The 457,820-nt window shown below is 46.4% G+C and overlaps 14 protein-coding genes, 1 long non-coding RNA gene and 2 other non-coding genes across 33 annotated transcripts; 9 read left to right on the top strand and 8 right to left on the bottom strand.

Annotated features, from left to right (window-relative positions):
• Positions 1-12,614: 12,614 nt before the first annotated feature.
• LOC128423854 (tRNA (cytosine(38)-C(5))-methyltransferase-like) lies at positions 12,615-85,834 on the bottom strand. Of its 3 annotated transcripts, XM_053409398.1 has the most exons (12): positions 85,530-85,828; positions 74,546-74,655; positions 71,409-71,485; positions 71,180-71,251; positions 70,633-70,698; positions 70,023-70,092; positions 67,560-67,643; positions 65,346-65,511; positions 64,357-64,543; positions 60,930-60,987; positions 59,667-59,796; positions 53,802-54,219 (listed from the first exon to the last, which is right to left on the bottom strand). In XM_053409398.1, exons 1-12 carry the CDS (start codon positions 85,591-85,593, stop codon positions 54,119-54,121), a joined length of 1,185 nt encoding a protein of 394 aa, XP_053265373.1. In that variant the 5' UTR covers positions 85,594-85,828; the 3' UTR covers positions 53,802-54,118. The 3 variants fall into 3 exon arrangements, 2 of the variants coding, with proteins under 2 accessions (XP_053265373.1, XP_053265372.1); XR_008332881.1 differs by lacking the exons at positions 53,802-54,219; positions 59,667-59,796; positions 60,930-60,987; ... (6 more) ...; positions 71,409-71,485; positions 74,546-74,655 and adding exons at positions 12,615-13,319; positions 77,378-79,935 and having other exon boundaries at positions 85,530-85,834; XM_053409397.1 differs by lacking the exons at positions 53,802-54,219; positions 59,667-59,796; positions 60,930-60,987; ... (6 more) ...; positions 71,409-71,485; positions 74,546-74,655 and adding an exon at positions 76,650-79,935 and having other exon boundaries at positions 85,530-85,834.
• On the bottom strand, positions 13,747-43,716 carry TBRG4 (transforming growth factor beta regulator 4). 2 transcript variants are annotated; one of them, XM_053409394.1, is made up of 11 exons: positions 43,627-43,716; positions 38,537-39,036; positions 33,634-33,957; positions 30,431-30,602; positions 29,631-29,788; positions 28,542-28,652; positions 26,855-26,999; positions 24,915-25,160; positions 23,578-23,689; positions 21,510-21,624; positions 13,747-14,038 (listed from the first exon to the last, which is right to left on the bottom strand). In XM_053409394.1, the coding sequence occupies exons 2-11, from the start codon at positions 38,948-38,950 to the stop codon at positions 13,937-13,939; spliced, it is 1,899 nt and encodes a 632-aa protein (XP_053265369.1). In that variant the 5' UTR covers positions 38,951-39,036; positions 43,627-43,716; the 3' UTR covers positions 13,747-13,936. The 2 variants fall into 2 exon arrangements, with proteins under 2 accessions (XP_053265369.1, XP_053265371.1); XM_053409396.1 differs by lacking the exon at positions 43,627-43,716 and having other exon boundaries at positions 38,521-38,688.
• Positions 85,835-110,582: 24,748 nt separating the features above from the next.
• On the bottom strand, positions 110,583-119,903 carry LOC128423859 (protein O-linked-mannose beta-1,4-N-acetylglucosaminyltransferase 2-like). Of its 6 annotated transcripts, none has more exons than XM_053409406.1 (5): positions 119,657-119,903; positions 118,679-118,759; positions 114,417-115,052; positions 113,714-113,805; positions 110,583-112,887 (listed from the first exon to the last, which is right to left on the bottom strand). In XM_053409406.1, the coding sequence occupies exon 5, from the start codon at positions 112,795-112,797 to the stop codon at positions 111,061-111,063; it is 1,737 nt and encodes a 578-aa protein (XP_053265381.1). In that variant the 5' UTR covers positions 112,798-112,887; positions 113,714-113,805; positions 114,417-115,052; positions 118,679-118,759; positions 119,657-119,903; the 3' UTR covers positions 110,583-111,060. The 6 variants fall into 6 exon arrangements, with proteins under 6 accessions (XP_053265381.1, XP_053265379.1, XP_053265378.1 ...); XM_053409404.1 differs by having other exon boundaries at positions 114,661-115,052; positions 118,679-118,849; XM_053409403.1 differs by having other exon boundaries at positions 118,679-118,849.
• A 1,647-nt stretch (positions 119,904-121,550) lies between these two features.
• On the top strand, positions 121,551-121,623 carry TRNAF-GAA (transfer RNA phenylalanine (anticodon GAA)). The gene has a single exon. It is a non-coding gene; the product is annotated as a tRNA-Phe (tRNA).
• Positions 121,624-126,485: 4,862 nt separating this feature from the next.
• LOC128423880 (HIG1 domain family member 1A, mitochondrial-like) lies at positions 126,486-138,964 on the top strand. 2 transcript variants are annotated; one of them, XM_053409447.1, is made up of 4 exons: positions 126,486-126,567; positions 132,350-132,457; positions 135,481-135,615; positions 138,334-138,964. In XM_053409447.1, the coding sequence occupies exons 2-4, from the start codon at positions 132,355-132,357 to the stop codon at positions 138,387-138,389; spliced, it is 294 nt and encodes a 97-aa protein (XP_053265422.1). In that variant the 5' UTR covers positions 126,486-126,567; positions 132,350-132,354; the 3' UTR covers positions 138,390-138,964. The 2 variants fall into 2 exon arrangements, with proteins under 2 accessions (XP_053265422.1, XP_053265421.1); XM_053409446.1 differs by having other exon boundaries at positions 126,520-126,609.
• Positions 138,965-144,012: 5,048 nt separating this feature from the next.
• CCDC13 (coiled-coil domain containing 13) lies at positions 144,013-186,492 on the top strand. Of its 4 annotated transcripts, none has more exons than XM_053409392.1 (17): positions 144,013-144,337; positions 148,213-148,447; positions 150,422-150,570; positions 150,758-150,900; positions 152,569-152,649; positions 154,307-154,417; positions 156,032-156,136; positions 157,460-157,624; positions 160,063-160,239; positions 161,275-161,481; positions 171,430-171,554; positions 175,264-175,338; positions 176,359-176,487; positions 180,911-181,065; positions 181,873-182,002; positions 185,889-185,994; positions 186,168-186,492. In XM_053409392.1, the coding sequence occupies exons 1-17, from the start codon at positions 144,175-144,177 to the stop codon at positions 186,267-186,269; spliced, it is 2,358 nt and encodes a 785-aa protein (XP_053265367.1). In that variant the 5' UTR covers positions 144,013-144,174; the 3' UTR covers positions 186,270-186,492. The 4 variants fall into 4 exon arrangements, 3 of the variants coding, with proteins under 3 accessions (XP_053265367.1, XP_053265366.1, XP_053265368.1); XM_053409391.1 differs by having other exon boundaries at positions 144,145-144,337; positions 181,867-182,002; XM_053409393.1 differs by having other exon boundaries at positions 144,156-144,337; positions 181,867-182,002; positions 185,889-186,254.
• Positions 186,493-193,086: 6,594 nt separating this feature from the next.
• On the top strand, positions 193,087-204,890 carry C12H5orf15 (chromosome 12 C5orf15 homolog). The gene is made up of 3 exons (XM_053409432.1): positions 193,087-193,285; positions 201,185-201,774; positions 204,757-204,890. Exons 1-3 carry the CDS (start codon positions 193,123-193,125, stop codon positions 204,886-204,888), a joined length of 885 nt encoding a protein of 294 aa, XP_053265407.1. The 5' UTR covers positions 193,087-193,122; the 3' UTR covers positions 204,889-204,890.
• A 574-nt stretch (positions 204,891-205,464) lies between these two features.
• Positions 205,465-336,404, top strand: LOC128423885 (uncharacterized). Its single transcript, XR_008332885.1, has 2 exons — positions 205,465-206,764; positions 336,160-336,404. It is a non-coding gene; the product is annotated as an uncharacterized LOC128423885 (long non-coding RNA).
• On the bottom strand, positions 209,431-234,535 carry SRI (sorcin). Of its 2 annotated transcripts, XM_053409439.1 has the most exons (8): positions 234,402-234,535; positions 225,705-225,788; positions 220,085-220,154; positions 219,532-219,575; positions 217,766-217,913; positions 216,275-216,388; positions 212,649-212,707; positions 209,431-210,025 (listed from the first exon to the last, which is right to left on the bottom strand). In XM_053409439.1, the coding sequence occupies exons 1-8, from the start codon at positions 234,450-234,452 to the stop codon at positions 209,999-210,001; spliced, it is 597 nt and encodes a 198-aa protein (XP_053265414.1). In that variant the 5' UTR covers positions 234,453-234,535; the 3' UTR covers positions 209,431-209,998. The 2 variants fall into 2 exon arrangements, with proteins under 2 accessions (XP_053265414.1, XP_053265415.1); XM_053409440.1 differs by lacking the exon at positions 225,705-225,788 and having other exon boundaries at positions 234,402-234,534.
• On the bottom strand, positions 255,430-450,123 carry TWSG1 (twisted gastrulation BMP signaling modulator 1). Of its 4 annotated transcripts, none has more exons than XM_053409437.1 (5): positions 450,118-450,123; positions 266,523-266,683; positions 261,380-261,479; positions 257,938-258,204; positions 255,430-256,363 (listed from the first exon to the last, which is right to left on the bottom strand). In XM_053409437.1, exons 2-5 carry the CDS (start codon positions 266,640-266,642, stop codon positions 256,182-256,184), a joined length of 669 nt encoding a protein of 222 aa, XP_053265412.1. In that variant the 5' UTR covers positions 266,643-266,683; positions 450,118-450,123; the 3' UTR covers positions 255,430-256,181. The 4 variants fall into 4 exon arrangements, with proteins under 4 accessions (XP_053265412.1, XP_053265411.1, XP_053265408.1 ...); XM_053409436.1 differs by lacking the exon at positions 450,118-450,123 and adding an exon at positions 271,396-271,535; XM_053409433.1 differs by lacking the exon at positions 450,118-450,123 and adding an exon at positions 270,036-270,156.
• TRNAI-UAU (transfer RNA isoleucine (anticodon UAU)) lies at positions 296,522-296,616 on the bottom strand. The gene is made up of 2 exons: positions 296,579-296,616; positions 296,522-296,557 (listed from the first exon to the last, which is right to left on the bottom strand). It is a non-coding gene; the product is annotated as a tRNA-Ile (tRNA).
• On the bottom strand, positions 302,086-306,293 carry BCDIN3D (BCDIN3 domain containing RNA methyltransferase). Its single transcript, XM_053409438.1, has 2 exons — positions 306,157-306,293; positions 302,086-303,063 (listed from the first exon to the last, which is right to left on the bottom strand). The coding sequence occupies exon 2, from the start codon at positions 302,997-302,999 to the stop codon at positions 302,208-302,210; it is 792 nt and encodes a 263-aa protein (XP_053265413.1). The 5' UTR covers positions 303,000-303,063; positions 306,157-306,293; the 3' UTR covers positions 302,086-302,207.
• Positions 306,377-332,858, top strand: ADIPOR1 (adiponectin receptor 1). Its single transcript, XM_053409426.1, has 9 exons — positions 306,377-306,534; positions 311,915-311,987; positions 315,940-316,166; positions 320,628-320,744; positions 323,461-323,632; positions 326,069-326,255; positions 327,686-327,873; positions 328,263-328,456; positions 331,976-332,858. The coding sequence occupies exons 3-9, from the start codon at positions 316,026-316,028 to the stop codon at positions 332,102-332,104; spliced, it is 1,128 nt and encodes a 375-aa protein (XP_053265401.1). The 5' UTR covers positions 306,377-306,534; positions 311,915-311,987; positions 315,940-316,025; the 3' UTR covers positions 332,105-332,858.
• On the bottom strand, positions 342,934-352,802 carry NDUFA4 (NDUFA4 mitochondrial complex associated). Its single transcript, XM_053409448.1, has 4 exons — positions 352,644-352,802; positions 350,120-350,208; positions 346,654-346,714; positions 342,934-343,178 (listed from the first exon to the last, which is right to left on the bottom strand). Exons 1-4 carry the CDS (start codon positions 352,683-352,685, stop codon positions 343,122-343,124), a joined length of 249 nt encoding a protein of 82 aa, XP_053265423.1. The 5' UTR covers positions 352,686-352,802; the 3' UTR covers positions 342,934-343,121.
• On the top strand, positions 354,858-360,060 carry SDHAF4 (succinate dehydrogenase complex assembly factor 4). Its single transcript, XM_053409441.1, has 3 exons — positions 354,858-355,003; positions 358,880-359,035; positions 359,808-360,060. The coding sequence occupies exons 1-3, from the start codon at positions 354,955-354,957 to the stop codon at positions 359,915-359,917; spliced, it is 315 nt and encodes a 104-aa protein (XP_053265416.1). The 5' UTR covers positions 354,858-354,954; the 3' UTR covers positions 359,918-360,060.
• LOC128423863 (EH domain-containing protein 3) lies at positions 368,194-410,813 on the top strand. The gene is made up of 6 exons (XM_053409413.1): positions 368,194-368,549; positions 392,070-392,246; positions 397,744-397,841; positions 404,680-405,092; positions 407,200-407,364; positions 410,063-410,813. Exons 1-6 carry the CDS (start codon positions 368,323-368,325, stop codon positions 410,588-410,590), a joined length of 1,608 nt encoding a protein of 535 aa, XP_053265388.1. The 5' UTR covers positions 368,194-368,322; the 3' UTR covers positions 410,591-410,813.
• Positions 439,656-457,600, top strand: GALNT4 (polypeptide N-acetylgalactosaminyltransferase 4). Its single transcript, XM_053359376.1, has 4 exons — positions 439,656-439,740; positions 442,964-442,990; positions 450,026-450,468; positions 450,530-457,600. Exons 1-4 carry the CDS (start codon positions 439,656-439,658, stop codon positions 452,510-452,512), a joined length of 2,538 nt encoding a protein of 845 aa, XP_053215351.1. The 3' UTR covers positions 452,513-457,600.
• The last annotated feature ends 220 nt before the right edge of the window (positions 457,601-457,820 follow it).

Below are 457,820 nucleotides of genomic sequence, written 5' to 3' on the forward strand. Positions count from 1 at the left end.
CTCGCCCATCTGGCTGGGCTTCCCCAGCCACTCTGGGGAACAGAGCATCCATTCTTCGGCCATCAGCCTTCTTTGTGGTCCAGTTCTCACTTCCATACATCACTACTGGGAAAACCATGGCTTTAACTAAATGGACCTTCATGGACCCCTTCATGGATCACTGCCTTGCCATGGCGAAGGGGCTTGAATAACTCAGAAAAGCTATGAGCTATGCCGTGCAGGGCACCCAAGATGGACAGGTCCTAGTGGAGAGTTTTGACCAAACGTGATCCACCTGGAGCAGGAACCGGCAAGCCACCTCAGTATCCCTGCCAAGAAAACTCCATGGACAAAGACTTTTTTGCCTAAAGGTGTATAATGAACCTCTTTGGGGAGAGCATTCCACAGACAGGGAGCCACTGCAGAGAAGGCCCTGTTCTCACGTTGCCACCCTCTGGACCTCTCATGGAAGAGGCACGCGGAGGGCCTCAGAAGATGATCTGAGGGTCCAGGGTAGTTCATATGGGGAGACGCAGACCTTGTTGTATTGGGATCCTGAGCCATTTAAGGCTTTATTAGCCAAAACCAGCACTTTGAATGGGATCTAGAAGCTAACTGACCACTTGTGCAATCGGGAAATGGAAGGTAAGGCTGTTCATGGGGGGATGAAAATGGCTAGGGGAGAAAACTAAGAGAGCACTTCTTATTTTTAAAATATTTTTTATTAACTTTTCAGATTATACGTTTCAAAATGAACATCTTTCATTATAACCAAATCTTCAACGACTTCCCTCCCTCCCCGGAAATAGCGTGTGCTCATGTGTATGGGCACACGCTTCCCCCGCCCTCCAGCCCGCCGCACGATCGGTGCTGGACACACCGGCCCGAGGCGCAGGAAGTTTGCTGGCCCCTTGTGGTGGGAATGTAAAAAGGTGAAATGCTTCTGGGACATGATATATAGCGAGATGAAAAAAATGTTGAAATATACATTCATAAAGAAACCAGAAGCATTTTTACTCGGCATTGTGGGGAGTAATATAAATAGAAAGGAATATAAGCTCTTTTTATATGCAATAACAGCAGCAAGAATATTACTGGCCCAAAAATGGAAGCAAGAAGAATTACCGAAGATTGAAGAATGGAGAATGAAGTTTATGGACCATGCAGAATTAGATAAACTAACAGGAAGGATTCGAAACCGTCGGGACCAGAAATTCACGGAAGACTGGAGTAAATTTACGGACTACTTCAAAAGTATTCGTGAAGATCAGACGACGTTTGTAGGTTCGCAAGAGGTTTTGTGAGGAGAATTATTGGAAGTATTGCAAAATTGGAGAAGGGGAAGGATGATTCGTTAAGAGGCAATATAAAGTTAAGAAATGCATAAGAAGTGGTTAAAACGGTGGATCATCAGAGGTGCTGAATGAAGTCTAAAAAGATTGTATAAGTGATAAGTTTTGTGGTACATTTTATAATTTTTATGTTAAAATCAATAAAAAATTTTAAAAAAAGTTTGCTGACCCCTGAACTAGATGACCCTCCAGCTCAACAAGTCTGTGATTCTGCAATGATAGTGCATGATAGATAGAGGTTTGTGTGTGCATCTTAGGTGCCAAAGGCCAGGACAAAAGCTACATTTCATCGAGGACCACATTGGAAGCCCCGAACAATGCAGAGGGCATCTGTACATCTGTAATCTGTACATTTTAGGGGGTTGTAATTACCATAATTTGCATATCCTCTTTATGATCCTGGCAGAGGCCACATGGCAGTTAGTGGCAATGTTGCCGCAACAGACATGCTACCCCCCCTCTCTCTCTGAATATTGTTACCTTCAGCTGCGAAAAAATGATCTCTTGATCCATAAACTAGGGCAGCTCAGACATAATAAATGGGCATGCCTTTTATAAACTCGCCTCTCTGTTTTGTTCCTTTGGCAATGGACCAGGAACATTTTCGAAACTTAATGCTGCAAGGATGGATCTGAGAAAGAAAGAAAGAAAGAAAGAAAGAAAGAATGAAGGAAGGAAGGAAGGAAGGAAGGAAGGAAGGAAGGAAGGAAGGAAGGAAAGAAAGAAAGAAAGAAAGAAAGAAAGAAAGAAAGAAAGAAAGAAAGAAAGAAAGATTATAGGTCAGTAAAAATTACCGTATTTTTCGCTCTATAAGACGCACCAGACCACAAGACGCACCTAGTTTTTGGAGGAGGAAAACAAGAAAAAAAATATTCTGAATCTCAGAAGCCAGAACAGCAAGAGGGATCGCTGCACAGTGAAAGCAGCAATCCCTCTTGCTGTTCTGCCTTCTGGGATAGCTGCGCAGCCTGCATTCGCTCCATAAGACGCACACACATTTCCCCTTACTTTTTAGGAGGGAAAAAGTGAGTCTTATGGAGCAAAAAATACGGTATGTTTATTTGCTGTGGGGAAGCGGGAGGGTTAGAGCTGTGGGGACCTTAGGGCTAATTCTCCCCTCCCCCTTTTCCTCAATATGAGATTAAAGGTAAAGGGACCCCTGACCACTGGGTCCAGTTGTGGCCGACTCTGGGGTTGCGGCGCTCATCTCGCTTTACTGGCCGAGGGAGCCGGCGTACAGCTTCCGGGTCATGTGGCCAGCATGACTAAGCCGCTTCCGGCGAACCAGAGCAGCGCACGGAAACGCCGTTTACCTTCCCGCTGGAGCAGTACCTATTTATCTACTTGCACTTTGACGTGCTTTTGAACTGCTAGGTTGGCAGGAGCAGGGACCAGCAACGGGAGCTCACCCCGTTGCGGGGATTCGAACCGCCGACCTTCTGATCGGCAAGCCCAAGAGGCTCCATGGTTTAACCCACATCACCACCCATGTCCCCAATACAAGATTAATGGTGAGCAAAATACCAACTACTCAAAATCTGATTCAAGGCTCTATTTTCAGCCTTGAGGACTTGCAGGTTTTCTGAAGAACTAAGTCTGCAACAGCAAATTCCGTGAATGTGGTATCTGATTGCACAACTGTTATTGCACGCAAAATTGCATGCGCACTTGCCAGTCACACATAAAAATCCCAACGGGAGGAGTAAGGATGTGGAACCATCTTTTTCTGGAGTGTCTGGAGGCGGTTGGAGGATGGATGGCGGCTAACAGATTGAGGTTGAATCCTGACAAGACAGAAGTACTGTTTTTGGGGGACAGGAGGCGGGCAGGTGTGAAGGACTGGTCCTGAATGGGGTAACTGTGCTCCTGAAGGACCAGGTGCGCAGCCTGGGAGTCATTCTGGACTCACAGCTGTCCATGGAGGCGCAGGTCAATTCTGTGTCCAGGGCAGCTGTCTCCCAGCTCCATCTGCTACGCAGGATGAGACCTTGTCTGCCTGCAGACTGCCTCGCCAGAGTGGTGCATGCTCTAGTTATCTCCTGCTTGGACTACTGCCAAGCGCTCTACATGGGGCTAACCTTTGAAGGTGACCCAGAAACTGCAACTAATCCAGAATGCGGCAGCTAGACTGGGGACTGGGAGCGGCCGCCGAGACCACATAACACCGGTCTTGAAAGACCTACATTGGCTCCCAGTATGTTTCCGAGCACAATGCAAAGTGTTGGTGCTGACCTTGAAAGCCCTAAACGGCCTCAGCCTGAAGGAGCATCTCCACCCCTATTGTTCTGCCCAGACACTGAGGTCCAGCTCCGAGAGCCTTCTGGCGGTTCGCTCCCTGCGAGAAGCCAAGTTACCGGGAACCAGGCAGAGGGCCTTCTCGGTGGTGGCTCCCGCCCTGTGGAACGCCCTCCCACCAGATGTCAAAGGAAAAACAACTACCTGACGTTTAGAAGACATCTGAAGGCAGCCCTGTTTAGGGAAGCTTTTAATAACTGAAGCACTATTGTATTTTAATATTTTGTTGGAAGCTGCCCAGAGATGGTCAGGGAATGAATGAATGAATGAATAAATAAATTATTATTATTATTATTATTATTATTATTATTATTATTAGTGGCCTGCCTTCAAGCAGAGACTTCACTTTTGGTCTGGGCCACATGGTGCTTCCGGGTCCAGGGGTGGAGCTGGCCCCAGTCGCCAGTTTCCAACGCGGGACAGCATGTGACCGGAAAACCGATCGCGTTTTTCGCTTTGTGGGTGCTGCGACTTATTCTGGAGCCAGCAGAAGCCAGTCGTTAGAGCCTGGTGTGCCACTGTTGACATTTCTCTCCACCACAAAGCTGGCGATAAATAAAATGTCAAGCAGATAGATCTCTCTCTTTTCCCCAGGGACACACAAATCTATATCCCACTTTCCGCAGTCCAGGGACTGCATGCCAGTGGCAAGTGGAACAAGAAATGCAAATCTTTTTTTTCATTAGGTTTTCCAAAAAAAATTCACATGTGCATTTCAATATATGTGGGTGGAAAGAAGCAAAACTGACAGGAAGAGTTAGAGGAGTATTGAACCAGAAAATATTTGGAGAATGGAGAATATTTAAGGATTATATAAGATCATATTGTACCAATCACACCCTATTAGCAGAACTTGAGTGATACTTATACACACAACAAATATCGTTTGTGGAGTAGACGGGAACAATATTAAAGAATATAAAACTGTGCGGGGGGGAAACAACGACAGTATAAACAGTACAATGAGAATGATTGGAAGACTCGTTTTGTTAGAAGTCTTTTTTATTTAAGTGTTTAATTAAGTATTAATTAGGTAGATTATTATTATTATTTATGTACGTAAATTTGCTTTTTCTTTTCTTTTTTCTGTATTTTCTTCCTTTCTCCTTTCTTAATTGTTTTTCCTTTAATTTTCTTTTTGTAGTGTCGTTGTTGTTTAGTCGTTTAGTCGTGTCCAAACTCTTCGTATGAGACTGTAAATTCTTTGTATGTGTAATTTAAATTAATAAAGATTTTTTTTTTTTTAAAAAGGAAAGAAGGAAGGAACAGGTCCCTGCCCCTAGGAGCCTACAGCCTCTCTGGGTTTCATCTGGGTTATAATCTATGTTGTAACTCGGTGAAAAGTGTCCATTTGCATGAAACGATGAGAACCGAGGCTCCGAACGAATGACTTGCAAAATCCCTGCACCGAGTTTTACGCTGACACCCTCGATCATAATCTGCCAGGGCTTGCGTGCTGCCTAGACACCGAGGAAACATCCCATTGGTCCTTGCAGGTGTCAAGCCCGGCCTGCTGCCATGGAAACCAAACTTTCCCCTCCTGCCTTAGTCTCCATGGTGACAACGGAATTTGAAAAAAGGGGATGCTTAGAACTGGCCAGTTACATCAGTGCAAGATGTCCTATGGGAATATTTGAGAATTTCACACACACACACACCCTCTTCTCTTCACGTGGAATGAGAGAGAGGCTGGGAAGCCTGTTTCAAAATACAGTGGTACCTTGGGTTACAGACGCTTCAGGTTACAGACTCCGCTAACCCAGAAATAGTGCTTCAGGTTAAGAACTTTGCTTCAGGATGAGAACAGAAATTGCGCAGCATCAGCGGGAGGCCCCATTAGCTAAAGTGGTGCTTCAGGTTGAGAACAGTGTCAGGTTAAGAACAGACCACCAGAACGAATTAAATACTTAACCCGAGGTACCACTGTAGTATTTTATGGGGTGGGGGAACTGAAGTCCAGAAAGGCGTTCAGAGTGGCGTACCTAGTTCTCCCATTTATCGTTTAATCCCTCACAACAACCCTGTGAGGTAGGCCAGGCTGAGAGGTCAACTAGTGAGCTTCATGCAGAGTGGGGATTCAAACCCAGGCAGAAATTAAAAGACGCCTGCTTCTTGGGAGAAAAGCAGTGACAAACCTAAAGGTAAAGGTAAAGGGACCCCTGACCATTAGGTCCAGTCGTGACCAACTCTGGGGTTGTGGCGCTCATCTCACTTTACTAGCCGAGGGAGCCAGCGTACAGCTTCTGGGTCATGTGGCCAGCATGACTAAACGGCTTCTGGTGAACCAGAGCAGCGCATGGAAATGCCATTTACCTTCCCGCCAGAGCGGTACATATTTATCTACTTGCACTTTGACGTGCTTTTGAACTGCTAGGTTGGCAGGAGCAGGGACTGAGCAACGGGAGTTCACCCCGTCGCGGGGATTCAAACCGCCAACCTTCTGTGGTTTAACCCACAGCACCACCCTTATGACAAACCTAGACAGCATCTTAAAAAGCAGAGACATCACCTTGCCAACAAAGGTGTGTATAGTTAAAGCTCTGGTTTTCCCAGTAGTGATGTATGGAAGTGAGAGCTGGACCATCAAGAAGGCTGATCGCCGAAGAATGGATGCTTTTGAATTCTGGTGCTGGAGGAGACTCTTGAGAGTCCCATGGACTGCAAGAAGATCAAACCTCTCCATTCTGAAGGAAATCAGCCCTGAGTGCTCACTGGAAGGACAGATTGTGAAGCTGAGGCTCCAAGACTTTGGCCACCTCAGGAGAAGAGAAGACTCCCTGGAAAAGACCCTGATGTTGGGAAAGATGGAGGGCGCAAGGAGAAGGGGATGACAGAGGACGAGATGGTGGGACAGTGTTCTCGAAGCTACCAGCATGAGTTTGACCAAACTGCGGGAGGCAGTGGAAGACAGGAGTGCCTGGCGTGCTCTGGTCCAGGGGGTCACGAAGAGGCGGACACGACTAAACAACAACAATTGGAAATTGTTTTAGTTTAATAATGATATAGGAAAGCTGTTACTTTTAACTACAAGGAAACTCAGAAGGGAGGGACTTGAGGAAGTCAACCAAGATGCTTAAAAGGTTGGAGTCGGACATGACTAAACATCAACAACTCCCAGGTCCAAGTCCCACACTCTGAACCACGATGCCGCAATGGCTCTCACCTTGCCACCTTTGGAGAGTCCTGGATTCGAATTTCGCCCCTACCATTTTAATTCAGAGATCCCAAGGACTGCACTGCTCTGGCAAGGCAGCAAGGCCACCTGCCTCTTTGTGTGTGTGTGTGTGTGTATGTGTATTCAAGCGCTTGCTTGGCCTCGCTGCGTCTCCCTGCTATTTCCCTTCCTTCCAGCTCTTGCAAACGAGGTCATTTCCATCGCGATCCCTTGATTGAATCTGACGCCAAGGCCAGCTCCCAGTCTGCCTCTGCTTTCCACAGAGAGTCGCTCCCGACAGCTTCTTAACCACCTGCTCCTTCCTTGCTGCAACTTAAAAGCCGTTTGCAAAAAGTCGTTGGCCGCCTTGATCGCACAACCACCCTGCGAGGCGGGGCAGGGGCGCTAGGAATCTCTGCTGGTCACAAAAGTGTTGCACAACGATTGTAAAATATTGTCTAAAATGTATAAATTGCTGCTGGAATGGCATTTGAAAGATGAAGAGGTCAAGTTAGTTATGATACATTGGGCCAAGGATTTTGGGTATAGTAAAGGGTAAAGGGACCCCTGACCATTAGGACCAGTCGTGGCCGACTCTGGGGTTGCGGCGCTCATCTCGCCTTATTGGCCGAGGGAGCTGGCGTGCAGCTTCCGGGTCATGTGGCCAGCATGACTAAGCCGCATCTGGCGAACCAGAGCAGCGCACGGAAATGCCGTTTACCTTCCCGCTGGAGCGGTACCTATTTATCTACTTGCACTTTGACGTGCTTTCGAACTGCTAGGTTGGTAGGAGCAGGGACCGAGCAACAGGAGCTCACCCCGTCGTGGGGATTCGAACCGCTGACCTTCTGATCGGCAAGCCCTAGGCTCTGTGGTTTAACCCACAGCGCCACCCGCGTCCTTTAATATATATATATGAAGCTCTGCTGGTCCATTGAAGCGCTGGTTGCCGTCTGAATCATCGGCCAGTCAGCTGCCACCCCAATCCTGACCCAGGAGGCTCTCCCAATGTTTATGACCTGGTTAGGGGTATCAAAGATTGTCCCCTGGAGGGCAGAATTGGGCCTGCAGAGATTCTGGCATGCGTGCCAAGACATGCCCCGTCCTGCGGGCAACCGCTGCATGCACCACTGAACATGCCAGGCACATCAGCAGCCTCTGGGCATGAACAACAACGTTGGAAAGGGGGAGATGTGGAGCAGGGAGAACGGAGACCATCGCTGACTGTTCAGTTTACTGGAAAGAAAAGCCCCCAAGGCAGTAGTAGCAACTCAGCTCCAATAAGAATTCGCTCAGCGAGTGCACTGGGTTACGTAAGCTCTCCGCATGTACAGTGGTACCTCGGGTTAAGTACTTAATTTGTTCTGGAGGTCTGTTCTTAACCTGAAACTGTTCTTAACCTGAAGCACCACTTTAGCTAATGGGGCCTCCTGCTGCTGCCACGCTGCCGGAGCACGATTTCTGTTCGCATCCTGAAGCACTATTTCTGGCTTAGCGGAGTCTGTAACCTGAAGCGTATGTAACCTGAGGTACCACTATACAGTGGTACCTTGGGTTATATACGCTTCAGGTTACATACGCTTCAGTTTACAGACTCCGCTAACCCAGAAATAGTGCTTCAGGTTAAGAACTTTGCTTCAGGATGTGAACAGAAATTGTGCCATGGCGGCAGCAGGAGGCCCCATTAGGTAAAGTGGTGCTTCAGGTTAAGAATAGTTTCAGGTTAAGAACGGACCTCCAGAACAAATTAAGTACTTAACCCGAGGTACCACTGTATAGATTTACAGCAGTCTCGGCCAACCTGAGGACGTTTGGACCCAGGCACCTGGCATAGCTCGGCTGGTAAGAGCATGAGACTCTTAATCTCACGGTCACGGGTTCAAATCTCACGTTAGGCATTGCCGGGGGTTGGACTAGATGATCCTTGTGGTCCATTGCAGCAGTACGATTCTGGGACTCCCAGCGGCCCCAGGAAGTGGCTAGGAATCACAGGTGGGGAGAGCTGCTGTTGCACATAATAATAATAATAATAATAATAATAATAATAATAATAATAATAAATTATTATTTATACCCTGCCCATCTGGCTGGGCTTCCCCAGCCACTCTGGGCGGCTTCCAACCAAATATTAAAATACAGTAATACATCAAACATTAAAAGCTTCCCTAAAGAGGGCTGCCTTCAGATGTCTTCCAAAAGTCTGGTAGTCGTTGTTCTCTTTGACATCTGGTGGGAGGGCATTCCACAGGGCAGGCGCCACCACCAAGAAGGCCCTCTGCCTGGTTCCCTGTAACTTGGCTTCTCGCAGTGAAGGAACCGCCAGAAGGCCCTTGGAGCTGGACCTCAGTGTGCGGGCAGAATGATGGGGGTGGAGACGCTCCTTCAGAGCCTGCTTGGTGAGTTTGCAAGACCAGGGCAACCCAATCAGATGGTTGGGGTACAAATAAAATTATTATTATTATTACCATCATCATCATCTAGGTGGCGCCCATAAGGACGAGATGGACCGATTCAGCAGCCAAGCACTTCTGCAGTTGCACTGTGCTGGGCCCAGGAGTGACCCGTGAAATGCGGTCCAGAACCTGTCCATAATCCGAAGGTTCTGCTAGGAGTCAGTCCAACAGGGTCAAGGCAGGACACGAGGCAGGAAACCAGGCAAGGACAGGTACAGGTTCTCAGACAGGATCTGGCATACAGCAATGTTGCTCCCACAACCTGGGGTGGGGTCCAACAGCCTTTTATCTCTGTCAGGGTAGCGGCTGGTCCTGATCCCCTGGCGACTCACCTCCCTGTTTCGCCCGGAGGCGAGTACTCAGGTCTCTCCTTCTCTCAGACCTCAGTCTCTGCAGCTCGGGAGACGTCGGTGGGTTACTTGGACTACTGCAATGCGCTCTATGTGGGGCTACCTTTGAAAGTGACCCGGAAACTACAACTAATCCAGAATGCGGCAGCTAGACTGGTGACTGGGAGCGGCCGCCGAGACCACATAACACCAGTCCTGGAAGACCCACATTGGCTCCCAGTAAAAGCTTCTTTAGGGAAGATTCAATGTTTAACAGACCACTGTATTTTAATACTTTGTTGGAAGCCGCCCAGAGTGGCTGGGGAAACCCAGCCAGATGGGCGGCGTATAAATAATAAATTCTATTCCATTCTATTCTATAAGCTTCCAGAAGATTTATTGAACCAGTATCTTAAGCTGTGAGTACACCATAGATCTAGAGTCTGTTGCTTCATTTACCTTATTTTTTGCTCTATAACTCACTTTTTCCCTCCTAAAAAGTAAGGGGAAATGTGTCTGCGTCTTATGGAGCGAATGCAGGCTGCGCAGCTATCCCAGAAGCCAGAACAGCAAGAGGGATTGCTGCTTTCACTGCGCAGTGATCCCTCTTGCTGTTCTGGCTTCTGAAATTCAGAATATTTTTTCTTGTTTTCCTCCTCCAAAAATTAGGTGCGTCTTGTGGTCTGGTGTGTCTTATAGAGCGAAAAATACAGTAATCCCCCTTCCTAGTTATCCCTTCATTTGTTTGCTACCGTTGAGCCACCGTTTGCCATTACCCTCCAAAAACCTCTTCCATGGAAGGCGAGAGTCGGACACAGGAAGCCGCTGTACACAGGATCAGACCACATGCTCAACCAAAGGCAAACTGCTCCAGAAGCTCTGCAAACGCCATCTGGGCAGTCGAGAGAACCCCACCATTAATTGCTAGTTGTTGTAGCAATGAGCTCATCTATGTTTAGATTCACTTGCTCTGATATAAGCTAATTTGCTTTGATGCTCTCCTTATCTGTGGGCTCAAGGGACTGGGCTCTCAGCCCAGAAAGAGGAGCTATCTGTAAGGTCTGAGTATTTTCCACCGACGCCTTCATCCGGGCAGGTGAAATGAGGTTTGCTGTTTTGTGTATAATGTAGGCACGTTGGCTTGGGTGCGGACAAGCCATCTCCTTGCTGCGGTGTCCGTCCCAGGTCTGCAAAGGCTGGGAGACCTGGCAGGCTGCTTTGCTCCAAGTCTACACCTTTCTTTAATAAAGCATTCGAATGGGCCATTCTGATGTTTTGACATCCTCCTTTGGTATCCTTGCACCCAGCCGCTCCTGGGAGAGCTACTTTGCGGTTGGAGGATGGGTGGCGGCTAACAGATTGAGGTTGAATCCTGACAAGACAGAAGTACTGTTTTTGCGGGACAGGGGGCGGACGGGTGTGGGGGATTCCCTGGTCCTGAATGGGGTAACTGTGCCCCTGAAGGACCAGGTGCACAGCCTGGGAGTCATTTTGGACTCACAGCTGTCCATGGAGGCGCAGGTCAATTCTGTGTCCAGGGCAGCTGTCTACCAGCTCCATCTGGTACACAGGATGAGACCCTCTCTGCACGTGGACTGCCTCGCCAGAGTGGTGCATGCTCTAGTTATCTCCCGCTTGGACTACTGCAATGCGTTCTATGTGGGGCTACCTTTGAAGGTGACCTGGAAACTACAATTAATCCAGAATGCGCCTAGACTGGTGACTGGGAGCGGCCGCCAGGACCACATAACGCCGGTCTTGAAAGACCTACATTGGCTCCCAGTACATTTCCAAGCACAATTCAAAGTGTTGTTGCTGACATTTAAAGCTCTAAACAGCCTTGGTCCTGTATACCTGAAGGAGCGTCTCCACCCCCATCGTTCTGCCCGGACACTGAGATCCAGCTCCGAGGGCCTTCTGGCAGTTCCCTGATTGCGAGAAGTGAGTTTACAGTGAACCAGGCAGAGGGCCTTCTCGGTAGTGACGCCTGCCCTGTGGAACACCCTCCCACCAGATGTCAAAGAGAACAACTACCACCAAACTTTTAGAAGACATCTGAAGGCAGCCCTCTTTAGGGAAGCTTTTAATATTTGATGCTGTATTGTTTTTAACACTCGACTGGGAGCCGCCCAGAGTGGCTGGGGAAACTCAACCAGATGGGCGGGGTATAAATAATATATTATTATTATTATTATTATTATTATTATTATTATTATTATTATTATTTGGTCCAGCAGTTCAGAACAGACCACTGGGGCCATCTGCCTTAGTGTTGTCTGCACTGACTGGTAGCAGGACGACAATTTTGGCACCACCTGCAAAAACTAGGGACTGAAACAGGGACCTTCTGCATGGAAAGCCGATGCTGAACCACTGAGCTACGGCCTTCTTAAGCGTGGATTCGCCTGGAGGCTGGTCAGCCTGCAACTGGACCCAATCCATCTTGGACATCCTACATTCATCCGGTGCTATATCAACTGCACTGGCTCCCGGTGGAGTACAGGATCAGGTTTAAGGTGCTGGTTTTAACCTTTAAAGCCTTATACGGCCTAGGACCCTCGTACCTACGGGACCGCCTCTCCTGGTATGCCCCACAGAGAAACTTACGGTCTTCAAATAAAAACATCTTGAAGGTCCCAGGCCACAGAGAAGTTAGGCTGGCCTCAACTAGAGCCAGGGCTTTTTCGGCTGTGGCTCCGACCTGGTGGAACACTCTGTCACAAGAGACTAGGGCCCTGCAGGACTTGACATATTTCCGCAGGGCCTGCAAGACAGAGCTGTTCCGCCAGGCCTTTGGCCAGGGCACAGCCTGACTCCCTCCCTCGGCAATCTTCGCGGAGCTCTGGCCCAATGGTGGCCAGTGGCTTGAATTTAATTAATTTTATAATGAATGATTTTAGAGTGTTGTTTGTGTTGTACTTTTGTATTGTTTTATTGTTGTTAGCCGCCCTGAGCCCGGCTTCGGCTGGGGAGGGCGGGATATAAATAAAATTTATTATTTTATTATTATTATTATTATTATTATTATTATTATTATTATTATTATTACTGCATATGGGATTTCACCAGCATATATGATGCTGTGTTGAGTCTGAGCTACCCAGAACTGCCGTGATTGGCTATTCTATATCTCCTATAGAATCCCATCCTTTATAGTTCATCTGCACAATCAGAATGAATTTCAGGAACCAAAAGGCCGTACAGTGTTACCTTGGGTTAAGTACTTAATTCATTCTGGAGGTCCGTTCTTAACCTGAAACTGTTCTTAACCTGAAGCACCACTTTAGCTAATGGGGCCTCCTGCTGCCGCCACCCGATTTCTGTTCTCATCCTGAAGCAAAGTTCTTAACCTGAAGCACTACTTCTGGGATAGCGGAGTCTGTAACCTGAAGCGTATGTAACCTGAAGCGTATGTAACCTGAGGTACCATTGTATTGAAAAATATGACTTTTGAGCAGCCTGGCCCATAAATGGCAACTAGGCATTCCATTTTGGCGACTGTAGTCCTGGTTTAAGGGAGCCATTCGGCCCCTAGCTGATATATACAGTGGTATCTCGGGTTAAGTACTTAATTCGTTCCGGAGGTCTGTTCTTAACCTGAAACTGTTCTTAACCTGAAGCACCACTTTAGCTAACGGGGCTTCCTGCTGCCGCCGTGCCGCCGGAGCACGATTTCTGTTCTCATCCTGAAGCAAAGTTCTTAACCCGAGGTAATATTTCTGGGTTAGCGGAGTCTGTAACCTGAAGCGTATGTAACCTGAAGCGTATGTAACCCGAGGTACCACCGTATACCATATTTTTTGCTCTATAAGACTCACTTTTCCCCTCCTAAAAAGTAAGGGGAAATGTGTGTGCGTCTTATGGAGCGAATGCAGGCTGCGCAGCTATCCCAGAAGCCAAAACAGCAAGAGGGATCACTGCTTTCGCTGCGCAGCGATCCCTCTTGCTGTTCTGGCTTCTGGGATTCAGAATATTTTTTTTCTTGTTTTCCTCCTCCAAAAACTAGGTGCGTCTTGTGGTCTGGTGCGTCTTATAGAGCAAAAAATTCGGTATGTGAGTTTCTAACGCTGCCTGCCGCCTGGGAGACCAAAAGGCTTCTTTCAACACACGGATTCCGAAGCAACTCTCTTTCTTTCATCAGCCAGGCCAGGAGCGGAACAGGCAGCCAAAAGTGTGACCTGGACTGTACAATAGACCGTTTATTCAAATGCACATCTATATACATGGATGAAGAGGCCCCCTCCATGCGTCCAGAGATCCCGGCCACTTCCCTTCAGAGCATCGCCAAGGTGGCTGTTGATGAGGACAGGCAGAATCCCTCCCTCCCAGCAGTTAATCCAGCAACTGCCCTTGTGAGCGTGTCTCTTGCTCTCCCTATTTTGCCATTTCTTCAGCCACCGCCTTGCCCATCTTGTCTTTAAGGTAGGCCGTCTTCTGCCACTCCGACTTCAGGTCAAGCCATTCGTAATAGGGAACCTGCAACAGGTGGAGGGGAAGAGAGAAAGAGGAGAGGAGATAATAATTATAATAATTATAATAATAATAATTTATTATTTATACCCCACCCACCTGGCTGGGTTTCCCCAGCCACTCTGGGCGGCTTCCAACAAAGTATTAAAATACAGTGGTCTGTTAAACATTAAAAGCTTCCCTAAACAGGGCTGCCTTCAGATGTCTTCTAAAAGTCTGGTGGTTGTTCTTCTCTTTGACATCTGGTGGGAGGGCGTTCCACAGGGCGGGTGCCACCACCGAGAAGGCCCTCTGCCTGGTTCCCTTTAACTGGGCTTCTTGCAGTGAGGGAACCGCCAGAAGGCCCTCAGCTCTGGATCTCAGTGTCCGGCTGAACAATGGGGGTGGAGATGCTTCTTCAGATATACTGGACCGAGGCCGTTTAGGGCTTTAAAGGTCAGCACCGACACTTTAAACTGTGCTCGGAAACTAGGCCAGGCCTCAGCTAGAAAAGCCCTGCCGGGCATTGCATCTATTCCTGGACAGAGAAGATCAGCCAAAGATTATCATATTCATTTAAGAAACGTCAGCTCTGTAGTTGTTCAGAATCTGTTCAGTATTCAGGCATTTCAACAGCAAGCGACATAACCCAGTTAAAAGGTAAAGGTAAAGGGACCCCTGACCATTAGGTCCAGTCGTGACTGACTCTGGGGTTGCGGCGCTCATCTCGCTTTACTGGCCGAGGGAGCCGGCGTACAGCTTCCGGGTCATGTGGCCAGCATGACTAAGCCGCTTCTGGCGAACCAGAGCAGCGCACGGAAACCCTGTTTACCTTCCCGCCGGAGTGGTACCTATTTATCTACTTGCACTTCGTGCTGCTAGGTTGGCAGGAGCAGGGACCGAGCAACGGGAGCTCACCCCGTCGCGGGGATTCGAACCCACAGTGCCAGTCCCTGTCAATTACTTAGTAAAGGTAAAGGGACCGGCATACAGCTTCCGGGTCATGTGGCCAGCATGACTAAGCTGCTTCTGGCGAACCTATTTATCTACTTGCACTTTGATGTGCTTTCGAACTGCTAGGTTGGCAGGAGCAGGGACTGAGCAACGGGAGCTTACCCCGTCGCGGGGATTTGAACTGCTGACCTTCTGATCGGCAAGTCCTAGGCTCTGTGGTTTAACCCACAGCGCCACCCGCGTCCCTTATAACCCAGTTAGTATCACATAATTGCACTAGAATTAAAGATGTTTCTTTAGATATTGATAGATGGAAGTCGTTAAACCCCAGCCTTTGGGGAAGAGTTCATATATGCAACTCCCTCGACTGGCTTGGCTTCCAGACTGGGTTGTGTCTGCGCGTGACACAGAGTGTTTTCCTGATCAGAAGCCCTTCTCTGTGAGCATCTCGCAGCCACCTTGGCATCTAAGCACCTGGGGATTATCCAGAGTGCCTCTGAGCTAGTGGGGTTGGCAGGGAACAGTGCCACGGTCTACCCAGACAGCCAGCCAGCGATAATCTCTGTCCCCTTCCACCCTGGTGACTCTGAATGCCTCAACTTTCCACCCAACTTTGTACAAACAAGCGGCTGGCCGGCACCTGGAGGAATGAAAGCCAGAGGATCGGTGGGCCGTGGGAAAACGGAGTCGAGTCGGAGTAAACAGATTAAGGGCTGAAACAACGATGGCCAGAGGGTTAAGCGGCCTCACGCAAAAAAACTGTGTTTATTAGCAGAATGCAGAGACAGGGACGGGCTGCTGTTTTCAGCAGTTTTGGGAATCAGAGCAAAGTGCATGTGCTTTTTGCTTTTTTAGATAAGCCTGTGGTGACCTCAAATATGCAGATGACACAACCTTGATGGCAGAAAGCGAGGAGGAATTAAAGAACCTTTTAATGAGGGTGAAAGAGGAGAGCACAAAATATGGTCTGAAGCGCAACATCAAAAGAACGAAGATCATGGCCACTGGTCCCATCACCTCCTGGCAAATAGAAGGGGAAGAAATGGAGGAAGTGAGAGATTTTACTTTCTTGGGCTCCATGATCACTGCAGATGGTGACAGCAGTCATGAAATTAAAAGATGCCTGCTTCTTGGGAGAAAAGCAATGACAAACCTAGACAGCATCTTAAGAAGCAGAGACATCACCTTGTCCATATAGTCAAAGCTCTGGTTTTCCCAGTAGTGATGTATGGAAGTGAGAGCTGGACCATAAAGAAGGCTGATCACCAAAGAATCAGTGCTTTTGAATTCTGGTGCTGGAGGAGACTCTTGAGAGTCCCATGAACTGCAAGAAGATCAAACCTCTCCATTCTGAAGGAAATCAGCCCTGAGTGCTCACTGTAAGGACAGATCCTGAAGCTGAGGCTCCAAGACTTTGGCCACCTCGTGAGAAGAGAAGACTCCCTGGAAAAGACCCTGATGTTGGGAATGATGGAGGGCACAAGGAGAAGGGGACGACAGAGGACGAGATGGTTGGACAGTGTTCTCGAAGCTACCAGCATGAGTTTGACCAAACTGCGGGAGGCCGTGGAAGACAGGAGTGCCTGGCGTGCTCTGGTCCAGGGGGTCACAAAGAGTCGGACACGACTAAACAACTAAACAACAACAACAACAAGTGGTGACCCCTGAACTTACACATTCAAAGCACAAATTTGGGGATTGAGCTGAAAGAGCATGCAAGTCCTAGTCCTGTGTGTTCTGTCCTGTGTGTTCGTTGTTCTGTATGGGACAATGACAATAAAGATTATCGTATCGTATTATATCGTGATATGGCTCTAATCGTAGAATCACAGACTTGGAAGGGACCGCAAGGGTCATCCAGTCCAACCCCCTGCCATGCAGGAATGTTTTGCCCAACGTGGGTCTCGAACCCCCAACCCAGCCATTAAAGTCTCATGCTCTCCCAGTCCAGGGCCGTATGATCAGCAGCCTCACACGATACATTTTTATTGACCGCGTTTATATCCCATCGTTTTCCTCCAAGGGGCTCAAGGCGGTGTACACGGGTTTCCCCGCTCCCCAGGGTTGTCGTGGAGATTAAATGAGGAAGGAGAAAGACCATGTATGCAGCCTTCAGCTGCTTGGGGGAAAAGGACAGCAATGAGCACATAGCTCAGGGTTGCGTAAGTGGACAATCAGCCACCTTGCCTCTATCTTCGCAACAACCCTGTGAGGTAGGTTAGGGAGAGATAGTAACCCTGTATGGACGGCTGCGATAGCTCGGTAGGGCATGAGACTTTCAATCTCAGGGCTGTGGGCAAAAGATTCCTGCATTGCAGGGGGCTGGGCTAAATGACCCTCATAATCCCTTCCAACTCTATGATTCTACAGTTTGAATCCATAACATAAGAAGAAGACTCGGAAATGCTCTGATCTGCTCTGTCTCACACACAGCATCTGCCATCCTTCAAATAACAGTAATAATAATAATAAAATTTTATTTATATCCTGCCCTCCCCAGCCAAAGCCGGGCTCAGAGCGGCTAACAACAATAAAAGTAACACAGCATTCTAAAATCCATTCATTCTAAAATCAATTCAAAATCAAATTCATGGCAAACATTGGGCTAGAGTTCTGTGAGAATTACCAAAGGAGGGGGTCAGGCTGTGCCTTGGCCAAAGGCCTGGTGGAACAGCTCTGTCTTGTGGAAAGATGTCAAGTCCCACAGGGCCCTAGTCTCTTGTGATAGAGCGTTCCACCAGATCGGGGCCACAGCCAAAAAAGCCCTGGCTCTGGCTGAGGCCAGCCTAACCTCCCTGCCGCCCGGGATCTCCAATATGTTTTTATTTGAAGATCGTAAGGTCCTCCGTGGAACATACCAGGAGAGGCGATCCCGTACGTACGAGGGTCCTGGGCCATATAGGGCTTTAAAGGTTAAAACCAGCACCTTGAACCTGATCCTGTACTCTACTGGGAGCCAGTGCAGCTGGTATAGCACCGGGTGAATGTGATCCCGCAGCGAGGACCCCATAAGGAGTCTCGCTGCGGCATTCTGCACCCGCTGGAGTTTCTGGGTCAGTCTCAAGGGCAGCCCCACGAAGAGCGAGTTACAATAATGCAGTCTGGAGGTGACCGTCGCGTGGATCACAGTGGCTAGGTCAGGGCGAGAGAGGTAAGGAGCCAACTGCTTAGCTTGGCGGAGATGGAAAAATGCCGCCTTTGTTATAGCTGCAATCTCCACCTCCATGGAAAGGGAGGTGTCCAAAATTACACCCAAAGTAGGAGAAGGGGTAAAGCAGTCTTCTTTGCAAGACTGGAGTCAATTTATCCACAACCGCCTTTGCCAACCGGGTACCCTTGAGTTGTTCTGGACTGCAACTCCCAACAGGATCAGCCAGCACAGCTGTGGTGCGCTGCTGGGGGCACCAGGTTGGCAGAGGCTGATCTGCAAAAAGCAGACTCACTCTCTTACACACAGAACCACAGGGAAGGCAGTTCAGCACGAGCGCAGTCAAGGCTATACAGCGCAAGCAGGGCCTGTTGGAGGGTGCCTGGCCTGGGCTCCCCCTCCCCTCCTGGCCCCCAACGGGGGGGGGGAGGCGTCAACTGTGTCTGCATCCGACATCTCTCCACCCCCCCACACCCCCTTTGCCCTCTCCTCCAAGCTGTCGGAGAGCAGCGCAGGGGGTGCCGAGGACTGCAGAGCTATAATTGCTTCCTAGGAGCTAAATAATGTATGATCGCTGTTTGAGTGCGGCCTCTGCCCCCCCTCTCTTCCCCCCCACCCCCGGAGCCCTCCAGCGGGCAGCCTGACGCCAGAGAGGAAGAGAGAGAGAGAGAGGTCAAGAGCCAGGAGGAATGGCGGCGCTCCCCCTGCTCCAAGCCACTCCTGGGGAACTGGGGCGAGCGGACGCAGGGCTTTCCGCCGTTCCCTGATGGGGGGGAGAAAAGGGGAGGGGCGCAGAACGGGGTGGGAGTGCTCCAGTCGTATCTCCATCCTAAACCGGGCAAAGGCAGGCTGCCCCCCCCCCACCTACAATAATCCTGCCCACCGTGACGCAAATCAAGGGCATTTGCATATGCCCTTTTCGTTTTACTGTCTTGCTAGAAGCTCGGCCTTGCCCTCACCGGTTCTGGGGGGCTCCTATAGAAGGGTCCCATATGAACAGAGACTTGGCACCTGCCCAATAATAATAATAATAATAATAATAATAATAATAATAATAATAATTTTTTTTTATACCCTGCCCTCCCCAGCCAAGACCGGGCTCAGGGTGGCTAACAACCAATAATAAAAACAAGTTGATTAAAATACAACTTAAAAAACAAGATTAAAAGACAACATTTAAATGCAGCCTCTTCGCAGGAGGAGAAAGGAAAAAAGAAAGAGAGGGAATCAAATTGATTCTAAGCCAAAGGCCAGGTGGAACAACTCTGTCTTACAGGCCCTGCGGAAAGAAATCAGATCCTGCAGGGCCCTGGTCTTGTGGGACAGAGCATTCCACCAGGTCGGAGCCATCACTGAAAAGGCCCTGGCCCTGATGGAGGATGGTTGGGCTTCCTTAGGGCCCGGGACCTTTAAGCTATTATTATTCATGGACCCTAGGGTCTTCCGTGGGGCATACCAGGAGAGGCGGTCCCGTAGGTACGAGGGTCCTAGGCCGTGAAGGGCTTTAAAGGTCAAGACCAGCACCTTGAACCTGACCCTGTACTCCACCGGGAGCCAGTGCAGCTGGAAAAGCACTGGGTGAATATGGTCCCATGGCAGAGACCCTGTGAGGAGCCTCGCTGCAGCATTCTGCACCCGCTGGAGTTTCTGGGACAGCTTCAAGGGCACACCCCGCGTAGACAGAGGCAGAGGGTCTTCTCGGTGGTGGCGCCCGCCCTGTGGAACGCCCTCCCATCAGACGTCAAGGAAATAAACAACTATCTAACTTTAAGACACCTGAAGGCAACCCTGTATCGGGAAGCTTTTTAAGGTTTAAAGTTTTATTATGGTTTTATATATACTGGAAGCTACCCTGTCAGATAGGTAGGGTACAAATTTGTTGTTGTTGTTGTTGTAAATTATTTGCTGTTGTTGTTGTTCTTGGACCACAAGCTGAACATGAGTCAATGGTGTGATGCAACAGCATAAAAAGCTAATGCTATTCTAGGCTGCATCAACAGAAGTACAGTGGTACCTCTTCGTTCCGGAGGTCCGTTCTTAACCTGAAACTGTTCTTAACCTGAGGTACCACTTTAGCTAATGGGGCCTCCTGCTGCCGCCGCGCCGCCACTGCACGATTTCTGTTCTCATCCTGAAGCAGAGTTCTTAACCTGAGGTACTATTTCTGGGTTAGCGGAGTCTGTAACCTGAAGCGTCTGTAACCCAAGGTACCACTGTATACTGTCCAGATCAAGAGAAGTAATAGTACCGCTCTATTCTGCTTTAGTCAGACCACATCTAGAATAATGTGTCCAGTTCTGGGCACCACAATTTAAGAAGAATATTGACAAGCTGGAAGGTGGGCAGTGTGAGGACAATCAAGATGAAGGACAGTAAACAAGGGTCTGGAAACCAAGCCTTACGAGGAACGGTTGAAGGAGCTGGGCATGTTTAGCTTGGAGATGAGAAGAATGAGAGGTGAGGCGAAGGCCATTTTCAAATATCTCAAGGGCTGTCCCGTGGAAGAGGGAACAAACTTGTTTCCTGCTGCTCCAGAAGGGAGGACCCAAACCAATAGATTCAAACACTGACAGTAGAACGGACGACCTCAGAACGTGATGGACTCTCCTTCGCTGGAGGTTTTTAAATAGAGGTTGTGTGGCCATCTATTAGAATTTTTTTTTAGCTGTGATTCAGATGCAGGGGGTTGGATCAGACGGCCCTTCCAACTCTACAATGATTCTATGAGTCTATGAATTGTTGGAGGAAATGTGGAATGATGGGAACGTACAGTCATATGTGGTGGGATTGTCCGTCAGTTAATGAATTTTGGAAACAGATTGGCATAGAAATATCGGGAATTGTGGGAAGGAACGTGGAAATAACTAAATTAATGGTTCTTATTTCCCTGAGTAGTACCGAGTTGAAAACAAAAGAGGAATGTAAATGGGCAAAATTGATGGTAACTGCAGCCAGACAGGTTATAGCGAGTAATTGGAAAAAGGCAGAAGAGCTAGGGGTGAACCAATGGAGGGAAAAACTGAACAATATTATAATTTTAGAATATCTAACTGTGAAGATACACAGAATGGAAGGGTTTAAGGTCAGTGAGAAAGAGGAGGATTGGTTTGAGAAGATATTGCATTATTTGGGTAGGTCTGAACAATTTGGGGCAATTAAAATGTTAAAAGTTACATAAACCTTGTGGGTGGAGGAGTGTTAACGTATATAAAATTGTACATATGGTTGATTTGAATATGTTATTATTGATTACGTATACCCAATGTATCAGCTGCCTGGGGGGGGTTTCACTGTTTGTGTTTTGGTTGTTGGTAAAAAATAAAAATATTTAAACATTAAAAAAAAGAGAACATGGAGGAATCGCGGAATTCACCCACCCACAGCCCAGCAACTCACATCAACAACCAGGAAACCGGAGGCTTGGACGTGGCGTCGGGCCATTGCGAAGCGCCCCAGCAGGTCTTTGCTCCGGTTGCTGAAGTTTGGAAACTCCCATCCGAGAAAGGCAAGCCTGCAAGAGAGTTTGGGGTGGGACGGGGAGAGAGAAAACAGAACTCAGCACCATCATGGACTCCCAAGAACATCTTTTGCCTCTTGAGAGCACCTGCCTGGCTGCCAGGGAGGCCATTGCCCATAAATGCCCCTTAGGCAGGCTTTAGTCAATGTCTAACAACATGCCCTTTCTAAGGATGGGTGGAGAAAACTCACAAGGATTAGGCCAGGGGGTTCAACACACGGCTTGCAGAAATTTAAATCAGTGTGCGGCCGGCGGGTTCCGTGCCAAATAATAATAACAATAATAATAATTTATTATTTATACCCCGCCCATCTGGCTGAGTTTCCCCAGCCACTCGGGGCGGCTCCCAATCCAGTATTAAAAACAAAACAGCGTTAAATATTAAAAGCTTCCCTGAACAGGGCTGCCTTCGGATGTCTTCTAAAGATAGGATAGCTACTTATTTCCTTCACATCTGAAGGGAGGGTGTTCCACAGGGCAGGCGCCACCACCGAGAAGGCCCTTTGCCTGGTTCCCTGTAACCTCACTTCTCGCAGCGAGGGAACCGCCAGAAGGCCCTCAGAGCTGGACCTCAGTGTCTGGGCTGAACGATGGGGGTGGAGACGCTCCTTCAGGTATACAGGGCCGAGTAGATACTCTACTCATAAACTCTTATCTCCAATTCTGTAACGAATTATTTTGTTATATATATCATTATGAGTTTGAGTTTGTAATCTCTTTTGAATGGATTAGTTTTTGTTACAATTGACTATTGATTTGAGAATAGGGACCACTCCCACTATTGAAACTCACATTGGCCTGAGTTCTTGGTGTGCCTTTTTCTAGACCAAGGGTACGCAGTGTGGGGTCCTCTAGATATTGCTGGACTCCCAACTCCCAGCATCAGCCAGTGTGACCAACGGCCAAGGAAGAGCAGAGCTGCAGCCGGGCAACACCTGCAGGGCATCAGGTTGTCTCTGTCTTTGTGGCCGAAATTTTGGTGCCCCCTCTAAGCCAGAGCCTACAGCTCTGGTGCGCCGTGGACAAGCACCCTGCCAGAATTCCCAAAATCTTGCGTCTTCCCCGGAAGGGCCTGCTTTTCAGCACCAAGAGCAGAGTCTTGCCCTGAACCAGGAAAGATGACTTGATGCAATCACCCTAAACCTGCAAGGTCAATTCTGTGTCCAGGGCAGCTGTTTACCAGCTCCATCTGGTATTTAGGCGGAGACTCTATCTGCCTGCAAACTGTCTCGCCAGAGTGGTGCATGCTCTGGTTATCTCCCACTTGGACTACTGCAATGCGCTCTACGTGGGGCTACCTTTGAAGGTGACTCGGAAACTACAACTAATCCAGAATGAGGCAGCTGGACTGGTGACTGGGAGCGGCCGTCGAGACCACATAACAGCGGTTTTGAAAGACCTACACTGGCTCCCAGTACGTTTCCGAGCACAATTCAAAGTGTTGGTGCTGATCTTGAAAGCCCTAAATGGCCTCAGTCCAGTATAGGAGCGTCTTCATCCACATCATTCTGCCTGGACACTTAGGTCGAGCGCCGAGGGCCTTCTGGTAGTTCCCTCACTGCGAGAAGTGAGGTTACAAGGAACCAGGCAGAGGGCCTTTTTGGTAGTGGCGCCCACCCTGTGGAACGCCCTCCCACCAGATTTCAAAGAGAACAACTACTACCAGACTTTTAGACGACATCTGAAGGCAGCCCTGTTTAGGGAAGCTTTTAATGTTTGATGCATTACTGTATTTTAATATTGTGTTGGAAGCCGCCCAGAGTGGCTGGGAAAACCCAGCCAGATGGCAGGGCATAAATAATAAATTATTATTATTATTATTATTATTATTATTATTATTATTATTATTATTTCTCCAGGACTACACTCCCATCATCCCTGAGCACTGGTCCTGCCAGGGCTCAGGTTTGAGAAACGCTGCCCTAACCAACATCCCTGAAGACTCACCTTCTGGCCCCGGGCGGGAGATGTTTAGTTCCCTCGGACTGGGCCTCGGCAGCAGCTGTGAAGTCTGCTACAGGCAAGGGCTGGTTGTCTGCGTTAAGCACCATCTCGGCATCTGCAGATGGAAAAGAAATGTCACTTCTGAGCTGGCAATTCTCCTGTGGGCAGGGGCTCTGCAGATCCCATGGACCAGCCGATCGGTAGGGCTTTCAAACCCATTACCTGCCCTGCGTCTCATATATTGGTTAGGTGGGCATGGCTTAGCAAAAATGGCCACTGGGGACACCTGGTGTAGATTCCCCCCTGCTGATTAATTGGGTTGTTTTGTTCTGGGAGTCACCCCGAACAACTCACTGCAAGGCAACGTCTGTGAAGCTAGCCTGATCTCCCAGCTCCTAGTCTGACACTCTAACCCAGCCTTTCTCAAGCTGTGGGTCCCCAGGTGTTGTTGAACTACAACTCCCATCACCCCTAGCTAGCAAGGCCAGAGCTCAGGGATGATGGGAGTTGTAGTTCAACAACATCTGGGGAGCCACAGGCTGAGAACTGTCTAACCACTACACCCCACTGGCTTCCTAGAGTTCTTCGGCTATGGGACAGATCAGTAAATTAAGAAGGTAAATAAATATGGGGAAAGCTAAATGTCCCTTAGAAAAGGATCTGAAATATTTCCCTCGAAGCTTGAAGCATTTTATCACATGGAAGAAGCAACAAGCTTATTTTCTCCTGCTCTACAGGGTAGGACTCAAACCAATGGTTTCAAGTAACAAGGTCTGAGGGACGGTGGACCGGCCCCCTGCTGAAAAAGTTTGCTGACCCCTACCCAAGAGGCTCTGCGGTTTAGACCACAGCGCCACCTGTGCCCTTATAAAACACTACTATAGTATTCATAACCTATGGACCCAAGTGCCACCCCCCAACTTGGCTGTGGGGTGGTGTGAGATACAGTGGTACCTCGGGTTAAGAACTTAATTCGTTCCGGAGGTCCGTTCTTAACCTGAAACTGTTCTTAACCTGAGGTACCACTTTAGCTAACAGGGCCTCCTGCTGCCACGCGATTTCTGTTCTCATCCTGAAGCAAAGTTCTTAACCCGAGGTACTATTTCTGGGTTAGCGGAGTCTGTAACCTGAAGCGTCTGTAACCCGAGGTACAGATCTTTCCCCCCTGGGACAAGAATGTGCCCCCTCCCTGTCACCCAACGGCTAAGGGGACCCTTCTGTAGGTGGGGCAAGATGTTGCCATGCAAAGAGGAGGCCCCCACAGATATTTTCCTCCGCAAACGGCCTGCCCTCCAGTGCCCCACGCTGCCCCCTACAACAGCACGAAGAGTGGGGCTCACCAAGCAGCCAGCCGCAGTCGGTGTCCACCTCAAAGTGCACTTTCGCTGGGTCTCCTGCAACCACCTGCAGCACCTCCCTGAGGCTGCTCTGAAGGGGGGTGAGTTTCCTGGCCCCCTGGAGCCCCTTGCTCCCCAGGGCTTCCGGCGGCAGGAGGGGCCCTGCGTAGTCTGCGCACTCCAGGCAGGCGGCGGTGTTGACGTGGATCACTTTGAGCCGGTAGTTGTGCCCTCTGGCCGAGGGGTCGTCTGCCTCAGGTGGAGGAAGGGAAAGGAAGAGAGAGAGAGAAAGAAAACAGTGCAGAATGGTGCAGAATGTTGCGGTGAGACTTCCTTACGGGGTCCTCGTCACGGGATCACATTCACCCGGTGCTATAGCGGCTGCACTGGCTCCCGGTGGAGTACAGGATCAGGTTTAAGGTGCTGGTTTTAACCTTTAAAGCCCTATTGTGATGGCCTGGGATTCGGACTTGGAGGCTGAACCTGAGGAATCCCAGCCTGCACAGGAGTCCCCGCCTCCAGGACCGGCTGAGCCGGGGCTGGTGCATGAGCCTGAAGGGTCCTCACCTGTGCTGGGTCCTCAGGTGCAGACACCAGCTGAGTCTGCTCTGGCTCCGGAGGGGATGGAGGGCCCATTGCCTGCAGGTGCTCCTCTCCCAGCCCTGTCAGGGGAAGGTGAGGTTGCCTCTGGGTTCAGTAACCCTCCAGCCTCTCCTGAGCTGCAGAGGCTCAGGGCAGAGAGCCGGAGGGAACTAAGTTCTCTCAGGAGGAGTGCTTGCCTCCAGGCCGGGAGAGGCAAGTCACCTGAGGATTGGGGCCGCCCTATGCCTCAGGGCAGATAAATGCCAGCCAGCCCCACTCCCAGGTTGTGGGACTTGCACTTTGATGTGCTTTCGAACTGCTAGGTTGGCAGGAGCAGGGACCGAGCAACGGGAGCTCACCCCATCGCGGGGATTCGAGCGACTGACTTTCTGATCGGTAAGTCCTAGGCTCTGTGGTTTAACCCACAGCGCCAGCCACGTCCCTAGGGCAGGATACTGATGCTAATAATAATATGATGATGATGATGATAAAAAAGGCAAAATGAATTAATAAGGATGGGGCCCAACACAGCAGGTTCTTTTTTTGTGCCAACCTAGAGCATGAGCAGGGACGCGGGTGGTGCTGTGGGTTAAACTACAGAGCCTAGGACTTGCCGATCAGAAGGTAGGCGGTTCAAATCCCCGCAATGGGGTGAGCTCCCATTGCTCGGTCCCTGCTCCTGCCAACCTAGCAGTTCGAAAGCACATCAAAGTCAAGTAGATAAATAGGTACCACTCCGGCGGGAAGGTAAACGGCGCTTCCGTGCGCTGCTCTGGTTCGCCAGATGCGGCTTAGTCATGCTGGCCACATGACCCGGAAGCTGTACGCCGGCTCCCTCGGCCAATAAAGCGAGATGAGCACCGCAACCCCAGAGTCGGCCACGACTGGACCTAATGGTCAGGGGTCCCTTTAGAGCATGAGCGCTGTGCATACCTCAGTCATTTCAGTGGGGCCTGAGCTGGAGAAGGGCTATACAGGGCTCCATAGGCAGCCCCCTCCTATCCTATCCTCAGATGTGTCCCAACAGCTCTCAGGACCCTACATGAACTACAGTTCCCAGAATTCTTTGCGGAGTGAGGAAGCCATGGCTGCTCAAAAGCGGCGTGACGCTGCTTTAAATGTAGGGCACAGATGGAGCCTTAGATAATATATGAGCTCTGTGCCAAAAGCCTTGGGGAGCAGCGCCACCTAGCAGTCAGATTCCCAACTCCAGGTCGGTCCTGAAAGGTGAAAGGAAGAGGCATCTGAAAGGGGTCCGTGGCCAGGGTAGGGTCAGAGTGCTCACTGCTAGGAAGCAGTTTTCCTGAGCCTTGGATGGTTTACCCACCTCCTCCCCACCCAGGTCACTCGTCCCCTCATACCTAAGAAGCGAGTGCGAAACTCTGGCTCCAAAACTTTTTGCAGATGAGAAGCCTTCGCTTGCTGCAGAACGCAGAGGGACCACACCAGGTCCAGAAGCAGGTAGGGGTCTAAGTCATCCAAGTGGTCGTCCATCCCTCTGTGGACCTGGAAAGGAGGAAGAAACGGGTTATTATCATTAGTAGTAGTAAAGGTAAAGGGACCCCTGACCATTAGGTCCAGTTGTGGCCGACTCTGGGGTTGCGGCGCTCATCTCGCTTTACTGGCCGAGGGAGCCGGCGTACAGCTTCCAGGTCATGTGGCCAGCATGACTAAGCCGCTTCTGGCGAGCCAGAGCAGCGCATGGAAATGCCGTTTACCTTCCCGCCGGAGCAGTACCTATTTATCTACTTGCACTGATGTGCTTTCGAACTGCTAGGTGGGCAGGAGCAGGTGGGCAGGAGCATCTCGCTTTATTGGCCAAGGGAGCTGGCGTACAGCTTCCAGGTCATGTGGCCAGCATGACTAAGCCGCTTCTGGTGAACCAGAGCAGCGCACGGAAACGCCGTTTACCTTCCCGCTGGAGTTGTACCTATTTATCTACTTGCACTGATGTGCTTTCGAACTGCTAGGTTGGCAGGAGCAGGGACCGAGCAACGGGAGCTCACCCCGGGGATTCGAACCGTCGACCTTCTGATCGGCAAGTCCTAGGCTCTGTGGTTTAACCCACAGCGCCCCCATGTCCCCAGTAGTAGTAGTAGTGGTAATATATTGCCCTTCATCCGTAGATCTCAGAGCAGTTCACAGCATAAGAATACAAGATAAAAACACAAAATACAGTGGAACCTTGGTTTTCAAACGTAATCCATTCCAGAAGACCATTCGACTTCCAAAATGTTTGAAAACCGAAGCAGTGACTTCCGGGTTTTCGGCGTTTGGAAACCGAAACGTCCGACTTCCGAGACTTCTGAAAACCAAGGTTCCACTGTACATAATACAAACAAGGTCATAACAAACCCCTAGAAACTAATAATAATAATAACAATAATTATTATTATTATTATTATTATTATTATTATTATTATACCCCACCCATCTGGCTGGGTTTCCCCAGCCACTCTGGGCGGCTTCCAACAAAACACTAAAATGCAATAATCTATTAAACATTAAAGGCTTCCCTAAACAGGGCTGACTTCAGATGTCTTCTAAAACTTTGGTAGTTATTTTTCTCTTTGACATCTGGTGGGAGGGCGTTCCACAGGGTGGGTGCCACCACCAAGAAGGCCTTCTGCCTGTTTCCCTGTAATGTCACTTCTCACAATGAGGGAACCACTAGAAGGCCCTCAGCGCTGGACCTCAGTGTCCAGGTAGAACGATGGAGGTGGAGATGCTCCTTCAGGTATACAGGACTGTGGCCGTTTAGGGCTTGAAAGGTCAGCACCAACACTTTGAATTGTGTAACCCTCTTTCCCCTCCTACAAACACAATCAAAAGGGGATAGGATGTTAGTCTCTTGGGCGGTGGCAGCGGAATACCTCTAGGCTGGCATTTGAGAACCTACTTAGAATCATGTAATCGCAGAGGTGGAAGGGACTTCCACAGGTCATCCAGTCCAACCCGCTGCAATGCAGGAATCTCTGCTAAAGCATCCACGGCCGATGGCTACGTTCTCCCTCCCTCTGCCCTCCCAAAATGAATAAAGGACTTTACTGTGCTATAGAAGGCGTCTCTGCAGCTCGGATGGAAGTTCAAGCGAGCAAAAGCGAGGACGACGTTGCTAAGGTGGACCAGGGAGTATTTTTCGGCGTTGTCCACAGTGTGCTAAGAAAAGAAGCACAGGGGGAAAGCAATTGAGTTCATTCATTTCAAACGGTTACAGTTTAGCCATAAATATAAAGACTAGGACTAGCCGCCTGAGAAACAGTTTCTACCCAAACGCAATTTTGGTTTTAAACACATTGTAAAAAAAACATTGTACTAAAAGAGTATTGGAACTGATTCAAGTATTCGGACAGGTAGCAGGTTTTAAGTTGAATAAGATGAAAACTAAGGTTTTAGAGGAAAATTTAACTGTGAATGAGAGAGAGAAGTTTCAGGAGGAGACAGGACTAACATTGGTTAAGAAAGTGAAATATTTAGGGGTTAACATGACTGCCAAAAATGTGAATTTATTTAAGGATAATTATGAAAAATTATCTTCTCGCAATGAGGGAACCGCCAGAAGGCCCTCGGCGCTGGACCTCAGTGTCCGGGTAGAACGATGGGGGTGGAGACGCTCCTTCAGGTCTACTGGGCCTTTGAGGCTCTTTAGGGCTTCAAAGGTCAGCACCAACACTTTGAATTGTGCTCAGAAACGTACTGGGAGCCAATGCAGATCTCTCAGGACCGGTGTTATGTGGTCCCTGCGGCCACTCCCAGTCAGTGGCTCCTAGGAGGCTGTCCACGGGAAAACACAGCCCTCAAACTAAAACAGGCTTCACAGCCTGGCTCTGATGAATCAAAGAAGAGTTTGGATTTGCTATCCCGCTTTATCACTACCCGAAGGAGTCTCAAAGCAGCTAACAATCTCCTTTCCCTTCCTCGCCCACAACAAACCCTCTGTGAGGTGAGTGGGGCTGAGAGACTTCAGAGAAGTGTGTCTGGCCTAAGGTCACCCAGCAGCTGCATGTGGAGGAGCGGGGAAGCGAACCCGGTTCCCCAGATTACGAGTCCACCGCTCTTAACCACTACACCACGCTGGCTCAAAGGAACAGGGCCATGGGACGTGGGGGTTTGCCTCCACCTCTGCCCCTTACTCACCTGTGCAAAGGCCTCAAAGAGGGGCAGGTTGAGCCACTTGAGGTAAGCAAAGGACTTCAGGCAGCGCACCACGTCCCCAGGGGACAGCTCTGGCACACGGGGATGGAGGTCTGCGGCGATCTTCTGAAAGACCTGGGTCTGGTGGAAACACAGCTTCCCTGAAGCAGAAAGAAGGAAACAGCAGTTGAGGAAAAAAAGATGCTGGCTGCAGAAGAGGAGCCGGGATAATTATTATTTATTTATGAATGAATGAATGAATGAATGAATGAATGATTTATACCTCAACCATCTGGCTGGGTTTCCCCAGCCACTCTGGGCGGCTTCCACAAAGAACTTCCACAAAGAACTTCTCATCCTGAAGCAGAGAACAGAAATCGTGCTCCGGTGGCGCGCGGTGGCAGCAGGAGGCCCCATTAGCTAAAGTGGTGCTTCAGGTTCAGAACAGTTTCAGATTAAGAACAGACCTCCAGAACGAATTAAGTTCTTAACCCGAGGTATTTTTAATATTCTGTTGGGAGCTGTCCAGTGTGGCTGGGGAAACCCAGATAGATGGGAGGGTATGTATGTATGTATGTATGTATGTATGTATAAATAAATAAATAAATAAATAAATAAATAAAATTTCTTTATTACACACCCTCTCCAGCCCCTCCACTATGGATGGCAAGTGGCCAGGGAAGGGAGAATGCTGTCTGCAGAAGCATCTGTATGCTGTCTCTGCTTCCTGGTGCGTAAAACTCTTTACTGGGCAGAAGGGTTAAAGGGATGCGCCCATTTTTTAAAAGGAAGTCGCCGCTCACCATAGGCAAAAGCCAGGTCCAGGAGGATGCTGGTGCTGAAAGTGAAGTGCTTCTGGACCAAGTGGTATGAGATTGCCCGGAGCAGAGGGATGGACCGGCGGTTCTGGATCGCCAAGGCAACGGCGACTCTCCGGGTGTCCTCGGGGGTGAACTGCTCAGCCAACTCCAGACTCTGTTGACAAAGATGATGGAGGTGAAAAATGGATGAAGGCCTAACCTGGGGGGGGGGGGCATACACATATTTTATCCCAAATGGAAACCTTACTTGCAACTTTCGCATTGGTATAAAGCATGGGTAGGCAAACTAAGGCCCGGGGGCAGGATCCTGCCCAAGCGCCTTCTAAATCCGGTCAGGGAATCAGTGTGTTTTTACATGAGTAGAATGTGTCCTTTTATTTAAAATGCATCTCTCAGTTATTTGTGGGGCATAGGAATTCGTTCATCTTTTCCCCTCCAAAATATACCATATTTTTCGCTCTATAAGACTCACTTTTTCCTTCCTAAAAAGTAAGGGGAAATATGTGTGCGTCTTATGGAGCGAATGCAGGCTGCGCAGCTATCCCAGAAGCCAGAACAGCAAGAGGGATTGCTGCTTTCACTGCGCAGCGATCCCTCTTGCTGTTCTGGCTTCTGAGATTCAGAATTTTTTTTTCTTGTTTTCCTCCCCCAAAAACTAGGTGCATCTTGTGGTCTGGTGCGTCTTATAGAGCAAAAAATACGGTAGTCTGGCCCCCCTCAAGGTCTGAGGGACAGTGGACCGGCCCCTTGCTGAAAAAGTTTGGTATAAAGGTTTAGCAGTAGCTGAAAATCTAACTCACAAATTACAGGTTCCCAAAGATTAGGAGGACCAGTTCTGGGCACCACAGTTCAAGAAGGACACTGACAAACTGGAACGTGTCCAGAGGAGGGCAACCAAAATGGTCAAAGGCCTGGAAACGATGCCTTATGAGGAACGGCTAAGGGAGCTGGGCATGTTTAGCCTGGAGAAGAGGAGGTTAAGGGGTGATATGATAGCCATGTTCAAATATATAAAAGGATGTCATATAGAGGAGGGAGAAAGGTTGTTTTCTGCTGCTCCAGAGAAGTGGACACGGAGCAATGGATCCAAACTACAAGAAAGAAGATTCCACCTAAACATTAGGAAGAACTTCCTGACAGTAAGAGCTGTTCGAGAGTGGAATTTGCTGCCAAGGAGTGTGGTGGAGTCTCCTTCTTTGGAGGTCTTTAAGCAGAGGCTTGACAACCATATGTCAGGAGTGCTCTGATGGTGTTTCCTGCTTGGCAGGGGGTTGGACTCGATGGCCCTTGTGGTCTATTCCAACTCTATGATTCTATGACCCTGATGAAAGTCTATGCTGTTTGGTGCGACTTTATCTTATAAGCAACTAAGGCAGACACCACAGGACTTCTCCTCCACAGTACAAAGTGAAATTTTGTTTTCCTTATAGTCTTTAGTACTTTGCCAACCTAATCCTAAGTTTCTCTCAGGCACACTGTGCTGAGTTTTGGTACTTCTGCTATATCTATTGTATCAGTTGGTTTGATTTACTTTTATATCTTTTAAAAGAAAAATGATTTCGCTGGAAATCCCAGGTGGAGCTAGCTCTTGAGATGTGGTTCAATAATATTGGGGATATAGAGCTAGTTCAGAACGATGAACTGGGCTTAGAAGTGCTGCAAATGGGGTTGTAAAGGAAAATGCCTTTGATGAAACCGGATCTCCCTTCTTTTCATATGCAAGGGGAAAAGAAAGCTCTCCCACCAGCCTCACAAACCTGTCTGTGAAGCGCCTAGATCAGCGGTTCTCAACCTGTGGCTCCCCAGATGTTGTTGAACTACAACTCCCATCATCCCTGAGCTCTGGCCTTGCTAGCTAGGGATGATGGGAGTTGTAGTTCAACAACATTTGGGAACCCACAGGTTGAGAAAGGCTGCCCTAGATGGACTGCCAATGTTTTAAAACCATGTAGAATGACTTGCCTGGCACCTGCTTCATATAATACAGGCAAGGTGGTCAAAAAACTGTTCTATTTTCTCAGGTTTAAATCAACACGTTGTGGCTGGTTTTCCGAGTTACTCTATTGTTACACTATGTATTGCTTTGTACAGCGGTCCCTTGGTTCTCAAATGCCTTGGTACTGAAAACAATTTGGAACCCAAACACTGCAAACCTGGAAGTTAAGTGTTCCGGTTTACGAACTTTTTTCAGAAGCCGAAGGTGCTCAGTTTTGAGTGTTACGCTTCCGATTTGAGTGCCACACTCCCGTTTTACGCTGAGGTCTGTCTGTTTTTCCTATTTATTTTGCGTTTCTGTTTTTGCGGCTCTTTTCCGTTTTGTTTCTGACACTGTGTGGAACCCAGTTCAGCTACTGATGGACTGACTGTGTGACTGCCGGACATCGTTTATTGCTTTCATTTTATGGATCAGTGGTCTCGTTAGATAATAATAAATAACAACATTTTTTTATTTATACCCCGCCCTTCCCGGTTCAAAAACCAGGCTCAGGGAGGCTAACAAATTTAAAACTTTAAAACAATTATAAAGACAGCATAAAATACAGTATAAAAACAGGAATGACAATAAAATTCAAAATTCAAAAATCAATTAGATGATCCCCAGGCAGGGCTAGCTGGCTGAATTGGTCCTACTTGGGCCAGCTGCCCAATTCATGTTCAATTGCTGTTTTAGGGGTTGTTTTTAAAAGCCTGGAACGGATTAATCTATTTTGCACTACTTTTTCTGGGAAAGTGCGCCTTGGTTTTGGAACGGACTTCCGGAACGGATTAAGTTTGAGAACCAAGGTACCACTGTACTGTATTCTGTGTTTTATTGACTTTCTGCATAGCCATTCAATTGCATTTTAATAATAAATACCGTATTTTTTGCTCTATAAGACTCACTTTTTCCCTCCTAAAAAGTAAGGGGAAATGTGTCTGCGTCTTATGGAGAGAATGCAGGCTGCGCAGCTATCCCAGAAGCCAGAACAGCAAGAGGGATTGCTGCTTTCACTGCGCCGCGATCCCTCTTGCTGTTCTGGCTTCTGAGATTCAGAATATTTTTCTTCTTGTTTTCCTCCTCCAAAAACTAGGTGCGTCTTGTGATCTGGTGCGTCTTATAGCGCAAAAAATATGGTAAGTCCCGTGCATCTCCTTTCCCCTCACTGCCCCCCCCCGTGTCGGACTGTACCGGTTTCTGCCTCTACCTTATCCTCCAGTCTCTCCATCAGTGCTGGGGAAAGGGGCCCCACTTTCGACATCAGCATCACCACCGTCCTGACGTCCGAAATCTCCGTCCAACGCAGCTCAAGATGCTTCAATACGTCGCTGAGCAGCTCGCTCGGGTGTCCCTTGGGGACGCTGGCGGCCACGTGCTCAGCCAGGAAGGCCAGGTTCTTGAAGGTCAGGCGCCTCAGCCGCCAGCGCACCTCCTGCTCCACCGAGCGCATCTCCGGCCTGCTCCGCTCCAGGCCCAGGAGGTCGAGGCTCTTGAAAAGGTTCACCAAAGCCGTGTTCCATACCTGAGTCCCCTGCACACAAAAGAAGAGTGATGATAGCAAGAGGAAGATATTTAGCTCTCTGCAAATGTAGTAAACAGGAACCTGATAAAAAGGTAAAGGTAAAGGGACCCCTGACCATTAGATCCAATCGTGGCCGACTCTGGGGTTTTGGCGCTCATCTCGCTTTATTGGCTGAGGGAGCCGGCGTACAGCTTCCAGGTCATGTGGCCAGCATGACTAAGCCGCTTCTGGCGAACCAGAGCAGCGCACGGAAACGCCGTTTACCTTCCCGCCGGAGCGGTACCTATTTATCTACTTGCACTTTGACGTGCTTTCGAACTGCTAGGTTGGCAGGAGCAGGGACCGAGTGATGGGAGCTCACCCCGTCATGGGGATTCGAACCGCCAACCTTCTGATCGGCAAGTCCTAGGCTCTGTGGTTTAACCCACAGCACCACCCGCATCCCATGTTTTCCTTTAATACAAACCAACAAAATACAATGAAATTTAACAGTCATTTGCCCACATTCTTTCCCCACACTCTGCCGAGCGCTGACTTCCCTCCCTTCAACTGGCTTTCTTACTTCAGTTACTTTTACACGGTTTCTTATTATATCCTATCTACGTCGTAAGATTTATTTCATTCCTGCCAGAGCCTTCAAATTTCTACAGTTATTACTTATATATTCTATAAATTTGCTCCAATCTCTTTGGAATTTTGTTTCCTCCTGATTTCAGATTCTATAGGTCAGTTTTGCTAGTTCTGCAGAGTCAACCATCTTGGTCTGGGAGGCAGCACTGATTCTGAATGCCAGTTTCTGGAAAGCACAGATGGGGAGAGGGCTCTTGCGCTCGGATCCTGATGCGGGCTTCCCATGATGAGCATCTGGTAGGCCCGTGCGAGAACAGGATGCTGGACTAGGTAGGGGCTGCTGGCCTGATCCTGCAAGCTCCCATGTTCTCCTGCTCAAATTCTTCTGGATAAAGAGGCTTCACCCCCAGTCCCCATCTGCCATCTAGGGGTGAGGGAGCCCTACCCCACCAAATCCAGGCTGTGGCCCCTCGTAACCCACTGCCTTTTGGGGGCTTGGCCACCTTCTTCCTCTTATTGTTACTGTCAGGGGACTGCCATCAGAACAGGGGAGGGAGGCAGGGGGGCCGTTGGGATACAGAGAGCCTCCGAAATGAGGCGGTCCCAAAGTAAAGGAAGGATTGAACTCTGATTAATAAGAATACACACAGAGGCTTGAACCAGCAAGACTCTGGGAAGGGTGTGTATAATAATCTCTGTCCCTCCACCCCTCGGCCCAGGTCGTTTTATTCACGAAGGAACTTTTTACAGAGTGTTCGTAAGAACCAATCAGATTTCCTCTGAGCATTTCAACAAACCCCACGTGGGGACAAAGTTAGATCAAAAGAAATTCTTTTAACTACAAAGACTACTCTGAGCATGCATAAATAATCTGAGAGTAAATAAAAAAGGACTAGAGGAACTCTGGAGATCATAAACAGGAGAGGATGGAAGGATGGCAAGGAAATGGGCACCTTTATCACCTTCCTGTGAAACTATTTCCAGGCTCTAAGATCAACATCCTGAGATTAACATATCAGAAAAGCTACATCAAAGAAACTGCCCACTGTCTTTGATGCCCCAGGATGCCTGCCTGGCAAAGCAACTGGCAGTGTACGTGACTGGTCAAGCAAGAGAAATGGAACAGGGATGCAGAGGTGTGGATTGATCAAAAATCCTATCAAAATAGTTTAAACCCAGTCAACGCAATGCTTTCATTGCTGACACAGGTGGCTTACTCTATATTTGTTGTAATTCCTCATAGCAATCCCACCTGATCACTACACCGAAACGCCTGAGGAGCAATTCCTTTTCCACACCTCCAGTGCAGAAGAGAGGGAAGGGGCCAGCCAAGCAAGGAAAAGGGCTTGAGGATGCTGCTGAGAGACCCAGCGCCTCACCTCGACCGGCTAGCCAGCAGGGACGCACGCCACTTCCATCGCCCACCTTGCGCAGGCGGGTGAAACGCAAGGAGAGGAGGAGGAGGCTTGGGGTGCCGAAGTTCTTATTATGTTGGGGGAGAAGCCGGAAGGGGCCACTCCCGGATTCTGCAAGTGACTGAGATGGACATGAACTTTGTAGATCTGCACCGTAAATATTTTGCACAATAAAACCTGTAAAAGACAGGTTGGAGTCCAGCCTGGTTACTCACGAGCAACCAGCAGCAGTATCTGACAGTTACTGTATTTTCTGGCATATAAGACTACTTTTTAACCCAGGAAAATCTTCTCAAAAGTCGGGGGTCGTCTTATACGCCGGCTACCACAGCAACTCCTGCAGCAACTCCCCACCAAAGGACAAAACAACAGCAAATTAAATCAGAGGACACCAATCTCTCTAGATGAAGCAGAAATACGCTTGAAAGTTGGCCCCAGAAGCCCCCCCCCCCAATCACCAGCAACAGATTGACCCTAACTGCTCCCGGTAGTAGACCACTAGCAAATTCCACGAGTGGCTCAACAAAAGCAGTAAAAAATCCCCCCAAAATGCTACAGCAGGTCCGACAAAAGCAATAACCGGGAGTTCAGCGACGTCCTAGCGATTGAGGAAGCGAGCCAAAGAGGAAGCCCTCCAGCTCGCTCCTCGGTTTAAACGGACCTGGCCACGCCCCACGCCCCCCCGGCCACTGGGAAGTGAAGCGGACTTCCGAGCCGGAAAGGAGAGTGGTTTTTTTTAATTTTTATTTGGTGTGCGTTGGAAGAGGGGTAGTCTTATACGGCGAGTACCGTATTTTTCGCTCTATAAGACGCACCCAACCACAAGACGCACCTAGTTTTTGGAGGAGGAAAACAAGAAAAAAAATATTCTGAATCTCAGAAGCCAGAACAGCAAGAGGGATCGCTGTGCAGTGAAAGCAGCAATCCCTCTTGCTGTTCTGGCTTCTGGGATAGCTGCGCAGCCTGCATTCGCTCCATAAGACGCACACACATTTCCCCTTACTTTTTAGGAGGGAAAAAGTGAGTCTTATAGAGCAAAAAATACGGTATATCCCAAACTCTATATTTTAACTGGAAAAGTTGGGGGTCGTCTTATACACCCAGTCATCTTGTACGCCAGAAAATACGGTACATTCAGTTTAGACTGGAGGGTCGTGGAAAACTCCTTTTAAGGGACCCTTCTACTGGAGAAATCCTTTCTTCCCCAAGGTCTTGCAGCAGCTCAGGCCTAAGAGCAGAAATACATTTTGATACGGGCTACCTTTCACCTGCCACAATGAATTTTTATTTGTCCCTGTTCGGAAAACTGGACTTTGACCAGGGAGGACCTCATTCACTACTTGCAAACAGAAGAATAACTTTTCCTCTCGGGGTTCTTGCGAGGGGAAGCCCAAGGAACTGCAAGCCTCTTTGCAAGTTACAGGTGCCTTCAGTCGGCGGTTTTGTCTTGTGTTTTTATGTTATGAACTGCCCTGAGGTCTACAGTATAGAAATCAAGTAAATGAATTTTGAATGAATTCCATCCTTCTTTGTAGCTAGGTGCTTGCCAGAAGCCTCTAACGAATAAAGCTCAATGTTAGAATCGAGAAAGCAAATTCAGAATGGGAAATAAAACGACATTTACATCCTGGTGTTCCTTCAAGGACCACACCACATGCCCCCACTCCCCATTTTACCCTCACAGCAACCCCGTGAGGTAGGTCGAGCTTAGAGAGATCACAATTGGCCCAAATTAACCCACTGAGCTTTGTAATAATATAATATTACAATAATAAATTATTAGGTAAAGATCATAAGACGACCCGGATGGTCGCCAGATTCTGTGTACAGATCCGTAGGCGCAGACCATCCCCCGACCCAAACTAGTTCATTAAGAAAACCCCCAAACTCGGTTCCATGGGCGACCCTGAGTCATCTCTCTGCGGCAGCTTATCTTAAAGTTTTAAGTGTCTATACGCTTATCACATTTATAAATTTTAAATTTATCGTTGTGCATTGTTTTAAATGTTTTCCTTCTGGGACTGGACCCCCAAGTGTGTTTTACAAGCTGGTCTTTGACCCTAATAAATTATCTGTCTACCGTATTTTTCGCTCTATAGGACGCACCTTTCCCCCTCCAAAAATTAAGGGGAAATGTGTGTGCGTCCTATGGAGCGAATGCAGGCTCCTTGGCTTCAGCGATAGCAACGCGAAGCCTCCAAAGCGCAGAGGGAGCGCTCCCTCCGCGCTCCGGAGGCTTCGCGCTGATTTGGCTGAAGCCTTCGGAGCGCAGCGTGAGTTCCCGCTGCGCTCCGAAGGCTTGGGGTTCCTTTTGCTGAAGCCAGGAGAGCAAGACTCTCCTGGCATCAGCAGAGAGGGAGAGCTGCGCAGCGCTCCTTCAGCCAAGCGGGAGGAGAAATGGAAGGGGCTCCATTTCTCCTGCGGCTTCGCTGAAGGGCCGCTGAGCAGAGAGGGGGAGAATTTTTTTTTCTTGTTCTCCCCCTCTAAAACAAGGTGCGTCCTATGGTCCGGGGCGTCCTATAGAGCGAAAAATACGGTATCTATCAATAAGAAAGAAAGAAGCAGCCACCGGACTGTTTTCACTTACAGGCTGCAGAACCCACCTGCCTGTGTATAATCTGAAGCAGGTCTTGGAAGCGCACATCCCGCAAGATGCTGTCGGGGTCCAGTTTTTTCTCCGCCACTAGACGGGAGAGTCGGGAGATTATAACGGCCGCTTGGTTTGCGTTGACGGCGTAAAGCTCCTCCAAGTGCAAGAGTTCCTCTGCGGTGGACGCCGAGTTGATGATGTCCTCCAGCTCGCTGCGTTCGGGGAGTGCCCTGTCCGCCTGCTTCTTGACAGAGAGTTTGTCTGTGGGCCTCGAGAGGCTAAAAGCGGTCAACGGGGCGGAAGGGGTTTGGGGCGGCCCTCTGGCCATCACCATCTTCCTTCCCGCGGACGCCACGTGAGCTCGGGTGCAGAAGGGGGACGAGAGCCTGGAGAGCCGATACCAGCGGTGCAACAGCTTAGCTGCCATTTTGTAGCAAGGCCCACGGGGAGCAAGGAGGAGGACGAAGGGGAAGGGGAAGAGCGCTGGGCGAGCATCAACTCATCTCCAAGGAGCTGGATAAGAACAGGGAGAAAAGGTGAAGGCAGCTCATGAGGACTTTCCATAACTTATTGATAAAAATATTTGTACAATGGTACCTCGGGTTACATACGCTTCAGGTTACAGACTCTGCTAACCCAGAAATAGTGCTTCAGGTTAAGAACTTTGCTTCAGGATGAGAACAGAAATCGTGCTCCGGCAGCACAGCAGCAGCGGGAGGCCCCATTAGCTTAAGTGGTGCTTCAGGTTAAGAACAGTTTCAGGCTAAGAACGGACCTCCGGAACAAATTAAGTACTTAACACGAGGTACCACTGTATACCAGCATGTCACGAAAGGGATGCAGGTGGCGCTGTGGGTTAAACCACTGAGCCTAGGGCTTGCCAATCAGAAGGTCAGCGGTTCGAATTCCCGCAACGGGGTGAGCTCCCATTGTTCGGTCCCTGCTCCTGCCAACGAAGCAGTTTGAAAGCACATCAAAGTGCAAGTAGATAAATAGGTACCACTGCGGCGGGAAGGTAAACGGCGTTTCCATGCGCTGTTCTGGTTTCGCCAGAAGCGGCTTAGTCATGCTGGCCACATGACCCGGAAAAACTGTATGCGGACAAACGCCGGCTCCCTCAGCCAGTAAAGCAACCCCCGAGTCGTCTGTGACTGGACTTAACTGTCAGAGGTCCTTTACCTTTACCTTTTTATGTCATGAAAATATACATCAAAGTGGTTTATGGCAATAAAAGCATAAAGGTAAAGGTAAAGAGACCCCTGACCATTAGGTCCAGTCGTGGCTGACTTTGGGGTTGTGGCGCTCATCTCACTTTATTGGCCAAGGGAGCCGGCATACAGCTTCCGGGTCACGTGGCCAGCATGACTAAGCCACTTCTGGCGAACCAGAGCAGCGCATGGAAACGCCGTTTACCTTCCCGCCAGAGCGGTACCTATTTCTCTACTTGTACTTGGACATGCTTTCGAACTGCTAGGTTGGCAGGAGCAGGGACCGAGCAACGGGAGCTCAGCCCGCGGCGGGGATTCAAACCGCCGACCTTCCGATTGGCAAGTCCTAGGCTCTGTGGTTTAACCCACAGCACCACCTGCTTCCCAATAAAAGCATAGAAAACTGTTAAATGCAGATATCGATTCGCCACTGGCTTTGGTGGAAACCGAGTCAGGGTGCAATCCTGTACTCATTTGACCTGAAGTAAGTCCCTCTGAACTCAGCAAGACTTTTTTTCTGATTATGAATGGATAAGATCGTGTTGTCAAGATTCTCGAACGGTGGTAACAATCAGCCACCGGACTTACTGAGGAAACATTGCTGTGTCAAAATACCTGTCCCCTGGGGCTCAAAGCATTAAGAGAAAATCAATGCGATTAACCTAACCAGCAGATTACAAATATGGATTTTGAATTAACAGAAGGAGACCCTCAGCTCAAAGGACTATTATGCTCCGAGTGCTAGCATAGGCAGATCAAATGGAACAATTATTTAATTGCGTAAGAGCAGAGGTTTCCTGAGGGGTAAGGAGATCTTGGGCAGTGAGTCCAGCAATACCGCATGCCTATACAGTGGTACCTCGGGTTACATACGCTTCAGGTTACATACGCTTCAGGTTACAGACTCCGCTAACCCAGAAATAGTACCTCAGGTTAAGAACTTTGCTTCAGGATGAGAACAGAAATTGTGCTCCAGCAGCGGGAGGCCCCATTAGCTAAAGTGGTGCTTCAGGTTAAGAGCAGTTTCAGGTTAAGAACGGACCTCCGGAACAAATTAAGTACTTAACCCGAGGTACCACTGTACAGCACAAGAGTAGTTTTGTTTTTAACTTTAAGGAACTAGTATAAAAAAGGCTGGTGTACAGTCATATAATGTGCAATGTCATTTGGCTTGTCAGACCCACTCAGGAAACGGAAGCTGCTAATGATGGCTAATATCCACGGTAGGGACTTGCCGGCCTACCAGGCCATTTTGGCAAAGCCTTGCCACCACATCATATGAGAACATAGAGCCCTGAACAACTTGGGACCAGTTTACCTATGAGATCGCCTTACCCCACATGTGCCCACTTCGATTAGCGTACTGGGCACTACTGCAGGTGCCCTATAATACCCGTTCAGCATCTGCAAGAACTCAAATGGTTAGTGTGGCAGCACCTGCACTTTGGAACTCTCTGCCTATTGACAGCATCTTAAAAAGCAGAGACATCACCTTGCCAACAAAGGTCCGTATAGTTAAAGCTCTGGTTTTCCCAGTAGTGATGTATGGAAGTGGGAGCTGGACCATAAGGTAGGCTGATCGCCAAAGAATGGATGCTTTTGAATTCTGGTGCTGGAGGAGACTCTTGAGAGTCCCATGGACTGCAAGAAGATCAAACCTCTCCATTCTGAAGAGGAGCCCTGAGTGCTCACTGGAAGGACAGATCCTGAAGCTGAGGCTCCAATACGTTGGCCACCTCATGAGAAGAGAAGACTCCCTGGAAAAGACCCTGATGTTGGGAAAGATGGAGGGCACAAGGAGAAGGGGATGACAGAGGACGAGATGGTGGGACAGTGTTCTGGAAGCTACCAGCATGAGTTTGACCAAACTGCGGGAGGCAGTGGAAGACAGGAGTGCCTGGCGTGCTCTGGTCCATGGGTCACGAAGAGGCGGACACCACTAAACGACTAAACAACAACAACAACAACAAAGCCTATTGACAACAGGCCAGACTTGACAGAACTCTTTTTCAGCACCTGCTGAAAACATTGCAGTTTAGACAAGCCTACGCAGGTGCTTAGAAAGTACAGGTACTTTTAATCTGTTTTAGTATTTTGTGTGTTTTAAAGCATGGCTGTGATTATTTCCCTCAGTTTACTTGCTTTATCTTCTTGCAAACTGCTTTGAGGTTTTTTTAAAACAATCAAGCGCTACATAAAGTTTTATTAAATAATAAATATATAAAAACGTGACTTCAACAGCACAGCACTTTGCAAGCCCTGACAAGCTACTAGTTGTTGGTGCTGCCTTTGATTTCAAACTACATGGGCAAAAACTGGTCGCCTGGTATCGCTGTGATGTCAGGTGATTGACAGGTAAGTAGTCCCACACATCTGTCAAACTTGGCCTACCAGAGTGGGGGAGATCAGGACTCAATGGCCAATTTCAATTCCCTGTTCTGATTGATAGGATATACTGCAGATGCAGAACTCCTGAGTTCTAAATTCAGTTCAAAAAAATCGCAACTACAGTGGTACCTCAGGTTAAGCACTTAATTCAATCTGGAGGTCCGTTCTTAACCTGAAACTGTTCTTAACCCGAAGCACCACTTAAGCTAATGGGGCCTCCTGGTGCTGCCGTACCGCCGGAGCACGATTTCTGTTCTCTTCCTGAAGCAAAGTTCTTAACCTGAAGCACTATTTCTGGGCTAGCGGAGTCTGTAACCTGAAGCGTATGTAACCTGAGGTACCACTGTATATTGCACAGGAATTTCATTGGGTCAAAGGTGGGGCAGCCCCCCCTCCAGAATTCAATCTCCAACATTTGTGGGGTGACAGCAGTTGGGGCACATGAGAGAGAGAAACTTTCCATGTTCATCCCCACCACCCCACATAGGATATACACACAACCCCCCCCAACTCAGCCTCTCCCAATGCACAACACATGAGCCCTGCCACCGGCCCACCTTACAGGGTCGCTGGGAAGAAGCCACTTTGTGGAGTGGCTCCTTGCAGGATTTGACATCTTTCCGCAGGGCCTGCAAGACACAGCTGTTCTGTCTGGCCTTTGGTTTGGACTCAGTCTGACCCTTCTGTTTCTGATCTATGGGCTACTATTAAAATGAGGCTGCATTTTAAATTATATTTTAACCTGTATTTTAAATTGTTTTTCCCCCCCTATTATGTTTTTATTGTAATTTTATTGGTGTTAGCTGCTCTGGCCGGGTATATATAAAATTTATTATCATTTACTATTATTATTATTATTATTATTATTATTATTATTAGCTCAGCGCAGTAGCCAAAGACAGGGAGGCATAAACCTGCTGCGATCTCCTCTCTGGGAGCCAGTTCAGGGAGGCAGGAGAGGATATATTGTTATATATATATAGGATATATATATAGGATATATATAATGCCTTCCTAACTTGGCATTAGCAAGTTCTATGTCTTAGCAGACATAGGGCGGGGTATGAATAATTTTTTAAATTATTATTTTATTTTCATGTTGCTTTTTTGTGAGCACTGCTGTCACCAGAGATCGGGGCGCCGCTGTCTTTTGCGGAAGGAAAGGCAATGCAAAGCAAGCATATAATTGCGTGACAATTTGGTATTGTTATAATGAGGCTATTATTGGATTGAAAATTAATAAAAAATATTATATATCTATATCAAGAGAGTATAGGGGCAGCGGGACGGGCTGAGGCCTGGAGGGGAATGCGATAGCGACAAGGAGGCCCCGCTCCCCGAAAGCCAGGAGGGAATAAAGGGGGGAGGGGGCGACCCCCCCAAAAAAACCGGCAGCCCCTCCCCCCAACCCCCCCAACACGTGACAGGCCCGTTTCCTGCCCCGCCCCCTCCTCTTCCTCCTCCTCCGCTTATCCATTATTCTATTTTAATCGTTCTCGGGCCTCACCCTCCCGCGGCTTCAGCTCAGGATTTGGGCCGCCGCCGCCGCCCGGCCTGACCTCAACCGGCTGCCCGCGCGTGCACTGAGGCGCCGCCAGAGCGCCGGGAGAGGAGCGTCGCGCGCCGATAGCGTCACTTCCGTCGCGCGCGACGGTTCCCTTTGAAAGGTGCTCCGTAGACTTTTGGTGTAGAGGTGTTTTCCTGGTTAGGGGAATCGATTTTTTAAAAAGTTTATTTATTCCGTGGGACTTGCTTCGGGGCGGGGTACGAAGTTAGGAAATAAACATGGATTCTGAGGATTGGGCTGCAGGGGGGGAAAATATTTTACACAATACTCCGACGGTGTAATAGAGCTTTAAGCCATGGTTTTCCCAGTAGTGATATATGGAAGTGAAAGCTGGACCATCAAGAAGGCTGATCGCCGAAGAATGGATGCTTTTGAATTATGGCGCTGGAGGAGACTCTTGAGAGTCCCATGGACTGCAAGAAGATCAAGCCTCTCCATTCTGAAGGAAATCAGCCCTGAGTGCTCACTGGAAGGACAGATCCTGAAGCTGTGGCTCCAATACTTTGGCCACCTCATGAGAAAACAAGACTCCCCGGAAAAGACCCTGATGTTGGGAAAGATGGAGGGTGCAAGGAGAAGGGGACGACAGAGGACGAGATGGTGGGACAGTGACCTCGAAGCTACCAGCATGAGTTTGACCAAACTGCAGGAGGCAGTGGAAGACAGGAGTGCCTGGTGTGCTCTGGTCCAGGGGGTCACGAAGAGTCGGACACGACTAAACGACTAAACAACATATATAAAGGTCTGGTGACTTCTGTTTCAGTGTATCTGAAGAAGTCGTTTAGTCGTGTCCGACTCTTCATGACCCCCTGGACCAGAGCATGCCAGGCACTCCTGTCTTTCACTGTCTCCCGCAGTTTTGGTCAAACTCATGCTGGCAGCTTCGCGAACACTGTCCCACCATCTCGTCCTCCGTCGTCCCCTTCTCCTTGTGCCCTCCATCTTTCCCAACATCAGGGTCTTTTCCAGGGAGTCTTCTCTTCTCATGAGGTGGCCAACGTATTGGAGTCTCAGCTTCAGGATCTGTCCTTCCAGTGAGCACTCAGGGCAGATTTCCTTCAGAATGGAGAGGTTTGTTCTTCTTGCAGTCCATGGGACTCTCAAGAGTCTCCTCCGGCACCAGAATTCAAAAGCATCAGTTCTTCGGCGATCAGCCTTCTTGATGGTCCAGCTCTCACTTCCCTACATCACTACTGGGAAAACTATAGCTTTAAGTATACAGACAATTTTTTTATTTTATATATATATATATATATATATATATTTCTACTGTGTCAGACCAACACGGCTACCTACCTGAAGCTTTCATCCCAGTCCTTTAAAAACTGCTCCTGTCATGAGAGCTCAGAATATGCCTATCCAGACCATGCGGTAGGCTTCTACTCAAAAAGTATCTCTATGGGCGCTTCATTCCCTTCTCTCATTCCTGTGGCCCAGGCCTATTGGCTACTGAGAAAGGAAGACCGGAAGGCCCGCCCGCGCCATCTTTTCTCAGGGCATTAGGGAGCCTGTTTCCCCCGCCCTTCCATAACAGCTGACCAATGGTGGTTTGGAGGCGGGAACTTTGGTCAGCTTGAGTTACAGGATAGGGGGAATAGGAAAGTAGGCGGGGTGGGGTGCATAAGCCACACCCCCAGAGGCTGGCCAGTGCTATAAATAGGAGTGTCAGGCGCTGTTTTCTCCATTTAATAAGGGATTGTGGGGTTGGAGGATGGGTAGGGCTATTTAAAAGGCAGTTGGCAGGTTCTGGGCTTTTTTTCCGTTATAATTTTCCTGGTAGTGAAGCTGTATGCTTATCCAAGGCTGTGGAGTGACCCAGTAGTGTGGTCACGACCTCTATTTCTGAGCAACAATATCAGTATTTTATTTTATTTTTAGAAGCTGACTCCTGCTCTGAAGCTCACTCTTTTCCCTTTCCACAATTTTGAGGCTTCCAACTTTTTATTTTAGGAAAAAGAAATTTGGCAAAAGGCATAAGAAGCCAAATGAACTTGCTAGAGAAAAATTTTGGGTGCCTATATGCTTTATTTTAAATTTCAAGGTACATCTTGGGCTCTCTTAAATTTACAGAGCTGGAGCAATGTGCCTTTAGTTGAATAGAGAAGGGAGGCTAGGCCTGAGCATAAGAACCGAAATCTGTTTGAGTTTGTGGCTTGGGCGTGGCACAAAACAACATGGATTTGAAATGTAACTATGGTTGCTACCTTCATTCTGGCAAAACACAGGGCCAGGGCTGCTGCTGGGCATTTTCTTTAAAATTTTCTTTAAATTTAGTGCTGAAAGCAATCAATAACAATTGATTGCAGCCTAACAGGATGGCCTTTCTTGAAGAATAGGAAATCAAGACCACAGCTTTTTTATAAAATAATGAAAATTGTTTATTGAAAATTTACAGATGCATTGTAAACAGATAAGAACATTGGCAGGATTGTTGTAATAACCTGCAGTTTTATAAGAGTGTATATATAAGTAGATGAATAAATGAGCAACTACAGGATATAGCATTTGGCATTGAAATACGGGGCAATCCTGTATTATACAGGACAGCTGGCAACCTAAAAATCTAGGTCCTTAATGAGCTATTGCACATTCCCAGATACTCAAAACAACTTTAAAAATAACTTTTAGGTGGCTTAGGTTGTGGCAAATATGGAGATGTGTTTTTGTTTAAATTCTCAATACTTTGCAAAGGGATACCAGTTAAATTTTAAGCTGAGAAGTCTCCTTGTGAAAACAGAACATATGCGCTCATAGAGCAAAACAGCTGTGCTGTGCTGCAACTTACCTGCAATGTTTTTTATTGCTTTTTGGCCAAACCACCTCATTTAAATTGATTTTTTATAGGAAGTTTATTCTGTTCAGTTATTTGGGGAAATGTTTGTCTTGAAATACTAGAAGCATAGCTGTATTGTTCATTAGATCAAAAAAACAGTGCTGGGGTTGGAACTTTTTAATAGGCAAGAGTCTGCATCAAATGCCTCTGAATAATTTCCTTTATTTTTTGCTTTACACACAATTATCTTAAGCAACTTCAGGTCCATAAGAAACAAAACTTATACGCTGCAAAGTTCCAAAGAGATTTCCAAACTTTAATCAGAAATGGTTTCTACTAGATCTGTCTCGGAAACGCTTTGCTTTCATTTTCTTAAATTGAGAGAGCCTGGCTTACCACTTTTCCTACGTTAAAAGATTTGGGGGGTTTTTTCATTAAGTATGGTTCATTTTGTAATTTTTGGGCAGTAATGACTTAAAATGCAAGGCCCAAATTGGGACAAAGACTTGCTTATTACAGTTGAATCCATATATCAACAAATTTGGGTGTCGCCCCTTTGGATAGAAAACACTCAAAGGTGTGCTGGATAATTTTGGGTGTTTGTACTGCACCTGCAACTAGTTAAGCATGTGAGAATGCAGCTGGAAATACTATATATTACAACTGTACATAACCTATAAGCTGTGGAACTGCATTGTACTGTCAGTAAAGGGACTGAGCTATCCAAACAGCCTGGTGTTTTTCTCTTTCATTGGCTCACTTCACTGGTGTTTGAATAGGCACTCTGCACATGCCCTAACAGATGGAAGCTGAACCACATAATTATTTATACCCCGCCCATATTGCTGGGTTTCCTCAGCCACTCTGGGCGGCTCCCAACAGAACATTAAAAGCACAATAAAACATTAAACTCATGGGTCTCCCATCGTAATTGACATCTGCATACGTTGCAGGAATGATCCTGCTCTCCCTGAACCTTGCCAATCACACGCAGCAACTTATCTTTGTTTATAATGCCTTCGCTTACACCTTAATGTGCTAACCTTACAAGGGCCTCTTTGGGGCTTATATGTTAGAGGGAGTTTTCCTTTTGGTGGCAGAAGACAGGACCACGAGACCGTTGTAAAACACTCAAAGTTTTTATTGCAGCTATACAAAAACAACCAAACGCAAAGCATGTGGATATTCTCTCTCTGCAGGCAAATTCAAACTGCAACTTCTCCCCCTTTTTGTACTCATCAGCCTAGAAAACCACTCACAGAAAGAGTTCTTAAAGTTGCAATCATCTTTTCTATTTCTTTGCAGAATGACTCCTAACATTATATACTTGTGTCTTACTGTTATAAATGAAAACTGTTCCTTTTTCCCTTATGGGGTATCCAAGAGCCCATATAAAGTCCTTATGTACATTCTCTGTCGGTAGGAGAAAATAACAGGCCAACCAGAGAATATTAAGAAGCAAAGCAGCTATTTAAGCCTGGTATTTATTAAAACCGTTGCAATAGGGTCCCCCACTCCACCCCACACACGCAGGGAGGGAGGAGTGGAACCCGAAACAATGGTGTGCAAGCTGTTATAAAGACTTTTGAAATTGCCTCCCCTGTAGCTCAAGACCCACCCCCCAAAAAATCATACATCACAGAAAAAGGTGGTCCCCAGCAGAAATACATCACAAGGGTGTGGTTTATAGCAAAAAAACACTCCAGGAAACCTGTGAATGGCTTTACCTGGGTAGCCTGGCCATTCTCTTGTGATGGTAAATGGTTTAATTCCTGAATCCAGGTCACAGGCTCGTAGAATCTAAGAATCCAAACCGTTCCTGTTTACACCATTTGCGAAGCCAGCTGTTCACTTCCACTATTTTTCCCTCTCTCCCTGGGCCACGTCGTTCAACTGGGAGGATAGATGAGATGACAATTTGTGCATTTAATTGCTTCAGTTTCCTGCCCAGAGCCTCGTAGTCTCTTTTGATCTTCTGGAGGCTATTGCTTGCAGTGTCATTGGTTCCCACATGAACCAAGAGGAAGGGGTATTTGTCAGTGGGTTTTATGATTCCTTGCAGTCGTTCAGTTACATCTTGGATCTTAGCCCCGGGGAGACAGCACACTTCCCGAGACATCTTGTCAGGCCCACAGATCACTGCTTCTGTTCCCCTCAGTAGGGAATCCCCTATCACCACTACACGCCTCCTCTTAGGTTTGGTCGGGGTTCTTCCGTGAGCTGTCCGTTCCACGGTCGCCTGCACATTCCCTGAGGACTGACTTTGCTGCTCGTCTTCATATACCTGATCGACTGTAATGAGGGAGAGATCCTCAAATGGAGTCTGTTCTTCGTCTTCCATGCTAGGGGAGAGGACCTCAAAGCGATTGTGTATTTCTAAACAATCAGAGCGAACCCTGGGCCTCCTACTTCTTTGAGTCACATTTCTCCATATATCTGGCTCCTGTGTTGGTGAACTAGCCTCCTTCTCAGGGGAGTCCCCTGTCTCCTCCTTGGTGGAGACGGTGTTCTCTGTTGCTTCCAAGAAGAGCTCCAGCTCTCGTAATTCTTTGGAGCGTAGCTACACGTTCCTCCAGTTGCTGGACTTTGTCTTTTAAGAGGGCAATCAACATGCAATTGCTGCAGGTAAAGCTGCCTGCAACCTTTGGCAAGATGGCAAACATTGCGCAGGAACCGCAGGCGACTGCAGCTGTTCCCTCACCCTCCATCTTGAAAACGTGTCGTTGGGGGTGGCTACAGTGGTCCTCCATCTTAAAAAGCATGAAGACAGGACAAATAACCGCCCCCCAAAAAACCTAGGTCTCCCCCAACAAACGTTTGAGACTAGCTCCCCTAAATCTAAAAGATGGATCAAACTGCGCTGCCCTGCAAGCTCTGATAAGCTCCTCCCACAGCTAATCACCCGACTCAACAGAAACCCCTATTCATACATAAATACACCCTTAAGACAGGTAAGCAAAAGACAATGGAGAGGTTTTCCCATTTCCTTCCTCCTTGCGGAGAAATTGTTGTTTAGTCGTTTAGTCGTGTCCGACTCTTCGTGACCCCCTGGACCAGAGCACGCCAGGCCCTCCTGTCTTCCACTGCCTCCTGCAGTTTGGTCAAACTCATGCTGGTAACCTCGAAAACACTATCCAACCATCTCGTCCTCTGTTGCCCCCTTCTCCTTGTGCCCTCCATCTTTCCCAACATCAGGGTCTTTTCCTGGGAGTCTTCTCTTCTCATGAGGTGGCCAAAGTCTTGGAACCTCAGCTTCAGGATCTGTCCTTCCAGGGAGCACTCAGGGCTGATTTTCCATATATTCTCCTTCAATGCCGTACAGGCCGTAAATTTCAAATTTACATTCCATAGTTCATGTCACGCTTCTAGTTCAATGTTATGTCCAGAATCGATGGCCCACTTAATCATATCTTCTTTTACCTCCTCATCTTTTGTATACCAGTTCAATAATAAATCATACATTTTTGACAATAATTTGTTTTTACCTTCTATAATGTCTATATGAAATTTTGATTTCTTGTCCTCAAATCCCAACCTCTTTTTGTCTTCTTTTAATATCTCATTAACTTGGTGGCACTGTAGCCACCCTGTCAGTAAATTCTCTACTTCATCATACGTCTTAAGCTTTATACCTTGGTCAGTCTTTCTAATAAACTCTTCATATGTGGCTCTCTTTCGTTCCATGTTAACTTTCTTAATGATTAATACATCTGTTGGTGATATCCACCACGGGGTTTTTCTTTCTAACAATTTTTTATTTCTTTCCCATACTTCATATATGGGTCCTCTGATTATATGATTTAAAAAACCCCTGTGGACTTTCGGTTTATCATACCACAGGTACGAGTGCCACCCATAGCTGTTGTCGTATCCTTCTAGATCCAGAAGGTTTGTGTTTTCTAATTTAATCCAGTCTCTTATCCAGATTAAGCATGCTGCTTCATAATAAATACTCGTGTCTGGCAGGGCGAAGCTACCTCTTTTTTAACAACCAAGATCTTCATTTTTATTCTTGGCCTCTTTCCCTGCCAGACAAATCTTGCCAGTATTTTCTGCCACTCTTTAAATTGTTTTAATCCCTTAAGGTGATGTCTCTGCTTTTTAAGATGCTGTCTAGGTTTGCCATTGCTTTTCTCCCAAGAAGCAGGAGTCTTTTAATTTCATGACAAATTTAGTGCGGAGAAATATTTATTTGGGATAGTCAAAATATCTTCAGGATTGCTCTCCTGTACTATTTCAGACACATGGCTTATCTTACTTATGTATGTGTTTGCCTTGTAAATTTATGAACGCATGATTTATGAGACATTAGAATTGCTATAACACTGTGGCTCACAAGGCCAACAGCCTACGCCTAATACACTCTTGCATAAAGTTCTGCAACTTGCCTACATGCGCACTTGCTACAATAAAGGGAGAGGGGCTTTCTAAGGGGTTTTGTCCTTGGTCCGTCCAGCGTAACCAGTTTACTCCTCAGTTTTACTCCCAACAGCTGTTGTATCTTATCTTTTGGTGTCTCCAGCAACTGAGCTGTATGTGTATAACTTTTTGCGAGCACACACGCTAAACCCTGTCTGTGGTGGCCACCCCTTTACCCCAAATGATGAGACAAGAGACCAGAATATGGGTTCGAATTGGCCACTTTATTGAGCTTCAGACGTGGGAAACTTGGCACAGGCCTTGGCAGGCAACCTTCTCAGCCCGCCTGGCTGAGGATATGCAGGCAGTTGAGGTCAAGAGAGAGAGGACTGCAAAGCGCAAACTTACACAGCATGCCCTTCAATCAACCTCATCCCGGGAGTATGTCCTACATGCTGCTGTTCTAGGGCCAGGGACTCTGTTTTTGCCCTTTAACGGGCCCTGCAAGCGCCGCCGCATGGCGAGGGAGCATGAATGCATCCCCCTGACTTGATGATAGACTAAAGGACCAAGCAAACCCCGTAGTCTGTTGTTGTTTAGTCATTTCGTCTAATTTAGTCTATTTTTTACAGCATAGTTTTAAAATTAGAATACATTAACAAAGCAGGAACAGACGAGCCAGTTCAGCCCAGCGGTTCCATTGACCAAAGCATTGCATAGATCCCCAAATCGCTTCCAGCAGTTTGAGACCCATGGGTGCTGCCTGGCTTAAAACAAACAAACAACGATAAAGCAGGAACAAAGCTTTTTAGCTGTGTTACGGCTAAAATCTGGGTGCGGGGCTACTCTGCCACCCAGCTCATCGGACTAAGTCCGTGGGTCCCTGCGGAAGAAAATGAGCTCAGCCGGAGACAGGAGCAAGATGCGGAGATCCAAGGTTTATTGCGCAACAGGTTCAAGGCGAGATTGAACAGCGAGAAAGGGGTGACATGAACTTTTGAAACTCCCCCCATGTCCCAGAATACAGTGCAAAATACATCCCAGTTACATCATGAATACATTAAGGAGAGGTTGGGTTACACCGGATTAACATATGGAGGAGGGAGGGGGGAATATGCAGAGCTGGAGATATGCGCAGATAAGCGCTTCCTGAGTGCCGGTGATGGGAAGACAATGGTCCATGTATGCATAGTCTGCCACCTGGCATTGCCCGGAGGGAAGGCTTGGCAGAGCACCTTACTTGAGGGATTATGGAGGACAGGGGAGGTGTCATAGAGTCCTAGAGAAATTGAGCAAATTGGCACGTTGATTTTCTATGGATTTTATAGATTTTAGTCCCTTTTGACATTGACAACTGGGAATAAATGGATATATTGTAGCAAAGAAGAAGGTGAAGAAGACATGCTCCCCCCCTTTCCGTAACAGCTGCCAGTGCAAACTTGTCCACCAGGTGTGTAACTTTCAGATCTTTATCAGCAAGAGTGTGTCACTTCCTGGGGGGGATCGGCCTGAGAAAGTTAGGTAAAGGTACCCCTGCCCGTACGGGCCAGTCGTGTCCGACTCTAGGGTTGTGCGCCCATCTCACTTAAGAGGCCGGGGGCCAGCGCTGTCGGAAGACACTTCCGGGTCACGTGGCCAGCGTGACGAAGCTGCTCTGGCGAACCGGCACCAGCGCAGCGCATGGAAACGCCGTTTACCTTCCCACTGGAGTGGTACCTATTTATCTACTTGCACTCTGACGTGCTTTCAAACTGCTAGGTGGGCAGGAGCAGGGACCGAGCAACGGGAGCTCACCCCGTCGCGAGGATTCGAACCGCCGACCATACGATCGGCAAGTCCTAGGCGCTGAGGTTTTACCCACAGCGCCACCCACGTCCCATGAGAAACAGTTAACAGACGATAAAAAAAATTCTCTGGGTGTGGTATAAAATGGGTGTTACGGAAAAATCTAGGTGCGAGGCTGCTCAGTCACCCAGCTGGTCGGGCAGAGCCCGCGGGTCCCTGCGGAATAAAGGAAGGAGTCCAGCCAACCGGAGCAAACAGCTGTAGACCAAAGTTTATTGCGCAACAGGTTCAAGGAGGAATTTTGAACCCCGAGGATGGGGTGACAAGGACTTTTAAAACTTTCCCACCACATCCCAGAATACAGTTCGTACAGCATCCTTGCTACATGGCAAACATGTCCAGACAAGTCCTTGGTACAAGATTAGCATAAGCAGACGTGTCAGGGCAAGACCCAGGTGTAAGATTAGCATAGGCAAACACCTCTGAAGTTCCACCACCCAAAGTACAATAGAAGTTCCTTTGCATGTCTAAACCCCTTGGCAAGTCTGGTGATGGGATTAGGCTTTCCTTGGCCAACAATCAACTCAGCAATTGCCACCTCTGGGCACTTCCCGGAGTCCCTTTTCAAGGGGAAAATAGCTTTGGAATGGAGGAAACTGTCAAAGGAGTTGATTTTATATTATTTTTAAAGCTAGGTAACTTCCCTGAGCTGTCAAGTCGAAAGGATGCATTTATGCATAATATTTGTAACATTTAACAACTTTAAAGATGTGCCCCTCTCCGTAATTTCCGTAACACGGGCAATTCAGCAGATAATTCATGATATCCTTGAACCAATTGCCTCCACAAATGCATTTTTGTTCCATACCAGACATCCCCTTTTCCCGGAGACAGTCCCCGGATTTACAAATCAGTCCCCTGACAAAATCCTATCATTCCTACTGAAGTTGAAAAGTGCCCCCGGATTCCTTAATAATAATAATAATAAATTTTATTTATACCCTGCCCTCCCCAGCCAAGGCCGGGCTCAGGGCGGCTAACAACCAATAATAAAAGCAAGTTGAATGAATACAGCTTAAAAACAAGATTAAAATGCAACGTTAAAACATTAAAATGCAGCCTTACCACAGGAGGAGAAAGGAAAAAAGAAAGAGGTAAAAAAATTGAAAAAAAAACTGGTAACCTTACAGATGAGGCGCATCTGTTAGAACCATTATTCAAATTCAGGGTCTCTAGGTAATGGGGCCTTGAATGGTTGACCTTAATTTGCAGGTACCAAATAGAATAGCAGGCAGCAATAATGGATGTTCTTGCTTGGCGTCCTGATCGAAGATGCGATTTCGGAGGTCGTGCAAACTAAGGGCTAAATATTCATTTGAAGATTGCAAATCCCTGAGGTTATCATGATGTTATACATTAGCAACTACCCATGCGGAGCGTTTTTCCAAAGAAGCAATCCATCTTTTGATGTAGCAGGATGTCTGCTGGTCAGTTCCCCTTGATCCCGTTCCGACGTTACCCGACCAGAATCGAGATTAATTTAGAAACCACGTGTACATTGAGGCTGTTTCCCAGCAGGCGGTAACGTTGCTTTGTGGTTACTTTGTCAGGAAAACCTATTAGAAGCAAAAACAACAGATAATTTTTTTAAAAAGCGAATGCAAGTTCCCTCCATCGTAGGAATTTTCTCAGTTCCAAGCACGAGGAGTTCATATTTCTAGCAGTGAAGTTCTATACATTTGTATTTGGAGGTACATCAGTCAAACTTTCTCCTGATTCAACATGTATAAAATGCACTGCATTATTTTACTTGGAATGGACCTTCTACTGCTGTGACCGTCTCTACGTTTTGGAATTCCTGGTGTCTTAATACCTGGTGCACATAATCTCTACAGGACCTGATTAATGAAAAGATGGGAATCTGGCAGGTACTACAATTAGGCTCACAATGCTTCTCGACTTTAACTGTCTAGCACAGGGGTCGGCAACCCGTGGCTCCGGAGCCGCATGTGGCTCTTTTACACCTTTGCCGCGGCTCCTGGGCGGATACTAGTGAGGGGAGGAAGCGCATTGTGCGCCCCGGCGGGCGCTGTACTGGCTGTGACGTCGCATGGGGCGGTGCGTGCGTTAGTCACTTTCCCGCCCGCCCACTACATTGTAAGGGGCATGTACGCTGGTCACTGCACTGAAAGGGGGCATGTACGCTGGTCACTGTTTTGAAGGGGAGTGAAGAACACACACACACAAAAAGGTAACTTGTTAATTTAACGTTTATTTCTATGAGGAGGAGTAATTCTGAGGGGTCAAACAAAGAAATAATAAAAAGTGACAAAAAAGTTATTTTTATAATGACGAGTTTTGCGGCTCCCAGTTGTTTTTTCTTCGGAAACGGGTCCAAGTGGCTCTTTTTGTCTTAAAGGTTGCAGACCCCTGGTCTAGCAGTAGTATCTGCTATGCTGAAAAGTGGCTTTCTCCCAAATATTCCCATTTTTAGGGCACAGCTTGTCTTGCTTTGTCCTGCTTGGCAAAGGAGAGGTTTGCCAAATTTGGAGTCATTTTCCTCCGCGTTTGATCCAATTTGGAAACAGCAGCCGGAGTCTCTTGCCCTCTTGTTTCGGAGACTTTTATTTTATTTGACAAAACGTATATACGGGCTTGATTGTGAACAAAACTCCTAAAGCACTTTACGAAAAGAAATAAATCCCAAAACTGATTGCTCTGCTGGAGCCAATTCTGTAAATCTTGCAATACCATGAATGCGGCTTGTCCCATTTCAGATTCGGGACTTGATAGTCTTACTGTCCACCTCCACCAATTTGAACGGGAATGTGTATTATTTCACTAAACTTCAACATGTGATAAACAAGCCCTGCTCCCATTTATGTTTCTTTAAGCAGTAACAGGCAACACGTGGCAAATAATGCTCTTAATAATAAATATCAAACCTGTATTATTTCCCAGTTCTTAAACAGAGAATATATGATGGAGATACGAATAAAATAAACCAATATTGTATGAACAAAATTAGAGAAGGTAGTCAGTCAATATCACAGAGGCAAACAAGCCTTTCAGTAGTCCCAATCCTGTAATCGTGCGATAATAGAAGCTCCAAGCATAGCAATTCTTAGACTTTTATTTTCTGTGACTGTTTATCACTGTTGCATGAACAAAATAAGACAATATAGTCCATCTGTATTGAAAGAGGCAAACATGCCTTTCAACAGTCACAATCTTATAACTCTGCGATAATGGATGATCTGAAAATGTAGAATAATAATAATAATTTTTTATTTATACCCCGCCCATCTGCATGGGTTTTCGCAGCCACTCTTGGCTGCTCCCAACAGAATATTAAAATACAATACTATGTTAAACATTAAAAGCTTCCCTAAACAGGGCTGCCTTCAGATGTCTTCTAAAAGTCTGGTAGTTGTTTATTTCTTTGACATTTGATGGGAGGGCGTTCCACAGGAAGGGCGCCACTACCAAGAAGGCCCTCTGCCTGGTTCCCTGTAGTTTTATTTCTCGCAGGGAGGGCAACGCCAGAAGGCCCTCGGAGCTGGACCTCAGCGTCCGGGCAGAACGATGGGGATGGAGACACTCCTGCAGGTGTACAGGACCGAGGCCATTTAGGGCTTTAAAGGTCAGCACCAACACTTTGAATTGTGCTTGGAAACATACTGGGAGCCAGTGAATATCTTTCAGGACTGGTGTTATGTGATCTCGGCGGCCGCTCTCAGTCCCCAGTCTAGCTGCCACATTCTGGATTAGTTGTAGTTTCCGGGTCACCTTCAAAGGTTAGCCCCACGTAGAGCGCTTGGCAGTAGTCCAAGCCGGGAGATAACCAGAGCATGCACCACTCTGGCGAGACAGACTGTGGGCAGGGAGGGTCTCAGCCTGCATACCAGATGGAGCTGGTGGACAGCTGCCCTGAACACAGACTTGACCAGAACAGTTTTTCTGGATGACAAACTGTTTAGATGGGACCATTCATATGCTGATGAAGAATTACTAACAGGTACATCAAATAGTGACAGGGGTAGCGCTGTGGGTTAAACCACAGAGCCTAGGACTTGCCGATCAGAAGGTCGGTGGTTTGAATCCCCGCAACGGGGTGAGCTCCCGTTGCTCGGTCCCTGCTCCTGTCAACCTAGCAGTTTGAAAGCACGTCAAAGTGCAAGTAGATAAATAGGTACCACTCCGGTGGGAAGGTAAACGGTGGTTCCGTGCGCTGCTCTGGTTCGCCAGAAGCGGCTTAGTCAGGCTGGCCACATGACCCGGAAGCTGTACGCCGGCTCCCTCGACCAATAAAGCGAGATGAGCACCACAACCCCAGAGTCGGCCACGACTGGACCTAATGGTCAGGGGTCCCTTTACCTTTACATCAAATAGCATAAGATCAGCACTCACTAAGAATTTAGGTTTCTGTCTTGCTCATATTGCTGAGTGGGGCTCTGAATAACTGCTCCAGAGTCCTGTCCTCATGGTAACAGTAGTAAAATCTACAGTATCCAAATTTCTGAAGGACGGACAACAACAGGCTGAGGGCCAGATTCAACTATATAAAAGAGTTTGGATTTGATATCCTGCCTTTCACTCCCCTTCAGGAGTCTCAAAGCGGCTAAAATTCTCCTTTCCCTTCCTCCCCCACAACAAACACTCTGTGAGGTGAATGGGGCTGAGAGACTTCGGAGAAGTGTGACTAGCCCAAGGTCACCCAGCAGCTGCAGGTGGAGGAGCGGGGAAGCGAACCCAGTTCCCCAGATTACGAGTCCACCGCTCTTAACCACTATGCCACACTGGCTCTATATAGTAACAAAATCGTCCATTTTACTCTGCTTGCTCTTCTGCTGTGGGCTCACTAGTGGAGATGAGGCCGGTCGCTTCTTTTTCCTAGACATTTCCCCAGAGATAGAGCTGCTACTAATTTCTGCTGTAAATCAGGAAGCTGGGCATCCTCCCACGAATAGGGTGTTTAATCTCCACTCTTGCTGATAAGTAGTTGGTAGGTTTAGTTGAGCTGGAGCTAATTAAGGCTTTCTCCGGGACTTTCCAAGACTTTCTCTAAGACCTTTAACACAAGCCCTTAACTCAAGCTTTGTGAATATAATAGCTGCCAAATGACAGAGATAAAATACTGCAGCTGATTGTTGTTGTTTAGTCGTGTCCACCTCTTCGTGACCCCCTGGACCAGAGCACGCCAGGCACTCCTGTCTTCCACTGCCTCCCGCAGTTTGGTCAAACTCATGCTGGTAGCTTCCAGAACACTGTCCAACCATCTCGTCCTCTGTCGCCCCCTTCTCCTTGTGCCCTCCATCTTTCCCAGCATCAGGGTCTTTTCCAGGGAGTCTTCTCTTCTCATGAGGCGGCCAAAGTCTTGGAGCCTCAGCTTCAGGATCTGTCTTTCCAGTGAGCAGTCAGGGCTGATTTCCTTCAGAATGGAGAGGTTTGATCTTCTTGCAGTCCATGGGACTCTCAAGAGTCTCCTCCAGCACCAGAATTCAAAAGCATCCATTCTTCGGCGATCAGCCTTCTTTATGGTCCAGCTTTCACTGCCATACATCACAAAATCATAGCTTTTACTATACGGACCTTTGTTGGCAAGGTGATGTCTCTACTTTTTAAGATGCTGTCTAGGTTTGTCATTGCTTTTCTCCCAAGAAGCAGGCGTCTTTTAATTTTGTGGCTGCTGTCACCATCTGCAGTGATCTTGGAGCCCAAGAAAGTAAAATCTCTCACTGCCTCCATTTCTTCCCCTTCTATTTGCCAGAAGGTGATGGGACCAGTGGCCATGAATATAAAAGCTGCCAAATGACAGAGATAAAATACTGCGGCTGATAAAAGCTAATGAAAGACTGATAAAAATAATAAAAACCACATCAACTGATGCGGAGCTCAAGTTGACGCTACCACTAACGACGCCATTTTGACCTTCCACCAACAGGGTTGATCTGTTATTACCCTTGCTGGTACCTTTTCCGGGAAAATCAGAGGCTCACTATGTCAGGTTCCTATTGGAAGACCAGACAAACGCCAGAACATTAGCAGTGGCAAAGTTTTTATCAGTGGTTGCAAGAACCAATGATCCCTATATTCCGAACAAAATGCTTGTTTAACCTGGAGGTAGGCTGTCTGAATTGTGCATTGCTTTGTAACGATTTGTTGGGTCTCTGGACCGTAATAAAGATTGATGGGGATATAGTTACACTAGTGGGAGCCAGTTCTTCCACCCCACACGCTGCCAAGACTGGGGGCTCAGGGACAGGACAGGTTAGAAGGAAAGGGGAGATCATTTCACAAGGCTAGGAAGAATGTTTGCACTGATGGGGCCCTTGGTACTTTGAATTCCACCCAAAATAATCCAAAAATGGGTCCAGTTTGTTTTATAGATGGGCTATTATTATTATTACTATTAGTGTTATGTATTAAGATTAGTGGCAGTTCTCACTCAGGGCCACCAGTATGTAAATGAAGGATTGAAAACTGTTGGTCCTGATTGGTTAGCTAGTTGTGAGTTGTTACTGTTTCAGGTTAGGTAAAGGGACCCCTGACAATTAGGTCCAGTCATGGCCGACTCTGAGGTTGTGGCGCTCATCTTGCTTTATTGGCCAAGGGAGCCGGCGTACAGCTTCTGGGTCGTGTGGCCAGCACGACTAAGCCGCTTCTGGCGAACCAGAGCAGCGCATGGAAACGCCGTTTACCTTCCCGCCAGAGCGGTACCTATTTATCTACTTGCACTTTGAGGTGCTTTCGAACTGCTAGGTTGGCAGGAGCAGGGACCGAGCGATGGGAGCTCACCCCGTCGCGGGGATTTGAACCGCCGACCTTCTGATTGGCAAGTCCTAGGCTCTGTGGTTTAACCCACAGCGCCACCCGCGTCCCCCTGTTTCAAGTTACTTAGTATTATATAAAGCAGCCAGCTAGGCTGCAGTTGGTCTGATTCCAGAAGCAGTTCTAACTGCTGCAATAAAGAGCTTTGAATCCAACAGAGTTGTGTCCTTCGTCCATCTTTTCCACTATTCAACAATTAGCATTTGCAGTAGTAGTTTAACCGGGCACATACCAAATTCAGGAGGAAATCCCTGCAGATTTGCTATTTCTCTTGGCGTAAAGTACCGCAGTTTAAGCGTCGACAGCTTTGTAAGCTTCTCGTCTTCCGACAAACCCTCAATGGATTTGAACACCGATTCCAGCTGTGGGAAAACGCAAAAGTTAACAAGTTAACCAATCGCTTTACAGAATTCCTATGCATTTCTCCTTTAGCAATTGATTGCATACCATGTTTGCCACAACACTCCCTGAAGAAGCCTTTAGGGGAGCTGAGTTGAAACTTTAATTGCCACAGGCCCATCAGATTTTGGGTTCCAAAATGCGAAGGAAGAGATGGTCCAAGAAGCAGGTTTTCCTTCAGGCACCCACAAGGAACCAGGAATGTAAGGGGCAAGCTATTATTATTATTATTATTATTTATTTTTCATTTCATTTCTATTCTGCTTTATATTCTAAGAAAAATCTCAAAGCAGTTTGCAGCATATGAAAACATCAGTAAAACAATCCAGAATCAAACATTTCTGGGGGGAAAATACAAAGTATATAGTCAAAGCAACATAATTAACAGGGAACTAAAATATTGCCTTAAAAGATTTCAAAATAAGACATTACAAAGGAGGTAAACTGCAGAATACATATATAACACAAAGTTAGCAAAAAATAATAATTTTAAACAAACATTGCTAAGTGAAGTCAAATATAAAATACACCTTTAAAACAGCATAATTAACAAGAGAATAAAATACAATTGTAAGCATGATAACATTTAAATGGTTTCTCCCCGTGTGAGTTCGTTGGTGTTTTCTAAGAGCTCCTCTCTCACTGAGACCCTTCCCACAATCCATACATTTAAATGGTTTCTCCCCAGTGTGACTTTGTTGATGCACAGTGAGTTTCCCACTACGAATTAAGCTCTTTCCACACTGCAAACATTTATATGGTTTCTCCCCCTGTAAGAGTCAGCTGATGATTTCTAAGCATTCCACTCTTGCTGAAGCTCTTTCCACAATCCATACATTTATAGGGTTTCTCCCCGGTGTGAGTTCGTTGATGTACACTAAGTTTTCCATATTCACTGACGCTTTCTGCACTCCATACATTGAAAAGGTTTCTCTTTTTGATGGCACATACCCATATCTGCATTTGATTAAATATGGGATTCCAGGTTGATTTCTGCAAAGTGTTTTGCTGCTTATACATCTGGAGGAAAGCTCTGAAAACACACCTAAATACACCTCAAAATTAATCAAGGGACATATAAATAAAACCACTTTACCTGAATATCCTCTGCTGTCTGCAACACGGAGCCAGTTCCTTCTATATAGTGACCATACCTTTCGAAAAAAAAATCAATTGAGCAAGATATTAAGATTCTGGTGAGATTACCAGAGTTGATGGAGTGCAGAGGTTAAGAAAGCAGAACTTGCGAAAGAATCTGCACAAAACATTATGATCGAATGCAGCCAATCTCTCTGTGTGTGGAAAATTAGCCAGTCTGAACTTTAAAAGCAGAAGACCATACAATGCATTCAATCTAAATAGGATTTTATTCGCAGGTTGCCCTATTTACACTCCAGAGCCAGGAATCTCATGCCGTCTGCCATGTTCTCCCTTTCAGACTTCCATTCTACAAAGTCTCGAAAAGCAGTTTGATAGAGCTACCAACCTCGCTGAGCAATAATAATAATAATAATAATAATAATAATAATAATAATACTTTATTATTTGTCCCCCGCCCATCTGGCTGGGTTTCCCCACCCACTCTGGGCGGCTTCCACAGAAACCAAAAATACACTAAGATGTCACACATTAAAAACTTCCCTAAACAGGGCTGCCTTCAGATGTCTTCAGAATGTCAAGTAGTTGTTTATCTCTTTGACATCTGGTGGGAGGGCGTTCCACAGGGCGGGTGCCACTACCGAGAAGGCCCTCTGCCTGGTTCCCTGTAACCTCACTTCTTGCAATGAGAGAACCGCCAGAAGGCCCTCGGAGCTGGACCTCAGTGTCCGGGCAGAAGGATGGGGGTGGAGACGCTCCTTCAGGTCTACTGGACCGAGGCCATTTAGGGCTTTAAAGTTCAGCACCAACACTTTGAATTGTACTTGGAAACGTACTGGGAGCCAATGCAGATCTCTCAGGACCGGTGTTATATGGTCCCAGCGGCTGCTCCCAGTCACCAGTCTAGCTGCCGCATTCTGGATTAATTGCGGTTTCTGGGTCACCTTCAAAGGTAGCCCCACATAGAGCGCATTGCAGTAGTCCAAGCAGGAGATAACTAGAGCATGCACCACTCTGGCGAGACAGTCTGCGGGCAGGGAGGGTCTCATCCTGCGTACCAGATGGAGCTGGGAGACAGCCGCCCTGGACACAGAATTGCCCTGCGCCTCCATGGACACCTGTGAGTCCAGAATGACTCCCAGGCTGCGCACCTGGTCCTTCAGGGGCACAGTTGCCCCATTCAGGACCAGGGAGTCCTCCACACCAGCCCGCCCCCTGTCCCCCCAAAACTACTTCTGTCTTGTCAGGATTCAACCTCAGTCTGTTAGCCGCCATCCATCCTCCAACTGCCTGTTGGAAGCTGCTGTTTGGAAGCCCTCTTGATACTTGACTAGAAAAAGTCATAATTTCGTTGACATTCATGATACCTAACGAGCTGAGACTCAGTGGCAGTTTAATGAGGACTAGGTACATTACGCCGCATAAGGCATCGTCCGTCTTTTATAAACCACATAAAGTGCATTAACAAATGATTTTGCCAAGAAATGACAACCCAATAGCGTCGTTTTGCTCTCGGGGTAGCTCAGTTTATTTGAAAGCCATTCAACATTGTGAGCCTTCTTTGGGGCTGGGTGTTCTCACAGCCTAGTCTGCTCTTAATAATAATAATAATAATAATATAACAGTATATATATAAAGCAGATAATAAAATGAGCAAATTAAATGACTCTGGATATGCAGAAGAAAAAATGTAAGGAACCACAGAAAGACGGGGAAGGAAGTCAAATTTGGAAATGTGAAATTGATTGTCAAACTAATGAAATGTATAAACTTGAAAAATATAAACAAAAACCTTTTTTTTAAGTTAGGAATGGTTCTGATGACATTCCACTCTTAACAAAATGTGACACCAGAGGGGGTGTGCTGCACAGCAACCAAGGAGACAGCAGAAGAATGCAGTTAGGAAGAGTGTGTTCCAGAAGAGTCTGGTTTATTGGCTAGCTTTTAAAAAAGAAAGCTACAAAGAAAAATATTGTACACTACGAGACTGTATGTTTGGAACGAAGGGTGGGGTGGGGGAAAATACCCTTTTTTCCTCTTTGCATAATGTGATAAAATAACCCCTCACCCCAGAAAGAAATAAGATTGTCGCGTTTTTATTAATCATAAGCAGGACTTTAAGAACTGTGTGGGAACGGATTACAACAGGAGAGAAGACTACGGTGAGAAAGAGGAAAATTTTTATGACACAGTTAAAAAATGGCATCTCACCAAGACAGGCTTGCCGGAGAAAGAAGGACAGGGGGAGGAGAATCAGGACTGTTTGAAAGAGAAGGAGTACTGGAATGCAAGTTTGACCTGACAGAGCCCCCTGATCTATCTGATTTATTTGGCTAGCCGGAGAAAAAACAAAGGGCAGACCAAAATTTAATTTTGTTTATGGAAGAACTGAACAGAGGCTGTCCCTGGTTTTTGAAGAGTACAAAACCCACACAGAGACGTCAGTTTTCAGTCTGCTTGTGAGAATCATCAGAGATCGCAAAGAAAGGAATATATGATAACAAGAAGATGAAAAAGAAAGTAATAAAGGACTATTCGGATCGAACTGGATAGAACTGTCTAATTAAAGCAGTAAAATAAGTGATGCCTGGAGTTATCCGGAACTTTGGACTCGTGCCGAGCTTGATGTATGGGTACCCTAAAAAAAAAAAATTAAAATTTGGCTGTATAATTTGGAACTAATGTGATTTGAACAATGTGATGTGATTGGCCTGTTAATAAAAAATATTTTCAAAAAAAAACAACAAAGAAAATATTGTATTCTGACATAATTATAATAAATAAAAATAATAATAAATTTTATTTATACCCCGGGCTCAGGGCGGCTAACACCAATAAAATCACAGTAAAAACATTTTGCATTTAAAATGCAATTTAAAATGCAGCCTCATTTTAAAATAGCTGATAAATCAAGACCATAAGGGGAGGGAAACATAAGGGTCAGACTGAGTCCAAACCAAAGGCCAGGCGGAACAGCTCTGTCTTGCAGGCCCTGCAGAAAGATGTCAAGTCCCGCAGGGCCCTGGTCTCTTGGGACAGAGCCGTTCCACCAAGTCGGGGCCAGTACTGAAAAGGCCCTGGCCCTAGTTGAGGCCAATCAAACCACCTTGCGACTTGGGACCTCCAAAGTGTTGTCATTTGTGGACCTTAAGGTCCTCCGCGGGGCATACCAGGAGAGGCGGTCCCGTAGGTACTTGGGTCCTAGGCTGCATAGGGCTTTAAAGGTCAAAACCTTTAATATTCTGATAATATTCCCCCAACTCAGTGTTTCCCAAACTTGGGTCTCCAGCTCTTTTGGACTACAGTTCCCATCATCCCTGACCGCTGGTCCTGCTAGCTACGGATGATGGGAGTTGTAGTCCAAAAACAGTTGGAGACCCAAGTTTGGGAAACGGCATCAACTCGTAATTTCAAGAGACACTTACCCTTTCGTGAAGCACGTCGATCTTCTGCAAGAGGGGGTGACGATGTCTAGAAGGAAAGCGTAACGCAGTAAGAACTTCGCTGGCAGGAGGTACTGATTCATTTCTTCGTCGTCATCTTGGAGATACGCTTTTAGCATTTGCACAGAGAGGTCACTGTCCACTTGCTGTTTCCTTTCCAGCTGTTCCGCTGTTTCAATAATAATAATAATAATAATAATAATAATAATAATTTATTATTTATACCCTGTCCATCTGGCTGAGTCTCCCCAGCCACTCTGGGCGGCTCCCAATCAAATGTTAAAAACAACACAGCATTAGATATGAAAAACTTCCCTAAACAGGGCTGCCTTCAGATGTCTTTTAAAGATAGGATAACTGCTTATTTCCTTCAATTGCACAAAACAAATGAAATACCGTGAAAAATCCCTGAACCGAGAAGTAATCAACTAGAAATATTATCTTGCGGAAATAAACTAAATAATAAAAAATCAAAAAGCTGAAGGGAAAAAATTTAGAAAACCTAAAATTGAACAAAGCCTATTAATAGGATGCCGGCTACAAACCTCATTTTCACTGAACTATTCAGTTTCCTCAGAAGGAAATAGAAAAATCATAAACTTTAAATGACCAAAATTCCAAAAAAAAAAAGGGTGGAACACCCCCAAAATTCAGAAGTATTATAATAAAGTATTATAAACTAAATAATAAAAAATCAAAAAGCTTAAGGGAAAAAATTAGAAAAATCTAACATTGAACAAAGCCTTAACGGGACGCCGACTACAAACCTCGTTTCACTTTCCTCAGAAGGAAATAGAAAAATCGTAAACTTTAAATGACAAAAATTCAAAAATAGGGGGTAGAACCCCCCCAGAATTCTGAAGTATTATAATCCTAGCTCGACCCAGGTAAAACAAAGAGCAGTAATAAAGGATTGAGGACTCAAAGGTACAGTTTCTAATAGTGAATTCACAAAAAAAAGGTTTGGAAACCTGTTTCAAGCTTGAAAATGACGTCCTGTGAGCGTTTTCTGCCATCATTGTCATAACCAGAGTCTGGGTCTTTTGCAGCCTTTGGGGCGCTGTGCTTGGCCGAGGCTGCAGGAAATCTGGACGTCTCTGAACTCGCTGGCTCCTGGCTTGGGAAATCTGTCAGGATCTGAACATGAAACAAAAACATGCAAGCAAATTAAGGAAGTTTTATCTCTTCTGGAGGGACGCGGGTAGCGCTGTGGTCCCTGCTCCTGCCAACCTAGCAGTTCAAAAGCATGTCAAAGTGCAAGTAGATAAATAGGTACCGCTCCAGCGGGAAGGTAAATGGCGTTTCCGTGCACTGCTCTGGTTCGCCAGAAGCGGCTTAGTCATGCTGGCCACACGACCCGGAAGCTGGACGCCGGCTCCCTCGGCCAATAAAGCGAGATGAGCGCCGCAACCCCAAAGTCGGCCACAACTGGACCTAATGGTCAGGGGTCCCTTTACCTTTATCTCTTCTGGGTTTAAGTAAAAACCCACTAGTTCCCTGACTGTCATTGTTGAACTACAGTGGTACCTTGGGTTGCATACACTTCAGGTTACAGCCTCCGCTAACCCAGAAATAGTGCTTCAGGTTAAGAACTTTGCTTCAGGATGAGAACAGAAATCGTGCTCCGGCGGCGCAGCAGCAGCAGGAGGCTCCATTAGCTAAAGTGGTGCTTCAGGTTAAGAACAGTTTCAGGTTAAGTACGGACCTCCGGAACGAATTAAGTACTTAACCCGAGGTACCACTGTACTCCAGATTATGTGATCTTTTTTATTTTTATTTTTGCAATTCATCTTTCTTAGTTTCTTTTGACAAACATCCGTGAAATCACTTTGTAACATCTCAACTTTCCTGTTACTAAGCATGTGATTCTGAAACATAATAAAGAAAACAAAAATATGTACTCAATCATTTAATTCATTTGTATTCCATTTGCCCTTGACTCCTCCTCCTCGTCTTACTTGGGTCCTCTTATGTTATGGTGGGCATTCAACTAAAAAAAGATCTATATATTTGATAACCTACTTTTCCTCTATATTTTAATATTTTTCCTTACAGGAGTTATTCTAAACCAGTCAAAAATTTTAATTCTCCATAATGGACTTTCAGATACTGTTTAAATATATTCCAATCATTTTTGAATTTTTGTTTCATTTGATCTCTTATCTGCCCTGTCAGATTATCCATCTTGGCTGTACTCCATCAACTTAATCTGCCAATCTTTCTTTGTCGGGAAGATCTCTGCTTTCCGATTCTGAGCGATTTTAAAAGGGAATGGGATGTTGATCAGGTGAACCAAAGGACTGGTTAAAAAGGAACGTTTTTGCCTGGTATAATGAAGCTGCCAGGCGGACTTCCCTGGAGAGAGCATTCCACAGACGGGGAACCGCTATGGAAAAGGCCCTGTTCTCGTGTTGTCACCTTCCAGACCTCCCGTAGAGGAGGCACACAAAGGCCTCTGATGATGGTTGCAGGGTCTGGGTTCATATGGAAAGAGGCAGTCCTTGAAGTTAGAGATCCAATGTGGAACTTCTTTTTTTTTATTATTTAATTTTTTATTGACTATTTTCATATAACAAATTATTCCATCAATTATATTTCCCTCAGTTCCTCTTTCTGATCTATTAACACATACTGTTTTCTGCATATTGTAAAAATGCAATTTAAAATGCAGCCTCATTTTAAAAGTAGCCCATAGATCAAAACCATAAGGGGAGGGAAACATAAGGGTCAGACTGAGTCCAAACCAAAGACCAGGCGGAACAGCTCTGTTCCACATGTATATATACTTTTGTAACCTAAGTCTGCCTTCAGAGTTCCAACTGTGAACTGAATGAATGTGAGTAAACTACTTTTATATTCGCTTTAATAAGATTGTCATGTATATTCTTTTTAAGAGGGACAAGAAGGGATCTTAACAAGAATCTTATAGAGAGAGGTTCAGACGAAACTGCAACAAGCAAACCGCTGTGCGTTTAAAGGGGAATGTTTAAACTCTGTTAAGACATTGAACTTGCTAACGCAAGGTAGGAAGGATATCATTAAACAATATATCCTCTCTCTGCCTCCCTGAACATTCCCACAATGGCTCCTAGAGAGGAGATCGCAGCAGGTTTATGCCTCCCTATCTTTGGCTACTGCGCTGAGCTAAGCTGCGGTATTGTGAAGATCAGAGAAAACAGCCTCACCTTACCAGGGTCTTGAAAAGGAAAACGCTCCGACTGAAGCCTTGCGATCAAGAAGTACCTTAGTCTTGAGTTTGGGATGCCAAGCTGCAAGGGAAAAGACTGCAATAAGTAACCGAGGCCCACAGCATGCAGAACTTAGCTGTCAACTTATAGATTTGAAAATAAGGGGCCAGCAGCCTCGAAAATAAGGGATCAGCAGCCAAAATAAGGGATTTTCCAAGGGGCACAGGTAGGTTCAGCTTCTGAGCCCCTCTGAGCCAAAAGCAGAAAGCCCAGACAGCAGCCAAACGAAGCCTCAAGCGGGGGTTCCCACAGCGCAGCAACCCAGCAATGGGGATGCAGCAAGGAAAACCAGCGTCACCTCTCCGCTGGGAAGCGCTGAGCAAAGGCGAGTCCTCAGGCAACGCGGCCGATTTGATGGGCACAAGGCATGCAAGCTCCACCCCCAGTCGTTCTTAGACTTCTTATTGGGTAAGCAACACAGCCAAGCAACACAGTTGGAGCCTCTCTCCTCCCTGGCCGGCAGGGAGGGAGGGAGAGGAGCTGCTTCCTTTGAAACCCGGGAAATTTAAGGGACATCATCAAAAAGGGACAGCAGCGGGACATGGCGCTGGGATAAGGGACTGTCCCGCCAAATACGGGACGCTTGACAGCTATGATGCAGAACAGCCAAGTTATCAAAATGCCCGGTTTTATTATAACAAAACAATAACACTGTCCTAAACACTGAGGGGGGGGTCTTCTGGCGGTTCCCTCACTGCGACAATTGAAGCTACAGGGAACCAGGCAGAGGGAAGGCAGCCCTGTAAAGGGAAGCTTTTCAATGTGTAATGTTCTGTTATGCTTTTTCATATGCTGGAAACCACCCAGAGTGGCTGGGTTTACCCAGTCAGATGGGCGAGGTACTAATAATACCATCTTCATCATCAAACCCTAGTTGGGGTAGCCTTGATCCAGGTAGTAATGTTGGGGTCTGCTAATCAAACCTTAAATTGTCCCAGGCTATCTACAGGCCTTGAGCAATAAAATGACTCCTTAACGCCGGGGTAGGCAAGCTAAGGCCCATGGGCCGGATCTGGCCCAATTGCCTTCTAAATCCGGCCCACGGACAGTCCAGGAATCAGCGTGTTTTTACATGAGTAGAATGTGTCCTTTTATTTAAAATGCATCTCTGGGTTATTTGTGGGGCATAGGAATTTGTTCATTTTTTTCTTCAAAATATAGTCCGGCCCACTACATGGTCTGAGGGACAGTGGACTGGCCCACAGTTGAAAAAGGTTGCTGACCCCTGCCTTAACACATTCCAAAGGAGCTGGTAAGGGTTAATGAATGAGTCCCTAACAAATAGACGTGGGTGGCGCTGTGGTCTAAACCACTGTGCTTAGGGCTTGCCGATCAGAAAGTCGGCGGTTCGAATCCCCACGACGGGGTGAGCTCCCGTTGCTCGGTCCCTGCTCCTGCCCACCTAGCAGTTCAAAAGCACGTCAAAGTGCAAGGAGATAAATAGGTACCGTTCCGGCGGGAAGGTAAATGGCGCTGCTCTGGTTTGCCAGAAGCGGCTTAGTCGTGCTGGCCACGTGACCCGGAAGCTGTACGCCAGCTCCCTCGGCTACTAAAGCGAGATGAGCGCTGCAATCCCAGAGTCGTCCGCGACTGGACCTAATGGTCAGGGGTCCCTTTACGTTTACAGCACAATAAAACACATTCAGAGCCAGCAGTTGAGAGACCAATTGCAGGCCAGTTGTCCACATGGTCTGCACTTGTTTTTGAAGGTCTGTCTAAACAGGGAGGTCTTTCTTAAACCTGCTGGGACGCGGGTGGCGCTGTGGGTTAAACCACAGAGCCTAGGACTTGCCGATCAGGTCAGCGGTTCGAATACCACAACGGGGTGAGCTCCCGTTGCTCGGTCCCTGCTCCTGCCAACCTAGCAGTTCGAAAGCACGTCAATGTGTAAGTAGATAAATAGGTACCGCTCCGGCGGGAAGGTAAACAGCATATCCGTGCGCTGCTCTGGTTTCGCCAGAAGCGCCTTAGTCCTGCTAGCCACATGACCTGGAAGCTGTACGCCGCCTCCCTCGGCCAATAAAGCGAGATGAGCGCCGCAACCCCAGAGTCGTCTGCGGCTGGACCTAATGGTCACGGGTCCCTTTACCTTTACTAACAAATAGACAAAGGGAGAAATTCAACTTCAAAAGGCCAGGTTGATGGACTGCACACTGGCTTTCCTTAGCACAACACCTGATAGATTCTCCAACAGGGAAACAGTGACAGCAAGCCCAATTTTATAAAGAAGACAATATAGCTGGTTACTTTATATAAAAACAGGATCAATAATCATTTCTGAACCCACAGTAACACTACGTAGAAGAATGACTACCCAATCATCCTTTTCACACACAAAAAATGTAGATCTACACAGGAACTTTCAGAGTTTGATTAGTTTTTGGTTATGACATTACTCACGCAAGTTGGAGACAAGAGAAATTCTTGATATGTAAATCCACACTTCTCTAGTGTTCGTATGAGTTCATCTCTGGCAATACAATATATATATACACGTTAAAAAACTATGAATTGGACTATGACAAGTTAAATGCCTCAGGTGTTGTGCTATGTATATTTTCTGCTAGCAAACTGTTGCGCTGAGTCACCCGGACTTAGATGACCACCAAAATCCTCCTCCTGATGCAGATATTCTATTTTCTATGTCAAATCTCCCCCCTCCCCCCCAGAAAATAGCATTTTCCAGCCTGAAGAGACCTTTTGCATCATTTCTGTGATTCTCTCCCACCCCTCCAGCAAAGAAGAAAATAAGTAATTACACCAAATGTTATTTACTGAGCTTGGATCCTAGAACAATAGGTAGATAGGATCCTATAATGCAACAACCTGATTGGCCTGCGGGAGCAGCCCAATCAGGCTCCAGCAGGGAAGCAGAATCAGCCAATCAGACGGGACCCATTGTGTAAATAATGTATATAAAGACTGAGGTTTGGGGGGAATTTCATTCACTGTTTACGAGCTGCAATAAAGAGCATGAAATCACTTTGCGACTGACTATATTTCACCATACCTGGCAGAGGATGTTTCAAAGCCTTTGACATTTTCCAAAAGTAAATATTTGGGTAGCTTGGCTAGTCTGCAAAAGAATTCGTTTATAAAGGATAGATAATAAAGCGATAAGGTTTGGATCAACATTTCCATTAAATTAAGATGCCTTCTATATTTGACATCTGAACAGTGTGGCAGCGCATTTCTCTCAAAAGATGACCAAAGAAGAAGAAGAAAATAAAAATTAAAAAATTCAGCATTTCTAGGATCAGGGGCCCCAGGCAAAGAAAGCATGTGATCATTATTTCAGTAACACAAGAGCTAGTGGAATCTGAATATTGATCCTGTGTGTTTGAGAGCTTGCAGCGTTACTCAGACATGCTTCGCCATGGAAGATTAGAAGTGCGTTTGCAGACTTCCAGGTAACATTACCCACCCAAACTAGACTCTTCTTGGGGTTGGAGAGGTTGCACAAAACGGTTTGCTTACAGAGCAGTATTTCTGTGTGTATTTCAGAAAATCTAGAGAAGGGAAATCGCCTTAAGGAAAGTCACTTTTGAGTTGATTACCTTGGAAGAATATCCAGAATATAGAGAAAGCTCCGGGTCCTGGGGTCCGAAACATCGCCCTGTCGGCCGATTCTGCAGACAAGGAAGAGAGCAGAATCAAAGCTATTGGCAAATGTGAAAAAGTCAAGCTATCTGATGTCCCTTCTGGAGGCATTTAATACCTTAAGATCTACATCAGCGCATGTTTTTCTCTCATTTTAAACAGAAATGTGGAATTTGAAACGCGTACCTCGTAAAGGGTTGACAAGGAGGGCTCATCAAGATCATATCGAAAGACAACCTGTCGAAGTCCTTCAGTGATATTCCCTAAATAAATAAATCAATTAGGCATTTTACATTATGAATAAGATAATAATAATAATTTTTTATTTGTACACTGCCCTTCCCGGTTCAGAAAACAGGGGTCAGGGTGGCTAACAACAAATTTAAAACACTTAATTGGTGCAACAAAAAACAGCATAAAATACAGTATAAGATGTGAATAACAATAAATTCAAAAATCAATTTAGGGGGAAATCCATCCAATAAACATTAGATGATCACCAGGGCTAGCTGGCTAAATGAGTCCTATTTGGGCCAGCGAGGAGACCAGGGGAGAATTAGCTGTGGGGTCTCAGAGAGGGTAATCTTCATAAAAGGGGAGGGGGAGGGAAGAAAAGGGAAATAAAAGATCAGGCTGAATTCAAATTGAAAGCCCGGCAGAATAGCTCTGTCTTACAGGCCCTGCGGAAGGAGGTTAAATCCTGCAGGGCCCTGGTCTCATGGGACAGAACATTCCACCAGGTCGGAGCCACCACTGAGAAGGCCCTGGCCCTGGTGGAGGATAATCTGACTTCCTTAGGGCCCGGGACCCCTAAACTATGATTATTAATGGACCTTAAGGTCCTCTGCGGGGCAGACCAGGAGAGGCGGTCCCATAAATACGAGGGCCCTAAGCCACAAAGGGCTTTCATTCTTTCCTTCTGTGTTAAAATAGGATGTGTTCACATTCCATTTTGCATGTTGCCACTTTAGCTTATAAAAGTAATGCTAAACCCAGGTGTTTTGTCATAAGGATAGCTATTCTCTAATACACAGATTTTCTTTGCAGTTGCAGTTAAGTCACGTCAAAGAGCCAGTAGGACAGTGCATAGCCCAGAATTTTATTAGCTAATCCCTTTAAGAGAACAGCAGGAACAGCTCCAAAATTATTCCAACGAGATTAACAGTGGAAGCTTACAAAAATAAAATAAAAATAGATTAGAAACCTTTTAAAACATTGTCAAAATTTAAACGGCTACAAGAAGAAAACACTGCATTTTTAAGAGAGTTGTCGATGCTCAAACAAAGGTGCTTGGCAGTCATAGAGTTAATAGAATTATGACCGGCAGAATCCGAGACCAGGGAAAAGAGACGGCGGAAGAAGATTGGAAGAAATTTAAAGACTATCTTAAGAAACATTATAAAATTGTTGAATGCTAAGACGTTGTGGATTTGGAAAATATGAGGTTGTATGCTGTAATCATTATGCAATATGAAAAGAAAGGTCAAAATTATTTATTAGAAATTAGGGAGGGATTTGTTGATCAAAATTAATTAGGGATTGGAATGCAGTAAGGGGAGGTACGAGGAGGTCGGGAAAATAAGTTTTATGAAAATAAGGGATCGAAATTATACATGTGGTGTTTTTTGTGTTTTGTGTGTGTTTATGGTTTATGTTTTTTGTTTTTTGTTGTGATATGTATGCTTATAATGTGTGAAAAAGTCAATAAATATCTTTTTAAAAAAAATAGAGTTAATAGAATTGTACACTTGGAAGGGACCCTGGAGATCATCCAGTCCAACCCCCTGAAATGCAGGAATATGCAGCTGAGCTGTCCCATACGGGGACTGAACCGGCAATGAACACAGTTCTTTAAGGGTGAGTGATCTGTGTTCACAGCAGGCCGTCCGGTGCTGGATTTATATATAAGCTGAACAAGCTATAGCTTTGGGCCCCACTCTCTTGGGGGCGCCCCAATAAAATTGAATGGGGGGGACTGGATGTACATTTCCAAAATATAAGATAAAAAAATAAATTAAAATAAAACCTACATACAGCAACAGTGTTTTGTTTGCTCTGGGCCTGGCTTCGGCTGGGGAGGGATAAAATATATTTTAATAATATTATTATTATTTTACTATTTGTGTTGTGTAGGCTCCTATGATGGAAGTCTGCTCCCTAAAATATCACGGGTTTGCTCCTTTCTATATAGAGGGCGCCTACATTCTGCATGTGCAAATGGCTTTAGATACTTATTGGGTCCATAAATTAGCATATATTCAACACAAAAAACAGCAACAATTTGTTGTTGACAAAAGACAGCTGGACATATCAAGGGCCCCATTACCTTCAGGAGCTGAGGGCCGCATCAAACCTAAATCCGGCCCTGACGGCACCCTATCTGAAACATAATGTACCAACCGCAATGTCTGATCTGGGTTCAAGGGCAGCCCCACGTAAGACGGCTTTACAGTAATCCAGCCTCAAAGTTCACCAGCAACACGGGTCCTTGTGGCTTTGGTGGAAACACCCAGTTCGCTTTCTTACAAATCCTGACCTGTCAGTTTGTTTATTTATTTATTTTTCAAGCAAAGCCTAGATTTTTAAATTTACTTCAACATGTTATTTACCATATCCATGACATTTTGCAACCTACAATGGTTTGGTATAACTAGTAAAAACAAAACAAAAAATATTTTCCAGCAGGGATATATTCCATGCAGGATAAGTGGCTATAATATTGTTTCCAGGTTTATGTAAGCTACTGAGACAAAAACAAATTTTTGGCTCTTAATTGTGTGTGCCTATTCCAAAAGCAAGGATATTTCCATTTCAACTGCAAAAGAAAGACAAATGCAAACTATTTATAACTAGGGGCACTTCCACTTCCACATGGCCAACCTCCCTCTCTCCTCTTTTTTTTTAAATTATTCTTTATTCATTTTGCAATACAAAAATATAAAAACACGTAACACAATTTTTCACAAATACATTTTTTTGAGTTCCCTCAGCTCTTCTGCAAATCCTCCGTTTTAGTCCTTCTTCCGCATTTCCTAATCTAATATTGCCTTTTATTAAAAACCTCCTCCCTCTTACTCCCTTTTTTACAATATTTCTAATATTATTTTCACAGAGCCTCTTGCAAACCTACAAACGTTAATTGTTCATCGCAAATACTTTTCAAATATTCTACAAATTTACTCCAGTCTTCAGTCAATCTGTGGTCTCGTAGACCTCGGATCCTTCCTGTTCATTTATCAAGTTGACCTGTCAGTTTAACCCGGACTGAGATCAGAACTCCAAATTGGCAAGGGAATTAGTTTCGCATCGTCCCAACTACTCACCTCTATGGTCTTAGGCCACAGTGGGGTGGCGGGAAAGTTGTGAATGTAAACCTCATTGGCCACTGTGTTCACATCAACGGCGGCCACGATTTTGGCAGGGATGCCGCTCGCTAAAATTGAAGCAGAGAACAGTCAGGAAAGTTGGTTTAAGAAGAACACCACTGGTGGAGGTGTTTTTTAATCATTTAGTTAACAATTATGTCCTCCATAAACTCACGTTGTGCTTATTCCTGTTGCTGAAATAAAACTGCTAGCCAACTGTTATTATTATTATTATTATTATTATTATTATTATTATTATTATTATTATTATTATTATTTTATTATTATTTATACCCCGCCCTCCCTGGCCAGAGCTGGGCTCAGGGCGGCTCACACCAATAAAATCACAGTAAAAACGGAAAGGGGGGGAGGAAATAATAATTTATTTATACCCCACCCATCTGATTGGGTTTCCCCAGCCACTCTGGGTGGCTCCCAGCAAAATATTGAAATACAATAATTCATCAAATATTAAAAGCTTCCCTAAACAGGGCTGCCTTCAGATGTCTTCTAAAAGTCAGGTAGTTGTTTATTTCCTTGACATCTGATGGGAGGGCGCCACCACCGAGAAGGCCCTCGGAGATGGACCTCAGTGTCCAGGCTGGACAATGGGGGTGGAGACGCTCCTTCAGGTATACTGGACCGAGGCCGTTTAGGGCTTGAAAGGTCAGCACCAACCCTTTTAATTTTGCTCAGAAACGTTCTGGGAGCCAATGTAGGTCTTTCAAGACCGGTGTTACGTGGTCTCAGCAGCTGCTCCCAGTTACCAGTCTGGCTGCTGCATTATGGATTAGTTGTAGTTTCTGGGTCACCTTCAAAGGTATCCCCACATAGAGCGCATTGCAGTAGTCCAAGCGGGAGATAACCAGAGCATGCACCACTCTGGCGAGACAGTCTGCGGGCAGGGAGGGTCTCATCCTGCATACCAGATGGAGCTGGTAGACAGCCGCCCTGGACACAGAATTGACCTGCGCCTCCATGGACAGCTGTGAAGTGGTCACACTGGGAAATAGTAAAGTCCTGGCTTTTTAAATCTGCAGCCATTGAAAACTTCAAGTAAACTTTATTTCCATGCTATTCCAATAAGCTGTAAAAGTACAGGAGCCTTAAGACACCACAAACAATAACTGCTGGAGTTTTTAATTCCCAGAACCCAGCCCTACCCCCTTGAAACCAAACATGTTTCTGTGGAAGGTTATTTCAGTTAAATCAATCAACTCAAAATAATCAATAAAGTCTCCCTTCAACCCAGGTGTGTGCTGTGTCCCTGTATTATGGGATGCCTCTAGTTGTTTAGATGATTGAGTGTTCTACTCCAGATAGCCATGTAATTGCAAACCAATGTGTTTAAATTAGTATTTAATCAGTTAGTATTTGCAGTTCTCCTTTTTCCAGCCAAAGAGTCGTCTTGTAGTCTCTTTTTTTAATGCTTTATTTTTAAGGTAAGTACAAATCATAGGCGCAAAATCAAAAAGATACAGAGCTTTCAAAAGATACATTAATTTCATCACGTCATAATTTCAGTGGTAACTTCCAATCTCCCCGATCAAGGGTCACAATTACTATTATTACAGTGGTACCTCGGGTTAAGTACTTAATTCGTTCCGGAGGTCCATTCTAAACCTGAAACTGTTCTTAACCTGAAGCACCACTTTAGCTAATGGGGCCTCCTGCTGCTGCCGCACCACTGCTGTGCGATTTCTGTTCTCATCCTGAAGCAAAGTTCTTAACCCGAGGTACTATTTCTGGGTTAGTGGAGTCTGTAACCTGAAGCGTATGTAACCCGAGGTACCACTGTATTTTCTTGTACTGTTCGTTATCACTCTTGAGTTTATCCCATTCTTCTAGATTTGTAACTTTTCCTACTTTTGTACAGAGGTCACTCCAAGGCTATATTTGCATTTCCCCCCACACCCCTCAGCCAAAGAGTCATCTTGTATTGTAGTCAATAGATACAAACCCGTCATGTGAATCCGATATAGTTTTCCCACCGAAGTCAGCCTCTCTTGTAAGTACAGTGGTACCTTGGGTTAAGAACTTAATTCATTCCGGAGGTCCGTACTTAACCTGAAACTGTTCTTAACCTGAAGCACCACTTTAGCTAATGGGGCCTCCTGCCGCCGCCACGCCGCTGCTGCGCAATTTCTGTTCTCATCCTGAAGCAAAGTTCTTAACCTGAGGTACTATTTCTGGGTTAGCGGAGTCTGTAACCTGAAGCGTCTGTAACCCGAGGTACCACTGTAGTGGTAGGCTAATGGACCCTCCTACCTCAGACCCAAGCATCAAATTGCCAGACAACAAAGGTGCTGTTTAGCAGTAAACAAAGTACAGTGGTACCTCTGGTTACGTACCGTATTTTTTGCTCTATAAGACTCACTTTTTCCCTCCTAAAAAGTATGGGGAAATGTGTGTGCGTCTTACGGAGCGAATGCAGGCTGCGCAGCTATCCCAGAAGCCAGAACAGCAAGAGGGATTGCTGCTTTCACTGTGCAGCGATCCCTCGTGCTGTTCTGGCTTCTGAGATTCAGAATATTTTTTCCCTTGTTTTCCTCCTCCAAAAACTAGGTGCATCTTATGGTCTGGTGCATCTTATAGAGCAAAAAATATGGTGCTTGATTCGTTCTGGAGGTCTGTAATTAACCTGAAACTGTTTTTAACCTGAAGCACCACTTTAGCTAATGGGGCCTCCTGCTGCCGCCGCACGATTTCTGTTCTCATCCTGAAGCAAAGTTCTTAACCCGAGGTACTATTTCTGGGTTAGCGGAATTTGTAACCTGAAGCGTCTGTAACCTGAAGCGTATGTAACCCGGGGTACCACTGTACTGGTAGTTTAATTGGCTAAGATTCTTCTTGTCTATTAATACAACATCATTTCCCCTCTCGTGGAGAGCTGTAGCAGCACAATCTCCAGATCTGATGCTGTTTTGAACAATTCCCCACCGCTCCACCCCGATACCTGAGAACACCTGCACAACAGAACAAAAACTTGAAGTCTGTCACCATCTGCTCTTAAAAAGCCGATGCACGCCACACTCAGGGGTCAGCAAGCTTTTTCAGCCGTGGGCCGGTCCACCGTCCCTCACACCGTGTGGTTGGCCAGACTATACTTTGAAAAAAATATATAAATGAACGAATTTCTATGCCCCACAAATAACTCAGAGATGCATTTGAAATAAGAGCACACATTCTACTCATGTAAAAACACCAGACAGGCCCCACAAATAACCCAGAAATGCATTTTAAATAAAAGCACATGTAAAAACACGCTGATTCCTGGACTGTCCGTGGGCTAGAATGAGATGGCAACTGGGCCGCATCCGGCCCCCGGGCCTTAGTTTGCCTACCCCTGGATTATGGGATGCAATTCTCTGCTGCAGGTAGCACACATCACATCTCCAGCTGTGAATGTGCAAAGAAGTGCCCTCCGTTGGCTGGGAACCTATAATGAGGCAATAATAAATAAATACAATCTGGATCAGGCAGCTTTGTGATCCGGGTGGCTCTTTAGCTTGTGGAACTTGACGCTGTCCAGTTTCTCAAAGCGCTTTCCGCAGTGCTCGCAAGTGAAGTTGTACTGGGCCTCCGAGGTGTGTTTCTTCATGTGCCAGTTGAGAGACGCTCGCTGCCGGCACTGGTAACCGCAGATCTCGCACTGGAGCGGCGTCTCCCCTGTGTGCGTCCGGCGGTGGACTTCGAGGTGGTTCTTGCGCTTGAAGGATTTGCCGCAGGTCTCGCAGGTGAATTCGCGGACTCCGGAGTGGATGATCATGTGCCTCCGAAGATGGTTGGACAGGTAGAACTTCTTGCCGCAACCTGGGTGGGGACACACCTTCGTCTTCCCCTTCCGGTGGACGAGGTTAACGTGGTTCTGGAAACTGCTAAGTGCTACGTACACCTGGGTGCACCCTTCGTAGGGGCAGTGGAACATCTCCAGCATGCCGTCGGCGTCCATCACACGGCCCCTTTTGCTCCTCCGTCTCTTCTCGGGCTCCTTTGGAATCTCGTAGATGATGGAGGACATGTTGATGCCCTCGGTCTCCTCCTCTGCTTCCAGCCCCCCACTCTCAGGGTCTGGCTCTGGGTCACAGGGCGTCCTTATTTCCGCCGGGGGCTGCGTCTCCTCCTTTTTGAGCTCCAAAAGCTCCTCGTCTTCTCGTTTGGTTTCGATGTATTCCACACTCTCCATGCCACTGGGCTGTCCGTTCCCGGGCTCCATCTGAGCGTAGGCCGCCGCCACGCCCTCAATCATGGCGCAGGGCAGCTCCTCTGCGCCCGCGCTGGTGACGTTCAGCTGGATGCCCTCGGCCGTGAGGGCATCATAGCCAGGCCCGGCGATGATGATCACCTGTGAGCCCTGCGCCACACCCTGGACGGGACAGCTGGCCACCACCTCACTAAGCGTCTCTGGCGTCACGTTGTCAAAGAGAGTCCCGTGGCCCGAACTCATCTGCACCGGCACCGGAACGCACACCACAGTTTCCATGGTCTGTGGGCCGCCGAGGGGTGGGCACACGCCAGGCCCCTGCTCTGACGCCAGGTTCTCAATATGGTGCTCAAACGGAATGTGGATGCCGTCCCGAGTGATGAGCCCGCTGGCGTTCTCGCCCTCCTTATTTTCTGTCGGCTGCCGCTGCGTCCGGCCCTCTGACCGCTCTTCGGCCTCTGAACCGGAGCTCTCGTCGGAATTCCCGCAGCTTCCGGCATGGCCGCCCTCGTTCTCAGAGTCGCTGAGCGGCTTGAGAGGCGAGTGCAAGTCCTGGAAATAGCGGTGGCCCGCTTCGCACTGCCACACGGCCGTTGTGTACATCTCAAAGGTGGGGTCCAGCTCGGAGAGGTGGGGCTCATAGGGACAGCGGTTTTTGTGGTCTTCGTACCAGATGACGACGTTCTTCAGGCAGTTCACGTTCCGCCGCCTTCGCTTCTTCCTTTGCGGCTCGTACGGCAGCTGCTCCCAGAGTTTCCCTCGGCGCCCGGCCCGCTGTTCCCGTTCCAGTCCCAGCAAGTACGCGGCCAGCTTGGCGTCGCTCCAGCCGCTGCGCTGCCTCAGGTTCGACCAGGGGCCGTGGGACTCGCCCAGGTAGACGCGCCGCATGTCGTATTTCTTCCGGGACTCGAGGCGGCGCTGGGCTCGGTCGGACTCCGTGAGCCGCGGCCTACCCCGGGCCTTCCGGCCTCCCCGGGCTTTCCGGCTCCCCTGCGCCGGGTCTCCATCTCCGGCAGCAGCTTCCTCCTCTTCCTCTTCCTCTTCCTCCTCAGGTTCCCCGCCGTCCTCGTCGCCCGTGGCCGGGCCGTGATCAGAGTCGCTCATCCCTGGCCAGTAGCTAAGGAGTCCTAGTGCAATTGCACTTCTGTAGAGAGAATGGGAAACTTGACTTGAGCAGATGGTTGCAAATTCTTGGGATGGATGAGAATTAAAATTAACTTGCTAGAAAACAAGCCACTTCTTTTCTAAACCTTCACAGGTTCAAATTTCATTTTAAAAATAAAATTATTAAGGTTTATAGAAAAAAACAGAAAACATATCTTCTCCCCCTTCTTTTAAGCAAACCAAAAATCTAGACAATAGAAGTGCAAAAAGGGGGTGGAGAAAGAAATGAAGGAAAACAACTGAAAAGGGAATTGATATAAAAATTGGACAAAGTGGTGGTCAGGACACACCCCTGTCTTATTCCATTACAGGTGGGTATTAATAATAATAATAATAATTTATTACTTATACCCCGCCCATCTGGCTGGGCTTCCCCAGCCACTCTGGGCGGCTTCCAACAAAATATTAAAATACCGTAATACATCAAACATTAAAAGCTTCTCTAAACAGAGCTGCCTTCAGATGTCTTCTAAAAGTCTGGTAGTTGTTTTTCTCTTTGACGTCTGGTGGGAGGGCGTTCCACAGGGCAGGCGCCAGCACCGAGAAGGCCCTCTGCCTTGTTCCCTGTAACTTGGCTTCTTGCAGCGAGGGAACCACCAGAAGGCCCTCAGCGCTGGACCTCAGTGACTGCATCTGACTTTCAAATGTGTGTTTTCATAAGAGTGTGAGTCTTATCAAGGTTAGTAGCCTCAAACGCTCCCTATAATCTGCTTCTGGGAAGTGAAGGCTGATTTAAAATCAATAAATGCAGCATGCAGGCCTTCTTTAGTCGCTGACGCATGCTTTTCAGCAATAAATTGAAGCATTGGTCCTCGATCAACTGTCAATCGCCCCACTCTGAAACTGGCTTGCTCATCTTTGAGGATATTTTCTTGCTCTGTCCAGTCTAATAGTTTCTCCTACAGGCATTTAATTTGCTGGTTACACTCAGGAGACTGATTGGTCTATAGTTTGCTGGGTCTGGTATTTCACCTTTTTTTGTGAATTGGGATTATACCCCAGTCCTATGGTATATGCCATATGTGGTCAGTGCATGTGAATAAAGATGCAAGTATAGGAACCCACCAACCTAATGTTTGCTTTCAGCAATTTGGGGAGAACGTTATCACACCTGCGATCTGCCTGGTTTTAATTTAGAGATGTCAAAATTGTTAGGAGGAAACTGGGAGCCACATTGGGAAAATTTTGTGTTAGTCTTAGATACTGCTTGATAAGTTAGTCCTGACACAAAGATGGTACTAAAATATGCTACCCAGGAGTTTGGAGAGATAAAGTACAGTGGCACCTCGGGTTACAGACGCTTCAGGTTACAGACTCTGTTAACCCAGAAATAGTACCTCAGGTTAAGAACTTTGCTTCAGGATGAGAACAGAAATTGTGTGGCGGCGGCAGGAGGCCCCATTAGCTAAAGTGGTACTTCAGGTTAAGAACAGTTTCAGGCTAAGAACGAACCTCCAGAACGAATTAAGTTCTAAGCTAAGATACCACTGTATTCCATACCTCTGGTTGTGAACAGGATCCGTTCTGGAGCCCCGTTCACAACATGAGCAGAACACAACCCGCGTCTGCACGGGTTGCGATTCGCCACGTCTGCACATGCACGAGCAGCGAAACCCGGAAGTGACCCTTTCTGGTACTTCTGGATCTCCGCGGGACACAACCTGAAAAGATTTAACCTGAAGCAAACGTAACAAGAGGTATGGCTGTACTTGCTGTCGTTTTTGGCCACACACTCAAACACATGCCAGAAGGTGGCAGAGTCTTTCCATGTGTTTCTCTGTCACACATGCCAGGTCAAGTCCTCCATCCATGATCAAGTCATGGATGACAGCTGCCTTGTGAATCATTGACCTGGCATTGCACAGCAGCACCTTCAGGTCATGTGGGTCTCCCTTGTTGATTCCGGTATCCCTCCAGTCAAGACCAGACCCAGAGGCAGGGATGGTCTTCAAACAGCGACTAAACCTGCCTCCTCAGTAATGATGTGGTCTGGTCTTAGCATAACTCCTCCTCCTGCCCGTGATCACTGAGATTGAGTGTCCCAGTGCATCCCACCCTGTGGAACTTGCCCCAGCCATTCTGTTGGCTGGGGCCGACTCCCAGGCAGCCCGGACCCTCTCCCCTTAAGAACAGAACACAAACCATACAACCAACCAATGAAACAGTAGAAACTAATAATAAAAATTTACAATTCTGCTAAAATTAAACTAATCCCCAGCCCCAACAGAGCAAACAGAAAACAAAACAAAAAAAACTTAAAATGCCACAGATTAATAATAATAATAATAATAATGATGATAATAATAATAATAATAATAATAATAATAATAATAATAATAATAAGTTATTTCTACCCCGCCCATCTGGCTGGGTTTCCCCAGACACTCCAGGCGGCTTTCAACAGAACATTAAAAGCACAATAAAACATCAAACGTTAAAAACTTCCCTAAACAGGGCTGCCTTCAGATGTCTTCTAAAAGTCAGGTAGTTTATTTCCTTGACATCTAATGGGAGGGTGTTCCACAGGGCGGGGGCCACTACTGAGAAGGCCCTCTGCCTGGTTCCCTGTAACCTCACTTCTCTCAATGAGGGAACCGCCAGAAGGCCCTTGGAGCTGGACCTCAGTGTCCGGGCTGAACGATGGGGGTGGAGATACTTCTTCAGGTATACAGGACTGAAGCCGTCTAGGGCTCTAAAGGTCAGCACCAACACTTTGAATTGTGCTCAGAAATGTACTGGGAGCCAGTGTAGATCTTTCAAGACCGGTGTTATGTGGTCCCGGCGGCGACTCCCAGTCACCAGTCTAGCTGCTGCATTCTGGATTAATTGCAGTTTCTGGGTCATCTTCAAAGGTCGCCCCATGTAGAGCGCATTGCAGTAGTCCAAGCGGGAGATAACCAGAGCATGCACCACTCTGGTGAGACAGTCTGCGGGCAGGGAGGGTCTCATCCTGTGTACCAGATGGAGCTGGTAGACAGCTGCCCTGGACACAGAACTGACCTGCGCCTCCATGGACAGCTATGAGTCCAAAATGACTCCCAGGCTGCGCACCTGGTCCTTCAGGGGCACAGTTGCCCCATTCAGGACCAGGGAGTCCTCCACACCTGCCCACCTTCTGTCCCCCCAAAACAGTACTGTCCTGTCAGGATTCAACCTCAATCCGTTAGCTGCCATCCATCCTCCAACTGCCTCCAGAGGAATTAGCGAGGATGGGATTGGGGGCAGTTTACCTACTTCTTTCCTGCTTTAAGCATGGTCTATCTGAACCTGTTTAGCGTTGTGGGTTTTTTCCTCGGTTAGTTTGGGAGGAATGGGTATAACATGGCGGGGGTATTTTCAACTGTGTCTCTGTCCAGATGTACCCATTGTTTCGACTCGTCTTCTAGGATATATGGGATTATGTGGCACTCCCAGGCAGCCCTGACCCTTGCCCCTTAAGAACAGAATGCAAACTATACAATAAACCAATAAAACAGTAAAAACGTTTAAGAAAACCCCAATAAACCTACATTTATACTAAAATCAGTGATGCGGGTGGCACTGTGGGTTAAACCGCCGATCAGAAGGTCGGCGGTTCAAATCCCCGCGACGGGGTGAGCTCCCATTGCTCGGTCCCTGCTCCTGCCAACCCAGCAGTTCGAAAGCACGTCAAAGTGCAAGTAGATAAATAGGTACCACTCCGGCGAGAAGGTAAACGGCATTTCCGTGCGCTGCTCTGGTTCGCCAGAAGTGGCATAGTCATGCTGGCCACATGACCCAGAAGCTGTGCGCCGGCTCCCTTGGCTAATAAAGCGAGATGAGCGCCGCAACCCCAGAGTCGGTCACGACTGGACCTAATGGTCAGGGGTCCCTTTACCTTTATACTGAAATTAAACTAATCCCCAGCCCACCTAAACAATTATCCCACACCAACACAGCAAAGAACAAAGAAACAAAAAACCCAACATTTGAAACGCCACAGATTAAAAAAACTATTTAAAACATTTAAAAGCATTTTTGATTGTTGCTGCCTCTCTGGAGCCTTGTAGCTCCTGTTCAGGGTAAGTGTGGGCCAAACCCCCTAGACTGGGTGGAAAGGGCGTTGCATCAGGGAAGCAGTTCTTCCATCTAACACTCGGGCAGTTGTCCGATTTTGGCCTCTGTACATTTGGTATTGTTTGAGATTTTTTTCCCATGGCAATATATTCATGGTCAAATCAGTGCTCGGATTGTTTAATGTGTAGCTTGGATTTCAAAGGGGACGCGGGTGGTGCTGTGGATTAAACCACAGAGCCTAGGACTTGTCGATCAGAAGGTTGGCGGTTCGAATCCCCGCTACGGGGTGAGCTCCCTTTGCTCGGTCCCTGCTCCTGCCAACCTAGCAGTTCAAAAGCACGTCAAAGTGCATGTAGATAAATAGGTACAGCTCCGGCAGGAAGGTAAACGACATTTCCGTGCGCTGCTCTGGTTCACCAGAAGCGGCTTAGTCATGCTGGCCACATGACCCGGAAGCTGTACGCCGGCTCCCTCGGCCAATAAAGCGAGATGAGTGCCGCAACCCCAGAGTCGGCCACGACTGGACCTAATGGTCAGGGGTCCCTTTACCCTTTACCTTTGGATTTCAAAAGGTGTTCCAAGAGCACGACTGACATATCTAGACTCTTAAGCCCAACAGAATACAGACACAAAAGTGCTGTAAATACGCTAGGGATTTGAGAGCAGCCATACATGCCTAGATGGACTCGCTGCCCAACCCACGGTAGAAAGTTTCCTATGTTTGAAGAATGACTCTAGTAAGTGCCAAGATAAATTTCCAGACTTATCTTGGGCACACAAAATCTACTTAACCTACAACAAAATGCTAGCTTCCTGGGGCCAGGCAGAGGAGCATTGATTTGGCTCCATCCTTTCTCCACTCGCTCGCCTGCATTGCAAATCTTTGCCATTTACGGCGACAAGGCTTAAACAAGAAGCTAATACAAAACTCTTTTAGCAACGTCCAGAAAACAAATTGAGGGGAAATTCCCCATGTTTGAAGGGCGGGCAGGTGGGTGTGTGAGGACCCCTTTCCTGCATATTTTCTGCATCTTGGACCTCCTGTTAACAGCACAAGTGCAAGGGGAGTGGGGAAATAATAATAATAATATTTTTTTATTTTTACTGTGCCCTTCCTGGTTCAAAAACCGGGCTCAGGGCAGCTAAAAACAAATTTAAAACTCTTAATTATAAAAGCAGCATAAAATACAGTATAAAAACATGAATAACAATAAAATTCAAAAAAAATGGAAGCCTTCCAGCAGGGATAAAACAAGTGTTCTGGCAACACAAGCAAACTCTGGAGTTTGCAACTGAAGCTGGAAGCTGGACAGAGAGAGAAGGAAAGCCCGAACCACATCAATATTCTGAAGGCCCCTGAAAACTGTCTCCAAAAGCCCTGACTGGGAGAGGAGAAAATCTTGGTTTTTCCTATTCCTGATCTGAGCATCTTTCTCCTCCCCAGCCCGGAAGCCAAGCCTTGCAAAGGATGCTCTGGAGGCAGGGATACTGCTGCAGCTTGCATGCATGAACCCAAAGGGAAGGCAAGGTCCAAGATACCTTTCAGTGCCTGGTGCATTCCTCCAATGCCACTATAGAGCTCCAGGACATGCAGGGACTCCATTCTCCTCTTCCCCAGCAGAAAGTGCAACCACAGCTGGTGCAGCTGGCTCGTCTGCGCCCGCAGCTTGCAAGCAGCAAGCACCTTCCGTTCCGCAGCTCTTTGGTTCCCCCTTTCCTGCCCAGCAACCGTTTCTCCCCCCCCCCCCCAGCCAAGTCCAGGTAGCCTCCCTCCTCTCACTTTTCCCACGCCTCTAGGATAACTCCAGGAAAAGGTCGACCTGCAGACTTCAGCCTCTGCCCGCCCTGATTTGCATCTGCAAAAAAAATAAATATTGCAATTTTATTTTATTTTTATTTTGGAGTGTGCAATTTTTTCCCCTTCAGGGTGTTAGGAGAATTGCACCCCTGCCTACATGCACATGAGGGGTGCATGGAAATAAACGCTCCCCGTTTGACCGTACATCCAAGCCAAGCACTGCCGGGGGGAGGAAAGGAAAAAGACCCCTTTTCTCTGAGCTGATTGGGTCAAGAAAATCCTTGAAGGCTCAGCAGTGCCCCCTACTGTGTTCCCTAGGCAATCTGGCTGAAAGCTCTAGCTCTGCAAACTGGATAGGTTGTTATTCCCCGGTGCAAATGGGCAAAAAGGCAGGTTTAGAAAGGGAAACGTCCCAACTTTCCCCCCACTAAAATAACCAGAAAATAAAGGAGAAAGTTCGTGCAGCGACAGGAGTTTATTTAACTCCTACATTTCTGGGAAGGGAGGTGGTGGTCTCTTTTCCCACGCAAATCTCAGGAATTTCACAATCTCTCCTTGCCACATTGTAGAGAAAGACAATGGTTACTGATAAAGATGTATCTTTGCATATTGTAAGACTGTATCTGTGAATAAAATCTTGTTACAGTTTGCTCAGCATGCGAAATGGAATAATCCCATTTCCTTGCTAAAAGAAGCACATGATATATTTCCTGGATGAGTTGCTGTTTCTTTGAAAATAGATTTAAAATAATAAATCCATTTTTGTTATTTTTCTCCAAGGACATCAGTCAAGTTACATTCTGAGTACTTTTGCTGGTGGCTGCAGAGAAGCAGGTAGATATAACCTTATAGGCCATAATTTAACTGTCATGGCTTCCATAGCCTGCTTTAGAATTCCAGATGTTGCAGATGTGTTTGTGTGTCTGACCTACGTTAAGTTCACAAATTAAACATCCCTGAGCATTGAGCATATGGGAATGTTTTTCCTGCATCCTGTAAAATTCAGTGTGAACCCCATTTTACAGCAAGAAGCAAGACCTGGCACTGTAAGTTTATTTTTCTCAATATATCCCATACTTTGGCAATGAAAGCCTACACTTCTCTCTGTACAATATAATAGAAGCCTGCCCCTTAAAAAAAACAAAAAATAAAATTAATCAGTACAAACGCCAAACTAAAAAGATGCGTACAACAACAAACCATAATAACACAAATTGACAATACAAATTTAGATTAACTGTCATGACTTCCATAACCGGCTTTAGAATTCCAGATTTTGCAGGTGTGTTTGTGTGTCTGACCTACGTTAAGTTCACAAATTAAACATTCCTGAGCATCGGGCACAGGGATTTTATTCTAATAGCGAATGTACCTACCATTATTAACCTATTCTTTATATATTCTCTAATACATTCTTACAGCAATTTGTACTGTTACTCTTATTTCTCATATATTTCTTTATCAAAGGTGAATCCAATGCTGCCATAGATGAAAAACCACTGGTATATTTTTGTACATCTCTCTTATATTTATCCCACTTTTGTGAAAATTCTTGTCTTGCACTGCCCCTTAGGCTGTTGGTCAATTGCACCATTTCCACATATTCTTGTAACTTATTCTGCCAATCCATTTGTTATGGAAATTACGGGGGGGGCACATCTTTAAAGTTAAATATTACAAATATTATGCCTGAATATATCCTTCCAACTTGACAGCTCAGGGAAGTCACCTAACTTTAAAAATAATATCTCCTTTCCCAGTTCCCCCCATTCCAAAGCTATTTTCCCCTTGCAAAAGGACTCCAGGAAGTTCCCAGAGGTGACAATTGCTGGGCTCATTGTTAGCCAAAGGAAGCCAAATCTCATCACCTGACTCGCCTCAGGCTCCAGACATGCAAAGGAACTTCTATTGTACTTTTGGGTGGTGGGCATTTAAGACATATTTGTCTATGCTAATCTTATACCTGAAGGGACGCGGGTGGCGCTGTGGGTAAAACCTCAGTGCCTAGGACTTGCCGATCGCATGGTCGGCGGTTCGAATCCCCACGGCAGGGTGAGCTCCCGTCGTTGGGTCCCAGCGCCTGCCAACCTAGCAGTTCGAAAGCACCTCCGGGTGCAAGTAGATAAATAGGGACCGCTTACCAGCGGGAAGGTAAACGGCGTTCCGTGTGCTGCGCTGGCTTGCCAGATGCAGCTTGTCACGCTGGCCACGTGACCCGGAAGTGTCTCCGGACAGCGCTGGCCCTCGGCCTCTTGAGTGAGATGGGCGCACAACCCCAGAGTCTGGCAAGACTGGCCCATACGGGCAGGGGTACCTTTACCTTTTTAATCTTATACCTGAGTCTTGCCCTCCCATGTCTGCTTATGCTAATCTTGTACCAAGGACTTGTCTGGACATGTTTGCCAAGGTTAACCCCTCCCCTTCGAACTGTATTCTGGGATGTGGTGGGAAAGTTTTAAAAGTCTTTGTCACCCCATCCTCGGGGTTCAGAATTTGCTCTTTGAACCTATTTTGCAATAAACTTTGGTCTACAGCTATTTGCTCCGGTTGGCTGGACTCCTTCCTTTATTCCGCAGGGACCCGCGGGCTCTGCCCAACCAGCTGGGGGACTGAGCAGCCTCACACCTAGATTTTTCCGTAACACATTATTCATCTATTCTTTATATATTCTCTAAAACATTCTTACAGCAATGTGTACTGTTGCTCTTATTTCTCATATATTTCTTTATCCAAGGTCAATCATAAATGCTGCCATACACGAAAAACCACTGGTATATTTTTGTACATCTCTCTTATATTTATCCCACTTCTTGTCTTGAACTGCCCCTTAGGCTGTTGGTCAATTGCACCATTTCCACATATTCTTGTAACTTATTCTGCCAATCCATTATAGTCAGAACATTTTCCGCTTTCCAGTTCTTTGCTACTAGTGTTCGGGCTGCTGCCGTAGCGTATAAAAATATTTCTCTTAATTTTTTGGGGATATCTTTACCAACAATGCTTAACAATAATACTTATGGCTTTTTTAGAAATGTTATTCCAAAAATTTTTAAAGAGTTTTTTCTTTAGTTTCTCCCCGCCCCAAGAAAGAAAAAATCCAAGGAAGGGAACAAGACAGTGGAAGCTGGCTTTCTCTGCCTCTCCTGCTCTTTCATGCCATGTTTTCCCACCATTTCCTAGTTCAAAACATGAATTGGCATTGAGCATGAGCAGAATACACGTACGTAGACGGCTGCCTGCACAATGTTGCTTTTCAAATGATTGTAGAAATATATCTGCAAATAAATAGATGCGTATTCTCCCCGTTTTTCTTTCTCCTCCTGCGAGGTTTCCATTGTCATAGACAAAATCTGCCCTTTTTCCCTTTGGGGTATCCAAGAGCCCATATAGAATTCTTACGTAGGTTCCCTATTGGTAGGAGAAAATAATAGAGGCCAACCAGAGAATATTGAGAAGCAAAGCAGCTAGTAAGCCTCATCTTTATTGATCTGTTGCAACAGGGTCCTCACTCACCACACGAAGGAGGGAGGAGGAACACAGAACAATGGCGCGCAAGGCCTTATAAAGACTTTTGAAATTGCCACCCTGTAGATCAAGACCACCCCCAGAAACATCATACATACATCACAGAAAAGGTGGTCTAAAACAGAAATTTGAATGTTGTTTCTCTCCTGTCTGGCAGGTTACCTGTTAATGCTCACTTGATTGGATACCCTGGGGAGCCTGGCCAGTCTTTTGTAATGATAAATACTTAGTTCCTGAGCCAGGTCACAGGCTCACCCTATTCATACACAGACATAACCTTAAGACAGGATTTGTGAAGGAAAAGACAATGGGGAGGCTTTTCCATTTTCCTTTGACCTTGCAGAGAAAGCATTTGGTCAGTTTGGGACAGTTTGGGAATCAAAAATGGTTTCAGGTTGGTCTTCCTGTGCTGATCTATGTACGTGCTTGGTTGGTACACTTATGAACATTTAACATATATCTAAGACCTCAAAATTCCTATCACACCATCTCTTCCTCTTCGTTACTGGAAGCTGAGAGAAAAGCCAGTTAAAAGAAAAGAACTGCCAGTTAAAAATGTGCAACCATATGCCGCGTTTTCATTTTGCCACTGAAATATACTCGGAGTCGAGAGTGGATTTCACTTCCATCTGGAGCTGGATTGGGTGGCTCCTGCAGACCAATCATACTGCTGCATTGTTCTAGGACCAATCAGACTGCTGCATTCTGAATCCTATCATTCTAGGACCAATCAGACTGCTGCATTCTGGATCCTATTGTTCTAGGACCAATCAGACTGCTGCATTTTGGATCCTATTCAATTCAGTACATAACAGCCACATTTTAATTCTTTTTGGCAGGAAATGGACACTAGTACTGGAAATCCTCCAACTATTCTTCCACAGGTTTTCCCATTGGGACATTGTATAACATACCCAAAGTCTTGAGACCACTTTATCATGGCTGATGTAACTTCCTCGACTTCCCAATCAAGGAGGAGGCAATAAGCTTTAGAGAGGGTTTTACTTTTTGCATTTATTACATCGGATTCAAATCTCGAGATTTCCTTGGCAAACCCTTTTTGTTTATCTACTTTCAATCTTTCGAATATTTGATAATATTGGAACCAATCTGTGATGACATCTCTTAATTCCTTAATTTCTCTTCTTCTTTTAAAAGTATTTTATAGGTAGGCCAATTTTCCAACATATTTTTTTTCTTCGCCACTGTGGCCTCTACTGGAGAGGCCCACCACGGGATTTTGAGCTCCAACCGATCTTTATATTGGTCCCAAACTTTGAGAAGTCATCTTCTTATAATACGATTTGAGAAATCTCTGTGTGTTTTTGCCTTTTCATATATTAAATAAGCATGCCAACCCCAATGGTTATCATGTCCCTCTAAGTCCAACATATCCATATCTTTCAAACTGCACCATTCCTTTATCCACGTGAGGCAGGCTGTCTCGTAATACAATTTTAAATCGGGCAGGGCGAAGCCACCTCTATCTTTTATATCTATTAAAATTCGATGTTTAATCCTGGGTCTCCTGCCCTCCCATCTAAATTTAGATATTTCTTGTTGCCATTTTTTGAGGCAGCCTATGTCATTCAGAACTGGGATCCTTTGAAATAAGAAAACCAATCTAGGGCGAACATTCATCTTTATGGTCGAGATCCTACCTAGAAATGACAACTTCAATTTAGTCCAGGTTTCAATTTTTTTTATTTTTTTATTGCCATTAAAAAAAATATTTTATTAAGGATTTTATTGTTTTACATAAATTTATTGCCAAATTTTTATATAGTTATCCTGAAACAGATTTTTGGAGGTAATCCAGATGCCCAAATATTTTGCTTTCCTAATTTTTTTCTAATTTGATCCAGTTCTCCTTCTCTAATTCTTTTTTGAATGGTGTTTCATTGGATATAATATCCTCTTATAAAGGCCTTGCTTGCATCCCAAATCACTCGAATATCTGTATCTTGAGCCATATTTATTCCAAATAATTCCTTTAACAGGTCTTGAGCTTTGCTCAATATCTTTTCACCATTCAGAATCTTTTCTTTTCTTTTTTAAATAACTTTTTATTCAAAATTAAAACAAAACATATTATCCATAAACATATCATCCTTATTTCCCCCCCATTTTTCGTTCATTCTCCATCTCCTATTTATTTTCCTATTGCCTCTTTAATTCTTTTTTTCCCTTTCTTTTTTCTTCTTCTTCCTTTTCTTTTCCCTGAGCTCGCCTTAGGACACCTGTGTTACGGTTTGACAGGTGTACCACCCCAGTCAAAACTCCCCACCTGACGCTGTCCCTGGAGCGGGTCGCACCTGGCACACGCCAGAAGCGAGAGCCCCTTGGGGCTCGCCTCACCGGTTAAGTGAAAAAACGATCAGAGTAGTGGTATTTCACCAGCGGGCCTCCCACTTATTCTGTACCTCTCATGTCTCTTCACAGGGCCAGACTAGAGTGAAACTCACCAGGGTCTTCTTTCCCCACTGAATCTGTGGGAATGTTTCGGGATGCAGGGGAAGATATATTGTGTAAGATATCCTAACCCAACTTGTCTTTACAAGTTCAACAAAATCAGCAGAGTTAACATTCCCCTTTTCTTAAACACACGCACAGCAGATAGCCCGCTCAGACTCGTCAGAGTCTCTGTAAATATTTCCCAGTATTTTCCCCGTTTAATCCCTCCTAAAATAAGACGCTTAATAAGACTTAAAAGGTTAGAACATAGTTTAAATGTCGTGACTATCTCCTTATGGGAGAAAGACCCCCTTTTCCTCTCTTGGCCTGGAGCCAAGGGTTCATCTTAGTGGTGCTGTTGTTAAGATGGCATTGATAGAGATAAGAAGACGACAAGATGGTCACCAGCCTGTGCTTCTGATTCTTTTTACTTCTTGAGAGGCCATGCCCATCTCAAGTTACACATAATAAGTTTCGTCTCAGTCCTGAAAAGCAGGAAGTTCCGGCTGGAGGACTGAGACAACCTTCATGTCTACTCGACCAATGTTGTGTTTGACTGCACCTGATTCTTACATCCCACAGAATCCGCCAAGCCCGTTCCCTTGGCTGTGGATTCGCTAGATAGTAGGTAGGGACAGTGGGAATCTCGTTCATCCATTCATGCGCGTCACTAATTAGATGATGAGGCATTTGGCCATTTTCCCCCTCGTCATCGGGGCGCCACACCCCTCAGAAATTGCGTCTGGTTATCCGCAGATGTACGGATACTTTTCTAGCAGTCCCGTGCTATTACCTGGGCAATTTCCTGGGCGCTCACATCCCAGCACCCAGGGAGTCTATTGTTTTGTTAAGATAGAATGTGCGTAAGCTTTGTTTATGGCGTCCAACGCTGCCGAAGTAGTTCGCAAACAGACGTTGTGAATGGTGATTCTAGATATACCCACTGTTTCGTGGAATTCTTCTTCAGCACAGCAGAAGGATACAGAAATGCTTCATCAACCCATCTATATGGTGAATGGAAAAGTATGACAACAATTGCTATGGAGCAGTGGTCATAAAGTTAGCCCCAGCATGGTAGAGCCCATTGAGAGCTTGGTGGTATAGCGACGGCAGGAGGACAGTACACAAGCCAAACATTGGTTGCTGAGGTTTCAAGGCAGCTTTGCCAATGGTGTCCAGTAGCTCCTTAAGATGGTCTAGAGGCCGAGTTGCCATACGTCCATCTGGCATGAAGGGCACGTCCAGGTAGTGCCACTGGTCTGACCACTTCAGAGCTTGCAACGGTCTGCTGTTACAGGTGAATACCTGCTGTGGGTTCACCACCGTTTTCTTCTCCCTGGGAACATTCTCCAGGGATACTGTCAAGCTCTTTCCGGAGCTTACAGCGAGGCCACATAGTGCTAGATGTCCATCCACTATGTCGATGGTAGTTTGTAGCCCTACTGGTGTAGACGCCACCAGTACCAGATCGTCAGCAAAGGCTACGCCGTTCCCTGACACGCCCTCTCCCAGTTCGGCCCATACCTCCTTTGGTATCTTCCGAAGGAGGTGGTCCATAATCATGTTAAATATACAGGGCGACGTTGGGTCACCTTGCTTCACCCCACACCTGGGGTGAAATTCCTGGGAGGTCACGCAACCGCACTAAAGTATGGTGGTACTCCAGTCATAGATATCGCTTATGTAGTGTGTCATCGGGTCAGCGATCCCCATCATTAGTTTTTTTTATAATATTTTTTATTAATTTTAACATATAAATTATAAAATGTACCACAAAACTTATCACTTATACAATCTTTTTAGACTTCCATCAGCACCCCTGATGATCCACCGTTTTAACCACTTCTTATGCATTTCTTAACTTTATATTGCCTTTACATTTCTTAACAAATCATCTTCCCCCTTGTCCATTTTTACAATACTTCTAATAATACTCCTCCCAAAAATTATTGCAACCCTACGAATGTTGTCTGTTCTTCACAATTACTTTTCAAATAGTCCGTAAATTTACTCCAGTCTTCCGTGAATTTCTGGTCTCGCCGGTTTCGAATCCTTCCTGTTAGTTTATCTAATTCTGCATAGCCCATTAACTTCATCCTCCCTTCTTCAATCGTCGGTAACTCTTCTTGCTTCCATTTTTGGGCCCCATCATTTGAAGGGTTTCCTTGATGGTATTATGGACCACAGAGTCGAACGCTTTCGCCACATCCAGGGAGGCCATATACAACGGTTTAGACCATTGCTTATGATATTGAAGTACCATATCCGGGAGGAAGATGTTTTTGCAACACCCATCGAACTGCTGGAAGGCCCGTTGTCTTGGGTCTAGATTGACATCCCTAGACAATCGCGCAGCCAGGACCTTATGGAAGACTCTAGTCAATACCGGGGAGACAGTTAGTGGGTGGAAGTCTCCCAGCTATATTTTTTTTATCAATACATTTTTATTATTTTTCTCAACAGTTTTATACAATACATCAAACCACATATATACTTTAGCTCTGCCGAGCTTGTGACTTTCCTCCTTCCCTTCAACAGGTATCCCTTATTCTTTTAAATCGTGTATTTTAATACTAAACCTCTCATCTATTGCTTTGTAGGAGTTATTTCAATCCTGCCAGTGTTTTTAAAGTATAACAATTATCCTTTAAGTACAGCGTAAATTTACTCCAACTTTCTATGAATCTCTGATCGTCCTGATCTCGAATCCTGCCGGTCAGCTTGGTTAACTCCGCATAATTCATTATTTTCGTCTGCCACTCCACAATGGTAGGAATTTCTTGTAATTTCCAATTTTGGGCCAGCATGTTTCTTGCCGCTGCTGTGGAGTACATAAACAGTCTTTGGTCCGATTTCTTAATTTCTTTCCCCATCAAACCCAGCAAGAAGGCTTCTGTTTTTTTGGGAAAGGAATATTTAAATAGTTTCTTAAGTTCATTCTAAATCATCTCCCCAAAATCCTTAACTTTATCGCAAATCCACCACCTATGGTAAAAGTCTCCATCAGCCTCCTTGCATTTCCAACATTTGTTATCCCTCATTCTATACATTTTCGCCAACTTTACAGGTGTTAGATGCCTCCTATAAATCATCTTCATCAAATTTTCTTTTAAGGCCATACATGCAGTACATTTTATACTTACATTCCATAATTTACACCAAGCATCCAATTCAATATTGTGCCCAAAATCTATTGCCCATTTTATCATTGCTTCTTTCACTTCTTCATCTTTTGTAAACCGTTCTATTAACAAATCGTACATCTTGGGTAATGTTTTACTTCTGCCTTCTATTAAATCTATTTGAAATCTACCGGTATATTTTTTTTTTATCTTCGAACCCAGTTTTCCTTTTATCATCATTCAATATATCATTCACCTGATGGTATTGCAACCAACCTGTAAACAAACCTTCAATTTGGTCATATGGCGGAAGTTTCTCGGATCTTGGGCATGTTCTTTCTTTCTTTCTTTTTAAATAATTTTTATTGAGTGATTTTATGTTACAAAAAACAATACAACCATACTATCACTAAATATAATTAAGAAATAAAGATTACATACATCAATATTTAGTTTGTTTAGTTTGTTATTTGTTATTTACCGTCTTATTTCCTCCCAAACATTCCATACAAAAACACACATATGTGCAGACACCCGCACACAAAATGATAATAATGAAAGAAAATATTTTTCCCCTTTTATCTTCCAAAATATTTTCAACTTTGACTTCCTGTCAATTCCCTTTGCATATATTTTATCTTACAATTGAATGTACACGAAACAATAAACCTTTCTATATAAATTTTCCAATACATTCTGAAATCATAATAAATCCTTAATTGTTGTCCACCTCCTTTTAGTTCCTTTATCACTCGAATGCTAGCACGGAGTCAAAACTATTATTGTATTTTTGAACGTATCTTCTATAACCATCCCATTTTTCCGCAAATTTTTGCTTTGAGTTTCCTCTGAGTTTGCTAGTCAATTGAGCCGTCTCCACCAATTCCTGTAATTTGATTTGCCAATCTGTTATTTTTGGAGCCTCGTGATCTTTCCATCCCTTGGCCACAAGTATTTGAGCCGCTGCGGTTGCATACAAGAATACCTCTCTTAGATTTTTTGGGATCTCTTTATCTAAAATACTTAATAGAAATGCCTCCGGTTTTTTAGCAAAAGTTATCCCCCATCATCTTTTTTAATTCATCGTATATTTCCCCCCCAAAAAATCTTAATCTTTTCACACGTCCACCACATGTGGATCATGTCACCCTTATTTCCTCCACATCTCCAACAAGCATTTGCCAAATTTTTATACATTCTTGATAATCTGGAAGGAGTGAGGTACCACCTATGAGCCATTTTCATTATGTTCTCTATTATATTATATTAAGAGGGCATGTTCTTTCTTGGGGATCAGAGTTGTTCGAGCCCCTAGCAAAGACTGGGGGCATTCCCCGCATACCATTATCAGGTTGAAGAGCCTTTCCAGCACACCCAACGGCAGCTTCTTCACCTGCTCCACAGTCATTCCGTCTGGTCCTGGCGCTGTTGAGGCCGATGGCAAGGCTCTCTTAATCTCAGCAGCCGTCATGGGTTCCCATAGTGATGTTATTCCATCTCTCCTGGGGCCAGGGGCCAGTGAGCAACCCAGAGCCCTGGTCATTAGCTTCTCGAAGTACGAAAAGAGGTTCGCACCGTTCTCTTTTATTTTATTTTTATTTTTTAATTAATTTTCCAAAAAAAATTTAAGACGAACAAACAAACATCCTAATTGTAATTAAACCAATCTTAATAATATTGTTAAATGACTTCCTCAAATCCCCCTGGTTACAATTTCATTGTATATCATTTTAACAGTTTTCCAAAATCAATTTTCTCAAAAAAATTAACTTAACATCTTTCATTCTTTCTAATTTAGCTTTAAACATCTTAAATCCTATCCTTACATGTTTAAATCCTAAGCCTATCTAATGTTTGCAAGCTTTTCCAGTTAAGTTATCTTAACATATTTAGCTAAATTTCATCCATTCTTCATGGTACTCCTCCTCCTTCTGGTCGCGGATTCTTCCAGTCAGGCTGGCTAGCTCCAAAAAGTCCATCATCTTCATCTGGTTCACACCGTTCTCAATGTGCTGGGCCCAAGGGTAACCCAAGTAGCATGGTCCAGGTCCTGTCCCGAATTCAGGGGTTCCGCGAGGAGTCTTTCCGACAGGGCCAAGGCAGGGCACGAGGCAGAAAACCAGGCAAGGACAGGTACAGGATCTCAGACAGGATCTGGCGTACAGCAATGTTGCTCCCGCAACCTGGGACGGGGTCTGACAGCCTTTTATCTCTGTCGGGGTAGCGACCGGTCCTGATCCCCCGGCGACTCACCTCCCTGTCTCGCCCGGAAGCGAGCACTCCTCCTGCTCAGGTCTCTCCTTCTCTCAGACATCAGTCTCTGCAGCTCGGGAGACGTCGGTGGGTTACTAGACCCAGGGGCCGCCTCAGCCTCCCCTGACCCAACTGGTAGTGAAGCAGCTGGAAGTGATGGCCCAGCTGAAGGCAACGAGGGAATTCCTGCATCTGGAGCCTCATTGTTTCAACCATAGACTTATGATACTTTTACGGACTTTCAAAGATTGACAGACGTGTGTTTGTTTGTTTTCTAATATACCAGAGAATTTACAAGTGTACACATTTCGTTTTCGTTGTACTAAATCATGTATATTATGCAATAAGAACTACAGTGCTATCTAGTGTACTGGTCTTCTTGTTGCTTGTGTTGCTTGTTGTGTTAAGTTTGCAACACGGGGGTTTGTTGTTCTGTGCAGGTGTCGTATTAGCCTGTCCTGCCATTGGGTATTCAAAGCTTCCACCTCAGATTGAAGCTGGTCCTTCTGTCAGCACCGCCCTTGAGCCAGTGCCACCAACTGGACTCATCCACTTCAGCCCCGACTGGGCCAGCGAGCTGGGTAGCACTTCCAGAGACCACCTTCTGCACAGGAACAGGTCAAAGTGCTGTGGACTCACAACTTAGAGCTGTGTGGTGTAGTGGTTAAGAGCGGTAGTCTCGTAATCTGGGGAACCGGGTTCGCGTCTCCGCTCCTCCACATGCAGCTGCTGGGTGACCTTGGGCTAGTCACACTTCTGTGAAGTCTCTCAGCCCCACTCACCTCACAGAGTGTTTGTTGTGGGGGAGGAAGGGAAAGGAGAATGTTAGCCGCTTTGAGACTCCTTAAAGGGAGTGAAAGGCGGGATATCAAATCCAAACTCTTCTTCTTCTTCTTCTTCTTCTGTGAGCACCGGATTCACTTCCACAAGAAGACAGTCGTCGCACAGCAGAGTATAGCAGAGCATAAACGACTCGGAGAGCAGCTCTGTCGAATATCTTCTTTTATTCCAACTACAACTATAATACACAACTATATACAGAGCTAAATGAGCTCTAAACGAAAATGCTGAACTGCACTGAGTGTCTGCAGCTGCTCTTAGCAGCAACCTTACAGAGATAACACACTCTCTTTCTCACACTCAGTCTCTCTCTCTCTCTTTGATGTGAGGCTGGAGCGGAATAAGTAGAGAGCAGAAACCGCCCCCTCCTCTCTGGAGAATAAGCAGAGAACATCAGCAGATTCTTGGATATGGGAGGGGTGAAATCTCCTCACCTTCTGACACCTCTAGATGTTCCTGGGTATACGTTGCAACCAATTCCCGGTAGGCCTGCTGGCGCCTATCGGCTTTTATCGCCTCTGCTGTTCACTCTGGGAATTTTTCCATCAGGGCTAGGTTCATATGGCGTGCCCCCGAGGTTAGGAGCCTAGCCTCCTCTCTCGCCAGCAGTGATGTTTCCTAGGAGGTCCATCTCCTTTTCACCTGATTTGTATTTTGTTGTGTGTCATACCAGTCTGGATGGGCAATAACTGCGTGGCCATTCTGCTCCCTGGGGACTGGCATGGCCGAGGTGTCCTGTCTGTCCAGTTCCACCATCAACTTTGCGGTCACACCTTCTATACTCAGCTGGTCAGTAGGGACCAAAGTGAGCTGGCTTGCGACTGCATCATGTTGTTCTTTAGTCATTTAGTCGTGTCCGACTCTTCGTGACCCCCTGGACCAGAGCAGGCCAGGCACTCCTGTCTTTCACTGCCTCCCGCAGTTTTGGTCAAACTCACGCTGGTAGCTTCAAGAACACTGTCCCACCATCTCGTCCTCTGTCGTCCCCTTCTCCTTGTGCCCTCCATCTTTCCCAACATCAGGGTCTTTTCCAGGGAGTCTTCTCTTCTCATGAGGTGGCCAAAGTCTTGGAGCCTCAGCTTCAGGATCTGTCCTTCCAGTGAGCACTCAGGGCTGATTTCCTTCAGAATGGAAAGGTTGGATCTTCTTGCAGTCCATGGGACTCTCAAGAGTCTCCTCCAGCACCAGAATTCAAAAGCATCCATTCTTCGCCGATCAGCCTTCTTTATGGTCCAGCTCTCACTTCCATACATCACTACTGGGAAAACCAGAGCTTTAACTATACACACCTTTGTTGGCAAGGTGATGTCTCTGCTTTTAAAGATGCTGTCTAGGTACTCTTTATTTAACTAGCAGAGAATTATAAGGCAAAATTGATTAACAGGAACCACAATGTCCCTCCTCCCCATTGGCTAGCAGTCGAAATCCAGCGCTTCTGATTGGTCGGCTGCCGGTAGTATGCAAATACAAAGTTCATTCATCATAATGTACAGAGTTCATATACATAGGGACAAAGAGACAGGGTTTTCGTTTATTAGGAAAATGTGTATGTTGTGTTTGTACAATTTTGACGGAAAGCTTTCTGGAATCATTCTCCTCTGCTATGAGAAAGTGGAAGGGGGCAGGAACAGCTCTGAAACAAGTGCCCCCCCCCATGCCAATTCCACAACAGTTCCAAATTTTTAAATTGAAAAATAAAACAAGTTTCTGTCTGCATAAGGCGTTTCTGAATGTTCTCTCTCCTGTGAGGGTATTCAATATATTTATACAACACTGTAAATTTGAAATCCGGCTTCCCTCCATGGTTTTCCCAAGGGTGCCTTACCAAAGGGGCTTCTAAAGTCTGTGCTTTAATTTTTGAGATACGCTCTATTATTCTCACTCTGATCCTCCTAGTGGTACACCCTTCATTCGCCTTATTGAATTCACATTTAATTATAAATAGACCACGTTTATTGTGGAACAGTTAGAAAAAGGTTTGAGGGAAAAGGTTTTCTCTCTTGGGAATTTAAACCTCTTTAGAATTTAATGAAAGGCCACACACCCTGAAGTCATTTAAAGTGCCCGACTATGATTGGTTTAAGTCGGGAAAGAGGATATCTGATCTAGTCAATATCTCCTCAGTGTTTTTATTTATGGTAAATCCTATTTTAAGCAGTACTTCGCACCCCCGGAACAGAGGCAATGATGAGCCAAAACTTATAAATAAGTGTGGTGGCCCCGAGGGTTAAGTGTGCGGCGAGGTCCGAGTCCAGTTCGAGGTCAAGGGTGCGGTATGGAGGCTGTCCGTCAAAGCTGAAGCTGGGTCCAAGGCAAGGAGTCGGGTGAGGTCAGGAACTCTGGCAGAAGAGCAGGACAGGGTTCAGGCAGGAACAGGCTGCCAACAGTGTTGCTCCAGCAACCTGGGACTGGGGCTGGCTGGCTGGCTTTTATCTACCCCGAGGCATAGGGCGGCCCCGATCCTCTGGTGACTCGCCTCTCCTGGCCTGGAGGTGAGCACTCCTCCTGCGGAAACTTAGTTCCCTCCGCCTCTCTGCCCTGAGCCTCTGCAGCTCAGGAGAGGCTGGAGGGTTACCAGACCCAGAGGCAACCTCAGCTTCCCCTGACGGGGCTGGGAGAGGAGCACCTGCAGGCAATGGGTCCTCCATCACCTCAGGAGCCAGAGCGGATTCAGCTGGTGTCTGCACCTGAGGATCCAGCACAGGTGAGGACCCTTCAGGCTCAAGCCCCAGCCCCGGCTCAGCTGGTTCTGGAGGCGGGGACTCCTGTGCAGGCTGGGATTCCTCAGGTTCAGCCTCCAAGTCCGAATCCCAGGCCATCGCACCAAGTTTTTTTAATCGCATAACTAAATTTGGAATATTTCAGAGAAATTGCCCATGATTCCTGTGAAAGGACTTTTCTTTGGAGTTTAAACAACTCTTCCTGTCTCACTAGAGAGACTCACTGTGGTGCTGCTGCAATAGTAAATCTAGCGTAACCCCACTCTTTTCAAAAGTATGGTCAGATTTTCGGACACTTCTTAATAATCAGTTTCTAAACTGCAATTTATTTTTAGCCTTTGATATTGGCTATAACAGGAATAACAGGTTTGGAATTGCCCAAGAAAGATGTTAGACTGTTTTTGTATGCCACAACTGCGGCTCGTATTTTGTTAGCTAAAAAGTGGAAAACTCAAGAATTACCAACAGTAGAAGAATGGCAGATGACGATGATGGATTTTTTGGAGCTAGCCGATCTAACCGGAAGAGTCCGCGACCAGAAGGAGGAGTAACACCACGAAGAATGGAAGAAATTTAATGATTATTTAGCTAAATTTGTTAAGCAAAGCTAACTGGAAATAGCTTCCAGATACTTAATAGGCTTAGGATTGTATTTATGTTAACTGATAAAATAATATGTTTAATACAAGAAGGAGAAGATTTAAAGATGTTAATGTTTAATTTAAAGGGTATCAAAATTGGGATTTGGAAAACCGTTATAAGGATATGCAATGAAATTCAACTAAGGGGAAACGAGGAAGTTGTTTTACAAAGTAAAGAACTGTTATTTTCTTTTCTTCTTTTTTTTTAGTTTTATAAATATTTATTAAAGTTTTACAAATCAAAAGATTCATCATTTCAAATGTATCATTACCATAAATGAAGCTCACATAGAAAACAGAAACAACAGAAAGACAAAAATATATAGCAAAAAAAAAAAGAAAAATAGGAAAGAAGAAAAAAGAAAAATCCACTTTCTTAGATTTATAAAGTTCCATACCCCTCTGTCTTGACCTCCTCACATCCCCCTTTTTTGTGTTCCTCTTTATTCCAATCAAATTCAGCAAGTTCAAAACCTTATTTAAACCATGCTTAATTTTATATTCTTCTAGTTATTATGTCCCAATTTTTCATTGTTTTAACCCATATCTCATCTTATATACTATGACATAATAATGTTCTGTTCATAACCCCTTGTCCTTTTTAACATTCTTCTTTTCATTCACATTTAACCAAACCACACAAACCCTGTTACCTTCACTTCCCACATCTTATTAACACTCAAACATTTTGCAATATTTTTGTAAGTAGTCCTTGAACTTTTTCCAGTCCTGTTCAATCAGTTCTTCTCCCTGATCACGGATTCTGCCAGTCATTTCAGCCATCTCCATGTAATCGATCACTTGCGTCTGCCATTCCTCCACGGTGGGTAGATCTTGTGTCTTCCAATACTTGGCGAGAAGTATTCTTGCTGCTGTTGTTGCATACATAAAAAATGTTCTATCTTTCTTTGGCACCCGTTGGCCAACTATGCCCAGAAGGAAGGCCTCTGGTTTCTTAGGAAAGGTAAGTTTAAATACCTTCTTCAGTTCATTATATATCATTTCCCAGTAAGCCTTGACCCTTGGGCATGTCCACCAAAGGTGAAAGAATGTTCCCTCAGCTTCTTTACATTTCCAGCACTTGTTGTCAGGCAGGTGATAAATTTTTGCAAGCTTAACTGGGGTCATGTACCACCTGTAAATCATTTTCATAATATTCTCCTTTAAGGCAATGCATGCCGTAAACTTCATACCGGTGGTCCACAACTGCTCCCAGTCAGCAAACATAATGTTATGACCTATATCCTGCGCCCATTTAATCATGGCTGATTTAACCGTTTCATCCTGTGTATTCCATTTCAACAGCAAGTTATACATCTTTGACAAAATCTTAGTTTTTGGTTCTAACAGTTCTGTTTCCAATTTCGATTTCTCCACCTGGAAGCCAATTTTTTTGTCCAAATTGTAGGCCTCTCTTATTTGATAATAATGAAGCCAATCTCGCACTTTGTCTTTTACTTTCTCAAAACTCTGCAGTTTCAATCTGTCACCTTCTTGTTCCAAAATTTCCCAATATTTTGGCCATTTGGCCTCCATATTGAGCTTTTTCTAGGACTTAGCTTCCATAGGTGACAACCACCTTGGGGTTTTACTTTCCAGCAAATCTTTATATCTTGTCCAGACATTAAACAGAGATTTCCTGACAATATGGTTTTTAAATGCCTTATGTGCTTTAACCTTGTCGTACCACAGATATGCATGCCACCCAAAAACATTATTGAAACCTTCTAAATCCAAAATGTCCGTGTTCTCAAGAAGCAGCCAGTCTTTTAACCAGCAGAATGCTGCTGATTCATAGTACAATTTAAGGTCTGGCAGGGCAAATCCACCTCTTTCTTTTACATCAGTTAAAATTTTTAACTTTATTCTGGGTTTCTTGCCCTGCCAGACAAATCTAGAAATATCCCTCTGCCACTTCTTGAAACAATCCATCTTGTCCAAAATTTGCAAAGATTGAAACAGAAATAACATTTTTGGCAAAACATTCATTTTTATAGCTGCGATTCGACCCAACAAGGAAAGCTTCAAATTAGACCAAATTTCTAAGTCTTTTTTAACTTCTGACCAACATTTCTCATAATTATCTTTAAATAAGTTCAAATTTTTCGCAGTCATATTAATCCCTAGGTATTTCACTTTCTTAACCACAGTTAAACCTGTTTCATTCTGAAACCTGTCCTTTTCCATTGGAGTTAAATTCTTCTCTAATACTTTAGTTTTTGACTTATTTAATCTAAATCCTGCCACATGACCAAATTCTTTAATCAATTCCAAAGCTCTTTTCATACTAGATTCCGGCTCCTGTAGAGTCAAAACCAAATCATCTGCAAAGGCTTTCAATTTATATTGTTTGGCTCCGACCTGTATTCCTTTAATAGACCGGTCCCCTCTGATCATGTTCAGCAGCACCTCCAGGACCGAGATGAATAATAATGGAGAGATAGGGCAACCCTGACGTGTTCCTTTTTCTATCATAAAATCTTCAGTCACCACATTGTTTACAATCAATTTTGCTTTTTGTTCTGAATAGATTGCTCCTATACCATTTTCGAACCCCTGTCCCACTCCCATCCCTTTCAAATTTCCCTTCATAAAGCTCCAAGAGATATTATCAAAGGCTTTCTCCGCTCAATAAAAACTAACACAGCTTTCGTATTAATATTCGTTTGCAACAACTCCAAAATGTCAATTATATTCCTTGTGTTGTCAGATAAGTGTCTGCCTGGAAGAAAGCCTGCCTGGTCTTTGTGTATTACTTCCGCTAACACTTTTTTAAGTCTATTAGCTAAAATATCTGCAAAAATTTTGTAATCCACATTCAGAAGGGAGATGGGACGGTAGTTCTTTAGTTGTGTCTTTTCAGCTTCTGTCTTGGGTATCAATGTGATGTATGCTTCTTTCCACGATTCAGGTGCCTTTTTCCCTTCCAAAATCTCATTACACACCTCCTTTAATGGTTGAATTAAAAAGTCTTTCAAAGTCCTATAATATTTGGAGGTTAGTCCGTCCGGTCCTGGAGATTTGCCCAATTGCATGTTCTGAATGGCACCTTCAATTTCTTGTTCTGTAATTTGATGATTCAATATTAATTTATTTTCTGGAGATATTTTTTGTAATCCATTGGTTCTTAAAAATTGGTCTATCTCAGTTTCTTTCTGCGGCCCTTGCGTGTAAAGTTGTTTGAAATATCTCTGGAAACACCTTCTAATCTCCTCCGGGTTCTGTATATTTTTCCCATCAATCTCAAGATTTGTAATCGTATTTAACTTCTGTCTTTTTTTCAGCTGCCACGCCAATAGTTTCCCACATTTATTGGCTGACTCAAAAGTCTTTTGTCTCATTTGTTTAATTTTCCATTCTACTTCCTCATTAATCAGTTTCATATATTGCACCTGATATAACTTAATTTCTCTTAGGATCTCTTTTGAGTTTGGTTTAGCTCTTAACTTCTTCTCCCCTTCTTTTATTTTCTCCAGAATTTTCCCTTTTTTCTCATTTTGGGATCTCTTTTTTATTGCATTCTGTTGAATCAAGAACCCTCTCATAACCGCTTTGCTTGCGTCCCAGATTGTTCTTTTTTCAACCGTGGTTCTCATATTTATTTCAAAATAGTCTTTCAAAGTCTTTTGGGCCTTCCTTACAATGTCTTGGTTTCTTAATAAGGTGTCATTCATCCTCCATCTAAAGGAACCGATGAGTGTTGTTTCATTTCCATCTTTACCGCATTATGGTCGGAGCAGGTTTTTGGGCAGATTTACACCTTTTTTATCTTAGGTGCCAGACCTCTAGTTGTCCAAATTTGGTCAATCCTTGTCCATGTCATTTTGGCTTTAGAAAAGAACGTTCCTTCTCTACCTAGGGGGTTTTTGGTCCCCCAAATATCAATCAAGTCCATATTATCAGTCAGTTCAAAAAAAGTTTTTGGTAGTCTGCCCTCTTTCGTTACAGTCTGTCTTTGTGCTTTGTCCATATTCGTAGATACCACTCCATTCATGTCTCCCATCATAATAATGTTGTTATAGTCCATAAAGTCCATCAATGCCTCATGCAATTTCTTGTAAAACTCTGATTTCCCCTCATTTGGTGCGTAAATTCCTAAAATCAAAAATTTCTCTCCTTGTGTTTGAATTTCAATTGCCAAGATTCTTTCCTGTTCGTCTTTAAAAAGAAATTTTGGTGATAGGCTTTCTTTTGCATAAATTGCCACTCCTCTCTTTTTAACCTTGTCTGATGAAATAAATTCTTGGCCTAGTTTTTTGTTAATTAACACTTTTCTGTGCAGCCTAATCACATGTGTTTCCTGCAAGCAGATTATGTCCAATTGTTCCTTTTTTAATAAATGAAAAAGTTTCCTCCTCTTTTCAGGGGAATTCAAACCATGAATATTCCAGCTTAATAATTGCAGAGACATGTCGAAGTAGTACTATTTTCCTCCTGTTGCTCCCAAAAGTGATGTCTCTTTCTCAGAATCTTTCAATCCCCCAGGTGAGGGTGTTGAGCTTAATAATCCAGGTCCTAAGTCACTTGGCTCTTCAATCCCTTTCTGAAGGTCTTCTCCGTAGTCCTTCAAAAATTTGTCCTTGTCTTCCACAGATTTAATTTTAACTTTTTTCCCTCTAAAAGTAAAGGATACCCCCTGGGGGAATTCCCATCTGAAGATAATCCTGTTGCTCCTCAGTAGTTGCACCAGATCTCCGTAGTTCACTCTGAGCTCCAACAAATGTTTCGGAATATCCTTATAAATTTCCAACCTTGAATTTTGGATCTCTAAAGGCGTCTTAAAGTGCGCACTCAGAATCTTATCTCTTTCTTCCTTCGTTCTAAGGGAGATCAGACAGTCTCTCGACTTAATCTTCCTCCCTCCCTTTCCCAATCTGAATGCACTTACAATTTTAAAGTCCTTTTCTTCTTCCAGAGACCAAAATTCTGTGAATTCTTTTGTGAGGTACTCAATTAAATCTTCCTTATCAATTTCCGGTACAGATCTGATTCTCAGATTATTTTCCTTATTTTTTAATTCGATCATAGACAGCAGTGCCTGATGTTCCCCTATCTGTTTGCGCATAGGTTTGATTTCTCCTTGAACTTCTTCAACTTTCTGCTTTGCCTCCTCAGCTATTTTACGATTTGCAGTAGTATCTTCCACAAGCTTTCCAATGGTTTGTGCATTTAAATTTACTTGTTGGGTCAAGTTGTTGATACTTGCAGTATTTTGGTCTATCTTAGCTGACTGGTCAGTCACTTGTTTGCTTAAACCTTCCAATTTTTCCAAAATTTTGTTTAGCACTGCAGTAAAGTCCCCTCCTGAGGCCATTCCTTCCGGCCTAGGTTGTTCTATATCTTCCGCTTGTGCCACAGGAATCTTGGGAACAGATGATCTGCGTAGCTGAGAAGTTAAAGTAGTTTGCACTGTTTTTGCTTTGGCTGATCTTGTCCTTCCACTCATGCCCCTTCTTATCTATGCGTCAAGGTCAGTCTCACAGTCTGTCTTTCTCATGGAAATCCCCAAATCCACAGATGGAAAATCCCCCCAGTAGGTTGCCAAACTAAGTTGTTCCACTAGAGGGACACTGTATTCAAAAATGTTCAAAAATGTCGCAGTTTATAAAAGTTACAAAGTGCCCTCTAGAAATTAAACAATATCCAGTTGCAAAGAGACCTTCAGACTCCTCTTAAATCCCTTAGATTTCCACAGAGTTACTCTTTAACAAATTTGCTTGTCCCAGCAAGATGCGAGATACAAAGTGACAGTTCCAAAGCAGCCTTCAAATTCCAGCCCTGGCAGCTCAGTAACCAGAGATTCAATATTTTCAAGTCCAAACGTTCAAAGAATAGGTAGGAAAAAGCTGATTTTTCACCCCCTCCACCCCAAAACAAATTGAGGAGAGGTCTTGTACTTAATGTGAGAGTTTGAATCTTGTTAACTCCAAGTCCGGGGCTTGGGTTCTTTTAAAAGTCTTTGTTTTGATCTTACAACAAAACCCGGGAGACGGACTTCCTGGTTGCGTCTCCCGCTTGTATGTCAAATTCGTAAATTTTAGGTTCTTAATCCTAACTCATTCCCCTACTCACGGGTAGAAGTTTTGTAGCCGAATGGTTCCCAGGAAAAGGGTCAGCGCTCACCGACAGCAGCTTAGCGGCTTCACTCCGCAAAAAGAGCGATAGACTCACAGCACCGCGCCACCCCCGACACGGTCCGGAGCCCCTTACGGGGTCCCTTCACGCAACAGGGGAGCGCTACAGGTGCCCGCCGAGTCCCACGACCACAGGCTATCTCCACCTGTGGGTTTCCGACGAGGGTCTCTGCTTTGCCGTAGCGGACGACCCGTTTCTGCGGAGCTTCCCCTTCACTAACGAAAGGGGACCGCCATTGCCGTTCGTGCCGCCCCCGGAAGTCAAGAACTGTTATTTTCAATAAGGTTATGATTTATGTTTGTTATGTTTTGTTTTGTGTTTTTGTTTGTCGTTGATAAAAGCTAATAAAATTTTTGCAAAAAAAAAAAAGATATTGGCTATAGGGCGAGCTTTTATTCCTTTTAAAAAATGTATTTATTTGGTTTTTCAGATACAAATGCTACAGTCCCATATCTAACACACAACATAAAAAGAAGATCCCAAGGAATCTCCCAGACTTCCCCTCTTCCCCTTTGTGGGTCCTGTTGTCACTCGTTTCCTCCTGCATCTTCTATGACAATCCAAACCTTTTACCTCTCCGCTGTGTCCAAAATTCACCATTCAGCTACAAGTGATATTCCGATCCTACTAACGATTTTAACTGTTGATACTGAAAAGGACAAATGAAAAGGCTCCTCTCCCTTAAGGGAGGCGAAGGAGCCCGTCTGGCAGATCTCTAGGTCTCCCAAAGGTCAGAGAAAAACAGAACAACCAAAGTCTTACCCATAGAGGCTAGTGGCGCAGGGCACTGTTGGGATACTGCCAGGGAGATAAAGTCCATCTGAGCCCCCAAGCTCCTTGCCGGACGATCCATCGACCTCCCGTAGTCATGCAGTATCAGCATTTAGCGACACGAAGCCTCAAGAAAAGATAGCCACATTCTTGGATTTGTGCACACTCTATCAGCAGAATTCACACAGCAAAAGTTGCACAGCAGGAGAGCATATTTACAGCATATTTAATCAGCGTAGGTCAGAACAAAAGAAGACATGACCGTCTGCTCCGACTGCTCAGGCAAACAGCAGAAAACGAAAGGAACAGACAACATAAACATCCTGTGAGACAGGAAGATACGCAGGCTGTGACACAAACATCCTGCTCCCTTTTAAGGTGGAACGGAAATATCCTAACAGGCACCAGGGTGCCAAGTTTTGGAGGGCGCCAGGGAAGAGGAGACAGAGGCTGGACACGGCACCTCCCAGCATCAGCCATGCCGTGCCGAAGCAGCGTCGCGCCCGGAGCCTCTGTCTGCCATGGCCACCGTGGCACGAATCGGCCAGCTGAGGCGCCGCGTCCGGCCTCCACCTCTTCCCCACCGGAGGAGCCGCCCTCCAGCTGCTGCCTGCCTCCTCCTGCCCCACCCGCAGCGCTGTCCTCAACAACTCTGGGAAACGGGGTGAGGTGCAGAGGGAGCTTTGCACCCTGGCACCAGATATGTTTAAGATGGCCCTGACCAAAGCAAATGATGGAGCAAAGCAGCTGAGTCGCCTAATCCTTTACTACGAGTGTCAGATGCTGTTGTGGTTGCTCGAGAGGAACTAGGCAAAACTCCGACCTGTCCTTCACTGGCTTTATTATTGGTGCAAACTATCTACGGTGAAGAGCGTCGTAAGTTCATGTCCGGCTCAATCGCTAGCAGAATCTGGGAGTGGAAAACCCAAGAATTACCCACAGTAGAAGAATGGATTTTTCGGAGCTAGCCGACCTAACTGGAACAGTCCGCGACCAGAAGGAGGAGGAATATCAGGACGAATGGAATAAATTTAATGATTATTTAGTTAAATTTTTTAAATTAAATTAACCGGAAATAGCTTGCAGATACTTAATAGGCTTAGGATTTTATGTTAAGTGATGAATTAATATGTTTAATTATATAAGGTGAAGATTTAAGGATGTTAATGTTTAAGTTAAATTTCATAAAAATTGGGATTTGGAAAATGGTTAAAAGGACATGCAATGAAATTCAACCAAGGGGAAGCAAGGAAGTCACTTAACAAAGTTAATAACTGTAATTTTCAATAAAGCTATGATTTATGTTTGTTATGTTTGTTTGTCTTGTGTGTGTGTTTGTTTGTTTATAATATTGTGAAAACCAATAAATTTTTGGTAAGTTCATGTCCAGCTCAATTGCTAGCAGAATCTGGGAGTGGTTGGTTTTTGTGCCTCCCCCAGCATAAAAGTCGCATCACCCCCAGCCTTTTCCGCCCCTCCCTGCGCCGAAGACTACTGCGCAGAATGGGCGCTGGCAAGGGCGTGCTTACCGCCTCTCCGGCTTGCTCAGGCTCAGTGTTAAGGCTCTCCCTAGCATCCTCTGGCCCTTGCACCTCTTCTCCACTGGAGGTGGGGCTTCCCTCCTCCCCAAAAGAGGAACTGCTTCGCAATAATAATAATAATAATTTATTATTTATACCCCGCCCATCTGGCTGAGTTTCCCCAGCCACTCTGGGCGGCTCCCAATCAAGTATTAAAAACAATACAGTGTTAAATATTAAAAACTTCCCTGAACAGGGCTGCCTTCAGATGTCTTTTAAAAATAGGATAGCTACTTATTTCCTTCACATCTGGAGGGTGTTCCACAGGGTGGGTGCCACTACCGAGAAGGCCCTCTGCTTGGTTCCCTGTAACCTCACTTCTCGCAGTGAGGGACCCGCCAGAAGGCCCTCAGAGCTGGACCTCAGTGTCTGGGCAGAACGATGGGGGTGGAGACGCTCCTTCAGGTATACAGGACCGAGGCCGTTTAGGGCTTTAAAGGTAGCACCAACACTTTGAATTGTGCTCGGAAACATACTGGGAGCCAGTGTAGGTCTTTCAAGACCGGTGTTATGTGGTCTCAGCGGCCGCTCCCAGTCACCAGTCTGGCTGCCACGTTCTGGATTAATTGCAGTTTCCGGGTCACCTTCAAAGGTAGCCCCACACAAGATTTTTGGAGGCTCCCTATAACACAACTGCCCTTCCATCTCTCGCCTCTGAGCTGATGGCAGTTCCCTGTCAACAAGGGTCCTGACCAATCTCAGAAAGGAGGAAGGCGAGAACCCCAAACGAAAGGAAAACCATACTTTTGTACATTTATAGACAGGTTTTCAACAATTTAATGACGGACTGGTACCAGATATGTTGCTCTGGGAGACAGATATTTGGGGAGGGGAGCATAAAACATAAATCTGAACAGTGGAGAACGCAAAAGAGATTGCCCATTCAGAGGGACACTTAAATTACATCATAAATCTGGGCTTAAAATATTCACTACACAAAAGAGAGAGAGATGTTCTGGTTATTGTGTCAAGGTACAACATCTACCTTCCATTCCAGTTTAGTTTGTGTAGGTGTTTTTCAAGGACCAAGAGAACTCAAACACCGACAGGAAATAATGCCACAGAGACGGGCACGATAATGGACGCAATAAAATGGACACAGAGGCACTAGCGTGGTCTATAAGTCCTGGCCTGCTTCTTGAAAAACTACAGGACAATGGGGACCACTCTGCCTTATTTCAAAGCCCCTTGCTGGAATCAACTCCCCCCCTCAAAAGCAACTGGATGGCGATTACGTACTGCACAACAGCACGTCTGCAAAGGGCCCGAGGAGATTCTTGTTGAAAATGCAGCGGATCCACACTAGGTAGTTTGTGAAGGGCTTGATGTTGTCCGAAAAGGTGTGGTTCTGATGGGGCAAGGTGTAAGGCACGTACGTGTTTTCCCCTTGCTCCTGTATCCACACTTCGTATTTCACTTCCCTGACCTTCAGGTACTTCAGGTTCCAAGGGATTTGCCAGGACACAGAGAGTTTGGCTTCGCTGGCACCCTGGACGGAGGTCTGGCACTTGGCACCTCTGACTTTGCCCGGGTAGAGACCGCTGGTCCACGCCTGCCTCTTAGGCCCAGGTTTCATCTTCACAGTCTGCCTGACCACCTGGATCAGGGAAGCAATGTTGACTTCCGTGTCCTGGTAGATGCGGAAAAGCCACTCCGGGTTCCGGCAACAGAGGTGCCGGGGAACCTCGCTGCTCTGCAAGATACGGTCCTGCTCCGCCTTGTCTAAGTGGGCGATCCCTCCTTGATCCCAGGGCCTGTCTGGGTAAGCAACCGTGTTCTCCTTCTCAGTGTTCTGCCAGGCGACGTACTGGAGGTCCATGCCAGGAAGGGCACACAACGTTTTGTAAGGTGTGTAATGCTCAGGGTTTATGGCATACGGGAAAAGCTCCACCACAGTGGCTCCCCTGGGAAGGAAGAGGGACATTGTGAGCTGCGCTCCGTGCATACTGACTAACATGGAGGCGTTGCTGATCAGGCGCACGATATCCGAGAATGCGTGGTCTTCGATGGAAACGGTAATGGTTTTCATCTGAAATTCCTGGGCGAGCGCCAGAATGAGTTCCGCCTCATTGAGGATTAACCTGTTTATGGTTCGGCTGAATACCACAATATATTCTTCGCTGGGTGTCCCTTCCAAGCTCACGTTCAACTTCTCGGTCATGAATTTGGTGAACTGGCGGATCTCGTTTCCGGAGACCAGGATGTTGGCTTTCGGCCCCTGCGGCTGGACAAACCCGTACTGGTACCACGTGGTGATTTTGGACAGTCCCACGTACGACTTGGTGAAGCAGAGGAGACGGCCCAGAGTCTTAAGCTGCTCTCTTAACAGCGGCTGCTTGCTGCTCAGCAGTTTGTAAAGCTCAACATGCGGGCCTTCGCTAAAGCCTTCCATGAAAAACAACCTGGCCTCCTGGTCCAAATCTGGAAACTGCTGCATGGTGTAGAAGATCGGGAGGAGATCATCGTGAAAAACATGCATCAGGTTGTCCGGGTTGAATCGGTTGAGGATCAGGGCCACGTCGGGGACAAACACTGGCTTTGGCATAAATTTAAGGGCCGCGGCTGGCAGTTCCACGAAGTTGAAGTACTGTGTGTTGTGGTCTTCCACTGAAGAAAGATCAAGTAGGGCAGGCTGGAATCTCCTGGGGCCCAAGTTGGGGAGCATGATGGAGGAGTTGCTGTGGAAGAAGATGAATTCCTCAGCCTCCGTGGAATAGCAGAGGGATTCAAAGCGGCAGATCCGATCCGTGTGGATCTTGCCGGCGCACACCATCCTGGTGCCATCTTGCAGCAGGTCTTGAAGAGCAGCTTGGTAGTCAATGCGGACCTGAGAGAGCTCCTGTGTCTGGCGAGTGAGGAGCAACTCCTCTTCCAAGACGGAGACGTGGTCTTGCAGCTTGACATAGTTCCACAGCACAGCTGCAAGGACACACACTAGCAAGGCATTAAACACGGACACTATGTTCATTCTGGAGCCAAGTCTTATCAGGCGGGCAGGTGGCGGGCGCAAAGAAAGAGGGAGGCATCATCAGAACTCTTCAACATTGTGGAACGAGATCTAAAAGAAGAGGGAGGAGAGAGAGAAAGCCAGAGAAAAATCAAATTCAAGTTTTGTAATGTTCTTGTAGTCAGTCAGTCAGTTTTATTGCACATAGCCAAAGGCTGCTGCAATGTACACAGAATCATTCAACAATTAAAAGAAAATACGCTGGATGAATACAAAAAACCTAAAACATTTACATTATCAAGACATTACCTACTCTGAACAGAGCTATAAAAATACCTTAATATACAGGTTAAGACATTAAACAATAAAATTTATAGGCTAAAATCACCACATGGCCACTAATATATTAAAAAATAATGTTAATAGAATATGCAATTATATTCGGAGTTTGGTGATAAAGACAGAATATAGCTTGATGTAGATAGGGTCAAATAAATTCATCTCCTTTACAGTTGGTGGCTACCTTGGCTATATAATTTGCTCTAATTTTCCTAGCGGCAGTTGCAAAGAGTGCTACACGCCAGTTCACATACTTCTCTGTGTCTGCGAGGAGATATAAAATCATGTCAGAGGGGTTCTGGCCAGGGGACCATGTCATTATAGGTGCTAAAAGCGCAAGATATAATGCATAAGGTCCTCTACTTCAGGTCATCCCCTAATGCAAACACGTTCGTTTGTTGGTATGCCTCGGTGTCTCCCATCTCTATAAGCAGAGATTATTGTATTTAATCGTAACTCTGTAAAAGCTTTCTGAAGTTGTACAAAAGTCAATTCATTAAAATAAGGTGTATGTTCATAGGCCTCTCTAAGATTAAAATATAATGGGGTGCATGTATATATGTACATAGAGTTTAGGTCCTTTTTGGTTGCCACTGACCTTATGGTTCGTTTAAAGATATTTTTCTGGGAATATAAGGGAAGTTCTTCGATCCTCGGTCACTGCGGGGTCATATTTGCCCAATAATGTTCCTGTAAAGTTCCATTTAAAAAAGAAAGTAGGTTGATATATTTCTCAGCTTCAATGCAAAGAGGAAGATGTGCATATAAAACTCAATCCATTTTTGGGAACAGTTGCACAAAACCGATTCCTCTCGAATTCTAGCACTGCCGCTCTGTTGCGCAAAAGCACATGTCACACTGCAGAATGATGCACAGATGTGACTGAATGGCTAACAAACAGAACATTATTTGCCAAGCTCTGTCTTATGGGGCAAGAAATTTTTGCATTTGTGGAGAGAGCGCACAAAACCATTCGCTACTTGAATTTTGAATGACAGAGTCCTAGGAAGACAGTACCACATGATTCACACACCCCTCCAAATGTTGGGGTCCTCTCCAATAAACACATTCATCCCACATGAAGGTAGGAGCTTCTAACATAAAGAACAGTGTACCTTGTCGTGCAATTAAATCGTACACATTCATAGATAAGCAGTGCTTTTTCCCCCCCTAAAAAAAAGAGGTGCTGTTAATCATCATTAAAGTAAATGCCACACTTTTTAACAACAAAAAAGAGGTGTCAGTACTGCGTATCCTTGAGTAAAAGGAAAAAAGCACTGTAGCAAAGAGACTTAACATACCTGTCGATACCTGAAAATTCAAAGCGAGTTGATTTCAGCACTTAAACACCTGGACTAGCCTCATATTCCTTGCAGTTTGCGGCCGTGAAAGAAATATTACGACTCATGCAACACGTTGGCGACTAATAGACACACAATAATTACCAAAACGATTATGCATTCTTTATCAATCTTCTGAGAAAAATACAGAAACTTACGCAAAGCCACAGAGACTTGCGAACTACCCAACCTAAGAGGAACTTACAATGTCTGATTTCAATGGATTTTTCCAAGTGCTCGAATCAGTCTTTTGTTTTCTTTATCTTTTTAGGTAAGTTCATGAAGATACCAAGAAAAGGTTAAGTTCGGTGTTGTTCGCAATACCGAGAGATGCTAGTGGAGTTGTAGATGGATGTTGATGAAGTTGTAGAGACAGGGTGCCAGCGTTTTGCACCAGTTTCTCCCTGGCAGTCCAATTAATCAAGAGGCCACTGTTCGCCCCTGATGGGCCCTTTTACTGGGGCCTGCAGGTAGCCCACTCCCAAGCTAGTTTTCTGGGCTAATTCAGTGGTCTAATCTCAAAGCCTTGATACGTATATTGATATTCAACTTCATAGAGAATACTATTTCTTGCCTTAAGCTTAAGAGACCGATTTGCTGAAAATGAAACAAACAAAAAAAGATAAATTAGGGACTTGTAATATCTGCATTCATTTCAATCACATCGCTATTCTGTATGGTAAAAGCTCAGGTCACAACATTTCCCAGTAATGCCAAAGTTCCTTAGTTGTTGCTTTACTTTGTTCTCAGTAACGGATGCATAGCAGGCCTCTTGTGTAATGTTCAGGGGCAATGAAATGGCAAATACGATATACGATATCTTTATTGTCATTGTCCCATGCAGAACAATGAAATTGAAAAACTACATAAAACTACATAAAAACTACATAAAACATTCAAAAACCCCTAAAAACTCTGAACCCCATTTAAAATACACTATACTATAGAGACCCCTTATACTGCGTTTAGAACCAGAATTGCACTGGGGTAGAAACTGTTTCTCAGGGGGCTGGTCCTAGTCTTTATAACCCTGTACCTTCTTCCAGAAGGCAGAAGCTGAAAGAGATCATTTCTGGGGTGTGCACTATCCTGTGCTATCTCTGCCACTTTCTTATGGCACCTGGCAGCATAGATTTGATCTAAGGTGGGAAGGGTGCACCCAATTATTCTCTTCGCAGTCTTTACAACCCTGGACAGCATTGTTTTTTCCCTGACCGTGCAGCTCCCAAACCACAGACAGAGACCGTAAGTTAATACGCTCCCCACAGTGCAATGGTAAAATGCCATCAACAGGTCCTTTGAGAGATTGTTTTTCCGGAGGATTCTCAGAAAATGGCTCAGCAAAATGAATATAAAGTGGTACACGCTGGGACAAAATATATTCTGCACTGCTACTTCATAAATACACTGATGAGGGTATGAGCTGGCAGTGACTTGGCAGGAAATAACTCTTGGGGTCTTGGCAGATAGCTCAGGAAAATGTCAACACAGCACGCTTGCAGCTGTGAAAAAGATGAATTCTGTCTTTGGGATCGTCAGGAAAGGTCATCAAAGATAAGCTTGCTGCTATCATCATGTCTATGGTGAATTATTTTGTTGGTTTTCAAAACTGGGAAGGAGGTAACTGACCATAAATTTCTAACAGCTCACGTTAGCAAGTCTGTGCAGCAAAAGCATCTCCCGTCTTTTAAAAGATGCAGCCAATCTATAATAATGCACTTGTGATAATGTATTTATTAGATGGGTCATGAATGAACTCTAGTCACTATTTCTGGGACTTTTCAAAGCAATACACACACAGCTTTGTTGCGGCCCATAGACCTAAAATACACAGTACAGCAATGGAATATATCAAGAGTTATTACGGTGCAATAGTTGCCTTGCTAAGTCAACAGAGGAGCTTTAGCCTGTACATACTGGTTTCTTTTCTTTCTTTCTTTTCTATTTAACTTATTTAACATAATTATTACAAAATATAAGCAAAATATTGCAAATCCATACATACATATATATTTCAGATAAGCACACATATATAAAAAAAGAACAAAAGAGAAAAAAGAGAAAAATAAAAAATAGAGAAAAAGAAGAAGAAAAGTTGGAAGAATTTCTTCCAAATTTATTCTACAAATATCTCAACAATAAAATTTCATTGATTGACTTCCATCGCTTACACTGCACTTCCTATATACATTTTAAGCAAGATTGTATCTGTTATTCCGTTTCCCCCCCATACAAATATTTGAATCAATAAGTTCTCTAAATCTTTCATAAATCTATTCTAAACACAACCAACACCTTACATTTAATCTTTGTCTACATAAATAAGCATTTAGACATTTCCATTGTTTCTGGATTATATTTTTTGGTTTTTGTCTTATCAAATCAATCAACTTTGCTAATTCCAAGTATTCGCATAATTTACTCAGCCATTCTTCTTTGGTTAGAACATAATTTCCTTTCCAATTATTGGCTATTAACATTCTCACTGCTACATACTGATTTCTGATTCTTACTGCCTCTGAGAGGAATTTTGCTACGGCCAGTGTAATAGTACGTATCTTATCCTCAAGCAGGATGCGGGTGGCGCTGTGGGTTAAACCACAGAGCCTAGGACTTGCCGATCAGAAGGTCGGGGGTTCAAATCCCCGCGACGGGGTGAGCTCCCGTTGCTTGGTCCCTGCTCCTGCCAACCTAGCAGTTCGAAAGCATGTCAAAGTGCAAGTAGATAAATAGGTACCGCTCCGGCGGGAAGGTAAACGGCGTTTCTGTGGCTGCTCTGGTTCGCCAGAAGCGGCTTAGTCATGCTGGCCACATGACCCGGAAGCTGTACGCCGGCTCCCTCGGCCAGTAAAGCGAGATGAGCGCCACAATCCCAGAGTCAGCCACGACTGGACCTAACGGTCAGGGGTCCCTTTACCTTTAGGGCACTGCAGCAGTCCTTTTCTCCTGGCCTCAGAAGCGCATCCTCTGTGCAACTTTTTCCGCGCAGAAGCTTGCAGGAATCGAAGCAAAAGGGTCCCCTCTGCCTCTCTCGGTTTTGCTCATGCAGGAAAAGGCAGGTGCATGTAACTGGGGGTGCTTGCATGCGCTCCCCGGTTTACAGCCCTTGCTTTTTCATCAGCCACAGATCCCAGCAGGACACAAACTTGCTCATGCTCAGTGCTAGCATGGTTGAGCGAGCCATTCTGACAGCAGCCCCATGACCCGGAAGCTGTACGCCGGCTCCCTCGGCCAGTAAAGCGAGATGAATGCCGCAACCCCAGAGTTGGCCACGACTGGACCCAATGGTCAGAGGTCCCTTTACCTTTATCCTCAAGCAGAACCTTAACATAAAAGGAGTCAGCAATTCCAGGTTGTTCTGTTAATATTGGTTTGATTAGGTGCTGTCTAACCTGTTTATAGAGACTACAGTGTAATAAGACGTGTTTCATGCATTCAACATCCTGGGATGCCAGACTGTCTGTCTTCCGCTCAACACTTCAGATGGGGAAACATTCAATCTGGTTTCAGACAAGGGTCTTTCTAACACCTAAATATGTCATGGACTGAATCTGGAATATTTGCGTACAGAATGTATGCTGCTATAGCCATCCCAAACAGCCAGAAGTCATACAGGACAATAAATACAGATGTGTGTTTTTTATTTCATTACTTCACAGCGACATTATGAGGGGTGTGCTGTAAATGACAGCATATCGGAATCCCAACATCTTGCATACGTACACAAATACTATGCACAGACATAGGTACATGCCCATCTGTATCTGTCCACAGGCTTAGGGTGTTCAGAGGATGCAATGGTTTAAAAAATAGGAAAGCAGTGGTCCCTAGTGGCTAGTTATAGGCTGTATGTCTCTTAAGTAGATATTTGTTACCGTTTATCCCATATTTGCTCCTTGTCTTCACTACCAGGAAAATACTGCAATATACACAGATTTAGACCACATTTTACCCCATTAAAAGGACTGGGTGTTAAGAGCCAAGTCAAATTTCAGATTCAGTGAAGGAAGGAAGAAACCCTACCGGTGCTAAGATATGCATACTAATTTTCCTTCCCTCTTTCAGTAGCAGTTCTCAGATACGGACATTTCCATGCATGAAAGTTAACATCTATCTATCAGAGAGAAATAGAACCCTTTTATAATTCAGCAGCCCTCTAAAACTTATCCCATTCCCGCGCCTGCCGTGATCAATTGTGCATTTATCCTTCGTGAAACACTTACCGTGTAAACTGTGCTATTCCCTGCACAGCTCATCTAGTCCAGATGCAATACCGGAGAGTAGCAAGCACTGTAGATCTCTCTCTTTCCATCAAAAATAAATCAATCAGGATTTTGCACTCAAATCAGGATCTTGCAATTCTCGGCTGCTCCGTAATGCCATCAAAACAGCAGCTTAATAAGAACAGAGGAGGATTTATTTGCGTGTCCGGAATGACAGTCTAGAGATAAGCGTTCGATTCCAGAACTCTGGCATAAGTGGCGTTGATCAGGCAAGTGATCTCGTTGCCACTGGCCGCCCCCGAAACCTGTAACCCCCTCTACCAGCTAGGCGCCAAGCCTCTCCCTTCCCCTGCCATGGAAGATGTTGCTGTTTTTGCTGGGCAACCTAGCAGTTCGAAAGCACGTCAAAGTGCAAGTAGATAAATAGGTACCCCTCTGGCGGGAAGGTAAACGGCGTTTCCATGCGCTGCTCTGGTTCGCCGGAAGCAGCTTAGTCATGCTGGCCACATGACCTGGAAGCTGTACGCCGGCTCCCTCGGCCAATAAAGCGAGATGAACGCCACAATCCCAGAGTTGGCCACGACTGGACCTAATGGTCAGGGGCCCCTTTACCCTTAGGGCACTGGAGCAGGGGACGCGGGTGGCGCTGTGGGTCAAACCATAGAGCCTAGGACTTGCCGATCAGAAGGTCGGCATTTCGAATCCCTGCAACGGGGTGAGCTCCCGTTGCTCGGTCCCTGCTCCTGCCCACCTAGCAGTTCGAAAGCACGTCAAAGTGCAAGTAGATAAATAGGTACCACTCCAGCGGGAAGGTAAACGGCGTTTCCGTGCGCTGCTCTGGTTCGCCAGAAGCGGCTCAGTCATGCTGGCCACATGACCCAGAAGCTGTACGCCGGCTCCCTCGGCCAGTAAAGCGAGATGAGCGCCACAATCCCAGAGTCAGCCACGACTGGACCTAACGGTCAGGGGTCCCTTTACCTTTAGGGCACTGCAGCAGTCCTTTTCTCCTGGCCTCAGAAGCGCATCCTCTGTGCAACTTTTTCCGCGCAGAAGCTTGCAGGAATCGAAGCAAAAGGGTCCCCTCTGCCTCTCTCGGTTTTGCTCATGCAGGAAAAGGCAGGTGCATGTAACTGGGGGTCCTTGCATGCGCTCCCCGGTTTACAGCACTTGCTTTTTCATCAGCCACAGATCCCAGCAGGACACAAACTTGCTCATGCTCAGTGCTAGCATGGTTGAGCGAGCCATTCTGACAGCAGCCCAGGTGCATGCTGGGGATTGTAGTTCCCCTTACCCTCCATGTGTTTGCCTGGTGTTATCCACAGAGCAAGGAGGAAGAAAAATTACACAAGCGAAGGCAATGTCTCGCTGATGGACTACTCAGTTTCCGATTTCGGCTGAGTGGCTGCAGGTGTGTTCTTTTAACTCTGTTTGGTTGTTTTTGTTTTGAACTTTTGGCCACACTATGCATAATTCCTCTTTAATGAAATCCCCTCTATTCAAGATTGGATCCAAAAGCTGACAGAATATGCCGAATTAGATGGTCTATCAGAAAAAATCAAAACAGGAATTTGTTTCAAAATGGGAGGTTTTCAAAGAATATTTGAAAAATAAATATAGCAGTTTAAATTCTGTTGCAGCATTCGAGGAACTTCAGTAACAGTTGCAAGGTAGAAATAAGAAATTAGATATATAAGTTTAATTATGATAAGTGTGTATTGGCAATAAGTAATATGAAATCGAAATATGGAATAGACGGGAGGTTGGGTCTTTAGTGTTAAGACCAATATATGTTTTATTGTTTGCTAAGAAAATTATGTGTCTATGGTTATTCCTGTGTGTAATTTGGCATTTGTGGTTTTTTTCTTTTTTCTTGTTATATCAATAAAAATTAAAATTAAAAAAATAATAATGCATAATTACTCTGGAGATTAAGATGTTAGTGAAGATATAAAATTAAGATGCATGTTATGTTTTTGATAGGGGGACTGTTCGGTTAAAAAAAATCAAACCATGTAAAAAAGCAACTCAGTCTCAAGCAAAAGATCACAGGGGATTTAGACCAGAACCTTTTCCTCAGCTCCACTGAGCAGACAAATTACAGAATGTATTATTGTGTAGTTTATTTCTATACTGCTTTTGGGCCCAAAGACGGGGGAAACAGCGAAGGAAGAGCATGTCGATGCAAAATTTAAAAAAACCAAACCCTCCCAGTACAATCAATCGATTGAAAGGATATAAAACGACAAAACTACAACATCCCCAACAGTCACATTGGTTTTTGCCTTATCACGCAAGTTTATTTGCATTGGTGCTTCGACCTCATTGCACGACACACCTATCTGGAATTAGAAACTGAGAGAGAGGTGAGAGGCTTTAGGCATTTTGGCTCCTCTTCTGCCAGAACTGATTCCCTCAGGGGCTATTCCACCTTCACCAAATGGTTCCAGTTTTTAAAGTCTCCAACTTGGGCAGTGAAATATACTCAGAGTCACAAAGTGATTTCATGCTCTTTATTCAGCTCATAGTGGTGCGGAGGAATGAATGAATGTCCCCTCAAAGTATCTGCTTTAAATACATTATTTACACAATGGGCTGCACATGATTGGCTAATTCCGGAATTCTACTGTAAGCCAATCAGGTTGTGGATTCACTTCTATCTGGAGCATGATTGGGTAGTTCCTGCCAACCAATCATACTGCTGCATTGTTCTAGGACCAATCAGACTGCTGCATTCTGAATCCTATTGTTCTAGGACCAATCAGACTGCTGCCTTTTGGATCCTATTGTTCTAGGACCAATCAGACTGCTGCAGTTTGGATCCTATTCAACTCAGTACATAACAGGCAGCTTTGAAAGAGGACTGGAGAAGCCTGCCTGCATAGCTCAGCTGGTTAGAGCATGGTGCTGAAAATGCCAAGGTTGCAGGTTCGATCCCCGCTGGGACAACTGCATATTCCTGCGTTAATAGGGGGTTGGACTAGATGACCCCAACTTTACCGTTCTATGATTCTGGAGTTCCCGGAGGAGAGAGAGCTATCAATGACTACCAGGCAGAGGGCCTTCTCGGTGGTGGCGCCTGCCCTGTGGAACACCCTCCCACCAGATGTCAAAGAGATAAACAACTACCTGACATTTAGAAGACATCTGAAGGCAGCCCTGTATAGAGAAGTTTTAGAATGTGGCTTTTTTGCGGGGGGGGGGTTATTGCTTTTGGTTTGATTTTATGTAATAAATAATAAATTTTTATTAGTTGTTGAGCTTTTTTTAGGAGATTTTACCCCAGGATAAACTGCCACAGGGGCTGGATTAGGACTTTGGACATGCCTGGGTTAAACATTGATGGCACTTTATGAAGAGATATTGCCACAATTTGCTTGTTTCCCTGTTCACTCCCTTTCCCATTGTTGACTGTAAGCGGGTGGGGAAAGGAATCGCCCTGGTTTTTTAAAAATCTTTGCAAATGCCTCGGGTGCACTTAGTTTTGCAGCCCCAACTTGGAGGGGGTGTCTGGATTTTGCAGGGAGGGGAAAAGACTGAGAGACCCTCCCTCCTGTGGATCTTTTGCACAGGCTGCCTCTTTTTGGGGTGCAATATTGTCGTCTGGCCAGCCCAGGACCTCCAGACATTTATTACATTTATATACCGCCCTAATTTATCCGACGGTCACATAAAAATACAGAATGCATAACATCACAAGCAAACCCAAATTCCCAATTACCCCCTCACGCAAACTCCTTTATTTGAAGATCTTTATTGGAAGAATGTCAGCGATCAAAATGAACTTATTACCGAAAATGGTATTTTTGTTCCAGACAATCCCGATAATAAGAGGTTTAAGACAATTTAAAGAGTGGCAAAAGACTCTCTCGCGTTTTATATGGCAAGGGAGAAGACCAAGGATCAAATTTAAAATACTGACAGATAAGAAAGAAAGAAGGGGGTTCGCGGTACCTGATCTGAAACTCTATTATGAAGCAGCGTGTTTATGTTGGATAAAGGAGTGGATAACCCAGGAGAACCCAGATTTGTTAGATTTGGAGGGGCACAACAATAGATTTGGATGGCACTCCTATCTTTGGTATGGTAAGGCAAAAGTGCATAAAGGGTTTACAAATCATGTGATAAGGGGTGCTCTATTTGAAGTCTGGGACAGAAACAAGAATTTGTTGGAAAGGAAAACAGCGTGGTGGGTGTCACCAATTGATATGTTAACAGTTAAAAAACTGAACATAGAAGGGAGAGGGGCCACCTATGAGGAGATTCTGATGAAGGCCGAAAAAGGTTGGAAATTGAAGCCTTATGATTGTATTGCTGGAAAATTGACAGGATGGTTGCAATACCATCAAGTCAATGATTTTTTTAAAGAGGACAAAAAATTAGGATTTGAAGACAAAAAATCGAAATTTCAAATAGACATTATAGAAAGTAAGTCTAAACTACTTTCAAAAATGTATAATCTATTAGAATGGAATACAAAAGGCGAACTAATAAAAGAGGCTATGATAAAATGGGCTATTGATCTAGGACACAACATAGACTATGGTGTATGGGCCAAACTCTGGAATGAGAGTATAAAATTCACCACTTGTTCTGCCTTAAAAGAGAATGTTATGAAGATGGTCTATCGTTGGTATCTTACTCCCACCAAATTGGCAAAAATGTACAGAACTAGTAGTAAAACTTGCTGGAAATGCAAGGAAAAGGATGGCGACTTCTTTCATATGTGGTGGTCATGTAATAAATTAAAAGAGTTCTGGGAATCGATTTATAACGAGTTACAAAAGATGTTTAAGTATAGCTTTCCCAAAAAGCCGGAAGAATTCTTGCTAGGTTTCGTGGGAGAAGATATTAAGAAGACTGATCAAAGATTATATTTGTACGCAACAACAGCAGCTAGAGTTCTGATAGCTCAAAAGTGGAAGCAACAGGAGATGCCGACAATAGAATGGCAGATAAAGCTGGTTGAATACGCTGAGATGGCTAAATTGACACACAGAATTCGCAATCAGGAGGAGACAAAGTACCAAAAAGAATGGTGTAAATTTTTGATCTATATAAGTGAGAACTGTACAAATTTGAAAACTTTGGCAGGATTGAAGTAAATCTTATGTCATGTTGTAATATCTAATCAAAGAAACTGTGAACTATAGAATAGAATAGGAAAACTGATGGAAGGGAAGGACGGAAGTCAACAGCTCTACGGAGTATAAAGTAGGATATATGTAATAAGATTTGATGTTTTACTGGTGTTGGTGGGTGATCTTAAATCTCAATAAAAATTATTTATATATATAAAAAAGAAGATCTTGAAGTGGTTCACGCCAGAAAAGTACAGTAGAACCTCGGGTTGTGAACGTGATCCATGCGGGAGGCACGTTTGCAACCCGCAGCGTCTCGCATGCGCAGGTCACAATTCGGCGCTTCTGCGCATACGCAAAGCACGATTTAGCGCTTCTGCGCATGTGGGAGCTTCGAAACCCAGAAGTAACCCGTTCAGTACTGCTAGGTTTGGCGCGGTGCGCAACCCGAAATCATGTAACCTGAAACGTCTGTAACCCGAGGTAAAGGTAAAGGGACCCCTGACCATTAGGTCCAGTCATGGCCGACTCTGGGGTTGTGGCGCTCATCTTGCTTTACTGGCCAAGTGAGCCGGCGTACAGCTTCCGGGTCATGTGGCCAGCATGACTAAGCCGCTTCTGGCGAACCAGAGCAGCGCATGGAAATGCCGTTTACCTTTCTGCTGGAGCGGTACCTATTTATCTACTTGCACTTTGACGTGCTTTCGAGCTGCTAGGTTGGCAGGAGCAGGGACCGAGCAACGGGAGCTCACCCTGTCGCGGGGATTCGAACTGCCGACCTGATCGGCAAGCCCTAGTCTCTGTTGTTTAACCCACAGCGCCACCCGCATCCCTTGTCATAACCCGAGGTTTGTTGTTTAGTCGTCCGACTCTTCGTGACCCCATGGACCAGAGCACGCCAGGCACTCCTGTCTTCCACTGCCTCCAGCAGTTTGGTCAAACTCATGCTGGTAGCTTCCAGAACACTATCCAACCATCTCGTCCTCTGTCGTCTCCTTCTCCTTGTGCCCTCCATCTTTCCCAGCATCAGGGTCTTTTCCAGGGAGTCTTCTCTTCTCATGAGGTGGCCAAAGTATTGGAGCCTCAGCTTCAGGATCTGTCCTTCCAGTGAGCACTCAGGGCTGATTTCCTTCAGAATGGATAGGTTTGATCTTCTTGCAGTCCATGGGATTCTCCAGAGTCTCCTCCAGCACCAGAATTCAAAAGCATCAATTCTTTGGCGACCAGCCTTCTTTATGGTCCAGCTCTCACTTCCATACATCACTACTGGGAAAACCATAGCTTTAACTATACAGTGGTACCTCGGGTTACAGACGATTCAGGTTACAGACTCTGCTAACTAGTACCTCAGGTTAAGAACTTTGCTTCAGGATGAGAACAGAAATTGTGCTCCGGTGGCGCGGCAGCAGCAGGAGGCCCCATTAGCTAAAGTGGTGCTTCAGGTTAAGAACAGTTTCAGGTTAAGAACGGACCTCCAGAACGAATTAAGCACTTAACCCGAGGTACCACTGTACGGACCTTTGTTGGCAAGGTAAAGGTAAAGGTATAGGTACCCCTGACCATTAGGTCCAGTCGTGACCGACTCTGGGGTTGCGGCGCTCATCTCGCTCTATGGGCCGAGGGAGCCGGCGTTTGTCCGCAGACAGCTTGGGGATCACGTGGCCAGCATGACTAAGCCGCTTCTGGCGAACCAGAGCAGTGCATGGAAACGCCGTTTACCTTCCCGCTGGAGCGGTACCTATTTATCTACTTGCACTTTGACATGCTTTCGAACTGCTAGGTTGGCAGGAGCAGGGACCGAGCAACGGGAGCTCACCCCGTCATTGCGGGGATTCGAACCGCCGACCTTCTGATCAGCAAGTCCTAGGCTCTGGTTTAACCCACAGCGCCACCTGCGTCCCATTGTTGGCAAGGTACCACTGTACAAAACGAAAACACAAAATACATAATAAAAGAAAAACAAATTTAATAAACAAAGAAACAACAACAACCCTGCGAGGTAGATTAGAATGAGAGAGAGAGAGAGAGAATAACCAGCTCAAAATCACCCTGGGGGCTTCATGGTGTTAGATTGAAACTGAGGGGTTTCTAGCTGTAATGATATAAAGGAACATAGATGGGGGGGAAAAAAGGTTTGAAAAATAAGGTAATGTTATAAGCTGTAATGCTTTAAATGAAGGATTTGCTGAACAAATAACCTTAATTGGGATACAAGGAGGAGAAGTATGAGGAGGTCTGAGAAATTTGTTATTTAAAAGTATGATATATGAAATTTATGTTTTTGTTAATGTTTTTGTTTGTTCTGTTTTTGTTTGTTTGTTTAAAAAAAATTGGAAAATTTAATAAATATTCTTTTTTTAAAAAAATCACCCTGGGGGCTTCATGGCTGACGCTGGGTTTGAACCCTGGCTTCCCAGGCCTAGTCAGCCGCGCTAACCATTGCACCGCACTGCCCCCTCCTCTTCTCAAGGGAGGGAGGGGGAGCGGAGAGGGAGCCCCTCCCTTTGCCCTTCACTCCCCTTCCATTAAGAAACCCGCGCCGGCCTTGCGTACCCGCCCTCCTTCCCCTTGATTGGCCGCGGGATACGGTGATTGACACTTAAACCCCAGCGGGAGAGGCCAGTTGCGAAGCCGGAAGGCACATCCGGGTCACGTGCACCAATGGGGAAATCGGGGGGTGGGCGCGGTGCTTTCTGGGAGTTGCGGACTTCCCGGCGCCAGGGCCGGAAGGGGCGGGGCGAAGGGGAAGGCAGGCGCGTGCGCAGCGGTCGAGCTCGGCAGAAAGCCGGTTCGGAGGCGGCAGTGACGCAGGTGAGTTGCAGGGTCTCCTTCGGGGTCAGGGCGGCTGCTGAGGTGAGGGGTTGGGGCCTCACCAGGCGGTTTTATTTTTGGGGAGGGGGGCCTATTTAAGGAGGCTTTTATTGTGGGGGAAGGGGAGGCTGCTTTAATAATGAAAAAAGGTTTTAATCTGACTGACTGGGTGAAACTTCATTTTTGCAAAGTTTCATTTGGCTGTTCCATAATAATAATAAAATTGTATTTATACCCCTCTTTCCCTCAATAATAATAATAATAATAATAATAATAATAATAATAATATTTATATCCCCCTCTCCCCTCTATAATAATAATAATAAAATTTATTTATATCCCTCTCTCTCCTCTATAATAATAATAATAACAAAATTTATTTATACCCCTCTCTCCCCTCTATAATAATAAAATTTTATTTATACCCCTCTCTCCCCAGCCAAGACCAGGCTCAGGGCGGCTAACACCAGGTATAAAAACAATTGATTGAAATACAACTTAAAAACAAAATAATAATAATAATAATTTATTATTTGTACCCCGCCCATCTGGCTGGGTTTCCCCAGCCACTCTGGGCGGCTTCCACAAAGACCAAAAATACACTAAGATGTCACACATTAAAAACTTCCCTAAACAGGGCTGCCTTAAGATGTTTTCTGAATGTCAGGTAGTTGTTTAGCTCTTTGACATCTGCTAGGAGGACGTTCCACAGGGCGGGTGCCACCACCGAGAAGGCCCTCTGCCTGGTTCCCTGTAGCTTGGATTCTCGCAGGGAGGAAACTGCCAGAAGGCCCTCAGAGCTGAACCTCAGTGTCCGGGCTGAACGATGGGGGGTGGAGATTAAAATACAACATTAAAATACATGCCTTGCCTTCTGTCCCGTCCAGGTGGTTTAGCTTCCCCATTTTGCTTCCCGCAAAATGACCCTGCCAGGTAGGCAGGAGGCTCAGAGAGAGGCCAAGGTCAGGAGTCAAACCTGTGGCTCCCTGTGCCTCCCCCCCAGTCCAGCCCTTTAACTGCAACCACATGCTGGAGTTCTGGAGTCGCTGCTGAGAAAGGGGTGGGGTGGGCGGGAGGCCCCAGAAATGTTTCTGAAATTGTAGATTTTGGGGGGGCTGGAGTCGATAGCCACCCATCATGGAGCAGCACTTTGTAAAGTCCCATTTATCCTTTTCCCCCTCTGGACCCGTCCTAAAATGCCAGACAGCCAGTGATACAATGGTGACTTCAAGATAATTCAGGCAAAAAAAATCCCATTTTAACGAGGCCTTTTGCTTTTAACAATCCATGTCCTTTTAGAGCGGGTGGAATGTTGTAATGTGAGTTGCTTTAAGTTGCTGTAGCAAAAAGGGCGACTAATGCTTTCAATTAATACTAATAATTTTATAGTCTTCAATAAGCAACAGCTTTGGTGTCTGGAAATTCTTTCTGGCATCTTATTTCCGAAACCGCTCATTGTTTCCTCTTACAGGAGGTTGAATGAAGAATTGCTTGAGACATTCTAGTTTAGGGAGTAATCTCCCCGCCATAGTAAAGGTAAAGGTACCCCTGCCCGTACGGGCCAGTCTTGACAGACTCTAGGGTTGTGCGCCCATCTCACTCAAGAGGCCGGGGGCCAGCGCTGTCCACAGACACTTCCGGGTCACGTGACCAGCATGACATCGCTGCTCTGGCGAGCCAGAGCCGCACACAGAAACACCTAGTAAGCGGTCCCTATTTAACTACTTGCACCCGAGGGTGCTTTCGAACTGCTAGGTTGGCAGGCGCTGGGACCGAACAACAGGAGCGCACCCCGCCGCGGGGATTCGAACCGCCGACCTTTCGATCAGCAAGCCCTAGGCGCTGAGGCTTTAACCCACAGCGCCACCCGCGTCCCTGAATCTCCCCGCCATAACCACCTACAAATTCTCAATTGAGGGATACTTTAAAGGGTAGATTCTTAAGGATCTTGTCTGAGACATATACACCACATTCAAAAAAATAAAGGACTCCTCCTTTAAAATGACTCTAATTCCCCCAAGCTCTTCATTAGGGGCAGTAGAAAGGAAGGAATTGGGAAAAGGAGTTAAGTGAAGTGCTGGAGGAGGAAATGGGAGTGACTGAAGTTGCTGAAGTCACTGCTACTGTAAAATGAGCCTAGGCACGTGGTTTTGGGAGTAGCTGGCAAGTTGCAGAGCGGAGACTTGGAGTTTGTATAGCCAGGAAAGCCGGCATTTCTGTGATGATGCAATTGGAGACATGCACATCCGGAAGGGAGCATGCGGTGAAGTTCTGATGCAACTGGAGCAAAGATTATGGGGGCAGGTGACGCAAACAGGATGGACTGCTAAAACAACTGAAGGCCATGGGAACTTTGTGGCCTCAGAAGAAGTAGTGGGGTAAACCCTGTGTGTAGCAACAAAAGCTTATTTAAAGTTGGTGTAAGATGGGGTCGGGACACGGGTGGCGCTGTGGGTTAAACCACAGAGCCTAGGACTTGCCAATCAGAAGGTCGGTGGTTCGAATCCCCACGACGGGGTGAGCTCTCATTGCTCAGTCCCAGCTCCTGCCAACCTAGCAGTTCGAAAGCACGTCAAAGTGCAAGTAGATAAATAGGTACCGCTCCAGCAGGAAGGTAAACGGTGTTTCCGTGCGCTGCTCTGGTTCGCCAGAAGCGGCTTAGTCATGCTGGCCACATGACCCGGAAGCTGTACGCCGGCTCCCTCGGCAAATAAAGCAAGATGAGCACCACAACCCCAGAGTCAGTCACGACTGGACCTAATGGTCAGGGGTACCCTTTACCGTAAGATGGGGTCGGCAAAGTTTTTGTGGCTTGGGCCAATTCACGGTCCTACAGACACCTAGGTTTCCTTCGCGGAGGAGGCGTGCACAGCTTCCCATTGACTGCAGGAGCCAGTGTCACGGCAGGCGGTCCCCTGCTCTGCTCCACGCTGGTTTAGCGCGGCACACGGGAGCCAACCGAGCGGGCGGCAGGGGTCTATGGGCCAGTTAAACGACCCCCATGGGCTCCTTGTGGCCCATGGGCTTTAGGTTGCCAACCCCTGGTGTAAGACTTCTGGTAAGGGAGACTTTTTCTCTGAATGAAACCTGGTGGTGTGACTGATATCCCCCAAAGGCAGACTCCCTCTTAAGCAGTGAATCTGCCTTTGTAACTCTGGTGTTCCTGTATCAATGAACTGAGTCCTTGGAGGTCAAATTATTATGCTGTCTCTGTTGGGAGCGATTGATTGCTCCAGGGGCAAAAAGGGCAGCGGATATTTCTTGCTTCCCTCCCCCCAACCCTGCAGATTGTGGGGGTCAAGCTCAGAGCAGAACGTTCTGCAGAGACACAGCAGGCAGCTATATACGCAGATACTTTTGAATATATTCAAGGGCAAGCAGCTGGAGCTATGCAAGCTTTCTGGGTATGAGAGGACAGACTGAGATAAGGTGGCCTGGTATGCGATAAGGTAGCCATTTCTTTAAAACAGTAACAGATTTGGATCTTCCATGATAACAGGGAAGGGTCTGGAAGAATCAGGCAGCTAGAAGTATGGATCCAGTGTTGTGTGACCTGATACGGATGGGGATGGGCTCTGCAAGTACCTACCTTCCAAACTTTCCCCCATAGTCCAGGGATATAATTCTCCCAGTGTATTGGGAGAGGAGTGGTTAAATCAGGCATAGGCAAACTCAGCCCTCCAGCTGTTTTGGGACTACAACTCCCATCATCCCTAGCTAACAGGACCAGTGGTCAGGGATGATGGGAGCTGTAGTCCCAAAACGGCTGGCGGGCTGAGTTTTCCTATGCCTGGGTTAAATTAATCTTCCCTTTAATAATAAATAATAATTTTTTAATTTTTACCCCGCCCTTCCCGGTTCAAAAAACCGGGCTCAGGGCGGCTAACAACAAATTTAAAACACCCAATTGTAGAAGCAGCATAAAAACACACTATAAAGACATGAACAACAATAAAATTCAAAAACCAATTTTGGGGAAATAAGCATTAGATAATCACCAGGGCTAGCTGGCTGAATTAGTCCTACGTGGGCCAGTGTGGAGCACAGGGGAGAATTAGCTGTGGGGTCTCAGGGTGGGTAATCTTCATAAAAGGGGAGAGGGAGGGAAGAGAAGGGAAATAAAAGATCAGGCTGAATTCAAATTAAAGGCCAGTGGGTCTGGGGAACTGAATATCTGGATGAGGCCCTCCAGGCACCTCCCATCCGGCCCTCAGATCTCCTGGTGCCATAGTGTGCAGCTTAGTTGGTAGGGCATAAGACTATTAAGCTTAGGATCATAGGTTTGAACCCATGTCGGGCAAGAGATTCTTGCAGGCGGCTGGACTAGATGACCCTCGTGGTTCCTCCCAAGTCTACGATTCTGTGGCCAACTTCAGTGCTTTTGCCTTGTCTTTAAACTATAACCTTTGTTGGATGGTTAGTATTGATAACTTAGCCTGTGAGATCACCTTACCGCATACATATGTGCTGCCGTGACTGCTTCGATCTGCGAGATTGGCACTGTTAATAGGTGTCACATAATCCTTGTTTACCGTATTTTTTGCCCTATAGGACGCACCTAGATTGGGAGGGGGGGAAATATTTTTCCCCCCAGGCGCAGGGCTGGGGCGGGGGAAGCCCGAGCTTCCCCAGACCCCAGAACGGGAGCCAGAGTGGCTCCCGGAGCTTGTGGGGCTGGGGGTGGGGAAAGCCCGAGCTTCCCCAGCCCCCAGAGCGGATCGGGGAGCGCTGGCGAAGGTGCACACACGTTCGCCATCGCTCTCGGAGCTTGCAAGGCTGCGGGTGGGGGATGCCGGAGCTTCCCCCGACCCCAGCCCCCAGAACGGGTCGGAGAGCGATGGCGAAGCTGCGCGCAGCTTTGGCATCGCTCTGGGAGCTTGCCGGCCTGGGGGGATAGCTTCCTGAAGCCTGGGGAGCGAGAGGGGTCTGTGCGCAGCGACCCCTCTCGCTCTCCAGGCTTCAGCGGAAGCCTGCATTCGCCCCATAGGACGCACACACATTTCCCCTTCATTTTTGGAGGGGGAAAAGTGCGTCCTATAGGGCGAAAAATACGGTAATTCGTAAGAAAGGGATCATTTAGTATGGCAGCAGCCATGCTTTGAAATTCCTTGCCTGTTGGCCAGGTGCCTTTACTGTATTATTGGTGTATATTATCTATACACCAATTATATGGTGTATATTATCTATATACCATTTTTGTTTGGACAAACTTAGCCAAATTTGTGGAATACTGATGAGTGTTTTTTGCTTCTGGCCCATTCTACTGTTTTAAAAATGTTTTGAATTGTTGTCTTTATAAAAATATATATATATTGTTTTACTCCTCTTGTAAACAACTTGAGGGTTGTTGTTTTTTTACTATCAAGCTGGACACATTGTTAAATAATAAAGTAAATAAAATATTTCTATTCTTGTATACAGTCAAACCTCGGTTGTCAGATGTAATCCGTTCCGGAAGCCCATTCGGCTTCTGAAATGTTTGACAACCGAGGCGCAGCTTCTGATTGGTTGCGGTAGCTTCGGATGTTCGGCTTCCAAAAAACATTCGAAAACCGGAACACATACTTCTGGGTTTCTGGCGTTTGGGAGCCAAAACGGAGGCATTTTGGAGCTGAGGTTTGACTGTATATCTGATATTTGAACGACAGTGTTACGTGTTTATATGTAATTTATTGTAGCAAATTCAAAAGTCAAGATCCTCTTAAAGGAAAAATTGAGTTAGGGCATGAATCTGTTGTTGTCGTTGTTGTTGTTAAATGTGTGTTCACTTCTCTCCTTGAAGTTATCATGGCATCCAGTTCAGAAAGTCCACTCCCTACCTATGAAACAGACGACAGCCAAACCTCAAAACTAATAAGAAAATCCCGGGAGTCTCCATTTGTCCCAATTGGTAAGTCCCTCTGACACTTGCAATTACCCTCTTTTTGAGGTACACAATTGCCCTCTTAGTGTTTTGCTTGGGAATATAGGAGGTACAGTCCTAAATGTCTATAGGGCAAAAAGTCGGTGCATACTGATGTATATAACTCTCTCATATAGCTGTAAATTTAACATGACTTAGTGGTAGGATTTGTACAATTGTCAGTGAGTCACTTGTTTTAAATTGGCCCTTTTCTTGATTTTCAAATGGCTTTGGTACAAGCCCACCCCACCCTGGTCCTCGATGCCTTAAAAATTGGGGACTGACACTGCACCTAGAAATGGCTGGCATCCGTCTGTCTCAGGAGCCAGTGGAAGAGTGTGCCTTCGGAGGTGAAGTCAAACCGTTGGAGAGTCACAGTGCCTGCTGTGGCTGTAGGGACTGATATGGGAGAGACATGTTTTGCTGCAGATGGAGGCGTCCGGTTTTTCTGCTGCAGATGGACCACAGCTCTCCTCCAAGTCATTATCCCTCCTGTGGTCACTGCTCTAGATAAACAACCTTAATAATAATAATAATAATAATAATAATAATAATAATAATTTTTTTTTACTTATACCCCGCCCTCCCCAGCCAAGGCCGGGCTCAGAGTGGCTTACAAGCAATAATAAAAACAAATTGAATGATTACAACTTAAAAACAAAATTAAAATACAACATTAAAATAATGAAATATTAAAATGTAGCCTCATCGCAGGAGGAGAAGGAAAGGAAAAAAGAGAGGGAGGGAATAAAATTGGCTCCAAGCCAAAGGCCAGGTGGAACAACTCTGTCTTACAGGCCCTGCGGAAAGAAATCAGATCCTGCAGGGCCCTGGTCTATCTAACTTCTTTAGGGCCTGGGACCACTAGGGTGTTGCTATTTATGGACCTTGAGGCTCTCCATGGGGCATACCGGGAGAGGTGGTCCCGTAGGTACGAGGGTCCTAGGCCGTATAGGGCTTTAAAGGTCAAAACCAGCAGCTTAAATCTGACCCTGCAGCTGGAAAAGCACTGGGTGAATATGCTCCCATGGCAGAGACCCCGTGAGGAGCCTCGCTGCGGCATTCTGCACCCGCTGGAGTTTCTGGGACAGCTTCAAGGGCAGCCCCGCGTAGAGCAAATTACAGTAGTCAAGCCTGGAGGTGACCGTCACATGGATCACTGTATGGAACATTGGTAAAGTCTTTTTAGGCCAGATCTGACTCTATATCCTGCTTAACATCAAGGCACACTGTTCATGGAAGTAGTTACCTAAAAAGTAAGGGGAGATGTGTGTGCGTCTCATGGAGCGAATGCAGGCAGGAAAAGCCCGCAGGAGCCGCGCACCCTTTAAAGAGCGCACGGCTCTTGCTGGCTTTTGTCCCTTCCCCCACCTCCCAAAAAAAACCACCAAGAGTCGCACCAGCCGCGCGGAGCATGTGTGCGGTTCTTGGGGGCTTTTCTCCCTCCTGGGGAAAAGCCTGCAAGCGCCGCACACACGCTCCACGCGGCTCGTGAAAGGGAGCGCTGAGCAGAGCCTGGGATGCATACAGGCTCTGCTCAGCGCTCCCTTTAAAGAATATTTTTTTCTCGCATCCCCCTTCTAAAAACTAGGTGCATCTAATGGTCAGGTGCGTCTTATGGGGCGAAAAATATGGTAATCTCTAATGAGTCAAGTTTCACTGGTGTCCTTAAACTTTGGCCAGAATCCAAAGACGGAATCTGATTCCGTCAGCAGGAATAGAGTGGGATGGGCTTTAGTCTTGACTTTTTTCAGATGGCAGGCCTTGGTGTTACATCCTTGTGGGGGAACCTTTAACATTTTCAGACTGGTGGACCTGATCCTTATCTCCCCACCCCTGGCGGGACAAATTGGCAGGGCTTCATACTTGTCACTCACAATACTATGCTGTCTCGCGATGCTGCATTTTGAAGCCCATCTATTGGGACTTCAGAGCGTGTCGTGGGGTTGTTTGAAAGCCCTTTTGCAAAGTGTGCCACACTGCTTTTAAAGCTCCAGGTTTCTCTACGGTAGGAGGAAGTGGTTTCAATTAAAATGGCTCCTAAAATAAACACACACACACCCTCCATTTTAACAACAGTTTTATGCTCCCATGTGCCTCTTGGTCTAGCCAAGGAACAATCAAGAGCTCACTGTAAGCTCCTGATCATTCCTTTAAAGGCATGTCAGTTCTTGCCCCACACCTAATGTGAAGCCTGCTTGTTCCAGGAAGGGGGAGTCACATGGGACATCAAATGTGGGGTTGCCATGCTTTGGGTCAGTAAATAAGCTTTATTGTACTAGCCAAAGACCATGGGAAAACCATAAAAACACTATCAGAGAAGTATCTATATAACTATATAACTGTATATAAAAAACAGCCACTGCCTGAACCATGAAAATCATAAAATGCAGGTGCATTCATAGATTGGGGACTCCACATAGCATACAATATTTTCCTATTTAGACCTCTGAATCTCCCTTGCAGCTTAGTGCAATTTTGTCCAGGATCTTCTTCCTGATCTTTCTTGCCACCAGCCCAAAGTGGGCCACATTGTAAGTCACTGGAGCATTAGCGTCACTGATCAGCCAGAGAACCCTCTCCACCGGGGAGACACCTTTCCAGGGCAAGCAATGGATTTTAAAAGCATCTCTGTATATAGTGGGCAATGTGATAAAGATACTTTGGGGAAATGGCTTAATGAGCCAAGATTTGGGGAAATGGCTTAATGAGCCAAGATAAGGCTCCGCACGCCTTATGCTACATGCATGATAAGCTGCTTTTGAAACTGAAAGACATTTCAAAAGCAGTTTGTGACACTGTATGGAGGAGTGAGGGAAAGAGATGTTCAGTGCAGACATCTTCCATGAACCTGAGCAACTTTTGGGATCCCAAGCACTACTAGTTGTCGTCACCCCCAGCCACTTTAATCAAGAGTTCTGTTGAGGGTGTTGCAGTGGCTGGCTGCACTGGCATACAAGAGATATAGAATTTATAAGGCATTTCTGACTCTTCCTTCCCTTTTTCTCTAGGCATTGCAGGTTTTGCAGCCGTGGTGGCCTATGGGCTCTACAAGCTGAAGCACAGAGGGGACACCAAAATGTCCGTTCATCTGATTCACATGCGTGTGGCAGCACAGGGCTTTGTCGTGGGGGCCATGACCTGCGGTACGTACCAAAACCAGAAAGTCTTGTGTCTTGTTCAGGTACGCGGCAAGTCTTTCGCTGCAAACCTTTCAGTTTGCCAGGGTACCTGAGAAGAGGGTGTCTTGATTTGGGCCGCTCCTGGCTTGGGCACTCTGTTTTCTGTGATCCTAAAGGAAGCCACAAGAGCCCTGATAATCAGATGGTGCATCACTCGGGTCACTGATCAGGATATATGTGCTTCCGTGAGTTCCTCTCCCTCCTAGTATGGAAGTGGATCTCTTACTGCTTTGTGTGCAGCCTGGGCAGGTGTTTTTCATGGGCATGAAGGAGGGCTCTGAAGGATCTAAGAATCCTTCAGTTCCTAAATCTTAACTCTGCCTCCATTGGCCAGCGCGACAAACATCCCCCTTGATTGCATAGTTAGGCAGAGTCTATGTACAGTCATACCTCGGGTTGAATGTGCTTCAGGTTGAGCGCTTTCGGGTTGCGCTCCGCGGCAACCCAGAAGTAATGGAGCACGTTACTTCCGGGTTTCGCCGCTCATGCATGCGCAGCCGCTCAAAATGACATCATGCACAGAAGTGGCGAATCGCGACATGCACATGCACAAACGCAGGTTGCGTTCTGCTCAGGATGCGAACGGGGCTCCGGAACGGATCCCGTTTGCACCCAGAGGTACCACTGTATGTCTTAATAGATAGAAGTGAAGGAATGACCGCCGGGTGTGGAGCACACTTCTACCCGCAGACAAGCCACAGCTGTCTGAACATCATGCCCTCTATCTGACCTTTGGCTTTCTCTGTGGTCTGTCTTTGACCTTTGTCTCTGTCATACATTGTTCAAGGGGAAAATGATGCGGTGGAAACAGGTGCCAAAATAACTTTGTACCACCCCAACATCGCGTGATTGGAAGATGTAAAGGGCACAGTCCAAAATGTATCTGACTCGTTTTGCATATTGTGCTAAAAAACGAGCCTTGGCAGAGCTAGCTGGCAGCTTGTCTGTGCACAGCTCACCTGCATTACCAATTCCTGCCTCACGTCCTTCACTTCAAAGAAGGTTGCAGAGATAGAATAGATGAGGTGCTTAAACAAGAAACAGCTAAACTGATCCCTGGCAGATACCTTGACACACACCCTGTTGATTTACTCTACAAGGAGATGTCGGTCTCACATAGTAAGAACATGTAACGGAACACTCTATGTTAAATCTGACTTCCTTGGTCGAGCGACATGGCCTGCTAGGTTGTGAGGTCCACTGTTTTGTGGAGAAGAGGACTATTGAAGGCTACTTGGCTTCAGTTACTGAAAACCACAGGAGGAGAGAGAGCTCTTGGGCTTGACTCCTACTTGCAGATTTCCCACAGACATCTGGGACGCTGTGAGAGGAGTATGCTGGACTAGATTGGCCATTGGCCTGATCCAGCACTCTTCTCATGTTTGGGATAGGTCCTCTTAACAAGGATGGAGCTGACGCCCATTGATTAAAAACTTCTGGTTAAAAATATTTCAGGAAATGGAACAAACTGCATCTCAGTCGATTAATTTAGATCCCAAAATAGCATTGCTTTCTATATTTGTAGATGAAGCACAAAATCTTGAGATACAAAGACTTAATTGTGCATCTTATAACTGCAGCACGTCTTGCTGCTGCTAGACACTGGAGGACATTAAACGTGAACCTATATGAAGTTTGGTATACTTACGTCTGGGAATTTATTTTGATGGAAAAGTTAACAAGGGGTATGCGAAAGAAAACAATGTGAGAAACTACATAACTTTTACATAACGTGGTCCTCCTTTATTACATATGCATCAAAGAAAGAACATGCATTTAAACCACCTAAGGCACATGGGAGCATGTGAAATGCTATTTTTTTAAACCAGCAATTGTAGAAATAATTTTTTATTTGACTATATTACTAATGTAATTACCTGGACGTAGTTTGGGCTGTTTGGGGGCGGGGTTAGGGGAAAACTGTATTTGATTGCTTGTATTTGATTATATGGGACGCGGGTGGCGCTGTGGGTTAAACCACAGAGCCTAGGACTTGCCGATCAGAAGGTCGGTGGTTCGAATCCCCACGACAGGGTGAGCTCCCGTTGCTCGGTCCCTGCTCCTGCCAACCTAGCAGTTCAAAAGCACGTCAGAGTGCAAGTAGATAAATAGGTACCGCTCTGGCAGGAAGGTAAACAGCATTTCCGTGCGCTGCTCTGGTTCGCCAGAAGCGGCTTAGTCATGCTGGCCACATGACCCGGAAGCTGTATGCCAGCTCCCTCGGCCAATAAAGCGAGATGAGTGCCGCAACCCCAGAGTCGGTCACGACTGGACCTAATGGTCAGGGGTCCCTTTACCTATTTGATTATATGTTGTTCTTATATTCAACTAATAAAATATTCCAAAAGACAAAAAGAAAGAAAAAAGGATTTCCAGCAAAAGAAAGATAGCTTTGAGCTTGTTTTCTCCTCCTCCGGAAGGTAGGACTCAAACCGAAGGCTTCAAGTTACAAAAAAGGAGATCTAGACTAAAGATCAGGAAAAACTTTCTGACAGTAACAGCTGGTTGACACTGGAACGGTCTCCCTCTGGAGATTGTGAACTCTCCTTCCTTGGAGGTTTTTAAGCAGAGGTTGGGTGGCCATCTGCCATGGCTGCTTCAGCTGATAATCCTGCATCAGGCTCCATTCGAACTCGTATGATTCTATGAACTCTTAACCCACTTTTTCTTTTCTTCTTCCAGGTGTCCTTTATTCCATGTATCAAGAATACTGGGCCAAGCCCAAGCCCAAGCCCTAGGAAGCCATCAGTTGAAACTTGTGTGTGCTGGTGTTCTTATGTACTCTCTAGCGATAGACCTCACATGGAAATGGCTCTGCAGTGATAACAAGCACAAGGGAGCGGCTCTGTAACTCTGTCCACGTCACGCACGGTGTTAACCTCTACGCTGCCAGTGTTGCTCTACATTAAGTTGTCAGTGACTTCAAACCTGTTCTTCTCTCTGGCTTCAGTGACACCATCAGCTGATACTTTTTAAAAAAAAATAGCATCCAACCCCTTTTTTGCTATGCATCCCTGGCACTTAGGCACTCTGTGGCTTAGAGGTCCAGAATTGCCTCTTCAGAAGTTCTTCCTTTACTTTGCGAAATAATCAAGCGAGACAATGTTGGTAGAGGTGTACAGGGTTTAGCAGAACACAAAATCTAACTCTCTCTCACTGAATTCTTTAAACTGCCTTGGAACAAATGTTGTGGACAAGCGACTCTTACCATAGATTAAATTATTTGCTATCTTTTATTTATTGCACAATATTAAATTCTAAAATTCACTTATTTTCACCGGAGGGCATTGTACTTTCTTGAATTATTTTTTAATAATAATAATTGCACACTTTGTATTGCATATATTTTAAAGAGGCTTCTGTACGGCTTGCTTGCACAGGGTGGGGGCCCCATATGGAAAACCCTTGTAGTGAAATAACGGGGCCAAATCAAAAACAGACCATGGTTCTCAACATTTGATGGAAAACGTGGAATGCTGAAACAAGATCTCCTGGGCAAGGGGATTCATATATTTGGTTGTGCCCGCCCCCAGTAGCTAGCCAAAATGATGTTGTTGCCACCAGCTGTTCCTCCCCCTGAGCGGGTGAGGTCTTGATTGTCACATCACCCCAAACCTCAAATGTTGAAGCCAGCCCCCCGTCTTCCTCGCCAGCTCAAAGCTGCAGGAGAAGACAACGTCAAGAATCCTCACCATGCAGAACCTTGAACTGGCTCAGAAGGCAGCAAGATGTCTTGCTGCTTCCTGAGCCTCTGTGGTTCAGCATGAAGTTGGGGAGATTGCTTGCCCTTCAAGAAGTTTATTTTTTTAATAAAATGTGTTTGTTAGCGGCCAGGTGATGGTGATTATATCCCCCCCAAAATTCACTAAGCACTGTGGTCATCCTGTTGCTCACAACTAATTAATGGGACTTGACGGCTGTGGCTGAAATGGAATTTCAGGTCTGTAAAATTTCTGCCAGGCTGCCTGCATTCCTTGATTATATCATAATGTTCTGAGTGATGTTAAATAATGCAGTGTAAATCTAATTCAGTGACTCTGGTTTTATTAAATGTATGTACATGAGAACAATTGTACTCTCCCACAAGCCACATCTGTGTAGTCCGTTGTTTTGTCTTTTGTGTTGTTCTGCGGCATACTTGCCTGCCCTTGTGAGCGGAAGTAGAAAAGAAAATAGGCAGATCTGTGGGGGCCCAGAGTTATGGAATGCACGAGGGGCATCGAACTCTAGCTAGAACAGGAGGGTAGGTTTTGATAAAGCAGGAGGTCTGTTTACTTTATTAAAACATGCGCATCAAGGATTCCTGAGCCAGACAGCAACAAAACAATGACACAAAACCTCAACCTTGAGTTTTCCGTGAGAAATGCATTTCCTGTAGTTGGTGTTGGCATAGATTAACTAAGGTTGATTGGTATTAGTATTAATTGTAAAGCACATACTGAAAAAGGCAGGTTAACGTCCCCCAAATGTTTGGAACTTTGCTTACATGAAGGGATCAAGGGTTTGTCTCAGTCACCCCACAAGTGGGGCAAGTAAGTCTCTGCCAAACTCATGTTTAGGGCTATAGATGCTAGATCTGGGGAGAACCGATAGGACCAATTTTCTATTGTTATTCCATCCCACCTTTTCCTCAAAGGAGCTTGACAGGGAGGGAGACCGACTTGGCCCCACGCTGTGGGTGCCCAGTGATGGGTTCTGTAACATGTCACTGTCAGGAGTTCAGCCTACGCTCGAGTAGGACCCTGGCAGAGACACATGCCCGACTGGCATGTTCCCTACTGGTCAATCGGGAGCTTCATAAGCTTTCTTCAGCCCGAACATCACAGCGACACACGGAGCACTGCAACATGGCTCCCTCTCTAGCATCAAACAGCAAAGAGAAAAAACTAAGGACAACAGTCCCACTTCACGGAACACAGGAACACAAAATCCTGTCTCCGTCACTTCCCACTCTGTGGAGTCATAGAATCATAGAGTTGGAAGAGACCACAAGGGCCATCGAGTCCAACCCCCTGCCAAGCAGGAAACACCATCAGAGCACTCCTGACATATGGTTGTCAAGCCTCTGCTTAAAGACCTCCAAAGAAGGAGACTCCACCACACTCCTTGGCAGCAAATTCCACTGTCAAACAGCTCTTACTGTCAGGAAGTTCTTCCTAATGTTTAGGTGGCATCTTCTTTCTTGGTAGTTTGGATCCATTGCTCCGTGTCCGCTTCTCTGGAGCAGCAGAAAACAACCTTTCTCCCTCCTCTATGTGACATCCTTTTATATATTTGAACATGGCTATCATATCACCCCTTAACCTCCTCTTCTCCAGGCTAAACATGCCCTGCTCCCTTAGCTGTTCCTCATAAGGCATCGTTTCCAGGCCTTTGACCATTTTGGTTGCCCTCCTCTGGACACGTTCTAGTTTGTCAGTGTCCTTCTTGAGTAGTGGTGCCCAGAACACAGTACTCCAGGTGAGGTCTGACCAGAGCAGAATACAGTGGCACTATTACTTCCCTTGATCTAGATGGTATACTATTGATGCAGCCCAGAATTGCATTGGCTTTTTTAGCTGCCGCGTCACACTGTTGGCTCATGTCAAAACACATACCGTCATGTGAAAGACAACAACCCCACAACTGCAATCATGGAGCAGGAATTCTAACAACGACAACCTTGTGAGGTAGGCTAGGCAAGTTGGTTGTGTTTCAATATTTTATTCCCTGTTTATAACTACTTTTGTTATGTTGTGGTTAGGTTTTCTCCCTCTCGTAAGCTGCCTTGAGCATGGCTCCAGCTGTGGAAAGGCAGTATACAAATGTATGTATGCATGAAAATGTGGGATTAATTGAAATACTATGGTTGAAGCTGTTTGCAAATACTTACTTTTATTTCATAAAATTTATACACCACTGACTGTGGGGGAAAACAACAACCTCTGTTATCACTATTAGCTGGTTTTATCACCTCAAAACAGATGTTGCTGTGTCAGTGAAAGTTAAGAAAAGAGCCACCAAAATAATTAAGGGAACGGAGCAAACCCCCTGGAAAGAAAGCTTGCTTTGGGACTCATTAGTTTGGAGAAAAGGCAAGTAAGAGGAAACATGAAATTATTAAATTTTGCATAACATGGAGAGAATGGGTAGAGACTCAGCCCTTATGTTGCAAGAGAGTGATGTAGTAGTCAGGAATACTTGCAAGTAGGACCCAGGAGACTAGGGTTCAAATCCCCACTGAAGTTCTAAAATAAAGGGGGTTATTTTTTTGTTAATGTTTTTATTATGTACTTCTTGATTTTGTGCTGTGAACTGCCCTCAGATCCATGAATGAAGGGCGGTATCCAAATTTAATAAATAATAATATAAAAACAACAGCAACAATGCCCCCCAACATCCTAGCCTCAGTTTTCCTCCTGTGAAAACCCTCCTTCAGTATGACCTGTCATTTTTAGGGGGTGAAACTTAATTTTGCAAATTCATTCAGTGAAGGGTCTTAAAAATACGTTTTGGGGTGTGAGGAATGCAAATATGCCATTGGACAACATTTAGCTGGGGGGGGGGGACTCCAAAAAAGTGCATAAACTGCTCTTAGAAAACCGAAAACTTCACCTGAATATGTCAGGTAATGCTAAATAATAATAATGATAATGAGTAATAAAAGACTATATCACTAATATAGCCACAACTACTTGGCAATTGTTTTTATTTATAATACTTTTTTTATTAGATTTCCATTTTATAATAATTAAACACATCCTTATTGTCCCCTTTACTTCGTTTCCTCGTATGACTTTCCTGTCGACTTCCCTCCCTCCCGCCTCATGGTTTTCAAAGTTAATTTTTTTATATCATAGCATTTATATATTTTCCATTTGACGTTTCACTCCTTCAGAATATCACAACTTTTAAATAAATATAAAAAGGTAGTAACAATTATCATTACAAGTCTTCTGACAACCCTGCTGGCGTTGTCAATTGCTTACAATGGTCCTTCAAATACTGTATAAATTTACACCAGTCTTTTTTCTTCCTTTTTAAAAAAATTTTGGAATTTTATTTACAACATAACATAAACACCCCATACACAAATCCACCCTCATTAAACGTGAACATAACATACAGTGAACCTAACAATACAAACAACCAAATAAAAGACTTCCTTTTATCCTGTATCTGGCCTCCTTATTTACTCCTTATAAACTGTTTCCTAATAATAATTAAGATTTTTTTCCAATTATAACTTAAATATCCACCAAGTCTCCTGCAGACGTTAATTGAAACAAGTCCAGGTGTGTATTTTAGGGCACCGTTTTGTGAAGTATTCTCTGCATTTTCCCCATTTATTTATTTTTTGCTTTTTTTTGCTTTTTTAAAAAACCTTTTTTTATTCTTGTATAGAAAAGCGAAGCCTGCTCTGATTAAGATTTCTTTCGAAACGTGTGATCTCCAGTCTTTTTGGAATGCGTTGGTATTTGGCAATTTATTTATTTTTAAGTATTTCCGTGCCATTTTACACACATTTCGCTTCCCAAGCGAACCTAAATTACATTATCTCTTTAGAAACCCCGAGCAGCGTCGCAACTTTTGGGCACCCCTCATTTTTTATTTATTTTTTATAATTTTTTTATTAGATTTCCATTTTATAATAATTAAACACATCCTTATTATCCCCTTTACTTCGTTTCCTCGTATGAGCCTGTCGACTTCCCTCCCTCCTGCCTCATGGTTTTCAAAGTTAATTTTTTATATCATAGCAGTTACACATTTTCCAATTTATGTTTCACTCATTCAAAATATCTCAACTTTTAAATAAATATAAAAAGGTAGTAACAATTATCATTACAAGTCTTCTGACAACCCTGCTAGCATTGTCAGTTGCTTACAATGGTCCTTCAAATATTGTATAAAGAAATATTCTCTGCATTTCCCCCATGTTTTTTGAAACGTGTGATCTCCAGTCTTTTTGGAATGCGTTGGTACTTGGCAATTGATTTTTTAAAAAGTATTTCTGTGCCATTTTACACACATGTCGCTTCCCAAGCGAACCTAAATTTTGTTATTTCTTTAGAATCCCCGAGGAGCAGCGTTGCAACTTTTGGGGACCCCTCATTTTTTATTTATTTTTTATTAGATTTCCATTTTATAATAATAAACACATCCTTATTGTCCCCTTTACTTCGTTTCCTTGTATGAGCCTGTCGACTTCCTACCCTCCCACCTCATGGTTTTCAAAGTTAATTTTTTATATCATAGCATTTATACATTTTCCATTTGATGTTTCACTCATTCAAAATATCTCAACTTTTAAATAAATATAAAAAGGTAGTAACATACATTTTACACGCATTTCGCTTCCCAAGCGAACCTAAATCACGTTACCTCTTCAGAAACCCCGAGCAGCGTCGCAACTTTAGGGCACCCCTCGTTTTTTATTTAATTTTTATTTGGAATTTGGACGTTGAAGGGTTAAACTGCGCGCCGCTGCCTCGCTGATCCATCGCATCCTTTCTCCCGGAGCGGAGCCCGGAGGATGCTGCCATGGCAACGGTTGCCGAGGCAACCGCGTCCCGCTCTGGGACTCCGAGGGCGGGCTTGCGGCCTAGTCCGGCCCTGCCGCCTTCCAGGCCCGGGACTCGCGTAGCCTTCCTCTGCCCCCAGGAAGGGAGTTGCGTGGGGAGACCCGGCCTAGGCCCCGAGAGAGGTGAGGACTGGCCGGGGTGGGTGTGTGGAAATTGCCCGGGGAGCCTGGCAGCCTCCTAGCGACGGCTTCGGGTGGAGATTCCTGCCTTGCAAGGGGGTGGACTAGATGACTTTGGGTGCCCCTCCAACTTACAAGTGCATGGTACTAATAAAGGGGGAAGGAAAGAAAGAGAGAGAGAGAGAGAGAGAGAGAGAGAGAGAGAGAGAGAGAGATGCTTTTCTGCCCAACCCAACAAATGTCTATGACACCCCCCTCCAAAAAATAAAAATTTAAAAAAGGCGTAAAGCATAGCTGTCAACGTTTCCCTTTTTAAAAAAAGGGAAATTCCCTTATTCCAAATAGGATTCCTCGTGAGAAAAGGGAAATGTTGACAGCTATGCCATAAAGGGACACAAATACTAATATTTTAATGTTGTATTTTAATCTTGTTTCTAAGTTGTATTCATTCAACTTGTTTTTATTATTGCTTGTTAGCCGCAAGGGGTATAAATAAAAATTATTATTATTATTATCATTATTATTATTATTAAATCTCTTTGAATTTCTGAATGGGAACCTGATCTTAATGGAGGAGAAAACCCACGAGGGAAGCTAACAGAAGCAGCTCAGTGACACGTTTTATACTGTATTTTATGCTGTTTTTTTTGTTGCACCAGTTAAGTGTTTTGAATTTGTTGTTAGCCTCCCTGAGCCCGGTTTTCTGAAGTGGGAAGGGCGGGGTAGAAATAAAAAAATTATTTATTTATTTAATAAATACTTGGCTTAATTTTATTTCCTATGCCTCCAAAAAAAAGGGGGGGGGGAGCATGCTTATAAACTGCCCAAAAACTTAGGGATTGATACACTTTTACATGCGATTTAAAGTGGCCTTAACTTTATCTGCTTGTGTCGATGGACTGTGTTTAAATTTTGTAAGGGTGGGATGGGGGGCAGAGACTAATCTCCTGAATGCTTGTTGTTCAAAATCAATAAAATGGAGCTATGCCTGTTTCTTCCCCTCCCCATTTGAATTCCCCCTCATCTTTTATTGGGAAAATATAAATAAAGTTACAGGAAGGGGGAATTACATATTTGCCGGCCTCAACGCTGGTTCAGTTGTACCCACCCACTTTTTCCAGGGATAAAGCCTTATCCCCCCCCCCCGCCTAAGGCATCAGTGAGTGGGTGTAACATAATAATAATAATAATAATAATAATAATAATAATAATAATAATTTATTTATACCCCACCCATCTGGCTGGGTTTCCCCAGCCACTTTGGTCTGCTTTCTACAGAATATTAAAATACAATAGTCTGTTAAACATTAAAAGCTTCCCTAAACAGGGCTGCCTTCAGATGTCTTCTAAAAGTTATTAGACGTGTGTGAGACACAAACATGACACCTTCGAGTTCTCTAGGCTTCAGTTGCCTTCTCTCAGAAGTGAAACCCCTGAATAAGAACAGGCATGCATGTGTGAATGTAAGGATGCAGATGGCAGAAGGAGAGTCAGGGTCCACACCTTCCTTTTCATCCTGCGAGCACTAGATTTAAAGTGGTGCAGGAGGTTTCCCCTCACCGTGCGCCAAGCTGAGGGGCACAACCTAATAATAATAAAAATAAAATAAAATAAAATAAACATCTTTCCGCAGGGCCTGCAAGACAGAGCTGTTCTGCCTGGCCTTTGGTTTGGACTCAGTCTGACCCTTATGTTTCCCTCCCCTTATGGTTTTGATCTATGGGCTACTATTAAAATGAGGCTGCATTTTAAATTGCATTTTAATCCGTATTTTAATAAATTGGTTGTTGTTTGTTCCCCCCTATTACCGTATTTTTCGTCCCATAGGACGCTCCGTCCCATAGGACGCACCTAGTTTTTTGGGGGGGAAATAAAGGAAATTTTTTTCCCCTTTATTTCCCCCCCAAAAGCAGGTCGGGGAAACCGAACCAGGTTGAGGAACAGCGGGATGGCGGCGCTGCGCCTCCCTGCTGTCCCCCGAGCTTGTGGGGTGTCTGCCCGGCTATCCGCAGCATGGGGAGCCCTGCAGGGAAATCCTGCAGGGCTCCCCACACTGCGGATGTCTGCCCGGCGCGAGGGGCACTCTGCTTCAGGGCGCCCCGCCCGCCGGGCGGCAGGCTGCTATCCGCAGCGTGGGGAGCCCTGCGGGGAACTCCTGCAGGGCTCCCCACGCTGCGGATGTCTGCCCGGCGCAAGGGGCGCTCTGCTTCAGGGCACCCCTCGTGCCGGGCGGCAGGCTGCTATCCGCAACCTAGACATCCCTGCGGGACCTCCCGCAGGGCTGCCTAGGCTGCGGGTGTCTTCCTGAAGCCTGGAGAGCGAGAGGGGTCGGTGCGCACCGACCCCTCTCGCTCTCCAGGCTTCAGCGAATGCCTGCATTCGCCCCATAGGACGCACCCAGATTTCCCCTTCATTTTTGGAGGGGGAAAAGTGCGTCCTATAGGGCGAAAAATACGGTATGTTTTTCTTGTAATTTTTCTGGTGTTAGCCGCCCTGAGCCTGGCTCTGGCCAGGGAGGGCAGGCTATAATAATAATAATAATAATAATAATAATAATAATAATAATAATTATTATTATTATTATTATTATTATTATTACTATTATTATTATTATTGGTATTTACTGTAGCAAAATGAATTACTGTGCAAATAGGAAATATTAAGGGGGGGCCAGCAATATTTTGTTTTATTAGCTGTTGTGTGATGCTTCCCCAGTTCATAATTTCATTATTCCCATCTGGAGGGTTATTCTTGCGCTATTGGGCAACAAAAGTGGGTCAAAATAATAACCGGAAACATTAGCATTATAAAAAGTTACAGAAGTTCAGTAGGAAGTTGTGTGACATCGTGCAGAAACAAAGACATGCGCTAATTGGAAATGAAACAATATATCCACCGCAAAAAACGTTGCAGGCACAAATATTATTGAAAATGCAATTGTGTATAACCCCCTTCATACCACCATGAACACAATTCATCATGAATGCACAATAAGAAGGGCATTCAGAGGGGGCACTGTGGTTATGGAGAGAGCTGAAGGACCAGGTGCGCAGCCTGGGAGTCATTTTGGACTCACAGCTGTCCATGGAGGCACAGGTCAAATCTGTGTCCAGGGCAGCTGTTTACCAGCTCCACCTGGTACGCAGGCTGAGACCCTATCTGTCTGCGGACTGCCTCACCAGAGTGGTGCATGCTCTAGTTATCTCCCGCTTGGACTACTGCCATGCGCTCTACGTGGGGCTACCTTTGAAGGTGACCCGGAAACTACAACTAATCCAGAATGTGGCAGCTAGACTGGTGACTGGGAGTGGCCGCTGAGACCATATAACACCGGTCTTGAAAGACCTACATTGGCTCCCAGTACGTTTCTGAGCACAATTCAAAGTGTTGGTGCTGACCTTGAAAGCCCTAAATGGCCTCGGTCCAGTATATCTGAAGGAGCATCTCCACCCCCATCGTCCAGCCCGGACACTGAGGTCCAGCTCTGAGGGCCTTCTGGCAGTTCCCTCCCTGCAAGAAGTGAGGTTACAGGGAACCAGGAAGAGGGCCTTCTCGGTGGTGGCGCCTGCCCTATGGAACGCCCTCCCACCAGATGTCAAAGAGAAGAACAACTACCAGACTTTTAGAAGACATCTGAAGGCAGCCCTTTTTAGGGAAGCTTTTAATGTTTGATGTGTTACAGTATTTTAATATTTTTTTGGAAGCCGCCCAGAGTGGCTGGGGAAGCCCAGCCAGATGGGCGGGGTATAAATAGTATAAATAATATATTATTATTATTATTATTATTATTATTATTATTATTATTATTAGCTGTCTTGGAACCGTTCTTGAGAGCATACTGATTTTTTTATTTTTTTTCTCTTTGTTTTCCTTTCAAGAGTGCATAATGGAGCCGGATGAGGAAGTGAACGAAAATTTAAGAATGCAGCTTAAGGCTCTCCAGGAACAGCAGCAGAAGAGGATGCAGAACCTGATGGAGAAGAAGAAAGAAAAACAACAACAGAGCGTGAAACAAAGCGAAAAGGGCAATCCAGAGGAAGCCTTTGGGGTCCAAGATGATCTCGGCTTATACACCGTGGGCAGTGAGATGTCTAAGGAGCACATTAGCAAAAGGTATAGAGGTAACCCAGGCTTATTCACCAGGAATTGTCAAAGGATGCGCTGGACGTTTGGGTGCAACTCAGCTTGCAGAAGAGGGGGTGCATGAGGTTAAAACACACAGAATAGGGAACCTCCAGCTTCCCAGACTATCCTTGTACCTTAAACCTCTTGAGCTGACCTTCATATCTCTTTGCTGTAGAGCTAGAGCAGGGAGCCCCAGGACTGGGAAACAGAGGTGTCCCTCCAGGCCGCTCTATCCAGTGTTTTTCCGCTGAAGTGTTTTTCCCTGTCTGAGACATAGTTTATAGCTGTTTAGATAGATAGATAGATAGATAGATAGATAGATAGATAGATAGATAGATAATTTATTATGGTCAGAGACCAGCTTATAAAACACACTTGGGGGTACAATCCCAGAAGGAAAACAAACATTTAAAACAATGTACAGTGGTACCTCGGGTTAAGTACTTAATTCATTCCGGAGGTCCGTACTTAACCTGAAACTGTTCTTAACCTGAAGCACCACTTTAGCTAATGGGGCCTCCTGCTGCTGCCGCGCTGCCAGAGCCCGATTTCTGATCTCATCCTGAAGCAAAGTTCTTAACCTGAAGCACTATTTCTGGGTTAGCGGAGTCTGTAACCTGAAGCATATGTAACCCGAGGTACCACTGTACAACAATAAATTTAAAAATTATATATTTTTCCCCAAATTTTTTTTATTGGTTTTCACATTTATCAAAGAAACAAGAAAAACATTACAAAACACAAAAACAAATAAAAAGACATAAAAAAGTTATTACTTCCAGTCCCTAATTTCATTACATTGATAACTGACTTCCTCAAATCCCCTCTAACTGAATTTCATTATATCACCTGTTTAGTAGTTATCCAAATTCATATTTCTAATAGTATTAATTTCTTTCATTTACTACCCTTTTCTCCTTTATTAATATTCTAATCCTTAATCTTTATTAACAACATATTCTTAATCTACCCCTAAGCCTATTTATTACTTCCAAGAAATTTCTCTTTATCTTATATTACAATATTTAGCTAAATATTCTTTAAATTTATTCCAGTCCTCTTGTGCCTCCTCTTCTTTCTGGTCGCGGATTCTTCCAGTCAGGTCGGCCAGCTCCAAAAAGTCCATCACTAAATTTAAAATTTGTAAATGTGATAAGCGTATAGACATTTAAAACTTTAAGATAAGCTGCTGCAGAGAGATGACCCAGCGTCACCCATGGAACCGAGTTTGGGGATTTTCTTAACGAACTAGTTTGGGTCAGGGGACAGTCTGCGCCTACAGATCTGTACACAGAATATGGCGACCATCCGGATCGTCTTACGATCTTTGCCTAATAATAATAATAAATTTTATTTATACCCCGACCTCCCCAGCCAAGACCAGGCTCAGGGCGGCTAACAACCAATAATAAAAACAAGTTGATTAAAATACAATTTAAAAAACAAGATTAAAACACATCATCAAAACATTAGGATGCAGCCTCTTCACAGGAGGAGAAGAAAGAAAGAAAGAAAGAAAGAAAGAAAGAAAGAGGGGGAGGGAATCAAACTGATTCTAAGCCAAAGGCCAGGCAGAACAACTCTGTCTTACAGGCCCTGCGGAAAGAAATCAGATCCTGCAGGGCCCTGGTCTCTTGAGACAGAGCGTTCCACCAGGCCGGGGCCAGTGTTGAGAAGGCCCTGGCTCTGGTTGAGGCTAATCTGCCTTCCTTAGGGCCCGGGACCTCTAGGGTGTTGCTATTTATGGACCTTAAGGTCCTCCGTGGGGCATACCAGGAGAGGCGGTCAAACAGGAAAAGGTCAAATTTTTGCTTTTCCGGGAGGTCAGTGAGCCTCACCAGCAGGGGATCAATGGTCTCACTATGTGCCTCTTCATAAAAGGGACATCTAAAGAACAAGTGCTCTGGGCTTCCTATCTGCCCCAATAGCTGTTCTGTATTTTCTCCTCCCCACCCTCCGCAGGTTACTTGAAAATGAAAACGACCAGCTCCAGCAGCAGCTTCGAGAGACTGTAGATGAAAACGGCAGGCTGCACAAAGTGCTCAAGGAGCGGGACTTTGAAATCAAGCAGCTGCACAAGAAGATTGAGGAAGAAAGGCTGGCGCTTCTGGGTAAATGGAGATGCTTTGCATACACCTGCCATTGTCTGTGCGATCTATTTGCAGGCTCTGTTGCCTTCTACCAGGGCCGGGCCCACCCATGAGACAAAAGTGAGGTGACCGCCTCAGGATCCACAGGGCTAGCGGATCTGGCCTCCAAGGCCATTGCATCGCCCACTGTCGCTGCTTCTTTCCGTAGGGACCTCGGGCGTCCCGGGAGACGTGGCGGCCACAAAAATAGTGGAGTTGGCGAAGCAGAACCGGCACATGACTGCGGAGGTTGAGAAGGAGAAAACCAAAGTGAAGCAGCTGAACAACAGAATCAAGGAGCTGGAAAAAGAGGTGTTTCTGCTGAGAAGGATAATAGTAGTAGTAGTAATAATAATAATAATATATTATTTATACCCCGCCCATCTGGCTGGGTTTCCCCAGCCACTCTGGGTGGCTTCCAACAAAGTATTAAAATACAGTGGTCTGTTAAACATTAAAAGCTTCCCTAAAGAGGGCCGCCTTCAGATGTCTTCTAAAAGTCTGGTAGTTGTTCTTCTCTTTGACATCTGGTGGGAGGGCATTCCACAGGGCGGGTGCCACTACCGAGAAGGCCCTCTGCCTGGTTCCCTGTAGCTTTGCTTCTCGCAGTGAGGGAACCGCCAGAAGGCCCTCGGCGCTGGACCTCAGTGTATATGCCATCGCCTCTACTCCTCTGCGTCTCGTCACTCAGCAGGCAGCTAGGATCTTGCCCGTGGTTTCATTTTGATCCCCTTTGCTGCTAACCTGTTTCCTATTGCCTCCCTGGTGAAATACCTCAACTTCGAGCCTCTGTCTGTGTGGCATTCCATTCTCCTTTTTAGTTTAGGTTTTAGTGAATGAATCAAACAAATCAATACAACAGAGACAATAAAAATATAAAACAAAGCGCAGTACTATATCTGGTGGGGACTTAATATGATGTACTTAAGACCATAAGCTCATAACAATAACAAACTTAGTTGGTCACTAAGGTGCTACTGGAAGGAATTTTTTTTATTTTGTTTCAACTACGGCAGACCAACACAGCTACCTATTTACAGGACCGCCTCCCCTGGTCTGCCCCACAGAAGACCTTTGTTGTTGTTGTTTAGTCGTTTAGTCGTGTCCGACTCTTTGTGACCCCCTGGGCCAGAGCACGCCAGGCACTCCTGTCTTCCACTGCCTCCCGCAGTTTGGTCAAACTCATGCTGGTAGCTTCGAGAACACTGTCCAACCATCTCGTCCTCTGTCGTCCCCTTCTCCTTGTGCCCTCCATCATTCCCAACATCAGGATCTTTTCCAGGGAGTCTTCTCTTCTCATGAGGTGGCCAAAGTCTTGGAGCCTCAGTTTCACAATCTGAAGACCTTAAGGTCCATGAATAACCATAGTTTAGAGGTCCCGGGCCCTAAGGAAGTCAGACTATCCTCCACCAGGGCCAGGGCCTTTTCAGTGATGGCTCCCACCTGGTGGAATGCTCTGTCCCATGAGACCAGGGCCTTTCAGGATTTAACCTCCTTCCGTTGGGCCTGTAAGACAGAGCTATTCCTCCTGGCCTTTAATTTGAATTCAGCCAGAATTTCATTTCCTTTCTCTTCCCTCCCCCTCCCCTTTTATGAAGATTACCCGCTCTGGGATCCCACAGCTAATTCTCCCCTGGCCTCTTCGCTGGCCCAAGTAGGACCAATTCAGACAGCTAGCCCTGGTGACTATCTAATGCTTATTAGATGGATTTCCCCAAAATTTATTTCTGAACTTTGAATTTTATTGTTATTCATGTTTTTATACTGTATTTTATGCTGCTTTTACAATTAAGTGTTTTAAATTTGTTGTTAGCTGCCCTGAGCCCAGTTTTCTGAACCGGGAAGGGCGGGGTATAAATAAAAATTTATCATAATTATTATTACCTGCCTGTAACCTTTCTCCTTGATCTGCTTTGTAGTTGCACTGTAAAGCTGGCATTTATCTAATTGTGTGTATATATGTGTGTGTGTGTATTCTAGATACAAATGTCATCTCTCAAGCCCCAGTCACTTGAGGAGAAAGACAGTCAATCTTCTCGTAAGGCCACAGAAGTGCCTCTGGTAAGAATGAATCACTCTAATGTTCTCAACGTAGTAACGATAAGACCTTTAAAGCAGGCCTGGGGAATCTAATGTATGGTTACCAGGTTTTTTTCAATGAATCCGGGGACACTTTTTTTTTTTCTTAAGCTGAGTAGCAACAGGGAGTCAGTAGTGGTGAGGCAAAAGACACAAGCACACATGCATATTGTATAAAGGTGCAAAGCCCTTCCTTCGCACCCTGTGAAACATAAATGTGCAGGTTGTTTTTTTTAAAGTGAGCAACTCCTGAAGCCAGCCAGAGCCAACTGTGCTACCAGGCTGGCTCCGGGCTGCTGAGGCTGCCGCTGCCATGTTTCCCGGGGACAGATTTGCAAATCTGGGGACGTTCCGGGGACGGAATTTGTCCGGGGACAGATTTGCAAATCCGGGGACGTCTGGTAACCCTAATCTAATGCAGCCCTCCACGCCTTTCAGTGATAGAGCATCTGCCTTTGGGATTTTCCCCAGACCACACCCCCTTCCCCCAAGCCCCACCCCTCACTGACTCTACTTCCCACCCTCCTTGAGCGTTCCGCCCCCCCCCAAGCTGGAATGTGACCTTGAGCTCTGATAACATTCCTTTTCAACCACGCCTTTGGCTGATGAATATCCTACTGCCATTCAAATATGCCTGTGGGAAGGAGCGTGTCAGGGAACTGCCATCAGCTCAGAGGCGAGAGGCGGAAGATTGAAGATCGTGAGAAGCAGCTGTTCTTTCGGGGAGGAAGGAAGCCACGCCTCCATTGGGGAAGGGATGAAGGGCTCGGAGGATGCTAGAGAGCTGCAACACCGAGCCTGAGCAAAGCGGGGGGGAGGCAGGTCCCCCTTTGCCCACGCCCTCTCTGCACAGTCATTTTACGCGCAGAGAGGGGAGGCGTAGGATGGGGGTCAAAAGACTGCTCTGCTGGGGAAAGTTTAAGGACCGCCCACTCCCAGATTCTGCTAGTGACTGAGCAGACATGTAACTGAGTCGTTCTGCACTGTGAATGTTTTTGCACCGATAATAAAGCCTTGAAAAGACCAGTGTGGGGTCTTGCCTGTTCGCTCTTGAGCAACCACGCCAGCACGTACCTAACAGAGCGCTAAGTGTTTTGTTGTGTTTTTGTTTTAACTTTTAATGTTGTGTTTTTATCTTGTGCACTGACCTGAGATAGAATCGTAGAATCTTAGAGTTGGAATAGTCCAGCCCCCTGCAATGCAGGAATCTCAGCTAAAGCATCCATGACAGATGGCCATCCAACCTCTGCTTGAAAACCTCCAAGGAGGGAGCGTCCACCACCTCTAATGGTGAATCTTCAGATAAGTGGTGGTGTATAAATGTAAATACAGTGGCACCTCGGATGTTGAACGGAATCCCTTCTGGAAGTCCGTTCGACTTCCGAAAACGTTCGGAAACCAAGGCCCCGGGAAGCTCCTGCAGCAACCAGAAGCCGTGTCAGACGTTCAGGTTCCAAAGAACGTTTGCAAACCGGAACACTCACTTCTGGGTTTAAGGCGTTCGGGAGCCAAAACATTCAACATGCAAGGCGTTCGGGACCCAAAGTACAACTGTAAATAAATAAACAATGCCTTGTAATGTGCCATTTGTTCTTTATCCGTACTAATCGAAAAACACCCCTTTCCCTCGAATCTCGAGAGCCCAGAGATGAAAGCCTTGCAAGAAAAGTTAACAGCAGCCAACTTCAAAGTGTCTGAATTTCGCAACCAGCTCCAGACCACAAAGCAGGAGCTGAAGATGACACAGAAGGTAGGGTCTTCTGTTAGTTTGCATTTCTTAGGATTGATCTGATGTGTAGACATTCCATAACTCTAAGCATCTCATTGCTTTTCCCCACTAGAGACGTTTATGATGCTTGGGCCTAACATTTACAGACATGCAACAAGCAATTCAGATCAGTGAGGTCACCCTCACTGACCCAGCCCTAAGGTCACTTTCAGGGTATACATTATCTGCCAGTATTAGTTGTCCTCTCCTTGAACATGGGGACGTGGGTGGCGCTGTGGGTTAAACCACAGAGCCTAGGACTTCCCGATCAGAAGGTCGGCGGTTCGAATCCCCGCGACGGGGTGAGCTCCCGTTGCTCAGTCCCTGCTCCTGCCAACCTAGCAGGTCAAAAGCACGTCAAAGTGCAAGTAGATAAATAGGTACCGCTCCAGCGGGAATGTAAACGGCGTTTCCGTGCACTGCTCTGGTTCGCCAGAAGTGGCTTAGTCCTGCTGGCCACATGACCCGGAAGCTGCACGCCGGCTCCCTTGGCCAGTAAAGCGAGATGAGCGCCGCAACCCCAGAGTCGGCCACAACTGGACCTAATGGTCAGGGGTCCCTTTACCTTTACTTTACCTTGAACATGGGAGGTGTCCTGGGCTGGTTTAGTGACGTATGTGGCAGCAGGAGCTGAAGAAACAGAACAGCTGTCCTGGGACAGCGGGTACTTCAGATATTTCTGGAGTGACTTTGCCTCAGCTGTGTTTCTGGGTTGTATGCAGCAGCCAGGCAAAACGACTCATAAAACTGCTGTGTGAAAATGCCACTTCAATTATTTTAACAGAAAAATGGAGTATAAATAATAAGCTTTAAAAACATGGAGGCAGAAGCTAATTTGGGCTCCTCTTATGGTCTTTAGAAAGATTTTGGAAAAGGCACTTTCTGCAACACATTAGCTAAGAACTTGAACCTGGGTTTGCTTATTTTCTCCTCCTGCCCAGTCCATTTTCCTTTTGTGTCGTGTCTTTTTCGATTGTAAGCCTGATAGCAGGGACTGTCCTTTACACACACACAAAATATTTTTAGGCTGCTTTGAGGACCTTTATTTTGCTGAAGTACGTTTCCGTACTGAAGTACGTTTCTGAGCACAATTCAAAGTGTTGGTGCTGACCTTTAAAGCCCTAAATGGCCTCGGTCCAGTATATGTGAAGGAGCATCTCCACCCCCATCGTTCAGCCCGGACACTGAGGTCCAGCGCCAAGGGCCTTCTGGCGGTTCCCTCGCTGCGAGAAGCCAAGTTACAAGGAACCAGGCAGAGGGCCTTCTCGGTAGTGGCCCCTGCCCTGTGGAACGCCCTCCCACCAGATGTCAAAGAGAAGAACAACTACCAGACTTTTAGAAGACATCTGAAGGCAGCCCTCTTTAGGGAAGCTTTTAATGTTTAACAGACTACTGTATTTTAAAACTTTGTTGGAAGCCGCCCACAGCGGCTGGGGAAACCCAGCCAGATGCGTGGGGTATAAATAATAAATTCTATTCTATTCTATTCTGAAGAGCAAGATTTTTTAAAAAGGTTAAATAAAATAACTGATAAATCGAAACCTTCAGCACAAAAGATTTTCCATGACATAATCATGTTCTGTATCTGGTTTTCAGCTTTTAGCCAATGAAGTTGGAGAGGACATCAACATTCAAAATCTGTTGTCCACTCCTGGCACCTGGCGTGGGCGGGCTCAGCAGATTCTGATTCTACAAGGGAAAGTGAGTCAATGGTCTTTGTTCCCCCGCTCTTCCGAACACTGCATGTCAGAGTCAGACAGATTATTGCAGAATTTCAACAGGCCGTTTGCACGCGCAGCTCTGGTCCATTGTCAGTCAGTTAGCAGGGTTGCAGAGCGCATGCCTTGCATGCAAAAAGTTCCCCGTTCAATCCCTGGTACGTATCTCCAGACAGGTCTGAGAGGCACCCTCCTCCGAAACTTTGGAAAGCAGGTGCCTGTTGTAAATACTGTTACACCAGGTGGATCAAGACAGATCCTTCTATTTTTATGCTTGCTGATCAGATTCTTAGTGGTACCCCCTCCTACCCAAATTATTCAATATCTTCTCAATCCAATCCTCCTCTTTCTCACTGACCTTAAACCCTTTCATTCTGTGTATCTTCACAGTTGTTGTTGTTTAGTCGTTTAGTCGTTTCCGCCTCTTCGTGACCCCCTGGACCAGAGCACACCAGGCCCTCCTGTCTTCCACTGCCTCCCACAGTTTGGTCAAACTCAGGCTGGTAGCTTCAAGAACACCATCCAACCATCTCGTCCTCCGTTGTGCCCTTCTCCTTGTGCCCTCCATCTTTCCCAACATCAGGGTCTTTTCCAGGGAGTCTTTTCTTCTCATGAGGTGGCCAAAGTCTTGGAGCCTCAGCTTCAGGATCTGTCCTTCCAGTGAGCACTCCGGGCTGATTTCCTTCAGAATGGATAGGTTTGATCTTCTTGCAGTCCGTGAGACTCCCAAGAGTCTCTCAAGAGTCTTCATATCTTGAAGACTCATATCTTGAAGACTTCATATCTAGAAAATATCATATCTGTGAATATCTTCACAGTTAGATATTCTAAAATTATAATATTTTTTCAGTTTTCCCCTCCATTGGTTCACCCCTAGCTCTTCTGCGTTTTTCCAATTACTTGCTATAACCTGTCTGGCTGCAATTATTGTCAATTTTACCCATTTACATTCCTCTTTTGATTTTAACTCAGTGCTACTCAGGCTAAGAGAGCCAGTTTGGGGTAATTAAAAGGTTAAAAGTTAAATAACCATGTGGAGGGTGGAGGGTTAATGTATATAGAATTGTACATGTGGTTGAATTGAATATGTTATTATTGATTAAGTATACCCAATGTATCAGCCTGCATGGGGCGTGTCACTGTATGTGTTTTGGTTGTTGGTAATAATAACAATAACAATAACATAGTGGGACCCTCTCCCACCCCTTTTGCACTCCTCCCATGTTATATTAATTAATAAGGGGAGCAGTTTTCGCACAGCTAAGCAACACTTGCAATGGTGCACATTTTCCATTTCCTCCCTCAGGTCCGGGATCTAGAGAACCAGCTGGGCCACAGCAGAAGCCGGTTGTCCGAAAGCAGCACTGAGGAAGAGGCTGTAAGCTTGACAGACTCAAGGAAGACGTCTGCCTCAAAAAAGAACCTGCAGAGGATTCGTAGCTTGGAAAAAGAAAAGAAAGAAGCTCTAGAGGTGAGGAAGGGCTGAGAACCTTTTTGCAGGAGCCAGGGGAGCTCAGATCTGAGGCCTGGGCTTCCTGTATGTATTTCAAGTATATTAGAAAGTTATTCCAGTCTTTTAAAAACACTTGGTCTTCCTGATTTCTGATCTTTCCCATCAGTCTTGCCATTTCTGCATATTCTTATACACACACACACACACACACACACAGAGTGGTGCCTCGCAAGACGAAATTAATTCGTTCCGCGAGTTTTGTCTTGCGATTTTTTTCATCTTGCGAAGCACGGTGTCGGAAAAGTTTTGGAAAAGCTTCAAAAACCACCAAAGTCTTCAAAAACCTCAAAAAAGGCTACCACACCGCGTGCTATGAGTTGCTCCTCGAAGTCAAGTCGCAGCTGTATTAACGGTGTTAAGAAAAAGGAAACAAACTTGCAAGACGTTTCCGTCTTGCGAAGCAAGCCCATAGGGAAAATCGTCTTGCAAAGCAGCTCAAAAAACAAAAAACCCTTTCGTCTAGCAAGTTTTCCGTCTTGCGAGGTGTTCGTCTTGCGAGGTACCACTATATATATATATATATATATATGTGTTTTTTAACATATCATTTTCAACAGTAATTAAACATACTTTTACATCTTATTCAATTTTTTTGACATCCATCAATCCTGTCTGAAATTTTCCAATCTAATCTCTTAGTATGCATTTCTTATTCTCCCTATTACATTTCAAACTCATAACCAATATCTCTATCTTTTTCTGCTTTGTAACACTTCGTATATTTCTCCTTACAAAACTTCTTGTAGTCCTACTAGCGTAATTTGTTGATTACAGTTGCTCTTCAAATAGTTCATATACTTCTTCCAATCTTCTGTCAATCTGTGGCCCCGCAGGTTTCAAATCCTTCCTGTCATTTTGTCCAATTCTGCACAGTCCATTAATTTTGTCTGCCGTTCTACTTTCATCGGAATTTCTTCTTGTTTCCATTTCTGGGCTAACAATACTCTTGCCGCAGTTGTTGCATATAAAAACAATTTAACATCTTGCCTATTAATGTCCTGACCTATAATACCAAGTAAAAATGCTTCTGTTTTTTTTTTTTAAAAAATGTATATTTCAACATCTTTTTCATCTCATTATTTATCATTTCCCAGAAGTTCTTTACTTTTTTACATTCCCACCACATATGATAAAATGTTCCTTCTTTTTCTGCCATTTCTACATATTCCATCAGCTGGGTCTGCCACTCTTTTCTGGTCGGCACTTATTCTTTCCACAATCTTTTCTTTTGGTAGTTCCACACCTATAATGCCTAACAAAAAAGCCTCTGGTTTTTTAATAAAAGTTATCTTAAACATTTCCCCCCAACTCATATCATTTCCCAGAAAGCTTTTACCACCCCATGTGACCACCACATATGATAAAACGCACTCTCTTTCAGGGCTTTCTTGTTGTTGTGGTTGAGACAAACACCGCTGGATTTAAGGACACAGGGCCCCATTGCTCTCTGATTCAACCATAGCCTGTGGTCCCTTGCCAGGACCTCATTCCCAGCCTAACCGACCTCACAAGGTTGTTATGTTGAGGTTGTGGACTCTCGTTCCTCCTGCAAAAAGGTTCTCAGCCTTCCAACTCTAAACTGTCCATGGAGGCACAGGTCAATTCTGTGTCCAGGATGGCTGTTTACCAGCTCCACTTAGTATGCAGGCTGAGACCCTACCTGCCCACAGACTGTCTCGCCAGAGTGGTGCATGCTCTGGTTATCTCCCGCTTGGACTACTGCAACGCGCTCTACGTGGGGCTACCTTTGAAGGTGACCCAGAAACTGCAATTAATCCAGAATGCGGCAGCCAGACTGGGGACTGGGAGCGGCCGCTGGGACCATATAAGACCGGTCCTGAGAGATCTGCATTGGCTCCCAGTACATTTCCGAGCACAATTCAAAGTGTTGGTGCTGACCTTGAAAGCCCTAAACGGCCTCGGTCCAGTATACCTGAAGGAGCGTCTCCACCCCTATCGTTCTGCCCAGACACTGAGGTCCAGCTGCGAGGGCCTTCTGGTGGTTCCCTCATTGCGAGAAGTGAGGTTATAGGGAACCAGGCAGAGGGCCTTCTCGGTAGTGACGACCGCCCTGTGGAACGCCCTCCCATCAGATAGGAAGGAATTAAGTAGCTATCTTATCTTTAAAAGGCATCTGAAGGCAGCCCTGTTCAGGGAAGTTTTTAATATTTAATGCTGTATTGTTTTTAACACTTGATTGGGAGCCGCCCAGAGTGGCTGGGGAAACTCAGCCATATGGGCAGGGTATTAATAATAATAATAATAATAATAATAATAATAATAATTCTATGATATATGCCACCTCGCTCTCCTTACAAAAATAGGTAGGATACACGATACGTAAATAAATTCCCTACCACGTCAAGTCTGACTTTCTTTTATCTGCTTAATTGCAGAAGCTTTCAGGGGAACATAACACCCTCCGGAAGGATTACGAAGAGCTGAAACAGAAATTGGACGGCTCCAAAGCTCGGAACAAAGTTTTGTCTCATGAAGTGAAAACCCTGAAGGAGCAGATCTCGACCCTGCTGGACAAAGGGAAGCACGACGACGAACTCGTTGATGCTCTGCTGGTACGATTTGGCTGTTCCACACCCCAGGGGTTCGGCAACAGCTACTGCTCAGGCTATTTCAACTTCCAGAATGCTACCAGTATCTGCGTAGCTCAGCTGGCAGAGTGTGAGACTCTTAATATTTGGGCAAAAGATTCCTGCATTGCAGGGGATTGGATTGTATGGCCCTCGTGGTTCTACAGTTCTAGGATTCTAGGATTGCCGCTATATAGCTTATAGGTCACTTTGGGTTTCCCTGGGCAAGATAAAGCAACTAACAAATTTAATAATAATAATAATACAGTGGTACCTTGGGTTAAGTACTTAATTCATTCCGGAGGTCTGTTCTTAACTTGAAACTGTTCTTAACCTGAAGCACCACTTTTTTGACCTTTAAAGCCCTTTGTGGCTTAGGGCCCTTGTATTTATGGGACCGCCTCTCCTGGTCTGCCCCGCAGAGGACATGAAGACCAATGAATAATCATAGTTTAGAGGTCCTGGGCCCTAAGGAAGTCAGACTATCCTCCACCAGGGCCAGGGCCTTCTCAGTGGTGGCTCTGACCTGGTGGAATTCTCTGTCCCATGAGACCAGGGCCCTGCAGGATTTAACTTCCTTCTGCAGGGCCTGTAAGACAGAGCTATTCCGCCTGGCTTTCCATTTGAACTTAGCCTGAAGATTTTTATGAAGATTACCCACTCTGGGATCCCACAGCTAATTTTCCCCTGGTTTCCTCGCTGGCCCAAATAGGACTAATTTAGCCAGCTAGCCCTGGTGATCATCTAATGTTTATTGGATGGATTTTCCCCCTAAACTGATTTTTGAATTCTGAATTTATTGTTATTCATGTTTTATACTGTATTTTATGCTGTTTTTTGTTGCATCAATTAAGTGTTTTAAATTTGTTGTTAGCCGCCCTGAGCCCGGTTTTCTGAACCAGGAAGGGTGGGGTATAAATAAAAAAATATTATTATTATTATTACCTTTAGGGGTTAAACGCCGCCACCTGCGTTTAATGATGCATGTGTGCAAACCCCATGCCTTTTCCGCTCCCCCAGAGCCAGCAGAAGGAGATGCAAGCCATCTTGAAGAACCTGAGTCAGCAGGACGAGAGGACTAAGGAATCCCACCAGAACCTGGAGCAGCAGCTGAGCGTGGAAGTCCAGAAGCAAAACTGCCTCATTGAGCAGCTCAAGCAGATGGTGGCTGAGAGAGAGGCCAGGGTGAAAGAACTGGAGGAGGAGGTCCAGCAGTTCGCTTCGCAGGTAAACCAGATCGGATTGCTTAATATGACAGAGCAAGCCGGCCAGTAAATCGCACAGGGCTACCTTTGAAGGTGACCCGGAAACTACAACTAATCCAGAATGCAGCAGCCAGACTGGGGACTGGGAGCGGCCACCGAGACCATATAAGACCGGTCCTGAAAGACCTACATTGGCCCTGGTCCTGAATGGGGCAACTGTGCCCCTGAAGGACCAGGTGCGTAGCCTGGGAGTCGTTCTGGACTCATAGCTGTCCATGGAGGCGCAGGTCAGTTCTGTGTCCAGGGCAGCTGTTTACCAGCTCCATCTGGTACACAGGCTGAGACCCTCCCTGCCCGCGGACTGTCTCGCCAGAGTGGTGCATGCTCTGGTTATCTCCCGCTTGGACTACTGCAATGCGCTCTACGTGGGGCAACCTTTGAAGGTGACCCAGAAACTGTTGAGTTTCTGTTAATTGGTTCTCATGGGAAACTTACAGATTCTGGCTTCACACAATTAACTCAAGGCAGTGTCAATTTACTCTTGGCAGAAAGCCAAGGTCAGCTTGACCTAGAAACTACTTACTCTGATTGGTTAACGACCAGCACTCAACTCTGTTATCTAGGGATTGCTAGCACAGTGTGATGTGTGGGGTGTGTTAGGAGTAGGAGTGCTGTGTATGGTTAAGAGAGAGAGAAAGAAAGGATTTATTTTGCTTTGTTTTGTATGCAGAAACTCTGCTGGTTTTATTTTTCCTTTTAATAAATCCTGTAAATAGTTATTCTGAGTCTAGCTGACTAGTCATTTCCACCTCAACTAGCTTCTTCGCTGTGCAGGAAAACTCTGCTACGTTTGGGCTAAAGCCATTAGTGCTATGCCTGACACTTCAAAGTTCCATGAGGTTATGGGTATTGTGCTGCCAGCCTGAGTTGTGGTGGTGTCAGCATCAACGGTGTTGGTTCCAGTAGTTCCAGAAGTTGTTGTTCCTGTTGGTGCAGCAGATGGACAGTGGCTGGTTCCTGACTGTGGTGAGCTGGTGACGCAGCGGACACAAGGACAACAGCTGCAGCGTGTGAGTGCTGGGTGCTGTGGTTCCTGTTTTCTCTCTCGGTGGTCGTGAGTAGCTGGTTCCGGGTTCCAGGGACATCGCTCTCAAGATGGCCTCACAACCAGTTCAGATGGCTTTTGAGCGTCTGAATGACTCCAATTACTTGCTGTGGTCGGAACGCATGCAGGCAGTGCTGCAGAGGGATCGTCTCTGGCAAGTGGTGAGTAAGTTTCCTGCGAAGCCTGATGATGAGGACCTCGATAAAGACCAAAGAGCAAGGGCCACAATTGTCTTGGGGCTGGAAGATTCCCAGTTGCCGTATGTGAGGGGAATCAAGACAGCTAGAGGTGTGTGGCAAGCACTTAAAGAACTCCATGTGCGTGAGACAGCGGTTTCCAAGCTGTTCATTCGCAAGGCATTGTACAAGGCAATGTTACAGCCTGGGGTTACAATGCAGGAACACCTACACAGTTTACAGTTAAAGTTTGCTGCGCTACAGGAAAGAGACTGTGCATTAGACCAGCAGGAGAAGGTGGCTATTATTTTGAGTTCTCTCCCGGAAAGCTGGGATAATTTAGTTTTGTCTCTAGAAGGCATACAGGAGCGTGATTTATCAATCAGTTACGTTACTGGGCGTTTGATTGAAGAGTGGCAGAAGAGGCAAGAAAGGTCGTTGGCTGCAGAGGCTTCTACAGGCGGGCGGTTTGGAAGGAGTTCTCATGCCGTGCCAGGGGTGAAGCAAGAGCAGCGTGCCGGTGAGGAGTCTGCGTTTGCTGTTAGGCGTTGTTTTCGATGTGGGTCTTCAGCGCATCTAAAACGACAATGTCCGGAGTTGGTCAAGTCTCAGTGGCCGGTGCAGGAGCAGAGACGAGATCAGCAGCAGCAGCAGCGTAAAAAGAAATTCTTCAAACGAAAACAGTCGGCTCAACTGGTGACCGCCGAGGTCAAGATTGCTGATGAGAAACAAGCTGTCTGGGTGGTCGATTCGGGAGCGTCTCGGCACATCGTAAATTCAGATGAATTGTTTGTTTCCAAGAACTCAGCACAGCGCAGCCAGGTGGCTCTAGCAGACGGAAGTACTTCCGAAGTGATTTCGGGGGGTGCAGTTTTTGTTCCTTGTCTTCGTGAATGCCTGCAAAATGTACTTTGTGTGCCTTCATTAAGGAGCAATCTGATGTCTGTAGATTGTTTGCTAAAAGCTGGGTTTAAAGTGTATTTTGTTTTTTTTTTTTTTTATAATATTTTTTATTACGTTTCTTTCCAAATTTTATACATTACAAACAAGGAGTTTACAAGAAACCTTTTTTTTTTTTTTTTAACAAAAATCCCAAATTGGACTTCCCCACCCCTTCCGATTCTGCGTTCTTTATATTAACAATGTCAGCAATTTGTTACCTTATGTCATACCTTATTGTAACTTTTACATGTTATGTATCTATATTCAATGTATTATGTCAGAATTTTTATACCTTTAAAATAAACGTAACATGTTCAATTTCATATTATCTCCTTTTCTCTTTTATCACTTAGTTTACTATTTACTTAGTCATAATTGCTAAAGCGTATCATTTTCAAATCATGCACCGTCTTAAGATTCATATAGTTTGTAATACTTTTGCAAGTAGTCTTTAAACTTTTTCCAGTCCACCTCAATTGTTTCTACATCCAAATCTCGGATTCTGCCGGTCAGTTCAGCTATCTCCATGTAGTCCATCAACTGCGTCTGCCATTCCTCCAGCGTGGGTAAATCTTGTGTCTTCCAGTTCTTTGCGATGAGTATTCTTGCTGCTGTACTAGCATACATAAACAAAGTTCTGTCCTTCTTTAACACCTTCTGGTCTACCATGCCCAACAGGAAGGCCTCTGGTTTCTTGGGAAAGGTATACCTAAATACCTTTTTCAACTCATTGTAAATCATTTCCCAGAAAGCCTTAACCTTTGGGCATGTCCACCAGAGGTGAAAGAAAGTCCCCTCTGCTTCCTTACACTTCCAACATTTATTGTCAGACAGGTGATGTATCTTAGCTAACTTGACTGGGGTCATGTACCACCGGTATATCATTTTCATAATGTTTTCCTTCAAGGCCGTACTGGCCGTAAATTTCATTCCGGTGTTCCATAACCTTTCCCAGTCTTCAAACATAATGTTGTGTCCAACATCCTGTGCCCATTTAATCATAGCAGATTTAACTGTCTCATCCTGTAAATTCCACATAAGCAGCAAGTTATACATTCTAGATAACAGCTTTGTCTTTGGTTCTAACAATTCTGTCTCTAGTTTCGACTTTTCCACCTGGAAACCAACTTTTTTGTCCATTTTGAAAACCTCTTGAATTTGAGCATAATGTAGCCAGTCTCGCACCTTATTTTTTAGTTTGTCCTGGCTCTGCAACTTCCAATTGTCTCCAATTTTTTCAGTCAATTCCCAATATTTCGGCCAATAGGCCTCCATATTGGGTCTTTTTCGGGCCTTGGCCTCCACTGGTGATAGCCACCTCGGAGTTTTACTCTCTAGTAAGTCTTTATATTTCATCCAGACTGCAAAAATTGCTTTTCTGACAATGTGGCTTTTAAACAATTTATGTGCTTTAACCTTGTCGTACCATAGGTATGCGTGCCATCCAAAAGCATTATTAAAACCTTCCAGATCTAGGACATCGGTGTTTTCCAACAAAAACCAATCTTTCAGCCAGCAGAAGGCTGCAGCTTCATAATACAACCTCAAGTCCGGCAGGGCAAACCCCCCTCTTTCTTTCGAATCTGTTAATATTTTAAACTTTATTCGGGGCTTTTTGCCCTGCCAGATAAATCTAGATATATCCTTCTGCCATTTTCCAAAGCAATCCACTCTGTCCACGATCTGTAAGGTTTGAAACAAAAATAACATTTTCGGCAAGGTTTAAAGTGTATTTTGAAGGAGACAGTTGCATTATTAAGAAGGCTGGTGAGATTTTAGGCACTGCTAAGTCAGAGGGAGGCTTGTTTTGGCTTAAATCAGGATCTCAAGTTGCAGCAGTAGTCAGTAAATCTCAGCCTGCAGTGAATAACAAAGCTATACATGACAACTGTGTGCACTTATTGCATAGGAAAATGGGGCATGCTTGCTGGAAAAGTATACTAAAAATGTCTGAATTGGCTGATGGGGGTAATTTAAAGAGTTGTAACAAGTACCTTGATTGTAATGTTTGTAAAAAGGTTAAAACCCACAGAGTCTCTTACCCCAGAAGTGACAGAGTTAGTGAGTCACCGCTACAGCTGGTTCACATGGACGTAATTGGTCCATTTGCTGTAAGCAGGGGTGGATCGCGTTTTTCATTAACAATTGTGGATGACGCCACGCGTTATTCTTGGGTTTTTCCCATGAAGAATAAGGGTGACGTGTTCACTAAGTTTAAAGGCTGGGTGGCATCTGTGGAAAGATTTCTGTCCACTAAACTCAAAAGGATTCAGACGGACAGAGGTGGCGAATTTATGTCAAATGCTTTTAGAGATTGGTTACAAAAGCGTGGCATTGGGCATAGAAAAACGAACGCTTTTTCCCCAGAGGAGAATGGCGTTGCAGAGCGAAAAAACAGATCTTTACAAGACATGATGTTTGCCATGCTTGATGATGCTGATTTGCCCATGTCTTATTGGGGGGAGAGCATGCTCACCGCGTGTTATCTCCAAAATAGGCTCTTTCATCAAACAATAGGTACAACCCCGTACTTTAAGTTGTTTCAGAAAAAACCCAAAATTGACCATTTGCATGTGTTTGGATCAAAAGCCTGGGTGTTAATTCCAAAACAAATGAGAAAGAAGGGAGATCCTAAGACCAAACAGTTAGTGTTTGTGGGTTACCAGGAGCTGGGAAAAGGTTTCCGCTTTGCTGAAGGGACAAATGGCATTGTGATCTCCAGGAATGCCAGTTTTTGTGAACATAGTGGCTGGGAGAGACTACATGCCAATACTGAGGTTTGGTTTGAACCTTCCCAGGAGCTTCATGACTCTGAAGGTAAACATAGAGAATCAGAGTCTGAGGGGGAGGAAAGTTCAGATAAGAGCTCTCAAGAAAGTGGAGTTGCCCAAAGACCAGTTGTTAAGCAACAAAAGAGAGGTCATAGTTCTGAGGAGGAAAGTGGGTCAGAAGAAAAATTTTCTCCCAGAAGATCTAAAAGACAAAACAAAGGAGTGCCTCCAGTGCGTTTTTCTCCAGATACTGCAAATGTGTTTAGTGTGATTGCAGAACCCAAGAGTTTTCAGGAGGTGTTAAAGTTACCAAAAGAGGAGGCAGAGCTCTGGAAAGAGGCAATGGAGGAAGAGATGTCCTCTCTGAATGAGCACAAGGTTTTTACACCAGTAGCAGCGCCTGAGGGGGCAAAGATTGTAGGCTGCAGGTGGGTGTACAAACTTAAACCTCTGGTGACAGGAGAGTACAAATACAAAGCTCGTTTAGTGGCTCAAGGATACTCTCAGAGGCCTTAGTGTCATTTGGTTTCAAGCAGAGTACAGCTGACAATTGTGTTTATGTACGTGGTACAGGCAGTGATCAAGAGTTTTGTCTGATTTATGTAGATGATGTATTGTATGCTTGCAAAACAGATAAACAAACTAAAAGGTTTGCCAAGCAATTGTCCAGTAAGTTCAAAGTGAAAGACTTAGGCCCGGTTAGGACATATCTAGGGTTGGAAGTGTGCTGGGCCCAAGATGGCAGCTGCCTAATTAGTCAGCAGAACAAAGTTAAACAACTACTGACTACATACAGGATGCAGGATTGCAAAGGGGCAGTGGTGCCTATGGATCCAGGTTTCATAAAAACACTTCATACAGATGAGAGTCCTGAATTTGAACATCCTGATGTATATCATTCTGTAATTGGAAGTTTATTGTATCTAGCACAGTGGTCCAGACCTGATATTAGCTACGCTGTAGGCATATTAAGTAGATTGGTCTCAAAACCCACCCTAAATGCCTGGAAAGGGGTAAAACAAGTTCTGAGATACCTCAAACAGACAATTGGCTATATGTTACAATTAAATTCTTCAGAGGATGAAATGTTGAGTTGCTACTGTGATAGTGACTGGGGAAATTTGCCAGATAGAAAATCTGTCACAGGACTGGTCATAATGGTCGGTGGAGCTTTAATCAGCTGGCGGTCACGCAAGCAAGACGTTGTAAGTGTGTCATCAACGGAATCAGAGTACGCCGCGTTGAGTGAATTGTGCAACGAGGTGATTTATTTCAAGCATTTGTTAACAGATTTAAATGTAAATTGTGGAGAACCAGTACAAGTTCACATTGATAATCAAGCTTGTATAACCTTAAGTAAAACAGAGGGTTTCAAATCGCGTTCCAAACATATCTCTGTAAAATACCAAAATGTACGTTGCTGTGTACAAGACAATGTAATCACCTGTACTTATGTATCAAGTGAAGAAAATGTAGCAGATGTGTTAACTAAACCATTGGCAAAGGTAAAGAACAAACGAATGTGCAAGGGTTTAGGTTTGCTGGAAAAATAATCTCCTACATAGGTGTATTTGATGTTAATTGTCCAGCAGAATCTGTGAGGGGGAGCGGCCACCGAGACCATATAAGACCGGTCCTGAAAGACCTACATTGGCCCTGGTCCTGAATGGGGCAACTGTGCCCCTGAAGGACCAGGTGCGTAGCCTGGGAGTCGTTCTGGACTCATAGCTGTCCATGGAGGCGCAGGTCAGTTCTGTGTCCAGGGCAGCTGTTTACCAGCTCCATCTGGTACACAGGCTGAGACCCTCCCTGCCCGCGGACTGTCTCGCCAGAGTGGTGCATGCTCTGGTTATCTCCCGCTTGGACTACTGCAATGCGCTCTACGTGGGGCAACCTTTGAAGGTGACCCAGAAACTGCAATTAATCCAGAATGCGGCAGTCAGACTGGGGACTGGAAGTGGCCGCCGAAACCACATAACACCGGTCTTGAAAGACCTACACTGGCTCCCAGTACATTTCCGAGCACAATTCAAAGTGTTGGTGCTGACCTTGAAAGCCCTAAATGGCCTCGGTCCAGTATACCTGAAGGAGCGTCTCCACCCCCATCGTTCTGCCCGGACACTGAGGTCCAGCTCCGAGGGCCTTCTGGCGGTTCCCTCCTTGCGAGAAGCCAAGTTACAGGCAACCAGGCAGAGGGCCTTCTCGGTGGTGGCACCCGCCCTGTGGTACGCCCTCCCACCAGATGTCAAAGAGAAAAATAGCTACCAAACTTTAAGAAGACATCTGAAGGCAGCCCTGTTTAGGGGAGCTTTTAATGTTGAATAGGTTACTGGATTTTAGTGTTTTGTTGGAAGCCGCCCAGAGTGGCTGGGGAAACCCAGCCAGATGGGCGGGGTATAAATAATAAATTATTATTATTATTATTATTATTATTATTATTATTATTATTACAGTTCTATTCCGGAGTTAACTATTAGCAAAACACGGTCTTCACAGGCTTGGCTGAGTTTCCGGCTTAGTGAGCACAGCAGCTTGTGGAAATTACAGCCTGGTTGGTTTTATGTCTGTCCCAGGAAAACTGATGGAAAGTATTGTTGAATATACAGTAACCAAGTACCGTCGTACCTTGGAAGTTGAACGGAATCCATTACGGAAGTCCATTCAACTTCCAAAACGTTCGGAAAACAAAGCGCAACTTCTGATTGGTTGCAGGAAGCTCATGCAGCCAACCAGAAGCTGCAGAAGCCCCCTCAGACATTGGGCTTCCAAAAATAGTTTGCAAACCGGAACAGTCACTTTCGGGTTTGCGGCGTTCGGGAGCCAAAACGTTCGAGAACTAAGCTGTTCAAAAACCGAAGGTACAACTGTGGTACCTTGGTTTAAGAACAGTTTAGTTTATGAGCAACTTGGATTAAGAACACTGCAAACCCGGAAGTCGGTGTTTTGGTTTGTGAACTTTGCCTTGGAAGCAGAACATGTTCCTCTTCCTGTTGAGTGTAAATTGAGTCCCCCGCTGCTCTGGGAAAGCACGCCTTGGTTTAAGAACGTTTTGGTTTAAGAACGGACTTCTGGAACGAATTAAGTTCATAAACCAAGGTACCACTGTATAGAAGAACAAGCCTTGTTGAAGCAGCCAGCATGGCTTCTGCAAGGACAAGTCCTGTCTCACATACCTATAATAATAATAATAATAATAATAATAATAATAATAATAATAATAATAATTATTATTATTATTATTATTATTATTATTATTATTATTATTATTATTATTATTTATACCCCGCCCATCTGGCTGGGTTTCCCCAGCCACTCTGGGCGGCTTCCAACTGAATATTAAAAACAGTACAGCATCAAACATTAAAAACTTCCCTAAAGAGGGCTGCCTTCAGATGACTTTTAAAAGTAAAATAGTTGTTAATTGCTTTGACATCTGCTAGGAGGGCGTTCCACAGGGCAGGCGCCACTACCGAGAAGGCCCTCTGCCTGGTTCCCTGTAACCTTACTTCTCGCAATGATGGAACCGCCAGAAGGCCCTCGGCGCTGGATCTCAGTGTCCGGGCTGAACGATGGGGGTGGAGAGCGTTAGCTTTCTTTGAGAGTGTTAACAGGCATATAGACAAAGGTGAATGGCAATACCTATGTGTGCTTGAATGCAGATTGCTGATTCAGTGGGGGCTGTGACTCGCAACAGTTAGCATTAGGGTGAGGCAAGCTAGCTTTGTTGTTTTCTGTTTTGCAATTACCAAAGGTATCTCTACACCATGTGCCTTTTCTTAATTGGCTTTTATTGGTTTTGGGTTCTTCTGAATAAAGGTATTGTATTTATCCTGATGTGGGTTCTGAATCTGACTCTTTGATTCTATGCTACTGAGTAAATTGCAAGAAAAGACAGTGAGTGGCCTAGAATCATAGAATCATAGAGTTGGAAGAGACCACAAGGGCCATCGAGTCCAACCCCCTGCCAAGCAGGAAACACCATCAGAGCACTCCTGACATATGGTTGTCAAGCCTCTGCTTAAAGACCTCCAAAGCAGGAGACTCCACCACACTCCTTGGCAGCAAATTCCACTGTCGAACAGCTCTTACTGTCAGGAAGTTCTTCCTAATGTTTAGGTGGAATCTTCTTTCTTGTAGTTTGGATCCATTGCTCCGTGTCCGCTTCTCTGGAGCAGCAGAAAACAACCTTTCTCCCTCCTCTATGTGACATCCTTTTATATATTTGAACATGGCTATCATATCACCCCTTAACCTCCTTTTCTCCAGGCTAAACATGCCCAGCTCCCTTAGCCGTTCCTCATAAGGCATCGTTTCCAGGCCTTTGACCATTTTGGTTGCCCTCCTCTGGACACGTTCCAGTTTGTCAGTGTCCTTCTTGAACTGTGGTGCCCAGAACTGGACACAGTACTCCAGGTGAGGTCTGACCAGAGCAGAATACAGTGGCACTATTACTTCCTGTTTGGCTCTTGTCTTTGTGAATCCCAAGGATGTCCAAAAGCAGCCTGTGTTTCCCCTGGCAGGTGCAGTGGTTAGATTAAATGAGGAGGGAGAGAACTATGTACACCACTTTGAGTCCCTTTCAGGAAAAAAATTGGAGGGATATAAATGCAATAAATAATACTAGTACTGCCTGATAGGATTGGTTTTCAACCTGCTCATTTTTCATACAGCATTCCTCACACCAAAGGAACTCCTGTGAGGTTTAGTTCTAAGGACACTCGAGAGAGAGAATCCATTACTTGGTGGCAGAAGTGGGATGAAAAAAATCCTTTCCACAAACAGACTCTGGTTGGGTCGCCAATGGGCCTGTGATAACATGTTGTGGATGTGACTGTTGTCTATGAAATGGGACGGAAAAAATGGGACATTTGAAACCATCCAAGGGGATGAAAGCAAAGAGGAGATGGGGAGTGGGGAATCGACCTCGTTGCGCTCAAAATGCGTAAAGTCTGATTTGGTTGATGTCTTTACGCCAGCACCATCGAAAAGAGGAAAGCAGTCCAGACTCTCTTTCTACACTGTCAGCCGAGTCTTTAGAAGAAGGGAATGGTTCTTCAGGTTCCCGGAGGGATGACCTTCTTGGAAGTAACAGCTCTGCGAGGTAAAAAGCAACAACCACCAAAACACTTTTAAATCCTCCGTTTATATGAATACAGCTGCCTGTCAGAATAAAGTGTTCAGAGGAATCGGGCAGTTTGGTCACAGTTTGTGGAAATTGCTTTAGCAACTTGGCATTTGTCATGGTCCCCCAAAAAGGACTATTGGGGCAGCCGCACTTATTTTGCAAGCCTACTGTGCACCTTTGGGATGCAGGTGGCGCTGTGGGTTAAACCACAGAGCCTAGAATTTGCTGATCAAAAGGTCGGCGGTTCAAATCCCTGCAACGGGGTGAGCTCCCGTTGCTTGGTCCCTGCTCCTGCCAACCTAGCAGTTCGAAAGCACGTCAAAGTGCAAGTAGATAAATAGGTACCGCTCTGGCGGGAAGGTAAACGGCATTTCCGTGCGCTGCTCTGGTTCGCCAGAAGTGGCTTAGTCATGCTGGCCACATGACCCAGAAGCTGTACGCCGGCTCCCTTGGCCAATAAAGCAAGATGAGCGCTGCAACCCCAGAGTCGGCCACGACTGGACTTAATAGTCAGGGGTCCCTTTACCTTTACCTTACTGTGCAGCGGACACTCATCAAGCAAATCTTCACAATTAAGATGATTTCCTGGCCTTTCTTCCTGGAAGTCAGTCATCAGCTGAGCAGGGACTTAAGTACAGATTCCCCCCACCTGCTGTCTTCCAAAAGCTTTGGACTACACCTCCCATCAGCCCCAGCCAGCATGCTGGGAATTGTACTCCCAAAACAGTTTGAGGGCACCAGATTAGGGAACCTCCTGCAGCCAATCGGAAGCTGCAGAAGCTCCATCGGATGTTCGGCTTCCAAAAGAATGTCCGAAAACCAGAACAATCACTTCCAGTTTTTGTCCATTCGGGAGCCGAAACGTTCAACTCCCACGGCGTTCGGGAGCCGAGGTATGACTGTATTCCAATCTGATAGATCTGACGGACTATTCAAATCTTCTATCAAGCCCTCCATCTGGAGGTGAAGTTCTTAATGGCTTTAGCTCAGCCCAACTCTGACATCCTGTCTCCAGCAGTGGGTCATATATGTTGTGTTGTTTAGTCGTTTAGTTGTGTCCGACTCTTCGTGACCCCCTGGACCAGAGCACGCCAGGCACTCCTGTCTTCCACTGCCTCCCGCAGTTTGGTCAAACTCATGCTGGTAGCTTCAAGAACACTGTCCAACCATGTCGTCCTCTGTCATCCCCTTCTCCTTGTGCCCTCCATCTTTCCCAACATCAGGGTCTTTTCCAGGGAGTCTTCTCTTCTCATGAAGTGGCCAAAGTCTTGGAGCCTCAGCTTCAGGATCTGTCCTTCCAGTGAGCACTCAGGGCTGATTTCCTTCAGAATGGAAAGGTTTGATCTTCTTGCAGTCCATGGGACTCTCAAGAGTCTCCTCCAGCACTACAATTCAAAAGCATCCATTCTTCGGCGATCAGCCTTCTTTATGGTCCAGCTCTCACTTCCGTACATCACTACTGGGAAAACCATAGCTTGAACTATACGGACCTTTGTTGGCAAGGGGTCATATATAGGGTAGTTTATACAATCAGGATAGCACCTTGACACCTTTTTCCCCAAAGAGGCAGGCAGACATTTGACATGTGCAGTTTCTCCTTGCCAGAGGGCGCCTGTTGGATTTCTGCAGAATAGTTCAGAAGGCTTGGCTCAAAATCCCCCAATAGTAACAATTCTCTAAATATGATATATTATTTCTTTGATTTGATAGCTGGATCTTGATCATGAATGAAATCAACATCCTTTGAACAGACAAGGAATTTCCAAGGAATCTCTCAGCCCTTTGTATACTGCCTTAGCTCACAGGCACCTGTGTAGATAATACTTTCCACCCAGTCTTACAAACCAGAGACTTTTATATCTATGCGGCTAGGACTTCTCCCAGTCTGACAAAGAAGTTAGCAGGGCATTTCAGTTCAGTCAGGGAGTCTTCTGTTCCTTTACTTATTCTCACCTTTGCATAATAATCCCATGAACAAATAATTAAGAGTCTGAGAAGGGATTGCTAGTCCAGGGAAACAGATCATGAATAAACCCTTCTGCGTGCATTGTTCCAAAGTTAGTTTCGGCTGGAGGGCAGTAGTGTGTTGTGTAATGCCTCACCAGCCAGTACATTTATGGAGAATTCAGATTTTATTTCTACCCGGCTGTTTCCATTAGCCTAGTTCTCACTGAGACAGATAATCCTGTGTGAGGGAATATACCAATTCAGCTGCCTGGAGACTTTCGTGATCAGGCGGTCCTTAATACCAACAAATTTCATTGCACATAGAAAACTTACGCGTCAGAGAGAGATTCTCGTTCCAATATTTCACGTGAAATAAATCCTTTTGCACTAGAGGAGTATTTGCTGCGACACCTACCCCCAGCTGTGCTCTGCAGTGGTACATCCCAGACACAAGCTTTCTGCCTCATTGAGAGAACTAAGTTGTAGGTAAAGGCAAAGGTAAAGGGACCCTGACCATTAGGTCCAGTTGTGGCCAACTCTGGGGTTGCAGCGCTCATCTCGCTTTATTGGCCGAGGGAGCTGGCGTACAGCTTCCAGGTCATGTGGCCAGCATGATCAAGGCACTTCTTGATCAGAGCAGCGCACGGAAACACTGTTTACCTTCCCGCCGGAGCGGTACCTATTTATCTACTTGCACTTTGTGCTTTTGAACTGCTAGGTTGGCCAGAGCAGCGACCAAACAACAGAAGCTCACCCTGTCGCGGGGATTCAAACCACCGACCTTCTGATCAGCAAGTCCTAGGCTAGGTGGTTTAACCCACAGCACCACTCGCGTCCCTATGTTGTAGGTATCCTGAAACAATTTGTCACATCAGAAGAGCTTTGGTTTAATAATAATAATTTTATCATTTGTGCCCCGCCCAGCTGACTGGGTTGCCCCAGCCACTCTGGGCGGCTTCTAGCATCTGCAAAAACATAATATAACATCAAACATTAAAAACCTTCCTATACAGGGCTGCCTTCAGACGTCTTCTAAAAGTTGTGTAGTCAGTGTACAGCCTCGGCTCAGTATACCTGAAGGAGCGTCTCCACCCCCATCGTTCTGCCCGGACACTGAGGTCCAGCTCTGAGGGCCTTCTGGCGGTTCCCTCACTGAGAGAAACCAAGTTACAGGGAACCAGGCAGAGGGCCTTCTTGGTGGTGGCGCCCGCCCTGTGGAACGCCCTCCCATCAGTTGTCAAGGAAACAAAGAACTATCTGACTTTTAGAAGACATCTGAAGGCAGTCCTGTTTAGGGAAGCTTTTAATGACTGATAATAATAATATTAATTATTATTAATTGTTTGTTTGTTTGTTTGTTTATACCCCACCCATCTGGCTGGGTTTCCCCAGCCACTCTGGGCAGCCTCCAACAGAATATTAAAATACAGTAATCTATTAAACATTAAAAGCTTCCCTAAACAGGTGTTTTAATGTATTTTTAATCTCTTGTAGGAAGCCGCCCAGAGTGACTGGGGAAACCCAGCCAGATGGGTGGGTTATAAGTATTATTATTATTATTATTATTATTATTATTATTATTATTATTATACATTGCAGCAGCATTTGTAAACCGGCAGGGCTTCAGAGCCTTCTGCCCGCTCCCCAGATACATGGCAGCATGCACAGATGTTGGAAGATGGGCAAGCTAAGCACACAGGCTGTTGCTGAGATGTTTGCAATTCTTTGCCTTCCCCAGGATGGTGTCTAAGATGGGTCACACCCTCGTGGACTCCGTGGCGACCTCATTCCCAACCACTGTCTCTCCTGGGAGGTATGTGGCAGCTATCTGGAGTTGGCTGAATCTCTTTTCTTCTTCTTCTTCTTCTTCTTCTTCTTTGGCTATCCCTCGTAGCCGAATAAGATTGTCTTCCATAAACACGGTTTTAACAGTGAGTCCGTAAGTGACTGCGGAGGCCAGTTCTGGATCCACACGTCCTTCCACAGTGGGGACATTGGTTTCTGGGCAGGAGCTGATCATGGTGTGGATTTGCCAAGCGTGCCTTCCTCCTAGCACGTTTCTCCCTTGCGCCCTGAGTTTGAGTGTCTTCAAAGCCCATGACACCTTTGGGAAAGGCTGTTCTCCAACTGGAGCACTCGCAGGCCAGTGTTTCCCAATTGTTGGTGTTTATACTACATTTTTTTAGATTTGCCTTGAGACAGTCTTTAAACCTCTTTTGTTGACCACCAGCATTACGCTTTTTTGGGATGCGGGTGGCGCTGTGGGTAAAAGCCTCAGCGCCTAGGGCTTGCCGATCGAAAGGTCGGTGGTTCGAATCCCCGCGGCGGGGTGCGCTCCCGTTGCTCGGTCCCAGCGCCTGCCAACCTAGCAGTTCGAAAGCACCCCCAGGTGCAAGTAGATAAATAGGGACCGCTTACTAGCGGGAAGGTAAACAGCGTTCCGTGTGCTGCGCTGGCTCGCCAGATGCAGCTTTGTCACGCTGGCCACGTGACCCGGAAGTGTCTCCGGACAGCGCTGGCCCCTGGCCTCTTAAGTGAGATGGGCGCACAACCCCAGAGTCTGTCAAGACTGGCCCGTACGGGCAGGGGTACCTTTACCTTTACCTTTAGCATTACGCTTTCCATTTTTAAGTTCGCAATAGAGCAGTTGCTTTGGAAGGTGATCATCAGGCATCCGCACAACATGACCAGTCCAACGAAGTGGATGTTGAAGAATCATTGCTTCAACGCTGGTGATCTTTGCTTCTTCCAGTACACTGGTATATCGGGGTTCCCTTCTCCCTCCCTTACCAACTCAGGTCCTTTTTTTCTTTTTCTTTTTTCTCCTTTTTAGGATTGTTGAGCCTGATAATCTGGACATGAAAACCGTGAAGATCCAGATTGCAGAGTACAAGGCCCTGGGACAAGCCGCTGAAGCAGAAAGGAGCAAGCTGATAGAAATGGTCAACATCCTGCAGAAAAGGTGAGCACAAAACATTACAGCACCTTGAAACAGGCTCCTGCCCTCCCCTTTCCCAAGTCTCCCTTGCCTTGGAAAACCAAGGAACTGTAAGGCGCTTTTCTTTTTTTCTTTTTTTAAAGATATTTATTGAAGTTTTCAAATTTTTATACAAACAAAAAACAAACAAAAAGATTAAAAACACATATAGTTCACTTATACTTAACTTTCAATAACATATTTCCCTGACCTCCTCATACCTCCCCTTCTTGTAGTCCAGTTCAAATTATTTGTTCAGCAAATCCTTATCTCAAAGCCTTACAACTTATAAAAATACCTTATTTTCTATCCAACATCTTTGGTTATTATAACCTTAAATTTTTACTTATAAAGAACCATTTTTTCATATTCCTTTATACCATTACAGCTAGAAACCACTTAATTTCAATCCAGCATCATTCATCATTCCTTAATTTTACAATATTTCCATAAATAGTCCTTAAATGTTTTCCAATCTTCTTCTGCCGACTCTTCTCCCTGGTCGCGGATTCTGCCAGTCATTTCTGCCAATCCCATACAGTCAATCAGCTTCATCTGCCATTCTTCCAGAGTGGGTAAATCTTGCGTCTTCCAATACTTTGCGATGAGTATTCTTGCTGCTGTTGTGGCATACATAATGTAAGGCGCTTTTCTTCTTCTTTTGCAATTTGAAAAAAATAAAGTCAGGAAGAACAGTAAGGCATAAGAAGAGCCTGTGACTTCTGGATCCGGGATTCTTTAGTTGTGATTCCTGCGTTGCAGGAGGTAAAGGTAAAGGGACCCCTGACCGTTAGGTCCAGTCGTGGCCGACTCTGGGGTTGCGGCGCTCATCTCGCTTTATTGGCTGAGGAAGCCGGCGTACAGCTTCCGGGCCATGTGGCCAGCATGACTAAGCCGCTTCTGGCAAACCAGAGCAGCGCACGGAAACGCCGTTTAGCTTCCCGCCGGAGTGGTACCTATTTATCTACTTGCACTTTGACGTGCTTTCGAACTGCTAGGTTGGCAGGAGCAGGGACTGAGCAACGGGAGCTCACCCCGTTGCGGGGATTCGAACAGCCGACCTTCTGATCGGCAAGTCCTAGGTGTTAAGCTGTGGGTGAACATATCAGACGACACAGTGATTCTTCAAACAGCTCTTGTTTATTCACAGGCCAGAACAAAACTGTAGTGGAGCTTATACAGAGCTCCACTACAACGCACAGTAACCACTTTCTGTAACTATCCAATCATTGAACGTCACTTTCAATCCCTTATTTGCATATGTGGACCTGAGTGAAAACTATCTACAGTATCCCCCTGCTGGCCCAGGGTGAGAACTTCAGTACATAACACTAGGCTCTGTGGTTTAACTCACCCGTGTCCCATTGTTGCAGGAGAGGGGGCTGCAAAACACTTGGCTGTCCCGTCCGATTTTGTGATCACACATAAAGGCCTGCCTGGTCCAGGGTTCTGTTCCTCACTGTGGCCAACCGCAGCAAACCCATAAACCAAAACATGAGGACAATATCCTCACGTTGTTGCTCCTCAGCAACTGGCATCTGATCCCGGAGGCAGCTGTGGCAGAGGCACCCTCCCTGAAGATGGGTGTTGGTGATTTTATGGGCATGTTAAAAATCTGACTCTGCCCGTTACTAACACAGGAGAGGTCTGGCATTAACTATTTGTAGTAGTGTTTATGAATAAACAGCAGTAAGGTGTTGTACTTCCACGAAGGCTACCTTAGCTCAGCATGAGACTCTTAGTATCAGGGTGGTGGATTTGAGCCCCGTGTTGGGCAAAATATTTCTGTATTGCAGGAATTTGGTCTAGGTGACCCTCACAGTCCCTTCCAACCCTAGTGCTGACCCGAGTGCTGTCCATCTTTCTAGAGGAGCTACATAGGAATATCCAAAGTAGGCCGATTTGGAGAGTTGTTTTCAGTTGTGGGTCTCCAGAACTGTGTAAGGGTAAAGGGTAAAGGTACCCCTGACGCGGGTGGCGCGGTGGGTAAAACCTCAGTGCCTAGGACTTGCTGATCGCATGGTCGGCGGTTCGAATCCCCGCGGCGGGGTGAGCTTCCGTCGTTCGGTCCCAGCTCCTGCCCACCTAGCAGTTCGAAAGCACACTTAAGTGCAAGTAGATAAATAGGTAGTACTTTATGGTGGGAAGGTAACGGCGTTTCCGTGTGCTGCGCTGGTGCTGGCTCGCCAGAGCAGCTTCGTCACGCTGGCCACGTGACCCGGAAGGGTCTTCGGACGGCGCCGGCTCACGGCCTCTTGAGCGAGATGAGCACGCAACCCTAGAGTCGGACACGACTGGCCCGCAAGGGCAGGGGTACCTTTACCTTTACCTTTACCTTACCCCTGACCATTAGGTCCAGTCATGGCCGACTCTGGGGTTGTGGTGCTCATTTCGCTTTATTGGCCAAGGGAGCCGGCATACAGCTTCCGGGTCATGTGGCCAGCAGGACTAAGCCGCTTCTGGCGAACCAAAGCAGCACGGAAATGCCGTTTACCTTCCCGCCGGAGTGGTACCTATTTATCTACTTGCACTTTGACGTGCTTTCGAACTGCTAGGTTGGCAGGAGCAGGGACCGAGCAACGGGAGCTCACCCTGTCGCGGGGATTCGAACCGCTGACCTTCTGATCAGCAAGTCCTAGGCTCTGTGGTTTAACCCACAGCTCCTGAAAGTAAAAAATATGCTTGGTGACACAGTTCTAAACCTGGGATACAATTGAACGCCATTTTTAATCACAATGGTGGGCTGGGCCTTTAAAAACTGCACCGATTTTAACTGCTGATTTCCAAACTGCGCTGATTTGTTGGTTCTTTAAAATTCCTTTGCATTGCTGGGCGTGAGGCTGCTTGTGAGCTATAAACAGACCTCCTGTGAGCAGGAAACATCTTCTGTGGGCGTTCAGCCTTTTAACTTGCAAACAAATTAAACACGTTTATTACGTTTACCTCTTGCCCACATACCTGAGTTCTATGGGTGCCTTAGAGGCAATTAAAAACACAGTACAACGCTTACGTGATAAAAACTGCGAAAAGCAACTACAAAGGAATCATGACAGCTGAAACCACACCCAGCAACTGAGAACAATGTTAACTTTTCTTACAGTGCACATCTGTTGACTCAGAAGTAAGCCCTGTGGAGCTCAGTGGGGCTGACTCCCAACTTAAGTGTGTAGAAGATTGCAGCCCCAGAGTCTTGATTCTGTTTGCTCCCACAACAACCCTGTGAGGTTGGCCTCTGTGTATCCTAATTTGTAGACGAAGGACCCGAGGGTGTGAGGAGGGCAAGTGAAAGCACCAGAGCCATAACGTTCACCTGAGGCCCTTCTCCAGGTGCCCCCTCGGAGGGAGCCTCGGAGGGTGGTGACAAGGGGAAAGGGCCTTTTCAGTGGTGGCTCCCTGGCGCGCGCTCTCTCTCTCTCTCTCTCTCTATATATATATATGTATGTTGTACGTTGCATTGAGATGTCTGAATGACAAATAAATAAATAATACCATTCTCGCCCTGATCTGGCCACAGTGATCCATGCGACGGTCACCTCCAGGCCCAGGCTTGATTATTGTAACTTGCTCTACACAGGGCTGCCCTCGAAGCTGACCCAGAAACTCCAGCAGGTGCAGAATGCCGCAGTGAGGCTCCTTACGGGGTCCCTGCCGCGGGATCACATTCATCCAGTTCTTTACCAACTGCACTGGCTCCCGGTGGAGTACAGGGTCAGGTTTAAGGTGCTGGTTTTGACCTTTAAAGCCTTATGCAGCCTAGAACGCACGTACCTACGGGACTGCCTCTCCCGATATGCCCCACAGAGGACCTTAAGGTCCACAAATGACAACATGACAACAGGTGGTTAGGTTGGTCTCAACTAGGGCCAGGGCCTTTTCAGCACTGGCCCCGACGTGGTGGAACGCTCTGTCACAAGAGACCAGGGGCCTGCGGGACTTGACATCTTTCTGCAGGGCCTGCAAGACAGAGCTCTTCCGCCTGGCCTTTGGTTTGGATTCAGTCTGACCCTTATGTTTCCCTCCCCTTATGGTTTTGATCTATGGGCTACTTTTAAAATGGGGCTGCATTTTAAATTGCATTTTAACCTGTATTTTAAATTGGGGTTTTTTCCCTATTATGATTTTACTGTAATTTTACTGGTGTTAGCCACCCTGAGCCCGGCTCTGGCCGGGAAGGGCGGGGTATAAATAAAATTTATTATTATTATTAATATAGTAAAATCTGCGCCTAATCGGAAGGTGGCAGACTTCCCCTTCCTCAGAGGTTTATAAACAAAGGTTGGATGGCACCTGTCAGGGACCCTTTAGGTGTGATTCCTGCGTGTCAGCGGGTTGGGCTAGATGACCCTGCGGTGTCCCTTCCAGCTCTGATATCCACTGATTCTATGGATCCTTCTGCTTTGAATGCCAGGGTGGACGACAGCACCACCAAGGTCTGGGAAGCAGAGAAGAAGCTCCAGGAGCAGCAACGCAGGTACATCGCTCTAGAGCAGCAGTTTGAACACCTGAAAACGGAGTCCGGGAAGAATTCTGGCGCCCCAAAAAACCCCTCTAAGAACAAAGCAGGTAATGTCATAGATTAGAGCATGGGTAGGCAAACTAAGGGACGCGGGTGGTGCTGTGGGTTAAACAACTGAGCCTAGGACTTGCCGATCAGAAGGTCGGCGGATCGAATCCCCGCGACGGGGTGAGCTCCCGTTGCTCAGTCCCTGCTCCTGCCAACCTAGCAGTTCAAAAACATGTCAAAGTGCAAGGAGATAAATAGCTACCACTCCAGCGGGAAGGTAAACGGCGTTTCCGTGCGCTGCTCTGGTTTGCCAGAAGTGGTTTAGCCATGCTGGCCACATGACCCGGAAGCTGTACGCCGGCTCCCTTGGCCAATAAAGCGAGATGAGCGCCGCAACCCCAGAGTCGGCCACGACTGGACCTAATGGTCAGGGGTCCCTTTACCGTTACTAGTTTCAGTTTATTGGTTAATTTTTCTAATAAGGCTGTTTCCCATACTATTTGGTACCACTGGTCCATGCTTACTCCTGACAGGTCTCTCCAGTGTCTGGTTATGGTGTTTCTGGCTGCTGAAAGTAGGTGGGTTATGAGTTCTTTGTGGTGTAAATGGGCATTATTGTCCTGGAAGATGTTTAGTAGGGCCAATTCTGGGGTTATTTCTAATACTTGCTTAGTTATATTACATATTTCTCCTATGACTGTTGTCCAGAATAGTTGGATTTGGGGGCACTCCCACCACATGTGGAGGTACTGTATATGGCATGTTGTAATACCACGGCTGCTGCATTTGTGTTTGGCCATGACGAATGTGGAGACTTGGTTGGTTCTGAAACGCAGGGGAAATTCTGTGTTCTCCTTTAGCGACAGGCGCCGCATCTACAGCTCAGCCACACAACAGCACCAGGCTGGACTGGAACGTGGGTGACAGGAGTGGACCTCCATCAGCACAACGTTCGGAGGTGCCCCTGGAGTCCCAAATAGAAGAACTATCCACAAGGTAGGATGCTTAACCATTTTGAGAAAGTTCACGCTTATAACCACCGGGTGACGTTGAGCCAATCACTGCATCTTTCAGCCTAGCCTACCTCTCAGGGATGTTGCGGGAAAGAAAGCAGAGAGAACATTTAGCTCATGGGTAGGCAAACTAAGGCCCGAGGGCCGGATCCAGCCCAATCGCCTTCTCAATCTGGCCCCTGGACGGTCCGGTAATCAGTGTGTTTTTACATGGGTAGAATGTGTCCTTTTATTTAAAATGCATCTCTGGGTTATTTGTGGGGCCTGCCTGGCGTTTTTGCGCGAGTAGAATGTGTGCTTTTATTTAAAATGCATCTCTGGGTTATTTGTAGGGTTGCCTGGTGTTTTCACATGAGTAGAATGTGTGCTCTTATTTAAAATGCATCTCTCTTTTTTTTAAAAAAATTAATTCATTTTCTTTTTCATTCATTACCTACATCTCAAATTATTAACATTTACTATATATTCCTCCCTCCCTCCCCTCCAAGACTTTCTCTGGTTTGTTTCTGTTTTCCCCCACTTTGCTATCTCTTAACAGACAAGGTTCTTAATAACATAACATCAAACCTAAAAACATAAAAATAAAAGTGAATACACCATCATATTTCACTATCTTCTAAACATTTTCTGATGCTGATAATGTGAATGCTTATTTAAATCCTGCCATCTCTGGGTTATTTGTGGGGCATAGGAATTTGTTCATTCCCCCCCCCCAAAAAAAAATAAAATATAGTCCATGTTAAGTTGTGGGTGAACATATCAGACGACACAGCGATTCTTCAAACAGCTCTTGTTTATTCACAGGCCAAAACAGAACAGAACTGAAGGGTTCAGTCAGCCTGCTTATATAGAGCTCCAGTACAACGTAACTGTAACAATTTTCTAAAACTATCCAATCACTGAACGTCACTTTCGATCCCTTATTTGCATAACTATTTACAGTATCCCACTGCTGGCCCAGGGTGAGAACTTCAGTACATAACAGTCCGGCCCCCCACAAGGTCTGAGGGACAGTGGACCGGCCCCCTGCTGAAAAAGCTTGCTGACACTGCTTTAGCTCCTTGGAGGGAAAGGTGGGAAATCAGCGCAATAAATAAGATGGAAAGGAAATTTTGGAAAGAAACCCTTACAATGAGTGGGCAGTTGAAGGCCTTAAGAGACCCAAAGTGCCTGCACAACAGCATTCATTGACGCAGCCAAGAGCCTCTGCTGCTCAGAAGCGGAACGTGGCGGTGCTCATTCCTCTTCAGAAGCCCATGTGGCTGAGTGGATAGAAAGTTGGGCTAGGGATGTGAAGTCCTGGGTTCAAATCTCCAGCCGTGAGCCTCACTAGGTGATTGCAGGCCATTGGCCGCCTCTCAGCCTTGCCTACCTGATAGCGTCGTGGGAATAAAATGGGGGTGGCGAGGGAGGCCATCTTGAACTCCGCAGAGGATGGAAAGGATACAGTCATACCTCGGGTTACAGCTGCTTCAGGTTGCGTTTTTTCGGGTTGCGGACTGCCGAAACCCATAAATACCGGAACAGGTTACTTCTGGGTTTCGGCGGTCGCACATGCGCAGAAGCGCTAAATCACGCTTTGCGCATGCGCAGAAGCACCGAATAGCAACCCGCACGTGCGCAGACACGAGTTGCGAACACTGCGGGTTGCGAACATGCATCCTGCACGGATCACGTTCACAACCCGATTGTCCACTGTATTAGGAATATTTTTTAAAATACCCCGGAGAATGCTATCGATAGTTCCACCTGGTGCCTCTTGCTTTGAGCCAGAGCAAAATGTGTTCTTTCTGGTCTTGGTACAAGAGCCCTGTAGCGCTGCGAAGAGAGCACATGCAGCCGCAATAGCGCTGAAGAATTCTGTTGTTATTCAGAGGCGGTGGCTGCTGCTACAGCCTTAAATATGGAGCTCTCGGTGGAAAGACCTTCATGGCACCATTATAATTACCTCCTCTGGCCATGACAGCTAGAAGCTTCCTTTTAACATAAATGAAATCTGAAAAGTTTCTTCTTCTTTTTTCCCAATTTTTTTTTATTCATTTTATAACACAAATAAACAGCACAAACAGAAAAAACAAACAATACAAACACATTCTTGTCTTATCCTTATTTTTTCTATTTTTTTAAAAATAATTTTTATTAACAGGCCAATCACATCACATTAGTTCCAAATTATACAGCCAAATTTTTAAATTTTGTTGGGGGTGCCCATACATCAAGCTCGGCTCGAGTCCAAAACAGCATCACTTATCTTACTGCTTTCATTAGACAGTTCTGTCCAGTTCAATCCGGATAGTCCTTTATTACTCCCTTTCTCTTCTTGTTGTTATCATAAATTCCTTTCTTTGCGATCTCTGATGATTTTCACAAGCAGGTTGAAAGCTGGCATTCTATGTGGATTTTTGTACTCTTCCAAAAATCATATCGATCAGGGACAGCCTCTGTACAACGCTTCCGTACACAAGATTAGTCTCCGATCTGTCCTTTATTTTTCAAATAAATCAAATGAGTCTGGGGGCTCTGTCAGGTCAAACTTGCATTCCAACATTCCTTCTCGTTTGAAGAGCCCTGATTCTCCTCCCCCAGTCCTTCTTCCTCCGACAAGCCTATCTTAGCGAGACGCCATATTTTAACTGCGTCATAAGAATTTTCCACTTTTCTCACCATTCTCCAGTCTTCTTTCCTGTTTTAATCCATCCCACATAGTTCTTAAAATCCTGCCTGTGATTCATAAAAACGCAACAATCTTGTTTCTATCTGGGTGAAGGGTTATTTATGTCACATCATGCAGGGGAAAAAAGAGTTTTTTCCTCCACCCCCCCTTCGTTCCAAACATACAGTCTCCTTGTGGTAATTCATCAGAAAATTTACTTATCCGTCCGTCACTGCTGGTCGCAGAAATCCATTAATCAGCAGTCTTATCTTCGAGCTTTACTTGATGTATGTGCTTTCAGCTTTATTTATCCTTATTTTTTTCTAAACATTGTTGGGTGGGCTTCCCCAAGTCCCCCCTATCTAATTTTCATTTTACCTCATCTTTATCAGTTTACATATATCTTTTTTTTTATCACACTTACTTTAACCATAAAAATCTTCACATTTTATCACTCGCAAATAATACTATTTTAAAATACACTATCTTCTACTTCTAACCCTACAGCCTAAATCCACTTCCAAGGCTATTCTAAGATTTAAATATTAACATATTTTTTGAATATATTCCTTAAACTTCTTCCAATCTTCTTCCACCGTCTCTTCTCTCTGGTCTCGGAGTCTCCTGGTCAGTTCGGCAAGTTCCATATAGTCCATCATCTTCATCTGCCAGACCCATATGTATTCTCCAGCATCACGGGGCCAGAGAGACAGCTTTGCATACTGGTTTTCTTTTTCAAAAATAAAATAAAATACCATATTTTTCGACCGTATTTTTCGGTCTATAAGACGCACCAGACCATAAGACGCACCTAGTTTTTGGAGGAGGAAAACAAGGAAAAAAATATTCTGAATGTCAGAAGCCAGAACAAGAGGGATCACTGCACAGCGAAAGCACCAGACCATAAGACGCACCTAGTTTTTGGAGGAGGAAAACAAGGAAAAAAATATTCTGAATGTCAGAAGCCAGAACAACAAGAGGGATCGCTGCGCAGTGAAAGCAGCAATCCCTCTTGCTGTTCTGGCTTCTGGGATAGCTGCGCAGCCTGCATTCGCTCCATAAGACGCACACACATTTCCCCTTACTTTTTAGGAGGGAAAAAGTGGGTCTTATAGAGCAAAAAATATGGTAAATAAAAATGCCTGGAAGAGGCTGCCTTGCTTTCCCAGCTTGTAAGTTCTTTGCGACGTCCGATGACCGACTTTTGTCCTTGCAGGCTTGCGATCCAGATGGACGAGAACGAAAGCCTGAAGATGGCTTTGCAGGACTCTGCGAAGACCAAAGAGGAAGACTTCCGGCTGTACCAGGAGACGGTGGGGCAGGTGAAAGATATCTTCCTGCAAGCGCTGAGGCAACAGAAGCAGGACCGGAACTAAGCCAAGCCCACCCAGAGCACCCTATGGAGGGAGGGAGTCATCGGGGAATCCCAGGGGTCTCGCGCTTTACACCTGGCCAGGTTTGCCCCTCGAAATGATATTTGTTTGAACACTTTCAGGAGGGAGTGAGGAATAGACCTGCTGAAGACGTAGCAGACGTAGCAAACTCTTGCCAGCCAGCGGCCCCTAGAGGTCATCTCTTCTCACCCACGCCCATGTAACTGTCTCTTCAGTGGAACTTTAGGTCTCCTCCGGTCTTTAGTGCACGAGCTGCCACGAAAGGACTGGCCTGTGTTGAAAACAGCTGGACCTGCTTTGTGTGCCTGCGATGCCGCTCTGTTTAAATCTGTAAATACAGGACGTTGTTGTCACCCTTGGCAAAGCCATAACAAGATAAAGGGGTATCTTATTTTCTCAACAAAAAGAAAAAAAAGGACATTCCTTGTTTGGTCTCTGCTTTCTGTTGTAAATGAGAGAGAAGGCAACAACCAGACACAATGGAGACAGGTTTGCTAGAGGGCTGCTTCCAGATTCACTATTTTCAGGTGGGATTCAGTCACATACCTATAAATTCAGGTTGAGTAATAGCCAGAGACTTTAAGCAGCCTCATGAGCAGCGTGAGCTCAGCAACTCATCAGTTGAGGCATTGTTGAATAAGAATTATTATTATTGTTGTTGTTGTTGCTGCTGACGTTTTCTCAGACACGCTTGCACAACCTACAACACAGATAAAATACAGAAAGCTAAAAACATCTAAAAGTTTATACACCACTCGATTGTTAAAAACAACCACCTCAAAGTGATTTCCGAAAATCAAAAACCTGCATTTACGACAGCTAGAGTCCATCAGCATTTGTGGTTCCCAGTTTGTGCTGGCGAGCGGCTAATGCTAAACTAAGTCTATTGTTATGTGCCACCCCAATCTATGAATGGTGAGAGATTCCAGGAGATTACTCATGGTTTGTGTTTGATAACAAGGCACTGCAGAGACTGTGGTGTCTTCATGATGTATGGTTTATTTACACACACACACACACACACACACACACACACATATATATAGCCTGAGACTACGACGGAGGGGTCCACAGCATTCACACACCAAGAGGGTCCCGTTTCTCCCATTGCTGCAGCCTCATATTCTTTTTTTTAACCAACCACCAAAACACAAACAGTGAAAACAGTGAAACCTCCCCAGGCGGCTGATACATTGGGTATACATAATCAATAATAACATATTCAAATCAACCATATGTACAATTCTATATACCTTAGCATTCCTCCCTCCACAAGGTTTATTTAACTTTTAACATGTTAATTGCCCCAAATTGTTCAAACCTGCCCAAATAATGCAATATCTTCTCAAGCCAATCCTCCTCCTTCTCACTGACCTTAAACCCTTTCGTTTTATGTATCTTCACAGTTAGATATTCTAAGATTATAATATTTTTCAATTTTCCCCTCCATTGGTTCACCCCTAGCTCTTCTGCATTTTTCCAATTACTCGCTATAACCTGTCTGGCTGCAATTACCATCAATTTTACCCATTTACATTCCTCTTTTGTTTCTAACTCGGTGCTACTCAGGCTAATAAGAACCATTAATTTAGATATTTCCACCTTCCTACCCACAATTCCTGATATTTCTGTGCCAATCTGTTTCCAGAATTCATTAACTAACGGACAGTCCCACCACATATGACTGTACATTCCCATCACTCCACATTTCCTCCAACAATTCTTACTTCCAGATTTCGTAATATTATATAACCTTACAGGTGTATAATACCATTTTTGTACCAACTTCAACCCTTGTTCCTAGATTATCCTAGAGGTCGCAACAAAGGGTGGTTGCCAAAAGATTCTTTCCCAATCTTCATCCAAAATCTGTTCCTGAATATCTAGCTTCCAATATTCTTTCAAACTTTCCTTTGGTTATTTCTCTTTGTCTAATAACACCTTATACAATTTTGAAACTATTTCGGCCCAATCTGTCCTATATCCTTTCACTAATTATTCAAAGGGTGTAATAATTCTTTTTCCACATTTTTCAACTTCTTCTTCCTTTAGCAGAGAGGAATTCAAACAGCCAATTCACATTGTGCTCTGACCCTTGCTCTCAACCTTGCCACCGCTTTCAGGCCGCAACAATTTCCCTCCAGCCTTCATCACCCCCAACTGCAATCCTAAACTGAACTCCGCTAACTAACTCAAAGTTCAGGGTGGGGCCCCTGTCTCTGCCTTTTAAAACGGTCCACTGCGTTCCCCTTGTCTTTGGTTAATGGCTCACTGATTTTCTGGACACGGTAGAAACCGGTTTGGCCTGTATTTTTAACGCTTGGCTAAATCCAACACCTGAATTTTAACACTCCGACCGTGGATTAAATTCTAAGACCCACGAATTGAAGGGAATCTGGCACCCACAACTCATAACAGTATTTATTCTGTAAGCTATTGATGGCCACATCTTGCAAGTGATGCCTAAGGATGTTTTCCCAAAGGTGGGCAAATGATTCCATTTGGTAAGACATGATTTGGGGGCCATAATGTCTCACGGTGGCTTCTGCGTTGAGAGGCAGTCATAATGTGCAAAGCTAATACTTCCACAGGTACCTCCTTCAGGAAGGCAGAAAATTAAAAGGTGTCACCATGCAGTGAAGTTGGGAAGGGGGGGCAAAATTCAACTTTACATCAGATAAGGGAATTCCGAGTGCTGCTCTACATGTTTGCAATTAAGTACAGAAGCGGCTTAATCATGCTGGCCACATGACCAGAAGCTCTAACGGTCAGGGGTCCCTTTACCTTTACTAGGTTTACACCACCATGCTCAGCCCATATTGCAGGGACTTGAACTAGATAATTCTTTGGGTACTTTTATGATTCTATGAACGCAGGGAAGGATGCCAACCGGTTTTTTTACTGCGAGTTCCTTTTAGATAGGTTAAAAACAAACAAACAGAGGAACTGTTAAAGTCTGAATTTCCTGGTGCAGCAATAAAAGAAATTATCCAGTGTAAATCTGGAAATTCCCCACAGATAGAAAGATGGAACGTCATGGTTTTTGCAGAAGAGTAGCCATGTTAATCTGCTGCAGCAAACTCAGCAGAGAGTTTTTTGGCACCATGAAGGCTAAGAAAATTATTGTGAGCAGGAGGTTTCATGGACCGCACTGACTTCCTGCACATGCATGAAGTGGTATCCTAAACTGGCAACTACAGGTGAAACTCAGAAAATTAGAATATCATGGAAAAGTTCATTTATTTCAGTAATTCAACTTAAAAGGTGAAACTAATATATGAGATGGGACACGGGTGGCGCTGTGGGTAAAAGCCTCAGCGCCTAGGGCTTGCCGATCGAAAGGTCGGCGGTTCGAATCCCCGCAGCGGGGTGCGCTCCTGCTGCTCGGTCCCAGCGCCTGCCAACCTAGCAGTTCAAAAGCACCCCCGGGTGCAAGTAGATAAATAGGGACCGCTTACCAGCGGGAAGGTAAACGGCGTTCCGTGTGCTGCGCTGGCTCGCCAGATGCAGCTTTGTCACGCTGGCCACGTGACCCGGAAGTGTCTGCGGACAGCGCTGGCCCCCGGCCTCTTGAGTGAGATGGGCGCACAACCCCAGAGACTGTCAAGACTGGCCCGTACGGGCAGGGGTACCTTTACCTTTACCTTTAATATATGAGATAGACTCATGACATGCAAAGCGAGATATGTCAAGCCTTGATTTGTTATAATTGTGATGATCAACACAGGCTGTGGAAACTTCACACTGGACTTCAAGCATCTGGCATTGTGTGCCTCCTCATTCTTCCTCCAGACTCTGGGTCCTTGGTTTGCAAATGAGATGCAAAAGCTGCTCTCATTAGAAAAGAGATTTGGGGAGCCATGTCATCAGCTGGTGTTGGTCCACTGTGCTTCATTAAGTCCAGGGTCAACACAGCCGTCTACCGGGAGATTTTGGAGCACTTCACGCTTCCTTCCACAGACGGGCTTTATGTGGGGGGATGTGGACTTCACGCTTCCTTCCACAGACGGGCTTTATGTGGGGGGATGTGGACTTCATTTTCCAGCAGGACTTTGGCACCTGCCCACACTGCCAAAAGTACCAAAACCTGGTTCAGTGCCCATGGGATTACTGTGCTTGATTGGCCAGCAAACTCGCCTGACCTGAACCCCATAGAGAATCTATGGGGCATTGCCAAGAGAAAGATGAGAGACATGAGACCAAGCAATGTAGAAGAGCTGAAGGCTGCTATTGAAGCTTCCTGGTCTTCCATAACACCTCAGCAGTGCCACAGGCTGATAGCATCCATGCCACGCCGCATTGAGGCAGTAACTGATGCAAAAGGGGCCCAAACCAAGTACTGAGTACATATGCATGCTTCTACTTCTCAGAGGTCCAATATTGCTCTATTTGCAGTCCTTGTTTTGCTGATTTCACTTAATATTCTAATTTTCTGAGATTGTTAATTTGGGGTTTTCATCAGCTGTACGCCATGATCATCACAATTATCACCTGTAAATATCTCTCTACCTACCTACCTACACTCCACACACACTGCTTGGGTGGGGAGAAACTGCATGCAGAGGAATGAGGTTGCCTTACCTCAAAAAGGATGACATAACAGTTGGGAAAGGTTCAGAAAAGTGCAACCCAAATGATTCAGGGGATGGGAGTGAAGAAAGGTTGCAGTGTTTGGGACTTCTCTCCCAAACACCTATCATGTCACCTTTTCCTCGCTTTTTTCTCTTAGCTAAAAAGGCGAGAAAGAGGAGGCATGATAGAAGTCGATGCAGAAAAGGTTCTCTCCCTCACAACGCTGGAGCCCATAGACATCCAACGAAGCTGAATGTCCAGACAAAAGAAAGCTTCAGCGCAGAGTTTGACTGCGGAACTCCCTGCCACAGGAGGCAGGCATGGCCACCAACCTGGATGGCTTTAAAAGAGGATCGGACAAATTCACAGAGGAGGAGAGGGATATCGAGGGCTGCTAGCCATTGTGCCTACGCAATGCTTCTGAATGCCAGAGATCTATGAGACTGTAAACCTGGAAGGGATCCCCCAGAGGTCATCTAGTCCAGCCCCACCTTGCAAATGCATATTTTTTTCAGCAAGCAGCTGGAAACAGCAGGAGGGGAGAACGAGGCTGCTGTGCTGGGATCAGGGCCAGATTTAGGTTTGATGAGGCCCTAGGCTACAGAAGGCAATGGGGCCCTTTATATATCCAGCTGTCAGAAACAAATTGTCGCTGTTTTTTGTGCTAAATAAATGTTGTATGGTAATTTATGGACCGAATAGGTATCTCAAGCCATACTTCTCGGTAGTTGCACCCGCCCTGTGGAACGCCCTCCCACCAGTTGTCAAAGAGAACAACTACCAGACTTTTAGAAGACATCTGAAGGCAGCCCTGTTTAGGGAAGCCTTTAAAGTTTAACAGACAACTGTATTTTAGTATTTTGTTGGAAGCTGCCCAGAGTGGCTGGGGAAGCTCAGCCAGATGGGCGGGGTATAAATAAATTGTTATTATTATTATTTGCACATGTTGCCATGCAACCAGTCCATGCAGAATGTAGGCACCCTATATATAGAAATGAGCAAACTGGTGATATTTTAGGGAGCAGGCTAGCAGGGGGGCCTGTGACCTACATCATAGGAGCCTACACAACACAAAACACTGTTGCTGTATAATAATAATAATAATAATAATAATAATAATAATAATAATAATAATAATTTATTATTTACACCCCGCCCATCTGGCTAGGTTTCTCCAGCCACTCTGGGCGGCTTCCAACGGAATATTAAAATACAATAACCTATGAAACATTAAAAGCTTCCCTAAACAGGGCTGCCTTCAGATGTCTTCTAAAAATATGGTAGTTGTTTTTCACTTTGACATCTGGTGGACGGGCGCCACCACCGAGAAGGCCCTCTGCCTGGTTCCCTGTATCTTGGCTTCTTGCAGGGAGGGAACCGCCAGAAGGCCCTCAGTGCTGGACCTCAGTGTCCGGGCAGAACGATGGGGGTGGAGACGCTCCTTCAGGTATACAGGACCGAGGCAATTTAGGGCTTTCAAGATCAGCACCAACACTTTGAATTCTGCTTGGAAACGTACTGGGAGCCAGTGTAGGTCTTTCAAGACCGGTGTTATATGGTCCCGGCGGCCGCCCCCAGTCACCAGTCTAGCTGCCGTATTCTGGATTAATTGCAGTTTCCGGGTCACCTTCAAAGGTAGCCCCAAGTAGAGCGCATTGCAGTAGTCCAAGCAGGAGATAACTAGAGCATGCACCACTCTGGCGAGACAGTCTGTGGGCAGGGAGGGTCTCATCCTGCGTACCAGATGAAGCTGATAAACAGCCGCCCTGGATACAGACTTGACCTGTGCCTCCATGGACAGCTATGAGTCCAAAATGACTCCCAGGTGGGGAGGTTTTAATGTTTCAGTGTTGTATTTTAATCTTGCTTTTAAGTTGTATTCATTCAACTTGTTTTTATTATTGCTTGTTAGCCGCCCTGAGCCCGGCTTTGGCTGGGGAGGGCGGGGTATAAATAAAATTTTTTATTATTATTATCATTATTATTATTATTATGAAAAGGTACATCCTTTTTTTGCTTTTTGCCCTGGACACAGAATTGACCTGTGCCTCCATGGACAGCTGTGAGTCCATTTTATTTTATTTTATTTTATTTTATTTTATTTTATTTTAATTTCATTTCATTTCATTTCATTTCATTTCATTTCATTTCATTTCATTTAATTTCATTATTTATTTATTTATTTTTATTTTTTATCTTATATTTTGGAAATGCACATCCTTTTCCCCCCCTTTTAATTTTCAGCTTATACATAAATCCCACACTGGCTCCCGCTCGCGTGTTTCCCGACAAGCGGCATTTGCTGGACTGAGGAGAATCTCCGCCTTCACGCGCGTCTCCCTCTCCTGCGCATGCCTGAGAGTGGGCGGGGTCGAGTCGACGTCACGACGCCGCGCGCTGCTGCTGCGGAATGCGGTTGCCTAGCAGCGCGTGGGCGGGGCGGGCGGCAGACGCCACATCCTCGGCCGAGGCGGGTCAGCCGAGATGGCGGCCGCCGGGCGAAGGAGGCGGAGGCGCAGGAGGCGAGGAGAAGAAGAAGGAGGAGGAGGCGCAGGGCCGGCCATGCCGCTCTCGGGAAGGGCCGCTCTCCTCCTCCTGGTGCTGCTGCTGGACGGGGCCCTGGCAGTCGCGGGCCAGAGCGAGAACGGTGAGGAGGGAGGAGGAGGGAGGCCGCGGAGTCCCGCTCCGAAGGGGCTTCAGGAACACCTTCCCCTCCCCTCCCCTCTTATCTTCTTCCTCTTCTCCTCCTCCTTCTCTCTCTCTTCCTGCTTGTTTTTATATACAGTATGTTGTTTTCAGATACGCTGTAAGCCGCCCAGCCAAAGGGGTGGGGTATACATATTATTATTATTATTCCTTTTCCACCTCTTCTTCCTTCTCTTCTATTCTTCTTCCTTCTCTCTCTTCTTCTCCTATTCCACTTGTTCTTCTTCTTCCGCTTTCCCTCCTCTCTCTTCTTCTCTTCTTCCTTCTCTTCTTCTTCTTTTCCTCCTCTCTCTCCTTCTTTTCTTCTCTTATTCCACTCCTTCCTCCTCTTTCCCTCCTCTCTCTTCTTCTTCCTTCTCTCTCTTCTTCTTCTCTTCTTCCCCCTTCCCTCCTCTCTCTTCTTCTTCTCCTCTTCTTCCTCTTTCCCTCCTGTCTCTTCTTCTCTTATTCCTCCTCCTCCTCTTCTTCTTCTTCTTCTTCTTCCCCTCCTCTCTTCTTCCTTCTCTTATTCCACTTTTTCCTTTCCTCCTCTCTTTTTTCCTCCTCCTCCTCTTCTTTCTCTTATTCCACCTCTCTCCCCGCCTCTCTCTTCTGGCCCCATCCACACACCATACATTTAAAGCACTAGGATACCGCTTTAAAGTTTAGACCATACTGGTTTTCTCCAAAGAATCCTCTGTGGTTTAGTTCACCAAGGGCCCTGACAGTTGTTAGGGGACACCCCCCTCCTCTTTCCCTCCCACAGCTACAATTCCCAGAGTTTCCAGGGGGAAAGAAAGTGTTCATTGTTAAACCACTCTGCGAATTGTAGCAACTAACAGCACTCAGCACCCTAAAAGAAGACAGCTCCCAGAATTCTTGGAGGGGGGTGTCCTTTCAGTGGTCTGAAAGTGGAGCCTGACACCTCGGGCTCTACCTTTGCTTATTTATTACACTTGTACCCCACTTTTCCTCCAAGGAGCTCAAGATGGCGTAAATCCCATTTATATCGCCACAACAACCCAGTGAGGTAGGTTAGGCAGAAAGGCAATGGCTGGCTCAAGATCACCTAGTGAAAGCTTCATGGCCGAGAGGGGATTCAAACCCTGGTCTCCCAGGTCCTAGTCCAACACTCTTAACCACTACTGCTGTATTATTAAATACAAGCCATAACTTTAGAGTTAGCAGTTTATTTAATAATTACCTGCCTCAGTGGAGAGACCTGTTGCAGCCTGATCTGCTTGTTTTATATATGCTTTCCTAGTTGAATTTCCCACCATGAACAACAGACACACACACACAGAAAGAAGTTCCTTAAGTCTGCAATGCTATATTCACGTAGCTGGGACTAAGTGCCGGAGAGTGCAGTGGGGCTTCCTTCTGATAAACCTGCATGCTCTAGGTTTCGGCTGTTAGTGACACAAGGAAACAGATCATTTGGGTGACTTGAAGTGTTAATTTCCTCCCCCACCCTGTGCTGCAGGGGAAAGGAGAGGCGGAAGGGAGCATTTGTTATCCTTGTAGGCTGACACAGTTAGATACCACACGTCTCAATATATCAGGTATCTGTTGGGTGTAAAAAGGGGCTCTCTCTTTCATAGTCACTGCTTTAACTACATGGGAAATTCGCAAACGTCTTACTTTGTTTGTATTGTGAGCATCATGTTAACTTTCCATTTTTACTTAACATTTTCATTATCAACGTTCCAAAATACGTTTGGTTTACAGTGAGTCCGTCCTCCTCACATGACAAAGTTGCCTTTCGCTCTTCCTAAGGCTGGTCCAGTCAGTGGTTTTAGCAGTACGGCTTAATCAGAAGTCATAGATGTCTGCATTTTGGGGACATTTCATGTACCTTTACTCATAAGCAATACTCATTTGTAATGAATGAGAAACAAAGTTCCTGGATGGGAAAGATTTCAGACAACATCCTGCAGCAGAAGCTAATTGTTCTTCTGGTTTGGAAGTGTCTCCAAATGTTCAGCCACAATCTTATTTTGTCCTAATGTTGAAGCAAAATCTACTAACTCTGTCCTTTGGGAAATGGACAAGAAGTCTTTGCCTTCTTTCTGATTTCAGTCTTGAAAATACTGGAGGTGGGATCAATCATGTTCTCTCTGACTTCTTTTCTCCAGGCTGAACATAGCCAATTTCTGTAACACTCCTTCGCCACACATGTTTTCTCTACCTCTGCCTACCTGTCTGCAGTCCACTGAGCTATTTTGACATATTAAACTTGGCACCTTGCTCCACAATAGGTCATGCAGAAAAAAGGTTCATGATCTGGAAATGATTATTTTTCTAGTGCGGCCTTAAAATCAATGAAACCTCTCCTTTTTTTGCAGTTGCAGCAATTGGCTGACTCAATTGCTTCAATCCCATGATCCTTTTAATAATAATAATAATAATAATAATAATAATAATAATAATAATAATAATAATTTATTATTTGTACCCCGCCCATCTGGCTGGGTTTCCCCAGCCACTCTGGGCGGCTTCCATAAAAACCAAAGATACAGTAAAATATCACAGATTAAAAACTTCCCTGAACAGGGCTGCCTTAAGATGTATTCTGAATGTCAGGTAGTTATTTATCGCTTTGACATCTGATGGGAGGGTGTTCCACAGGGCGGGCGCCACTACCGAGAAGGCCCTCTGCTTGGTTCCCTGTAGCTTTGCTTCTCACAATGAGGGAACCGCCAGAAGCCCCTCGGCGCTGGACCTCAGCGTCCGGGCAGAACGATGGGGGTGGAGACGCTCCTTCAGGTATAATTTACATATACCGCTGTCAAATTAAGCCAGGTATCTCCCATCCTACATTTGTCTGGCTTTGGTTTGTTTGTTTTCCCAAATGCTGAACTTTTAAATTCGTTGCTGTTTCAGCCTAGTCTTCCATTCCCTCAGGGTCATTTGGAATTTTATTCCTGTCTTCGGAGGCGTTGGCTGTTTCTTCCCCATTTTGTGTCTTCTGCTAATTTGTTAAGCATTCCTTCCACCCTTTCAACAAGTCATTGATGAAGAACAGTTGAGGTGTCCCAGGCCCAGGGTAGATCCCTGTGGCATTGCACTTGAAACCTCCAATTTCACAAGGAGCCATTGATGGGCAGCCTTTGAGTACAGTTTCCCAACCACCTGTGACTCTGATCTTCTGCTTTCCTGTCCCTAGAAGTCCTGGCCACTTTTCTCTGTTCTGCTCTGTCCTTCCTTCCCTTTCCTAGATGTGTCTGGTTTTATTTTCAGCTCACCGCCGAGCTTTTCCTGCAGCCACACCAGCTTTTTCAGTTGCCCCACTTTAACTTCTGATGTCTTTAACATTAATTCTCCTTTCTGCTTTGATGCTTTTGAATTGATCCTTTTGAATTCTGGTGCTGGAGGAGACTCTTGAGAGTCCCATGGACTGCAAGAAGATCAAACCTCTCCATTCTTAAGGAAATCAGCCCTGAGTGCTCACTGGAAGGACAGATCGTGAAGCTGAGGCTCCAAGACTTTGGCCACCTCATGAGAAGAGAAGACTCCCTGGAAAAGACCCTGATGTTGGGAAAGATGGAGGGCACAAGGAGAAGGGGATGACAGAGGACGAGATGGTTGGACAGTGACCTCGAAGCTACCAGCCTGAGTTTGACCAAACTGCGGGAGGCAGTGGAAGACAGGAGTGCCTGGTGTGCTCTGGGCCATGGGGTCACAAAGAGTTGGACACGACTAAACGACTAAACAACAACTCCTTTCTCCAGGATCTCCCAGCCATCATAGGCTTCTTTTCCTACCGGAATCCTGCCTAATGTTTGTCTAGCCTTAATTAAAGCACCTTCCCTCAATTAGCTATGCTTGCCTTAAGCTTTCCATAAGATCAAAAATTCCAGCACCCAAAGTCTCTTTTACCTAAGTTATCGCGTACAGTTTGCTCAACATCCGTATGACTTGGGTTCCTGTTCTAAATTCTAACGTCTGCTTCATATAGGAAAGGGTGTGCTGTACAAACAAGGAACCGCCTGTTCAGCTGCTCCTTTGGTATACCGTGACTGGCTAGTTAACATTTTTATTCCCAAGAGGAAAGGAGGGTTTTTTCAGTGCAGTACTTCGAATGCCAAGCCGCCTAGTTTTTTCCAGTGAGGTCTGTCCCCTACGTCAAGTTGCTATAAAAAGTGGAAGTGATGTTAGGAACCGTGCGTTTTCCATATATCAGACGTTTTCTTTAATTCTGGTTTACACCTGGAGCTTTCCTTGAAGAAGAGGTCTCTGAAATTATGCTCAGATGTTATATTTTGCTAATGCTGATCGGATACTCAACCGTTTTCCCTCTCCCTATGCTGTTGTCTTGGGGCTTGTTCTTCCTGATTTTGTAACCCAGAAGAGTGTTGCTACTCGATCTGGTTATTTTGTCTTCTTTTGTTGCAAGAATGCCTTCTGTGCTAGCTTTTAAACTCTTGCTGAAAACTTCATTTCTGCCAAACCCCGGCAGGCAGTTAAGAATACACCCTTCCACAGTGGTTAATTGATGTCTGTTTTCAACTTCATTGTGGTTTTTATTGTACAGTTTTATATTTTACTGCTAGATATAAAAAGATGTAGCTGTATACAGTGGTACCTCAGGTTACAGGCGCTTCAGGTTACAAACTCCACTAACCCAGAAATAGTACCTTGGGTTAAGAACTTTGATTCAGGAAGAGAACAGAAATTGCATGGCAGCAGCGGGAGGCCCCATTAGCTAAAGTGGTACCTCTGGTTAAGAACAGTTTCAGGTTAAGAATGGACCCCTGGAACAAATTACGTTCTTAACCCGAGCTACCACTGTATAAATATTTTATAAAGGAGGATAGCTAGGCATGATGTTGCTAAACTGCATTGCTTCATTGTTCTTTCTGTTTGAATAAGAGAATTTTTCGCGAGCGACTTGCTTGCTCAGAAAGGAAAGAGGATATGCTTGTGTAAACGAAAAAGCTTTTAGCAGGCGCTGAAAAGAGTATACAGTGGTACCTCGGGTTAAGTACTTAATTCGTTCCGGAGGTCCGTTCTTAACCTGAAATTGTTCTTAACCTGAAGCACCACTTTAGCTAATGGGGCTTCTTGCTGCTGCCGCACCACTGCTGTGCGATTTCTGTTCTCATCCTGAAGCAAAGTTCTTAACCCGAGGTACGATTTCTGGGTTTGCAGAGTATGTAACCTGAAGCGTATGTAACCTGAAGCGTATGTAACCCGAGGTACCACTGTAAAGGGAAGGTGTCAGTAGGCAGGGAGTTCCAAAGTGTAGGTGCTGACACAGTAAAAGATTGATTTCTTACTAACGCAGAATGGGTATTGTGTGGCACCTGTAACAGCCAGTTCTGCAGATCGAAGCAGTTGCTTGGGCATTTTTTGGGTGAGGTGATCTTGCAATAACACTGGGCACAGAGAGGGAGGGTCAAGGCAGTGGGATGCTCAGGGCTGGCATCGCACCAAAGCCAACCTGGTACCCTGCTGCTCCCAGTTGCTCTCACGCTGTGCCAAGCTGCCTGCCGCCTTTCCTTTCAGTAACGGGCAGCAACACACAGCACTGGAAAGCCCATTAAACAGCACAGTCCCTGCCTAGGCTCCCCCCCACCCACCCAGAGCCAATCATTAACTTTTCAGGTGGCAGAATTGCATCAACATGGAGTGCGGGGAAGGCGGGAGATACCTTGAGCAACAGGCGCCACGAGACTTTTCCAGCTTGCACCTTGGCAGCTCAAGCCAGTGTCACCCTGCCTTGGTGAAAACCCCTTGTATTTTTCCATAGTAAACATTATTTCACTGCATGCTATTTGCCCCCAAATCTGTGCATTCCTACTTCTTAAGCGCATGGTCATATGCTCAGCTGATCTCTTGAGCAATACGCCAGAGCTGCTCTGCTGACATTGGCACCTCAATTCACAGCATTGAGACAGGCTGCCACACTCTCATTCATTTGATGTGCTGTCTCTCTCAGCGAACTCTTCATTATTTGTTCAATCGACAAAGAACGGCTTCGGCTGTAATGCGACAACTGTCGCTGTTCAGTGTGACTCTTTGACCCGGCTTGTGCATCGCATTGAACCCTAATTAAAATAAGCAATGGACAATGGGTGCATGCAGCCTGCAGCTGAGATCACACACAGTTCACTTCTCCCTGTGCTGTCAGGAAATAATCCACGCTCCTTCTTTTCATTCTGCCTTAATAATAATAATAATAATAATAATAATAATAATAATAATAATTTATTCTTTATACCCCGCCCATCTGGCTGAGTTTCCCCAGCCACTCTGGGCAGCTCCCAACCAAGTGTTTAAAACAATACAGCGTTAAATATTAAAAACTTCCCTGAACAGGGCTGCCTTAAGATGTCTTTTAAAGATAGGATAGCTGCTTATTTCCTTCACATCTGAAGGGAGGGTGTTCCACAGGGTGTTCCACTACCGAGAAGGTCCTCTGTCTGGTTCCCTGTAACCTCACTTCTCGCAATGAGGGAACCGCCAGAAGGCCCTCAGCGCTGGATCTCAGTGTCCGGGCTGAACGATGGGGGTGGAGACGCTCCTTCAGGTATACAGGACCGAGGCTGTTTAGGGCTTTAAAGGTCAGCACCAACACTTTGAATTGTGCTCGGAAACGTACTGGGAGCCAATGCAGATCTCTCAGAACCGGTGTTATGTGGTCCCGGCGGCTACTCCCAGTCACCAGTCTAGCTGCCGCATTCTGGATTAATTGCAGTTTCTGGGTCACCTTCAAAGGTAGCCCCACGTAGAGCGTGTTGCAGTAGTCCAAGCGGGAGATAACTAGAGCATGCACCACTCTGGCCAGACAGTCCGCGGGTAGGTAGGGTCTCATCCTGTGTACCAGATGGAGCTGGGAGACAGTTGCCCTGGACACAGAATTGACCTGCGCCTCCATGGACAGCTGTGAGTCCAAAATGACTCCCAGGCTGCACACCTGGTCCTTCAGGGGCACAGTTACCCCATCCAGGACCAGGGAATCCCCCACACCCGCCCGCCCCCTGTCCCCCAAAAACAGTACTTCTGTCTTGTCAGGATTCAACCTCAATCTGTTAGCCGCCATCCATCCTCCAACCGCCTCCAGGCACTAAACCTGGGATCGTGGTTTGTTTCTCTCCAAACGTGAATGGCAAGGCAAGAATGAACTTTGGTTTGCAGGAAACAAACAGGTAGGTGGTTTGCACGTAAAGACAAGGCGACGATGCAAAGTGTCTGAGAAGGAGCCTGTGGAGCAGATTTTGGGGTGTTTGTGGGGGAGAGAGAAAGCAGGTGTCCTGTTTAACGAGCTGATTTTTGTTGCTCAGGTAGATGGGCTTCATTAAACGTTGCCCAGTTTATAATACCAACAATTGAACCAATAGCAGGGGATTGCAAACCCGGAAGTAGGTGTTTTGGTTTGTGAACTTTGCCTTGGAAGCAGAACATGTTGAGTGTGTTCCATTTGTAAATTGAGTCCCCTGCTGCTCTGGGAAAGTACGCCTTGGTTTAAGAACGCTTTGGTTTAAGAACGGACTTCCGCAACGAATGAAGTCCGCAAACCAAGGTGCCACTGTAAATAAATACAGTGGTACCTCGGGTTACATATGCTTCAGGTTACAGACTCCGCTAACCCAGAAATATTGCTTCGGCTTAAGAACTTTGCTTCAGGATGAGAACAGAAATCGTGCTCTGGCGGCCCGGCAGCAGCAGGAGGCCCTATTAGCTAAAGTGGTGCTTCAGGTTAAGAACAGTTTCAGGTTAAGAACAGACCTCCGGAACGAATTAAGTACTTAACCTGAGGTACCACTGTACTATTGACATCCCTCGTGAAATCAAGATACACCATGAGAACCTTTGTTCAAAACTCCAGATTATCCTGATTTTTATTTCCTTTTCCCAGGCACTACATCCGAGGCAGAGCTTTCTGAGAGTGTAAATGTCTCGACATCCAGTTCCACAACTCACAACTTAACGCCTGTTTCAAAAGCCGGTGGGGACAGAACAAGGACGACAACAAATGAAGGCATGCCACCAACATCCCCGAAGAGCAGTGCTTCTGTGTCACCTGGGCCAACTGCGACAGAAGGGAAGCAGGCAACCTCTGTGGCGCCGGCTTCTGCCACTCCTGCTTTGCAAACAGATGCTGATACTTCGGAAGATACCAATATTAACGAAGATGACACGGTGGACGACGCGGTAGACAAAGAGCACGTGCCCAGCTTCCTCCCAACGGCCAAAGGAACCGCAGACCCTGCAGACTATTACGGCCCCTACGGGATGCCGTCTGACGATCAAGACGACCAAGGCATCTCAGAGTTTACGGAAGAGTTGGCCAGCATGCACAGTTATGAAAACAAGAAATTGCTTCCTGACGAGATGAAGGACACCTCTTCCACGGAACTGGAAGAGGATAGCCATTTCTTTTTCCATCTGGTTATCGTTGCCTTTTTGGTAGCTGTTGTTTACATCACGTATCACAATAAAAGAAAGGTAGGCGGCCTTTTTAGGTTATGGTTTTGCAGTATAAGTATGTAGTCGCGCTGGCTTTTTTACATTATGTTGCAAGTAATTGCAAAGCGGGTGTGTGAACAGAATAGGAAACCTTCTTGTTATTTGACTTTTGAGTATATAGTTCTACAAATTTGTACTCAAAAGTGGTGTGCAAAAGAAAATGCGTTCAAAACTCGTGCACAAATACATAATACGGTGGGGGGAGTAGAAAACATTATCATACAGTGGTACCTCGGGTTTCAGACACTTCAGGTTAAAAACGCTTCAGGTTACAGACTCCGCTAACCCAGAAATAGCACCTCGGGTTAAGAACTTTGCTTCAGGATGAGAACAGAAATCGCGTGGCAGCGGGAGGCCCCATTAGCTAAAGTGGTGCTTCAGGTTAAGAACAGTTTCAGGTTAAGAACGGACCTCCGGAATGAATTAAGTTCTTAACCAGAGTTACCACTGTACAACAAAAGCTCGAGTAATTACAGTGGAACTTCTACTCACGACCACAATCCGTTCCGGAGGCCCGTTCTTATGGTGAAACGGGTCGCTGGTAGAAGCGCTGTTGTGTGCAGGCACATTTGGCGGCGGCTGATTCTGCGCATGCGCGAATCGCAGCAAACCTGGTGTTTAAATCTGGGTTTGCTGTGGTTACGACTTGGAACGGGCCTAAGTAGAGTGGGATGTAAGTAGAGGTTCTACTGTAATAGGGAATATTTTCATAAGCATTTCAAATATACAGATGCACATGTTCTCCATGTTGCTTGGACGTCAGGGCAAATGCAGCGAGTTAGGAAATACAGGCTTGGAAAGGTGAAAATCTTAAATTAAGAAGGGTTCCAGTGCACCCTATTGGGATAACCAGGTTAATTTGTAAATGCAAGCAGTTGTTAATCTGTCCATAAAAAGGTAAAGGGACCCTGACCATTAGGTCCAGTCGTGGCCGACTCTGGGGTTGCGGCGCTCATCTCGCTTTACTGGTCGAGGGAGCTGGTGTACAGCTTCTGGGTCGCGTGGCCAGCATGACTAAGCCGCTTCTGGCGAACCAGAGCAGCGCACAGAAACGCCGTTTACCTTCCTGCCGGAGTGGTACCTATTTATCTACTTGCACTTTGACGTGCTTTCGAACTGCTAGGTTGGCAGGAGCAACAGGAGCTCACCCCATCACGGGGATTCAAACCGCTGACCTTCTGATCGGCAAGTCCTAGGCTCTGATTTAACCCACAGCGCCACCCGCATCCCTTAAAATCTGTCCATAGTCAACCCTTTATGGCAGTTGTTTTCAACCAGGGTGCCAAAGGCTCCCCTCTGATGCCCTCTTGCATCTCTGCCTCCCAAAGGCTTGCACACCTGTTTGTTGCAGCAGCCCTGGCTACAAGCTCCGCAGGCGAAAGGTGTCTCTGTGGCTGGCCAGGGGGTGCTTCCCAGGCCCCTGTGGGGCAGTGTGAGAAGGCACCCCTCTTTGGGGCAGAGGGGGCAGCTCAGAAACCAGGGGCGACAGCTGTGGCTGCCCAGAGGATTCCCAAAGTTTGGGGAGAAGAGAGGAGGCTGAGGGAACCCTGCACGAGTGAGGGTGTTTGGAAAAGGGTGAGAGACTGCTGTTTCTGCAGGCAAGGGGTGACCTAACTGGGCTCCTGCGCCCCACAGGGGTGCCACAGAAAATTACAGTGGGTCAAGGGAGCCATGTACTGAAAAAGGTTGAAAGCCTCTGCTTTCAGGTGTGACATTCCTGAGACGTTTTACAAATGTCAGCAAAACAAATGTGACCGTTTTCAGTGGAGAAGAATTAAGTAAAAATAATAAACCACTCTCAGGAGTCGGTGCCCTACAATATATCCACCGTATCTTTCACTCCATAAGACGCACCTGACCATAAGACGCGCCTAGTTTTTAGAGGGGGAAAGCAAGAAAAAAAAAATTCTTTAAAGGGAGCACTGAGCAGAGCCTCAGTGCTCCCTTTCATGAGTCGCGTGGAGCGTGTGTGTGGCGCTTGCGGGCTTTTCCCCAGGAAGGAAAAGGGACTGACGGGCCGTGTCAGTCCCTTCTCCCTCCTCAGGGAAAAACCCGCAAGAGCCGCGCTCCCTTTAAAGAGCGTGCGGAGTGTGTGTGCGGCTCTTGGGGGCTTTTTCTGCCTGCCTCCCGCCTGCATTCGCTCCATAAGATGCACACACATTTCCCTTTACTTTTTAGGAGGGGAAAAGTGTGTCTTATGGAGCGAAAAATACGGTATTCTTCTAAAATTGTGGTGTAGCTTTTTAAGCTTAATCTTCCAAGGAATGTAAACATTTCCCCCATACCCTGGGATGAAATTGATGTGTGTTCATTACATTTATCCCTCCCCTCTCCGGTCTTCAGTAGATTTATAATATAGAATCATAACGTGAGAAGGCATATGATGGATGACACTGTCGTTTAAACCTGAATACAGCCTCTCATCCGAAGAACATGGGGCAGTTGACAATATAAAAATGCAAAATGAAAGCATAATAACAGCAAACTAAAAAAAAAACCTATCCAATAACAGTCCCCTCCGGAAAACCATCCCACAGTTTAAAAGGCTATATTGTTTAATCGGGCAAAGGCTTGGGAGAAGAGTTATGTTTTCTGCTGATGACTAAAGATATGCAGTGAAGGCAACAGGCAAGACTCCCTGGGAAAAGCATTCTGCAAGTGGGGACCCACTGCAGAAAAGGCCCTTTTTTATGCAGCCACCCTCCAGACCTCGCAGAGGAGGTACAGGAAGAAGGGCATCGGAAGATGATCTCAGGGTCTGGGTCGATTCATATGGAATATGCAGTCCTTGAAGTATTTAAGTCTTTATAGGTCCAAACCAAACTTTGAATTGGACCCGAAAACTAATTAGTGAAGGAAATGGTTGTGCTGACTTGCAAACGTTGACAATGCAGAAAGCGTTTTCCCTTGAACCCTATCCTCATTTCTTTATCGTTAGCTGATTGTTTCTTTTCTCTCTAGATTATTCTCTTGGTCCAGAGCAGAAGATGGCGAGATGGGCTTTGCTCCAGAACCGTCGGATACCATCGTTTGGATCAAAATGTCAACGAAGCTATGCCTTCATTAAAAATCACCAATGATTACATTTTTTAAAAGCGGCGTGATCTGAGTTGACTGAACCAGTGATTTCCTTTGCCTGAGGTGCAGGTGTTTGCCATAAGCAACGAGTGCGCTGACACTCTCCCTTGCCTTTCAAGTTCTTAGCCTTATACGAGGGCATAGGAGGTTAGCATTTCCTTCAGGTGGCAGCCAAACTTCAAAATCAGTGTACGTAGTGCCGTTGTTAATCACCTTTATTTATCTTCCAGTGTATTCCCTTCTGCCTGGAGCAGCCCTAGATTAGAACATAGCCAAGTAATCCTCAATATTCAATGTATTGCTAAATCTGGCAACAGTGAACGACACTGAAAGGAACTCTGGCGATTCCCTTTTTGCATCATGTGTTCTCTTCTCTCCCTCAGTACAGATTGGGGGGGAAACTTAATACATCAAAGTGTCTGGCTCCTTACTTTAAACCACATCACTGGGGTGAAGATCTAGCTGGTATTTGTTCTCTATAGCCTTTAAGTGGACATACATTTTAAGAGAACAACCTTTGACATGTTACCAATCAGCCTGTCTCCTTGCACAGCTTACAGATACCCATTTTAAATACTGGTGGTGATTTTCTTTCTTTCTCTCTGCCATTTTCTCTGCAAAAGAAAATGCCTTTAAAACCCCAAAGTTGAGAGAAAACCTCTCTAGGCTTGAAGCTGAGATACATGAAAGATCAGCAGAACATTTTAATGGTTGCCAAGACACAACTTGTGCTTTTATTCCATTGCAACCAAGGAAGGGGAGAGATTTATTATTTCTTGTTCTAATCAAGGCGTAGAATTGTCAGGAATTCGAAGTTTCCCAGCTTCAGCGAACACTGCATTATTTTAATTTCGGGAAAGACAAAAATCTCTTGCATATAGCTTGTACAGAAAGTTCTTGGGACCTCGGGATTTAAAAACAAATAATAAATAAATAAAGTATGTACTTTTGCTATTTATGTTTACTTCCGCAAGTTGTAATTAGTAGTTGCACTTTAACGTACACCTTGTTCATGAACGATTTGTTTTGAAGGACGGAAAAAATGTGTATATAATCAGTAGTAACCTTGACTTTATATCCAAGTCTTGTACTATTCTGAACAACCCTTGAACCTGTTTCATGAGAAGAGTTGCAGTGGTCACGATCTTGCTTAATGAAGCTTCTGCAGTAAGCATTCCTAAACAGGAAGAGAAAATCCAACAATACTTGCCAAAACGGTTTCCTTGCGGTAATTTTTATCATATTTGAACTTGTATCACTTTTAATAAGATTCCCCCCCCCCCCCAAATAAACCCCAAGGATATAATTTTGTAGGAACTGCCGCTTGATTTGTGGTAATTCCATAAAAGCAAAAAAAAATAAAAAAAAAATTGGGGTGTGGGTGTGAAAATTGCACAAGGCACATGACAATTATGTGCAGCTTTGAATGAAAAAATGATTTTGGTTTAGTTTGCTCAGAGAGCAGCACAAGACGGTTGGAGCAGTGTAAGGTGCAACTTGTACCATTTCATATTAAAGGGGTGTTGTTGTTTTTTAAAGGATGTAGTCGGAGGATATTTTGCTATAAAGTCACATCAGTATTTCTCCGTCATTGGTGCGTAATCACAGACGGTCTGCACCAGGCGTCCTCAACCTTGGCCCTCCAGATGTTTTTGGCCTACATTATCAGCATTTTTAATTTGTATACCGTCTTTCTATATTACAATACTCAAGGCAGTTTACAAGCTGAAGAAACAAAAAATGTACATCTTATAACAATCTAATGCAATACAAAAATGTGATAATAAAGCATAACTTTAAAAAATACAACTCCACTCCCATGATCCCTAGCTAGCAGGACCAGTGGTCAGGGATGATGGGAATTGTAGTCTCAAAACATCTGGAGGGCCGAGTTTAAGGAGGCCTGGCCTGCCCAAAGGTGGTGTCTGAGTTGGGGATGAAGAAACAGAATAAGGCCAATGGGACTTTGTGGATTTAGAGCACAGTAAACAACCGTTTGCTGCTTACCTTCCAGCTTGTTAGGATATCACTTCATGCTTCTTGTCTGCATTCAGGTTCTCTTCTCCTGTTTCTTCTGGTCCTGGGCCTACTCCAGGCTACTTGAATGCCCCATGTCTTCCCATTTCCCCATTCTTAATGTTTGTGCCTATCTTCGTTCCAAAGGGCATGTAACGCTTATTGCCCCAATTGACTTTGCGTATTTATACGCTGCTTAATACTTTAGTCAGTCTCTAAAAGGTTTAATCTACCATATTGGCCTGAATATAAGCCTCACTTTCCCCCCAAATTCTAACCGTGAAAAGTTAAAAACAGCGAGGAAAGGAGCGGCTTATATTCGGGTATTTTTACATTTTTTCTCTCTCCCCCCCCCCCAATTTTAAAGGTGCGACTTATTTTCAGGCCAATACACTATATGCACCCCCCCCAAACAACGAAACACAGAAACTACATTCTAATCCTGTGCACTATGAAACGGAATCCTCACAGAACTTCTAGCCCAATGGTTGCCATTAATTTGATTGGAATTTTATAATGAAATGATTTTAGAATGTTTTATCATTTTACTGTTGTTAGCCGCTCTGAGCCTGGCTCTGGTTGGGGAGGGCGGGGTATAAATAAAATTTAATAATAATAATAAAAATAAATAATAATAATATTCCTAACCTAGGCGACAGGTGCATTGGAAGAATCCCTTAGAGGCTTTCCCAACTTTTGACACATCAGGCTGAAAGAAGACAACTCTCCAAGGTACCAAAGAATCAAACCCAGTTACCTGCAAGCCAGGCATCAAAGAGCTTTGCTGGGCTGCTCGTAGGCTGAGCACAGTTGCTGAAAACTACATGAACAGAGAAGACCCTTGTGCTCCATGTTTTACTTGCAGGTTTCCCATTAGGACATCTGGCTCACCTCTTTGAGAACAGGACTAGAGGCCCATTGGCCTCACCCAGCAGGTTCTTACATTCTTAAATCAAAAACCACACTTTAAAAATGCAACGGAAATTTGGCTCGTGCAATCTTGAGGTTTTGGGAAATCTCTACAAGGAACTGCGTGTTCTTGCAAAGGCTGGGATAATGGAATAGCTTGTTACTGTCAAACTTTGTTCACCGTAATTTATTAATATAATTACTGATAGTAGTACAGATAATGCAGTACAAACATTTTATATTTTTTTTCTTCTTACACTTTGAACAGCGGCAGATCAACATTTTACCTAGACTGATGCAAGACGGCATTACTTGGGATAATTCATGGTCAACGTAGTTTCAGAACAGCCTAAACTAGATTCAGAGTTAGGCTACCAAACAGAAGCTGCACAGTCTTAATGTCCGTATCATGCGTTAGTCACGGAATCTGTCTAGCAAAATAAAACATTCTAGCATTTCTCAACCTGCTCATCAGCCACTGTGCTCCTTCCTAGCAAGGAAGCAAAGGATTTTACACATACAGAAAGTCCAGCTATGGCTGCTTTGTGGTTAGGTTTGAATGCGATTAAAGGAACCGATAAAGAGTTCTCATATGTTCAGGCAGTTGGAACCCCTTTCACGCAAAGTAGAGTGTTTCCGTTCCTCTATTCGTGCTCAGGATGGTTCCTGAAATCTTGACACGGAATCTTTTAAATGCGAATGGGAGATTTAGGGCAGACAGATTCACTTGCCTAGAAAGTGATGCTCAGAGTTTTATTTTCCAGCTTAGGGGAAAGCAGCGCCCAGAATGCCAACAGGTTAGAATTATCTTTTGTTGATAGGGAGACTGGAACTTCAGATTCCTCGATTGCAACTAATCCTGACATTACTCAGCACACCCAGTTTTGTTCGGTACTAACTCCCTGACACTATGCTGTTGGATTATACCACCAAGCTGTGAAAAAGCTAATTGAGTAAATTAGCGTTGCCTAACAAACTAAGCACATAACCGAGAACATGGATTATCTTTCACATTTTTGCAGGGTTCCCAGCTGTCAATCCAGAGAACACACCTAGAAGTCTGAAGCTCTAAGAATATAGCTAACCCAACCCCTTTCTTTCCTTCCTTCCTTCCTTCCTTCCTTCCTTCCTTCCTTCCTTCCTTCCTTCCTTAGTGCAGATGTCAAAGGTCAGGGGACTGCCCATTTTAACCCTTCTACAGCACCTAAAATTCAGCGGGCACCTAAAAAGCAGAAATGTTTTACTCCGTTCATCAAGATTAAAAAATACTTCCTGCAATTAAATAAGATTGCTACCATACTCCACTTCCTAGCATAATTGCGAATGAGCACATTCCATGCACAAGCAACCAGAATATTTAAGCAAAATAAGGTACGCCAAGCAACGTTCGGCAAATAACTTCATTTTAATGAAGCTGCAAGCGCATGGGAAGTTGTGTTTCGATGGAGCGGTGAAAAAAAATCCTTTCCTACAGAAGAATGTAAGGCATTCATTCAAGGTTCCCCCCCAAATCTTGACGAGATTATAGCCTTGTATCTAACTTTTTATGCATGGCTTTTTAGCACAGGAAAACGAGGAAGTTTTATGTTTACAAGGTAGCAGGAAGAGGGAGCGAAAGACCTAAGCACTCTCTTACGTCAGAAAACTCTTTAATTCATAATATGCAGCTTGGCACAATTAGCTGGACCAATCATCAGTGAATATTTCCTGCATTTAGAAAATGTGATAAATATCAGAAGGGCAAGCAGAACATTCTTTTTTTAGAAGCAAGACCTTGATAGCTTTATTCCAAGACTCACAGGCAGCTTCCACTGACGCTTTCTGCATTTGCTTTCACACAATTCCTCTCCTCTGGCCGGTCTCTATATGGCACAGGTACAAAGAGTATGTTCGAATATGAATAGTTTAAAAAACAGTACAAGAAGAGATGGGAAAAAGGGGGGGAAAAACAGAGTCAACTTTTTAAAAAGTCCGTATCAAGCAAAATTATAAATATGCTAGACAAATCAACTCCAAAACAGGATTTATTGTGTTTTGTTAGTTATCAAAACTATAAAAAGCATATAAATCAATATTTATAAAATAGGCAAATACCACTATTTAGTTACACAGCCATGATAACTTTTTTTTTTTTTTTGGTGCAAAGCAAAAACAAATTGGAATGTGGCTCATGCTTGTCCGTTTCTTCCTTCATCTTGAATTAGATGCTCATCACACACTGGATGAACTGCAGAAAGGGAAAGAGAGACGTGCGTTATCATCACTAGAGAGCCTCTGTGGTGTAGAGGTTAGGGTGGCGGACTGGGACCTGGGAGATCAGGGTTCAATCCCTCGCTGGGTGGCCTCAGGAGTCAGTCACTTTCACTCAGCCTAACCCACCTCACAGGGCTGTTGAGGGTATTCAATGACGAGGGGGAGAACCACGTAGCTCCTTGGTGGGAAAAGTGGGATATAAACACCGTATTTTTTGCTCTGTAAGACGCACTTTTCCCCTCCTAAAAAGTAAGGGGAAATGTGTGCGTCTTATGGAGTGAATGCAGGCTCCGTGGCTTCAACGAAAGCAACGCGAAGCCTCCGGAGCGCAGAGGGAGCGCTCCCGCTGTGCTCTGGAGTCTTCGCGTTGCTTTCGTTGAAGCCACGGAGCCTGCATTCACTCCACAAGACGCTCTGCTTTGCTGGAGAGGCGCTGCACAGCTTTCCCTCTCTGCGCAGCGCTCCTTCAGAATTCAGAATTATTTTTTTCTTGTTCTCCCCCTCTAAAACTAGGCGCGTCTTATGGTCAGGTGCCTCTTATACAGCGAAAAATACGGTACATGAAATACTGTATTTTTCGCTCTATAAGACGCACCAGACCACAAGACGCACCTAGTTTTTGGAGGAGGAAAACAAGAAAACAAAAATTCTGAATCTCAGAAGCCAGAACAGCAAGAGGGATCGCTGCGCAGCGAAAGCAGCAATCCCTCTTGCTGTTCTGGCTTCTGGGATAGCTGCGCAGCCTGCATTCGCTCCATAGGACGCACACACATTTCCCCTTACTTTTTAGGAGGGGAAAAAGTGAGTCCTATAGAGCAAAAAATACGGTAACTGTTGCACGATGCTTGCCAGAATGCATCAGTCTCGAGAGACAACGGAGTCCACCTCCGGGGGGTGAAGCATCAAAGTGACCTCCCTGGGGCTCAGGCCTGGCCAGTGTGTCTGGGGGTCCTGGGCTGCCCAGATGACAAGACCCCCCCCTCGGCCTCACTGGTGGGCTCCAAGGAAAGCAGAGCAAGACGTTGGGTACCAGCTGGGCTGCAGGAGATGCTGTAAGGAGGCGCACAAGGCGCCATCCAACCGCCTTAGGGACTGCACTGTAGAGGGGTGGAGAACTTGTGATCCTCGAGACCATGGGTAGGCAAACTAAGGCCCGGGGGCCAGATCCAGCCCAATCGCCTTCTATATCTGGCCCATGGACGGTCCGGGAATCAGGGTGTTTTTACATGAGTAGAATGTGTGCTTTTATTTAAAATGCATCTCTGGGTTATTTATGGGGCATATGTATTCATTCATTTTTTCTTCTTCAAAATATCGTCCGGCCCCCCACAAGGTCTGAGGGACAGCGGACCGGCCCCCTGCTGGAAAAGTTTGTTGGCCCCTGCTCCAGATGAACGGTTCTCAAACTTTTTACTCTGGGCCACGCTTTCAGAATAAGAATTTGCTCGCGTCACACTCAATTTTATATTGATCAGAAATGCAGTTGTAGCTTGGAAGTCAAACGGAATCAGTTCCGGAAGGTTGAATGGACTCCATTCGACTTCCAAAATGTTTGGAACTCGCGTCAGACGTTCGAAGAACGTTAAAAAACCAGAACACTCTCTTCCGGGTTTCGATCGTTCGGGAGCCAAGGCATTTGACATCCAAGGTACACTGGAAAATGCCACTAAGATTGTCCTCAATATCACCTGATGTCGCTCTTGCTTTCACTCTGAAAATTATCCATCCCTATTCTGCAAATCAGAGGACACGGGTGGCGCTGTGGTTTAAACCACAGAGCCTAGGACTTGCCGATCAGAAGGTCGGCGGTTCAAATCCCCATGACAGGGTGAGATCCCGTTGCTCGGTCCCTGCTCCTGCCAACCTAGCAGTTCGAAAGCACGTCAAAGTGCAAGTAGATAAATAGGTACCACTCCAGCGGGAAGGTAAACAGCATTTCCGTGCGCTGCTCTGGTACGCCAGAAGCGGCTTAGTCATGCTGGCCACATGACTTGGAAGCTGTACGCCGGCTCCCTTGGCCAATAAAGCGAGATGAGCGCCGCAACCCCAGAGTCGGTCACGACTGGACCTAATGGTCAGGGGTCCCTTTACCTTACCTATTCTGCAAATCATCAAAATTATTTTGACACTATACCATACTGCAGCAAGCTCTTAAAATGTTGCTTGGGTTGTCTCTGATTCTTCCTGCTACACTTGCTACCCTCTCCTGCCACAACCGTTGAGAACCACTGCTGTAGCTGAACCCCAACTCTTCTATCAGCTCCAGGGAGCATGGCAAATGGCCCGGAATGATGGGAGTTGTAGTCTAGGAACAAGCGGTCATGATAAGCCAGGGCTGATGAGAGTTGGGGTTCAGCAACACCTGGACGGCCGCAGGTTCCTCACCCCCTGTATGTAGTCAGAAGCGCTGACTACATACAAGGCAGTTTTCTAGATTTCTGTAGCTGCAAATAATGTCCCCAAGCTCCTGGGAGGAAGGACCAGAAGTTCAAAGCCTGGAGCTCTCGGCTTATAAGTTGCTGCAACTTCATCACAATGTTCAAGGGGGAACACAATCCTACGCTTCTAAGCAGGAAACGGACTTGAAGCTTACTTACATCATCGTACTGGAAGTTCACCATCCCCTGCTGAGCTGCGTCTCGCCTCCGAAAACTATCTGCAAATGCAGCACAGGAAAAGCCATGTTAGGACAGGGGCCAGGATACACAAAAGCCCCAGGTGGATGAATACAAGTGGGAATTTTGCATTTTTTAGTGCAGAAAGTATTGATCTGATGTGTAGAGATCTTTCCGATTCTACTTGCCGTATTTTTCGCCCCTTAGGACGCACTTTTTCCACTCCAAAAATGAAGGGGAATTGTGTGTGCGTCCTATGGAGCGAATGCAGGCTTTCGCTGAAGCCTGGAGAGCGAGAGGGGTCGCTGCGCACAGACCCCTCTCGCTCTCCAGGCTTCAGGAAGCTATCCGCAAGCCTTGCAAGCCCGGCACGACTTCCCGCCCGGCTCCCAAGGCTTGCGGAGAGCAGCCTGTTCTGGGGGCTGGGGTCGGGGGAAGCTCGGGCTTCCCCCCTGGGGGGGAAAATTTTTTTTCTTTATTTCCCCCCCCAAAAAAAACAACACCTTGGTGCGCCCTATGGGCCGGTGAGCCCTATAGGGCAAAAAATACGGTAATTCAAGAGGGATCTGGAAGCTTCTCTGCGTGAAAGAAGCAAGCAGAAGGTTCCTGATGTTTGGGTTATTCCTTCAGTGAAGCTGAATACAGCTGACGTAAACTGGTTCTGTTATCTCTTCTGACAAGGTCACGCTGACTATAATAATAAGGCCGGAGGGAGCCTGGGTTTCACTCTTTTCTCTCTCTCCTTCTTTCTCATGTGGTGTTCTGTACATAGTATGCTTAGCGTTAAGGTTTTAGACTTATAATAAGTTATTTTAAGTTTAAGTCTGCTGCAACTGGATTTCTGATGGACAGGGCCAATCCCAAATGTATTGGATTTGTGAGCATTCTGCTCATTTGCCTTCAGTAGCAGTAAAGCTCTGCTGGACGAAATATTCATTGCCTCTGGTCTATTTTTTGGGAATCCTGCAACACATTTAAGTTTTTACTCTGCTAACGATACGTTGGAATCTGCTCTGGATCAAGATTGAGTAGAATTCCACGACACGCACAGACGCTCACACCCACCCTCTCTATATCTGCCCGCCAGCCTGCAATTAAACAACACATTTTTGTGATTTATTTTCAGGCAAAAGCTTCTTGTTAGCAACCCTTTTGGGTGGGAGGACGGCATTACAAGATTTCCACCTTACTCTGCCCTACTCAAGAGTTCAGAACAACAAACCCCTGTGTCGCAAACTTAGCACAACAATACAAGCAACACGAAAACCAGTTTACTAGATAGCACTGCAATTCTTATTGCATAATATACATGAATTTAGTACAACAAAATGTGTACACTTGTGAATTCTCTAATATATTTGAAAGTGAATGAACACACGTCTGTCAATCTTTGAAAGCTCGTAGAAGTATAATAAGTCTATGGTTGATAGTAATAGATGCTATCCTGTGGCCTAAGCGGTAAAACATTTTTTAGGCGTTAATGGTGATCCTGGATAATCCGAGTGCTTCACTGGATATCCTCATGATCGCTGCTCCTTGTGCATTTTTCTAATATATAGGTTGTGCTGAAGAAGATTCCAGCGAAACAGTCAGATTATCCGGCATCACTGTCCTACGTTGTTCTTCACTTACTACTTCGGCACCATGAACGCCTCAAAAAAGTTTTACAATTTTGTTTTTGTTGTACTAAATCATGTATATTACGCAATAAGAATTGCAGTGCTATCGGAGAATGTGGTGAATCAATATGCTTAAAGTTGAACTGTTTAGAAAGAAAGATGATAAATGTTCAAGTTAATCTTTTAAGAATTTAGGTATTGGAAAACCGTTAAAATGATACGCACTGAAATCCAACCGGGGGTTACGAGGAAGTCACTTAACAATGTTATGAAGTTTGATTTAACTATGGTGGAACTCTATGTTTGCTTGTTTGTTTTGAAAAAATATTTCTGTGGAAAATCAATTTTAAAAATTGGAAAAAAAGAATCACAGTGCTATCTAGTAAACTGGTCTTTGTGCTGCTTGCATTGTTTGTTGTTCTACTCAAGAGTTCATCTGGAGTGTAGTGTTCGGTTCTGGGGAATGCACTTTGAGACACGAAGGAGTTTGGGAAAGAGAACGGGAGATAGCCAGCGATACTGAGCCCAAGTCCGGCACAGAAAGCTTGGCGGAACTGGATATGTTTAGCCTTTGATGAAGAGAAAAGAAGGATCTGGTTGCACTCTTTAAATAACCTGAAGGGTTGAGGCGCAGAACGGAGCCAAGAGCAGGTCTCCGCTGACCCAAATGTGAGGCTGGACAAGTTACAGGAGGGAAGATTTGCGCTGAGAAAAAAGTAGAGGACACTTGACAGCAAAGAGCAATTTGACAGTGGGACCCCTGGCTAGACGGGGGGCGGGCTTCAAAAGTTCCCAATTTTTTCTCTCTGGGCCACACTTTGAATAAAAATTTGCCTGCGTCACACTGGTTTTTTGGCAAGAAAAGCAAAACAAAGCAAGAAAAGCAAAACAAAGCAACGCCTAGCAGTGTTCGATTTATAACACAGAACGCAAGTACTTTATAATATGATCATGAGGCACCCAGAAAGTATAAAACAAGAACAGGAATTATAATTATAAACGAGCCTCTTACGTATATATTTTAAGTAGATATACAAAGTCAGTGGGCGGTGTGAGCTTGGCTTTTTCTGCTAGGTCTAATTTGAGACAAACAAGCTCCCTTCTCCTCATCAACGCAAACAAGCCTTTCCCTTTTCAGATCTTCTACATTTGTCAGAGTTTAAAATCCCCGTTCACAACGGTATGTCCTGGACAACTGTAGAAGAATAATCAGAAGTACCATACTTTTCGCCCTATAGGACGCACTTTTTCCCCTCCAAAAATGAAGGGGAAATGTGTGTGCGTCCTATGGGACGAATGCAGGCTTTCGCTGAAGCCTGGAAAGCGAGAGGGGTCAGTGCGCACTGACCCCTCTCGCTCTCCAGGCTTCAGGAAGCTATCCGCAAGCCGTGGGAGCCCGCGGGAGTTCCCGCCGGGCTCCCACGGCTTGCGCAGAGCTGCCTATTATCCCGAAGCCCCGGCGTGCTCAGCAGTCGCGCCGGGGCTTCAGGTAGCTCTGCGCAAGCTGCGGGAGGGCTCCCACGGCTTGCGGAGAGCAGCCTGTTCTGGGGGCTGGGGTCGGGGGAAACTCGGGCGCGCCCTATGGAGCGAAAAATACGGTATTCTCCAGCACTCTGTTCAAACAGCAACTCTGGATCACAGCTGGGCTTGTCCGCAGAATCCTTTAACGTCCTTGCTCTCATTTTGAAAATATATCTACCCATACTCAGCAAATAAATAATAATAATTTGATACTATACTATACTACACTGAAATGTTTAAATGTTTCATTGATTGTCCTTGAATAAAAATTATTGTTATTATTATTTTATTGAATCTTCCTGCCACATTTGCCATCCTCTCCCTGCTACACCTTTGGAGAACCACGGCCTTACAGAGACCTGCAATTCTGTGTTTCTGCGATTAACCTCAAAAAGGAGCCTGGTCTGATTAATAGAAATTTGAAGAAACAAAATCAGTCCGTCGTCATGAATTGAGAAAACCCCATACCAGTGAGAGCTCTGAGCTTAACGCAGCAGGCGATGTAGTCATCAAACGTGATCTTGCCACGAGTGCTGTATCGCTTGGAAATGCCGTTGATGGCTTGGGGACTCAGCCGAAATCCTGGACGGAAGGAGAGCGGGAATCATAAAACTGCACAATTGGAAGAGGGTCATCTAATGCAGGCATCCCCAACCTGCAGCCCTCCAGATGTTTTTGGCCTACAACTCCCATGATCCCTAGCTAGCAGGACCAGTGGTCAGGGATGATGGGAATTAATAATAATAAAATAATAATAAAAATTTATTTATACCCTGCCTTCCCCAGCCAAGACAGGGCTCAGGGCAGCTAGGTAAAGGGAGCCCTGACCATTAGGTCCAGTCATGACCGACTCTGGGGTTGCGGCGCTCATCTCGCTTTACTGGCCGAGGGAGCCGGCGTACAGCTTCCGGGTCATGTGGCCAGCATGACTAAGCCGCTTCTGGCGAACCAGAGCAGCGCACGGAAACGCCGTTTACCTTCCCGCCGGAGTGGTACCTATTTATCTACTTGCCCTTTGACGTGCTTTCGAACTGCTAGGTTGGCAGGAGCAGGGACCGAGCAACGGGAGCTCACCCCGTTGTAGGGATTCGAACCGCCGACCTTCTGATCGGCAAGCCCTAGGCTCTGTGGTTTAACCCACAGCACCACCCGCGTCCCTCAGGGCAGCTAACACCAGGTATAAAAACAATTGATTAAAATAAAACTTACAACATTAAAATGCAGCCTCATTTCAGTAGGCACTCAAATCAAAACCTTTTTGGGGATGAAAAACGTCAAATCTTCACCAAGGCCAACTATCCAGACCGTAGCTGTCAACTTTTCCCTTTTCTTGAGAGGAATCCTATTCAGAATAAGGGAATTTCCCTTGAAAAAAGGGAAAAGTTGACAGCTATGATTCAGACTGGTCCTACATGGGCCAGAAAAAAGCCGGGGAAGTCCCCAAGTAGGAGTTCCGTCACAGAAGGAGAAAGCAAAAAGGAAAGAGGGAATCAAACTGGCTCCAAGCCAAAGGCCAGGCTGAACAACTCTGTCTTACAGGCCCTGCGGAAAGAAATCCGATCCCGCAGGGTCCTGGTCTCATAAGACAGAGCGTTCCACCAGGCCGGAGCCATCACTGAAAAGGCCCTGGCTCTGGTTGAGGCTAATCTGACTTCTTTAGGGCCCGGGACCTCTAGGGTGTTGCTATTTATGGACCTTGAGGCTCTCTGTAGGGCAGACCGGGAGAGGCGGTCCTGTAGGTACGAGGGTCCTGGGCCGTGAATTGTAGTCCAAAACATCTGGATCTGGATTGTGGTCCAAAACATTATAAATTGAATTGTTGTCCAAAACATCTGGACTACAATTCTATATTCTAAATTTGATTATAAATTACAAATTCAATTCTAAATTATAAATTCAATTCTAAATTGAATTGTGGTCCAAAACATCTGGATCTAATGCAACTGTTTCCCAGCTCACCCATAGACGTCAACGCCTTCTGCAGCTCCTGGGAATCGACCGTGCCGCTGCGATCGCTGTCGACGCTCATGAAGTGTTGCCGCCAGCCGTTCAGCACAGCCCAGAGCTCTTTGAATTCATTGAAGCCCATCGTGCCAGACATATCTCTCTGCGCAGCGGATAAGGATCACTTCACGTCAATAACTGGATCAATATCCTTTCATGTGCTTGAGAAACATCAACTACGGTTTCCCTACACTCGTGTGTGTGTGTGTGTGTGTGTGTGTGTGTAAATGTTTTACATATTTTCCATTTAATAATACACATTCACATCATTATTATCCACTTTACCTCCCTGGTTCTTTAGAGCCTATCGATTTCCTTCCCTCTCGCCTCCTGGCTTTCAAAATTAACCTTTATATCATTGAATTTGGTATGTTTTCCAATTCCAATTACATTCATTGCAGAATAACTCACAATTTAAATAAATATAGAAAGGTAGAGAGCTTCTCATTACAGTCATACCTCGGGTTACAGACACTTCAGGTTGTGTTTTTTCGGGTTAAAGGTAAAGGGTAAAGGGACCCCTGACCATTAGGTCCAGTCGTGGCCGACTCTGGGGTTGCGGCGCTCATCTCGCTTTACTGGCCGAGTGAGCCGGCGTACAGCTTCCGGGTCATGTGGCCAGCAGGACTAAGCCACTTCTGGCGAACCAGAGCAGTGCACGGAAATGCCGTTTCCCTTCCCACCGGAGTGGTACCTATTTATCTACTTGCACTTTGACGTGCTTTCGAACTGCTAGGTTGGCAGGAGCAGGGACCAAGCAACGGGAGCTCACCCCATCGCAGGGATTCGAACCACTGACCTTCTGATCGGCAAGTCCTAGGCTCTGTGGTTTAACCCACAGCGCCACCCGCGTCCCTTATGGACCACCAAAACCCAGAAGTACTAGAACGGGTTACTTCCGGGTATCGGCAGTTGTGCATGCACAGAAGTGCTAAACCACGCTTTGCGCATGCACAGAAGCCCCGAATCGCAACCCGCACGTGCGCAGACGCACCACTGTGGCTTGCGAACGTGCCTCCCACACGGATCACGTTCGCAACCAGAGCGTCCACTGTACAAGCCTTCAGCTAACCCTGCTAGTGATGTTAATTGTTTACAATAATCTTTCAGATGTCGTATAAATTTACTCCAGTCCTTTTGGAATACCTGATCGTGCTGGTTTCGGATTTCCCCTGTCAGCTTCACCAATTCTGCAAAGTCCATCGTCTTCATCTGCCACTCTTCTTTCGTTGAGTTTCCCAACACTTTGGAGGGGCCACTGTCCCCTTGTTCCATAAACGCATCCCCAGCGACCCCTTCTCCCTTCCCCTCCCCAAACCAATATTCAGAATAGCAGTTTGCAAGGCCCACTTAGGAAGGTAATAGCACAAAATATTCTAAGCGGTAACAATGAATTGCACATTTACTCCAAAGCAGGTGAAAGCTATTTAGTTTAATTACCGTATTTTTTGCTCCATAAGAACCGTATTTTTTGCTCCATAAGACGCACTTTTTCCTCCTAAAAAGTAAGGGGAAATGTCTGTGCGTCTGCAGATCACAGATCCAGTGTGAAGGGGCTCAAAGCAACAGCTTAAATAGCATTTTTTTTACCTCCCTCACCCCCTGGGTAAAATAATAATAATAATTACAGCCACCTAGAAGCACAAGTCATAACTGCAATGAGAATCATTAATTATAATAATACAAATATTGTAAGTCAAAGCCAAATATGTGAAGGATACGTCGAGCATGGAGATCATGAGCCTGCAGGTCTCTAGGTTGAAAGCTGTTTAAAGAAAAACAGAAGCAGTCAACAAGAAAAATAAGGTGTTTTTTCCCCTCTCTCTTACCCCCCGCCCAAGCCAAGAGTGGTTTTCAAGGAGAAAAGTATGAACAGCATATGAATTCCTCAAGATGAGTTTTCCTTCATGATATGTACTGAAGTTCTCACCCTGGGCCAGCAGGGGGATACTGTAGATAGTTATGCAAATAAGGGATCGAAAGTGACGTTCAGTGATTGGATAGTTTTAGAAAGTTGTTACAGTAACGTGGTACTGGAGCTCTATATAAGCAGGCTGACTGAACCCTTCAGTTCAGTTCTGTTCTGGCCTCTGAATAAACAAGAGCTGTTGGAAGAATCGCTGTGTCGTCTGATATGTTCACCCACAACTTAACACTTCAAATATTTCGATATGTTAAAAGAGGGATAGGAAGAGATGCTTCAAAAAATGCAAGAGGGAAAGTAGCAACTTTTGCAACCAGTTCCGGGTCTTGTTGCTTTTGGGTCAAACTTACGTTTATACGCTCCTGCAATCCCTGACTGGGTCAGACATCTCTGCAGCTCGTCGGCATCTATTTGACCGTCCTGTGGAAAACAGAAAGAGCATCGCGCCAGGGTTACTGCCTTTGTGCCTGGGACCTGACCATCTCTGCAATAATAATAATTTATAATAATAATAATTTATTATTTATATCCCGCCCATCTGGCTGAGTTTCCCCAGCCACTCTGGGCGGCTCCCAGTGTTAAAACATGCCATGTTTGAGTTGATCAGGTCCAACATGGTTTCTTTAAACTAAAATTTGAAGCAAGCTTGCGGTTTTAAACTATGCAGACTTAAGAAAGGCAGTCCGTGGATGTCGTGGCCAATTTTAAACACAAACCCCTTAAACATTTCTAAAATGAAAGTCAGAAGGAACAGGCTCACATGCACTTAACGGACAACACACGTAACAGACGACATGCAGCATGTAAACATACATATTTCCATCTTTTAGTTGGTTATTGTAAGGAGTTTGCTCACTTCAATATTGGTTTCATTAAGTGAAGTTAGTAGGAAGGTCCCACATAAAGTGGTTTTATGAGCCTCCTGGCCTCTTCAAACACCACCAGTTAATCAAACTGGCAGGGCTCAAAATGCTTGGTTGACTGGGTACCCCTTTATATATGCATGCAGTTTTTGGTTTTTAATTTTAAATTAACTGTGAACATGCAATTTCTCAAAACAACAGAGACCTCTGGGATAACATGCAGTCCTGGAGAGAGATGACCAGGCTAGGACAAGAACAAACTTGCACACACCCTTTCCCCCGGTGCCTGGCAGAGGGGGTAGATAATTTATTACGGTTGGAGACCAGCTTATAAAACACACTTGGGGGTCCAATCCCAGAAGGAAAGCAAACATTTAAAACAGTGTACAACAATAAATTTAAAATTTATAAATGTGAGAAGCGTATAGACACTTAAAACTTTAAGATAAGCTGCCGCAGAGAGATGACCCAGCGTCACCCCTGGAACCGAGTTTGGGGATTTTCTTAACGAACTCGTTTGGATTGTGGGATAGTCTGCGCCTACACAGAATCTGGCGACCATCTGGGTCGTCTTATGATCTTTGCCTAACAGGAAAAGGTCAAATTTTTGCTCTTCCGGGAGGTCAGCGAGCCTCAACAGTAGGGGATCAATTGGTCTCACTGTGTGCCTCTTCATAAAAGGGACATCTAAAAAATAGATGTTCGGGGCTTCCTATTCTCCCAGTGAACAGGTGCAAAGTCTCTGAGCATATGGGACTTCTTCAAATATCTGAAGGGCTGTCATCACAGAGAAGTTGGACCAATGGATTTGCGTTACCAAAAAAGGAGATTTTGCCTAAATATTAGGAAGAACTTTCTGACAGCCTCAAAAGGTGAAGGACTCTCCCATCTGCCTGGGTGCCTTTAGACCTGCTTCAAAGGTGGTTAGACTAGATTGGCGTTTCCCAAACTTGGGCTTCCAGCTGTTTGTTGGACTACAACTCCCATCATCCTTGGCCACTGGGCCTGCTAGCTAGGGATGATGGGAGTTGTAGTCCAACAAACAGCTGGAAACCCAAGTTTGGGAAACACTGGACTAGAGAAACCTTGGGGTCCCATCTGACTCTACAATGCGTCTGCGATTCTGTGAGCTTCTGATCCTTGCTCCCGGCAAGCTTTTGTGTTTCGCAAGGATATCCTTATTGATGCAAAGCAGGAAAGCACACATTTGCCTTCCTGTTTGGACAAAAACAGCAGTGTCTAGTTTGGGACGAAGAAGGATCAAGTTCCTAATTGCTACCTGAAAGAGGGAGATGGTTCCAAAGGCTGTTGCTGTCTCACTCACATGCACATCTGGTCTTAAAATAGAGGCCCAGGACAGCTCTCCAATGTGTCTTTAATGGGCAACGTTTTCACTTCAAATGCCATCTGTGCCATTCCAAATAAACTGGTGCCATTTGTGAGAATAATAATTTTTATAAACATAATCTCTTCATTGTGGTCTCTCCTTCCTTGCAGGCTTTTAAGCAGAGGTTGGATGGCCACCTGTCATGGATGCTTTAGTTGAGATTCCTGCATTGCTGGGGTTGGACTAGATGACCCCTGGGTCCCTTCCAACACTATGATTCTGAGACTCAGGGGTGCCCAAACTTTTTTCAAAGAGGGCCAGATTTGATGATGAAGTGAACATGCGTGAGGGCCGAACGAAGTTGTTGATTGAAGTGTACCCCAAAGTTTTGAGCTTTTTTAAAGGGATTTTATCCCCAGGACATATACTGCCGCAGGGGCCAGATTAAATCAACCGCCAGGCCAGATTAGGCCCCTGAAACGGACTTTGGGCATGCCTGCTCTATACGATTCAAGCATCCGTCGTGCCAAATTTAAAAGGACCTCAAACGAGGCCGGAATTTGAGCGTCACCCTCAAACATGCAAACTATAGATGCGGAAAAATGAGTCATTTTTATAGCTTCGTTTCCCAGGGCAGGACATGCTAAACGCGTTAGGACAGAAACTTGTTCAAATAACTAAAAATAAAATAATTTAAGAGAGGCGATCAGAACTCTCACACGCCCTGTCTACATTCTGAAACTCACGTTCCCTACTAGCCCTGGGAGGAGTTTGGATGCAATGAAAACTCAAAGAGTCCCCATTCGAGGCTGCAAAGAGAGGATCGGAAAAGTTCACGTTGAAGCAAACCAGAGTTTCCCATTATGCCAGAACTCGGGAAACTGCGGTTTGCTTAAACTATGGTTGGCAAGAACAAGCCAGGGTAAAACTGTGGTTCCTTATTCTGGTTTGTTGCGATGCCACAGACTTCACCAACTTCCAGGTGCTGTTAGACCCCAACTCCCAGCAGCCAGCATGTCCAATGGGCAGGGTGTTGGACACCAACAACTTAAGAAAAGACCCCGTGTTAGGGGAAGCCTGGTTTAAAGAGACTGTTCTCCAAATTCAGACATCCCATGGGAGTGAAGTTTGCTTAAAAGTAGATCTGAAATATTCTAGTCTCCTCCTTGGAACCACAAAAGAGGAAGAGAGGGACGCATTAGAGACTTAAGGCTTGTTTGTGTAGAAGGAAACCGTATTTTCCTTGATACGCCCCCCAAAGGACATTTGTGGTCAATTAAAAAATATACTGGTGAGTCAGATAGAATGCAAGCAGCCTTATCGGAATTGGCATGAGCTTGTAGGCGTAGTGGAGGGGGAATAACAGTGAAATAGAAGCATGGGGGTGATCTATTGGACCACCAGGGTAATCGACAGATCTTCTTTGCTCTAAGTAAGTTATGGAGGCTTTTGGTTTTGACTGACAGATTTAATCTGACAGCCTAGTACAGAAGAAGTCACAGCGTAAGGGAAAAAAACCAGGCAGAGGCTGGGTACTTATTTTCTTTAATTTCTTTAATTTTCTTTAATTTTCTTTACTCCAGACTAGCCGTTTAAATGATGAGTCTTCTCTGCATTCTTTTCTTTTTTTTTAAAAAAAAATTATTTATAGTTTTCAAATTTATACATTTCATTAATTTTACTATCATTTTAACATTTCAAAGTCTGGCTTCCTTCCCCCCCTTTCTGCAGTTCCGTATTTTTTAATATCTTCTGCATATCCCAATTCATTCAATTTGCTCCTTTAACTATCTGCTTTAAATATGAACTCTTACGAAACTGCAGAGTATTACAATAATCCTGCCAATGGTTTTGTCTGTTTGCAATTCACCTGTAAATATTCAAATAAACCATTTCCATTGTTTTATAAAAGAGTTTGTTAGCTTGGTTTCTTATTCTTCCGGTAAGTTTCGCCATTTCTGCACATTCCAAGACGACTGGCGTTCTGAATTAAAACCCGAAGGCTGCATTTCAGCAGGAAGAAGAGCTTTTCCTTAAAACTCAGAGGTGCTTTTGCAAGTTCCTGCACTGCAGGGCGACTGGGCTACTAAAACCCTTGGAGATCCTTTGCAAGTCCACAAATCCAAGCTGCTCCCATGCAGTCAGAACATTTCATGGCTGAATCAGCCACAGATCTTCCTAGCTAAAGCCCAATATGCCAGCCACTTCTGGCACCCTTTGTTGGCTTACTATTCAATGACCGTTTGCTGAGCCTAATAAAATGAAGAATTATAGTAGGGACTGAAATACAGCATCTGTCTACAATTTGGGGGTCTCAATAGGGGCATTAAGGGGCGCGGGTGGCGCTGTGGGTTAAACCACAGAGCCTAGGACTTGCCGATCAGAAGGTCGGTGGTTCGAATCCCCACGGCGGGGTGAGCTCCCGTTGCTCGGCCCCTGCTCCTGCCAACCTAGCAGTTCGAAAGCACGTCAAAGTGCAAGGAGATAAATAGGTACCACTCTGGCGGGAAGGTAAATGGCGTTTCCCTGCGCTGCTCTGGTTCGCCAGAAGCGGCTTAGTCCTGCTGGCCACATGACCCGGAAGCTGTATGCCAGCTCCCTCGGCCAGTAAAGCGAGATGAGCGCTGCAACCCCAGAGTCGGCCACGACTGGACCTAATGGTCAGGGGTCCCTTTACGTTTACTATGGGGGCACTGGCTGCAGCAACTGTCACACTAAGCTGCATTACTTCAAAAGTCACCAAGCTAATGGAATATGCAGAAATGGCCAAACTGACGGGAAAGATCAAAAACCAGGAAGGCCAAGTTTTCCTAAAGGATCTCCACCCCCATCGTTCTGCCCGGACACTGAGGTCCAGCTTCGAGGGTCTTTTGGTGGTTCCCTCCCTGCGAGAAGTGAGGTTGCAGGGAACCAAGCAGAGGGCCTTCTTGGTGGTGGCACCAGCCCTGTGGAACACCCTCCCAGCAGATGTCAAGGGAATAAGCAGCTATCCTATTTTTAAAATAAGTAAAAAATTCCTTCCAGTAGCACCTTAGAGACCAACTAAGTTTGTTGCTGGTACGAAAGCTCATATCAATAACAAACTTAGTTGGTCTCTAAGGTGCTACTGGAAGGAATTATTTTTTATTTGGTTTCGACTACGGCAGACCAACACGGCTACCTACCTGTAACTAGAACTATTTTTAAAAGACATCTGAAGGCAGCCCTGTTTAGGGAAATTTTAAATATTTAATGCTGTATTGTTTTTAACACTCGATTGGGAGCCGCCCAGAGTGGCTGGGGAAACTCAGCCAGATGGGAGGGGTATAAATAAATAATAATAATTAGAATAACTTTTTAATATACTTAAAAGACCACTGTAGAAAGTTAAAATAATTGGCAAGGATACAATGACACTTGTAATGTGAAATGAACTTTGGTTACTGTGATTATAGAACGGATGGGTAACAGTAAAAGATGCAGGAAAAAGGAAAAAGATAACATTTTTCAAACTGGAACTCATGGAAGGAGGGGAGGAGGTTCGTAGGTTCGAAATTACTTTTTCTGTTTCGGAATGGTTATATTTATTTTGTATAAATTTATGTAAAACCAATAAAAAATTATAAAAACAAAAAACGTCACAACTGCTTTCAGGGTTCCACAGCCCTGGGAATATATGTCACTGGCAAAAGCACACACTAGGTGTTTGCCCCCGCTGCAGATGAATTAAGGGACAGCGAGGGGAAAAAAGCGTCTAATATTTGCTGTGTAAATTTGGGGGTGGGGAGAAGGGAGCCATACCTGCCCAGCAACCGCAGCAAAATAGCCATATAAAGGATCTTGCGCTTGGCCAGGAAAGGAAGGTCCGCCGGGGGCACTCCCATACTACAAATAAAAAAAAAATGGGAAGAAATTAAATCAAGGAATTTTCACCGTCGTTTTGAGCTGACTGGCACGCACGTTTAGTGGAAAGCCGGCCCTGCAGCCTTCCTTGGGAACGGCAGTCTCAATACACGCAAAACCTATTCTTAATCCCCGTGTTCATAAAAGCAGTTTCGACGGGGCAGCAACGAAACCAGCACGTGTTGCAAGTTCGGGTCCGACAAACACCAAATTGCAGTTTTAAGTCATCCGGCCAAAGGGCTGCTTTAAATCGCTAAGTCAAGTCACATTTCCCCACCAGCACTTTGAATAATTCTGCGGCAATGATGCTTGTGAACCAGTAAAACATATTGCACTTTTTCACTACCAAGGAAGGCACACTTCTGAATCATTCTGCAGGCTGCACCTACAATCCTGTACCCACTTACCTGGGGGTAAGCTTACTTAGGTAAAGGTAAAGGGGCCCCTGACCATTAGGTCCAGTCGTGGCCGACTCTGGGGTTGCGGCGCTCATCTCGCTTTATTGACCGAGGGAGCCGGCGTACAGCTTCCGGGTCATGTGGCCAGCAGGACTAAGCTGCTTCTGGCGAACCAGAGCAGCGCACAGAAACGCCGTTTACCTTCCTGCCGGAGTGGTACCTATTTATCTACTTGCACTTTGAGGTGCTTTCGAACTGCTAGGTTGGCAGGAGCAGGGACCGAACAATGGGAGCTCACCCCGCCGTGGGGATTCGAACCGCCAACCTTCTGATCGGCAAGTCCTAGGCTCTGTGGTTTAACCCACAGCGCCACCCGCGTCCCTGTAAGCTTACTTACCCCCAGGTAAAAAGGTCTAGGATTGGACAGTTAGTTGCTCTTAATTCCTACTGAAACTGATGGGGCTAAGAGGCTGCAACTAACTCATCCCCTTGACCTTTGACAGATCTCCCCATGTGGATTACAGCCTTACCTTGGTTCTTGAACGTCATCCGTTCCAGAAGTCCACTCAACTCCCAAAAACTTTCGGAAACCAAAGCACGGCTTCCGATTGGCTGCAGGAACTTCATGCAGCCAATTGGAAGCCTCGTCGAATTTCGGCTTCCAAAGAACGTTGGCAAACCGGAACACTTACTACCGGGTTGGCTGCGTTCGGGAGCCAAAACGTTCACGTACCAAGGTGTTCGTGAACCAAGGTACGACCGTACATAGAAAGGCAAGCTTTAGTTGGCAAGCTGAACCCAGTCGGAGTCCAACAGCCCAAAGCCCTTCACACCCCCTGCTTTCCAACATGAATTTTCTTCTATGGTCAAGTGCCCATAAAAAATATCAGGAGCACAGTTAGAAATTAGCCAGGCGCATTTTGAAGCTGGCGTGGGTCCAATTGCAACCACTCCGGGTGCCAGGCTAATGACTGACATCTCCACCTGGCTGGTCCCTCCAGCTATCTTAAGCAGGTCAGCAGAGGAGCTAATTTATTGCATTTATCTCCCACCTTTATAGCCAAGGAGTCCATGGTTCACCTCATCTAATCCGTACAACGACCCTGTGAGGTAGGTGAGGAGGCTGCGACTGACTCCAAGGTCACCCAGGGAACTTCAGGACCAAGTGGGGATTTGAACCCGGATCGCCCAGGTCCTTGTTCGACACTCTGACCACTACACCACACTTCCCTCCTAGAGTCCTTCTGTGATGGGGCAGCTCTACCAATTAAGTAGGTACAGTGGACGCTTGGGTTGCGAACGTGATCCATGCGGGATGCACATTTGCAACCAGCAGCGTTCGCAACCCGCAGTGGCGCACACATGGGTTGTGATTCGGTGCTTCTGCGCAAAGCACGATTTAGTGCTTCTGCACATGCGCGACTGCCAAAACCCAGAAGTAACCCGTTCTAGTACTTCCAGTTTTCGGTGGTCCGTAACCCAAAAAAATGCAACCTGAAGCGTCTGTAACCCGAGGTATGACTGTAAATCAATATGGGGAAATCAAAATGTCACTTACAGCAGGATGTGACATATTTTTCTCAAAGCTCAAACTTGTTTCATTCTGAATCGTTTTATTTGATGCTTTATTGCGCTTTTAAAGTGCTGTGAGATTTTTTTCTATCCAATAAAATACATTGGCATAGAAATGAAATAATAGTAATAATAATATAGTGGTACTTCTGCTTACAAACGCTTTGGGTTACGAACTCCGCTAACCCGGAAGCAGCTGCTCCTGGTTGCAAACTTTGCCCCAGGATGCGAATGGAAATCGCGCGCCAGAGGTGCATGCGCAGTGGGAAACCCCATTAGCAAAAGCACGCCTCAGGATAAGAACCATTTCAGCTTAGGAGCGGACCTCTGGAACGAGCCTCCTAAACGGCCTCGGTCCTGTATACCTGAAGGAGCATCTCCACCCCCATCATCCAGCCTGGACGCTGAGGTCCAGCACCGAGGGCCTTCTGGCGGTTCCCTCCCTGCGAGAAGTGAGGTTACAGGGAACCAGGCAGAGGGCCTTCTCGGTAGTGGCACCCGCCCTGTGGAACACCCTTCCAGGAGATGTCAATGGAAATAAACAACTATTTTACTTTTAAAAGACATCTGGAGGCAGCCCTGTTTAGGGAAGTTTTTAATGTCTGACACTGTATTGTTTTTAATATTCGGTTGGAAGCCGCCCAGAGTGGCTGGGAAAACCCAGCCAGATGGGAGGGTTATAAATAATAAATAATAAATAATTATTATTGTTATTATTATTATTAACAAATTAAGTTCGTAACCAGAGTACCACTGTAAAGCACATTGCAAGAAAAATAAAAGGTGCCTAAACATTCTGTTGTGGCAACCGTAACCTAGGGTTAAAGTGCCATTTGACAATGAGTTTATACTTCTGAATTAATAAAACTGGAGAAGCTGTTCTCTTTCTCTGAACAATGTCGGACTCTCCCTTTTGAAACGTCACTGAGCTTCTGCCGCACTTTCCCGTCAGTCTCTCCTGCCTCACCCCATGCCCACCCGGGAAACAAAGAGCGGAGCACAATGCAAAATGTTTGCACATGGCCAGTCACAGGCCCACAAATTTCTAGAAGTGAGAAACACAGGAGTCGCTGGGCAGGGCTTTTTGACGTGGAAATGCCCTTGTTTGCGCAGAGAGCAAACATCCATTGAGTGCTGGATATAAGCACACACACCTCCATTAGTTTACAAAGGGTGTGGAAAAATCTCTGAAATGGGCGCAGCAGAAGATTTTTCTCCTATACAGGTTGGGATCGGTGGCTGGATCCTATGACCTGGGGATCAGGCGCAGAGTCCTGTGGCTTGGTGCGTATTCTGGCTCAACATCTCCAGGATATCTGAAAACGCTTGACCTTCGACAGATCTCCCCATGAGGTTTATAGCCGTACCTTGGTTCTCAAACGTAATCCATGCCGGAAGTCCGTTCGACTCCCGAAAACGGTCGGAAACCAAAGCGTGGCTTCCGATTGGCTGCAGGCGCTTCCTGCAGTCAAGTCGGACAGTCGGCTTCCAAAGAACGTTCACAAACCAGAACACTTAATTCTGGGTTTGTGGCGTTTGGGTGCCAAAACGTACACCCACCAAGGTGTTCGAGAACCAAGGTAAGACTGTACAGTCATACCTCATGTTGCGTCCGCTTCAGGTTGCGTTTTTCCGGGTTGCAGACTGCCGAAACCTGGAAGTACCAGAACAGGTTACTTCTGGGTTCCGGCAGTTGCGCATGCACAGAAGTGCTAAATCGCACTTTGCGCATGCGCAGAAGCACTGAATCGCAACCCGCACGTGAGCAGATGCAGGTTGCGAACGCTGCGGGTTGCGAATGTGCATCCCGCACGGATCACATTCGCAACCCGAGTGTCCACTGTACATAGAAAGGCAAGCTTTAGTTCAATGTGTTTGACACAGGGTTGTCGATTAGTTTTAATATACCGTATTTTTCCGTGTATAACATGCCCCTGTGTATAAGACTATTTGGGGGGGCTAAAAATTGAGAAAATGCGGAGGAGATTGCCCTTGTATAAGACAACCCCAATTGTTTTACATTATTTTATTGTAAAAAACACCCTAGTCTTATACACAGAAAAGTACAGTACTTCAAAAAAATTCTGGATTTGTCACTGGGGGGGGGGGAATCTTTCAACCAGCCGAAATCTATTTCAGACTCCTCTCTATCTCTCTCATCGAGTTATTTTTCTTGCTAATGGTTCCTGATCTAATTTCCCTCTAATGTAAACCAAGGCCCATTATCACTCCACATTTATTTTTTAATATTGAAGATGCTGGAAAGTATTCTACTCAACCACAGTTACAGTGTTTTCTTCTTGTTGTTGATCTGTACGTCTTATCGAATGTTTAAAACTGTATTTTTAAAAAACGAAACATATATAATCTGGATTAAAATAAATACGAATACCTGAATGTGAAGCCTGAAAGGAATGATGACAAATGTACAATATTTACAGGTGTTTGTGTGAGGGGCTTCATTTTAAATATCCAGCCTTTTATTCTACCGACCAAGCTTGGTGGTTTTCTTCTAGAAGGCGGACGAGCTTTAGCAGTGCAGAGTTCAAGCGTCACCCAAGGGAGAGGAGAGGCAAATGGAAGCATCCATTTCTGCTCAAGAGCATCGTGGAAAGCAAACACATTACGCCCGGTAATTATTCCGGCGGCAGAGTCTCAGATGAGCTTTTCCCGCTCCTTGTTTAGGGCTTTTTAGAACCAAGCTGCAGAAGAGGCCATTTATCTTCCCTTTCGCCGCCCTCCCCAAAAAAGGAAGCGTGGCCTAGTGGTTTGAGTGTTTGACTTGAGCTCAGGGAGACGTGGATTAAGGCCCCCTCGCAGCCACGAAAAGCTCACTGGCGAACGTCACAGGCAAACCACTGTCTCTCACTCGTCCAGCAGCCTGTTTTGCAACCTGATCAGCGAGAAGCGGGTTCAAGTTCCGCTGCACGCAGAAGATGGGGGGAAACAACCTTGATGCCTTGTGACAATCGCAGCGCAACCAGCTGGCTGCAGGCAGGCAATGTTCCCTGCCTTTTGGAGCCTTTGTGGCCGCCGCAACATCAAAAGCCAATCCTCAGAGGTTGTGTGAACCGCCCTGCCCTGGGTCAAGGTCCAAAGCGCTAAGGGCGAGCCGTTATTTGGGCACCTGCAAAAGAACACCCCACACCCCTTTCCCCCGGGAGCAAAAATACGCACAATGAAGATAATACATTAACGAGCTGACACTGATTGCCTTTCAAAATCTTCTCCCTTGGGCGGCTGCCTCATTTTATCAACAGTAGGACTAGACCGGGGTCGGCAACCTTAGGCCTGGGGGCTGGATGTGGCCCATTCGCCTTCTCATTCTGGCCCACAGACAGTCCAGGAATCAGTGTGTTTTTACATGAGTAGAATGTGTGCTTTTATTTAAAATGCATCTTTGGGTTATTTGTGGGGCACAGGAATTCGTTCATATTTTTTTCCTCCAAAATATAGTCCGGCCCCCCACAAGGTCTGAGGGACGGTGGACCGGCCCACAGCTGAAAAAGATTGCTGACCCCTGGGCTAGACACAGAGCAATCCTACGGAGACTTGCTTTTGAGTAGACCACGGCGACACAGCGGGGCTTACTTGAGAGTTCACAGGACTTATCCTGATGACGATTTAATTAAAGAAGCGACTTTAGATGGAACCCTGAGTCTGTAGGAGCCAAGTCCTAGGGGCCCAGGGGTCTTTGGCCCTCCCAATAAAATATTTAAGGGGGTTAAAGGTAAAGGTAAAGGGACCCCTGACAATTAGGTCAAAGTCGCGGCCAACTCTGGGGTTGTGGCGCTCATCTCGCTTTACTGGCCGAGGGAGCCGGCGTACAGCTTCCGGGTCACGTGGCCAGCATGACTAAGCCGCTTCTGGCCAACCAGAGCAGCGCATGGAAACGCCATTTACCTTCCCACCAGAGTGGTACCTATTTATCTCCTTGCACTTTGACGTGCTTTCAAACTGCTAGGTTGGTAGGAGCAGGGACTGAGCAACGGGAGCTCACCCCGTCGCGGGGATTCGAACTGCCGACCTTCTGATCGGCAAGTCCTAGGCTCTGTGGTTTAACCCACAAAAGTTGATGGGCATTGCCGTTCAAATGATGGATGTGCATTGAATCACATGATTTATTATGCAGGGTGGGGCTTCCCCCCATCGCATATTTTATTCAAGGTTGGGTCCACTGACTGTGTCACTATTCACACTGATGGAGTAGTTTTCCTGCCAACATTTCAGCTTCATAGGACGGGCCCCAAATGCCTAACTTTATACAATTCCATTTGGTCTCCCTCATCCTACAGGATTTGACCTACACTGGCTCCCAGTCCATTTCCAAGCACAATTACAAGTGTTGGTGCTGCCCTTTCAAGCCCTAAACAGCCTCAGTCCAGTATACCTGAAGGAGAATCTCCACTCCCATCATTCTACCCGGACACTGAGGTCCAGCGCCGAGGGCCTTCTGGCAGTTCCATTCCTGCGAGAAGCAAAGCTACAGGGAACCAGGCAGAGGGCCTTCTCGGTGGTGGCACCCGCCCTGTGGAACGCCCTCCCACCAGAAGTCAAAGAGAAAAACAACTACAATCATACCTCGCGTTGAAGTAGCTTCAAGTTAAGTATTTTCGGGTTGCGCTCTACGGTGACCCAGAAGTAACGGAGTGCGTTACTTCTGGGTTTCACCACTCACACATGCGCAGACGCTCATAATGACGTCATGCGCATGCCCAGAAGCGGCGAAACGCAACCCGTGCACGTGCAGATGCGTGTTGCGATTACTTCAGGATGTGAACGGGGCTCTGGAACAGATCCCTTTGTATCCAGAGGTACCACTGTACCAGACTTTTAGAAGACATCTGAAGGCAGCCCTATTTAGGGAAGCTTTTAAAGTTTAACAGACCACTGTATTTTAATACTCTTGTTGGAAGCCGCCCAGAGTGGCTGGGGAAACCCAGCCAGATGGGTGGGGTATAAATAATAATTTCTATTCTATTCTATTCTACTCAACTGCCCACCCCCTGAACGACAAGGCCCCAAACGTTGCAAACTTATCTCATAGGGGAGATGTAGGAACCCACTAAGAAGGGAATCCAAGATGGATGGGAGTTTCTTAAAGGTTTCTTAAACTGAAGGCTAAAATTGCAGACGATTCCAGAAAGAAAGAAAAGTGGGAGGCGTCTAAGGAAACCGGTGTGGCTGAGAGTTAAGAAATGGAAGAAGGGGAAAATCACAAAGATTATACATGAATAACTAACGGCTGCAGGGCGAAGGTCAGGCTGGCGAAAGCTCAGAATGAGCTCAGGCTTGTAAGAGAGGTTAATAATAATAATAATAAAAGATTTCTTCAGCTATGTCTGAAGTAAGAGGAAGAACAAGCAAGCGGTTCTGCGTGGAGAACACGGAGAAATGATATTGGGTGACAGAGAAAAGGCGGAACTACTCCACAGCGGCTTTGCCTGTCTTCAGCCAAAAGGAACGTGACGCCCAACCTGGTGATAACGGAATAAATGGTGTAAGGAGAGAGCTGCAGCCCGAGATTGGAAAAGAGGTAGTAAGGGAACACCTAGCTATTTAAAATTAATTCAAATTTCAAGGGCCTGATGAGCTGCACCCAAGGGTGCTAAAGGAGCTTGCGGACGGTCTAGGAATCAGCATGTTTTTACATGAGTAGAAGGTGTGCTTTTATTTAAAATGCACCTCTGGGTTATTTGTGGGGCCTGCCTGGCGTTTTCACATGAGTAGAAGGTGTGCTTTTCTTTAAAACGCATCTCTGGGTTATTTGTGGGGCCTGCCTGGTGTTTTTAGATGAGCAGAATGTGTGCTTTTATTTAAAATGCACCTCTGGGTTATTTGTGGGTCCTGCCTGGCGTTTTCACATGAGCAGAATGTGTCCTTTTATTTAAAATGCACCTCTGGGTTATTTGTGGGTCCTGCCTGGTGTTTTTAGATGAGTAGAATGTGTGCTTTTATTTAAAATGCATCTCTGGGTTATTTGTGGGGCCTGCCTGGTGTTTTCACATGAGCAGAATGTGTCCTTTTATTTAAAATGCGTCTCTGGGTTATTTGTGGGGCATAGGAATCCGTTCATTCCCCCCCCCAAAAAAAAATTTATAGTCCGGGCTCCCACGAGGTCTGAGGGACTGTGGACCGGCCCCCTGCTGGAAAGGTTTGCTGACCCCTGCTTTAGCATTTAAAAAAACAACCACCCACAAAATAAAGCGGTGTATCCATTTTTTATGGAAATAAACAAGCAGAGGCGCCTGGAGGGAACGCCGCGCGATGGTGGCATGTATTAAAACATTACGCAACGTTGAAACATTTTAACCAGGAGGGGGAGAGCCCTGCGAGGTCGACCACCCACCAGCCAACGATCCTTTCCCCCCGCCCCCTTGGCGCCCCCATCCTCGCTTCCCACCCCATTTAGCCCCCTCCCCTAACGCCTTGCGGGGGAGGGGGAGAGAAGAGCGGGGGAGGGGAAAGGGGAAAGCGAAAGTGTGAAGAGGGAGAATGTGGGGAGGGGAGGCGCCCCCCCCCCGATGCTCTTTGCAGGCCTGCGGGCCGCGTGCACCGCGCTCCGAGGGCCGCCCTTGCTCCCCATCCCCCCCACTGGTCCATCCATCCCTGCATCCTCGCTCACCTGGCCCTGGTAGTAGCCACCTCCGGCGCCGGGATGCCCAGGATACGCCATGGCCGATGCGCTCCTCGCTGCTGCAAACCAAGCCGACCTCGCCGGCTCCGCGCCTCCTCCTACTCTCCGGGGAGGTCCGGGTCAAACCATTGGCGAGGGGGGAGGCGGGGGGAGGGGTCTGGAAAAGGGGGTCTCTGGGCGCCCCTCTGCAGGCGCTAGAGGGCTGAAGGGGTCTCCAAGGGGTGTCCAAAGGACTCTGGTCCCCCTCGCCCAGGCTCCGCAAAGTGGGGGGGTGGGAATGCTGGGAATGACTCTCGGAGGTTCCCCCCCTCCAGAAGTGGTACGAGCCGGACTTCCTCTTTCCCGGGGAGGAGAAGGAAAATGGAAACTTTCTCTGCGCAAAGGGGAAAGTCTTTTGCAAAAGCGCGCAGGGCGCTTTTGGCTCGCAGGGCGTTTCGGGTGTTGGGGGGGGGAATTGAGGATTTTATTGGGGGGTGGAAGAGGAGAAGGTTGCGTGCAAAATGCATGCATAAATATAAAAACATAATAAACACACAAGAGGTAGCCGCTCTCATATATATAGCTGACTGTGCCCCCAAATACCCCAGTAATAAGATCATTAAGTTTGCAGATGATACAATAGTGGTTGGTTTAATCAGGGCTGGAGAGGGGGAGGCGGCCTATAGGAAGGAAGTTGAGCAGTTGGGGGAGTGGTGCAGGAAAAACAACTTACTCCTTAACTTAAATAAAACAAAAGAGATTATTATGGACTTTAGGAAATGTAAATTGAATATTCAGCCACTTATTATTGAGGGGAAGTGCGTGGAACAGGTCTCGGTGTTTCGATTTCTGGGAATGGAGTTGAGAGATGACCTAACCTGGGGAGAAAACAGCAAAGACCTGACAAAGAGAGCACAGCAGAGGTTATATTTTCTGAGAATCCTCCGGAAAAACTATCTCTCAAAGGACCTGCTGATGGCATTTTACCATTGTACTGTGGAGAGTGTACAGTGGTACCTCGCAAGACGAAATTAATTCGTTCCGCGAGTTTTTTCTTCTTGCGAGTTTTTTGTCTTGCGAAGCACGGTTTCCCATAGGAATGCATTGAAAATCAATCAATGCGTTCCTATGGAAACCGCCTTCAGACCAGGTCCGGGGACAGTCTGTCCCCCGACCTCTTCTGAAGGCTGGGGGGGGGGGGACAAGGGCTTTTCTTCCCACCGCCAGCCTTCAGAAGGCTGTTCTGAAGGCTGGCAGTGGGAAGAAAAGCCCTTCTCCCCACCTCCCGCCCCGCAAGCTCTGGGGACAGGAGGGCTTTGCTGCCGACCTCCAGCATTTTAAGATCGCCCGGGACAGCGGAGAAGTCTCCGCTGTCCCGGGAAGGCAGGCGGGGGGGAGCAAAGACTTTTGCCCCCCGCCGGCCTTCAGAAGAGGTCCAGGACCTCTTCTGAAGGCCGGCGGTGGGCGAAAGTCTTTGCTCCCGACCGCCAGCATTTTAAAAGAGGTCCCCGGAGATTTCCCTATGGGCTTTCTTCTTGCGAAGCAAGCCCATAGGGAAATTCGTCCGGCGAAGCACCTCGAAAAACGGAAATCTCTTTCTTCTTGCAAGTTTTCCGTCTTGCGAGGCATTCGTCTTGCGAGGTACCACTGTATTAACTTACGGTCTGTGTGTGTGGTTTGGGAGCTGCACGGTCAGGGAAAAACCAATGCCGTCCAGGGTTGTAAAGACTGCAGAGAGAATAATTGGGTGCACTCTTCCCACCTTGGATCAAATCTATGCTGCCAGGTGCCATAAGAAAGCTGCAGAGATAGCGCAGGATAGTGCGCACCCCGGAAATGATCTCTTTCAGCTTCTGCCTTCTGGAAGAAGGTCCAGGGTTATAAAGACCAGGACTAGCCGCCTGAGAAACAGTTTCTAAGCAAATGCAATTCTGGTTCTAAACGCAGCATAAGGGGTCTCTATAGTATAGTGTATTTTAAAAATGCAGAAAACCCAGTGGATCAGTTCATTCGCTAGTCAGGTCATGCTTTACCAGTTGCACTGGCTCCCGGTGGAGTATCAGGTCAGGTTCAAGGTGCTGGTTTTGACCTTTAAAGGTCTTTGTGGCTTAAGGCCCTTGTATTTATAGGACCGCCTCTCCTGGTCTGCCCCGCAGAGGACATGAAGACCAATGAATAACCCTAGTTTAGAGGTCCCAGGCCCTAAGGAAGTCAGACTATCCTCCGCCAGGGCCTTCTCAGTGATGGCTCCGACCTGGTGGAATGCTCTGTCACATGAGACCAGGGCCCTTCAGGATTTAACTTCCTTCCGCAGGGCCTGTAAGACAGAGCTATTCCACCTGGCTTTTAATTTGAATTTAGCCTGATCTTTTATTCCCATTGCTTCCTTCCCTCTCCTCTTTTTATGAAGATTACCCGCTCTGGGATCCCATAGCTAATTCTTCCCTGGTCTCCTCACTGGCCCAAATAGGACTGATTTAGCCAGCTAGCCCTGGTGATCATCTAATGTTTATTGGATGGCTTTCCCCCCTAAATTGATTTTTGAATTCTGAATTTATTGTTATTCACGTTTTATACTGTATTTTATGCTGGTTTTTGTTGTATCAAGTGTTTTAAATTTGTTGTTGGCCACCCTGAGCCCAGTTTTCTGAACCAGGAAGGGCGGGGTATAAATAAAAATTTATTATTATATTATTATTGTGTGGCAACTGGGCAAATTAGTAAATTTCTGGGTTGGGTCCTGATTTTATTTCCTTAATTGGCTCACTAACCAACCTGCCTGCACTACAACAGGAGTTGCTTAGTAACAGAGAAGCGTTGCTTGATTGCGTTAGAGTTTATGATACAGTTAGCAACAAGGCGACAATAAAACAATCTTAAAAGTGGCTGCACGCCTTTTTCTCCTGGAGAGCTGTGTGTACAGAACCCACAACCTTCAAAACAACAAATTATATTTGACAGGTTTAAGCTAAGCAAACCACACCTCTGCTTTGCAAACGGGTTGGACGTTCACAAACAGCAGGTACCGGTAATCCTGTATCTGTTTACTCAGAAGTAAGCCCCGCTACGCTCCAGTGGTTCGGAGGAGAGTGTTGTGTAGGAATGGGCAGTTTGTGACCCTGCAGGTGTTAGAATCATAGAATTGTAGAGATGGAAGGCACCCTGTTATGTACTGAGTTGAATAGGATCCAGAATGCAGCAGTCTGATTGGTCCTAGAACAATAGGATCGAAAATGCAGCAGTCTGATTGGTCCTAGAACAATAGGATTCAGAATGCAGCAGTCTGATTGGTCCCAGAATAATAGGATTCAGAATGAAGCAGTCTGATTGGTCCCAGAACAATAGGATCCAGAATGCAGCAGTATGATTGGTCCTAGAAAAATAGGATTCAGAATGCAGCAGTCTGATTGGTCCCAGAACAATAGGATCCAGAATGCAGCAGTCTGATTGGTCCCAGAACAATAGGATCCAGAATGCAGCAGTCTGATTGGTCAGCAGGAGCCACCCAATCCAACTCCAGGTGGAAGTGAATCTGCAACCTGATTGGCCTACAGGAGAATCCCGGAATTAGCCAATCCCGTGGGGCCCATCGTGTAAATAATGTTTATAAAGCAGACATTTCTCGGGAACTTCCATTCCTCACTACTAAGAGCTGAATAAAGAGCACGAAATCCACACGCAACTCCGAGTACCGTATTTTTTGCCCTATAGGACGCACCTAGATTTGGGGGGGGGGAATAAAGGGGAAAAATTATTTTCCCCCCCAGGCGCGGGGCTGGGGCGGGGGAAGCCCGAGCTTCCCCAGCCCCCAGAACGGGACCCAGAGCCATGCCGAAGCTGCGTGCAGCTTTGGCATCGCTCTGGGAGCTTGCGGGGCTGGGGGAGGGGGAAGCCCTCCGCCAGCCTCCAAACCAGGTCGGGAGACAGCGGGATGGCACGCTGCGCCTCCCCGCTGTCCCCCGAGTTTGCGGGGCTGGCGACGGGGAGGAGCAGGCTTCTCCCCCCTGCCAGCCTTCTAACCAAGTCGGGGGACAGCGGGAAAGGCGCGCTGCGCCTCCCCGCTGTCCCCCGAGTTTGCAGGGCTGGCAGTGGGGCTCTCCAGGCTTCAGCGAAAGGCTGCATTCGCCCCATAGGACGCACACACATTTCCCCTTTCATTTTTGGAGGGGAAAAAGTGCATCCTATATGGCGAAAAATACGGTATATTTCACACCCTGAAGGTCATTTAGTTCCAACCCCCTGCACTCTTTTTTTCTTCGGGGATTCCTCATAGCCGACTAAGATTGTCTTTAATAAACACAGTTTTAACAGTGAGTCCGTGGGGGCCAATTCTGGATGCACATGTCCTTCCACACTGGGGACAAAATGGTTTTCAGCCTTCTAGAGGGACGGTGGACATGATTTTCACCGCTCAACAGCTTCAAGAAAAATGCAGAGAGCAAAACCAACCCCTGTATATGGCGTTTATTGACCTGACTAAGGCTTTTGACACTGTAAATCGGGTCAGCAAACTTACCGCGCCTCAGGCCGGTGTCTCCAGCGCCAATCATGCGGCGGGTTGGAGGGCGGGGGAGCGTGTGCCCATTATTATTATTATTAGTAGTAGTAGTAGTAGTAGTATTACAACCATCCAACAGTTTGACTTCACCTCCAAAGGCACACTCTTCCACTGTCTCCCGAGACAGACGGATGCCAACCATATATGTATTAGAGGTAGGTGATTGCATTCATATCTTCCAGCAGTTCCTGGGAACAGGGTGAGGCCTCGCACTTTACCCTTCATCCTGCCAGCCCCTTGAGGGTCTTCCCATCCCTTTTCTCAGCTAAATCTCCCATTACACATTCCCTTCACTGCAGATGGTGACAGCAGTCACGAAATTAAAAGACGCCTGCTTCTTGGGAGAAAAGCAATGACAAACCTAGACAGCATCTTAAAAAGCAGAGACATCACCTTGCCAACAAAGGTCCATATAGTTAAAGCTATGGTTTTCCCAGAAGTGATGTATGGAAGTGAGAGCTGGACCATAAAGAAGGCTGAAGAATGGATGCTTTTGAATTCTGGTGCTGGAGGAGACTCTTGAGAGTCCCATGGACTGCAAGAAGATCAAACCTCTCCATTCTTAGGTAAACCAGCCCTGAGTGCTCCCTGGAAGGACAGATCCTGAAGCTGAGGCTCCAAGACTTTGGCCACCTCATGAGAAGAGAAGACTCCCTTGAAAAGACCCTGATGTTGGGAAAGATGGAGGGCACAAGGAGAAGGGGAGACAGAGGACGAGATGGTGGGACAGTGTTCTCGAAGCTACCAGCGTGAGTTTGACCAAACTGCGGGAGGCAGTGGAAGACAGGAGTGCCTGGCGTGCTCTGGTCCAGGGGGTCACGAAGAGTCGGACACGACTAAACAACAACAACACTCCCTGCCAAACCCATTTCCTGGGAACTGCGATTTCCCAGGAACTTCAGCTGTTCCTTATCTGGCTCATTATCTCCCAACCTGTCTCCACTGGCCAAGGCCCTGATCCTGCACCCATGCAGGAGGGAAGCTCAGGAGAGCAGAGGAGTCCCAGCGAATCCTTCACACTGCCATTTAGGACATGAAAAGAAACATGCAGTCACTTACTGTGTTATCCTTTGGTGGGAACTGCATACCTGAGCCTCTGAATAGGGAAGGAGTTTCAACTGCTCACACCTATAGAAATAATTTAGAGGGAGGAAAAATAAAATTTATAGTGCAACAGCTTGACTTTAAATATTTAAGAGAGTTCCTACGTCTCCCCTAAGTATCATTTATTTCTGTTTTAAAAATAGCATCTCATCTGTGCACTGTGTCAGCCTGCTTCCTAGTGACTGAATGGACAGGTGTATATACCATAAATGATCACCTTGGTGAAATAAAAACCAAGCTGTAGAGTCAATTGTAAACATTTGTTTTTCCCCAGGTAAGACCAGAAAGCTTCTAATGTTATATATTAGTCATACTCCCCCCCCCCACTTTGGAACTGGGTGCAAGCAATCACACTTTAGTTTTAATATTATAATCACAGCTTGTCCATTTCACCAGTAGGTTGGCTCTGGCGGCTTCAGGAGCTGCTCGCTGCTGTGGCGCCCGCCATTTTGCCTCACCAGAAGTCCCCATATGACGTGTCTTGTGCCTTTGAACCAATCACGCAACATTCACTCCCTGCTAATAAATCTACAACACTTAAAATGTAAATCCGGGGACGTTAAATGAAATCCGGGGACATTCTGGGGACGGGTTTTGTCAGGGGACGGATTTGTAAATCTGGGGACTGTCCCCGGGAAACGGGGATGTCTTGTAACCATAAACAAGACTTCCCTCTCAACCTCACTGATGGGGTTCAAAGGAAAGCAGAGCGAGATGTTTGGCACCAGCTTGGCTGCAGGAGTTGCCAGAAAGAGGAAACCACTCTAGGTTTGTGTAGGAGTTACTCCTCAGCATTTCCTTCTCCCAAATATGTCCCGCAAGGCTGTGTAGGTTCCGGATCAGAGTTTTCCTTCTCCTAGGTGGGCTCCTTTCCCAGGTGAATGGGCCCTACCTGCCTCTCAAACTGCTTTCTGGACCATTGGTCTCGTCCGCTCGATCCTAAATGGTGGATATGAGCAGCGTATCAACTTTTAAAATATATAACTATGTATATGCATGATCAGGGACGCGGGTGGCGCTGTGGGTTAAACCACAGAGCCTAGGGCTTGCCGATCAGAAGGTCAGCGGTTTGGATCCCCGTGACGGGATGACCTCCCGTTGCTCGGTCCCTGCTCCTGCCTAACCTAGCAGTTCGAAAGCACGTCAAAGTGCAAGTAGATAAATAGGTACCACTCCGGCGGGAAGGTAAACGGCGTGCACTGCTCTGGTTCGCCAGAAGCGGCTTAGTCATGCTGGCCACATGACCCAGAAGCTGTACGCTGGCTCCCTTGGCCAGTAAAGCGAGATGAGCGCCGCAACCCCAGAGTTGGTCGTGACTGGACCTAATGGTCAGGGGTCTCTTTACCTTTATATGCATGATCAGAGTAGTAATGCTTCTGAACAACTGTGGCTAGAAACTACAGGGGAGAGGGCTCTTGAGCTCAGGTCCGTGCTTCACACGGGTACCAGCTTAGCCATGATGAGGGCTGATCCACCATGTTCCTGTCCGTTTGCATTCCTTGGTGCAGAGAGTAAAGGTAAAGGACCCCTGGATGGTTAAGTCCAGTCAAAGGCGACGATGGGGTTGTGGCGCTCATCTCGCTTTCAGGCTGAGGGAGCCGGCGTTTGTCCACAGACAGCTTTCCGGGTCATGTGGCCAGCAAGACTAAATCGCTTCTGTCTCAAAAGAACACTGTGACGGAAACCAGAGCGCACGGAAACGCCATTTACCTCCGCGCCACAGTGGTACCAATTTATCTACTTGCACTGGTGTGATTTCGAACTGCTAGGTTGGCAGGAGCTGGGACCGAGCAACGGGAGCTCACTCCATCACGGGGATTTGAACTGGCAACCTTCTGATCAGCAAGCCCAAGAAGCTTGATCTGATGTGTAGAGATCTTTCCAATTCTACTTAATTCAAGAGGGCTCTGGAAGCTTCTCTGTGTGAAAGAAACAAGCAGAAGAGTCAGGGTGTTTGTGTTATTCCTTCAGAGAGGACAGCTGGCGTGAACTGGTTCTGTTATCTCTTCTGTCAAGGTCATGCAGACTATAATAATAAGGCCAGAAGATGCCTGGGTTTCACTCTTTTCTATCTCTCTTTCTTTCTGGCGTGATGTATGCTTTCTGGCGTACATAGTATGCTTAGTGTTAAGGTTTTAGACTTACAATAAGTTATTTTAAGTTTAAGTTAAGTCTGCTGCAACTGGATTTCTTACGGACAGGGCCAATCCTGAATGTATTGGATTTGTGACCACTCTGCTCATTTGCCTTCAATAGCAGTAAAACTCTGCTGGATGAAATATTCATTGCCTCTGGTCTATTTTTTGGGAATCCTGCAACACGTTTAAGTTTTTACTCTGCTAACAATACGTTGGAATCTGCTCTGGATCAAGATGGAGTAGAATTCCACGACACGCACAAAAGCTCACACCCACCCTCTCTATATCTGCCCGCCAGCCTGCTATTAAACAACACATTTTTGTGATTTATTTTCAGGTGAAAGCTTCTTGTTAGCAACCCTTTTGGGTGGGAGGACGGCTTCACAGGATTTCTACCTTACTCTGCTCTACTCAAGAGTTCATCTGGAGTGTAGCGTTCGGTTCTGGGGAATGCACTTTGAGACACGAAAGAGTTCAGAAAAGAGAAAAGGAGATAGCCGGCGATACTGAGCCCAAGATACTGAGCCCTGCTACAACAGGATTACTTATGGACAGGGCCAATCCTGAATATATTGGATTTGTGACCATTCTGCTCATCTGCCTTCAATAGCAGTAAAGCTCTGCTGGATGAAATAGTATTGCCTCTGGTCTATTTTTGGGGGAATCCTGCAATGTGTTTAAGTTTTTACTCTGCTAACTATACATGACAGCAGTCATGAAATTAACATGACAGCGTCTTAAAAAGCAGAGACATCACCTTGCCAACGAAGGTCCGTATAGTTAAAGCTATGGTTTTCCCAGTAGGGATGTGTGGAAGTGAGAGCTGGACCATAAAGAAGGCTGAAGAATGGATGCTTTTGAATTCTGGTGCTGGAGGAGACTCTGGAGAGTCCCATGGACTGCAAGAAGATCAAACCTCTCCATTCTGAAGGAAATCAGCCCTGAGTGCTCACTGGAAGGACAGATCCTTCCCCCCCCTTTTTTTTTTTAAGCTTGGGGCTGTTCCTTGAGCCATCTTGTACAGATATTTATTAAGATTTTCAGAATATTACAAAATGCAAAAAGAAAAAAAGAAAAATACAAATCAAAAATAGTTAAAAACAATTCCATCTTCCTTTACTTAACTTTCATTTGCTTATTTCCCAGACTTCCTCACTCCTCCCTTTCCTGTATTCTAGCTCAAATTGTTGATTCAGCAAATCCTTCCCCACTTTATTTATTCTAATCTTTCATTACATTACCTTACTCTATTTTCCTCATTATCTTATAAAAAGCCTTTTAATTCAAAACCTAATCTTATTTTTAATAACTTCTCATAACCATTATATTCTTTCCTAGTCCTTTAAAGCTTTTATACTAAAGCCAAGCAATTTCGTTACAAACATCCTTCTAACATTCGGGTTCAACATGGCGCCGAGGTAAGACGCGCTTACCGGTGCTCTTCGGATTTCTTTTAATCTTCTTTTAATTCTTTATATTTTATCTTAACTGACCCAGTCAGTCTTTGAAGCATTTTATAATTGCTGCAGCTACATGCTATGGCAACTTTCTGAGAGATTTGGCCCTGCTCCAGATTGTAGCAGACTGCTCCTTGTTTCTCTCTTATCTGCGGGCCGGCCTCGGCTGCTAAAAGAGAAGAGAACGCCATTATCCTAATTGGAGAGAGGGTTATTATGTTATTTTAAGAATCGTAAAATCCTTGGCCTGAGGAAAGTATGGGTCAGAACAAACGCTTGAGAGACTTTGACGAGCCCCTATCATCCCCTAAACCAAAACTATCAAGGTTGGTGCCACACCGGAATAGAAGAGGGAGTGACAATGCTGAGCATTGCTTTGCGGTGGAAACCCAAAATCGCTTCCTACCTCTAATTGATTTAGAAGCCACTCCAACTCGGACAACTCAAAATTTTTCAAAAGTAAAGCCTGTAAAGGAGAATACGAAAGAAAAACTCTCAACACAGGATGATGGTTTAACATCTGATATGGGGGAGTTCCCCAGTTGTGAGCAGTTACACTTAGTAATTAAGACCCTTCACTGTATCTTTAAAAGGCTGGATGAGGTATCTTCACAATTATCCAATATCCTACTGAAAGTCGAAAAACTTGAATCAACAACTCAATCTTCAGTTTGTGAGGTCAAAAACTTATTGCCTCACCCCAATTCAGATAAAAGAAAGGAGACTAAAATTAAATATATCTTAAATTCCCAATTGAATAATCAGATATTAACTCTGCAACCCAAGAAAAGTTGCCTTTCTGTCAGGTCGGAAATAGGAAGATGGTCATCGCTAGAAGGGGCTAAAGACTGTTTAAGCAAACTTTTAAAAATTAAGAAACACCAGATTGACCTATATGCGGTGATGCCCCTGTTCCGACAGACAAACTTCTTGAAGGTGATACTTGCGTTCCACTCTGAAAAGATACCATCTATTATTGTTAGGCGGAAAACGCTTTTGTCCATGGCCGATATCGTAGCAACGAGGGTTTTTGCAGATAGCAAGATCAAACCCCTTCTAAAAAGGTGCCCTGGCGGTGAGGACATTAGGACAAGAGACTCTGCCTTACTTCAAAATACTGTTAGGCCCCACTGCGATGATTCTGCAGCGTGCCATTCTCGACCAATCTCGATACCCTCTCAAACAGCCATATATGAGGACGGAAACCTGCAGACTGCCCTTGATGAAAGGGAACTTATTGATTCATTCAGAGCCCTCCCTCCGAAAGAACAGTCGGTGATGATGCAAAGATTTGACACGCTTAAATCGCAGCTTTTGCAAGTCCAACACAGAGGGGAAGATACTAACGATGCTTCAAACAACCCCACTTGGGTTCACCGGACAGAAGTGGTCGACCTTCTTCAGCTCAGCCCCACTTTGAAAACAAAAACCATCCTGCAAGACTCAAATCTTCAAGTTGTTTCTGCCCCCAGTGCTATTCCACGAGACGACCAGGCTCTGCCATCCTGCCATTCATCAGTTATGTAAAACAGTCCTAGTAACAAAATAAAAAAAGAGAAAATCTTCATCCAGCGTCCCTTCCTCCTGGTCCCGGGTTTGTCAGTCCATTTATCCCATCAAACCAGCACATTAACCTGGTAATCTTGTATCCGAGGCTCTCAAGTCTCTTCCATGTCCCTTCCACGGTTTTTCTTCATCTTTTCTTTTCACTTGTGTGATCTCCAATTTAATAATGCTTTTGCCCCTTTTCAACCAATCAGTCCCTTTTCCACAGTCCAGACTGAGCTCCATGTAGTACTTAAAAGCATATTTCAGAATCCCTCCAAACTTTAGAGCCCCCATATCTCCAAGCCTCTCACGGCCCATTGCCAGACTCGGAAAGTCCATATAACCTTGCTCAGGGGGGTCAATCCAACCCCCCATTTCCAGTCCAGTCCAAACTTTATCTTTCCGAGTCTGATTTTTTCGAAGATCAGTTGCCAAATCCAAAGACTCATGTTCCTGCAGGGCCGCAACCTCCATCTCTGGCTCCATTTCTGACTCCCCCAGTTCAGCAGAATCCTCTTCTTTCATCTGTTCTGTCAAGGCACACTCCTGGTTTGGTTCCTGGATAGGCTCCATACCTTTTCCTACTGCCTGTCCAAAGTTTCCTGCTGTCTGCTTAAGATTTCCAACCAAGTCAGTCATCAAATTAATTCCTTCATGTAATTCTTCCAATAGAGCATTTGTTTTGTAAAAAGCGCACAACAACATTTCTGAATGCATTGTCCTTCAAGGTCACCAGTCAGTTCCCACGGGTTATACTGTAGTGGCTGGAAATTCCCTAGAATCAGTTACAGTTTCACAGTCTCCCTCTAGGGGGGAAACCTCTGTTACAGATCCGACCCCAGAGTTTCTTTCTTTTTTTTCCCTCCCTTTTTTTCTTTTAGATACTTTGTCAATCATTGTTATTTTAAAATGCGAAGGCAAACAGTGGAGTCACAATGTTTCTCTTCTTTTAACTATCTGTCAAACGACTTCTGTTTCTGGTCAATGAGCTTCAAACGTCAGTCCTGACACCCCGCTCCCGCGTCAGGACGGTGGAAAATTACTTTGCTTTAAACTTACTTCTGCAGGTTAAAACAGTCCAAAGACAGATCCTGAAGCTGAGGCTCCAAGACTTGGGCCACCTCATGAGAAGAGAAGACTCCCTGGAAAAGACCCTGATGTTGGGGAAGATGGAGGGCACAAGGAGAAGGGGACGACAGAGGACGAGGTGGTTGGATACTGTTCTCAAAGCTACCAACATGAGTTTGACCAAACTGCGGGAGGCAGTGGAAGACAAGAGTGCCTGGCGTGCTCTGGTCCAGGGGCTCACGAAGAGTCGGAAATGACTAAATGACTAAACAACAACAACAACTATACATTGCGTTCTGCTCTGATGAATATTGAGTAGAATTCCATGGCAGTTCCATGTTCCTGGTGCCATTCCTGCTCACTCTATATTACAGTGGTGCCCCGCAAGACGAACGCCTCGCAAGACGGAAAACCTGCTAGATGAAAGGGTTTTCCGTTTTGGAGGCGCTTCGCAAAACGAATTTCCCTATGGGGTTGCTTCACAAGACGAAAAAATCTTGCGCGTCCCCCGCGGTTTTTTTTCGCTTTCCCCCCCTTTCCCTAAGCTGCTAAGCCGCCTATCAGCTGTTCCGCTGATAACCCGCTTAACAGCTGATCGCTGAAAGCCGCTAGACCGCTGTAGCGCTAATCCGCTAAGCTGTCAATGGGCTTGCCTCACAAGACGAAAAAACCGCTAGACGAAGAGAATCGCGGAACGGATTCTTTTCGTCTTGCGAGGCACCACTGTATCTGGAAGAAGGCAAACAATCCACACCACCTCCCTAGTTGAGAGCATTTTTACGAAAACAGTGAACTTTAATTTTAGGCATGTGGACAGTCTGTTTGTCCACTAGATGGCAATAGGGGGTTGTTTTCTGTAAGCCTCCCTCTAGCAGCGGTTCTCAACCTGCGGGTCCCCAGATGTTGTTAGACTACAACTCCCATCATCCCTGAGCTCTGGCCTTGCTAGCCAGGGGTGATGGGACTTGTAGTTTATCAACATCTGGGAACCCACAGCTTGAGAAAGGCTGCTCTATAGCGAGGTATGAGGAATATACTGTACTAAGAAACAATGCCAGATTTACGTATAAGCTAAACAAGCTATAGCTTAGGGCCCCACTCTTTTGGGAGCCCCCCCAAAAAATAAAGGAAAAAAAAACCCCTGGATGTACATTTCCAAAATATAAGATAAAATTTAAATAAAATAAAACCTACATACAGCAACAGTGTTTTGTTATGTGTTTGTTATGCGCAAATGGTTTGAGATACCTATGAGGTCCATAAATTAGCATATAGCATATAGCATATATTCAACAGAAAAAACAGTGACAATTTGATGTTGACAAAAGACAGCTGGACATATAAAGGGCCCCATTACCTTCAGTAGCTTAGGGCCTCATCAAACCTAAATCCAGCCTTGCTAAGAAATATACAGTGGTGCCTCGCAAGACGAAAAGAATCCGTTCCGCGATTCTCTTCGTCTAGCGGTTTTTTCGTCTTGCGAAGCAACCCCATTAGCGGCTAAGAGGATTAGCACTATTAGCGATTTAGCGGCTTAGCGGCTATTAAAGGATTAGCGGCTAAGCTGCTAAAAGGCTATTAGTGGCTTAGCGGCTTTGAAAAAGGTGGGGGGAAAGCGGGGGGGAAATGGCGAGACTCGCAAGACTTTTTCGTCTTGCGAAGCAAGCCCATAGGGAAATTGGTCTTGCGAAGCGCCTCCGAAACGGAAAACCCTTTCGTCTAGCGGGTTTTCTGTCTTGCGAGGCATTCGTCTTGCGGGGCACCACTGTATTTGTTTTTTTTATTGTGAATAAACAGTGTAGCAATTCAATAAATAAGTGAAACAGCATTTAGTGTGCACTGAATTATGGAGCTGGAGGAGACTCTTGAGAGTCCCATGGACTGCAAGAAGATCAAACCTCTCCATTCTGAAGGAAATCAGCCCTGAGTGCTCACTGGAAGGACAGATCCTGAAGCTGAGGCTCCAAGACTTTGGCCACCTCATGAGAAGAGAAGACTCCCTGGAAAAGACCCTGATGTTGGGAAAGATGGAGGGCACAAGGAGAAGGGGACGATGGAGGACCAGATGGTGGAACACTGTTCTCAAAGCTACCAGCATGTGTTTGACCAAACTGCAGGAGGCAGTGGAAGACAGGAGGGCCTGGCATGCTCTGGTCCAGGGGGTCACGAAGAGTCGGACACGACTAAACGACTAAATAACAACATGTAATGACTAGATTAGAGTGAAGATATGGTTTTATTTGTAGATGTGTGCTTTTACTTTTGTTTTTTGTGTTCTGTTTTTCTTTCTTGCTTGTATAGTATTTTTTTGGCGTTCCACGAAGTCGGGGCCAGTACTGAAAAGGCCCTGGCCCTAGTTGAGACCAATCTAACCTCCTTGCAACTTGGGACCTCCAAAATGTATATGATGTATGATGAAGTATATGATGAGTACATTGTGCACTGGCAGAAGGAGTTTTTTGGTGTGTTTTTTAAGCCAGCACCACGGCAGAAAAATAATAATCAGGACAGCTCTTGATTCCCACACAAATTGCTCTCTCCGCAATTACTGCTAATGAGAGTCTTCCCCAGGCCCTCCGGATAAGATGCTGGGCCCAGAGCGTCTGCCAAAACGCAGGTGATGCAAGAGGTGGCAGGAGATTCTCTGCACCAGCACATAGCTAATAAAATGTCGGTGGCTTAGGTCAGGGAAACAGTGGGAAGGAAGGAGCAGGTGCCTTCAGTGAGTTATGAACATTAAGAAGAACCACCTGATTAGGCCGATGGCCCATCTAGTCCAGCATCCTTTTCTACTGGCCATGGTGGGGGGCAAGACAACAAACAAACAAACAAACAAACAAACTTATTACTTATACCCCACCCATCTGGCCGGGCCTCCCCAGCCACTCTGGACGGCTTCCAACAGGATATTAAAAACACAGTTAAACATCAAACATTAAAAACTTCCCTAAACATGGCTGCCTTCAGATGTCTTCTAAAAGCCAGATAGATGTTTATTTCCTTGACATCTGAGGAGAGGGCATTCCACAGGGCAGGTGCCACCACCGAGAAGGCCCTCTGCCTGGTTCCCTGTAACCTCACTTCTCGCTGGGAGGGAACCACCAGAAGGCCCTCAGAGCTGGACCTCAGTGTCCAGGCAGAATGATGGGGGTGGAGATGCTCCTTCAGGTCTACTGGGCCAAGGCTGTTTAGGGCTTTAAAGGTGTTTGAACACTTTGAATTGTGCTCAGAAATGTCCTGGGAGCCAATGTAGGTCTTTCAGGACCGGTGTCATGTGGTCTTGGTGGCCGCTCCCAGTCACCAGTCTAGCTGCCGCATTCTGGATTAATTGGGGCTCATCAACCTGGGAAGGTAGCCCACCTAGGTTAAGGAGTAAGGTAAAGGGACCCTGACCATTAGGACCAGTCGTGGCCGACTCTGGGGTAGTGGCGCTCAACTTGCTTTATTGGCCGATGGAGCCGGCGTACAGCCATGTGGCCAGCATGACTAAGCTGCTTCTGGCGAACCAGAGCAGCGCACGGAAAAGCCGTTTACCTTCCCACCGGAACGGTACCTATTTATCTACTTGGACTTTAGTCATGCTGGCCACATGACCCGGAAGCTGTACGCCGGCTCCCTCGGTCAGTAAAGCGAGATGAGCGCCGCAACCCCAGAGTCGTCTGCGACTGGACCTAACGGTCAGGGGTCCCTGTATTTACAGCTGCCCCCCTGACATATTGGGTGTGCATATGCCCCCATTAGGGATACCACGTGGTATCTTTGAATGTTGTTTTGCTCTGAGATCATCTATTCAGATCCACTCTTCAACTGGAGGGGAAAAGCAAAGAAAGAAAGCAGGTTCTTCCGCTGACAGTTCGGCAGTAAGGCACGTCCCGTTTCTGATCTTTGCGAACAGGCAAGAGCATGTTAAGCTTCTTGTGAAATCCAATATGCTGAGATCAGCCTGTCCTTCGCAACCTGGATCTGGTTACTTCAGACAATCCCTCCCTCCCGATTTCTCATTATTAGTCAGTTCAGACAACAGCCAGCCAGCCTCCTCTTGCGACACCTGGGCCGCCGGCCAGCGTTATAAATATGAAGGAGACAGGTGGGAAGAAAAAGTATGAGAGTTTTGTGGTTATTGAGATGGGAGACACAGAGGCATACCAACAAACGAACGTGTTTGCATTAGGGGGATGTCCTGAAGTAGAGGACCTTATGCATTATATCTTGCGCTGCCCCTTATATAATGAAGCAAGAGAACGATTTTTAGCACCTATAACGACAAGGTGCCCTGGCCAGAACCCCTCTGACATGATTTTATATCTCCTCGCAGACATAGATACCATATTTTTCGCTCTGTAAGACGCACCAGACCACAAGACGCACCTAGTTTTTGGAGGAGGAAAACAAGAAAAAAAATATTCTGAATCTCAGAAGCCAGAACAGCAAGAGGGATCGCTGCGCAGTGAAAGCAGCAATCCCTCTTGCTGTTCTGGCTTCTGGGATAGCTGCGCAGCCTGCATTCGCTCCATAAGACGCAAACACATTTCCCCTTACTTTTTAGGAGGGGAAAAGTGATCTTATAGAGCAAAAAAAATACGGTAAGTATGTGACCTGGCGTGTGGCACTCTTTGCAACTACCGCTAGGAAAATTAGAGCAAATTATATACCCCAAATTCACCATCAGATCACATAGCATGTCCATGGCTACAGCCTGCACCAAAAAAATCACGCACCCACTGTTGCGTGGGGCCGCAATGGTGCAAAAACGTGGTTACAAAGCACGGGTCGACATGGATCCTCAGGATTTTTGCTTCAGGTCACTCCAAATTCACCTTCAGATCACATGTCTGTGGCCACAGCGTGAACCACAAAAAACATACATCCACTGTTTCGTTCAGAATATATTTTTTCTTGTTTTCCTCCTCTAAAAACTAGGTGCGTCTTATGGAGCAAAAAGTACGGTAGCCAAGATAGCCACCAACTGTAAAGGAGATGAATTTATTTGACCCTATCTACATCAAGCTATATTCTGTCTTTATCATCAGACTCCGAATGTAATTGCACATTGTATTAATTAACATTATTTGGCCATGTGGTGATTTTAGCCTATAAATTCTGTTGTTTAATGTCTTAATCTGTATATTAAGATACTTTTATAGCTCTGTTTAGAGTAGGTAATGTCTTGATAATATAAATATTTTAAGTTTTTTTGTATTAATCCAGCATATTTCCTTTTAATTGTTGAATGGTTCTGTGTACATTGTGGCAGCCTTTGGCTATGTGCAATGTTGTTGTTTAGTCGTTTAGTCGTGTCTGACTCTTCGTGACCCCATGGTCCAGAGAACGCCAGGCACCTCTGTCCTCCACTGCCTCCCGCAGTTTGGTCAAACTCATGCTGGTAACCTCGAAAACACTATCATGTGCAATAAAACTGTGCAATAAAAGTATATAGCAGCACGTCGTTTCCCATCCACAAATTTAATCCAAGCGAGTTATTAATGGGAATTATCCATCAGCAACACACCCAGTTTTCTTGGAACACCCTAAAAGCGCCATGCAATCAAAGGCAGGCGTGCTGCTTTTATAATCTCCTTTCTTGAGCTTGCCAAAGGTGATGACACAGAGGAGCCCTGGAGCATAACTTCCCAATGCAATAAAATAATTAAGAAATTGTCCAGTAGCACCTTAGAGACCAACTGAGTTTGTTCTGGGTATAAGCTTTCGTGTGCATGCACACTTCTTCAGATTCCCAATGCAATGCAAGTTAACATCATGATAGATTAGGGTTACCAGATTTTTTTCCAATGAATCCGGGGACATCATAAATAAATAAGTACGTACGTACGTAAGTAATAAATACTAAACATTTGGGATGTTGATGCTGCAGCAATGGCGGTGGCAGAGGGGCAGCCGCTGCCTTGACCTCAACCGCCACGTTTTCCCTTCCTCCAAAGTTCCAAACACCAATCAGATCTGGCAGCAACCTACCTAACCTGGACCAGGAAGGCGTGTTGAATTTCTCAACATTCAAGTTCCAAAAATGAAATTTAGTTTTGATTGGTAAATAAGATGTGTGTAAAATTGCATAGAAATAATTAAAATAATTGTCAAGTACTTGCTGTTATATTTATTATCATTATTATTAATAATAATATTTAGCATTACCCGGCATTTTCAGAAGGTAATTAAATTAAAATTCTTTGGCTTTCCGAAAGCAGTTTATGTGCTTCGTTATCAAACGTACATTTTACAAGCTGAATGTCGTCCAATCACAAAGATAATAGCAAATTTGAATTCCTTACACACACACCCCATTTTTTTTAAGACCCTCACTGAAGAAATTTGCAAAATTCAAGTTTTCCCACCAGGTTGGTTGTGAAACTGGGTCATCTAATTCTTTCCCTGTGGCAAAACCACTAAAAGGTCTAAACTTACAGTTACTTATGAGAACACAATTAAAGAAAACCACACAGCTAAATAGTGTTGTTTATTAAAATACCAAGTGAAACAGGTAAATATAAGAAAATGCATTTAATACTGATATAAATCATTTCACTGTATGTACACAGAGCTCACAGCAGGGTGATTCCTAGGCAGTATTATAAATGACAATATTACAGATCAACTAGACCATCCATAATAGGAAATATTTCAAGGTTTTAAAATGTCTCTTTAACACCAAAACATAAAACTATCCTCAAATCTATTTTTTCCTCTTCAAAGTCTTTATAAAATTAGGATGATCCCGTGAATCCACCGCAACAGATTCTTACGCAGAAAATCCTGACTTCATTAAGGTAACAGTGTTTTACAGGTAGAATGTTCTTAAGTCAAACATTTTCCGTACCTTCAAAGCTATTAAATTAGCTTTCATTATCCAATTTGCATAAATTTCCTCATCAATGAATTGGACAGTACCAAGTTTTACAATGCATTTATCTTTTCAAGGTGTGACTTCACAGTAAATACAGCAGCAACTAAAAGAGGAAAGGCTTAACTGAGAGTTCCATTTTCCCCAAGGAAAGAAGGCTATTAGATGTAGAGTTATTATTCTATAATGTCTATAGTCCCTACCAGCAGCCAGAAAAGAGAATTCTAAGCTTTAGTAGGTCAACTGAGCACATTTTACGCATAGTTTTGCCAAAGATATCTATCCAATAGAAGAAAAATGAATAGGCTAAATCCAACTCGTTATTGATCTGCAAGATCATTTATTGCAGAATATGAAACATTCCAAGACAGAAGAGATTCTTCTTTCAAGAAAGCGGTGGCGTAATTTCTGTTGATTTATGAATTGCCTTTCACCTAAGTCTCAGGATTTACAGACGTGTAACAGAAAGAATTACGATTGGTTTAAAAACAGCAAGGGCAAGACTGAGACTGTGTTCACACCATACATGGAAAGCACACACGTCCACCACAAAAAAATATTTCTGAGAGCTATAGTTTGTTAAGGGTGCTGGGAATGGTAGTTCTGTAGGGAGAAAACTACAGTTCCCAGGATTCTTTGGGGGGAGTGTTCTAAATGCATTGTGTGTTTACATCCCTCAAAAACTACAGTTCCCAGAACTCTTTGGGTAACAGTGGCTGGAGACAGTCAGGTTGTGTGACCAGAGAAGGAATGACCACTGGGAGAGCAGAGAAGAAACGGCCTGGTGCATCTGCAGCAGCACAACCGGACGTCTCCACCTTCCCCAGCTGCAACAAAACATGCCTCTCCTGTATCGGTCTCTACGGCCACAGCAGGCGCTGTAACTCTCCAATGGTCTGACTTCACCCCCAAAGGCGCACTCCTCCACTGTCTCCTGAGACAGAAGCCAACCAATTCTAGATGACCGGTCAGTCCCAAATTCTTAAGGCAACAAGTAGCAGGGTGGGTTGGATTGGTACCAAAGTAATTTAAAAATCAAGAAGTCTTCTACTGTCTCGACAGATGCCAATTCTGCATATTGGCTGATTGTTGGCTCAAAATTAAGAGAATGATATACAAAATATAGAATGATATACAAATTAAGAGAATGGTATACAAAAGATGAGGAGGTGAAGGAGGCTATGACTAAGTGGGCGATAGATATTGGATATAACATCGACTTTGAGAGGTGGTTGGAACTATGGAACAAGAATATGAGATTTACGGCATGCACGGCACTAAAGGAAAACCTGTGGAAAATGATCTACAGGTGGTATCACACACCAGTGAAATTAGCGAAGATTTATAAGTTGAAGGATAAAAGATGCTGGAAATGTAGAGAGGTAGAAGGTGACCTCTACCATATGTGGTGGTCGTGTTGCAAAGTGAGAGGCTTTTGGGAATTGGTTTATAATGAACTTAAAAAAATCTTGAAATATACATTTCCCAAAAAGCCAGAAGCTTTTTTGTTAGGAATGGTCGGTAAAGAAATTAAAAAAGAAGACAAGATCTTGTTTCTATATGCTACGACAGCTGCAAGAATTATGTTAGCACAAAATTGGAAATTAGAAGTAATACCCAACATAAGTGATTGGCAGGTTAAAATGATAAATTATGCTGAGCTTGACAGAATATCAGGAAGAATAAGGGACCAAGACGAACAGAAATTTCATGATAATTGGAAGAAATATTTAATGTATATGGAATCTAAATCTCAGGTGACACTGGCGGGGTTGAAATTAACAGCGGGAAAGGCCTATGTAAAAGAGTTAAAAAGTACGCAACTATATAATTTATTCGATACTTACCAAAGGAGTGGAGGGAAGTCCAAGGCTCAGTTGAGACTAACTCAGTTATGTATTTTATTTATGATTTGTGAAGTGGATATAATTTGTATAAGGTATGTGGTGGATTTTCTGTTTATGTTTTTTCCTGGATATATGTGCAAATATGAATAAAATTTATAATTACAAAATTAAGAGAATGAACCATTTTCTTGGTAAAACACTTCTGGATAACAGAAGCATTCTCCCCCTGTGCAACCTATTTGTGTTTCCTAGGATCATGTACAAACTGCCTGTGTGTGAAAGAGCATTGCAGGGGGTTAGACTAGATGACTCTTGGGGTCCCTCTTCCATCTCTACAATTCTGTGAGTCTAGAATCTACGGTTTCAGTGTAAGGATTGCCAATGGTGACTCGGCGAACTCGTTAACTCTAAACAGTATATTATTAAAAGCTACAGTAGAAAAGAGGGCGAAACACAAAGTGTCAAGTATATAAACTTTATAAAAATAGAATTAGCTGGCTTTTAAAAATATACTTTATTGAGCCTCAGTAAGATTTGTACATAATAAAGAAAAATAGCAAAAGATCCTGACACAACTGCATTTCATCCAAATCTCTTCCTTGTTGCTTACATATCGGTTATTTCTGAGTTCACTATGATTTATATTTTAATTTTCAATTGATGGATGTTCTCTTTTTTTGAACTAGAGCAAGAAACAAAGAAGAGGACACATATTTTGATCTAAAAAATATCGATTCTTTCCTTCTTTTAAGCAAATGGTGATGGATGGAGACTTTAGTGTAATTGCCATCCTACTTTCAAAAATACCTATCATGATAGAAATCTGTGTGTTGCGCTGCATCAAGCTACACGCCAGTCCAAATCTGAAATTTTGGGGAAATTCCAGAGTTTATGGATTTCTGGATCTAGTTGCAATTTCTGTCAAGTTTCATGCTCCACTCCTTAATGAGACGATCCTGTACATAAGTTGGCATATTCAAATCAAAGAAAACTCTAATAAGCCTGGTTAATATTTTAAGAAAACACACATTTGCTAGTTAACATTGTATTACCTTATTTAGAGAGAGTGGGGTTGGAATTACAGGTTTTAAGATTTTGTACATCTCTGCGTTTCAACTATTCCATTCTCAAGCAATCCTCCCAAGCTCAATCTTTATCAATAAAAAAATAACTTTGGTGTCTATGAAAAAAAAAGAAGATTCAGCTTCTGGCTTCAGAACATACAATTTGTGCATCTTACAGTTTTACTGCCATAGTCTATACACTCTGGTCCAATACATTCACAGCAGGCGTTGTGAAACCATCGGTATTTTGATGCTCCCATAGATTCGCAGGAGCTCTTGCACTGATGCACCGACATGCAGTCGTCGAAGTAAACCACCGTGCACGTGGCTTCTAAACGAAGAGAGAAAGGCACTTTAGTCTGCTGAGAAAAGCTCAAGCTGCCAATCTTTCAGACAATGGAACCAATAACTTAATTTCCAGCTTAATTCAGGGTGAATGGAACAGCTTTTCCCTTGATCCAAACACACCTGTCAGTTTTGAAATTACGTTTAAAATAAAGTCCTGCATTTTCGCTCTATAAGACGCACCAGACCATAAGACGCACCTAGTTATTGGAAGAGGAAAACAAGAAAAAAATATTCTGAATCTCAGAAGCCAGAACAGCAAGAGGGATCGCTGTGCAGTGAAAGCAGCAATCCCTCTTGCTGTTCTGGCTTCTGGGATAGCTGCGCAGCCTGCATTCGCTCCAGAAGACGCACACACATTTCCCCTTACTTTTTAGGAGGGGAAAAGTGAGTCTTATAAAGCGAAAAATACGGTATGTCCCGTGTGGAATTACTGCAGTAGCAAAATCAGTATAATCTTTGTCTCCTGCTCTGTACACTCTTATCCAGGCACCCCCAAACTCGGCCCTCCAGATGTTTTTGGACTACAATTCCCACCATCCCTGACCACTGGTCCTGTTAGCTAGGGATGATGGGAGTTGTAGTCCCAAAACATCTGGAGGGCCGAGTTTGGGGATGCCTGCTCTTATTTATTTATCTCTCCCCCCTTCTCTGGAGACCTTGGGCTGCGATACAGCAGAGAAAGTAAACACAACACTAAGTATTAAAAATCAGTTCGAAAGACCCATTGGTTGCAGACACAACATATCGTATTTTTCGCTCTATAAGGCGCACCAGACCATAAGACGCCCCTAGTTTTCGGAAGATGAAAAGAAGAAGAAAAAATTTTGAATCCCAAAAGCCAGGACAGTTCAGTAATCAGCATGTTTTTACATGAGTAGAATGTGTGCTTTTATTTAAAATGCATCTCTGGGTTATTTGTGGGGCATAGGAATTCGTTCATTTCCCCCCCACAAAAAAAAATATAGTCCGGCCCCCCACAAGGTCTGAGGTACAGTGGACCGGCTCCCTGCTGAAAAAGTTTGCTGACCCCTGATTTTAAAGCTTTTCTCCCAAAAATCCTGGGAGCAACAGTTTACCCTCTCACAGAACTACAGTTCCCAGCACCCTGACCAAACTACAGTTCCCAGGTCTCTCTGAGGGAAGCCGTGGGATTCAAATGTAGGCAGCGATTCACCATAATCCGTGGACCAGACATAACCCCGCACTTTGGAACTGTGACAACACTTGCCTGTACAGTGGTACCTCGGGTTACATACGTTTCAGGTTACAGACTCCGCTAACACAGAAATAGTACCTCCAGTTAAGAACTTTGCTTCAGGGTGAGAACAGAAATTGCGCAGCAGCGGCGGGAGGCCCCATTAGCTAAAGAGGTGCTTCAGGTTAAGAACAGTTTCAGGTTAAGAACAGATCTCTGGAACAAATTAAGTACGTAACCAGAGGTACCACTGTACTTTAAAACAGCAGCTAACGCATCATTCTTCCTTCCTCTCTTTTCCAAATGAACACAATCTCAACCCCAGTTCTAGGAGCTCAGTTTTCACACAGCAGCCCGCTTACCTTTGTCGCTGGAGAACGGCGTGTGGACGTTGTTGCTTGAAACCGAGACGTTCTGGTGCTGGGGGTGGTTCACCGACTCTAAAATGGAGACCAAGTTCTCGTGGTGGGACAGCTCTTCCGCAACGGGGAACGAGACAATATTCCAGTGCAGCTGGGTGTCCCCTTCTGTAAGCGCTCGGAAAAGCGAGGGGATTGGCCCGTGCAGTTCCTCGACGGTGCTCTTGGACGTGGGAGGTGTGTCGCTATAATTGCGAGGGTTGCACATACCTGGAGGTGAGCAAAATAAAAAGCACCTATAAGAAGTAGCATTTTTTGCAAAGGCGAAATGTTCAACTTCAAATCATGAGTGGGGAGCGCTGGTAAGACCTGAAGCTTATTTATTTATTTCATACCATACACCGCTTTACAGTGTAGAAAAGCCCTCAAGACAGTTTACATAAAAAGTTCGTCTTGCCCCTTTCACCTTCCAGGTCCAGTGGTACCTCGGGTTAAGTACTTAATTCGTTTCGGAGGTCTGTTCTTAACCTGAAACTGCTCTTAACCTGAAGCACCACTTTAGTTAATGGGGTCTCCAGCTGCCGCGGCGCCGCCAGAGCATGATTTCTGTTCTCATCCTGAAGCAAAGTTCTTAACCCGAGGTAAAATTTCTGGGTTAGCTGAGTCTGTAACCTGAAGCATATGTAACCCGAGGTACCACTGTACTTATTTTGGGTGATTCTTGAGTCTGTAGCATGGCTAATCCCTTTAAAGGAGCAAGCACATAGCTTGGAGATATTCCAGGATAAAGCTTTTCCGTTAGACAAGGTGTCTTTTACCAGCTTCCATCCAACAGCACATCTGGATCAGGATAACTTCAACACTGCAGTAGTACATGCACTAGTAACCTTAAGGCTGGATTACTGCAATGTGCTTTAAGTAGCAAAAAATACCAAGACATCACCTTCCATTTAAGCCTGGTGGGAAAGGGTAGGCAGCTTTTATTGGGGTGGGGGAGGACACACTATGAACCTCACGTTTCTTATTCTGTCTCACAGACACCAAAGCCTTTTTTGCCTCCTTGTGACACAGGATGAAATTACAAATCACCTTTTCTTGGGAAAGTATCCAATTTGTGCAAAGCTTCTTTGATCACAATTCAAGAATGCAATTTTGTTTACCAAGGAGTTTAATCTCTTGCCAGAATTACAGAAGCAACTTCACTAGCCAGAGGTGTGACATAAGCACATAGTCAATGACACATGAGACACTGCTTCCATTTCACAGCATAGCTAAATATACTCCATGCCACATGCATGAAAGCTCTATTGAAAGTATCACTTTCCTCATTTAATGCACTTTGAAAAACACATCTGTACGAACTCACCAGCATCTTACTTTAGGGTAATAATAGCATACGGATTACTTTCCCGAACACAACGTGTGTGTGTGTGTGTGCGCGCACGCGCGCTCTCATACACACACTTTAAAAGTACAGTGGACACTCGGGTTGCGAGTGTGAGCCGTGCGCAGCATTCGCAACCTGCAGCAGAACATCTATGCACGCGCGGGTTGCAATTCAGCCCTTCTGCACATGCGCAAAGTGCAATTTAGCGCTTCCACGCAACCGCCGAAACCCGGTACTTCCGGGTTTCGGCGGTCCGTAACCCGAAAAAACACAACCTGAAGCATCTGTAACATGAGGTATGACTATAACAGGATGTAGAAACTAAATTCTGAAGAATTGTTTTGTTGTATTTGGCTGCTAAACTACAAAAATGGCATCACAATCCATTTATTCTGCAGGTCACTCACTATTTTACACCAGTCGTTTTCAACCAGTGCGCCGTTGCCTCCTGGGGTGCGCTGAATGATGGCCAGCCCAAGGTGGAGGAGATGCAGGGAATCATTAACTTCTGCACATGACCCCCCCCCCCCAAAACACACTTCACATGCATCCCGGGAGACAGCATGAAAAACAGACTATTTAGCCAAAATAACCCTCGGCTGTATAAATTCAGGATTTGGGTCAGTGGTCAGGAGAACAGGCTGTCAGATACAAATATGGTAAAAATCAACATCATCTCCGTTTGGCCTACAGCAGCCTGAAATACTGCATAAATAAGCCACAAGGCTCTGAAACATCGGCCATAAGGAAACTTAATCAGTGGGGCAGGGAAGGCTCTAGCAGGGGGCTCAATTCATGAATTACCAAAACAGTGCGGTTCAGCGAAATTAATCTCCCCTGTATGCTTGTGAAGTGGAACACAGGTTGGATGAACAACCAAGTTCTTTGACACACCACTGCTTCCCCCTCCCTTCTATGGAACAAGTCACCCTTGATGTGGGGAAGAGCGACGTCATGCACCTCAGTCCTGTGGTTCCTGTTTGGGGAAGTTACTGGAATAGCGCATGATTCAGCTCATAGGGCAGCAGCAACTATATCGCTCTTCCAACATACGAACTGGACCATAGACACAGATGTGCAGAACTGTTTCTCCTTCCCTAACACAGTGGACTCTCGGGTTGAGAACGTGCGGGTTGCAATTCGGTGCTTCTGCGCATGCGCGACTTAGCACTTTTGCACATGCGCGATTGCCAAAACCTGGAAGTAACCCATTCTGATACTTCTGGGTTTCAGAGCGTCCGTAACCTGAAAAAACGCAACCTGAAGCGTCTGTAACCCGAGGTATGACTGTAAATCTAGCTCATGGGTATACCCTAGGGATGCGGGTGGCGCTGTGGGTTAAACCACGGAGCCTAGGGCTTGCCAATCAGAAGGTCGGTGGTTCGAATCCCTGCGACGGGGTGAGCTCCCGTTGCTCGGTCCCTGCTCCTGCCAACCTAGCAGTTCGAAAGCACATCAAAGTGCAAGTAGATAAATAGGTACCACTCCGGCGGGAAGGTAAATGGCGTTTCCATGCGCTGCTCTGGTTTGCCAGAAGCGGCTTAGTCATGCTGGCCACATGACCTGGAAGCTGTACGCCGGCTCCCTTGGCCAATAAAGCGAGATGAGTGCCGCAACCCCAGAGTCGGTCATGACTGGACCTAATGGTCAGGGGTCCCTTTACCTTTATACCCTACTTTTTTCTCGGTGAGTGCCATGGCTAGCCCTGACAGGGCGCCAGACATGATGAACCAGACACCCCAAAGGCTGAGGACCCTGAGTAGCCGGCAGGGTTCCCTGAATCCAATGCTGGGGATCCCCTTGAGGGGGGCCCTCCAGGCGGAGGCTTGATGGAGAATCCCCAGAACTGCCAGAGGAGGGGTTGGAGCCACTCCTCAGTCCTCTAGAGGGTCCCGTGGACCACCAATTGGGAACCCACTGCCCTAAAGCCATGGGTTCTGTATATGCTCTGCTCTATTGTATTGACATGGCTCTTAAAAGCCACAGATCCAAAGCAGTCGACATGAGTATCTGAAGCAGCCAAGGCCGTATTAGGTGATAAGGAACGAATGAACTTACCAACACAGTCACAGCACTCGTCCCACAGTGTGCCCAGACACAACATGCACTCCTTGCAACAGGAACAGTTCCCTTCAACAGGCCGGCATTGACACAGCTCCTGGAAACACAACACACCATTTAGATATTTCTGAGTATAAAATACCACAGAAGACAAATGCCTTCCCCCACAACTACCACAGTTAGGAACATACATAGGAAGCTTTGTTAGGAACGTACATAGGAAACAAATATTCTGCTTTGTTGTCTCCTCCCCCCCCCCCCACTTTTGCTGCACTATAGACTCTCCAGACAGCAATAATGTGGTAACATTGGCTGGGGGGCGGGGGCGGGGGGAATCATAGAACAGAATAAATCCACCACCAAGGCATTATTGTGTCAAAAATATGTTGCAAAATACACCTGCAATAAAGCACCAGCCTGAAGAGGAGGAGGAGGAGGAAGAGAAGAAGAGTTTGGATTTGATATCCTGCCTTTCACTCCCCTTCAGGAGTCTCAAAGCGGCTAACATTCTCCTTTCCCTTCCTTCCCCACAACAAACACTCTGTGAGGTGAGTGGGGCTGAGAGACTTCAAAGAAGTGTGACTAGACCAAGGTCACCCAGCAGCTGCATGTGGAGGAGTGGAGACGCAAACCTGGTTCACCAGATTACGAGTCTACCGCTCTTAACCACTACACCACACTGGCTCTCCTTACCCATATACAATTGCAAAAACAGCCACACAAACCATTATTTAAGAGGGGCTGTATTTAATCGCACATTTGCTATGTACTGTGCAGATAACAGAAATCATCTTTTTGACTCCACTGCCATTTGGAAGCACAGTAACTTCTGCTATACAAAATTACCATGTATTATTTAATGAAATTCTCACCAGTGGAAGTATATATGTATTGTTTAAAATAAAGTAGGATGTACGCAAGCTATATTCCATAGCTCTAGTTTCCCCCCCTGCTAGCTCACTGTGATACACATAAACCAGGCTTCCTCAACCTCGGCCCTCCAGATGTTTTGAGACTACAGTTCCCATCATCCCTGACCACTGGTCCTGCTAGCTAGGGATCATGGGAGTTGTAGGCCAAAAAACATCTGGAGGGCCGAGGTTGAGGAAGCCTGACATAAACTATATATGGGTTAACATGCAGACTGCCAAGAACTTTATTAAAGCCAAAGTTCTCAGCGAAGAAGAAATGACTAACAGGATATTTAAAAGACTCATCCAGGGTCGCAACACAAATGAAACATGTCTCAAGACAAGAAACTGTTGATCTCATTCACATCTGTTACAGAGCTGATAAAATAAATATTTATGCAGATCATCCTTCCCACATTCTGGAAAAGGCAGTATAATGAACACAGCCTCTTCTACTTCACAGAGTGAAAGAATTTAGAGCAATGGATCTTGCTTAATCATCTTCCCGCATATTGAGTTCAGGGACCTGCTTTCATTATACATGGAATCTTCAACCTACAAAAAGTTAGTCATATCCGTTCCTCTTAAATCAGATATGAATGTTCCATGAGTTTCAAAGGGACCCAGGCATGACCCATCAAACATAGCCAGCAATACTGAAGGATGCTTTTCCCCCATAAGCAGCAATGTTGAAGTGTGTCAAGTTTCAAAATTAAAAGTACAGTGGTACTTCAGGTTAAGTACTTAATTCATTCCGGAGGTCCGTACTTAACCTGAAACTGTTCTTAACCTGAAGCACCACTTTAGCTAATGGGACCTCCTGCTGCTGCTGCGCCACCAGAGCACGATTTCTGTTCTCATCCTGAAGCAAAGTTCTTAACCTGAAGCACTGTTTCTGGGTCAGCAGAGCCTGTAACCTGAAGCGTATGTAACCTGAAGCATATGTAACCCGAGGTACCACTGTACTATGGTACTCCATTGCCTCTCAAGACAGATGGTTGCCAACAACAATTACCATGGCTATTTTACACACTGTGTTTTGCATAATAGGAGCGGCATTTTCCACCGGCAGAAATATACAAAGAATCAGAGCCAGAGACATGGATTCAGCATAACTAAAATTGGCTTAACTAAGGTTTTTGCACTCTAAGCGCTGAATATGACCTCGCCTTCACTTTACACAATGTCTTGGTATCTTCTGAATTAGCTGATTATCATATCAAAAACCTTAGCGCTCGCCTCATCTTATTTTTAAAAAAAATATAATTATATAAAGACAACCTAGCATATAAGTGTTTCCTGCATTACAAGGAGTTGGGACTAGATTACCCCTGGGTTCAATTCTAAGTAATCAGAGTTTTTGCATGGTATGTTTAATATTGCTCAAGTTAAATACACATTTTTAAAAATAGGGTGGTGGGTGTAGCCAACCCTTTAATTAGCAAGTCTTGGGCTTGTCCTTCTTGTGAGTCACTCTTCTCTAAGCTTGCGCATACAAACAAGATTCAGAGCAGACTGCCCTCAAGGTAACTCACACGGTAACTTGAAGGATTATTCTGAGATTACCCTTTGCGAAAGAAACAGAATTCCATCGTGTTTTAAGGAAACACTCCTGTTTAACTATGTTGGGTCATCATTGATTTCTAGGAACTATGTTGGGCCCACGACCTTAGTTCTCCCACTTACAGCAGCGAATAAATTCCTATTAATTTCCCAAAGGCTGGGGAACTTGAATTTTTACTTGGTACCCAAATGACAAAAGCAAGGGAGAGGGCACCCCATAGCCAGTGCCACGGAAAAGGCCCCGTCCTGTTTTCACCACATAATGCACTACTCCTGGCTGGGTGATGATGAAAAGGGCCTTCCCTCCAGGTCTAAGAGCAGCAAGGTTGTTGCAGGGCGAGGCACTAATTCAGGTATTTGGGCCCCAAGTCATTTAGGGATTCGCAGGTCAACACCAACACTTTGCATTCTGTCCAGAGGGAGCCACTGCCAACATTTCAGAAGGGGTGTTACTTGATTCTGGCTGCACAGGTTAACATTTCGGCCACTGCGGTCTCGAGTTAATTGTATATTCCAAACAGTCCTCAAGGGCAGCTCCACAAAGAGTGCATTACGATAGTCCAGCCAGGAAGTTGGCAGAGCACCAGTCACTGTGGCTAGCCCATCCTATAATTTTTCACTGGGCTGTATTCAATTTAGCAGACCCACTGAAAATAATGAACCTAAATTAGTGATCTCCATTAACTCCGATGGGTCTACTCCAGGCACGTCCAACAGGTAGATCGTGACCTACCGGTAGATCACTGGACATCTGCGGTAGATCACTGGCTCCCTCAAAGAAGCTCAACAAGTTTGTCTCCCGTAAGAAAAGCTCAACGTATTTGCCCTGAACCCCTAAAAAACTGGGCTTTCTTCCTCCCAAAAAACACCTCAACAAATTTGACCTGAACCCCCCAAAACAGGAGGTAGATCACTGCCAGTTTTTAACTCTGTGAGTAGATCATAGTTTCTTGGGAGTTGGCCACCCCTGATCTACTCTGACTAGGATTAGCACTGAATACCACCCAGCATATTCAATTAGTGCATTACTATTCTGAAATTGCAACTTCTGACAACCTGGCTGTTATGATAAACAGTAATTTCATTACTGCAGTTTCAATTCATCATTATTTCATTATCCTCACCACATCACATTCAGTCTCCTACAGATATTTAACATTTATCTCAGAATGCTAAATCTGCCAAAGCCTACATTGTATATTGTTCAAGGGCTATAGCTAATGCTTGCCCTACAATGGACATGGTTAACTTAGATTCAGGTAGGTAGCCGTGTTGGTCTGACGCAGTCAAAATAAAAAATAGTTCAGCAGCACCTTAGAGGCCAACTAAACTTGTTCTGGGTATAAGCTTTATACCAAGAACAAATTTAGTTGGTCTCTAAGGTGCTAGTGGACTATGATTAACTTTGGTTCATCGATTTCAATATGTCTACTCTGAGTAGGTTGGGGATTGTCTATACTCTACTGAGAAAAGAAGGCAAGGTTTTGCATTCATTGCCCAAATAAGCTCATATTACGGGGAAGAGAAAATAGATTAAAGGCATGAAATGCACGTTAGAGTGCCAATTCATCTAATTAATCAGTTTGACTCCACAATATTATCCACTGTAAGGCTGATTTTTTATTTGTTGTAAGACAAATGAACATTTGAAAGAAAGGTAGAGACAAAAACTCCCGTTCGTGCCGACACAAACTTCGTTTTTATTTTGCTTCTTATTTCAGGATTACTTATTCATCACATAATGGATTGAAGTTGAAGCCTGACAAGACAGAAGTACTGTTTTGGGGGGACAGGAGGCAGGCAGGTGTCGGGGACTCCCTGGTCCTGAATGGGGTAACTGTGCCCCTGAAGGACCAGGTGCGCAGCCTGGGAGTCATTTTGGACTCACAGCTGTCCATGGAGGTGCAGGTCAATTCTGTATCCAGGGCAGCTGTCTACCAACTCCACCTGGTACGCAGGCTGAGAGCCTACCCACCCGCGGACTGTCTCACCAGAGTGGTGCATGCTCTGGTTATCTCCTGCTTGGACTACTACAATGCGCTCTACGTGGGGCTACCTTTGAAGGTGACTCGGAAACTACAACTAATCCAGAATGCGGCAGCTAGACTGGAGACTGGGAGCGGCCGCCGAGACCACATAACACCGGTCTTGAAAGACCTACATTGGCTCCCAGTACGTTTCCGAGCACAATTCAAAGTGTTGGTGCTGATCTTTCAAGCCCTCAATGGCCTCAGCCCAGTAGACCTGAAGGAACGTCTCCACCCCCATCGTTCTGCCCAGACACGGAGGTCCAGCTCCGAGGGCCTTCTGGCAGTTCCCTCATTGCGAGAAGCAAAGCTACAGGGAAGCAGGCAGAGGGCCTTCTCAGCAGTGGTGCCCGCCCTGTGGAACGCCCTCCCAGCGATAAACAACTACCTGACATTCAGAAGACATCTTAAGGCAGCCCTGTTCAGGGAAGTTTTTAATGTGTGATATTTTAGTGTATTTTTGGTTTCTATGGAAGCCGCCCAGAGTGGCTGGGGAAATCCAGCCAGATGGGCGGGGTACAAATAATAATAATAATAATAATAATAATAATAATAATAATAATAATAATAAATTCATGCTGTTAACAGCCAACCTGTACTTTCCTACCCATTTGCGACAAAAATTGTATTCCCTCCTACCTGTATTAAACACTTGCTGACATCGCTTGCACAGAGAGCCTTGTTGCAGCACATTGAGGATGGGACCCAGAAGAACAGCAAACTAATAAGTGCCGCCGCTGTGCAGTACCACAACCTCATCTTTCTTGAAAGAGGGAGATTTCTGGAACTTTCAGACAGCACTGAAATATAAAAAAAGGCAGCAATTGAAGCATCTACATTTACAGAAGCAGAAATTAGGTCTCTTTCATCCTTACCACATGCTCCTAAAACAGTTTTTTTGTTTTCTCTGTGGGTTTTCCACACTCAGTCCAGCATGTGTCAAAAGCCATTCTTGAATAATCCTAGACTACTTTTCTATAGACTTCAAACTTTTTTAAAAAGAAAGCTTCACACTTTGAATTCTAATCAAGGTTTAGTGAGAAAGGACAGGACCTGAAATAAATGAATTGTGGCTAAAAAGTAGGAGGGGGAAGTTCTAGCCGGGAAGCTGATGCAAAGATTACTGCCTCCAATTTAAAAATAATGAGAACGTGTTTTAACACAACCCCAAACTGTTTCTCAACACTGGGTGTCTAGATGTATACATTTACAAAACAAGGCTTTTAAATAAAGAACAAGATGAGTGCCACATGTTTATGAACGGAGAGCAGCATTGTAATTGGTACAAAAAGTTACAGGAGTTCAGCAGGAAGTCAGAGGATAGGCACTGACTGGAAATGAAGTGACCACCGCAAAATGATTGCATGCGCGAACAGTATTGAAAGTGGGATATTGTAAGTGTCCACTCAAAGATTTGTTAACAGCAGAAGGCCAACTAAAATTGAAAACATTTGAAGACATAGTTATTAACAGATTGGTTACAGTATCATCAATTAAACAATGTCTTTAAAGTACATAAGAAAAAAGGTTTTGATACACAGAGGTCGAGGCCTGAAATAGATCTGTTGGAAAATAATGTGAAAGTACTTTCAAAAATGTACAAATTACTTTTAGAATGGTATCCAAAAGATGAAGCAGTTAAGGCAGAGATTTTGGATATAATATACAATTTTCAGCATGGGAAAAGTTATGGAAAGTGGATCTAAAATTTACTGCATGCTGTTTGTTGAAGGAAAACTATGAAAATGATATACCATTGGTATCTAACACCGAGTAAAATTGTGAAAATGTACAGAACTACAGTGGTACCTCGGGTTAAGTACTTAATTCCTTCCGGAGGTCCGTACTTAACCTGAAACTGTTCTTAACCTGAAGCACCACTTTAGCTAATGGGGCCTCTTGCTGCTGCTGCGCCGCCGAAGCACGATTTCTGTTCTCATCCTGAAGCAAAGTTCTTAACCCGAGGTACTATTTCTGGGTTAGTGGAGTCTGTAACCTGAAGCGTATGTAACCTGAAGCGTATGTAACCCGAGGTACCACTGTAGTTCAAATCTGTGTTGGAAATGCAAAGGGAAAGAGGTCTTGCGGAGTGGTAAAAGCTTCCTGGGAAACGATATATAGTGAGTTAAAGAAAATGTTTAAGAAACCTTTTGTTAAAAAACCAGAAGCTTTTCTGTTAGGTTTAATAGGTGAAGAGACACCAAGAGAAGACAAAAGACTTTTCATGTCTGCAACGACGGCAGCGAGAATGCTTCTAGCCCAGGGATGGAAGGAGGAAGAAGTAGCCACCAGAAAAGAACGGCGGACCAAGATGACGGAGTACACAGAGATGGCGAGACTGATGGGAAAGATCAGAAACCAGGAAGATCAAGTGTTTTCAAAAGACTGGAATAAATTTTTAATATATTTAAAATACCACTGTAAACAGTTAAAATCATTGGCAGGGATACAGTGACACTTGTAATGTGAAATGAACTTTGGTAATTATGGGTATACAACAGATAGATGCAGAAAAAGAAAGAATATAATTTCTTTGAATATGGAACCCATGGAGGAAGGGAAGGAGGTCCGAAGGTTTGAAAGAACCTTTTATTTTAATGTTTAGAAAGGGTTAAAGTGAAAATGTTTAAAATTTTGAAAAACCAATAAAAAAAATTTAAAGGGGGGAAAATAAAGTGAGATATTGTATGACTGCCCCAATAGCATCATGAGCACGAATCATCATGCATGTGCAATAAAAAAATGACATCTGGAGGGGTCCTTACATCATTTCCAGAAACTGGCTCCCTAGCTAGGGAGCTTCTTCCACATGCCTGAAGCTGGCAAAGGTTGATTAATCAAAACCATGATGGGTTTGGAGCAAGCTAAGGAAACGTGGAATGTCCTTTATGTCACCCTCTTGGTTATAAGCACCTAAGAGCAGCTTTCTGGACCTCAGCAATGGTTATGGGATGCTTACTGGAGGAATATCACTCGCACAGACTGCTAACAGTGTACTTCCACTCCCCATCACACATTTTCTGTTGCCAGCTTTCTAGATTTTAGAAAGACACACCTGAAAATGGCCTGATAATCTTAGCTAACAGCAACCTGGCAAGACTGTGCTGAATTTTGAGAAACCTGTTTATAGCGTTGGCTTCAGGCACGCTGCTGCAGATGGCCATGGACCTTTCTCTCCTGAAAGGCACTCTGGCCCTAAAAACTTTGAGGCATAAAAACCAGTAAAAAATTGCTATTAGGGGAGGGACGGGGATGCTGAAAATTAATCCGTAACACCTGCTTGAACCTATGTTTCTTAGTTCCATAAAACAGAGAAGTATGTTACTCAAAAGTAGGTGCTTTTTTTACCCACCCAGACACATTTCAGGGGGCATTGGAAGCTGCTCAGAAATTACCTTCACACTCATTCACCCATAATAAAAGGATCCTCTTTGCCACTCACATGCTAGGAACTCGGAGCCAGCTAAAGTTGTTAAAAGGAGCTTACAATGTTCTTAAAAGTTCCATTTTTCTGCAGGGCGAAGGCAGTAGAATAGTGCAATGCAATTGTATCAGCATACTTTATTCAAAATATAACTTACGCTGCTTACCTATTTTATTCTTGAAAACCCAATAAAAATTATTTTTAAGAAGCCAGGCCAAATTTTAACACCCCCCCCTTAAGCCCCTTGAGATGGCAAAAGGAAACTTTTCGAGGATCCTAAAACCTTTTCCTTAAAAACAAAAACAAACACTGGACTTCCAAGGGAGGGAAGAAGAGCTAAGGAAAAAAAGCAAATGTGTTGGGCCAAGAGAGACAAACCCGAGCCAAAAACAGACGAAAACAGCTCCTCACCTCTGGCGTGGTTTGCTGGAGCGGGTTTGGGAGGAGGAAATAAAAATAAAAATAAAACCAGCACCGGTGGCAGCTGGTACCCTCGCAGCAGGGACAGACGAGGAGGGAGAAGGAGAAAACGAAAAAGAGGCCCATACACAGAAAAGAAACTGTGTTGGGACAATGTTGTTTTGCAAAAAGCAACCAATATAAATATTGCATTTTACAAAATTATGTTATCTTGATTTGCACCCTTTCCCCTTCTTTATATATATATATAGAGAGAGCTGCACGCTCACATCAAGAAAAACAGCGTCAAGGTTGCATTTTGCAAATACCTATCGTGCTTTCATCATCGTCATCATCATTTTTAATTTGAATACCGTCTTTCTGTCTTACAATACTCAAGCCGGTTGACAAGCTGAAGAAACAAAAAATGTACATCTTACAACAATCTAATGCAATGCAAAATAGCTTTGGCTCGCTGCATTTTGCAAAATAATTTCAGCTTGTTGCCTTTTGCAAAGTAACTTTAGCTCGCTGCATTTTGCAAAGTGTAACATCGGCGTTTTAAGACAGCCGTTCGGCGAAAGGCAACGAGGGAATGCTGTAATGATAAAGCAACAAGTCGCTTTGTGTTTTTTATATATATACATACACACACACACACACACACACATATATATATACATATATATATATACACACACATATGTATATATATTATATATATTAATATACACATACATATATATATTGGGAAAAAAGAAATGATAAAGCAACAAGTTGCTTTGTGTTATATATACATACATATATATATATATATATATATACACACACACACACACACACACACACATATATATATATACATATATACATATACACACACACATATGTATATATATAATATATATTAATATACACATACATATATATATATTGGGAAAAAAGAAATGATAAAGCAACAAGTTGCTTTGTGTTATATATACATACATATATATATATATATATATATATACACACACACACACACACACACACACACACATATATATATATATATATATATACACACACACACACACACACACACACACACATATATATATATATTGAAACAATTTTTTTCCCCTTCCAGTAGCACCTTAAAGACCAACTAAGTTAGTTCTTGGTATGAGCTTTCGTGTGCATGCACACTTCTTCAGATACACACGAAAGCTCATACCAAGAACTAACTTAGTTGGTCTTTAAGGTGCTACTGGAAGGAAAAAAATTTTTTTGTTTTGACTATGGCAGACCAACACGGCTACCTATATATATTGAAAAGAAAGTCACTTTGCAAAAATGCAACAGTGCGCGCATATATGCGCGCACTGTTGCATTTTTGCAAAGTGGCTTTCTTTTCACAACCTCACTTCGGCTTGTGTTGCATCCCGCCTTCTCCCGACGCCCTTATTATTATTATTATTATTTCCCCCTGTGAGTGGGGAGAGAGAGAGGACCCCCAGAGTTGCCCTAACACCCCTCCCCCCCCCAACCCCAAGAGCCCAATTCCCCAGAGCTTCTTTAAACAACGCCGCCCCCCTTCCCCCCCCAAAAAAACCCCCATGAACTTTCCCATCCTCTCGGGAGGAGGCTCTATTATTTGGGGCCGGTCCCCCCCCCAATGGCCGCCCCCTTCCCGCCCTCCCTTACCCCGCAGCCGTCGCCGTCGTCGTCCTCGCCTCCTCTGGGTCGCGCAGGGCCAGGCGGCTGGCAGCGTGAGGCGCCTGAAAGGGCCCCTTGCCTGCCTGCCTCGCTGCCTGCCTGGCACTCCAGACCCGGCTGTGAGAGGGAGGAGGAGGAGAAGGAGGCGGGAAGAAGGAATGGCCGCCGCCGCCTCCGCCTCTTCTTCTTCTTCCTCCCCGCCATTCACAGGCACACGCCCCGCCGCCTGAGGAGAATTCTCCTCAGGACCGGGCCCCGAGGGAGAGGCCTCGCCCTTTCTCACGGGCGGCAGCGGCGGGGCGAAGGAGACGCCCTGGGCCGCGTCGCCGGGGAGGCGAGCGCCTGAGGGAGCGGAAGGGCCGGAGCAGTTCCCGCCCATTTTTTTATTATTATTATTATTACCTTTGGTTATTAAGATTCGTCTACCGCCTTTGAGCCCAAAGGTCTCAGGGCGGCGGGCGAAGCTGAGAAAATGAATTACTAGGCAGCATAATGAGGGGGGCGGGAAACGAAAAAGATAAGGCAGGGCCAGTGTGGGATTTACCTATAAGCTAAACAAGCTATAGCTTAGGACCACACTTTACCTATAAGCTAAACAAGCTATAGCTTAGGACCACACTTTACCTATAAGCTAAACAAGCTATAGCTTAGGACCACACTTTACCTATAAGCTAAACAAGCTATAGCTTAGGACCACACTTTACCTATAAGCTAAACAAGCTATAGCTTAGGACCACACTTTACCTATAAGCTAAACAAGCTATAGCTTAGGACCACACTTTACCTATAAGCTAAACAAGCTATAGCTTAGGACCACACTTTACCTATAAGCTAAACAAGCTATAGCGTAGGACCACACTTTACCTATAAGCTAAACAAGCTATAGCGTAGGACCACACTTTACCTATAAGCTAAACAAGCTATAGCGTAGGACCACACTTTACCTATAAGCTAAACAAGCTATAGCTTAGGACCACACTTTACCTATAAGCTAAACAAGCTATAGCTTAGGACCACACTTTACCTATAAGCTAAACAAGCTATAGCTTAGGACCACACTTTACCTATAAGCTAAACAAGCTATAGCTTAGGACCACACTTTACCTATAAGCTAAACAAGCTATAGCTTAGGACCACACTTTACCTATAAGCTAAACAAGCTATAGCTTAGGACCACACTTTACCTATAAGCTAAACAAGCTATAGCTTAGGACCACACTTTACCTATAAGCTAAACAAGCTATAGCTTAGGACCACACTTTACCTATAAGCTAAACAAGCTATAGCTTAGGACCACACTTTACCTATAAGCTAAACAAGCTATAGCTTAGGACCACACTCTCTTGGCCCCCCCCCCAATAAATTTAAGTGGGGGGGCACTGGATGTAAATTTCCAAAATATAAGAGTAAAATAAAATAAAACCTACATACAGCAACAGTGTTTGTGTGTTGTGTAGGCTCCTATGGTGTAAGTCATGGGCCCCACCTGCTCCCTAAAATATCACTGGTTTGCTCCTTTCTGTGTATAGGGTGCCTACATTCTGCATAAAGAAGACCATAAAGAAGGCTGGTCGCCGAAGAATGGATGCTTTTGAATTCTGGTGCTGGAGGAGACTCTTGAGAGTCCCATGGACTGCAAGAAGATCAAACCTCTCCATTCTGAAGGAAATCAGCCCTGAGTGCTCACTGGAAGGACAGATCCTGAAGCTGAGGCTCCAATACTTTGGCCACCTCATCAGAAGAGAAGACTCCCTGGAAAAGACCCTGATGTTGGGAAAGATGGAGGGCACAAGGAGAAGGGGACGACAGAGGATGAGATGGTTGGATGGTGTTCTCGAAGCTACCAATATGAGTTTGACCATAAAGAAGGGTGGTCGCCGAAGAATGGATGCCTTTGAATTCTGGTGCTGGAGGAGACTCTGGAGAGTCCCATGGACTGCAAGAAGATCAAATGTATCCATTCTGAAGGAAATCAGCCCTGGGTGCTCACTGGAAGGACAGATCCTGAAGCTGAGGCTCCAAGACTTGGGCCACCTCATGAGAAGAGAAGACTCCTGATGCTGGGAAAGATGGAGGGCACAAGGAGAAGGGGACGACAGATGAGATGGTTGGATGGTGTTCTTGAGGCTACCAGCATGAGTTTGACCACACTGCGGGAGGCAGTGGAAGACAGGAGTGCCTGGCGTGCTCTGGTCCAGGGGGTCATGAAGAGGCGGACACGACTAAACAACAACAACACATTTTTAGGGTGCCTACATTCTGCATGTGCAAATGGCTTGAGATACCTATGAGGTCCATAGAGCATATATTCAACATGGGACGCGGGTGGCGCTGTGGGTAAAACCTCAGTGCCTAGGGCTTGCCGATCGCATGGTCGGCGGTTTGATTCCCCGCGGCGGGGTGAGCTCCCGTCGTTCGGTCCCAGCTCCTGCCCACCTAGCAGTTCGAAAGCACTCTTAAGTGCAAGTAGATAAATAGGGACCGCTTTATAGCGGGAAAGTAAACGGCGTTTCCGTGTGCTGCGCTGGTGCTGGCTCGCCAGAGCAGCTTCGTCACGCTGGCCACGTGACCCGGAAGTGTCTTCGGACAGCGCCGGCTCATGGCTTCTAGAGCGAGATGAGCAGGCAACCCTAGAGTCGGACACGACTGGCCCGTATGGGCAGGGGTACCTTTACCTTTACCTTTTTATATATTCAACACAAAAAAAAACAGTGACAATTTGTTGTTGACAAAGGACAGCTGGACATAGAAAGGGCCCCATTATTTTCAGGAGCTTAAGGCCTCATCAAACCTAAATCCGGCCCTGGGCATGGCATAGTGATAAAATAAGCACAATAACAGCAAACCCCCCATATATATATATATATATATATATATATATATATATATATATATACACACACACACACACCCCGTGTGTATATATATACACACCCCGCCCATCTGGCTGGGTTTCCCCAGCCACTCTGGGTGGCTTCCAACAAAACACCAAAAACAAGAAAACATCTAACATTAAAAGCTTCCCTAAACAGTAAACCCCCCTAATAATCATAGTAATAATAATAACCCCACACACATTTAACAGGCCATAGACAATGATAATTTTAGTTTACATACCGCCCTTTAGCCAAAGTTCTCAGGGCAACAATTAGGAACATACAGTGGTGCCTCGCAAGACGAAATTAATCCGTTCCGCGAGTCTCTTCGTCTTTCGGTTTTTTCGTCTTGCGAAGCACGGCTCTTAGCGGCTATTAACGGCTTAGCGGCTATTAACGGCTTAGCGGCTTTAAGAAAAAGGAAACAAACTCGCAAGAACTCGCAAGACGTTTCGTCTTGCGAAGCAAGCCCATAGGGAAATTCGTCTTGCGGAACGACTCAAAAAACGGAAAACCCTTTCGTCTAGCGAGTTTTTCGTCTTGCGAGGCATTCGTCTTGCATGGCACCACTGTAAATCTTCAACCAGGCCTTTGAATAATATCCTGCAGCTTTTTACGTGTTATCACTGGGAAAGGGTGTGTTGTGTTATTGTTTGTTTGTTTACTTGTGCTTTATCTTGTCATTTATCCTGCATACTGCCCTGAGGTATTTTCTTGAAGGCTGGCATTTACCGGTACTTTTTTCCTCTCCATCTTCCTGTATAATTTTTTATGAAGCCTCCCAACAGTATTTCAAAGCGTTTATCATCATAAGATGCTTTATGAACATGCGCAAAGTTTCTTCTGAACTTCCCACCCCCTCCTTTCCTGATGTTTTCTCTCTCTCCCTTTTATTAGCTTTTTTAGGAACTCGTTTTTATTATCTAAACCCCACTACCGATAAATCCGCTTGAATTTCAAAAAAGGGTGGTATATAAATTAAATAAATAAAGTACGCAGCATAATAAAAACGTAACGTGCAGCATAATAACAAAAATCATTATAACAGCACACGCATACACAGACATCTTGAACAGGCCATAGATTATTTAATGGCTGAAGGCCTAAGTAGACACATGGGCAGCTGAAGGCGATGGTGCCAGGCGAGCCTCTCTGGGGAAAGCATTGCACAGAAGGGGAGCCACCACAGAAAAGGCCCGTTCTTGTGTTGTCCCCCGTATATCACCACCATGAAATGGTAGCGTTGGAAGGTACCCCTTGGGTCATCTATCCCAACCCCACTCAGTCATCAAGCTCACAGGGCGACTTTGAGCCAGTCTCAGCCTAACTTACCTCACAAGCTTGTTGTGAGGATGAAATTGGGCAGAGGAGAACCACGTGCCCACTTTGAGCTCTGTGGAATAAAAAGGTGTCATACAAAGGAGATATAGACATATACCGTATTTTTTGCTCTATAAGACACACTTTTTCCCTCCTAAAAAGTAAGGGGAAATGTGTGTGTGTCTTATGGAGCGAATGCAGGATGCGCAGCTATCCCAGAAGCCAGAACAGCAAGAGGGATCGCTGCTTTCGCTGTGCAGTGATCCCTCTTGCTGTTCTGGCTTCTGGGATTCAGAATATATTTTTCTTGTTTTCCTCCTCCAAAAACTAGGTGCGTCTTATGGTCTGATGCGTCTTATAGAGTGAAAAATATGGTATATACAGTGGTACCTCGGGTTACATATGCTTCAGGTTACAGACTCTGCTAACCCAGAAATAGTGCTTCAGGTTAAGATCTTTGCTTCAGGATAGGAACAGAAATTGTGCTCCGGCGGTGTGGCGGCAGCTGGAGGCCCCATTAGCTAAAGTGGTGCTTCAGGTTAAGAACAGCTTCAGGTTAAGAACAGACCTCCGGAACGAATTAAGTACTTAACCTGAGGTACCACTGTATTTATGTGTGTGTGTGTGTGTGTGTGTGTGTGTGTATATATATATATATATATAAAATCTCCCCACAAAGGGTTCTCCTCTCACCCCTGGAATCAGGGCCTGATTTAGGTTTGATGAGGCCCTATGCTACTGAAGGTAATGGGGCCTTAATGATGATGATGATGATAATGATAATGATGATAATAATATTTATATCCCGCCCATCTGGCTGAGTCTCCCCAACCACTTTGTCAACAACAAATTGTCACTTTTTTGTGTGTTGAATATATGCTCTATGGTAACTTATGGACCTCATAGGTATCTCAAGCCATTTGCACATGCAGAATGTAGGCACCCTATATATAGAAAGGAGCAAACCAGGGATATTTTAGGGAGCAGGCTAGCAGGCGGGGCCCATGACTTACATCATAGGAGCCTACACAATACAAAACACTGTTGCTGTATGTAAGTTTTATTTTGTTTTTTATCTTATATTTTGGAAATGTACATCTAGGGGTTTTTTCCCCTTTAATTTTTTTGGGGCCTCCAAGAGAGTGCGGTCCAAAGCTATAGCTTGTTTACCTTATACGCAAATCCGGCACTGCCTGGAATGTGTGTTCCTCACTCAGAGAAATACACCCTTGCGAGTACCTGGCAAAACTCCCTTTTGAAAGACTGGCTTTCTCCCTTTGTTTTGCTGGTTTGATCACACCTGTGCGATCACAGCGCCACCTATTGCCCATGCAAGTACTTTCTAAGGGCTTAATCCAGGAACGAAGATCATGGCCACTGGTCCCATCACCTCCTGGCAAATAGAAGGGGAAGAAATGGAGGCAGTGAGAAATTTTACTTTCTTGGGCTCCATGATCACTGCAGATGGTGACAGCAGCCACAAAATTAAAAGACGCCTGCTTCTTGGGAGAAAAGCAATGACAAACCTAGACAGCATCTTGAAAAGCAGAGACATCACCTTGCCAACAAAGGTCCGTATAGTTAAAGCTATGGTTTTCCCAGTAGTGATGTATGGAAGTGAGAGCTGGACCATAAAGATGGCTGATCGCCGAAGAATGGATGCTTTTGAATTCTGGTGCTGGAGGAGACTCTTGAGAGTCCCATGGACTGCAAGAAGATCAAACCTCTCCATTCTGAAGGAAATCAGCCCTGAGTGCTCACTGGAAGGACAGATCCTGAAGCTGAGACTCCAATACTTTTGCTTCCTCATGAGAAGATAAGACTCCCTGGAAAAGACCCTGATGTTGGGAAAGATGGAGGGCACAAGGAGAAGGGGAGACAGAGGACGAGATGGTGGGACAGTGTTCTTGAAACTACCAACATGAGTTTGACCAAACTGCGGGAGGCAGTGGAAGACAGGAAGTGCCTGGCCTGCTCTGGTCCAGAGGGTCACGAAGAGTCGGACACGACTAACTAAACAACAACAACAATCCTTGAATGGCGAGACAGTGGGCTTCCAGATATTGTTGGACTGCAATTGGCATCAGCCAGCACGGTCGCCAACCAGGGATGTGGGTTAATAATAGAGGAACAACCTCTAGCAGCCTCTGGTTCCGCTTCCCTTGCTTGGCCCCAGTGATTGCACATAGCAATGCCTTACTCTGGAGGAGATGTGCCTGCTTTGGGGGTGTATTATTTTGCAGGTGCACTGTTGGTGATTGTGAAAATTGGGATTCACAGTTCTATGCTAAAAATTGGGCTTGGTTTGGCGTGCCAGCATCTGCAGGAAAGCTGCCTGTGCGTGAACGTAAGAGTCATAAGAAGAGTCTGGCTACTGGGTCTGGCTACTCCCCTGGGCAAAATATTGCACCCCAAGAATATATTCTTGCATGCATCCCAATCTCTGAGCAGCGAGAGACTTCAGGGGTTCCAGCCGATGCCCCAGGTTGTGTCCTTGGAATAAATGCCAGTGGAGACTGTGGCATCTTTTGGATACATGGTTTTATTTGCACATACAGTGGTACCTTGGTTCTCAAACGCCTTGGTACCCAAACACTGCAAACACGGAAGTGTTCTGGGTTGCAAAGTTTTATTGGAAGCTGAATTTGCTCCATTTTGTGTTACGCTTCCAATTTGAGTGCCACACTTTCGTTTTGAGTGTTACGCTGAGGTCTGTCTGTTTTTGCTATGTATTTTGTGTTTTTGCAGCTTTTTGTTTTTGTGACTGTGTGGAACCCAGTTCAGCTACTGATTGATTGATCGTTGTGGCTGCAGTACATTGTTTATTGCTTCCATTTTATGGATCAATGGTCTTGTTAGATAGTAAAATTCATGCCAAATTGCTGTTTTAGGAGTTGTTTTTAAAAGTCTGGAACGGATTAATCCACTTTACATTACTTTCTATGGGAAAGCGCGCCTTGGTTTTGGAACGCTTTGGTTTTGGAACGGACTTCCGGAACGGATTAAGTTTGAGAACCAAGGTACCACAGTATTTAGAACATAATGTAGAAGGGCTCACAGTGTTGACACTCCAAACAGGCATTGCTTTCCCATTAGGCTTTCATGTGAGTGGTGGTCATGGCTTTGGAATCAGCACACATAGCAAAACTCTGCATGTCATAGAATCATAGAATCATAGAGTTGGAAGAGACCACAAGGGCCATTGAGTCCAACCCCCTGCCAAGCAGGAAACACCATCAGAGCACTCCTGACATATGGTTGTCAAGCCTCTGCTTAAAGACCTCCAAAGAAGGGAGACTCCACCACACTCCTTGGCAGCAAATTCCACTGTCAAACAGCTCTTACTGTCAGGAAGTTCTTCCTAATGTTTAGGTGGAATCTTCTTTCTTGTAGTTTGGATCCATTGCTCCGTGTCCGCTTCTCTGGAGCAGCAGAAAACAACCTTTCTCCCTCCTCTATGTGACATCCTTTTATATATTTGAACATGGCTATCATATCACCCCTTAGCCTCCTCTTCTCCAGGCTAAACATGCCCAGCTCCCTTAGCCGTTCCTCATAAGGCATCGTTTCCAGGCCTTTGACCATTTTGGTTGCCCTCCTCTGGACACGTTCCAGTTTGTCAGTGTCCTTCTTGAACTGTGGTGCCCAGAACTGGACACAGTACTCCAGGTGATGTCTGACCAGAGCAGAATACAGTGGCACTATTACTTCCCTTGATCTAGATGCTATACTCCTATTGATGCAGCCCAGAATTGCATTGGCTTTTTTAGCTGCCGCGTCACACTGTTGGCTCATGTCAAGTTTGTGGTCAACCAAGACTCCTAGATCCTTTTCACATGTAGTGCTCTCAAGCCAGGTGTCACCCATCTTGTATTTGTGCCTCTCATTTTTTTTTGCCCAAGTGCAATACTTTACATTTCTCCCTGTTAAAATTCATCTTGTTTGTTTTGGCCCAGTTCTCTAATCTGTCAAGGTCGTTTTGAAGTGTGATCCTGTCCTCTGGGGTGTTAGCCACCCCTCCCAGTTTGGTGTCATCTGCAAATTTGATCAGGATGCCCTTGAGTCCATCATCCAAGTCGTTGATAAAGATGTTGAATAAGACCGGGCCCAAGACAGAACCCTGTGGCACCCCACTAGTCACTCTTCCCCAGAATGAAGAGGAACCATTGATGAGCACCCTTTGGGTTCGGTCAGTCAGCCAGTTACAAATCTTTTGAAGTTACATGTCTTTTGAAGCTTCCTGATTCAACCCAGATCAAAAGCAAAAGACTAGCCCCAGGCCTATTCTATCAACAGGTGAGGGGGTTAGGGAATGCCTAGCCCTGCTGAAAGTTGTCTTAATGCCATGTCAATGAAGGGCGCTTTAAACCAGCTAAGGCCATTAACTTAACATACAGACTGGTCTGACCAGTTCAGAGATGCGTAACTACAAAGCTCCCATCTCACAGATAGCAAATCGCAAGTTTGATTGGGACCCCATGACCAACATCCAAACTGACCACTCAATCCAGTAACAGTAGGATCATGCAGAAGGACTCAAGTCTAAATAGTGAGGCAATGGCCTGTCACAGGAAATACAGTTCTGAACTTGGTTTGTGCTTTCTGTATTTAAGAAGATTGACGTATTTCTTATTTTTAAAAAATCTAAGCAGATTACATAAAGTGGTATAAAGCCCTCATTAAACACAGTAATAAAACAGACTTTAACAACAGTATACATAATAAAATTACCAAAATACAGTGGTACCTCGGGTTAAGTACTTAATTCATTCTGGAGGTCCGTACTTAACCTGAAACTGTTCTTAATCAGAAGCACCACTTTAGCTAACGGGGCCTCCTGCTGCTGCCGCACCACCAGAGCACAATTTCTGTTCTCATCCTGAAGCAAAGTTCTTAACCTGAAGCACTTTTTCTGGGTTCGCGGAGTGTGTAACCTGAAGCATATGTAACCTGAGGCGTATGTAACCTGAGGTACCACTGTATAGATAGGAAAAACTTGGTGCTGTTTTTTAAATTAAATCTTTATTGGTTTAAAATACAAAGATACAAACATACAACGAAGGTAAGTATTTCAGAGTTAAATACAAAAAGAAAAGAAAGGGGAAAGGAAAATTTTGAAACAAAGACAAAAAAATGATAAAAAGAAGGAAAAAAAGACCAAAGATTTACACGACCTTATATCTATAGGAAAAACTAGTTTTTAAAAAACAACACATGTACAAAATAAAATTATATGTTGTTTTGACCTAATTTAACAAAGACAGGCGTCTCCTCCCAGGTCTGTGCTTTCCTGACATAACTACTACTTACCATTAAATTGTATTTTAACTTGGCAGAACGTTCTCTAATATTTATTGCAAGCAACATTCCTGAGAGTTAAGTCACTACTATTCGCCAGCCTGTGGGCATTCCAAACTAAAGAATAATTTATTCCCCAAGCAACTCAGCATTTTTTCAAGCGGAAGAGCTGAATGTGCAGCCCCTATTAATTATGCAAAAATGCATACCTTTTTTCCCTTACCTTTCCTTTTTCTCTTACAGTGATGGGTATTTTGAAAAAATTGTTCCTGAATAGCAGTTGCTGGAGTGGAAGAGGGCTGAAGCGCTTGCGCACCTGCTTGACCGCTGGAGGAAAGAATGCCTAACTAGACAGGACTTCAGTCTGATCCAAGGCAGCTAAGATGTGCAGATAAGATGGCGTCCGGCACGTTTCTGCTGCGCCACTGCGCTTCCGTGCCGATATAAACCTTGAGCTCTCCTTGCATAGTCCTAGCAGATTTCAGCAGCGGGAGAAACTGCTGCCGTGTGTGGGTAATAAATCAAACTGCTCCAGACTTCTTGCTTATCTCCAACAGTCTATAATGTGTAGAAAAACATCATAAATTAGCCCGGCGAAAGAGCAGGCATCCTTCGCCTCTCAGTCAAAACCGAAAGAGAACTCACACACAGAGGAAGATTCCCATATGTGAACATAACCACGCCTCAGAATGTGAGACGTCACACAGAACTGTTTAACCCTGTAAGTTCTGATTCTCCTCACAGCCCCTCTCGTCTCGCATCCTGAGGGAAGCTGTGTGGTGTAGTGGTTAAGAGCGGTAGTCTCGTAATCTGGGAAACCGGGTTCGCGTCTCCGCTCCTCCACATGCAGCTGCTGGGTGACCTTGGGCCAGTCACACTTCTTTGAAGTCTCTCAGCCCCACTCACCTCACAGAGTGTTTGTTGTGGGGGAGGAAGGGAAAGGAGAATGTTAGCCGCTTTGAGACTCCTTAAAGGGAGTGAAAGGCGGGATATCAAATCCAAACTCTTCTTCTTCTTCTTCTTCTGTGAGTATAACTCTTTGGCAAAACCTTGCACCTGTTTATCTGTCTGTGCTCAGCTCTCGGCCTGCCTGCCCTCTGGCAGCTTCGTGGTCGAGCACATATCTATAGACTTCATTGAGTTCAACTCCTTTCCCATTGCCTCTTGCCCCTTCCTGGCGTCTGTCTCAGGCAACTGTTGAACCTCCTCAAAACTCTCAGATTCGCACTGCGCGAAACCAGCCCACACGCTGGTGACCACAAACCTCTCAGGTGGTACCCCCTTTGTGGTGCGAGCGGACCGTCTGAGCACTGTCTCGGGTGCTCCCTCTGACCCACTGGGGCCAGCAAGTGTGTCTCTGACATCAGAAGACTCCCCCTCTGACTTACTGCGTCTTCGGGACTTTTGCACTGTTCTAACGGGAGACGAAGGCTCACTCTTGGGCTCTCTTTTAACAACCTGCGGAGATGCCCAACCCTGTTCTTGACCCTGGTCAGAGACCTGGTCCTCATCAACAGGTTCAGCTTCTAACTCTCCCTGCTCATCAGAATCAGACAGACAATCTGAGAGAACGTCAGGATTCGCATGTATCCTTGACCAACCATTCTGCTCACAGAACTCAGCACTTCTGCTGACTAGAATCCTGGACTGATCACCTTCTGGATAGGCAAACCTCCACCCTTTTGTCGCAGGCTCGTACCCACAAAAGATCATTTTCCGGGACCTCAGGTCACCTTTCTTTCATTGAGCCTTTGGCACAAGCACCCAAGCTTCGCAACCAAACACACGTAAGAAATGCACCTTAGGCTTCTTCTGGTGCAGTAGAAAATACGGGGTGTCACCTACCACTGAATTGAACGACCTGTTCAACGTGAAGTTGGCCGTCTTCCAAGCCTCCCCCAAAAAACTCTGAGGCAAACCAGAGTCAAACAGTAAAGCGTCAGCTGCCTCAGCTAGTGTTCTGTTCCGGCACTCTGCTACGCCATTCTCCTGAGGAGAAGCAGCAACCGTCAACCTGTGACGTATTCCCTTCCGGCGGAAGAAACTCTGCAGAGCAGACCCAGTGAACTCCCCGCCTCGGTCACTTTGAAAGCTCTGTACCTGGGTGGAAAACTGTAGTTCCACCTCCGCAACCCAGTCTTTGATCAGTTGCGCTGCCTCGCTTTTTTGTTTCAGCGAGAAGACCCACCCGGTCCTAGTAAAATCATCTGTCAGTGTGAGCGCAAATCTGGCCCTGCCCAGACTCTTTGGCATGGGTCCACAAAGGTCTGTGTGCACAAGCTCAAAAGGCTTTGTGGTTACCCTCTCCGATCTGGGATAACTGCACCTTTTTACCTTTGCTCTTTTGCATGCCCTACAATCCAGAAATTTATCACATGATTTCATCTTGCAACCTTGAGTGCATTGGGGCAACTTCTGGATATATTTCCAACAGCTATGCGACATTCTCCTGTGCCACAAGTGAGCACACGAATCATGAGTGGGAACATTAGCACACTTTGCCTGTGCTGTCTCGGCGTCCCCCTTACCCTCCAGAGGTGTCTCCAGAACAAAGAGGTTGTTCTGACATGCAACACTGACCAGTTGTTCCCCACCCCTGGAAATGGAACAGACATCATTTTCAAAGCAAACCCTATAACCCTCCTTTACAAGAGCAGATACAGATAAAAGACAACAATGCATTTCTGGCACAACGTAGACCTCCAGCTCTGCCTGTAAAAAAGAAACAAACACATTTCCAACAGTGGTTAATTGTCTCTGTGAGCCATCAGCAAAAATGACTGTTTTCCCAGTTGAAACAGCCCTGCAGTTCCACATTTCACCACTAGGTGGCGCTGGCATCAGGTGATGGTTGGCTCCTGAGTCGATGACCCAACGCAGCATGCTGCCTTCACTGGAGTTGTCCTTCAGCATTGCCATGGAGGCAGCTAGGTGATAAGCACCATCCTTCTCACTTCCTGTGTCACGTCCTCCCTTCGCATTCCCACGCTGGCCTCCTCTCCTGGACTGGCTGCCATGGAAACCTGGCTGGCTGCCATGGGAAGCGACCTTGGAGACATCCTGCCCAGCCTCTCTGCCTCTCTGCGGACAAGATCGACGCAGATGGTCAACTGACACGCAGATAAAACAGCGACGAGTGGAAAAAGCCTGAACTGTGCCTTCTGCTGGCCTGGCCCCCCCTCTGCAACCGGCAGGGCTCTCTGCGCCAGCTCGGCCCTCTCTGAGACGGCTTTCCTGTTCGTCACACAACTCCACAGCTCTTATCTCTACTTGCTGCAGGTGGCCGGCCTTGAAGCCTCCAGCACAGCTAGGCTTCAGCTCTTGGCGTAAACAACTCTTGGCAGCTTTTGGAGAAAGAGGCGTCTCTGAGCTTTCACTGCTCACTGCCCCCCCACTTCTCACGGGGCTCCCAGGACGTTTTCCTGCACCCCCTCTGGTGGGTAAAGGGCTCCCAACTCTTGGCCTCTCTCCTGGCTCCTCACACAGACACGTTGCAGCATCCATACAGCTCCCAGGCTCAGCAAAAGCACCAGCAGCATTGCCAGCAACAGCAACAGTCCCTTCGCCCCCCGGTGGGGGCTTACAGCTCCTCCCAGCTGTGTATCGGCTCTCAAGAATGTGGCCGGCGCCATCTTGCCTCTCCCCTTCGGATGCAGCCACGTCTCGGCCCTTGCTTCCCACCCCTGCTCCACAAGCTTCTCGGAGTGCTAGCCAAGCGGCCTCTGGCCTTTTAGCATCCAGGACAACTGGCACTAGATGAGCATCCACATTCTCTGCCAAAAAAGCAAGCACACGCTTCTCAATTTCACTTTGCTCTGCAGCCCTCTTAGCCTCTGCTTTCCCAGCTGCCTTCCGTGGTGGCTGGACTACAACGTCCCACAGCTGCTCCCCCACCAGCAACAGCTCCACTTGAAAACTCCACTGCAGCCAATTTTGGCTACCCAGCTTCTGACATGGCAGCTTAAGCTCAAAGCCATGTTCTTGGGGCTGAGCCATTTGCCTCCCTTCTGTTGGCTTTTGCAAAAGTACTCACTCAGCAGCCAAACCGGGCACTCGGTCCTGAAGATGAGATCCTCCCCAGCAAGCCTCACTGCCTCAAACGTTAGGCAGGGCTCCAGCTGGCTCTAGCAGGCTTCTCCCACACACACAGGCACGACGTGGCAACAGCTTCCGAAGCTTGGCTGGCTTCCCATAACCTGTGCAGATAAGATGGCGTCCGGCACGTTTCTGCTGCGCCACTGCGCTTCCGTGCCGATATAAACCTTGAGCTCTCCTTGCATAGTCCTAGCAGAGTTCAGCAGCGGGAGAAACTGCTGCCGTGTGTGGGTAATAAACTGCTCCAGACTTCTTGCTTATCTCCAACAGTCTTTAATGTGTAGAAAAACATCATAAATTAGCCCGGCGAAAGAGCAGGCATCCTTCGCCTCTCAGTCAAAACCGAAAGAGAACTCACACACAGAGGAAGATTCCCGTATGTGAACATAACCACGCCTCAGAATGTGAGACGTCACACAGAACTGTTTAACCCTGTAAGTTCTGATTCTCCTCACAAGAATGCCTAACTAGACAGGACTTCAGTCTGATCCAAGGCAGCTGTTCTTACATTGCAAGACTGGCACCATGGAACCAGCAGACAGTGAGGCTGGCAAGCTCTGGTTAGCGCATGGCATGGCTTCATGGCACATCTTCATGGCAAACAGTACGTTTCCGAGCACAGTTCAAAGGGTTGGTGTTGACCTTTAAAGCCCTTAACGGCCTCCGCCCACGATACCTGAAGGAGCATCTCTACCCCCACCGTTCTGCCCGGACGATGAGGTCCAGTGCCGAGGGCCTTCTGGTGGTTCCCTCATTGCGAGAAGCAAAGCTACAGGGAACCAGGCAGAGGGCCTTCTCGGTGGTGGCGCCCACCCTGTGGAACGCCCTCCCATCAGATGTCAAAGAGATAAACAACTACAGTCATACCTCGGGTTGAATGTGCTTCAGGATGAGCGCGTTCGAGTTGCGCTCCACGGCAACCCAGAAGTGGATCAGGGGAACACTGTGGACATAGTTTACCTTGATTTCAATAAGTTCCTCATAATATTTTTACAGAGACGCTGGTTAAAATGTGGGCTGGACAAGGTAAATGGCAAAGGTAAAAGCCCTAAATGGCCTCAGTCCAGTATATCTGGAGCGTCTCCACCCGCATTGTTGAGCCCAGACACTGAGGTCCAGCTCCGAGGGCCTTCTGGCGGTTCCCTCCCTGCGAGAAGTGAGGTTACAGGGAACCAGGCAGAGGGCCTTCTTGGTAGTGGCACCCGCCCCATGGAACGCCCTCCCACCAGATGTCAAAGAGAACAACAATTACCAGACTTTTAGAAGACATATGAAAGCAGCCCTGTTCAGGGAAGCTTTTAATGTTTGATGTATTACTGTATTTTAATATTTGGTTGGAAGTCGCCCAGAGTGGCTGGGGAAACCCAGCCAGATGGGCGGGGTACAAATAAATTATTATTATTATTATTATTATTATTATTATTATTATTATTATTATCTTGCTCATTCTTCGTGAACACCAGAAAAGCCTGCTAGATTAGGCCAGTGGTGCATCTAGTCCAGCATCCTGAACTCACCAGTGGCCAACCAGCTCCCCCTGGGAAACCTGCAAGTATAATCCAAGCACAAGAGCCTTGTGGTTTCCAGCAACTGGGATTTAGCAGCTAATAAAAGTTTGGGGGCTCTTTTGTTCGGGGCTTCCATCTTGTTCCACCTTGTGGCAGGTGGGAGTCCTGTCGCGACAGTCTCCAATAAAGACCAAGCCTACTGGCTGCTGTTTTGCTCTGGTATTCCTGGCTGGTGTCCTTGTTTTTTTGTCCAAGGGAGCCCTCAGATTCTCCATTAACAGTTGCTTCTCCCGAAATGGACTCTGCGAATCTCTTCTTTGGGAGGTGGGTGTCGTGCAGGTGGCCGGAGGGAGCTGGATGCGAAGGAGGCAGGTCCCCGCCTGTAGCCTTATGAGGCTTTGCCCTCAGGTGGGAAAAATATTGCGCCCGGGAAAGGGAAGTGGGAGTCAACAGACACTCAAGGAATAGTTTCAGATATTAAAAGATAAAGTGCGAGACTGGCTTCACTATTATCAGACAATGGAGGCTTACAATTTGGATAAGAAAGTTGGTTTCCAGGTGGAAAAATCTAAATTGGAAACAGAACTGTTAGAACCCAAAACTAAGACTTTGTCAAAAATGTACAATTTGCTGTTGAAATGGAATACTCAGGATGAGACGGTTAAATCTGTAATGATTAAATGGGCACAAGACGTTGGACATAATATTATGTTTGCTGACTGGGAACAGTTGTGGACCACTGGGATTAAATTTACGGCATGCAATGCCTTAAGAGAGAATATTATGAAAATGATGTATAGGTGTTACATGACCCCAGTCAAGCTTGCAAAAATCTATCATTTGCCCGATAATAAATGTTGGAAATGTAAGGAAAATGAAGGTACATTCTTTCACCTTTGGTGGACGTGTCCCGGGATTAAGGCTTTCTGGGAAATGATATATAAGGAATAGTTTCAGATAAAAAGCTTTATTTCTACCATCCATGAACTGGTAGAAGGAGCAAGTGTGATAACTCACAAAAAGCATGCGCGAGTTCACAGTCATGTGCACAGAGCATATATACCCCTTCCAGTTCCCTCCCCCTTTCTCCTCCATGAGTTCCTCTGAGCATGAACAGAAAGCTGTCTTGGGACTATTGTGGACTCTTGGCACCCTTCCCAGGAAAGGGGAATGAAAGCCAAGGGGTCGAGGAGCCCTGGTGGTTCAGCATGTCCAAAGATGTTGCAACTAGAATGAGATAAGATTCAGTTCTCAGGCCTGAGTATTCTTGGCGATGACAGAGCCTATTCATTAGCCTTTAAAAGTAACATTTTGCCTATGCACAGCATCTTGTGAGGAACAGTTTTGAGGCCTGGGGTGATTTCACAGACAGGATTTGGGTATCCTGTCCCTTCAAGCCCTTTGGGTCGCAACAAGGGCAACCTGAGAGCATCACCGCCTGCTGTGCTGGCACCTCCTCACACTCCCAATCGCTAGCTCCACACCCAGCCAAGAGCAAAGACCATCTCTGGTCGAGTTAAAGTTACACATGGTGTTCCCATTACATAGGAACTGGTGATCTGCTTCATCTTCAGGGTCCAGACGGAAGTTCCCAGGGTGGCAGGTGGACTCCATGGCACCCTCAGACACCTTCCTTGGCACCCACCAAGGCCCCCTGACCTTCCCACTTTTTAAAGGTTTCCCCTAAACTTGTTAGTTTTTGCAGTGCTCCAAAACCGTTAGTTTTTGGAGCTGAGGTGTTATTTTTAATTATCCCCCCCCTTTATTTTACTCCACATCTTGATTTCCCATATAATAAACTTCATGGCACAAAAAAATGGTTTCCAAAAAGACCTTTATTTTTAAAAACAATTAGAAAGGCATTTATTCAGTTAGAAAACTGAAGCTGGCTTAAGTCCTGTGGTTGGGCAACTGTCCCTGGAAAATAGGAGCACTTGGAGGGTTTGCTTTCACTGTGGGGTCCTTTTACATTACATTCCCTCTGAATTCACGCCCCTTATCTCCAGCCACCAATAAGTGGTGGGGTGACAAAAGCAGTTGTGATTTCTTTTGATTTTCTTGTCAGCTACGTAGGCGAGATGAGCCCAAGAGCCCAGAGGGTGCAAATGTTGGCAACTCATTTCTGTGTCCCCGGAGGGCCCTGTCTGGCCCCAAACTACCAGGACTGCTCCCCCCCCCCGGAAACTGCCTCTTTCCCCTCATTCACCATGTCCGCTTGTGACATCACAGGAAGTTGGGGCACCTCAGCAGTTATTTAAAATGAGGTGACCCCCGCCATTGTGAGGCCAGGGAGGGCTGTGCAGATGTTTCCCCAGCTGTGGCCATTGGCTACCAACTCCCTGTGATGTCACAAGGGGGTGCAGCCCCCTCTTCCTGTGACATCACTACCAGGGAGGGGTACCCTGTGATCCTAGAGATTTCCCATATGATAAAAATATGACGCAATACAAAGATTTCTTTTCAGAAAAAGTTTATTTAGAAAAAAACATGAGAAAGCCATTTATTTAGAAAACAGGAGCTGTCTGGCTTAAATCCTGCAGTTCTCCTCATGACTTTCATGGCTGGTCTCGGGGGAAACCTCGCCGGCTCCTGAAAGGCAAAAGCAAACCATTGATGGGATGGCAACTATCCGACAGCGTCCACCCAGACCCCTTGCCTTCTCCTTGCTCCACAGTATCCCAACGCCAGGCGATCGCCTCCTTCCGCTTGCCAGCTTGCCGCCACCATCTGGTCTTGGGGAAAACCTCACCGCCATTGGATGTCCCTGAAAGGCAAAGGGAAACACGTTGATGGGATGGCGACTATCACATCGTCCACTCAGACTCTTCCACAGGCTTTGGTCTGACAACTTCATCCCTGACTGGCCTGCCCCGTCAGGCAGGTTGCAGAAGTGGAGGGTCGCCAGTTTGAAGTGGTAGATCCACAAGTGGACTACACTGGTTTCCCTGGTTTCCACCTCTAGGGCTGTGCCGGGTAGTTTCCCTCCTCGCTTTGGTCGTCGACGTAAGGTCAAGAGCTCTACGAATGTCAGGAAGCTGACATTCTCAAAAGGTAGGTCTGTTGACCTTAGGTTGAGGGCCAAAGACAAAGGTGAGTGTCACCAGATAGCGTTCACAAATGGATCGGCCAGCTTCACGGGCCTCTTGGCCTCCACTGACATCCCCAAATGTGAACCTGGCTTCACCTAGGCGCCACCACTAGAAGCCGATGGGCAACTCTCCCTCACCACAGAATTCGCCAAGGGACACTCACCCGCCGCCAAATGGGCAGCTTCCCTCCTCGGTTTGTCCGCCTGTTAATAAACAAACTAGGCTTCCAAACCCGTTTGCATCCCCTCGGCCAGTCTTGTAGCCTTGCGGCATCAACCAGGCACTGAATGCAAACCTTCCGGCAATCCGTCCACCACCAACATGTCCATTGCCAGACCTCAGCTCTTCACTTTCAAAGGATGCCCACATCAGTCTTAGATGGAAGAGACAGGAAAGTTCCAAGGCAGTTGAGATTATTTGTGGGGTCAGTTAAGGAGAAGATCTTCTCCATTGCATACTCCATGGTCAGCTCTAGCAAAACCTCAGAGATTTTTGGAAAAGGTGTTGGCAGTGCTACAGGGACAGAACCCAGAAGGGAAAATAGGTTGGCTATTACCTGACTGAGATGCTTGTCACATATAAAACAGTCTTATTGGGATTCATTTGTTTGATTTATTGTAAATGGTGGCTTGCTTCTGGGTCTTTCTTAATAGGTTTTATTGGATTGGATGCTTCTGGAACTGGACCTTTAATGGCTTTTAGTCAAATACAATAAATGATTGATTGATGAAAAGGTGCTTTTTTCCTGAGATAACTTTCTCCCTGCATGTCACTCCGTGAAAAGATTTCTGTGCATAGATGAGACTCACTTTCATTGTTCTGTTCATTTGTGTGTTTGACCAGTGTTGTGTGGAGGGAAACGCAACCACTGGGATGAAAAATGCGCCCCTCCTGCCCCCCTGGGTTTCCAGTGTGGCCTTGACAGATACTGGCACAAATTGGGGAGGGGCGTGTTATATATCTCCTTGGTCAAAAGCCAAGGAGCCAATGGCTGCTGAGCTGCGCCCCTCATTGTGAGGTCTGAGGGGTGATGGGGATGCCTCCCCAGATGCTGCCATTGTGAGGCCACAAAAACATTGGGCAGCTGAGAGGGTATAAATGTTGGCCAAGTCAAAGGCCGAGGCAGTTGCCTCAGTGGAGGCACTCAGCTCGGGTGGTCTCCTGTCCCGTGGGGCAAGCTGGCCGGAGGAAGGAGGCGATCGCCTGGCGCTGGGATGCTGTGGAGCAAGGAGAAGGCAAGTTGAGGTTTACTTGCTGGTGGGATCGCACTTGAAGGTGGATGAAATTCAGGTCTGAAGCAGGGGGAGGTCTGGCAATGGACCTGGCGCGGCTGTTGGTGGTGGACGGATTGCCGGAAGGTTTGCATTCAGTGCCTGGTTGATGCCGCAAGGCTACAAGACTGGCCGAGGGGATGCAAACGGGTTTGGAAGCCTAGTTTGTTTATTAACAGGCGGACAAGCCGAGGAGGGAAGCTGCCCCTTTGGCGGCGGGTGAGTGTCCCTTGGCGAATTCTGTGGTGAGGGAGAGTTGCCCATCGGCTTCTAGTGGTGGCGCCTTGGTGAAGCCAGGTTCACATTTGGGGATGTCAGTGGAGGCCGAGAGGCCCGTGAAGCTGGCCGATCCATTTGTGAACGCTATCTGGTGACATTCACCTTTGTCTTTGGCCCTCAACCTAAGGTCAACAGACCTACCTTTTGAGAATGTCAGCTTGCTGACATTCGTAGAGCTCTTGACCTTACGTCGACGGCCAAAGCGAGGAGGGAAACTACCCGGCACAGCCCTAGAGGTGGAAACCAGGGAAACCAGTGTAGTCCACTTGTGGATCTACCGCTTCAAACTGGCGACCCTCCACTTCTGCAACCTGCCTTGACGGGGCAGGCCAGTCAGGGATGAAGTTGTCAGACCAAAGCCTGTGGAAGAGTCTGGGTGGACGCTGCGATAGTCGCCATCCCATCAACGTGTTTGCCTTTGCCTTTCAGGGACATCCAATGGCGGCGAGGTTTTCCCCAAGACCAGACGGTGGGGGCAAGCTGGCAAGCGGAAGGAGGCGATCGCCTGGTGTTGGGATGCTGTGGAGCAAGGAGAAAGCAAGTTCCAGTTGACTTGCTAGTGGAATCGCTACCTGAAGGCGGCCGATATTCAGCTCTGAAGCTGGCTTACGTCTGGCGATGGACCTGGCCGGGCTGTTGGTGGTGGATGGATGCCGGAAGAGTTTGCATTCAGGCTAGCGGATGCCGCGAGGCTACGCCTGTTGAAATGGGTGCAAGCTGTGGTTTGGAAGCCTAGTTTGTTTATTAACAGGCTGCCAAACCGAGGAGGGAAGCTGCCGCTAGGGCAGCGGGTGAATGCCCCTAGGCGGAAACCAGTTGTGATTTGCATTTGCATTTAAATGATGTCAGTGGAGGCCCTAAGCTGAAGCTGGCTGATATTTGCAGGTGTGGACCAGCTGGTAGTGAGGAGGGAAAATTGCCCGTTTGGCAGCTCGTGGAGGCGTCTAGGTGAAGCCAGTGTTCACAAATAGATGCCAAGGGAGGCCGCAAGGCTGATGAAGCTGGCTGCTATTTGTGGACATGGCTGGCATTCACCCGTGTCTTTGGTCCATCCATTTAATGACAAAAGGCCTAGGCCTCTTGACATTAAACGGATGGCCAAACTGAGGAGGGAAGATGCCCGGCACAGCCATGGAGGTGCTCAACTGGAGCCAGCGGACTTCACAAATAGACGCCAGCGGAGGCCGCAAGGCTGATGAAGCTGGCTGCTATCTGTGAACGAAAACTGGTTTTCCTTCATCTCCGGGAGCCTGCCCATTGCGCAGGCCTGCCAGAGGTGAAGTTGCCAGGCGGAAGCCAGGGGAGTCTGGGTTGACGCTGTCGGATGGTGGCCACCCCACTCATCTGTTTCCCTTGGCCTTTCAGGAACTTGGCCTTTCTAATTTTTTTACAAAATAAACGTTTTCTGAAAAGAAATCTGTGTTTTGTGCCATGTTTTTATTGTATGGGAAATCTCTAGGATCATAGGGTACCCCTCCTTGGTAGTGATGTCACAGGAAGGGGGGGTTGCACCCCCTTGTGACATCACACGGAGTTGGTAGCCAATGGCCACAGCTGGGGAAACATCTGCACAGCCCTCCCAGGCCTCACAATGGGGGGGTCACCTCATTTTTAATAACTGCTGAGGTGCCCCACCATTGTGAGGCCAGCGAGGGCTGTGCAGATGTTTCCCCAGCTGTGACCGTTGGCTATGGACTCCCTGTGATGTTATAGACATCTACCTGTTGAGGCATCTGATCAAGATTTGTATTTTAAAATGAGCTTAAGAAAATATATTTGCAAATGTTTGTATCTTTCATGCTAGGCATAAAGCAGCTGGCAGCTGTTCATCATCCTCTTAAACAGGGCCCCTCTGATTTGTATTAGCATTAGCAGGAGACGAGTGCCTCAGGGTTGTAAAAGGAAATTACAGGCTAGGAGCAAAAGGTCACACTGACCATACAAATTACAGAATACAATCAAGCTGCAATTAAGTTGGTAAATAGTAAGAATTATTGTGCCTCCCATTAGAGACTTGAGCCACATTTTCATAAGGTTAAAAGGGCAAATAGAAACAGCAGCTGGACTAGGCAAAGCAGCTTTCTGAAACTGCTTTGAAGCTTTAGAGAACTTAGAATTTAGCTTAGCTTTTACTAAGTTCCCTTTCTTCTAAAAAACTATATATGTTGTGTATGAAATATATTGGCTTAAATGTAATTATGCAAAGGATTTAGAAAGTAAGAAATGTTAGATTCTTATTTCATAGAATCATAGAATCATAAAGTTGGAGGAGACCACAAGGGCCATCGAGTCCAAACCCCTGCCGAGCAGGAGACACCATCAGAGCACTCTTGACATATGGTTGTCGAGCCTCTGCTTAAAGACCTCCAAAGAAGGAGATCTTTCATAGATGGTGTGTGAGAAGGTGAACCCAAGATCTCTGTTTAAGATAAAATTAGAACCATTAGCCATCTGTTTTGCAGGGAATAGGGCAAGAGGGGCCAAAGGTTATCTGGTAATTAAGGTGCCTGGTCGAGGTAAATGTAAGATATATGACTACTTGTCTGCCATTTATAGATAGAAGGAAATATAGCTCTTTGTCTCCCATAAAAGGTAATAGGAAATGGGTGTATCTTTTATGATTGGTTCTAGCAAACAGCCAATAGGAATTTCAACCAGGCTGATTGGACAGAGGCAGCCAAAGGAGGAGCAAGGGGGCTGGGCTGAGGGAATATAAGTGCTGCCCATCAGGGCTGGAGTGGGCAGAGCTTTGGTAACCATATACCACTGTGTCTCTCATTTATTTGTCTGACAAATAAATTATTATTTTAATTTCTCTATTGCTGCGTTGAATATTTCATTCCAGCTAAGCGTTAACCACAAGCAGGGTGCTACACTGTGATGTCATAAATGGTCATGGCGAATGAGGGGAAAGAGGCAGTTTCCGGGGGGGAGCAGCCCTGGTAGTTTGGGGGCAGGCAGGGCAATCCGGGGACACAGAAACGAGTTGCCAACATTTGTGCCCTCTGGGCTCACCTTGCCTACGCAGCTGCCAAGAAAATAAAAAATCACAACTGCTTTTGTCACCCAACCACTTATTGGTGGCTAGAGATAAGGGGCGTGAATTCAGAGGGAATGTAATGTAAAAGGAACCCACAGTGAAAGCAAACCCTGTTTTTTTAAATAAAGGTCTTTTTGAAAACCAATATTTTGTGCCATGAAGTTCATTATATGGGAAATCAAGGTCTGGAGTAAAATAAAGGGGGGAAATAATAATAACACCTCAGCTCCAAAAATTACTGGAAGAAGCAAAGATCACTAGTGTTGAAGCAACGATTCTTCAACATTAACTTTATTGGAGTGGTCATGTTGTGCGGATGCCTGATGATCGTCTTCCAAAGCAACTACTCTACTCCGAACTTAAAAATGGAAAGCGTAATGCTGGTGGTCAACAAAAGAGGTTTAAAGACTGTCTCAAGGCAAGTCTTAAAAAATGTAGTATAAACACTGACAACTGGGAAACACCGGCCTGCGAGCGCTCCAGTTGGAGAACAGCCTTTTCCAAAGCTTTGTAGACACTCAAACTCAGGATGCAAGGGAGAAACGTGCTAAGAGGGAGGCACGCTTGGCAAATCCACACCATGATCAACTCCTGCCCGGAAACCTATGTACCCACTGTGGAAGGACATGTGGATCCAGAATTGGCCTTCACAGTCACTTATGGACTCATTAAAACCGTGTTTATGGAAGACAATCTTACTTGGCTACGAGGGATTGCCAAAGAAGAAGATGAAGGGTACTATAGAAATTTAATTAATAATAATAATAATAAATAAAGTACATAAATCGGAAGCAAAATTCACCTCTTTCTACACAATGCACCAGCAACATGGCTGTCAACCTTCCCTTTTTTTCGCGGGAAATTCCCTTATACCAGTGCCGTTTCCTGCTGCTATCCCGGATTGTTAAATATCCCATAGACTGTCCCCGGACAGGTGAGGCTGCTGATCCCTTATTTTCCAGGCTGCTGATCCCTTATTTTCAAATCTGAAAGTTGACAGCTATGACCAGCAACCTTATTTGCTTATTCATTTTACTACCCCTTTCCTGACCAGCCTGCAAGCTGATAAATGAGGAAAACGAGGGGGTGTTCTTACCAGCTCAGCAGAAAGCACTTAGAAATAAATAATAAAAAAACCTGCCTTGCCCTGTCTCTTGTTTCAAGATTAAAACACCCAACTATAATGATGATGATGATGATGATGATAATAATAATTTATTATTTATACCCCGCCCATCTGGCTGAGTCTCCCCAGCCACTCTGGGCGGCTTCCAATCAAGTGTTAAAAACAATACAGCATCAAATATTTAAAACTTTCCTAAACAGGGCTGCCTTCGGATATCTTTTAAAGATAAAATATCTGCTTATTTCCTTGACATCTGGTGGGAGGGCGTTCCATAGGGCGGGCGCCACCACCAAGAAGGCCCTCTGCCTGGTTGCCTGTAACCTCACTTCTCGCAATGAGGGAACTGCCAGAAGGCCCTTGGTGCTGGACCTCAGCGTCCGGGCAGAATGATGGGGGTGGAGACGCTCCTTCAGGTATACTGGACCGAGGCCGTTTAGGGCTTTCAAGGTCAGCTCCAACACTTTGAATTGTGTTTGGAAATGTACTGGGAGCCAATGTAGATCTCTCAGGACCGGTGTTATGTAGTCCTGGCGGCCGCTCCCAGTCCCCAGTCTAGCTGCCGCATTCTGGATTAGTTGTAGTTTCCGAGTCACCTTCAAAGGTAGCCCCACATAGAGCGCATTGCAGTAGTCCAAGCGGGAGATAACCAGAGCATGCACCACTCTGGCGAGACAGTCTGCGGGCAGGGAGGGTCTCATCCTGCGTACCAGATGGAGCTGGGAGACAGCTGCCCTGGACCCAGAATTGACCTGTGCCTCCATGGACAGCTGCGAGCACAAAATGACTCCCAAGCTGCGCACCTGGTCCTTCAGGGGCACAGTTACCCCATTCAGGACCAGGGAGTCCTCCACACCTGCCCGCCTCCTGTCCCCCCAAAACAGTACTTCTGTCTGGTCAGGATTCAGCCTCAATCTATTAGCCGCCATCCATCCTCCAGGCACTCACACATAAGCAATTTCCAAGCCTATTTGTGTCCTTTGTCCCTGCATGGCAAATGCAAAGGCGGAAAGGCGTGCAGATCGCCTCCCGTTTGCAATGCAAGGGGGTCATGCAATTCTCCCCTTTTATTCTCCTTCATTTCCTCCCCTTGCATGGAAAATCTTCCTTCCCCGCGACGTTTCCTAAGCGGGCGGCTGCGGCGACGGGCTATAATACCCCCCGATCCCCCTTTTCCCGCCACGGCCCAAAAGCTGAGCGGCCCCAAAAGACATGTGCTCCAGGTGAGGCTCGAACTCACAACCTCGGCATCGCTCTGCTCTAGTACTGCTGTATAAGTACCGCGCGCTAACCGATTGCGCCACTGGAGCCCTGACATCAACTCCTCCCGAAACGCTTTATCAAGGGCTCAGCCTCGGCTACGCGCCACTGGGGCGCCGCCAACGCCGCTTTTATTTTCCTCATTTTTAAAAGACATTCCCGACTCTTTTCCCTCCTTCGCCCCCGAACTCCAGCCCAACGGAGGAGGAGGAGGGAGAAGGGAATATCGCTCCGTCCCGCTTTCTCCTTCCGCCTCCCTTCAGCCTCTCGCCGGCTGCTCTGAGGGGCGCCATTGGTAGGCCCGTTTCCCTCAGGCGCCCGCTGAGGAAAAGAAGCGCGGGCGGGAAACAGGGCCGAGGGAAAAGGGAATATTGCTCCGTCCCGCTTTATCGTTCCCCCTTCCTTCGGAGGGGCGCCATTGGTGGGCCCCTTTCCCTCAGCCGCCCGCCGAGGAGGAGAAGAAGCGGGGATGGAAAACACGGCCGAGGGAGAAGGAGCGAGGGAAAAGGGAATATCGCTCCGTCCCGCTTTATCGTTCCCCCTTCAGCCTCTCGCCGGCTGCTCTGAGGGGCGCCATTCGCGGGCCCGTTTCCCTCAGCCGCCCGCCGAGGAGAAGAAGCGGGGATGGGAAACACGGCCGAGGGAGAAGGAGCGAGGGAAAAGAGAATATCGCTCCGTCCCGCTTTATCGTTCCCCCTTCCTTCGGAGGGGCGCCATTCGTGGGCCCGTTTCCCTCAGGCGCCTGCTGAGGAAAAGAAGCGCGGGCGGGAAACAGGGCCGAGGGAAAAGGGAATATTGCTCCGTCCCGCTTTATCGTTCCCCCTTCCTTCGGAGGGGCGCCATTCGTGGGCCCGTTTCCCTCAGGCGCCTGCTGAGGAAAAGAAGCGCGGGCGGGAAACAGGGCCGAGGGAAAAGGGAATATTGCTCCGTCCCGCTTTATCGTTCCCCCTTCCTTCGGAGGGGCGCCATTCGTGGGCCCGTTTCCCTCAGGCGCCCGCCGAGGAGGAGGAGAAGCAGGGATGGGAAACACGGCCGAGGGAGAAGGAGCGAGGGAAAAGAGAATATCGCTCCGTCCCGCTTTATCGTTCCCCCTTCGGCCTCTCGCCGGCTGCTCTGAGGGGCGCCATTGGTGGGCCCGTTTCCCTCAGCCGCCCGCCGAGGAGAAGAAGCGGGGATGGGAAACACGGTCGAGGGAGAAGGAACGCGGCGGCGCCTCTGAGGCGACGCGTCGCCGGGAGGCTGAGGGAGGGCCCCGAGGGGCCGCCGACCGGGCGCTTCCCGTTGGAAGGCCCGAAGCGGCGGAGGAAGAAGGCCGGCCGGCGAAAAGGCTGGAGGGGCGTGAAGAAAGTGTGTGTCCCGTCCCCCCGACGTCGCACAGTATGCACAAAACACACAATAAACACGGTGGGACGGACGGGTGTGTGTGGAGAGGCCCTCACGGTCGCCTCGGTGTGAGGGGACGGAGGAGGCCTCGGCGCCGCACGGTCGCTTGGCCGTTTATCGGCTCCCTCGCTCGGAGCGGCTTCCCGCCACCAGGGCCGGATTTACGTATAAGCTAAACAAGCTATAGCTTCGGGCCCCATTCTCTTGGGGGGGCCCCCAAATATTAAAGGAACAAAAAACTGGATGTACATTTCCAAAATAGAAGATAATAAAATAAAACCTAACAAAAAGCTTTGTGTGTTGTGTAGGCCCCTATGATGTAAGTCATGGGCCCTGCTTGCTAGCCTGCTTCCTAAAAAAATCACTGGTTTGCTCCTTTCTGTTATGTACTGAAGTTCTCACCCTGGGCCAGCAGGGGGATACTGTAGATAGTTATGCAAATGAAGGATCCAAAGTGACGTTCAGTGATTGGATAGTTTGTATGCAAATGATCGAAAGTGATGTTCAGTGATTGGCTAGTTACAGAAAATGGTTACTGTTGCATTCTAGTGGGGCTCTATATAAGCAGGCTGACTGAGCTCCTCAGTTCAGTTCTGTTCCAGCTTACAAATAAAGAACTGCTTTGGAAGAATCGCTGTGTCGTCTGATATGTTCGCCCACAACTTGACACTTTCTATATATAGGGTGCCTACATTCTGCATGTGCAAATGGCTTGAGATACCTATGAGGTCCATAAATTAGCATATAGCATATATTCAACACAAAAAACAGCGACCATTTGTTGTTGACAAAGGACAGCTGGACATAGAAAGGGCCCCATTACCTTGGAAAGGGAGGCGGGGCTTCCTTTTACCTGTCCTTTGCCTACTTCCTATGGACACAAATACCTGAACTGTCCAAAGGTGTGTCTCCAGCATGTGGCAAAAGCCGGACAAGGACGATGCTAGGCACACTTCCCTGGGGAGTTTCACAATTTAGAGGCTGCCATAGACAAAGCCCTCTGTCACCCAAGCTACCGTTCCTCATTCTTCTGGGGGTGGAAAACTACAAAGGGAGCCCCACCACCCTTTGGCCAATCTCAGCAGAGTCTCCAGATATTTCCATGGAAATATGGAACTTGGTGATCACAGAAAATATAACCTACAATATAAAGATTTCCAAAGGTTTAGGAGAACCAGAACATTTGTACTGTACAGTTGGACTTTTTCAGTCCAGCTAACCTCCAGAACTCTTTGGCACTGCCAATAAGGGAAACGTGGACCTCTTATTAGGAGGCGTCTCACGTCTTCCAATTTTGTTGACAAATTAAGAGAATGGATATGTGCCCCTCTGTCATTTCTGATATTTTTATATTTTTATGTTTGTCGTCCTTGTTTGTGTTCATACGTTACATGCAATGGAATAAAACAAAACCAATTTAATATTTTATAAATTTTAATCAAAGTTTGGTGGCAATGGTGAATCACGGAACCCATCTTGAATAAGCAAAATACACTTGCAAACGTTTTACACTGTTTCCGCTCATCATAAGAAAGGAAAAAGAGCATTAACTAATGGAAACCCAGTCTTCAGCCTTCTTTTCTAGCTTTTTGAGACTGCATCAATATTGCCAACACATACCTACGCCACTTTCCCCAGCTCTGATAGCTTGGCAACTTATGTATTTTTAAGCGTTCTAATTTTTCAGGATTCTAAATTCTCTGTCCACTGTCCCAGTGTTTCTCAAACTGTATGACTCAAAGTACTTTTCTCAAAGTACAACTAGTACCACCATACTTGCCCACTGCTTTCCCTTGCCATGCTGCAGTCTTCTTGTTGCAAATCCCCATATGCTAAATAAACGTGGTTGGAAGAAAAGAGAAAGTCAGCAAAGGAGAAAAGGGAGTCTTCCTTCCTCTACAGGGCCAGAGCAGGTACTGGAGAAAATTAGAGAGATTAAAGGTTAATTTAACAACAATAGTAATAATTAGAAAGGAAGAACGTAAGAAAAGTAGTATAGAAAGAAGAAGTTAACATAAAAGCAGTTGATGAGGAATTACAGTGGATGTTCGGGTTGTCAACGTGATCCATGCAGGAGGCACGTTCGCAACCCGCAGTGTTCTCAACCCGCAGCACTGCGTCTGCGCAGGTTGCGCTTCTGCGCTTCTGTGCAAAGCGCAGTTTAGCGCTTCTGCGCATGCACGAGCGCCAAAACGCAGAAGTAACTCATTCCGGTACTTCCGGGTGCAGCGCAGTGCGCAACCCGAAAACGTGCAACCTGAAGCATCTGTAGTCCGAGGTATGACTGTAATAGAAATACGGTAGCTTGTGGAGGAGTATAGTGCAAGTTAAAGCGTGAAAAGAGAAGGGGGGAAGAAATGATAGATGAGTAAAAATACTGTCAGGGGCATGTATGTGCGTGCAGAACATACAGTGGTACCTCGGGTTACATATGCTTCAGGTTACATACGCTTCAGGTTACATACGCTTCAGGTTACACACTCCGCTAACCCAGAAATAGTGCTTCAGGTTAAGAACTTTACTTCAGGATAAGAACAGAAATCGGGCTCCGGCAGCACAGCAGCAGCAGGAGGCCCCATTAGCTAAAGTGGTGCTTCAGCTTAAGAACAGTTTCAGGTTAAGAACGGACCTCCGGAACGAATTAAGTACTTAACCCGAGGTACCACTGCATAAGATCAAACTTAGAATCTCTCAGCTTAGAATCTCTCCATCAATTTGGCCTAAAATGGGGAGGCTGCTCTGAGCCCTTCGGCCGAGGAATGCGGGATATAAATATTTTATTATTATTCTTATTATGATACTGCCAGAAGCAATATCTGTACTTAGGGTTCCATAGCTCAGCTGTCTTCAAGCTAGTATCCTTGCCACAAGGAAATCATTGTTGTATCTGAAAATTTCCTAATGTGGGTTTGGATATCCAATGATGAAAATGATGTCGCTAATTGCCACCGGATTAGGATGGGCTCTGTGTTCACCGGTCACCGTTTTGTTACTGGCTTTGTCCCTGTACTGCCATTTCGCGACTGGTGGGCCTTCGTAATTTTCATACCTCTCCAGTGGGCTCTGGGGCGGCGGTCGATGGTTTAAGAACCCCTCCTCTCTACCCCACTTTCTTTATTATTTTTTTGAATAGTTTTTATTAAGAATTTCAGCATAACCATTTATCAAAGACATATCATCCTCATTCCCCCCCCCAATTTTCCCTCCCCGCTCCCCAAGAAAAAAGCACCCGGACTTCCCTCAGCTCCTCTCTCTGGTTTTTCAGCACATGTTATTCTCTGCATATTATAAAATTGTAAAGATCCTTAAATTGTCTGCCTATATGTTACCAATAATAAATTTGTGTTTGTTTATTCAAAACAATAGTGAAATTTAAAAAAAAGGGAAATGATATACAATGAATTGAAGAAAATGTTCCAATTAACATTTGTAAAAAAAAAACCTGAAGCATTTTTGTTAGGGATTGTAGGAAAAGACCTGCCAAGGAAATCGAAGAATATATTCATGTATGCAACAATGGCGGCAAGAGTCTTAATAGCACGCGGATGGAAGAAGGAAGAAATCCTGACAAAAGAACTGCGGCGAGAGAAATTGATGGACTATATGGAACTGGCGAAATTGACGCACAAACTACGTGATAAGGACAACTGTGACTTTAAAGAAGAATGGGAACCTTTTACAAAGTACTTAAAGAAACAACAAAATGTGTATGGGACTGGCAGAATTGACGAGCAGAATCCGTGACCAGGGAGAAGAGTCGGCTGAAGAAGATTGGAAAAAATTTAAGGACTATTTACAGAAATACTGTAAAATTAAGGAAAGTTAAACGGTGTTGGATTGAAATTGAGTGGTTTCTAGCTGTAATGATATAAAAGAACATAGATGGGGGGAAAAAAGGGTTTGAAAAATAAGGTAATGTTATAAGCTGTAATGCTTTAAATGAAGGATTTGCTGAACAAATAACCTTAATTGGGATACAAGGAGGAGAAGTATGAGGAGGTCTGAGAAATTTGTTATTTAAAAGTATGGTTTATGAATTTTATGTCTTTTTTAATGTTTTTGTTTGCTCTGTTTTTGTTTGTTTGTTTAAAAAATTGGAAAATCTAATAAATATTCTTTTTTTTTAAAAAAAAGAAACAACAAAATGAATTGGACTCCTCTCTATCCCACTTTCAGTGCAGTCACAGAACTGTAGATAACAATTAGCCTTGCCCAGAACACTCCCCTCTTATTCTCTCCAGCCAGATGCCGTCCTCGGTCACACCAGATCCTGAGCCTCTTTTGATTTAAATAACAAGAGGCTCCTGTCCCAACTCGTGCTCCCAAAGCAAGACACCAGTTCCATGGCACAATCGGTGGTCAAGATCTGGGTTATCCTCTCCACCACGTCCCCTTTGATGGCGAGGGACCGGAAGTGGTCAAAGTCGTGCCTGCCCAGTTTCCGCAGGCGCCGGGCAGCTGACCGGTAGCACTTCCACGGCTGGGGTTCGAGGAGCAAGTAGGCGCATTTAGACGCAAGGTAAGACAAGAACGTCACCAGGCCGCGGTCTCCATGATTGAGGTGGATCCACATGGTCACGGACATACAGAAGGCGATGTCAAATGTGGAGCGGCCAAAGTTGCCCAGGTAGGACCTCAACACCGTCTCCCTTGCGTCGGGGTCCATGATGTCGAGGACGGCGTAGGAAACTGAGGCAGGGAAGGGGTTCTGTTGCCTGGCTCTCTCGATCAGCCCAGCGTCAATGTCGCAGCAGAGAAGGCGAAGTTGATTCAGGTGCTCCTGGCAGGCTTGGGTCTCCTGAAGCCCCAGGAGGTGCCTGTACAGGGCGACGCTGAGCTCCCCCGAATTGCACCCCACATCCAGCCCCAAAAGGGGCTTTGCACGTGGGTTAGGGAACAGCTTGCTCAGCAACGCGCTGGGCAAGAGCTGGATGCGTCCCTCCGGTGGGTGGAAGCGAGAGTAATCAGGGAAGTTCCCGTATGGCGCTGCTCCGCCCGGGAGCTGGGCATCCCCAAGCACTTTACAGTACTCACTCATGGGCACCGCCATCTTGGGAAGGACGAGGCCTAACACCCAATCTTCTGCATGTTTCACAAAAACTGGTAGCGCAGACCTGGAACAAAAGGCGTGAAAATTATATGCAAGGACTGGAACTCTTTTGCTTTATTCATGGGATTTGCCGTCCTGCTGTACTTAGGAAATTTCGTTCTGTCTACTCAGTTTACCTAGCTCAGTATATGTCTGGCATCATCATCATCATCAATTTATACCCCGCCCATCTGGCTGGGTTTCCCCAGCCACTCTGGGCGGCTTCCAACAAAATACTAAAATACAATAATTCATCAGATATTAAAAGCTTCCTTAAACAGGGTGCCTTCAGAGTCTGGTAGTTGTTCTTCTCTTGACATCTGGTGGGAGGGCGCTCCACAGGGTGGGTGCCACCACCGAGAAGGCCCTCCGCCTGGTTCCCTGTAACTTGGCTTCTCGCAGCGAGGGAACTGCCAGAAGGCCCTCGGCGCTGGACCTCATACCTTCCAACATTTCTCTGATGAAAATAGGGACGTCCTATTCAATAATAATAATAAACCTTTCAAGCCCTAAACAGCCTTGGCCCAGTATACCTGAAGGAGCGTCTCCACCCCATCATTCAGCCCAGACACTGAGGTCCAGCTCTGAGGGCCTTCCGGCGGGTCCCTCCCTGCGAGAAGCGAGGTTGCAGGGAACTAGGCAGAGGGCCTTCTCGGGGGTGGTGCCTGCCCTGTGGAACGCCCTCCCACTAGATGTGAAAGAAATAAGCAACTCTCTGGCTTTTAGAAGGCATCTGAAGGTAGCCCTGTTTAGGGAAGTTGTCGATGTTTGATGTTCTGTTGTGCTTTTAATTCTGTTGGGAGCTGGGGAAACCCAGCCAGATGGTTGGGGTATAGATAATAAATTATTATTATTACAGTGGACGCTCGGCTCGCGAATGTGATCTGTGCGGGATGCACATTTGCAACCCGCAGTGGTGAGTCTGCGCACGCGCGGGTTGCGATTTGGTGCTTCTGTGCATGCGCAAAGCTCGATTTAAGGCATATGCACATGCGCGTACGCCAAAACCCAGAAGTAACCTGTTCTGGTACTTCCGGGTTTCGACGGTCCGTAAACCAAAAAAACACACAACCTGAAACATCTGTAACCCAAGGTATGACTATATTATTAATACAGTGGTACCTCGGGTTAAGTTCCGGAGGTCTGTTCTTAACCTGAAACTGTTCTTAACCTGAAGCACCACTTTAGCTAATGGGCCCTCCTGCTGCTGCTGCGCTGCCAGAGCACGATTTCTGTTCTCATCCTGAAGCAAAGTTCTGGGTCCTGAAGCACTATTTCTGGGTTAGCGGAGTCTGTAACCTGAAGCATATGTAACCTGAAGCGTATGTAACCCGAGGTACCACTGTATCTGATTGGGTTGCCCCAGCCATTCTGGGCGGCTTCCAACATATATAAAATCTTAATAAAACCTTAAACATTTAAATAAACTTCCCTATACAGCGCTGCCTTCTGGTGTCTTCTAAAGGTTGTGTGTTTCTCATCTCATTTCATTCAAATTGCACTTTCTTAGTCCTGAGATTGTAATCATTTGTACTGTTTTATTGTTCCAGTTACAGATAGGTAGCCGTGTTGGTCTGCCATAGTCAAAACAAAAAAATTTTTTTCCTTCCAGTAGCACCTTAAAGACCAACTAAGTTAGTTCTTGGTATGAGCTTTCGTGTGCATGCACACTTCTTCGTCTAACATTGTATATGCCATCAAATGCCAACAGTGTCCTTCAGCTCTCTATATTGGACAAACAGGCCAAACCTTACGCCAAAGAATAAACAGACATAAATCGGACATCAAGAGTCACAAGACAGAGAAACCAGTAGGAGAACACTTCAATCTCCCAGGACATTCTATACAAGATCTCAAAGTAGCTGTTTTACTACAAAGGCATTTCAGAAATAGACTGGAAAGAGAAGCTGCTGAATTGCAACTCATTACCAAACTTAAAACCATGGAGAGACCTGGTCTGAACAAAGACATTGGATTCTTATCTCATTATACATGACAAAGCCATTTTTCACCTTCTCACCCCTTGCTTTTTCCTGTAAGAACTATTGCAGTCGTTAAGAGTCGTCAACAGGCTCATCACAGCTATCTGCCAATCACCCATTCCCACCACCCTTCTGAGTAATACCCCTCCCCACCTTCTCACTATATAGAAGGATTGGGCAACTTCTGTTTCAGTGTATCTGAAGAAGTGTGCATGCACACGAAAGCTCATACCAAGAACTAACTTAGTTGGTCTTTAAGGTGCTACTGGAAGGAAAAAAATTTTTTTTTTATTGTTGTTAGCCGCCCTGAGCCCGGCTTCGGCTGGGGAGGGCGGGATATAAATAAAATTTATTATTATTATTATTATTATTATTATTATTATTATTATTATTATCATTTCACACTGCTTTCAGTATTGCGTTTGACTCTTCTGACCCACCCAGTGGAAAACCCTTAGCGTGCACCGAGAGTGCAATAACAATGCCAACAGTTACCCGTTTGCTCAGTAACTTTGCACGAAACAACAACAAAAAAACAAAAAAACTTGGAGCTAGTGGAACTTTTTGGTACAGTGCTGAAGAGCACAGAGTCTCCTTCCCCAGATACATTTATGTCCACCCCTTTCTTAAAATCTTCAGATGTGCTCTTAATAACCTTTTTTATTCTGGGGAACTTACGCTGTGCGCTGGAATTCCTCCCAATGCTGTCTTGGTTTTAGTTTTAATGTGCCAATTCCTATTCTCCTGGTTTTTATCGGGTTTTGTTCTCCTGGATTTTTATTGCATTGGTTATATAATAAATTTCTCCAGTAGCACCTTAAAGACCAACTAAGTTAGTTCTTGGTATGAGCTTTCGTGTGCATGCACACTTCTTCAGATGCACACGAAAGCTCATACCAAGAACTAACTTAGTTGGTCTTTAAGGTGCTACTGGAAGGAAAAATTTTTTTTGTCTTGACTATGGCAGACCAACACGGCTACCTATCTGTAACAACAACAACAAGAAGGACTGAATCGCAGCCCTGTTCCCTTCGCTCCTACCTGCCTGGGATGTGCGAAGCGAGGCAGGAGCTTCTGACCCACAACTGCCCCCTACCAAAACCTCCCCCCGGCCCCCAAGAACGTCTGAAACCAACCAGGACGCGTGTACTCCTCAAAAGCCAGAGTCTACCCGAAGTTCAGCATCCCTCTTCACGTTTCCCCCCTCCCCGGTTTCACCTTTCGTAAGTCTATGGTTTGCCGGAGGATCACGTGCTCCGCGTCCCGGAAGCGCGTCCCTCGTTCTCTTCCCGCCCCTCCCCTTCACCACCCGGAAGTGAGGGAGGAAAGCACGTGACGCTCGCTCTCCCTACCGGAAGCGGGCCTTTCTGAGCTGAGGGCTATTTCCGGCGCCGCTGCAGCCGCTCTTCCTCTCCTTCTTCTGGCAGCGAGCGAAGGAGGGAGGCGAGTCTCCTCAGGCGGCTGGCCGGGCCTCTTCCGCCTCCTCCGCGGGATGTAGCTGCAACGGTCGTCCGGTAAGCGAGAAGCCGGGCGGGGGGGGGAGGAGCCGGGGGGGGAGGCCTCGGAGAAGCTGCGGGTTCGGCTTCCGAGAGAAAGAGCCATAGCCCGGGATGCGTAGCAGTATATGCAGCTATGTCCGAAGGGAGCAGCTCGCTTGAGTGGAGGGTCCTGTCAGCAACAGGTAGGCACCCTGATAGGGCTGTTGGAGACAGGCTTCCCAAGGGCAGTGTTCTGCGGAGAAGGCTTATTCCAGTTTTATTATATATATATATATATATATATATATATATATATATATATATATATAATAAATATAAACACACACACACACATATATATACACACACACACAGTGGTACCTCGGGTTACATACGCTTCAGGTTACATACGCTTCAGGTTACAGACTCCGCTAACCCAGAATTAGTACCTCGGGTTAAGAACTTTTCTTCAGGCTGAGAACAGAAATCATGCGGCGGCAGCAGCAGGAGACCCATTAGCTAAGGTGGTGCTTCAGGTTAAGAACGGACCTCCGGAACGAATTAAGTACTTAACCCGAGGTACCACTGTATATGATATTTTTTATACATATACATATATACATATATATATATATACACACACACACACACACACACACATATATATATATATACACACACACACACAAAGACATATATATATATATATATATATATATATCTCAAACTTTAAAATGGAAAGCGTAATGCTGGTGTTCAACAAAAGAGGTTTAAAGACTGTCTCAAGGCAAATAAAAAAAAAAGTAGTATAAACACCAACAATTGTGAAACACTGGCCTGTGAGCGCTGCAGTTGGAGAACAGCCTTTACCAAAGGTGTCCTGGGCTTTGAAGACACTCGAACTCAGGACGCAAGGGAGAAACGTGCTAAGAGGAAGGCAAGCTTGGCAAATCCACACCGTGATCAACTCCTGCCCGGAAACCAATGTCCCCACTGTGGAAGGACGTGTGGATTAGTAATTGGCCTCCACAGTCACTTACGGACTCATTGTTAAAACCGTGTTTAGGGAAGACAATCTTACTTACGAGGGATCGTCAAAGAATACACACACACACACACACACACACACACACACACATATATATACAGTACTTTTTTCCTAAGCATTTTGTGAATCTTTGTGCTTTTGTGTATTTATTTTCCCCGATTTCAACTATAAAATGGTGATTTTCTTGAGACAAAATGAGAGTACTACTAAACAGAGATGATGCAATATCTGGGGGCACAACATTGGCTACCCCTGCTTCAGTCAAATGTAATTTGTAAGTTTAGATCATTACTATTACTATAATTTGTTTCCCAGTTCTGTTAGTGATGACACTACTAGGGTTGCCATAGTTCAAAATGTATGTGAACTGCCCTGAGACCTCAAGGTATAGGGCGGTATATAAATAAATTCAATAAATAAACACACACATACATATAAATATAGATATATATATATCTGTATCTTCATGCAACACATAATGGACCCTGGTCACCAGGCACAAAGCAAGATGCAGTCACGGTGTGTACGAGGCAGGAAATATTAGCGGCCAATAAAGGGGTGTGTGAGGAGCTCCTGGGCTCCTCCGGGTGACAGCTAATGAAATAAATAGCAAAAGGAGCCAGCCTCAAAAGTATCTCTTGTTTCTGAAGGGCTGTACTTTGTGGTGTTTTTTTAAAAGTACTCTATTTGATGTATGGAAGTGAGAGCTGGACCATAAATAAAGCTGATCGCCGAAGAATGGATGCTTTTGAATTCTGGTGCTGGAGAAGACTCTTGAGAGTCCCATGGACTGCAAGAAGATCAAACGCATCCATTCTTAAGGAAATCAGCCCTGAGTGCTCACTGGAAGGACAGATCCTGAAGCTGAGGCTCCAATACTTTGGCCACCTCATGAGAAGAGAAGACTCTCCGGAAAAGATCCTGATGCTGGGAAAGATGGAGGGCACAAGGAGAAGGGGGCGACAGAGGACGAGATGGTTGGATAGTGTTTTCGAGGTTACCAGCATGAGTTTGAGCAAAGTGCGGGAGGTAGTGGAGGACAGAGGTGCCTGGCGTGCTCTGGTCCAGGGGGTCACGAAGAGGCGGACACGACTAAACGACTAAACAACAACAACAACAACAACAAATTTTAAGAGCATGCTTGTTTTCTGCTGCTCCGGAGGGTTGGACTCGAACCAATGGCTTCAAGTCGCAAGAAAGGAGATTCCGACTAAACATTCAGGAAAAACTTTCTGACAGTAAGAGCTGTTCGGCCGTGGAACAGACTCTTGTGGACTCTCCTTCCTTGGAGGTTTTTAAACACAGGTTGGATGGCTATCTGCCATGGATGCTTTAGCTGAGATTCCTGCATTGCAGGGGGTTGGATTAAATGACCTTTGGGGGTCCCTTCCAACTCTTAAGATTTTATGATTCTATCAGTCAAGTTGTTGTTTTAAACTGCCCTGTGATCTTCAGATGCAGAGTGGTATATAAATTTAAAATTATTATTATTGCCCCATAGACAGCAGCCTCTCTTCTCTCACCTACGAAGAACGTTGCTCTTTGATCACTCTCACAGTCCACAGATGCCCATATTTCCTTGCCTTTTGCTTTCTGTCTAGGTTTAATCCTGGGGATAAAGAGCTTATAGTGGCAGAAACTGCTCCAGCCAGGAGTGGCTTGGCATGTTTCTGACCTGCTGAGGCTGCTGGTGGGGGTATTGTGGTCCCAACAGCTTTCTGTATTCTTGTAAACTCTTAATTACCAAAGGGAATGATTGGATTCCAAGTTGAAATGCCCTCCATTAACTCCACCCCCCTCACACATATTATCTACAGTCTACAGGCCAGGTTCTTCTTTCCTTCTTAAGTTCTTACGCAGTGCTAGAGGAAAAGAGGACTTGACAGTTCTACCTTTTGCTGCTGGCTGCTCTGTCTTCCAGTGGCTTGCAAGACTACACTCAATAATCCAGCAAGCTCTGTTGCCAGTTGTTTTCTTTCGCAATAGAGGCTGTTTTCTTCTGCGGAAAAGGAACCAGCTATTAGCTGTGCTCTGATAGCGTTTCCTGAATCTATCGCTGGAGAAGAGAATGTTTTTCCTTAAAAGAGGCATGCAGGGTTCTTCGGGGTCAGGATTTGGCAATCTCACTTGCCCCTCTCATGGCAGGAGCTCAATTTTTTGGGGGAGACATGAGGAGGAGGAGGAGGAGGAGGGATAGCCCCAAACCCAGACAGAAGTGGAAGCCTGCTATTTGTTTGAGCTTGTTGGGTGCAGGCAGTGAGCCAAAGCTAGCTCCTGGCTCCAGACTGGAGGGAAATGGAGCAAAAGGCTTTACTTGTCTTTGGTGATCAAGGCTGTTGTTCAGAGGCAAAGTGCAGAAGGTTGCAGGTTCAATCCCCAGCAGTCCTGGAGAGCTGTGGCCAGTCAGTGTAAGCCAGAGGTAGGCAACATGGCGCCCTCCAAGCGTTGCTGGACTACAACTCCCATCATTCCTGACCATTAGCTCTGCTGAGGTGGGGCTGATGGGAGTTGTAGTCCAGCAACACTGGGAGGGCACCAAGTTGGATAACCCTTGGTGTAGGCTGGTCAAATGGCTGGCAGAGAATGAGGCAGTTTACTACGTTGGATCTCAAACTGTCCTGCAATGGGAGAGTGAGCCCCACACACCTTGCAAGTTTCTGTTTATCTTCAGGGTTGCAACCTTTCAGGGGCTGTATGCCAGTGATCTCAGTAAACTAATATTTTTGATTAGCAAAGAGAAAGTCTCTAAGAATGCTCTGGTGATCAAAAGAAGTTGCGTTAAGATGGTCCATGCTGACTCTATGGTTAGATTTTTAATGAAGAACAAACACACTTGAAGATTACCTTGCGTTCCATTATTGCCTTTTCCATTGTAATGCACAGCCACAGGCGAACCTGCTTGCGTGTCTTCTCCAATTGTTCACACATTGAGACCCAACTGGCCTGGCCGGTGTGTGTCCTAAAATAGACCCCCCCAAATCCTCGATATTAACATGCCAGGAGTATTTTGGCTGGCAACTGATGTGGAAGGGTATTCCTAAACGATGAAAATTTAAAAGCTACAGTTAAGGATTCTGGGAGTGCTTCTACATGGCAGCTGTGGAAGTGACGTTGCGAGGGCGCTGGCTTTTTGTACAGAGTCCACACTACATCCCATCTCAAAAATGCCACCCCGTTTCCTCCGCCTGCCCCAATTTAATCAGAGTCTACTCTTTCCATAGAGTTGGTTGTTTTTTACTATTTAGTCAGTTTTTCTGTGGAAACAGTGAATCCAGGCTTGCTGGGCTCTGCGTGAGCTGAGCGTTGCTCCTAGAACGCACTTTTGCTACCCCCACAGCAGTTGCGCCTCAGGAAGTGGAAGTTTGGTAATGATTGTGAGTGAGATGCCTTTTGCAAGCATCCAACGTATTGTGGGACATGGTCTCCCAGGTCCCAATCCAACATGCGAACCACTACACTAAACTTACTCTTCAAATGAATGATAATTTCTGGTGTTACGCATCCATATATGTTGTAAATGTTATTGTGACCTGTGTTTTGAACTCCTTCCCCCCCATTTTGCCTATAAGTAAAATATTAAGGGGAGACGCGGGTGGCGCTGTGGGTTAAACCACAGAGCCTAGGACTTGCCGATCAGAAGGTCGGCGGTTCGAATCCCCGCGACGGGGTGAGCTCCTGTTGCTCAGTCCCTGCTCCTGCCAACCTAGCAGTTCGAAAGCATGTCAAAGTGCAAGTAGATAAATAGGTACCGCTCCAGCGGGAAGGTAAACGGCATTTCCGTGCGCTGCTCTGGTTCGCCATAAGCGGCTTAGTCATGCTGGCCACATGACCCGGAAACTGTCTGTGGACAAACGCCGGCTCCCTCGGCCTATAGAGCGAGATGAGCGTGAAAGAGTCGGTCACGACTGGACCTAATGGTCAGGGGTCCCTTTACCTTTACCTTTACACTGCTTATATACATCACTATATATAAAATGATTATTAATAATGATAATTCATGGAGATGTATTGCATATACATGTTAGTGATGCATAAATTTTGCACTCGTGACATTGGGTGTTGTCACAATGTTGTTTAAAACGGCCAACCCCTCAAAGTGTGATGAGAAAGAGAGAGAAAAGTCTGGACTGAAACATTCTCTGTAAGCTTCCTAAAGTTTACCCAAAGGGTAATTATTTGGACTGCTGGAATAATGAAACTGCAGGGTGAGAAATAGTAAGGAAGTGAACGAAATAGGAAGGAAGGGAGTTTTGCAAATGAGCAGAAGCTGTGCAACACCTAAGCACAGTTGGGCAAATGCCAGACAAGCTTTTCCTGCACCAGAGAACAAAAGTGTGCACATCTAATCTTTGAAAATCCTGCTTCTAGGCTTTGCAGAGCTGGAATGTCAAGTTGGGTGGAGCTGTGAGCCAGTTTCCTGCAAAGTGCACCAACTCAAAAGGTAATAAACCCTTTCCTCAGCCTCCCTTAAGTTTCTCTTTAACGCTTCCTGCCTGCATTTAAACTAGGTTCTCCTCAACAGCATGAACGCAATGTTGTTTTCTTTTGAGGGAGTGAGGTTAAATGTCCTCTCTGAAGCTGCACAATTTAGCAAATAATTGACAGGGCTTGGATTATGAATCTGATGGGTCCTCCGAGGGCCTCAAAAGCCGTGGGGTTATTGCCTCTGTCCCCTCCCTGAACGTGAAATGCATATTTATCTGCTGTAGGTTTGTCGGCACATTTGAATCACTTAACTCTCATTTTGCCAGGGATCCAGCAGTTCTCTAACTTCAGGTTAATCACTGCATTTTAGTATAGGCGTTCTAGTAGTTGGCACAGACTCAGAAGCAGTGTTGACATCAAAGCAAGCTTTGGGAAGAGGACATTTGCCTTGCCTTCCACCCCTTGCTCCCAGGAGCCTTCGCCAGTCACCTCTTCTGCCAGGAAGAATCAGGAGCTGCCAGGCTGCCCAGGTGAGAAGATGCCGTCCTTGCTCTCTAGAGACCACAACATCTGATGGAGGGGTGGGCAAACTAAGGCCCTGTTAGCTTCGCCTTTGAGCCTGTGCCAACGACTGGGCTCAACCTCTTCTGCCCCGACTGGGCCAGGCAATCTGGGAAGCACTTCCAGAGACCTCCCACTGCGGGAGAGCAGGTCTAAGTGCAACGGACTCACAACTTTGAGCTATCAGCACCAAAGTCAGCAGAGTACAGCAGAGTATGAACTACACGAACGACGGCTCTGAAGCTTAACTTCTTTATTCTATTACAGCTACTGCAAACTAAAGACTAAAGGAGACTAGTTTAGTTTGGTGGGACGCGGGTGGCGCTGTGGGTTAAACCACAGAGCCTAGGACTTGCCGATCAGAAGGTCGGTGGTTTGTATCCCCACGATGGGGTGAGCTCCCGTTGCTCGGTCCCTGCTCCTGCCAACCTAGCAGTTGAAAAGCACATCAAAGTGCAAGTAGATAAATAGGTACCGCTCCAGTGGGAAGGTAAACGGCGTTTCCGTGCGCTGCTCTGGTTCGCCAGAAGCGGCCTAGACATGCTGGCCACATGACCCGGGAGCTGTACGCCAGCTCCCTAGGCCAGTAAAGCGAGATGAGCGCCGCAACCCCAGCGTCGGCCACGACTGGACCTAATGGTCAGGGGTCCCTTTACCTTTAAAGGAGGCTACTGGACTGCATGAGTGTTACAGTTGCTTATGCAGTCATCTCTACACAGATAAAACTCAGACTCCTACAGAGTCAGGCAGGAGTGGAAGAAGCGATGAGCAGATTCCGTCCCCTCCTTTCTGAAAACATTGTCAGGAGATCGTCGCAATGGGAGGGGGTGAAATATCCACAGGCCCATGGGCCACAAGCGGCGGTCATTTAACCGGCCCATGACCCGCCCCTGAACCGAGCCGCCTGTTCGGCAAGTCCCCGTGCGCTGTGCTAAACAGGTGCAACATGACGTGGGGACTCGCTTCTGCAGTGCCAGAAATCGTGTTGGTGCACACACCGAAAATCGCGTCTGCGCAGACGCATATCTGGCCCATGGAGGGATCCGCATATCTGGCCCGCTGGAGTAAACCGGCCCAGGCAAGGTAACCCTTGCCCACCCCTGACCTGATGCTTCTTGGTTGCTTGGTAGTCCACCGTTGTGGGGAGGAACTTCTAAGTCCAGGAGTTGAGTGGGGTATTGTCACACCATCCTCCTCCCGGAGCCTTCATCATCTTTTAAAAAACAACTGTTCTTGCAAATTTGTTTTCACTTACGGCCGCTACAGCTTCCTATGTCCCTGTACAGTGGTACCTCGGGTTGCATACGCTTCAGGTTACAAATGCTTCAGGTTACAGACCCCGCTAATGCAGAAATAGTGCTTCAGGTTAAGAACTTTGCTTCAGGATGAGAACAGAAATTGTGCTCTGGCGGCGCGGCAGCAGCAGGAGGCCTCATTAGCTAAAGTGGTGCTTCAGGTTAAGAACAGTTTCAGGTTAAGAACGGACCCCCGGAACAAAATAATTACTTAAACTGAGGTACCACAGTACGGCGAGGGTGTGGAAATTGTAGCCCTCCAGTTTTGGGACTACAACTCCCATCAGCCCCAGTCAGCACAGCCCGTGGTCAGGGGTGATGGATGTGGAGTCCATCGGCATCTGGAATGTCATAGCTTCCCCAACCCCACCATAAGTGGTTGTAGTTGGTTAGAATTTACATGTCTCCTCCACGTTTGTGAACATAACCACTTATGCTCATGCAAACAGGGATTTTGACCCATCTCTTCATTTCTATGGCTTTCTTTTTGATCAACTGACATCTGCTGACTCTCTCACCCCACCCAGATATGGAACAAATTGCTTTCCTTGTCCACCCTTAATAATAATAATAATAATAATAATTTTTATTTATATCCCCGCCCTCCCCAGCCAAGGCCGGGCTCAGAGTGGCTTACAAGCAATAATAAAAACAAGTTGAATGATTACAACTTAAGAACAAAATTAAAATACAACATTAAAATATTGAAACATTAAAATATTAAAATGTAGCCTCCTCGCAAGAGGAGAAGGAAAAGAAAAAAGAAAGAGAGGGAGGGAATCAAATTGGCTCCAAGCCAAAGGGCAGGCGGAACAACTCTGTCTTACAGGCCCTGCGGAAAGAAATTAATCACCCTTAGATGAATCATGTCAGCTAGCCTAAAATTGAGGGCAAAATGCAGCTTAATTTTATAGAATTTTGCAAGGTCTTTTGTGGGTTCCTCTCTCTCTCTGAATGGCTTTGAACCACAGCTCTTTGAAATATTATTTTGGAATACACCTGTATATTTGCAGGCACCATTCATTCAGCGAGGTTTTCAAATTCTTGTTGCTTGGTGGACATTGTTCCTCAGTAATGGACTTCTGATTGGTGCTTTTAGAACATAATATTAGTGCTAGTTGGGCCTCCATCCTTTTTGAGCAGTCCCTACAGCCTCTGGTAGGAGTTTTGCCCTCCTACAAGGTGTGTGTGTGTGTATACACACACTATTTTAATTCGTAAAAATTACACACTTGATGGGGGGCGGTGCGTGAAAACACCTCAAAGCAGTTGGCGAAGGCTAATTTCTAAGCCGTTGGGAAAACGGCTTAATAGTTGGGGAAATCCCCCAAAGCAGAGAAGTAGACTAGCAAATTCAGTAATAAGACCCCCATTGTTTACTTTAACCAATTCATCAACAAAGCAATTTTAATTTTTTTGATCCATTCTTTATTTTTTAAGAAGTGTGCTGGGTTGTAAAGCAGAGTGACTGTTTTAACTTCTTGAAATGACTCTTAAGTGCAGTAACCTAGATGGAATATCCTTCCTATCTCACACAGAGAATGCATCTTTCAGTCTGCTCTGACACAGGCACACTTTCCAGGGAGATTGTGCCAAGTGAAACTGGGGTTTGCCCAGCAGCCATTTCTGAAAAGCCATTTCTGAATTTTTCTGAGCTTGCATTTATCTGCGCTACTTGCCTATTGAATGTTCCGCTTTTGCTTTACTTGCATGGCATTGTGATTTTGGAGACAGATATATTGATGGAAGTGTTGTTTCCTTGTTATGGTGAGCTGCTTTCAGCTCAGTGTTGTTGCTGGAAAAGCAGCGTGCCAATATTAAATTTAAAAAAATAAATCATCCACAATCGCTGAAATAATTCCCCTGCCCCACCTTTCAGCACTCCCCCCCCCACCCTCGCGATACAGATTCGGTTTACCGCAACTTGTGCAATTAATCGGCTAAGATGCCTTTAACTGGGTGACAGCTCTATTCAGTTAATGAAGAAAGAGGAGAATCTGGAAGTGCTCCAAGCTTCTCTGAGGAGGAACATCCAATATGTGTCTGGAGGGGGGGGAAACACATCTTTTCAGAAGCAGACCGGGTTACAAATCAACTTGTTCTTCTTCCTAGTGAGAGGTCTTCGTCAGGGTGCTGGGCAGGCCTGCTGTTCATCTGATTTCGGAAAGGGGAAGAGGCCTGGTGTCTGCGTTGACCAAATGTCGTCCCGCAAAGGCTCAGTTGCCAGCCAAGGAAATGGGCCTTCAGCTAATGGCAGGGAGAGGGAACTCGTGGAGCTGGCTGAGCTCGGACCCCTCTTAGAGGAGAAAGGAGACCAAGCGGCAACCAGTTCGGCCATTGTAAGTAAGCTTTCTGCCAGAGAGATGCTAACCCCATTAAAGCAAAGCTATTTTCAGATTAGGGACGCGGGTGGCGCTGTGGGTAAAAGCCTCAGCACCTAGGGCTTGCTGATCGAAAGGTCGGCGGTTCGAATCCCCGTGGCGGGGTGCGCTCCCGTTGCTCGGTCCCGGCGCCTGCCAACCTAGCAGTTCGAAAGCACCCCGGGGTGCAAGTAGATAAATAGGGACCGCTTACTAGCGGGAAGGTAAACGGCGTTTCCGTGTGAGGCTCTGGCTTGCCAGAGCAGCTTTGTCACGCTGGCCATGTGACCCGGAAGTGTCTCCGGACAGCGTTGGCCCCCGGCCTTTTGAGTGAGATGGGCGCACAACCCTAGAGTCTGTCAAGACTGGCCCGTACGGGCAGGGGTACCTTTACCTTTTTATTTTCAGATTAATGCCTTACAGGGTGGTGGGGTGAAGAATATGGGGAAGGGCGGGGACCATGCATGCACCACCCTCAGCTCCCTGGGGAAAAGGTAGGATATGCATGTAATTATAATAAAAACATAATAATAATTTATTATTTATACCCCGCCCATCTGGCTGGGTTTCCCCAGCCACTCTGGGCGGCTTCCAACAAAATATTAAAATACAGTAATGCATCAAACATTAAAAGCTTCCCTAAACCGGGCTGCCTTCAGATGTCTTCTGAAAGTCTGGTAGTTGTTGTTCTCTTTGACATCTGGTGGGAGGGCATTCTACAGGGCGGGCGCCACCACCGAGAAGGCCTTCTGCCTGGTTCCCTGTAACTTGGCTTCTCGCAGGGAGGGAACCGCCAGAAGGCCCTCGGTGCTGGACCTCAGTGTGCGGGTAGAACGGTGGGGGTGGAGACGCTCCTTCAGGTCTACTGGGCCGTAAAGAAATACCTTTAAAGGTTTATCTTCTAGCTGCATGTCAGCATGTGTTACTGACATTAGGCAAGTGCTCTTGCTATATATGCTTGCCACCCACGAGCCTATCGAGAAATACAAATAATAATATAATATTCATTTCCTGTACAGTGGTATCTCGGGTTACATATGCTTCAGGTTACAGATGCCTAAGGTTACAGACTCCCCTAACCCAGAAATAGTACCTCGGGTTAAGAACTTTGATTTAGGATGAGAACAGAAATTGCACAATGGCGGCATGGTGGCAGCGAGAGGCCCCATTAGCTAAAGTGGTGCTTCAGGTTAAGAACAGTTTTAGGTTAAGAACAGACCTCCGGAACAAATTAAGTACTTAACCCAAGGTACCACTGTATTAGTTTTGCTGGTTTCATTTCTTTGTAATGATGGATGTTTAGGCATTTTTAAAAAAATGTTCTGTGGATTTTAGCTTTGCTTTATCTTCTGCTTTATTAAAGTGGTTTACGAATCCTTCTAAATAAGTAAATATAAACCATACAAGCATGGCAGGATTTAAGCATGGTACCACCAGGGAACTTTGCGTTCTCCACTGGGAATAAATAAGGCAGGTCTTTGCAAGCCCCCCTCCTTGTTACAAGGAGATGTGTCTGAATTTTTGATGGGAACACATCCATCATTTTATTTCATGTATTTATATGCTGTTCGTCACCAGAAAAGTCTGCAAGTGGTTTACAAAAAGATAACAAATATAACAGAGGCGTTTGTGTGTGTCTGTGTGTTATATGCACCCAGACACCACAATGTCTGTACACCCCCCGCCCAAACATCTCGGGAACTGTAGTTAAGGGTGCTGGGAATTGTAGCTCTGTGTGGAGTAAACAACCATTTCCAGGATTCATTCTGTGTATACTTTAAATATATGGTGTGCACCCTGCCTAAAAGACACCAGTGCTGCATGAAACAATAAAATCCCAGCAAGGCAAAAGCATAGCAGCTCAATTGAGGGTCATGGAAAACAGATAGGAAACAGGTGACGTTCCAGTTGTCATTTGAAGCTCATCGCATTGGTTCCTCCCATTTTGCAAGGGGGAAGGGAGAGAAAGTTCCAGAAGGTTGTCCCTACCCCAGAGAAAGCCCCACTTCCAAGATACCATAAGATGATAGTTAGAGGTAGGTAGGCGTGTTGGTCTGCCGTAGTCGAAACAAAAAATAAAAATAAAATCAAATCCTTCCAGTAGCACCTTAGAGACCAACTAATGTTATTGATATGAGCTTTTGTGTGCATGCACACGTCTTCAGATAGGTTAGTTGGTCTCTAAGGTGCTACTGGAAGGAATTTGGTTTCATAAAATGAAAGTTTGCCAGTGATAGTATAGTTAGCAGAGCCCAATCAAGTCTCTCAGTCTTCATTCTAGCCATTAAGGCTCTTTCCATGTCTTTGTCAAACAACCATAAATATACTGGCGAATCCTATTAGCGGCTTTGTAGCTGTAATCTTGGCAGCTTGTGTGATCCCTCGTTTTGACCTTCACCTAGCATATCGGTGCTGTGATTCTGCACAGTGCTGGATCCACATCTCTTGGCATATAACAATATAATTGTTTAGAATGGGTGAAAGCGACCGGCCCAGCGGCATCCAGTGACCTTCATGGCTGAGAAGGTCTTCCCAATCCAATTCCAACCCTTGAACACACCAGTAGAATTACTAGCATTAAACGCAGGAGCTCAATGGCATTTGATTAAGATAGGCCCTTCTTTTGCGATCTGATGCCCTTCAGATGTTTCGGGCTCGGCCAGCACATCTGGGGCTGATGGGAGACTTCGTCCCAAACATCTGGAGGGCTCCAGGTCTGGGGGGGCGGGCCGCGTGCAGGGCAAAAGTGACCCTTGCGGCATTTTCTCACAGCTGGAATGTATAGATTTCGCAACGAGTCTTCTGAAGCGGCGGACTGAGAGCCTTCAGACTTTGCAAGGCTGCCATATTCCTGCCTTTTCCCCTTTGCAGAACTGCCCGTGCGATGCAACTCGAAGACTGTGCTTCCTCTCCCAGTCCCGCTTCTCCTTGCAACTGCAAACCTGCCTTGTTTTTTCCTCATTGTGCTGAGAACGTAACAGGCAGAGCTTTGAGCTGGCGAACAGGCCTTCTACGCCGAAGCCTGCCTGTAGGAGACGGGCGGCTGAAAAGGAGAGCCTGCCCTCCTCTGTTCTGCTTTGGCGGGCTGCGAGTTTGTTTCCTGGGCCCCAGCCAAGGAGAGAAATGGAGTTTGCCAATTTGAGTTGCCCTCTTAGCAGCAGACGGGGAAATGCCGTTACCTTTAATCCTTTCTGCAAAGGAAATCTGGGATTATGGCTGCAGCAGGGTTAGACCGGTCTTGCTACATGTGCAGACAGTCACAGAGGGGGTTCCCTTTGGGTGACTGGAGTTCTCTGATGGCTGCGTCTTCTCCTGCTGCTGTCTGTCTGTGGCCCTCCTGTACTGCCCTGTACAAAACTGGAGATGTTTTCTTCTGGTGTCAAGTGGGATTCAATCACCTTCAAGCAATTTCAGGCTGTGCTGTTACAGTTTTATTTAGATATCTCCGTTATTAACAACCCAAAAGTGCAATAACAGGGTATTGCACACACACACACCCCAACACACAAAGCAAACAAACAATCACCAATAAGGGAAAGAAATGGTGCATAAATCATGACATCCATATTTCCTGAGCTGGTGTGGTTGATAAAGAGCCTCTTAAGTCTGAAGCACAGGAAATAAAATCTCACTTTGTGCTGTGGAGGTCTTGTGCAAGAAACCCACTTCCCCACAGACCCACCCCAAAATAATAATAATAATAATAATAATAATAATAATAATAATAATAATAATTTTTATTTATACCCCGCCCTCCCTGGCCAGAGCCAGGCTCAGAGTGGCTAACACCAATAAAATCACAGTAAAAACATAATACAGTGGTACCTCAGGTTACATACGCTTCAGGTTACAGACTCCGCTAACCCAGAAATAGTGCTTCAGGTTAAGAACTTTGCTTCAGGATGAGAACAGAAATCGTTCTCTGGTGGCGCGGCGGCAGCAGGAGGCCCCATTAGCTAAAGTGGTACTTCAGGTTAAGAATAGTTTCGGGTTAAGAACGGACCTCCAGAAGGAATTAAGTTCTTAACCCGAGGTACCACTGTAAGGGAAAATGAGAGGGGGGGGGAGAGACAAAAGAAAAAACCCCAATTTAAAATACAGGTTAAAATGCAGCCTCATTTTAAAGTAGCTGATAAATCAAGACCGTAAGGGGAGGGAAACAAAGGCCAGGTGGAACAGCTCTGTCTTGCAGGCCCTGCGGAAAGACGTCAAGTCCCACTAGGTTTTTAAAAAAATAATAGGAAATAATAGGAAAGTTGTACTGTAACCTGTGGTTACAGCATCATCCACGCTCCCTGCCAACCAGACAGGACAAACGCTCTATAAACAGGTGGTCCGGAAGGAGCCCATGAGTTTGGAATATCTCTATAGTATTCAAGAGCATTTTCGGCCTGACCCCTTGCCTTTTGCTCAGGGTGTGAGATCTTCTCCTCCTCCTAGGTTCAAGACCAGCCATGCCCAGCAACTCAGGAGGAAGAGGAGGAGGAGGTGCGCGTGCTAACCCTCCCTCTGCAGGCGCATCATGCGATGGAGAAAATGGAAGAATTTGTATACAAGGTAACTTTGGGTTGGCACTCTAAGATGGTATTGGGGCTCTAAGCTTCCATTGTTTCAGCTGCAGAGCTGGGTATGCTATGTTCTCTGACCTCCTTCCTTGCTTGGCAAGCAAAACAGGAGCATGGCAAATGAGTTTGAGTTTGATAATAGTAATAATAATAATAATTTATTATTTATACACCGCCCATCTGGCTGGGCTACCCTGGGCGGCCTCCAACAAAGTATCAAAATACAGCGGTCTGTTAGACATTAAAAGCTTCCCTAAACAGGGCTGCCTTCAGATGTCTTCTAAAAGTCTGGTAGTTGTTGTTCTTTTTGACATCTGGTGGCAGGGCGTTCCACAGGATGGGCGCCACCACCGAGAAGGCCCTCTGCCTGGTTCCCTGTAACCTCACTTCTCGCAAGGAGGGAACCGCCAGAAGGCCCTCGGCGCTGGACCTCAGTGTCCTGGCAGAACGATCGGGGTGGAGACGCTCCTTCAGGTATACTAGATCTCAAGGAGGGGTGGGGAATGTGAGAACCTCGGGATGTTTGCTAGACCCTTGATGTCATGGACCGGCTGGACGCAGAGGAACAGTGGGAGGCACCAGCTGGGGAACCCCCAAGGGAAGGAGGCTCAGAGCCTGGGGAGTGGCGATGGGGGCACGACGAGCAGTCAGAGGAAGAAGAAGGAGCAGGCTGGGAGGAGGAGGAGGAGGTGTCGGAAGCTGAAGAGGCAACAGGGTTTAGTGAGCAGGAAGTCTGTGGCAGAGAGCAGTCCGGAATCGGAGGCAGAAGCCAAAGCAGGAGAGTGGAAGTAGGGAAGCAAAGAAGCAAAGAAGAGCCAGGCTAGCGAAGAAGCCAGGGAATCTCCCTCTCCTGCTGTGACCAGCTCCACATCCTTCTCATCTCCCTGAACCAGAAGAGGTGTGAACAGCAGAGACAGGGGCAAAGTCTCAGATTGCTTGGGAGGGACCAGGGAGAAGAGGAGATTTAGGCAGCTGTGGGAAGGTTGGGACCTTCACTCCCCATAACTGCCTCATAGGGGCAAGATCTACCGGGACAAGTGGCTGTGCTCACTAAGCCTGGCCTCCTGAGTTGACCTTGTTTCCTTGAATAAAGAGTTAACTTCACTGCTGACCTCACTCCCTCTCCTGACGCTTGACCGTTTCTGTCTTCTGGGTCTTGTGGAAGTTAGAGAACATCTAGAGGCCCCTGTCCTCCTGCCCAAGAGACTCCAACAAGCTTTGGCCAGTCAAGCAGTTCCCTGGAAAACCATGAAAAAAAACTTTTTCTAAGGTCGGCCCCAATTCCCTTCCCCGAAATCCCCATTTTTATGTTAGTGGCAAGATTTTTAAGAATAAGTGTTGACGTATAAAGATTGAGGCTTTTAAGTTAAAATTGGTTAATTAAATTGATGGGGCGAATTTAGAAAAAGTTTTTTAAGAATAAGTATTGATATATAAAGATTGAGGTTTATAAGTTAAAATTGGTTAATTAAAATGAATTAGAGAAAATAAGGTAAAGTGTGGGGACAAGAATTTGCTGAGCTAAAAATTGGAATTGGAATACAAGAAGGGGAGGTGTGGGGAAGTCAAGGAAATTGGTTATGGAAAGCAAGAAATGTAAACTTTATGAGTTTTTAATTGTTTTTTTTTCTTTTCTTTTTTGTTTTTTTTTCTTTACTTTTTGAAAATCCCAATAAATATATTAAAAAAAAGAAAAAAAGAAAACCATGGATCAAAACCATAAGGGGAGGGAAACATGAGGGTCAGACTGAGTCCAAACCAAAGGCCAGGCGGAACAGCTCTGTCTTGCAGGCCCTGTGGTAAGATGTAAAGTCCCTCAGGGCCCTAGTCTTTTGTGACAGAGTGTTCCACCAAGTCGGGGCCAGTACTGAAAAGGCCCTGGCCCTAGTTGAGACCAACCTAACCACCTTGTGACCTGGGACCTCCAAAATGTCATTGGTGGACCTTAAGGTCCTCCGCGGGGCATACCAGGAGAGGCAGTCCTGTAGATACATGGGTGCTAGGCCATATAGGGCTTTAAAGGTCAAAGCCAGCACCTTAAACCTGACCCTGTACCCCGCCAGGAGCCAGTGCAATTGGTAAAGCACCAGATGTGCAAAGGATTTGTTTTCTGGGGAGCTAGCTTAGTTCAGGTCCTCGGCCTCCCCTAGGACATGGGCTGAGAGTTCTGATGTGGAGGCAACTAACGATTTGTGCTGCAAGTGTCCCGATCGAAGCTGTGCAAGAGTCGCCTGCAGGAGGGGTGGTGTGTGGCTGCGCCCCGGACCGTGCATTTCACAGCCTAATGCTGGCTCCCTCCCCTAATAATAATAATAATAATAATAATAATAAATTTATTATTTATACCCCGCCCATCTGGCTGAGCTTCCCCAGCCACTCTGGGCGGCTTCCAACAAAATATTAAAATACTATAATACATCAAACATTAAAAGCTTGCCTAAACAAGGCTGCCTTCAGATGTCTTCTAAAAGTCGGATAGTTGTTTATCTCTTTGACATCTGGTGGGAGGGCGTTCCACAGGGCGGGCGCCACCACTGAGAAGGCCCTCTGCCTGGTTCCCTGTAACCTCACTTCTTGCAGAGAGGGAACTGCCAGAAGGCCCTCGGTGCTGGACCTCAGTGTCCGGGTAGAACGATGGAGGTGGAGACGCTCCTTGTGCCAATGCGCTCCCAGGTACTGACTGCCCCGCATGGTTTGGTTTATTGCAGGTCTGGGAAGGCCGCTGGAGGGTCATCCCCTACGACGTGCTGCCCGACTGGCTGAAAGATAACGATTACCTCCTGCATGGGCACCGGCCCCCGATGCCCTCTTTCAGAGCCTGCTTCAAGAGCATCTTCCGCATCCACACGGAGACGGGCAACATTTGGACCCACTTGCTAGGTGACCCTGACTCTCTGGTTCCTATTTTAATACTCTGGTACCTGTGTTAATGTTGAGAGGGACCATCTCTCCCCCACTGCGACTTTTTCTTCCCTTGGGGCACTGGAATTGTCCACAAAGGTAGTGGATCTAGAATTTGGATCTAGAATTGTCCTCCTCGCCGTTGTCCTGCCCGTCTTCTCTACCCGATTCCAGACTTGAATGTGATCTACGTTGTGGAGATCTTGCGTATCGTGCAAATCGATCCTCTGAACAACATTAAGGGCCTTGGGAAGGAATTGTATACAGTGATACCTTGGTTTACGAACTTATGTACTTTCCCAGAGCAGCGGGGGACCCAATTTCCAAATGGAGCACATTCAACGTGTTCTGCTTCCAAGGCAAAGTTCACAAACCAAAACACCGACTTCCGGGTTTGCAGCGTTCTTAATCCAAGTTGTTCATGAACTAAGCTGTTCTTAAACCAAGGTACCACTGTATTGTGCTTTCCCCAGAGGTCTCACTGTTTAAGCAAGGCCTTTTGGTAATAATAAATAATAATATTTTTTTATTTATACCCCGCCCTTCCCAGTTTAAAAACCGGGCTCAGGGCTGCTGACAACAAATTTAAAACACCTAATTGTAAAAGCAGCATAAAATACAGTATAAAAACATGAATAACAATAAAATTCAAAGTTCAGAAATCAATTTAGGGGAAATCCATCTAATAAGCATTAGATAATCCCCAGGGCTAGCTGGCTGAATTGGTCCCACTTGGGCCAGCGAGGAGGCCAGGGGAGAATTAGCTGTGGGGTCTCAGAGCGGGAAATCCTCATAAAAGGGGAAGGGGAGGGAAGAGAAGGGAAATAAAAGATCAGGCTGAATTCAAATTAAAGGCCAGGCAGAATAGCTCTGTCTTACAGGCCTGACGGAAGGAGGTTAAATCCTGCAGGGCCCTGGTCTCCTGGGACAGAGCATTCTACCAGGTTGGAGCCATCATTGAAAAGGCCCTGGCCCTGGTGGAGGATAGTCTGACTTCCTTAGGTCCCAGGACCTCTAAACTATAGTTTTCATGGACTTTAAGGTCCTCTGCGGGGCAGACCAGGAGAGGCGGTCCCGTAAATACCAGGGCCCTAAGCCATGATACACATATTTGGTCCCAAACCACCTCAAGTCTGTTAATGCGGACCATCATTTAGATGGGCTGGGAAAATATGATAGTTCCTTAGGTGCCTAGTGTTTTATTCCTTCCTCCCAGCTTATTTCTGGGATGGGAAAGCCTTCTGACTAACTCGGGGACTTTTCACAGTGGCTTATCATCGTCATCAACAATTTGTAGACTTGGAAGGGGACACAAGGGTCATCTAGTCCAACCCGCTGCAAAGCAGGAATCTCAACAAAAGCATCCATGACAGATGGAGAGCCACAGGTTACTTGGCCTGATCAGTTTGACAGTGCCGGCCTCTCCACCTCTTCATAGAAGGAGCTGTAATTATTTGCATCCTCCTCAGTCTGGGTTCATGTTTTGGGGCTGAGATGGCCTCTGCCCCCTTCGTGCAGGGGTAGCCAATGAAGTGTTCTGTAGCTGCTTTCAAGGCCACTTCTGATCAGCCTCAGCCAGGGATTATAGGCACTGTTCCATAAACTTGGAGGTAGTGGAACTTTTTGGTACTGTGCTAAAGAGCACAGAGTCTCCTTCCCCAGATACATTTATGTCCACCCCTTTCTTAAAATCTTCAGATGTGCTCTTAATAACCTTTTATATTCTGGGGAACTTATGCTGTGCGCTGGAATTCCTCCCAATGCTGTCTTGGTTTTAGTTTTAATATGCCAGCTCCTATTCCCCTGGTTTTTATTGGGTTTTGTTCTCCTGGATTTTTATTGCATTGGTTATATAATAAATTTCTCCAGTAGCACCTTAGAGACCAACTAAGTTTGTTCTGGGTACAAGCTTTCGTGTGCATGCACATTTCTTCAGATACACGAGAACTTATACCAGGCTTCTTCAGCCTCGGCCCTCCAGATCTTTTGAGAATACAGTTCCCATCATCTCTGACGACTGGTCCTGCTAGCTAGGAATCATGGGAGTTGTAGGCCAAAAACACCTGGAGGGCCGAGGTTGAGGAAGCCTGGCTTATACCCAGAACAAACTTAGTTGGTCTCTAAGGCACTACTGGACAATTGACATCTGCTGGGAGGGTGTTCCACAGGGCGGGCGCCACCACTGAGAAGGCCCTCTGCCGGGTTCCCTGTAACCTCACTTCTTGCAGGGAGGGAACTGCCAGACGGCCCTCGGAGCTGGACCTCAGTGTCCGGGCTGGACGATGGGGGTGGAGATGCTCCTTCAGGTATACTGGGTGCCAAATGCTATAACAGAGACTCTTTGGCCTTTTGATAAATCGGCTAACAGGACTCCCTCTCTCTCTCTTTCTCTCTCTCCCTGCATTTCCACTTCAGGTTTTGTGCTGTTCCTTTGCCTGGGGATCCTGACCATGCTCCGGCCGAACATGTACTTCATGGCCCCTCTGCAGGAAAAGGTGGTCTTTGGGATGTTTTTCCTCGGGGCTGTGCTGTGCCTCAGCTTTTCCTGGCTTTTCCATACAGTCTATTGCCATTCGGAGAAGGTGTCCCGGACGTTTTCCAAGTAAGTCGACCTGGAATCGAAACCCGGGTCGATTAAGACACTTAACTGTTACGGGGTTTGTTTTTGTTTTTTGGCTGCTAAGTGAAATGTAGATAAATTTGGGGCAGCTGTGATGCGTGTGTATGTTTTTAATGCATACCTACTTAGTAGGTAGAAAGGCTGAAAATGAGAGTAAGAGCAGAACCAGCCCCTGGCAGTGCTTCTGTTCATGAACTCAAAGGCAGGTTTGAACTTTGAATCTACATCTAATCCAGAATGCGGCAGCTAGACTGGGGACTGGGAGTGGCTGCCAAGACCACATAACACTAGTCCTGAAAGACCTGCATTGGCTCCCAGTACGTTTCTGAGCACAATTCAAAGTGTTGGTGTTGACCTTTAAAGCCCTAAACAGCCTCGGTCCTGTATACCTGAAGGAGCATCTCCACCCCCATCGTTCAGCCCAGACACTGAGGTCCAGCTCCGAGGGCCTTCTGGCGGTTCCCTCCCTGCGAGAAGTGAGGCTACAGGGAACCAGGCAGGGGGCCTTATCAGCGGTGGCACCCGCCCTGTGGAATGCCCTCCCATCAGATGTCAAGGAAACAAACAACTGTCTGTCTTTTAGAAGACATCTGAAGGCAGCCCTGTTTAGAGAACTTTTTAACATTTGATATTCTATCGTGCTTTTAATGTTCTGTTGGGAGCCGCCCAGAATGGCTGGGGAAACCCAGGAAGATGGACGGGGTATAAATAATAGATTATTATTATATCTGAACATTATAGTGGCTTTACCTCATTCATCGAATCGTAAAATTAGAGAGTTTGAAAGAGACCCCACGGGTCATCTAGTCCAACCCCTCCCTGCAGTTCAGGAATCGCACCTAATTCCTCTTTCCTAGCATTTTTGTCTACACACCGACTGAAATGCAGGTGTTTGTACAGTAGTCAAAATCGATAGCCCCTATGGATTGTAGACGCGGGGACATGGGTGGTGCTGTGGGTTAAACCACAGAGCCTAGGGCTTGCTGATCAGAAGGTTGGTGGTTCTAATCCCTGCAATGATGGGGTGAGCTCCCGTTGCTCAGTCCCTGCTCCTGCCAACCTAGCGGTTCAAAAGCACATCAAAGTGCAAGGAGATAAATAGGTACTGCTCCGGTGGGAAGGTAAACGGCGTTTCCGTGCGCTGCTCTGGTTCCCCAGAAGCGGCTTAGTCATGCTGGCCACATGACCCGGAAGCTGTATGCCGGCTCCCTCGGCCAATAAAGCGAGATGAGCACCGCAACCCCAGAGTCGGCCACGACTGGACCTAACGGTCAGGGGTCCCTTTACCTTTACCTTTATGGATTGTAGAAAAAAGATAGTATCTCCTTTCCCGAAGCAAACTTGACTTGCCATTTCCGGAATATGCAATACGCCTCTCACTTCCGTCTGGTTTCTGTTTGTTTCCTTCCTAGGTTGGATTATTCTGGGATAGCTCTGCTGATCATGGGGAGCTTTGTCCCCTGGCTCTACTACTCCTTCTACTGCTCCCCGCAGCCCCGACTTATCTACCTCTCCATTGTATGTGTGCTGGGTATCTCAGCCATCATCGTCGCACAGTGGGATCGGTTTGCAACGCCGAAGCACAGGCAGACGAGGGCAGGTAGGGCGGCTCTCTGTAAAGGACATCAGTACCGCGAGAGAAATTTCCCTTGAAGGTGGGAAAGGCTGCCTTATTTCTGGTGCTTTCCTTTCTGAATACCGTATTTTTTGCTCTATAAGACGCACCAGACCATAAGATGCGCTTAGTTTTTGGAGGAGGAAAACAAGGGAAAAAATATTCAGAATCTCAGAAGCCAGAACAGCAAGAGGGATCGCTGCGCAGTGAAAGCAGCGATCCCTCTTGGTATTTTGGCTTATGGGATAGCTGCGCAGCCTGCATTTGCTCCATAAGACGCATACACATTTCCCCTTTTTAGGAGGGAAAAAGTGAATCTTATAGAGCAAAAAATACGGTACTTGCTTGAGATCTCCCTTTTCTCCTCCTCGCAGGGGTCTTCCTGGGGCTCGGTCTGAGCGGGGTGGTACCCACCATGCATTTCACCATCGCTGAAGGCTTCGTGAAAGCCACCACCGTCGGGCAGATGGGCTGGTTCTTCCTGATGGCTGTCATGTACATCGCAGGAGCTGGTCTCTACGCCGCCCGCATCCCTGAGCGCTTCTTCCCTGGCAAGTTCGATATCTGGGTAAGTGAGGCCAGCGAATGGTGTGGTATTTGGGTTGTTGTTTTTTTTCATTTTGCAAAATTTGATTGTGGTCTTTTTTAAAAAACGAACCTCAAAGCGGTTCTCGAAAGAAAAGGAGACAACGCCAGCAAAAGCAACTCTTTGAAAGATTAAATCGGCAACAAACTAAGAACAGAAGGAGACCTACATCAGCAATGCCTGGCCAAACTCGGCCCTCCAGATGTTTTGGGACTACAGTTCCCATCATCCCTGACCACCGGTCCTGTTAGCTAGGGGTGATGGGAGTTGTAGTCCCAAAACATCTGGAGGGACGAGTTTGGCCATGCCTGCGGATTAAACAAAAATGTTTTGGGCGGTCTTCGGAGAGGGTACATTTGACAGGCAAGAGCGTTCAAGAATGCAGAAGTGCTGCCACACGCAAGAGATGGATTTCTCAGAAAGGTGGGGCGCGTGTTAGGTGGCACCTGTAACAAGCGCCAGTTTCCGCAGTTCGAAGCTGTCAAGTGGGCATTTGTGGGGGGGTGAGGCGACCTCACAGTTTGAAGGATACCCAGTCAAATCACTAGGCTGTGCATTTACGTGTGTCTGTGTGTCAATCAGTAAAGGTAAAGGTAAAGGTACCCCTGCCCGTACGGGCCAGTCTTGACAGACTCTAGGGTTGTGCGCTCATCTCACTCTAGAGGCCGGGAGCCAGCGCTGTCCGCAGACACTTCCGGGTCACGTGGCCAGTGTGCCATTGCTGCTCTGGCGAACCGACACCAGAGCAGCACACGGAAACGCCGTTTACCTTCCCGCTATAAAGCGGCACCTATTTATCTACTTGCACCTAAGGGTGCTTTTGAACTGCTAGGTGGGCAGGAGCTGGGACCGAACGACGGGGCTCACCCCGCTGCGGGGATTTGAACCGCCGACCATGCTATCGGCAAGTCCTAGGCGCTGAGGTTTTACCCACAGCGCCACCCGCGTCCCCGTGTCAATCAGTGTCATCCCCTAATTCTGATGTACATCACCTTGCAGCGCGACGTGAAGGATGGTAAAGGGCAGGGACTTCCAGCACCCAAGAGACTGCAATCTATAAAAAAACTGGCAGTGATCTACACATTTTGGGGTGGGGGGGTGGGAAAGCCAACGTTGTTGACCTTTTTTGGGGAGGGGGAAAGCCTGAGTTGTTAACCTTTTTTTTTACCGGGGGGGCGGGACCGGAATCTGTGCTCACCTTTCACAACGACGCACTGGAAATGACTACAGTGGTACCTTGGGTTACATATGCTTCAGGATACATACGCTTCAGGTTACAGACTCCACTAACCCAGAAATAGTACCTCGGGTTAAGAACTTTGCTTCAGGATGAGAACAGAAATCGTGCTCCGGCGGCCCGGCGGCAGCGGGAGGCCCCATTAGCTAAAGTGGTGCTTCAGGTTAAGAACAGTTTCAGGTTAAGAACGGACCTCCGGAACGAATTAAGTACTTAACCCGAGGTACCACTGTACTTTCATTTCCTGACTCGTTGGCAATATACCATTAAAGACCCCCCATTTGACGCAACGGAGCAAAAGAGCAACGGTTGAGGGGGAATGGGAGTTTCACTGCACCAGTTATCACAGCCGCAGATCCAGAGGGTGCGGCTGCAAACTTCCAGGGATCAACCTGTCGATCGCGGTTGACCGGTTGGACACCGCTGGTGTTGGGGTACCAAAATAAATAAAAATATAATGTGCCAGCAGCATCAGCTCCCCGAGGGCGTCTTAGCAATTGCCACAGCTTTTAATGCATGGGTAGGCAAACTAAGGCCCGGGGGCCGAATCCGGCCCAATCGCCTTCTCAGTCCGGCCCGCAGAAGGTCTGGGAATCAGTGTGTTTTTACATGAGTAGAATGTGTCCTTTTATTTAAAATGCATCTCTGGGTTATTTGTGGAGCATAGGAATTTTTTTCCAAAATATAGTCTGGCCCCCCACAAGGTCTGAGGGACAGTGGACCGGCCCCCTGCTGAAAAAGTTTACTGACCCCTGTTTTAAGGCATAGAACAGGCACCCCCAACTTTTCGGCCCTCCAGATGTTTTGGGACTACAATTCCCATCGTCCCTGACCACTGGCCCTGTTAGCTAGGGATCATGGGAGTTGTAGTCCCAAACGTCTGGAGGGCCTGTGCCTGGCATACACGGGTCTCTCGCGTCTCATTTAATCCCAGCAACAAACCTGCGGGGTAGGTAAGGCTGGGAGACAGTGGTGGACCCCTTGCCCCCACAGTGAGCTTCATAGGTTTTTTTGTTTTTGTTTATTAAAGATTTTATTGATTTACAAAAATGTGTGTACTGTCTCTCTCTCGTATTTCCCCCCCCCATGTAACATTTTTACAAATCAATTTCATTTGTTGAGACAGTAGGAAGAAAAGGGGGGAAGAGGTGGAGGGGGGGAAGATGGGTGGCGGTGGGGTCGGGTGGCGATGTTTCTATTTTACTTAATACAGTGGTGCCTCGCAAGACGAACACCTCGCAAAACAAAAAACTCGCAAGACGAAAGAGTTTTCTGTTTTTGAGTCGTTTCGCAAGACGAATTTCCCTATGGGCTTGCTTCGCTGCCGCCCGCCAGCATTTTAAACCCCCCCGGGACAACGGAGACTTCTCTGCTGTCCCGGGGCGATCTGAAAATGCTGGCGGGCGGGAGCGAAGGCTTCGCTCCCACCCGCCAGCATTTTAAAAGCCCCCGGGACAACGGAGAAGTCTCCGCTGTCCTGGAGGCTTTTAAAATGCTGGCAGTCGGGAGGAAAGCCCTCCTGTCCCCGGAGCTTGCGGGGTGGGAGGTGGGGAGAAGGGCTTTTCTTCCCACCGCCAGCCTTCAGAACAGCCTTCTGAAGGCTGGCAGTGGGAAGAAAAGCCCTTGTCCCCCCCCCCCCCCCCCCGCCTTCAGAAGAGGTCGGGGGACAGACTGTCCCCGGACCTGGTCTGAAGGCGGTTTCCATAGGAACGCATTGATTGATTTTCAATGCATTCCTATGGGAAACCGTGCTTCGCAAGACGAAAAACTCGCAAGAAGAAAAAACTTGCGGAACGAATTAATTTCGTCTTGCGAGGCACCACTGTATATGTGGGGTTTTGTGTCAGCGTGTCTTGTGCAGGTTCTTTGCTGTTCACTTGTGTTCCTTCGGTGGTGAGAGAGGTTGGGGTTGGCCTAGGGTGTGGTTATTCATTTGTGGTTGGCTGTGGTGGTCTTTGTTTTCATGTGTGAGTGGGTGGGTGTTTTGGATCAGGTTAGCCATATTGATTTGTACGCTGTTGGTGGATTTTTGTCATTGTCTTGTTGGCCTGTGTATGTGATAAAGGGGAGCCATACCGGGGTGAAGGTGTCCTCTTCTGTTTGTCCCCTGTGTCAGTTTCAGTTGGTTGGTTAATTTTTCTAGTAGATACTATTTGGTGCCATTGGTCCTAGTCCAGCCCTCTAACCACTGCACCTCACTGCCTCCCTTGCCCAAATCCCTGGCTCTGATTTTTTTTTTCATGCCCTCCTTGCATTTTCCACAGTTCCAGTCTCATCAGATCTTCCACGTGTTGGTGGTGGCCGCGGCCTTCGTCCACTTCTACGGCGTCTCCAACTTGCAGGAATTCCGCTACGGACTCGAAGGAGGATGTACTGACGACTCGCTCCTCTGAGGACCGCAGGAGACTTTAGTACACACTTCCTAAGTGCTTTTAAAGTAACCTTCTTTGCTAAAATCGAAAAAAAAGGAGACTCTGAACAGTTTCGTTTCTTTTTTTCTTTTTCTTTTTCAAGAAACTTAGGAAAAGTTGGCAGTGGTTATTCCTGGCTTCTCCTCTCAAGGAGGACTGGACGCGGGGACGGGATGGGTTGCCAACTGTCCACTGGGTGGAAGTGCCTGTAGCCGCAAACCCCTTTTTTTGACTTCACAGGAGTAACATTGGAATTTTCGGGACACAAGAGAAATTCTGGCAAAAAAGAAAACAGAGAAAAGGAACCGGGGGCCCCTCTTACATGCTCTTTGATGCTGCAAACATACCCCATGCTTGAAGAGACGCTCTGAGCTCCCCATTTCCCCATCGTATCCGAAGGAGGCGTCGTATTGATCTGGCAAGGGCGACGGCGTCTCCTACCTGCCGGGGCGCTCAGAGGCGGGTGCTTAGGGCTGTTTCCCCTTTAATTTTGTCTTTCTTGACAAAAGTAATGTATGCCTAAAATCGAGAGTATTTAATATTTAATATTGAGCTTTAAAAGAAAACGGAGAGAGAGGAAAAAAGGCGCTATCTTATCCCTCCAGCCTATTCTTACTGGAGATCCGTTTCGTAGTATTACAGGCGGGGTGTTCTTACTTAGGGGGCTGTAGAGCTGCTGTAGCTTTTTATGTCGAGGTGACTGAAATAATAAAAACAGACGTCTGATGCTGTGGAAGGCTGGGGAGTTCAGGGGTTCGGTTCAGACACCTGCAGGGAATCTTCCCTCGCTGCAAGGATTTGGTATCTACAACATCCCACAGCGCTACAAGTGTGACTCCTTTGAGAGTGGTTATTTTTATTTTCTGTGCACTGGTCAGGGGACGGAAGAAGTGTGTCGCTCCTGCGAGTTGCCCACGTTCTCTTCTCTGCAGCTGGGATCTGGCCCAGTGAAATGTCCCCTTCCCACCCACCCCAAAATTAGAACCTTTTGCAATGCGCTGCAAACTGCTTTTTCAGGCTCCTGGGTGTGCAAAAGAAAGGAAAACCCAGTTTGTGCTGTGAGGTATAATGGCTGCTGGAAGGTGGGGGAGAAAGGTGAACGTTGCTTGGTTCTGAACATGGCGACCCCATCAGGAAGTGTTGAGAGCAGGGGACTTCCAGTCCAGAATCTCGGTGGCTTCTTACCTTGTTCTTTCTGCCTCCTGGGCTGCTTTTCATTGCCAAGCCAACCCTCCATATCCACCATTTACTGCAGGGATGAGGAAACTGTCTCCCTCCATGTGTTGCTGGAATTAAAACCTCCTGCCAGCTCTGACCATTGGCCATGCTGGCTGCTAGGAGTTGGGAGTCCAATATCACTGGTGGGGAGGAAAGGGCAGGTTCTCACCACCGGCTTAACTGGCCCTTGATTTGCTTGTGAAAATTTTTGTGTGTGTTAAGGTGGAGGTTCTTATCAGGAAATGCCCTCCTTAAATTCCTCCAGACCGGCCTTCCTAACAAGGAGCTGACATCCTGTTGCTGTACTTTAGGAAATAGGAGCTTTCCAGGCCTGGTCTTTCTGTATGTGCAGTCTGGTTGGGCATCTAGCAAGTGCCGCAAGCCAGAACAGCATTCGGTCATCCTTGCATCAGCAGGGTCGTGCTACCTGTAGCCAGCTAGATCTGTGACCATTAAACAGGCTTACCTGCGGTGGACGGCTCGCTCCTCCGAGCTCTGCAGGTATGTGTGTGTCTTGACTAGACAGAAGGACTGCTTGCTCTCAAGTCAGTAGTCAGCGTGACCCTGGGGCTGATGGGAATTGGGGTCCGAAATATCTGGAGTGCACCAGATTGGCCCAGGCTGTTTTTGAGTTGATTCTCAGTGCTGGTGTCTGTTTGAGAAACCTCCCTGGGGCTGCAGTGAGGGCCCATGGCACTCACTGTTTGCTGCTGGGCTTAGCACCCATCCTCCCAGACTACAGTCATACCTTGGGTTACAGACGCTTCAGGTTGCGTTTTTTCGGGTTACGGACCCGCCGAAAACAGGAAGCCCCAGAACGGGTTACTTCCGGGTTTCGGCGGTCACACATGCGCAGAAGCGCTAAATCGTGGTTTGCACAGAAGCGCCGAATTGCAACCCGTGTGTGCGCAGACACAGCGCTGCGGGTTGCGAACGTGCCTCCCGCACGGATCATGTTCGCAACCCGAGTGCCATTCTAGTTGGGGCTGATGGGTGTGTGTGTGTGTGTGTGTGTGTGTGTGTGTGTGTGGCTTCTCTCCACCCCTTTCCCTCCTTTCTGTAGTAGGCTGCAACTCAAGACTAAATACTGCTAGTTGGAGCATCTTGCTCCTTCTGCCAGTTGTGCCTGGAGATCTTCAAACATCTGCCTTTGTAGTGCTGAGGCCTCTTGCGACACAGGAAAACCGTTCCTACAAGCTGCCACCACTACTTTTCCTTTCTGCTTCTCCCACTCCTTCGTATCTTGTTCCGCAAACAGCTTGGAACTTCCTCGTTTTGCATCCCAGCTGATCCTTTAACGCACAGCTTTCCAAACTGACACATTAGCGTGTCGGCTGCAGGGTATAGGTGTGTCTTGTGAAAGCTCCCCACTCTCCTCCCGGGGCCGGAAAGAGGTTAGTTTAACCCCTGGTTTGCTAGTAAAACTGAATGACTGTGTCGTGAAATAATGCGTGCCTCAAAAGTGTGCCGCCAACATGAAAAGTTTGGAAAGCTCTGCTTTAGTGGCCAGATTGCTTCATACTCAAAGCTTGTGTAATGTTAGTCCCTGCTGATTTTATATTCTGACCTGAACCTGCTGTTCTGCCCTTAGCTAAACACCCAATTCCAGTCGTTTTGGTCTTTGCCTGGCGACTGTGCGTAGCGGGGAAGATACAATGCTATGTTGAGCACTCTGTAAGCCTTAGTCAGAGTTGACCCAAGCCAGAATTGGCTCTGCGACATCAAGCCAAGCCCTGGTGCTGGCGCAGCTCAGACTAATGCCTATTAAAAGAAGGATATCCCCTTCTCTCCATAGGGTGGGAACCAGTATTTCGCTTTGAGCCCCATCCAGAAGAGCCTGGCTGCAGGATCAGGCCAGAGGACCATCCAGTCCAGCAAGCAGATGCCCCAGTGGCAAGCCTGCAAAGAAGGACCTGGGTGCAACAGGAATTCTTCCCCACTTGCGATCTGGCGTAGCTCAGTTGGGAGAGCAGGAGAGACTTAATCTCAGGGTCGTGGGTTCGAAACCCACATTGGGCAAGAAATAGGAGGTGGACTAGATGACCCTTGCGGTCCCTTCCAGCTCTGATTCTGCGATCTGCAGCAGCTGGTATTCAGAGGCACCCTCAGTTAAGGGGAAGCATAGCTGTGGTGAGTGACGGCCGTTGCCTTGTCCTGCCATTGGTTCCTGCTGCCGCAAGTTGATTGCAACTCTTCTCCAGAGTCCAGGCCAGGCATAGGCAGACTTGGCCTTCCAGATGTTTGGGACTAACTCCCATCATCCCTAGCCAACAGGTCCATACAGTTAAAGCTATGGTTTCCCCAGTAGTGATGTATGGAAGTGAGAGCTGGACCATAAAGAAGGCTGATCGCCGAAGAATTGATGCTTTTGAATTCTGGTGCTGGAGGAGACTCTTGAGAGTCCCATGGACTGCAAGAAGATCAAACCGATCCATTCTGAAGGAAATCAGCCCTGAGTGCTCACTGGAAGGACAGATCCTGAAGCTGAGGCTCCAAGACTTTGGCCACCTCATGAGAAGAGAAGACTCCCTGGAAAAGACCCTGATGCTGGGAAAGATGGAGGGCACAAGGAGAAGGGGACAACAGAGGACGAGATGGTGGGATAGTGTTCTTTAAGCTACCAGCATGAGTTTGACCAAACTGCGGGAGGCAGCGGAAGACAGGAATGCCTGGCGTGCTCTGGTCCAGGGGGTCACGAAGAGTCGGACACGACTAAACGACTAAACAACAACAACAACAAACAGGGCCAGTGGTCAGGGATGATGGGAATTGTAGTCTCAAAACATCTGGAGGGCCGAGCTTGCCTATGGCTGGTCTAGGCAAACCGATGGGACCCTTATCCTTTATGGGTGAAGGCAGTAATCTCAAAATATTTATTTTATTCCGGGTTCCATCTAATTCATGAAGGACAACGCCAGGTTTTTGGAGCACTTAGACTAAGGGTATACATTATGAGAGACACCTTGTTTGCTTATGTCTTCCCAGCAGTGGTTTCGGGAAAGTTCCTCTTGCCCTTCACATAATTTTGCTCTGAAAAAGAGCAAATGTGATCCACCACCATTCCGGATATCCTTAAAGCCTTCTGTTCCCACTAGCTTGCACCCAAGCTGACCACGAAAGCAGAATTTGCTGGTGCAATCTACCTCGAGTTTGCCCAAAACATATCGACTTGCAGATCCTTCGCTCAAGAGTTTTAAAAAGAGGAGATTCCCCATTAACAGGGGTGGAGACCCTGCGTGGCATTTCGGATTTTGCTGGACTATTAATTCCCACCATCCTGGCCTTTAGCCATGCTGGTTTCTGGGGCTACCGAGAGTTGGAGTCCTACAAAATCTGGAGGAGCTAAGGTGTCCCCGTCCAGACCCCAATCCTCAGCTCTTAAAACCTTACCCATTTCTAACAGAACAGGCTTCTGACCTTTAATGAGTGTTAAAAATGTTAGACCCGGCTGTTTTGCTCCATCCATCCGCAGTGTTGAATTAGATTTGCCCTATACTGTGATTCATTTAAAAGTGCAGGAAAAGCTCCACCAGTGGTGTTGATGCTGTGAATCTCGACTTGCAGGCAAGATGGCCCGAGTTTGTCTCACAGCTGCGTTTTCAGTGTTTTCGTCTCTGGGACTCGCCTTTAAGAAATGGGTCCCTAAATACATTATTTTGAACCATATGTCTGCATGGTTAGTATTGCAGCAATCGCAACCTGTTTTCTATCAGGCCACGACTCTCTTAGAGCGTGGTGCAAGATGGCAGGATCAATCCCAGTACGAGACAGCTTGCATATTCCTGTATTGCAGGGGGTTGGACTAGACCGGGGTTTCTCAAACTTGGTCCTCCAGCTGTTTTTGGACTACAACTCCCATCCCCCCTAGCTAGTCAGGGATGATGGGGATTGTAGTCCAGAAACTGTTGGAGGCCCAAGTTTGGGAAACCTTGGCTAGATGATCCACAGGGTCCATTCTAACAAGACATTTCTTGGATTCTGTGACCTAGTGGTGTGCCCAGTAATCCAGTGACCTTTTCCAGATGGGCATAAATTGAAGATCGCCTTCGTAATACCGGGATTAAATGTGCTAAAACAGGGGTGGGAAACCTTTCGCCTTCCAGATGTTGTTGGGCCACAACTCCTTACCCAACCCCTGATCAATAGGGCTGCTGGGAGTCCAACAGCATTTGGACCCACCCCTTCAGCAAAAAATCGACTCCAAAGCTGCTCCAAATCGATTCAAAATTCACCTGCCTTGAAGATTGCGACTCTCCACTCGTCCACCAAGCAGGTAAATAATGCAGACTTCCACGTTGATGGCTTTTCCCTTTTTTAAAAAAAAAATTAACATATTGGGACCCACTTGAAAACCTTACAGCACACAACCCCTATCTATGTTTACTCAGAAGTAAGGCCGGCCGAATTCAGTGGGGCTTCCTCCCACATGAGAGGGTTTAAAATTGCCGCCTCAATCTCGACACCTTTGTTTCATGGGACAGGATGAAGCAGAACCTGTAAAGGTAAAGGGACCCCTGACCATTAGGTCCAGTCGTAGCCGACTCTGGGGTTGCAGTGCTCATCTCGCTTTATTGGCCAAGGGAGCTGGTGTACATCTTCCAGGTCATGTGGCCAGCAGGACTAAGCCGCTTCTGGCGAACCAGAACAGCGCACGGAAATGCCATTTACCTTCCCACTGGAGTGGTACCTATTTATCTACTTGCATTTTGATGTGCTTTTGAACTGCTAGGTGGGCAGGAGCAGGGACTGAGCAACAGGAGCTCGCCCCGTTGCGGGGATTCGAACAGCCGACCTTCTGATCGGCAAGTCCTAGGCTCCTAACTGGCGGTCGCTCAGGTGCAGAGCCTCTGCTTTGCGTGCAGCAGGTCTCAAATTCGAATTCCGAACGGCATCTCCAGGTAGGGCTCGGAGGGAGCCTGGTCTCAAATCTCTGGTCAAGGTAGACAACACTGGTATAAGCTTCCTAGAGGTTCCTGTATTTAAGTCCATGGAAAAAAAGTAGGTTTTGTGGATATCCATGGTTAATCCAAAGTTTAAAGTGTTACAAGGCTTCAAGGCTGCAGAAGGACCATTTTGCAAGCTCTCTAACCCGAGCAATCTTCAGCACATGGAGGGTGCGTGTGTAAGAGAGAAACTGCAGGAGCCAGATAATAATGAGTAGGTTTTAAAAATGAAGTTGCAGCTGCACAGTATTAGCCCGCCCTGGAAAGAAAAAAATACCCTGATATGTAACTAGATTTTATAGGCTTATACCCACTGTAAGGGAGATAAATGAACATTTTGCCAGCCACAAATGATGGGAGTGACATGGAACATGGCAGTTTGCTTGGAGGATAAACGGAAGCATTTTGCAAATGTCAATATGATGGTGCAAAATCCCTAACCTTTAAGAAGAACAAGGGGTGAGTTTTAAGATTACAGTCAGAAAACTTAACTGTATTTAATAATCAATATGATACTGGTAGAGAGCTAATGAGAGAGAAAGCAGCTAAATAAATTGAAAAACTGATAGTTGGAAGAAAGAAATATTAATATAGATCTATTATTTCAAATACGATTATAGTTGGGATAGCGGCATAGATCTGTTACGTAGAGATGTAAATGTTTTGAATAAGAGAGCAGATGTACTGAATATATTTGTTTCACGGAGCAGAGGAGAATAATGTGCTCATAACAATGAACTTTTTTGTTCCGTCTGTAAACTAGGGAAGATTTTAAGATGTTTATCAGCAATAAACATTTTTAGTAGATCGAACGGCTTTGCAACTTTTAAAAAGTTTTTCTGGTACTTTGACGGGCACGCTGATCTTGAGAGAAACGTTATACACCCGCATTTCAAAGATAAGGAGGATAACCGTAACGCCTGCTACTACTTGACCGAATTCAGTGGCAGGCAGTTCCAGAGGCAAAAGCAGGACGAGCAAAACACCTGGAGGGCACTAGGTTGGCAAAGGCCGATCTCTCTCTACTGCTGATGTCACAGTCAAACAGGTGACCCAGTTTCTGCTTCACTCCTTTCACTATCCTACTGCTAATGTAGAAGTAGCTTCTCCCAAGAGATCTCTTGTAGGTACCACGCTTACAAAATCCACTTTTGCTGTCGGTGTATGAACAATTGGGGCAAGCTCACCCAAATTCCCGTGCTTTGCTGAGGTTGGGAAATGGCACGACTCATGCAACACATTGGCGACTAATATACACACAATAATGACCAAAATAATAATACATTCTTTTATCAACCTTCTGAGAAAAATACAAAACCTTGTGCAAAGCCACAGAGACTTGCAAACTACCCAACCTAAGATGAACTTATAATGTCTGGCTTCAAGGGATTTTTCAAATGCTTAACTCAGTCTTTTGTTTTCTTTATCTTTTTAGGTAAGTTCATGAAGATAGCAACAAAAGGTAAGTTCAATGTTGTTCACAATACCAAGAGATGCTAGTGAAGTTGTAGATGGAAGTTAATGAAGTTGTAGAGACAGGGTGGCGGCGTTTTGCACCAGCTTCGCCCTGGCAGTCCAAGTAATCAAGGGGCCGCTGTTCACCCCCGATGGGGCCCTTTAACTGGGGCTTGCAGGTAGTACACTCCCAAGATAGTTTTCCGGGCTTCTTCAGTGGTTTAATCTCAAACCCTTGATACGTATATTGATATTCAGTTTCACGGAGATTACTATTTCTTGTCTTAAGCTAAGCAAATCAGTCTCTTAAGCTTACGCCAAGAAATAGTATTCTCTCTGAAATTCTCTCTGAAATAGTATTCTCTCTGAAACTGAATATACCTGGTATATTCGCCCTGAATATACCAGGGCGAAACAGGTGCAAAACGCCGGCACCCTGTCGTCTACAACTTCATTAACATCCATCTACAACTCCACTAGCATCTCTCAGTATTGTGAACAACATCAAACTTACCTTTTGTTGCTATCTTCATGAACTTACCTAAAAAGATAAAGAAAACAAGACTGAGTTAAGCATTTGAAACATCCATTGAAATCAGACGTTATAAGTTCATCTTAGGTTGGGTAGTTCGCAAGTCTGTGTGGCTTTGCACAAGGTTTTGTATTTTTCTCAGAAGATTGATAAAGAATGTATAATTATTTTGGTAATTATTGTGTGTATATTAGTCGCCAACATGTTGCATGAGTCGTACTACTATCAGCAGCACAGGTTGCATTTTTCTATTTCTGGGAAATAGGCTGGGCTGTAGCTCTTCAGGCTTCAACTAGGAGTTTCCATGATGGACTTTCCCATGAAGAAAATCAGCGTTGGAGAAAAGAAGCACTCAGCATTTGCACTTGCTGTGCATAATTCCAGTTGTCAAAAAAAGCAGTGGTCCTGTTACTGGATTAGCCTGCTCTGGTGTGACGTGGCTCCTGTATGGTCAACAATCTACTACGGGATGTGCTGTTTTCAGGCGGAGAGCCACGTTCCCATTCTGGACATCTTTCCAGGAGGGGCCACATTCCAGTGGCAGGCAGTTCCAGAGGCAAAAGCAGGCCAAGCACCGAGATGAGCATTTTACCTTGGTACAGGAAGGTTGCCGCTTCAGACCATCCCTCTCTATCGTCGATCTAGGCAAGCATGGGGCATTCTCGGAGCTCAAAGGCAAATTCCAGCCAGGCCAAAACCCTCAAGGAGGTAGAAAGTTAGGGCTGGTGAGGGGTGAAGGAGGGATGTCAGGGGGGTGTCCTGAGACCCAGAAAGAGCTAGAGGACTGTATTTGAACCCCCACCCCAATGCCCGAGCACTCCAACCCCTAAACAGGCTGCCCCTCTCTCAACTAAGCAACAACAGGCAAAAATGCCCCTAACAAAAATTTAAAAATGGAATGAGCAGCAGCATTCATGGACTTTCTTCTTTCCATATTTTAAAATTATTTTCTAGGTTGTTGTTTGAGTAGAAATTACGTTTCCCAAATCCCCTTGGCAAAAGAGCGTTTGTAAAAAAAAAGACACTACTTTTAAATCCTGGTTGACGGGTCAAAAACTTAGGAGGAATGTTAAAACGCAAGATCTGAAGGAGCGTCTCCACCCCCATCGTTCTGCCCGGACACTGAGGTCCAGATCCGAGGGCCTTCTGGCAGTTCCCTCCCTACGAGAAGCGAAGCTACAGGGAACCAGGCAGAGGGCCTTCTCGGTGGTGGCGCCCTCCCTGTGGAACGCCCTCGCACCAGATGTCAAGGAAATAAACAACTGTCTGACTTTTAGAAGACATCTGAAGGCAGCCCTGTTTAGGGAAGCTTTAAACATTTGATTAATTATTATGAGTTGTAGTCCCAAAAGGGGAATGGAGGTCTCCTAACAAATCTCCGACTCTTGGCAGCTGTAAGGAGGGATGCTGTCCATTGGCAGCTAGTGGTGGCACCTAGGTGAAGCCAGGTTCACATCTGGATAAAACCATCCTCAGGTGGGTGCCATTTGAACCGGGCGATTTGTCAACTGATGGCTACATATTACCTCCAGCTCCAAAGGCGGCGTGTTTCTGTGCATCAGCTTCTGAGAATCACAAGTGCTGCTGTACTCAGATTCTGTTTGCACTTTTTACACAGGATGCTGAACTTGGGCCACTGGCCTGACCCAGCGGGCTTTCTTACATTACAAAGGAAGACTTTGAAGAGAGAATCTTTTAACATAGCACTTGAAAAGGGGAACAAGTTTCAGAAAGTCCGATAATGCACTCCCAAATCAGAAATTCTGAAACCATTCCAGCACTGTCCCTTTTTACTTTTTCTCTGCATTAACTGAATTATGTACTGGCAGTTTCTTCGAGTATCTTTTCCCCCTATTTATTTTTATTTGGTAACCATTTCTCCCTTTCCGAGGAAGGAACAAAAACATTTGAAGTTCTCAGTGTCCCTGACTTAAGATTCCCACTCCTCAGCTCTGCCTACCAAGCGCTCACTGTCTAATAAACAAACAAACAAAATAAATAATAAAAATTATTATTATTATTAAATGATGCCTTTCCACTGTTGTGAGATCAGAAGAGGACCATTTCATTGTTGCGCTGGCAAAAGCTTAAGTGTCATGAACTTGCTATTCAGACACAAGGATTTTGTTTTAGTCATTTACTTTTATTTTTGATCACTTGATACCACAGCTCTCTCAAAAATGGCAAAGGCTACAATCTCACCTACATGGTAGGAAGCCCCACTGAATTCAGTAGGACTTACTTCCAAGTAGACATGGGTGCAGCGGTGCTGCGAGGCAGCTACTTAAGCTTTCTCCTTCCCTCCTTCTGCAACATAAAAGATGTTACACCCCAATCAATTTATACCCCAAACCAATTCTCTTAAGTCTATGCTGAAGATCAGCAAAGGTATTGGAATTCTGCTATTTTCCAGCATAAGCTACACTTGAAATACTGCTTCCCTGCTCTTTAGTAAATGCATTTCAGAAAAAAAGAACATGAGAGTGCTTATTTTTAACTGAGGATTTCACATCAGTCAAGGCTGACAGCTTTTTATTTTTAGGCACTGGCGTACGGCTGCAAACCACAAATATTTATGATAAATTATTTCAACTCCGCCCTCCCATCGAATTCACGCAGCTGCCCATGTCAGGAAACTCTTGCGCCACAAAAAGAAAAAAGTGTTAAGATTTCAAGCTTTAGGTTTTATTAGGGTCCCAACAAGCTCTGTCGCAAAACATGATTTAAGTGCATTGTGCAAACAGTTTTAACATTTCCTGGATCATTTAAGCGTATGAGTTGTGCGGATGGCTTCTGGAAGACCTAAACCACTTCATTTTGTGCAGCTTGTAGAGGGGAGAACGTTTGCTCTTCAGAAATCTGGGCGATCCTTTTTCAGCTTGTCGTAGTCCACGTTCACCGCATAGAACTGGAAGAGGGAAGCACAGCTGTTAGGATGAAAATCCTATGCGTACAAAGGGTTACCTTCTGCTTGGACTACTGCCATGCGCTCTACGTGGGGCTACCTTTGAAGGTGTCTCAGAAACTACAATTAATCCAGAATGCGGCAGCTAGACTGGTAACTGAAGTGGTTGCCGAGACCATATAACACTGGGCCTGAAACATTGGCTCCCAGTACAATTCCGACCACAATTCAAAGTGTTGTTGCTGAACCTTTCAAGCCCTAAATGGCCCAGTATACCTGAAGGAGCGTCTCCACCCCCATCGTTCTGCCCGGACACTGAGGTCCAGATGAGAGGGCCTTCTGGAGGTTCCCTCCCTGCGAGAAGTGAGGTTACAGGGAACCAGGCAGAGGGCCTTCTCGGTGGTGGCGCCCGCCCTGTGGAACACCCTCCCATCAGATGTCAAGGAGATAAAGAACCACACAACTTTTAGAAGACATCTGAAGGCAGCCCTGTTTAGGGAAGTTTTTAATGTTTGACATTATTTTTTATATTTTGCTGGAAGCCGCCCATAGCGGCTGGGGAAATCCAGCCAGATGGGCAGGGTTTAAGTAATTAAAGTATTATTGTTGATTTAACTAAGGGAAAAGTTATGAACGAAGCGCACGAACAAGATGTAGTGTGTGCACCATTTCATGTTTTACTGGAAAACCTTAGGTCACTGTTACTTGGAAGGTAGGGCCTTGGGGGAACAGTCCTCTCCTTGGCTATAAATAGGAGATCTGACTTACGACTTCAGCACCGCCATTACAGAGTGACAGCGCCACCATAATTTCACCATTGCAACCACCTGTTTCATTTCCACTTACCTTGGATCCCAAACGCCTTGCGAGTCAAACGTTTTGGCTCCTGAATGCCGCAAACCCGGAAGTGAGTGTTCCAGTTTGCGAACCTTCTTTGGAACCCAAATGTCCGACGCAACGTCCGTGGCTTCCGACTGGCTGCAGCAGCTTCCTGCAGCCAATCGGAAGCGGCGCCTTGGTTTCTGAACATTTTGGAAGTCAAACGGACTTCCGGAGCGGATTCCGAGGTACCACTGTATTTGAAAGACAGGTCACTGAGTATATAAACACTGAAGCCCAAAAAAAGCTTCTGTTTTTCTTTAGGTCTCAGTCGTTTGAGAGCTGTAGATCACAAAATGGTGAAAGAAGATTTTGTGAAAGCCTAGAACGTAGCACTCCGTTTTAGGCTATTTTATTTCAGTGGACTCAAGAAAGGCTTAATTCTCCTCCGGATTGCATCAAAAGTTTTTGAACTCCCAGAACAAGCCTTTAAACCTTTTAGCAGTTCAAGTTGTACCCAAATGGTGACATTATGCAAGACCTTGTTTTCACTCTCTTCTTACTCACTGCACCTGGGTGCCCCCCTGAAAATCATCTGCCGGGGGTTGTGAAGTAGCCCAGAACGCAAGCCTTAAGTTTCATAGTTTTGCAGAATAAATAGTAATCTCCTCTGACAGGAGGTCAGAAATGTACACGATCTTAGTTGCCCTGTTCTCCAGATTGCAGACTGCACACATGCCAAGACTTTTGGATCACTATATTATGATCAGTTGAAGTTATAGGACTGGTGGCCAGTTTAACCAACTAAATTTGCAGCATATTACGAGTTTTAAGCAAATCTGTATACATCTGCATATAAATAAAAGTTTAAGAAACAGATTGTGGTTTAAATAATGCATGCCACTGTTGTTGAAGGGGCCCCTTTAACAAAGCCATTTCCCCTTCTCACTCAAAGGTGAGACTTACCACCTACAGGTGATAAAGCCTTTTATAGTTAATTGGTTTTTAAATTAAATCAGGAGCAGCTGCTTTAATATTTATCAGCTAAATGCTGCATCCTTATTCAGGATGCACGAACGCATCCTCACAGTGAGATTTATTTTCCAGGCTGCTGGCTGCCTTTCCTGGATCTTGAGTAACATTTACATTGCAAGAGTTTGTACGTTTTGTTTAGAACGCAACACTAAACATCTCAAGTTATTTAAAGCACCAGTTCTCAAAGTGTTCTCATTTTCACATGCCTCTGGCCTCTTTTAGCAGCACAGCCAGACAACGGCTTTTATACAAAGCCTAATATGGGAGAAAGAGAGCTTTTTGCTCTCTTTGGCAGACAAGAGCTGGGATGCCTTAAATATCACACAGTTGTGCAAGGGCAGGCAGAAGTATTTTCAGAGCTGAACTGCAAGAAAATGGGTAAGTGCCTAGGAGCCCTAAACAGGCAGTTAATATTACAATTCTTCTGTCTCACACACACTGAAATTATACCCCACTGATTCGGTAGGAGGAAAAGATCTCTAATCATTCAACTTCAATGGGCTTAAAAGCAATTTTGCAGGAAGAATCACGAGTCAATGGCAGCAACTCAGGGATCTATCATGCGGATTCAGTCAGAGTTGAGAAGATTGAACTGGAGGGGAGAGTGAAGAATCATAGAAGGGACCCAAGGGTCATCTAGTCCAACCCCCTGAAATGCTGTGATCACACATTATTATTAACCGCCTTTCATCCATGAACAACCATAGTTTAGAGGTCCCGGGCCCTGAGGAAGTCAGACTATCCTCCACCAGGGCCTTTTCAGTGATGGCTCCAACCTGGTGGAATGCTCTGTTCCATGAGACCAGGGCCCTGCAGGATTTAACTTCCGTCGGGCCTGTAAGACAGAGCTATTCCGCCTGGCCTTTAATCTGAATTCAGCCTGATCTTTTATTTCCCTTCCCCTTTTATGAATATTACCCGCTCTGAGACCCCACAGCTAATTCTCCCCTGGCCTCCTTGCTGGCCCAAGTAGGACCAATTCAGCCAGCTAGCCCTGGGGATTATCTAATGCTTATTTCCCCTAAATTGATTTTTGAATTTTACTGTTGTTCATGTTTTCACACTGTTATTTTATGCTGCTTTTATATATAAGTGTTTTAAATTTGTTGTTAGATGCCCTGAGGCCGGTTTTTGAACCGGGAAGGGTGGGGTATAAATAATAAATGATAATCATCATCCATAGATCTCAAGGAGGTTCACTGGTGTATATTAAATGGCACCACGAAAAAATGGTGCCTCAAGATTTTGTTGTGGCAACCATAACCTGGGTTTAAGGTGCTATTTGGTGATTACCTGAAATATCTGAGTTGGATTTCTACTCCCATCATTCCTAATCAATGGATGGGGCTGATGGGACTTGGAGTCCATCAACCTCTGCTGGACACCAGACTCCCTATTCCTGGCCTATAGGATAACCAGCACTATAACCCTAGTTAAGTACCGTATTTTTCGCTCTATAACACGCACCCGACCATAACACGCACGAGGTTTTTAGAGGAGGAAAATCCGTAGGCATGCCACCCGTAGGCATTCCCTCCATAACACGCACAGACATTTCCCCTTACTTTCTAGGAGGGAAAAAGTGAGTGTTATGGTGCAAAAAATACGGTATTTTGTACCATACCTTGTACTGGTCATTGGGTCCCAGCTTGTTCCAAGGCTCCGGGTTGTTCTTTCTGTCCCAACTAGGCAGAGAAACATGACAAGAGGCAGACAGCAGTCAGTACATCTTTGTAAGAAGGAGAAAAACATACAGCATAAAGCATAACCGCTCTACCCAACTGTCGGCACAAGGGTCTCACCAATTTAATGATCATGGCCTCCTCAATGCCACCAGAAGCGCACACTTCTTTTATAATGTGGGATGTAAAAAAAAAGCCCACCGTATCACAAGTATTAGTAAAACTCCTTTAAGGTAAAGGTAAAGGGACCCCTGACCATTAGGTCCAGTCGTGGCCGGCTCTGGGGTTGCGGCACTCATTTCGCTTTATTGGCCGAGGGAGCCGGCGTACAGCTTCCGGGTCATGTGGCCAGCATGACGAAGCCGCTTCTGGCGAACCACAGCAGCGCATGGAAACGCCATTTGCCTTCCCACCGGAGCGGTACCTATTTATCTACTTGCACTTTGACATGCTTTCGAACTGCTAGGTTGACAGGAGCAGGGACCGAGCAACGGGAGCTCACCCTGTCGCTGGGATTTGAACCGCCGACCTTCTGATGGGAAAGTCCTAGGCTCTGTGGTTTAACCCACAGCACCACCCACGTCCCTCCTTTAAAGCCAGTTAAAGCACCACGAAGCCACCATGTCAAAAGTTCCATTACAGTCATGCCTCGGGTTACAGACGCTTCAGGTTGTGCGTTTTCGGGATACGGACGCGCCAAAACCCAGAAGTACAGGAATGGGTTACTTCCGGGTTTTGGCGCTCGCACATGCACAGAAACGCTAAATCACTCTTTGCGCATAAGCCCCGAATCGCAACCCACGCATGTGCAGACGTGGTGCTGCAGGTTGCAAATGTGCCTCCCGCACGGATCATGTTCGCAACCCGAGCGTCCACTGTATCTTGATATACCACATATGATCATGTACAACTGATGAAGCCCAGGAAGGCGAAACAAGGCATTATTCCATAAATCCTTGTCAAGATTCTGTGGAACTGTAGTAAGCTCCCATTTGGATTTTATGAACATACAAAGACATACGTGGAACAGAAACTAGCAGATATTTGGACTCTATGAATGAACTGATCTATTGGGACTTCTGTTTACATTGTTTTACTTTATGTGTTGATTATGTGCAAGAGAAGTATTTGATACTGTGATAAAATACAGAAGAGAATTGTTTATGTGATTGCACAGCCGGTTATGTTTTGGTGTGTTTGGCAACCCAGTCCTAAACTTTCCTCTGGGACGCGGGTGGCGCTGTGGTCTAAACCCCTGAGCCTCTTGGGCTTGCCAATCAGAAGGTCGGCAGTTTGCATCCACGTGACGGTGGTGAGCTCCCGTTGCTCTGTCCCAGCTCCTGCCAACCTAGCAGTTCGAAAGCATGCCAGTGCAAGTAGATAAATAGGTCCCACTGTGGCAGGAAGGTAAACGGCATTTCTGTGTGCTCTGGTTTCCGTCACGGTGTCCCGTTGCGCCAGAAGCAGTTTCGTCATGCTAGCCACATGACCCAGAAAGCTGTCTGTGGACAAACGCCGGCTCCCTCGCGTGAAAGCGAGCTGAGCGCCACAACCCCATAGTCGCCTTTGACTGGGCTTAACCGTCCAGGGGTCCTTTACCTTTTACCTACACTTTCTCCATGGCAGGCTCCTGCTAGTCTTTGTGCTTTCTGCACACACAGTTAATTGGCTTTACAGTCATACCTCGGGTTGCAGACACTTCAGGGTGTGTGTTTTCGGGTTGCACACCGTGCCGAACCCGGAAGTACCATAACAGTTTACTTCTGGGTTTCGGAGCTCGCGCATGTGCAGAACGCCAAATTGCAACCTGCGCATGCACACACACGGCGCTGCAGGTTGTGAACGCTGTGGGTTGTGAATGTGTCTCCCGCACAGATCATGTTCGCAACTCGAGCATCCACTGTACTCTCTTCCAAGATACCCTTTTAACTATGCTGTACTGCTCATCGCAATGCCTCGGATACAACTCAGCTGAGGAATGGCAATGCTATTATGATTGATTTTCTTGCTCTAAAGCTAAGAAGCTGATGCTAGTGTTTTGCTGTGGTTTTATAATTGGTTGGAAGCCGCCCAGAATGGCTGGGACAACCCAGTCAGATGGGAGCCATATAAACTACCTCTGCAGCACAGCATGCCTTATTTTATTCAGGTGGTGCTTTAAGATGGCAACACTTAAAGAAGTGGCAAAAGGTCTGCAACCAAGAAGCTTGGAAGGGTACTCATCAGCCTGACCCTGCCATGCCACCAATCCCTGCCGCTGGGTTCCCAGATGCTTTTTGGTGGCGGTGTCACTTCTGAAAGAAGCAAGCTCACATCCACTTAGGCCACAGATCCCTGGGGTTAATTTTGAGTAAAGTAAAGCAGTGTGCAGCTGCCACAGGGGAGTCAAGCTTAGGTCCCCTTCAAAAGCGCTCCCTTGTATTCATCCGTGAAGAAGAAGAAGAGTTTGGATTTGATATCCCGCCTTTCACTCCCCTTCAGGAGTCACAAAGCGGCTAACATTCTCCTTTCCCTTCCTCCCCCACAACAAACACTCTGTGAGGTGAGTGGGGCTGAGAGACTTGAGAGAAGTGTGACTGGCCCAAGGTCACCCAGCAGCTGCATGTGGAGGAGCGGAGACGTGAACCCGGTTCCCCAGATTACTTGACTACCGCTCTTAACCACTACACCACACTGGCTCCCTGGGGTGAGCACGTGACGTGGTTTTGTGGGGGTGGCAATTTTCAACACCGTGCCAAGGGCTCCCCAAAGCAACTACTATACAGTGGACGCTTGGGTTGTGATCGTGATCTGTGCGGGATGCACGTTCGCAACCCGCAGGATTTGCAACCTGCAGCAGCGCATCTGCACACATGCGGGTTGCAATTCGGCGCTTTGGCGCATGCACAAAGCGTGGTCCCCGAAACCCAGAAGTAACCCGTTCTGGTACTTCTGGGTTTCGGTGGGTACGTAACCTGAAAAAATGCAACCTGAAGCGTCTGTAACCCAAGGTATGACTGTACTCTATTCCGAACTTAAAAATGGAAAGTGTAATGCTGGTGGTCAACAAAAGAGGTTTAAAGACTGTCTCAAAGCAAATCTTTAAAAATGTAGTATAAACACCGACGATTGGGAAACACTGGCCTGCGAGCGCTCCAGTTGGAGAACAGCCTTGACCATAGGTGTTATGGGCTTTGAAGACACTCGAACTCAGGACGCAAGGGAGAAAGGTGCTAAGAGGAAGGCACGCTTGGCAAATCCACACCGTGATCAACTCCCGCCTGGAAACCAATGTCCCCACTGTGGAAGGACGTGTGGATTCAGAATTGGCCTCCGCAGTCACTTACAGACTCACTGTTAAAACCATGTTTAGGGAAGACAATCTTACTCGGCTACGAGGGATCACCGAAGAAAGAAAGGCTGACTTACCAGACATCAGGATTGCGAAGAGCAAGGCGCATGACGTAGAGGCCCGCGCCAGTCCCTCCAATCCCAATAAAGATGAACAGAGGAATCAACTGTGATAAACAGAATGTTTCGAGATCAAAAGCGGAAGTTGAATACCAGGATAAGCTGCCATCGCATGTTTGAACCGAAGGGGAATGTGTCAGACCCCAAAGTAGGTAATCTGATGTCCTTAAAGGGATGAGGATATGGAAGGGAAAGAACAGGGGGGAGATATGTGCAAAGGGAAAGTTGTCACTGGTAGGGGCACATATTCAAAACCACCTGCGTCCATGTTTTCTGTCCAAGATACTGTGGCCCCATCAGGACGACCTCCCATGACAACAGTGTGGGTAGGAGAGGTCAACTATGAATCACACCTCCACACTCAAGCAACCCTTTGGGCAGACGACATGCCTCTCCAGTCTGCTCCCAGGTTGTTAACTGTTTTTTAAGTCTCCCGTCGCAATTTTTATTTACGAGAGAATTTCTAACCTGCCTTTCTTCCAAAGAGGTTAACCTGGGGAGGTTACATTAGAGCAAAACGCAAGAGAATAAAAGGGATTCGACACTGCTTGTACAAAACAGATAAAAGCATAGCACAGCCCCATGAACCACCTGGGCTCTCATCTGCAACAGAAACAAAATTCCTTGTTACCTGCCTGCCTACCCAAAAATCCCAGGCAAAGAGGTTCGTTTTCACAGGGTATCAATGCAGATGTTGTTGAAGGCCAACTGCCATTGGCATCAGCATAGCCAATGGTCAGAGATGATGGGAGTTGGACCATCAACATCTGGAAGGCACCAAGTTGGTGATGGCTGCCACAAGTCTCTTCTGGCAGCGGGGGCTAGCAAAATTAAGGAGGTGCTTGTAGAATCACAGTGCTGCTGGCAAACCTGCCTGAGAAAGTGGTCTGCAAAGGCATTTTAAGAGCTCAAAAGAATTAACATCACAGAGGCCAAGAGAAGGGAAGAAAGCAGCTCCCAGGCTCTGCAAGGCCCAGAAAGCTAAATTATCCTTCTCTTACCAAGGGAAATCCCATCTTTTCTAAAGTATCTTTGGAGGGGACAGGGGACACTGCCCTAAATTTTTTTGCATCCTAACCCTTTAGACTAAAACAATACTATACAAGCCTATTCACTCATTTATCTGTGCCTATTATTTATTGACAAGTTTTATATTTCTTATTGTATGCTATGTTTACCTCTCCACCCCCTGCAGAGAGGAAGGGCGGTTTAGGAGTGTTGCTGTTGCTTAAACATAAAACGAAATTTGTTGCAACCTGCTTTGGTCTTTCTAGCATAACTAAAAAACAAAACAGAATTCTGTTGCCATCTGGGGTTTTCTCTCCCCCATTGCATGCCTAAAAAAAATAGGATTTTTTACAATCTGTTTCCTTTCCTCCAGTAATTAAAAGCAAAGGAGAATTCGTTGCAACCGGGGTTTGTTTGTTTTTTGTTCCTTTGCAACAAATTCTATGTGTTGTTTTTTTTTTAGGTATGCAAGGGAAAACAAAAAAAACCCCCCACACATTGCAACAAATTCCCCTTTGCCTTTTTAATTGCGCGAGGACAGAAAGCAGATTGCAACAAATCCTATCTTTTTTATTAGGTACGCAATCTGTGTAGGTATGCAATTAAAAAGGCAAAGGGGAATTTGTTGCAAAGTGAGGGGTTCTTTGGTTTTCTTTTCCTTTGCATACCTTAAAAAAAAAAGATTTCTTGCAATCTGTGGGGTTTCTTCGTTTTTCTTTTCCTTTGCATACCTAAAAAAGGAGGATTTCTTGCAATCTGTGGGGTTTCTTCGTTTTTGTTTTCCTTTGCATACCTAAAAAAAGAGGATTTCTTGCAATCTGTGGGGTTTCTTCGTTTTTGTTTTCCTTTGCATACCTAAAAAAAGAGGATTTCTTGCAATCTGTGGGGTTTCTTTGTTTTGGTTTTCCTTTGCATACCTAAAAAAAGAGAATTTCTTGCAATCTGTGGGGTTTCTTCGTTTTTGTTTTCCTTTGCATACCTAAAAAAAGAGGATTTCTTGCAATCTGTGGGGTTTCTTCGTTTTTGTTTTCCTTTGCATACCTAAAAAAAGAGGATTTCTTGCAATCTGTGGGGTTTCTTCGTTTTTGTTTTCCTTTGCATACCTAAAAAAAGAGAATTTCTTGCAATCTGTGGGGTTTCTTTGTTTTGGTTTTCCTTTGCATACCTAAAAAAAGAGAATTTCTTGCAATCTGTGGGGTTTCTTTGTTTTGGTTTTCCTTTGCATACCTTAAAAAAAATGGGGGGGGGTGATTTCTTGCCGTCTTGTGTCTCGCAGTCTTCCTCGCGCGAGGAACAAAATTCGAAATAAAAGAGAAAAAGGCAATAAAAAGGGAAGAGAAGGGGAAAGGGGGCGGCTGGGGGGGGCAGAATACGACTGGGCTCCCTCCTCCCCCCCCCGCCTATAGCGCTCCCTTCGCCTCAGGAAAACAAACCCCTCCCCCCCCCCGCCTATACCGCTCCCTCCGGGACTCACGCTCGGGTGCTTCTTCGCGTGGGTGAGCATGAGGCGGAACATGGCGGCGGGCCGGACGGCGGCGAAGGAGGAGCTGCAGCAGCGACGACAACAACCCCGACCGTCCCTTTTTTCCTTCTGCCTCAGCGGCCGCCTGACGAGCGTCCAATGTCACTCGAGGACCCCGTCGAGGACCCCTCTCGGGCTGCCCCGGGACCCGCCTGCAGGGAAAAGAAGCGGTTTTCCGCCCCGAGCAACGCGCTCCGAAGTAAACCAGCCGTTAGAAAAACGCTGAGGCGGGCGCCCGGTTCGAATAAGTCGATTCCTGTCCCCCCGTCCGCGTCGAAGGGAATGCAGGCAGTTGGGTAGACAGCTACAAAGAAAGGAGAGAAGGCGGGCAGCCGCTAGGGGTCGCCGGACTACAACTCCCGCCGCGCCGGACTATCGGCGGCGACGGCTGGGGCTGCTGGGAGTTGGAGTCCGGAGATAGCGGCCGTGTTGGTTTGCTGATTGTGGCTGGAGGGAGGCAAAGGAAGGAGGCGTGGCGCTGCACACGCCCCCTGCAGGCTTGGCGGGCGTTGTGCATCTGGCAGGTGCTGGCGACTTGGAGGAAAGGAGGATTCCTGATGGATCTGCAGGACTTTTGCAAGCCTCGACCCCCAGAATTACAGACCATCAGATAAACAGATAAATTAGATCGGGCTCAGCAAACTTTTTCTAGACAGGGTTGTCACCAGTCCTGCATAATGCAGGTCATTTCTGTCATTCTGGCTGGGGGGATGATGGGAGCTGAACTTCAAACACCAGAAAAGCACAAGGCGTATTTTATGTATTTATTTTAATTGCATTTAATTCCAATTTAACTGCATTGGAATGCAGTTAAAATAAATGCATTTAGTTGCATTTCAGCTCCCTGGTCTGTCAACGCAAGAAACAAGCAAATAAATAACGGTGTGTTTTATGTATTTATTTTAATTGCATCAAAATGCATCAAAATGCAATTAAAATAAATGCATACAGTATTGTTGCATTTCACCTCCCTGCTATGTCAGTGCAAGAAACAAGAAAAAAAATAAAATACGAGACACATTGCACATACCTTTGTAAATCAAGAAAATCTTTAATAAAAATACATTTAAAAATAAATAACAGTGTATTTTACGTATTTACTTTAATTGCGTTTAAATGCAATTAAATGGAATTAAAATAAATGCAGTTAGCTGCATTCCAGCTCCCTGGTATGTCAACGCAAGAAACAAGCAAATAAATAACGGTGTATTTTATGTATGTATTTTAATTGCCATTAAATGCATTAAAATGCAGTTAAAATAAACGCATTTAGCTGCATTTCAGCTCCCTGGTATGTCAATACAAGGAAATAAATTCTGTAACGGGAAAGGCAGACGCGGGGCCGGGAGCGTGCGCGCCCCCGACCTTGACGTAGAAAAGGGGCGGGGCGGAGGCGGTGCTTCCCTCCCGAGTCCCGCCCACCCTTCCCCCTCGCTCGCTTCCTTGCTGGGGCTGCTGCAATGCAGTTAAAACAAACGCATTTAGTTGCATTTCAGCTCCTTGGTATGTCAATTAAAGAAGCAAGCAAGCAAGCAAGCAAGCAAGCAAGCAAATAAATAAATAAATAAATAAATAAATAAAGGTGTATTTTATGTATTTATTTTAATTGCATTTAAATACAATTTAAATGCATTAAAATGCAGTTAAAACAAATGCATATTGTTGCATTTCAGATCCCTGCTATGTCAACGCAAGAAACAAGCAAAAAAATGAAATACGAGACAAATTGCACATACCTTTGTAAATCAAGAAAATCTTTAATAAAAATACATTTAAAAATAAATAAATAACGGTGTATTTTACATATTTATTTTAATTGCATTTAAATGTACGTGTGTCTTTTACGTATTTATTTTAACTGCATTTCAATTTCAATGCAATTAAATGCAATTACAATAAATGCATTTAGTTGCATTTCAGCTCCCTGGTCTGTCAATGCAAGTAACAAGCAAATAAATTACGGTGTATTTTATGTATTTATTTTAATTGCATTTAATGGCAATTAAAATTCAATTAAATGCAATTAAAATAAATGCATTTAGCTGCATTTCGGCTCCCTGGTATGTCAATACAAGGAAATAAATTCTGTAACGGGAAAGGCAGACGCGGGACCGGGAGCGTGCGCGCCCCCGACTATGACGTAGAAAAGGGGCGGGGCGGAGGCGGTGCTTCCCTCCCAAGTCCCGCCCACCCTTCCCCGCTCGCTCGCTTCCAAGCCGGGGCTGCTGCTGCCGCCGCCGCCGCCGCTGCTCGTGCCTCCGAAATGGCCCTGAGGCTGCCGCTCCAGCTGGGCCGCTCCTCCCTTGACTCCAGTAAGCCGGACCCAGCCACGCAAGCCCGGCGCCCTGGCCCAGCTAGGCCTCGCCTGGGGGACGCTGCGTGAGCCGCCAAGGGGTGGAGGACTCAAACTCCCATCAGGCCCCGCGGGAGGAGCCTATGGCGGGGGATGCTGGGAATTGGAGTCCGGGGGGGAGAGGAGTGGCGGCGGCCAAGATGGCGCCCTCCGAAGGCTTACGCAGAGCGCCGGCTCCCGTCAGCCCCCGCGGCCAACGAACTGTTCCCGGGGGATGATGGGAGTTGCAGTGCAACGGCAGGTCCAGCCTTTCTCAAGCTGTGGGTCCCCAGGTGTTGTTGAACTACAACTCCCATCACCCCTAGCCAGCAAGGCCAGAGCTCAGGGGTGATGGGAGTTGTAGTCCAACAACATCTGGGGAGCCACAGCTTGAGAACCACTTGCTAGCCTCTGCTCATCCCTCCCAGTTTTGAAGTGGGGTGCTTTTTTGTGGGGGAACTGGTTTGAACTGGGCTTCAAAAATGGTGATAGGCCTACATATTTCTGCCAAGTTATTATTGTACCAGCCTGTCTTTGTCTGTTTTCTGTGCTGATGTTACTATTCTTACGACTGCTATTAATAATAATAGCAGTAATAGTAATAATGATCATTTATTTTGGGTTTGGGCTGTTTCAACATGCCCCCAAGCTTAAAACTGTGGTGTTTCCCACCCACCGCTTGTTATAAGTTGCCTAGTTTATTATACCTGTTAGATTGCCACTTTGCTAGGACACATAGCTGTCAACCTTCCCTTTTTTTGCGGGAAATTCCCTTATTCCAGCGCCGTTTCCCGCTGCCTCCCACTGCTATTCCGGATTGTTAGATAACCCGTAGACTGTCTCCGGGACAGGTGAGGCTGCTCATCCCTTATTTTCAAGGCTGCTGATCCCTTATTTTCAAATCTGAAAGTTGACAGCTATGCTAGGACATCCCCTTGAATAGTGTGATAAAATAATAATAATAATACAGTGGTACCTCGGGTTAAGTACTTAATTCGTTCCGGAGGTCCGTTCTTAACCTGAAACTGTTCTTAACCTGAAGCAGCACTTTAGCTAATGGGGCCTCCTGCTGCCACCGTGCCGCCGGAGCCCGATTTCTGTTCTTATTCTGAACCATTATTTCTGGGTTAGCAGAGTCTGTAACCTGAAGCGTATGTAACCTGAAGTGTATGTTACCTGAGGTACTACTGTAATAATAATAATAGTGATAATAATGATAATAATTTTTATTTATATCCCGCCCTCCCCAGCTGAAGCCGGGCTCAGAACGGCTAACAACAGTAAAAGTAACACAGTTTACATAAAATCACAATCAATTAATTGAAATCCATTCTAAAATCAATTCATTCTAAAATCAATTCAGAATCAAATTAATGGCAATCATTGGGCTAGAGTTCTATGAGGATTACCAAAGGAGGGGGTCAGACAAATGCCCCTGAGATCCTGCTTGTTCAACTTCAGCACCCCTTGCATTCTGTGTGGGAACCGTTGGAAAACAATGCTTTCCCCAGGTGCTCATGAAGCGAAGGGGAAATATGCACCAATTTTAAAAAAATGTGACACAGGTGCAGTTTGTTAAAAGCACAAGGCAGTGGACAGGCTCCACTGGTGACAGCTCAGCTTGGGAGATCTGTGATGTTTTCAGAGTCATGTAAATTTCAAATCCAGACCTGCAGCACCATTTTGACCAACAGCATCCAAATTCACAGGAATTCTGAGGAAATTCAGAATAGCTGCCCCTCTTTAGCAAGCGGTGCTTATAGTGGTAACACCTCTGTTCTCAAGAAAGTACTTGGCTATTTTTGTTCTGCGTTGCATAAGTTTGGCTGTGCGAGTGGCTCTTCTTTTTGCAACTTCCTGTAATTGCATATCTATGGTCACTGACTGTAGATATACTCTCCTTTATACTCTCTTCTTGGTGAACCCAGCTGGGTCATAAAATGTGAAATCCAGTGGTGTTTTCCCACTTTCTGTGCACTCATAGGACTGGAGTGCTGATGGTCTACTCAGGTTGGCGACTGTGCATGAGGTATCAGGCAGTAGCTGCTTTATTCCATATTATTATTATTATTATTATTATTATTATTATTATTATTATATTTCCACATTCATTCATTCATGATAAAAGTGCTCATGGGCTAAAGCTGGGCCTCAACTCTCAAACATGTCATTTTGGACTCACAGCTGTCTGAAGTGAAGGCCCAAGACAGGTGTTGATCATCAGTGAGCTGCGCACAGGTGGTCTGAAGCGAGCTACCACCATTCCTGTGGAGACTCCTTTTATTGAGACAAATACGCAAGCCAGGCAAATACATTTTGGGCTGTGACCTTTATACATCTTCCGTCCCGAGATCGTGGTGTGGTACAAAGCTATTTTGGCACCTGTTCCCCAGCGTCATTTTCCCCTTGCACAGTATATGACAAAGGAAACAAAAGGTCTCAGGAGAAAACTTACAGACAGGACACCGCTGACTTCTGAGATTGCAAAAGGTCAGACATAGGTGGAACGATGTACCAGACAGCTGTGGCTTGTCTGGGGGGGGTTTCCCTGCACCCCAAGGTCACGCGTGCAGGCAGACTGTGGCTGCCTGCTGGCGGGGAAGTGTGCTCCCTCCGGACCCCACTCCCCGCTCCGCAATATCCCTACAGCTGTCCACAGAAGTGCAAGTCAATTCTGTGTCGAGGGCAGCTGTTTACCAGCTCCATCTGGTAGGCAGGATGAGACCCTCCCTGCCCACAGACTGCCTTGCCAGAGTGGTGCATATTCTGGTTACCATATTTTTCGCTCTATAAGACACACCAGACCACAAGACGCACCTAGTTTTTGAAGGAGGAAAACAAGAAAAAAAATATTCTGAATCTCAGAAGCCAGAACAGCAAGAGGGATCGCTGTGCAGTGAAAGCAGCAATCCCTCTTGCTGTTCTGGCTTCTGGGATAGCTGCTCAGACTGCATTCACTCCATAAGACGCACACACACCACTTACTTTTTAGGAGGGAAAAAGTGAGTCTTATAGAGCAAAAAATATGGTACCGGTATCTCCCGCTTGGACTACTGCAATGTGCTCTACATGGGGCTACCTTTGAAGGTGACCCAGAAACTGCAACTAATCCAGAATGCGGCAGCCAGACTGGTGACTGGGAGTGGCCGCCAAGACCACATAACACCGGTCTTGAAAGACCTACACTGGCTCCCAGTACGTTTCCGAGCACAATTCAAAGTATTGGTGCTGACCTTTCAAGCCCTAAATGGCCTTGGTCCAGTATACCTGAAGGAGTGTCTCCACCCACATCATTCAGCCCGGACACAGCGCCAAGGGCCTTCTGGTGGTCCCCTCACTACGAGAAGCCAAGTTATAGGGAACCAGGCAGAGGGCCTTCTCGGTGGTGGCACCCACCCTGTGGAATGCCCTCCCATCTGATGTCAAAGAGAAGAACAACTACCAGACTTTTAGAAGACATCAAAGACAGCCCTCTTTAGGGAAGCTTTTAATGTTTAACAGACCACTGTATTTTAATATTTTGTTGGAAGCCGCCCAGAGTGGCTGGGGAAACCCAGCCAGATGGGCAGGGTATAAATAAATTGTTGTTGTTGTTGTTGCTCCTGCTGCTTAATGTCATTTTAGGCTTCAGTTTTCTCTCCCTGTCCTTTCCAGGTTTGTACAGGAGTTTCTTAGTATATCGCTCAGTTGGTTAGCATTTTTCTGTCTCTGGAGACAATGGATGAGTTTGCCTTTGGGGCTGAAGTCAAAACTGTAGGGTGGTCACTTGTTTGTCCAGGCTGATTTAAGCAAATGGAAAGCACAGGTATTCTAAGAATGCCCTTCTGAACCATCACTTCCTGTTTGTATATTGTAGGGTCTGTGTTGCTGCACAGGGCTTTGGGAGGTGCCCACTTCAGCACAGAAGGAAATCCTGAAATCCCTCGCAAGGAACCGCTCAAGAAAGCAAAGTTGCCTGTGGGTCGTTTCGATGAGGCAGAGGAATCCAGTGCAGAGAAGGAGCCACTGGAAAGTAGGTATTTTATGTGTGGGTGTAAAATATAAATGCAGACATTTGGGAAATGGTAGACCCAGTTCTGACATGCCATGCCTCTCAAACTGGGTAGTAATGGCAGCTGCCGAGGGCATGAAGATCTTTAGCGGAATTTATTTGGATTTTTCTCCAGCCATTTTCAGTGGTTATTAGTATTTCCTTACCATCCAGGATTTGCAAACAGATTTAAATACAGTGGTACCTCGGGTTACATACGCTTCAGGTTACAGACTCCGTTAACCCAGAAATAGTGCTTCAGGTTAAGAACTTTGCTTCTGGATGAGAACAGAAATCGGGTTCCGACGGCGCGGCAGCAGCAGGAGGCCCCATTGGCTAAAGTGGAGCTTCAGGTTAAGAACAGTTTCAGGTTAAGAACGGGCCTCCAGAACGAATTAAGTACTTAACCCGAGGTACCACTGTATAGGATTCTTTGCTTCCTGTGTCTGTATCAGGGTTCAGAGACTAAATTCACTGGAGTCCTGACTGGCATCCATTGTGTGATAGCCCCCCGCATAAGGAGAAAGGTAAAAACTCTTTAAAGGACTCCAGGAATGTGACACAAGAGTAATCTTCTGGTGGTTTATAATAATAATAATTATATAATAATAATTTATTATCTATACCCCCCCCCATCTGGCTGGGCTTCCCCAACCACTCTGTGCGGCTTCCAACAAAATATTAAAATACAGCAATGCATCAAACATTAAACGCTTCCCTATTTATTTGCATTTTGCTGTGCTTTCTTCTTCAGAATTTCCAGATGGCATCAATCCTGTTACGAAAGAGAGAGGCGGACCCAAAGGCCCTGAACCAACTCGCTATGGAGACTGGGAACGCAAAGGACGCTGTATAGATTTTTAAAGGGCTGTTTAAAAAATTACATAAGATTTGGGTGAAGGAAAACTGGTGAGGAGACATTTATGTGCTGCGGAGTGTTGTATTTATTTAATGGCAATTGGGCAGGGATACTTTCTGTGAATAAATATATCTTCTACACAATGTTAGCAGTGTGTGGTTGCCTTTTTTTGTTGTTGTTAACCTAGGTCCTTGGTGGTGATGTAAATATGAAGAAAGACAATAAGCAGACTTAATGACCCTTATTCACCTTTCATTCTGGAAATGCACAATAAGGGAAAAGTAGCAGATACAATTCTGGGCTGTATTAACATAAAGTGTAATGTCCAGATGCCTGTTGTCTTAAAAAAGCAGAGACATCACCTTTCCGACAAAGGTCCGTATAGTTAAAGCTCTGGTTTTCCGAGTAGTGATGTATGGAAGTGAGAGCTGGACCATAAAGAAGGCTGATCGCTGAAGAATGGATGCTTTTGAATTATGGTGCTGGAGGAGACTCTGGAGAGTCCCATGGACTGCAAGAAGATCCAACCTCTCCATTCTGAAGGAAATCAGCCCTGAGTGCTCACTGGAAGGACAGATCCTGAAGCTGAGAGTCCAGTACTTTGGCCACCTCATGAGAAGAGAAGACTCCCTGGAAAAGACCCTGATGCTGGGAAAGATGGAGGGTGCAAGGAGAAGGGGACAACAGAGGACGAGATGGTTGGATAGTGTTCTCGAAGCTACCAGCATGAGTCTGACCAAACTGCGGGAGGCAGTGGAAGACAGGAGTGCCTGGTGTGCTTTGGTCCATGGGGTCACAAAGAGTCAGACACGACTAAACGACTAAACAACAACAGTGATGAAAATGGTACCTCTCTATCCTGTTTTGGTCAGACCTGGAATACAGTGCCTAGTTCTGGACAGTGCAATTTAAGAAGGATATCAATCAAGTGAAATGTGTTTGGAGCAGCCTTTGATAACTGGGTATACTTCAGCTGTTTTGGACTACAAATCCCATCAGCGCCAGCCAGATAGCAGGCTGTCCACGAGTTCTGCTTCAAGGGACACAAGCACAACACGAAGCGCCCAACTGGATCAAATTACAAGAAATATGAAATTCCTAGCAATACAAGCCGTTCAGATGATATTGCTGTGGAAAGGGGAGGGTTCTCCTTTGCCAGAGTTTTTTCAGCAGAGGCTGGATTCCCACTGGTCAGGGATGCTGACGCACTTGGTGAAGATTTGACGTTTTCATCCCCAAAAAGTTTTTGATTTGAGGCTGCATTTTAATGGTGTACTTAATCTTGTTTTTAAGTTGTATTTTAATCAATTGTTTTTACCTGGTGTAAGCCGCCCTGAGCCTGGTCTTGGCTGGAGAGGGCGGGGTATAAATAATAATAATGATGATAATAATAATAATAATAATAATAATAATAATAATAATAATTACTTCTTGCTTTGGCAGGAGTTCAGACTTGATCTGTGAGGTCCCGTCTGAGGCAATACAGTGGTACCTCGGGTTACATATGCTTCAGGTTACATACGCTTCAGGTTACATACGCTTCAGGTTACAGACTCCACTAACCCAGAAATAGTACCTCGGCTTAACAACTTTGCTTCAGGATGAGAACAGAAATCGTGCTCCGGCAGCGCAGCGGCAGCAGGAGGCCCCATTAGCAAAAGTGGTGCTTCAGGTTAAGAACAGTTTCAGGTTAAGAACGGACCTCCGGAACGAATTAAGTACTTAACCCGAGGTACCACTGTATAGCAATTATTAGTTTGTTTAAACCCATTCCACAGCTATGTAAAGTGGTGGCTGCAAATTCCATCGTTTCCTTATAAGTGAAGAAGTGTTTCTATCTGTCCTGGATAGTTATTAGGGCCCGCTGTTGCTTTTGTATTTTTCTTTCTACTGTTTAGTACCACATTTTCCCCAGAAGCCTCTTGTCCTCGGCACCTGTGAACAATCGCAGCTTCTTTTGAGGTTGACGTGACCGCGACTGGTGTAAATTTTCAAAGTTTGGGATGCCTGAAAATATCCTCAGTATTCCCAGTTGTGCCCTCCAGGTGGCAGAGCTGCCTGCCAGCACTGAAGCCTCACGAGCTTTCGAATTCGCAGGCCAGTGATGGGTGCTGTTGGGTGCCATGTCCCAAAATGGTGCTTCCCTCTTCGGCTCTCTGCCTTCACAGTGGACTCCAGTCCAGGAATGGGGACCCTCTGACCCTCCAGATGTTTGCTGGACCCTGACCCTCACCAGCTCCAAAACATCTGAATCATAGAATCATAGAGTTGGAAGAGACCACAAGGGCCATCGAGTCCAACCCCCTGCCAAGCAGGAAACACCATCAGAGCACTCCTGACATATGGTTGTCAAGCCTCTGCTTAAAGACCTCCAAAGAAGGAGACTCCACCACACTCCTTGGCAGCAAATTCCACTGTCGAACAGCTCTTACTGTCAGGAAGTTCTTCCTAATGTTTAGGTGGAATCTTCTTTCTTGTAGTATGGATCCATTGCTCCGTGTCCGCTTCTCTGCAGCAGCAGAAAACAACCTTTCTCCCTCCTCTATGTGACATCCTTTTATATATTTGAACATGGCTATCATATCACCCCTTAACCTCCTCTTCTCCAGGCTAAACATGCCCAGCTCCCTTAGCCGTTCCTCATAAGGCATCGTTTCCAGGCCTTTGACCATTTTGGTTGCCCTCCTCTGGACACGTTCCAGTTTGTCAGTGTCCTTCTTGAACTGTGGTGCCCAGAACTGGACACAGTACTCCAGGTGAGGTTTGACCAGAGCAGAATACAGTGGCACTATTACTTCCCTTGATCTAGATGCTATACTCCTATTGATGCAGCCCATTGATCTGGAGGCCTGGGGAAGGTCAGGAGCAGGGATGGAGGACCCTTTGACCTTCCAGATGTTTGGGTGGAAAACTGATTTAAAATTTACAGATTGTTCCCTATTGAAGGAGAGTTACATAAAGATGATGTACAGATGGTACACAACACCAGTGCAGTTAGGGAAAATGTACAAAACTAGTTCAAATATATGTTGGAAGTGTAAGGAAAAGGAGGGGACATTTTATCAGTGAAGGCGGTGAAGGTCCTGTGTGAGTGTCTGGAGGCGGTTGGAGGATGGATGGCGGCTAACAGATCGAGGTTGAATCCTGACAAGACAGAAGTACTGTTTTTGGGGGACAGGGAGTGGGTTGGTGTGGGGGATTCCCTGGTCTTGAATGGGGTAACTGTGCCCCTGAAGGACCAGGTGCGCAGCCTGGGAGTCATTTTGGACTCACAGCTGTCCATGGAGGCGCAGGTTAACTCTGTGTCCAGGGCAGCTGTCTACCAGCTCCATCTGGTACGCAGGCTAAGACCCTACCTGCCCGCGAACTGTCTCGCCAGAGTGGTGCATGCTCTAGTAGCTTGGACTACTGCAACGCGCTCTACGTGGGGCTGCCTTTGAAGGTGACCCGGAAACTGCAATTAATCCAGAATGCGGCAGCTAGACTGGTGACTGGGAGTGGCCGCCGGGACCACATAACACCGGTTCTGAGAGATCTGCATTGGCTCCCAGTACGTTTCCGAGCACAATTCAAAGTGTTGGTGCTGACCTTTAAAGCCCTAAACGGCCTCGGTCCTGTATACCTGAAGGAGCGTCTCCACCCCCATCATTCAGCCCGGACACTGAGATCCAGCGCCGAGGGCCTTCTGGCGGTTCCCTCATTGCGAGAAGTGAGGCTACAGGGAACCAGACAGAGGGCCTTCTCGGTAGTGGCGCCCGCCCTGTGGAACGCCCTCCCATCAGATGTCAAAGAGATACCGTATTTTTCGCTCTATAACACGCACCTGACCATAACACGCACGTAGTTTTTAGAGGAGGAAAACAAGAAAAAAATATTCTAAACGAAACAGTGGATGTATGATTTTTGTGGTTCATGCTGTGGCCACAGACTTGTGATCTGACGGTGAGTTTGGGGTAGCCCAATGCAAAAATCCTGAGGATCCATGTGGATCCATGCTTTGTAACCACGTTTTTGCGCCATTGCGGCCCCATGAAACAGTGGGTGCGTGTGTTTTTTGGTGCAGGCTGTAGCCATGGATATGCTATGTGATCTGATGGTGAATTTGGGGTGACCTAGTGCAAAAATCCTGAGGATCCATGTGGATCCGTGCTTTGTAACCACGTTTTAAGTGGGGAGGGAAGGAAAAGCACTCAAGGGACAAGGAGCACGCGTGGGGTGTGTGGAGAAGGATGCTGCTAATAATGCAGGAGAGGCTCCTCTCTGGCTTTGCTCCTTTAGAACAAGCAGGCTCTGCGTCTCTCCCTCCTCCCCGGCAAGGAAACCATGATAGTAACCACTCTGAGACAAATCAAGAAAAATTGCGACCAACACTCTCCCCCAACAAGCGCAGTGAGGTCAAAACACACACACACAGAGAGAGAGAACTGGCCCTAAAGTCACAAGGGTGCTGGGGGAGTGAACGGGAAGCAAGAAAAGGAGAAGGAGCCCTCACACACACAGAGACACACAGAGTGTCGATTCTAAAGTCGCAGGGGCGCAGGGAGAGTGAACGGGAAGCAAGAGAAGGAGAAGGAGCCCCCTCACACACACACAGACACACAGAGTGTCAATCCTAAAGTCGGAGGGAGAGCGCAGGGGCGCAGGGAGAGTGAACGGGAAGCAGGAGGAGGAGAACAACGATAGCTCAAGCACACACACACACACACAGCCCCTACAGTGGCTAATCCAAAATCGGACAGCAAAAAACTGCAGGCAGGGACAGAGAGCATGGGGTTGTTTTAAAGCAGCCAACCCCGCTCTGCTTCTCTCCCTCCTCCCGGCTAGGCTGGCTGAAAAGCTTTGCTGCTACTTAGCAGCTCAGTGGGGAGGAGAGAGGAACATAGAGGACGGGGTTGTTTTAAAGCAGCCAACCCCACTCTGCTTCTCTCCCTCCTCCCCGGCTCCGCTAGCTGACAGGAGCCGCTTACTGTTTCAAAGCGAGCCACGGACTGCTCACAACTGCAGCAGATTCCCCCGCCATCTGTAGGCATTCGCTCCATAACACGCACAGACATTTCCCCCTACTTTCTAGGAGGAAAAATCTGCGTGTTATGGAGCGAAATTTACGGTAAATAATTACCTGACATTCAGAAGACATCTTAAGGCAGCCCTGTTCAGGGAAGTTTTTAATATGTAACGCTGTACTGTTTTTAACACTGATTGGGAGCCGCCCAGAGTGGCTGGGGAAACTCAGCCAGATGGGCGGGGTATAAATAATAAATTATTATTATTATATTATTATTATATCATATGTGGTGGGATTGTAATGTAATTTTAAAAATTTGGGAAATGATATACAACGAATTGAAGAAAATGTTCCATTTAACATTTGTTTAAAAACCTGAAGCATTTTTGTTAGGGATTGTAGGGAAAGATTTGCCAAAAAAGCTGAAAAACATCTTCATGTATGCGACAACGGCCGTGAGAGTTCTAATAGCACAAGGATGGAAGACTGAAGAAACCCAAACTAAAGAAGCATGGCAAGAAAAATTGATGGACTATGCAGAACTGGCAAAACTGACATGTAAGCTACGGGACAAGGATAACTGTGACTTTAAAGATGAATGAGAATCCTTTACAAAGTATTTGAAGATGCAACAAAGCGAACTGGACTCCTTGGCTGGTTTGAATAAACATTCCCAAACTTTTTATTGATAATAATCAGCTAAATAGTTTGAGGATCTGTACAACTGTGTAACATGCAGAAAACAGCATTTTTAGAGAAATCAAAGACTGGAACTGAGGGAAGTCAGGGTGGGGTGGGGGGTGGGTTCTGTGGGGGGGAGGGGAGGGAGGAAAAATGGGGGGGAATAAGGATGATGTGTTTCTGGATAATATGTTTTGTTTTAATTTTGAATAAAGAAAGTTTTTTTTAAAAAAGCAAGTATGGGTGGGTGCAGGGCTGCATTTAGGTTTGATGAGGCCCTAAGCTACTGAAGGTCATGGGGCCCTTGATATGTCCAGCTGTCCTTTGTCAACAACAAATTGTCACTGTTGTTTGTGTTGAATATATGCTATATGGTAATTTACGGACCTAATAGGTATCTCAAGCCATTTGCACATAACAAAATATGTATTTTATCTTAGTAATTGCTGAACTGAAATACAATTAATAAGGAAGTATATTAATAGTGAAATATAATTAAGAAGAAGACTTTGTTACGGCTAAAATCTGGGTGCGGGGCTACTCTGCCACCCAGCTCGTCGGACTAAGTCCGTGGGTCCCTGCGGAAGAAAATGAGCTCAGCCGGAGACAGGAGCAAGATGCGGAGATCCAAGGTTTATTGCGCAACAGGTTCAAGGCGAGATTGAACAGCGAGAAAGGGGTGACATGAACTTTTGAAACTCCCCCCATGTCCCAGAATACAGTGCAAAATACATCCCAGTTACATCATGAATACATTAAGGAGAGGTTGGGTTGTTGTTGTTGTTTAGTCGTTTAGTCGTGTCTGACTCTTCGTGACCCCATGGACCAGAGCACGCCAGGCACCTCTGTCCTCCACTACCTCCCGCAGTTTGGTCAAACTCATGCTGGTAACCTCGAAAACACTATCCAACCATCTCATCCTCTGTCGCCCCCTTCTCCTTGTGCCCTCCATCTTTCCCAGCATCAGTGTCTTCTCCAGGGAGTCTTCTCTTCTCATGAGGTGGCCAAAGTACTGGAGCCTCAGCTTCACGATCTGTCCTTCCAGTGAGCACTCAGGGCTGATTTCATTAAGAATGGATGCGTTTGATCTTCTTGCAGTCCATGGGACTCTCAAGAGTCTTCTCCAGCACCATAATTCAAAAGCATCAATCAGAGGTTGGGTTACACCGGATTAACATATGGAAGAGGGAGGGGGGAATATGCAGAGCTGGAAATATGCGCAGATAAGCGCTTCCTGAGTGCCGGTGATGGGAAGACAATGGTCCATGTATGCATAGTCTGCCACCTGGCATTGCCCGGAGGAAAGGCTTGGCAGAGCACCTTACTTGAGGGATTATGGAGGACAGGGGAGGTGTCATAGAGTCCTAGAGAAATTGAGCAAATTGGCACGTTGATTTTCTATGGATTTTATAGATTTTAGTCCCTTTTGACATTGACAATTGGGAATAAATGGATATATTGTAGCGAAGAAGAAGGTGAAGAAGACATGCCCCCCCCTTTCCGTAACAACTTAAAAGTCTACTCCAACAGTATATTAATAATGAAATAATTATTAAGGTATTAAGGAGCCTACACAACACACAAACACAGTTGCTGTATGTAGGTTTTATTTCATTTGTTTTTTATCTTGCGTTTTGGAAATGTACATCCAGTTTTTTTTCTCTTTAAAATTTTGGGGGCCCCCAAGAGACTGGGGCCCTAAGCTATAGCTTGTTCAGCTTATACGTAAATCCGGCACTGGGTGGGTGCCTGCATCCAGCAAACATCTGGAGGGCCACAGGGCCTCCCATCCCTGGCCCTGTCCTCTCCCAGCCTCCAGGGGTTTAGGACTCCAACTCCCATCAGCCCCTGCCCGCTCCGTGGGCGAGGCCGGACATTGCCATAGAGACTTCCGGCCGAGCCGCCCGCGGCCATGTTTCTCCCTGGCGGCCGCCCTCCCGCCTCAGGGCGTCGCCAGCAGTTGGGCCCGCTTCCGTTTCCGGCCCGACTTCCTGAAAGGCTGGCATTTAAAGCCCCGCTGCCCGTGCGGGAGGCTGCTCGGCTGCCATTCAGCTGCGCGACGTCTCCTGCGGCTGAAGGAGTCGCCTTTGCGGAGGCAGCCCTCGCCCTTCCCTCGCCCGCTTCGTCAAAGCCAAGCTCCTCGAGCAGAAATTGCCTTAGAAAAGCGGAGTTTTCCTCGCTTGGCGGGTTGCAACAGCCATTTTTTATTTTCCAATAAGCCTTTGCAAGCAGTTATTAGCAAAAAAAACAACCACCCCTATTTATTTTATTTTATTTTTTGCATTTCATTTCATTTCCTTTTTTGCATTTCATTGTATTTCATTTCATTTTTTGCATTTCATTTTATTTCATTTCATTTTTGCATTTAGCAATCAAAAGCATTTTTTTGCCCTTGCAATTTTATTTTTTGCACTAGCCCTTCAAAAGCAGTTTTTGTGTGCTTGCATTTTAATTTTTTGCAACAGCCCACCCTGCAGCCGGTACCGGGACAGCGCGGGCTCTTCTTCTCCTGCAAGGGATCTGGAGATCTAGCCATCCCCTCCTGGTGCCTTCCTCTCCCTCCTCACCTTATATTCAGGGCCCGATCTTTTATTTTTCATTTTGCAAGCGAGCGATTCCGTTTCCCCAGCTGCTCCGTCCGCAGCTCCTCGTCTCTCCTTCCCTTCATCGGCCATCAGATTTCCCCCCGGAGCCCAGGATCCCCTCCTCGGCCCCGTTTGCAAGATGTTCAGCTGGCTGGGCAATGACGACCGGCGGAGAAAAGACCCCGAGGTGTTCCAGACGGTGAGCGAGGGGCTGAAGAAACTCTACAAAACCAAGCTTCTCCCTTTGGAAGAATACTACAAATTCCACGAGTTTCATTCGCCCGCCTTGGAAGATGCCGACTTTGACAACAAGCCCATGGTCCTCCTCGTGGGACAATATTCCACCGGCAAGACCACCTTCATAAGGTAAAAACTGCTGGGTCTTTCTTTTTTAATTTTTTTTCAAAGATCTTTATTGAAAATTAAAGATATATAATAACCAAACTTCCCAAGGATTCCCTCACATAAACTATAATATCTAAATTACAACAGCTGCATAATTGTACACTTAATTATAAAACCCACCACCCACCCTCCACAGCAATTCAACTTCTTTATAGTTCTTTCTACCTGTTTCTCCTTGCATTCTATAATGAATTATTTTTGTTAAATTCTGATTTTTCCTTCATTTGTTTTGTTACTGCTTACATTTTTTATTCTAAGCCTATTAACATGTCATTTTTAGAACAATGTTTTGACATGTAATCTTCGAAATACTTCCACTCCATTCTTAACTTTTGAATTGATTGATATCTCATAATTGAAGTTAATTTTGCCAATTCTATATACTCATTTAATTTACAAATCCTCTCTTCATTTGTTGGTATGTCCTGAGATTAAGTAGCAATCACTACCCTGGCAGCTGTTGTTGCATATAAAAAGATTGTTTTTTCATATGTGGTATGTCAATTGCTGGGTCTTTCTTTATTCTTATTATTTATTCGATTTCTAAACGTTTTATTATTATTATTTTCATAAAATCACATATACACTCCCAAACATAAAGACACCTCCTGGTGTTTTTAATTTCTCCCCCTTGCCACACCATGTCTTCTCACTCTTATATCGTAACAACTATGCAATAATCTCTAAGGCTTTCTGTGGCTCATTGTTCAAATTCTGCTCGCAAGTTCATCATGCTATAACATTTCTTTAAATGTTCCGAAAAAGGCTTCCATTTTTTGCTGTTAGCGTGGCCAATTCTGCATAGATCCAGGGGCCGGATCCGGCCCATTCGCCTTCTCATTCTGGCCCACGGACGGTCCGGGAATCAGCGTGTTATTACATGAGTAGAATGTGTGCTTTTATTTAAAATGCATCTCTGGGTTATTTGTAGGGCCTGCCTGGTGTTTTTACATGAGTAGAATGTGTGCTTTTATTTAAAATGCATCTCTGGGTTATTTGTGGGGCATAGGAAAGGCCCTTTCTCGTGTTGTCACCCACCAAACCTCTTGGGGATAGGGGACACAGAGAAGGGTATCGGACGACACGTGCAGGGTCCGGGTCGGTTCATATGGTGAGAGGCAGTCCTATAATAACATTAAATTTATTATTAATACCCCGCCCATCTGGCTGGGTTTTCCCAGCCACTCTAGGCGGCTTCCAACCGAATATTAAAAACTTCCCTTAACAGGGCTGCCTTCACTTGTCTTTTAAAAGTAAAATAGTTGCTTATTTCTTTGACATCTGCTAGGAGGACGTTCCACAGGGCGGGCGCCACTACCAAGAAGGCCCTCTGCCTGGTTCCCTGTAACCTCACGTCTCGCAGGGAGGGAACCGCCAGAAGGCCCTCGGAGCTGGACCTCAGTGTCTGGGCAGAACGATGGGGGTGGAGACGCTCCTTCAGGTCTACTGGGCCGAGGCCGTTTAGGGCTTTCCAGGTCTGCACCAACACTTTGAATTGTGCTTGGAAACGTACTGGGAGCCAATGGAGGTCTTTCTGGTGGGGGGAATAAATTACTTCTCGCCTGTATTGGCAGGAGGGGTGTGTGCCTGCATGAAGATTGCCCTGGTGGGTGCGTATTTCAGTTCAGAGTACGATGGCTGTAAGGTGCTTCTGGACTTTTTGTAGTGGGAAAGAGATATAAATTCAATACACCTAATCTCTCTAGTTCCTTTTTGTGCTCTCCTCTTCTGACTTAGATTTTGGAGTTAGGAGACTTTCAGCTTGTGCTTTCGTATCCAATGATTTCTTTCCCAAAATGCTGGCTTTCTTGCCGGTTGGACCAGCCTCTTAAACACCTGCCTGGTGAAACACAAGGCAGATCTACACCTTGTATTTAAAGCACCTTCAATGCACATATAAAGTACATGTCATTGCCCAGCGAATCCTGGGAAATGTAGTTTCTCACCCCAGAGCTACAATTCCCAACACCCGTATCAAACCACAATTCCCAGGTCTATTTGGGGGCAAGCCATGTGCTATGAAGGTGCTTTAAACGTATGTTTTGGATCTGCCTGTCGAAGGCTGGGTGTGATACCAAGTGCATGAATTACCGTATTTTTTGCTCCATAAGACGCACCTTTTTCCTCCTAAAAAGTAAGGGGAAATGTCTGTGCGTCTTATGGAGTGAATGCGTGGTTCCTGGAGCTGAATTGCCCAGGGGCGAAAAGCAGATCATGCCTCTTTCTTAGAAAGAGGGAAGGAGGTGTTGAAACAAAACCGCAGAGCAGCTGATCGGCAAGCGATCGGGAGGGATAAGGGACTCTAGATATAAAGGAGGCTGCCTGGGAGGGGGAGGTAAAAGCCCATGGATCCTCAGGATTTTTGCACTGGGTCACCCCAAATTCACCATCAGATCACATAGCATGACCATGGCTATAGCCTGCATCAAAAAATCACGCACCCACTGTTTCGTGGGGCCGCAGTGGCGCAAAAACGTGGTTACAAAGCACGGATCCACATGGATCCTCAGGATTTTTGCATTGGGCTACCCCAAACTCACCGTCAAATCACATATTAGGTCTGTAGCCACAGCATGAACCACAAAAATCATACATCCACTGTTTCGTTCAACCCCCCCCCTTTTCTCCTCCTCTGAAAACTAGGTGCGTCTTATGGTCAGGTGCGTCTTATGGAGTGAAAAATACGGTAATTTGTGCCGGCTATCAGAACATTGGCAACCATACGGGAAAATAATTTGCCATGGTTCTTTTCTGGGGGAAACTGCGCTCTTGGCCTTTGTATACAATCCCATGTAGAAAAATTGCGAGATCACTGGAGCCTGTGAAAACCTTTGTGGTGAAAATTCGCATGAATGGGCACGTATGACATACCAAGACCATCGTTTGCTGACCTTTCAAAAAACTGGCAAAATATTATGGGACTTCTGAAGGAGAAGAAAATCCAGGAGGGTTAGTCTGTTGCAGGAGAAATAACAAAGCGACTTGTGGAATCTTGAAAACTCACAGATCTTATTATGGCGTAAACTTTAATGATAATCCTTAAGCCGCCACAGCAAGACTGTTTTCCCTGGGAGCAAAGTTTGCGACTGATGGTGTTCAAGGCAAAGGGGTGTCTCATGTTCACACAGCAAGTGGTGTTTACATGAGAGGAGTCTGTGGAATGCTGAGTGCACAGATTCTGAGAAAATTATGGGCTGCTAGTATGCTTAGATCACGTCTTCCATAATGAGGATATTTTGGAGGAGAGAGAGTGGGGGGAAGAGATTTTAGGTGCCTTAGCTGGGTGCGTAGCAATTGTTCGGTGGCCCCTGGAGATTCGAAAAACGCTTTTCAGGCTTCTGTCAAGTGGTACCCATAAACTTGCTGGTGCAGAAGCACAAAGATGCTCCACTTTGAAGACCCTAAAAACAGGGTCTGGGCAGTCATTGCACCCACAAGGAGCTACCAACCCTATGGAAGATCACTAGTAGAGACTTATCTACCTGTGTCGCCGTGAGATGGTTCAGGCTTAGTTCTCACTGAGTTGGTAAGGCTGGGTTTCACCACGTCAGACCGCAGGTGGGGACTCGTACAACTGAAATAGTCAGACATAGGCTTTTACCCTCTTGCTGAAAACTAGGCATTGGGTCAGGGTTTGACCGCGGAACCTTTCCTGAGACTAGATCAGACGATGGAGCGAGCTTGTTTTCTCCTGCTCTGGAGGTTAGGACTCGAACCCATGGCTTCGAGTTACAAGAAAGCAGATTGCGTCTAAGCGTCAGGAAGAACTTTCTGACGGTAAGAGCTGTTCGACAGTGGAACGGTCTCCCTCAGGAAGTTGGGGACTCTCCTTGGAGGTTTTTAAGCAGAGGTTGGATGCTTTAGCTGAGATTCTGATCTTGAATGGGGTAACTGTGCATGCTCTAGTTATCTCCCGCTTGGACTACTGCAGTGCGCTCTGTGTGGGGCAACCTTTGAAGGTGACCCGGAAACTGCAACTAATCCAGAATGCGGCAACTAGACCGGTGACCGGGAGCGGCCGCCGAGACCACATAACACCGGTCTTGAAAGACCTACATTGGCTCCCAGGACGTTTCCAAGCACAATTCAAAGTGTTGGTGCTGACCTTTAAAGCCCTAAACGGCCTCGGTCCTGTATACCTGAAGGAGCGTCTCCACCCCCATCATTCTGCCCGGACGCTGAGGTCCAGCGCCGAGGGCCTTCTGGCGGTTCCCTCTCTGCGAGAAGCCACGTTACAGGGAACCAGGCAGAGGGCCTTCTTGGTGGTGGCGCCCGCCCTGTGGAACGCCCTCCCACCAGATGTCAAGGAAATAAGCAGCTATCTTCTCTTTAAAAGATATCTGAAGGCAGCCCTGTTTAGGGAAGTTTTAAATATTTGATGCTGTATTGTTTTTAACACTTGATTGGAAGCCGCCCAGAGTGGCTGGGGAGACTCAGCCAGATGGGCGGGGTATAAATAATCCAGAATGCGGCAGCTAGACTGGTGACTGGGAGTGGCCGCCGAGACCACATAACACCGGTCTTGAAAGACCTACATTGGCTCCCAGGACGTTTCCAAGCGCAATTCAAAGTGTTGGTGCTGACCTTGAAAGCCCTAAACGGCCTTGGTCCGGTAGACCTGAAGGAGTGTCTCCACCCCCATCGTTCTGCCCAGACACTGAGGTCCAGCGCCGAGGGCCTTCTGGCTGTTCCCTCATTGCGAGAAGCAAAGCTACAGGGAACCAGGCAGAGGGCCTTCTCGGTAGTGGCGCCCGCCCTGTGGAACGCCCTCCCAGCAGATGTCAAAGAGATAAACAACTGCCTGCCATTCAGAAGACATCTTAAGGCAGCCTTGTTCTTTTTTTATATATAATATTTTTTATTTTTAGCATACAAAATTTTTTAAGACATACCACACAAATTATTATACATATGTCCTTGTTTGGACTTCCTTTAGCATCTCTGATAGCCTTCTGTCTTGATTATTTCTCCTGCAATTCTTAACTTAATATTGCCTTTACCTTTTCTAACAAATCATTTCTCCCTTTCCATTTTTACAATATTTCTTAAATTACCGTATTTTTCGCACCATAGGATGCACTTTTTCCCCTCCAAAAATGAAGGGGAAATGTGTGTGCGTCCTATGGTGTGAATGCAGGCTTTCGCTGAAGCCTGGAGAGTGAGAGGGGTCGGTGCGCACCGACCCCTCACGCTCTCCAGGCTTCGCACACCTCTCTGCAAGCAGTGGGAGCCCAGCGCTGGGCTCCCGCTGCTTGCGGAGAGTTGCCTGCATGCTGAAGCCTGCGCGCGCTGAGCTCAGCGCGCCCAGGCTTCGCGGACCTCTCCGCAAGCAGCGGGAGCGCTCCCGCTGCTTGCGGAGAGTTGCCAGCATGCCAAAGCCTGCGCGTGCTGAGATCAGCGCCCCAGGCTTCGCGGACCTCTCAGCAAGCAGTGGGAGCGCTGCCACGGCTTGCAGAGAGCTGCCTGTTTGGGGGCTGGGGTCGGGGGAAGCTCGAGCTTCCCCAGCCCCACGCCTGGGGGGGGAAATAATTTTTCCCCCTTTATTTCCCCCCCAAAAAACTGGATGCGCCCTATGGTCCGGTGCGCCCTATGGTGCGAAAAATACGGTACTCCTCACAGAACTTCTTGTAGTCCTACAAATGTAATCTGATCATCACAAATAGTTTTCAGGTACTCAGTAAATTTAGTCCAGTCTTTGGTAAACCTCTGGTCCCGCCGGTCTCGGATCCTTCCTGTTAGCTTCCTAGCAGCCTTGTTCAGGGAAGTTTTTAATGTGTGACATTTTAGTGTATTTTTGGTCTTTGTTGGAAGCTGCCCAGAGTGGCTGGGGAAACCCAGCCAGATGGGCGGGGTACAAATAAATTATTATTATTATTATTATTATTATTATTATTATTATTATTATTATTTATTAATTCCTGCATTGCCGGGGCTGGACTTAGATGACCCTACAATTCTATGGTTCAAGATCAAATCCATAGGAACATAGGAAGCTGTCTTCTCCCAGTGGAGTTCTTCGTCCTAGTATTGGAGGTGGTTCGCCTCTGAACACAAATTGCAACAGCTGGAAAACAGCTTATGAATTTTCCCCATAGGTACCTGGTTAGCTGCGTCGGGCACAGAATGCGAATCTAGGCTGGCCTTTGGCTTCATCCTGCGGCCGGGTTCTTCCTACAGTGTGATCATGGAAGGAATCAAACGTATCTGACCTTTCTCCTTGTCCAGTTCATCTTCTAATGGGGAAGATTTTTCCAGGTATTATAGCCGGTTGTTATTTGTTAAATTTATTAGTCAGGTTTTTTTCCTTTCTTTTTGCCACAGCAATTCAAAGTGACTTACAATACATTAAGCAAGAAACCAACCAACCGGCGTTAAAATATATAAATGTAAAAGGCGATTCTCTTTTAAACCAATGCAACCAAACTAAATTAAAACATCCCACCCATGTGAAAAGGCTGTAGATAATTAAAATGATGAATGTCTCATGTGACGCATGTCTGAATTTTCCCCATAATAGTATGCGTAATAAGGCCCTTAGACTTTTACTGATATCGGTGTCTCTCTTCTGGATTAGTGAAAATACAGCACTGCTATAAAACTGAACTCCTGGGTTGAAGTACGTAGCTTCCAAGAGCGATTTTACAGCGGGAGTGGCTGACTTGTAAAACCACCCTGTGATCCTTGGATGAAGGGAGGTATATCAATTTAATAGGTAATACAAACTAATAATAATAGTAGTAGTAGTAAAAGGTAAAGGGACCCCTGACCATTAGGTCCAGTCGTGGCCGACTCTGGGGTTGCGGCGCTCATCTCACTTTATTGGCCGAGGGAGCCGGCGTACAGCTTCCGGGTCATGTGGCCAGCATGACTAAGCTGCTTCTGGCGAACCAGAGCAGCGCACGGAAACGCCGTTTACCTTCCCGCCAGAGCGGTACCTATTTATCTACTTGCACTTTGAGGTGCTTTCGAACTGCTAGGTTGGCAGGAGCAGGGACTGAGCAACGGGAGCTCACCCCGTTGCGGGGATTCGAACTGCCAACCTTCTGATCAGCAAGTCCTAGGCTCTGTGGTTTAACCCACAGCGCCACCCGCGTCCCAATAATAGTAGTAGTAGCAGTAAATTGGCTGAAGGACCACATTCGTCCTTGACCTAGCTTTGGGGAACTTCATAGCAGAGGTGGGAGTGACCCATTGGCCCCCAAATGATTCACACACATAACCCAACTGCCCTACCCCACCCTCAGTTGACCTGTGCAGGAATTGGGTTCATCACCCGCCTCCCCAAATGAGGAATTTGAGGACTGGAGAGGTGGCGATTTGTATCCCCATAGGGCACTGAGCTGGGCAGGGAGATTTAAGCCGTTTTCTTTTGGCTGCCAAAACCTTTGGGATCCTGCAGGTGATGGAAGAATTGCTGGGGAGAGGAGCTGCAACAGCCTGGGATGGATACTAGGGGTAAACTCTATGTGGGGCTGCCCTTGAGACTGACCCAGAAACTCCAGCGGGTGCAGAATGTTGCAGTGAGACTTCCTTACGGGGTCCTCGCGGCAGGATCACATTCACCCGGTGCTTTTCCAGCTGCACTGGCTCCCGGTGGAGTACAGGGTCAGGTTCAAGGTGCTGGTTTTAACCCTTAAAGCCCTATACGGCCTAGGACCCTTGTACCTACGGGACCGCCTCTCCTGGTATGTCCCACGGAGGACCTTATGGTCTTCAAACAAAAACATCTTGCAGGTCCAGGGCCACAGGGAGGTTAGTCTGGCCTCAACCAGAGCCAGGGCCTTTTCGGCTGTGGCCCCGATCTGGTAGGACGCTCTGTCCCAAGAGACTAGGGCCCTGCGGGACTTGACATCTTTCCGCAGGGCCTGCAAGACGGAGCTGTTTCACCAGGCCTTTGGCCAAGGCACAGTCTGACCCCCTCTCTCCTTCTGTAATCCTCATAGAACTCTAGCCCAATGGTTGCCATTAATTTGACTCTGAATTGATTTTAGAATGCTGTGTTACTTTTATTGTTGTTAGCCGCTCTGAGCCCGGCTTCGGCTGGGGAGGGCGGGATATAAATAAAATTTTATTTTTTTATTATTATTATAAACTGCTCCTGGCTTAGGGAACTCTTTTAGCGCACCATTTGCCTCCATATAAGCTGCGCAAGAGTTGCTGAGTTTAGCATCAAGGAATGGAGTTTTAAAAGAAAATATTGGGGAAGGCATGTAGCCCAGCACTGAAGATTTCCATACAAAAAGACCCACCCCTGGCGGGGCTCAGAGAGACCCTTGCCTAAAAAACCTAGAGAGCAGCTGCCAGTCTGTGTAGACAGTATTAATCTAGATGGGTCAAATGTTCTGACTCTGTTCAAGGCAGATTCCTCTGTTCCGGGCTGTCCGTGGGTTGTCCTAATCTTCTGCTGAATGTCCTTATGAATCACGCTCCCTGTTTTTTTCCGACGAGTAGCCTTGTTAAAATGTTAATATTCTGGTTCTTCAGGGTCCAGCTCCCTTTCCTGGCTGTGTAAAAGTGAAGTCTCAGTGAGTGTGTGCTTCCTGCTTTTAACATGCGTGTATGTAAATACTGACACGGAAATCATAGAATCATAGAGTTGGAAGAGACCACAAGGGCCATCGAGTCCAACCCCCTGCTAAGCAGGAAACACCATCAGAGCACTCCTGACATATGGTTGTCAAGCCTCTGCTTAAAGACCTCCAAAGAAGGAGACTCCACCACACTCCTTGGCAGCAAATTCCACTGTCAAACAGCTCTTACTGTCAGGAAGTTCTTCCTAATGTTTAGGTGGAATCTTCTTTCTTGTAGTTTGGATCCATTGCTCCGTGTTCGCTTCTCTGGAGCAGCAGAAAACAACCTTTCTCCCTCCTCTATGTGACATCCTCTTATATATTTGAACATGGCTATCATATCACCCCTTAGCCTCCTCTTCTCCAGGCTAAACATGCCCAGCTCCCTTAGCCGTTCCTCATAAGGCATCGTTTCCAGGCCTTTGACCATTTTGGTTGCCCTCCTCTGGACACGTTCCAGTTTGTCAGTGTCCTTCTTGAACTGTGGTGCCCAGAACTGGACACAGTACTCCAGGTGAGGTCTGACCAGAGCAGAATACAGTGGCACTATTACTTCCCTTGATCTAGATGCTATACTCCTATTGATGCAGCCCAGAATTGTATTGGCTTTTTTAGCTGCCGCGTCACACTGTTGGCTCATGTCAAGTTTGTGGTCAACCAAGACTCCTAGATCCTTTTCACATGTACTGCTCTCAAGCCAGGTGTCACCCATCTTGTATTTGTGCCTCTCATTTTTTTTGCCCAAGTGCAATACTTTACATTTCTCCCTGTTAAAATTCATCTTGTTTGTTTTGGCCCAGTTCTCTAATCTGTCAAGGTCGTTTTGAAGTGTGATCCTGTCCTCTGGGGTGTTAGCCACCCCTCCCAGTTTGGTGTCATCTGCAAATTTGATCAGGAGGATGGGAAGAGGACAGAATCCTTGAATTGTTGAGTTGGAAGGGACCAAAAGGATCATCTAGTCCAACCCCCTGGAATGCAGGAATCTTTTGCCCCACGCGGGACTCGAACCCACAGCCCTGGAATTAAGTCTCATGCACTACCGAACGAGCTAGATGTGCCGTAACTCTGTTTATGCTAGAAAAATGCAACCTGTGCTGCTGTTGGAAGTTGTGCAGCTCATGCAACACGTTGGCGATTAATATGCACAGAACAATAATTATGCATACTTTATTAACCTTCTGAGAAAAATACAAAACATTAAACAAAGCCATAAAGACTTGCGAACTACCCAGCCTAAAACGAACTTATAATGTCTGGTTTCAATAGATTTTTCAAATGCTTAACTCAGTCTTTTAGATACCGTATTTTTCGCACCATAGGGCGCACTGGACCATAGGGCGCACCCAGTTTTTAGGGGGGGAAATCAAGAAAAAAATCTTTTCCCCCCCCAGCCCCAAAGAGCAGCGTACAGGCTGCGCACAACCTCTCCCTGCCAGAGGGGTTGCACGCAGCTATGGAGAAACCAAGGCAGGGGGCGGGATGGATCCCGCTCGCTGTTTAGGCTTCTCCTTTAGCCCCGTGTAGCCTCTCCTTGCCGGGAGACGCTGCGCAGGGCTAAAGAATCCATAGCCCCGTGCAGCCTCTCCTTGCCGGAGGGGTTGCGCGCAGCTATGGAGCAAGCCAAGGCAGGGGGCGGGATGGATCCCACTCACTGTTTTGGCTTCTCCTTTAGCCCCGTGCAGCCTCTCCTTGCCGGGAGACGCTGCGCAGGGCTTTCCTGAGAGGTGGGGGAGTTCCCCCACCTCCCGCAAAACCGGCAGAAGCCGCGCGCACTTTAAAAGGGCTGCACGGCTTCTTCTGGCTTTTCTGGAAGGTGGGAGAAGGGACTGATGCGGCCAGTCAGTCCCTTCTCCCTCCTGTGGAAAAGCCCGCGAGAGCGCACGGAGCTTGTGTGCGGCTCTTGGGGGCTTTTGCCGCCTGCCTCCCCCTGCATTCGCTCCATAGGACGCACACACATTTTCCCTTGCTTTTTAGGAAGGAAAAAGTGCGTCCTATGGTGCGAAAAATACGGTAAGTTCATGAAGATACCGACAAAAGGAAAGTTCATTTTAGGCTGGGTAGTTTGCAAGTCTCTGTGGCTTTGTTTAATGTTTTGTACTTAACTCTGATTATGGCATGAGAGCTAGGTCTGCTGACCCCATGGGCAAAGGCAGGAGTTTTGAGAGGACCCTGGGGACTGTGGCTCAGTGGTCAGAGCACCTGGCTTTTCATGCAAAAAGTCCTAGCTTCATTCCCCAACCTCTCGCAATTTGACTTGGAATGCCCCCTGTCCGAAACCCTGAATAGCTGCCAGTCAGTGCAGACAATATTAAGCGAAATGGACCAGCGCACCTGACTGTATGAGGCCGCTTCCTGTGTTCCTGCTGTGAGATTGTGGGGAGCAGATTCTCTGCACCATAACCTCCTGCCAGTCACTCATTACTTGGAGGGAGAGAAACTCAAGTGTGTGTAGAGACAGCGAGAACCCACAGGGAGGTAATAAAACTCCCGTACCTGGTGATTGTTGACCTTGAGAGGTCCTGGAATTTTTTACCTGCGCTGGTGTTTCGGAAACCTAATCGCTTGCATGCAAGAGCCAAGAACAGAATGACCAAGCAGTTCAGCTGACTGCTTTTTCTTTTGAAAAACAAAACAGGTGCAGATCTTTTTCAGCCAGAAAATAGCAGGTTCCAGGATGGTGGATATTTTTAAGGAGGACTTAATTTGGGGGGGGGGACGGGACTGTGTGTAAAACATGGGGGTGAAGAGAGAAACACTGCAAGTAAAACTATTATTTTCCTGACTCCATCTTAAATTTGGCAATCCCACCCCCTGCAATAAATTGTTGTTGTTGTTGTTTAGTCGTTTAGTCGTGTCCGACTCTTTGTGACCCCCTGGACCAGAGCACGCCAGGCACTCCTGTCTTCCACTGCCTCCTGCAGCTTGGTCAAACTCATGCTGGTAGCTTCGAGAACGCTGTCCCACCACCTCGTCCTCTGTCGTCCCCTTCTCCTTGTGCCCTCCATCTTTCCCAACATCAGGGTCTTTTCCAGGGAGTCTTCTCTTCTCATGAGGTGGCCAAAGTCTTGGAGCCTCGGCTTCAGGATCTGTCCTTCCAGTGAGCACTCAGGGCTGATTTCCTTCAGAATGGAGAGGTTTGATCTTCTTGCAGTCCATGGGACTCTCAAGAGTCTCCTCCAGCACCAGAATTCAAAAGCATCCATTCTTCAGCGATCAGCCTTCTTTATCGTCCAGCTCTCACTTCCATACATCACCACTGGGAAAACCATAGCTTTCACTATAGGGACCTTTGTTGGCAAGGTGATGTCTCTGCTTTTTAAGATGCTGTCTAGGTTTGTCATTGCTTTTCTCCCAAGAAGCAGGCGTCTTTTAATTTCATGGCTGCTGTCACCATCTGCAGTGATCATGGAGCCCAAGAAAGTAAAATCTCTCACTGCCTCCATTTCTTCCCCTTCTATTTGCCAGGAGGTAATGGGCCCAGTGGCCACGATCTTCGTTTTTTTGATGTTGAGCTTCAGACCATATTTTGCGCTCTCCTCTTTCACCCTCATTAAAAGGTTCTTTAATTCCTCCTCACTTTCTGCCATCAAGGTTGTATCATTTGCATATCTGAGGTTGTTGATATTTCTTCTGGCAATCTTAATTCCGGCTAGGGATTCATCCAGCCCAGCCTTTCTCAATAAATAAAGTACTCTATGCAATAAATACGGGACGCGGGTGGCGCTGTGGGTTAAACCACAAAGCCTAGGACTTGCTGATCAGAAGGTCGGCGGTTCGAATCCCCGCAACGGGGTGAGCTCCCGTTGCTCAGTCCCTGCTCCTGCCCACCTAGCAATTCGAAAGCACGTCAAAGTGCAAGTAGATAAATTGGTACCACTCCAGCGGGAAGGTAAACGGCGTTTCCGTGCGCTGCTCTGGTTCGCCAGAAGCGGCTTGGTCATGCTGGCCACATGACCCGGAAGCTGTACTCTGGCTCCCTCGGCCAGTAAAGCGAGATCCCCAGAGTCGGTCACGACTGGACCTAATGGTCAGGGGTCCCTTTACCTTTACCTTTATGCAATAAGTAAAGTACTCTATTTTGGATGTCCAGGTTAATGGCATTCTCCCACATCCAGGAAACGGAGCAGCCTTTCCCTAACCTGGAGCCCTCCAGATGTTTTGAAGCACAACTCCCATCAGCCCAGATGGACTGATGGGCATTGTAGTCCAAAACATCTGGAAGACACCAGCTTGAAGAAGGCTGGTGTAGAAGACTTGCTTCTTCACCCATCGGACTCCTCTCTGTCTTTTGGCCTTCCTCCTCTCCTGCTTCAGCCTCTGCCTCTGATCGAATCATAGAATTGTAGAGTTCAAAAGGGGATCCCCAAAGGTCCTCTAGTCCAACCCGCTGCAATGCAGGAATCTCCGCTGAAGCATCCATGACCGATGGCCACCCAACCTCTGCTTTAAAAACCTCCAAGGAAGGAGATTCTAGATTTAGAAAAACTGCCATGTTCCCACGACAAATGAGTTAGTATACATGTACACAAGAAAAGAAATATTTTAGGGGTGGAGTGGTGTGATACGAATTTTGAGGTCTTAGATATATGGTAATGTTCATAAGCGTACCAACCAAGCACGTACATAGATCAGCACAGGAAGACCGACCTGGAACCATTTTGACTCCTAAACTGAGCAAATGTTTTCTCTGCAAGGTCAAACTAGGAAACCTCCCCATTGTCTCTTTCCTCACAAATCCTGTCTTAAGGGCACATTTAAGATATGAATAGGGTGTGAGCCTGTGACCTGGCCCAGGAACTAAGAATTTATCATTACAAAAGACTGGCCAGGCTCCCCAGGCAATCCAATCAAATAACCTGCCAGACAGGAGATAAACAAGGACAGGAGAAAAACAACATTCAAATTTTCTGTTTTAGGCCGCCTTTTTTGTAATGTAGGTATGATGTATCTGGGGGTGGTCTTGATCTACAGGGTGGAAATTTCAAAAGTCTTTATAAGGCCTTGCACGCCATTGTTCTGGGTTCCTCCTCCTCTCCTGCGTGTGAGGGGAGCACCCTGTTGCAACGGATCAATAAAGATCAGGCTTACTAGCTGCTTTGCTTCTCAATATTCTCTGGTTGGCCTCTGTTACTCTCTCCTACCAATAGGGAACGTATGTAAGGACTCTATATGGGCTCTTGGATACCCCATAAGGGAAAAGGGCAATTTTTGTTTACAACAGTGGGGAAGGCAGAATTAAGAACAGAGCTCCACCAAGCTATAAACCCAAAGGAGAAGGAAGTTCAGCAAAACACAACGAATTGAAACAGTGACCGCTACGTCCAGTGATTCTGGGCTGCTCTCTGCCACAGAGTCTCCCCGCTCACTAAGCCCTGTTGCCTCCTCAGCTTCCAGCACCTCCTTCTCCCAGTCTTCTTCCTCATCGTCATTCCACCATCCCTCCCCGGGCTCTGAGTCTTCTTCCCTGGGGGGGGGGTACCCCAGCTGGTTCCCCACCGCCACCAGTCCTCTGCGCCCGACACCCACTGCTGGCATTCGGCCCCCTAAAGATGGGAATGTGGCCTTTGGTTTATAATTATAAAAATAATAATAATTTATTATTTATACCCCTCCCATCTGGCTGGGTTTCCCCAGCCTCTCTGGGCGGCTTCCCAAAGAATATTAAAATACAATAACCTATTAAACATTAAAAGCTTCCCTAAACAGGGCTGCCTTCAGGTGTCTTCTAAAAGTCAGACAGTTGTTTATTTCCTTGACATCTGATGGGAGGGCGTTCCACAGGGTGCCACCACCGAGAAGGTCCTCTGTCTGATTCCCTGCAACCTCACTTCTCGCAGGAAGGGAACTGCCAGAAGGCCCTCGGAGCTGGACCTCAGTGACCGGGCACAACGATGGGGGTGGAGACGCTCCTTCAGGTCTACTGGACCGAGGCCGTTTGAAAAAGCTTTCTCCCATCTCCTCACTAGGCCATAGCAGCTGTTTACCTTGTTATTCAATGTAGCCTGGTCCTGTTCAAAACTGCTTTTATCAAGGGGGTCCTTTAGCCAATTGCGTTGTGCGCTGATCCTCTTGTCTTTCAGGTAGAGTCTGTCTTCTCCTCTTATTCCAAATACAATAGCAAAGAGATAGGTGGTCTTTTTGAATGCTAAGAAGGGCTTTGGATACCGCAATTCAGAGGGACCAGAGTGACTCCATCTATGCTGCTTATTGAGTGCATGCTGAATAATGGACTCATTGTGCATTTTAATTGCACACAGACCTGACGGATTTTTCTTAAAAGCAGAAATCGTAATGGATATCAGCAGCTGGATGCATTTGGAGACAATGGGCCTGCTGAATCTCAGTTTAGATGCTCAATTCGCTGCACAGAATTGTAGCGCTGGAAGAGAGACCACAGGGATCAGACTTGGGTCACAGTCAAGAGGCTTAAATGGAATTGCCCGATAGTTGAAGCTAGATCGGGGAAGGCTGGCCGGGAGGTTTTCGAAAGGGGGAAGGAAGGAGTCATACTGTGCTGAAGGTCGGTGAAGCAAGATGTTTGTGTCCGTCTCGTTCAGCCGATGTGCAACTCTGCCGCCCAAGGAGGTGTCGTAACTCTGCGGCGAAGCATTCAGTGCGCGCGCATAGGGTCCCAGCTCCAGTCTGCCTGAAGCCCTGGAGCGCTGCTGCCAGTCCATGCAAACAGTGCTGAGCTAAATAATAATACTATAATAATTTATTATTTATACCCCGCCCATCTGGCTGGGTTTCCCCAGCCACTATGGGCGGCTTCCAACAGAAGTTTAAAATACAGTGGTACCTCGGGTTACATATGCTTCAAGTTACATACGCTTCAGGTTACAGACTCCGCTAACCCAGAAATATTACCTCGGGTTAAGAACTTTGCTTCAGGATGAGAACAGAAATTGTGCGGCGTCACCAGGAGGACCAATTAGCTAAAGTGGTACTTCAGCTTAAGAACAGTTTCAGGTTGAGAACAGACCTCCAGAACGAATTAAGTTCTTAACCTGAGGTACCACTGTACAATAACCTATTAAACATTAAAAGCTTCCCTGAACAGGGCTGCCTTCATATGTCTTCTAAAAGTCTGATAGTTGTTTTTCTCTCTGACATCTGATGGGAGGGCGTTCCACAGGTGGGCGCCACCACTGAGAAGGCCCTCTGTCTGGTTCTGTGTAACTTGGCTTCTCACAGCGAGGGAACCGCCAGAAGGCCCTCGGCGTTGGACCTCAGTGTCTGGGCAGAACGATGGGGGTGGAGACGCTCCTTCAGGTATACAGGACCGAGGCCGTTTAGGGCTTTTAAGGTCAGCACCAACAGAAACTTACTGGGAGCCAGTGTAGGTCTTTCAAGACCGGTGTTATGTGGTCTCGGCGGCTGCTCCCAGTCACCAGTCTAGCTGCCGTATTCTGGATTAATTGCAGTTTCCGGGTCACCTTCAAAGGCAGCCCCACGTAGAGCGCGTTGCAGTAGTCCAAGCGGGAGATAACAAGAGCATGCACCACTCTGGCGAGACAGTCCGCGGGCAGGGGAGGGTCTCAGCCTGCGTACCAGATGGACCCAGTGGCCTGACTTTGTAAAAGGCATCTTCCTATGTTAACGGAGGGGTTGTGTCTCGTGTGGGGCACAGATGGCAGAAGGGGATAGTCATGGAGTCATAGAGCTGAGTGGGACCCCGAGGGTCATCCATCTCAACCCCCTGTGATGCAGGAATCCTGTCCACAGCTGTCCCTGGGTGGGCTTGAACCACCAGCCCCCTCTGGTTAACAGTCCGGCGCACGGACGCACAGCGCCACGGTCCAGCTGGCTGTCGCTGTGCTTTGCTATAGTTCCTGTGGCGAGTTGCTGCGGTTTGAGCCTGTGACCCCTCCTGATAATAAAATAAACACAGCTGTCCCCAGGAGTGCTGGCTGCCAGCACAGGCCTCTCTGAGCCCAGTCGCTCCCTTTATTTTATTTGTTCAAAGCCTTTGTATCCTGCTCTTCAGCCGGAAAGCCTCCGCAAGCAGTTTGCAGACTGGCAAAGGCAGCCCAGCCCCGGTTTGTAATCCAAAAAGGACACGACACAAAAGGAAAAGGGGATGACGAGGGAAGAAGAAACAAGCAGGCTCAAGGCGCCGAAATTCTTAACCTTGTGAGATTCTCGTAAATAACCGGTGTGGTGCAGAAACAGGCTGCTTGCGGATGAGAAACAGGCCTTGGCAGGCCCCCAAAATAGCTTGGCAGTGACTCCACCCTGGAAGCAGCACCTGGAATTGACCATTCAAGGTGAGGCCTTGGCTGAACTGGCTGGGGATGATGGCAGTTGTAGTTTCAAACACCTGGAGGGTGCCAAGTTGACAAAAAACTGCCCTAGAGCCCAAAAAGCGCTTGCACTGCACTTTCAGCCTGTCAGAGGCAAAATATCTCCTCCTAAACACTTTCTTCCAGCTTGGCAAATGTAAACACACTCCTTTCCCCGGCCAATCGATCCCGTCAGGTTAAAAAAAGTATTTCTATTGGTTCACATAATAATAATAATAATAATAATAATAATAATAATAATAATAATAATAAATTATTTATACCCCACCCATCTGGCTGGGCTTCCCCAGCCACTCTGGGCGGCTTCCAACAAAATGTTAAAATACTGTAATTCATCAAACATTAAAAGCTTCCCTAAACAGGGCTGCCTTCAGATGTCTTCTAAAAGTCTGGTAGTTGTTGTTCTCTTTGACATCTGGTGGGAGGGCGTTCCACGGGGGGGGCGCCACCACCGAGAAGGCCCTCTGCCTGGTTCCCTGTAACCTCACTTCTCGCAGTGAGGGAACCGCCAGAAGGCCCTCAGTGCTGGACCTCAGTGTCCGGGCAGAACGATGGGGGTGGAGACGCTCCTTCAGAAAGCTTTCTTTCTTCTGTCTGTCCCACAACGTCTCTGCCGTCTGGAGGTGTCTGCTTTGGCGATCCTTGTATCTGGAATGTTTTCACACACTAACAACACATCCTGTAGAATTCTATATTTTATCTTCACGGTTGGAATGAATTTCTGGAACCAAAAAGTCGCGTTGAAAAATACGACTCTTGAGCTCTATTTTGGCCCCAAAACAGCAACTTAGGGATTCTGTTTTGGTGACTGTAACCCTGGTTTAAGGAGCCATGTGGCACCTATTTTATATATACAGTGGTACCTCGGGTTACATACACTTCAGGTTACATAGGCTTCAGGTTACAGACTCCGCTAACCCAGAAATAATGCTTCAGGTTAAGAACTTTGCTTCAGGATGAGAACAGAAATTGCGCAGCGGCGGTGCAGCGGCAGCAGGAGGCCCCATTAGCTAAAGTGGTACCTCAGGTTAAGAATGGACCTCAGGAACGAATTAAGTTCTTAACCTGAGGTACCACTGTATATAACACTGAACTGATGATTGTTGGCCATGCAGCAGCACTTTTAACCAGTTCCAAATTGTTTTTTTTTCCCTTTCTTTTTCCTTTTTAAATTTTTTTAAAATGAATTTTATTAGTATTTTCCACACCACCACAACAACAACACGAAAACTATCAAAAAATAACAATACACAACACACAGAAATCAACATTCAAAAACTAAAATAAAACCAAAACAAACAAATCTATATCTTACAAGTTATTATTATAAAAAAAATTGAGGTGGGGAGCCTGGAGTGGGGGTCAAATGTGGCCCTTCTGTTCTCTCTTTCTGCCCTTGAGATCCTCTCTGGGCTACCACCCCATTCCTCAGCCACGCTTTCCCTGACTTATTTCTGCTGGATGTGTTTCCTTGAACTCTGAGACTGCCTCTTCTTCACCTGGTGAAGATGAGTATTGGTATTGATCTTTATTACGGCCATTGGCCCATCACACGACAGTTTCCCATACCAACATAATGTACTTAAACCTCCAAATTTAAAACCGCCAAGACTTACAAAAAACAGACAAGAACCAAAGCAAAACAAAAACAAAAGACCAACATCATACATTACAATAAATTTGTAACATAAACATCGCCCTCTACTCATAAATTAGTAGAAGACATCAATGGTGAAATCACCTAATTACATCCTAAAACATAGATCATAGTTTAAAAAGATTATCCGAGCCACACAGGAGTCCGTTTCTCTTCTTTAGGGATAGGACGCTGATCAAGAATCTGGCAACCATGAGTGATCTTAGGGGGTCATCATCATTTAATAGATATCTCAGTTTGGCTTCATTCGTATCATCGGCAATTCCCTTTAGATATTGAGCAAGAAACTTGCTCCTGGCCGATGAGTGAAAAGCACAATCAAAAATTATGTGATGCAACGATTCCGGTGCCCCACAATTACAATCACATAAGAGCGATATCTGTCCATTGGAGAATCTATTTCTCAGCATGTTCGATGGGAAGGTGTTGAATCTTGCCTTTACAAAGGCATATCTATGAGCCGAAGAAGTTAAGGAATTCAAATAGTTTGGGAGCGGTGAAGATGAGTGTTCGACTGTATTTTAGGGTTACCAGGCGTCCCCATTTCCCGGGAACAGGCCCCGGATCTGCGAATAAATCCCCAGACAGATTCCGTCCCCGGATTTCATCTAATGTCCCTGGAAAATGCAGTCTCAGCAGCCCGGAGCAGTTGGCCCTGGCTGGCTTCAGGAACTGCTCAGAAGTCCCCATATGATGGTGGTGCAGGGGCTTTAAGACGCAGCTTCCGGGCTGCCTCCACCTTCCCTGACCCCCGCAAATAAGTTGGTGTGAATAACTCAGCTGTGAAGGGAGGCTTCACGCTGCCTATCAGAGCTTGCGTGCAAGCAGGGATCTCTCAGCTGTGAAGGGAGGCTTCACGCTGCCTATCAGAGCTTGCGTGCAAGCAGGGATCTCTCAGCTGTGAAGGGAGGCTTCACGCTGCCGATCAGAGCTTGCGTGCAAGCAGGGATCTCTCAGCTGTGAAGGGAGGCTTCACGCTGCCGATCAGAGCTTGCGTGCAAGCAGGGATCTCTCAGCTGTGAAGGGAGGCTTCACGCTGCCGATCAGAGCTTGCGTGCAAGCAGGGATCTCTCAGCTGTGAAGGGAGGCTTCACGCTGCCGATCAGAGCTTGCGTGCAAGCAGGGATCTCTCAGCTGTGAAGGGAGGCTTCACGCTGCCGATCAGAGCTTGCGTGCAAGCAGGGATCTCTCAGCTGTGAAGGGAGGCTTCACGCTGCCTATCAGAGCTTGCGTGCAAGCAGGGATCTCTCAGCTGTGAAGGGAGGCTTCACGCTGCCGATCAGAGCTTGCGTGCAAGCAGGGATCTCTCAGCTGTGAAGGGAGGCTTCACGCTGCCTATCAGAGCTTGCGTGCAAGCAGGGATCTCTCAGCTGTGAAGGGAGGCTTCACGCTGCCTATCAGAGCTTGCGTGCAAGCAGGGATCTCTCAGCTGTGAAGGGAGGCTTCACGCTGCCGATCAGAGCTTGCGTGCAAGCAGGGATCTCTCAGCTGTGAAGGGAGGCTTCACGCTGCCTATCAGAGCTTGCGTGCAAGCAGGGATCTCTCAGCTGTGAAGGGAGGCTTCACGCTGCCTATCAGAGCTTGCGTGCAAGCAGGGATCTCTCAGCTGTGAAGGGAGGCTTCACGCTGCCTATCAGAGCTTGCGTGCAAGCAGGGATCTCTCAGCTGTGAAGGGAGGCTTCACGCTGCCTATCAGAGCTTGCGTGCAAGCAGGGATCTCTCAGCTGTGAAGGGAGGCTTCACGCTGCCTATCAGAGCTTGCGTGCAAGCAGGGATCTCTCAGCTGTGAAGGGAGGCTTCACGCTGCCGATCAGAGCTTGCGTGCAAGCAGGGATCTCTCAGCTGTGAAGGGAGGCTTCACGCTGCCGATCAGAGCTTGCGTGCAAGCAGGGATCTCTCAGCTGTGAAGGGAGGCTTCACGCTGCCGATCAGAGCTTGCGTGCAAGCAGGGATCTCTCAGCTGTGAAGGGAGGCTTCACGCTGCCTATCAGAGCTTGCGTGCAAGCAGGAAGGGGCAGGGATCTCTCAGTTAGGCAACGGGAAGCCTCGCTTTCCAGCTGAGGGATCCCTGATCCCTCCTGCTTGCACGCAGGTAGGAATGGGATTGGGGCTGCTCCGATGGGAAAGGGAGTTCTTGTTGGAAATACACTAAAAAGGATATACCAAGAGCTCAGGCCACAAGTTTCAATATAAGGAATAATTCCTACTCGAGAGTTGAAAAGAAAAACGTGTATATTCTGCTAAGAATAACAGTTTGACGCTAATAGTAAATTTAAACACAACGTGTAAGTACGATAGTTTCAAGGTAAAACGTTTAAGTACAGAAATAATGTAGTTTCAAATATGCAGTGATATAGTATAAAGGTACATAAAATACCAGTACACAACAATTATTTTGTACAAGTCTCAATGGCAGTCAAAAGGAGTCCATATTATATAGAATCAGAATAAAGAATCAAATAGGGCCGAAAAGGAGTATCCGGAGTGTGAATCAGATGTACGACTCAGTAGTGGTGACCAGGACAGGGCCCTGTTTCGGAGTGAACGCCGCCTTCAGCTCGGTTTTTTGAGGACTATAAATCTGTTGGAAGTCTGTATCATTTAATTCTTTTATGTTTCTTTTCCGACATGCGTCTTAGATAATGGAATGCTCCCAAGTTTTCTTGCGTTTCTCTGGGAAAGGGGGCATTGCGCTGCCCGAGCCTCGCCGCTGCCGCTGCTCTTGGCCCTCCTTCTCCGCCTTCTATGCCTGACCCACCGCGCACCGCTTCCCCACCACCACCACCGAAGAACCAACAAGTCAGGGGCTGCCTAGGCTCATGGAGAAAGGAGATAGAAGCCTCGGAGGAAGGGGAAATGTGGCGGTTGAGGTCAAGGCAGCAACCACCCCTCTGCCACCGCCATCACTGCAACATCAACGTCCCGAACGTAGTATTTATTCACCGTATTTTTCGCTCTATAAGACGCACCAGACCATAAGGCGCACCTAGTTTTTGGAAAAAACGGGGGGGGGAAATATTCTGAATCTCAGAAGCCAGAACAGCAAGAGGGATTGCTGCACAGTGAAAGCAGCAATCCCTCTTGCTGTTCCTGGCTTCTGGGATAGCTGCGTGGCCTGCATTCGCTCGATAAGACGCACACACATTTCCCCTTACTTTTTAGGAGGGAAAAAGTGAGTCTTATAGAGCAAAAGGTACGGTATTCAATTTAAAGTGTCCCCGGATTCATTGAAAAAAATCTGGTAACCTTACTGTATGTGGCCCTTTGTCTGCATGTGTTTTCTCACTGCCTGGTCTAAAACAGTCTTCATGCGCGTAGAGTGCGTTGCAGTAGTCTAACCTGGAAGTTGCCTGTTTTGTTTGACCAGGCTTAATTGAAAGCACCTTCTGTCGTCGTCGCTGCCTATAACAGTACGCAGAATATTAACTTGCTGGCATGTGATTCTTCCACCGGTTGCGAGTACATCCTGTTTTCACTGCTGTGTTTTCTAAGTCTTTACACTGGTATAGATTGTGCCTCACAAGAAATTCCTTGTCTATCTCTTTCTGCCCCCCTCTCCTTCAGCCATCACCCTAGTACAATGAAATCCTTGTTCTTTTGAGATCTTGGGTACAAATTGCTCAGGTCTCCTTGGGTAGGGGGTGTAAATGATACTGCTCAGGTGTGTTTTTTCCACTGCACCTGTGCAGGCTGGCTGCAGGTTTTGTCTTTTGTGCGTCAAGTGTCCAGCTTTCGTTCATATTTCCTGGTCCGCTTGTCCTGGGGGCTTGGGAAGGGGGTTTCGGCGCTGTGTACGGCAGAATGTCGTTGATGCAAAAATAGTTCATTGCTGGTGGATAGCTCAAGGGCCAGATTTAGGTTTGATGAGGCCCTCGGCTACCGAAGGTAATGGGCCCCTATATATGTCCAGCTGCCCTTTGTCAACGACAAATTGTCACTGTTTTTTGTATTACAGTGGTACCTTGGGTTACATACGCTTCAGGTTACATATGCTTCAGGTTACAGACTCCGCTAACCCAGAAATAGTACCTCGGGTTAAGAACTTTGCTTCAGGATGAGAATAGAAATCGTGCTCTGGCGGCGTGGCAGCAGCAGGAGGCCCCATTAGCTAAAGTGGTGCTTCAGGTTAAGAACAGTTCCAGGTTAAGAACGGACCTCCGGAACAAATTAAGTACTTAACCTGAGGTACCACTGTACATGAAATCAATCAGTAGCCATAAGACTCGTACCCTTAGTCTATGCTGTCTGATCATTAGTCGACAAGCACTCTTTAATATTAGATAACAGCGGGGTAGACAACCTAAGGACCATTGTCCCTCAGACCATGTCGTAGGCCGGACTGTATTTTGAAAAAAATATATGAACAAATTCCTATGCCCCCCAAATAACCCAGAGATGCATTTTAAATAAAAGCACACATTCTACTCATGTAAAAACCCCAGGCAGGCCCCACAAATAACCCAGAGATGCTTTTTAAATTGAAGGGCACTTTCTACTCATGTAAAAATACGCCAATTCCCAGACTGTCCATGGGCCAGATTTAGAAGTTGATTGGGCTGGATCCGGCCCTTGGGCCTTAGTTTGCCTACTCATGATTAAAACAAACCAGGTTTTGTAAGCTGACAGCAAACCATAGCTTCAAATGGTGTGTTGTTGGCAGTAACAAAACCATAATAAATGTGATTTTAAAAAATCACAATTTAATAAACCAAAAGGTAAAGGGACCCCTGACCATTAGGTCCAGTCGCGGACGACTCTGGGGTTGCGACGCTCATCTCGCTTTACTGGCTGAGGGAGCCGGCGTACAGCTTCCGGGTCATGTGGCCAGCAGGACTAAGCCGCTTCTGGTGAACCAGAGCAGCGCACGGAAATGCCGTTTACCTTCCCGCCGGAGCGATAGCGTCTTAAGTGGAACCAGTGGCACATCTCATGCTTTTATGTCTGTTTCCAGGTACCTCCTCGAGCAAGAATTCCCCGGTATGAGAATTGGTCCAGAGCCCACGACGGACTCCTTCATTGCCGTGATGCAGGGCGATGTGGAAGGCATAATTCCTGGGAATGCTCTGGTGGTCGATCCCAAGAAGCCTTTCAGGAAACTGAATGCCTTTGGCAATGCCTTCTTGAACAGGTCAGTGAGGAGCACTTGCTCTCAAGAGATATAATAATAATTATTATTATTATTATTATTATTATTTATTATTAAAACAAAAAATTTTTTTCCTTCCAGTAGCACCTTAAAGACCAACTAAGTTAGTTCTTGGTATGAGCTTTCGTGTGCATGCACACTTCTTCAGATACACTGAAACAGAAGTTGCCAGATCCTTCTATATAGTGAGAAGGTGGGGAGGGGTATTACTCAGAAGGGTGGTGGGAATGGGTGATTGGCAGATAGCGGATCCGGCCCTCGGGCCTTAGTTTGCCTACTCATGATTAAAACAAACCAGGTTTTGTAAGCTGACAGCAAACCATAGCTTCAAATGGTGTGTTGTTGTGAAGGAAATAAGCAGCTATCTGCCAATCACCCATTCCCACCACCCTTCTGAGTAATACCCCTCCCCACCTTCTCACTATATAGAAGGATCTGGCAACTTCTGTTTCAGTGTATCTGAAGAAGTGTGCATGCACACGAAAGCTCATACCAAGAACTAACTTAGTTGGTCTTTAAGGTGCTACTGGAAGGAAAAAAATTTTTTGTTTTGACTATGGCAGACCAACACGGCTACCTATCTGTAACTATTATTATTATTATTATTATTATTATTATTATTATTATTATTTATTTATTTATACCCTGCCCATCTGGCTCAGTTTCCCCAGCCCCTCTGAGCGACTCCCAGTCAAATGTTAAAAACAATACAGCATTAAATATTAAAAACTTCCCTGAACAGGGCTGCCTTCAGATGTCTTTTAAAGATAAGATAGCTGCTTATTTCCTTCACATCTGAAGGGAGGGTGTTCCACAGGCCCTCTGTCTGGTTCCCTGTAACCTTACTTCTTGCAATGAGGGAACCGCCAGAAGGCCCTCGGAGCTGGACCTCAGTGTCCGGCTGAACGATGGGGGTGGAGACGCTCCTTCAGGTATACAGGACCGAGGCCGTTTAGGGCTTTCAAGGTCAGCACCAACACTTTGAATTGTGCTTGGAAATGTACTGGGAGCCAATGCAGATCTCTCAGGACCGGTGTTATGTGGTCTTGGCGGCCTCTCCCAGTCCCCAGTCTAGCTGCTGCGTTCTGGATTAATTACAGTTTCCGGGTCACCTTCAAAGGCAGCCCCACGTAGAGCGCATTGCAGTAGTCCAAGCGGGAGATAACTAGAGCATGCACCACTCTGGCGAGACAGTCTGTGGGCAGGTAGGGTATCAGCCTATGTACCAGATGGAGCTGGTAGACAGCCGCCCTGGACACAGAATTGACCTGCACCTCCATGGACAGCTGTGAGTCCAGAATGACTCCCAGGCTGCGCACCTGGACCTTCAGGGGCACAGTGATCCCATTCAGGACCAGGGAGTCCTCCACATCCGTCCACTCCCTGTCCCCCAAAAACAGTACTTCTGTCTTGTCAGGATTCAACCTCAATCTGTTAGTCGCCATCCATCCTCCAACCTCCTCCAGGCACTCACACAGGACCTTCACCGCCTTAAAGATAAAACTTTATTCGCATTATCCAACGGCCATAGCAAAAGTAAAACATTACAGTATTCGCAGAAAAGGAAATTTGATATAAGAGCACAATTTAAAGTCCCGAATCAGCCGTCAGTTAGTACGACATGGCAGGGGCCAACCAGGTCGTGAAGATCTCAAGCTCCTGGCTTGGCTACCTCAGGTTGTCCCCAGATGAGATAGCAACCCATCCCCACCGAGAACAGAGGAACACTATAGCTCTACCAAACAGACCCCCGCTGATAGAGCAAATGGGAGTGGTTTTTTAGACAAAAAGGCCTCCTAGACAAGGTGGAAATGATGGAAACCGGTCTCTGTGGGAACAGGGTCTAAAGTTGCTGTCCTGGAACATAGCAGGCTGGCTCACAAAGAAGAATTTGTTGTTTAGTCGTGTCCGACTCTTCGTGACCCCCTGGACCAGAGCACGCCAGGCACTCCTGTCTTCCACTGCCTCCCACAGTTTGGTCAGACTCATGCTGGTCTCTTCGAGAACACTGTCCAACCATCTCGTCCTCTGTTGTCCCCTTCTCCTTGTGCCCTCCATCTTTCCCAGCATCAGGGTCTTTTCCAGGGAGTCTTCTCTTCTCATGAGGTGGCCAAAGTATTGGAGCCTCAGCTTCAGGATCTGTCCTTCCAGTGAGCACTCAGGGCTGATTTCCTTCAGAATGGAGAGGTTTGATCTTCTTGCAGTCCATGGGACTCTCAAGAGTCTCCTCCAGCACCATAATTCAAAAGCATCCATTCTTTGGCGATCAGCCTTCTTTATGTTCCAGCTCTCACTTCCATACATCACTACTGGGAAAACCATAGCTTGAACTATACGGACCTTAACCAACACCTAATGTCCTACCTTATGTAATTTGACATCCTCCTCCTCCAAGAGACATGGCATAGTGACCCTATAACGCTTAATGGCTATAGTTGCCATTCTTTGCCTGCCACCCCCTCCCTGAGGGGAGGAAGAAGAAGACGAGGAGGAGGAGTTTGGATTTGATACCCCGCTTTATCACTACCCAAAGGGAGTCTCAAAGCGGCTAGCAATCTCCTTTCCCTTCCTCCCCCACAACAAACACTCTGTGAGGTGAGTGGGGCTGAGAGACTTCAGAGAAGTGTGACTGGCCCAAGGTCACCCAGCAGCTGCATGTGGAGGAGCGGGGAAGCAAACCCGGTTCACCAGATTACGAGTCTACCGCTCTTAACCACTACACCACGCTGGCTCTCCAGGAAGGCCCAGCGGGGGTCTAGCCTGTTTTATCTCCACAGTGCTAGACCATATTACAACAGCTTCATCCACTTGCAACTCACTAGGAATGGCCGTCCTACTCAAACTAAGGAGAGCCTCTTTATTGCTGGTTAACGTCTATATACTGCCATGCCAGAAAAAAGCTACCATTAAGGCCCCTTAAGCAGATTTAGAGTCCTGTATAGAGTCTCTCGAATCCATCCATCTGGTTGTTCCGCTCTGCTCTCGAGAGCTGCTTTATAATGCAACACAGTGATAATGCTCTTTGGAACTCCCTGCCTGTTGACATCAGGCAGCAGGTGCCTTCCCTGTTTTCTCTTTTTGGCGCCTGCTGCAAAAGTTATAGGGACGCGGGTGGCGCTGTGGGTTAAACCACAGAGCCTAGGACCTGCTGATCAGAAGGTCGGCGGTTCGAATCACTGCGACGGGGTGAGCTCCCGTTGCTCGGTCCCTGCTCCTGCCAACCTAGCAGTTCGAAAGCATGTCAAAGTGCAAGTAGATAAATAGGTACTGCTCTGGCGGGAAGGTAAACAACATTTCCGTGCGCTGCTCTGGTTTGCCAGAAGCAGCTTAGTCATGCTGGCCACACGACCCGGAAGCTGTACGCCGGCTCCCTCGGCCAGTAAAGCGAGATGAGCGCCGCAACCCCAGAGTCGGCCATGACTGCACCTAACGGTCAGGGGTCCCTTTACCTTTACCTTTACAAACGTTCTTGCTTAGGCAAGCCTATTCAGATAGGTAGAATGCCAACGTGTGTTTCAATCAAGTTTTTAGTTTATCTTTGATTCTAATGATGTTTCGAACAGTTTTTGTGTGTGTTTGTGTGCTGTTTTGAGGCAGGCGCCGAAAGGAACAATGTTTTTTGTGCATGCCTTTGTCGCTGGCCAAATTTGCCTCCTGACTTTCCTGGCATTTACTTAGCCCCAGTGCTCTCTCAGATGCTAACTAGCAGGTCGGACTCCTGCCGCGGCAAAGGCTTAAAAGCAGGACAAACAAACCCTTGTGGCGAAACCCTAAATTTAACACATGAAAATATTTTTCTCGGCGGCTGCCTTTTAACTGTCGGAAGAGGGTGCAGAGCGTGGTGGAAGACAAGTCTTAGCAGGGGGGCCTAGATCTGATTTATTGTTTGGACAGCTAAATAATCAAGAACATTTCCTTCCAAAACATCAGGGCCAAGTCCAGGAGGCTGGTATGAAAGGGAAAGAGATATTCTGCTGTCTGCCGGTTACATACGGGGCCCACCATGGTGGTGTTCGCCATGTAGAGCATTAAACGAGTAGTTGTTTCTGAGTTTGGATTTCAGGATGAATTTTTCCATTTGGATTTCATTATTTTTCTTTGCTGGATTAATACCCCACCTTTTTCTCCAAGGAGCTCAAGGTGGCATGTTGTTGTTGTTGTTGTTGTTTAGTCGATTAGTCGTATCCGCCTCTTCGTGACCCCCTGGACCAGAGCACGCCAGGCACTCCTGTCTTCCACTGCCTCCCGCAGTTTGGTCAAACTCATGCTGGTAGCTTCGAGAACACTGTCCAACCATCTCGTCCTCTGTCGTCCCCTTCTCCTTATGCCCTCCATCTTTCCCAGCATCAGGGTCTTTTCCAGAGAGTCTTCTCTTCTCATGAGGTGGCCAAAGTCTTGGAGCCTCAGCTTCAGGATCTGTCCTTCCAGTGAGCACTCAGGGCTGATTTCCTTCAGAATGGAGAGGTTTGATCTTCTTGCAGTCCATGGGACTCTCAAGAGTCTCCTCCAGCACCAGAATTCAAAAGCATCCATTCTTCAGCGATCAGCCTTCTTTCTGGTCCAGCTCTCACTTCCATACATCACTACTGGGAAAACCATAGCTTTAACTATACGGACCTTTGTTGGCAAGGTGATGTCTCTGCTTTTTAAGATGCTGTCTAGGTTTGTCATTGCTTTCCTCCCAAGAAGCAGGCGTCTTTTAATTTCATGGCTGCTGTCACCATCTGCAGTGATCATGGAGACCAAGAAAGTAAAATCTCTCACTGTCTCCATTTCTTCCTGTTCTGTTTGCCAGCAGGTGATGGGACCAGTGGCCATGATCTTCTTTTTTAATTCCCAACAACAAGACTGTGAGGTAGGCTAGGCAGAAAGACTGTGACTGGCCCACGGTCACCCAGGGAGCTCGTGACCAGGTGGAGATTCAAACCCGGGTCTCCTAGGTCCTAGTCTGACAATCTAGCCACTGGGCCACACTGACTCCATTGGGCTTGTTTTTACGGAGGATCATAAGGTCAGCGTTTCGAATCCCTGCGACGGGGTGAGCTCCCGTTGCTCGGTCCCTGCTCCTGCCAACCTAGCAGTTCGAAAGCACCTCAAAGTGCAAGTAGATAAATAGGTACCGCTCCAGTGGGAAGGTAAACGGTGTTTCCGTGCGCTGCTCTGGTTTCACCAGAAGCGACTTAGTCATGCTGGCCACATGACCCGGAAAAACTGTCTGTGGAAGCGGACAAATGCCGGCTCCCTCGGCCTGTAAAGCGAGATGAGCGCCGCAACCCCAGAGTCGTCCACAACTGGACTACACTGTCAGGGGTCCCTTTACCTTTACCCTTTAGTCTTCAGCACATGGAATGCGTTTCAGTGGAGAACTTCAGAGGAAAGCCAGTGGGCCAAGACTTAATTCTCACCCCATATATTGTCCATGTTCTGTCCCTTGTACTACTTCGTTGTGACATTTTTCTTCTGCCTTTCCACCCCTTAGATTTGTTTGTGCACAGCTGCCAAATCCAGTTCTGGAGAGCATCAGTGTGATTGACACTCCGGGGATCCTTTCCGGGGAGAAGCAGAGAATCAGCCGAGGTAAAGTGAAAGCAGCAGCTTCTGTGGAAGGGACTGTCATTGCTGATGAGTAAAAGCTTAAGCATGTTGCAGAATTCCCAAACGATAGACCAGAGGCAATTGATAACTTCATCCAGCAGAGCTCTACAGCTACTGAAGGCAAATCAGCATACAGTAGAACCTTGGTTTACGTTGCGAAAGCAGCAAACCCGGAAGTATTTTTCCGGGTTTCGTGCATGCGCAGAACAGGCACCTCCCCTTGCGGAAACCTCTGGATCCGACCAGAGCTCCGGAACGGATCCCGTCCACAACTGGAGGTACCAATGTAATGGACACAAATCCAATACATTCAGGATTGGCCCTGTCCATAAGACATCCAGTTGCAGCAGACTTAACTTAAACTTACAATTACTCATAATAAGTCTAAACCAGGGGTCAGCAAACTTTTTCAGCAGGGGGCCGGTCCACTGTCCCTCAGACCTTGTTGGGGGACGGATTATATTTTGAAAAAAAATGAACAAATTCCTATGCCCCACAAATAACCCAGAGGTGCATTTGAAATAAAAGCACACATTCTACTCATGTAAAAACGCCAGGCAGGCCCCACAAATAAGCCAGAGATGCATTTTAAATAAAAGGGCACATTCTACTCAAGTAAAAACACCAGGCAGGCCCCACAAATAAGCCAGAGATGCATTTTAAATAAAAGGGCACATTCTACTCAAGTAAAAACACGCCGATTCCCGGACTGTCTGTGGGCCGGATTTAGAAGGCGAAGCCCAGGAAAGTAAAATCTCTCACTGCCTCCATTTCTTCCCCTTCTATTTGCCAGGAGGTGATGGGCCCAGTGGCCATGATCTTTGGGTTTTTTTATGTTGAGCTTCAGACCATATTTTGCTCTCTCCTCTTTCACCCTCATTAAAAGGTTCTTTAATTCCTCCTCACTTTCTGCCATCCAGGTTGTGTCATCTGCACGTCTGAGGTTGTGGATATTTCTTCCGGCAATCTTCATTCCAGCTTGGGATTCATAAATAAAATCTTGCTCAGGGTTTAAAGTCATCCTTTGTGGCTTTTTGAACCCTTGGCTGAGCAAAGTTTCACTCCAGTGCCACGTTGAATAGCGACTGCTGCCAGGGGTGCGTTCTCGGGTATTTAAAAGAAAAAAACGTTTTCTATAAATACCTATCGCCCGTGTTGGTTCGGCTATAAATAGGCTTCTCTCTCGGGGTCTATCGATAATTGCCTCTGCCCCTGACAGCCTTGATGTTTCTCACTATGTTGGCCTGGATTTCTCTTTCCAAATGTCCCTTTTCTGTGCTCGTTAGTGAGCCAGGCCTGTGTGTGAAATGAGGCTTGACCCATTTTGCCGAGTCCTCCTGACCTTTCCACTCGCCCTTGAAGGTGAGAGAGACCGGCCAACTCTGAAAATTCATCAAGGCTCCTCTTGCGAAGGTCGCCTGTCCCTCCATCGGCCTCTGAACCGCTAACGGACTCTGGAGCAGTAATAATAATAATAATAATTTATTATTTATACCCCGCCCATCTGGCTGGGCTTCCCCAGCCACTCTGGGTGGCTTCCAACAAAATATTAAAATACTGTAATACATCAAACATTAAAAGCTTCCCTAAACAGGGCTGCCTTCAGATGTCTTCTAAAAGTCTGGTAGTTGTTGTTCTCTTTGACATCTGGTGGGAGGGCGTTCCACAGGGAGGGCGCCACCACCAAGAAGGCCCTCTGCCTGGTTCCCTGTAACTTGGCTTCTCGCAGGGACGGAACCACCAGAAGGCCCTCAGAGCTGGACTTCCGTGTCCAGGCTGAACGATGGGGGTGGAGATGCTCCTTCAGGTATACTGGGCCAAGGCCGTTTAGGGCTTTCAAGGTCAGCACCAGCACTTTGAATTGTGCTCGGAAACGTACTGGGAGCCAATGTAGGTCTTTCAAGACCGGTGTTATGTGGTCTTGGTGGCCACTCCCAGTCACCAGTCTGGCTGCTGCGTTCTGGATTAGTTGTAGTTTCCGGGTCATCCACGTAGAGCGCATTGCAGTAGCCCAAGCGGGAGATAACCAGAGCATGCACCACTCTGGCGAGACAGTCTGCGGGCAGGGAGGGTCTCAGCCTGTGTACCAGATGAAGCTGGTAGACAGCCGCCCTGGACACAGAATTGACCTGCACCTCCATGGACAGCTGTGAGTCCAAAATGACTCCCAGGCTGCGCACCTGGTCCTTCAGGGGCACAGTTACCCTATTCAGGACCAGGGAGTCCTCCACACCAGCCCGCCCCCTGTCCCCCAAAAACAGCACTTCTGTCTTGTCAGGATTCAATCTCAATCTGTTAGCTGCTAACGGACTCCAGAGCAAGAACATTTCTCCTTTTGTGGCATGCGGGGACAGTCTGAGAAAATCGTTTTGCCAACCCAGCTGTCTGTTTGGAGAAGGGCTCTCGGGGAGATCACTTGCCTTGCATGCAGAAGGCAGTAAATCACATAAAGTAAATTATTTTAAAAAATCAACACAGGATCTGCACAGGAGTGCCAGGCCTAATGAGCGCAGCAAATCCTCTTCCGTAAGTCTTGCCCCTGGGGGTAGTTGCAGAGACTGAAGACCTCTGCCTTCACCCAGCTGCCTAAGTCCCCCTTTTTTTAAAATAATGGTTTTTATTAATTTTCAGTTACAATAATCCAATAAAAGCCACATTATCACAATACCGACTTTGTTGTTCTTTAGTCGTTTAGTCGTGTCCGACTCTTCGTAACCCCCTGGACCAGAGCACGCCAGGCACTCCAGTCTTCCACTGCCTCCCGCAGTTTGGTCAAACTCATGCTGGTAACTTCGAGAACACTGTCCCACCAACTCGTCCTCTGTCGTCCCCTTCTCCTTGTGCCCTCCATCTTTCCCAACATCAGGGTCTTTTCCAGGGAGTCTTCTCTTCTCATGAGGTGGTCAAAGTCTTGGAGCCTCAGCTTCAGGATCTGTCCTTCCAGTGAGCACTCGGGGCTGATTTCCTATAATACAATTAAAAGAGCCAGTTATTAAAAGTCCAAATTAAACTACTTTAGGTGACTTCCTGTGTGCTGGATTTCAGGGTGCCAAATTCATATTTCTTTCTGCTTCCATAATCTTGATTAATCCAATTACAACAGTTCTGATCTTGCTCCTTCGTTCAGCAGCAACTGGTTTCTTGACTTTCATACGTAATTGCACATTTAATGAATTTTATTTCTGCAAGAGGAGCTTGCATCCTATAATATTTCCCTGTGTGAGGTGTTTATTTCCCATTTGTTTCTTTCTTTTGTGATCCAGTCAAACCCAGCATCTCTGCTCTCAAGGGCTGAAATTTCGGCTGCATCACACATGCCATCCTTTGTCATTATGGCAACAGCAAATTCTGCTGTGCGGGCATGGGGGGGTGAGCACTCTGCACATGCTCAGGTGCTCACTCTCTAAATGAGGGGGGGGGACTGATGGGAGCAGTAGTCGAGAAACACCTGGAGGGCACCAGGTGGCAAAGGCCTGAGTTAGTGAGTCTTAATGTTAGTATTGGTAGGGACGCGGGTGGCGCTGTGGGTTAAACCACAGAGCCTAGGACTTGCCGATCAGAAGGTCGGCGGTTCAAATCCCAGCGACGGGGTGAGCTCCCGTTGCTCGGTCCCTGCTCCTGCCAACCTAGCAGTTTGAAAGCACGTCAAAGTGCAAGTAGATAAATAGGTACCACTCCAGCGGGAAGGTAAACGGCGTTTCCATGCACTGCTCTGGTTTGCCAGAAGCGGCTTAGTCATGCTGGCCACATGACCTGGAAGCTGTACGCCGGCTCCCTCGGCCAATAAAGCGAGATGAGCGCCGCAACCCCAGAGTCAGCGACGACTGGACCTAATGGTCAGGGGTCCCTTTACCTTTAATGTTAGTATTGTTCCTGCTCAGCAGCCTTTCTCAACCTGTGGGTCCCCAGATGTTGTTGGACTACAACTCCCATCACCCCTAGCTAGCAAGGCCCAGAGCTCAGGGATGGTGGGAGTTGTAGTCCAAAAACATCTGGGGAGCCACAGGTTGAGAACCGCTGCAATACACATTGTCCGTCTCCTTATGTGAACCATTTAACTGGTCAGTTCTTGGAACAATTAAGACTGGGAGTGGTGCTTTTGCTAAGCGCTGACTTGGCCTTGCCAGAAAACCTTTCCAAGGCCTGTTTGATCAGCGGCAGGTGCCAACACTGAGAGCACTTTTAGCAAGTTTGCCTTTTAAGCGTCGCTGTCCGAAGAAATGAGAAAATCTGAAATTGTTGACGGACCCGGTATGGTTGCAAAACCAACAAATTATTGGGGGTCAATACTGGAATATTTAATATTTTGGAGAGAGAGAAAAACTAATTTCCCTTTCTTAATAAATCGTTCAGAATCCCGAAGCATAATAATTATAATTATAATTTATTATTTGTACCCTGCCCATCTGGCTGGGTTTCCCCAGCCACTCTGGGCGGCTTCCACAAAGACCAAAAATACGCTAAGATGTCATACATTAAAAAATAATAATTCCTGTTCTTTTCGGAATGATTTTTACAGGGCCTCTTCCAACTCTACAGTTCTTATTATTCCATATGTATCCAGCTGCAGCAATTGAGCCAGAATGACCCCTTCCTGTGCAGCAGCGTAGAGAGATCTGAATCTGGGTCGTACAACGAGCCCTTGAGCGAGACTTGAACTTGGGACATGCCCTGCTCTGCTTTGTCTTAATGCAAATGTTAGTTCTGGAAGCCTGACACGCAAGCATCTCTTTTCCCTTTGGCTGAGAAAAGCAGGGCAGATGTAAGGCTGTGAAAAGCCGCTTGTGCAATTGTCCTTTGGGATTTGCTACAGCCAGAGTATTCCCACTGGGTCCTTTTCTGCTATTTGTTAAGTTTTTCCTTTGGAGAAATGAGCAGCGGCTCTCGCCCTGGAGCGGCAGTTCCTGGCTAGGAAGAACATGCATAATTTTGCACCTTTATATACAGTGGTGCCTTGGTTCTCAAACGCCTTAGTCCTCAAACAACTTGGAACCCAAACACTGCAAACCCGGAAGTCAGTGTTCCAGTTTGCGAACTTTTTTGGAAGCCGAACGTGCTCCGTTTTGAGTGTTAATACTTCCAATTTGAGTGCCACACTTTAGTTTAAAGTGTTAAGTTGCAGCCTGTCTGTTTTTGCTATTTATTTTGCGTTTTTGTGGCTCTTTTTCTTTTTGTGTGGAACCCAGTTCAGCTACTGATTGATTGTGTGACTTCAGTACATCGTTTAATGCTTTCATTTTATGGATCAGTGGTCTCGTTAGATAGTAAAATTCATGCTAAACTGCTGTTTTAGGGGTTTTTTAAAGTCTGGAATGGATTAATCCATTTTGCATTGCTTTCTATGGGATAGCGTGCTTTGGTTTTGGAACGGTAGTCTCGTAATCTGGTGAACCGGGTTTGCTTCCCCGCTCCTCCACATGCAGCTGCTGGGTGACCTTGAGCCAGTCACACTTCTCTGAAGTCTCTCAGCCTCACTCACCCCACAGAGTGTTTGTTGTGGGGGAGGAAGGGAAAGGAGAATGTTAGCCTCTCTGAGACTCCTTGGGGTAGTGATAAAGCGGGATATCAAATCCAAACTTTGCTGCTGCTTGGCCTGGGACCTCCAAGATGTTTTTGTTTGAAGACCGTAAAGTCCTCTGTGGGACATTAATTAAACATTAAAAACTTCCCCAAACAGGGCTGCCTTCAGATGTCTTCTGAAAATCTTGTAGTTGTTTTTCTCTTTGACATCTGGTGGGAGGGCGTTCCACAGGGTGGGTGCCACCACCAAGAAGGCCCTCTCCCTGCAACTTGGCTTATTGCAGTAAGGGAACCCCCAGAAGGCCCTCGGAGCTGGACCTCAGTGTCCGGGCAGAACGATGGGGGTGGAGACGCTCCTTCAGGCTGAGGCTGTTTAGGGCTTTCAAGGTCAGCACCAATACTTTGAATTGTGCTTGGAAACGTACTGGGAGACAGTGTAGGTCTTTCTAGTCCAACCCCCTGCAATGTAGGAATATGTAAGGTAAAGGTAAAGGGACCCCTGACCATTAGGTCCAGTCGTGGCCGACTCTTGGGTTGCGGCGCTCATCTCTCTTTACTGGCCGAGGGAGCCGGCGTACAGCTTCCGGGTCTTGTGGCCAGCATGACTAAGCCACTTCTGGCAAACCAGAGCAGCGCACGGAAACACTGTTTACCTTCCCACCAGAGCGGTACCTATTTATCTACTTGCACTTTGACGTGCTTTTGAACTGCTAGGTTGGCAGGAGCAGGGACCGAGCAACGGGAGCTCGCCCCGTCACGGGGATTCAAACCACCGACCTTCTGATTGGCAAGCCCTAGGCTCTGTGGTTTAACCCACAGCGCCACCCTCATCCTTCAAATGTAAAGGATAAAGGTAAAGGGACCCCTGACCGTTAGGTCCAGTCACAGACGACTCTGGGGTTGTGGCGCTCATCACGCTTTACTGGCCGAGGGAGCAAGCGTTTTGTCTGCAGACAGTGTGACTAAGCCGCTTCTGGCAAACCAGAGCAGCGCACGGAAACACCGTTTACCTTCCCACCAGAGCGGTACCTATTTATCTACTTGCACTTTGACGTGCTTTTGAACTGCTAGGTTGGCAGGAGCAGGGACCGAGCAATGGGAGCTCACCCCATTGCGGGGATTCGAACCGCTGACCTTCTGATCGGCAAGTCTTAGGCTCTGTGGTTTAACCCACAGTGCCACCCGTGTCCCTGTAGCTGCCCCTTATGACATGGATGTCCTTAGCGTTTTGAGCTCCACAACTGACGGAGCCATCCCTGATGTTCTGACGGGACTCCCCTTCTCTCCTGCCCCGACGTAGGCTACGACTTCGCCGCCGTCCTGGAGTGGTTTGCAGAGCGGGTGGACCGCATCATCCTCCTCTTCGACGCCCACAAACTGGACATCTCAGATGAGTTCTCCGAGGTCATCAAAGCCCTGAAGAACCACGAGGACAAGATGAGGGTGGTGCTCAACAAGGCCGACCAGATTGAGACCCAGCAGCTCATGAGAGTCTACGGGGCGCTCATGTGGTCGCTGGGGAAGATCGTCAACACGCCCGAGGTCATCAGGGTCTACATCGGCTCCTTCTGGTCTCACCCGCTCCTCATCCCCGATAACCGCAAGCTCTTTGAAGCCGAGGAACAGGACCTCTTCAGGGACATCCAAAGCCTGCCCCGAAATGCAGCCCTCCGGAAACTGAACGACCTCATTAAGCGGGCAAGGCTAGCCAAGGTGAATGTCTGTCTGTCTGTCTGTCTGTCTCCCCAGTGGCCTATTCCTTTCTTTTAATTTTTTTTAAATTCAAAATTATAACAATATATTATCCAAAAACGTATCATCCTTGTCCCCCCCCCATTTTTCCTCCCTCCCACACAAAACCCACCCACCCCCACCCTCACCCCCCGACTTCCGTCAGTTTCCAGTCTTTGGTTTCTCTAAGAATGCTGTTTTCTGCATGTTACAAAGTTGTATAGATCCTCAAACGATTTAGCTGATCATTATCAATAAAAGGTTTGTGAATGTTTATTCAAAACCTGCCAAGGAGTCCAGTTCGCTTTGTTGCGTCTTCAGATCCTTTGTAAAGGGTTCCCATTCATCCTTAAAGTCACAGTTATCCTTGTCCCGTAGCTTGTGTGTTAGTTTTGCCAGTTCTGCGTAGTCCATCAATTTTTCTTGCCGTGGTTCTTTAGTTAGGGTTTCTTCAGTCTTCCATCCTTGTGCTACCAGAACTCTCGTGGCTGTTGTCGCATACATGAAGATGTTTTTCAAGGGATTTTCGGAAGTAGGTGCACAAGGAAAGCTTTTCTCTGCACACTTGGTCAGTCCCAGAGATTAGCCCAGCATTCCTCAAACATGGGTCTCCCAGCTGCTGTCGGACTACAACTCCCATCTTCCCTAGCTTCCAGGACCCAGTGGTCATTGATGATGGGAGTTGTAGTCCGGCGGCAGCTGGAGACCCACATTTGAGAAAGGCTCCTCTAAGCGCCACATCACGCTGGCTCTGGTTATACAGTGGAACCTCAGTTTTTGAACGTAATCCATTCCGGAAGGCCATTCAGCTTCCGAAACATTTGAAAACCGAGGCAGTCTGCAAATTTACAGAGAAAATTGATAAAAATTCAGTGGTACCTCAGTGGAAGCCGTTCGACTTCCAAGGCGCGTTCAGAAACGGAAGCGTTTACTTCCGGGTTTTCGGCGTTCGAGTTACGGAACATTCGTCAACGGAGACGTTCGAAAACCAAGGTACCGCTGTAATTTTGCAGTTACAGGCTGCTTTCTACCCCTTTTTTCTGTTTGTCCTCATCATGAGACTGAGGAGAGCTTGACCTAAGGGACTGAGCTGCGCTCAAAGCACCCAAGAAATGTCACGACGGAAAAAGTATTTTGAAACGGAGTGTTGCGAGGCGTCTGTTTCGTCCTGCGTCCTGCTCAGAAACATGCAAAATAACATAAAATTCAACTGTGTCTACCTGAGAACCAGTGTGATGTAGTGCAGCCTTCGCTAACTTGAGGGCTTCCAGATATTTTGGATCGCAGATCCCATCAGCACTATAAAAAGATGGTTTGGGGAAGATGCTCAACATACCTTAGATTATCAGGGACCCAGGTTTGAGGAAAAACTGGGCTAGAGAGCCAGACTAGGACCTGGGAGACGGGAGACAAATCCTGACTCGGCTGTGAAGCTCATTGGGTGAGCTGCTGTCTCTTAGCCTAATCCACCCATAGCTGTCAAGTGTCCCTTATTTGGCGGGACAGTCCCTTATCCCGGCCCCATGTCCCGCTGCTGTCCCTTATTGATGAGGCTTCATTTGGCTGCTGGCTGGGCTTTCTGCCTTTGGCTCAGAGGGGCTCAGAAGTTGAACATACCTGTGCCCGGCAAATCCCTTATTTTGGCTGCTGATCTCTTATTTTCAAATCTGAAAATGACAGCTATGAATCTACCTCGTAGGGTCATTGGGATTAAATGGGAAAGAGGGAATCACCTTGAGCTCTTTGCAGAAATAGAGGAGAATATTTGGGCAGGAGGGATGGAGAATGAGGTGTTGTTGTTGTCTAAAAAAACACAAAATATTTAGAAGAAGAAGAACTTTATTATTACGGTCACAGACCAGTTCCAGGTCACTTCATAAAACACAACAGGGATAAATTGAATTGCAATTGGGTAGAACAGAGACAATTCAGATATAGCGGCAATTAAAAAATATATATTAAATCTTGGTCACTAAAATGTAACATAAAATTATCATTTAAAACCTGAATCATTTTGGTAGCACAGCTTGTTCCCTAAGTTTCATGGCAGTCGCAAAGTATTTACACCTCCCTTCTGTGATGTCCTTAGGTCCACGCCTACATCATTAGCTCCCTTAAGAAGGAAATGCCGTCAGTGTTTGGGAAGGATAACAAGAAAAAGGAGCTCGTGAACAATTTGGGCGAGATCTACGGGCGCATCGAGCGGGAGCATCAGATTTCGCCGGGAGACTTTCCCAATCTGAAGAAGATGCAGGTGAGTGCCAGGAAAAACAAAGCTCATCTGAGAACCGGGACGGAAAACTCCTCAGTTTCACTTGCACGGAGGGAGGTCTGCGGCAAAAATGAACTTTGCTGCCCACCTCGGCTAGAACATTCCGGTTTGGAAGGGATGCTTTCGCCCAGAAGAGAAATCTCATTTTCAGTTCAGATTATCGTTCCGGAGAGGGGGGGGGAGCACAGCCTGCCTTCCAAATTGCAGAGTCAAATTAATCATAGAATTGTAGAGTTCGAAATTGGGGACCCCCGAGGTCCTCTAGTCCAACCCCCTGCAATGCAGGAATCTCCACTGAAGCATCTGTGATAGAGGGCCATCCCACCTCTGCTTTAAAATCTCCAAGGAAAGAGAATCCACTGGAGGAAGTCCCATCCTACTGTCAAATGGCGATTGCTGTCAAAAAGCTCTTCCTAACCTTGAGTTTGAATCGCCTTTCCTGTAATTTTAATCTGCCGTCATAATCAGAATTATATTTCATACCCCACCCATCTGACTGGGTTTCCCCAGCGTCTCTGAGAAGCTTCTGACATAATAAAGACACAGCAATATGTCAAACGTTAAAAGCTTCCCGATACAGGGCTGCCTTCAGAAGTCTTCTAAAAGTTGTGTAGTTGTTTATCTCCTTGACATCTGCTGGGAGGGCATTCCACAGGGCGGGCGCCGCCACCGAGAAGGCCCTGTAACTTCACTTCTCGCAGGGAGAGAACCGCCAGAAGGTCCTCGGAGCTGGATCTCAGTGTCCGGGCAGAACGATGGGGGTGGAGACGCTCCTTCAGGTTTAATGGGCCAGAGCCATTTAGGGCGTTAAAAGTCAACTCCATCGACAGCCCTCCAGATATTTGAAGAGGGCTATCCTTTCACCTCCCAGTTTCCTCTTCCAGGCTAAACGTACCCAACTCCCTCGACCATTCCTCATAAGGCCATTGTTCTCAAAGGGTGTGGCACGCCACAGTGGCGTGGTCGGATGTGATGGCAATTGTGGCAGGAAGATTCAAGGACAATCAAAAGAAGTGTTCAAACGTTTCAGTGTAGTATAGTATCAAAATAATTTTGGGGGATATTCAACCAGAACTGGGACACGGGTGGCGCTGTGGGTTAAACCACAGAGCCTAGGACTTGCCGATCAGAAGGTCGGCGGTTCGAATCCCCGCGACGGGGTGAGCTCCCGTTGCTCAGTCCCTGCTCCTGCCAACCTAGCAGTTCAAAAGCACGTCAAAGTGCAAGTAGATAAATAGGTACCGCTCCGGTGGCAAGGTAAAAGGCATTTCCATGCGCTGCTCTGGTTTGCCAGAAGCGGCTTAGTCATGCTGGCCACATGACCCGGAAGCTGTACGCCGGCTCCCTCGGCCAGTAAAGCGAGATGAGCGCCGCAACCCCAGAGTCGGTCACGACTGGACCTAATGGTCAGGGGTCCCTTTACCTTTACAACCAGAACTAGTATCCAGGCCTCTCTTTAAGAGCATTGGCTGTTCTTCTGTGCTTCTCCACAACGTATTTTCGTGAAAGGGATTTCCAACTCTGACAAATAGGAAAGATCAGAAAAGAGAAAGCTTTCTTTGTGCTGATGAGGGGATGGCAGTTAGTTTGTCTCAAGTCAGACCTAATAGAAGTGAGATTACGCTGCAAAAGCCAGTTCACGCCTCTCATTAAATCTGCAGGATACAGATAGGTATATTTTCAAAACCAAGCACTGCTAGGGGTTGTTTCTCCCCGCAACCAAACGTATTTCTTGCCAATTTAAAAATCAGTGTGGCGGATTTTTATTCCTCAGGGAAAACGTTTGAGAACTATTTCTCAGGAGGCTTGGTTATAATAAATAATAATAATAATATTTTATTTATATCCCGCCCTCCCCAGCCAAAGCAGCTAACGACAGTAAAAATAGCACAGTTTACATAAAATCACAGTCAATTAATTGAAATCAGTTCAGAATCAAATTAATGGCAACCATTGGGCTAGAGTTCTATGAAGATTACAGAAGGAGAGAGGGGGTCAGACTGTGCCTTTGCCAAAGGCCTGGTGGAACAGCTCTGTCTTGCAGGCCCTGCGGAAAGATGTCAAGTCCCGCAGGGCCCTGGTCTCTTGTGGCAGAGCGTTCCACCAGATCGGGGCCACAGCCAAAAAAGCCCTGGCTCTGGTCGAGGCCAGCCTAACCTCCCTGTGGCCCTGGACCTCCAAGGTGTTTTTATTTGAAGACCGTAAGGTCCTCTGTGGGACATACCAGGAGAGGTGGTCCCGTAGGTACGAGGGTCCTGGACCATATAGGGCTTTAAAGATTAAAACCAGCACCTTAAACCTGATCCTGTACTCCACCGGGAGCCAGTGCAGCTGGTATAGCACCGGGTGAATGTGATCCTGCCGCGAGGACCCCGTAAGGAGTCTCGCCGCGGCATTCTGCGCCCGCTGGAGTTTCTGGGTCAGTCTCAAGGGCAGCCCCACATAGAGCGAGTTACAATAATCAAGCCTGGAGGTGACCGTCGTGTAGATCACAGTGGCCAGTGACCAGGAAAGGGAGGTGTCAAAGATTACACCCAAACTCTTAACGGACGGTGCTGGCACTAATTGTGCCCCCACAAGAGATGAGAGTTGCCCCCCAATCCCATATCGTCCCGACCCAGCCAAAGGTGATTGCGGTACCCTCTCTTAACGCTGAATTGCCCATCGCTCTGTCTTTCAGGAGCAGCTACACGGCCAAGACTTCAGTAAGTTCCAGCCCTTGAAGAGCAAACTGCTGGATGCCGTTGAGGATATGCTTGCCAGCGATATCGCCCAGCTGATGGTGCTGGTGCGCCAGGAGGAGTCCCAGCGGCCCGTGCAGATGGTGAAAGGGGGCGCCTTTGAGGGCACCCTGCATGGCCCCTTTGGGCACGGCTACGGCGAGGGCGCCGGCGAAGGGATCGACGACGCCAACTGGGTGGTGGCCAGGGACAAGCCCATGTACGACGAGATCTTCTACACGCTTTCGCCGGTGGACGGGAAGATAACCGGCGCCAACGCGAAGAAGGAGATGGTGAGGTCCAAGCTGCCGAACACTGTCTTGGGCAAGATCTGGAAACTGTCTGACATCGACAAAGACGGGATGCTTGACGACGAGGAGTTTGCTTTGGCCAACCACCTCATCAAAGTCAAGTTGGAAGGCCATGAGTTGCCGAACGAGCTCCCGTCTCACCTCATCCCTCCGTCGAAGAGGAAACTGACAGAGTGAGAGGGTGGCGGGAAGGAATTGTGGGGTGTTGGGTGGGTGGGTAAATCAAATATACCTAATTGAGATGCGGAGATGTCTTTTGGCTTCCAATAATGTCCAGGTGTGGTGAGGAACCTGGTGCAATATTTTGGAGCAGGCGTGAGGATCTTTTGACCTTCCAGATGTTGTTGAACTGCAACCCCCTGGTTATGTGAAACGTATTCAGTAAACACACAAGACGTAACCGGCTGTACGTTTGAAAAAAATAATATATACTATTCATTGTATTGAATTGTAGATTTCAACAGAAGTAGCTCATAAAGTTCAATGAGAAATAATAATTAATAATAATAATAATATATTATTTATACCCTGCCCATCTGGTTAGGTTTCCCCAGCCACTCTGGGCGGCTTCCAACAAAACACTAAAATACAATAACCTATTAAATATTAAAAGCTTCCCTAAACAGGGCTGCCTTTAGATGTCTTCTAAAAGTTTGGTGGTAGTTTTTCTCTTTGACATCTGGTGGGAGGGTGTTTCACAGGGGAGGGTGCCACCACCGAGAAGGCCCTCTGCCTGGTTCCCTGTAACCTCACTTCTCGCAATGAGGGAACCACCAGAAGGCCATCGGCGCTGGACCTCAGTGTCTGGACAGAACGATGGAAGTGGAGACGCTCCTTCAGGTATACAGGGCCGAGGCCATTTAGGGCTTTAAAGGTCAGCACCAACACTTTGAATTGTGCTCGGAAACGTACTGGGAGAAAAGTAGAAGACCCAGTGGATCAGTTCAGTCTCTTAATCGGTTTATGCATAAGGTCCATATATGTGAAAGTGTCTATCCCACCTGTCTGTTCGTAGAGTCCAACAATCCACACCAAAGGTTGTTGCAGTTCTACAGAATCTTTTCACGGAGTCTAAGACAAGGATTTCCGGAATATTAGCCTTGTTTCGCCGTCCTAGGCTCCATCAGTAGTACAAACTCTAGGTAATGCAAAGAAATACAATAAAAAACGTCAACAACCATACATACCATATATGATATCACAGGACAGTGGATCTTATAGCATAGTAGTAGCTGCTGTAAACAGCAACTTTTACAGAGTAGAATTATATGCACAAGCGCAATACTGATTCAACAGGTGTTGGCAATCAACAGATCCAAAAATTTCTTTCTTAAAGTGACCCATATGGCACCGCAAAAGTAAAACAAACTTAATCCATACTCAGATGTTACACATATAAACAGTAATGCACCTCATACAAAAATGTAATCAAATATCAGATCTAAAGTACTATGCTATAAGATCCACTGTCCTGTGATATCATATGTGGTATGTACGGTTGTTGACGGTTTTAATATTTTTGCTGTAAAAATGTGTGAGATTACGATATTGCATTTATTTGCATTACCTAGAGTTTGTACTACTAATGAAGCTTCTACCTTTTTCGTTGAACTTTACGAGCTACTTCTGTGGAAATCTACAATTCAATACAATGAATAGTATATATTATTTTTTTCAAACGTACAGCCGGTTACGTCTTGTGTGTTTATTGAAGTGCAACCCCCAGCGGCCAGGGATGGTGGGAGTTGCAGTTGCAGAATTGTGGAGTTGGAAGAGGAATCGCAGCTAAAGCATTCCTGACAGATGACCGTCCAAACTCTGTTCCAGAGCCTCCAGTGAAGGACAGCCCAACACCTTCTGAGGGAGTCCATTCCACTATAGAACAGCTCTCACTTTCGGAAAGTTCTTCCTGATGTTTAGTCGGAATCTCCTTGTAATTTGAATCCATTGTTTCGGGTCCTTATCTCAGGAGCAGCAGAAAACAAGCATGCTCCCTCTTCCATGGGACAGCCCTTGAGATATTTGAAGATGGCTCTCATATCTCCTCTTTTCCAGGCTAAACGTACCCAGCTCCTTCAACCGTTCCTCATCAGGCATGGCTTCCAGTCCCTTGATTATCCTCTCAGGGGTCGGCAAACTAAGGGCTGCGGGATGGATCAGGCCCAATTGCCTTCAGGATCCGTCCATAGCTGGCAAACGTCCCTTATTTGGCGGGAACGTCCCTTATCCCAGCGCTGTGTCCCACTGCTGTCTCTTACTGATGATGTCCCTTAAATTTCCCGGGTTTCAAAGGAAGCAGCTCCTCTCCCTCCCTCCCTCCCTCCCTCCCTGCCGGCCAGGGAGGAGGGAGGCTCCAACTGGGTTGCTTGGCTGCGTTGCTCACCCAATAAGGAGTCTAAGAACGACTGGGGGGTGGAGCTTGCATGCCTTGTGCCGATCAAATCGGCCGCGTTGCTTGGGGACTCGCCTTTGCTCAGCGCTTCCCAGCGGAGAGGTGACGGTGGTTTTCCTTGCTGCCTCCCCTTTGCCGGGTTGCTGCGCTGTGGGAACCACCGCTTGAGGCTTATTTTGGCTGCTGATCGCTTATTTTCGAGGCTGCTGGTCCCTTGTTTTCAAATCTGTAAGCTGACAGCTATGGACCTGGCCCGCGGACTGTCCGTGGATCAGTGTGGGGATCCTGTTCGTTCGGGTTGCGCCATTCCCCCCCCCCCCGCGCCATTCCATTTCCACACACACCGCTCCTCCCTCCCTCCCTCCTCCCGGTTTCTCCCTGCCCTGCCTAGAGGAGGAAGGGGGCTGGCTGAGCGCCATTTTAAGCAGCCCCTCTCCGGAGCCAGACCTTTTGCGCCGCTCATCTTACCTCCGCTGCCACCGCCCTGGTGCTCCTGTGGGCCAGAGAGCGATGTGGACGAACTCGCTGTGCCTACTCACGAGAAACGGCGGTGGCGGTGGCAGCCCCTGGGAGGTAAGCGCAGCGGCTGGGGCTGGAGGTTGGGGGTGAGGAGGAGAACTGTTTGCCCCCCTCGCCTCTTCCTCCAGCTCCCCTACCAGTGACGCTTCTCTTTTGTTTTTCCCAAAAAAAATTTATTGGTTTTCCAAAATTTTCAAACATACATACATCTTAATTATACTTAATCCAATCTTAGTAACATTGTTAAGTGACTTCCTCAAATCCCCCTGGCTGAATTTCAGCGTATATCATTGTAACAGCTTTCCAAAAACCAATTTTCTCATAAAATTAACTTAATCGCTTAACATCTTTCTTTTCATTTTAACTTGAAACATGTTATTCTCTAACAATACATATTTAAATCCTAAGCCTATCTGAGATTTGCAGTTTTTTCCAATTAAGTTCTCTTAACATATTTAACTAAATAGTCTTTGAATTTCATCCATTCCTCCTGGTAGTCCTCCTCCTTCTGGTCACGGACTCTTCCGGTCAGGTCGGCTAGCTCCGAAAAGCCCATTATCTTCATCTGCCATTCCTCCACTGTTGGGACTTCTTGTGTTTTCCAATTCTTAGCTAACAAAATTCTAGCAGCAGTTGTGGCATACAAAAACAGTCTAACATCTTTCTTGGGCACTGCCAAACCTTTTATTCCAAGAAGAATGGACTCTGGCAGTGATGCTTCTCCGGCCGGCCACAAGGTCTGAGGGACAGTGGACCGACCCGTGGCTAAAAAATTTTGCCCACCCCTGCCCCAGCTTGTCAGTATCCTTCTTAAATTCTGGCACCCAGAACCGGACACTGGACTCTGGTGCAGGAACATCTGGAGGGCCAAAGGTTTCCCTTGCCTGCCGTAAAACATTCAGTACTCCGTTCTCACCCCAGTATGCAATTAACTCTTCCCTGGTGACGTCCTTGCTTCCTGACAATAATGTCTTAATAAGAACAAAGTGGTGTGAATGAATGAACCCTTAGTAGGCTGTGATTGGGGTTGAGCTTCTGTCATTGTTCATTGTCGGATGTTCCTCTTGAGTTTGGCCCCAAGAAAAGCATCAGAATCTCCTGCGGGTCCCAATCCAAGGCCCTTTCGGTGCTTCCAAAGGCGGCTTCTCACGTGCAATTGCCCGTCTCGTGGGCAGATTGAAAACCTGCCACGTTTTCCCATTTTTCGGTCTGGTTTTTCCACCCCTTCCCACAAAAATCCATTAAGAGCAGAATAGCAATGCAATCTCCTTCGCGGGGGGGTGGGGATCTCGCTGCAGTAGGGGGCTGAGGAGTTGCCCCCGGAGGTGGGTGACACATTTGAGAGCCCCGCCCCCTTTTTCTATTGGTCCGCTGTGCATTTCCTGTTCCAGAGCCATTTCCTGTCTTTCCCCGAAACTCTTGTCCCCTCCATTAACCGCTTCCTGAACTGAAGATTCTTCCACCTTCAGTTTAGCTATTAATTAGGAGGCTGCATTGAAAGTGGCAGGGCTTACTTCCGAGTAAGCACTGTAAAGTTACAGGCCTCTAAACCAGTGTTGTAGGCACTCCTTAAATATATATATATTTGGGAGGGGGGGGGTTGCAATTGCACTATGGAAAATCAATGCAGCTCAGAAGCAATGAAGATCAAGCTGGTAGATTTCCTAGCTGGGCTGTGAAACTTACCAGGCTGAATTCTGGAACTGGCTGGGTTTGGTTGTCTGATGAGATCTACTCTTGAAATTGAGAGCTGGGCATTCTCTGGCGAAATCCTTGCAAGCTCGGTTGTTCACTCAGAAATCAGTTTAGATGCAGTTTGCTTACCCTGTAATACGTGAGACGTAACCGGCTGTGTTCTTAGATAAATAAGATATACTATTCCTAGTATCAAAATTGTAAATTTCAACGGAAGTAACTCATAAAGTTCAACGGACGAGCAAAGCAGAAGACCCAGTGGATCACATCATTAAGTCAGTTCATGCATAAGGTCCATCTGTGTAATAGTGTCCACCTGTCTGTTCATAAAGTCCAAACCATCCATGTGAAAGGTTGTTACAGATCCACAAAATCCTTTCACAGAGTCTAGACAAGGATTTCCGGAATATTGGCCTTGTTTCGCCGTCCTGGGCTTCATCAGTAGTTAAAGCTCTTAAGTAATGCAAATAAATACAATATCATGATCTCACACATTTTACAGACAGGTGTGAGTTACTTCTGTTGAAATTTATAATTTGATACTATGAATAAAAGGACTCCTGACCATTAGTTCTAGTCGTGACCGACTCTGGGGGTGCGGCGCTCATCTCACTTTATTGGCCGAGGGAGCCGGCCTACAGCTTCCTGGTCATGTGGCCAGCAGGACTAAGCCACTTCTGGCAAACCAGAGCAGCGCACGGAAACGCCGTTTACCTTCCTGCCGGAGCGGTACCTATATATCTACTTGCACTTTGAGGTGCTTTTGAACTGCTAGGTTGGCAGGAGCAGGGACCGAGCAACGGGAGCTCACCCCGTTGCAGGGATTCGAACCGCCAACCTTCTGATCGGCAAGTCCTAGGCTCTGTGGTTTAACCCACAGTGCCACCCATGTCCCAATACTATGAATAGTATATCTTATTTATCTAAGAACACAGCCGGTTACATCTCGTATGTTTATTGAGGATGCTTTATGTGACCATAGGTTGGTTTGTTGTTACCCTGTTATACGGGCGGCATTTTAAAAACAAAACTAGAGCTCTTTTAACTATTATTTTTGCGATTTCCCTTAGAACAACCGTAACCAAACAAGGGTGCCCAAACTGCCGCTGAGAACTCCCACTTCAAAATGTCTGGAGAAGAGAGTGGGTGGGCATGGCCAGTGAGCAGTCGGGAAATGTGAGCGGGCAAAGGTGCCAACCAGCTCTGCCATGCCCACTGGGTGAACGCAAGATGCACACGCACCTTGACTCTTGAAATGTGGGTGACCAATGGCAATTCTGCTCCTAGCTTTCGGTGGAAGAGCAATTATTGGAAGCCCTGAGAGAGCCTTCTGTATGGAAGCACCCTTAGATGACAAATACCTCTGGCTGAGACTGGTGCTTCAAAGACACACCTTGGATCTGAAGTATTTATGTTCAGCAGTCTTCAACGTTCAGTCTTCCTGTCTGTTGTCTGTCTCCTTACTCTTTATTGAGTGCACGTAGTGCAAATCTGTACGCAGAATAACTCCGCGAAAGGCGAACAGTGGACCTGTGTTAGCCATAGGAAACTTCCCCTGGTCACTTGCATTTTCTTGTAAGACCTCGGCTGAAGGTGTTGCGTTAAGACTCTTGATGTTTTAGAAATTCAGGGTTCCAAACGTCATTCCGGTGAACACTGCACCGGATTTGCAAGCACTGCCGGGATCATTGTGCGATGCAAATCTGAAAATGGTGTTGTCGGCTTTGCACATAAGAAGATAGCAGAGCAGTTTTGATCTCCAGCATCTTCAAAACAAGGCTCGAAAGCCTGGTCTGAAAGACTGGAGAGCTTTAGGACAAGTGTGAACAGTGCAGAGTAGGCTTGTGTTCTTCAACTGTTGGGTTCCCACTTCCCAGATGTCCTGGGACTATAACGTCCATCATCCACGGCCAGGTTAACTGACGGTCATGGACGATGGGAGTTGTAGTCCACCAACATCTGGGGACCCGACGGTTGAAGGAACACTGGAATGATGGCAGATATGGAGTCCAGCAGTGCCTGGAGGGTTCCTGGTCCCCTGGTTTTTAATCATTCAAGTTTACTCCCTTGCATGCAAAAGATGGCAGCATCAGAAGTGGGGAGGTACAGAAGGATTTGTGGCTGGAGCAAACTATTGCTGCATTTATTATTCTTGGGGAAAAAGGGGGCGGTTTGCACATTTTTCCGAGTGTTTCTTCCGCTGTGGTTGGACTTAATATTTCTCAGTGCTTCTGTTTCACCACAGATGTGTTTGTGCACAATAAAAATGTCGAATCTGTAGAATGCCCTGCCGTTTCGTCATTTGCACGGTCCGTTGGCGAGAGACGCTGGGGGCACACGACACACGGATGGTCCTGCCCGGGAGTCACTTTACCCAAAAGTTACAGCCTCCACTCCAACTCTCGCCTCCCATTTTCATCTCTAAAATACCGTATTTTTTGCTCTAGAAGACTCACTTTTTCCCTCCTAAAAAGTAAGGGGAAATGTGTGTGCGTCTTATGGAGCGAGTGCAGGCTGCGCAGCTATCCCAGAAGCCAGAACAGCAAGAGGGATTGCTGCTTTCACTGCACAGTGATCCCTCTTGCTGTTCTGCCTTCTGAGATTCAGAATATTTTTTTTCTTGTTTTCCTCCTCCAAAAACTAGGTGCGTCTTGTGGTCTGGTGCGTCTTATAGAGCGAAAAATACGGTGATTGTCTTGAACCTTATTCAGACTGGAGATACTGAGCCAAACACATTTCCTGCTGCTCTTCCTCTTCCCTCGGTCCATATCACGCCTCTTTCGCCGACCCCGTCATTTTTGCTGATGTCAAGAGTGAGATGAACTGCCCTTGTTGCTTTACGTTTTGTTGAACTTCTACTGTGACCTGAGAAAAGGGGGGGGGGGGCGGTGGGAGACAGAGCCCAGGACAGGTATAACTTATTTTATATCTCTTGTGTTAATATTATATAGAGAAATATATATTCTGTGTGTGTAAAAACCCAAACAACATTCTTATCGCAGTGCATTTACCGTGTCTTTTTTAAAAAATAAAATCTGTTAACCTTTCTTCTCCCCCCGTTGTACATACATCCTAAAACATCATTAAAAATGAAGACTTGGATCTGTTTCTTTGGGTGTCGCCTTGTTATCAATGGACCCAGGCTGGGAGTGTTTCGAAACCGGTCGCCCCGCACCTGAACTTTTGTTCCTACAGGCTAAGCAAACCATTCTTTACCCAAAACTAATCTGGGCAGCTGCCAGCAATTGGTCAATATCTGCATTCCAAATCTACGTTGTTGCTTGGGGACCAGTTGATAAAGAAAATGGAAGAGGAAAACACACACACACACACACACACACACGGTTGTTGTTGGCAGCTGTCTGTCTCGAGAGACGATGGGTGAAGTCAAAACTGCTGCGGTAGCAGCACCAAAGTGACCATTCTGGGTTGCAAGCCTGGGCAGAATGCGGCAGCCAGACTGGTGACTGGGAGCGGCTGCCCAGACCATATAATACCTCTCCTTAAAGGCTCCCAGCACGTTTCCGAGCAGAATTCAAAATGTTGGTGCTGACCTTTATTTTACAGTGGTGCCTCGCAAGACGAAATTAATTCGTTCCGCAAGTTTTTTCTTTTGCGAGTTTTTCGTCTTGCGAAGCACCGTTTCCCATAGGAATGCATTGAAAATCAATCAATGCGTTCCTATGGAAACCGCCTTCAGACCAGGTCCGGGGACAGTCTGTCCCCCAACCTCTTCTGAAGGCTGGGGGGGGGACAAGGGCTTTTCTTCCCACCGCCAGCCTTCAGAAGGCTGTTCTGAAGGCTGGCGGTGGGAAGAAAAGCCCTTCTCCCCACCTCCCACCCCGCAAGCTCCGGGGACAGGAGGGCTTTCCTCCCGACCGCCAGCATTTTAAAAGCCCCCAGGACAGCGGAGACTTCTCTGCTGTCCCGGGGCGATCTTAAAATGCTGGCGAGTGGCAGCGAAGCCTCCGCTGTCCCGGGGTGATTTTAAAATGCTGGGGGTCGGCAGCGAAGGCTTCGCTGCCGCCCGCCAGCATTTTAAGATCGCCCCGGGACAGCGGAGAAGTCTCCGCTGTCCCGGGAAGGCAGGCGGGGGGGAGCAAAGACTTTTGCCCCCCGCCGGCCTTCAGAAGAGGTCCAGGACCTCTTCTGAAGGCCGGCGGTGGGCGAAAGTCTTTGCTCCCGATGGCCAGCATTTTAAAAGTGGTCCGGGATAGCGGGAAAGCCCTGCTATCCCGGACCGCTTTTAAAATGCTGGCGGTGGGGAGCAAAGCCTTTCGGCCCCCGCCGGCCTTCCTGGACCTCTTCTGAAGGCCGGCGGGGGGCGAAAGGCTTTGCTCCCCACCGCCAGCATTTAAAAGAGGTCCCCGGAGATTTCCCTATGGGCTTTCTTCTTGCGAAGCAAGCCCACAGGGAAATTCGTCTTGCGGAACGACTCAAAAACGGAAAACTCTTTCGTCTTGCGAGTTTTTCGTTTTGCAAGGCGTTCGTCTTGCGAGGCACCACTGTATTTTATTTTCATTTTATTTTATTGATTTTCACAAAATTATAAACACACAAACAAAAAAACATAAATCATAACCTTATTAAAACTAATCTTATTAACATTGTTAAGTGACTTCCTCGTATCCCCCTAATTGAATTTCAATGCATATCATTTTAACAGTTTTCCAAATCAAAATTCTTATAAACTTCACTTAATCACTTAATGTTGGTGCTGACCTTTAAAGCCCTAAACGGTCCAGTATAACTGAAGGAGCGTCTCCACCCCCATCATTCAGCCCAGAAACTGCGGTCCAGTGCCGAGGGCCTTCTGGCGGTTCCCTCCCTGCGAGAAGTGAGGTTACAGGGAACCAGGCAGAGGGCCTTCTCGGTGGTGGCACCCGCCCTGTGGAATGCCCTCCCACCAGATGTCAAAGAGAAAAACAACTACCAACTACCCTCCCACCAGATGTCAAGGAAATAAACAACACTCTGACTTTTAGAAGATATCTGAAGGCAGCCCTGTTTAGGGAAGTTTTTAATGTTTGACATTTTATCATGTTTTTAATATTTTGTTGGCAGAGGGCCTTCTTGGTGGTGGCGCCCTCCCATCAGATGTCAAGGAAATAAACAACTATATAACATTTAGAAGACATCTGAAGGCAGCCCTGTTTAGGGAAGTTTTTAATGTTTGACATTTTATCATGTTTTTAATATTTTGTTGGCAGAGGGCCTTCTTGGTGGTGGCGCCCTCCCATCAGATGTCAAGGAAATAAACAACTATATAACATTTAGAAGACATCTGAAGGCAGCCCTGTTTAGGGAAGTTTTTAATGTTGGATGTTTGCTGAGTTTTTATTACGTTAGAAGCCCCCGTCGTGGCTGGGGAAACCTACCCAGATGGTAAAGGTAAAGGGACCCCTGACCATTAGGTCCAGTCGTCGCTGACTCTGGGGTTGCGGCGCTCATCTCGCTTTACTGGCCGAGGGAGCCGGTGTGCAGCTTCCGGGTCATGTGACCAGCATGACTAAGCCGCTTCTGGGGAACCAGAGCAGCGCACGGAAACACCGTTTGCCTTCCCGCCAGAGTGGTACCTATTTATCTACTTGCACTTTGACGTGCTTTCGAACTGCTAGGTGGGAAGAAGCAGGGACCGAGCAACAGGAGCTCACCCCGTTGCGGGGATTTGAACCACCGACCTTCTGATCGCCAAGCCCTAGGCTCTGTGGTTTAACCCACAGCGCCATCCGCTGGGGTATAAATAATAAAATTATTATTATTATTGGGGTTCCTGGGCTGCTCAAGACCTGCCCTCCTCTCAGTCTCGCTGATGTGGTCCAAAGGCACCATCCAATCACCTTAGGGACTCCACTCCAGATTTGTGTAGCAAGAGAGCTCTCTTCCCCTTCGTTCCCAGGGTCTTGAATCCAGAAACACTGATGCCTTCAACTGTCTAGGCAGAGCATAGCTTACATGGCTAGGAGCCATCGCTAGTCCTCTCCACCTCCATGAATGTGTCTAATCCTCCTTTAAAGCCGTCATTGCCTCCTGTGGCAATGAGTCCCACAGTTTAACTACGCATTGTACAAAGAAGGGCTGTGTTTTATCTGAGAGTTCTCAAGTGGGGGTAACCGTCGTCTTCTGGCATGCCTAGGCAGCAACGTTCTTTGCAAATGTGAGCAGCAGTTTGGCTCCTGCCCCAGGCAGGAATAATATAATTATATTATATTATATTATATTATATTATATTATATTATATTATATTATATTATATTATATTATATTATATTATATTATTATTTATACCCCGCCCATCTGGCTGGGTTCCCCCAGCCACTCTGGGCGGCTTCCAACAAAACACTAAAATACAATAACCTATTAAACATTAAGAGCTTCCCTAAACAGGGCTGCCTTCAGATGTCTTCTAAAAGTTTGGTAGTTGTTCTTCTCTTTGACATCTGGTGGGAGGGCGTTCCACAGGGCGGGCGCCACCACCGAGAAGGCCCTCTGCCTGGTTCCCTGTAACCTCACTTCTCGCGGGGAGGGAACAGCCAGAAGGCCCTCGGAGCTGGACCTCCTGTGTCTGGGCTGGACGATGGGGGTGGAGATGCTCCTTCAGATATACTGGACCGAGGCCGTTTAGGGCTTTTAAGGTCAGCACCAACACTTTGAATTCCGCTTGGAAACGTACTGGGAGCCAGTGTAGGTCTTTCAAGACTGGTGTTATGTGGTCTCAGCAGCCGCTCCCAGTCCCCAGTCTTGCTGCTGCATTCTGGATTAATTGCAGTTTCTGAGTCACCTTCAAAAGTAGCCCCATGTAGAGCGCATTTGCTGTAGTCCAAGTGGGAGATAACCAGAGCATGCACCACTCTGGCCAGACAGTCTGCGGGCAGGGAGGGTCTCATCCTGTGTACCAGATGGGACAACTCCCATTTCCCACAAGCCAACACCGGCAAGCCGCAGGAATCCAATGGTCTCAGCTGCACAGCCAGTACTTCTCCCTGTGGTGGCTTATAGCATCTAGAGTCTGAAATGGGATCAGGAACCTGAAAATTGCGGCCATCCTGCATGTACAGACTGGAGACGGCAGGAATGTTAACAAAGCCCAAATCCCTTTTCTCCTACGAATGGATTACATACAATAAAGGATGCCACTGAGAAGATGAATGACTCTTGGTTTTGCTTTTTGCAAACACATAATAAACAGAAGTCTTGGCCCATCTCCACTCCCAGGGATGTGTATTTGCTGCGTGAACCAGCATGGACAAAATCTTATTTTCATTTATATGTACACCACCTTTCATCCGAAGTTCTCAGCGTAGAATACAGGATAGAACCACAAATAATAATAACAAATTTAAAAAGGACAAAACAAAACAATAAAGCCCTTTTAAAAATGCCATTTAAAAGGACATAGACTGTTAATCCTTAATAGCTTGGCTGGTTGAGCGTGAGATTCGACTTCAGGGTCGTGGGTTTGAGCCCCAACTTGGGCAAAATATTCCTGCATTGCAGGGGGTTGGACTAGATGACCCCCATAGTCCCTTCCAACTCTACAATTTGATGGTTCACCCAACCTAGAGACAACCGTGGATTGAGTAGCATGGAAGACATGAATGAGCCAGCACATATTTGAGGTTACAGAAACTTATGCAGGCCTGATGTAGCTTTGATGGCTAGTAACCACAGATAGGCTTACCTTCAGGTGACAGTACTGGGAGGGTTTAAGGTAAAGGTACCCCTAACCATTAGGTCCAGTCATGACCGACTCTGGGGTTGCTGCGCTCATCTCGCTTTACTGGCCAAGGGAGCCGGCATACAGCTTCCGGGTCACGTGGCCAGCATGACTAAGCCGCTTCTGGCGAACCAGAGCAGCGCACGGAAACGCCGTTTACCTTGCCGCCGGAGCGGTACCTGTTTATCTACTTGCACTTTGATGTGCTGTTGAACTTGTAGGTTGGCAGGAGCAGGGACCGAGCAACCGGAGCTCACCCCGTAGCGGGGATTCGAACCGCCGACCTTCCGATCGGCAAGTCCTAAGCTCTGTGGTTTAACCCACAGTGCCACCCGCGTCCCATTGGGAGGGTTTATTTAATAATAATAATAATAATTTATACCCCGCCCATCTGGCTGGGTTTCCCCAGCCACTCAGGGCAGCTTCCAGCAAAATATTAAAATACAATAATACATCAAATTATAAACCCTTCCCTAAAGAGGGCTGCCTTCAGATGTCTTCTAAAAGACAGTTGTTTGTTTCCTTGACATCTGATGGGAGGGCGTTCCACAGGGTGGGCGCCACCACCAAGAAGGCCCTCTGCCTGGTTCCCTGTAGCCTCACTTCTCACAGGGAGGGAACTGCCAGAAGGCCCTCTCATCTGGACCTCAGTGTCCGGGCTGAACGATGGGGGTGGAGACGCTCCTTCCAGTATACAGGACTGAGGCCGTTTAGGGCTTTAAAGGTCAGCACCAACACTTTGAATTGTGCTCGGAAATGTACTGGGAGCCGATGTAGGTCTTTCAGGATCACTGTTATATGGCATGGGTAGGCAAACTAAGGCCCAGGGGCCGGATCCGGCCCAATTACCTTCTAAATCCGGCCCGTGGATGGTCCACGAATCCGCGTGTTTTTACATGAGTGGAATGTGTCCTTTTATTTAAAATGCATCTCTGGGTTATTTGTGGGGCATTATTATTTGTTTCAAAATATCGTCCGGCCCTCCACAAGGTCTGAGGGACAGTGAACCAGCCCGCTGCTGGAAAAGTTTGCTGACCCCTGTTATATGGTTTGGGACCCAGTCCCCAGTCTAGCTGCCGCATTCTGGATTAGTTGTAGTTTCCAGGTCGCCTTCAAAGGTAGCCCCACGTAGAGCGCATTGCAGTAGTCCAAGCGAGAGATAACCAGATAATTTCTGGCATGAAGGGATGATAATAATAATAACGATGATAACGATGATAACGATGATAACGATGATAACGATAATAATGATAATAATGATAATAATGATAATAATGATGATGATAATAATAATAATAATAATAATAATAATAATAATAATAATAATATTTATACCCTGCCCATCTGGCTGGGTTTCCTCAGAGAAGCAACATGTCAAATTCCTTCCTGTCCCTGTTGCTCTTCTTGGCACCATTGTTGGGAGAGAAGATTTGGAACTTGGCGTCCTGTTGTTTCTGACCCCAAGGAAACCCAGTATGCTGATATTAAGGACTTAGGGAAATGTCAGACACAGCGAAGAAACGCTGATAACATTAGCCTGGAAAGACCTCTTGGCAAACCCCAAATCAATTCACACAGAGGAGCCAGTTCCTGCAAGCCTGTTTACTTACATTGGTTTTGCAGAAAACAAACCTACAGCGAGGGGGAATTTTGATACGTTGTGAACGAGTCTTTCATGATTGAGATTGATGCCTTCCGGGTGCACTGATTTGGGTGGTTCGGAGTTGTCGTCCAAAGTTTCTGATGGGCCAGGTTGGAGGAAGGCTGGTCTAAGTCAGGGATGGAGAATCTGTGGCGGTCCTGGTGTTATTGGACTCCAGTTCCCATCATCCGCAGCCAGCAGGGATGATGGGAAATGTAGTTCAACTTTATATCTGCAGGTTGGTCACAGATATCCCATCTGAGGCCTCAGTTCTCACTGAAGTGATAAAACTCAGAGGTACATCAGTTCAGATTGTGGTGGAGGGGCCTCGTATGAGGGAATGCTGTTCTATGTTGCTGTTTAGTCATTTAGTCGTGTCCGCCTCTTCGTGACCCCCTGGACCAGAGCACACCAGGCACTCCTGTCTTCCACTGCCTCTCACAGTTTGGTCAAACTCATGTTCGTAGCTTCGAGAACACTGTCCCACCATCTCGTCCTCTGTCGTCCCCTTCTCCTTGTGCCCTCCATCTTTCCCAACATCAGGGTCTTTTCCAGGGAGTCTTCTCCTGAGGTGGCCAAAGTCTTGGAGCCTCAGCTTCAGGATCTGTCCTTCCAGTGAGCCCTCAGGGCTGATTTCCTTCAGAATGGAGAGGCTTGATCTTCTTGCAGTCCATGGGACTCTCAAGAGTCTCCTCCAGCCCCAGAATTCAAAAGCATCAATTCTTCGGCGATCAGCCTTCTCTATGGTCCAGCTCTCACTTCCATACATCACTACTGGGAAAATCATAGCTATAACTATACGGACCTTTGTTGGCTGTTCTATACAAAATTATTATTTTAATTATTTGCCTCAAAAATGCACAGTTTTCCTGGGCAAAACCTGTCCATACTGGCTTGGAAATATAAGTATGAAAATGAATGGTTTCTAAAGCCAGAAATGGCACAGACTGAGAGAGACACATACAGATCCAGAATTCCCATAATATAATAACATTAGCCGTGATTCCTACATTGTACGACTACATGGCATTTGAGGTGCTTTCAACTATGCAAGTCTATGGTTCTATAAATATTCCAGCCTTCAGCCAGCAAGTGAGACACAAATGGTTAAATGGGAAAAGCTGGTGGAAACAAACAGGTATTTGCAGGAGACTAGATTATCCTTGGGGTCTTTTCCAACTCTACAATTCTATGAATCTATTATTTTAAATAGGCATCTGTCTCATACAGAGATTGAACCTACCGTGATGGCCTGGGACTCTGGCTTGGACTCGGAACCAGAGGAGTCTCAGTCTGCACCGGATCCTTTGCCTCAGGCATCATCTGAACCAAGTCTGGGGTCTGATCCTGAAGAGCCCCGGTCTGCACAGGTTCCCCTGCAACAAACACCAGCTGGGCCGAGTCAAGGGCCTGATCCTGCCCTGGCTCCAGATGCGGGGACGACCTCGTTGCCCTCAGCTGGGCAATCACCTACAGCTGCTCCACTACCGGTTGGGTCAGGGGAGGCTGAGGTGGCCTCTGGGTCTAGTAACACACCAACATCTCCCGAGCTGCAGAGACTGAGGTCTGAGAGAAGGAGAGACCTGAGTACTTGCAGGAGGAGTGCTCGCCTCCGGGCGGGACAGAGAGGTGAGTCACCGGGGGATCAGGACCGGCCGCTACCCCGACAGAGATAAAAGGCTGTTGGACCCCGCCCCAGGTTGCAGGAGCGACATTGCTGTATGCTAGATCCTGTACCTGTCCTTGCCTGGTTTCCTGCCTCGTGTCCTGCCTTGACCCTGTTGGACTGACTCCTAGTGGAACCTACGGATTCTGGACCAGACCTGGACCGCGGTTCTCGGGTTACCCCCGGGCCCAGTACACCTACAAACTTTAGTGTTACCAGCACCATGCTCTAACCAATTGAGTCCACCCAAATAAGATTTGTTGGTTTATCATTCATAGCTTCACCATTTCCATTACAGTGGTACCTCGGGTTAAGTACTTAGTCTGTTCTGGAGGTTTCTTAACCTGAAACTGTTCTTAACCTGAAGCACCACTTTAGCTAATGGGGCCTCCTGCTGCCGCTGTGCCGCCGGAGCACGATTTCTGTTCTTATCCTGGAGCAAAGTTCTTAACCTGAGGTAATATTTCTGGGTTAGCGGAGTCTGTAACCTGAAGTCTATGTAACCTGAAGCGTATGTAGCTCGAGGTACCACTGTATTTGGTGCAGGGGTTTTATTTTCAGTAGAAACAGGAACCCTTTTGGACCTACACGCACCACTTTTAATCCTTCTCCGAGATATGGAAGGAAAAGGAAAAGTGGGACATTCCGGGATCAAATCAGAAACCGTGACGGCTTCTGTAATTCCGGCACTGTCCCTGGAAAAAATCAGGACGCTTGGAGAGTATGGTTTTGTTGCCTGAAGTGAAGCACAAAATGGCGGCTCCCCGCCTGCTTCCTTGTACAAAAGGCAGACAGATTGGCAGCTGGATTTTGCTCAAACACACAGACGAAAAAACATCGAAAAGCAACTCCCAGTACAGCTGCAGGCTGGGGAAGATCTCTACTCAAGAGGCTGGTTGGGAGATGAAGGTCTTCAGTTGGTGCCCAAAAGACAACAAAAATGGCGCCTGTGTATTATCCAAGGAGAGGGAATTCCATCAGGCAGGGGCCAACACAGTGAAGGCCCAATTCCTACATTTGTGCGGTAAAAAGGTACCCCTGCCCGTACAGGCCAGTCGTGTCCAACTCTAGGGTTGTGCGCTCATCTCACTTAAGAGGCCGGGAGCCAGCGCTGTCCGCAGACACTTCCGGGTCACGTGGCCAGCGTGACGAAGCTGCTCTGGCGAGCCAGCACCAGCGCAGCACACGGAAACGCCGTTTACCTTCCCGCTATAAAGCGGTACCTATTTATCTACTTGCACTTGGGGTGCTTTCGAACTGCTAGGTGGGCAGGAGCTGGGACCGAACGACGGGAGCTCACCCCACCGTGGGGATTCGAGCCGCCGACCATGCGATCGGCAAGTCCTAGGCGCTGAGGTTTTACCCACAGCGCCACCCGCGTCCCACATTTGTGCGGTAGGGACTCTGAATAACAAAATGGAAGAGATGTGTTTTTTTAAAATAAATAAAAATACTCTTAATTTTTTTTTAGCAGAAGACATGTTTGCTGCTTTCTGATCAGAGCGCAGAACAATAACAGGATACTAATTTGCCACAGCAGACAATGAGAACATTATCAGGGCAAATGTACGGAATGGCCCATGTCAGATAACCCTCCTCTTCCATTTCCCCCTTTCCTCCACTATCGGTTCCCGCTTGGGAGCGTCTCTCTGCGGATGGCCCTACGCCCACCAAGGACCCATAAATTACTCGCAAACAACTCCCGAAAGGAGCAATGACCCTAAAGTAACACTTCCACCAAGTAATAGGAACTTCCTGATGCACCGATAAGCGTTTCCTGTTTTGAGGTTTTTAAAAATAATTTACTCGGACTATTCTGAGGCAAGGAGAAAAATATGCTCCGTCGAATTCCTTTCTCCCTCAGATTCCCCTTGTCCTGAGGCAGGCACATTGTGCTTTTGGTGAGTCTCAGGCAAAGTTCAAGTCTAAATACAAAGATCAGATTCAGACCAAGATATTAAGTTCACCTCAGCCCTGGTTCTTCGTACACGGAACTAAGTAATTTGTTGAAGAATCATTGCTTCGACATCGGTGATCTTTGCTTCTACCAGTACTCTGGTATTCATTCGCCTCTCTTCCCAACTGATGTGTAAAAAAATTTTGAGACACTGTTAATGGAATCTTTCGAGGAGATGGAGATGGCATTTCTAAGTGGTCCACGTTTCACAAGCATACAGCAAGGTTGGTAGTACGATAGCTTTGTAAACAAGCATTTTGGTTTCCCTGCAAATGTCCCTGTCCTCAAACACTCTGCACTTCAATCGGGAGAAAGCCGCACTCGCAGAGCTCAGGCAATGCTGGATTTTGTCATCATTGTCGGCCCTTGTGGAAAGATAACTTCCCAGGTAAAGGTAAAGGTAGAAGAATAAGAGTTAGGACTTGATATCCTGCCTTTCACTCCCCTTAAAGAGTCTCAAGGTAAAGGGACCCCTGACCATTAGGTCCAGTCGTGACCGATTCTGGGGTTGTGGCGCTCATCTCGCTTTATTGGCCGAGGGAGCCAGCGTACAGCTTCCGGGTCATGTGGCCAGCATGACTAAGCCGCTTCTGGCAAACCAGAGCAGTGCACAGAAATGCCGTTTACCTTCCCGCCAGAGCGGTACCTATTTATCTACTTGCACTGGCATGCTTTCGAACTGCTAGGTTGGCAGGAGCAGGAACCAGCAACGGGAGCTCACCCCATCATGGGGATTCAAACCGCCGACCTTATGATCGGCAAGCCCTAGGCTCTGTGGTTTAACCCACAGCGCCACCCGTGTCCCTAAAGAGTCTCAAAGCGGCTAACAATCTCCTTTTCCCCTTCCTCTCCCACAACAAACACTCTGTGGGGTGAGTGAGGCTGAGAAACTTCAAAGAAGTGTGACTAGCCCAAGGTCACCCAGCAGCTGCATGTGGAGGACCAGGGAAGCGAACCTGGTTCACCAGATTACGAGTCCACCGCTCTTAACCACTACACCACACTGGCTCCTAGTAGAGGACCCCTGGATGGTTAAGTCTAGTCAACGGCGACTCTGGGGTTGTGGCGCTCATCTCGCTTTATTGGCCGAGGGAGCCGGCGTACAGCTTCCGGGTCATGTGGCCAGCAGGACTAAGCCACTTCTGGCGAACCAGAGCAGTGCACGGAAACGCCGTTTACCTTCCCGCCGGAGTGGTACCTATTTATCTACTTGCACTTTGATGTGCTTTCGAACTGCTAGGTTGGCAGGAGCAGGGACTGAGCAACGGGAGCTCACCCCGTCGTGGGGATTCAAATCGCCGACCTTCCGATCGGCAAGCCCAAGAGGACCAGTGGTATAGACCACAGTGCCACCTGCGTCCCCAGACAGTCAGGTCATGTATCCATAGCACTGACCAGAGGAGGAATGACCACTGGGAGGAGCGCAGGGAAGAAACACCCTGGTGCATGTGCAGCAACACAACTGGTTGCCTTCCTCTGCCCCAGCTGCAACAAAACATGTCTCTTCCGTATCTACAGCCACAGCAGGCTCTGCAACCCTCCAACAGTTTGACTTCACCCCCAAAGGCGCACTCATCCATCCATTGTCTCTGGAGACAGACGGATGCCAGCAGCAGCAGCAGCAAGCCTGCATAAAGGTGTATGCTTTCTGACAGTCTGTGTGAGCAGAGCTCATACATGTTATAATAATAATAATAATAATAATAATAATAATAATAATAATAATAATTTATTATTTAAACCCCGCCCATCTGGCTGGGCTTCCCCAGCCACTCTGGGCGGCTTCCAACAAAACACTAAAATACAGCCCTAAACAGGGCTGCCTTCAGATGTCTTCTAAAAGTGTGGTAGTTGTTTTTCTCTTTGACATCTGATGGGAGGGCGTTCCACAGGGCGGGTGCCACTACCAAGAAGGCCCTCTGCCTGGTTCCCTGTAACTTGGCTTCTCATAGTGAGGGAACCGCCAGAAGGCCCTCGGAGCTGGACCTCAATGTCCGGGCAGAACGGCAGTCCTAAGCTCCAGTCTAGTAGTTCCCAAATATTTTCAGGCCACCTTCCCTATCTATTCCATAAGCTCATTCCCTCAGTGGCCCCTATAAAAAGCATTGTGAAGTACAACAGTTTGCACAACCCGCCGAGGAAGATAATAACGTAATGGAATTCAAAACAGTAACAATTGATTACATGCTTGTTCAAAATCCAATTGAAACTTAGTTTAATTAATTCAACAGAATTGATCAGCATGATCCAGTGAGACCAGCTTTCCAAAGTCTGATAGTCATTTATACCTCCAGTGCCCCATTGCTTCCCACTTGCCTCTTTAGGTCCCCCTAGGTAATCCCCAGCATCTTAAAAAGCAGAGACATCACCTTGCCAAAAAAGGTCCGTATAGTTAAAGCTCTGGTTTTCCCAGTAGTGATGTATGGAAGTGAGAGCTGGACCAGAAAGAAAGCTGATCGCTGAAGAATTGATGCTTTTGAATTCTGGTGCTGGAGGAGACTCTGGAGAGTCCCATGGACTGCAAGAAGATCAAACCTCTCTATTCTGAAGGAAATCAGCCCTGAATGCTCACTGGAAGGACAGATCCTGAAGCTGAGGCTCCAAGACTTGGGCCACCTCAGGAGAAGAGAAGACTCCCTGGAAAAGACCCTGATGTTGGGAAAGATGGAGGGCACAAGGAGAAGGGGACGACAGAGGACGAGATGGTGGGACAGGGTTCTCGAAGCTACCAGCATGAGTTTGACCAAACTGCAGGAGGCAGTGGAAGACAGGAGTGCCTGGCGTGCTCTGGTCCAGGGGGTCACAAAGAGTCGGACACAACTAAATGACTAAACAACAACAACAACAACAACAAGGTAATCTCCCCAGGGGGGCAGATATTCCATTTTTTTAAAGTTAGAATCTTTATTTGGTTAATCGCTCTAGTAAATATATATCTATATAGTTGCTCAGGCTGTGATTGACCACAAATTCCTGACTGAGAATCTGGGAGGGACGGAGAGAGAGAAAATTGTTTAATTTTAGCTCATGTTTCGTATGTGCCCTCCTCCCGTATTAATTCAAACACCAAGCAAAAATAGAATTTCCTGTTGAGATGCAACGAGATTCCTGTTTTTGCAAATGGTTGCAATCTCACCAAGGAGCCAAAACCTGTTCGAGACCCCATGAAGTTTGACAGCACTTGGGATGGGATCGGATGGGAGTCATACTTTCCATGGCGACCTGCTCAAAAAAAGAAGAGAAGAATTCATGATGTCATTTCGAATTTCCTAAAAAGAAATGTTTTCAGCATCGGGGGACTATTTTTAACACCCCAGCAAGAATAGCTCTTGCGTTCTTATCAGATAGCTTATTGGTTGTGGCATGTGGGAGTATCCGGTTTTCATTGTCAGTAATTAATGATGGATAAATTGGGAACACTCCTTAAAAAATGCTGTTTCTGTTCCATCCTTATCCCTCTATTGTGCTGTGACTTCCAAACCTGCCAAAGTAAACTTGCTTTTTCAAAAAGTCTCCCCATAGTTAATGCTCTAACTCATCCATTATCTGCCACCACTTCTATATCATCTATCATCTATCTATCTATCTATCTATCTATCTATCTATCTATCTATCATCTATCTATCTATCTATCTATCTATCTATCTATCTATCATCTATCTATCTATCTATCTATCTATCTATCTATCTATCTATATCTATCTTAGTGGGAGTTAAAAATATCTGTTTAGCTGCCCCGAGGAATGATGTTTTCATGGTGCTATGATGTTTAGTGACTGATGTCTGTTGTGCTTTTGGTTTTTGTAATGCTTTTACAGTGATACCTTGGTTCTCAAACTTGATCTGTTCTGGAAGTCCGTTCCAAAACCAAGGCATGTTTTCCCATAGAAGTAATGCAAAATGACTTAACCCGTTCCAGAAATACGCAAAAAATCTAAGCAAGTATTAGAAGTCACCCCAGAACTGGCCCCACTAAACATCTTCCAATATACTAATGCCCACTCACACCACAAATTGCTCATAATCCACCTACTCTCAGAAGCCAGAAACATCATAGCCAGACACTGGAGAGACCTGTCAGGAGTAAGCATGGCCCAATGGTACCAAAAGATGCTTAAAGGTAAAGGTAAAGGGACCCCTGACCATTAGGTCCAGTCGTGACCGACTCTGGCGTTGCAGCGCTCATCTTGCTTTCTTGGCCGAGGGAGCCGGCGTACAGCTTCCGGGTCATGTGGCCAGCAGGACTAAGCCGCTTCTAGCGAACCAGAGCAGAGCACGGAAACGCCATTTACCTTCCCGCTGGAGCGGTACCTATTTATCTACTTGCACTTTGACGTGCTTTCGAACTACTAGGTTGGCAGGAGCAGGGACCGAGCAACAGGAGCTCACCCCATCGCGGGGATTTGAACCGCCCACCTTCTGATCGGCAAGTCCTAGCCTCTGTGGTTTAACCCACAGCGCCACCCGGGCTTACTTTTGAGCAAACATGCATAGCCTGGTCCTCGCTTATTCACATGGCTATCAGAGACCAGTGTGAGTTACACAGACTTTCCTCTCTCGCTTTTTCCGGCTGAGCTCTGTGACACCAAACTGGGAGCAAAGGAAGTCCCTCAATTCTTACTCCTTGCCCTCCCCATACCGTCAGAGTGTCAGGGATGTGTAATTTATGGGATGGTAGGAAAGGGAAGTGTGTTCTGCTGACGTGACCACCATTCCCGAAGGATGCCATCCACTTTTCAGCAGACGTTCTCTCTTTTTAGCATCAGACTTGGGGTCTCCAGGCTTTCTTGAATCAGTCAAAATGATGGAGTCAGAGAGGTGGGAAGCCAGTGATGCAGTCAAAGCGAAGGTCGCCCTTGGAGCGATTTCTATGCCTCCTGCTTATTTGCTCCAGCCACCATCTCGTTTCATTAGGACAAGCAATACACTCTCCTAAAAGAATGCCATGGAATTCTACTCAATGTTGATCCAGAGCAGATTTCAACGTATAGTTAGCGGAGTAAAAATTTAAACACGTTGCAGGATTCCCAAAAAAATACACCAGAGGCAATGAATATTTCATCCAGCAGATATTTACAGCTACTGAAAGCAGATCAGCATCACGGTTGCAAATCCAATACATTCAGGATTGGCACAGTCCATAAGAAATCCAGTTGCAGCAGACTTAACTTAAACTTACAATTGTTGTTTAGTCGTTTAGTCGTGTCCGACTCTTCGTGACCCCCTGGACCAGAGCACGCCAAGCACTCCTGTCTTCCACTGCCTCCCGCAGTTTGGTCAAACTCATGCTGGTAGCTTCGAGAACACTATCCAACCATCTCATCCTCTGTCGTCCCCTTCTCCTTGTGCCCTTCATCATTCCCAACATCAGGGTCTTTTCCAGGAGTCTTCTCTTCTCATGAGGTGGCCAAAGTCTTGGAGCCTCAGCTTCAGGATCTGTCCTTCCAGTGAGCACTCAGAGCTGATTTCCTTCAGAATGGAGAGGTTTGATTTTCTTGCAGTCCATGGGACTCTCAAGAGTCTCCTCCAGCACCAGAATTTAAAAGCGTCAATTCTTCGGCGATCAGCCTTCTTTATGGTCCAGCTCTCACTTCCATACATCACTACTGGGAAAACCATAGCTGTAACTATACCGACCGTTGTTGGCAAGGTGATGTATCTGGGTTTTTTTACAATAACTTATAATAAGTCTAAACCTTAACACGAAGCATACTATGTACAGAACACCACACAGAAGGAAAAGAGATTGAAAGATAAAGTGAAACCTTCTGGCCTTTTATAGTCAGCATGACCTTGACTGAAAGAGATAACAGAACCAGTTTACGCCAGCTGTACTCAGCTTCTCTGAAGGAATAACCCAAACAACATGAACCTTCTGCTTGCTTCTTTTGCACAGAGCAGCTTCTGGAACCCTCTTGAATTAATTAGAATAAGAAAGATCTCTACACATCAGACCAATACTTTCTGTACTAAGAAATGCAAACTGACAATTTTGGTGTGCTTTCCCCCCACCAATATAATCATGGTTATGCTTTACCCCTGTGCATGCATTTCTGCGGGGATGCGGGTGGCGCTGTGGGTTAAACCACAGAGCCTAGGACTTGCCGATCAGAAGATCGGCAGTGCTAATCCCCGCGATGGGGTGAGCTCCCATTGCTCGGTCCCTGCTCCTGCCAACCTAGCAGTTCGAAAGCACATCAAAGTGCAAGTAGATAGATAGGTGGGCAGTAGATTACCTTCAGTGGGAAGGTAAATGGCGTTTCCATGCGCTGCTCTGGTTTGCCAGAAGCGGCTTAGTCATGCTGGCCACATGACCCGGAAGCTGTATGCCGGCTCCCTCGGCCAATAAAGCGAGATGAGCGCCACAACCCCAGAGTCGGTCACAGCTGGACCTAATGGTCAGGGGTCCCCTAACCTTTTTACCTTTATGCATTTCTGCACCACAAAATTCAGAACACTGCAAATTTCAGGTTCATGTTTTGTTCCAGAAAGTGCGAACTAGGGAGGTTTTCCTTTAAATGCAAACTGCACCAGTTCCCCCCGTTTCACCATCTCTAGTCACCACACCTACTGTAGCATTCTCCTCCTCGTTTGCCAGGGTTTTTTGGGCTTTCCTTTTATGCAGCACTAGTCAAAGGCAGTAACAAAAGAAGAACTTGTTCCGTCTTGACTCTTTCCCAGCAAAAACTGCCTTTCTGGAATTGCTGACAGAGCCCAGGCATTCAGCGCAAAGCTGAACATGATGGGAACCGGACAATTTCCATTCCTAGAGCTGTTTTCTGCCCTGACGCCCCACCCCAGAGAAAGGTCTCAGGCCCTGAGGGGAAAGCAAACAGGGAACTTAGGGTGGAGGAAAAGTCAAATATGCAACACATTAGCAACACGGCTTGCATTGTAAATACTTAGTTCTGAGCCATCAATATCCACGGCTCAAAAAATCGACCCTTTCTCTTTCACTCTGCATTTGTGAATGTGTCAGAGAAGCAGAAAGTTTGTAGAGCTGCTCCTTCTATTAAGCTGGCTGAACAGGGGTGAGGAACCTTTATATAGTCTGAGGCCCACATTCCCTTCTGAAAACCTTCAGGGGGCCACATAATAATCATAGTAATAATAATAGTAATAATAACAACAACAATAATAATCATAGTAATAATAATAATAATAATTTATTATTTATACCCCGCCTATGTGGCTGGGTCCCCCCAGCCACTCTGGGCAGCTTCCAACAAAACACTAAAATACAATAACCTATTAAACATTAAAAGCTTCCCAGAACAGGGCTGCCTTCAGATGTCTTCTAAAAGTCTGGTAGTTGTTTTTCTCTTTGACATCTGGCGGGAGGGCGTTCCACAGGGCGGGCGCCACCACCGAGAAGGCCCTCTGCCTGGTTCCTTGTAACTTGGCTTCTCGCAGTGAAGGAACCGCCAGAAGGCCCTCAGAGCTGGACTCAGTGTCTGGGCAGAACTTTTGTAAATCAACAAAATCTTTGATTAAAAAAAACCCAAATGTAAATTTTACCTCTTGTAGCATACTCTCCAAGTATCCCCATTTCCCAGGGACAGTCCCAGAATTACAGAAGCCATCCCAGTTTCTTATTTGATCCCATAATGTCCCGGTTTTCCTTTTTTTCCTCCACATCTCGGCGAACCATTTTGTAGCTGGAGTCAGTCCAGGCCCCGCCCTCCCAGGCCAGGTGGGAAAAGGAGGCAAGGCAGGGAGCAGGTCTTCCAGGACTCACAGCCAACCTTGTACCCTCTGAAATGTTTTGTGCTGCAGATTCCATCGGCCCCAGCTAACATGATGGTATGATGTTCAGGCATATGGGAGTTGTCCAAAATATCTGGAGGGCGGCAGGTTGTTGAAGGCCCGGACACTGAGGTCCAGCACCGAGGGCCTTCTGGTGGTTCCCTCCCTACGAGAAGCCAAGTTATAGGGAACCAGGCAGAGGGCCTTCTCGGTAGTGGCACCCGCCCTGTGGAACGCCCTCCCACCAGATGTCAAAAAAGAAAAGCAACTACCAGACTTTTAGAAGACATCTGAAGGCAGCCCTGTTTAGGGAAGCTTTTAATGTTTAACAGACCACTGTATTTTAATACTTTGTTGGGGAAACCCAGCCAGATGGGCGGGGTATAAATAAATTATTATTATTATTGTTGTTGTTGTTGTTGTTTAGTCGTTTAGTCGTGTCCTACTCTTCGTGACCCCATGGACCAGAGCACGCCAGGCACCTCTGTCCTCCACTACCTCCCGCAGTTTGGTCAAACTCATGCTGGTAACCTCGAAAACACTATCCAACCATCTCGTCCTCTGTCGCCCCCTTCTCCTTGTGCCCTCCATCTTTCCCAGCATCAGTGTCTTCTCCAGGGAGTCTTCTCTTCTCATGAGGTGGCCAAAGTACTGGAGCCTCAGCTTCACGATCTGTCCTTCCAGTGAGCACTCAGGGCTGATTTCCTTAAGAATGGATGCGTTTGATCTTCTTGCAGTCCATGGGACTCTCAAGAGTCTTCTCCAGCACCATAATTCAAAAGCATCAATTCTTCGGCGATCAGCCTTCTTTATGGTCCAGCTCTCACTTCCATACATCACTACTGGGAAAACCATGGCTTTAACTATACGGACCTTTGTTGTCAAGGTGATGTCTCTGCTTTTTAAGATGCTGTCTAGGTTTGTCATTGCTTTTCTCCCAAGAAGCAGGCGTCTTTTAATTTCGTGGCTGCTGTCACCATCTGCAGTGATCATGGAGCCCAAGAAAGTAAAATCTCGATTATTATTATTATTATTATGATGATGATGTACCAACATGGCTCCCTACATTTTCTTTTTAAATACAGTGGTACAGTCCTAGGATCTGTGGTTTAACCCACAGCGCCACCTGCATCCCGCTCTAAGGTGCTACTGGAAGGATTTTTTTAATTTTGTTTCTAAGATGCAGAAAGTGTAGGAATGTACAGATGGTGATAGTTACGTTATTACCACTGGCCACGTAGCATGTTAAACGTCCATGGTGCTGATTCAATCCAGAAGTCAATGCACTGCACTTCTTGAACGGTTCCAAAGTGAAAACAATTGCATTGCAGCAAAAGGTTCAGTACTGTTGCTTTGTGGGCATAACAGATCAAACTGCATGTGTTAATTGGCTTGCTGATTTATTTCAGGATGCATGTGTTGCCAGCTGCGGTTTTGCTAATGTCCGCTGTTAATAATGCAAAATTAACAAATTTAATATTGCAAAATTAACAATAATGCTGAGTTTCCTTCCGATCTCACTATTTACAGTTTTACACACACACACACCTGTGATATGGCCAAGCAAGTATATTGATTAGCAAAGGACTGCAGCGTCAAGAAGAGATTAGTAACACAGACAAAAACTCAAAGTTATCCCAGAATTTAAAGTAGAGGTCCGCCAAGGAAAATCCAGCACCTTTGGCCTTTTTGTTGTTGTTGTTGTTTAGTTGTTTAGTCGTGTCTGCCTCTTCGTGACCCCCTGGACCAGAGCACGCCAGGCCCTCCTGTCTTCCACTGCCTCCCACAGTTTGGTCAAACTCATGTTCGTAGCTTCGAGAACACTGTCCAACCATCTCGTCCTCTGTCATCCCCTTCTCCTTGTGCCCTCCATCTTTCCCAACATCAGGGTCTTTTCCAGGGAGTCTTCTCTTCTCATGAGGAGGCCAAAGTATTGGAGCCTCAGCTTCAGGATCTGTCCTTCCAGTGAGCACTCAGGGCTGATTTCCTTCAGAATGGAGAGGTTTGATCTTCTTGCAGTCCATGGGACTCTCAAGAGTCTCCTCCAGCACCAGAATTCAAAAGCATCCATTCTTTGGCGATCAGCCTTCTTCATGGTCCAGCTCTCACTTCCATACATCTCTTCCATACAGTGTCACCATCTGCAGTGACCTTTGGCCTTTAGCCACACATTTATTCAAGGCTGCAGTCAGTGAGGTGTCAAAGACTCTTGGCTACTGAAAATATGGAGAGTGGATTTCCTCAGTGGCCCCAGCGTAGGGGAGGTGGAAAATGGCATCTTGCAAACATCCTGTAGTCCTTAGACAGATCTGATACCATCTTCCTCCCAGGATGAGAAGCTGAATAATAAGGACAATCAAAGCTTTTGCTTGGAAGAAAACAGGAAGATGGGTGTAGCAATTTCAATCCTTTTTGTACCTGTTTTGCCCCTTGGAATGAAAATATGACCTTTCTTTCTTTCTTTCTCCTTGCATCCATTTTGCAGACAGTCAGGGGTTGTGATTCACAGAACTGATGCATTCTTTGCAAAACCTGCCACTCTGAATACTGTGTGCATGCCCTCCAACATTTCTTCATTGAAAACAGGGACATTAATAATAATAATAATAATAATAATAATAATAATAATAATAGGTATTTTATTGTTTATGCCCCAGCCATTCCGGGTGGCTTCCAACACATATAAAAAACATAATAAAACATTAAACATTTTAAAAAACTTCTCCATACAGGGCTGCCTTCAGATGTCTTCTAAAGGTTGTGTAGTTACTTATCTCATTGGCTCGGGGGTCGCTTAGCTCCACGCCCTCCAACATTTCTCCAATGAAAATAGAGGTGTCCTCAGGAAAACTGGGACATTCTGGGATCAAAACAGAAACTGGGACGGTTTATGTAAAGTCTCTGGAAAATAGGGACATTTTGAGTGTCTGCTGTATGTGCCTGGAAAGGTTTTAGGGCAGGGCTCAGCAAACTTTTTCAGCAGGGGGCCGGTCTACTGTCCCTCAGACCTTTTGGGGGGCAGGACTATATTTGGAAAAAAAATAATGAACGAATTCCTATGCCCCACAAATAACCCAGAGATGCATTTTAAATAAAAGGACACATTCTACTCATGTAAAAACACACTGATTCCCGGACCGTCCGCGGGCCAGATTTGGAAGGCGATTGGGCTGGATCCGGCCCCCGGGCCTTAGTTTGCCTACCCATGTTTTAGGGTGTACCTCCTGCCTCGTTTCCAATCAGTTTTTTAAAATTGCTGCCACAAAAAGATCAAGAGCATCACATTTAACAGTGAAAAAATCCTTAGATCAAAGAGATTGTTCTAGCAACCAAGCCATGTACTAGGTTTTTAGTTTTAAAAGAAAATGACACCCCGTTTAAAAAAACTGCAATTCTGTAGATTTTAGTAGCACACAATGAGAAATTTGCAATTCCTACAACCATGAAGGTTTCCTTTAAAAAAAGATGTGATCATTACTACAAAAATACATAAGCAGGTTCCTCAACCTTTGTAGTTTTTAGGGAAGATAAATTTAAATAAATTTAAATAAAACCCTGTTTCCAATCGGAGCATATCCTGTAACATCCTGCACCTTTTTATTCCTCAGATCTTCTAGTTTGTTTGTTTTTTTTGTCCCACTTTTGTTGTGCTGTAGAGCAAAAGTGACAATTAAGCAGAGGAAGTCCCACAGAAAAAAAATGATCTGTGGGACGGACACATCGTTTTGTCAGGATGCTACCAGGCTGTGGCTGCTTCCAGGTGAAATTCTGTCTGATCCAGGTTTCCGCAATTACAATTGATTGGCGGTTCTTGAGCAACAAACCCATTTCCCCAAAAGATCGGGCTTTCTGCAAGAAGGGAAGGGATGGAATAATGTGCTGGGAGGTGTCACCCTTCCTTCGATTCAATGTCAGTCCCACAGACCAACGGAGATGAACGTCCACTAAACAGCCAAGGCCACCAAGACTCGGTGCAAACGGCCCAGGACCATCGTACCTACGGGACCGCCTCTCCTGGTATGTCCCACGGAGGACATGCCGGTCTTCAAACAAAAACATCTTGGAGGTCCAGGGCCATGGGGAGGTTAGTCTGGCCTCAACCAGAGCCAGAGCCTTTTCGGCTGTGGCCCCGATCTGGTAGGACGCTCTGTCCCAAGAGACTAGGGCCCTGTGGGACTTGACATCTTTCCGCAGGGCCTGCAAGACAGAGCTGTTCCGCCAGGCCTTTGGCCAAGGCACAGTCTGACCCCCTCCTTCGGTAATCTTCACAGAACTCTAGCCCAATGGTTGCCATGAATTTGATTTTGAATCGATTTTAAAACGAATTGATTTTAGAATGTTGTGTTACTTTTATTGTTGTTAGCCACACAGAGCTCAGCTTTGGCTGGGGAGGGCGGGATATAAATAAAATATTATTATTATTAAACAAATCAGGAAGGGGAGTCAATAAGCAGATTGTCTGGAAATACAGTCAATGACGTCGCTGAAAACACCCACACAAATAAATAAATAAGACCACCCCAGAGGTTGCCCACAAAAGGCTACAATGGGTGTTGTTCTCGAAGTTTCCTCTTGACTGCCTAACCCTACAAAATATTTGGCTGCGCTCGTTCTCTGAGGGGTCCAGCCATTCAGTCTAAAAATGGCGTTCCCATTAAGGAGAGGAACAGGAGTACACAGAGAGGAATTACGTCTGAAAGAGGAGTGGGAGTGCGCTTCCTAACTTCTCCTTTTCCTCCAGCAAATACAGTAAAAAAATCTTTGGTGGTGAATGGGACTCTCTTGGCCAACGTATAACAAAGGTCATATTCCCGCAAATAGATGCAATCTGACCTCTTCTGCTAACCCTCCATGCACTTTTAAGAACGATTCCCCCTCCTTTTTCTATTTTATTCAACCAGAAACCTTTTTTTCCCAAAAACCCACCAGAATTGTATGTTTCTTGTTTAAAGCCAAGGACATGGTATTTTGCGAAATCTGAAAAACAGCCAAATTATTCTGGATTGTATCCAAGTACAGTGGTACCTCGGGTTAAGTACTTAATTCGTTCTGGAGGTCCGTACTTAACCTGAAACTGTTCTTAACCTGAAGCACCACTTTAGCTAATGGGGCCTCCTGCTGCTGCCGCACCGCCGGAACGCAATTTCTGTTCTCATCCTGAAGCAAAGTTCTTAACCTGAAGCACTATTTCTTGGTTAGCGGAGTCTGTAACCTGAAGCGTATGTAACCTGAAGCGTATGTAACCTGAGGTACCACTGTATAGACCTGCTCAGATTACTCTCCACTGAAATTAATTTACATGTCTTAACAATTAATTTAATGGGTCTACTTGGGAGTAGCTGGAATGACATACTTGAGTCGTTCTGCTTCTGGATTCTCTTTGGGGCAGAATGAGGATACGCCCAGACAATGCTTCATATCGCATTTTCATCCCCACAGCCTTCCAAAGACCCGACAGTAATATTATAGTAAACTTTGGCTGAGAGAGGGATTCCCCCTCAAGTCGCAGCTGAGTAGAGATTTAAACTTTTTGGACTTCACTGGTCAGTATCTCGGATTTGGGCCTGGGAGATCAGGGTTCAAATCACCACTTGGCCACAAAACTCACTAGGTGACCTTGGGCCAGTCACGGCCTCTTGGCCTAAACCTGGCTTTCAGGGTTGTTGTGGAGATTAAACAAGGAACAGGAGAAGAACCATGTACACCACCTTGAGCTCCTTGGAGGAAAAAGTGAGATGTAAATGAAATAAATAAGAAATAACTGATAAACTTCCATCAGTCCCTCCCAGCCAGCATGGCTGGTCTGTTCTTGGAAGACGACACAGGTGGTAGTCGTTTAGTCGTGTCCGCCTCTCTGTGACCCCCTGGACCAGAGCATGCCAGGCACTCCTGTCTTCCACTGCCTCCCGCAGTTTGGTCAAACTCATGCTGGTAGCTTCCAGAACACTGTCCCACCATCTCGTCCTCTGTCGTCCCCTTCTCCTTGTGCCCTCCATCTTTCCCAACATCAGGGTCTTTTCCAGGGAGTCTTCTCTTCTCATGAGGTGGCCAAAGTCCTGGAGCCTCAGCTTCAGGATCTGTCCTTCCAGTGAGCACTTAAGGCTGATTTCCTGCAGAATGGATAGGTTTGATCTTCTTGCAGTCCATGGAACTCTCAAGAGTCTCCTCCAGCACCAGAATTCAAAAGCATCCATTATTTGGCGATCAGCCTTCTTGATGGTCCAGCTCTCACTTCCATACATCACCGCTGGGAAACCCATAGCTTTAACTATACGGACCTTTGTCGGCAAGGTGATGTCTCTGCTTTTAAGGTAGTGTCTCTTTTAAGATGGTGGTCAATTTTTAATTTTTTTAATGTGTGTATTTAAAAACCAAAAGCTGTTGCCTGATTAACTCGGGACACTTTTGTTGTTGTTTAATACACTGTTTCGTAAACATTGCAATCCTATGCATGCCAGCTCAGAACAAATAAGTCCTATCTCAGTTTAGTCAGACTTACTGCCAGTTAAGCTTGTGCAGGAGAGGGACGCGGGTGGCGCTGTGGGTAAAAGCCTCAGCGCCTAGGGCTTGCCGATCGAAAGGTCGGCGGTTCGAATCCCCGCGGCGGGGTGCGCTCCCGCTGCTCGGTCCCAGCGCCTGCCAACCTAGCAGTTCGAAAGCACCCCTGGGTGCAAGTAGATAAATAGGGACCGCTTACCAGCGGGAAGGTAAACGGCGTTCCGTGTGCTGCGCTGGCTCGCCAGATGCAGCTTTGTCACGCTGGCCACGTGACCCGGAAGTGTCTCCGGACAGCGCTGGCCCCTGGCCTCTTAAGTGAGATGGGCGCACAACCCCAGAGTCTGTCAAGACTGGCCCGTACGGGCAGGGGTACCTTTACCTTTACCTTTAAGCTTGTGCAGGACGGCTGTCTTGACGAATGAATATGATTAATTAAAGCACTAAATCTTTCAGTGGCTCTAGCCTATACGCCAGAAAAATGCAACCTGTGCTGCTGATAGAAGTATTTCAACTCATGCAACATGTTGGTGACTAATATACACACAATAATTCCCAAAATAATTATACATTCTTTATCAATCTTCTGAGAAAAATACAAAACCTTATGCAAAGTCCCAGAGACTTGTGAACTACCCAACCTAAGATGAACTTATAATGTCTGGTTTCAATGGATTTTTCAAATGCTTAACTCAATCTTTTGTTTTCTTTATCTTTTTAGGTAAGTTCATGAAGATACCAGCAAAGGGTAAGTTCGGTGTTGTTCACAATACTGAGAGATGCTAGTGAAGTTGTAGATGGATGTTGGTATCTTCATGAACTTACCTTATAAAGATAAAGAAAACAAAAGACTGAATTAAGCATTTGACATTATAAGTTCATCTTAGGTTGGGTACTTCGTAAGTCTCTGTGTTTTTGCACAAGCTTTTGTATTTTTCTCAGAAGATTGATAAAGAATGTATAATTATTTTGGGAACTATTGTGTGTATATTAGTCACCAACATGTTGCATGAGTCGTACTACTAGCCTATATGCCGGCAGAGGTGCAAGCTGCTTTCTTGATCTGTCACTCACATGTCGAACAGGAGCAACATAAGAGAGGATTTGCAATGCTTTTCTCGTGAATTTAGCACCCTCTGGTGGGAACGTGAGCATGTTAGGGAAAGAGGAATGAGGCTCTTCAGCGCAAAACACCAGGTGACCAGCCCGTTTCAAAGGGTTGGTTCTGACCTACAGAGCCTTATGCAGCGCAGGATCCCAACGCGTCAACATCAGAAGAGCCTGCTGGATCAGGCCAAAGGGTGCCCATCTAGCTCAGTATCCTGTTCTCACAGTGGCCAATCGTGGGCTTTTCTTCTTCCCAAGATGTCCTGCAAAGCAGAAGGTACAGATCTTTCCTCAGGGTTCACTCCCAAAGCCTTTCTCAAAGCAGCGGAGGTTTAGGATCAGAGTTTTCCTTCTCCTAGATGGTCTTCCTTCCCAGGAGCCCCATCTGCCCCTCACCTCCCTCTATAGCACGTGCAGGAATTGCCTTCTTGACTGTTCGACCCACTCTAAGTCTTGTCTGCTCCATTCACCGGAGCCTATCTTCAAATGTAGGAGAAGTCCCTAACTCACTGAGGATTTGAGACCCATCAGCTACCCACGTCTGGTTTTGCTGGCCAGTTGAAGCTGTTTCCTGGGATTGTGGCCGCTGTTGTATGCAGACAGCTTCTAGGAGCCCCAGGTGAGTGCAGGGTAGGGAACAAAGGAGGACAAATACTCCAGGACAAGAACACCAGTGAGATCAAGGGGAGTGGGGTCTTGTCATTTGGGCAGCCCAGGACCTCCATAGACACTGCCCAGGCTTGTGTGTGTCCCGGAGAGGTAACTACTTCTACTTCTTCTTCTTCTTCTTCTTCTTCTTCTTCTTCTTCTTCTTCTTCTTCGGTGATCACTCGTAGCCAAGGAAGATTGTCTTCCATGAACAAGGTGGAGCTCCATGTGATGGCCTGGGACTGGGGCTCCGTCTCGGAGCCAAAGGAGTCTCAGTCTGCACTGGATCCTTTGCCTCAGGGGCATCTGAACCAGGTCTGGGGCCTGATCCTGAAGAGTCCCAGTCTGCACATGTTCTCCTGCAACAAACACCAGCTGGGCCGAGTCAGGGGCCTGAGCCTGCCCTGGCTCCAGATGTGGGGATCACCTCGTTGCCTTCAGCTGGGCCATCACTCACAGCTGCTCCACTACCGATTGGGTCAGGGGAGGCTGAGGCGGCCTCTGGGTCTAGTAACCCACCGACGCCTCACGAACTGCAAAGACTGAGGTCTGAGAGAAGGAGAGACCTGAGTACTCGCAGGAGGAGTGCTTGCCTTCGGGCGAGACAGGAAGGTGAGTTACTGGGGGATCAGGACCGGCTGTTACCCGATAGAGATAAAAGGCTGTCGGACCCCGTCCCAGGTTGCAGGAGCAATGTTGCTGTTTGCCAGAACCTGCCTGTGATTCTGTGCCTGACCTGGCCTGGTTTCCTGCCTTGGCCCTGTCAGACTGACTCCTCACAGAACCCTTGGATTCAGGACCAGACCTGGATTGTGTTACTCGGGTTACCCCCGGGCCCAGCACACTCCAATTGGAGAGGTCACGACACAGTTTGATTTCATCCCCAGAGGTGAAGTCCACTGTTTCTTGAGACAGATGACAACAAGCAGGTGCCTATGGGAAACCCGCAAGCAGGACCAGAGCTGAGCACAAGAATCTTTAACCCTCCTGTGCTTTCCAGCAACTGGCATTCAGAAGCATTGTTAACTCCTGTTGTGCACAGGGCAGCTGCTGTTAGCCTGTTGTTGTTGTTTAGTCGTTTAGTCGTGTCTGACTCTTCGTGACCCCCTGGACCAGAGCACACCAGGCACTCCTGTCTTCCACGGCCTCCCGCAGTTTGGTCAAACTCATGTTCGTAGCTTCGAGAACACTGTCCAACCATCTTGTCCTCTGTCGTCCCCTTCTCCTTGCGCCCTCCATCTTTCCCAACATCAGGGTCTTTTCCAGGGAGTCTTCTCTTCTCATGAGGTGGCCAAAGTCCTGGAGCCTCAGCTTCAGGATCTGTCCTTCCAGTGAGCACTCAGGGCTGATTTCCCTAAGAATGGAGAGGTTTGATCTTCTTGAAGTCCATGGGACTCTCAAGTCTCCTCCAGCACCAGAATTCAAAAGCATCAGCCTTCTTTCTGGTCCAGCTCTCACTTCCATACATCACTCCTGGGAAAACCATAGCTTTAACTATACAGACCTTAGTCGGCAAGGTGATGTCTCTGCTTTTTAAGATGCTGTCTAGGTTTATCATTGCTTTTCTCCCAAGAATTTGTCTAATATTCTTTTAAAGCCACCCAGGTTGGTGGCCATCACTGACCCCAGTGGGAGTGAGTTCCATTGGTTCATCCATGCACACTTTTTGTGTTTATTTTAAATGGGTTATATAGTAGGAAATAATTTTTTCTCAAGGACATATTACAAGCACAATTCTTATTCTCAAGTTGATATGCTTCATAATTTTCTCCCTTTTTTGCTGTTTAGCATCAGTTTAACTGTTCTCCCCCTCCCTATACTTATCTTAGTAATATATGTTTGCAATATACACAATGCAGTAATATTTGAGTGATGCAAATTAAATTACTTCTCCTGATTTAAAAGGGTTCTGTAAAGGACTCCATTAAATCTGAGCTCAGTGCTTCCTGGAAAACTCATTCTAATGAAGGATTATTAGCCTTGAAAGGCTGTCAACAGCCTGCTTCTGTTACTCTCCTTATTATATTTACATCGTAGCAATAACTCACTGGCAACAGGCCTTTTCTTAGACAGCTGGTGATTTAACAGCTGAGTTAAAAAGCTTCCTTGTGAATCAGCAGGGCAGATGCAAGAATGTAAATCTATTTTCAGCTGGGAACTGTTGCTTCGATTCAGCGCCCTGAGGCCAAAACCAGTTTAATGAGCGTGATTTTCGAGTTCTGCCCGGGTTACAATTTCCCTTGTGATCTAGTCTGGCTCAGCTGCTTTAGCCCATTCTGCAGACACAAGCCTTTGTCTTGTGGACATTTGTGGCATAGATTGTGATGCTGGGAACCACAGGAGGCGAGAGATGCTATTGGGCTTGGGTCCAGATTGCAGATTCGCCATAATGGCCATCTGGCTGGCCCCTGTGACAGCAGGATTCTGGATGGACCAGCGGCCTGATCCAGCAACCTAATTGTTATGTACTGAAGTTCTCACCCTGGGCCAGCAGGGGGATACTGTAGATAGTTATGCAAATGAAGGATCGAAAGTGACGTTCAGTGATTGGATAGTTTTAGAAAGTTGCTACAGTAACGTTGTACTGGAGCTGTATATAAGCAGGCTGACTGAACCCTTCAGCTCAGTTCTGTTCTGGCCTCTGAATAAACAAGAGCTGTTTGAAGAATCGCTGTGTCGTCTGATATGTTCACCCACAACTTAACACTAATGTTCTTGTGTTTGTTCATGGTCTTTTGGGGGACAACCCTTTAGGTGGCCACAACCTCAGTTGTGAAGCAAACATTGAAGATTTCTCCTCTTTCCCCCTCTGTCACAGGAAACTGACATTCTGGGCTTTACAACTCCTTCCACTATAATAAAAATAATTTATTATTTGCACCCAGCCACTCTGGGCATCTTCCAACAAAGATTAAAAATACATTAAAATGTCACACATTAAAAACTTCCCTAAACAGGGCTGCCTTCAGATGTCTTCTGAATGTCAGGTAGCTGTTTATCTCTTTGACATCTGATGGGAGGGCGTTCCACAGGGCAGGCGCCACCACTGAGAAGGCCCTCTGCCTGGTTCCCTGTAACTTGGCTTTTCGCAGTGAGGGAACTGCCAGAAGGCCCTTGGAGCTGGACCTCAGTGTCTGGGCAGAATGATGGGGGTGGAGACGCTCCTTCAGGTATACTGGACCGAGGCCGTTCAGGGCTTCCACATTCCTGATATGTTAGAGCAGGGGTCAGCAACCTTTTTCAGCCGTGGGCCGGTCCATCGTCCCTCAGACCATGTGGGGGGCTGGACTACATTTTGAAGAAAAATATATGAACGAATTCCTATGCCAAACAAATAACCCAGAGATGCATTTTAAATAAAAGTACACATTCTACTCATGTAAAAACACGCTGATTCCCGGACCATCTGTGAGCCGGATTTAGAAGGCGAATGGGCCGCAACCAGCCCCCGGTTGCCTACCCATGTGTTAGAGCAAAAAAGTTTGCAAACTCTGATAAAACTCTGATAAAAGAGAGGAAATACTTTGAATGTGTATCATATCAGTAGCATTATTTGTCATGCTATAAATAGCAGCATTATGGGACACGGGTGGTGCTGTGGGTTAAACCACAGAGCTGATCAGAAGGTCGGCGGTTCGAATCCCCGCGACGGGGTGAGCTCCCGTTGCTCAGTCCCTGCTCCTGCCCACCTAGCAGTTTGAAAGCACGTCAAGCGCAAGTAGATAAATAGGTACCGCTCCGGCGGAAAGGTAAATGGTATTTCCGTGCGCTGCTCTGGTTCGGACATTGTGGCAGTGGTTGAGCGCCCTGGGATGGTTAGTACGAGTGGGGTGATGATCTCGTTCCTCAGAGAGTACAAGACAGGAGGACATGTGCCGCTGTTTTGGTGCTACCGTCTCCACAGGGGTAAAGACATTTCTCAGGCAGGATGTTTTGGAATCGACCCTCAAGTACCGTAGATGGCAAAACATCCAATGGATGTTTTGTACTGGAAGAAGCAAAGATCACCAGTGTTGAAGTTGTTGTTGGCCATCACTGCTTCCTGTGGCAATGAGTTCCACAGTTTAACTATGAGCTGCATGAATGAGGACAAACCTTTATCTGTCCCGAATCTTTCAGCTCCTCTCAAACCTGCAGCTTCTCAAACTAGGGCCCTCCAGACATTTTAATGGCTCTTTTAATTGCTACACTTTCTAGTGGGCGTGCTTCATTGCGTGTTTTAAATATGTGTGTTTCTAACGTTTAGAAGAAATTGTTTTATTGTGTACCGTTTTATTACACATGGGCTTTATAACTGTTTTTGTGCTTGTAATCTGCCTCAAAGCCAGTTTGGCATTTGTTACAGTACATTAATTTGTTAATTGTCATAATAACCATGTTTTGGACGACAACTCCCATAAGCCGCAGGCCAACAGATGTTCTGGCCTGCAGCTTCCACGAGCCGCGGTTGGGAACTGCAGTCCCAACACATCTGGAGGGCAACTAGGGGGGACAAAGGCATCTCTTGCAAACTTTTGTGCCTTAACAGCTGCACAAGTCGAGAGCGTAGCGTGTGCAATAGCATCTCTGAGCTCTAGATGGCGAAGTGACTTTGCTAACTCCATTGAAAAATCGCATTTAGAGGAAGTTCGTATTGACGGCTCAAGTTCTTTTGCCTGGCAAATACGTCTCTAATACAACAACAACAACAACATCCTTCCTCTCAAAGTACAGGGCAGAGTGCAACACGCAAAACCACAATAATAACCAAAAGCAATCATTTGCAAGGACTAAGCTGGGACCAGGGGTGCCAACTTGAATAAAATATTGGGGAGGGGGCAGGGAAGCCCCCACAGCATAATCGATCACATGACGTGACTCTCTCTCTCTCCCCCTCTCTCTCTCTGAATGGCAATGCCCATCAACTTTAGGAGCCCCCCAGATGCCTCAAATATTTTAATGGGAGGGGCGCAAGGACCTCGGGCCCCTAAGAGTTGGCTCCTATGGCAAGGGCGCCAGGTAGTCCAGGGTTCTGATTCCTGCATGGTGAGGGGTTGGACTAGATGGCCTGCGGGGGTCCCTTTCCAGCTCCCTGGTAGTGTTGCTGCTGTTGTTGTTTAGTCATTTAGCTTGAACTATACGGACCTTTGTTGGCAATGTGACGTCTCTACTTCTCAAGATGCTGTCTAGGCCTGTCATTGCCCTTCTCCCAAGAAGCAGGCGTCTTTTAATTTCGTGGCTGCTGTCACCATCTGCAGTGATCATGGAGCCCAAGAAAGTAAAATCTCTCGCTGCCTCCATTTCTTCCCCTTCTATTTGCCAGGAGGTGATGGGCCCAGTGGCCATGATCTTCGTTTTTTTGATGTTGAGCTTCAGACCATATTTTGTGCTCTCCTCTTTCACCCTCATTAAAAGGTTCTTTACTTTCTGCCACCAAGATTGTGTCATCTGCATATCTGAGGTTGTTGACATTTCTTCCAGCAATCTTAATTCCGGCTAGAGATTCATAAATGAAATCTTGCTCAGGGTTTAAAGTCATCCTTTGTGGCTGTTTGAACCCCTGGCTGAGCTCAGTTTCACTTCTTGATGGTCCAGCTCTCACTTCCATACATCACGACTGGGAAAACCAGAGCTTGAACTATACGGACCTTTGTTGGCAAGGTGATGTCTCTGCTTTTTAGGATGCTGTCTAGGTTTGTCATCGCTTTTCTCCCAAGAAGCAGGCGGTGCTAGCAGCGTGGAAAAGTCAAAACAAAATTTATTTATTTATTTTTTCCTTCCAGTAGCACCTTAAAGACCAACTAAGTTAGTTCTTGGTATGAGCTTTCGTGTGCATGCACACTTCTTCAGTGGTATCTGAAGAAGTGTGCATGCACACGAAAGCTCATACCAAGAACTAACTTAGTTGGTCTTTAAGGTGCTACTGGAAGGGGGGGGGGAATTGTTTTGACTATGGCAGACCAACACGGCTACCTATCTGTAGCGTGGAAAAGGTGAGGGCCCCGCTGTGGCCCCGCCCCTTCCCCTCTGGCCCCGCCCACCGCGGCAGGTAGGGCCGAGAAAAGCCCCCCTCACTCTCTCCAAGCGGCCGCCTCGCAAGGGCAGCCGCGACGGGGCGCGTTTCCCTCGCGCTCCGCCGGCCCCGTCGTCCTCCTGTCCGAACCGGGGCTCCCTCCCCTCAGCCCCAGCCGCCCCACCACCGCCGCTCTCCCCTCCCTCAAGCTGCCCTTCGTCCCCAGCCGGAGCCCGACGGCTGCCCGCGTTCCTCCGACCGGGGCGCGCGGCGGGCGGCTGAGTCGAGCGGAGGTGGCCGGTTGCCCGGAGGTGGGGCGGCCGAAAAGGCGGGCGAGAAGGGGAAGGAAGCTCCTTGCTCGCTCGCCGCCTCCTCTACCTCAAGCTGCCCTTCTTCCCCAGCCGGAGCCCGACGGCTGCCCGCGTTCGGGGCGCGCGGAGTGGCGGCTGAGGCGAGCGGAGGTGGCCGGTTGCCCGGAGGTGGGGCGGCCGAAGGGGAAGGAAGCTCCGCGCTCGCCGCCTCCTCTCCCTCCCTTTAAAGGACAACTTTGCGAGCGAACCGCTGGGCGCCCTGGTCCCGGGGAGGCGCGAGGAGCCGCGGCGAAGGCGGAGGAACAGGCGGCCGGGGGTGGGTCGCTTCCTCCGCCTCCTCCTCCTCGGAGTTTGGTGCTCCGTATCCGGGAAGGAGCGAGCCCGGAACTGGGAGTCCCTGAGGAGCCCACAGCCGCCGCCGCCTTCGAAGTTCGCCTTTCCCTCCGGCGGCGCCATGCGGCGGCTCCGGCTGGCCCGGAGGGGCTGGTGCCCGGGCAGGGGCTGCGCGGTGGCGCTGGCGCTGCTGGCCGCCGTGGCCTTCTTCGCCGTGGCGCTGTCGCTGGCCAGCCTGCAGGCGCCCCCGGCCGGCGAGAGGCGCTCTCCTGGCGGCCAGAGGCGCTTCTCCGACGGGGCGGAGCGGCCCCAAGACCTGGCCCGCCCCGTCTACGAGAAGGCGCCGCCGGAGCCTTCGGCCCCCGGGGAGTGGGGCAAGCCTGCCCACCTGCAGCTGAGCCCTGAGGAGAAGAAGGAGGAGGAGGCGCTGGTGGAGCAATACGCCATCAACGTCTACCTCAGCCAGAAGATCTCGCTGCACCGCCACATCCAGGACGGGCGCATGGCCGAGTGCAAGGCCAAGGCCTACCGCTACCGCCAGCTGCCCACCACCTCGGTGGTCATCGCCTTCTACAACGAGGCCTGGTCCACGCTGCTGCGCACCGTCCACAGCGTGCTGGAGACCTCTCCGGCCGTCCTGCTGAAGGAGGTCATCTTGGTGGACGACCTGAGCGACAAGGCCTACCTGAAGGGCCAGCTGGAGAAGTACGTCAGCGGCCTGGAGAGGGTGCGCCTGATCCGCACCAACAAGCGCGAAGGGCTGGTCCGGGCGCGCCTGATCGGGGCCACCTTCGCCACCGGCGACGTCCTGACCTTCCTCGACTGCCACTGCGAGTGCGTCCCCGGCTGGCTGGAGCCGCTGCTGGAGAGGATCGCCGAAAACATGAGCACCGTTGTTTGCCCCGTCATCGACACCATCGACTGGAACACCTTTGAGTTCTACATGCAGTCGGCCGAGCCCATGATCGGGGGCTTCGACTGGCGCCTGACCTTCCAGTGGCACTCGGTCCCCGACTACGAGCGCCAGAGGCGCAAGTCCAAAATCGACCCCATCAGGTCGCCCACCATGGCAGGGGGACTCTTTGCCGTCAGCAAAAAGTACTTCGAATACCTGGGCACCTACGACATGGGGATGGACGTCTGGGGAGGAGAGAACCTGGAGCTCTCCTTTCGGGTGTGGCAATGCGGGGGCATCTTGGAGATCCACCCCTGTTCGCACGTGGGGCATGTGTTTCCAAAGCGCGCTCCGTACGCCAGGCCCAACTTCCTCCAGAACACGGCGCGGGCGGCGGAAGTGTGGATGGATGGGTATAAAGAGCACTTCTACAACAGGAATCCCCCGGCACGGAAGGAGAACTACGGAGACATCTCAGAAAGGAAACTCTTGAGGCAGCGTCTGAAGTGCCAGAACTTCGACTGGTACCTGAAGAACATATTTCCGAACTTGCACGTGCCGGAGGACCGTCCCGGTTGGCACGGAGCCATCCGCAGCGTGGGCATCTCTTCCGAGTGCCTAGACTACAATTCTCCCGAGCACAACCCGACTGGCGCCCACATCAACCTCTTCGGCTGCCACGGGCAAGGAGGGAACCAGTTCTTTGAGTACACGTCGAATAAGGAAATCCGGTTCAACTCCGTGACGGAGCTCTGCGCCGAAGTTCCCGACCAGAAGGATTTTGTAGGCATGAGGAACTGCCCGAAAGATGGCTCCGCTATCCCAGAAAACATCGTGTGGCATTTTAGAGAAGACGGGACCATTTATCACCCTCATTCGGCAAAATGCCTTAGCGCTTACCGCACTGCCGAGGGCCGGGCTGATGTGCAGATGAGGACATGCAATGCAGAAGATAAAAACCAGTTGTGGAAATTCGAAAAATAGAAATTGGTCTGGGAGTCTCTGTCCAAGACTACTTCCAGCTGACTTAGTGTGTATTCCCACTAAGTCTGGCTAAACGTGTCTTCCCATTAACTGTTAATGCCAGATTTAGGTAGCTTCTAAAAGGATTTTTAACAGGTTTGGGAATGGCAGTGAATGACTGTGAAGAAGCAGGGTGTTGGGGACTTGCTATCTGAAGTGCCTTTTATTCTAAACTCCCATTTAGCGGGGGTTGATGGGAGTCATTGTCCAATATCTGGACAGGTGGATCCGAAGGTGTTCACTTAAAAGGGAACAACTATAATTTTTGTGTGTGTGTGATTGTAATACTTTGGGAATAAGGTGGCCTTGGTTAGAACTGCAGATTACTGAACATTTATGTTATGTGTTACTGTGACAATGTGGGGGGGGGGGGACTGAAATCAATACAAATGCAGCCACGGCACAGACAATAACGTTAATACGAGTTACGCCAGGGAAAGGGAAGCTGTGGTTCTCCAGGTGTTGGATAGATCAAAGCTCCCATCAACTCTTGCCATGTTGACAGGGGTTGCTGGGAGTTTTGGTCCAGCGACTACAGGACGGCCACATGTTCCCCCATGTCTGAGTTAACTATATGCATAATTCGTGGCTAATGGGGTGGTTTGGCCAAGAAGTGGGAGAAACATCACCCTTAGGGTGTTGTCTGAGTGTTGCACATAGGAGTCTCATTGAGTGTGTTGGGAGAAAATATTGCTTAGCTTTGAGGGCAGCTTCCCAACTCCCATCAGTCCACTGGCTGGGGTTGATGGGAGTTGTAGACAACCTGGAAGGCAGCAGGTTAGCAGTGGCCCTGTGCGACGCCAAAATTCCTCCCCCCCTACCTCTTGTGCTCCATTCTAAACAATATTTGTAGGGGTCCCAAGGCTGTGTGCCCTAAATCCACCTCCTAGGTTACAGAAGGCTGCAGAGTAGTAACAGGCCTGAGTTCATGTTGCTTTTCATTATTGAAAGCAGAGCGAGGAGAAAATACAATCTGCATCATGCAGATTGTGGTGAAAGCGATCATTTGTTAACTTAGGGAGGAGGTAATCAAGTTGTAGCTGAGGTTAACAGTAATAGTGGCAAATAAGAGTCATTGTTTTTGATGACGCTGAAAAATGTCAAAAGGGTGGGAAACCAGACTTGTTTCTTGTGTCGGATACACCTGCGCCAATATCTAGAGCAGGCATGGAGATGTTTGGCCCTCTGGATGTGGCTGAACTACAACTCCCATCAGCCTTCGCAAGCACAGCCAATGGCCAGGGATGATGGGTATTGTAGTTCACTGACACCTGGAGGGCCAATGGTTCCTCGCACCTGATTTAAAGGCTCTTTATCAATGTTTCCCAAACTTGAGTCTACAGTTGTTGTTAAACTATAACTCCCATCCTCCCTAGCTAGGAGGACCAGTCACAGATGATGGGAATTGTAGTCCAGAAACAGCCGGAGACCCATGTCTGGGAAATACTGCTCTATATCAAGATTTGCAATTCCTGATAGTAGCTATTTATGATCTCTGCCTTAACACTGTTTACATAATCAGTTACGTGTAGCGCTTTAAAATCCACTGATGGGTCAGAGAATGAGAGAAACTGCTTTTTGGATGGTTCTTAATGCACTTCAGATGGAATTCAGATTTCCCCGAGGGCTATATCTTTAGGTAAAGGTATAAGGTGTTGTCACACTTCCTCAAACGTGGCATAGCCAATATTAACTAATTGCTGCATTCCCAGTCTGTACCTTGAATTCAGAGGCTGTGCCCCTGTGGCTACGAAGCGACAGGAAGCTGGCAAGATATGCAGAGAAGCAGTTTCAACAAATCGTCGTGAATCTTGCCTTTTAAGTCTCTGCCTCGGTTAAATCAACAGTGCAGTTTTGTAGCTAGTCTGGCAGAGGTTCAGGGAGTAAACTGCATGTTGATTGTCATAAGCACCTGACTGTTGACAGGACATAGATCAGGCTTTGCCAACCTGGTGCTTTCCAGATGTTCTGGCCAACGACAGCTATCAGCCCCAGCCAGCAAGGCTGACATAGGCGAATTCTTCTTAAAGAAGACTGTTACCTTCTGAAGGTAATGGTTCTGGGACCTGTGTAACTTGCCTCTTGGCAGGAAAAGTGACAAACCTTTAGCTATCTCTCTCTATATCTTAACTAAGCTGCATTTGTTAATTGGGCACCAGGCTGCCTTGAAACTTTAGCAGAATTAACTCCCAACAGAGCCTCAAGTTATCAAGGCCAGCAGTCCTAAACATCATGGTTGACAACCTGCCGTTGAAGCTGGTAGCCTTCGTCTCTGTGCCTCTTGTATGTAGAGAACCTTGTTTCTGCTTCAGAACTAGCTATGTGGCCACCTTAGTTAGCCATTCCAGCTTTCGGTCTTAAAAACTGAGACTGGGCACATCTAATCCTTATTCTTGATGGGGCAACCTTGACTTGTGGGACTGCGGAAATGATCACCACTACACAGAGTTGAAGGTGACGGAGGAGAAACTCAATTCTCCTGTGTTTTGCTCATTTTGCACCTGCTATTACTCCTCTTACAGGTCACTGTAGGGTTTTTAAAAAACCTGATAAACTTGTTTGAACAGCAGTGAAGGCTGGACAGGATATGAATGGGTGTGAACAGTACAGAGCAGCAGTGCCTCTAATGCCACCATCGTTTAACTCTTTTGTCAACTGCCTTCATTTTTAGAGATGATGGCATTTGTGGTGGTCAAGGGAGAAGAGTCGCCGTGCCTAAAAACTTCCCTGCTCTTCTTCCAAAGCTACTTCTCATCGCTGTTGTTTCTACTTCTCATCACCGTTGCCTCTTGTAATTTCATTGCTGGGACAATCCAGGGTTTGCCAAGAATTGCAGGTTATTTTGCAAGCTCCAGTCCATGGTATCGGGGCAGAACGACGCGGGTGGCGCTGTGGGTTAAACCACAGAGCCTAGGGCTTGCCGATCGTAAGGTCGGCGGTTCGAATCCCCATGATGGGGTGAGCTCCCGTTGCTCTGTCCCTGCTCCTGCCAACCTAGCAGTTCAAAAGCACGTCAAAGTGCAAGTAGATAAATAGGTACCGCTCTGGCGGGAAGGTAAACGGCATTTCCGTGCACTGCTCTGGTTTGCCAGAAGCGGCTTAGTCATGCTGGCCACATGACCCGGAAGCTGTACGCCGGCTCCCTCGGCCAATAAAGCGAGATGAGCGCCGCAACCCCAGAGTCGGTCACGACTGGACCTAATGGTCAGGGGTCCCTTTACCTTATTATGTGCAAAGAATACGGATTTCCAAGGTGCTGGAGATGTTTGTTCACATTCCCTGCTACCTCTTCATGGTACTTGAAGGGGGATAGAAGCCAATCTGGGGAGGGAGAGAATGTGCCGCATTATATATTGAGAGCACCATGATACCACAGTCATGACTACCCCAAAGCATCCTGGGATCTGTAGTTTGATACAGGTGCTGGGCATTGTTAGAGGAGACCCTGCACGATTCTCCGAGTTCTCTGGAAAGAAGGATTGATTGTTAAGCCCCTTTGAGAACCGTATCTGTGTGAGGGAATGGAGTCAGGTGGCCTAACAACTCTTACCGCCCTTAACTACATTTCCCAGGATTCCCAGGGGGAAGTCACAAGACTGCCTCTAACGCAGGGTGCGGATGTGGCCTGACTCTTTGGTGCCAGGAAGACCTATGACCTTGAAGCACAGGTGCAGGGCAAAACAGCACACAGGAGGGAACAAATCTATGTCCGTTCTGTGGCCAATAAGAAATGAACTCATCATCTCAGGCCATCCAGAGGTGCTGAGTTTGCTGGCCAGAATAGCTGCTACGCTACATGGAAACAAGTATCTTAGGTCGGGTTCGGATGATCAGTTTTCACCTGCAGTGTGGTGGTGAACGTTGCAGTTGCTGCAGAGCGATATCTCTGTGGAAGAGGGCCTTCTGAAATTGTCTGCTTGCGTTGGGACTCTGTGGAACGTGCCCCCCTCCCTTCTTGAAGCTGTATCGAATTTCTGACATGCCAGAATTTCTGACATGCCCCCAGATGTTTCGTACTGCAGCTCCACTGGTTGATGAAAAGGGACTTTAGTGTTACAGTCATACGATGACCGCATTCGTGCAAAATCACTGATCTGAAACCACCCTTACGGCTTCAGAATGATGACTATTAAACCAGAACTAACAGTTACGGGAAAGTTATTGTAGGTAAAATTCCACTGTGCACATAATATGCCAAGGTATTCTTATGACACTTTAGTATTGTGATGATTTAGCACCGCTAAATTCTATGGTGGGACTGAGGTGTAGAGTGTCTTAACCACAAGTGACCTTGTAAAGGTTTTTCTAAAAATGTTTCCCCCCTTTTCTATGCACACCGAAGCTGGATTTACACTGAGCTCTGTGCGAAGCACTATCTCACTATGAGCTTGTGTGAACTATGCAATTATATCCACCTATATGTGCCTTATTTCTTTTTTGAAGGTTCAGGGGGAAAAACTTGTATTTTCTTACGGAGGACTATTTTTATGCCTAATATGAAGGTGTGCCAATCTACAATTCTCTTGGGATGGCAATCCTAAACCCATTTGCTCAAGATTAAGAGGTCGTCTTTAACTTTGTGGGACTTATATCAGGGTAAAGATTTACAGGATTGCACTGTTAATAACTGGCGCGAAGGGAAAAAGCAAAACTGAATTAGTATTCCATTGCTGTATGAAAAGTACAGAGGAAAGAATATAATAATTGTGCGTGTCTGTGTGTGTAAGTTAAGATATATACCGTAAATATTTTTATACTAAGAATTTGCATTGGCAATGTTAGCCGTAGCCTTGTCACTAAGTTCAGTTCAGAAAGGTAATATTGTTTACAGGCTTCTGAAATATTTGATATCTGGAAAATGAAGGTATGCATTTTAATTATACTTCCGTTCTTGAATGAATTACGAAATTGTTTGGGGAAATTTTACTGTGAGGGATTTAAACTACTGATTTACGGTGTCTGTTTTTAGGGAAACAAATAACTTCACAATGCGTAGATGTGATTGAAAGCTCCTTGAAAAGGCGGAAATAAACAGTTTTTTAATTTAAATCTCAAATTGGTCTCTCTGTACTAATGGAACTTGCTTCATTTACATCAGTCTTTGCACACTTGTATTTAGGGGCCTTAGTATCAGAAATGTAATTTACAGCTGCACAATTATAATAGCTAGGAAGTGGAAAGGGCAAGGTGAATATAAAATGGAAGAATGGTATAAAGAGGTGTGGGATATGGCTGTATTCATGATAAATTAACACGTGCTATTAAGGTA

This window comes from Podarcis raffonei, chromosome 12, assembly GCF_027172205.1.
Source record: "Podarcis raffonei isolate rPodRaf1 chromosome 12, rPodRaf1.pri, whole genome shotgun sequence".
NCBI lineage: Eukaryota > Metazoa > Chordata > Lepidosauria > Squamata > Lacertidae > Podarcis > Podarcis raffonei.

Coding starts and splice junctions, on each gene's coding strand:
- C12H5orf15 (XM_053409432.1), top strand. CDS start 193,123: ATGGCGGCCGCCGGGCGAAGGAGGCGGAGGCGCAGGAGGCGAGGAGAA. Junction 193,286..201,184: donor CGCGGGCCAGAGCGAGAACG/GTGAGGAGGGAG, acceptor TCCTTTTCCCAG/GCACTACATCCGAGGCAGAG. Junction 201,775..204,756: donor CGTATCACAATAAAAGAAAG/GTAGGCGGCCTT, acceptor TTTTCTCTCTAG/ATTATTCTCTTGGTCCAGAG.
- SRI (XM_053409439.1), bottom strand. CDS start 234,452: ATGGCGTATCCTGGGCATCCCGGCGCCGGAGGTGGCTACTACCAGGGC. Junction 219,576..220,084: donor GATTGCAGGAGCGTATAAAC/GTAAGTTTGACC, acceptor TTCTTTAAACAG/CTTTCAACCTAGAGACCTGC. Junction 216,389..217,765: donor GAAGGCGTTGACGTCTATGG/GTGAGCTGGGAA, acceptor CCTTCCGTCCAG/GATTTCGGCTGAGTCCCCAA.
- LOC128423854 (XM_053409397.1), bottom strand. CDS start 79,895: ATGAGCGACTCTGATCACGGCCCGGCCACGGGCGACGAGGACGGCGGG.
- GALNT4 (XM_053359376.1), top strand. CDS start 439,656: ATGTCAGTCCCACAGACCAACGGAGATGAACGTCCACTAAACAGCCAA. Junction 439,741..442,963: donor GCAAACGGCCCAGGACCATC/GTACCTACGGGA, acceptor TTATCTTTTTAG/GTAAGTTCATGAAGATACCA. Junction 450,469..450,529: donor AGGTGGCCGGTTGCCCGGAG/GTGGGGCGGCCG, acceptor CTCCCTTTAAAG/GACAACTTTGCGAGCGAACC.
- CCDC13 (XM_053409391.1), top strand. CDS start 144,175: ATGGCAACGGTTGCCGAGGCAACCGCGTCCCGCTCTGGGACTCCGAGG. Junction 160,240..161,274: donor AACTCGTTGATGCTCTGCTG/GTACGATTTGGC, acceptor CCGCTCCCCCAG/AGCCAGCAGAAGGAGATGCA. Junction 171,555..175,263: donor GGAAGTAACAGCTCTGCGAG/GTAAAAAGCAAC, acceptor TGCCTTCCCCAG/GATGGTGTCTAAGATGGGTC.
- LOC128423859 (XM_053409406.1), bottom strand. CDS start 112,797: ATGAACATAGTGTCCGTGTTTAATGCCTTGCTAGTGTGTGTCCTTGCA.
- LOC128423880 (XM_053409447.1), top strand. CDS start 132,355: ATGGCATCCAGTTCAGAAAGTCCACTCCCTACCTATGAAACAGACGAC. Junction 132,458..135,480: donor GTCTCCATTTGTCCCAATTG/GTAAGTCCCTCT, acceptor CTTTTTCTCTAG/GCATTGCAGGTTTTGCAGCC. Junction 135,616..138,333: donor CGTGGGGGCCATGACCTGCG/GTACGTACCAAA, acceptor TTCTTCTTCCAG/GTGTCCTTTATTCCATGTAT.
- NDUFA4 (XM_053409448.1), bottom strand. CDS start 352,685: ATGTTCCGCCTCATGCTCACCCACGCGAAGAAGCACCCGAGC. Junction 350,209..352,643: donor ACGCGAAGAAGCACCCGAGC/GTGAGTCCCGGA, acceptor TGTTTATCACAG/TTGATTCCTCTGTTCATCTT. Junction 343,179..346,653: donor GACCCAATGACCAGTACAAG/GTATGGTACAAA, acceptor TCCCTCTTCCAG/TTCTATGCGGTGAACGTGGA.
- TWSG1 (XM_053409433.1), bottom strand. CDS start 270,141: ATGTACATTTTTTGTTTCTTCAGCTTGTCAACCGGCTTGAGTATTGTA. Junction 266,684..270,035: donor CGATGATGAAAGCACGATAG/GTATTTGCAAAA, acceptor TTTATATTTCAG/TGCTGTCTGAAAGTTCCAGA. Junction 256,364..257,937: donor GCCGTTCTCCAGCGACAAAG/GTAAGCGGGCTG, acceptor CTCTTCGTTTAG/AAGCCACGTGCACGGTGGTT.
- LOC128423863 (XM_053409413.1), top strand. CDS start 368,323: ATGTTCAGCTGGCTGGGCAATGACGACCGGCGGAGAAAAGACCCCGAG. Junction 368,550..392,069: donor GGCAAGACCACCTTCATAAG/GTAAAAACTGCT, acceptor GTCTGTTTCCAG/GTACCTCCTCGAGCAAGAAT. Junction 397,842..404,679: donor GAAGCAGAGAATCAGCCGAG/GTAAAGTGAAAG, acceptor GCCCCGACGTAG/GCTACGACTTCGCCGCCGTC.
- SDHAF4 (XM_053409441.1), top strand. CDS start 354,955: ATGGCCCTGAGGCTGCCGCTCCAGCTGGGCCGCTCCTCCCTTGACTCC. Junction 355,004..358,879: donor CCGCTCCTCCCTTGACTCCA/GTAAGCCGGACC, acceptor TGTATATTGTAG/GGTCTGTGTTGCTGCACAGG. Junction 359,036..359,807: donor AGAGAAGGAGCCACTGGAAA/GTAGGTATTTTA, acceptor TTTCTTCTTCAG/AATTTCCAGATGGCATCAAT.
- TBRG4 (XM_053409394.1), bottom strand. CDS start 38,950: ATGGCAGCTAAGCTGTTGCACCGCTGGTATCGGCTCTCCAGGCTCTCG. Junction 29,789..30,430: donor GGACCTGGCTTTTGCCTATG/GTGAGCGGCGAC, acceptor TTTCTGCTTCAG/GGAAGCTGTGTTTCCACCAG. Junction 23,690..24,914: donor CGACTGCGGCTGGCTGCTTG/GTGAGCCCCACT, acceptor TTCCATCTGCAG/ATGCCGAGATGGTGCTTAAC.
- BCDIN3D (XM_053409438.1), bottom strand. CDS start 302,999: ATGGCGGTGCCCATGAGTGAGTACTGTAAAGTGCTTGGGGATGCCCAG.
- ADIPOR1 (XM_053409426.1), top strand. CDS start 316,026: ATGTCGTCCCGCAAAGGCTCAGTTGCCAGCCAAGGAAATGGGCCTTCA. Junction 323,633..326,068: donor CATTTGGACCCACTTGCTAG/GTGACCCTGACT, acceptor TTTCCACTTCAG/GTTTTGTGCTGTTCCTTTGC. Junction 327,874..328,262: donor GCACAGGCAGACGAGGGCAG/GTAGGGCGGCTC, acceptor TCCTCCTCGCAG/GGGTCTTCCTGGGGCTCGGT.